Source organism: Anastrepha obliqua, chromosome 3 (genome assembly GCF_027943255.1).
Source record: "Anastrepha obliqua isolate idAnaObli1 chromosome 3, idAnaObli1_1.0, whole genome shotgun sequence".
In the NCBI taxonomy this organism is placed as follows: domain Eukaryota; kingdom Metazoa; phylum Arthropoda; class Insecta; order Diptera; family Tephritidae; genus Anastrepha; species Anastrepha obliqua.
The window spans coordinates 129435771-130012486 of NC_072894.1; the positions used below are offsets into that span (position 1 = coordinate 129435771).

At 37.0% G+C, this 576716-nt stretch overlaps 23 protein-coding genes, 1 long non-coding RNA gene, 2 other non-coding genes and 4 pseudogenes across 53 annotated transcripts; 19 read left to right on the top strand and 11 right to left on the bottom strand.

Annotated features, from left to right (window-relative positions):
* The first annotated feature begins 34955 nt into the window (after positions 1–34955).
* On the top strand, positions 34956–52328 carry LOC129240217 (mucolipin-3-like). Of its 9 annotated transcripts, none has more exons than XM_054875865.1 (5): positions 34956–35180; positions 35233–35736; positions 47395–48245; positions 48326–49069; positions 52152–52328. In XM_054875865.1, the coding sequence occupies exons 2-5, from the start codon at positions 35242–35244 to the stop codon at positions 52174–52176; spliced, it is 2115 nt and encodes a 704-aa protein (XP_054731840.1). In that variant the 5' UTR covers positions 34956–35180; positions 35233–35241; the 3' UTR covers positions 52177–52328. The 9 variants fall into 9 exon arrangements, 7 of the variants coding, with proteins under 7 accessions (XP_054731840.1, XP_054731841.1, XP_054731842.1 ...); XM_054875866.1 differs by having other exon boundaries at positions 34956–35159; XM_054875867.1 differs by having other exon boundaries at positions 34956–35136.
* On the bottom strand, positions 36460–37144 carry LOC129240219 (uncharacterized). Of its 2 annotated transcripts, XR_008582042.1 has the most exons (3): positions 36941–37144; positions 36765–36874; positions 36460–36598 (listed from the first exon to the last, which is right to left on the bottom strand). It is a non-coding gene; the product is annotated as an uncharacterized LOC129240219 (long non-coding RNA). The 2 variants fall into 2 exon arrangements; XR_008582041.1 differs by having other exon boundaries at positions 36765–37144.
* A 6526-nt stretch (positions 52329–58854) lies between the features above and the next one.
* Positions 58855–212419, bottom strand: LOC129242606 (receptor-type guanylate cyclase Gyc76C-like). 3 transcript variants are annotated; one of them, XM_054879358.1, is made up of 18 exons: positions 197448–197787; positions 196298–196518; positions 147394–147676; positions 86605–86851; positions 86341–86538; positions 78673–78738; positions 75222–75434; positions 74464–74618; positions 73880–74102; positions 72977–73148; positions 70755–70915; positions 70253–70549; positions 66404–66736; positions 66180–66345; positions 64880–65189; positions 64566–64794; positions 64329–64493; positions 58855–64246 (listed from the first exon to the last, which is right to left on the bottom strand). In XM_054879358.1, exons 4-18 carry the CDS (start codon positions 86794–86796, stop codon positions 62210–62212), a joined length of 4917 nt encoding a protein of 1638 aa, XP_054735333.1. In that variant the 5' UTR covers positions 86797–86851; positions 147394–147676; positions 196298–196518; positions 197448–197787; the 3' UTR covers positions 58855–62209. The 3 variants fall into 3 exon arrangements, with proteins under 3 accessions (XP_054735333.1, XP_054735332.1, XP_054735334.1); XM_054879357.1 differs by lacking the exons at positions 196298–196518; positions 197448–197787 and adding an exon at positions 210835–212419; XM_054879359.1 differs by lacking the exons at positions 75222–75434; positions 78673–78738; positions 86341–86538; ... (2 more) ...; positions 196298–196518; positions 197448–197787 and having other exon boundaries at positions 73880–74100; positions 74464–74535.
* On the top strand, positions 76298–76482 carry LOC129243195 (U2 spliceosomal RNA; annotated as a pseudogene).
* On the top strand, positions 76722–76912 carry LOC129243177 (U2 spliceosomal RNA). Its single transcript, XR_008582258.1, has one exon. It is a non-coding gene; the product is annotated as a U2 spliceosomal RNA (small nuclear RNA).
* LOC129242608 (uncharacterized) lies at positions 93976–95331 on the bottom strand. The gene has a single exon (XM_054879362.1). The coding sequence runs from the start codon at positions 95059–95061 to the stop codon at positions 94237–94239; it is 825 nt and encodes a 274-aa protein (XP_054735337.1). The 5' UTR covers positions 95062–95331; the 3' UTR covers positions 93976–94236.
* A 472-nt stretch (positions 212420–212891) lies between the features above and the next one.
* Positions 212892–214473, top strand: LOC129242607 (ketohexokinase-like). The gene has a single exon (XM_054879360.1). The coding sequence runs from the start codon at positions 213337–213339 to the stop codon at positions 214294–214296; it is 960 nt and encodes a 319-aa protein (XP_054735335.1). The 5' UTR covers positions 212892–213336; the 3' UTR covers positions 214297–214473.
* A 605-nt stretch (positions 214474–215078) lies between these two features.
* Positions 215079–215281, bottom strand: LOC129243283 (U2 spliceosomal RNA). The gene has a single exon (XR_008582270.1). It is a non-coding gene; the product is annotated as a U2 spliceosomal RNA (small nuclear RNA).
* A 2605-nt stretch (positions 215282–217886) lies between these two features.
* Positions 217887–219375, top strand: LOC129242542 (uncharacterized). Of its 6 annotated transcripts, none has more exons than XM_054879238.1 (4): positions 217887–218158; positions 218225–218823; positions 218879–219058; positions 219268–219375. In XM_054879238.1, the coding sequence occupies exons 1-3, from the start codon at positions 218035–218037 to the stop codon at positions 219017–219019; spliced, it is 864 nt and encodes a 287-aa protein (XP_054735213.1). In that variant the 5' UTR covers positions 217887–218034; the 3' UTR covers positions 219020–219058; positions 219268–219375. The 6 variants fall into 6 exon arrangements, with proteins under 6 accessions (XP_054735213.1, XP_054735211.1, XP_054735212.1 ...); XM_054879236.1 differs by having other exon boundaries at positions 218879–219022; XM_054879237.1 differs by lacking the exon at positions 219268–219375 and having other exon boundaries at positions 218879–219205.
* Positions 219376–221187: 1812 nt separating this feature from the next.
* On the top strand, positions 221188–223020 carry LOC129241052 (corepressor interacting with RBPJ 1). Its single transcript, XM_054877190.1, has 2 exons — positions 221188–221494; positions 221607–223020. Exons 1-2 carry the CDS (start codon positions 221423–221425, stop codon positions 222870–222872), a joined length of 1338 nt encoding a protein of 445 aa, XP_054733165.1. The 5' UTR covers positions 221188–221422; the 3' UTR covers positions 222873–223020.
* Positions 222990–224954, bottom strand: LOC129241051 (COP9 signalosome complex subunit 1b). The gene is made up of 4 exons (XM_054877189.1): positions 224816–224954; positions 223982–224710; positions 223235–223906; positions 222990–223182 (listed from the first exon to the last, which is right to left on the bottom strand). Exons 1-4 carry the CDS (start codon positions 224843–224845, stop codon positions 223099–223101), a joined length of 1515 nt encoding a protein of 504 aa, XP_054733164.1. The 5' UTR covers positions 224846–224954; the 3' UTR covers positions 222990–223098.
* A 1375-nt stretch (positions 224955–226329) lies between these two features.
* LOC129242397 (tRNA (uracil-5-)-methyltransferase homolog A) lies at positions 226330–228651 on the top strand. Of its 2 annotated transcripts, none has more exons than XM_054879018.1 (4): positions 226330–226650; positions 226730–226897; positions 226959–228096; positions 228157–228651. In XM_054879018.1, exons 1-4 carry the CDS (start codon positions 226429–226431, stop codon positions 228468–228470), a joined length of 1842 nt encoding a protein of 613 aa, XP_054734993.1. In that variant the 5' UTR covers positions 226330–226428; the 3' UTR covers positions 228471–228651. The 2 variants fall into 2 exon arrangements, with proteins under 2 accessions (XP_054734993.1, XP_054734994.1); XM_054879019.1 differs by having other exon boundaries at positions 226330–226620.
* A 1562-nt stretch (positions 228652–230213) lies between these two features.
* On the top strand, positions 230214–230397 carry LOC129243249 (U2 spliceosomal RNA; annotated as a pseudogene).
* A 1783-nt stretch (positions 230398–232180) lies between these two features.
* Positions 232181–236649, top strand: LOC129243079 (G patch domain-containing protein 1 homolog). Its single transcript, XM_054880180.1, has 3 exons — positions 232181–232458; positions 232523–234191; positions 234978–236649. Exons 1-3 carry the CDS (start codon positions 232401–232403, stop codon positions 236557–236559), a joined length of 3309 nt encoding a protein of 1102 aa, XP_054736155.1. The 5' UTR covers positions 232181–232400; the 3' UTR covers positions 236560–236649.
* Positions 236650–239753: 3104 nt separating this feature from the next.
* On the top strand, positions 239754–289256 carry LOC129243081 (ral guanine nucleotide dissociation stimulator-like 1). 7 transcript variants are annotated; one of them, XM_054880181.1, is made up of 8 exons: positions 255349–255519; positions 255839–256849; positions 272358–273461; positions 285664–285765; positions 285938–286810; positions 286883–287035; positions 287226–287375; positions 287506–289256. In XM_054880181.1, exons 2-8 carry the CDS (start codon positions 256847–256849, stop codon positions 288538–288540), a joined length of 3420 nt encoding a protein of 1139 aa, XP_054736156.1. In that variant the 5' UTR covers positions 255349–255519; positions 255839–256846; the 3' UTR covers positions 288541–289256. The 7 variants fall into 7 exon arrangements, with proteins under 7 accessions (XP_054736157.1, XP_054736158.1, XP_054736160.1 ...); XM_054880182.1 differs by lacking the exons at positions 255349–255519; positions 255839–256849; positions 272358–273461 and adding exons at positions 239754–240073; positions 247537–248149; XM_054880183.1 differs by lacking the exons at positions 255349–255519; positions 255839–256849; positions 272358–273461 and adding exons at positions 239754–240073; positions 247554–248149.
* A 19626-nt stretch (positions 289257–308882) lies between these two features.
* Positions 308883–356967, top strand: LOC129240124 (disks large homolog 5-like). Its single transcript, XM_054875658.1, has 9 exons — positions 308883–308968; positions 339533–340341; positions 340428–340560; positions 344569–344699; positions 354444–354739; positions 354821–355141; positions 355208–355379; positions 355766–355876; positions 356417–356967. Exons 2-9 carry the CDS (start codon positions 339544–339546, stop codon positions 356495–356497), a joined length of 2043 nt encoding a protein of 680 aa, XP_054731633.1. The 5' UTR covers positions 308883–308968; positions 339533–339543; the 3' UTR covers positions 356498–356967.
* On the bottom strand, positions 320367–320552 carry LOC129243196 (U2 spliceosomal RNA; annotated as a pseudogene).
* A 10560-nt stretch (positions 356968–367527) lies between the features above and the next one.
* LOC129240128 (uncharacterized) lies at positions 367528–402195 on the bottom strand. Its single transcript, XM_054875663.1, has 2 exons — positions 401872–402195; positions 367528–368247 (listed from the first exon to the last, which is right to left on the bottom strand). Exon 2 carries the CDS (start codon positions 368185–368187, stop codon positions 367957–367959), a length of 231 nt encoding a protein of 76 aa, XP_054731638.1. The 5' UTR covers positions 368188–368247; positions 401872–402195; the 3' UTR covers positions 367528–367956.
* Positions 402196–409905: 7710 nt separating this feature from the next.
* On the top strand, positions 409906–418561 carry LOC129240127 (whirlin-like). Its single transcript, XM_054875662.1, has 5 exons — positions 409906–409983; positions 414845–414931; positions 417904–418095; positions 418174–418266; positions 418339–418561. The coding sequence occupies exons 2-5, from the start codon at positions 414878–414880 to the stop codon at positions 418465–418467; spliced, it is 468 nt and encodes a 155-aa protein (XP_054731637.1). The 5' UTR covers positions 409906–409983; positions 414845–414877; the 3' UTR covers positions 418468–418561.
* On the top strand, positions 418468–427790 carry LOC129240125 (serine/threonine-protein kinase fray2-like). The gene is made up of 2 exons (XM_054875659.1): positions 418468–419777; positions 426394–427790. Exon 1 carries the CDS (start codon positions 418567–418569, stop codon positions 419614–419616), a length of 1050 nt encoding a protein of 349 aa, XP_054731634.1. The 5' UTR covers positions 418468–418566; the 3' UTR covers positions 419617–419777; positions 426394–427790.
* A 954-nt stretch (positions 427791–428744) lies between these two features.
* LOC129240126 (tetratricopeptide repeat protein 36 homolog) lies at positions 428745–434330 on the top strand. Its single transcript, XM_054875661.1, has 3 exons — positions 428745–429172; positions 433893–434065; positions 434162–434330. Exons 1-3 carry the CDS (start codon positions 428851–428853, stop codon positions 434231–434233), a joined length of 567 nt encoding a protein of 188 aa, XP_054731636.1. The 5' UTR covers positions 428745–428850; the 3' UTR covers positions 434234–434330.
* Positions 434331–462938: 28608 nt separating this feature from the next.
* LOC129241720 (zinc finger protein sens) lies at positions 462939–480237 on the top strand. The gene is made up of 4 exons (XM_054878200.1): positions 462939–463299; positions 464070–465268; positions 477358–477508; positions 479794–480237. The coding sequence occupies exons 1-4, from the start codon at positions 463128–463130 to the stop codon at positions 480009–480011; spliced, it is 1740 nt and encodes a 579-aa protein (XP_054734175.1). The 5' UTR covers positions 462939–463127; the 3' UTR covers positions 480012–480237.
* A 16696-nt stretch (positions 480238–496933) lies between these two features.
* Positions 496934–499523, bottom strand: LOC129240289 (glutactin-like). Its single transcript, XM_054875996.1, has 7 exons — positions 499256–499523; positions 499043–499195; positions 498137–498652; positions 497921–498056; positions 497654–497844; positions 497257–497578; positions 496934–497199 (listed from the first exon to the last, which is right to left on the bottom strand). Exons 1-7 carry the CDS (start codon positions 499478–499480, stop codon positions 497072–497074), a joined length of 1671 nt encoding a protein of 556 aa, XP_054731971.1. The 5' UTR covers positions 499481–499523; the 3' UTR covers positions 496934–497071.
* A 4205-nt stretch (positions 499524–503728) lies between these two features.
* LOC129240288 (Golgi apparatus protein 1) lies at positions 503729–509566 on the top strand. Of its 2 annotated transcripts, none has more exons than XM_054875994.1 (7): positions 503729–504616; positions 505892–506986; positions 507057–507581; positions 507717–508085; positions 508151–508520; positions 508597–508703; positions 508795–509566. In XM_054875994.1, the coding sequence occupies exons 1-7, from the start codon at positions 503924–503926 to the stop codon at positions 508963–508965; spliced, it is 3330 nt and encodes a 1109-aa protein (XP_054731969.1). In that variant the 5' UTR covers positions 503729–503923; the 3' UTR covers positions 508966–509566. The 2 variants fall into 2 exon arrangements, with proteins under 2 accessions (XP_054731969.1, XP_054731970.1); XM_054875995.1 differs by having other exon boundaries at positions 507057–507569.
* A 913-nt stretch (positions 509567–510479) lies between these two features.
* On the top strand, positions 510480–513547 carry LOC129241017 (E3 ubiquitin-protein ligase NRDP1). Its single transcript, XM_054877137.1, has 6 exons — positions 510480–510573; positions 510633–510950; positions 511057–511199; positions 511287–511731; positions 511795–511960; positions 512028–513547. Exons 2-6 carry the CDS (start codon positions 510861–510863, stop codon positions 512129–512131), a joined length of 948 nt encoding a protein of 315 aa, XP_054733112.1. The 5' UTR covers positions 510480–510573; positions 510633–510860; the 3' UTR covers positions 512132–513547.
* Positions 513548–514598: 1051 nt separating this feature from the next.
* LOC129241018 (uncharacterized) lies at positions 514599–515786 on the top strand. Its single transcript, XM_054877138.1, has 2 exons — positions 514599–514900; positions 514999–515786. The coding sequence occupies exons 1-2, from the start codon at positions 514795–514797 to the stop codon at positions 515520–515522; spliced, it is 630 nt and encodes a 209-aa protein (XP_054733113.1). The 5' UTR covers positions 514599–514794; the 3' UTR covers positions 515523–515786.
* Positions 515692–523084, bottom strand: LOC129241016 (U5 small nuclear ribonucleoprotein 200 kDa helicase). Its single transcript, XM_054877136.1, has 9 exons — positions 522904–523084; positions 522321–522778; positions 522022–522256; positions 520281–521960; positions 517149–520212; positions 516913–517087; positions 516551–516833; positions 516236–516478; positions 515692–516160 (listed from the first exon to the last, which is right to left on the bottom strand). The coding sequence occupies exons 1-9, from the start codon at positions 522946–522948 to the stop codon at positions 515918–515920; spliced, it is 6426 nt and encodes a 2141-aa protein (XP_054733111.1). The 5' UTR covers positions 522949–523084; the 3' UTR covers positions 515692–515917.
* An 834-nt stretch (positions 523085–523918) lies between these two features.
* Positions 523919–524097, bottom strand: LOC129243189 (U2 spliceosomal RNA; annotated as a pseudogene).
* A 1761-nt stretch (positions 524098–525858) lies between these two features.
* LOC129241019 (phosphate carrier protein, mitochondrial) lies at positions 525859–528942 on the top strand. Its single transcript, XM_054877139.1, has 4 exons — positions 525859–525971; positions 526275–526695; positions 527457–527797; positions 527872–528942. Exons 2-4 carry the CDS (start codon positions 526318–526320, stop codon positions 528218–528220), a joined length of 1068 nt encoding a protein of 355 aa, XP_054733114.1. The 5' UTR covers positions 525859–525971; positions 526275–526317; the 3' UTR covers positions 528221–528942.
* A 5250-nt stretch (positions 528943–534192) lies between these two features.
* LOC129240093 (protein phosphatase 1 regulatory subunit 3C) lies at positions 534193–564772 on the bottom strand. 4 transcript variants are annotated; one of them, XM_054875599.1, is made up of 8 exons: positions 564753–564772; positions 559996–560318; positions 551626–552006; positions 538122–538325; positions 537819–537993; positions 537617–537754; positions 537337–537518; positions 534193–537239 (listed from the first exon to the last, which is right to left on the bottom strand). In XM_054875599.1, exons 2-8 carry the CDS (start codon positions 560070–560072, stop codon positions 537206–537208), a joined length of 1191 nt encoding a protein of 396 aa, XP_054731574.1. In that variant the 5' UTR covers positions 560073–560318; positions 564753–564772; the 3' UTR covers positions 534193–537205. The 4 variants fall into 4 exon arrangements, with proteins under 4 accessions (XP_054731574.1, XP_054731570.1, XP_054731573.1 ...); XM_054875595.1 differs by lacking the exon at positions 564753–564772 and adding an exon at positions 564415–564720; XM_054875598.1 differs by lacking the exon at positions 564753–564772 and adding an exon at positions 560651–560838.
* Between the last annotated feature and the right edge of the window lie 11944 nt (positions 564773–576716).

The window sequence follows — 576716 nt, forward strand, 5'->3', positions numbered from 1 at the left end:
AGGTCTTTCTATAAAAAAAAAATTCACTTCAACTTGGTATAAAAATCTTGAAAAAATTTTTTTTATCTATTTTGTTAGTTCAAATAGAAGAGAATTTAATACTGAAGGGAACAAGCTATTCAAAAGGTTCATTTCAAAAGGTTCATTAGTTTTTTTTCATTCATGTACGCCAATTCTAAGAAATCATAAAAATGAAAAGTAGAGAAAAGAAGATAAAGTTTGCGCTATAGCTGTCCGGTCACAGCGTAACTACCTAACGCTCGCCTACCTTTGGCTTTGTATCTACGGAAATATTGAGAATTAGGCTCTGTAACTTTGTGTGAATATTCTGAAATATATTAGGAATCGCTTAAAACGAAAAAAAAAATTGATTTTTTTCACCTTATAAACCAGGCTCCCCCCTTAAATATATACATGCAAATTCAATTGTTAGTTTTTCCATCAATAAATCAAGTAAATCAATCACCAATAAAAAATCGTTTTCGTGCTTCCTATTCCCCACAGCATTTTGTTAGTCACGGTATAAGAAATCGATTTCTGCTTAAAAATTATTACAACAATAACACCAGAAAACAATTTCTCCAATTCAACTATTGCTTGTGGAATTCATTGAAACTGTAGTTTACAGCATACATTTTTGACCACGACCTCGTGCAGTAGCACAGACACAAGAGTAGCGAGAATGGCGCAACAAAAAATACTGAATATTCACATCGATAGACGTGAGGGCGAGTGCCGTGTTGTTTCGCTTCCAATAATTGTTGCCAAATATTTGCAAACTTGCTTATCTGTGCAATTTGTCTTAACCCTCCTGCTGCTGTACCTTTTGCTTTCCATTCCAGTTTTTCATTTGCGTTTTTTCGACCTTTTTGCTGATGTCATATTTTAGTTGTACACTTCCAAATACACACTAATAAATTCACAAACTTCCTGCAAATATATTAAACATTGTTTTTTGTTGTTGTATGCTTTTAATGCGCCATGTTTATGCGATGCTTAATTGCTTCACGAACTTTGAGGGCAGGAGAAAGTGTTTAATACCAACAGACATACTTAAGAAAAACGCACAAACATATAAACTTGCATGCATACGCGCACACACAGGTCCACATTTATGTTTGAGCGGTTTTATTGTGAGCCAATTTGTTTCTTGGCCACTTTTCATGTTTTTTTTTTCATTATCTCCTCCCGTTGCAACTCCTACTCCAATTTCATCTTCGGTTTCAGCAACAATTTCTGCTTCAGAATAATTTTTTTCTTTTCTTTCTTTTACTGCGTTTTTTCGTTTTGGGGTCGGCGGGTTGATTTGTTGCCCAGCAGCCACACATACGCATAGCATCGAATTCCAAAGTGAATCACTAGCACGCGATCATGCAAATGTACGAATGCTGGTATATACACAGGTACATGCGCGTTTGTGTGCGTGCAGGCAAGTAAAATGCGCGTAGAATTGAGGCAAGGCGCCGAAAATTAGGTCACGCTGTCATTTGGGGAATGCCTTTGTGGACTTTTGCTATGTAAGCTTATGCAGTTGTATGCAGTCATATGTTAGCCATGTGATTTTGCTTTTTTATTGTTGTAAATTTTTAATTTATAGACATAAACTGCTTTGATTGTTGGCCAGCAACTGTGACATTTGAATAATCATTCAACGATACTTCAAAGAGGCAATCGGCCAACGTCGGCTGAGCGTCTACAAAACAGTTCAAAAGTCAAGCAGTTGAGCAAAGTGAGCAACGAGCAACGTTCGGCACAGATAGCAAGCAGTGAAAAGCGTGTAGAGCTCAGAGTGCACGCATTTGTTGTTATTGGCTGTAGGCCAAGATTATGCCTTCAACTTAAATGTTGGCAGGCGGCAGCTGACAGCTGTAAGATATGTGACATATGTACAGTTATTTGGTTATGGCACGCGATAAGGCTACCGCCACCAAAACGGCTTTTTGGAATTCCTTTCATTGCCTATCGAAGCTGCCAATTGTCGATTTCCCTTAGCAGCTTAACGCATTCTTCACTGATTACTGCAAAAGAGCGAGCAAAAAGCTAATGAATTTCGAAATAATCAAGCAGGCACCGCTTTCGACTGAAAAATTGATCTGGCCAAGTTGTGGGGGCTCTCAGTTACCACCCTTCAGTGCAAGCTACGCTATAAATACGCACAGCGGCACATTGTAGTGATTATTGACATTTGACACTTGAATTATTGGATTTATTTAGCTTGCATTCGATTTCCATTATCTCAGCTCATTTTGTGTTTTTCTAGATTGCATAAGACATGAAGGTTAAGAGTTGGCCCGCTGTTGAGCACCTAAAATATCACTACTTAAATGCCAGATTTATGTATAATATCCAAGTGTGTTTGTATGTGTTTGTGAATTTATACATATTTGTGGATATGTGGGATTGCTTCAAAACGAAAACTAGGTGTGCGCTAAGTGCTTAAGTCTTTGGCTATGCTCAATTGCCATCCTGCAGTATAATAGATCTGAGCAAATATCTAAATGTGTGTATGTATGCATTATAGGTATTATATATAAGTATATCATTGATTTATTTACATTTCTCACTTAATTCGTGAAGTTGCGCTGAACACAAGTATAAACATTCAATTGTTGGCAAGTGATCTCATGGCAAGGTCGAGCAGTTGGGTTGTCGGCGGCTATCACGAAGAGTACTTACTATTGAGGTATCAATTAAATAAATTTATCGCTTCAATTTCAATTGTTTTTTTTTTGTGATACGAAAGTAACTAACCAAAAATATTTTATAGAGCAGCGCAAATGGGGGCCCTATGTTTATATGAGAAATATTCGATGCACCGAGTTGCGAAAACTATTAAGAAAACACAAATTCAAATTATGTTAAAACTTATTTCTAATAACCGTGGCCACTTGGTAAGCAATGCCAAGCATTCGAGTGCATTTCTCTCATTGAAGACGTTTCTCGTTTCTAGTTGCTGATGGTATTTGGCCACAAGATTCTACGGATGATGCGGATTCAATTCTCGACGAAAGATTGTAGCTGGTATGTGATAGTGTTAGATACCAGTCATATTTCATTTAGAGTACCTGGAAATTCGTGAACTCGCCTATACTGTATGCATTTGTCCAAACGCCAGCCTTGCTTTGTTTAGCCTGCAGTTTAGGCTGTACTTGGAAATGCAGCAAGTTCTACTTGAATTCCATCTGTCTTTAATTTCATGAATTCCACCTTTATAAGTATCATACGACATACCAATGCTTGAATTTCTAGAAAAAATCTGTACTGTCATATCTTGTCTTGCAGTTTTAGTTCCCTCTCTAAGTGAGATGGACACTACTCTATTTAGTTCAAGTATATTTCAGTTCAATAACAGTTCAGCTTGTACTATTCGAAAGCTTTCAAACTGATGGTTTCTTATCTGTTTGGCTTATTTACCATTCACCAGTCATTTTGTATATGTCCGCCTTGGAAGTAACAGAGAAAAAATCGGCAGTATCGAACGCATGGACACAAAATGAGTGTATACCACCAGATCTGAAATTGGACTTTCCCAACCTCTGTCACTCACTCACTCAGAGGCGGTTGATCTTAAAAGCTGTTTACGTAGTGGCGATTCCTTAATTTTAAACTGAATGGGGTGAGTTATCAGCTACACGAATGGTCAACGCCTTCTTCTATCTAAGATCGCTCTTTATTGTTTGCGTTTACAATTTTGAGTGGCTAGAGAACCGCGTGCGCCTATACCTCTGATATATTATACAAATGGCTGGATATTAAGATCCTGCTTCAGTTTAATGGTTTTCCAATTGTCATACAATATTTTCATAACCTTAGCTAAGAAACAGAGTCCGTCAAGTACACGCCTTATACTACACAAAAGCGAAAAACAACAGCAACACAAAACCAAATTAAAAACCAAAATTACACCAGACCACATTTTATTAGCCACTTTTATAGCTAATAGCGACGAGGCGCAAAATAAGTGGTGTTCCACATTCAATTGCGGGTGACGCGGGAGCAAACATTTGAGAAGCTTAAACACATTTTTATTTCTGACCCGCAGCACTATGCCACTATTTGAATTGTGAATTGTTGTGCCTTGGCGCAAGTGGACTGCATAAGCTCCTCCAGCTGTACCTAATGTGATTTTCAGCAAAATGCCATGACTTGCCTATTTATTTGACCAAATTATTTGTAATTTGCGACTTATGAAAAAATAATCAAAATAATGGACATATGAAACTCCAAAATACCCGCAAATTGACTGCGTTGCATGCCCTGGCGAGGCGCAATTTTATGGCAAAAATACAAGTAACTGTCATAAAAAATACAATACAATAAAATAAAACCGAGACACTTTACACATGTGGGCCAAAGAATGCCAGTACATATCCAGTGGATATGTATGTAAAATGTGTGTCCTTTGTTTTGATTGGAAAATATTTATGTTTATTTTAAACGAATTTCGTTCGCTTTTAAATAAGTCCCTGCTATTGTTATAACTTTTATTTGCAGCTAACACGTGTGCCCGATTTTTCATGCCACGTAAAATTCATATGGCGACACTTCGCGTTGGTTTGGATTTTCCTATAATTCACGAAATATTTTAACAACATTTTTTTATTCATAGAAAAATAAATAAAAAAAAAGTCCATCGTCATGCTGAAATGACATGGCGGCTTAATGTCTCACCATCGCCATCGCCGAGCCAGCAAATCCCCCTCACAATTACTTACAATTACTTTTGTTCGCCTGCTTTGATTTTGCACAGCTGGTAGTGTTGTTGTTGATGTTATTGTTGCTGTTGTTATTTACATTTAAACTTATGAGTGTTGAATGGTCGTAATTTGCAAGTAATTTTCGTGCTCAAGTCATTCTATTTGAGGTTTTCGGTCTCATATATTGAGTATTTACATGAATTTGAATATGTACATAGCTACATACATACATACACATGTACTTGTTGCGCAAAAGTGCGACAGTTAACTTTTTATTTGAGTTTTTTCCAGATATTTTTTTATATTATTATTTTTATATTGTAGTTAAGTCGTCAAGTGTTTGTATTGTTCAAATGAAATCAAAATTTATTACATATTTCAGTCGTGATGCAATCATTTTTGTTTGTTGTGGTATATGTACATGCATACATGCATATGTATGTACATAATATTTTGCTCGGTTTTATAAAGGGAACTAGAGGATTTACAACAGTATAACAGTATGATAAAATTGATTGATGTTAGGAGGTTGATTAGGTAGATAATAAAACTTTTTTTATTTTTTCGTAAGAAATATTTCAAGTTACAAAACTATTGTGGGTATATTTTTCCAAAAGCCTTATTATTGAAACAATTATTAAAAATTATTTCCAAAACTTCAGTTTAATTAAAAATATTTTTGAGATTTCAGATAGTTTAAGTGAAAAGATATAGATGCATATTTTTACACTCTTTTAAATCTACAAATGTTTTCAATCGTTGCGACAGTGTGGATGCATATACTGGAAATTGAGATTGAACCGGAAACCTTCTTGATGACATGTCTGACACCACGCACAAGCGTACTCGACTACTCTATCTGATGAAGATATTATTATTATACGAGGGGTGCCTTTTATATGTCGGGATTAGAGAAGAAAAACAAATTTTAGTTATCGAAAATCACTTTATTGTTTTTCAAAATATTCTCCATGAAGATCTATACACTTTTGCATGCGTTTGAACCAATTGTCGAAGCACTTTTGCCACTCTGAATGAGGTACCTCCAAAACATGCATTCTGAATGCTGCAACCGCTTCTTCAGGTGTCGAAAAACGTTGACCTCTCAGTTTGTTTTTTACGTACGGGAATAAAAATAAGTCATTCGGTGCCAAGTCAGGACTATACGGCGGATGACCCATTATATCGATGTTTTGGGTGCTCAAAAATGCAGTTGTTTTAGCCGATGTATGAGAGCTCGCATTGTCCTGGTGAACAGTGATCCGTCTTTGGCGATTGGTTTTCCTAATTTCTTGGAAGACAACTGGCAAACAAATGGTTGTGCACCACTCAGAATTTACTGTTCTGCGTTGTTCTAGTGGTACGGTTGCGACATGTCCAGTTTTTCCGAAAAAACAGGCGACCATTTGCTTGAAAGTGCTTCGTGCGCGAACAACTTTTGTTGGATTTGGCTTATCTTGAAACACCCATACAGTCGACTGCTGTTTACTTTCGGGTTCATACGCATAAATCCATGATTCATCACTTGTCACGATGTCATAGACGTGTTTTGAAGCCCCGCGATCGTATTTTTTGAGCATTTCCTTCGACCAATCGGCACGAGCCTTTTTTTGACCGATTGACAAATTGTGTGTGATCCAACGCGAACAAATTTTTGAGACAGTCAAATGTTTATGCAATATTGAATGTATGCTGGTCCCACTAATGCCTAAGATTGTCTCAATCTCACGATAGGTCACATGACGATCTTGCAATATCAGTTCGCGCACAGCATCAATGGTTTTCGGAACAACAACTGATTTTGGACGACCTTCACGAAATTCGTCTTGGAGTGAACTACGACCCCGATTGAATTCACCATACCATCGATAAACACTGGTCCTTGATGGAGCTTCATCGCCAAAAAATGAATTAAGTTCCTCCATGCAATGTTGCTGAGTTAATCCACGTCGAAAGTTGTAAAAAATAATCGCACGAAAATGTTCACGATTTAATTCCATTTTTGGACCGAGATGAATCTTTTAAGTTACTGTAAACAACACAAATAGCGCTGGTATTTCAAAACGTTCTGAGTACGTAAAAGCCAAAAAATGTCAAACTTTGCAATACGGCTGTCAGTTGTCAGATTGCAACACCAGGGTTGCCAAATGCCGACATATAAAAGGCACCCCTCGTATATTATTATGTGTTAACGGCATATTTTCAAAAATATATGCGACAATTTTGAAGCTTCTCCAACGGCAACAGATACCGCCAAACTTATATATAACACAAATCAACTAAAGAAAACTAAACAAACAATTGCTGCTATTCATTTTAATCGGAAGACACATAAGCAGGTTACTAACGCACTCAAATCCTACGATGAGAAGGCTCCAAGATGTAGAGAAATAGAGTCAAAGATGGCTAAAAAGAAACACTCCAACAGATCTTGCATAAAATATACAGTCTGATTGAAAAATGTTCTATTCCCTTTTATTTATTAATGCCATTAATGCTTTGTTTATTTGTTAAATGATCTTGTGGACAATGGCCCTTCAATATCATTCCTTCTGCAAATTTTTTCTTATCAATCAAATTACTTATTTTCTATTGACAGGTGTAATATTTTATGGAAGCAATTAAAAAAACAAAAACAAAAAAGAGAAAAATTATTGTATGTTTTTTTTGGGGTTGGGTATTTTGCACTACCATTAAATTTCGATATCACTATTTTTTTAGTGATAGTTAAAATAACTATTTTTCATTATTTAATGTACCCTCGTATATTTAAACCATTAATTTTTTTCCTTACTTTTATGCTAATTTTGAGCCATTTTTCTTCAGTAATTACAAGAGAAGTTCATTCTTACAATCTTTAAAATGGCCTCCATTATTCTGAATATGTTGAAGTATGCCCCTTTTGATGCTACTCGATGCCGCCACCCTAGTGCATCACCGCACATTAAAACAAAAAAGACACAACAAAAAAACACTCGAAAGGAAGTCAATTTGCAGCCATAAACGTGGTTCGGTCATAACAAAAGATTTCAGACACGAACTCGTTTTTGATTCACCAATGCCTCTTTTACAACTAAATTCCAAAGATGCTGTACCATTTCTACAACACTTGACATCCGCAGAAAAAACAACAAGTACTGCAACAGCGCCAAATTGAAAACGGAAATGCCGTTTTTGTGTTGCAACTCGTGTGCAAACTGCTGGCCTCCAAAGGATTCACTACAGAGGAAGCGTGGTGTTTTTTTTTGCCCTATGTACATATTCTTTATTCTTTATATTCTTTAATAGTATGCATATAAGCATAAGGGTGTATGCTTGTTCGCATGCGAAAAGTTGGTTGCATGTGCAAAATACTTTTGTGCTAAGTTCTTGTAATTTATTTAATTAAAGTGTATGCGTCATAAGGTAAATATAATAAATGGGCTCATGACTAGATGGTTGATCAGCTCACAGACAGGGGAAGTATGCTATTTTACTCTTCATTATGTCATGTTCTGCTATGCTATGTTATGTTTTGTTATGCCGTATTATATTTTGTTATGTTATGCTGTTATGTTTTGTTGGGTTATGTTATGTTATGTTTATGTTATATTATGTTATGCTATGCTATGTTGTATTTGGTTGCGGTTTATTTTCTCTAAGTCCTAATGAGGCAATAGTTGGGGTCACAGCAGCGTCGCAATTATATGTGTCGGCTGTGCTCCCACATAGAGTGAAATATGGTAGAAGTTATCAAATATTTTATGCATAAGTTTGCTTATTTAAAGATAAAGCACAATAGAAATCATGGAATTCATATGTATGCTTGTATGTGCATATAATTTCATCAATTGAGGAATTCTTATTACCTAAATTTTTTTCATATACTCTTAAAACCCCATACAACTTTAAATCAATTTTCAACCTCAGTTATGTCAATGACAGCGCAAAAATGTGACCTTAGCTCTCCCAAAAAATCAAGATTTATCTTTATTTGCAAATTAAGCAATCGCAAAGCTATGTTTTAACGTAAAGTGTCATCAAATTGAACCTTTGTTATTTAATTTGGGTTGAGCATTTTGCAACAAATCGTGGTGCACACCCGCAACAAAAATAAAGCCAAGGTAAAAATTGAGATGGTGGCACAAAAGTATAGCCGTTTTGGCCCGTGGTCACAGTTTTTCTAATTAAGTTGCTAAGCGGTAGCCTAATTTTTTGTTAAGTTTCAATTTGTAATTCGCTACAATTTTGACTAATTGCCTGCGCCGTATAAAGGCACTGTGGTCGTTGTTAATTATAAGTCAAACCAAATTAAGCAGTCAACTTTCAGATGAAGCAATTTCGGTAGCGCAAATAATCGGCATGAAGAGCAATTAAACAGGCAGGCACAACAAATGAAATATAATTTTAAGTGGCAATAAGACTTTGAAAGTCATTAAAAACTAAAAGCCGTCAATTAAAATGATGGATATTTACATACACACCATATCGATTTCCATACCTATACATAATTACTTATAATCTTTTATTTCTTTTAAAGCTTGCAGCCTTAAACTATCAACCAGCGGTACAGCATTGGTCAGCTTGCCATCATTGGCTGATAATACAAACAGTCACAATAAGTGTTACCTCCAGCTATTGGTGAGACTATTATTTGTATGAACTACGGGAAAGTGGCTTTGCGTGCTCAACAGCATTGAATTGAATATTCAGTTAGATCTCAATGCTGGATGCTGTGGGTCGGCCTAACCTAAATTCTTGCAATCAGAAAATTGTGCCATTCGAAAGTTTGCTTTGCACAAAGCCGCAAAAGTAAAGCGTATTCGAACTCGTATGTAAATAATTCTATTCAAAGTGAGTTTTTTAACGTATAACAGCAGTAGAATTTCAGACGGTCATTTGTTATTCTTTGTTCTTTCCGTGTTGCTTTTGTTTTATTTGCGCACCGAAGAAAGTCACATTCGAAAGTGAACATTTGTTCGAACCTGATAGATATTTACTACCTATTGCCTTTTAAACAAATTTGATTTGAAGTATACAGATTTTGTAGTACTATGGTTGAGACAATGTTGAAGTAGAAAGTGTCTTCAAATTTCGATAAGCGTAAAAATTTGGCTCCAAAATGTTTATCACAGTACATTTTTAAATACAAAAAACAAGAAACCGAATTTTTTTGTCTCATTAAAAATTTAAGTAGGCGAAGTCGATCTGGTTGTAGCAATGTCAGATTTGAAGTGAATTTAAACTTGCAAGGATTTGGATATTCAATATTCGATTCTTATACGAATTGTGGTATCATCAATTAATTTCCTCTAACTTACAAAAAGTGGAAGCAAAATTAAATTTAGTAATATTACTCAAAAACTAACAAAATTGCCCCAACTGCAGAGAAGGAAACCGTCGAGCAATTTCAGAAAAATTATTACATCTACTAAAATGTATTGTTTGGTGTGGTTTCTAGACTGGTAGAAAATTAGCCCGTTTTTCTTCGAAGATGAAAACGAAATAGCTGTTACTGTCAATGGAAACCGCTATAAACAGCTGATTGAAGATTTTTTGTGGCCTGAGCTTGAAAGAATATGTAGACATAGACGATCTTTATTTTCAGCAGGATGGAGCCACAAATAACACGGCACGGGAAAACATTGCATTATTGCGATCTGAGCTTCCCGGTCGATTAATTTCACTTAATGGAGACATAAACTGGCCACCTAAATCATGCGATCTTATTACACGAGATTACTTTTTCGTGGGGTTTTTTGAAATGTAAAATCGAGATTGCTGAACTGAATGCAATAATGGGTGAGCGAATCCTTCAAAATTAGAGTTCTCTAGCGAATTTTTTTTTAAATTTGAGTTCTCGGGTGACAGCCTGTACACCTGTGGTGGCCATTTAATTGATGTAATTTTCCACTTAGAGTTGTTAAGACCCATATTTGAATAAAAAATAGTGAAACCTGAAAGAATCTAAATTTTTACATATTTTTCAAACAACACCCAGACACGTCTTTTGAAAGAGCTTCTACTTGTAAAAAAAATTTAGTAGAAGTTGCCGAAGACAAAAAAGCCGCCCCCCTACTAATGCTGTGTTATCCTTAAATAATTAATTTAAACTAAGGAAAATATGTTTCCGAAATTTAAAAAGTACTAAATTAGATTGAGATCTCTCAAATGAATACTAAACAAGAAAATATACATTTAAAGTTTCACATTCGCCATCTGGCGCTCATGACATGCAATATAAATCTATCTATGTGCGCACCTATGCAACCAGGTTTCTGCCCCAAGCCTTCTGTTTAATGTAAGGTTTGTTGCGCAAGTCTTATTTGTGTATTTATTATACTTATATATTTGTACTTATACTTTATGATTAGGGCTTGATAAATTGATTGCATTATATATTAAATAATGAGCGAAAAATAGTATAAATGTTTGTCTGTATGTATGAATTAACTACCTATTTCACACTAAGTCAGCTGCACTGCAATCCGTGTAGAGAACTGCAACGATGAAAAAGGTTAATTCCACTGGCAATTGATAGCACAATTAATTTAAAAAGGTCATCAATTTGTTGTCTTCATAAGCCTCTGTACATACAAATATATTTTTGTAGGTATGTACGAAAGCAATGGCTAGAGTTTGATTTGCTCGCTTTAGTTGTACAGATTACATGAAATTATCTGTGTTAATAGTTTTAGCGCCAATTATGTAAGCGTAGATTTACGATTGCTGATTAAATTTCATGTAAAAATAAATGAAGTAATAATTTTGTTTGCTTGCACTGATATTATAAATATTATTTTTTTAATTTTATTTATTTTGATATTTAGTTTCACAATTTTGTCCATGTGATTTTGTACACTTTTGAATTGTTGGATTTTTATGAAGATTTGAAGTAAATGAAACAACAAGTATAAACTTAAAAATTTCCAAGTTTGTGAGCACTGGAAGTTTTAACACCCCATTTTCATGCACCAAAGGCAAACAATTTCCTTGTACTTTCTCTTTTTCTTTGCATTCGCTGTGATAGCTTCGCGATGTAGGCACAAATGCGAAATTGGACCGTTATTGCAGTTACACAAATTTGTATCTTTTTATGCATAGTATTTTACTGATCTTTCTATTAGATATCAATCTACAATTTTTAAATAAAATTTCACAATGTAATACCGAGTGTTATTTTAAAAATGCGCTTCTATCATTTTTAACGTCACAACTATAACTATATAATTTGTAATTTATTTTCGCTGCTTTTTTTCAAAATTCGTATTTTGCACTAAGAAGTTGCGAACGCTTTGCTCAACGATCTCTACGCTAGCTATGCGGCATAGATAGATTCTTGTTCATATCTTTCAATTGATTGCTTCTTCGAAAACGTCAGCATCTTCTTTAATTCGCCAATTTCCCGCATAGTTTTCTTACACTTTTTCTCACAAGTTCACTCTTTTCGCTCTGCTCAGCGTGAGCGATGCACTTCTTTAAGTAAAAAGTAAAGAATAAAAACAAACTAAAAAACTATTTTCTATGTTTGCATGCTTGTATGTAATCGTATACACGACTTCTTACAGCTTACACTCTTGTCAGAGTTTTATTATGCAGTCAACACCGGTTCACAATACCCGAGAAAATCGTACAATCGTCTCAGTCCGTAGAATGGTTCTGTTGCTCACGAAAGCCGACACGCAACTGTTGCTTGACCTGCCGCAGCACCAACAACAGACTCAATTTTTACCAACACTCAACTTGCTGGCATTACCAATAACAAGAAACCAACAAATAAGCAGCATTGCTCGATGACAGCGAAAAGCACTCGAGCACGAAACGAACATCACTTGGAGAAGAAGAAGGGGACAAGGTAACAACTTCTCAGCAATAAGTGAAGCATGTAAATGTTGGAGCAGAAATCGATTGGGCATTAGTAGTTGTTGCTGGACTTGACTGTATGGCCTGTGGTATTTTTGATTTTGTGGCATTTTTGCTGTAAGTGGTCGAGCTGTTCGATTGCCGAATGAGTGAAGAAGCGGTTTGCTTATAAACACTCATTGCTATTTTAAGCAATTGTATTTCAGCTACGTGAAATAAAGGTTGTAGATTTTACTTAAGTACTTAAGTAAATCAAATATTTTTTTCGCATTTGATATAAATTCTTTTGAAACACAAAAATTTGTCATGCAAGGATGCTAGCAGAAAATATATTGTAAAATACCTTCAGCTATCATATATTTTTTATTTTGAACAACTTCGTCGAACTTTTGTCGACTCCCTGTAGTTGAATAAAAACAACTGTTATGTTTGTGCCTAAAGGTTGAGCGGCCGCAATCAAATAATTTGCTCATCGGCATATCAGCTGCTGGTGCGCACTTGATGCGGTCGCCAACTTCTCGAGCTCAAAAGATTGAAAATTATACAATTAAAAAGTTTCACAAAGCTGCAAAAGGAAGTCGTAGTATGGTTTTTTATGCGATATAGGAGGGATGCCTTTAAATTCATCTAAAATTAGTATTATTGATCTGCAGAGGAATTCAAAGACATCAAACAACTATAAAAATACGCAAATATAAAATCCCGAAAAGTCTATTCATTAGATCATTTAATAATAAAACTCTCAGCAAGCAACTACATTGCACTTGAGCACAAATAAAACGCTCAACTTCGCGCATAAGCCTCTCCTGCTCGAATTTTTCAGGTTGCCTTTAACCGAGTGGCTTATAGTCGCTCTCAACTCTCTTTATTACAACAGTTCTTAGTTTATTTATTTTTATATTTTTGCTTTGCACTGTTGTTGTCACATTATGTTCCATTTCGGCATTTTTCACATTTTTGCAACGAACTTTATAATCATATTTTTTTATTTTATTTCCACCGTTGAGTGTGTGCGCATGTGCACCAACAACCAACAGCGCACTGCGGCTTAGACCAAGGCTGGAAGGTTGTAAACGCAGCGGAATGGCGATATATTTCGGGTTTGGCACACGCGAAACGTCGCTCAAATATGCCACGTTCGTATGAATTTACATGCACACATACATACACAGTTACACACCTTGTGCATAAACGTTGCATATGCAATGTTATAGATGTAAGTAGGATTTCTTGTTGTTATTTATTCTACTTTTTGTTGCGGTGATTTAGTTCTTTTGCAATTTTTTATATTGCAATTCAATATATTTTTTATAACATTTGACTTAAAGAGTCGGCTGCACAACCTTTGAAGGTTTTTGCTTTAAATCGTAGTGAAATTTCAGAACGTCAATTAAGCGTTTACCCACACATGCACAACTGTGCCAAATACCACTAATTTATTTAGCTCACCGGCTTTCGAGCCTCAAAACCGTTTATTTCAGCCAATCACTGCTGCGTTATGTGAAATTTTATGCTTCTGTAAATTTTCGCGCTTCGTAATTTTTCATCTTTTGCTGAATAGCAGCACATTCTTTCATAACATCATTTCCCATTAAGCTCCTACACCCCATGTCCACTTACATACATTTTTTTGCGTTGTTGCACACGCCTGCCGCCTTTGTTGTTAGTGTTGTTGTCGCAGTATCTTTCATCGTCAATTCTTTCTCAATATTATGAGCTTAAATGAGGCCTTAAACATACTTTTATTATTAAATATGCGCGGATTTATTGGATTTTGTATTTGCTACAAGCTTTATGGCGCGTTTTCTTCTTCTTTTTTCATGTAAGTATAATGTTGTTGTTTTTTTTTATTTTTTGCCTCATCCAAGGGGAATTAGCTGGCTGTTGTCTGTGGCTTACTGAAGCTGCGAATTGCAGTTCCTGAGTCGCTTGTTCGGTTGCTCGGCTGCTCAGTTGGCTCGACCACTGGGATTTATGATGTACATTTAAGCTGCTCAAATTACAATCGTTTAATATACAGATGTAAGTGTATTTGTATGTACTAGCATACACACGAAGCATAGCTGACGATTAACGCACGTTTTTATGCTTTTAACGAGACAAATTGATGGACGTATCAGCGATTGTGGTATTTCATTTGGACTTCTGCATTGAAGTTATAAAATAGTAAAAGTGAGAAAAAAAAGTGCTGGCTAAATTATTTTATTTCTGTACAAATTTATTCGTAAGCATTTATAATATCACCAATGAGTGTTGGTAAGATGGGCTTACACGGTAAAAAAAAAACAGTAACTGCTCATTATTAATGGTGCTATAGGCATATGGGAGTAGTAGCACTTCAGGATTACAGGTCAGCTCGATATTGCTACTAAGCTCTTTAATAATTTCTCGTATATCCTCAGTATAGCCGAACAAAATAAATTTTCGTATAAGGAATGTTTGAAAGAAATAATATAGTTTTACGATGTCGATTTCATTGTGACACTCCAGTTGCTCGTTCTGACCATAGATCCAAAAATAATTCCCCATGTGACATCATCATCATCATTGTTTCCTTGAACCCTTAGCGGGATGTTGGGCACCAACCAAACCTACCCGTCATCTTGTCCGGTTACTGGATATCGACTTGAGCTGCTTGTTGCTTAACTCGAATTGAGCCGTCTCGCGAACCGCAGTTCTTTCCAGGTTTTCCGTGGCCTGCCAACGCTCTTGCTCTCCCTGTGAGGGGGTTCCATTCCATTGCCTTCTTCGCTATGTTATCGTCCTCCTTGCGTAAAGTGTGACCAATCCACTTCCATTTCTGTCATCAAACCTAAATGTCTAGCGAGTACATATTTGCTCTTTCGAGCAATTCCTTGTTTGGCATTATTTTTGGCGACAAAATTCGGAATATAATCCTTAGGCAGCGATTGATAAAAACTTGTAAGCGACTGGTTAAAGTGGTGGTGATTTTGTAGGTAGAGCCACTGTACAACAGTACCAACAGCACATTTGAAGAGCCTTACCTTTAGACTGGAACTCAGGTTGTTGTTTCGCCATACAGAGTATAAGGTGGAGGAGGTAAGTAAATTCCTCTACTGTCTCGATAAGGTTACCTACAATCTCCACACAACCAACCATCTTATTGCCTTACTCATCATCTTCGTCTTACCAAAATTGATTTTAAGGCAGGCAGACCTAGCTTCCCTATGAAGCGCGGAACCCATTTCCTTAAGTTGCCTAACCGACGGCATATGTCGTCATAATTGTTAGAAATTTATTTTGTCTTTGTCTACCGAGGAGAGGCGACAGCTATTAGCAGAAGTGTTTGATGTTAAATGTCCGCGAAGGACTTCGAATCAAGAATCTTCTGCCAATATCTCAACCTGAAACACGCTAGCATCCAATTTCAAGCTCAGCTGCTAAAAGAAAGATTAGAGATCGGAGTAAATTCGGTATTTTCAGAGCATAAATAGGTGATACAGGTAACAACTTGTTGACAACATTATCGAGTCGATCCATTGACGTAGAGATTGCAGATGTTATATCAAACTAACAGTGGGTTCCTCACAGGGGAGCATCATACTGGCATCTCTATTTTAACTTCACCCAACTTAATTCCTCAATTCCCTCTGCATTACTCCTAACTAGACGGTTCGCAGCACGAAAAACCATTCGTAATCTATAAAAGTTAGATAAGATAGTAAGACACTCGCTGGCCCTGGGCCCATTGTGATAGCGACTCAATTTCTTCTTCACCTCCACAGGTACACAATAAGTAATATAATATAAAACTTTCTCTCCCCTTTGCGCTATGCATCTTCAAGCCCATAAATATTTTTATTTCTAAAATGTATATCCAATTTCACAGATTATACACTTTAGAATTAAAAGGCTTATTTTTTTAAATTTTATAATTTGTATTTTTATCTTTGTTAAACTTAAATTAAAATCCTGGAAAAATCCATCGAATTTATTAATGATGAACATTAAACGTTTAGAGATGCGTCGCACCCAGTTGTTAAACCAAATAACTTAGATTGATTTTTTTTAATGCTGTAAGCGCATATTTGCCACAACTTACGCAAGCATTTGTGGTATTCACATTTGCCGCCCAATGTTAGTCAAGCGATTGTTGAGCAGGAATTTGAGGAAACATTTTCAAGCCGTTTGACTACCTGCTATCCATAAATACCGCACTAAGTTATTACTAAATCCGCTCAAATATGGTTTAATGAGCCCATAAGCACGTACATACATACCCACACAAACAAATAAAAGTTCTAACAAAAAGGTCCACGAGTACGAGGCCACTGGGATGGGTAACTGCACTGGCTGGCGCAATTCGTTTAAGGTGCGCAAAAACATGAAATTCTAACGAGCAAAATTACAAAATAACAAAAAGGTGGACGTATAAAAATAATATTGCAATAATAACAATAATTGCATGTAATTATTGGCATTAAAAAATGTGCAAGGAAACCGAAATAGTCGCAGTGAATGTGACTTCGCCGGCTTGACTTGGCTCTACTGTTGGCGGCTTTGGTGCGCGCAGCATTTTGCAGACAACAGACGGCGTATAGTGAACGGTGAACGACATACACAACGCGGCTGGCTTTGCAGTCCCTGGGGATTCCTTGGCAGGCGAGTAAATTCTCGACTTGCATTGGGTATAAAATGCAACGAAGGCGGCGAAAATACCAGAAGAAGCCCAGGAGAAGCAGCAAGAATAGTGGATGAGTATAGGAATGAGTGAATGCGGCAAAAGAGAAATAAAAGTCTTTATGAGGTCTGGGATGAGAGTAGGGACAGAAGTTGAAAGGGGCACTCAAACTTTTTCTGCAAAAATTTTGCTTCATCTCGGAAAATACAAAAGCTGTTGCAATTTTTTTGTTTCGTAAAGGATTAATGTAATTCTGAAAACCACAGGAAATGTTATCTCAAAAGGCAACATTTGCATGGTGGATGGTTACATCTAACATTTATCGCTACCAGGGCGACCATGTTACCATTGTGATGAATTTAATGAAAATCAGCTTTTCCCACATATGAACTAAATCTTTTACATTCTCTGGCTTGTATTTGTGTACTACATATTTAAAAAAGATTTCGTATTTTTTTGTAGATCCAAGGGTTTTATTTCCACCTCTATTTCTGCTCCTATCTCCATCTCTATCTATGTCCAGGTCTACCCCCTTCTATGGCTATCACCATATCGCTTTCTGCATTTGTATACGTAAACTGTCACAAAAATTCCTAGCGTTGCTTCTTTTACGGAGGAAAGTTTGTGAACAACTGGCGCGCGCTGCACTGCAATGCACCGCATGGCTCTAGGGTGAAATGCTGGATTGCTGCGTTGAGTGGCATAAAATGCACTGGAATGAATTGCCGGCCAGTTTTGTTGGTACAGCTGCACCTATGCTTTTGTTGTTGCTATTGGCTTGGTAACTGCTGCTGCGTTGCAACTGCATTTTGGCCTTTTGTGCGCAGGAGCAGCGAAATAAAAACAACAGCAGCATCAGCAGGAAAAATCCCCAGGAAGGCGAAGGCTTCGTGTAGTAGCAGGCAATGAAAAGTATCATAGTAGTGGAGTGAGGCGCGCAAGGCTTCAATTTGCTGCTAAGCCTTTCTGATTCATACGTTGTTGCTTTTGTTATTGTTGTTCTTGTTGTCGTAGTAACTTCTTGGCCATTGAACTGTCGTCGCCGCTTTCATTGCGCGCTATGTGACTAAGTTGCCCGGCATGCTGCTGATGTTCGAGCAATAACAACAGTTTCTAGCAGATATGTGCACATGTGTATGTATGTATGTATGCATGTGTACATGTACGCGCTTATTCCTGTTGCCATTGTTGTTGCTGTCGTTGTTATTGGTGCCGATGCCGCATTGTGGCTGTAAAATTACATTGCTTTTGCTTTCGAATCTTTTGCGGCATTTGCTCCTCGTTGTTTTTCATTTAAAAACGTCTAGTAGCGCGCTTTGTCGTTGTTGCTGGTAGTTTTTCCTTTGTTGCAGTCGCATTGTCGCTGTTTTCGTTGTCGATGAAAATTGTTATTAAAAAATTGATAAGTGCACAGCGAAGGCAAGAGCAGCAGCCAAAGCATCAATTCCAATAACAACAACCACAGCATGAAGCCGTTGCGTTTTCTTTATTTTTCGCATTTTTGGCTTTTTGTTTTGAATTTTAGTTGCATTGTTATTTTTGTGTATGTTATTACTGCCGCTGCCGTTATGTGTGTGCATGCTGCATGTGGCAGGAATTTTTGCAAGTGTTGGACTGGAATGTGCGCGTGCGCATGCACAAATGTTGTGCCATTACAGGGACCTTCCTCTTATCGCTGTATTCGCATTTGCTGTTCAGGTTTTTTTTTGTTTTTTTTCGTATTGTGTCTGAAGCTGTGGTAGCGAACCTTTCCACGTACTTAAGCTGTCAATACATATGAGCAGGAATATTTGTACGTACATACCTACATATGTATATGTAAGTAACTTCAAACATTCTCCAGTAAGTGCATTGTTGCTATATTCAGTGCACATTATGATGTGCTTACGGCCATTATTCATATGTGATTTCTTATTTGTATGCGCGCGTAGGCCTAAAGTAGGGTTTAAGATAGTTTTTAATAGAGTAGATACAGTAGAGGAATATATAATGAAAATATTATAACCTCGTAGATGATCGAAGGAAGAATATTGAAAAAAAAATTTAAATGAATAAGTTGGAAGGAAAGAAGTTCCTCGAAATAATATTAGAATTATAAAAAACGATTTAAAGACAAAAGGCAGTGTTCAATATTTAAAGGAAATAAAGTTGTCTAAAAGCCACAGATATGAAAAAGTTTCTAGTAGTGGAGGCTTCTCTCATTGATTAAACTGTCACCATTTCTCTAGCTCTATAATTTGTACTATTAATTCTCATCTAAAAATCATCGATCGGCGTAACCGAATAGGTTGGTGTGTGACTACCCTTCGGGAGTGCGTAGGTTCGAGTCCACTTGCATGAATATCAAATAAGAGAAAAGGGGTTTTCTAATTGTGGTCGCCTCTCGGCAGCCAATGGCAAACCTCCGAGTGTATTTCTGCCATGAAAAAGCTTCCCATAAAAAACATCGGCCGTTAGGGGTCGGCTTAAAAGTGTAGGTCGCTCCATTTGTGGAACAACATCAAGACGCACACCAGAAATGGGAGGAGCAGCTCGGCCAAACATTTAACAGAAGTATACGAGCCAATTATATGTTTATTTATTTATTTTCTTCTATTCCCATCTTATATGTTTCTGACTATTCTGGCTATTCCTATATTTTTAAATGGGAGCGTGTCATTATTCTGTATTACAAAATTCTGGGTGACAAAATTCTGTAAATTGCAAAAAAATTCTGTTTTTTTAAAATTCTGCTTTTTAAAATTCTGCTTTCTAAAATTCTGCTTTTTAAAATTCTGCTTTCTAAAATTCTGCTTTTTCAAAATTCTGCATGTTTAATGCGAAAAATTCTGCTTTATTCAAGTTTTGTGATTTTCGTCATACAAGAAGTAACAAAATAAACATTTATTCCATAAATAAACATATGTATATGTTTAAGCGATAACAATATTTTAGTTTAGCCAATTACAATATTTTTTGGAATTTTTTTTAAATATGTAGTGTGACTTAATTCATTTCTTTTCTTAATAATTCTTCGCAGCTGTTCGTTTTTTTTAGAAGAGTTCTACGCAAAAATACTGTGGATTGCGTAGTCGGAGTTGGACTGATGAGGCTTATTTTTTTGAAGCGCGGCCGAAGGCCGCCCACGCGAAAAAAAGTTCTACGCAAAAATACTGTGGATTCTATCGAAACTGAAGAAAAAATTATTATTATTTTTTATTTAATATCTCGAATAATAACAAAAACTAATAATAATAATAAATTAAATAATTACATTACCTCTTTAACATTGTTAACATTATATTTTAATACAGAATTTTGTAATACAGAATTTTGAAAGCAGAATTTTAGAAAGCAGAATTTTAAAAAAGCAGAATTTTAAAAAAGCAGAATTTTAAAAAGCAGAATTTTGTTTTTAGAATTGTGTACATACAGAATTTCGACACCAACCCCTTTTAAATCAGTTCCAGTTAAATTTAAATAATGTTTTCTAAATTTTCAAATTTAATATTCATAAAAATAGTACTTACGTCTCACGCGCCTTTCTTCTAACCTGATATTCTATGGCCTAATACTATTTAATATACAAAACGCCAATCACCTAAAATTTACTTGGAATTACTCATTTTTATGTGCGCATAAATTTCTAATTTTTCCTTCAATCTGCCCACACAAATGCATACATAAATACTTTTACACATGACAAGTTCTTCAAAAAGCACTTCAAGTAATCTTTTAATTGTACTTCAATTTCAGGAAGCAATTAAATTAAATCATCATTAACGAACCCACCTGTATACCTAAATGGCCAGTTATTGACACTTCAGACGCCCAATATCAGGTCCACTTCTTGGTAATGAAGCGCTTTGCCTCGATTATCGCGACCAGCGCCCGGCAAACAGCGAACAGCGCATCGATTGAGAATTCCAAAAATGCGGTATTCATTTGTCACTAATTGTTGAGAGACACATTCTACCGATTGTCAGCCGAATGACAGTTTGGAATTTCAGGAAAAAAATTAGAAACAACTGCAACAAACAACAATAATCACATTATTGCGCCTAATAAAGCTGAAATGCATGGCCATTTGACATATTCACACACAAACACACCGCGTATATACATGAGCGGCAGCATTGCGGTCTCCACTGGCCACACCAAATTGATGCTTATCTGATTGCTTCCTCAATCTTAACATGCACTCCAAATTTACTGTTGTGGTGATTTGTGTTTCTTTTTCACTTTTTGCTTTCTTTCTTTACTTTTATTATTATAACAATTTCTTCTTTTTTTCGAAAATCCTAAACATTTCTCCTTCGCCACACTTCCAACATGGCAATGAGGCATCGAACAATAGGCACGACTTGATTGATTTGGAGTCATTTGTTCTTTCGGTAAAATGCGGTTTTCAGTGTCTCAGTACACACACACACACACACCAGCAACACCAACTAGCAAAGGTCGCTGTTCTCGAGCTGTTTGGCTGTCGAACTACCTGGCTACCCATTGAAGCGATGGAGCGCTGAAGGTGCTGGAGAAGGTAGAAAGGTCGTCACCATTCTTGGCAGCCAACCGTTGCCTTATCGTTTTTATAGTCTCCCCTACCGCAAGGTATATTCCTTGCCTTCAACAATTTATCTTTTCTATTCCTTCCTTTCATATGTACAAACACATGCACATGCACACATACTTCTGCATACGTTTGCTTATTCCTTTCATTTTTACAGTGTCGTGCGTGATTTTGTTGCGGTTAGCGGTGTTGAGGCGGAACCGAGAATTAGTTGATTTTATTTAAATTCTTATTCGTTAGGAAAAAAGTGTTTATTGAAAAAATGCAATAAATGAAATTACACGCCTGTCACAACAACAACAACACAAATACGCAAGCTTCATTATTCCTAGTGCCATTCAAAAGGCTTGGAGTACAAGTATGTTGTTGTTGTTTTTGTTGATGGGGGTTAAGCACCTTTGCATTGTTTGCGAGCATGAAAACTGTGAACGAGCAGCCAGCAACACTTGATATGCATTTGAATACCTGAAAATACGTGGGACGATCTATGGATCATGGAATTTGACGAATCACTGAAAGTTTCAATTTTCTCAAGAAGTTTTATTCTATTACCTTTTTTTTACTTTGTTTATTGAATATTTGTTGAAGAGTTTGAAGATTAATTTTTCATATTCATTAAATGGCTAATAGATAGAATGACCGCAGGATGTCCGGGAACAATGAGGGCACAATAAAAAGGCATTGAAGGAATTGTTTATAGTTTATTGATGACGCGTGGAAAATCATGTGTGAATTTTTAGTTATAAGTTTAAAAAAAACTATGTTAGTATATGTAATAAAATATACATTAGGAAGGCCCGAAAAATGTTCCGTTTAGAGAAAAAAATAAAATATTCCCAATGAAATAAATAGATAATTGTCGCGTACACTTCTATCAGGTGCTTGGCTGAGCTTTTCCTCTTCTTTGTGACGTGCGTCTTGATGTTGTTGCACAAATGGAGTGACCTACGAGGGGTGCCTTTTATATGTCGGGATTAGAGAACAAAAACAAATTTTAATAATCGAAAATCACTTTATTGTTTTTCAAAATATTCTCCATGAAGATCTATACACTTTTGCATGCGTTTGAACCAATTGTCGAAGCACTTTTGCCACTCTGAATGAGGTACCTCCAAAACATGCATTCTGAATGCCGCAACCGCTTCTTCAGGTGTCGAAAAACGTTGACCTCTCAGTTTGTTTTTTACGTACGGGAATAAAAAGAAGTCATTCGGTGCCAAGTCAGGACTATACGGCGGATGACCCATTAATTCGATGTTTTGGTGCTCAAAAATGCAGTTGTTTGAGCCGATGTGTGAGAGCTCGCATTGTCCTGGTGAAGAGTAATCCGTCTTTGGCGATTGGTTTTCCTAATTTCTTGGAAGACAACTGGCAAACAAATGGTTGTGTACCACTCAGAATTTACTGTTCTGCGTTGTTCTAGTGGTACGGTTGCGACAAAAACAGGCGACCATTTGCTTGGAAGTGCTTCGTGCGCGAACAACTTTTGTTGGATTTGGCTCATCTTGAAACACCCATACAGTCGACTGCTGTTTACTTTTGGGCTCATACGCATCAGTCCATGATTCATCACCTGTCACGATGTCATAGACGTGTTTCGAAGTCCCGCGATCGTATTTTTTGAGCATTTCCTTCGACCAATCGACACGAGACTTTTTTTTGAGCGATTGACAAATTGTATGGGATCCAACGCGAACAAATTTTTTTGACAGTCAAATGTTTATGCAATATTGAATGTATGCTGGTCCCACTAATGCCTAAGATTGTCTCAATCTCACGATAGGTCACATGACGATCTTGCAATATCAGTTCGCGCACAGCATCAATGGTTTTCGGAACAACAACTAATTTTGGACGACCTTCACGAAATTCATCTTGGAGTGAACTATGACCACAATTGAATTCACCATACCATCGGTAAACACTGGTCCTTGATGGAGTTCCATCGCCAAAAAATGAATTAAGTTCATCCATGCAGTGTTGCTGAGTTAATCCACGTCGAAAGTTGTAAAAAATAATCGTACGAAAATGTTCACGATTTAATTCCATTTTTGGACCGAGATGAATCTTTTAAGTTACTGTAAACAACACAAATAGCGCTGGTATTTCAAAACGTTCTGAGTACGTAAAAGCCAGAAATCGTCAAACTTTGCGATACAGCTGTCAGTTGCCAGATTGCAACACCAGAGTTGCCAAATCCCGAAATATAAAAGGCACCCCTCGTAACATCACGCTTCGGGTTAAGCAATTCATGCGGAATTAAGGTCTTATTTTTTCTTACGGTACCAACGAAAGTCACTCTACGATCCATCAACATTTCTGCCAAGTTGTATGTTGAAAAAAAATTGTCAGCATAAACAGTCCTACCGCTGCCCATATAATTTTCCATCAATTTCATGACGACCCGTTCACCTTGATTCGTTTCTCGCTGGCCACCTGGTGGTTTTCCGGTATAAATTATACCTTTCAAAGGGTAGTTTGAAACAGAGTCACATGCCATATTTTGCCGGCTTACCCGCCATCAACATGAGCCATACATCGTCCAGGGCAGTAGATTTGCTTTGCTTCAATCTCTCAGCACGAGTACCACTGTTATCGAAACGGATGAAAGTAGTTAAGCTCTTGAACCGATTCAATGACATAGTGGCCTTATAAATTGGCATATTGTAATTGGCCCAAAATTCTTTCGCTGGCTGAGAATTCGAGTGGAATACACCAGCAATAAGTAGCATCCCGAAAAAAGCATACATTTCGTCTTCGTTAGTCATTACCCAAGAACGCTGTTTATTACTGGGATGCTTTTCATTCCATAGACGAAACGCTTCAACGGCTTTTGTGTTGGTTTCCCGCACAATGATACTTACGATTTCAGAAGACAGCAATAGCTTGAAAAGAGCTTTATGACTCGGTGACGCTCCTCGTAGTAGCCCTTTACGAGTAAAAGTTGTAACATTGTGACAACGAGGCCTTCCAGGTGGTGGAGGATTTGAATTCCACATCTTACCATCTTTTGACCTGTATATAAGGCCCTGGGTAATAGATGTGCTGCATGATTCCATTGTGGTTGAAGCCTGAAGGGCGATAGCTTTTCTATACAAATCCTCAATATCATCATGGTTTTCATCCAGAACAGCCTCTAACTCGACTTCCAGTTCTATATCTGATGCTTCACCGAAGTCATCTTCATCTGGAAAATATTCATCATCTTCTACGTCGCCACTTGTTTCAAATGGATCGGACTCCTGTCCCATAATGTCTTCAATTTGTGCCTGAAGTCGCTGACGTTCTTCCGGACTCACATTTGCTGCACTTAGCTTACGAAGCAAACGCGTCATCACATCAACTTCATCTATATTTACTTGTTCCATTTTATTTAAAAAAACACTTCCCACTAATTAAAAAACACGTGTTGACTTTAATTTTCAAATGTCAACTAAAAAATTATCTCTGCCGCTGTCTCCGCTAACAGTTTAGTTGTTTACACCTAACGGTTAACCAATTTACATGAGAAGCTTATATGGGTCTGCACAGACCCATGTGAGCTTAATTAACGAAATCAGTTTAAAATTATTATTTTTACAACAAATATAGCAAAAATCTTAATTTTGCTACTTCATTGTGTTTAGCAGACTACATTTTAGGAAGTTATGGACTAAGAAGCCTCAGATATTAAAAATAAAAGATCTACATACATTTAAAGATCTAATGGGTCTGGCCAGACCCATATTAACATCGGAGGATTAAGGGTAGATTCTTTTCGCATATCCTGAAGTGGTTTATGTATTTTATTCCAGACCAAATAAATTGGCATATTTGAAAAATATTTTGTTTTCGCGTTAGTAGCGTAGCTCATGTAACATACACATTACGCAGAATATATTAGTTATTAATAATTATTATTATGTGTATTTAAACGCAAACGACGTTGTACCGTGTGTTTGTCACTTTTTCCACGTTACCAAATTATTAGAAGCTTCTCTGTTAGGTCAGTTCATCATGTTTGTAGATGTCTACTGTTATATGGACACATTTTGTAATTTCACATAGCAATGCCTACGCCTGTGAGGAGAGCCATTTGGCAATAGTTTTGCATGGACTCTAAATAAACGCATAAAATAACATTCAATGTTGCCCTCTAAAAATCATAACTTACAAAAATACCTCCATTCCGCCAGTTTGGGCACAGTCTGTAAATGAACGACTCTTTCCATCAGGGTGCTATAAGTTTTGATGCGATAGATGCACTTATGTACATACATACTTACATATGTGTGTGTATGTAGCTATAGCCCAGTTCCTTCAAGGTAAATAAATTTCTTTTAATTTAGGTTATGCATTTTTTGCTAAATCTTTCTTTATGTTATTTCTTTTTAATACTTCAGTTTCTTTTCCATTTCAGAAACCATAAATATGTATATTTGACATTCAAACTTTTAAGTTGTTGAAACGTTAAGTGATTCACATACCACCACTTGCCCTTACTTACATATCTCTCTGCGCATTCCAATCGCTTTTAACATTTTTATTATTCACATTTGGTAGATCTCTTTTGTGATTCCTTTATTCGAAAATCAGGTTTTTATTAGAACTATTTCAGCGTAGGAATACGATTTTAACTGATAAGAACACCGCAGCGTCGACTAAAGCAACCTCGATTTCTGTTAAATTTTTATTACTTTTTGCTTTGTGGTAGATGCCACCATATATTGTTGCATAAAAGCGACAATAAAATAATCTAGAACTTCTTTAAAATCGTTTGAAAACTGAGAAAGTAATCGGTTGGAAGCGAGTTAATGAATGAATTAATGAATAAATAGAAGCTAAATCGGAAAGAAAAATAATTCAATTAGCTTAAATAACCGTATGGTCGATTTGGGTTAACGTAAACTTCTGTTTAAGCCAAGTTCTTTTCGAGTTGGTCTTTCCAACACGGCACAGACTGTATCTTTTCCCTGCCTCCTGTCTCACCACTTTGCCTCATCTTTACCTTTGGAGATTTTTGGAAAAAAAAATTCTTACATCTGCCAAAATCAGCAGTTTGAAAACAAGTGTATAAAATTCTATTGTTTTCGCCATTTTTAATCAAAAAATATTGTGAAGGATGAGGCAAAAATGTAGATAATACAAAATGAAGCCTGAGGTGAGGAAGCACAAGAGACTCCCATTGCCGATCATAGTATTAAAATACCGACAAAAATCAGCTTATATTAAAACTTGAGCTATTTAGTGTTTAAAAGCAAAACATTGATGCTGTTGCGACGAGATTATATCTGGTGTTCTTTTAATAGGTTTCGTGCGGTTTTTTTCGAAATTTGAAACTTTATTGACGTAAAATGGTTACAAATTTAATATTCAAAGTATTGTCCATCGCTTACTACTACTTTTTCCCATCTTTCTGGCAATTCACGGATTCCCTTTGTGAAAAATTCGGTCGGTTTTGCCGCAATCCACGAATCGATCCATTTTTTGACTTCATCGTAATTACGGAAGTGCTGGTCAGCCAGGCCATGTTGCATCGATCGGAAGAGATAGTAATCGGATGGCGCAAGGTCTGGACTATACGGCGGGTGGGGTAGGACATCCCATTTGAGCGTTTCTAAGTATGTTTTGACCACTTGTGCAACATGTGGCCGAGCATTGTCATGTTGCAAAATAACTTTGTCGTGTCTATCGGCGTATTGCGGCCGTTTTTCTCGCAGTGCTCGGCTCAAACGCATCAATTGTCGTCGGTAGACATCCCCCGTAATCGTTTCATTCGGTTTCAGTAGCTCATAATACACAACACCCAGCTGGTCCCACCAGATACACAGCATAACCTTCAGGCCATGAATATTCTGCGCCGACGTCGATGTTGAAGCATGGCCAGGGTATCCATACGTTGCCCGACGTTTTGGATTGTCGTAATGGACCCACTTTTCATCGCCAGTCACAATTCGATGCAAAAAACCCTTTCTTTTGTGCCGTTGAAGCAGTTGTTCGCATGCCATAAAACGGCGTTCAACGTCTCTTGGCTTCAATTCATACGGCACCCAATGGCCTACCTTTCGGATCATTCCCATGGCTTTTAAACGTTTGGAAATGGTTGATTGATCAACTCCCAAAGTTTTTGCAACCTCTTCTTGCGTTTGAGCCGGATCTTGATCGAGCAATTCCTCCAATTCGGTATCCATGAACTTTGGCGGCGCACCCTCGCGTTCTTCGTCTTCCAAGCCAAAATCACCACTTTTAAAGCGTGCAAACCACTTCTGGCACGTTCGCTCAGCTAGAGCATGCTCACCATAAACTTCCACCAAGATACGATGACTTTCGGCTGCTTTTTTCTTCATATTAAAATAATGAAGAAGAATTCCCCGCAAAAACACATTATTTGGCACGAAATTCGACATTTTCAAGTGTGGTAAAAATATTGTTGTTTACGCTTCAAATAAAAAACTTATACTGACGTTTGTGCCTTACGACAGTAGCTCTCCAATGAATGTTTGGAAATGTGGATCGATGGAATAATAATCAAGTTACGCCATCTGTTGTAAAACCGCACGAACTTATTCATAGTCCTATTAGCTGCATGAAAACTATCGATATCGAAGATATGGTTTGACAGCTGAGAGTGGCAAATCGGGTTGACATTTCTGTTCAGGTTTGGCTAGTCATCATGAGTTATTTAACGCCAAAAAAAACACTTCCGAATTGTGGAAATTTACTTGGCAAAAAAAAAAAAAAAATTAAAATAAATGTGTTCGCGAAGTTCCTAGAGCCATTCGTCCATTGAATGAGGTGCAGTTTACTTGTTGGCGGCATCATTGGTCTTTATTTCTTTCAAAATAAGGGAGGAGCTGCCGCTACGGTGAATTGCGAGCACTATCGAGCCATGATAACTGAATTTTTGTTTCCAAAAATTAATCGGACACCCATCGATGACATTTTGGCATAGGAAGAAATTTTCAAGCCACAACTGACGTCATATGGCCAGATTTATTGGAAAAAGTAGTCAAAATTGGACTGATCGAATAGACTGCGGGCATATGTCGGATATCATATTGAAAAAATAAATGCCGTGAAATTATCTACCAGGCTACATTCCAACAATATTTCTATTTTGTATCATCATTTTTAGTTCTCAAGCTCTTAAAAAACACCCTATATATGCAGTGAAAACACTTGAAGGGCAAAACTAATAAAAAGGTATACACTTTCTCTCTAGCGAAATATTTTTATATTGGCTTTTTTATCAAAGTGGGGTTTGATTATTGGACTTTTGTCCGAATATGGGAGGTGTTCGCTTGTTGAAGGTACCTGCAAGTAGAGGTATCACTGAATATATGCAGCGCCACCTTGCAACCAGTGACTTAGGTCCTAATTATATGCAAGGTTACACTATGCAATTTTCTTCGGAATAGTAAGTCTCATCAAAATCAAGCGTTTTAGAGACTAGCCTAGATGAACAAAGTGACAAAAAAGAAAAAAGTAGGCGTATTTAGATTTTGGTAACATATGTATGTAGTACATATTTAGTATGAATTTAGACTTATTTCAAAATCACATGCGGATGATAATATAAAAGAAGTGAAATAGCCTAGACAGACTAGGGACCATTTTTCATATAGGCGATTTTTAAAGCGCTGGGATACGGGTAAATAATAATTAAAGAAAAATTAAAAAATAGGTATCTAATTTTTTGGATATAGAAAAAAATTAGGGGGTAGTATCGGGGATAGCGGCCGGCGTAGACCAATGATTGGTGCGTGACTACCATTCGGAAATGCGAAGGTTCGAATCTCCGTGCATGAAACAGCAAAATGGTGGAAATAGTATTGCTGCCATGAAAAAGTTTCTCATCAAAAATATCTGCCGTTCGGAGTCGGCTTAAAATTATACGAGGGGTGCCTTGTATATGTCGGGATTTAGCAACTCTGGTGTTGCAATCTGGCAACTGACAGCTGTATCGCAAAGTTTGACGATTTCTGGCTTTTACGTACTCAGAACGTTTTGAAATACCAGCGCTATTTGTGTTGTTTACAGTAACTTAAAAGATTCATCTCGGTCAAAAAATGGAATTAAATCGGGAACATTTTCGTGCGATTATTTTTTACAACTTTCGACGTGGATTAACTCAACAACATTGCATGGATGAACTTAATTCATTTTTTGGCGATGAAGCTCCATCAAGGACCAGTGTTTATCGATGGTATGGTGAATTCAATTGTGGTCATAGTTCACTCCAAGATGAATTTCGTGAAGGTCGTCCAAAATTAGTTGTTGTTCCGAAAACCATTGATGCTGTGCGCGAACTGATATTGCAAGATCGTCATGTGACCTATCGTGAGATTGAGACAATCTTAGGCATTAGTGGGACCAGCATACATTCAATATTGCATAAACATTTGACTGTCAAAAAAATTTGTTCGCGTTGGATCCCACACAATTTGTCAATCGCTCAAAAAAAAGGCTCGTGTCGATTGGTCGAAGGAAATGCTCAAAAAATACGATCGTGGGGCTTCGAAACACATCTATGACATCGTGACAGGTGATGAATCATGGACTGACGCGTATGAGCCCGAAAGTAAACAGCAGTCGACTGTATGGGTGTTTCAAGATGAGCCAAATCCAACAAGGATGCAAGATGCAAATGGTCGCCTGTTTTTTCGGAAAAACTGGACATGTCGCAACCGTACCACTAGAACAACGCAGAACAGTAAATTTTGGGTGGTACATAACCATTTGTTTGCCAGTTGTCTTCCAAGAAATTAGGAAAACCAATCGCCAAAGACGGATCACTCTTCACCAGGACAATGCGAGCTCTCACACATCGGCTCAAACAACTGCATTTTTGAGCACCCAAAACATCGAATTTATGGGTCATCCGCCTTATAATCCTGACGTGGCACCGAATGACTTCTTTTTATTCCCGTACGTAAAAAACAAACTGAGAGGTCAACGTTTTTCGACACCTGAAGAAGCGGTTGCGGCATTCAGAATGCATGTTTTAGAGGTACCTCATTCAGAGTTGCAAAAGTGCGTCGACAATTGGTTCAAACGCATGCAAAAGTGTATAGATCTTCATGGAAAATATTTTGAAAAACAATAAAGTGATTTTCGATGATTAAAATTTGTTTTTGTTCTCTAATCCCGACATATAAAAGGCACCCCTCGTAAAAGCACTTTATTTTGTTATCACAATAATAATATCGCTCTGTGCTCGTATATGGCAAAGCCGAAAAAGCCAGTAATTATGTTATCCACTGCCCATTACCGTCAAAGCACCGATCCATTGAAAGGATACAAGCCAGATCAAATTTTGGACTACAAAAAATTTAAAGCGGGTGTAGATACAATGGATCAAATGTTGACTGGCTATTCGTGCAAATGCTCGACAAACCGTTGGCCACTGGCAATATTTTATAATATGCTTGATATTGCCGGTTTGGCCTCATTCATCATCTATGACGAGCTGAATCTGGCAAAGCAGAGTGATAAGAGGCGCTCATTTATCATTGAATTGGCACGGCAGCTAGTTATCCCACATATGACGAAATGGGCGACTAACCCATTAGTATGGAAGTTTGCTCATATAAGACAAGCAATGAATCTTTTCAATATCAAGGTGAGTATGAATTATTTACACACCTACATATATCTCCGCGTATATAGATATGTGTATGTATGTATTCATATTTACTAATTTAAAATAAATTATTTCGCTACTTTTAGGTACCGGAATCTTGTCCATCGACATCAGATGCAGCACAGCAACAATCATATGCTCAAGTTGCTTCAACACGGTCATCGTGCTACCATTGTGCTGCTTCTTCTTCAAAAAAGCGACGTAAAACTCGTTATAACTGCAGCAAATGTAATCGTCCCATATGTCTTAATGAACATTCCATGCAACTATATAGTTGTAAACGCAATTGCTCTTCGTAATTAATACTAATCCATTCAAATAAATAAATAAAATTATTTTTAAAACCGTATTTCTTACATTATTTGTATGGGTTTGGGCAGACCCTTATGATGCACTTACCGCATCATAAGGCACCGAACATCGGTTTAACTACGCTGTTAAAAACAACAACAACAACAACAACAGCACCGAACATCGGAGGGTTAAGCAAAAAATTTACATAGGATTTTATGGATTATAACTTAAAAGAATGGAAGCTTTAGAGTCACCCTACAAAAATCTACTGGTAAATGAAACGGATTTGATTGTTACAGTACGCTTAGCATTTTTTATTTGGTGGTTTTCGCATGCGATAAATTATAAACTTCATTTATGTATTTTAAAGAGCAAATATTAGCCTATAACCCAACTCAACAAATTTCCAATTTTTCCTAGTGTCCAACATTAAACCGGGGGCTCATAAATACAATAGGTAAATTGTAGGAATGTGGCTGCGGCTTTATTATTAGCTGTATTCTTTTAAGCCCTAGGTAGGTAATTGAATAACGTGGAAAGCAACAACACCAAACAAGCCAGTTGAGTTGATACAACCGTTTTCAGTTGAACGCGCTTAAACAATACCCAACCTGATTAGCAGTATTAAGCGGTAAAGTATAAAAAAAGATACTATTGTGAGTACGCCTCTGGAAAGTACTCGGGGAAACTCCCGCTAACGTCATTTGCTGGCTATAAACATAAAACGAAACGAAATGGAACAACTGCGCAGAAATGTAAAAATAATTAATTTATAATAGGACTATGGTTAAGTTCGTGCGGTTTTTTTTCGAAATTTGAAACTTTATTGACGTAAAACGGTTACAAATTTAATATTCAAAGTATTGTCCATCGCTTACTACTACTTTTTCCCATCTTTCTGGCAATTCACGGATTCCCTTTGTGAAAAATTCGGTCGGTTTTGCCGCAATCCACGAATCGATCCATTTTTTGACTTCATCGTAATTACGGAAGTGCTGGTCAGCCAGGCCATGTTGCATCGATCGGAAGAGATAGTAATCGGATGGCGCAAGGTCTGTTCTATACGGCGGGTGGGGTAGGACATCCCATTTGAGCGTTTCTAAGTATGTTTTGACCACTTGTGCAACATGTGGCCGAGCATTGTCATGTTGCAAAATAACTTTGTCGTGTCTATCGGCGTATTGCGGCCGTTTTTCTCGCAGTGCTCGGCTCAAACGCATCAATTGTCGTCGGTAGACATCCCCCGTAATCGTTTCATTCGGTTTCAGTAGCTCATAATACACAACACCCAGCTGGTCCCACCAGATACACAGCATAACCTTCAGGCCATGAATATTCTGCGCCGACGTCGATGTTGAAGCATGGCCAGGGTATCCATACGTTGCCCGACGTTTTGGATTGTCGTAATGGACCCACTTTTCATCGCCAGTCACAATTCGATGCAAAAAACCCTTTCTTTTGTGCCGTTGAAGCAGTTGTTCGCATGCCATAAAACGGCGTTCAACGTCTCTTGGCTTCAATTCATACGGCACCCAATGGCCTACCTTTCGGATCATTCCCATGGCTTTTAAACGTTTGGAAATGGTTGATTGATCAACTCCCAAAGTTTTTGCAACCTCTTCTTGCGTTTGAGCCGGATCTTGATCGAGCAATTCCTCCAATTCGGTATCCATGAACTTTGGCGGCGCACCCTCGCGTTCTTCGTCTTCCAAGCCAAAATCACCACTTTTAAAGCGTGCAAACCACTTCTGGCACGTTCGCTCAGCTAGAGCATGCTCACCATAAACTTCCACCAAGATACGATGACTTTCGGCTGCTTTTTTCTTCATATTAAAATAATGAAGAAGAATTCCCCGCAAAAACACATTATTTGGCACGAAATTCGACATTTTCAAGTGTGGTAAAAATATTGTTGTTTACGCTTCAAATAAAAAACTTATACTGACGTTTGTGCCTTACGACAGTAGCTCTCCAATGAATGTTTGGAAATGTGGATCGATGGAATAATAATCAAGTTACGCCATCTGTTGTAAAACCGCAAGGAACTTATTCATAGTCCTATTACTTCTCTTTTGCAAGTCTAATGCCCGAGAATACCGCATTCGACCTGCAAAGGAATATTAGGTAATTTAGTGGATCAGGTGGCAAGCAGCAAAATAAACTACTTGAGTTAATGTAACCGGTTTGCGTTGAAAAGGCCTTAATATATGCGACCCCTGGAAAGTATTTGGGATATTCGAGCTAAAGGTCAAACTGCTAAAAACATAAATAATTCAATTTACCAATCCACTCTTTCGAAAACTGAATATCAAGTTCACCTAAATTTTGCCTTCTAATATGTGTTTCACCTTGAAGGTCGAGTTAAACAGCTGACCACAGATCTTGTAAACAAAGTCGGCCTTTTTCGCCCTACAAAAATTCTGCCGCAATTAAACGGTGGATAAACTTCATTACAAAGTGAAGTATTGCGATTCACAAACCTTGAAACTACATTTTTACAAAAAAATTGTAAATGACAATTTACAAACCTCTTTACTATTAAAAGTTTTGCTCTCCATTTTTTTTGTGTATAAAATTATTTAAATCAGACAGCACTTCCAGTGAATTAAATCAACAAAATCAACTCACATTAACTTGAAAGCAAAACCTTGAACGTGTAACATTGACATAAAATGAAACAAAATTTGGCAACTAAGTAAAACCAATGCAAAATATAAGCGGGCTGAAGTGGTTTTTTCAGTTCGAATGTAAAATAATAAAGCTATTTTAAAATTAAATTTTTGTGGCTTTTTCAACGCACGAATACGGAAATGTACCACATTATCAACAAATCTCAAGAACTGGAATATATCTGGTAAATTTAAATAATACTATGACAGTCTAATTTTTATTTACTACCGGTTGCTTATTACCTCTATATGATAGTATTGATAACTTTTCCTGAACTATCGAAAGGTGTGGCTATCGATAGTTTTGCTGCTCTACCTGTTAATGATAACTCGACTCGATATAAATAATAATTTTTATACGATATTAGAAATCATGTTTATTGTAAACAGAAACTGTACAAAAATGTATGCAGGAGTCGAGAGCTGCTTTCGATTCACTACCTTTCAGCTCGTCTAGAGAAAAACGTTTGTTCGTATATTGGAAGCAGCTAATATTTCATTAATGAATGCTTTTAAAATAAATCGATTTGTTTGTAGCACCCTGTGGCGCGTAGCGAAAAAGCAAAACTGACAGATTTCGCAGAAATGTCATTTTTGACTTTTCTTTCTATCTACCTTCATTGTTCTCTGATTCATTTATATCAAAACACAAAGGCACAAAAACACAAATTACAGAAAGAAAGCTAGTCGCTAATCTTTGCTGCTCCGCCAAAAAATATCCAGCATATTTTAACTTTTGATCGATTTCGTAATTTAGTTTATAAATATATTCGAACGCGTACGGAAGTCAGAAGCGAGCACTATACGAATAAGTGAAAAGAGTGAACACATACAAAGAACACTGGTGATTTTTCTTTTGCTACAAGTGAGTGCAAAAGAAAAAATCCCCAACTACCTTATTATCAACACTTTTGCAGTGTATTGAGATGGAAAGTTACGGCGGAGCAACAGCGTCAGCTGCTCCCCAACAACTACCCGTACAAGAACAGCCCCAAAGAAATCTCTATGACGCAACGCTGCGAAACAGCAGTGGTAGCCAGTACGCAACTAATACCAGTGTTGCTGGCAGAGTGATTCGGGGTGGCAGCAGCAGGTGCAATAGCAGTGGTGAAAATTCGCGTTGCGAAAGTGATGAGGAATATCAAGGAAACCAGCCAAGGTCAGGGCCATTGAACGCCACAACAGCTGTTAACATAGAGGCGGCAAATGAGGGGCCAAATGTTTTTGCACCCACTTCAGCACAGAATATTGCAAGCATTGATAGTAGTGAGCTGCCCTCAAGTTCGAATAATTTGGAAGGTGCCTCACCTATGGCTTCGTACAATGAGGACAGAATGCGTCGAAAATTGCAGTTTTTCTTTATGAATCCGATCGAAAAATGGCAAGCTCGTCGCAAATTCCCATATAAATTCGTAGTGCAGGTGAGTTGGGGTGTATTTATTTTAAATTGATAATAATCGGAAGCCGTTTTAATTAAATTAAAAAACAGTGTGTCATAAATTTGGTAATAATGAACAATAGAAAAGCATTTAATGTAGGGAATATACAAACATCCATATACTTTATAGGCAGTGCGTTAATTGTTTTCTGAATCAGTGCTTAAGTGTTATGAAATAAACGAAATTTACAAAGTTGTATACACATGTGTATGTATTTGGCAGTATAGATAAAGAAATCGAAACGTGGAATTATCGAATTAAAGGAATAACAATTAAATATTTAGAGAAACCCACCACCATCAAAAATAACATCAATTGAAAACCCCGCAGCTTATTCTTAGAATGTTGTTGTAGCAGCATAAACATTCCCCATACATGTTCCAGTGGCATAATATCGACTGTCTTAGGGACGAAAAATTAAATTAAATATTCCTTTCAATCTCTGTAAGCTTTCATAAATATGATACCAGAATTATTCTCAGGAGAGTTAAACCCCCTAAATTCCCATACGTATCGTAAATTTGTGGGGAATTTTATTTTTTTCTGATTTTACTACAGGAAGCTGCTAATTTAGTGCACATTTCGACTCAAATATGTGCATACATATAGTATACTGTGTACTTTATCAAAGTTACAAAGTTGGTCACCAAAAACTGAAAAAAATATTCCTTAAAATCTCTTATCGAAAGCATGTAAAACCCAAAATTTATCATATATTACACATACAAAGTATTTTATTTATTTACTTATTTTTTCAACTTATATAATAACAAGTTTTAAAATTCCAGCACTAGCAACGAAGAAAGTATTTTATATTTACACCAAATAGAGCCACAGCAATGTTCTGAAATCAAAACCGTTTGTTGTAGCAGCTTCTGTTTACTCGATAATAAAGTGTGTAGAATACAGCACATCAAATGATAGCTCATTCTATTTATTTCCCATAGTAAGAACTCAATGATACTCTGATACTCAAATAGTTCGTATATCTCTTTGATATACATACATACCTACATTTCCCATTTAAATTGTGCGGTAGGTTCCAAACTAATTTATAGGCATGAGTTGCATGCACATGCACACACATATCCCATCATCAGCATCATTACGTTTTTGTCCGCTATTTAAATGCATTTGTATTTATACATAGCACTATTCGATAAATAAAATGCAAAATAATATTCACTATTTCCACCCGCATTATCAATGTTCGTTAGTGTTGGGGTGTATGTGATGAGGCATCTCCATCCATAGAAACAGACACTGTGCATAGTATTACACTGCATTTTTCGCAAGCAGCCATTAAATATGAATGAGGCAATTCTGTTCGTCGGCAATGAAGTAAAAAAAGCAAAGTTGCTTTAGTAGTCCCTTTTTTATGTATACATTTGTATACAGAATATACTAAAAATAAAAAAGCAAATAAAGTTTGCATGTAAATATTTCAATAACAATGCGTTTAACTTTGATACTCCAAAGCTGCTTATAGTTAGCATTTCGCTCTGTTTTTGCGGTTTATTGACTCGACGTGTACATTTGTACATACACACATATGTATACATATTTATTGAGTATTGTTCAGCGTTTCTTGTTTTTTGCTACGTTTTTGTTAATTAAATGCATTTTTTTAAGCGTATAAATATATCAGTTTCAATTAAATCGTGTTGCTCCTCACCCACCCTTTAACGAAGCAATTATTGTATAAATAAGTGCAGTCGCCAATTTTCGTTTGCACAGTTGTATTTGGTTTTGCATGTACGTAAATATGTTTTCATAAAGCTCATCCAGCCTTTCCGTCTCAATGTGCTCATCAGCTATATATTTACAAATGATTAAATGGAAGTGTGGTGCGTATGTACCTGCACACAATCAGCGTATCACAAACACTTGTAAACATGACTGTATGTGTTTACTACGCTGAAGTATGTTAATTTTAACACAAGCAGAGTTTGTGAAGATTCAAAGTGTATAAACTCAGATACGTGCATACACCTTCTGTCAAAAAAGTGCCAGAAATTGTTCATTTCGTATACCTGGGGATGACTCTAGTCGCCAAGCTAAGATGGAACACACATGTAAAGAAAAAGAAAGCAGAAATGGAATTAAAAGATAGAAATATGTATTGGCTTATGGAAAAGGAATCACTATCCATTAGTAAACAAAATAATTATTTATAAACAAATTTTGAAGCCCATATGGCCTTCGTCGCACAGTTAGACATATACATATATATATAAAGCGTTTTTCAGTAAGAGCGCTTCAACTTTTTTTTTTGAATAAAACACAAACGGTTTGACTTTTCTAACTATTTTTTTTTTTATTATCGAGTTTGAACATATACATTTAAGTATGAAATTCGATTTCTTTTGCATGACCACCGCGTGCACGTTTTACGAAGTCCAATCGTTGAACCCAATTTTCGACCACTCTTTTGCATAAATCGGCCGAAATTCCAGCAATTTCGCGTTCAATATTGGCTCTGAGCTCACAAATCGTCGCCGGCTTGTTACTGTAGACCAATGACTTCACATAACCCCAAAGAAAATAGTCTAGAGGCGTCAAATCACACGAGCGCGGCGGCCATTCGACCGGTCCATTTCTGGAAATAATGCGTTCATCGAACTTACTCTTCAACAAATCAATTGTAGCGTGTGCTGTGTGGCTTGTGGCCCCGTCCTGTTGAAACCACATGTCGTCTAAGTCCATACCATTCAATTGTATCGATTTCCATTCACAGTAACGTGGCGATCGTTCTCGTCAACGAAAAAATGTAAACCGCACCAAACAGTCACTCTTTGTGGGTACATTGGTTTTTCGGCAATCTCTCTTGGATTATCTTTCGCCCAAATGCGGAAATTCTGCTTATTGACGAATCCACTGAGGTGAAAATGTGCGTCCTCACTGAAGATGAAGTGCGCGATATGCATTTTGATTTGAACGCCCGTTTTCATAATAAGCCTGAATAACTTTAAAGCGTTGCTCAAGTGTGTAGCGTTCCATGATGAAATGTATACTAATGAAGTTTACAAATGACAAGCGAAAAATAAAAAATATTGTGTCGTTCGCCTTCCCTATAGGAAAAAAGTTGAAGCGCACCTATTGAAAAACGTTTTATATACGGTTATAGACTCGGTAGTAGACACAATAAAAAACGCAGCAAAAGCGCACGAGGCAAGATTAAAAAACAAACCACGTCAATATGGAGGCCTCTATTCTTGTTAATCCAACTGAATGAAGAAGAAGATTAAAACGCTAAAACCCAAAGACATAATGGGCTAAATAGAATCGCACCTGAAGTGTTGTATGTACCTCTAATTATCATTTCAAAACAAATTGCCCGTTATTTAATAATATTTTGATTTGTTTCCATAAAAAAAAAAATAGTCCAAAGTATTCCAAAAACAAAAACAAAAGAACGAGTCAGGAGGTATATAAACCAGTTTTATCTGAGTATTGATTGGTGTTTAAGAGAATAAATTCTACAATAATTTCATTCGGGTTGGTGTCGAAATTCTGTATGTACAAAATTCTAAAAACAAAATTCTGCTTTTTAAAATTCTGCTTTTTTTAAATTCTGCTTTGAAAATTCTGTATTAAAATATAATGTTAACAATGTTAAAGAGGTAATGTAATTATTTAATTTATTATTATTATTATTTTTTATTATTATTATTATTATTTTTTATTATTATTCGAGATATTAAATAAATAATAATAATAATAATAATAATTTTTTCTTCAGTTTCGACAGAATCCACAGTATTTTTGCGTAGAACTTCTTTTCGCGTAGGCGGCTTTCGCCCGCTCTTCAAAAAAATAACCCTCATCAGTCCGACTCCGGCTACGCAATCCACAGTATTTTTGCGTAGAACTCTTCTAAAAAAAACGAACAGCTGCGAAGAATTATTAAGAAAAGAAATGAATTAAGTCACACTACATATTTAAAAAGAATTCCAAAAAATATTGTAATTGGCTAAACTAAAATATTGTTATCGCTTAAACATATACATATGTATATTTATGGAATAAATGTTTATTTTGTTACTTCTTGTGTAACGAAAATCACAAAACTTGAATAAAGCAGAATTTTTCGCATTAAACATGCAGAATTTTGAAAAAGCAGAATTTTAGAAAGCAGAATTTTAAAAAGCAGAATTTTGAAAAGCAGAATTTTAAAAAGCAGAATTTTTTTGCAATATACAGAATTTTGTCACCCAGAATTTTGTAATACAGAATAAAGACACGCTCCCATTTCATTCTGCTACAATACACCATCCTACAATCGTTCTCTCTATAGTCTATTCTACGTTACCTCAAGGATCCGGATTTATATCCGGTCAAAACCTGTCCCCAGTAGGCTTGCCTGTCAAAGCAACATCCCCAGAAATTTATGAAGAATTATTAATGTTGTTACAACTGCAATGTCTTAAGCATCTGACCAAGAACTCAATCTAATATTACTCCGATTGGCTTTTATATTTCCAGAACTCGAACTACCACTTTGAGACACTCGTTTTCTGTCGTTTAATGACACAAACTTTAATTCGCGTTTGCAAAGTGTTTTCATAGTTGGACTATTCATTCGCATAATATTCATAGCGTATTATTTCGAAATGCACCTGCTTTGATAGCTTTATGTTTTATTGACCATTTTTTCTGCTTCTTTTCTGTCAGAATGTCTACATATATATTATTTTTGTGAAAATATATATAAGCAGACAACAATAGCAATCAAACTTGTGCGCTCGAAATACACATATGGAAAAATCGTACGCTAACGGCACATTATGTTTTCACTGCAAACGAAATTAATTGTCTACATAAAGGCAAGGGAAGGTTACTTTAGCTAACAAAAAGTCATAGATAGCCGTACAATTTTCACTAAGCAGAAATGCATCTAAATATTATCGCATTAAAAGTAAAGTAAAAATAGATAACAGCGAATTATAAAAAATTTATAATGAAAAAGTAGTTTATTATGAATCGTGTTAGATAAGCTCGTAGCCACTTCTAAGCGAGTTTTCCGGTATCAAAATGTTATATCCAAACATTGGTGCATACATATATGTACATATGTATGTATATATTATATGTAAAAGTATATGTATATGTATCTGTAGGTACAAGTAAATATGGAATACTTATCTCTTGACATGAATAGCTAAGGCAGATGCAAAAAGGCAAATGAAACACATACCCATTACATCATACCAGAGATTCATGCAAACATACGTACATAAGAGAGACCAGACGTATGTATGTATGTATGTACATATCTGAAAGTAAAAACAATTTTTTGGAGTCAACTGCAATTAACATTCAAATAGTATTATTTCTGAAATATTTTTCGCCTCTGAGTTTTGATGGCTTTCAAAGATTCTGTCGCTTGCAGACTTTTTTCCATCTATAACTTCACGATTGTGCTAAACAAAATTGTCAGCGGATGAACGTGCAACCCTATTTTAGCATGCTAATGTGCAAATACATATTAAATTTTGCTAACACATATAAAATATTTGCATATATGTGTGTATATAGGTACACATGTGCAAGCTGGAGCGTGTTAATTATGCCGTGTTATTAGTCTGTAAAAATTTCCTAATTACAAAAAAAAAAAAATGCGTCCCCACAAACATTCTTGTACATGCATACATTCAAATGTATATATGTATATCTATAATTAAGACTTTAATTGAACTTCAGATTAAGTCCATAACTAATGGATGCCCAAAATTTCATTTCATTTTCAGCATTTTTTAGTACCACTCTAATTACACGCAAGTCTAATTCCTTACGGGCATTATACAACTCTACAAACAAGATATCTTCTCCATAGAATTTTTGACAGAGTATAAAAGATAGCCGCTGAGTACGGCATAACATGAGAGTGAATGAAAATTAAAAATGAAATTAAATATTAAATTCACTTTCAAAATTAATAATTTAATATATTTATTTACTTAAATTAATTATAATTTGCATGTTTGACATATATTATAATATTTTGCTGATTATTGCGAGCGACTCTGTTTTCAAATTTGTTTTCAACGCCGGGAGGTTACTCTGTATTTGAAATCAGGTGAGCTCGGCAGTGGTAAATTTCTTCCATGTCTTTTATTTTTGTAATTTGGTGGCATAAACATTCCCCATACTTACATACGGAGACTGCTGCCGAAGTGACAGTCCTTGGCCGGATATAAATCCGGGTCGTTTCGGTAACGTAGAACCGACTATCGTGGAAACGACGTTCGCCCTCTAATGCCGTGGGAACATCATGAAAGGTGTCTAACGGGCAGCAGTGTTGCATTTGTAAAGAAAAATTAAAAGTACTGAAGCGAAACAAAAATTATGTTTTTTTTATTTTATTTGTTTTTTATTCGCTAAAGGAGAGTTACGAAAAATGTAAATAAATACAAATTAGTTAAATTTATTTATTTTTTGATAGTTTAATGCCCGCCATTTTGGTTTCTCTGAAGAAGCTGTTTAGATGTAGGATTTGAAAAAAAATAAATATGACAACTTGCGATAATTCCATATTTTTTTTCTAGACCCATAATTTTACATAAATTTTGCCGCTCAAAAAGTAGCCTCTTACGTTCCCTTACTTTTTTAAGGTTGCTTTCGCGTTATTCTATTTGAAGAGTGGATTTTTTTTTTGACAGTTTTACTGGTTTTAAACCGAAAAATGGAAGAGCAGGACATATTTCACTTCAATTAAGAATAAGTTGATGTTGCGACTTGAGAAAGCTTGAGAACTAATATTCTAACAACTTCTGAACTACAACTTCTCATTTTTTATCGATTTAGATAGATGGGTAGATTTCTTCAAGGTTAGACTTCTTCATTTGTCTTACACCATTATTGTATGCCCAATTTTCTGCTTTATTTGCCATGAAACTTCGAAAACAGCAAAGTCGAAAAAATGCACCAAAATAATCGTAGTTTCCGCCCCTGAGCATTTCAGCTTATCAAATTGTAAATATGTTTGCAGGTATATGTGACAACGGTCAGAAAATGTGTACAAAATTGTACATCAATTTTAATCAACGACGAAAATTTCTTCTTTTTTGCTATGCGCGACAAATAATCGCGATCGCATGCGACTTAGCAGGTATTTGCCTGGTAAGACCTCTATTGCGTTTTATCTTTATGAGTCAAATGTGAGTAAGCAACCCATCCTATCGCATAGAAAAAAGACACCTACGTAATTTTTAAAGCCGCCAACGCAAGCGAGCGTTGGCAAATTTAGCAGGTGATATGCGCATACATACGATTTTTTAAACATATTTATATCTTTTTACAAAAACATTGTCAAAATTTTAAACACGTGTAAGGGTTGGCATAAGTACACATTCATTTCATTATCTCCTGATGTTATTTACTCTACTATTATTAACTAATATTTACTGCAATCAATTTTGTTTGTCTTCGGTACTTAGTAGCTACGCTGTAGTTTTAAGTTATTAGTTGAGTTACATATAAGGAAATTAACTTATTTGAGTTGTTTCATCGTAATTTTTAACTGATTGCAAAGGTTTTCGCATGACTCATCGAATACTATGAGAAAATAATAAAAAAATATATTAAATAAAAAAGTAGATAACTATTATAATTTAAGATCAACAATCGTAAATAATTTTTGTTATCTTCACTATGCACTTGTAAATTTTTCCTAAAACCGTGAGGTGAGCTCTCTATCTCTATTTTTATATAATATAACTCATGTAAGTGCTTAAATTGCGCTTAATTTGTCCCACATTAAATTTTAAATAGAAAAGCTACATTTGTATTTTCTACTCTGAACACTTGCGTAAAAAAATCTGTAAGCATCAAAAGCTGTGATTCAAACATAACTTACTGTGAAATTTCTAGGGATCCAGATTTCCGTAAAGCACCTCCTGAAATTATTATGACAAGTTTTCACTATTTTCTTATTTATTTTTTAAGTTCAATTATTTTTTTATAAAAAAGTTCATTCTTTGTTTTACCATAATAATTCAATCTGTACAAGACTTATAAAATTTCGACAAATTTTCATCAAAATCTAAAACGTCTAAAAGTCTGAATTTCTGATTATAAAATTTGATCCCGACCGAATTTGGTATTTCCCTACCCGTTTTATTTACTTTTTCTTGTTTTGGAAGTGATTTAATTTAATTTATTATTATTTTATTTAAAAAAAAGTATTTTATCATAATTTTTTTCGAATATTTGTTTTTTTTTTTCATTTAATTTAATTTACTAAAACTCTTTCTTTTTATTTAATTTGTTTTATTATCTTTGTTTTTCATTTAGTTCAATAAATTAATTTTTATATTACTTAGCTTTTATTTTTGGTTGGTTGGTTGGTTTAAGGGTGACCCCGCATCGGAGTGCCACATAGACCGCAAGTTGGGTCCGTTGTGTTGCCCTAGAGCTCATTATGTTATATGATTTCCCCACCTAACCGAGATTTGTATTGTAGATTTTGGTCAAAGATATTAATTCGTTTCGAGAATTTGATGAGAGATTCGATTTTCAGGTTCGAGAGTACTGAAAGATTGTCAATTGTTGGAGAGCCAAGAAGAGCGAGTCGACTTCTGGCTAGACCGGGACAACTGCACAGCAAATGTCTGCTCAATACTTCCTCATCTTCATCCTCGCAGTATCTGCACAGGTCGTTTTGAGGAACCCCGAGCCGCCGTGCGTGAGTGCCCAAAAGGCAGTGGCCGGTGATAAGAGATATTATATGCCTTAGTTCGTGTTTCGATAGACTTATAAGGGTTTTTGTCTGTTTCAGATTGTAGGATGTCCAGATTTGTCTGGTCGTAACGCAAGTAGTTTCCACTCGCCACCTCCGATCAGCAATGCTGTGAAATTCTCGATCAATGATGATCATTTTACATGGATTGTGGGTAAGTTACTAATATTTGATTGCGCAGCTCCAGCTCTCGCGAGCTCATCAGTTTTGCAGTTACCTTCGAATCCACTGTGGCCCGGTATTCAGATAACTTGGGCAGAATTCTGAACACTTATCTCGTTAAGAGATAAGAGACAGGATCGAACCACATCTGAGTGGGTATAAGAGGAGCTGAGTGCTCGAACGGCCGCTTGACTGTCAGTGAAAAAGCGGATATCGTCAAAAAAAACAAATTCGAAATCGGATGGAAATTGGCGAAGTTAGGAGTGATTGTTCACATCAACCTACTGAAAAACGGTTTTATGGCCATAAAATAAGATTTTGGGGGTGTATTGGAAATTTCTCCTATACCATTTTTTTTAGTTTTTCTATAGCCACAAGTTGTGCTAAGTCTCAATGAAAGTATATTTAATTTTTCCATTTCGATATGGCATTCATGCGTGTCGCTGCTTTCGCTGCAATATTATTTATTTATTATTATTATTTTATTTTATTTAATACATTTTTGCTGAAAAATCTGCCAAAATAATCGCAAACTTATCACGATTAATGGCTAATATCGGAGGCCCCATCGCAAGCAGGCGGAAGCTGCTCATGGACACAACGATATCCATCTTGCTATACGGCTGTGAAGTATGGGCGGACACACTCAAATCAGAATGTCGTCGGAAGATTCTTGCCAAGGCCCAAAGAACTGCTGCCCTCCGTGTTGCCTCAGCTTACCGCACGGTATCGGAAGCAGCAGTACTTATCATCAGCGGTACGATACCCATAGATCTCCTAGCGAGGGAACGAAAAGAACTATGGGACCTCAAAAAGCGCGAGACAAATGACACAGACGACCACACACGCGACCGCACAAATACCAGAAGGCAACAAGCTCGAGCACGCACACTCCAAATATGGCAAGAGCGCTGGGCGTCAGAGGCGAAAGGAAAATGGACAAAGAGAGTGATACCAAACATAGATAAATGGTATGACAGGAAATTCGGTGAGGTGAACTATTACATCACCCAGATGCTATCTGGGCATGGGTACTTTTATAAATACCTCAACAAAATAGGGAAAGCAGAAACTGCTGAATGCATCTACGGAGATGCACCCATTGACGATGCTGATCACACATTTTTCAAATGTGAGAGGTGGACAGCAGAGCGCAAAGCAATAGAAGATAGGCTAGGCCCCTTAAAAGCAGACAACATCATTCAAAAAATGGTCGAAAGTGCAGAAAGCTGGCAACTTATTGACACGTACGTGGAGCGCATCCTACGTGCCAAGAAATTTGACATGGATAGAGATGATCAATATACATACATCCATCCTACCTGAGTAGAAGATGAGCCGATAGCGTGATGCTGGCTCCAAAATTGGCGACCCTGGACGCAGGGGGAGTAGAAAAGGCTTCTTTCTGAACAGAACGCCTACTTGGATCTCCTCTGCCTACGATGAAATACTACCGGAGTCCCGGGGCAGAGGAAACATCCGGGAAGGAATGGGGAGGGATTGTTTTAGTGGCTACACCATTCGACGCAGTAGACGACGGTTACTGTAAGTGCGAAGGCATTTTGAACCCTACCTCACCGCCAAAAAAAAAAAAAAAAAAAAAAATACATTTTTGTTTATTTATTAAATTTTTATATTATTCATAATAATTGTTTTTTTAAGTAATTTTTTTTTTATTTTTACCTCATATTTATTTAGTTTTTTTGTTCATTTTGTTTTAAATTATTTAGTATCATTTTTCATTTAATTTAATTTATTTTTGTGTAAGTTTTTATTTTTTTATTAAATTAAATCATTTTTTATTTCATTAAGTTTTTCTATCAAATTTAGTATAATTTTTTTGTTTTGCATTTAATTAAATAAATTTTTGAAGTTTTTCTTCTATTAATTTTTTTTTCATTGTTTTTTATTCTATTTTTTATTTTGTGATGCACACATTTTAACACTTAATAGTCGCAGGTGCCACATATGTATACATATGTCCATATAGTATTGTTATTGTAAATTCGAAATTTGCTACCAGATGCACTTAAATCAATTAATTAAATGAAAAGTTTTCGCAAGCTTAATAAAATATGGTGAAAATTTGTTGATTGCATTACTGCATTTCTGGGGGCACCACTGATTTAATAGAAATTTCATAATGAATGAATAAAAAGTGAAGAAAATAAATGAATTATAATTTGCGCTTACAACCTTTTCAGGTGTATGGCCAAGCTCCTCCTTCTATTTGGGGTGTGAGTCTTGATGTTTTCCCACAAATAGAGGAACGAACAGCTTTATAGTTTATACAGTTATATACACTCGCAGGGTTGTCATTGCTTGCCGAGGGGCGATCGCTAACTTTTTCTATCATTTGATGTTTCATACCTGGGGTTTCGGACCCTGGCACCACCCGCGAAGTTGCGCGCCAACCCATTCGGCTACAGCGGCCGCAAATAATAAATTCATGAATCGTTCCCACGACAGTCGGTTCTACGTTACCGGAACGACCCGGATTTATTTCCGGCCAGGGACTGTCACTTCAGCAGCATTCCCCATATATGTATGGGGAATGTTTATGCTGCTACAACAACAACAACAACAAATTAACGAATAATATAAAACCGATGCACACTCACACAAACATATTCGAATTCATTCTTATCCATTAAAATATTAATTGTGCAGACGTGCATTAATATCGCAAATCTGAAAAATATAATAAATTTTTTTCTTATTCTTTGTCTTCAATGCAGGTGGTGAAGATCGTTTTGGTGACAATTCAGCTGTGCCTTTTCGCGCATTCGCGCTACAACCACATCAACTACACCTGGGATAACCGCATCGCCTTTTCGCATCTCTTCCTACGCGGCTGGGACGCTTCTCTTGAAGTCGAATCCTATCCACCCTCTGTTGGACCATTCGCCCTCTACGAAAAGGCCGATTTCTATAACACCATCGACTATGCGGTGCGTGGTTACGCCAACATGAGTCGTGCAATCGGCCCATACGATTACCCAACCGAAAACAATGAGATGGCGCCGCTACATCTCTGCCTCTACAACTATCGCGAGGGTACAATTTTCGGTTTCAACGAGTCGTATATTTTCAATCCGGACATCACCGAGTTCTGTTTGTATTTACCGCCCAACGTGACAACGATGGGTGTGCAGGCATACCTGAAGCAGAGCGGCGTAGAGTTGAACTTCGCATCGCTGGTTAAGGCGACGCTGGTGTTCGCCATCAAAACGGTGAATTTCAAGGCCTATGGTGGACCACTATCCGCACCCGATTGCTTTAAATTCGATGTGACTATATTTTTCGACAATCGCGACCACGACGGCCAGATGCTGCTATCGCTCGATGCGGATGCTCAGCGTTTGCGCTGCAAAGGCGATGTTGAGTTCATTTCCAATGCAGAATTTGATGCGGCATTGCGTAGCTTGTTGAATATTCTGGTGTTGCTGGTGTGTTTGCTGTCCTTCGCCTTATGCTCGCGCGCCATCTATCGCGCCTATTTGCTGCGCATACAGACAGTCCACTTCTTCCGCATGCATTTCAACAAGGATCTGAGCTTCGAGGGGCGAATGGAGTTTGTGAATTTTTGGTAAGTACCACAGAGAAAATACGCTAATGATTACACCATAATTACTTATTAATTGTGCTTTGGTTTCCTCGCGCGAATAGGTACATAATGATCATTATCAACGATTTACTACTTATTATTGGCTCGTCGCTGAAAGAACAAATCGAGCGCAAATATCTTGTCGTCGATCAATGGGACACCTGCTCGCTCTTCCTGGGTATTGGCAATCTGCTGGTGTGGTTTGGCGTACTGCGCTACCTCGGCTTCTTCAAAACTTATAATGTTGTTATACTCACATTGAAGAAGGCCGCACCAAAGATACTGCGCTTCCTGCTTGCGGCGCTCCTTATTTACGCCGGCTTCACCTTCTGCGGCTGGCTCATACTGGGTCCGTATCATCTGAAATTCCGCTCGCTTGCCACCACCTCTGAATGCCTGTTTGCGCTGATAAATGGTGACGACATGTTCGCCACCTTCACAACGCTCTCGTCCAAGGCCGATTGGCTTTGGTGCTTCTGTCAAATCTACTTATACTCCTTTATTTCGCTGTATATTTACGTCGTGCTGTCGCTCTTCATCGCCGTAATTATGGATGCCTACGATACAATCAAATGCTACTATCGCGATGGCTTCCCCATTTCGGATCTCAGAGCGTTTGTGGGTACGCGCAACGAGGAGGATCTCACATCAGGTGTGTTCATGAATAGCATGGATGACTTTGATGGAAATGGTATTTTGGATATACTGCGCCAAGTGTTTTGCTGCGGGCGTTGTCGGGTGAACAATGGCGGCACTGGTGGCAGCAACGGGCCCTCAGGGTACACCAGTCTCACGAGTATTATCAAGTGATTGAAAGTTGATGATGTAAAATGAATTGACTCTGTACTAATGAATGTGACAAACGAACTGAGGACGAGTTGATGCTTGGAATGCGCTGTGACGCCGCCGCTGCTGCTGAGCTGCCATATTTGCAAGCATTGTCGATGGCATGCATTAGCTGATTTGTGTATTATTATTTCTTTTTAAAGTTAGTTAAATTATAGTTTTAGTTTGATTTCGTTTAGTTGAAAGTTGTTTTGTTGCTCATTTGCGAGCCATTTTGGCAAAATATGTATGTTTTTGCTCCATTTAAACATTTTACGTCATCTACATACATTTGTAGAAAATGTAGACCTACTTGTTCGTAGACAAATGTGCAGTCTAGTAGTTTTAGTGAAGAACTTCTCTTAATATTTGTAACGTGTCATTGAACCATTATTTGTAAAAGCAAGAATATCAGGGTTGGACATGTTTGTAAATGTGTTAGAACGTGATAGGACTAAAATCTCGTCTCTAAGTGTCGTAAAATATTTAAATAATACAGTGAATCTATAATTATTTTTTTTAATATTTCAGAAGCTTATAAACTGTATTGACATTAAACAGCTCTATTGTATCCTACATTTGGTAGCAGCTTCTGGAAATAATTACCCTTGCCTGGATGAGGGTTTTTGAAAATCAAGAAGGCCGTTTTAATTTAAAAAAATGTTTATTTGTAAAACCAAATTTGACAAGCTAATGTGCGCAAAAAAGTAATCATTAAAAAGAACTGGACGCAATTTTCTAATACAAACTGAAGTAGATTAAATTAGATTAGATGTATGAATGAGGTTTGCACTTCATTCTCATGGTCTTTTGTGCCCTCTACTCATCACAGTACCTCATCCAAGCCCGGTTCCTTATTAAGCTCTGGATGGAGCTGGGTTGGCTGCAGTTGGCCAAGATGTCGCAACCCTCCCCATTCTATAGCGCTGCATTCCGCGAGAAGGTGCATTGGAGTCTCCTGGGATTGATCGCAGAAACGGCAAGAGTCGTGCATGTCGAGAGAGTGGCTCTCGATGCATAAGCGACCGATCCATACGTTATCATTGGTCTTACTATCATAATGTATATCCTCCTCAGGATTCTTGGGCTACAGTCCTAGGATTTTTCTGCTATACTTATGCAGATCGCCTAAAGTATAATAAGTACTTTGCAATTCGTATATTAAGAAAGTGTGTACAAAAACTCGCTGACAATAACTAAACCCAGACTTCGATGTAAACATGTAAATACGATATTAGAATATTAAATGTAGAAACCAATAATTGGATGGAATTCGTCGGGTAAATTGTATTTTTGATAAAATAAAATATTTTTAAAATTTAAAAGCTTAGTGGTCAGGTAAAGTAAGTCTATTCGTGACGTCGCTTAGAGAAATGTAAAGAAGAGAAGGGGAAGTTTAGAAATTATTCCAAAGATACTAAAGGTACAGCTGCGCTGCTCTGGAATTCATAAGAATTACTGCTTTAATCCACCAATAAAAATTGTAAGTCAACCTCGCACTTCTCCAAATATTCACAAATGAATAGCAGTGCAGTTCGGTAAAAGTTTAGATATCAGCTGTTTGAAATCTACTTTAATTAGTGTATTTGTTTTTACTTAGTGAGACATAGTAATTTGAAAATTTATGGTCTCTCTCTCTATTTTGGTTTTTACGGAAGAATACTTTTTTACGGCAAGTGTGCGTTTTGTAGATCTTTCTCAAAAAAAAAAAATGTTGCTAGCAACATTTATATGGCAACATTGTTGCACAGCTTAGCCTAGCAGCTCTGCGTGCATACTCTGTATGCCAGCGTCATTGGTGGGGTCAGGAACAGTTGAACATTTGGAATTAAAATTACTGTTGGCAAGGATTGCAAAATTTTAAATATATTTATTTATAATTTTGAATATTTCTTCGCCATATTTTAAGCATTTAATTTTAAAATTTTTTACCTCATTTCTAACTTTCGCTCATTCCATTTAAACCATTCTCTTTTCTGATACATGAATAAAAAAAAACAGCAACAAAGATCACTACCACCACCACCAGAATGAACTTAAACTACACTCATGCAATTTAAAAAAGCAGTTAATTATGTATGTCCATGCATACTTTTGTACGTACAGATGTTTGTTAGCACTCTTCTTGCAATTTATTTCATATTTTCTGTTCTGAAAACTTATATACAGTATTTAAATTATTAAAAAAATCAAGTTTTTACAAAATTGCTATCCTATCCTATGTATGTATTTTCAATGCGATTTCTTAGCACATAAAACTCAGCCAAATACATTCTTACTACCTTCATACTAAAGGGTTTTCCAATAACAGGTGTTATGAACGAATGGATTGCGGTCTCGAGAGATGATTAACGATTTTTTATGGCCGGAATTGGATGCTATTGATCTGGAAAACGTTTATTTTCAGCAAGACGGCGCTACGTGCCACACAAGCAACGAAAGCATTGATCTTTTACGGGAAAAGTTGCCGGACCGTGTTATCTCTCGAAGAGGTGATCACCATTGGCCACCGAGATCTTGTGCTTTAACACCTTGTGACTTTTTCTTTGGGGCCAAGTGAAAGAGAAGGTCTACGCCAACAGTCCTGGGTCGATTCAAGACCTCAAAGACGGAATTCGTGATGCTATCGAGGACATAGGGCAGCCACTTTGCAATTCGGTTATGGCAAATTTCAAGAAAAGGATATTGTCCTGTAAGCGTGGTCATGGTGGTCATTTGCCTGATGTTATTTTCCACTATTAACGGCATACCTTCCCCTTTATAATGAAATAAACATCCGATCATTTATATTAAAAAATAGCATTTTTCTTTGAATATCAAAATAACACCTCTTATTGGAAAACCCTTTAGTATGTTTGTAACTGCATTGTTCACATAAGCGCCTAGATTAGTTTTACTGCTTTGAGCAAAAAGCTTTTGCTACAGTTATTAAAAAATAAAACAAAAAACTATAGATAAAAAAATTAAATAAATAAATTCTTCGCTCCTAACTCAAATACACTTTTCCTTTTTTTTTCTTTATATTTTCCTCTCTTTTTTATTTTCTTTCTTTTGACTTTGCAGTCCCGTTTATGAGACGCGTGTCTGATGAATGTTTTTTGGTTATGCAATAAACAAAAATCTATCCACGGTCCATTCAGGTGTATGTATGTATATAGAAATTCATAGATTTAAGTATTAATAAATGTAATTACACCGAAAATATACGTTTGTACACTAAATAAAGTTTAATCATATGTACGTAAATATGAAACACGAATTCATTAAAACAAATTAGAGGACAAACTTAGACGCGGAGAGATCATGAGAGTAATAGATCACTTGCTGTTGTTCATAGCGTCAGAGGTGGACGAACAGTCTCCAATCTTGATTATAAATACGCGAAAGGATAGTTGAGAAATGTATATAATTGGCGCTTACGCCCTTTTCTTTGGTTGTTCCACAAATGAAGGGACCTACAGTTTTAGGAAATACACTTGGTAATTAGTAAGTAATAAATTAGTGACGGCTATCGTTCCAATGGAAATCACTTAGGAGTATGGCGTCACCCATTCGTTCCCACGACATTCGGTTCTACGAAACCGGAACGACCCGGGTTTATATCCGACCAAGTATTGCCACTTCAGCAGCTTTGCCCGTATACAGGGTTTGATTGAAAAGTAATGAGCCTTCCCGCGCGGAGCGTCTGCCAAGCGATCAACCGAATCGGCTGGTGGGGGAAAATGATCGTTAGACCTTCCACTAGAAACCGGTCCCAGTTCGCTGGCAACAGCGGTGCAGTCAACATCGCTCCGCGCGTGAAAGCTGTTTTAAAAGTGTGTTAGGATTTTGCAGTGCCGAAAATGCAGCGATCGTTGGAGCAACGTTACTCGATCAAATTGTGTGTAAAGCTAAACTAAACGAGTACCGGAACCATTGGGCTACTCAAGGAGGATTATGGGGACCAATCTCTGTCTGCACTGTAAACGCGGCATTTTACAAAGAAGTGCTCCTTCGGCTGCGTCGCCCGGGTTCGGCCCGACCTCGTCAACAATTGGACCCTTCATCACGACAATGCGCCGGCGCACGCTGCCTTCCTCTGCACCTCTGCATTGGCAAAAATGGGGGTTCCGGTGCTTCCCCACCCTCCCTACAGCCCAGACCTGTCCCCTCCGGACTTCTTGTTCCCGCGCCTGAAAAGAAAGCTGAAGGGGAGGCGTTTCGACTTCATCGAGGCGATCCAAAAAACTGTGACAGCCGAATTGAATGCGATTCCGGCGAATGAGTTTAAAAAATGTTTCGTGCAGTGGAAGGACCACTGCCAGCGGTATATTGACGTTCAAGGGTCCTATGTTGAAGAAATTAGTTGTATAAGCCAAAAGGTGTAATAAAACTGCTTAAAAAAAATAAGACTCATAACTTTTTAATCAAACCCTGTATGTATGGGGAATGTTTATGATTCTACAACAACAACAGCAACAATAACATGGTGCCGCGATCAGTCTTATTTATATGTTTTCTTCGTTCTGCAATTGAAAGCAGATTTTTGTTTGAAAAAAAAAGAATTTTTTTTCTGTTCCGTGACGTTTTTGTTTTGTAAATAACGAGAATTGACGGTATCAACCCCTCTACCTTTCAAATGGAGTAAAATAAAGAATAGACATAGCGAAGTAGGATATATTTTCAAAATCTTGGTCAATTTTCCACACAGTAATTGAAAAAACCGCTGCTCCTCATCAGTATCTTCAATGTAATGCAATTTTTTACAAAGATCCGTGGCCACTATTTGATTTTCCTCTCGCCTGTCTAGATGCACAGTAAATATTACTTATTGAGTTCCTAATAAAATACATTTATAGAAAAGAGTAAGTATTTAATGCATCTTTTTTGAATTTCCAAACAATAGAATCTCTCAACAATCTAGTCATAGATGATTTTGTTTTTGAAACTGTAAATGAATTCAAATACTTAGGATTCGTTCTATCAGCGAGTAAAAGCACCTCAATTGCAATAGATGAAAGAATTAAATCTGCTAATTAGACGTACTATGCAAATATAAAATTGTTCAGATCAATGATATGATATAAGCCAGCTATTGCGATTTGAAATATCCACAATGAGAAAAATCTACGGCCCTATTTCGGCTTGAAATTCGGCTTGGATTGGCCACATCATAAGAATGACCCACGAAAGCATCCAAAAAAGGGTGTTTACTTTGCGTCCAATTGGAGGAAGAAAGGGAGGCCGACCGAGAAAGAGATGGCTTGATGACGTAGAAGCAGACTTAAAAGCGATGAACGTTCATAATTAGAGAAATGAGGCAAGAGAGAGACTGAATTGGAGGAGGATTGTTGATGAAGCTATGGTCCACCACAGACTGTGAAGCTAAGAGAGAGGGTGTTACATGTTTATAGGAAACCCCAAATACGTTTTACATACTTTTTTAATATTAATAAATACAGAATATGAAAAAAAACTCACTTAAGATATCAAGAAATATTGGAAGCAAACATAGGTCCTAAGAATTTTTGATTTATTTCCTTAAGTCAATGGTAATATAACAAGAACTTAAAACTAAAATTAAGTAGATATTATGACAAATAATAAGACTCAATAAGTGACTCAAGACTTGTAGAAAGCCGATTAAGCTCTTCAAGTCCTCTTGTAAGAGGGGCGGAATTAAGGGGATTAGATCTGAGAACTTCGACATAAAATGGATTATAAGAGTGAAGTATTCTCTTAGAAACATTGAAACTTATTTGGCCGAGTAGATCGGAATAGTTAATTATTACAACGCATATAAGCATTAAGCCTGGCGGCGGATCTCAAGTGATAAAACATTCATAAGCATGCACCAGGCGGTGTCGGGTGGCAAGGGACTATCAAAGTGTAAAGGTTGAAGAACAAAGGAGCATGTGAGGAATACATCGGATTGCAGATGACGAAGACATACTCCAACTTCGAACGGACTATATAAGATTTTCCCCGTGAACTGGTGTTTAAAATCACTAGCATAGCGTGGCAAAAAAAGCTAAATTGGCATACGCCTTCGGAATAATAGAGTTAATGTGCATAATAAGCGTAAAAGACGAAGCAAAATTAACACCAATTTCATCACGAACCTCATTGACTGAGGCAGAAGTTACATTTGAAATATAATAAGTTGAGGAAACAGGATTCATGGACTTGGAAAACGTCATGTGATAATACTCACTAGTATCAAGACACAGTTTGTTTTGCAGAGTCTAACCACTCAGAGCATTCAAGAGTTCCTGTAATAACAATGTAGCCGACAGAGATTATGCGAAAAAGTTTCAAACCGTCTGCATAGAGTAAATATTATATTTTGGATACTTGAAACAACGAGCAACTAAGAATTAATTTTTATCACCAGTTTTGGCCCAATCACGATCTGCATATTGTGGTCAGTTTTCCCTACGAAATTCCCTACATTTTTTTCTCCTGTCTTTACACTGCACACTGGGCCAGAACACCCGAGTGAGTGGCCAAAAATAAAAATTTTCGACTTAATTTAAACAGGAAATTTATAACATCATCTTATTTTGAGTAATTTTTTACACCAAATTATGAAGTTTCATTAGTTTATATCAATTAGTTTTTTTTACGTAACAGTTCAAAGTCAAAGTTTTAGTTCGATTTTTAACACTTTCAAACAATGTTTATCAATAAGTTGTTGTGAAAAATACTACTCAAGATGTTATTATCGTCCATAACTTTTTTTTATGGATATCAAAAAATAATTTATAATTGAAACCATGTGTATTTATGTTGAATAAGTTTTTTTTTAACATTTAATCAACAAAATCTGTTTTTTATTCATACATGACTTACTTTGAAAACAAAGTTCCCCGAAGTTCCCCTATCAAATGAGTTAAATTTTATGCCAAATTGTTCGTAAAGAAGTATTAAATAAGGTATGTATGCGCCTTTTTGCGCCTTTTCATAAACATGTCTGAAATATCGATATTAGTGTGAGAGAAATCTCAAATAATTCTGACCCATTAATGTTTGAGCCAAAACTACCGAGGGAAAATCGAGTTTAATTCAGTGTTTGCATTTACTATATTACTTCAGAGCAGCAGTAGTACCCCAAATAATGCTCTGCTCTAACTATGTAGTTAAACATTGTCAGAAATGCAGAGATTTTTGCTGAATGCTTAAAGATTGATTGCCAGTTCGTAAATAATTTGAAAATTATTTTAGTTTGCCTTTCTTGTCAGCTACCAATCAACACAGAAAAATTTGAAGAATTCTGCTTTACCACTGGAAGCTTGTATGTTACCTTGTATCCTTGGTATCCAATTCCAGCAACTCTTCATAAAATCTTGATTCATGCTGGAAAAATAATAAGACATTGTACTTTACCAGTTGGTGTATATGGAGAAGAGGCATCTGAATCGAGAAACAAAGATTACAGAAACTTCAGACTCAGGCACAGTAGACAATGTGGTAGGAAAACAAACTTAGAGGATCTCTTTAATCGATTACTAGATACTTCTGATCCATTACTGTCTAGTATGAACAGGTTGTCTAGAGCTAATACCAGAAGACGTTTACCACTTTCAGCAGAAGTTAAACAGTTACTTTTGTTAGATACTCAAAATATGGAAAATGATCATATCAGTGCCAGTGCAAATGAAGACGAATATGAATCGGAAGATGAAACAGAGGCCGAACGCGATCATGAAATGATAGCGTCTAATGACGTTCACAAACTTCTAGATGAACTTGAACTATCAGAAGAAGAAACTTCTGATTCTGAATAAATTGAGCTTAAATGCAGATTCAAAAATTAAGCCAAATTAAAAAAAATTAAAAATTACAAAAATTACAACAAAAAAAAATTAAAAATTACAAAAATTACAAAAAAAAATTAAAAATTACAAAAAAAATTAAAAATTACAAAAATTACAAAAAAAAATTAAAAATTACAAAAATTACAAAAAAAAATTGGGATACTAAATCGTACTAGAATCCTCCTCGCAGTGTATCCTGGGTGTATGAGTACAGCTAATTCTAGACGTATTTTCTTTGTTCTAAACCCCTAGATTCTGAGTTTGAAGCAAAAATACAGATTTTTTAAAATTCATGTCCGCCATTTTGGATCCGCCATTTTGAATTTTTTAATTTTGACTTCAGATTCGCATTCATAGAGTTAAAAAACTATAATAAACGTGGTTTTAATCGGTTTTATGGCCTTTTCCTAAGAAAAAAGAGTTTTGGCCACTCACTCGGGTCTTCTGGCCCAGTGTGCACTGTAATGAGGCAATTGCAACGTCAAAATTGAATTGTTTGCTTAAGATTTTTTAAAAATTCCGTACAGAGCTTCTGCAGTGCAATCAGTTCTTATTGGAATTAGATCCAGCAGCTTAACCACAAGCCGCTCGCTTTCCTCGTCGAAAAATCTCACCATAAGACACATATGCTTATTGAGTCCGATGTCTCTCATCGATCATTATGGAAAATTTGTTTACTTTTAATTCTTTTAACTAAATTGTCTTTTTCCTCTTTTGCCAATTCATTTTTTATTATGCTGGTGCACTTCTTTCTTCCGAGCTCAGAGTTTTTTATTATTTCAGAACCGGGCACGATTTCTTTTAAGAGTGGGATTAAATGGTCCACCACTTGCAGCGCAACATTATGCTCAGCGAAGAACATGCTAAGTCTTATTTCGAAATTTCTGGAACTATTTGGTTTACTCGCTTTATTTTAGATGTCTTTTTAATTGCCTTCATATTTTTATATTTTTTGGTGCATTTTTGTTTCGGCGTGCTTCGGTAAATCAGACTTGCCACAGCTCAAAACTTTGTTGCACGCAGAGCATTTGCATTTGAATGGATCGTTAGCCAGAGCTTCAAACTAGCCACTAAAATTTCGCCGTCAAGCCTCTTGTTATTGAACTTTTGTTTCCGATACTTGCATTGTTTTTCCTGGTGTTCCTCCGAAGAGTCAGTCGAAGAGGAGGAGCTCATTTCTGTAAAATATATGCATTTTAAATATAAAAAAGCTAAAACTAAAATAATTGCAAACTTACTTCAAAAGTGAAAAGCACCAGAAAACGTGGGCCAACTAACAATTTTCGCGCAAAGAAAAAATCGTGCTAGCGTTAACGAAGAAAAAACAGGCAATGTTGCCATATTAACGCTTTTAAAAGTATGCTGCCATAAGGAAAAGAAGTCTGGCATGAAATCTTGCCGCAGATTTGTATTGCACTTTTTTAATTTTACCCCACTATTTTAAAAAATGTTTTGTCCTTCTTGAAAATTCCCTACATTTACAGAATTTAAAAAAATCTGTCCCTCTTTTCCCTACACCCACATTTTTCGACAAAAATCCCTACATGTAGGGAATTTTCCCTACATTTACCATCACTGATTGTGGTAGGCGAAACTCCTACTTATCTAGAACTGATACTCAATATATGTCCGCCATGTGAAGGGACACCGCACGATACTAACTACCTATTCACCTGCCTTCTTAAACCCAATCACCTAACATCCGTTTCCCTCTGGCTCTAACCTGTCGAAACAGCAAGTTTTCTGGGCCTACTATTGGATGTCTTAGGCGAAGTCAATTGATGACTACACTGCACTGGCAAGGCCTAGTGAGCAGCTACAACAACAACTAAATAAATACAACAATTTTCAATACAAGCTCTCAGCTCAATTTTTTCACTTTTATTCATCTCATTTCTATACTTCTTTTTTGTTGTTTTGTTGTTTTTAGTTTTAAATTAAATTAATTATTTTTAATATGGCAATTAATGTTTTGATTTTTTTCTGCATCAACATGAATTTATATATTTTCATTTGCTTCAATAGTAACTCAATTTGTTTGCTCCTGTGCGTCTCACATACAAATAATCAAATTTTTCGCTATTATTATACACTTTTTATCATAAAATTGTAGGTAGTTTCGTTTTTATGTTTTGCTCCTTTTGTATATGTTTTGTGTGTGTGTTAAATATGTGTATGTGTATGTGTGTAAGCTAGGTGTTAGCTCACAGCTAATTAAATGAGACACAGAAGTGCACATAAACACTTATTAACTACAACAACAGACAATACAAATGGCTATACATACATATTTATAGATTTCGTTTCCTTTTCTTGTTTTTGTTTTTTTTTTGTATATTGTATTTGCTAAAACGCTTATTAAATAGTATTTATTTATGGATTTTATAGCTTTTCTGATTCTGATCTTGCTAAATTCAACTCAAACGCCTTTGATTTCTGAGACAAAATTTGCTTGTTTTACTTCAATATTTTCATTTTGTTGGTTGATTTAAATATTTCTCTTTATTAAAACTAGACAACAATAACGTACATTTCAAACACACGAAATATGAATATTAAATATGCATTTAAATTACATTTGTCACACAATATTTTAGCTACTACATACAAACAAAAAAAAAAAAACAAAGAAGAAGAGGATTTACAACATTTACACAGAGCGCAAAGTGACTAATGCATGGACAGACAGATTGTGGCCATGAAAGTGGACTACCAGAAAATTTTGATTTTCGTTGTGCTAACAAATGCGAAGGCAGAAAGTATGCAGTTTTCGAAGATATGTTTCTTTCTTTGATTTCTTAGAAAATTATTTTGCATGCTAGGTGCCATTTTTTGTTTTTGCTTTTGCTTGCTAGCTTTGTGAAGCGCTTGCACGCTCCTTGAGCACAAGCAGCTTATTGGGTTCCACATACAAAAAGCGTTTGAAGGTATTCATTATAGCGAAATTCAATTTTTTTTTTTTCAAAGAGTTTATTTGTTATTTTTGGTTTTGTTTTTTAATAGATGCGCGATTTGGCTAATAAAATTTTAATTTGCATTTACTAAGACTTTTCACAGCGGCACTCAAATGGCGTGCGCCCGGTTATATTGGCGCAAGCGCGCAAGCCCAGCTAATCACATGCGTCATTACAACAACTGTACATTTGTATGCATGTAAATTGCTTGCTGCAGCGTTTGGTGGCAGGGTCACACGCAAGGCTGCGCAAAGCAATGCCATACAAATTACTTATTTTAATAATTTTTCAAAAATTGACGTAATTTTTCTTTTGTTTTTAGGAAGAGCGGTAATTTTTACAAAAACAACTTAACTAGCTTTACACTTACATAAATATACATAGAGTTTATGGGTTTGTTAACAGTTTAATAGTCACTACATATAGATTAGCTATTCAAGTATGTGTATGTATGTGCGAACTGAATACAATACATTTTAATGATAATCCATTTTGGATTGATTTTTGTTTGCAAAAAATTTGTTCAGCTACTAAATTAGTATGAAATAATATTTACCATTTATTTAAATTACGTTTTAAATACATTTATACATATATATATACTTTAATTATGCGCCCAAGCACGTCATCACACACGCACACACACACTGCACCTTTTAAAAACGCAGCCTAGGCATTTCGTTACTTTTTACAAAATAATTATTACTATTTTTACTTTCACGTTTACAACATACACACATATACACGTGCATACTGACACACATACACACATACATGCACACTTATTAAAATAGTTCACATTAATTTTTTACATACATTTTACGTTTTTGATTTACTTTTTATAGCATTTTTAACATTTTTAGTTCAACTCCGCTTATCATTAAAAACTAAGTTTTCTTTTTTAAATTAAATTAAAATGTATTTTGTTTGGTGAAGAAGTCTTATGATTTTTGCAGCTAACAATAAGGGACAATTGTCCTATAAATATATATGTATATATAGGTTTTGAAAAAGACATTTGTCGCTTTTTCAAAATATATTCCAAGTGCTTTGTTTTTTTTTACATTTTTTTATTGTTCTCTTTTGTGGCTGCATATTTACTCGTTCTTATTTTATTCCTAACTGCACTTTTACCTACTAGAAAGCATTTATGGCGCTTCAATGCATTTGTTGTTGTTGTTTAGATTTGAAAAAAAATATACATATTATTTACTTTTATTTTACATAAAAAAATGTAACCAAAACTAGTCTGGTGTCTGCTGACTAGATAAATTTATGTTATGTATTTTTAATTATTGTATTTTAATTTTTGTTTTGTATTTTTTAACTACTTATACTCGCGCATTTGTGTGTGTGTAGAGTTCCAATTATTTAAGGGTTTCATGAGAAAAGACAAGGAGCATTAGTTGCAATGCATTAGAGTTTAGAGTTCATTGACTACGCGAAAGAAGTTATGAAAAAGAAGAAATATATATACAAAAAATATATAATTTATGTATTTAGTGAAAATTGTTTACGACTCTAGCTTGAGATCAAATCCTGCAGCTTAGGACTTTAAAAATGTTCAATATTTAATTTCAAGACTTCCATGTATAGTGTATGTATCACCATCACATGTACATACATACATACATATACCTGTATGTATCATATGGTAGAAACCTCTAGCAGCAGTATATACATATGCACATATGAGCTTATTCCACACTTTCCGCCTGTAAATAATCGCAACTCTACTGAATGCGTCGTTGTTGGTTGGCGTCTTCGTAATTTTTTTCTAGCACTTACTTGTATGTGCGTATTAAGAAAAAGTGCATTTTTTGTTGGTGCACTACTTTGAAAAATGTGATAAAGCATTGCTTTACAAATAAGATCCACAAATGGCTCGCCTATGCAGAGGCTTCGCTTCTTCTCAGCGCTTTTAGAGGGAGAATTTAACTAAAGAGAAATATTTCTTGTTTTAGTTTAGCTACAATTTTTCAATTCAAATTTCTTCGAAAAGCGATTTTTCGAAAATCGTATTTTCCTGAGACTAATTGCATTAATTTTCTCCTGCAATTTTCTCCTGCAAATGCCAAGCGCAGGTCAAAATCGCGTACAGCACTAAAACTGTTAAATAAATTTTAGCATACAATTCCCATTTTTTGATCGTTTTAGTTTGCAAATACAATGCAAATTTATGTACGCCCGTGTTTGTATGGAAATACTAAACAGGTGAATTAAATGTTTTTCTACTAACGGTAAATTAGGAAATTTGCACGCCGCCATAGAAAATTAATGCAACTTTTTCGCCTATTTGCGCCCTCAGTTCCCTCCACACCTAGCACAATATTGCACAAACCCCGATTTTTTCTCCATTCTTACTCTTACTCTACACAATACTCTCCCGATCGCGTGTGCGCGCCGTCGTCGTCGTCGGCATGTCTGTGAAAACGTGCGGGGCATGCACCCCACTCGGCACTACGCGCCGCAGTGACGAATCATTGGGCCGCTTGACGTTGCCCTGAATTATACGCCATATCCATGTAGTGAAAGTATTTCCGCTGCGCGTCGCTGTAGAGGAACCTGGCGCTGTTGAACCGGAAGCACGACTGCCATCGATGTCGGGAGCGTAGCTGACGCTATTGTGCCCGGTGTGGCTGCTGAGATGCGGCATGCCACCAATAACACCTCGCCCGCTGTTGGCGTTCGTCAGCGTTGTTACATTAATGTTTGCATGTTCCAGCGTCTCCAAGGAGCGCCAACGTTTCGTGCGCGCCAGTATTTCATCGGGTGGACCAGTGAGGGATGCCTGTCGTTGCAGCAGTGGCGATTGCGCATCCTCTTCGATGGTCATGCCACCATTGCAGTTGTTGTTCAGGTGCTTGTAGGGTAGTAATGCACCACCAACAATACCGCTCCCACCAACGGTAATAACGTGGCCACCACTGCGTCTACGGTTTAGCAGGGTGGATGCCACAGGCACTACAGTCGGTTGCAGGCTGCTACTAAGCCCGTATCGTAAACCGCCATTATCTCGCATCAGCAGACCAACATCGTCATCGTAGTCGTCGCCCTCCAGATTATTTGTATCTACGTCCGCGGTGGCATCTTGGTGATCCAACAGTCCCACCTCATCTACTTCGTCGCACTCGACTCCATTCATATTTGCGCTTTCAGACTCAGTTGCTTTGTCCTCCTTTGCACCGATTGCTGCAACTGCATCCAAGGAACGTGAATTGTTCTTACAAAGTTTGGACGGTGGCAGTTTGACAGGCTCGTTTCGCTTGCGCAGCTGCATTGGCATTGGATCAAGGGAGCGTGTTTCACGCAGTAAAATCGTTTGAGCGACAGTCGGATGCCTACTGATATCACTGAACTCTTGTATGGAGGCTGAAGATGGCAGCTTTTCGCTGATAATGCGCCGATGTGGACGTACCAAGGCAAGTGGCTTGTGGCTGGGTGAGCTAGCAACGGAATGTGGCGCACGGTGTGCACCTCCCAACAGTGTACTACCAATAATGCTCACCACATCAATACCACTTCTTTCACGACTGATTATTCCACTGCCTCCACCACTATCTCCGTCACCATACCCATTCACGCACTCATTATCACAGTTCGTTTCGTTTTCGGAATGCTCCAGTGTGTTGTTTGATGCGCGTGTTGACTCCAGTAGCGTGTAAGTCTCGCCGACACTCCCACTTCTGTCACCACCACCCCCTGCACCACCATAGCCACCATAGTAGCTCATGCGTTCTGGTATGCTATTGCCACCGATACCATTCAGGGACGGCCGATCGTAACGACGCGACGACAGATGTGGCGAGTCGCGTGCCACATGATATGTGGAACCTTGCAGGCTGTAATTGGACTCTACATCTGTGCGTGGCACCATTGATGTACGACGCGAGCCACCGCCATAGTAGTGCATGCCTACAATACTCGGTTGACGTGAGTCACTATTCAGCTTTGGACTTTTGCGCGGTCGGCAGAACAGTGGCGGTGGCATATCAGTCATATCCACCAGCTTCCGCTGTATTGCCTTCTCTGTAGCGCCTGTCAGCCAGTATGTGACCACCTCACCTTTGCCCTTCATCGCCACAAGTCCACGTTTCTCGGTCACATAGCCGTCGAGCTTGTCAAGTGCCTCTTTACATTTGCCTGATATGTGTATCTTTAACGCCTCTCCGTTCGACTCCATGCGCGACGCTGTGTTTACTGTATCGCCGAATAGGCAGTAGCGCGGCATAGTCAGACCAACTACACCAGCAACCACGGGACCAGTGTGAATGCCGATGCGCAACTTGAGCGTTTCGTTGGGACGGTGTGCTATGCGATGTTGCTTCACTGCATGCAGCAGATCCAGAGCCATTGAAGCGATTTCGCCAGCATGTCGATCCCCGTTCTTGATTGGTAAGCCGGAAACCTATAATAGATAACAAGTTTAAGGTATGGATTGAGAAGTTCAAGGGTTTTAAGTGAGCTCTGAAATCGGTGTTAAAACTTACCACCATATAAGCATCGCCAATGGTCTCCACCTTATACACATCATAGCCGCGGATGATGCGATCGAATACCGTGTAGAGATCGTTCAAGAAGTTCACCACCTGCAGTGGTGTACTCTCTGCCGACATAGCAGTAAAACCCACAATGTCGCTGAAGTAGATAGTAACCTTTGATAGACAAAAAAAAAGTTTTATTACAAATCAATGTTCTGTGCTTTGACCTTTCCCATATGTGCTTACCAGATCGTAAGACACTGGCTCGACGCCCTGACCCATTGTCAGCTTTTCCGCCACGGTGCGCGGCAACATGCGATGTAATAAATCTTCTGTTTTGCGTTTCTCCTCGCACAACATGCGAGTGCGCTCGGTAACGATATCCTCCAAATTATTGGCATACTTTTCCATCATTTCCATCATTTGGTCCATAATATTTTTCGTCTTACCGCCACGCATTTTCTTCAAGCGATTGCTTTACAAATATCAGGAATTGAGGAGGAATTTTAAAATACAATACAAAATTGAGTGGCCGGCAATTTAAGCAACTGCATACTTACCGTATAGTTGGAAAATCGGGTCTTATTTCAGGGTCCTCACTCCAACAATCTTTTATACAATCCAACACATAGTCGGGGCACAGCTCATGTTCCCTTATGCATTCTAATTCAGGCCGAAACGGTATGCTGCCGGCTAACGGCAGCTCTTTTACCCGATCTACAATCTCCTTTGGCTCGTACGCGACCTGTCCGAATGGACCTTTTCGACTCACTATTTCGTACATAATTATGGCAAATGCGTAAACATCTCCTTTTTGGGTGCCATAGATGTGTGGATTGCGAAGCAATTCGGGTGCTTTCCAAAATTGATCTAGAAAGTAGAGATAGGGATTGGAATTGAAATTATGAAGTGACCAAACAACAAGAAACTGTCTACAAGGAATATTTGGAAACAAGTAATTTTTTATATTGATTATTTGGTTATTAACTTATACGAAGGTGCTTAGTTAATTAGAGGATTGAATAGCCTCAATTTGAACATTTATGAGAGTGTTCGTCCTCATTTACTGTGCAATGCGCTGTTGTAATGGAAAAGGGAAATCACTCGACTTCCCCGACTCAAGCGAATACCAAACACAAAGAAATAAACCGATCTGGCTGAAATTTGAGGTGTGTTCTTCCAAGAGATGCTATTAACTAAATATAAACTCGATATGCGCCAGTAGTGCCATCTCTCTGACTTTGCATAGACTTTACAAACGACGAATGTGTCTTCGTGTGTTTCTTAAACCGTCTAATTAAATGTAATTTTGACTCGTTTAAGAGAGGTGGGGCTGAATTGACCGTCGGATGGATGAAAAGGATTTGCTTTGATTTCTTAAACTGGACTTAAAGGCATTACTAGTTTAGTTACACAAAATTAAATGAAATAAAAACTCACAGAAATTGTATTAATTTTTTAACTCCCATTTCCAGTATTTTTATGTATACATTTACTAGAGCCTCCATTTATCTTCTTTGATATTTAATACAAAGACATCTCATTGTTCAGCTGTTAATAAATTAAAGGTTCTCTGACTTTCCCTATGCAGGAACTCATAGACTTCCATATCCGACATTTACCTCTCGAACAAAAACTATTTTGCGGAAAAGATATTTTTAACGAAAGGAGTTCCGCCAAAATCAACAATAAAATCTTCAGTTCGTTAACTTTAATTCTAAAACTGCCAAGCCCATTTCTTTGGGTTCATCGCCTCCAGCAAACATTTTTACTAGATTTAATACTGCATTTTTGCAAAAACTACGCTTGCATACATACAAAGAACCTCTTTCTTAATATGGCCTGACTTCGTTCACTCACTTCTGTAGTGCTGGTGCTCTCCTATGGACTCGCTTTCTGCACAATTTCTCAACTCGTGCAATCCAAAGTCGGCCACTTGCAACATCCAACGCGAAGTAACCACACAGTTCGATGATTTTAAATTTCCATGGAACATCAGCTGCGAATCGTGTATGTATATCATGCCCTGAAATTATAGGCGTATGAGTATATGTGAGTATATAGCGGGACTATGCAATACTCACCTTTATTAAGTCGTGAATCAGTGAGGCAATGAACAGATCATCCAGCTTGATGTCCTCATTCTCGATTATGTCGTACAGACTGCCCTTGGCACAGTAATCGGTGACTAGTAGTATACGTGTCGGCTCCACACAAGCCCCAATAAAGCTATTTATGTTATCATGGCGTAGTTCGCGCAACAAACGCATTTCTTTCATTATTTCGCGTGAGATGTCCCGCTTCCGCGGAAACTTCAACTCCTTGATGCGCACGACAGCGCCGCGTAAGCGTGCCGTCGAGGTGAATACTTGATTTGAGCAACGCGATCCAAACGATTGGGCACTCACTAAGCTCAACTGTTTTCAGTGTTGTTGTTGGCATTGAGAACAATGCAAGCAATTTGCGTTCGTCATTCAGGCGTATCCAGTGAATTTGAGGTCGTGCCAAATGAGTCAACATTGATGGTCGATTGACGTCAGTGCGGTTGTCGTTAGGTCGATCATTAGGGCGACATTCAGTGGTTGTGGATTGGAGTGTTAGGCGGTGGCAAACGGTTTGTTGAATGTTTGGCGTTGGTTGATATGGCATGCGGAGTGAGATTCGTGTTGGTTGGTTGATTGCAAAACCAGCAAGTGAATGAAAGCATAAAGTATAATCAAGAGGAATTAGTGAACCATTAGAGAGTGTTGTTTCAAGTGGTTGCTAATGGCGCCCTTTTAATTAGGAGTGCAACGAATATGAAACCCTCCTAAAGCTCGTCAACTACTTGAATTGTGCTGAAGTATAGAACAATTTGGCAAAGATTTGAAACTAGAAACTCTTCTATGCTTGTTTTTGTTAATCTGTGTGGTGCTCAATGTGCGTTTAGGCAAGCAATCGAAATATGACATCAATCATAAAGTAGTCTAGCAGCACAATGCACGGAATGTAGAGGTGTGGCCAACATTACGAAGAAACGGAGACAAAGTTGGTGATATACGAAAAAAATCAACACAGTCTCCGCCCATATTACTACGTTGCTGTTTGAATTAAAACAGATAGCGTTGCCAGCTCAAAGCAAGTCAAGAATCGTTTATGAAAACAACGCATTCTAATTTTTTATTTGAACTGTTAAAAGTGACACCGGCAGCCCGGCGTTGACAAATCATTGGAAGGTGGATGGTGGTTGGTAACATACGGAGGTTTAGCAAGATCACTACAACAACAACGGCAATAACCGAGAAAATTTATTTATATAAATATATCCCTCAGTGTGGACATCCTCGAAATATGAAGAAATGGCACAGCGGTAAGATATTTTGGTCGAAAGAAGGGTTCGTCATGAACTTAAGAAAATATATAAGTGATTGAAGAAGTGACTATACGTGTAAACACAGAGAAAATGCTAAATGCACTTCGCCAAGAAATCGGATGATGATGCACACATTGAATTGGCCAAGGGAGACTAAATAAACGCTGGATTGATGAGGTCAAAGCCGACCTAAGAAAAATGGGCATCACAAACTGGAAAGGCGTAAGAGAGGATCGGTCGGAGTGGAGAACCGAATTTGTGGAAGTAACGGTCTGCACAAGACTGTATTGCTAATGATGATGATGAGGATGAGGAGTTCACCAATGAAACAGGTCTTAATAGTTGATTGGAAATTTGGTGCTAATTGAACCGATTGGTTGTCTATGCATGTCAATGCATGTGCTAACGGATTGCCCCTGTGAAATGCGAGGGAATTTAAATACGAGTTTAGAATTTTCTCTCAGTAGCTGGAATATTCAAAAATTAGCAGAAGTCCGGAGAATGATTGTTGGTGTTGCAGTTTGAAAATATCCATTAAATATTATCATTCGAACGAAATTCCCGTACATACATACAATGCATACATATAATATTATATTTGTTTTGTAAAGTGTCATCACGAGCTTTTATGCCTCAAACCGCCAACAAAAGTACAGTTCGCAGGCCAGATGTAGGACCAAAGGCTTCATCGAATGCAATCTGCTATTTTACATGCACAGATTCATTCCTCTTGTACTCGATTTTTATGCCCCACTGTTTTTCTTTTGCCGATTGGTACACAAGCAAACAGTTGGCTTTACAGTCTCAGCCTGTTGGAATCTGTATTGCTGCAATAAGCGGAAATTGCAGTGTACGATTTACACGATTTACATTTGCAAGTACGTATTGTTCGTGTGCGTCTGCGAGCAAAAATGCATGCGTACACACATACACACATACATTCATGAGTAGGTGTTGGAGTGCCTTCAGCATTGGGGCGATGAAATTGTCACGTTCCTACGGTGGCCGAAACGGAGCAAACTGTTACAGGACGTGTGCATGGCGAACAACGAAGCACGGCGAGTAGTCTGGCAACATATGTATGTTTGTATGCATGTATGTATTTAAAACTTTTCATTTATAATGACACATTGGTGAATTGTTGACAATGGCATTGGAGATGATGCGTAAATATTGGTTGGGCTAAAAACAGAAGACGAAGAACGGAGGAGACTTTTTCCACACCAGATTAATTTAAAATTAATTGAAGTGCAAAGAAAGCATATATGCAAATACATACGCACATACACATGTTAAGGATTGGAAACAGTTCCAAGTTGAACTATTTTTTTTAACAAATATTCCAAATAATCAGAAGTTGATGAGCGCGAAGGGTCCTTCTAAATTAAAAAAAAAAAAATGTTTGTGTCTTAGATTTAACGCGCCCGCTGCAGTCGAATAGATTTGTGCGTGACTTCCATTCGATGGAGGGTTTAGGGCTCGAAACAAACTGTTGGCATAAAACACCAAGTGATAGAAAATGTTTTTTGCCATCCGCAAGCGATATAAAACTCCATCTGTAGGATGGCAGCAACACGCAAGTTGGGGGAAGAGTTCGGAAAAACACACAACAAAGATGTATGCGCTAATAAAGTGGCGTCCGACTAAACCAGCGTTGTGAAATTCGGGAAAGGGAATATAGAGCAACTGACCAATTATATGGTAAATCAACCTCAATCGAATCCCTAATTAGACTAGCTACTGTAGGAGGGATTAACAAATAGTTAGTCTTCCTCGACCAACACTGATTAACCCGTGACCAGAAAGACTATATAATCGTATAACCCCGTAAGGCAATGTTGTTGCCCAGCGCTTGCTCAGCTGACTTGAGACCTCACTGGTACAAAATTGCCCCTGTTAAATTCTTTAAGTCAAAGTTCTATAACTCCCTCAGTTTTTCTCGAATTTTCTTGCAACTTCGACACAAAATTACGGAAGCGCTAAAGTTTTTAAATATACATACAAAAACAAAGAGTAGCCCGCAAAAAACCAGAAGAATTTCCACTCTCTTTTTGTATGGAGAAACTAACTCGAGGATGCCTTGCATTGCCTGTTCATTAACTATGCAGTTTCCTGCAATATTTTTGTGGGCTAGTACTCACGAATGATTTGAAGTCCAGTATTCAAATACGAGGGTAAGGCAAGTGATATTCCTCGACTGATTCAACTGATTTCAATTGAACTTTCAGTGAGCCTAGCGAATAACCGCGCAGTGATCCAAAAGCCTACATTCAAAATTATGGAGAGTTCCTCACAGAAGACTGCTTAGCTAACATTTTCAATCAATTTCAAACCATTCGTGAGCAAATTCATTGGGATACGTTTCCAGATGTACGAACACATCCTAAAGTAAATGGTGGTAGAATGGCCCAATCTAGGTGCGCACCGGTCAGATCAGTTTTAATGCGAATGAAAACCTAGTTTCTGATTATTATGAAAAAATGCATCGAAAGTCATTCATACGACTAGGCAACCAACAAACTATTTACATACAGTTGCTTAAAAGTACAAATATAATAAGGCCGAATAAGTAACAACTCACCTTACTTGGCGATGAGACGATATCATTCCCAGAGTACCCCTTTATCTCTCCTATATCAATCTTCCATAGTAGACCCTCGATTTCCAGCTCGATTTTCCACTTTCGATAAATACTCATCGTGATGACACCCGCACAGAATAACAGTAAGCCAAGTACACCAGCAGCCACCACAGATGTGATATGTCGATCGTCTTTTTTGCACAGCTCATTGGCAAAGCCGCACATGGGTTCATCGAAAGGACGATCACCTCCCGATGGCCAGTCAACGCGTACAGAGCCATTGATGAGTTTGTATTCCTAAAGTCCAGCGGGGGAAAAAAACAGAAAAAGAGAAGAGAAACAAGCACAATTTTAAGCGACAGGTGAACAATTTTGACGATTTTGTGTGTATCAGCTACACATACAGACATACATACATATGTGTGTATATGCAAATTTTTTTAAATAATTTTCTAAAACAAACTCATAAGTAAAGAAACTGAAAAAATGACGACTCACTCACTGGAATATCTTCTCCTTGTTGGAAATAGGCCACCGGTACCATATGAGAATTACAGGATACATTATCACTAAAGTAGTGTTTGTGTGGCTTATAGGCCAGTACTGAGAAATTTCCTTCGGAATCACCGTTCTGGTCTATTTTTATGGTTGCACCAGTGATACCTGAGAAGCAAAGCGATAGGAGTTAAAAAATTATTATTATTATTATCTACGTTAGGGTGGCTGCTTCATCTGAAATTACCGATACTGCTTGGGATACAATCTCGAAATATGAGGTTACCAAAAAAGCTACAAAATATGAAATTGACATAGTATAATATTTAGAGCTTGCGACTTGGCCTGAGTCAATTAAAAAAAAAAACTCGTTTATTTATTTCAATAATATTTAAGTAGCGCACCCAAATACTAATTTATTTCACACAAACTCGTTGGAAATTGCTCGTTAGTTTTAAATATTTTCTAACTTAATAAAAAAAATTAATGAGAAGAAAATTAGTTACAACTTTTATTTATTTTCATATAACTTTGCAGTCAATACATTAGACCTTAACGTTTCCGAAACTCTATTGATGGTCAGCATCGTGAGATAAGTAAAGGGTGGTAAGGTTTTAAGGGCCGGTACTGATTTTGAATAAAATAAAATTTTTTTAAGAAATTATTGTCATTTCTCCTTATTATGATAATATTGGTAAGGCTCAATTACGCATGGAACAAAATATCGGCCAAATGGCCGCTGCGGCCTCGGCGGCACACCTCCATCCGATGGTCAAACTTTTCGATGACGCTGAGGCATAATTGAGGTTCTATGCCGTTAATGTTCCGAATTATCTCGTCCTTTAGCTCTTTAATTGTTGCTGGCTTATCGATGTACACCTTTTATTTCAAATAACCCCAAAGAAAGAAGTCCAACGGTGTCGTTGACGTTTAGGTGTGGTTCACATTCAATTTAACCACCCTTTATTTGCATTGATCTGCCTGCTTGAACCGCATAACATTAAAGAGGATCCCAAAAAAATAAATTTGAAATATTCGCTGTGTTAAGAGTAATTTTATTTTTAACTAAAATTTTTATTATATGTGACCTGGTCTACGAAAAGGTACCTTATGTGCGAAGTTTTCGAGAAAACAGCAGTTAAAGTTTAAACTTCTAAAAAGCCTTGTAACTTTTTTAAATATTAATATTTTTCAATAGGGTTTGGCTTATTTTCTTCAGCATAGATCACAGTATCAATAAAATCACAGAAGCAGTGAAAAACATTTTTTTTTATATATAAATAAATAAGAAAAAGTTAATGCAAATCGCAGAAATCGTTTTAAAAAATAAGTTAGCTTTTGTATTTTCGTATTTGTACTTTTCTTTTTTTTTTACTTTTAACAAACTTTTAAACAAATTATGACTTTCTGGTTTTCACCATTTTAAAGAGCCTTCCACACACTATTCGAATCAACAAAAAAGTGAAAAATGATTTTTTGACACGTAAGGTACCTTTTCATAGACCAGGTCACATATTATATTTAATTTCCAATTTTATAGGTTGCTGCTAGAGTCGTGCGCTTTAAAACATTCGAAAAAAAAGGTAAGCAGTTCTCTAAAAACGCTTTAAAGCAGTAAATCGTTATTGTCAAATTAGTAGAAAGTCCATTAAAAAGTGTCATTGTCGTGCCGATACTTCTCTGCTCGCTATCTCTGGGCCCTGGTCACTTGACGAAAAATTTGCATGTGAAAGCAACAACAAAGACTTCGAACAAAATTCACCGCTAGCGAATACAGTTATACCTCATAAAACTGGTATAATTCACTATTTTCAATGCTGCTTTGTTGCTTTAACATTGTGAATTTTGGTTTTGCCCGTCGTGCTAATACACCTTGCAATCATTTACGACTTACTAATACTCATTAAGAGCTTCCAAACAAATGTTATTTTTGGCAGCTCTTTTCCAGTGCTACAAATATATTTCTATTTACCTATTCGCCACTTGCTAACGCTTGGCGAAAGGGACAGGCTTTCTTATGGTCTCAATTTGGGAAAAATACTGAAAATCAAACTTGAGGCTAGAGCCTATAAACCTTTTATGATCCGCTTAAAATTTCATATTTAGCAGTTTCTTTATAACCTCACGTTTCTGAAGGGTGCCCCATAAAAAATAAATATGTTTTTTTTCTCATACAAATTATTGCCACCTTAATGTTTTTTTAATACTATTTTCGAAATGCTTACTTACTTCTATAAGTACGATTTTTGATAATAGTCTCAATTATTCTAGTTCCATTACTAGCTACATCGTATATCACATCATCCGTCAGTATGCGCTCCTCCTGGCGCAGCAATTTATCCAACGCCCAGGCATAGAGCTTAACGGAATCATAGAGGTAAGCGGCATATATAGAAACAAACTGCAAAAAGCAAGAAAAGTAATGAAATCAGCAGAAAAATAATTGAATGAAAAATATTGCAAAAATTCCACAAGAAATGTACTACTACATACACACATACATATGCATACATTTATACTAGTAAATTTATATTCAAATGGCGCAGGAGAGAAACCATTTGATGCTATTATTTATAATTGAGCGCACTTTTCCATCGCCGGCAGCAAAGAAAACAATTCATGGCTTGTTAGCATACTTGTAGGCGCCTTCAAAATCAACAAAAGCCATCGTTCCCGCTGAATGTTATTGCTCCTGGCGCAAAAGGCGCACCTTAAATAATTTAACATAGCTTTTGTCATTCACAATTTATTTGTTTGACAAAGGAGTGCGTCTGCCACGCATCTTTGTGAGAAATTCATAAACAGTTCTCCAACTAACCGAGCAGACATACATACATACATACGTCCCATATTTTTTGTTCTACTTAAAAGCACTTCGTAACATCGCTGTGACTTGTTGTTCTTTGAAAGTCGGTTATTAAATTAATTGACTTCAGGAGAAATGAAAAAAAGCCCCGAAAGTTGATTTCATTTTATTCGCAGCTGTTCCCACACACCAATCGGCGGGTGATACCAGCGATATCAATTTTTATTAGCGTCTTTGGCATTCTGCGCATCAAATTGAGTTTTTGTTTCGACTACATACATACATACATGCAGATAAATGACTTCTATGCTTACAGGTGCACTTACCTTAAGATATTTATTATTGTAAAATAACGATGGCACAAGAAAATCGAACGGCTTCTTTGCATTGTATTCGCGCACTTTGGCCGTGAAATTTTCGTAACTGTCCGTTGGTGGCGTCGACGCCACGACTAGCAAACTGCGCGCCAATTGCTTGAAACTCTCCGATTCGTGGCAAACTTTCATCGCCTCAACATGGTCCGGTTTTCGTAAATACTTTTCGGCTTCTCTAAAAAGAAGTATTTCGATTTTGTTTGTTGTTTTTTGTGTTTTTTTAACCATTTTGTGGGGCGATTTAGTAGTTGGCAAAGGCGCAAAAATTAAAAGAAAAAAACAAATAAAGGTAAGGTTAAGTTCAAGAAGCCGTAATAAAAAGTCATTTTACTTCCAATAGTTGAAAATAAAAGAGTGCAATTAAATAGGGAAATATTTTCTTATTGCAGGGTGGATGGATCTGTGGGTGTTAGTACGTTTGGAGGCAGCATTTGTTAATGGTGCGTGGCATGTGGGGTGGGTGTGCGAGTGTGTGTGTGAATAATTCTTTGGGTGTTTGTGTGTATGTGGGTGGGTATGTGCGCTTAACTACTTACTTTGGTGTATAGGGCATCATATCGACAAAGATGACCATGTATTCACCTTTGAGGAACAAGTTGCTCGTTTCCATGGAGAGCATAAAGTCGACCAGAGAGCTCGCCGAGCCCAAGAAGACATATATGCGTGTGCGATTCATTGTATTTTGTACAGTCTGCAAACAGAAGAAAAAACAAAAGTGAGCAAAATGGATTGAGGTAAAGGAGAGATAACACAATTCAGCCCAGTGCTTAAAATTTTATACACCGGTTGTTATGCGCAAAGTTTTAATGGCAACAAAAGTTAATGCCAAAGTACGTAATTAATGAAAGTGGTTTATCTTTTTAAAGGGCAGAGGTCATATTTAGTTTTGTGTTTGAAAGAACTCAGCCGAGTCTCTTTCAAAAGTTTTAAATGTGGAGAACTGTGTTGGCTGAATGGGCTACTGCAGAAACCACCAATGGAGCCGCTTGAATGAAGTTAATATATATTTCGCAATTAATTCGAAGACATACCTTTCCTAAAATTGTGCAAATAATTGAACTATTTTATTACAGAAATTTTAACAAGAAGACCGACAGACAAATGATTGCTTGGACTCGACTTTACCATTTTTGTGTTGTTTCCACCCATTCACTTTAGAAAATAGAGTTATTTGTTTATATCCACATGTCTGTGCTACTACATCGAAGTTTTTATCAACCTACGCGAGCAGTACAGGTGTGTGTGTATTTGTACATTCATAAAATATTCACTCGAACACCACTTCTTAACTCACCTGATACCAAAAACTCGTGCGACAGCATGGCAACCCTAGGGCGCAGCATTTTGGCATATTTGTTAGAAACGCTTCCTTGTGATTTATTGTCATATTCCTCTTGGTGGCCTGTTCTTTGAGCAAATCAGCGACAGTGGTCCACAGCTCATCATGCAAAATGGAGAACTTTTTCCAGCCATAGTAACGCAATAACGAAATCACCGACTTAATCACCTACGTAACAAATAGAAAATGAAGCATTAAAATTGGTATGAAAAAAGCGATTGCAAGTAGGCGATGCATGTGAATGTATGACTGAATTGGTGTGGATGTATGTAAACTGAGAATTTTTCATTTCATATCAATGTTTTTGTCGCTGTTAATCCATGTAAATGAATTGTGGCTGGAGATTTGCATTAGTAATCCTAAGTCGCTTGAATAAATGGACTTTTTTATACGTAAATTTTGTTGTTGTTGTTTTTTGTTTTCGGTTTTTTGTTAGGCTATACTTTTTCAGTTCATATAATAATTATTTCAAGGGAAGAGTGGTGGGGATGCAGTAATTGAGGGCACGGCCTAATGACTCTATTCACAGATGACTCAAAGTTGGACGCAAAGGTTGGGGGAGGTTGTTTGACTACTCACTTCGTTGACAACTGTCAAGAAAGTAAATTCCGACAGCCAAGCAACGATTAGGACCCTAGGTTCGCTGAAAGTGCGCTCGAAACTAGTCAGGAAATCTCTGATTTCCCTTTGATCGCATCCGAATACTTCGAAATTGAGCTCATATGGCTACCTGGTTACAGCGACAATGTAGGAAACTGTTTGGCTGTTGAACCAACTAGACAAGAGATACGATAGGTTTCCTCCCGAAATGAGAAAATTGCAGTTCCCTTGACTACCAGGCTAACAGGGAAAAGTGGACTTTTAAAGCTAACGAAGCTACAGCTCTCCATTAGGCATCCATGCGGTGAGAATTGGTATTGCGCCATGCTGTCGTCGCTGGCCTAAAAGTTATTTAGTTACGAAGCGTTATATTATATGTTGATATAAATAATTTTTGTGAGCGTGTAATTCTCAAAAGGTTTATTAGGTTTATTATTTAAAATGTATTGACTAGGTAGTGTGTTTATCAGCTTAACATCTGATAGATCCTCCATCGGAGGACAACAAATGTTAAACTGATTTTTGGAAATGGGCGGAGTGTTTTAGGGGCTTGCTCCGCCTCTGCCACGGGTTGACCCGGTATTGCAGTACCGCCGGGATTTTCAGCCTTGAATAAATACAAGAAAAAATATACTAATACATTTAGCTTTGGTGGGAAGAGCCATAAATTTTTATATGAATACATGTAGACGAAAATGGAATTTTTTTTTTTGAAATTTGCATTGTAGGACATTTCTGATTATTTATTGAAAACAGTTTTTTGGTTTAGATACTGAAAGTCAGTTTAAGTGAATCGGTATAAATATTTCGTACATTAATTTTTGTGAGCGTGTAATTCTCAAAAGGTTTATTAGAAAATCTATTGAAGTAGATAGTGTGGTATCTGTTCCTATCAGCTTAACATCTGATGATAGATCCTCCATCGGAGGACAACAAATGTTAAACTAATTTTTGGAAATGCGCGGAGTGTTTTAGGGGCTTGCTCTCCACCTCTGCCACGGGTTGGCCCGGTATTGCAGTACCGCCGGGATTTCAGCCTTGAATAAATACAAGAAAAAATATACAAATATATTTAGCTTTGGTGGGAAGAGACATAAATTTTTATATGAATACAAGTAGACGAAAATGGAAGAAATTTGTAAGTCTGTTTCTTCGGTCCGTTTGGGTATTTTTTTTGACAACATCGAAACCAAAGCATTTGTATCATATTTTATCTATCATAAGCCACTCGTATCATTTGTTGAAATTGAAAACATTGAGGATGAATAAAATAAAATGAAGAAAATAAAATATGAACTTTAGAGCAATATTATAATGAACCTATAATTATCCCGCTCCTAATGCTGCTTTCGTCTTATTCTCTCTCAGTTTGTCTTACGGAAGGTTTCACTTCTATCCCGTCTAACCGTTAGACTGGTATTTTTTTTTTTTTTTGCTTAGCGTGCGGGTGTAGCAAGTTCAGATATGACCTACGTGATGAATTGCATCAGTTGTTTTTGTTGTTGTTGCAGCAGCATAAACATTCCCCACCCATGTTCCGGAAATGCTGCTGGAGTGATGGTCCTTGGCCATATATAAATCCGCCGGTTAATTTAACCGCAAATTCTCGAAGTCATCATTCCTTCTTCCGTTCGAAATTATGGATGCTCGAATAAAACTGAAAACACGCTTGAAAGTTTTTTACCAGAGCGTCTAGCTGCTGAAATAGACTTGATTAGATAAAACCAGAAGAACGGCTAGACCATCGGGAGAAAAGTAGATACACTCGACTTCCATGAAAACAGTGTACACCACTCCGCAGCAGCAACATACCTCAAAGCACTCGCGTAACCAGCTATTTCATGAAAATATAGGCTTTAACTGCATGCAATATAACTATATGAGAACGATAAATAAATGAAAACCACGACAAACCACATAGAAAACTTAACAAGTTTACTCAGATCAACCAGAGCAAATTTCATATTGAATTCAGTTCTGTATACTCATTTGTGAGGGCCATTATGAGTAATTTCAAGTATGGTATAGCTCAAACCTTTAGCATACTCCACATGTTTTTCCTGCACAAACGACTTTTTCCAATCAGATAAAAAACACTTAATCAGAATTAAAGCAAACAGAACATCTGTTAAACACCACTAGAGCAAATTTTGTAACAATTCTGCTTTTCGCTTTTCCAAAAACCATCTCACCCATCCACCGCTCTAAAGCAAACAGATAAACGCACAAAAGTATGCTCAAACGCAGAAAAAGCAACTTAAGGATGCAAAACAGTTACAGCTGAGCTGGCAAAGGATAAAGGAGCAGACAAGGCTGCCCAGCGGTCATCAACTATGACGGCTCGTTAACAGTTTATGAATTTTTAAAAGCATTAGCCAACCGAGTATCGACCCACAGACATTACACACGCTTGCAGTAGCTTAAGGTATTTAAATTCACGCGCACACACACACACATCTATCCACATTCACTGATTCGGTCAGCTTAAGGTACGACATGTAAAGTTATTCCTGGCACGAGTGCTGTGTAACTACTTGCTACGCAAATGCGGGATGTGGGTGATGGAGTCATGATCAGCAAACAATTGGCGAGAAAATGCAAGCGTCAGCAGAAGGACATGGATGAACGTGTTTTGTTTTCTTTCTATTTTTTGCTTTAGCCATATATTGTTTGGCTAACACGTACGCCGGGCATTAACTAGTTTTCATCGATTGTTTTTAAAAAGTCCTGCCTATTTGCGTTGACATGCAGCTTCAGCCGCTTTAGTGTGATTTTATGTTGCTTTGTTGGTGCTAGGCCGACTTACCTGCGTATCTGGCGGCTCGGTGCGTGCAAATGTCGGTATCGCAGATGCTCTGTATTCAGCACATTTCTGGGAAAAGGAAGAAAGAAAAACAATAACAATTTTAAGTGAGAAATACTTATTTATAATAATAATAGACTGTATAAGTAATGACGTAGAAAAAAAAACGCCAAAAGTAGGAAAACAAATTACATTATGATAAATGGAATGATACAGCTCAGCTGTGCCTAAGTATATAGTGAAGCCACGAATTCGTGAAAGTGGATTACACAATAAGGATGTGTGAGTTTGCTGAGGCTTATTTTTATTACTTACTTTATGGAGTCTGGAGTAAGAAGAGAAAAAACTACGTAGTGAAATGAGCTAAGTAGAACAGGAGCACTTCAAAACCTGAATCGGTCCTACTCAAAACCTGAGAAATCCATCACTTAATACCACAAATCTAAAACTGTCGAAAGACGAAATTTCTGGAAATTTTCTCGACTGTAAGCATTCCTCGAAAAGTTAAATCGAAAAGCCTTTAAAGCATTTTACCCTTGTAAGAGTGCGATTGGTAAGAATGGAGGACAACAACAGTTTAAGATAGTAGTCTAGTAACTTATTTTGAAAATTTCGAATTTCGTTTTTTTACATATTTTGAAAATGCGATATATTGGTAATATACTGTACAAATTTTAGACCGAAATTCGAAATATTGACGAAATTATAGCACATACATGAGAGCGGCTCGTACTTGCGCGACTCAATTGCTAAAACTTTAAATGCGTTTTTCTCAAAACAATGTTTTTCCGGATGGCCGTCGTGAAAACAAATTTTATATCTAACGGATTGAGCTGAAATTTAGATATGTTTTTCTGCACATCAATAGTTCTGGCGGGTAGTAGATTTAATTTATTTCGTTCCTAACTTTCCATTTTTTAGTCCGATTTCCACTTTAAAAAAAGGCAATTTTCTTACGAAGTCCGCCATTTTGTTATTTTATGTCAAAATTATTTGATCTTACTACCCGCCAGAACGACAAGCACACTGATTAATAAGCAATTTGCCTTTTCTGTTTCAGATGACCACAAGTGACGAAATCACGCCGGCCAGCCACTGTACCTCTTTTTTTTGCCGCTTGCTGCAGTGTACAAAAATAGTATCAAAACATTAAAAAAAAAATTTGTTTGTACACCTTCTGATTCCCTCAATAACATATCAGAAAATCAAACCGATTGAATTTTATTTTCCCTTCCAAAAAATGTCCCAAACATGGCCTCAAAAAACGTGTAAGCTACCAGACTACTACCTTAAAGACTAACTCTCACTTGTGGTGTGAGCTGGCGATATTCCTAAACATTCTACCTATTCATATATAAGTACATATATGTACGAAACTATATGCAGTCATGGCAATGGCAATGGTCTTACTTGAAGGGCAGAGAACATTTCAAAGTTCCATTTCATCCCTCCAATCTTCACAAGGGGTTATACTTATAAACAGACGTGACGTCTTCTTACACCAACTCTCGGATTATTGACGCGTTTTTCAAACTGGTAAGCCTGATAGAAAGAACCTGTGGCAGAATTTAGAAAATCGATTAGGTGTGTCAAAACATCGAGGTGGTTTAACATGACGGGATAGGAAATATTTTTTTGGCATCGAACGGCCTTTCTGGTCAAGGAATGAACTTCCAATGCGAGAGCAGTGCTTTTAACCGTTTCGAAACTATTCTTAGATGCAGAATTAAATACAATCTAAAAATGCCAAAAGAAATAGCCAATCTTTCATCAAAATTCCAAACATTTCATTCAGAATTAAAAACAAAAAGGAGCGTGCGCAATTTTATAGCCCGTTAAATTTTGATATAATAAAGTGCAAATCTTAAGTGATTAAAATGCTTGTTGAGTTTTGATAATTGGTTTCTCTGAGAATTGACGGGTTTGCGCTTTTTCTCCAAATATGGAGTGTTCGAAATCTATTTTTGCATGCGTATTCTACATACATATACAAGGTGGCGCAAAAGTAACCTTGCGATGTTTTTTGGCTGTAATTTAAAAAAAAAAAATGGAAAACTTTGATTCTTCTTGTGGATTATTTTTATTTGGTCTTTTAATTTTTTTTACATCAAGTCGAGAATATGATGCCATGTAAATGGCCGCCGCCACAGTTGATTGCCATTCGAGCCCTTTTTATGGCATTTTCCATCACTTTGGCCAAAACTTCCGGCGATAGGTCCTCAGATTCTTGACGGATATTGCAAGAGTCTGAGGCTTGTTGACATAAGCCCAGCTCAATTGAAGTTCGAAGTGTCCTCTTGATTTGAAAAAAGTTATTAAAAAAAAACAAAATACACTTTTTGAAATATTAAATTTCGAAAAAATTTCAATTTTTTTTCTTTTTTGCTAAATAAAAAATTTTCAACTACTTTTTGCAATTGTTTCTCGCTCGTGTAAGTAATGACGATCATTTTGAACCCAGAATTATTAAAATCGGTTCATTTTTGACTAAGTTATGGGCATTTAAAAAAAAATTTTCTCATATAATTAAAAAAAATCGATTTTGAGCCGAAAAACAAAATTGCCGATAACTCTTGAAACAAAATTTTTTCGGGTAAACAAAAAAATAAGTGTCTTATTATTTTGACCAGAGAGCAGCATATTTGAGTTACATCGAAATCGAAGAACATGACCCGAATAGCCCGGTTGAATTGAAATGGAAAGCGTCAATTGTATTTATTATGAAGTTTGCTAATATTTTATTTAACTTTTTCGTTTGTTTTTTATTATTTCTATTTAATCTTAGCTGAATTTTATTTCATATTGTTTTCCTATTTTTTTATATTGTTTTATTAAGTTCATTCTCTTTTATTTACTTTTAAATTTTTTAAAACTGTTTTAAAGTTTTTTTAATGGTTTTAGATTTTTTTATTTTTATTATTATTTTTTTAATTTTCTAATTTTTTTTTTATTTTCAGTTATATGAAGAAACGTTGTTTTAACCGTTTTACTCAATTTCAAAGCCGGTCGGCCATTAGTTTTGAGCAAACTGGTAACCCGGATTTCAAATCATTTACAGTTCGCTTATTTGCCCAAACAGACATTGCAAATGATTCAGTGTGCAAATAACTGAGGCCAAGTAACACAGTATCAATCAAACTCAAACAAAATATGAAAACACAGTATTGCCCGTTTGTCAAAGGGCTTCTCCCCTGCCGGAAAGGGACGAACCTTTTCCTTTCACATTTTAATTTGATTGTAAAGTAATTTGTAAAAAACGAATTACAGAAAGCACGAGACTGTACAGGAGCCCAATCCCAACGAAACGCAGTGGCAGAGCAGTCCATGGCCTTTCAGAACAAAAGTAAAAAGGTCTCAGTACGCGGAGTAGAAAATTTTCTGACACATTTAATGCTCTATCTGGCAGATTAAAAATATTCAAAGGCATGTGAATATAAACATGCAGACAAGCAAACCAGCATGGATACAGAGATACATACATTTGATAGCTGACCCATCGATAAATGTAAATGTATCTACTAAAAAGCAGAGAGGAAATCCACTCGCAAGTTTGGGTGAAATTGAATTTTACATCTCTCTCGTTTTTTGATATAAAATAAGTATGGAGAATTAAGCAACTGATTTTATGCTGTGTTAAAAAACAACAAATATTGCGGTATCTGTTTCTTTATCTGTGGCATCTCATTACAAGAAAATGGGTTTGATTAGTGAATTGAAAAATGGCGACACGCATTGAGCACTGAGTATTGAGTACTTACTGACTTTTGAATTTCGTTTACGAAGTGTAAGAGGTATATGAATGTATATGTAGAGACGGATGCATCTGTAGAGTATTTCGAAAATCGGATTTCAAAAATGGTTGCACGGTGGACTTACGTTATTACTACTTACTCTTCTATATACACCGCACGAAAAAATTTAAATTAAAAGAAAAGTACGGATGTACCCACAGAAGTAGTAGAAAGCCAAAACATAGCGAAGTACCAAAAGTAAAAGTAAGTAAAAGAAAAGTACCAATGTTGGGAAGATGAATGGAAAAGAGTAATTTTTTCCGATGAAAAAAAAAATCAATCTGGATGGACCAGATGGCTCTCAAATATATGATGCAATAAACGGAAAAAAAATGGCGATTGAGGGGGACTCGTAATTTCGGAGGGTGTTCTGTTTGGACAGCTATTAGTACCAAATACAAAACGCTTATATGTTTCATATTCTCAAAAATGAATTATGTCAGGAATATAGAACTTCTAGGTTAAATTCTTATTACGTTTTTTTTGTGATAATTTCGATGAGGAGTGCATTTTCCAGCATGGCAACGCAGCTGTTCATGCTCGCAAAGCAATAAAAGAGTTTTTGGCAGCAAAAAAAAAAACACCAATTTTAGAATGGCCCGCCTACAAGCGTGACCTTAACCCAATCGAAAATGTATCGGCAATACTTCCTCCATCGGTTTTCAAGAATGGAAGAGAGTTTAATTGCGCTAAAGCCCTTAGAAGCGCGATTAATGTCGAATGGTAGACAATTTATCAAAATATTATTAAAAAAATAACTAAATCGATGCCTCGACGCCTTCAAGAACTCATAATCAAAGGAGGATCCAACGCAAATTAGTAGGCTCTAAATTATAAACTAACCCCAAGAAATCTATTTGTTTGTTTCAGATATAATAACAGTGGTCTTATACTTCTTTCGTTCATAGATTTTACTTTTCTTTCCAATAATTAATTTAAGTTTCGTGACATGTATGCTGGATCTTTTTAAAACATTTATCATTAAAACTGATAATAAAAATATAAAAAATTTAGTTGGTCTTGTAATTTTTTCGTGTGGTGTAATACCATTAGAAATTAAATGTTGAAGAACGGGTAAGGAAGGCAGAAATTGCTTTATATGCCTGTAAACGTATGCTTGGAAGAAGATGGGGTATTCAATCTAAGCATACATTGTGGCTGTATAAGACGGTTATACGACCTATTTTATCGTATGGTTCGGTAGTTTGGTGGAACGCTCTAGGGAGAGAGTACAATACCAAACTACTCGGCAGAATACAAAGATCAGCCTGTGCAATAACTGTCGGTGCAATCAGATCATGTCCTAGAGAGGCTCTCAATGCACTGACACACTTTATTCCAATAGACCTACAGATAAAGAAGACGGCAACCATGAGTGCATTTAGGTTAAATGAAGCGGGTGGCTGGAGAGAAAACGACAAACTCAGTTAATCTCGGTGAGAACTGACTACATCGTCCCGACGGTAACTTTCAATAGGAATTTTGCCACTCTCTTTCCAACTAAGGAAGAATGGAATAAGGAATTCTCTCTAAACAACTTCGACACTACAGTTTATACGGATGGAAGTAAAATGGGCTGTGGAAGTAAAATGGGCTGCGGTGTTGGAGCTGGTATATATTCTCACAGACTTAAAATTGAGAAATCTGTGCGTCTCCCTAATACCAGCAGTGTCTTCCAGGCGGAAGTACTGGCAATTGGGGAAGCCTGTAGGCTACTAATCGCAGATTTCTCTTTTAAGGGAAATATCGCTATTCTCTCGGATAGCCAAGCTGCAATCCAGGCTACAACAACCTCTAAAGTCCAAAGTAGGAATAGCTTCACCATCTTGAGTGAAAACCATAAAGTTACTTTATTCTGGGTCCCGGGACATCGGAACATTGAAGGTAACGAAAAAGCAGATGAACTGGCAAGAGGGGGATCTGCAATGAATAACGCTCTTGCAGAATCGGTACTCACACCATTGGGTGCAGTCAAGAGTACAATTTCCCAAAAATACCTCCGAATCGCGGACTGTAGGTGGAAAGTCCAGACGAAATGCAAAATTAGCAGAACGTTATGGCCCACCTACAACCTCAAGCAATCGTCGGCATTAATAAGAATGAAACTACGGGGCGCCTGGAGACTAACGGCAGTCATAACTGGCTTTTGGTCTGTCGGAGAACAAGCAGCCAAAATGGGTATCCCTCACAATACATACTGTCACAGTTGCAATTAACCGGAGAAAAAGGAGACATTCTTCCATTTTTTCTGTGAATGCCCTGCCCTATGGAAGGTCAGAATGTTAACCCTGGGTCAACCGCTGTTCGAGAATCTCGAACAACTATCTGGCTTAGACGTTAACAACCTAATAAGGTTCCTTAACCGCACAGACTGGATATAGTTATGCTGTAAATAACCGTTAAACAAGTTGGTAACAAGGATGTGGCAACAAAATGGCGCGGAAGCACTAGTTGGATTCTGGAAGAATCACCACTTTAACCAACCAACCAACCAATACCATTGCAGACTTTCGGTTGAATAGTTCGCAAAATATTAAAGGTTTGGAAATTTCTATGACATAGGTATGCAAGGTGCAAATAGCTATGGGTCCTCCTGAAAAAGTGACTGAGATGTGTGCATCATGTACATTCTATACATTCTGAGGTGGTAGAAACAGATGCTACTGGAGTATCCCAAAGATTTTATAAAATTCAGATTCAAGTACAAATTTCTACATAATGGAACTGGTTTGATAAATTTAGTTTGAATACTCGTAGTTCACAAAATATACTACCCACATAATTTTCTTTAGACGGGCGATAAAAAGTTTTTCTTTAAAAATAGTTATCATTTTTTAATTCCATATGTCACAAAAAGGCAAATGTGCAAAAGGAGGTGCGCTAATCAATTGGATATCTACGCAATAGTTACACCTGAAAATTATTCTTTAACGTTTTCGAAACAACCATAAATAAAGAATATCACCCTATTATGTTGTTGTTGTAGTCCCCATACAATTACGGGGGATGCTGCTGGAGTGATAGTCCTCGCCCCGATATAAACGCGGGTCGTTACGATAACGTAGAACTGACTGCCTTGGGAACGATCACCCCATTATCTTTATATTTCCTTTTCTTTCCGTGGACTAGTGCAGCACAAACGAAAATAACTTGAAAAAGTTGTCTTGTAGTGCCTTCCAGTGCATCTGTTTAAGTCGGGTATATCAAACGTAAGCTAGTCATAGTCCCACAGCCATCAAAAACTCTGTGCCAGGAGTGAGCCGATTTCTAGCAGTGTCTGCCCTGATCCCCCTCTTTTCTTCCTTTTTGTTTCTTCTTCTTTATATGCTTAGGTCGTCAGCTATTCACGCTGTAAACTCTTTTCCACATTAATATTCACTTTGAGGTTTATTTAATAAATAAAAACCCACATCCTGTCAGCCACACCTGCTATCATCAAAACGATGCCACAGAAAACGGCTTCCGACTTCCTTAGCCACTCATCTATTGACACGGATGGCAAGAGTAATAAGTAAGGAAATTATACACAACCTTCTAGTAGAACGCACAGTCTGTGACATTTGCATAATTGAAATATGTATGTGTATGTGTATGTGAGTATATGTGAACTTACATACGGCAGCGGCAAGGAGAAGTCACGCATTTGCCACTTGATAGGTTTCACTAAGTGGAAAATCACTTTCATAACATACAAGAGTTCCCGAGCAAAGGAGAAGTGTTCGCATTTACATGATTAGCAAGTGAAAGACTTAAGCAACAGAAATGCATTTAAAGAGGTTCATGTGATTTTCTTTGAGATGTCTTCGTGGCAGTAAAAACTTCGAACTACACTGGCCATATGACCCTGCAAGGTTTATAAATAAAAAATAATAACACTCACATATGATATCATTGGAATGTTACGACTTTGCGATACTATAGCCTCCACATAGCAATGACCCTCTGGACCGAATATCGTCACAATGCCATCGCATATCATTTCGGTTATGGCTTTGGTAGCAGTCACCGTGTCACCTTTTGTGTCATTCCAGCGCAACTGCAATTTAACATTTGGCAGCAAGTTGGTATCGTTGTTGATCTACAACAATACAATCGGATAAGAATTAATTATTAAATATAAAGAACACACTAAATTTCATTTTACCTCATCTAAAGCCATTGTGAGTGCACCTGAAATGGCCAGACCCTGCTTGTCCATTAGTTCACCGGTAATGGCTGTTAGATAGCCAACATTGAGTATGGTCCTATTGCGTTCGTCGCGCAACGCTATGACACCCGGTACACAGAATACTGCCACCGAGAGCAATAATAAATAATGAAAGGGCCAACGCGTCATGGCCCCTTAGGCCGGGGCCGATCAGCGCGACACCTATGAGGAGGAATCTTTTTCTCTGAAATTGGAAAACAAATTTGAAGGAAAGTTAGTTTTTTGAAAATTGAGACATCTGTCATAATAATTGCAAATACGTACATATATATTTGAAATTATGAAAATCTATATGTGTATATAAAATTCAAATTATGTATGTATCTATAGATCGACTTGCGTCCTAAACGCATAAACCGATCGTAACCTAATTTGAAACACGAACTGGATACCTTACCGGGATGGTCATAGGCTAAAAAATATTTTGATATATATAGGGGGCGTGGCACCTCCCATGCAAATGGATTTTTTAACAGTCCGTATTTCTGGAAGTATTTACGTTAGACTACTGAAATTTGGTAAGGGGTTATATGGCATTAATCCTTACCACATCCACAAAAACTGCGTATAACTAAAGAGGGGGCGTGGCACCTCCCATGCAAATGGATTTTTTAACAGTCCGTATTTCTGAAAGTATTTACGTTAGACCACTGAAATTTGGTAAGGGGTTATATGACATTAATCCTTCCCACATCCAGAAAAACTGCGTATAACGAAAAAGGGGGCGTGGCACCTCCCATACAACTGGAATTTTTTATATGCATAGATCGACTTGCGTCTTAAACGCATAAACCGATCGTAACCAAATTTGAAACACGAACTGGATACCTTACCGGGATGGTCATGGGCTAAAAAATATTTTGACATATATAGGGGGTGTGGCACTTCTCATACAAATGGAATTTTTAACAGTCCGTATTTCTGGAAGTATTTAGGCTAGGCCAATGAAATTTGGTAAGGGGTTATATGAGGTTAATCCCTAACACCTCCAAGAAAACTGAGAAAAACGATAAAGGGGGCTTAGCCCCTCCCATATAAATGCAATTTTTTATTGTCCATATCTCCGGAAGTATTTGGGCTAGACAACTGAAATTTGTTAAGAGATTATATAAGGTTAATACCTAACACCTGCATGAAAACTGGTGATAGCTAGAAATAGGGCGTGACACCTCCTATACAAATGGGATTTTTCATGCTGCATATCACTGGACGCATTTATGGTATATTAGAATACCAAAAATTGGTAAAAAGTTTAATGAAGTTAGTATTTAGTAGTCCTAGAAAAAATATGAGCTAGAGAAAAATGGGGGTTAGACCATTTGATATAGAACAGAATTTATATTATCAACGATAGAGGTATTGCTGAATTGATGCATTCTCTTATTGGTAAAGCTTTATCGGTAAGTAAACAGTCTAGCAATCTAACCAACTCATGGCCAATTATATGTAGCCTGCTCCAGAGTTGGCGCACCGAAAAACCTTTTTATTTATACTCAAAATAATGTAACAAAAAATGTCGTATATCCGATCGTTTTAAATAATACCTAAACTGACTTAAAAAAGCTAAAGTTGTTTTATTTACATAGCATACTTTTTGATAGAAATATGGGGTGAAACCCACGGGTATAAGCTAGTATTTTATAAAGGTACACAAATGTGCATATAACTAAGGTGGGTAATGTTAATTTATGTGTCCGCAAAGGTGAAATAATTAGATTGTTCTATTTGCTTTTTGCCAAATCTGGCGTACCTTAGGGAAGTATCTTAAGACCTCTATTCTTTTTTTATTTATGATTTTGACAACTGTTTTTCGTTTTCTAGATTCTTATTTTAAGCAGACAACCTAAAATTTTGCTCTTCGATTAAGAATTCTTTCTGAAGATGCTTCTTGGGCTCAATTAGAGATCAATAGATGGTACTTATGATGTTTTCGGTCACACCTACATCTCAATATCAATAAGTGTTATAGCGTAAAGTTTTCCAAGTAGTACGAACATCGTACAGTATTTCTGGTACTCCCCCTTCAGTACCAGTACCAGACGAGATCGAAGGCTTTTTTTGTAATCTTCGATGCCTCTTTTTTTCCATTAACGACATCAATTTTATCATATCTAAATCATATGCTGTGTGAAGCTTTGTTCATCAAAATAGTTCTAATTTCACAGATCCCTGAACCCTGAATTTTCTATACATCTTTTATTCGTCCAAAGCTGGAATATGCTGTATTCATCTGGAGACGTCATCACAAATTTGTTATTGATAAAAATGGGTGTATTCAAAAGTTTTCTTTAAATATGTCCTTCTCTTCCTCTAAACTTCTCGACTCCCTACGTACAATTCCCGCCTCCTTTTGAGTAATCTTAAATTCCTCGAAAGCAGAAGGATTCTTATTTCATTGCCTTTTATGCGTGGCTTGGTGAGTGGTGGAATCAATTACCCCGCATTAGTGATAGCTTTTCAATTTCTTATTCCTGCGAGAACACTTCGTTTTAATTTTCCTTTCTACCTCAACACCCTCAGCACAAATTACGCAAGAAACTCCCCATTATTGCATTTACTTTGAGAACTCAACGAGATCTCGTACTCTGTTTTGCTCGAGTTAAGGTATTACTGCCGAATACTATTTTATCACAATTTTTCTGCGATCCAAAATATGCACGCAGTTCTATTTGGTTTATAAAACATGACCTGATGGGTTTTCAAAAAATTATGAGATCAAATTTTACCAACTATCCCGATTATTTACTTCAAAACAAAAAAACGAAAAAAAGTAATAACGGTTTAAATTTTCAATTAATTTTCTCTATTAAAAATTGTATTTTCTTAAATAAAAATTTAATTTTCTTGATTAAAAAACATTTTAAAAATATTTTGTATTGTAGTAAACCCTTGGTAAATCCATTTTGTTTTGCCAATAGCAACTGAAGCGAGAAAATTTAGAATATCAGCACTTAATCGTATAACTTGCCGAACTAGTTTTGTGTAATAATTTCAAAGTCAAAATCGCGCCTATTTTGCAGCGCATCTATTCACTTGTAGCAACTCTAACTGCCAGTTGGACATTTTTTATACAAAAGGCGTATAAGCAGTGGCGTTTAAGGTTAAGTAAAGTTCGAGAAAGCGGTCTTAGGTCACCACCATTTTAAGAACGCAAAAGCAAATTAGGAAATACTCGATTTCTTCTGACTACTGCAACTGCTGTGAGTGCTTTTACAAGATACTCGTACCTACTTCCTGCAGGGCGCTCGAGCAATATGTCGGTATATCAGAAGTTTATGTCACTATCAGCTTTATTAGCAAGCGTACCAGTAGCAGGGTACCTTCTAACAGCTTACTAAGTGATTTGACGGCAAAGCTTGCACTCAAGTGGGAAAAGTGAGAATGCGTTGGCCACTTACGGCAGGCATTATAGCGCACAAGCACACAAAGATATGCAGCAACTTACACATATTTACACACAACACATGACGCTTTGTAAGATGAGCTAATGTGACTTGTATTCAAATATGCAAATATACACATGCACACATATACATATACATAGGCCTACAATATTGCAGAAAAAAGCTAAGGGCACAGCTTCGCTTCGCAATAAACAGGAAGTTGTACAAAGCTGAAACGTCTAGAAAGTAATTAGTAAGGCTGGATAGTTGCAGACTGTGGTTGTTGTTAATTAGTATTTGATTCATTATTAATTATTTTCACTTTGGAAACACATCTGTGGTCGGCATGTGAACTGATTTTGAGACTTAATGATTTAAAGAAAAATAATATACAAAATGACTAATGATGCATTTTTAGATTTGTTCAGTGCTCGGTACTAATTAAAGGTTTCTGATCTATTTTTGTACAGCAAATAGCGAAAGGTGTTTGCCGCTTCATAAGACTTCTAATGAATTTGTTTAAAAATCAATTTAAGGTATCAGTGGAATAAGAGAAAAATTCTAATTTTTTGTTGATTTGTTTTTCAATTGCGTGATGAGCTTTTTATGGTACTTTTAATTGACTTTGTTGCGCAAATGACACTTCAATTAATTTGTAACAGCTTATTGATTTTTCAACAACCGTACGCATTGGGAGATGAAATACTTTGTCTACAAATATTTTAGTTTCTAGTAGTAGTAGTAGAATAGTGTACACCGCATATTGAAATAGGCTATAAAAGTGTATTTTGAAAAATATAGAAGCATTTTGTAAAAAGTTGGAAACTTTGCTTTATATGATTTTGGTTGTGTATGAACTATATTTTAATAAAAAAAAATAGTGGTGGGCTTATATTTTTGCACACCGCGTTGCACGCGACAAGAAATCGTAGTGGTTAGTGCAAAGACATACTTTTAAATGAATAGTGGGACTACCCGATGATAGGCAGGTATTTATAAAAATAAACCTTATTAAATTAAATTTGACACTCCTTAAAATGCTAGCGTGAATAAGTTATCGATTTTGTGGCTTTACTTCTAAATCAAAGAAAAAAAATTTTTTTAAATACAAAAACAATTAATAACTTGTTGCTCTATTTCTACATATAACAAAAGCAAAATAAAACAAATAAATAAAAATAGCGAACTAAAAACCTCTTGAAAGCTAATTACGGACTACAGTTTCGGTCTATCAAATGGAATTAGGAATCTTAAGTACCATAGTATATTGACTCAACTTAAGAGCATTTTCAAATGATTTTTACGTATAAGCTTTTATTTTAATGTTCTGATTAAAATCTTCAGAAAACATACTTTACACTTAAACTAATACCGACTGTATATCCATTTAAAACCAAGTACCAGATTATTTTTTGCAGTCATCAAATACTTAAGCAGTCAAAGCTCAATAATCCCCTGGTGAAACGATTTCTAGGGATGTGCTCTTTAACATACCATTATTTGACTCCGAGCGAATTTGACAGAATATGTTTACAACAAAACTGAGAATATGTTGGTGATATACGAAAGAAATCAACCTATGGCACTTCGTTACCGTCTGAACGACTAATTGGGCGAGTGTGCGAATATGTGTGGAATTTCGGCTGGCGATAAGATTGTGTTAGTGATGTAGGGGAAAAACACCAACACGGTCTTCGCTCATGTTGCTTCGTCCCTGTCTGAGCCATAAATCCTTTCTCACTCAACCTTCGATCCTACAATCTATATATGTATGTAGCGAACGCGTGTGAGCTCTTCGATGTGTCGTCTAAGAAGAATGTTCATACGGTTGCTTTCACATTGCTTTGCCTATCAATAGTTACAATAAATGTCGAGACTCGATAGCGGTAGATCTAATGGAAATATTGAGAGAGCTTTTGCTCTCTGTATCATATGATAGTGGCAGGGGGTTGCCACATATATACCTATAAAAATTCAGCCGTTTTTCTCGTTGTGATGAACTTTACGGAGAATGCCTCAACCGATTTAAACCAAACTTTGCCACATTGAAGAGACACATGTGGAAAAGGTTTGTGTTTTGAAATTTTAAGAATCGGATACCAGGGTCTCGAGAAATAGACCAAAACGTGGACCCGGGTAACCCTAGGATGTGTATGTACAATATGGGTAGCAAATGGAAGCTGTTGATGATTTCTATAGTATAGAGTATTTTTCATACCGTTCCGTGACTAGGGTCTCGAGATATAGGCCAAAACGTGGACCCGGGTAACCCTAGGATGTGTTTGTACAATATGGGTAGCAAATGTAAGCTGTTGATGATTTCTATAGTATAGAGTATTTTTCATACCGTTCCGTGACTAGGGTCTCGAGATATAGGCCAAAACGTGGACCGGGTAACCCTAGGATGTGTTTGTACAATATGGATATCAAATGGAAGCTGTTGGTGAATGCTTTAGTATAGAGTATTTTTCATGCCGCTCCGTAACTAGGGTCTCGAGATATAGGTCAAAACGTGGACCCGGGTAACCTTTGGTTGTGTATGTACAATATGGGTATCAAATGAAAGCTGTTGATAAGTGCTTTAATACGGGGTAATTTTCATACCTATTGATGACTAGGGTGTCGAAATATAAGCCAAAACGTGGACCCGCCGTGTCTTTGCACCGAATTAAACCAAACTTACAAACACATAGTTAAGTAAGTATTGAAAATGGGTTTCGTAAAGTTTGGTTGTAATTCGAAACACCGGCAACGCGTACAGCGCTCTTTTGAACCAGCCATAATGTTGTTTACTTTTTTAACGCTTGGGGCGGAACTAAACTGTCAAATTGACAGTGTGAGTTACAATGTGTTAATATTTCTTTCTGATTTGGACGCCATAAGGAGAAGACGTAAGTGCAAAGTGTAAACATTTTTTGTGAATTTTTTCGGAGTGGATTTTGGAACAGTGAATAATTTCTTACGAAATTTGAGAATTTTATGTGAAATCCGAATGTTCAAATGAAATTATGCTTTGTGGATTTATTTTTTCGGTTCATATGCGATAAGCTATGATACACCATGAGTGAAAAAAATGGTAAAAAAAATGAAAAAACAAAAGAAATTGTTAAAGGATGCAAAAGAAGAGCACGAAAAATGCGTAACTTTGATGAAAAAATTATTAGTCTTATCATGCAAATTGTCAACAATTTTCTGAAGAAAAGAGATGATTTAAGAAAACCACAACAAAATAAAATAATCCTGACCATGTGGACTTGGGCTTTAAACACATACATATGCATCGAAAATATAATCCACAAAATTGAAAAAAAACATGTTTTAAAATCTCAGAATACCATAATTATTACAGTACAAATGCCAAGACAATCACGTAATCATATTGGTCGTTCGACAAATAATAATAGGCGCATGAGAAATGGCCGGAATAACGCGACATCAGAAGAACGTCAAGAAGAAAATGAAGTAGTCAAACGATTGATGAATAATGCTATCCAAGCAACTATTTTAATTGGCAAATTCAAGAATGAAGACGTTCTAATACCAAGAATTCCAATGATTCCACCTGAATTGCCATTTGAATTCAAGCTTTGCAACTGCCCATTCGTTTAGCATTTGCAATAACTATCAATAAGTCACAAGGGCAAACTTTAGAAATATGCGGGATGAATTTAGAAGAACCAGTATTCACCCATGGTCAACTATACGTTGGCTGTTCACGTGTTGGGAAGCCAACAACATTATATATTTACTCAAAAACAAATAGAAAAACAAAAAATATTGTTTATGCCAAAGCGCTTGAATAAAGAATAAAGAAATAAATAATATGAAAACCATATCTTTTCTGTTCTAAACCATATCTATTCTATTTTACTGTGCCCAGCGGGCCGGGTTTGCTAGTTTACCTATAGAAAATATAAAACTCATCGCTGCGGCTATGGAATTTTTATTTGTTTTACTGTAGGTTTAAGTGTTAAAAATCACAAAATAAAAAGATTTACAGACAGAAGCCGAGATATATTTACATTTGCATTTTCGCGATTTTCATTTTAACTCGAAATAAACATTTTCACTTGACAATTTGTGGTACACTGGCTGGTATAGAAAGCGGCGGCCTCAACTGTGCACAGTCATCAATGAAGAGCGCTGTTTACCTGCCACCCACCGCCCTCAGTTTATCGTTTCTTCTTTACTTCTTTTGTATTTTCTTGCTAAGCGATGTACTTTTGGTGTTGCTATTTACTTCGAATTTCTCTGACTTTCCTGGCTTTGGCAGTCCAGAGGGATCGGGCAGGAGAAATGAGACTTCATAAATGCTCGGTTGGCTGGAGTAAACATCGCGATTCATAGTCACAAACCAGTTCATCATATCGAAAATATCACGAAAGTTACATTGCGCCACGACTGCGCCCGCGTCACGCCCATGCTGATGGGAATCGAAGAAGGTGACAATGTTGGCAGGAAATTCGATAATAAATAGGACAGTGCGATTGTCGGAAATCATGGCGGCGAAAAGGAAATGCTCATTGGGCTTGCATGCTCGTCGAAATAATTGCAAACCATTATTCAGCGTCTGCAACAGTCGAAGTGCAATTGTGCGACATGTCTCACGTTCCGGATCGGCTTGCATGTGCGTGAAGAACCACTCCTTTAAACGGAAATGGGGTTGATTCTTCAGTACATTCAAAGCATCCGGTATATTGAGATTTTGATTATTCGACATTTGTAACGACACAGCACTGGCATGGCCTGCTTGACCGGTGATGAGGTGAGCGTAAGCGCTGTTACCTTTATTTATCGCTTCGGCGAATATTTCAACAGCACGCGGCGGTAGATCCTGCATACGTTGGCAATAGAATCCACGTCCCTTTTGCGCGACCATATTGGCCAGAAGAAGCGTGATTAGAGTACACGAATTGGTGCCACTGTGATGGAATTCGCCGTAGCGCGACTGACTGAACTCCCTGGGAAACCACCAAATGTTCAGGTTGCCATTGCGCTCGAGGACCGCCATGACAGCAAACCAATAGGGCTCAGAAGAATGGCCGTGAATATCTTGCCGAGAAGAACAGCAAACACTTTTTACATATTAAACTGGCACAATTCGAGATTCTGCTCGCCGATGGCCGGAATTTTGAAACCTTGTACCCGCACTTTTTAAATTTTTTTGAAAGTTAGCAGATATTTATATAATTTTTGTTTAATAAAAGTTCATGTTATAAAGGAAGAGAAAATTTTGATAATTGAGGGGGACAAATATTTGAAAAGAAAAGTTTGTTGGAAAATTGAAGTATTCACATGTCGGAAAAATGAGTAGAAAAGCGACGATGTGCCACACAGACACAAAAGCATAGTTGTAAAGCTCGTTTTTGCTGGGCAATTGTGTATATAATGGGTATAATTCGCAGGGCTTTAATCGCCGTTAGGCTTATTGGACAGTACCAACTGTCTTATGGTGTTTCTACTTTATTTACAATATAAACATGAAGAAAATGCAAAATGTTCCAAATGATCATAGGGCATCGACAGGTTCTCTACATGTATTTTGGGCTAAGATTTTTGCCTGATTCTAGGCTATTTGGATTGCTTCCAATTCTCTTTTAGTACAGCGGATCCATGTATTCCGTGGACGTCTCCGCCTGCGTTGCCCTTTTGGGTTCTAGTCCAACACAGTTCTGGCGATCTCGTTGTTTGGTCGGCATATAATATGGCCTAGCCAAGTCTATTTTCTACCCCGAATTTCTATTTTCGACTGGGCTGGTGTTTGTGCTTAATAAAGGCGCTTCATTTGATCAAGGTTGTGACTTGTTGCCTGCATCAAGCTCCAAGTTGTGCAACCGTATAACAGCACTGCCTTGACACTGCAGTTGCTGATTCTTATTTTTATGCTCCATGTGATGTTGCTGCATCTCCAAACTTTATTGAGTGTAAGAAGAACACTTCTCGCATTATTTATGCTGTCGTTGACATCTTCTTCATAATCGCCATTTTAATTCATTTTGCTGATAAAGTAACAAAAGCTGTGTACATCTTCAATGAGTTTAAGGCCAAATTTTGCAGCATTCTACGAGAGACATTTCAGTTTGATCTCTAAATGCAATGCGCGAAAAAACATACATCAAGAGAAACTCATTTACACTCCAGCGGATGCCAAAGGGCAAGAGCAAGCCAAGCGTTGAGTCCAAAAGTAGAAAGAAGAGAGTAGGTGACAAACGGCATCCCGGTTTTTCTATTCTGGACAAGCCAAAAGGTGCCCTTTCTCGTCCGTTGAAGCGAACTATAATTTCGGCGTTTCTGTACAGCTCGCTGAGCAAGGCAACCACCTTCTCTGGAATGCCTTTGATCTGTAAAAGAATCCACATTGCTTCGCGGAAGACAGTGTCAAAAGCTCGCTCAAAGTCTACAAAAATGCATATATAGTATGGCACAGGTGCGTGTTAAGTTCAGCTGACTGTTCAATGCTTAAATGCAGAATATTAATGTGGCCAGCACAAGATGGCCAAGGCCGAAAGTCATCTTGTTCCTTGCGTAGAATAGAATCGAGGCCAGGAGAAATACGCTGAATTAGTAAGCTTGCCATCACTGTACTATCCTTTTGTGTCACTTGTTTTTGGAATTTGCTTTAGATATAAGTAAATGTGACTGAAGCTTTGCATTCATGCACTGTGGAATTCAGCCACTGTGTTTGCTCAAGTGAGAAAATCACAACAATAAAAATTTCGCAAAACTAATCTATGTCGTTGAAAGGACACTGATAAAACATACAATTTTTCTTCGTTTTAGAATTAATTTAATTTGACACGTTGTGCGCCTAAAAGTATACAACAGTTAACAACGCTGCACAAAATTAGAATCTGCATACGTGTGCACAATATTTACTAAAGCCGCATGAAACGTGACAACAATACCAACACAGTATGTATATGTGCCCCAATTGTGCAATCATGCGAAAATGGTTAAAACTGCGTAAGGTGAAAATACACAAGTGCACACATACATATGAACCCGCATACGCTTGTCTGTTGGGGGGAGAGTGTCGTAATAAAAAAAAATAAAAATAAAACGATTGCCTTTGTTTACTCTTAAAATGAAAAAGTATTTTAAATTTTCCAAGTTTTTTAACAGCCACTATTCGCAATAACATAGTTCCTTTTTAATTTACAACAAGTAATAGGCATCATATCTTTTAATCCCGCTCACTTCAGTGGCTTATATGGGCGAGATTGCATTGTTGCTTTGTATGCAATTTGTTATTTTGGCAAGTGCTTTTATGCGACTTGGTAGCGAAACAAAAAATGCATCAATTTTCAAGCACTGATATTTTTAAACTATTCCACACATTTTTCATGCCCAATTTTTTTCGTTAATTTTTTATAAAAATATAGGCCATTGAAATAGGACTATGAATAAGTTCGTGCGGTTTTTTTCGAAATTTGAAACTTTATTGACGTAAAATGGTTACAAATTTATTATTCAAAGTATTGTCCATCGCTTACTACTACTTTTTCCCATCTTTCTGGCAATTCACGGATTCCCTTTGTGAAAAATTCGGTCGGTTTTGCCGCAATCCACGAATCGATCCATTTTTTGACTTCATCGTAATTACGGAAGTGCTGGTCAGCCAGGCCATGTTGCATCGATCGGAAGAGATAGTAATCGGATGGCGCAAGGTCTGGACTATACGGCGGGTGGGGTAGGACATCCCATTTGAGCGTTTCTAAGTATGTTTTGACCACTTGTGCAACATGTGGCCGAGCATTGTCATGTTGCAAAATAACTTTGTCGTGTCTATCGGCGTATTGCGGCCGTTTTTCTCGCAGTGCTCGGCTCAAACGCATCAATTGTCGTCGGTAGACATCCCCCGTAATCGTTTCATTCGGTTTCAGTAGCTCATAATACACAACACCCAGCTGGTCCCACCACATACACAGCATAACCTTCAGGCCATGAATATTCTGCGCCGACGTCGATGTTGAAGCATGGCCAGGGTATCCATACGTTGCCCGACGTTTTGGATTGTCGTAATGGACCCACTTTTCATCGCCAGTCACAATTCGATGCAAAAAACCCTTTCTTTTGTGCCGTTGAAGCAGTTGTTCGCATGCCATAAAACGGTGTTCAACGTCTCTTGGCTTCAATTCATACGGCACCCAATGGCCTACCTTTCGGATCATTCCCATGGCTTTTAAACGTTTGGAAATGGTTGATTGATCAACTCCCAAAGTTTTTGCAACCTCTTCTTGCGTTTGAGCCGGATCTTGATCGAGCAATTCCTCCAATTCGGTATCCATGAACTTTGGCGGCGCACCCTCGCGTTCTTCGTCTTCCAAGCCAAAATCACCACTTTTAAAGCGTGCAAACCACTTCTGGCACGTTCGCTCAGCTAGAGCATGCTCACCATAAACTTCCACCAAGATACGATGACTTTCGGCTGCTTTTTTCTTCATATTAAAATAATGAAGAAGAATTCCCCGCAAAAACACATTATTTGGCACGAAATTCGACATTTTCAAGTGTGGTAAAAATATTGTTGTTTACGCTTCAAATAAAAAACTTATACTGACGTTTGTGCCTTACGACAGTAGCTCTCCAATGAATGTTTGGAAATGTGGATCGATGGAATAATAATCAAGTTACGCCATCTGTTGTAAAACCGCACGAACTTATTCATAGTCCTATTATAATAAAAGTTTTTTAATTCAAAGTTCCAAACTTTGTGCAGCATTCACCAAAATTTTACAAATTTCAAGAAATTGTTACAAAAATTTAAAATTTTTGTTGCGAATCTTTAGAAAACTGTTGGGTACACAGTTTTGTAGCTCTTTCAATTTTAGTACAATAAATGTAAGTATGAAGTCACTCGAAGAAAGTATTAACTTTTGACATTTTGTTGTTGTATAGTATATGAGGTTGATAATTTTCTGCCATACAAAGAACTTCCAAATACTCGTAACCTATGTGATTTATATTAAATTTAATGAGATTCACAACTGCACAACTGTTGACAACTATAGTCTTATAAAAAATTAACGAAGCAATTTTAGCATATTGATTTAGAAATCTCACATTCCCTTCGCTACGCCAATGGATGAAAGTCTGTGGTACTTAATTCAGACTCTAAGGAATCAGATTTTCATCAACATAAATTTGAAGAAGTCTTAAATGGCCATCTGATCAGTCAAGCCACTCTCTAATTGAATATTCGCACTCACAGTTGGTCGCTTAACCACTGTTACTCTCATGCGGCCAACAACAATACATGGCCTTAGCTGGAATACAATTCTGTAAATTCGAAAAAATCTGCTTATGTTTATGCTACATAGAATTCTCGGAACGTTAACAAGATCAACAACTTCGACGCCCACCCACATTAGAAATGGTTTTAAGTAATTCTGCTGATTCATTTTAGATATTATGCTCAAACAAGTCGTTTTCTTGGTCAGTTTCATTAAAAATGCAATATAACGTTTTCCAAACCAGTTATCACTCTTAACACTCGCGCTCGATTTATTCATGCGAAATTCTATTTATAGCGCACAATTCGACGTAATTTACAATCACCACGCTTAGTACTTACTTATGTGTATGTACTTATAGTTCATTTTGAATATTTATATGTATATATAGCACTTTGCAACAACAATCGCGCACGATCGTGCTTATTTTTAGCGAAGCGATAATTGCCAACCGCAGCTGCAAATTCTAAAGTTCTCAAAGCTTTCTTGAATTCCTCACAATATTAATATTTTCTTATGCAAATACTATAAAAATGTTCTTCTTGTGCTTCTCTTGCGCACCCACACATACCCGAAGCTAGAATTATTGAAAATAATTACATACGGCGCTGTGTAAACGATTATAGCTGAATTTTGATGAGCTGAATATGAACTCAAGTGCGCTTATGAGCTCTAGAAGAGTTCTATGCCACAGAATTTTATACCAGGATACTGATTGTTTAATAAATGTAAATAAATGTAATTTCTAATACGTTATAGGAGCTTTCAAGAGCTGAATCTAACTTTAAATGCCTTTAATTGATGGATAGAGGGCTGAATTGCGTTCGTGAACAAATTTTAAGTTCTACAAAAGTGCGGGTTTTCAGGCACACTGAATTTGAAACCGTTTGGAAAAATCCGAATTTAAATAAAATAATTATGTATGTCACAGTATTTTCTACAATGGAAAAAATCAGGTATCGTACAGTGATGGGATTTTTGTTTTTGGGTGATGTAAAAGCAAAGGAACTTTATGAACCAATGTTGAAAGTGTATAAGGACTTTTCGCCATCAATAGTTGAATAGTTGCATAGTTGAAAGATGGGTTGCTGAATTTAAACGTGGTCGTACAAGCCTTGAAGACGATCCAAGTAAGGGACGTCCAAAAACAGCAACAGCACCAGAAATACGCTGTGTAGTATCAAAAAGCTGCGCTGGCCTAAAGATATCCCTAGTTATAAAGGCAGACGCGAATTGATTGGACAGCAAAGAATTGAAGGTAGGCGATTCTACTTTTTGGTTCTCTTCGTTTATAATCTTTTAAGTCCCGATATAAATTGCTGTGAGCTACTGCGCTCAATTAAACTTCAAACAAAACACCTTGGATTAAGGTAGGTTAGTTTAATTGTAGATCAACGGTGAGGTGTATACATACAAATGCACTAGTATACAAATATTTTCCTAAAAATTTGTATCTCATAAACAAATTTTGGGTCGCTGAACACGAAAATAAGTTTCATTTATTTTTCCAAAACCACTTCGGAAAGAAATCTGCGATTCGGCTTCACATTTTCGTAATGAAATTTTAATGCATTTTAATATTTTTAATTATTATTTTTTTTCACAAAACGCATCAACTAAACAGACTGAATAAAAATAAATACCTCTTTTTTTAATTTAAACGTCAACACACCTCAAAGCACTGTGCCAGATGACACAGATCAACGCAAAGAGGCGGAATGATGTTCCGAAAAGTTAATTTTATTAATTTTTGTATAGTTTTTGTAGTTTTTGCGATAACCGGCAAAATGACCTACAAAACAGAGGTTTTTCACATATCTCGGGAACGCTTCTTTGGAAAAATATGTAAATGAACTCAATTTCGTGTTCAGCAGTACTTTTTTCTAACAGTGGTCGCCCGTCGGCAGGCAATAGCATAGCTCCGAGTGTATTTCTGCCATGAAAAAGATACTCATAAAAAATATCTGCCGTTCGGAGTCAGTTTAAAACTGTATTTTTCTCCATTTGTGGAACACCATCAGGACGCATATCACAAATCGGAGGACGAGCTCGGCCTAATTTTTTTTAGTACTTTTTTCGCGTGATATTCACAATAAAGCAATATCGAGCTGATTGCCAAATTAAAAAGCCTACAAAATTTTTCTCAAAACACGCAGCAACACAAAAACTGTAAAATTTAAATTCACGCTAACGATATTGAGTTATCGATCTTGAGACGGTGTTATCGCACATCGCCAGCGTGGCATACAAATGCAAACTCATATCTTTACGACTCTGTTTACACTTGGAAGCGATTGCCTGAGCAAGCAAACTGAAAAGAAGAACTACACACTCTCGCACACACACAGACACCCGTTTACTGGCTAAGTTAACTGCATTGTTGAGCTATTTTTAGCTGCGAAACTTAAACGCGATACTTATTTTTATTGCAAGCACTCCAACTGGCCACTCTGTCACTAGTTGTTATGCCATAGACTCGTAATGTGTGTATGTGTTTATTTCACTCTTGTTTTCAGTTACATTATTTTTAATTTTGTTTATGCCCGCATACCCACACCTTTGTGCATATGTATGTATGTGTATGTATTTAGTTACATATGTAAAACATTTTCTAAGTAAATACTTCATCTTGCTGAGCTTTCTTAATTATTTATTTATTACTTGACAAACGCTACTGGAATACGGGTATAACACAAATATTTGCTTTGCTGTAGTAGTTATCGCTGTTCTCCACCACTGCTTCGCATGTGCCGCCACCCACCCGCTTACTTTGCTTTGGGGACGACTGCTTATTTATGACTACACGGCAACAAATATTCTTTTGACTGAGTGACTGACGCTGTTGTTGTTGATCGTGTTGTGTTGTAGCGCTTTACGAGCATTTACTTATTGTCTTTTTGGTTTGCGTATGTGTGTGTGATTTTCGCGAGTTCGCTGTTTGCGCATTTTCGACGCCGAAGACATGGCTTATTAGAGTTTTCACTATCTAACGTCGCGCCATGCTTTATGGCAAAAGTTTTTTTTTTTTGAATCGTGCCCCCGCACCCAGCAGCTTTCGCGCACCGCCGTAAAATTCTAGTTTTTAATTCCAATTACAATAGCGGCCTTTTTGTAATTTAACGTTTATTTTTCAACCGACAATTTGTATATATTTAACACCACTACGCTAATATTTGCACTTTATTTTTAGCTTTGACACCCCCCACTTGTCGATCGCTCGGCGATTTGAATTCGTATGATTTACACACTTTCAGAGACGTATATATATCTGCAGTTAAATATTTTCGCACATTCAGATATATTAAATACACACAGACATACACAAAATATGCCATATCCGATTGGGCGCTGGCGCTTGCGGCACCCAGCTTCTGACGTCGCGGGCGGCAGTGTTCTAATGAGTAGCGCGTGTTTGTCTGTTGGTAGGTACGCACATACCAACGCTCAAATATATATATACTCGTACTAAGTGAGCGCATACATCGGTTAGACATTAACGACTATCTGACTGCTTTTGCGCTTACAATTGTGCAGCCGTTGCGCCCTGCAAATGATAACTGTCTGACTGCCTCGGGAGCAGTGCCGATGGCGCATAAATGCCTACTATCATATGGAGGTTATTCGCCTGAACTCGTTTGTAAAACGATATCAGCAACAATAATGGCAACACACATAAGTATGTACACATGTAAGTATGTAAATATTTCAGATTAATTTGTAATTATATGCAATCGGTTTTATCCTCATAAGTTGATATGCGAAATAGCAAATTTTCTGAAGCGTGCTGAGACTGCGGTGCAATTTTGTATTTAGTTTAAAATAGTTTAAAATCCCTTCTTCTACAGATTGTGCGTGTATGCGTATTAATCTTTTTCCTGAGATTCCCTGGTACCCCCAGTGATACTTTCAGTTAAATTTTTTAACGCCATCATTCTGAAGAATTTCGTCGCTTAACAGATAACCTAAGCTTTGTTTTGTTCATTCATTCATCGTATTCTCTCGACATGTCATTATTATCATATTATAAAGTATATAAGTACTGGAAGTGGAACTACATACCTGTACATATGTGGGAAGGTGTGTTAAGTAGCTAGCAAGGAAACGTTCACTCTTTCACAGTCACAATTTATCTTAAGTTAGGCTAGGCTCTACTGGCTGGCCAAAGCCACGCAGAGACCATTTTGGCCCATAGCGATACCAGAGCAGAGTAATATTTTAATGAGCAGATGTATCGCTCAAGAATGGCTTGGTGCATTACTACCATTCGGAATTCGGAGAGAACGTAGGTTCGAATCTCCATGAAACACTAAAATGAAGAAAAAATTTTTTCTAACTGCGGTCGCCCCTCGGTAGGCAATGGCAAACTTCGAAGTGTATTTCACAAAAAAGTTCCTCATAAAAAATATCTGCCCTTCGGAGTTAGCTTAAAACTGAAGGTCTCTCTATTTGTGGAACAACATCACGGCGCACACTACAAATACGGTGAAAACGCAAATTATATAAGTAGATATAATAGGTCTATCGATAAGTTCGTGCGGTTTTACAACAGATGGCGTAACTTGATTATTATTCCATCGATCCACATTTCCAAACATTCATTGGAGAGCTACTGTCGTAAGGCACAAACGTCAGTATAAGTTTTTTATTTGAAGCGTAAACAACAATATTTTTACCACACTTGAAAATGTCGAATTTCGTGCCAAATAATGTGTTTTTGCGGGGAATTTTTTAATATGAAGAAAAAAGCAGCCGAAAGTCATCGTATCTTGGTGGAAGTTTATGGTGAGCATGCTCTAGCTGAGCGAACGTGCCAGAAGTGGTTTGCACGCTTTAAAAGTGGTGATTTTGGCTTGGAAGACGAAGAACGCGAGGGTGCGCCGCCAAAGTTCATGGATACCGAATTGGAGGAATTGCTCGATCAAGATCCGGCTCAAACGCAAGAAGAGGTTGCAAAAACTTTGGGAGTTGATCAATCAACCATTTCCAAACGTTTAAAAGCCATGGGAATGATCCGAAAGGTAGGCCATTGGGTGCCGTATGAATTGAAGCCAAGAGACGTTGAACGCCGTTTTATGGCATGCGAACAACTGCTTCAACGGCACAAAAGAAAGGGTTTTTTGCATCGAATTGTGACTGGCGATGAAAAGTGGGTCCATTACCACAATCCAAAACGTCGGGCAACGTATGGATACCCTGGCCATGCTTCAACATCGACGTCGGCGCAGAATATTCATGGCCTGAAGGTTATGCTGTGTATCTGGTGGGACCAGCTGGGTGTTGTGTATTATGAGCTACTGAAACCGAATGAAACGATTACGGGGGATGTCTACCGACGACAATTGATGCGTTTGAGCCGAGCACTGCGAGAAAAATGGCCGCAATACGCCGATAGACACGACAAAGTTATTTTGCAACATGACAATGCTCGGCCACATGTTGCACAAGTGGTCAAAACATACTTAGAAACGCTCAAATGGGATGTCCTACCCCACCCGCTGTATAGTCCAGACCTTGCGCCATCCGATTACTATCTCTTCCGATCGATGCAACATGGCCTGGCTGACCAGCACTTCCGTAATTACGATGAAGTCAAAAAATGGATCGATTCGTGGATTGCGGCAAAACCGACCGAATTTTTCACAAAGGGAATCCGTGAATTGCCAGAAAGATGGGAAAAAGTAGTAGTAAGCGATGGACAATACTTTGAATATTAAATTTGTAACCATTTTACGTCAATAAAGTTTCAAATTTCGAAAAAAAACCGCACGAACTTAAACATAGTCCTATTAATTTAACAATCTATATACATATATAAGTTACGCGCAGCGGTCGCGAATTTTTGGAGCCGCTCAAGCTCCAGTTCAGGAATATATTCTAGTATTTCAAAACTGAGAGCACCACAGGTAACATAGTCTAGTTTTCGAGAGAGCCAAACAGTAACATAGAAGATACTCCCGGCTTTCGCTTGATTTAGCTTGTAAGCATGCGCTGCAACTAGCTAGAGTCCTATGTCCTAGCAACTTTGCAATTGGTTACTCTAAACCATCTGCCTTTCACCTTTCTCAACATGTGCCCCTCTAGTTCTTATTGAATTGCGCACAGGGGTTGAAGTACCTGACTTATTTGATCCCCTATAAGTGTCGCGCCTTCTTTTGTTACGAGGGCGGGTCAAGAAGTCCGTGACTTTTTGTATTTCTGACCTCTTTACTGAAAAAGAAATACTGCTCCTGTCAACAGGCATCTGTCAGTTGACTCCTGTCAAAATTTGAACGTGCTGCGTCAATTAGTTTGTGTTTTACAGCTACCTTTATCAGACTACCCAGTAATTTGAGAAGAAAATGGAAAAAACTAAATTTCGTGTGCTTATTAAGCCGATTCACCCTTAGAAACCCACTATTTCGACTGTTGTTTGGTCTCTGGTGTGTGGTGATGGATCCATGTTTCGTCCACGGTTACAAAACGGCACAAAAACTGATCCATATTGCGATTAAACAACGCCAAACCTTCCTATGAAGTTGTTACACGATTACGATTGTGGTCGACTGTGAATCATTTCCCTCTACGTCTTTATGTCCCGGAACCCCATAGACACAAAGCCTGCGATTACGAGCGAGCTTGTTGATTGCTCCCTTGCATTCATGGACATTTTTGGATGATAGACAGTTTGATTTGATCGATTTTATAGCCGCTTGGCTAGCCACGTAGAATCAGTTAATTATTGCTTCTATACATACAAACTCAGCTGCTTTGTCTACAGCAAAGACCACAGCTTCAAAAACACAATGCAATGGTTATTGAGCTTAAATGACTTGTTGATGCTTAATTCCGCACGCTGTCATATCGCCAACCCCATTTTCCATTTTTGATCCATCGGTAAAAACACTGATGCTGCTGTACAATTTATCTTGCCGCCACTAAATTACCTTTCAAGAAATAATCGATTTTCATCAGCATGATGAATTAAGTACAGCATTCATCTTTCTTTATATATACGCAAACCACACACAATTTTAAAGAAAATAAGCATTTTCCATTATTCAGCGTGGCATAGAAGTGGAAAGAAAAAAGACAGTGTAAAAAGAATAAAAATAAAATGGAAAACTTTATCCGGCGAAGTCCTCACGAATCCTCCCAAGTAGCTAAATCGAGAGTCTGAGCCAGTCGACAATGCGCGATTTCAAGTGGAAAGGAGGTAAGTATGTGCGTACATATGTCAACATAGACTTTCATAAGTACATAAAAATTAATAAAAAAGTGATGTGTGCAGCTTATAGCTCTCGCTATAATGCGAACACGAAATAACGTTTCGTACACCAGGCACATTTCTGCAGCTGCTTAAATTTAAATTGTTGCAAATAATTCCATAGTTTTAATACAAAGATGTTTTAAAGCTTTAGTCTTGAATTTTAATAGAACACGCGAAATTTCCTTGCATACTTAAAGGCGGTTAAGACACACTAACAATTTCGAACGCATTTCCAGACGAATTTAATGAGTAACCAATACCGCATTTGAATGCATATTTAAATTTCACTTTGTGCACCTGAAAGTAGGCAAAGTTTTATTCATATTACTTAAATATCAAAGGATGTGAAATTTACATATCCTTTGAACCAAGCGCATACTCCCACACAACATCAGTGTATGAATTACAGGTTTGGCTGCAAGTTTTCTGGATCGCTACTAAAAGGATATAAAATGTCTGGCAGGAAAATCTATAACAGAAGTTAAAAACCAACAGAAAGTGTAAAACAGTGTGCAAAAGCTGTCAGCGGGAATTACAGCAACAGCAAAAGAGTTTACGAGCATATTTATGCATGTCTGTATGTGTGTCTATAATTTTCACTTGATTCTGCCTTTTTGCAACTTAATGTTTAATTCAAAATTGATATTATTACATTCACGCATGCCTTTTTGCATTGTGGGCGTAAACAGTACCAATACATACGCGTGCATCAAATTGATTTATATTCATTGGGATAGTGTTACGCACGCACAAAACATAATCAGCTGGAAGAACTAGCGTTTGATGTTAGCTTTCGTAAAGGCAACTTGCTCACTGATGCCTAAAATTTGCAAAGAGTTCTTAAATAGTTTGGTTTTTTATTTTTCTGGTATTGTTGCTTTAGAAAATGACTTAATGCCCTTAAATACTATACAAATATAAGCTTTGTCGCCTTGAAAACTGTACTGGCTATTGTTTTCATTCGTACGATAGCATATACAGTTGCACTCACATAATTAAGTAACTTCAACTTTTCATTCAAATTCCGTACAATAAAGGTTTAAAGTTTCCTGAAAAAAAAATTGAGCGTTTTCTTCCATTTAAAAGACGGGCATGCACAGCATACGCTTTCCCCCAAATATTTCACAAGCCGGTTCAGAATAACAGGCATGTGCGCTTAGTGAACGAAATACCAGGGTATAATGCAAATCGTTTAAACGGTCAATTATGTAATTTTTTAACAAAGATAATATTTTCATGGATGATAAATTTACAAGGTTTGCTCTTTAACCATGGTGAAAAAGAAAATTGTGAGCCGAATTCTGTGCGCTCATTTCACACGTACTCACTCACTCTTACAAAAAGTCATTGTTCGAACGGCATCGAGGGTTCATTGGTTAATTTTTTCCGTATATCACCAACACAATCTTAGTTTTTTTGTAAGCACATCCCAAGTGACGACAGCCCATCAGCTGATTCTGTGAAATTCGCTCAGAGCTGAATAATGATCAGCATGGAATATGTTTGCTGTTTTCTCAACTCTCTCTCTTTCTATCATTTCAGCTTACTCCATCGCCAATGAACGCATTTTCGTTTCCTGAAAGGTTTTTAAACTCGCTGGATGATGTATTTAAACTTGATTCATGCACCGTTTAAGATTTTTAGTTATCTTTAAAGTGAAGTATGTAAGTGATTAAGGCGATGTAAAGGAGAAATAATTTGTATTATCAGCTTTGAAAATAGTTTAACAAAACAGTGAATCTAACCTTGCCGTAGTTTCAGTGCTCGTCAAGCAGTGAAGAAATCGTAAAGAATTAAAGTGGATTTTAAACTTAAGAAAAGTTCATCAACAGGGTGATAAGATGAGAAAGTGGCTATTAGTAATAAATTTTATTTGAAAAAAATTTAAAGTTTGCCCAAGTAAATATGTATGTTTATCGATCATGTTATTGTAGGTAACTAAGTAGTTCATTTCTTCAAAAAAAATCTTACATCTTTTTTTTCATTTATTAGGCAAGTTCAAAACCCTCCATATATCGTCAGTTTGGCCACTTATGAATTAACCTTTGATTGATATTTATAACTTTTGTATTAATTGTGCTCTTATTTAATTATCGATACTGCCTCCAATCTTCCCGATTTATGTTCTTCAGCGGGCATCGCCTAACAGATCTTTGCGCTTTCAGCCAAAATTATTTTTAGAATTTATCTGCAAAAAATAACAAATGCGAATGATGGAGGGGTGGAAAACAAGCGAAAATGTGATTATTTCAATTTACATAAGTATGTACGTGTGTACGTCTGTATGTAAGTAGTCACAACCATCTTTCAAGTTATTAACTAGTTGGTGATCGATTTGCTGTGTTGGCGTTAATAGCCGTTTTAATTGAATAAACCACAACTGATCAGTTGCCATTTTCGATGAGCTCCTTTCAATGAATCAATACATTACACTTGGACTAGCTGAGGCTGTGGTTGTGGCTGTGCCTGTGTCAGTGGCTGCTAACAAGTTATGCACTCACACAGCCACATACTCGTACTCCACGCAATCGGCGGCAAAGTAAAGCAAACAATGCAACAGCAGCTAACCATGTCAGCAACATACGTGCGGCAGACGTGCCACCAACAGCAATACAATTTCACTTTCAACCAGGCGTCGTAAGTAGGTGCATATGTGTCGAGTCAGGAGGCAAGCGCCATGAGCGCCACACGGCAGCGCTTCCATCCAATACATCCGAAAATGGCGTTTACAGGTTGCACTGGGGATTCTTGCCATATTTAGTAAACGCCAGCAACAACAACAACAACAACCACAATTGCTGCTACACCTTGCTGCCATGGCACTCTCACACGTACGATACTCGGTGCGCTACTGCAACGCCAGTCAGCCAACCAGCCGAGTGCCGCAAAAGTGGAGTAAAAGTATAACAACAGTTGCTGAACTGTTGCAGGCAATGTTTATAAGGTAATAGTAACAACAAACAAGAAATTAATGCACCTACCATGTGATGCGTGAAGCTGAAGGGCAACGAGTGAAATTAAAAAAAAGAACTGCATTTACAATTTTGGTGAAAAGTCAGCAAATTAAATTAATGAAAACCAGTTGCAATGTTGAATGTAGATTGTGTAGCAGAGTGTACGGTGGATGGGTGCGGGCAATACAAGGCCTGCAAGAGTGATGAATTAATAGCAGCAAGGGAAATTTACTATTCCTTCTGGATGGAAAATGTGGCAGGGGAGAGGCTGGAACAAAAAATAGTAAGGGTGAATTTATTTGGAATTTTCATGGTCGCTTGCTGCCCGAGAAGCTGTGAAATGAAGAACAGGTTTACAAGTTTGCTTTTTCTGTATAATTTAACAGTTCGTGCCAAAGGTGAGGAACAAAATTGAAATTGAAAACTATAAAAAAGAACCCCTTAAAGGCAAACCAGTCTCTTCGAAGCGAATAATTTATTGGAAGTCAAAAACTCTCAATACATAAAAAATAGCTTGAACTGGTTATGTATGCGTAAAATATATTCCCATAATTGGGATGTAGACCCTACAAAAACTCAAAATATGGAACAGAAATTTTGATTTACTTTTGCTTTAGTGGCTTGAGAAAAATATACAAAATTACACTACGCAAGGCATAGGCGTTGTACGTTTAAAGGATAGCAGCAAAAGCACGGCAATACTGCCGAATTCAGTAAATATTTTGAAATTCAGGCTTTGCTTGGTGGAGAGCAATTCATTGTTCAAGGTAATTTTGACGGCGATGCTCTAAGATTTTATGCATGTTTTTGTAATGAATACCAATTTATTGGAGAGCGCATTCGAAAGTGTCGATATGTTTTCGTAATCAAAGAAGAAATGTTTGGATAAAATTCACAGGAGCACTTGCACTAATGCTTTAGGTTTTAAGAGAACTGGGTTTGGATGAGCTACTGTGGTGAGTAGAGGGCACAAAAGGCCAGGAGGTGGAAGTGCAACCCTCAAATTTATTCCCTTTTATTCTAAGTTGCCCCTTTATTCTAAGGCGGCCGCCGTAGCCGAATGGGTTGGTGCGTGATCACCATTCGGAATTCACTGAGAGGTCGTTGGTTCGAATCTCGGTGAAAGCAAAATTAATAAAAACATTTTTCTAATAGCGGTCGCCCCTCGGCAGGCAATGGCAAACCTCCGAGTGTATTTCTGCCATGAAAAAGCTCCTCATAAAAATATCTGCCGTTCGGAGTCGGCTTGAAACTGTAGGTTCCTCCATTTGTGGAACAACATCAAGACGCACACCACAAATAGGAGGAGGAGCTCGGTCATACACCTAACAGAAGTGTAGGCGCCAATTATTTATTTTTTATTTTATTCTAAGTTGCAAAAATAATTTAATTTTAACAAAACAAAAATGGCACTAACAATGCACAAAAGCCTTTCTAAAGATTAGGTGGGTGGGTGAAATTGTTGAAGTACCAGTTTAGCACTATCCAAGTAGCTCTAAAGCGCCCTTTTGATAGTATTTTGAGACCGTCAACGGGCGGATATCTCCAGCCAGCTGTTGATGTAATGGAGAAAATTAATGGGATTTAGGTTGGCCCACTGGCCCACTGCCCCAGGCTGTCGAAGCAACCAGCACCCAGTCACCTTAATCGTCTAGCTGCCAAACCCGTACATTTACAGAGAAAGTGCTCAACAGTTTCGGTATCGTCTTCCGAAGATTACTGAGACTAACTAATTAATGTATAGTACTTTCAACAGCCTTTAATTTTTGAAAATTTGTTTAGCGAATTTTAAAATTTGAATCTAGCTTGCCTTTGAAATGCCAAACCATCAAAAAAATGGTGCTCCAAACATAAGTTTATACTTGCAAATAAAACTCAAGGAAAAAATTTATAAATGTCTTATGATATCCTTAAACAGAGGAGCAATTTCCATATGTATATGGAGAATAGCATGGCCCGAAAACCAAAACAAAAAAAATTCTTGATGCCACTGACTAAATTAGGAAGGCCCCAAAATTACAAAATTGTTTTTTTAATGCCACGCACTAAATTTGTTCTATGACCAAAAGAACTAGACACATATTTTTTTTATGTATATTTTTATTTACTATTTACCTGTGCTGCCAACGCTATAAAAATTACTATTAAATTCGCATGAGGAAATGCACTTTTCTGTAATGTTTAAATAATTAAAAAAAAATAAACATTTCGTTATTTTTTCATTTCCTCTTTAAATTTAGCTTTACAAATGTCCAAAAAATGATACCCCATCATTTATGTAAAAAATTGTTTTAAATTTAATAATTAAGGTTATGTGGCAACCTCTGCCGCTTTGGTCTCTAATAACATTTTCCAAAAGCTTCTTGATGTTGTATATTGTTGTTGTTGTAACAGCATTAACCTTCCTCATAAATACTTAGGAAACGCTGCTGCTGGGGTGCCAGTTCTTGGCCGGATATAAATCCGGGTCGTTCCGGTAACGTACAACCCATTGCTGGATATTCTCACAAAGGGCTCAATTTTTACTGAAGAAGTTGAATTATTTCTTTCATTTCTTTGGCCGAATGACATTAATATTCTACGATCCATAAAAAAGTTAAATTCCAGCAGCGGGACGGCCAGTTGTCAAGAGGGTTGGCGCCGAAAATGATAACTGCTGGAACTACATAATTGCGTAAGTAAAATCTGATATTGCTACTATTGAAGTATTTTCCTACTACCTTTTTGAAGCATTTTGGTATTTTTTATTCAAAAATGGCATCTCATGCAACATCTTGGAACATCCAACAGAAATAATTTTGAATTCACTTCGAACAACACACATACAAACATGTTTACCTTCTCTGCTAGGCATTCGCAACCACATGTGCATATTTATTTAAAAATACATCCACGATGCTGAAATAATGAAAGCCAAAACAATTTCAAGAGCAAGTTTTTATTATCTTACCAAAAATCAAGCAGAACGCAAAGGGCGATGAAGGAAATTCGCGGCGGCATCCAATTAATAAAGGCATAAGTATGTGCATATATGTGCAGTTGTGTAGTGGACGAAATAAAATGAAGAAATACTTATAAACAAAACAAGAAAAAAATTACGTAAAAATATGCAAACTGGAGCATCTCCCGCGAAAACACGCAACTGGTAAATAAAGTACGAAAAATATGCGAAAAGGATGTGGCAGAGAGAAATAATTAATAAAATTATAATTAAATGGGAAACGGGAAAATATGAAAAATAAATAACAAATTGCAATTGGTTTACATTTTGGCAACAAAGCAAAGGTAAGGAAATGTGCAGAGGTGCGCAAACGAAGGCAGCAAGCGAGGCGAGACCAGCCACCCATCGGCACCGCGCGCGAGCGCCACAGCACCAGCGAAATGATAAACAAACTTGTAGGTGCGACGCTTGGTGTGTGTCCCTTGTAGTGTGCTTGTTGTTATTGCTGTTGTAAATGCAGCTGTTCGCGATGGTGGCATATGTTTGTTGTTGCTTTGTTGCTTTGCTGCTACTCGGATAGTTGGCGTAAACGAGCTATAAACATAAACGAAATACAACAGCAGCTAAAGCGCCAAGAAATAAACTCAATAACAAGTAAGTAGTCAACAAAAGCAATAACAACAACCACAACAGCAGTAGCAGTCATTGAAAAAGTCATAAAAAAGCAAAGCAGCAACGCAGAATTTCAGCACGTTGTAGTGGCGCGATGTGTGTGTGTGCGTGTGGAGCGAACATAGTTGTTTTTTATTTGTCTGCCTCGTCGATGCGACTGTTTTGTTTTTCTTCAGCCTTTTTTCTTTTTAATTTTCTGTGTTTTGTTTTTTTTGTATTTTCTCTTGCTGCCAAAACTGGATTTTCTAAAAATAGACCGTGGGGAAATACTTGAATGCGCGCCACATGTGCCACCAACCAACCAGCTAGCCAGCGAGCCAGCCAGCCAGCCAGCGTATCGACGGCCTATCAGCGAGGCAAGCGACCGACAACCGGAGCAGGAGACAACCAGTTCGCCAGGGCAAGGCACACATCCTTAAGCGCACATGTGTACGCATACACCACACACACATACACATGCAATACACTTACGTATGCAAGTAAACAGCCGTAAATGCAAAGGCGTAGCTGTCAGCTTAACGCTGACCAAACGCTTCTGTCACTAACTTGTGCTCTGCTCACCGGACTGCTGGTGGGTCTAACGCTCTGGCTGTCTTTATGGCTATTTCACTATTGGCCATGCGCCTATTTGTCGGGCAGTCGAATTGTTATTGCTTCTGCCCGACTAACTTTTTACCCACATGCGATAACCACAATGACTTGATGGGCAGTGGCTCACATCTGGCTTTTGCTGGACGCAGTTGAAGCTGTGCCACCGCAAACACCAAAGTGTGGCACATGTGGTTTACGCTCCGCTTAGTCGCTCAGAGGCTCAGTTGTGTTTGCAAACATTTGTTGTGTGGTAACGCTGCTTGACTCTCTTACTTTTACTTGCATCTATTGCCATACTCTGAACTCTTTAAACTTGGCCAAGAGCGGCAGCAGAAACCGCAATTGTGGAGCAAATTAGAAATGTTACTTGTTTAGGTGTGTGGAAAATAAAGAGGAGCTCGAAAAAGGAACTTTTTTTATGTTCCGCGATGTAACGTTGAAAAAGGTTAATATCACTAAAGTGTAGGGCATACATAAACGCAGTAACATACATAAATATAAGTTGTATATCCGAAGACAGTGCGTTACTAGGTTTTCAATGCGTCACTAGGTTTCATGCCGCACAAATAGAAGCGATAAAAAACTGCAAGAGAAAACTGTATACAATTCCGCTACACGCTTAGTGTTTGCCTTGTTAGTTTTTGTATTGATGAAGTGATTTGTTGTTGTTAAAATGGCTCTGTCAAAGAGATCGCATGCGACCTGGCACAAAAAGCGTTTTCGTAGTAATCAATTCTTCCTTTTACCCACATTTACATTCTTTCTTCTGAGTTCGGCGTAGCAGAAATTGTAAATCGTTTTGTGTGGCTTATTTGTTGCTCAGCTGCGTTTGTGATCACCAGCAGGGGCTATTTATAGATATCCATTTACTATTTGCGCATGTTGCGCGCTGGCGAAAAGCAAACAATCCATTTGTGGGTGATATGAGTGAATGGCGACTGCACGCCCACAATTCCCCGGTTTGATAAAAATTTGTTTGTATTAGGTGAATTATGAAATAAAAATATTTAAATTTTTTTACATTTTAAGGGTTTCAGGGTCCCCAGGAATATAACAAAAAAATTTTACTTTCAAATTATTTTTTAAATAAATCGTAGATTACCATTTTTTGGGCATTTGTGAAAGGAAATTAAAATAGGAAAAAAATAATATCTATCTGTAAATATTTTATAAAGCTCTAATAATGCCCTCCCTATCGTATAGTACAGAAGCTGGAACGATGGTAACATCTGATGAAGATCCCTTGGCTCCCGTGTTTGAGAGGAAGATTCTGCGGAAGATTTATTTTCTCCATGTAACGAGTGGGTAAAATACGCAACACCATTAGGAAACAAATTATGAAATACAAACGATAATTTTGGGATAAAAATCGATTTTTTTTTTGCATGTTATTGTAGTAAAACATTTCAAAAATACTGTGTTAAAATTTTATTTTAAGTCAATCCGAGCAAAACTTTTTAAGTTATAGAGCATAAAGCCGAGCCGCCTCAAACATCTGCCGAGACGCAGCAGTTGCGCGCGTAGTCCGTTACAAACTTTAAACGCGGTTTTCTCGAACCTTTTTTTTTAAAGTGCGTAGTCATTGGCATTTGAAAACTACTCAACCGATCCTTTTGAAATTTTGCACACATATTTTACATATAAAAAACCTCCTCCCAACGTTTTTTTTTTGGCCATTTTTTTTTATATTAAGGTGGTTTTACACCTACAAAATGGCGGCATTTTTTCGTCAAAAATCACTTTTTACTTCAAACGACTACCAAATCGCTGAAAATGAAAATAAATCGTCAAAATAAACGTTGGGGGGAAGTTTAACTCATACTTTAACTAAATTATTCGATTTTTTTGATTTCAGACGATTCTACGCTGAGATATGCTGACTACTGCAAAATGTATTTTTGAAAGGACGTCTACGTAAATGTGCTCTCATTCGCTCATTTTGCAATATTTTTACATGAAAATTTTATCAAATATTCTTGAAATGTTACTTTATAATATGCAACAACTTTTAATAAACTGACTTGAACCGTTTCGCTACAATAAATTCATGAAAAAAGTGCTTTTTTTTAGCGTGCTTTTTTATAGTGGAGTTTACTTTCTTTACGATAAAAGCGCATACAAGTAAATGAGTAAAAAAATTTAATAATAAAGAAAAAACAAAATAAAACCACAGACACCCCCGGTGGCTAAATTTCTACTCTGATTTATAAGTATTTTTAACTTTAATTTTGAATTCCAATTAAAATATTGGTATGGAAAATGCAATTAGCCACAAAAGGAAAAGATTTTTGTTTTCTTTTATTAAAAAAGCAAAACATCGCAAACTGCCTTTTCAAGCTTTGAATTTTTTATTACACTAGTAATTAATTTTCAACAACAATAACGGCAATAGAAAAAAATTCATAACAACAACAAAAATAAATAAATAAAATGGCATAGCATCAACAGCAACAACAAGAGCAATAAAAAACAAAAGCAAGAAAACCAAGTAGATATAAAAAAGCGCACGTACACACGCAAGAGCGCATAGACTCATACATACTTACATAGGTGTATACATGTATGTGTGCATAAATGCCTGGGTACGTGCGCTGCATGGAAGAAATTCGTAAAAGCACAGCGCTATATAAATAAACTTAAATTTAACGCCACTACTACTGAAATGAAGGCAAAATGATCAATAAAAAATTACTACCAGTTTAAAATGCAACACTTATTCATATAAAATATGCAAGTATGCGAGTGTGTGTGAGTGTGTGCATGTTATGATGAAACTACGGCAACAGACTATGCGGCAGCAGTTGTGGCAGCAACAGCAGCTTTAACCAGCACTAAATTCAACCTGCTAAATGGACAAATTACGGCGACAACAATAACAACAAACTGCATAGAAAAATGGACGACCAACAAACAGCAAAAGCTGCAATCAAAGTAGCAGCTGAATAACAAACAAACCGCATATACAACCACAAAAACAACAATAACAACAGAAAAGTCAAAGGCAGCTGTTAACCAATGGCCGGCTGCCCGGTGGTAAGTTGCTTACTTTTTGCTGCCGTCTATCGTTCGCTCACAGTCAGCCCATTTAACTAGCCAGCCATGCTGTCACCCGAGTGCAAATTAAACTACATCCACATCAATGGATGCGCCGAAAAGCAACAACAACAAACGGTAAAAGCGATAGCTATACACACACAAAAAAGGCACTAAATATTGACCATATTGATAAAGGCAGTTAATATGCAATAACCACCAGTGGCAAACTGGAAGTGACACTGCACTACACACATACGCACACACACACACATCATCACCATACTTGTGTGGATAAACTTGCTAGACGTTGCTGGCATTTTAGAAGATGGATCGTTGAGTCGATCGTTCGATAGTTGGATGGATCGATTGAATGAAAGATTATTGTATTTGATAGCGGCAAAAATCACAGATGTACGCGTAAATTTGCTGCAGTCATGAAATTACAGATACACACACATACATGCATGAGTATAACAAGTTCTACTGCATAAAGCAGCTGGCAAAAGCTGCTTGGAAAAATTATTATCAATTGTAAAAGTTCAATTTTCAATTCAATTTTCGAGTCACAAATTTTAAATTACAAAATATGAATGATATACATATGGGAAGCTTCAACTAGTTGTGGAGAGTCGAACAAAAAAATTTAAAGAGTTCGAACCTTAACAAAAAAAAAAATACCAGACGCGATAGAAGTGAAACCTTCCGTAAAACAAACTGAGAGAGAATGAGACGAAAGCAGCATTAGGGGCGGGATAATTATAGGTTCATTATAATATTGCTATAAAGTTCATATTTTATTTTCTTCATTTTATTATTATTCATCCTCAATGTTTTCAATTTCAACAAATGATACGAGTGGCTTATGATAGCTAAAATATGATACAAATGCTTTGGTTTCGATGTTGTCAACATATCTTTGAAATACCGCGTCAATTGTTGTTTTTGATCGTGTTGTCGATTCAGTGCGATTGTTACACATTTGTAAATTGAATGTTGTATTGAGAAAATCAATTAAAGGAACCGCTGTGTCCAATGCAAAATTTACGTTAAAATCGCCACTTAAAATCATTGGAACTTTATCGAAATCTTTTCTAAGTATCCGCGATACTTCTGGTGTATACTTTATTAAATTTTCGTGAATGAATTCCGTGATGCTATTTATTGATTTTTTTTCTGTCGATATTCACGACACTTTTCTGCATTATTTTTCGGCATAATTGCGGTAAATATTTAAAAATGAAAATATTTACGAATATAAAAATACGGACGCAATACAGCACACGCGGTTGCTATTATGAGCGTCGTAATGCGTATATTACACAGACGTACTAACATATACACAAACATTCGTAGGACGCTTGGTCTAAGCAAGTATTAGGTACTGTAGTATAAGTATACATAATGCCGTCTCGCTCACCGTGGCTCCGTAATACGCAGGCGCGCACACATACGTACTAGCATACATACAAACATACATACGTATGACACTTGAACTAAACACCAAAGCAAGTAATAGGGAGTGTAGTATACATACTACAATACTCACTATACTAGCGTGGCTCAGCAGTACGCAGCCACACACATATACGTATATCAACATATGTCTCTTTTTAGTGTAGCTTTTTCGTTTCATCGAGTCTCAAATCACTCCCAACGATTCTAAAGAAGTTTTCACTTCAAAAAATTATCTAAAATCAACGCTGTTCGTGAGCCACTTTATTTCAAAATCCAATGGGCTATAAACTGCTAATCTCTGAGCGCATAAACAGACGCCTGCAAACGTTTATCAACAAATGTCTTAGGATTTCTTGGCCATTTACAGTCTCTAATGCTGACCTTCTCTCGCTCATTGATAGCTGCCCAATCAAGCTTGAAATTATAAGACGAGAATGGAACTGATTTGGACATACTCTCCGTGGTGAAGACGACGAAATTGCCAAAACGGCTTCAATGGAACCCACGAACCCACGAACCCACGAACCCACAATCCTAAATGAGAGCTTTGGTACCGCCAAATGGAATGAAAGTAGACATACAGCGGCTGGCAGAAATCGTTGAAGAGTCTTTGATTCCGCCCTATGCTCTGACTAGGTGCGACAATACGAGCAGAGAGATGTTCTTTTTATAGTAATTCTTCAGTTCTTCTTAAAACTGTCATCCAACAGTATATATTATCAAGGAATAAAAAATAAATAATAAATAAAACTGCATAGTGGAAATTTGTTCACAAATACTTATTAGAAAGTTTTAAATTTGTATACAAATTTTTTGACTTTTTCCTAAATGTGTACAAAAGTTTGAAACTGGAACTTATATGGTTTTCGTTATAAAAATCATGGAAATCAAAGAAAAATTAAATAAATGGTCGATAAGTCTCTGTGCTCTAATTATTTACCCATTGTATTGTTCTATGAGAAACTTAATATAGTTAGCACAAGCCCGTGTGGCGCGCGCGAATGCGATTTTAAATAACCACAATAAATAATTGATTTGAATGTAGATTCTTATATCCGAGTGTGCGTATTTTTTGTTTTGTACAGGGCCCGCCATCTATTGTTACGGATTTGAACTAGGTATTATTTGAAGAATGGTAACACTTAGCTGTCAACTGATTTGACAGAAAATTAGTTTTATTCTTCCGCTGAACGAAAATGATTTTGTATACGCTCAAATAATGCTGGGAAATATTGCGACATTACTTTGAAAATCATGGTAATGTTGCAGAATGTGTACGAAAATTACGTCGGCAATGGGAAGAAGAAAAGCACCGAATGAAGCGTATGTGAGTTACTTTGCGAAAAAAGTAAGCGAAACTGGGTTTCTTATTGACAAACCAACGCGTGACCGACCAAAAACCGTGCGTACACCCGAAAGTATTGCTGCTGTGGCCGAGAGTGTTCGTGAATCACCAGGAACATCAGTTCACCATCATTCTCAACAATTGGACATTTCGGAGACATCATTGAGACGAATTTTGCGTAAAGACCTTGGTATGACGCCGTACAAAGGTGCCGAGGCAGCCATATGAATGAAGTTGTGTTCCATCATTAACCGGAAGGATTGTACTTCAAAATAAAAAAAAAAACAGTTTGGAAAAATATTGAGTAGTTTCTTTTTTATAGCATTTTTAATTCCGTAAAGTTATATAGCGGACCCTATATTTTAGTTTATTTATTGTATATTTATTTCTATTATTTATACACTTAGACAAACACTAGTGTGTGAACTGATACGCCTAAAGCTATGCTATATGACTATTAACTCATTAGTTTTTCACAGATGCATTTGTATGTATGTGTGCACATATATGTAAATATATACATACGCATTCAAATACGTGTTCGCTGTACCATACATAAATTCTGATATCAGCTATTTGCCATATTATTATAATACGCTAATTTTGATTAAAATATTGTCATTACATTGTTTACGTAATTTTATCCGCAAATATCCATTTTGTGGTAAAATCGAAAAATATTTATTCTGCGTAAATTTAGACTTTAAAAAACAGTTAAATATTATAATATTATAACTTTCATTGTTGTATTGCTAACTTGCGTTGAAAATTTGCAAAAGTGTGCTTTTACAACTGTGATAATAAAATAGAACGAAATTCTGACTACAGGAAATATATTTTAAGTTCATAATACTCGCCGTAAATTGAAATTATTCTAATTTACAAAATTCGTAAACGCATACACTATTTGCAATAAAAAGGGGACTTCTCAGAACAAAATTTCCAAAATTGTAAACATATCAGAAAAATTAGTATTTGCTGGTCAATTGTCTCCAAAAGAAAGCTAATTGAGCGGTCGAGCACGAAAAACGAGAATTACATTGAGATCCGTTTGAGCTTACCACAGTCATTTAAGGGTACCCGGGTAAAGGGTAAAAATTTAAAAAACGATGTTTCAACTTTTCGGGCTTAATAGCACGTTTATTGAGCATACAAAAAAATTTTTTTACTTTTGAAACAATATTTATTATTATAAAAATGCCGCTGAAGACGACCCTCTCGAAAAATCGAACCCGGACGGCGTAGACGATTTCGAGACTTCTACTCATCTGAAACACAAAATTCAAGAAGATTCTTAATCAGAAAGAGTGCAGTTATGGTCGGAACTAGAACAAATCGAAAAAATGAAAAATTTACAAAATTGCGCACTTTTGAAAAAAAGTTCGTAAAATCAGATTTTTCTCACTAGTTTTTTAGTTTAAAAAATAGGAAATTATTTAAATAAAATTATGATTCTAGTTCCGACGATAGCGAAATAAATGAGTTTAAAGTTTGAGGGACAGGAGCGCGCGGACCGCTCTCTACCTAGTTAATGGGCTGTAGAAGCTATAATATTGGGAATTTCCGCATGAAAATTTCACAGTATATTTTTAAGATACTATACTTTTGAAATATCGAAAAACAAAAAATCGATTTCTCGAAATTTCTAGACCACCGGGCCCCCTTAAAAACGGATGATCTATCTAAAAAACTAGAAGTGAAGTTCATCGCCTTGTAAAAGGAAGCTCTGCGGAAGATTATTCCTAAAAGACAAAACGGCAGTAAAAGCACATTTCTATTAGATACAGAAAATTAAAAAAAATTAAAAATACTTCGTTGAATTTAAAGTAAATATAGTAGGCAATGTTGCCAAAAAAATCTGTGTTCGATATTCGAAAAATTATGAATTTAATACCAGGCACTCAACAAAAGCATTCAAACATGGTGTGAGGACGATATTAGGGATGCTTTACTCGGTGTTCTATAGCGAGATGGGTCAGCAAAGCCTTAGTCGAATTTGTTTCAGACATATTCTACAGTACTCGCACATGAAGGTTTTGCAGCCAAGTCTTAATACTGGATTATTTTTCAAAAGGTTTTTTATTGGTTTTTCTAACCCATTTTGTTGAAATATCTATGCCTAGAATATTTGATAGAGTACAGTTACTAACAATATAATAGTAACTGTACTCTACTGTGTGTATGCATGTGTGTACTTCATTTCCCCATGATTTCACGCCTGAGTTATTTGTGCGCAGCCTTACTTCAAACCGCAAATTAAGTTAATTAACCGCAAATGGTAGCGCGTTAATTAGTCATGAACTACTGGAGTACTTCATAAAACCGCTAATTCAAATGAATGCGCCTTAAAGTAGACTATCATCGAAGTAATTATGGTGGAATGCATACAAAGGATCTGTTATAATATTCGATTCAGAGCCATTTTTTACAAAGAATCATACAAAGTAAGTAATGAAAGAAAAAGTTCTGTATACAAATTAATCAAAAAAAGTAGAATGTGTGAATAAATAAAAGTAAGTAAAGCGTAGCAAATGGGAAATATATATATATATGTATATGGGAAATACTAATTCTTGAATACGTATGTGTACATATCTATACGTGTGCATATAATTTCATGCTACCTATTACAATGATATTCAATGATGTTAACGATATCCGTTGAATTTATGTATGTACAAGCATGGAATTGTATAAATCAATCATACGTGCGCATGCATGATTTTTAGTAAAACTGCATTACAATTTAGGTGGAGCATCTTTGAAACTGTGAGCCCTTTTTATGATAAATTTATTAGTTATAAAAAATTTCTAGCCCGAGCAGAAAATCGCATTTATTAAATGTGACGTTCTAGACGTACTACAGAGAAAAAAGATAGACCTCGACGCAGTACAACATAGCGAAGCCTCACAGAGAGAGACATAAAAAGACGAGGCGATAGCATGAAGCTGGCTACAAGCATGGTGGACCCAGGCGTGGGCAAATAGAACAGGTCCATTTCAAGGACGTCGTTCTGGGCTCCCATGAAGAAATGATGAAAGTAGAGGAGGTGGCCACACCACTGGACTTAGTAGAAGCAAAAAAAAATATATATACGTATATACAGCTATTGACAGCTAATTAGAAACGACACTTATTTCAAAATAAATATTCCATTTTCCTTTTAAACACGTATTTTCATAACTTTTTGCCAATTTTATTTAAACATATGATAAACTTAAAAACTAGTGGAAAACAATTTAATCCCAATTCTTTATTAAATATATATATATTTTTTTAAAGCATGTGAAATGCACGATTTGGATGGGGCAACTACTTAGAAACAGTAATGTATTATCAGATCAACATAAAGATTATGTTAGTATTTGGTTCCATAACCCTTTTGCTTCAACACTGGCTCACATCGATTGCGCATTGATGTAATGAGATTCTGACAGCGCGCCACAGGCATTGCTTGCCATGCCGTTTTTACTTCGGCAAAAAGGACATCCACCCCAGAGATGCTCTATTGGGTTTAAGTCCGGACTGGATGATGGCTATTCCAAAACATTGATGGAATTTTCGTCGAAAAACTGTTTCGTCAACTTTGCCGTGTGCTTTGGATCATTATCCTGTTGATACTTCCATATAACAGGCAAATTTACAACAACATTACATTTTTTAGTATATCGACGTATTTCTCATTATTTATGGATTGGGCCAACACCATTCCACCAGAAACTTTCCCACACCATGATTATTCCTCCACAATGCTTCACTACCCGTGAAACGTAGCGAGGATTGAATTATTGGTTGATTGGCCGTCGAACATACCTTTTACCATCTGGGCCTTGCGATTTATCTTGGTTTCATCGCTCCAAACGATATATTTCCATTGATTTGGAGTCCATGACCAATGGGATCTCGCAAAGACTACTCGCCGTCTCCTTTGTATCTTGTCAGTCCAGATTTGACCAGACGCCGAGCAATTGTCCTCTTGGATATTTCGAAATTATATTAATCCTGAATTTCCCGTTGGATGTCAGTAGAAGTCTTTTTTGGGTCTCTTTTGGAGATGATTGCTATCTTGAGGTCAATTTCTGCTGAAGTTTTCCGGGGCCTTTTCTTACGTGGAACATTGTCAACAGTCTTAAAAAGTTATATATGCTTTAAGGCGTTAAAAACCATTTTTTTGAGCATTTGACTTGCTTAGAAAATTCATTGTACGACTTTCCAGCTTTACGAAGGTAAAAAATGGAGCTGCGCAGGGCAGGTGTACAGCTGCTGCTTTTTCCCATTACACATCTTGAAGACGAATATTTTAGTTGCTTTTAAACAACCAATTTAAAATATATACATACCAAAAAGTCGATTATATTACTATTAAAATAACACAACTTGCCGAATATGCTTGCATTGAACAACTGTTTCTAATTACTCGTCTCAGTTTATTTACCTTGAACTAAGTAGCCCATGCACTGCGTTGGATAATATTAACGGTACTTCAATTTCACAACTACAAAACTAGGCGCATTGGGTAGTAAATAGAGTAACACAAGCAATGCAAATGATTTTAAGAGAAAAAATAACGGTAAATTTAAACAGTTTAATATTATGCTCATCAAGCGTTTATCAAAAGGGAGCGTTTCTAATTAGCTGACAACAGCTGTATGTATAGGCAGAGAAGTTCTTTGCACGAATTTTGGTAAAAAAATGCTCAATTCAAATTTTTCCCACTTTTTTCGACATTCGAAAATGTTTTTAAAGAATTTCCTGAGCAAATCAAATGGGTCGCTGTTATCCCGAAAATGCCTCAACTGCCATCTCCGCAGAGGAACAATAAACTGGGCATTATGGTATGTAAAAACTTAAGAATTAAATATTTTAAATGGACCCTATCGAAATTCGCGTGAACAAACGTCAACTAATGTGTCGGTAGCAATATCTGCAGGTGGCAATGCTGAGCAGAATACCAAGCGGGTGTAAAAGTCGCCAGCATATTTATTTACCGGTAACAAAAAGCAGAATAGACCTGTGAATGGGTCTAATATTCGTGCAGCCACTCTTACGAATCTACGTACATAGGCGTGTGTGTATGTGTGCACGATCAACAAAGATCAGCACTCGCTCGTGTAATGAAAGGCGCACAATGGCCGCATGTATGTATGTACATGCATGTGAGGGTTTGTTTGTGTACGTTTTGGCGCCCACCGTGCCGCTCGCTCACACACTCACTCACACAGCCGCTTGTGCACGCCTCAAGGCCATTTAAAAATACACGCCGCTAAAAATAAACACAACAGCACAACATGACAGAACAGCGGCGCTTAAACAGCCGCAGCAAACAACGCCATTACGAGTGCAAATGCTTTTGCAATTGAGCGTGCGTGTGTATATGTGCGTTTGCTATAAAAGTTGTATGCATAAGTGCCTTTAGGGAGGAGAGAGGGTATGGCTTGAAGCGATGGCATGCTGGCTTCTAAACGAAAAGCAAACAAAGCGGCGGCGATGACTCGAGCGACTGCTGAGAATTCAAAAAGGCGGCTGGGTATCCATGAGGCGCTCAAAGAGGCGGCAGCACACGCGCACCATACAGTTGGAGTGTCAATGTGCCCAAATTTTTTCTACAAATTTATTCATTTACATACAAACATACATACATACATACATATGTATATAGTATATATTCTGCTATAGTCCACACTTTGCTCTTTTCCAAAATTATGTAAACAAATGTTTCTGGTTACAAACAAATGTTTAAATTAATTGAAAGAAAAAAATCGCTTTGCTGCAACATACATCCATACATATATAGGTATTTATGTACATAACAGTACAACATGTGTGTTTACATGGATTGCTGCTGTGTGTGTTTTCGACAACTGCCCGCTTACCCGATCGACTGCCCAACTGCACGAGCGACTTCGGTGGATGTCTTCTTCGTTTGTTGTCTTTAGTTACATGCAAATGCAGATACATATATATGTATATGTGAGTATTTATACATGCATACACATATACACCTATGTCTATATATGTGGGAAAATAACAGGGAAAATAACAGAGTTCTCTGTTTGTGTACATATTTGAAAAGAATATACAATCCTAAGAAGCAGATTAGTAACTTTGATAAATAAGCTTCGCATCTATTTTTACGCATTAACGTATGTATCTATTTATAGACTCTGTCTTTGTGATTACAAGGCGATCCCCATTAACACTATTTAGCGTAGCCTAAACTATCAAGCCCTACTAAAAACAACTTTGGGTAAATATCATATCTTTTCATTATTATCTTCTGGTTCAAAAATAGTTTCATGGCAAAGAGGAGATGTAAGGTGATATTTGTGACGAGAAAAAATCATAATGTAGCTACATTTAATAAAAATAGGAATATATATAAATTTATGTATGCGTGTACACACTCATGTTTGTTAGTTTTAAAGAAGACAAAAGCACAGGAACAACAATTATTGTGTTTTTCTATACTGATAAACCTTTTACAATAATGTTGAGACAGCGGATTGTTAGAAACAACACCCAACAGAAAATCACTTGTGACTTTGAACTGAATAGGCATAAAAAGCCAATAGCTCTCAGATTAGATCTTTATTCGAAAAAAAAAACACATATTGAAAGCTATAGAAAAATAACATAAGTTCAGTAATCGCGCTATTAGTCACCTACCGATGTTACTTCGTAGCTTTAGTACCGTTAGAATTTTCTGGGAGGCACAATCCAGAAATGTTTCAGCAAGCAGCCACCAAGGTAGAGTTGTAGTCCTATAGTTGCACACAAAGTAAAGACCAAGCGAGCGAAAATTGCGGTGTTCATCGGGGCACGAAGTTTTTGTGAACATAACCAGAAATGCGATATCCAATATGAATATGAGTGCATATAGTATAACCGCGAATATGTATTAATATCAATACGAACACCAATAAGAATAGGAATGCCAAGACAAATAAATACCAGTACGAGAAAACCGATATAAACACGAATGACAAATACTAAAGCAAATCAAAAATGTTTATAACTTAAAATTTACTATATACACAGTCAACTTTACTACAACATTTTATTTTCATTTAATTTAATTTATTTCATTTTAATTTATTCTATTTCATTTTAATTTGTTTTATTTTATTTTAATTAATTAAATACTTCATTTTAAATTTAATTCATTTTTATTAATTTTACTTCGTTTTATTTTATTTTGTTTCATTTTAATTACTTTTTATTTTTATTAATTTATTTGTTTTACTTATGTTATGACATTTTATTCTATTTTATATTATTTTAATTCTTTTTTATTTTTTTATTTTTTTATTCTTTATTAATTCTTTTTTTGTTCTTTCTATTTCAGTTTGCTTGGCTTTATTGGATTGTATTTTTTTGTTTATCAATTTTATTTTGTTTTATTTTATTTTATTTTATTTTTTTTATTGCATTTCAAGAAAGGAGTGATTTACTTTAATTGGCGACAACTTGTCTGCAAGCCAATAATTTATAACAGGTACAAAGATTACAATTAAATGAATGTCTATAAATATTATATAAAATAGTTAACAATTTTACAAACAAGAAAAACGTTTACTGTAAAAAGTTTCGGACTATATGACAAGAATTGAGTAAAGCTGCTTTCTGCATATCGAATTTTATTTTTATTTTATTTAGGCACTAATCCAGTGGAAGATATAATTATTGGAATTATATTCACTTCCCTCGCTTTGTACATCCGTTTCAATTCTATGGCCAAAGCTACATACTTCGATACTTTGGTGGAGTATGTGCTTTGGATGTTGCGATTAAGGGGCACCGCTATATCGATTACTTCGATTGTTTTATTTATCTTGTCGAATAAGATGATGTCAGGTTTGTTGGCAGCTGCGGTTTGATCTGTGGAAATAAATCTGTCCCAGTACAGTTGAAAATTTGCATTTTCCAATATTGCCTTTGGTTCATATTTAAAATACAAGACTTCTGCTTGTAAGAGACCGTGTTCTATCGCAAGATGTTGGTGGAGGATCTTTGCTATATTGTTATGCCTCATGACATATTCACGGGGAAAAGTACGCTACATCCAGCAATTATATGGTCGATTATTTCACCGTAAATGCCGCACCTTCGGCACCTATCTTCTATTGCCTCGCCATGTATCGACCTTCTGAAATTCCTTATTGGGATAACTCGGTCTCGCGATTGCGAAACCTTCTGTTTCAGAAAATAGCTTTCCTCTTTTCAACCATAAATTGGATGATTGTGCGTCTATCTATTCCATTTCGAGATCATGGGGATGGGCACCGTGTATTGTTTTTGCCTTCCATGCTGCGATCATTTCTGCTGGGGATTTAACCCCCTCAGGTACTGGGAAATCCTGCTCCATCAGACTTAGCGGGGTAAAGCTATTATCTGCCATAGCGATAGCTTTAAACAGATGGGACTCGCTGCTTAGAAAACATGTACGTAACTTCAAAGTTTGCGAAAAGTGTAGACGCGCTATATTAATGATTCCTCTCCCACCAACGTTTCAAGGAAGCGATATTTTTTCCACAGCGCTTTGAGGGTAATGGCTTTGGAACTTTGTAAAAGTGGTGCGTATCAGCGTTTCAATCCGAAGGATGTCTGTCTGAGACCATTTTATTACTCCAAACGAGTATGTCAAAAGGGGTATGGCCCAGGTATAGATTGCCCTGCATTTATTTCCACTGTTCAGACTAGTTTTTAATACAGCTTTCAGTCGTGCCTCAAATTTATTAACGAGGTTTTGCTTTACTAGCGTCTGGTTGATTCCTTTAAGTTGCAGAAATCCTAAATATTTATAAGATTCGCTGCTATGCAAGTTGTCTATAATAATATTTTGATCTACTGCGTAGTTTTCTTCGGTTTCATCAAGCTGACCTCTAATGAGATGTATTATTTTGCACTTATCTGTCCCAAATTCCATTCCTACGTCATCACTGAAAGCTTTAGTGACATCTATCGGCTCATGAAGCTTATGCTTTTTGTTTGCGTAAAGTTTCAAGTCATCAACAAATAGAAGATGGTTGAACGTATGCTCTCTTATTTCTGTTTTGAGTGTAAAGCCGTTTTGCTTATGTGTAAGAAGCCTGCTAAGCGGGTTGAGGCTAATGCAGAACCATAGGGGGCTTAAGGCATCCCCTTGGAATATACCACGTTTGATTGAAATTAGTTTTGAAACAGTTCCATTTAAAACCAGTTTAGTACTCCACTTGCTAATTATGCGACCCAAGAGGGCAACAGTGGCAGCATCGACTTTGTAAATTCTTATTCTATTTCTAATAGGTAATCATGCGGCATTGAATCAAAAGCTTTTTTGTAGTCAATAAAAGCAACGCTTAAGTTCCGCCTTCTTCTCAGAGCTACTCCTGTGATTACAGTGTCTATAATAAGCTGATCTTTACAGCCCATTGTGCGCTTCTTGCAACCTTTCTGTTCTTCACATAAAATGCCGTTAATTTCACAATGTTCGTATATTCGATTAGCAATAATTTTTGTCAAGAGCTTGTATGTGGTACTCAAGCAAGTAATTGGGCGATATTTTGCTGGATCAGCAGATGGTGTGTCCTTTGGGAGGAGACAGGTCACTCCGGCTGTAAGAAATTCTGGGATGACAGCTGTATTTTTCAATAGCTCGTTGTAGCATCTTGCGAATGCTTCATGCATTACTGAAAGCTTTTTAAGCCAGATGTTATTTTATTTTATTTTTTATTGTATTTTTTTATTTTATTTTATTTTTTTATTTTATTTTACTTATTTATTAATGAAGAAACTTCATTTATATATTTCATATATAATTACACATACAAATAGACTTTTTCTTTACGTTTGTTGTTTACTTTTCTCAACTATAGCCTGCTGAAAGAGTAAAAGGTGGCTTTAGCACAATTTTGGTGTTTTCATCAAAGCATCCATTTGAAAAGTTTTAGCATATGAGTATGTATGTATACTATTTTACCAACACTCAATAAAGCTTCACTTATAGCATTACATGTATGTCTGTGTATGCATACCCGAATGTAAAAATGTGGTCATTTATGCATTTCGAACATTTATTTTATCCACAAATAATCATCATCATCTTCACTTCGCAACGTGGAGCGGTTTATTGAAGAATTCTTGGCTCGTCTAGCCTGCGTTTCACCACAACCATTTGCCATTTTCTCTCACAGGCACTTCATATATAATATATGTATTAACCCTCTTTTTTACCTCATTTGCTAGTTTGTTATTTTTAGTAAATTTTATAGCCGCCTTGGCATACATTTCCGACGTTTTTACTGTTAAATGCAGTTATCAAATAATAAAAGTCCATAAAATGTCGCATGTGTGTTTGCATGGCCCATTTGGTTGTATGTTTGTATACGAAATTGATTAAGTGACCATACGAATGGCGAGGCACTCGTCCAACAGCAGACTCAGCGAATTTAATGAAGCGATCCAACGGACTTACAATCACAAAAACACATTAAATAGGCGACTGAATATTCTCTTCAATGAATTAATTGGAGACATTTCGAGACTGCAATCATGAAGGAAGGTAGCTTCAGGAGTAACTTTGTTTTCTCCAACGGCTACCGCGATTGAAGCTAGATTATGTTCGTTATCTTAATTAATTGACTCAGCTATCCACTTTTCGTTGTAATAATTTTACTTTTAACACAGCGCCTAATAGTTAACCGACATTTTCTAAAAATCAATTGTATTCGGACCTTTTTTAACAACGTATTTCGTCTAAGCCACTCCCGCCGTGTCATGCAACGCGGTGGCGACAGCGATAGCTACAGCGCCGGCGCAACGATAGTAAATGGCTTTACAACAACTTTGTCCGATGACTAGACAGACGTGTGACACACCCGGTAAGGTTTTAAGTTGCAACTAAAAATAGAATTAATAAAATCTTTTCATAGCTAGGAGCGAGCGAGTGTGTGCGAGTGAATGACTGTTTGCGAGTGTGGCTATGGTTAATTTAAATTTAGTTGTTGTTGTTGACATAAAAGTTGTACATGTTATTGTTGTTTTTGTTAGAATTGAAAAGACAGTGAAATAAATTGAATGTGTGGAACTCGTTTGCCGCAACTGGCTGTAACTGAGTTATTTATAGGTCAGAGCCGATGGGAGCCACAAGTTAGTGGTCGAGGCGCTCAGTTTACGGAGTTGAATATTTGTATTTTTAATAAAGTAAAAATAAAAACAAACTCTTTAAACGATTTTCGTTCTGAAACAGATTTATAAAATAACTATGAAAATCTCCTATCGGCGTCTTGTCACGCAATAAATCTTTAAAACCTTCGCACTCACAGATACTCTAAAGAGACGGTAGGTCTGGCACTGTGTTGGGAGCAGTAACAAGTATCGTACGCAATATTATTGACATGTGCTTACAGCAACTAACTACGCTCATAAAATGTCTTTGTGTTGTAATAAATTTCTTCGATTTTGCTCAAATACTTCCTTAAGTGTGTGGAAAAGGTGGCCTTCCCATCTGTTCTCTAAGCACCATTTGATAATTAGTTACTTAGTATTAAGCGGGCTATTACTGAGAAACTCTTCCATTCCTTACTTGGCTCCCTATACTTGTATTTAGTGAATCCTGAGAACTGCCAGCGCAAGAAAAATTACGCTGTTCACCATTAATCGTTTCAGGGAAGGCACATTGAAGAGGAGGCAAAAGTAGAACAAAAACAACAAGTGCAATGCAAAATTTACTAACTAAGGTTGACCGGTCAAAGTAATTTAAAAAAAAATTTTAATTTAGAGACCAAACTAATGGGAAAAAAACAAATCAGCTGCTCTATTGATACTACCTGTTTAATGTGCCTTGGTCTCAGGTAAACTGGATACTGAGCACGAGGTAACATTAAATCTTAAAGCAGCTCATCTTTATCAAAGTAGACTGCAATGAAGCAAGTCCAAGCAGCCACAGAGCCAATAAGAGTAAGAAAGTTAGGTACGGTGCACTTGGCAGGGCTAGTTTACTGGGACGGTAGTACTTGGTCGGGAAAAACCCGAGTCATTCCGGTAATGTTAAGCCGGCTGTCATGGGAATGTACTACATTCATTGGGAAACCCATACCATCTTCCTAAACTACCGACTCCCGAACGACGTTATCGGAGGCCAACCACGACGAAGAGCTTCAGCGAGATCCGCGTAACTTTGGCTCCATAACGTTCTAGATATTGTAGTAGGTTAAACTCCTACCCAATATATGTCCAGCATGTAACTACCTATTCTCAAACACCTAACACCGCTCTCCCTCTGGGCCCTACCTGTCAAAACAGCATGTTTTCTTAGTCTACCGTTAGATGAGTTAGACGAAGAGGTTCGGTGACTACACCACACTGGCGAAGTTTAGTAAACTGCTACAACAACAATAACAGTAGGATAAAAAAGTAAAATAAGTAATCCAATCACTTAAAAAAATCTGTGAGAGCAAACCGTTAAGTATAGAAACTGTTTGGGTCTAAAGCAACCCCGTTAAATGGATTTTGCTGTTTCTACACTTACCAAAGCCACTCACAAGGGATGATATTTGGAACGAACTGTGCACCCCAATTGTTTCCAAGTGGAATTATGCAATAGCAAGTCATAGACGCGAGCTTTTATGTCGACTGCGAAATAAGAATTTTGTTGGCATTGCTTGAGACTTGACATTGACATTATTTGTGACTATTTGAGAGGTCTGATAATCGGCGGTCGAATGCGTTTAGAAAAAGAAGCTTTTTTCTTTTATAACAATTTGCGAGTATTCTATTCTGTACATATATGGGTGAGATACATTACATGTATGTATGTGAAGCGTTACTTTGATGGTAAAATTACAAAAAGTAAAGTAAATTACAAAAAGTGATGGTAAAATTACAAAAGTTGTCTCAGTTTTGAAAAAAAAAAACGAAACGAAGTACGAAACAGGTTTGAATATCTTAATTTAATACAAGCGTACACTTATACGAAATATTTGCAAAAACTATATTACTATTTTTAATCAGCTTCAGAATATAAGAAATGTAAAACCTCAGCACTAAAACTCAACACAATCATGTTTTGTATTTGTTTACGCAATAAATAATATATTTAAATATCACTATACCTACATACACATAATTTTTCGTCTGTCTGATTATCAAGTGTTTAGAAATATTCCACAGCCAGACGATAGCCAGCGCGTTTGTTCGCCTCAAGCGTGTAATCTTGATTATAATTGCTGCTGAATGATGGCCAAGTGTCTATCACTTTAATACCTCAAATCCCAGCAACACCACAAATTTGGAAACAATACAAGACTGGCTGACTACAGACAAATCACTACAAATTGCTAACAAATTAAGAATTATTGATTTTTTTTTATTTACATACATACATCTGTATTTGTCTAAAGATTTGTGTCATAACACACCTCTTACAAGAAAAGAAAACAAATCCGATAACAAATGTCTGTTTGCTTAGCAGCAATTAAGTGCGTGATACGTCAAATACGATGACAATTCATTTATCAACGTAAACGATCGGTAAGATCGGGTTCTGATGGGAGCGCGGGGCACTTAAGTACATAGTTACGTAAGTGGTAGTAAATACCGAGTATAAACATACATAAAGGGTGCCCCAACGGTTGGTTGCTTTTTCATGTTGATAGGTATTTCCTGCTAAAAGAAGTGTCAGAAACTTTTTATTATCTCGGTGGTACGAAATGGATAACTGAATAGTTTTGGGTTTGAAAAACGTTTCAAAACAATGGCGCAGGTTAAATTTTAAGATGTAAGCTCGATAGATTATTTTTTAAAAGACGATACAAGCTAATTATCCTAGAACTCTTCCGGTATCCACCGCCGCAAATGTAACTATTGTTATACCAGTAGTGGCAGCGTGAACTCTGGATCAGTAGCTCAACAACCAACGCAGATCTCAACAACTAAACATTAGTCCACGCTCTAGTCTAATATTTCTGTTTAAGGACATTCCCTAAAAAATGTCGGGGAATGCTGCTGGTAGGTAGATCTGGTGGCTGCCAATTTGTCACACTTAGACCTGTAGTAGGTCCATTGTGATGCTATTAGAAATGCTTCCTTATACTATGGAATCCCTTTTAAACCATCCTGTGGCTTTTATAAACGAGCTTAACAACAAAGGTGGTCTGTAATAGTTTTCTCCTCCTCGTTCCGGTAGCGTAGAACCGACTGTCGTAGGAACTCTGTGTAAGGACCTCAACTTACTTGCTTATGATGTTCAATTAACTCAAAAATTAAAAATGTATCTTTATGGAACTTGAAGCAGCTGGAAAAAATGCTGACGATTCTGCTTAAAAAATATTTTTTCGTATTGTGCATACTTTCATCTCGAGCTCTGATTTCTGTAAGATGAATGTACGTGCCGCACATGTTGTCCAACAAATTAAAAATGTAACGAAAGATTCTCTTGTTTTAATAAAGCGTTTTTCTATTATAGGTATTCTTAAAAAGAAACCAGACGATGGTCCTCCCTTTAGTATCAACATAAGATTATAACAATTTTGCTTATTCTACATTGATACGAATACATAAATACAAATTTAGCATACATATTTTTATTGTTAGGTAAATTAAAACTTCTTTAACATGAAAGTCAGGTAAGCACTTATTTTGGAGACGGCAGATATGGTTTGGCAACAATTTCACGTGCGTTGCTTTGGCGGTAAGAAGACAATATATAAAAAATTTCGCATATGTGAGCCCCCTGAATATTAGCACAGCTGGTAAAATACACGTAGCTAAAACTAAATGAAAGAAATTATCACTCATGAGTAATTATGTTCCCTATAATATTTATGGCTTTGTGATTAATTGAATTTGATAACACTTGAAATGAAAGTTGCTCACTTCTGTTTATGTTAAATTTCGCATAAGAGTTAATTGACGTTTATTGAGCGACCGCATTTTTGTCATCACTGCCCATTAGGGGGCTTAACCACAAAATACAATTAGTCATGTGTGGTTTCTTGGCTTATTTACTAATAGAGGTAGCAGCAAGGGGTACGGGTAAAAGCGAGGAAGCTTTCACAGTGGGAATTTCGCCCTCTTTAATTTACAAAGTGTGAGCAGAATTACCGTAAGGCTTAACTTAATAAGTATAATCTATTTTCAATAGGAATTAAGTGGATATGTGTTCATTATAAAACCCAAATATTTATAAGCACAAAATTATTGCTTATAAACTATAAATAGGCATAGGAACATATCGTCCCCTTAGTATAACAATAGCCTATGTGCTCATAGGCTATTATTTTTTTGACGTGATAACGTCTTATAATTCGATTTAACAGGCTGCACGCACGAAAAAATGTGTCGTTACCTTGCTCATTACTGTTCATTGCCGTTACCTTGCTCATACTAGTGTTACCTTGCTCATTACTGTTCATATGTAGTTACCTTGCTCATATGTAGTTACCTTGCTCATATTAGTGTTACCTTGCTCATATGTAGTTACCTTGCTCATATGTAGTTACCTTGCTCATATGTAGTTACCTTGCTCATATGTAGTTACCTTGCTCATATTAGTGTTACCTTGCTCATATGTAGTTACCTTGCTCATATGTAGTTACCTTGCTCATATGTAGTTACCTTGCTCATATGTAGTTACCTTGCTCATTGCATTGAATGAACTGCAAGCGAAAGAGCGGAAGGAACGACAAAGCAAACAAAGCAAACGAACGGCAACGTTCGACATCTTGCTCTCCCCTACTTAAGTGAGCGTATATATGTATGTATGTATATGCGCATATGTACATATATAAATTCACGTATTTGTATTGGCATATGCCTTCTTATTGATTATTATTATTTTGATTTACTTGAGAATTTCAAATAAAACCAAGTTTGTTAATAATACCTGTTGTTTTAATGTTATTATTATTATTTTTTTATTATATCTGAAGGAAAAAATGTATGGTAATATTTACCATATCTATACTAATATTATAAAGAGGAAAACTTTGTTTGTTTGGTTGTAATGAATAGGCTCAAAAACTACTGGACCGATTTTAAAAATTCTTTCACCATTCGAAAGCTACATCACGAGTAACATGGATTATATTTTATTTTGGAAATAGGGCTCGAGATATAGGTCAAAACGTGGACCCGGGTAACCTTCGGATGTGTATGTACAATATGGGTATCAAATGAAAGCTGTTGATAAGTGCTTTAATACGGGGTAATTTTCATACCTATTGATGACTAGGGTCTGGAAATATATGCCAAAACGTGGACCCGCCGTGTCTTTGCACCGAATTAAACCAAACTTACACACATTGTTAAGTAGGTATTGAAGATGATTTCCGTATAGTTTGAATACCTATTGGTAGATAGGGTCTCGAGATATAGGTCAAAACGTTGACCCGGGTAACCTTCGGATGTGTATGTACAATATGGGTATCAAATGGAAGCTGTTGGTGAATGCTTTAGTTCAGAGTATTTCCATCCGCTCCGTGACTAGGGTCTCGAGATAGAGACCAAAACGTGGACCCTAGAATGTGTTTGTACAATATGGATATCAAATGAAAGCTGTTGATAAGTGCTTTAATAGGGGGTAATTTTCATACCTATTGATGACTAGGGTCTGGAAATATATGCCAAAACGTGGACCCGCCGGGTCTTTGCACCGAATTAAACCAAACTTACACACATTGTTAAGGAGGTATTGAAGATGGTTTCCGTATTGTTTGGGTACATATTGGTAGATATGGTCTCGAGATATAGGTCAAAACGTGGACCCGGGTAACCTTTGGTTGTGTATGTACAATATGGGTATCAAATGAAAGCTGTTGATAAGTGCTTTAATACGGGGTAATTTGTTATGTTATGTTATGTTATGTTATGTTATGTTATGTTATGTTATGTTATGTTATGTTATGTTATGTTATGTTATGTTATGTTATGTTATGTTATGTTATGTTATGTTATGTTATGTTATGTTATGTTATGTTATGTTATGTTATGTTATGTTATGTTATGTTATGTTATGTTATGTTATGTTATGTTATTTTATGTTATGTTGTGTTGTGTTGTGTTGTGTTGTGTTGTGTTGTGTTGTGTTGTGTTATGTCATGTTATGTTATGTTATGTTATGTTATGTTATGTTATGTTATGTTATGTTATGTTATGTTATGTTATGTTATGTTATGTTATGTTATGTTATGTTATGTTATGTTATGTTATGTTATGTTAAAGTATATGTTATGTTAATGGTAACTCATTCTCTATATCCATACAAAATATGTATCAAACAAATAAAATTAAAATTTTCTTTTGAAAAATGCAACCATTCAATCAGTATTTTCTTATGACGTTATCACGTTAAACTATCGTCAGTAAACCGACTTTGCAGACAACCTCTTTTTTTTTTTTGAATTTTTGGGTTCGCCATCGTCGATTTTATATGTGGTCAAAATTTTGTCAAATTCTAGTTCCACAAAGTGGGTCAAAACGTCAGTCAAAAAATAATAAATATTTACAGACATAACGAGATTTGAGTGAGAGCTACTTTTGACAAAAAGTTTGAAATTCATTTTCTCAAAACATCAAAAAAATTATAGGCTATTTTAATACTAAGGGGACGATATGTGATCCTTACATTTCAGATTTATGATATGTTTTGTAATTTTATGTAAAAACAATGGGGAAGATTTTACCACTTAAACTCCTCATTAGATGGATATGTTTTGCCTCTTTTACGAGGAAGGCCGAATATACTCGTAACAGAGGGATACAACGGGTTAAAATTTACCACAAAAATATTTGTCATAAAATTCTACTATTTACAAGCCCCAAAAGAAGGGTAACCTAGGAGACTGCAGCGACGGGAGAGGAACAACTCTCCTAAACAAAATTTACAAAATCATACAAGGATGATAGATTTACAAGGTGAAAAAGACAACTTTGAGGGAAACTTTAGCTGCCATGTCACGGATTACGGTTTGTTATTGGCCACACCTTCCCAATTCTTTTCACCATGAAAATCATAGCTACCATAATGCAAAGAAAACTACAGCGAGTTGAGAACTCAATACGAGATGAATAGGTGGATTGTAGCCCCCCCCCCCCCCCCCCCCCCCCCTCATTAAAGCTGCCTATACTAAGCAATCAATTGCATGGCGCTCGCCACTTGAAATGCTTTTCGTTGTCTGTCTTTAAACAGTATACCATACAATCAAGCGAGCGTAATATGGACAGGGCTCCACAACAAAGGAGGCCCCCAGAAATTGATTAGTCGCATAAAAGTAACGTAGTAATGTAGAGCCGAGGAAGGTTACCAATAATAGATTGAAAAGCCGTTTAATACAACGAAGATCAAAATTCAATATGAACTACCGTTAGTTCCCTTTACCATTGCCACTACCACTTTTGTAGCCATTGCCGTTATACTTACCATTACCAATCAAATGGTCATTACCCTTACCATAGTTATTTCTAACATTCCACACTACCATTATTACACCCTCGATAATTCCCACTACCCCTAGTATAAATATAGTACTACCACTATCATTATCATTACTATTGCAGGTAGCGTCACCCCTATCAAAGTTATTACCGCTACAATTACAATTATGATTTGTCATTGCCATTACTCTTAGCATTACCACCATAATTACAATTATGATTACAATTACAATTTGCCCTTGAACTAATTATTAATTTGTAACTTTGCAAAACGCACGCACTGAAACATTTAGCTCAGTGAATGTATGTAAATATGTACGAGGGTCGTCTGAAAAGTACGTGCAAAGTCAGAAAGTCAGTTATGTGTATTTAGTAGCATCTCTGGGAAGAACATGCACCAAGTCTCAGTCAGAACTGTTTATTTCTTTGCGTTTTGCAATCATTTGAATTGGGAAACCGAGTGATATATTTTTCCATCAGGACAATGCACCAGCTCGCACCTCGATAGTTGTGGTCGCAAAATTAATGCAGTTCCAACTCGTTTCACAGCCCCAGTATTCTCCAGACTTGGCTCCCTCGGATCGCTCGGACTAACATTTTTTCCACAATTTGAAGAAATGGATGGCGTGAATAAAAGATTTTTTTTTTAAAGATTCAAACGAGGAGGTGATTGCAAAAATGAATGACTATTTTTCATACTGGGCAGATTCGAATATACGGGAGGGATCAGCAAACTAGAGAAGCGTTGGACGTATTGTATATATCTAAAAGACGACTATGTTGAAACAGTCCCACGGCAGTCGGTTCTACGTTACCTGAACGGCCCGGATTTATATACGGCCAAGGACTGTCACTCCAGCAGCATTCCCCGTAGTTGTATGTGGAATGTTTGTGCTGCTTCAAACACAACAACTTAAACAACTGTCACTACCCCAAGCAATTAAGCAGTTTTTATTTGTGCACGTACTTTTCAAACGACCCCCTATATATGGATATTCTTGAGATGCACATAAATGCCACCCAATCAATGCTTCTGCGAATTGTACTTCGTTAACCCAGTCGCCAATTACTTAGTCGCTGTCAATTATTTAATTTCATATTCGCCGCATTATTCAATCAACGGCAACGAAACGGCAATCGGCACGATCTTTTTAATTGACTTGTCACAGAGTCTTTGGCTAATTATAAGACATATAAATAAAGTCATCACCAGTAACCACCATAAAATACATGCATACTTACATACTTACTCATACACATACATATGAATCTGTACCATATGGAACAGCTACGCATATTTCGTTTGTGAGCGGGGGAGCCGATGTTTGTAAACCCAATATTGTATGCTTAAACAATACTAGGCGCCCAACCGCTCCTGCGAGCTTCGCATATCGGTACTACATACATATATATATATGTGCGTATATATGAGTCTGTACACATTTGACAAAACAACTTAAGTCGACTTAACACTTTCTGCCTGTTAAGCACAAATTTAACTGTGTCTGAGGCAATATTGTGACTATTAATCATAGACTCATAGACCTAATACCATTTGAACGAAACTTAAATGAAAATATCATATTTTTCGGTAAAAGATCATCATTTAATGATCTAAAAGCTAACCTTCTACACAATCTAAGATAAGTTGTTCTGCCAAAAGTGCGCAGATATGCACAGAATGCGGCTATTAATGTGAGGCATATCGCAAAAGTTACTTGTAAACCTTTAATTAATGTTAATCAATTTCATTTGAGTCTCGTCGCTTATACGCATACATACGAGTAGGTACTTATGAATGTACATGTGTAGATGTATGTAGATAAGCGTTCTGTGTATTTCACCATACAATTCGTTTATGTATGATACACTTTCCCTCTGCTCACTTCATTAAATCTTGGCCACATCGAATCGACACGTCGGCGTGTCAAGTAATGTGACATGGACATTTGGCATTTGCTATTTGGCGCAGTCGTACTCACAGACACATAGACATACAGCTTGTGATATGATTCAGACAATGGCGGTGGAAGTGGTTGTATCTGTTGTGGTGCTGCTGACTATGGTGATATTGATGCCGGTGTCAACGACGATAGCATCCGAGTCCACAAGAACCTTGACCATGGCGTTCGCTTGCACAAGAATGGTCGATTGTTCACTGTTAGTTATTTGTGTTATTTTTGTATTAGTGATTTTGTTTTTATATTTCTTCTATAGAAATGTGACTTGCCCATCGCAATCTATTGCTCGGCGATCTGCTTGTGTGCATGTGTGAGGATGTATATTTGGTTTTGAGATTAGTATCCTTTGTATTGTGCCACAATTAACTCTTCAGCGTTCCCACGACAGTCGGTTCTACGTTACGAGGAGTTTTATCTAGTGTCCAAGCGTCAAAAATATTAATTATTAATAATTAAAAATAAAAATATTAACTTACAAGAATTTAATTATTTTATTGTTCTCCGAAATTGCTTTTTCGTTTTGAAATCCCTAATAAGGCACAATTAAATGTTGCTGTTACAACTCCCCTTTTAAGTTATGAGTAAGTCTTCAACGGCCTGTGGACTCTCTCACAACAAAAAGTGATTCACAAAACTGATTCCGAATTGAATTACTAAGAGGATTTTAATGAATAAACTCACACAATAGGAACAAAACGGAAAGGTGGTACACAAAAATATTTCGTCTTTGGTTAGCGAAAAATATTTTTAATGAGGCGCTTAGTGTTACAGTTATTATAATATTTTAATAATGTTTATTGATAAATTTTTTTTTATTTATTTCTTCATTTATTTTTTTCTTTTTTTCTTTCTTTTTTTCTTTCTTTATCTCTTTCTTTCTTTCTTTCTTTATTTATTTATTTATGTGATTACCTTTTTTAATTTTTTTTTATTTGATTATTTATTTACTTTTATATTTATCTGAATATTTTATTATAATGGGCTTAAGAGTTAATTCCAAAAACATTAGGCTAAATTACTACACAATAACGTCCCCTTAGTATTAAAATAGCCTATAAATTTTTTGATGTTTTGAGAAAATGAATTTCAAACTTTTTGTCGAAAGTAGCTCTCACTCAAATCTCGTTATGTCTGTAAATATTTATTATTTTTTGACTGACGTTTTGACCCACTTTGTGGAACTAGAATTTGACAAAATTTTGACCACATATAAAATCGACGATGGAGAATCCTAAAATTCAATAAAAAAATAATAGCCTATGAGCACATAGGCTATTGTTATACTAAGGGGACGATAAACCTTAATTACTTCAATCTATTAGAGTATTGATTTTGATTCCGATAAGCCTATAACTAAAAAATTCGAAAAAGAATTGAGCTCTGCCAAGCCCCTATTAATTAATATTTATTTCAATAATTTGAAAAAAGGCGAAAATTTTTTCACACGCTGGAACAGGTGTCGCTGACTGTTATTTTTAATTTTTTTCTTTGTCTTTAAAACACGTAAAATTAACATATGTAGCTATGAATATAAGCACGCGCACATATGTATGTATGTACTACTTTTTGTCCGCTCGCACAACTTAAGCCGCCTGGTCATTAGTTTCCGCTGCTGCTGACCCACTTCACTCGGCCACCAACTCATTTCAAATGTGTGCGTAATTATTTCACGCTCAATTGTCGTTGTTGTTACACTTGCGATTTGTTTGAGCTATTGTTGTTGTTTATGTTGTTTAGCCCGTGCTGTTATTGACTTAATTACAAAATGAGCAATTATTTATTTACAATTAATTTAAAATTACGATAACAACCAGCGGCACACAGCAACACAACAAAGAAAAAGCAAAATCGAGTAATAACCAAACGAACATTAAAATATCAATATGCAATATATACATACATACAAACATACATACATACGCGCATCTGTACATTTGAGGCTTCGGTAGTGAGTGTGTGTATGTGTATACATGAAACAATATAAGCTCAATAGCGAGTCACACATTGCGCGGCAGTCATTTTTGAAATCGATACACAAACCACCGCCGCGACGTGGGTGTTGCCACGTGTAATTCTTCGAATTTAAAGCAAAGGCTTTTTGCTAAAGTATTTGCATACAAATGTCAAATCAGTAATTCAAATCGGCTTAAATGGGCTTGCTATAAATTTGGGCTATTAGTGCGCAGTTGGGCGTGTCAAATTTCATTTTTCAGATAGGAAATTTAGAATTTTTTTTCACTCAGTCCTCAGAAGGCAATGGCAAGGCAAGCTCCAAGTGCACATAAAATAAAAAAGTAGCTTAAACGTACCAGGTTGGTGGTAAAAATTAGAATCCCTTTTCGAGTTGGTGAAAGAACTCGGCTTCAAATAAGCAAACACGTCGCCTCGTAAGCCGTATTCTATGGACATGTAAAAGTGCTAATAAAAGCCCTAAATCCTCCCTAACTTATTTTCTTAAAAAGTGATTGCTAAAAACATATTGGCTTCTGAGCCTTTACCATTTCTGGCTTAGGGTGTTGTTGATTGTGACCACAGAAATAAAGAGTACTGATAATGAAAAATAGTTCTAGATTACTCTGAAATAACATAAAGAGATATTCAAAATGTTCATTGATAAAAGTGCAACAAAATTAAAAAAAAAATATCAATCGTGAGTATGTTATCGCCTCAAGGGCGGGATTATACATATGATATAAAGAGTGGTTAAATTTCAAGAGCCGATGTTGAAGGTGAACCATACCTAAACGTCACCGATACCGTTGGACTTCTTTCTTTGGGGTTATTTGAAAAAAAGGTATACGTCGATAAGCCAGCAACAATTCAAAAGCTAAAGGAAGAGATAATTTGGCACATTAACGGCATAGAACCTCAATTATGCCTCAGCGTCATCGAAAATTTTGACCATCGGATGGAGGTGTGCCACCAAGGCCGCAGCGGCCATTTGGCCGATATTTTGTTCTATGCGTAATTGAGCCATACCAGTATTATCATAATAAAGAGAAATGACCATAATTTCCTAAAAAAATTGTATTTTATTCAAAATCAATACCGGCCCTTGAAACTTAACCACCCTTTATATATAATTGGCCCTTTTTGGGTGTTTGGCCGAGCTCCTTCTCCTATTTGTGTAGTGTAGGGACCTACAGTTTTGAGCCGACTCTGAACGGAAAGGTTTCTTATGAGGAGGTTTTTAATTGCAGAAATAAGTTCGGAGCTTTGCCAATGCCTGCCGAGGGGTGACCGCTATTAGAAAAAATGTTTCCTTCATTTTTGGTGTTTCACGGAGATTAAAACCTACGCCTTCCCAATAGTAGTCACGTAAAACTCACTGGGAACCGAGTAGCGATATCGCAATATCCACAGTCTTTGGAATGCTTTCAATCGTGGGCGACTACCAGAATAACAAAAATCCACACAGGCAAAACGAAACTGCCGCCGTAGCCGAATGGGTTGGTGCGTGATCACCATTCGGAATTCACTGAGAGGTCGTTGGTTCGAATCTCGGTGAAAGCAAAATTAATAAAAACATTTTTCTAATAGCGGTCGCCCCTCGGCAGGCAATGGCAAACCTCCGAGTGTATTTCTGCCATGAAAAAGCTCCTCATAAAAATATCTGCCGTTCGGAGTCGGCTTGAAACTGTAGGCCCCTCCATTTGTGGAACAACACCAAGACGCACACCACAAATAGGAGGAGGAGCTCGGCCAAACACCTAACAGAAGTGTACGCGCCAATTATTTATTTTTATTTTTTTTTTAAACGAAACTTCATCAAATTTAATGTGTTTACAAATTACGCGCATTTTTTGTTATTTAATTTTGATAAGATTTCCTAATGCCAACAATAAAAATATACACAGTCGCAATTTACTTGCCATGAACAAAGTTATTAGCCTGGTTCGCGCTTTTATTTACAATGTGTTCATTTGAACAAATATGTAATAAAACAATACACATACACGCACGTTTAAAAATAGACACGAGTATTTGGCAAATAAAGAAAACATACACTCGCTATGAAATTAATAACTTAACTTAACAGATTACTTTATTAATTATTAGGTATTGATTAGGCTCTTAAGCTTAACCAATTAATCAGCTAACAACGTTGTGGGTAAGCATTTGCTTTTCGCCATCTGCTCAAGTCTTGCCTACTTGCTGACACAGCAGTATTTTAAACTACAAATTGCCCTAATGAATTTCTTATACTTGTTTGGGAAAGATTACGAATACAATGAGGGAATGCAAACACGTGTATTTGACAGTTTAATTGATATTCGTTGCCACTGAGGTGTAGCGAGCTGGCGCGTTTAGAAACAGTGGTTTCAGCAAAGTGCAGAGAAGGCGATACCACTACGTAAACAGTTTGTCGGATGATTGGTCGTTGGGCGGCTGATAAATAACAAAGGTATTTTAATTGCATTATTTGTATTGAAACTATTTACACGAATTGCGCTATTTATTTTATTATTTAATTGGCAAAGCTTTGGCTAATGAAATAATTTTTGGACTAGCCATGTGCTTGAAGCAAAAAAAAAACAACAGCAATAGACAGATATTTTGTAAGTTGTATAGGAACTCATTGTCTTCGGGAATCCAAAGTACTTTTGACTGGGAGGATAGCTGTAACCTTCCTTGACTCCATGAGGAACAAGCTTAAATGAGCTAAGAGACCGGAGATGGCAACAAATTAATGGACTGCGCCTGGCAAAGTCCTCCTTAATAAAGGAGGTTCAAGCAACGCATAACCCTGCCTAAGGACAAACGGACATTCAGATTACATAGTCATCTGTACAGGCTCCTGCCGTTTTTGCGGCCAGTTCGCGGCTACTCCAGCACACCTTTTTCTTAAATATGACGCTATAGCGCGAAGAAGGTTAAGACATCTCGACCGGAGGAAATACCCAAAAGCTCAGCCTAATCCAGCTCCATCTCAAGTTTATTAAGGAAACTGGGTTTAGATGAGGTACTCTGATGAGTGGAGGGCGTAAAGGCCATGAAGTCGAAGTGCAAACCTCACTTTCATTTATGTATTGAGATTAACTTACGCCAGAGGTAAGAGTAGATAGGAGTATATTGAGCTACTTGTGCGCCGCAAACTAAACTAATCGACCATATAAGAACTTCGACTTGTTCCCCTTTTATGCTGATAGCTTTGCCAGTGCTCAGTCAGTATTATTAGTTTATCCATTGAATGACTAATTTGTTGCTTAAGCCGTTTAAAGTAAGAAAGAGCATTGTATAAATATGGCCCTGGCGCTATACTCCAAACGGAGTTAAAGGGAATTATATAAAATAATTGATCGCTTTTCCCCAAACTAATATATTATATAAATGTGTGATGTGTGGTGACAATAAACTTTTCTTTTTAATTCTACTTCTGTTTCTCAATTTTTCTTTGATGGCATCTTGGGCCGGCGTAAAGTAGCACTCCGGCCTAGGATTCTTATTTCTCTCATTTTCAAGAATTTTAAAATTTTATGTTAGGTAAATTAGAGGCGATGGATGAGATTGGATATACACCTGATCAGGATTTAGCTAAAGTTAAAAAAAATGGACATAAGATAAAGATAAAAAAATGATGCCTATCCACAATTACGGAAAAGAAAACTCTAAAAAATTGAAAACGAGCCGTACTTTGCGATTTCGTGCTACGAAAAAACAAATTTTGATATTTATTTTTTATATTTATTTTTATTTTTTTAATTTATTTTAAAGAACCGCAAAATGATGCTAAATGTTTAAACTATTTTATTTTTATTTATTGCAAGTCACTTTTTTTATTGCAATAAGAATAAGCAAACAAAATCCATATAATTTGTTTTGTAGCCTCATCTTGCGATTATTTAAATAAAAAATATTTTTCCTAGAATTTTATGTAAAATCGGATGTCAAAAAATATCATTGCATACAAATTGACACGGAGACCCCATGCCCTAGGATGCATACATATTTTTTTTTTTTTCATTTATCGAAAACTATCTTTAAAGCGAAGAATGAAAAGAAGGAATGCAAAATTTGGCGCGTAGCTTTAAGTTTTGTTGTTGTAGCAGCGTAAACATTCCCTGTACATGTACGGAGAATCCTACTGGAGTGACAGGCCTTGGCCAGATATACACAAATCCGGCTATTTCCGGTAGCATAGAATCGACTGGCGTAGTTTGAATTACAATACTTTTTGACGTAAACTTCAAACTGAGTGTTTGGAAGAATAAGAGGAATAAATCGAATTTTAAATAGCTGCTTTATTTGCTTGATGCTGTAAAAGTATTGCCTGATACCTGTAAAGTATTTCATTTATTCTTTTCGTTTTTACATATTTGTTTAGACAATTCATTATTCAAGTTCTATTTACCTTAGTTTCAACTCTAATTCTTTTCAATTCCAAGTAAGACTTATGTATTTATATTTCTTATAAGACTTATGTATATTTTTTATATAGGTCTAACCGTGTGCACCGAAGAAAATAAAAAGAGTAAGGTTAAGTTACAACGATCAGTGAAAACTCGGCGCAGAGTTGGTCCATTTCGTACATTTTAAGAGTTGCTTAAATCGGCGGCACTGAGTTTTCAGGCAAAATTTGTCTTGCGACCCACTGTATGTGACAAAGCGTTTTTTGTGCCTAAATTGAAAAATGTGCTTGTGGACAATAAGTGATTTTAAAAAGATTTAACATGAGAGGCAGCTTGAAAAGCAATTTAATTACTGATTTAGTTGTTTTTTGGTTATGGGGATTCCCAGTTTCGATATAAGAATTGGTTGGCCAGGGCATGTGATTTAATTTATTTATTTATTCAAGAAATGAGGCTTCATTTGTAAGACTTTTAAGTCATTAAGTTACAGATTTAATTAATTAAATTTAATGTTGGCAGTCTGTTTGTTTTTTGAAATCTAGAATTTGTTCCAAAAAAGCTACCTCTAAGGGTTACCCTTAGTGTCGAAAAAATCAGGGAATTTCAATAAATATTTTCTTCAAAACTCTCTAGCCTTTTCATTTTCAATATCAAATAGTCGCAATATGATATTCCCACTTCCACAATAGCCCAATCAAACTTTAATGGCAGCCTGCTTAAAAAAAAAATCCAACTAAAATATACTCACATACATTCAGACATATATTACAAGTATTGATTGTTCAGCAAATTTTCTGAACAATGGAGCAATTTAGTTGGAAAAATACATACATATACACACACATGATATTTGACCAAAAGCAACTCATACGAATGTTGGTATCCCGTTTCATGTATTTCAGGTATATATGCAGGCGTGTATGGGTTGTTTTACCAAAATCTGCCAAAGCAAATAAACATAGAGGTAAAGAATTTCTCGCAGCTCGTTGCTTACAATGAGAACATTGCAATATTCAATCACAAAATGACAAATCAAAACATAAATGTTTATGTATATAGAAAGTGAATATTTTTCAAAAATACATACATATACAAAGGAGAAGAAGTTTCTCATACACGTGAAAAAACTCGGTGTAAAATTACTTACGCGATATTGTTGTTATTGTCGTAGCGCACGTGCTTGTTTTGGTGCGATTTTAGTTGCGCGCTATTTGCTGCAATGACTTTGCTTTTCGAATATTTTATCTTTTCACTTTTGTAGTAAGCAACAATTGTTTTGCTGTTTTGGTGTTGTTGGATTTGTTAGAATTACTTTGTTGCTACTTTACCTTTCGTTTCGTTGCACACAGTTCACAACAATTGGTTTATTTGTATAAGCGACGAAATCTCTTTGCGTTTTTGTCGTTGTGGGTTTCTACAGTTATCCATAACTGCAAATAAAAGCAAAAAAAAAATATAAATACTTCTCAAGGTATCAAAGAGTAGATTATAATATAGTAAAAATGCTAATTATAGTTAACGGAAATTCATCAGAAAAAATTAAATTTTAATTGGGAACTTTGCAATTTTGTTAAATGTTTCATCATCCTGCAGTTGTGATAAGCGACACAACACACGCATACATACAAGCAAAACCCTGACATTAAAAATGAACATTTGAACTCAAAATTTTCCAAAAATTGTTAAATTTATGTATTTCTTCATACTCCATTGTTTTGCATTATTTACGATGTGTAAAATATATAAAAACGTAACCATCTTTAAAAATAAATATTTATAAAAATTATAAATTATGTATAATAATGTTATTATTAGTAGGCTGATGGCAAGCATAGAGCGGTCCAACCCAAATGAAACGGGAAATAATGATGGCTGCCATAATAAAATAAATAATTGGCGCGTACACTTCTGTTAGGTGTTTGGCCGAGCTCCTCCTCCTATTTGTGGTGTGCGTCTTGATGTTGTTCCACAAATGGAGGGACCTACAGTTTCAAGCCGACTCCGAACGGCAGATATTTTTATGAGGAGCTTTTTCATGGCAGAAATACACTATTAGAAAAATGTTTTTATTAATTTTGCTTTCACCGAGATTCGAACCAACGATTTCTCTGTGAATTCCGAATGGTAATCACGCACCAACCCATTCAGCTACGGCGGCCGCCAATGGCTGCCATGCTCTCCGCTCTTTTATGCGGAGCTGAATTCTGGGCAAATGCGCTAAAGGCAAATCACAGGCGTAAGCTCCTAGCACCGGTACAACGAACGGCACCTCTGAGAGTTGTGTCTGCCTACCGTACAGTATCAGGGCCAATTGCGATTTAATTCCGATTGACTCACTAACCTTTGAGAGAAAAAAGTTCTGAGAGGACGAAGGAGGAGTTAGCAAACTTGCAGCACGCGAAATAAAAGACGAAAGGATAAGGTAATGGCAAGACGGCAGGAGAAAAAAGGCACGCGGCAGATGGCCGACCAGGTTAATAAAAGGCATCACTTCATGGTACAGCAGGAACTTCCGTAAAGTCAAATTTTATACAGCCCAAATGCTTTCGGGACACATATATTTTCAGAAATACCTGTACAAAATAAGGAAAAGCGAACACTCCCCATGCATATACGGTGATTCAGTCGAAGATGATGCACACCGTTTTCCAATGCATGCGCTGGGAACAAGAACGTCGAACGTTGGAAAATACAGTCGGTCACATAACCACTGAAAATATAATCGGCTAGCTGCTAAGCAGCGAAGAAATGTGGGAAATAATCAGTGGTTTCACAGAAAAGATTCTCTAGATAAAAAAGCGGGACCTGGCCGCAGGCGCACGAGCATAGATTTTGTAATAAGAAAGATGGAACAAAACTCTCAATCAATGCGGAAGCTCCAAACGGGGGCGCGTTTTCTAGTCTCCGGACATTCCATTGCTGCGAAGGCAGCTTTGATGATGCATTAGGCATTTTAAACCGCAAAAAAAAAACAAAAAAAAAAAAAAACAAAATATAAAGTTGTTCAGCAGACACTGCGTTTATTCAAAATTTACTTCGATCAATTCTAGAATAGTACGCGTACGTACCTGCCTCGTATTCTACTCGAGAAGCAATTACAAGTTATGACTGATGTTTATGGAAGGAAAATTTGGAAGAGAATAAAGTTCTGTAGCTTTGTAATACTGGAGGGAAGCGAACACTTTTACAGTCTAAATGAAGCAAAAATACTATTTTATATCTTTGCTCACTTCAATGTCCACCTTTGCACCATGCCCAAAAAATGATGCCCAATGCTTTATTTGAAAAAAAAAAATTAACACTTTAAAGTATTTTTCATATGGAACCTGAAAAAAACAACAGCTTTCTATAAAACAAAATATTTTTTGACGTGATAACGTCTTATAATTCGATTTAGCCGGCTGCACGCACGAAAAAATGTGTCGTTATCTTGCTCAATGGTCGTTATCTTGCTCAATCATCGTTACCTTGCTCATTCGTCGTTACCTTGCTCATGGTCGTTACCTTGCATGAACTGCAAGCGAAAGCGCGGAACGAACGACAAAGAGCACAACGTTCGGCAACGTTCGACATCTTGCTCTCTCCTTCTTAAGTGATCGTATATATGTATGTATATGCGCATATGTACATATATAAATTCACATATTTGTATTTGCATATGCCTTGTTCCTGTGTGCATGATAATGAACCATTTCTCTGTTGAGAATAGGACGATGATAGAAAAAGTAGGAAATGAAAGGGAGTGTTTCGAGTGTAAAGTGTCTTGAAAAAGGCAAATCGCTGATGTTGCCTCTTAATGTTGTTGACTTATTAACGTCTGATGCACAATCGAAATTGAACATATCTTTCATAAATTTGATAAATGTTTCGTCATTTTCCACGTTTGTGTAAATGTAACGTGACCTATTCCATTGCGATTCCATTTACCTCCTCCTCTATACCCATACCAAATATCTATCAAACAAATAAAATTAAAATTTTGTTTTGAAAATTGCAACCATTACATCAGTATTTTCTTATGACGTTGTCACGTTAAACTATCGTCAGTAAACCGACTTTACAGACAACCTCTTTTTTTTTTTAAACAGCTTAACACTGAAATTTACTTTTTTTATACAAATCATGTACACTTAGGCTTGCATAATTAAGTCACTTTGTCCTACTTACTATTTTCGCAACTCATTTTACTTTAATTTTTTATTGCTGATGGCGAAAGTTGGGTTGGTATTATTTGCTTATCGTTGGTAGTTCATTTATCAGATCAGATCAGCTAAAAAGACTATGCGTCTAGCCTCTGAACTCAGTGAACAAATATCTTCTCATTCTAATAACTTTTCTGCCCTTGACTAGCACATACATGCATATAAACTGTATGTGCTTGTTTTTTCTTTAAGGCACTGGTGGCCTAGAATTTTCAAAAAATCGATTTTTTATTTCAAAAGTATAGTATCTTAAAAATATACTGTGAAATTTTCGGAAATTCCCAATATTATCGCTTCTGCAGCCCTTTAAGTAGGTAGGGGGCGGTCCGCGCGCTTCTGTACCTCAAACTTTAAACTCATTTATTTCGAAACGACTTTTTTCGGTACGGCGGGGATGAAAACAAAAAAACTATTCAACCGAATCACTTGAAATTTGGATATGTTGTTCACTACATGTATCGCTATCGTCGGAACTAGAATCATAATTTTTTTAAATAATTTCCTATTTTTTAAACTAAAAAACTAGTGAAAAAACCTGATTTTACGAACTTTTTTTCAAAAGTGCACCCCTCCGGGTTCGATTTTTCGAGAGGATCATCTTCAGCGGCATTTTTATAATAATAAATATTGTTTCAAAAGTAAAAAAAAAGTTTTTTGTATTCTCAATAAACGTACTAATAAGCCCGAAAAGTTGAAACATCGTTTTTTAAATTTTAAAAAAAAAAAAATCGTGAAAATAGGTGAAATTTTCGTGCTCTAGACCACCGGGTACCCTTAATCTACCTCACACCACACACAGTCGACTGCAAGCACTCACAATTCTATACTAAAAATCTGTGCTCCTGTTTTTGTGTTTCATTATTGAAATGTTAGTGATCAATGACAATATATGGAAAACAACAGTACACAGACAAATTTCAATATAAATTCCAATGCAAAGCGCATGCAGAACTGTGTATGTGTGCGTCAGTACGCACGTGCTACAGCTTAACTCTGACATCACACATAAGCTTAGTAAAGCGAAGTTGGCTGCAAAAGTTTATATAAAGCAATACTAATCCGTTCACTTTGTTGAAAACAAGCCGCACTACATCCATTCTTATAGAAATATGTATACATATATATGTATATGCATATGTATAATTGTAGGAGTACATGACCACACTCGCCATGGCGTATGAGTGATACAAAAATTTGTTTCTTTGATTTATGCAATGCAATTTGCTTGTGTATCCATTTGCATAATAAGTAGTTTAATTACACAGCTGCACATGCATACTTACATATATGCATTGATTTTCATACATATTCGTTGGGGGTTATGTGTGTTTAGTTTCATGCGTTATTAGATAATTCTACTCAGTGAGTTTTCCGTTCAGTCCGGCCATTCATACGAAATTTGCATTATTTGAAATGACAACAGTCTGCTTCTGTCAGCCAAGCATTTTAAAGGTAATACACAATGTATTTATTAGCTGCTCCGAGCAATGCATGCTGTAACAAATAAATACTTTACTTGAAATACTTTCAGGCTACAAATTTATAGAAATGCTGGCCATTTCATTGAAATGCACAAATATTTTACTTTTCGTATAAATGCTGTTCTCATTTTCTACTCTACTGAGTCTCCGTTTATTGCATCACGAAATGCAGAAAACATTTGGCATTGTATTGCGCTTGACATTCAATATTAGTTTTCTCAAAATTATGGGCACTTCAGTTACACCCAACGGTCTACTGTTTAACTTGTGGGCTTGTCTATTTAATTGTGTTTATTTAATTCAGGTAAATAAAGCATTTAACTACAACTAATCGGAATACAAGGCGAACCAATTCGTCCTACCAGCAAGGCAATCGGCACAAAGTCAATATTAAGTCAGTCATATGCCAAACACATACACGCCCTCCACCATTGAAAGCCTGAGTGCATACCTGTACCCACACTTCGTTATCAATCTACACTCATTTGGTTGTGCTTGAGTGAAAGGAGTGCAGCAGTAAAGGGCGGCCTGTGCACGCGTGAACGCTTATTTTGGCTAATCGTTTACAAACAAGCAGCCAAGCACACTTTAACCTGCCATACTTCTTTGTTTACACTTTAAATGACAAAATGCCACAGGCGAGAGCTGTGTGACTTCATCTGAGCCACACGACTTTTTTGTCTTAAATAACTTCTTTGTATTTGTTTGCTTCTCGTTGTTCGTAGCCCTTTATTGTAGGCCATAAATAACAACTACTCGACCGCATATTGTTCTTGCTGGTTTTCACCGCTATTTACTCAGCAATTTCCTTAAAAACAGTTCCACGGAATTTCCTCTGCCCCACTGCATACATCGCCAACACTCATTCGATGTTTAACTTCAAGTCATGGGGAAAATTTGTGTAGCAGTTTTAACGCGTTAATTCTCCAAGACCCCACACACATACATACATATACCATTTCCACGCTAAGTGAAATGTGTTTTACGAAAGCCAGCTAAGCGATTGGACAGCACGTGGTTCTTAATAGCCCTTAAGTGCAGTTGACGCTGCATATCGCTTAAACTTTATGCCACCACTGCTGCTGTAGTTGGCGAGAGAAGGATTTCGCCTCATCTTAGTGCTGCTGTGAGGCGTCCTTTTGCGCTCGAACTTTACTTCATCATTTGCATTGCTATGGGTATTTGTAATGGCCCTAAAGTTTACAAGAGCGGGTTAAGCGCATTATTTACAGCTGCGGCCAGTTGCTTAGTTGTAGTTGCAAACAAATATTGCTCGCTTCTTGTAAATAAGTGGTTACACAAGTTGATACAAGTCTTAATTAGCTGTAGATATAGTTTTGAGTACGAACTTAGTTCAAATGTAAAGAGTTCAGTGACAAAATAAGCAAACTCTTTGTATAGAATAACAAATAAATGAAGTAAAATAATGCTAAGTTGAATTATGGAGCAATGGAATGAGAGCAATTAAAAAAACTCTTCTTCAAACTCTCTAACCCTAAAAAGTACTTTAAATGCACCAAAGATTGTCTTAGAAATTTTTTTGCTAAAATTTAACTCAGGCTGGCATAGGAATATTCCATTTAACTTCTGTCCACCCCTATAAGATTTGCATTTTTCGCTTAGTACCAAGAATTAATTGTTTTTCTTCTTGATTGGCGCGATAACTGCTTAAGCGATTTTGGCCGAGTTTAACAAAGCGATGAAGCCAAGTCCTTCTCCAATGCAAATGCCAACTGTTTTTTTGATGATAGGAGATAATTCGACTTGTCCGCGTTTACCACCAGGCTTATTCGACTTACTTCTTTACCCAGCATAGAAAAGGCAGAACCGACAGCGCAGTCGTTAAGACCGATAATGCCAGCATCATGAGCATACGCTTTTGTAATAAATGGTGTCTGAGCGATTAATCAGATTTGATTGAGGTCCTCAGCTCGCATACAACCAGCATCAGGATAAATAAGTCACACGACAGTCACCCTTCTTAAAACCTTGTTTGATACCAAATGGCTCGGAGCGGTCCCAATTCTGACGAAGCTGCTGGTATTGCACTTAATTTTGCATGTCCATACTTGTTTTTCGAGGACGCCAAATTCAGGCATCGCGGCGTATAGACAACCCCGTTTCATGCTGTTGAATGTTCCTTTATAGAACTATGGCTCAAAAGAACCTTGTACGCAATATTGCAGGATCACCCTTCTTATGGCTTGGCCGGAGCACACTTGAATTCCAATCGCCACGCATGCATTCATCCGACCGTATTTTGCATAGGAACTCATGCGTGCTCCTCTCCGTCATGCTTTAATAGCTCAGTCCGTTGGCTCTCGCGGCTTTCTTATTCTTTAGATACGCAATCGCTATTCGCACCCCATTCGGGATGTTCACATTCTCTGTGACATCCACTGCTATCAATATTCAACTCATTCGAGTAGTGCTCATTCCATAGCTTAAGTATGTCAGCTTAAGTACGTCAGCCACCAGATCGCCATCTGTATTCTTACAGGAAAACGCTACAGTCTTGAAATCTTCTGTAAGACGCCAAATTTCCGTTCCTATCCTGTCAGGCGTTTTTCCTGTAGGCCAGCATTTTAAATTCTTCGCTCTCACGTATTTCGGTCTCTCGTCACTTCACTCTGATACACGTCATTCTTCCTTTCTCAGCACACAGTAGCTATCTTACATGGCTCCCATAACCGCCCGATCGCAGCGTGGTGCTATAGGCAACGCTTTTTCTTTTGGCGAGAGCGTGACGTTCCCATCATCATTCCCTGACATTGAAAACGCCAAGCATTCTTAGGGTTCCTTATAAAGAGAGCGACATAACGATGTGGTCACCCCATACTAAGTAAGATAAGTTTTGACAATTTTTTTCTTTTTAATTTTAATAATCTTTTAAATTTAAATTTTTTTTTAATTTTGCACGTTCTATAACAAATACCATATTAATTTAAGCACAAGATTTATATAAATTCAACAAATTTTAATCCAACTTTCAAACTTTTTAACAGAATTTTAAGACAAATTTCGAAACAGTGCAAGTTTTAAGTGACTCAAAATTCTCGTTGATTTTAGATACTTTCCCCATGCATGAATTAGATTTTATAAAAAAGAATTAAAATTAATTTCAAAAATATATGTATATAGTCAAATCTTATGTGGTGACCTTATGATTATGCCCTTTATGCCTCAGCAATTCTTGTCTTCCCTGTAAATATACTTTCTTTCTTAGGCCATTGCTGCGTCCCCTAAAATTTGTTATGTTTTTCAGTATTTCTTAACATTTCCCTCAGCATCAATTCTGCGAAATTTGGTAGTTTTACGGCTGTTTCTTTTACTTTTGGCCGAAGTGCTCACATATGAAATCGTCATACTGTGCCGAGCTCCCTTATTCAATAGCCTAAGAATGTTTGCATAAGTCATAATTCTTATAGATCAGTGAACCATGTGACCCGAATTTCACACTCTCCGTTTTATATTTTTCAAATTCTATCGCAGATATTCGAGCGCTCTAAGCCCAAAGAGATACTCAGTTTCGATATAATTATTTTAGTGATATCACTCACAAGCTTGCCAACAAACATACTGACTTCTGAAAAGAAACCCGAGCGTATGTAAGTGTGCGTGTACCGCCAACCTTAACTTTGTAAATATAATCAGATATTTATTAAGTACCATATTATTTTCACTTTATCACGACGTCAAGTTCAGCTTGTTTGCCTTCAAAAGTAAAGCAAGAATTGTGATTTTCAACGTTCGACTTTTTTATGGTTTTTTTGTGTTTTTTTTGTTTATTAACTTAAATTATGAGCGCTTCATTCACGAGAATACGAGTAGAGACGTGCAAAAGCGCAAATCCAGATAATACTCATAACACAACAACAAGGAAAGTGTGGTGCAACAATATGCAGTAGTTGGCTTCTCGAAGGAAGGTCAGGCTAGATGGGCTACGTTTCACTCTATTTTTAACATCAAGGCTAATCAGCGTAAAAGTTCAATGCATTACTGCTCACCTCACCATTGTTGCACCCTGTTGCAACTTTGCGCAAGCATAGCACATTTAGTAGATAAATTTCGCCGAAGTAAAAGCGCAAGAAAAACAGTTGTGATTGCTTTTCATAACGGGTGGAAAATGTGAACTTACAAACAATCCTTTAAGTAATGAAAATGTCTATCAGCCGGATGAGACATCATTGTTTTGTTTTTGTTTTTTAATAAGTGTTTTTATCAGAACTTTTTTCGCATGCCTATGTTAGTTCAGTTCGCATTTTCGTGGAGACGTTATCTAGCAAGGGCACGACTAAAGTATTATTATTGAATCAGAATGCAAGAGAAGTGAGCAAGACATCAAAAAATGGTATTCAATAAAAGTTGTTATAAAAACGTTTCAAAAGTTAAAAGTGTCAGCAAGTTAGTCCAATCAAATGCAACTCTGCATCATATCGCCAACAAAGCAGCATAATAAAAAAGCTAAAATAATTGCGTATTTTTCAGTTCAGCGTGGGAAAAGCACCAAGTTTTTAACGGCCACTAGCAAGTGCTTTTAATGTATTTCAATAATTTCAATAAAGTTTAAGTATATTATAACTTAAAGGTAGTAAACAAGTTTTATTTTTTGTTTTTGCTATTTTATCGACAAAAAGTATTACTCGGCCTGGCCTAATATGGCTTCAAAGATCAAATTCAGTCATTTAGAGCTATTCTCAAAAGTGTTCCCCAAAATCTATCCAAACTGAATATTGGCCAACTGAATGCATGCATGTATGTGTGTATTGCCAATAAGCGCACTGAAAGTCCAACGAAATATTGTCAAAAACTTTCACGGACTTTTTGCAATTTTTTTAAGTTGCGTACTCATCTCTATTTACCAGCAAAACATTTAAAGGCCGGAAGTAGTTAACTCGCTCGCATCATCGCAAGCCCACAGGAAGAAAATTCTGTCATGAGTAGCTGCCTTACGTAATATGAGCCGAGTTTGCAGTTGACATTGCGCTGTGTTACCAATAGGGAAGCCACTTGACCGCTGACTGCACACACTCACATTCCTATAAGTAGTTTTATTATACATACCTACTTGTGCGTACGCATGTGCGGCATGTTGCAGTGTGCATAGAAGAAGCGAAAAGTGCAGTAGAACTGTGGCAGGAAGGTAGTAGGTTGCTTACGTCCACTGGTTCGCCTGCATTAGAGAACATAGCAGCAAAAGAGCATTGAAAACTTGCTGCGTAGCAGTGGGCAGACAGTATCCGCCAGTCTTGCTGGCACAACCAGCCAACGCATTGGACTCTGGCCGTCTAGTTGAAGTATATTTATACAATTTTTAATATTTTTTATTACTTTCGAACGCATTGTTGTTGCGTCTTTGCTATTTTTACTTCCTCTATTTTAATAGTTCCTTTCTGGCATTTGATTTTTCACTCACTTTTGCAGTTTGAAGCGAAACTGCGTTTTGTGCAAGTCGACAATAGAGGCACTTACATACATACATACATATTTATGTACATGCATACACTTTTTGTATGAGTATTTTTTGCTGAGCTTCTCTATTGCTAAGCGGAAATTGTTGCGCTTTTTTGCTTGAGTCAGCTACTGTTTTTCCTGCTTTTCTGCTGGCAGCAAACATTAGTATTTAGTAGGCAACGGCAGCTCTTATTATTTCACGTATCATCATTGACGACAACCGACTACCGACAACAGGCATTGCTGACGTCGTAATTGTGTGCGCAACGTAGACAAAAATGTTAAATCAATTTGATTCTTTTACTGAGAACGCAAGAAAATCAACTTGTTATGGCAGCTAAGTGTGCTTAAGTGCGTCTCAAATCGCCCAATAATACCGCGAATCCAACGCCTTGCTACGAACTGATCCACAAAATAAATATCAAGCAGCAAGAAAAAATCGTTTTCAAATATTTCTAACAGTTTTCAACCATCAATACTTAATGACATTCTTCCGTGAAATTCTGTTCACACAGAAGAGCTCACTTACTATGGAAAGTCAGCAATAAGAGTGACTATGAGTGTTAGCCGCTCACATCTGCATGCACAAATGAAGCATTCCATATGGACATAAATCTGTTAGTGGACCGTGACAACGACAATGTTAATTACAATGAACTTCTCAGATGACAAGGAAATCTGTATGTCTGTGAGAAACAAATTACATTGTTCTTAGAAAACGAACTCGATGGAGGGGAGTGGCAGGTGGAGTAGGGATATTAAAGTTTCACAAGTTTGAGTCACTGCTTGAAACAGAGTGAACTATGTATATATAATGCGAAAATTTGTATATTTGTGAGGGTATGGCTTTGTTGGTTGTGATCCAATTAGTATTTTAACGCCGGAAATGTGCGTGCTCACAAACATGCACACACACACACAGTAACGTGTTTCTGAACAAAGAACGTTGCAATATGAACGAAACAAGGACTCTTCACCCAAATTACATTCCCGGAATTAATTATAAATGCAACAAGATTCTGCGGCAAATGTAAAAATTTTTGAATTCGATAACAAAAATGCTGAAAATTGTATCGGATATTTTTTAAAGATTTTGAGTGGAAAGCAATAACTTTATATATTTAATTTGCCGATAGCCACAGCTGTTAGTTGCCTTACTCCTGTTATGTAATTATATTTCTTATAAATATATAAATAAAATATTTTGCTTTATTTTTTCTTTTAATTTGCGTTATTTTTCTCGTAGATTTAAAAGCGATGTGGTCTACGTATTATACATTTACTCGTTCCCACTACGGTCGGTTCTACGTTACCAGAACGATCCGGATTTATATCTGGTCAAGGACTGTCACTCCAGCAGCATTCATGTATGGGGAATGTTTATGGTGCGACAACAACAACACCCACAACAACTTACATAGGTAGGTAGGTAAGATGGCAAGAGTACCCCAGGTACACTACAAGTAGCACTTACGTGCCGTTTTGATACCATAAAGTGGACCACTACCTGTGAAAGGATTAAGGGAGGAGATAAGACCGTCTACAGCCATCCAGTGCTGTTGATGTAGCGGAGGAGAGAAAAGGGATCTAGGCTGGAGAATTTCATCAAGTCATCCCCAAAGGGGACGCTGAGGAATCTCAAGCGCCTAGCCGCCAAAGCCGGACATCTGCAGAGAAAGTGTTCCACAGTCTCTTTCTCTGCAGGATCCCCACAGTTTCTGCAATGGGGGTTGTACGGAATCCCAAGCTTCTCCGCGTGAATACCGATCACCCAGTGGCCAGTGATCACCGCAATGAGTTTGGAAATTGAATGGCGGAGGGTTCCCATCACCTTAAGCGTTCTGTTAATATCGTATTGAGGCCATAGTGCTTTTGAAATGGCACACGATGAGACAGACCTCCATCTGTCTTGCGCTTTTCTTAGAAATAAGTTGTGAATAAGATTTCCCGGTAATCTTGAAAGTTCCGTATTTGGTAACATTTGTTGAAGACTCTCCTAACCTTCTCTTTCAAGTCGGTCAGCGTCTTGCTCCACCAGGGAGGAAAGTCTTTCTTGCTAAAGGATACTGGACAGGCCACTTTGAAGGCAGTCTGATAGGACCCTTCTAGGTGTCTAACTTGCGTGTCCAGTTGTTCCTTAATTCCTTACATTTACTCGCCCTAACAAAAATAGTTCATCCTTAAACAAAAACCAATCTTTCCAGCTTTAAACAGAATTTTTCCAAATTTTAACGTTAAAGTCTTTTCTTTAACGTATTTTCTTCCATGCAAATTTAATGCTCGAATTTATAATAATTATATGCAAGAAAAGGCCTACCGCCGTCAGCAAAAAGAAATTGTCACTTGAGATATTTGATGTAACGGGTGGGCCATATAGCGTTTGCTTTTTGAACCACCTATTTTTTTGAGAATGGTAACACAAATGACATGCCAAATGTGTTCATAATTTATTTAAAGGTTTGACATTTACGAAATGGGACGCTATACGCTTGAACAAAATTGGGAAATATTGAAAACCTCTTTCCGAAGTGGTGAGTCTTCTGCTTCTTCCGCGGTTACAGTAAATGGCGAGCGTTACCGTGACATGCTCAACGAGTTTTTGTTTCCAAAAATTGAAGAGGATGACATGGACGACATTTGGTTTCAACACGACGGTGCAACTTGTCACACTGCCAAAGTTACACTCGAACTTTTGGTGACCGTTTTTGAAAACCGAATAATCAGCCGAAATTCCGATATCAATTGGCCGCCTCGGAGCTGTGATTTAAGCCCGTTGTACTATTTTTTGTGGGGAGCCGTTAAGGACAAATGCTATGCGAACCATCCAGAGACGATTGATGCTTTAAAACACGAAATCGAAGTTGCCATTCATGAAGTTGGAGCCCAAACAATCGAAAATGTGCTTAAAAATTGGGTTGATCGAATGGCCTACTGTAAAGCCAGTCGTGGCAGTCACTTGAACGATATTATTTTTCATTCATAAATGACAATGTTCAATCTTCAAAATAAAAAAAAAGTATGAAAAAATATTGATTAGTTTTTTTTTATAGCCGATTCAAAAAGGAAATTTTACATGGCCCACCCTATATTAAAATGCAATGGGCTATGAAACTGCATACCCAGAAATGTTCTAAAATTCTGGTTTCAAGGAAATTTTGAAAAATTTTGTATTAAGTTTCAATTTTTGCATTATATTGTTTTTGTTGCAGTATGCACTAGCGGAGTATTATTTGTCAAAACTATGTATAACTGTAAACAATCAAGGGAGTGCACTAATCTTAGCCTCTATAGAGTATCGAATTCACTTTGATCTACGCTCGATGAACAAAGAACGGGAATCGTTCTGACGATTTTGAATGCGACTGTAAGGGACCACGGAACGTCTCAAAATGATAGCTGCAAACGCTACCATGTGAGGAAGAAACGGCATTCGTGCAGCGCCTCACACCCTCACTCAGCCGAAGAGTGGCGCTTTGTTTTAGTGAGAGCATACCCCACATATCGTCGACATCAATCAAAATGCTTCTCACCACAAAAAAAAAGCTTTTCATGGATGCGCTATATATATATATTATATAGGGTTATTCAATAGGTGCGCTTCAACTTTTTTCCGATAGGGAGGGCGAACGACGCAATATTTTTTATTTTTCGCTTGTCATTTGTAAACTTTATTAGTCTACATTTCATCATGGAAAGCGTTCCACACTTGAGCAACGATTGCAAATCGTGCAAATTTTTTATGAAAATAATCGTTCTGTTGCTGCTACTTTAAGAGCATTACGTCCATTTTACGGTCCATTTAACAAGCCGTCCCGTTTTGGGGTTATGTGAAGTCATTGGTCTACAGTAACAAGCCGGCGACGATTTGTGAGCTCAGAGCCAATATTGAACGCGAAATTGCTGGAATTTCGGCCGATTTATGCAAAAGAGTGGTCGAAAATTGGGTTCAACGATTGGACTTCGTAAAACGTGCACGCGGTGGTCATGCAAAAGAAATCGAATTTCATACTTAAATGTATATGTTCAAACTCGATAATAAAAAAAAATTAGTTTGTGTTTTATTCAAAAAAGTTCAAAACTTGAAGCGCTCTTACTGAAAAACCCATTATAATTGGCGCATACACCCATTTTGGGTGTTTGGCCGAGCTCCTCTTCCTCTTTGTGGTGTGCGTCTTGAAGTTGTTCCACAAATGGAGGGACCTTCAGTTTTAAGCTGACTGCGAAGAAATACACTCGGAGGTTTGCCATTGCCTGCCGAGGGGCGACCGCTATTAGAAAAAACCTTTTCTTTATTTTTATCTTCTACCGAGATTCGAACCTACGATCTCTCTCTGGATTCCGAATGGTAGTCACGCACCAACCCATTCGCCTACGGCGGCCGTCTAATTAAAGCTTATCGGACATAATTAAATCTAACTTAACCTAACCTAGCCTCTCTTTGCCCCGTTTACCTAACGAAAACCCACCTAATCTAACTTAATATGTCCAAACTGATTGCAACATTTCCACAATAGTATACGGCATTTTTGTTTTAACAACCAGCACGTCACGAACCCAGGCATTTTTTACTAACTGGCGTGTCACAACCTACGCTGGGCATAAAAGAAACCTACTTGTTGCACTGGAAACACATCTACTCGCGAAAATTGCGTTTTCATTCCAGTTAAATGTGGATTTTAAACTCAAAGCTCCAAAATCCAAAATTGGCGCAGAAACTTCAAAAATAAAGACGCAAAACCAGAAAATTGAATAGCCCGAAATTTTGGAAATCAGTTTGGCGTGTTAATGAAAAGAGAGGTACATAAACAATTAAAATTTTATCATTGATATGGGCACTTTTGTATGCAGAGCAAAAATAATTTCACTAACCAACGGTTGGACTTGAAATGAAATGATGTTAGCGCAGCTGTAGCTGACGTAAATCGAAATGTTCAAAAGGAAAAACTAACTAATGATATATTGCAAGCGGAAACAAGTACTACGAGGAGAAAATGCGCGAAATAATGAAATTGTGATATACGAGTATGCGTGTGTATATTGAACTAATAAATTATTGTAAGGTGCGAAAATTACTGAGTGCCTCTAATGATTGAAAGGTATACGTAGCTGCTAAAATACTCGTACTTGTAATACTGATTGCGCTGTTCGATATGCTGTCATAACTGTGTCAAATGCTTTTAGATATGATGTTATGCGCTGTTGCTACTCTTCCTCTCGATATCGAATATCATTCATCACCAGCACCTGAAATCGTTCGAATCCTTGTTGGCAGCTTATAAGAGGACAAACATACGAGTACTGGTATGCGCATATATGTTTGCTGTGCCAACAAGGGGGGAAGAGACAGCACACTCATATATTTATGTGAATGTTCATACATATGTCCATAGTGTAAGCCAGTCTACAAAGCTCTTTGGGGTGATATAGCACACATTTGGCGAGCCACTGCCGAAGTATCCACATCGCACTTCGAAGGTCGACAGCATTCTTATTGATGACAGCCAGACAGCCTAGAGTAAGCACTTCGCTCGAGATGATTGGAATACCTATATGTATGTTCATATATAGCAGTTTGCCGATAGTTATTGAAGTTTGCATGAAAATGTACAGAGAAAAACAACAAACAAAGGATGAACCTGCAGGAATTGGTTGGTTTCTCAGATAAAAGCTGCAGATATTCAATAAATATAAAGTGCTTCTGTTTTCCTTTTGTTTCGGTTTAATGCTTCTGTCACGGTTTTATGCTTAGATTCTATTAGATTTGTTATTTGAAGAAATTGTTTTAGAGTAGAGCGATTTGCGGCTAATTGAAATCCGTTATGTGATGTATGACAATTATCGACCCAGCACAGTTGCACCTCAAAGAAGCTGAACTGCTGTGCAGTTGTAAGTTTTACAAAGGTATAAATGGTGACTTCATTGAAGATAGAAGTAACTATCTTTGCTAAGTAACTGTAAACGCCTATATTTTCTTTTTCATCTTTGCTTCTTTATTTAAAATTAGGTGGCAACCTTATTCATAATTAAAATACATTTTTCTTAAATATCTACATTCTTACTTAAAACTAATAGGCAACCTTATTCATATAATTATATATATATCTATTTTTTTTAATTAATCATACTTTCCTTTTTTATCTTTGCTCCTCTATTTAAATGTAGGTGGCAACCTTATTCATAATTAATATAAATTTTTTTACATTTCTATTATTTTAAATTATTCATGATTTCCTAATTTTTCTTTTTTATCTTTGCTCCTTTATTTAAAATTAGGTGGCAGCCTTATTCATAATTAGAAAACATATTTTCTATATATCTATTGCTTTTCTTCATAATTTCCTATATTTCCTCTTTTATCTTTGGCCCTATATTTTAAATGAGGTGGCAACCTTGTTCATACTTAAAATAAATATTTTGTTTTTTTTGTTATTTATAATTGAAATAAACATTTTTTTAAATACCCACCTAATCTTAAGATTTTCTTGAAATGTGCAGTTTGCAGCCCTGTTTAAATGTTAAAAAATTCTGCATCCTATATTTTTTTTACTTAAAATAGAACTGAAGATGCGACTGATAGATCTTTTGCTCAAGTCATTATTCACAAGCTTAATTTACTTACAATTCTAAAACGGCTTATGAAGTGAATTCTGAACTTAAAATGCTGAAGCAAACTGTTTCAGGTCCACGGCCTTCGGGTATGAGGCTGCCACTACTCATTTCCTGGGCGACTTTTCAATGCCCACTATTACCTATTCTAAGATCGTGATTATTTAGAGTTTCAGTATTTAAGAGAAACCATTCATTGAATGATGTCGTCCATACAAAAAGTGGGTAAAATCTAAAATATCTAATGCTACATACAAACTAATACCGGAGCACCCATACAATCAGTATCAAGGTAGCTCATATTACACAATGTCGCTTTCAGTCAAACGGAGCAGGATATGCTTTTATTTGCTTGCGAGCACCAACAACAGCATCTATCTCTCTATCGAGTAAAAGCGTGTATTGGAAAGTACCCACATATTTAAACTCTTATTTATAAATACGTACGTATACACGCGTGTGTGTATGTACGTTTGTTAGTAGGAGCACAGTGTGGAAAATCAGTGGCCATTGCTTAGGTAGCAAACAAATAACTGAACATTCATTTATGTATACGAGCGTACAAATGACAACCAACTGATGCTGACAGCCATATTAGTTGACATGTAATTTAATCGACATTGAATAAAATATTTTTTCTTCTACTCCTCCTCCTTCGCCTTCTCCTCCCACAACTACACCTCATTCGCTCAGTATTTCTTAATCGCAATTTATCACAAATACTCAGTGGTGTATGATTGTGCAAGTGCATGTATGTGAATATGTATGTTTGTATGTATTTGTAGTTGGCGCAGCAAGCACTCAGTCGTTGAGTTTGAATGAAAACTTGGCATAAGTGCACTTCAATGGGTTAGGAAAATGCACAAGTAGAAAATAAGTTGTATGAGTTGAAGAAAGTTAACTTGGCAATGAAGGGGAAAACCAATACTTAGTACTACAACGAGAGATTACAAACAGATAAAAGGCTTAGAGAGAAAAGAGAAAGCAGGTTGTAATTGAGGAGTAATGGGAAGCATGCAATGCCATTGAAATTTTGAAAACAAGAGACCTTGATTGGCTAATGAATTGAAAATGTTTAACTAGTTTATATTTTTTAATGAAAAAAGAACATGGTTAGAAAATGCACTGATTTAGCTTAATTAAATACCGAAGCAACTATTGAAAGATTTCTAGAAAATCAAGCAAACTAAATTTTCTGCCTGAATAGCTTTTTCTACTAAAGTAAAAGCATTTGTAAATTTAAGCTAAAAAATGTGTGCAGTCAAGTTTAAATTTGAATTCTAATACAAATAACGTATTTCAAACGGCATGTTATAAATAATTCATTTAATAAATTATTCAGAAAAAGATCTTTTTGCAGTATTTCATCTGTGTGTTATAAGCGAATGTGTATATGATTCCTATGCACCCCGAAAGCACTGGATCGATTTTGATGATATTTTTGTGTTGGCAATCTCATTTTGAACCGCTAGGCGGTGTTGAGGTCGACATATATATTGGAGGTTGAATTAGTTTTAAAGGTGACACACAGATGGCGCTATTTATCACTTTATCGCGTTGGCAATACTGAATATATATTCATGACAAAGCCTCATCCCTAGGCTTTGTTTGTCAGTATCTGTCATTTCGCTGAAGTATAAACAACGCAGTGTTTTCGTGCTCCGAGTATGTCAACTTTCGTGCCGTCGAAACGCAATTTGCGGGAAGCTTTGCTTTTCTACTTCAATTTGAAAAAAAATACAGCCCAAGCCCGTGAATTGCTGCAGGAGGCCTACCGTCGATTTCAACATGTGAGTACTGGTTTCGACGATTCAAAAGTGGTGATTTTCACACCGAAGACAAGGAGCGTCTTGACCAGCCCAAAAAGTTCGAGGACGCGGAATTGGGGGAATTGGTAAACGAGGACTCGTGCCAAACCCAAGAAGAGCTTGCTGAATCATTGGGCGTTGATAAATCAACCGTTTGCAAGCTTCTAAAAGCGATGGGATTGATCCAAAAGCAAGGACATTGGGTCCCGTACGAGTTGAAGCTGCGCGACGTCGAACGGCGATTTTTTACGTGCGAATTGCTGATCGAGCGACAAAATCGGAAGGGTTTTTTGCATCGGGTGGTGACTGGCGACGAAAAATGGATCCACTACGATAACCCAAAACGCAAAAAATCATGGGGTTTGCCCGGCCACGCATCAACGTCGACGGCCAAGCAGAATATTCACGGCAAGAAAATCATGCTCTGCATTTGGTGGGATCAGGTCGGCGTCGTATATTTTGAGCTGCTCCAACCGGGCGAAACAATCACGGGGGATCGTTACCGACTGCAGTTGATGCGTTTAAGCCGGGCATTGAAAGAAAAACGGCCGGAAACGGTAAAAAGGCACGACAAGGTTATTTTGCAACATGACAACGCTCGGCCGCATGTTGCTCAACCTGTCAAAAAATGCCTTGGAACGCTTGGCTGGGAAGTGTTACCCCACCCGCCGTATAGTCCAGACATAGCTCCCTCCGATTATCATTTGTTCCGGCATATGAGTCTCGATTTGGCGGACCAGCGGTTCTCCTCGTACGAGGCTACCAAAATATGGGTTGAGTCATGGATAGCCAAGCAGCGGCCAGAATTTTGGAGAAACGGCATCCGGAAATTGCCCGAACGATGGGCGAAAGTTGTAGCTAGCGATGGCCAATACTTCGAATAAAATATTTTGTACCGTTTCTTCACAATAAAGCCCCAAATCTTCGAAAAAAACCTTTAAAACTAATTCAACCTCCAATAGTATACAAAAATCTGTTGGAAATTTGGTCTGATTTGGCTCATATTCGAAATATACGACAATATTCTTGTAGCAAATAGACCCGCTAGTTGACGCAGAAGTAGAGATATTTTCAAAAATCGTGTTCATGGCCCGATTAGCGCTTCGAGGTGGGTACCTAAAAATTAATAATTTGAGATTTATTATTTATAATTTCGTAATGCATTACTTTCTTTTATGTAAGCTCCGTATAATAACGGCAACGTATAGTAGCCTCAGTAGCGTCCGGCGGCCGCCGTAGCCGAATGGGTTGGTGCGTGACTACCATTCGGAATTCACAAAGAGAATCTCGGTGAAAACACCAAAATTAAGGAAAACATTTTTCTGATAGCGGTCGCCCCTCGGCAGGCAATGGCAAACCTCCCAGTGTATTTCTGCCATGAAAAAGCTCCTCATAAAAGTATCTGCCGTTCGGAGTCAGCTTAAAACTGAAGGTCTCTCTATTTGTGGAACAACATCAAGACGCACACCACAAATACGAGGAGGAGCTCGGTCAAACACCCAAAAAGGGTGTACACGCCAATAATATATATATAAATTATATATATATATATATATTATATAGTAGCCTCCTCCACGTTTTTTTTTTAATGGAAGAAAATACCCAAAGCTGTCAGCAGGAAAAATTGGCAAAAATCAACGCGATTTTTTATCGACTTGAAACTTACACTTTATTGCACCAAAATTCAATGACCTATAAAACTGCATACCCGAAATTTTACTAAAAGTTCTTAAACCTAAATCTCTAAATCTCGAAACCTTGCTGTATATGTTTTTTGTTGGAGCATGAACTAAGTTTTTATAATTACAAAATAAATAAATAATTAGTCAAAATTTATCAATATGTGGTGTACACTTTCTTTTGACGCTGATTGTGCATGCGAGCAAATAGGGTAATGCTTTTGAGCAATTTAAGCAAATTGGATCAACTGGCTGAGTTTCCTATTAGATTTGAGCGAAACCTGATTTTATCAACAGAAGGAATCGCACTAAATTAATGTGGCATGTCGTGGTATTTTCTGCTAAAAAATAAGTCGCATCACTCTCATTCAAAGGTCCAGGAAATTGGTGTTTCAGCGCTTCAAACCTTGTAAACATATAGACAATCACCGGTAAGAAAATAAATCTTTGTCGCAGCAAATATTTCACTTTATTGCTTCTTCAAAGCTCGCGTATGCAAATTTATTTATACACAAATATGATATATACACACACACACCGTAACCACAATTGTTAGATTGTGCACTCCCTAACGCGTTTTTTTTTGCTGAGGGTGCACAATTCATCAATCAGCAATCAATCAGTTCCTGCAATCCATTAAAGTAGCAAAATTGAAAGTGCTTGTGTGTATGTGTGCGCGTGTGGTTACACAAAGTTTAGAGTTCGCAGAGAGAAAAAATTGCAATTATGTTAATTTCTTTTTTAGTTTGGTGCGTAATCGAGTTAAATGTTGCATACGAATTCACAAAAAAAATATTACATTTGATGTTTAATTAAAGGTTTATGCGTGAAATATTTCACTTTAAATGTGTCACACACACTCACACGCGCGCAAGTACAAAGCGATTGTTTGTGCTGTATTAGGCGTAAAGTACACGCCCAGGCGTGCCGCGATTGAGGGTGGAGTGTGCAGGAATGCACAGGGGCGTGAAATTTGTTGTTCCTCAGTAAGGAAAGTTGTGGAATATTTTCAATAAATCACTTCTTGGTTTTATGACGCTTTTTAAGGACGGCAACTGCAAGTTTATAACAGTTGAATAAAATCAAAAACAAAAGTCTTTACTAAAAATAAGAATATTTTTTTTTACTTTTTTACGCACTTTAATAAATTATGAATTTTGCTCACTAGTAAATCACAGAGGGGGAACAAATTATTTAGAAGTTTATTTTAGAACTTTTTTCGAAAAAACTATATCTAATGTCTTTCGATTTCTTGACGTCTGTCATAAAGTCTTTCAGCTCTTGCGAATTTTATTTATATTCCTAAAATAAAAAGCGAATCATAAACAAAATTGTTAACTAAAAACACAGTACTTATTTGATTATCAGCCACATAAGAATATCAAGTATGTGCTCAGACTTCACTATTAACACAAGTCAGACCAACGTACATAAAAATAGATGAAATAGCAAAAAAATTATTAATAAAATGACAGAGTGAAAAGCACAAATATGCTAAGAATACATTGCCAGAGGGAAGATAAGCCCGATTCTTATCACGCAAACTCACACATACACACATATGTATGTAAATTAATTTTGTATTCCCTGATAAGACAACATAGTCGGAGAATATACGTTAATAAAGAGCAAAATTGATAAGAATGGCGGAATAAAGGCAAATACCTATGCTTCTGTACGTATGTGAGAAAGTGTGTGCCAGACTATCAATGCGCAAAGTATGCAAGACTTGAGCAAATATATATAATAGAGAAAAAATTAGCAAATTTACATAGCAAATTATATATAAAAATAAAGTAATTGAACGCCAAGGAATCAGGCAACAAAAAATTATCAAAAAACTACAACTTTGCTTTCTTAGATTACGTGTCATTTGAATTATGAGCACGCATTAGCAAAGTAACACATACACAAGCACATAAGCAAGTGTGTGAAAGAACTTAAAATTGCTTTCCAAGAGTTATTTATGGAAAATCTCGCAGAGCAGAGAAGCCGAAAGGAGCGAAGGAAAAAAAAGACTACTCCTTATTAAAAAAAAAAAAAAACAATTGAAAACGCGATTTCTTCCAGTTATTTATTGGTATCGGTTTACTCAAAGAGGTATCCTATTTTTCTAAAAAAAAAATACCTGCACTTAAATCAACAACCAACTCAAAACTAATGACTCTTACACATATTGCATGCAACTTTTCATAAAAATTTAAAAAACGAGTGCGTTTCTTCTCTATCTGCGATTTTTATAAAATTTTTTTTTTTCTCATTTCAAACAAATTTACGGAAATCGTGTACCATGCCCTTTTTATACCAACAATCAACAATATAATAACAATGATAATAATGCCGTGTTTAGCCCAGTTCCGCTGATTTCCTCATTAATGTTACATCTCCATGAACCTCGGGGTCGTCCACTTCTGCACGACCCGTATGACTCTGACTCTGAACCGACTTCACATTTGAACTGCAGTTTGCCCTGCTTCAAAATATACTTAGCGTATCATATTTTTTTCCGACAAGCAAAAATGGTATTTGCTTTCCTTATTCTGCTCCCCACATCTGTGTTGGCGCCGCCGCCTTGCGTGATTTGGCTGCCTAGATATTAGAACTCATTTACTCTTTCAATTGGTTGCTCAGATAAGGTGAAACCAGAGTGCTACTGAGCTTTCACGCTCATAGATTTCACTTGAGAAACATTAATTTTATTTAAACAAAAATTTAATTTTAAATAAATTTAAACAATTTTATATAAAAATTAAGCCAGTAAACCTTCATACTCCCCGTGGTTTTTGTACAGTAGGGCAGGCATCAGCAATATATTCCATGTCGATGGGATGTCAAAATCTACCTCTTTTGGGTTCCTTTTCTAAAGCAGCATTTAAAATGTCCTCAATGACAATCAGAAATAGCAAAGGAGATAAAATGTATCTCTGCTTTACTCCAGCAGTTGTACTAATTGGATCAAACAAGGTGTTGTTACCTTTAAACTGTGTGCCACCCTCGCACACCTTTCACGACAAGAAACCACACACATTTTCTTTTACAATTTTGTCTGGAGAGTAAGATGGCTATTAAATAAAGTTTACCTTTTGAACAATCATAAGCACGGTGACAGGAGTGTCACCGTGTTAGTAAGGCCATGATCGCTCCGAAAATATTTAAAAAGTGCAACGAAAAAGAGTGCGTTCGCCCAACGCTTCTGACCGCCAGCTAATTATCGCGCAGCCTTCTCTTTCTAATGCAGTAACTCTTGCTTCTGTTAACAGATCGGTGTAGTTGTTATGCCTTTAGCAGCATAAATATTCCCCCGGATATAAATCCGACTCGTTCCGGTAAAGTAAAACCCACTGGTCTGGAAACGATGTCCGTATAGTCATAACCATTGGTCGCATATAAATTTTTAAATTGTAAAATTCCCTAATAAACCTTTTATGTCAAAATTCCAAAGAATGATGCACAACGTTTCTACGTTTTCTACGGTTTCTACGACGTTCACGTTCTTACTAATTTGAGGGATGGGAAGTCATTACAATGGGCTGGCTCATTACCTATTCTTCCTCAGAGTTTCTAACCCAGCGAGTATCGTACTATTAAATCGCACACTTTATTCAGCGAACTTTGGTCCTCGAGACTTATATGTTTCCGAGGTAAAATCTGCATGAACAACCAAATTAGAGCATTTTGAAGCTGTAAAAAAGAGGCCGATAATCCTCCTGAAGGAATTGACAGAAGACAATCAGGTTTACGTACGCGGAACGACCGGGACTTATATCCGACCAAAGGGAATGCTTATGCCGCTACAACATCCTCCTGAAGGAGCTGACACAAAAAGACCTGCAACATCTTTTGGAACAAAGGAGGTTTCTAATGCGATTTAGTTTTTTATACCATCACATCAGATTGACGCTTCGCAGTCAAAATATTTCCTGTAATATTGCAATTTTTTATTCAACTGGTGGGATTTTTCAAATTCGTCTCACCCACTTCGAACTAACTATGGCCACATTTGACGCAGTGGAGTGCTATATAATCTCATGTTATTGCTTGTTTTTTTTTTCTAAATCAAACTTTTTCTATACCCCGCGGTGCGTATATGCACAGCCAACGGGATCGCTTTTGCTAAGAAGTTGTTGACAAATTTCAAATTTTACCCGTTTGAAAAATTTGTAATTTCATTAAAATGACCTACTTACTTACCCATAATAGGGTGCGTACAATGGAGGAGTGTTTGCGTGGCTGCGTAATCTCGGCGGTTGGCAGTTGGCAGTATCTAAATATTGCCTCACCGCCATGGTAATGTCCCGCCAATTTGACATGACGACAGGGCTACGAATTTATTACGCTTTCATTGCCAACGCGATGCAGCCTTTGGTGCTGACAGAAAAACATGCAGCCGCGCACAGACGCGCACTTAAATAAGTTTATATGGACATACGTATATGTGTTGGTAAATACACATACAAGAAATTGCACATATCCACATAGACACATGTTTTCAGCATTCTCCATTTAGTATGGATTCTGTCTGCGCGTGTAATAAAATGATTTCGCGTTACGTTTACTTTGACTCATTTAATGTTAGGAGGAAGAGAGCGACACTCAAAATGTTACCGGATGCCGTGGTCGTGTGGTGGAATGCGCAAAAAGGTGAAAACAAATTTAATCAAACTTTTTTCAGAGCTCCTGCTGCGGCGTTGATGAGCATTTCAACAACAGTTTTCACTCATTTACGATTAATATTCTATTCATTCTATTCATTTGGCTGGCTAAGGCTTCATGCCAGACGAAAATTGTTTTAAAGTTTTCGTACATATGTACATGTCGTTGTTATATTGAAGTAAATGCGCTTTAAAAAATATTTATGAGTTGCTTTAAATGTAATTTGTGTAAGTAATAAGTTACTGTATTTTAACAACAGCAACAAAAAATGGATTTCTCAAAAAAGACTAAAGGTATTAGTTAACCAAACTCATATTTTTCGAAACTAGAATTAATCCATTGCAATCTAAAGCAGTTGCTTGAGTCCCTAATTAACGTAAATGTATGTGAGAGTGTAGGTACTTTTTGTACTGTCCTGCCTTAGGTCTGTCCATAATAGTTATGAACTGTCGTACTGGCAATTTTATTTATTTAGAACAAAGATAAGATTATTCTCGTGTTCTGCAATGGTTTTAAGTTCATCAATTAGCATTGCGCTTCATAGGTAGGGATAATATTTCTTACTATACCAATGGCTCTTTATTCGAAGAATCAACGACTTATGCTTTTATAGAACAACAGATGGATGGAATCGTTAAAAAATACGTCAAGCTGTTCTATTGCCAAACGATGGTATTTTTAACGCCCACTTAGCAGCATTTAATTTTGCCCTTCACTACGCACCTAATGGGGATGATAGATTGCCAGGTTTGCTTTATAGGTATGGTGAAAAAGAAAATTTTGAGGGGAACTTTGGCTGCCATGTCACTCGAGCATTCGACAGCCGAATTCTGCACGATCATTTCACACGTACTCACACACTCGTTCAATCATTCGTTGCTCAGATAGCAAGGAAGTGTCATTGGTTAATTTTTTCATATATCACTAACACATTCTTATTTTTTTTTTTTGTAAACTCACCTCACTTGACTTCAGCCCATCAGCTGATTCTGTCGAATTCGCTCAGAGCCGAATAACGGTCTGCTAAATAGCTCACCTTTGAAATATTTTCACCATGGCCAAATTCAAAGAACTGGCCGTTATTTTCTCGGGCAGCTTGAGTCTACTAAAATCGCTAATAAATAGAAACACTGAAGGGCGCCGATATGTAATGGGAAGAATTTGTAGACAGAACCTGATACCAGGAGAAATCTGCTAAACAAGCTTTTAGCATTGCACTTGTAGCTGAGACTCCTTACTTAACCACTGCCTTGACCAATTTCAAAGATCGTATCTCAGAACATTAAAATATAGTTTGTGGGAATCGTCGAACGCCACGAGAGTGCAGACAGTGTAACGCTTTTCTTAGCAGTGATTAGACTGCAGCAACGAACTCACGATAAAGTTCGAAGCAATGCCTTCAAAAAACGCAACCAGCTGCATGAAATATGAATTCGCTTGTGAGCCAAATGGTCTAGTAACCGAGTCACCAAAATTTATTTTATAAATTAATTTATAAAGTATGAATTGAATAATGGTAGTAATAATAATAATAATTCACAATAGCAAATATTTGAACAACGGCTACATTATTTTTTAATAATTTGGGAATTGTTAGTTTTACTGCTCTTTTCTTCGAATTATATTTGCGTCATTAAACGGCTTTCGTTCAACAAAACAAACACTGTCCGGAGTTCACTCACATTTAGTTCAGCAGAAAACGACAATGTTAAACAAAAGCTTTTCTCTATCAGAAAGCAATAGCTAACTTTTAAAAGCATTTCGACGCTGAAAAAAGTTCTCAGAAAAGTCATCTGCTATGCGGAGGCGGTCCCTTCAAGATGCTTACCTTAAGGATGTATGCGTCACCTAAGTGTAAGTTTATGAATTTGTAATTAAGCATCTCTAAACAGCAAAAATCGAAAGTAGCTGACCTTTTCTCGCTGCGAAGTCAAAATGATCCGCCACGCTAAATAATGTCACTTAGAAATAAAAGTTAAGATATTTCTTGAAATTCTCATAGCAAAACTTCGCACGATTACAATTCAAAAACGTGAACAAAAACAATAGATGTAAATATGGGCATACTACGCTAAAAAGTGTGTGACAGAAAAATAGACATCCAAATGGATGAGTGAAAGGTGCAAATGTAATTGCTGTGAACGAAGTGAAGGAAAATTAAAAAACGCCAATAAAAAAAAGACTTATAGGTATTGTTAGGGCAGTAAGAAAGAAAAAGCTCACAACTGTGAATTTATATCACAAATACCTACGGGTTTACTACAAGTTTCAGCAGGGTGCAGCAGGCCTCTTACTAGATTTTTTTCGTGAAATAATGTTGTAAGTATTTAAGACTGTTCATAGCGTGACAGCGAAGATAAACGGAACGTAATTAAAATATTTAAGGATTTAAAGGATATACATAGGTAATAAGGTGAATAGACGAATGGTAAAATAACAGTAAAACCCTGTATGCCACCAAAACTCACTAAATCATGGTTTTTAGAGCTATACTAAATAGCAGACCGTTATTCGGCTCTGAGCGAGTTTCACAGATATGCCGTGTGTTTCACTAAAGTAAAACTAAATTTTGTGAAGCACAAAACGAATGACATAGAATACAAAGATCCCTCACACTTTTTTTCCACCATATCTAACGAGCAAACCTGGTATCTATCATCCAAGGGCATACAACGCCAAGGCACAATCACAAGTATCATTGGTTAATTTTTTTCGTATATCACTAACACAATCTTAGTTTTTTCGTGCGTAAACCGGTTCGTTACCCCTGCTACGTCAGCCCATCAACTGGTTCTGTCAAATTCACTGAGAGCCGGCTGACGGTCTGATATTGGTCACACCATAAAAATCTTTTCACCATGATCCATTAGCTACGCCGCCTTTATTGTGGTGAACAGAAAGGACGCAAACATTTTCCTGATTGACCGAAGACGTTGCTTGAAGGAGCCAAGACTTTTTTCTGAGGTTCACTGAAATCACCACAGAGGCAGCTACTTAAATGGAAAGCATCTCCTATAAGCGCCAGAAAACATGGCTATGAGTAGATTGGCGTGGATCGAAATTATTACATTTTGACAACATTTTTGAATATTTAGCGTTAAAGTCTCAACGGCATTTATAGAAGTGCGGTAAACAACTTCCAAAAGCCTCACTCATTACCATAGCCTTGATGCCTTTGTTTAGTAAAAAAGTGCTCAGTTGCAGGTGCATAGGTATTCGAGGGTTTAGTAAAAATGTCCGGAGAAGGTTCGCTTCTAATGAAATTACCCCTGCCCACAGTAGTTTACACAGTACAAAGCCGACTTAAATTATTTTTATTAAAAGTTCGCAGATATTTTTAGTAATTTGAAAAAAACTGTAAGAAAAATAATTCTTTTTTCGAAATTTCGCTCTAACTTGTTACACATTTTTCTCATAAAAAAGCTAAACATTATCGATTAGAAAATGTTAAGAAAATCTTATTTGTATTGAAAATTCACAGATATTTGTTCGCAGATGTTTTTTAGTAATTTGAAAAAAAAAAAAAAAAAAATGATTTGATTTATAATTTTTTGTTATTTGTTTTTTTTTTTTGCTCCAATTAGTTACTTATTTGTTACCCGTAAATGAGCTAGAGATTATTGACTAAAAAATGATATCAAAAGAAGCTATTTTTGTTAAAAGTTCGCACATATTTTGTAGTAATTGAAAACAAATATAAGAAAATAATATATTTTTTTGTTTTTGTAATTATAATATAAGTAAAAGAGCTAAATATTATCGTTTAAAAAATTTTATAAAAATAAGTTATTTTGATTAAAAGTTCGCAGATATTTTTTAGTAATTTGAAAAAAAATTTTAGTAAAACAAATCGATTCCTTTTTTTTGTTTTTGAATTTTTTATCGAACGCTTCGGTTCACCCAATGAATGTAAAGGGAAATTTAATTATGTTTCTAAATGAGCATTCTACGGCATGTCAGATGCAAATATCACAAAATATGGCATTTCTATCCTATCTTTAGACCCTTTACAAAAATTTCAAGAAATTATTAATCATTCCACAGCAGTCAGAATCGGTTTTAGAAGGCGTAGGGCATACGTATTTATGTTATATTATATTATGAGCAGAAAAAATATTATTTAAAGCGCTTAAGGTTGCACAGAACTGGGTAGCAACAGCTACCAACTTTTTGCAAACATTTATAAATTCAACACCCATCAAAATGGTAACGAAAAAATGTGTGAGTAACTAAATGAAATTTTTTAAATTTCGTTTTTTTGTTTCATTGGCACATACAAACATATTCCGATTAAGTATTTCGCAACATCACATTTATTAATTTATAGGGCAAATATTAACTGGAAATTTTCCATAGCCAGATTTGTGAAAACAATTACGAGTTGAGTTTTACGTTTCTCTCCCATATTTTCGCTTCTTCGCAAAGCACCTGCAGCGCTGTGCGTCTTTTGCTGACGTCGGTTGAATTTTTTATATAAGTATTTTTTTTGTGTGCTTTTTTTAACTGTAAAAAGGGGTGTGTACATATTAAATTTTGACACTAAAATCAATGCGCCGGTTTTTGTCAAAACACCACTCCTAATTGTCAAGCCTTTTCCGCGCATACCTCGTCAGAACGATATCGCAGAGCAATGATTGACACGAAAGCCCAATCGAACGGCTGTATTCGAGGTGTGCATAAGCACATACATAGATACATACACATACATAAATATTTGCTAATATATCAGCACTTCGGTCTCAGCTTAGCAGCACTGCCACCTGTTGCTTATTTTCTGTGCGCGCAAATAATAATTTAATAGGGTATTGGTGGTACGACTGCGTGGCTTAGGTTATTGAGGGAATTCGTGGCAAATGTTTTTTCATCTTTGTATTTGATATTATTAGAAAAAAGATCATTTTTTACTTAAAAACATTTGCATTTGATATAATTAGAAAAAACGTAAATTTTAACTTTCGAAAAAAAAACAACAACAAAGGGCAGGAAAATATAATATAATAAAATAAATATGGTAAAATAAGATATAAAATTAAATAATTTATAGGTGTTTACGGGAAGTTTATCGCTGCAACTGAAACGCAAAATTATTATATTTTTCCTTTTCCCCCACTTTTGTTGAAATGCGCTACTGAATATTTAGCAACTGTTGGCTAATTAAATTAAGAGCTAACAAAGTTTGCAAACTGCAAAATTTGCGAATTTGCAAAATTCGCTGGCAAAAGAGCCTGAACTGATATTCTTTACCATATCACCAAGCGACGAGGTATGAAATACGCGTACATGGGGAGCAGGCGGTGATGTTGTTAATAGATTTTTCTATTGCGGAAATTTGCAAAAAAATATGAGTAATAAATTTACAAAAACAATGAGTTCAATCTTTTGTATTTGATTGTTAATCCACTTAAGCGCGAACCTTTGTAGAAGCCAATGAGTGCACATCCTGCATAGCAGTCGCAGGCTACCGCACAGTTAAATACAGAACCCATTTGAGGTTAAATGAGTGAATATTTTATGCATACCTATACACCTATACTCATAACCGTATGCGTATATATGTATGTTTGTATCATTAACGCTGCAAGCGCTCCACCGCTAACCGCAACTACATAATGAGCGATAATTTGAAAATAGTTGTAAATTGCATCCACATCTAAAATATATCCTCGTTTCACGCTGCTTTAATTACACTTCCACTCACATACTCCTGCACTCATGCGCCCGTGAGGGCAGGGCACTGCGCACTCGTTTTGTGGTTGGTCGCCACACACGCAAACAATGATCAACATTTGTTGCCGACTTTGGCATTCAGCTCAGTTAAGTAATTCGCCTGCTTTACATGGCAGGCCAATTGCTGTGCTGTGGTTTTTTAGCAGCTTACTATTTTGGCTTCAACAAATTTACGCGAAAATGTGGATGATAATGCAGCAAAGGCTATAATTTGCTTTTAGCAGCATTCTCACTTTCAAATTGATGTTTATTGTGAAGCGAAATGTTTATTAATAAATTAGTGATTCTTGACAATAAAACCCGGTTTCAGTTGTCCCCTTCTCAGACATCGGTGTCCCCTTGACCGTTGTTAAAGGGAAATTACACAATTTCTTTCTAAAAAAAGCGCAAGACAGATGGAGGTCTATCTCATCGTCTACTATTTCGAAAACACTCTGGCCTCAATACGATATAAACAGAACGCTTAAGGTGATAGGGATTCCCCGCCATTCAATTTCCCAACTCATTGCGGTGTTCACTGGTCATTGGGTGATTCCGCACAACCCATATTGCAGAAGTTGTGTGGATCCTGCAGAGAAAGAAACTGTTGAACACTTTCTCTGCAAAAGTCCGGCTGTGGCGGCTAGGCGCTTGAGATTCCTTAGCGTGCCTTTTGGGGGTGGCTTGAAGAAATTCTCCGGCCTAGATCCCTTTTCTCTTCTCCACTACATCAACAGCACTGGGTGGCTGTACAGGGTTTTCTCTCTACTAAATTTTCTCGCAGGTAGTGGTCCACATTATGGTATCAAAATGGCACGTAAGTGCTACTTGTAGTGTACCTGGGGTACTCTTACCATCTAACTTACCTACCTACCTACCTGACATTATTTCCGTTACAGTCAGCCACTCCACGCTACTAAGTGATATCCAACCAACCACCCTCTCCCCAGAACTAAAGAGGTGGCCTGCAAACCGTCTGTGTGGACGGCAATGTCGAGATCACACCTCAAAACAGAGGAGGGGGAAGCAAGTTGTGTCGCGGGATGGTGTCTGGTGTCCTATCGTTCTTGCTTTTCAACTTTTATATTTCGAAGCTCCACCAACCACCAGAGGGAGTTTCACTGGTCTCCTATGCTGGCGACTGTTCGATAATGGCGGCCGGCAATGACATCGATGAACGTTTATCTCGCCAGTTTTTCTCGCGTTGGCATTGTGAGGAGCCTCCTACTTACCCTCACTAAATCTACGGCGCCCCTCCTTACCTCCAGAACGAGGTCTACTGGCCGTTATATATATATACATAATTGGTGTTTACACCCTTGTTTTTTGGGTGTTTGGCCGAGCTTCTTCTCCTAATTGTGAGGTGCGTCTTGGTGTTCCTCCACAAATGGAGGGACGTACACCTTTAAGCCAACTCCGAACGGTAAATGGTTTTTTATGAGGAACTTTTTTCATGGCAGAAATACACTCGGAAGTTTGCCATTGCCTGGCAGGGCCTGCCACAACAACAGCAATGCTTTGGAATATTTTCTCTCGTGCGACCTGTACAAATGTACATAGCTCGTTCTCTTTGAATAATTTTTTGCCATCTTCACTTCCCGCCATAAGTAACATTTAAGCATTTAAGTCTGTTGACTGTGGACCCATTTCCATCCCCGCAACAATGCGTGTTTTGAATCGTTTTTTTTTAAGGTATTCCAAAAAGACTGTAGAAGACCTGGTTTTATATTCCTGATCATCAGTTTTTTGATGTTTTTTTAAGTTGGAACACGCAAAACCAGGTTTACTGGAGATACATCAACATACAAAACGCACTGAATATGCTTTACCTCCTAGACGGTGCCAAAATGGGTAATACTTAAGATGATAGATTTACTAGGCTTGACTGTTCCCTATGCTGAAACATAAAATTATGCGAGAAACTTCGGCTGACATGCCACAGGAGTACTCAGCAGCCGAATTCCACTCGTTTCACACATATTCACACACTCGCCCAATCAGTCGCTGTTCAGACGGCAATGAAGTGTCATTGGTTGATTTTTTCGTATACACCATCACAATCTCAGTTTTTTCATAAACAAACCGATTCGCTGAGAGCCGATTAACGCTCTGATATTGGCTCACCTGTAAAAATCTGTTCACCAGGGGTAATACAACTTAATAAAACAAACATTTGTTTTGTTGTAAATAACATTAAGCATACTTAAAACTTAAAATGTGTTTTTACAACTTTTGAATTCCCTCGGGGTAAAAACAACACCAAAAAAGTATTATTTGAAATATTTTCTTTTAAATCAAGCTAAGTCATTTTTACAAATATTTTAATAATCTTCAGCACATTCCCAATCATTTTTACTAACAAATTTTGTTTCTAGTACTCACAGATCTCGAGATGAAAATTCCTAAAAAAAATACTCGAAAGTTTGATTGCCAATACTTTGAAAAAAAATTTAATTTTACAATTACTTTGCACACTTCAATCGTGCCACAAATACAACCAAATTAGTCAGTAGTAGAAAAATCTGAAACTAGGAACAAATCGTTAAAAAATATTCAAAAATTAAACAAAAAAGTTCAATAAACTCTACTAAACATTCGAAAATATGTCAGAAGCAGTAACCTTTGAAATCAGCGTGGACCCTTGAAATCAAACGTAGTCCAGACGCAGCCAGGCAAACCCTAAAAGCATTCACCTCTTCTAAATCAATGAATGTAGCGTAACTTTTGTTTGCGCAACCTGTGCGTGCCTCTCTATTGAATTGAAAAACAACTTTAATGCGCTTTATTTGTTTCTGATTTATTTTTAGGATTAATTCATTGCGGCGGTACAAGACTTTTTTTGCTCAATGATGTTTTTACCCCTTCAACTTAACTTTTGATTTATTTTTGATTTTTGTTTTTTTTTTTTGTTTTGGTAATATAATTTGCCTAAAATTTTCAACGCTTGCTGAAAAGAAAAATATAGAAAACTTTTTGTTTCTGTGCAATTAGCGTTGTTTACTTTGTCGTTTTGAAGTGTGCCTCGTATTCTTTATTCCTAATTCCTTACTCTTTCCCCGATTTTTTGTATTTTTTTCCTAAAATGCGATATTTTCGTGACTTTGCGCCGAGTTTGTTTTTGATGCGTAATTCTTGTATTTACTTGCCCTCTTCCTTCCAATGAATACGGTGGCTAAAGTGAAGAATTCGTGTTGTTGGAGAAAGCTCGCGCCGGCGGGCAAACATTTATAGGCCTCTAGGCCGTTCATTGTCTTCTCCTCAGCGCTGTTTGTGCTCATTATTCACATAGACGCATAAAATTTGCATAAATAAATATTTGTAAATACATATTTCGTTTGGTTTTCCGAGAATTTTAGAGCAGCAGAAATATTTCTTTATTTTTATTTTCGTGTTTATTTTGTGTTGACTATTTTTGTGGGCACTTCTACTGAGTACATTTACGCCGGTTTTGTGACGCATGGCGGAAGCGTTGTTTTTTAACTATTCTATTATGTGTCTGCTTCCAAAAATTAATTGCAAAATTTAATTATATCACTTATTTTTACAGCATGTTAATTGAAAGCAGGAAACAAAATGACAAGTAGGTATGAAACACGCGAGACGATGCGTTCGTTTTCAGAATTTGTTAAGAATTTTTTTTCGCGCGCCAAGCAACGCTTGGATGGTGATCCGCAAAAAACTAGCTTAAAGTACTTACAATAAAACCGGACAATTCTGGTGCATGTCGAGAATGGAGAAAACATCAAAAACGAAGGAAAGTTTAAAAGATAAAGGGTATTCATATTTTAATTATCTGCGTCGAAGAATTAATATGCACTAATCTAATTTTTTTCATGTAGCGCGATAGGCATAGGTATACCTATGATATTAATGCTGGTTCCTACACAAAAAAAAAAACAAATACATACAAGTGTGTGTGTATGTATGTACGCATATCCTAACTGATACTAAATCGGCTTATTATGCTTTTCATTTTTAACAAAAACGCCAGCGTCCGAGCCATCAATCGTGAACTTTACTGCTAGTGGTATTTTCCCTATAAATACAGATTATAATAAAAATTCGCATACAAATCGTTTCATTAGTTTTCGAGATTGACTTTTTCAAACGAATATCGACTTTATTTTAAGCTCTACTATCATAAGAAATCGAGCGTCTGACAATTGACGAATTCGAAACCTGACTAGAAAACTATTAAAAGTTTATCGAAGAAAAAAAATTTTTCCGATATGCAAAAAATTCCTAAAAAAATATTTAAAGAATTTTTTTTTTGTATTATAAAGAATTAAGAAATTGCATGCTTTTATTTTTATTCTACTCTCTGCTTGCTTCTCAATAAATTTATTATTATGAATTCTCTTTTGGTTTTCTATTCGATTCGCCACCGCACTACGACGTTTTCTTAAGAGCACAACAACTGCATGAGAATAAAAGCCGAGCTTGCAAAAAACCAAAATCAAGTTCGCCAGCTAGCACTAGGCGAATAAACGAAATAACTCGAAAATGTGTAACAAAATGTTTAGTGTAATTATGCTAACCAGTTGAAGCCGTGTGATCACTTAGCGCTACGCTAATTAAATTTACTTACTTGCCTTGGTTATTAAATTAGCAGATACCGACTAGCCGGCACAAAGGGGGCCGGAGGTAGTCTGCGTGAAATTATGGAAATGAATTTAAAAATAAAACTGTACGATAGAGATAGAAAATGTAAGCGACCGGTCTATCGCTCGGTTGATGATCAGCAGCAGAGAAAATTACAAAAAAAACAAATTGGTGACTACTGAGAGCAGATTAAAATGAGAGCACAGCTAAATAATCAATTAATGTTGGTGTGCGGTTCTACTTTTGGTTTAATCGTTTCTACATGTGTAAGTATATGTGTATACGTGTGTATATTTTGGCACCTTTGTGACAGTAACATGACAGTGTTTGACATTTCGATGTGTGAAAGCTCATAAGAAGTGATTATCAGACAAAATATTGTACACATTTTTATTCATTGCTCAAACTGAAGTAAAAGAAATTCAAAAGATTGCCTTGTCAAAAATCAAACTAAATTCTAACTTAGGCTAAATGTCCAAAATACTCTCGTGCTAGAATTTGCGTTATAATTTTCAAGGTTTGACTAAACTTTTACCGAGTATGAAAATTACTTTGCAAAGCTTTATGGATTTTTGAAAGTTCCTCCGTCTGAAATCAAGTATCCTTGCGCTCAAAATGGACGCAATCGGAATCTCAAGTATTTTAAAATTCATATTTTATAGCAGTGAATATTTTGAGTACATAAATTTTATTCGCTTATTTATTTAGGAAGGTGTTTTGAGAAAAACTTCACAAAACCTAAATAAATAGTGCGAGAGGTTTGAAGAGCCGCAACCCTATCAGTTTTAATACTGAAGTGGCTGTCTAGGAACAAAGCGGAAACCTATTGTGATACGATGAATTTAACTTAGGATTCCCCTTCATTTGAAACATATGTATATACATTTGCTTATATATTAAACAAACCACTATCCTACAGTACTAACAGTAATCAAAACAATAAACCACAAGTCGGTTCTACGTTGCCGGAACGACTCAAAATTATATCCGACGAAGAACTGTCGCTTCAGCTGCATTTCCCGTGCATGTATGGGGAATTTTTATGCTGCTAAAAGAACAGCAACATTATGCCCATAGCATTGGCGAATGAAAGCTTGCTTATATGTATCTTCACATCAACACAAAATTCCTTCTGGCATCATCTTTTCGGCTTCCCTATAAGGCAATGCAATTCCATATGGGTCGTAGTACCCTAGTTTTTGACAGGTCTTATGCGGCCGCCGTAGCCGAATAAATTGGTGCTTGACTACCATTTGTAAGTGCCCAGGTTCCAACCACCGGGCATGAAACTCCAAATGGCAGAACGACAGAAAAGCGGTCGCCCCTCGGCAGACAATGGTAAACTTTCTATTTCTGCCATGAAAAAAACCATCTGCCGTTCGGAGTCGTGGTTAAATTGTAGGTCTCCCCATTTGTGCAGAATCATCAAGATGCTCACCACAAATTGGAAAAGAAATTCAGCCAAACAATCAACAGAAGTGTACACGCCAATTATTTATAAAAAAGTTTTATTTCATAAAAAGAATCTGCTTGGTCGTACTTTACTTTGCAAGTTCTTCAGATATTCAGCTTTTCTTTAGTGACCCAAATGAGTTAAAGCCCATACGCTTGTGGCAGCCAAGTGGCAGAGTTCAGTCCATTTATTGCGACATTACTAAATTTAAAAAAATGTTCCCAACTCTAGGAAAACTTAGTCCAAAAAGCCTTTATGCCCACAGCCTTTGTGATGACTGATACTGTGGCTAAAAGCCAAGCAGAAACATTTGTTATTTCAGTTTCTATTTGAGCTTTAAAATTGTCTGAACCTCATTCAGTTAACTTTAAAATTCATATCAGGAAATTCCTTAACCAAGCGTAATGAACTTCATCTGACTAATGTGAACTGTCTCTTGGCATTCTCTGGTAATCAATCAATTTTTGTAAGTAACCATAGCTAACCAGCTAGACTCCTTTGCCCGAGCACCACACTCAAAGGTATATTCACATACACACACGCGCGTGTACTTGCTTGTGGGCATTTTTGTATGAACTTTGTTGTGCATGCAACTCTTCTTGTCCCATTTATGTAGTCAACTGGAAATTTGTATGACAAATGGCTCACAGCATTTAGTTGAAAATTTGCTCTCATCATCGTAATGTCATGGCTAATAATTCAAATAAACAATCAAGTTGCATTACCGTCCTTATGAATCTGTCACAACAGCAAAGAGTCAGCACTTTAACTATATCGAAGCCGGTGCCTTCGAAGCCAATATGGATTCAGGCAAGCTGACAGCACTGGCTTGCGGGTAGACACTGTCTGTCAGGCATTTCAATAGTTAAAGGCAGACAATAGCGTTGCAAATTAAATTCTGCTAGTAAATTTCAGGCAATAAGCACTAAGTTTTTGTTTATTTGTGTGTAAGCACTCTAGGCACTATAAGTCGAAGTGTACACTTACTAACTTATATGTGCACATGTAGTTGTAGTGCACTGCTTGTGCAACACGTGCAGTTGGTTATATGGCACTGAGCGCCATTCAAGTAAAAGAGATGATGAGCAAACTGCACATCCACTTGGGGGTCTTTTCAGCACTTGCTCGTGCTGCTCAAAAGGCACTTGACAGTTTCAGCAAAAGAACAACATCAAGTATTTAATGCAATAAACTTGCAAAAAGACGTACGCACATATGCATTTATGTATAAACAAACATTTTATGTCTTGTTTTTGTATATGTAGAGCTGCCATAAAAAGGCGGCTAGTAAAAGCTTATGCACGAGCATAATACAAAGGCCACACTAATCCCACAAATGTTGTTCGCCATATTAGTTTTCCCAACACATAACAGCACACATAATCATTTAGCAAAACTTCTTTTGTGACACACTGAAGTAATTAGATCGATTAATGTGCTTAAATGTGCAGCACAAAGCCGCTTGAGTGTAGAGATTAAGCTGCAGTCACATAGCAAATGAATAAAAATCTGCACACATAATCGGGCATAATTAATTTTAGTTACGTATACGCCAGCGCGCGCTAGCGGTCCAACGAATATTCGATGTTGTCTGTGCAAATGCAATTAATGTGGTGCGGCGGTGCGTATACGTTACAGATTATTTTCAACTCCACTCTGAACACTCTGTAATCTAGTAATGGTACGCCATTGGTATTTGGCTCGACAAAGAGCAGTGGATATGCTTAATGGCTTAGCTGTCAAGATGAATTACTTATTTTAAATAAGTGAATTTGAAGAAGCTGTTAAAGAAGACACCAAATTTGCCTAATTGCTACAAACTTTTCTTCTTAATGGAAATTGAGTTCATGTGGAGGCGCACTTGGGAAACGAGTGGTTTAAAAACTTAAACGCTTTAGTAGATATTTAAGCACATACATAAATGCTGAATGTACTTTTATTTAAAAGCCAAACTCATACCACCCAATGAGCTCATAAGTGGATATGTGTTATAGAGGAAAAAGGCAAGGCTGCAAGAGTGTAATAAACAGCACCCATAAAAATGCAAGCAATTATTTTACTATTTCAGCTAATATTTAAAGTTATTTGAATTAGTCCCAGAACTTATTTATTTTGAAATAACGCGTCTTTTAATCTACAAAGCAGTACAGTAAAATTTTCGAGCGCGCATACGTATGTAGACAATTTCACAGTTCCCTTCAAACCAAAATAGAGGAACACAATGCAAGGAGTTACGCAGGGTGGTGTCCTTTCAGCCTTGCTTTTTAACTTCTATGTCTCGAAACTCCCCCATCCAGCAGAGGAAGTCTCATTGGTCTCCTACGCCGACGATTGCAGGATAATGGCGTCGGGCAATGACATTGATGGTCTATGCTCCAAGGTAAACGACTACTTCGCCTGCCTTTCTCGCTTCTTCACTGCGAGGAACTTACAACTTTCCGCCTGCTAAATCCACGGCGACCCTCTTTACCACCTGGACAAAGGAGGTCAAGCTGCAACTTAAAGTGAAAGTCGATGACACACCAATGCCGACGGTAAACAACCCCTGAATATTGGGAGTTACCTTTGACAGCTTGCCCTCTCTCTCAACTAAAGTACAGAATCGCAACAAGGTCCTCAAGTCGCTTGCCGGTAACACTACTTATCCGGTATCGACCCCGACATACTAAGCATGTGAAGGCACCCCGCTCGAACTAACCACCTTTTCACATGCCCCATCAAACCCACTCATCCAACACCCCTCTCCCTCTGGACCCAACCTGTCGAAAGAGCTAGTTTCCTGAGCCGTTAGATGAGCTAGACGAAGACCACCGGTGAGGTGAATACACTACACTGAGTGTGCAAAGTTACTGCTACAACAACAATAAAATAATAATGAAAATTCGAAGAAACGCCTCCAATACGTTTGCAGTCCAGAAATATCGCCATGCGTCAGTCTCTATTAGCCGTAGATAATTAGTTATTTAAAAAAATACTTGAATTCGCAGCGACTCATTAAACTCCACATGTAAATATGTAATTCAGCAATTGAAGTGCACACCACTGTCACTAATGGAGTTCACTGAATTCTACAGTGTAAGCATTTTGTTTTAATTCCCCCACTTACTCGGCTGGAAACTTAGTCGGGCGTAAAATGCGGTCGACAGGAAAGTTCAACAATTCAGTAAATAAATTAAAAATTCGGATAAGAATCGTCGAGTAAAATTCGATAGTAATAATTGAATGAATTCGATGTACTATATTTCTTCGTGAGTAAATTCCTATAAGAGTTCTGCTACAACTAACACCAAGCTGCAAGTACAAGTTCCACCAACAACGCAGGAAGACGGCCATTACCATTTAGCCATTATCTACTCTATTCTACTCTATTCATATTCTGCAGTTTTAGCACCTTGTCATTTTCAAAGCGGATGAAGTTACAAAATAAGCCTACTAATATCGAAATTCATGCACGTTAAAATCACAATTTACAGGTCCACTCTGTGAAGCGCATCTAAAATTGCAGAAATTATGACTCGCTTTTGTTCTCAGTTGATTTCGTTCTTTTACCAGCAGACGAGACAGCCTTTTCCTTATTTCAGAGCAAGTCTTTCGTTGAACAAAGTTCATAGATCCCTTTTTGATTAATTAGAACACACTGCCACTTATCGCAAGAGCGTGTAAAAATTTTAAATATGCGAACTCGTGCCTTCTCCTTCTCTCTATTATTCTCCTTTTTCAAGTATAAATGCAGCCAAAATGGTCTTCAACTGCCAAAACAGATCCACCGGATGCACCGGAAATTCGTCCAATCAACTTCAAGTTCTTCCTACAGTGCATGAATACATATAAAAGTATACATACATACAGTGGTGTTTGATTATGTGAATTGGTTTCTAACCATTTCAAATAATAAGCTTGCTTTCGGTGGCCAGTTGAATGTGAAAAGCTCACAAAATTTACATAAAATATACCTTTGCATGCACTGTGAAAATAAATTTTGGAAATTTCCAATCATCAGTAGTAGCCCCGAAAAAAGTTGATCACATACTCAGTATGTTTGCTATGCATAGCACATCTGCTGGCAGACGGCTGGCTAGACAAACGTGTGAAAAAAGGTCTGGCGTATTGGTGGCAAAATATTAAAAATTTTGTTAAGAAGAATAAATTATAGCCTGCCTTTGCCGTGTTTTAATTATACATATACTTGTGCTTGCGGTATTTTTCCTCTGGGTTGGTAAATAGTATTTTTTTTTTTTTTTGTTTGCTGGAGCACAGATGTGTCAAATATTTATTTATTTATATGTTTCCCGAAGACTTGCAAAAAGTTTATTTAAATAGAAAAAAAATGTTTTTTCAGTAAGAGAAAATAGAGCGATTAAACAAGGAGTGGACCTCATGAAAACAAGTTGAGCCTGCATTTCACACTTTCGTATAAAATGCCGGATTTGGGCCAATTTGGGTCGGCTTGGTATTATTGGTAAATTTTAAACTGACTCAGCCTGCAAAACATAGTTGAACTTGCGCTGAAAAACTGGCATTTAAAATTCTGTGGACTTTAATCAAATTGGAACTAATCGCGTTTCAAAGGCTTTATCTCTTTACTTAAGTAGAAGCTTTCATCAAGCCTTCTCCGTCGAAAGCCCTTTTGACCTAAAACTCAAAACCTTTGCGAGTTTTGGATGGCATATCTTATGAGTTACAACTAACAATTCGTTTCTTAAGCGCTGTGCAAGTTGAAAAGGCAGAATATGCATATGCAGGTGACACGAAAACGTAAATTATAGAAATAAGAAAACTTTTTATCAATCCACCAAGAAATGAATGAATGAAAACCAAAAAATGAAAGCAAAAATTAAGATAATGAATGAAAAAGAGAAATTTTTCTTACAACTTTATTTCTAAAAATTTTCCTATAAACCCAGCCAGAAAAACATTATTCAAATTTTTGTGGTATTACTTTCATCTCCACTACAGCTCATTACATGCGACTATTTTATGCACGGATACTTTATGCAAGAGCTCAGTAGTTCGAAGCTTAAGCTCATTGCCGTGCAAGGAGCCTAACCCAGCCAGAAAAACATTATTCAAATTTTTGTGGTATTACTTTCATCTCCACTACAGCTCATTACATGCGACTATTTTATGCACGGATACTTTTTGCAAGAGGTCAGTAGTTCGAAGCTTAAGCTCATTGCCGTGCAAGGAGCCTAATGTGTGGACGGCATGCATTTCGAATCTGCTGCTTTACGATCAGAACATCGGTCACAAAAAGATGTTCGAGCTAGAACTCCGACAGTCGTCTTTACCTTAGTATCATAGTAGCAGAATGAATGATTTAAATCGGACCAAGAACTAACACTCTAACAGCATTTCCCGTACATATATGGCGAATGTTTATGCTGTCACAACAACAACATAACTCTATGTCTAGTGTTCCAGACAATATGAGTTTCAATAGATACCCAAGTAAAGGTGGCACAAAAGTTAACAAAGAGTGTCAGAAAAGGTGGCAAAGCCCAGCAACAAGGCCCCTTGAAAATATTTGTTGCTCATAAAAGGAAACAGGAAAATACGATCAGGTTTTTATGAGAAAATTTATAATTTTCAAGTACTCTCATCTCCAAAATATCAATGGGACCAAATCCAAAACAAGTAGTGGATGAAACTTGTGAACAAAACTTACAAGTACCGTCAAGTTATGATAAGAAATATGGGTGCTTCCCTGAAAATGTCGGAGAAGGAAGTAAGAGAAATCCCGAACGAAGTTGGTTTTCTTGTATAGGATTAACATTCGAGCATTTTAATTGTACGAGGCATATTTTCTGTTTTTTTTTTCTTTCTGTTTTTTTGACACCTATAATAAATGGTAATTACACCTAAACACATATTGGCAATTTTTCACATTTTAATTCACGCTACGCAAAAGCAATATTAGCATATAGATTTTAAAAATTGTGTATAATAACAAAAGCTACTTACAGTGGCAACGAGAGCAGGAATCGCAAGCAAAACAAACCATTTGAATTTGAATTCAGAAAGCAAAACAACTCAAATTTGGCAACTATTCAAAACGGAAAAAGGAAGAACGTAGTCTATTATACATCTCGTATATAGTATATAGAAATAAACTCTTAGATGCATACACAAATACATACGTACATATGCACGGCCAACGCACGTAAACATATTAAAACTGTAATGAACGAAAAAATAAACAAATAAATATTTCATTTGACTTGAAACAAACTGCAGAAACTATTTTTTATTTTTATTTCAATTTGTAGCCGTTTGGGCAATTTGGAGCATTCCGATTCGTAAAAAACATGGATAAACACATTAAATACTATTTTGCAGTGTATGCAAATTTTTACAGAATAAATCATTTAAATACTTATGAAAAAACGGTATTGATGCAACTGAACTTTTAAAACGGTAAACACTGCGCTATGCACTCAATCTCGACTTAATGAATTAATTGGATTTTAGAGTGAGGAGCAATACAATTTGAAAACAACTGGACTGCGAAGCTCGACTCCATGGGCAGATTTATTATTTATTTGCAAAAAACCAAATTAGTTTGTGATAGCAAAGGCAGGCGTAGGGAAATTTTCAGCTAATAAATTCAGGGAAATGCAGCGCGAGATATTTTTTACTCTTTTTGGTTTTGCTTTTCTGACTAATCTGCAAAGTTGTTTTGTTGGTTTCGATAGCAATTAGATGAAATTTAAAGCTATGGCAGACGCAGTTCCAGACGAAGTGAATACAACGAAATATTGAAAAGCCGAATTTTTTTAGGTAGACTAATTAATGTGAAATTATTATAACTCCCTTCTCCTGCGCCATTTGCCAAAAATACTTAGAAAATACGCAAGTTGTTACAAATTTTAACGCATCGTTTCGACGCTTTGGCGCACAAACATTGCCGCCGCGAATGCAAACGAAATTCTAATTTGCAGCCCGGCTGAGTACATGAAGAGAATGACAATTCGCAAAAGTAGCTTCTTGTGTGTCTACTTGGGAAAATTCTAAACACACGTAAGCAGATATAAGTGTACTAAATTTACTTCGTGCTACTAATAAGAATGTACTTTATGCACACATGCAAATGTGTGTGTGTGTGAATGCATTAAACAAATGCCAATTACGCGACGTGAGTACGAAATGGCGCCTGAGACAGCAGCGTTGGCGCAGAGCAGAATTTAGCAAATTTTTGGTGATTAAAGGAAAGCAGAAAACAGTTTTAGTCAAGAATAAAAACAAATTAGAGGCATTTGGGAAAAATATTAATAATTAGAAAACATTACAACTTGCAGAGTAGCTGCCTGGCTGCGATAACTATTAAGCTTTAGAAAGATCGGCTGAAAAAATTATACATTCAAAATAGAAAGACTTGTTTGGCATGTTTTTATTCATGGACGAAAAAAATCGAATTTTACTGCTACACTGAGCGATGCGTTCGCAAAAGTGCATGAACGTGAACTGGCAGCGCTTTGATTTCAGCAGCATGCTGCCACATCTCCAATATGCAATGGTTTACTGTCCATGTCTTCTTGTTTTGTGGTGCTAATTATTATGAGTCACTTTTTATGTAAGCTAGCCAAAAATCACTGCAACTTTGTAAATCACCAACGTAGGCACTACTTGAATTAAAAATAAAAGCAAAATCGTAAAAGTACCCCAAAAATCAACGAGAATTTTGAATGACTTGAAGTTTGTACTTTATTTTAGCCTTAACTCTTCACTCCTAATGGTGTGACGGCCGGCGCTCGCCCAGAATCGCAAGTCGCTCATTCCGAAAACTCCTGTCCAAGTTTATTTCTGCCCACAGATAGATTATTGTGCAACAATTTAATCATCATTTGTCATCATTAATGTCTTGAAAAAGAAGCTAATTTCTCTTAAATCACCCAGGCAGAGTAAAAATCGGATTCAAATATTCTTTCAAATATTTATATGTGTTAGTGAAATTTGTTGAGCACTTTTTTGAGGTATAGGAAAGTACTTGAAATAATCGTTTCCGATTTACATTTATGCAGTGGGACGCCAACACCGAATACGGAAAAAATTGTATCCTTTTTTCTTGTGCTCACTTCGATTTCTCGAGTATAAAATTCAACTAAACGAAGGCGCATTCATTAAAAGTGGTGGCACAGACCAACAACAGCGTTTTGTGCATTAGAAATGTAGAAAATAAAAAGAAAACAGAACGATCTATTATGTTGCACAGCCGATATAGAGTTGGAGCTAGAAGCATACGAGGATGCTGCGAATGGAATGGCTTTTCGGCATTTCATTTTATGCTGACATCCGAATGTACACGGCGAAAGAAAAAAAAACAAATCAGTTGGCCTACCAATGCCAGCTTTGATAGATTCGCCTTGGATTAAACCTTGAAATGGACGTGAATCAGAATTCAAATAAAAGAAAAGAATTGAAATAAAAATAAAAACAAATAAAAAAAAACAAAAACAAAAACGAAAAAAAATTCGCAACCTATTGGAGGATGTTTAGGCGCCTTTGTGCTTGTAGTCTTTCCATTATTATTATTATTCACCATAATTTAAACTCTCATATTTTCAATAAGTCATTATGCCATTTTCTCAGAAAGCGCGAGCGCGATCGGCATGAGCGCAGTGCGACATATGCTGTACTTTTATGAACGCCATTTAGTCGTTTAGTCACCAACTGAACAAATGAATTGCTGATATAAAGTAAAGCTAGTAGAAATAGCGTAGAAATGGTTGAGTGTACGTACATATTAATGAAAGAAAGCACTAAAGGGGACAGATAGCTGGAAAATTTCGAAAAAAAAATTTTTTTTTTTTATAAAATGAATATGTCACAAAATTTTTAGAACGTAAATTTAAGTATTTCTTATATTATATAATATTATAGATCGTCAACCGTGACGACTCTATTCTTTGCGTTCGAGCGCTGGCTGAGGTATAGTTACGTATGAATTCAAACTTTAGACGCTTTTTTTTTTTCAAACTATATTTTTCGAATTGGCGTACACGATAACTCGAAAAGTTATTGACCGATTTCCCTGAAATTTTGCACACATCTTTTTTATGATACTACTTTCTATGTATATTTACAAGTTTTCGAAAATTTTTAGAAAAAATAATTTTTTCGAAGCAAAAATATGTAGTAGGAGAATTCACCCCAAAATTCATTTTGTTTTTTTTTTAAGCATTTTATTTCGCGAATTTTTTTTATGACTTTAATGAACAAAAAAAATTTCGGTTTTTTGTATTCAGGTCACTGAAGCCAATGCTATAATGCCCGCCGATTGAGAAGCCCCGCTGCGACCTTCCTGGAAGAATTCAGTGTACATCCGCCATTTTAAAAGATTAAAATATAAAAACAAAATTGATATTATTTTAATGTATAAATAAACTGTATGCCAATTTTGAAAAAAATATATTGACTTCTTCATTTTAAATAATTTTAATGAATGTCAGGGAAAATATGGCCGTTTACAGGTATCTGTCCCCTTAAATCAACAGCTGCAGCAGCAACTCCTCAAAGCGGGGTACATCCGCTTCAATTAGAAGTTTAGAAACCCCAGAGAAATTACTTAAACAAAGTTGTGGTTTAATGCAAAAAAAAAAAACAACAACAAATACAAATTGGCATGACAAAAGCGCAGGAGCTAAAGTTTTGAAAGAAGCCAGCAATTATTTCTTCTTAGTAAATACTTGAGGGCTTCCCTCCGCGCTTCGAAAAACAGAAAAGTTTCCTCATAAACTGCAATAATCTTGCAAATTTTCATTTATTCTTTTTTTCAGTTCTTTTCTTGTCCTTTGAATAGTTGCTGATGGAAATCTACACTGCGTTCGTCAATTAGACAATCAGTTGGTTGTACAAACGATTTTTACGGCATGTTTTAGAACAGCAGCAAGTAGGCAGGCAGAAGTGGCAATCGGTCACTAAACCAAGTCACTTAGACCATTGCCGATCCATTGTGAAACCACAGTGGCAATTTACCCTCTCACGCGAACAAATAATGGTCAGGCTTTAGTTGCAATTTGTAATTGTTTTATTTATTTTGTTTTTTACATCGCAGAAAGTAAAATTTGAAGTAGAAATATTGTTGAGCACAACTACTCCAACATTTGAGTGAAGTATAGAAAAAGTTTGAGCCTGACAAGTATGAGTTGACTTCGAGTTTTATCATTCATTCTTGCACTCCAAGAAAACTTTTCAACTCTTTGAATTTCCTGCTGTTTTTGCTATCACAGACGGACTTATTCATAAGCTTTGATAATTTATTTATTTCTTATTTCATTTTTATATTTTTTTTAGAAAACATAGTTAATACAATATAAAGAAAGAAAATCAACAAATTTTATAAAAAAAAATTCAAATATTTTAATCAGAGCTTTTAAAAAGTGTCGAGTATGCAGGGTTACTATAGCCCATTGAAGTTCGATGTAGTGATAGCCTAACCAGATGGTGGCGTTAATGGGAACGACTTAATGCGGAATTATCTCAGGGATTAAGTGCAACTAACGCGGAGTGACAATTGGACTAAGTTCCCACAATTTAAGCGAAGAATTACAGTTAATATCTATTGTGAATGAAAAATAATGAAACTTTTAAAGAGAAGAACGAGAAGGACTGAGTGCAATGGTAGTTTGTGCTAACACGATCGAAATCACATTAATTGTTTTGATATTTCGGAGCAGTTTGAGAAATTGGAATTTAAGAATTTTTTTAAATAAATAATTATTTCTTAGTATCAGGACAGCTAATGGCCGTATTTGCAGTCCGCTGCCCATCTTTTACTAACAAAACTATCCAATAAGTAACTCAGCTGTTTATTAATTCACGTAACAACCATCTGTCACACTACAATTTTAATCAGAATTAACTGCACCGCTAATACCGATTAACGCCGCTTTCTGTCTGGCTATAAAGTGTAAGTTTGAAGTAGTATAGAAAATTCAAAAATCTAAGTAATTTTCGCGTCACTTCAAACTTACACTTTTTTATACCAAAATGTAACAGGTTATAACCTGGCATGCTTGAAATTGTTCCGGAAGTTCTGATTAAATTTTTTTTAATTTTGTTGAAAAATTGTCCAATTTTTTTTTTCTTTATTTTCACAAAGCTTAAAGCTTAGATTGATATGATTTTTGTGTAGTGCATGCTATAATTTTGAAAATGCTATAATTATTATATTAGCCCTTTACCGCATATAGGCCCATATATGATATGGCAGTTTTGATTCAATTTTGTTTCCAAATTAAGTGCTATAAGATAATTCTGTTCAGATCTATCAAATATATTTTTAGCAATAATAAAACGCAAAAAAAATGTTCTATGATTTTGTGAGATCTCGAAATAACCTCACTTTTGTGCAAGTGGGTGAAAAAGCAGAATTGAACTGCGAGCGATTCATTTTCGAAAAACCATAAGGGGTTATATACAGTTATAATTTTCAAAAAATCGATTTTGTTTTTATTTTATTTTCATAATGTACATACATACATTTAAGAATGCACACAGAAAATTTAATTTCGTTCCGGCGAATATTTTCGAAGTTACACGCAAATTTGAAAACGCGTTTCAGAGAATTTTTACCTTATGTAAAGTGTTTTTCAAACTTTAAACGCGTTTTTCTCAAAACCGTGTTTTCGAAGTCGGTGGACACGATTTCTCAAAAACGGCTGATACGATCGTCGTGAAATTTTAACACAAACTTCTCAGATATATTCTACAGGTATCAATCGAAGGACTAAGAATTCTGATGATTTTTTCTATTTTTTAAGCAATTTTTCGCGAAAATTTTTGTAGCAAATTCGATTTGTTTTTCTATAGCCGCCATTTTCTCAAAAATTAAAATTTTGACTATTCCTTTGATTAATACCTAGCTTTGTTTATCCACAAAAAGAATCTAATTGGTTTTTCGAATTCAGATAATCCAAACCGGTGATATTTTGTTTACCGCCGAATGCTTTTTTTTTGGAGGACGCGTGCACTTCAATATTTTCACTAACTTTACGTGCTATAATTAACTTTAAAGTAGACATATTTGAATAATTAAAAATTGTGTTATTTTAATAAAATCGTTCTTTGTAAAAAATTCTCAAAAAAACGTGATGTATATAACCCCATAACAGAGTAAAACGTAAGTACTTTTTGACGACAAAAAATATTTACTTGGGGTCGATGTACTCATCTTTGTCGACGACATACATATATAAATTTTTCCGTTTTCAACTGTTTTCTATGCTTTACAACCAGTAAAAAAAAATGTATAAAACTTTCATTACTTTTATCTTAATATGTCACCGTGAAACATCCTTTTTTTCAACGCATTATTAATTCATGCAGTAATGGGTTAAATGTTTAACAGCCTGCTTCAAATAATAAATATTAAAAATATATAAAGTCTAAGTAAAAGCATTGTGACTTACATATTCCACAAACAGCGAAAAAAAATTGTGCGTCGGTGTTGCCAATTCGCTACACTATTGCCAACTTCCTTGTTTTTAGACAGCAGTGCTGTGGGGTGGCAACTTCGGTTTGATCAGTGCTCGTACATACTTATCACGATACTTTATACTTTTTCAAAATGATCTCAAATCTTTTGTTTTGATTATTTCTCAAACACGCGCATACCTACGCTAAACTCTGGCTAAAATGGCCGAAAACAGATTATTAAAAAAATTAAATAAAAAAGTAAGCTAATATATATTACGATTACCTAAGTTTTAATATAAATAACTGAATTTAAATTTCTTCTATCTTAATAAAGTTAAACTGTGAACAAAATTCAGCATTAAATTATTTTCGATTATTAAGTGAAAATGGCAAAATCCAAGTGCACCACATTAAAATAATTTGTAATTTCTATGCTGTCTATAGTATTTATTCATTTTCTCTCACTTTTAATCTTTCAAAAGAAAGCAGAAAAGTGTGCAAAAGCCGAACAAACAAAAGCGCAATGAGTTCTATATTCAGTCAGCTGATAAAAGCTGAGCCGGCGGTTATCGCCTTCACTGATTGCGCTACGTTTGGCTTTTCTTTCAGTTTTAGGCCTTGTTGCTTATGCAATTTTTAATAGCCCGCTTGTTTGCCCTTTGAAATATTTTATGCTACTTTTTGCATTTTTTAATGATTTTAGAGCGGAAATTATTTAGTTTTTTTTTGTTGCAATAGGTTTTTGGCTTTTTCAATTGAAATATGAGCGGGCGAAAAAAAAATGAATTTACATAAATACCACAGAAAAATGTGAAATTATAAAAATGAGCATTTTTAGTGAAAATACTAATTATTTTGAAAATTTTCAGATGTTTAATAGATATATTTTTATTTACTCGTAGCTTTGCATATCTTCCGCATTCTCAACTGCGTAATTTTTGCGCTTCTTGCCCCCTACTAAGCGAGAATAGATAAATACAAATGTAAAAATAAAAAAATGACAATAGTAGTGGGACTTTACTACTACGAAGCAGATTATCAGTTGAATGTATTTATTTTTATTTTTATTAAAATTCACAAATTTATTTTTATTTTAAATTTAATATGTTTTTCTTTATATTTATAACCGCAAAATATTCATACTTTTTAAATCGCTTTATTATTCAATTTTTCCGCCGGCGAAACCATGTAATTCGTAAAAACTACCTCTACTACAACCGCACACTTTTTTAAATCATAATTTTTAGTTTCTCATTTTTTTTTTTTCTTTGCCCTTCTTTTCGAATTCCGGTATCACAGCAATGGTTTTCCACTCCTTTCCAGAATGAAAGATGTTTGAACCGACCAACTAATGTAACGTATCGACATATAAACAGCGACACAACGACCGCAAAAAGCGAGTTAGAAAACTTCAACATCCACCAGTAGCCCACGAAATTTGAAAAAATCTACCGAGACACAGACTCCACATTTACTCGCAACTTTTATCGCAGACGAATAGAATAATACTGAATGTATGCAGCACTCGGCCAGTTCACAACGCAACTCAACAACGACGATGAGAATGTACATATGTATGCATGTAATATGTATGGAGCTACACTCGTGTTAGTGCGCATAGCAGTTGGTCGTTCCTCAGCTGATGCTCACTTACATGCGCGGAGCCCCCCACATCCTCATCTACGATGGACAAAGCTTGCAGAATGTGAGAATGGCAAGCAATTGGCGCAGATGAGCGACGTCGTTAAGGAAAAGGGTTGACTTGAGTGAGTGATGCGTCGAGCGAAATGCGGCGCATCTGAGAGTGATAAACATACAAGTGTAAAACTCAGTTGCCAGCAAAGACATATCAAATGCTCTTTTTGCAGCAATTGAAACTATTTTTCCAATAAGACAATAATGTGTTCCCAGATGACCTTTGAACTGCCCACTAGTTGATCCTTGGCAAATCCTGCAAACAGTAAATACACGAAGTATCACTCAGCGCGCTCTCCACCACATATTCGCAAACTTCATCTCCGAGCATAGCGAATATTTTTCTCTTAGAAACTCGCCCTTTCTCTAGTTCTCTTGGTTATTCCAGTATTTGTTTCTTCTTTTGTGTTTAATGATCTGCCAGGCGTATGCTCTCTCTCACTCTCTTGTTTAAGCTCACTCTATCAAAGTCTGTGGAGTGAGCACTGCAAGCAACAAAATATACATATCTCACACAACAACGTAAATTGCAGGAAAAAATAAAAAAAAATCAACAACAGCAACAACGACGGCAACAAAAGCAAATCTATTTTTAAACTCATATTAATATTGTTCTTTATTTTATCAGTATAGTGTGTTAAAAAAAGTCATAATAATAATAATAAAGTACAATTCAACGACAACGGCAGAAGCGACAGACAACAATAGCAACAACAACAGGTCGAATTAATATTATCTACACGCCATGCCCGTGTGTACACGATGAGTGTCTATAGGAAATAAACAACAGGCTGGATGGCTGGATGGCTGGCAGGCGAGCGGATAGACTGTCAAAGTTTAAATGAATGTGTGGACATACGGAAAAAAATTCGAACTGCCGAACAGTGGGATACGCGGAAGAACAAAACTGCTATCGCAAAACCGTTTACAGATACTTCTGCGGCCGTGTTCATACAGGGAAGCTTTCGTTGCTTCAACTTTGTGAATTCTCATTCGGTGTTGTCCATGTCGTTCACTCAGGGCACCTCCGTTGCTTGCAATTGCTTTAGGTTTTAGTCTACAGCCAACGGACATTGAGAAGAATTAAAACACGAGCAACTCAGTGCCCTCCAATTCCCAAGTTATGATTTACTCCAACAAACGCGGTCCAAACAAATACATATATGTATTGCAAAATATGAAGCGAATATCAGAACCCAATTCCGGACTGACTCATCGTGAACCACTTTGTATACACCAGGATCTCCAGCCCCTTCTACTCGTAATGCTATCGATAAACATTTAGCATGTGCATTGCCCAGGCATTAGACAATCACCACCCCCGCATTACAAATAGATAGCAAAATGCATGCAGAGGGCGATTGGTAGCTCTGCATTGCACTTCGTCCGTATCTTGTCAGTCCCTTCGAAATAGCAAGTTCATGTAGAGAGGCATACACATAGCTTGTAAATAATTATTCCCTTAAATTTTAAGCTAAATACACACCAGGCAACCGTTGCAGCAACTCGGCCATGTTGAAGCAACCGTTGCCTCGTGTGTAGCTGTGTTGCCAATTGATTTTCGTGTTGCTGCAACCGTTGCCTGAAATATCAAATAAATTTGATTTTTGGGATAGGTTGCTGCAACCGTTGCTTCGTGTGTATCATTGTTTACTGCTTTTACTCGTTCAGTTCGTTGAAAACAAGCGAAGAAGAAGGTTCGTGCGGAGTAAAATAAAGTGAAAAAGGAAAACATGGCAATTGAAAATAATGAAAATTATGTTAATTTTATTAACGAATATAAAAATTTGAGAGAGCTGTGGGATATAAGTAGTGAAAAATATAAAAACAAAAATTTTAGAAAAAAAGCATACGAACAATTAAAAAATGAATACAATAAAATTGATAAAAATTTTAAGTCCGCAAAAGAGTTTCCTGTTGCATGATACCGCAAAGTTGTTGCCAGTCTAATTTCTGCTGATATTGCCTCTCTCATTATGGTATCTTGTTTCGTTATTTTGGCCTTTACGAAGTCCAACAATTTTCTAAACAGGGCTTCGTCCATCCTCATGTAATTTTTATAGTCCGCTGGCTCATTTTCCTTCAGTTCTTTCAGCAGCCTCTCGTTCGAAAATTCGATTTTTTTTTTCAATTTTTTAACCAAATTTTCTTTCTCTTCTTTTGTTGCACCTCTTCTCCTCATTTTCGTACAAAGGTTCGTCAATTATAATAAGAGAAGTAATTTTACGTATTTCGTCGATCATTTAAAAAATTTAATTTTACGTATCTTCCGCTTGTACCTTTTCTGCACCACAGTTATACACAATACTGAGATTGAAGCAACGGTCGCAACGTGTTTCTTAAACAAAGGCAACCGTTGCTGCAACACGTTGCTTCAACGGTTGCCTCGTGTATATCTAGCTTTACATTTATTATTTTCCAACAGAAATAGTTTTAGAAAGCAGCGACAGCGATAGAGAGCTGCGGTGACGATTGTCAACAGCGCATACTAAATTACATTTATGTAAAGGCAATTGCTCCCGCGTCTAGGGGAGGGGAAATGATAACTCAAGCAGCGGACGAAGCCTCAGCTAAATTTTAATCTTTCGAAAATGTGTCAGTAGTATACCTGAACTGCTTTATATAATCATATATTTTATCTGTGAATTATCAGGTTTTCAGTAATATCTTAGATCATCTAACCTCTGTAGATCTTTTTGCATCTCAACATCAGTTACAATTAATTATTCAAATCGACTTCAACGGTTATTGCTTGTGACCATAAAAATAGAGTGCCTGCCATTTTGGAGTCTTATTTATGAAGTAGAGGTTGAACCACCAACCATCGGCTGTTATGGCCACCGAATCTCTGTCAGATTGCACATTCGCCTAGATGTATTGACCACTTTAATTGCCTATTCAGGTTTTAAGCTTTTTTCAAAAGAAGAAACTACGGAGTCTTGCGTTTGCGCACTTTGAAACGAACACTTTCCAACATTGCTTCAGTGTACCAAAATTACGTTTTACTCATCTGCTTAAGGGGGTGGTAGGGTTTAGCGCTAAAAAAAAACACTTTTTTTTTAATTTTTTACAGAAATATGGCTTAAGATACTTTAATAAAATCAGTTGCATGTTATTGTACATCTTTTCAATAAGTTTTTAAAAAATATTAATAATAAAATATTGACAAATAAGCCCATGACAGAGTTTTTTTGGAGATATGTTTTTCGAGAGGTGCTCTGCGGTGCCAATCGGCATTCGTCGTAGAATCATCTGACACTAAAAAAGTCGAATTTTTCAGTTAAAGTATGACGTAATGCTCATTTTTGTAATTTTGGTGGCAAAAAAACGTAAAACGAGCATTTTTGGCGAAAAATTTCGCCATATTTGTAAGTGAAACACAACCTTAAAAAAAAAAAAAAAAAAAAACAGTGGGGGGGAGGTATTTTTGATTTAGAAAACGTGTGCCAAATTTGAAAAGAATCGGTTGAATAGTTTCGGAGTTGTGATTGGCACCGACTTTTAAGAAGTCGTTTCGGGAAAAACGCGTTTGAAAAAATGACTCTGAAAAATTATCGATGCTCTGCATTCGAGGTAGAGTGCCTACAAAGGCTATAACTTTGAGAGTTCTGCTCCGATCCACTTAAAATTTTGACACAACATTCTTGAAATGATTTACTAATATATAAGATGAGTGAAGAAACAAACACAGTAGTATACACTAACAAAACTTATGAGCTATCAAGCTCAAATAAATTAACACGCAAAAAAGCTCAGGTAACACCTCAGCTACCTCAGTTCTCCCATTCTCCCGAAACAAATAATCATTATTCGTCATACTCATCCGACTGTGTGGCGTGGTCAAAGATGTTATACAAAGGACTGTTCCATTCTCAAAGGGATGTTACCCTCTTCCTACAAAGGGAAGGAATAGTAAACTTTTCAAATATTAATATCTGAAATAATGTTGGTCGCGGGGGGAATGTAATGAAGGAAGAAAAAGGTATGCAAAAACTTTATAGTTTCAATAACACCAAATCAAAAGCGCAGAATGTTCATTCAATAAAATCACCGGAAAATCTCGGAAACGCAGTAATTTACATAAGTTTTCGCTCTCCTTGTCGTTTACTCTATATCTATTATTCTCGCCCTAGCACACACTCTAGCTACTACAAATTCACAGTGTCGCGCTAGGAATACCATCCCTATTAAACCCTGCCGTCTCTACACTTCCAGCTCATCCCACCCAATAACAGAGAGTACATCCTAACGGAAGAAGTCGTGAAGTTTCTCATTTACCACTATAACTCCTAGTAGTTGCCCATCCTTGTTTTGCTGTTTGACATAGCACATACATATGTATGTCTGTATGGGTATATCTGTAGGGCAGTGAGTGTGGGAGCTTTTCTTACCGCAGCAGCTGTTTTAACAACTCATTAGCATTTTCCGTCAATTTGTTGCTTTTTCTCAATTTCGCCTTCTCTAAGTATGGGCTTTAACGGGGAGTGACCGTTACTCATTTCGTTTACTCAAACGATCCCCCGCTTAACACAAAACTTACCAAGAATTTCATTGTCTACTTTGTTTACTCTTGTTTTTCTACAATCCACACTCACAACTCACTTGCGAATTAATCGTAAGCATTGAATATCGCCACGATCTTGAGATTTGCGCTTACAACAAATAATTTTATATACATATGTTTTTCTCATTTATATGTAGGTATTTGTGTGCGTTGTTCGTATCTTCTTGCTTCATTGTTTGCTTTTGATTCCCACCTACCCCTCTGCCTGTTAGTACCTATCGCTGAACATAATTTTTCTCCAATCTAGCCAAGAAATTCGGTGGCGTTCGGTGTTCGGCACTCGACAGTCGACAGTCGACACTCGGCGCGCGGCGCTAAACGCTTACTCGGCGTTCATTCGCCGAGAATGCAAATTGGTTAGTCGCCACATTCGAAGCTTTTGTACTCATATGTAGATATACATATGTATACTCATCTGTCGGACCTCAGATCTCAACCCACTTCCTCAGCAGCGTTTGCTAGTGCGGACGATGGAGGCGGTTGTCGACATAAGCAAGAATTCATTTTGCTCGACATGGAAATAAACACAAAATCGTTACAGCCACTGATAAGATGTCGCAGTGCGGGCTAATCTTTATTGTACGCTCATATATGTACATATGCACATACATATGTATGCATGTATGCGGTAGTACATATTCGCTACATTAGTTGACATTCGCGAAATTTTATTCGCTTAGTAGCTGCGCGGCATACTGGTATCATTTGCAGCCGCCGGCATTCGCTAGTCGCATACGTTTACTTACATACGTACATACGTCAACAGCGATATATTTATACATGTGTAAATAGATATGTATGTAGGTATGTATATAGACATTAATAGGATTTTGGTTTGCTTGTGTGCATGGGTTGTTATTATTTGTTTTGCGATTTTATTTGCACTACTTGTTATTCCGTCATTGGATCGAAGGAAAATGATAAACAATTTTGCACAGAAATCGCGCAGATAAGGGTATGTACATATATGTATGGTATGTCATGAGAGCTAATATTATATATAATTTCATAACTTTTGGAGTTTTCTCTACCAAATTTAGAGAAATTAAAAAAAGTCAACGAAGTATGTGTAGGTCATTCAGTCCTATCCCTAGAGAACCAGTCAGTTTCTCCAACGAGATTATGACTAGACTGTTCACAGCCTTAAAACAGTGCTTAGCCGGAAATCTGAAGCTCGGGACATTCCTACAGAAAACTCTTACAAAAATCGTTATGGGCGGACCCGAGCCTAGAAGTCTCAAAACCAATAGTCCAGAGTTCCGTTGGCAAAACAATGAGAATCTATGTGTTTGTTTTTGCAATTAGAAGAAATGAAAGGTGGAATCCGTGCAGAAAACTTCAGAAGTCCATAGATTTTTGGTCAAGTTTGGAAAAAATCATTCAGTAACGACTGCAAATACTGGCTTGCAAACTTATTAATTGAATTGTAAATATTTACGGTACAGTCCTAGGACAACATTGCATTATACATTTGAAGGTTCTGAAATTCTCTGCTTCAAAAATCTGGGACCTTCCACTAAGCTATCCATTGAATTAATTTGCGAATTATAGTTTTCTTAAATATTATATTAACAGGTGCCGCCTTACACGAAGGTGTTTTACTCGTATAGAAATTATTTAAAATTCCTACAGGCTATCAAATCTAATGCCACTCACGTTGATTACCTTCACAAAAATCACGGTTATAAAAATGGATGCTATTGTGTTTCCTGCTGGTAGGCACTTTACTTTTTTCTACCAAAATACAGGGTGGCTGATAAATTTTGCTACATTAAGAAACTCAAATAACTTTTTTTTTAGTGTATGGAATTCATTTATTTTTTTTTTTTCAAGTTGAAGGTCATTAAATTTTATTAAATGTAGCTTAACTAGTTTTAAAAATAATTGAATTTAAATGCCCCCCATGCTCGTTGACACAAGTGCGGCATCTTAGTAAAAAGTTGTTCATTGCTGCTTTGAGAGTTGCGACAGGAATAGCCGCAATTGTTGTCCGAATGGATTGTTTTAGTTCATCCAAATTTGTTGGCTTTGTTTTATAAACTTCTTGTTTACATAAGCCCCACAAGAAAAAGTCAGGTGCAGTAAGGTCAGGCGACCTGGGGGGCCAACGAAATTCGGAGTTTCTTGAAATCAGTTTATTGGGAAATTTTCGTCGCAACTCTGTCATAACAGTCGGGGCTATGTGAGACGTTGCCCCATCTTGTTGAAACCACACAGAGTTGAAAGGAATTCTCTTTCGGCGTAGTTCTGGATAGAAAAATTCTTTCAGCATTTTCAAATAACGGTCTCCAGTAACCGTAACGGTGTGACCATTTTCTTCAAAAAAATAAGGCCCGACAATACAGCGTGAAGAAACCGCACACCACACTGTCACGCGAAGAGGATGCAATTCCGTCTCGTGGAGTATCTGTGGGTTAGAAGTACTCCATATTCGACAATTTTGTTTGTTCACATTGCCGTTTAAATCGAAATGGGCCTCATCAGACATGAAAAGGCAGTTTAACATGTTTTGGTCTTCTTCCACCATTTGCAGGATCTTCTGGCAAAATTCCAAGCGAATCGGCAAGTCTGCTGCATTCAGTTTGTTAACCATTTGAATTTTGTAGGGAAATAAGTCTAAATCTTTGTGCATTATTGTTTGCAAAGACTGTCGGCTGACACCAAGTTGAGCAGATAAGCTTCTTGTTGAAACCCTTGGATTGCTTTGTATAGCTGCAGCTACAGCAGCGATCGTTTCCTCCGTCCGAACTGGTGGGTTTCGATGATAAGGCCTTCTTGAGACTGTTCCTTGCTCAGCAAAATTATTCACCAGTCTCATTATGGTCCATCTGCTCGGGGGATCGCCGCCAAACATCCGCCTGTACTCTCTCTGTACGAAAACTACGGACTCCAGTGCGTGATAGCGGCGGACTATCCAAATTCTTGTTTGCGTGTCCCAGTTATCCATTTTAATAAATTTTAAAGATCAATCTGCAAATTAAAACAAAAATGGAACAGATAACTTAAAAAGAAAAAAAGTTATTCCATTTTTTTTTGGTAGCGGCTTTCATCAGCCACCCTGTATTTGAGTGGTCTTCATTGAGAATGACGCTTTTGTTTCAGAAGGCAGTGAAAATTCTAATTAGCTAAGCCAAAACCGAATCAACTAGCGTAGTAGCGCAGCTACTTTTAATATTACCAGAATTACTAAACGATATTGAAGATGTCGCACAAAACTAAATCATTTCCGATAAAATCTCATATGACATCCAAAGCTTAGAGTACAGTCACTTTGCAAGAAGCTAATTGACATGCTCCGCATCACTTTTCAAAACTATTATATATGGTTTACCCTCTAAATACTCTTAACTCTCTTAACACACTTTGCCATAAATGTCAAGTAATATCAGCATGTCGTGTTTAAAAAGTCAAAGAAATGATTATAAAAGAACAGCAGATATAATAGAAACACAGGGATGACAGCATTTATAATATTTATTTGTGTATGGCAGTCGTGAAACAAAACGCCGACAAGAGTCAGGCAAGTCTACCGCAAATGACGGAATTTCCGTTGTAGCTTACAGCAGAGATTTTATAACCACAACTGCTACATATTTACAAACAATGGTTGCAAATACGGCGAATCGCGGCTATCTAGAAAAAAAAAAAAAAAAACAAGAAAAACCACTGAAAACACCCAGTATAGAGATGATGCCGCATAAAATGTCAAACTAACGATTTGCTTATGCTGATTTTTCACAGTTGCCCGCTAACTTCTTCTTAAGCACTACTTTCGCCTCCACTTACATATTTCTGCTCTATTTGACTCGTTGGCAGTGTCGCTTTTCAATGAATTTCTGTTGTATGAATAAGCAATTTTTTTTTTTGTTCATTTATGAATTCTTCCCCAGCACACATACATACATATTTATTTACCTATGAATCTACTTATATTCATGATAATGTACAATATCCTCGTAGCGGAAATAGCAATCGAGAAGGCAAGGATTATAGATCACAAAGTTTGGACATCCGAAGCAAAATTGTGAGAGTATCTTCACTTGCCACGTCATAAGGGATGCGGCAAAAGAGTTGTGAGTCGTTGTTCAAACGGCAATGAAGTAACATGAGAATATAAGTTTTTGTTTTTTGTAAACAAAGCGCTGTCACATCCCTTACACGTCAGCAAATCAGCTGATTCCTTCAAAGCCGCTGAGAGCCGGTTAATAGTTGTTGTTGGCCACACCTGCAGATAGAGCGGTGATAAACTGAATTGGAATAATAATTGAGCTGGGAAAATATAGTGTCGTAAAGCTGTTTGCTATATAGACGAGGGGCAGGTAGTGGGCAGCCTCCAAGTGTTTTTCTACCACAAACAGTTTCTCATAAAAACGATCTGTCATTCGAAGTGGGTATAAACTATATGACGCTCCATTTGGACGTTAGCATCAAAACAGACACCAAAAATTGGAGAAAATAGAACTCGGGCGGAACAGTAGAAATATATACCATTTCAACTTTCAGATGTATGTTTAATTTTACTTAGAGGATGACAGAGACTGCAGCGACACGTGTGAGGTCTGGTAGACGCGTCCGTAAACTATCTTTGCTTAAATATAGAATTCTCAATGCTTATTTCGGTGGAGGATTAAAGCATATGGCATACAGCTGAACTTTATTTTTTTCTAATTTTTTTTTATTTTTTAGTTTCGATTAGAGAATTTGCAAAACTTCACAAAAACACACATTTCTGCTATGCAACACTCAGCAGCATTCTTTTCTGCGGCAAGTTGTTGGATCGTCATAATCCACCGTGATGACGTCGCACACTGGGGATTTAGCGGAAAAAAGTCAAATTTGCAACATACCACCTACGCAATGTTTAATGGTATTTCTAAATTCCAGAATAGAACCAACAATAAAATCAAAAAGAATTACTAAACTCCGACACAGTTTTTTTTTTATAGATATGTCAAAAGTATAATTTTTTTATAATATTGAACTGACTAAGAAAAAACTTCAAAGCCCAAGGTGGTTTTTTTTTCCTTTTGCTTGAGCTGACTTCCAATTTTTTATTTTTCATTTAGGGTACGGTATTTTTATATATTTTAGCCGGAAGAACAAAGGCTGTGAAGCATTTGATTATCTATTTATAATTAATTTTACGAAAAAAAAAAAATCATATTCCTTCATATTCTTGGATCTGCAAGTTGAGCTATATTTACCTACGATTAGAAACTAGTATCAACGTGTTTCTTAATAGCGTCTCTTTCAGTTTTAATCAATTGCAGGTGCCACCAGGCGCCACTGATCATTTTTTGGCAATGTTAATAACTAAACGCTTTCTAGTGTGTGCATAATGATAACGAAACACTTTTCATTTTGTTTTGACATTTTGAGGGTAATTCAGAATTATGAACTTACATGTATCCTGTGCGTAAATATTTGCTGGCTTATATTAATAAACAAAAAAAAAAAATGTATGAATTTTAAAAAACAATTTTTTTTTTAATTTTTTTAAAAAATAGTTTTTAAACATGTTCTTTTCATACAAAATACAAATATATACAACTTCGTTAGTAGTAAAAATGTAAATATTTTTTGGGATGTATACTTTTTTCCGCATCTCTGTACAAAAATCCCCAGTGTGCGTCGTTCCCACGATAGTCGGTCCTACGTAACCGGAACGACTCGGATTTATATCCGGCCAAGGACTGTCACTTCAGCAGCATTCCTCGTATATGTACGGGGAATGTTTATGCTGATACCACAACAACAACAACGTCGCGACGCTATTTATTAAAGAACTCCCATACCTGATCCACTTAAAACACGTCTTAAGAAAGCTGGAAATGCTTTGAATTGTTAGGGAAGAAATTTATCAGCAGGAAAGTTTATATTATATCAGTATCGGGTCACATAAATTAATTCCACATTATTTTTATTTTTTAGGCAGAAAACAAACTGCGAAAACCATAGTAAAAATAATAATACAAAGAAAAATTGGCCCTCACTGTTTAAGATTGTGAAAGAAATGCCGCCGCTGATAAGCTTGAAAAGTACGCGATGGTGAAAATGTAAAATCAAGCAAGAAAAAAATGGCAAAGATTTATAAATAGCCACTTTTATCAGTCGTCGCTGTTACGTACATACATATATATGAAAATATGTATGCAAATATATTAAATATGTTATACAAGTGTACGTTCAATAATTTCCATGTAGAAGTGCCAACAGCAAAAGCGAGAGAACGCCCCTTTACACACATTAATGCACATTGGAGCACTCACATTCCTAACAATAAACTGTACTGCAAAGAGAGCACACTACCCAAATTGAGAATTACTGCAAAGTGCTGGCGCTAACTAGTGATTGTAATAGAGAGCGAGAGTGTCCCCAAATATTGCCTAATGAAGATAAAACTGAGTAGTGATCATGCTAGAGACTGTGAAAAACAAACAACAGAAAAATAAAAAACAAGTGTAATAAACAAAGAAATGTGAATAAAATAACAAATGCATCTACATACATACTACATACACATGAACATAAGAACTATTACATGTGATTGTTTTCACCTTAGTTGCATATTTGCGCTAAGTTAAGGGCTAAGGGCTTCTAAATATTAACATTGATTTTCAGAAGTGGAACCGAAAAAATACTATTTTTAAGTGTACCAAAGTTGAATTATAAAAGAAAGCAATGTTAATACTATTGTAAACTGAAAAACAAAACATATTCGAAAATTCGGGATCATTTAACAATCTGCGCCTCTTTAACAAGCAGGAACAGCACACTTGAAGAAATTAATAAAGGACCATATTCATCCTGATTAAGTGAAATTAGTTAATGATACCGCCATACAAGGCAGCTCTTCTAATGAAACATTTATATAATACTTCCTTAAGACATAACTTTTAACTAAGTTTTATAGGGACAATAAGTGCGAATATCTTAGCTCAATAATAATCATAACAATCAGAACGTGGGAATGTCTCCGCAAAGTGAAGTCTGTTATTTACATAACTGAACATGATGACTTTTAGAATTTAAACTTCGTAAGACACAAATACAAAAAATGTCAAATGCAACTCTGTGCGTGATAAAGAAGCTTATCAACGCACTCAAATGAGAGGACTTACAAACGAAGTACAACATTGTGTACAATATACATGAAATGGGGGATCTAAATGCACGACAACTAGTGGAAGATTATTATCACAGATTCCACTCTACCTACATACTGCATACTACATACATACATATGTGCAAGCTGTGAGCGTCAAAATAAAGTTTCTTTAAAAAGAAAATTTCATTTATTGCATTATGTATTTTGAGTACTGCTCTTAATAATCATAGAGAATAATTTTAGTATTTTTGTTCACCTATTTTAGCATGATTTTATTACTTTTGTTTCTTTACTAGATCCATCAAGTCATTAAGTCCGTGGACTGGGAAAATTACCCGATTCCTTAGGCATATGATAAAGGAAATATTTGTTTTCTATTCTGGCTACTACTACTTTGGGCCATTGTCTTCTTGGAAGACCAAAGTCATACACAAACCTCAGACGGCAAATAGTTTTTCAAAATATTTAAGCAAAAGAGCAAATTTACTTTACTCCACCATACTTAATTAAACTGGACATTATTTGCGAAAGAATTATTTTTGTCTTAAGCTATCGCATTTAATTAATTTTTTATATAAACTGCTTCTGTCTTGGGGATCGTCTAGTCCCTTATGTACGATTTCAGCAACATATTTCAAGAATAATTCAATTCCGACTTTTTAACGTTCCACACGACGGTCCATTTTTAAAATGAGTAGATATTCGATATTTAGCCTATGCAATATAAGATAGAAAGTTAGAAAATGATAGAAATTTTTTTCTAATAACGGTCGCCCCTCGACAGGCAATGGCAAACCCCCCGAGTGCATTCGTGCCATGAAAAAGCTCCTCATAAAAAAACATCAAAAGGATAAACATTTTTGCTATACATTAGAATATTGTTTTATATAAAAAAAGCAACACAGGCGAAAATTAGTAATAAAAACTCACGCGATATTTTAAAATATATATCATTTTACTAGCAAATTTAGCGGTTGTGTAGACGCATAATATATTAAAAAAAGGGCATTAAAGAAAACAACTGCAATCATTGGAATCGTTGCTGTGCACTTTGTTTTGACCCTCACAGTATCTACACAACAAAAGCTTGCTGGCCGTTTATAAATGAATGAAAATATTATTCACAAAAAATACAAATATGCAGTTGGAACATTTATACTCACAGTACTTAGCGATCGTTAAAGGAATTTGTGAACTTTGCGGGCTGTTGGAGAACCAAACACGTGCATTTTTTCGTAGTTTATTCCAAAAACAAATTTTTTATGTTTTCTCACTATTGGCTATTACAATGGAGTAAATAATATGCTTATGCATATGTATTTATGTATTCATGTATGTGTGGTGTATTTATTCTCACTTTTTATTTTTCACTTTTTAACAGCTACGAACGGCATAAGTAAGCTACACTTGTTGATTTGTGTATTACATTTGCAAATCAGAAAAACGATACACAACAATAAACACAAATTAAAATAACAAAATTTCGAATCAAAAGAAAAACACAAGTATTCAACTTTTCTATTATCAGCCAACGAATCTTGAACCTCCGCAGATTGCGACCACTTTCATGTACATACATATGTACATATATGTGTATGTAATTAGGTACGAATACAAATGGCACGGTGCCACCACAACGACAAAAACCACGGCGAATCCACACCTTGGGCAACAACATACGACCACTCTCTTTCACCACGATTCGCAGAATGAGCGGCGCAGCAACGGAAACTGATTGAAAGATCAACCGGTGAGAAGCGCCTCTAGAAAAATTCACTCTTGCACTTTTGGAGCTAAACTCACCATTCACTAAGTGTTTATGCACATAAGTACATACATATGTCTGCACTCTATATATTTTTATATTTGTTTTGTCACTTTTTTAGTCCGTTATGCGTTTTCCGTTCACCGTAAATTTTTTTTGTTTAATTATTACTGCAGTATGCCTGTAATTCAACCTAATATTTTGCCGCTTTGAGCATTTTTTGCATTTTTCGTTTGTACACCGTTCCTACGTTCCTAAAGTTCGTCGCTGTTTACTTTGCAGTTTTCGATAACACGGAATTCTTTCCTGCCGCTGATAAATGAAATAAATACAAAATAGTTGTTCTTGACTACAAAGATTGGGTAAATTTGTTTGACAGATTGGAGTTGCAAATTTAATTGATTGCGTGAATTCGCAGCTACTACAATTCGGAAAGTTTGTGTTTTCGCGTACAGAATTCAAAACGCTCAACAGGCCTTAACTAAAACCAAATTGTGCAAATTCAACACACACACGAACAACAATTTTTAAATTCAATTCATCTCAGTTGGAAATCACATTCAAAACGTGTCGTCAACAACAAACATTAAAAATACACGTCATATCGTCGCGCAAGTCTCTGTATAACTGCCCACATTGCTGGCTGACTTCTATCTCTTCCAACAACAGCAGCAGCAGACAAATTCTTCATTTCTCATTCAACTGTTTCGTTTTTAGTTTTATTTTATTATTATTTTAATTTTTTTGACGTTTTCCCCTTTTGATATCTTCTCTTTACTAGTGAGAGGGCACTTGGCATCCGAGCATTTTAATAATTGTATGATTCAACGCGGCATCAACGACACCAACTGACTGCCCAGTGGGAGCGAGCGTTAAGAAATACCCACTGTTGTATGAGCGGCTGCCGCAAGTCGGAAACTCAACACAATCACATCATAAGCAAGTCAACAAAGTAAATAAACAAACAGCCGGATAGCAAGTCAATCAACTACAATAGTGCGCATATAGCATAAAAACCAGGCGCGCAATCATTGGCACCGGAACACCCTGTTGATGGTGGGCAACCACCACACAACAATATGCAGGACATTCGGGTAACCGGTTGTTTACATTTGTGGGGCAACTATCATGTGGTGAATATGGTGTGACCCACAGGGGCAACTGAATGAAAAATTTTTCTTATTGGTGGGAAACGGAAATCGGAGTTCGGCTTCTGCCAGTCAAGCAATAACGGCACTTTATGTACCATAATATAAAAGGTATTGAATTTTTAAATGTGAAAGGTTTACTGCTGAACTTGAATGAAAATCCAATCCAGGTATTTCAAATACAAATAAAGAGAGTTAAATACAATTATACATTGTAAATAATGTCCATAATCATTTATGTACATATGTATTAAAAAATGTTAAGTTGTTAATCTCAATAGAGATCTCTCATGGCGATGTAGGCCGCTCTCAGTGACCACATCTCCAAACAACTTGAAGTGCTTCGGAGCACGACTGCTAAAAGCAATCAAAGAGAGTGTTGAGATAGGTAGAATTATGAATGAGGAAAGCAGCAATCACTCGGTGAGCTGTAGTTAGTTCAAAGCTGTGAATACAATCGAAAACAGCTGTTTTAAAGTATGTATCAACGCGAGCAAATACTTCTCTGATAAGATTTGATTTTGCTAATAAAGGTAGCAAGGCAGTAATTCAATTGTTCAGATATCAATGTGAAGCCAAATAAATAGTTCAAGTCAATATATAAATTAAAAAACTACGCTTCGCAAATGCAGAGCGCAGTAAGCAGTGAAAAATAAAATAAATTAACCGAAACAAACCCGCAAAAAAGAGAATTTAATCTTACAATCAAAGCAAAATTACGCGTGCAACAATAATTGGCTGTCGTTAGCAAAATGGATCAGCAGCGCCGCATAGTCTGCGTCGGTATGTGCGTGCTAGATGTCATACACGTCGTGGATCATTACCCTGTCGAAGATACCGATAAACGTTGTGTAACTGGCTATTGGCAGCGTGGTGGCAATGCTTCCAACAACTGCAGTGTACTGCGGCAATTAGGCGGCGCTCATGTCGAATTTTTGGGTATGCTAAGCGCTTCGCCGGCCTTTGGTTTCCTTTGCGAAGATTGTCACAAGCATGGAATAGCTATTGAAAATTGTCCAAAAACTGAAAAGGATCCACCCTTCTCATCGGTCATACTCAACAATGAGACTGGTTCGCGCACAATCATTCATTCCAATCCCGAATTTCCACCGTTGGAATATAAGCATCTTGCACAACTGAAATTGAGCAACTATGGCTGGGTTCATCTCGAAGGTCGCAATCCTGAGTCTGTTTTGCAATTCATAAAGGATATTCGCAACTATAATAAAGAGATGAAAAACACTAAAAATCAAATTAGAATATCAGTCGATCTGGAAAAAATTAAGGACGAAATACTTATTTTGGGTGAGTCAGCTGACATTGTCTTTCTAGGCAAAGACTTGGCAACTCACTTGGGTTGGAACCAGCCAGAAGAGGCAGTAATGGGTTTATATGACAAATTCAAACCCCAGGCAGAATTGAATAATTCTAAACCAGCAATTATATGCCCCTGGGGCGCTGAGGGTGCGGGTTGTGTGGATGCGCAGGGCAATTACTGTTTCGTACCTTCAAAAAAAGTACCTCAGATAGTAGACTCGTTGGGTGCTGGTGATACTTTCTGCGCTGGAGTTATACATGCGTTGCAAGTGCTCAATAAAAGTTTGCCAGAGGCTGTACAGATCGGGCACTCCGTCGCGGGTTACAAACTGGGACACCGTGGCTACGATAACATAAAGAACTTTTGGCAGGATCAGCGAGAAAATTCAAAATAAAAAGGTTTGAAATTGTTTTGTATGTTAAGTTACCTTCAATTGTTACCCAGATGGGCTACGTGAAATTATTTAATCGTCTGGCACATATTTTTGTTACTTTCAACTTACTAATTTAAAGAAATATATAAATATAAGTATGTTCTTTAGTTAAATTTAATCTGCCTATGATTATTTGTATATAATTTTCAATTTGCTACCGATTTTTTTTTTTTATAAAACACTTTCGTACCTACATACCTGCATTTGTAGAATGTAAATGCTACTGCACTGCAAAAGGCGAATCTATACAAGGTGATCGGAAGAAAAAAACAAACCAGCTGTTCTACTGGTATCAGCTTCTATGGATGTGTCTATTGCAATACGATACACAACTATGATGGGGAAAAAATACACAACTATGATTAAAAAATACCAGTCTAACTGTTAGACGGGATAGAAGTGAAACCTTCCGTAAGACAAACTGAGAGAGAATGAGACGAAAGCAGCATTAGGGGCGGGATAATTATAGGTTCATTATAATATTGCTATAAAGTTCATATTTTATTTTCTTCATTTTATTATTATTCATCCTCAATGTTTTCAATTTCAACAAATGATACGAGTGGCTTATGATAGCTAAAATATGATACAAATGCTTTGGTTTCGATGTTGTCAAAAAAAATACCCAAACGGACCGAAGAAACAGACTTACAAATTTCTTCCATTTTCGTCTACTTGTATTCATATAAAATTTATGTCTCTTCCCACCAAAGCTAAATGTATTAGTACATTTCTTCTTGTATTTATTCAAGGCCAAAATCCCGGCGGTACTGCAATACCGGGCCAACCCGTGGCAGAGGTGGACCAAGCCCTTAAAACACTCCGCCCATTTCCAAAAATCCGCCCATTTCCAAAAATCAGTTTAACATTTGTTGTCCTCCGATAGAGGATCTATCAGATGTTACGCTGATAAGATAACCATACAAAACCAACAAACTCAATACATTTTCAATGCATTTTCTAATAAACCTTTTGAGAACTACACGCTCACAAAAATTATTTATATCAACATATAATATAACGCTTCGTAACTAAATAACTTTTAGGCCAGCACCTACAGCATGAAGCGGTAGCCGAGCGACTAGCAATGTGAGCTTCCGATCCAAAATCCTTGGTTCGAATCACAAGAAAAAATAAAAGTTATTTTTATTTATTTAGTTCGTCGCTACATTTATATCAACATATAATATAACGCTTCGTAGCCAAGTTGGTCGCTTTTTTCGTTTCACTTTTTCCCAAATCACTCCCAACGATTCTAAAGAAGTTTTCACTTCAAAAATTCACCTCAGGAGACATTTTATATGCACATGCATATACAGTATAACGTTTAAAACGTATCGTAACATTAACATAATATATTTAAATATTTAACTTAATTAATACCTTATGCCTACTATCAAAATATATTATGCATATTTTAAAAAATATTAATAATTACAAATTTTCATTTAGACCGTTAACCGTCATTTATTTTCATCAGACCGTTAACCGGCTTTCGGCGAATTTGAAAGAATCAGCTGATAGTCTGACGTAACCATGGCCTTGGCAGCAGTTTGTCAACTTCGTTGTCATCTGAGCAGTGACTGATTGGACGAGTGTATGAATACATCTGAAATGATCATATAGATTTTGGGAAAACTTTAGTATAATGTATATCGCTTTGAAAAAAAAGGTTAAAAGGGGGGTATAGAGGGGTGTATCCCCATCTTAAAACTGAAAACCGAACCTGCCGGAGGCTTATAGTTGTAAAGTAATTTAATGTTAAAGTTATCTAATTTAGCGAAAAGTTGGTGTTGCCATACACCTGAAATAAAAACGAAGTTCGTATGCAGGGATGTTCAGTGGAACGTTCATTGTAAAACTGCAGTATTTTTTGCTGTAATTTAAAATTGAGACATATTTTTGAAAATAAAACAATACAACTCATTTAAACTTAAAAACAATGATATTAAGCGTATCACATAAAATAATAAAGTAATTAAATTAAATTAACACAGTATTTTGGCGTAGAACGCCTTAAAAATAACCCTCATCAGTCCAACTCCGGCTACACAATCCACAGTATTTTCGCGTAGAACTCCTTTCCGTGTTAAAACCATTGAATCCAAAATTAAAAAATCATATGCGTGTATGTAGTAAGGAGGCACAATAACCTCCATCCCCATCATTAACACTAAACTTAAATACTTAATTTTTGTTCATATTTTGGTTCATATTTTTGTTTCATTTGCAGGCATCCGGCAACACCATACTGTTGTCATTCCAATCTTCTTCTTATTCGCGTTTAAAATTGGAAAGTGTCTGTATGGACAAATGCATTTGCATTTTATTTTAATAAAAATAGTTCGAATATAAGGATAAAAATCAGTATAAACACGCGTGTGAGTGTATATTTGGTGAATTTTAGTGACAATAACCTCCATCCCCATCATTAACACTAAACTTAAAAACTTAATTTTTGTTCATATTTTGGTTCATATTTTTGTTTCATTTGCAGGCATCCGGCAACACCATACTGTTGTCATTCCAATCTTCTTCTTATTCGCGTTTAAAATTGGAAAGTGTCTGTATGGACAAATGCAGTTGCATTTTATTTTAATAAAAATAGTTCGAATATAAGGATAAAAATCAGTATAAACACGCGTGTGAGTGTATATTTGGTGAATTTTAGTGACAATAACCTCCATCCCCATCATTAACACTAAACTTAAATACTTAATTTTTGTTCATATTTTGGTTCATATTTTTGTTTCATTTGCAGGCATCCGGCAACACCATACTGTTGTCATTCCAATCTTCTTCTTATTCGCGTTTAAAATTGGAAAGTGTCTGTATGGACAAATGCAGTTGCATTTTATTTTAATAAAAATAGTTCGAATATAAGGATAAAAATCAGTATAAACACGCGTGTGAGTGTATATTTGGTGAATTTTAGTGAAGTGTTAAAAAATATATAGTGTTATGTGGCAAATTATAATGAAGTTCCAAAGGGCATTTTGAATGCAAATAATTATGAAATTATTATTTCCCGAATAATTTGGAGTTATAAAGAGTGTTCCTTAACACCTCACTAACATCTCCACCAAGTTTCATTAATAAAGACATAATAGTTTGCCAAAAATTGCTCAATATACATTATTCTAAATTCCAGCCCAGATTTTCCCTGTGATGCGGCAGTCGAAGTTCCTCTTACAATTTGGTTTTATACCGTAGTTATTGACCAACCTGATAAATGTATCGTCTTTGGTATTCACACACACGTCTAATCAGTCGTTGCTCAGGCGGTATAATACTGCTAGGCCATTCATTTGTAGAAAAACATCAAGACACCTGTGGTTTTTGTAACAGCATAAAACATTTCATATAGATTATTGAAGATTGCTGGCCAGAAGCAATCCTGACGGATGTATGCATGTTTGTAAATTTGGATTGTTCTGGTAACATAGAAGCGCCTGTCGTGGGAACGACCAAGCTACTTGTCGCCCTAAGCACTTAGCATTTCTCACCATTTGTTGATATCTTGCATTTTACTTCGATTTTGGCTTCAGAAATTTCCTTTAAAGATTCGGATTTTCATTCAGATACATATTAAAGCACAAAAAATTTGTGTGAAAAAATTGGGACTCAATCAAATTTTTTTTTTTTTTTGTACTGGAATTGTTCTTTTTTATTTATGATCAAAATTCCAAAAACGTCAAAATGTTTTCCTCAATTAATTTTCTATTTTTAATATCGCTGGCGGTTACGACGTGGATAATTCTCTGTTATTTCAAACAAATCGAACTGCAACGAGAAGAGCAAATGACTGTTGAGATCCAAATGGGTGAGTCGCTCGCAGCTTAGAATGAATTAATTATTAGCATAACGATTTTTCAATTTTATCGCTTAGATAAAGCATTCGAAGAAAATCTGAAGTCCAAGGGTTGCTTGGAGAATTATGACATTTATTTGAATTTCCTGGCCGTGTTTGCATGTATCTATGCCTTGGCAAAGGTGACCTCGGTCGCTGAAAGTTATGTCGCACAACAGGTGCACGCCCGCATCAAGCACGCAAAACTCTTCAGCAGTAAAGATGTGGAGCCAACGACTATTGAGGAATATCGCCTGCAACATATACGTCTCACAATGCAGATCGATTACTTGGAACAAAAAGTGAACCAACTGGAGAAGACCAATTTTATGCTGGGAGAAAAACGACTTGTCAATGCTGATAAGCCAACAAGCGCCAACAAAATGCATACCAACGGCATTAGTCAGAAAGAAACCATTAATGAAAAGAAAGCACTCTCCAACGATATGACGCAAGCCTGTGTCTGTGGTAGAAGCAGCAGTGCAGTGGGTAGCATAGATGTCGGAGGTGCTGTCTGCGGTAGCATTGGGACTGTCCATGGCAAAGGTGACACAATTGAAGACAGTGTTGAAGCTGAAGAAGTGCTCAATTTTCGTAACGTGCTCATACAATATCATCACTTTCAACTAACACGTCAGGTATATGTGAATGACGGCAATGTAAAGTTGCAATTTCAAGACTTTAACCAAGAAGGTGGCACCATCACGCAAATCTGGCAAAAATATTTGGAAATGCAAAAATATGCTATACAAAAGCCGACCTCGTCTGAGACAGCGACGAAAGTGGCAAATACTGTGCCTATTGTTGTGTCCACCGAAGAATTACAAACGATGAAAGGTAGAAACCGGCAGAGCGGCAAACGCCAACCACTAGGTACATACTCTACCACATCAACCGAAAAATTATCGTGCCATTACACTTCACAAGCATACAGGCACATACCACAAACAACTCTCACTTTACCTATAAAAATTTATTATAAAAATATATTAGTATGTCTACTGTGTTGGTACTTGTAAACTCGAGTTTTGTTATTGGGATATTTAGAATTCCTGTCCCTTCTCACATCTCAATATTTGCAGGATGCGTTTTGACAAATTCAAATAATATGGAATATTGAATAATAGATAATCTCCTGCTGCATTTTTTATTTCTATGCGTTCTGTTATTATCGCATAAAACGTATTTAATTTTTAGCTGAGGTTGAAAAGCAGCCTCGATACCTGAATTGACCAAGAGGAAATATTGTCTGCGGAAAATCTCGGCTTCACGGCGAGAACTTGAAATTCATAGTCTTATTAAACAAATTTATTGTAATACGTGTTATATTTTTGATGATTTTTTTTTTATTGTAAATTATTGTGGGAAATATATGTACATATATGTAATTAAAAGAGTTCTTTTCAAATTAGACAAAGTATCATTAATGTATAATAATATTTTAATTTATAATTATTTGGTAATTATCATTATCAGAAAAATAGTGGATCGAATTATTTAGGCCCTTATTATGAGCAACATTCGATCTTCGACTGTAGTCGAAAGTGCTGATCGAACGAATTTTCATTTGGTATTATGGTGCTCATTCGTTGAAGAATAGGACTATTGTGAATTTCGATCGCTCGACGCATTTACAATAGATAATTTTTTCTCAGCTGATACAGCAAATCAAAATAAAAGAAAAACCGATTGTATTGAAATTTTTTGCTAACAACATTTTTAAAAGTTAAAAAAAAGTATTTTTTGTGAAAATGAGTACAACGGGATTGTGGTTCGACGATTTATCGGACGATGAAAGATTAGCAGAACTAGCTAGAAGTAGAAAACAGTTGAGGAGCGCATCCAACCCCCTAGAAATGGCTTCCACTGAGTAAATTTAGAATTTTCAAAAAGTGTTGACGTACTTAATATTACAGAAATTTCCTTACAGATTTTTAAAGAACTTTAGATCATCTAAAGAGGCGTTTATGAACCTACTGTCCAGTACAGAAAACTAGTTGCAGCAGTGCACCCGAGCCAAATCCATTCCAAATATTTTAAAGCTAGCCACAGTTCTGCGATTTTATGCTCAGGGATCGTACTAATTGAGTATTGGTAATGAAGGTATGCTAGGACTTGCTCAATCCACTGTGTCTGTTGTGCTATCGGAAATAATAGATGTCCTGGAAAATTGTATTTGCCAAAGATGGATACAATTTAGTAGTATAGAGGCTGATCTGCAACAAAGAAAAGCACATTTTTATTGCAAATACAGCATAAGAAATGAAATTCTTAGAATATTATAGAAAAATCTAAAAAGTATTAAATAGAAACCCTTACGCCACAGTTTCTGTTTTATTTTTGTTATAAATTTTCTTTATTCAATTATTCGTCATTCGAAAAAAAGTATTTCAGTTCCTCTACGTATTTCAGCCCATACCTGCCAAGGGAAAATAAAAATGTATTTCTATAAACATCACAAAAAAAAAACCATTATTAAGCTTAATCCATTTTGCTGCCGTTCTCACTGGTGGTCCCAAGCAATTCAGCTCCGTTGTGAATTCCTCCCATTTTTTTGCTGCTTGAACTTTGGTGCAAATCCCTTTTGCGAATTGTGGATTCGCCTTTCTAATTGTTGTTTGGTACTCACGACTTTCGACCTGCATAAAATTAACAAAATTAGTATATATTTATTATTTGGTTACTATAAAACCATAAATAATCGCAAACAACTTACACTTTAACAAGTTTACCCACAATACGCTACACGATCGAAAGCAAAATTGCATTCGACTCTAAATTCGGTAAACAACGAAAATTTCGATAGCGTTGCACCGCTCATAATACCAAATTGACATTCGATTTTCGATCTTCGACAACCAGCGAATATCGAAGATCGAATGTAACTCATAATAGGGGCCAAGTACTCAGAAACAAGTACCCACCTATAAATAACAACTCAGCAATAATCGAATTCTATCGAAAAACCAACAAAACACATTACAATACCATCACTAACTTCCAAGTAAACCTATAAAACAGATGACACAAGTCAAACTATAACTGGAAATAAAAGAAAACATATCTTGGAGTTGGCGTTTTAGCTCTTAAGCTGGCCAAATAAATCTTCAATCTTTCCTCAGAAATACTGAAGCAACCTAAACCCCTCCAAAAAAAAAAGATATTTAACGTAATACACAAGACATTTGTGAAAGATTTTGTTTCTCTTCTTTATAACTCAAGTATAAAAACGGCGAAATGGGTAAAGGTTTCAACAACTACATGTGTAAGAAGTTCTTCCACCCTGCATCTAGAGACAATCTGAAAAGAGTAAGTAAAATTATTTCACAATTATCTTCTTACTTTAAAGTATATAGTAGACTGTTTTGTAAGTTAATATTAACTTACATATTAATTTAAAAATGTTTACAAATTTGCGCAGGTATGGATGGCCGAGCAGCAAGCAGAGGCCTACAAGAAGAAGCAGGAGGAGCTACGAACCCAGTACGAAAAGGAACAAAATTTGCACGAAAACAAAGCGATGCTAAGTAAAGACAGCAAAGACAAACTAAGTGTAAACTTCATGTACGAGCCTCCTCCAGGCGTACGTAAGGAACGCGAAAAAGACACCACTGAGCCAGAATACAAATTTGAGTGGCAACGGAAATTTAATGCGCCCCGCGAATCTTACTGTAAAGGGGACACGGAAATTCGCGATCAGCCTTTTGGTATCCAGGTTCGAAATGTACGTTGCATTAAATGCCACAAGTGGGGCCACATCAATACCGATAAAGAGTGCAGCATGTACAGCATTTCCATGAGTGAAGCTCGAAAACTGCACTCTGAGGCTGAAGCAAACGAAATGATGGCAAAGAATGTGCTTGAAGAGCAGATGAAGGAAGATGGGTTGGTTATGAAACGATCCGCCATGGAGCTTCAGAATATCAAACAAATGAATCACCAACACAGATTGGTGCCTAGTGATGATGAAGATAATGAGGTGAAAGGTGAAAAGCGAGAAGGAAAAGGTGAACTAGCTTTTCTAAAATCGCTGAGCAAGGAACAAAAACTTGAATTGCTAAAGAAATTAGAAAAAATTGAGAAATTGAAGAAGAAAAAGGAAAAACGTAAATTGAAGAAAAGTAAGACGCAGAAAAATAAAAAAGAAAAGAAATCGAGGAAAAATCGTTCAAAGAAGTCAAGCAGTAGCAGCGGAAATTACACAGATGAAAGTGAAGATGATCACAGCTCCAAAAAAGGAAAACATAAGGCAGCAAAGAAGAAATCAAAAGAGGATAAAAGAAAGGGGCGACACGAAGTGTCGAGCGACGACTCACAGTCTTCCACCGATTCCTCCAATTCAGAATCAGAGAGCGATGATGTATTGCCAAAAGAATCATTAAAGAACAGACATCATTCAAGTAAATATGATAGAAATAGTAGCCCAAGGGACGTGCAGCGGAGCCGGCGCAGCCATTCACGCGATGGAGATAAAGACCGTGGACGCAACGAAAGTAAACATAGTAGCTCTAGCCGATGCGACCGAAAGGTAAGGAGTCGTTCAAGAGAACGCAAGGATTTAAATCACCCAAGGGAGATTCGTAGAGGCCATCGCAGTTCTTCGGAGGAAAGTCGTCATAACCATGCAAAAGGTGATCGTCAAAACCGAAGCAGATCCAGGGATCGGCGTCGAGAACGTAACCGTTAGCAGATGTCCGTATAATCATATGGGTGATCCAGAGTCAAATTTGTAAAATGTAACAGGATCAGACTACAAATTTTACATTCGAAATCACTCTTATAAAAATTATATATCTATGAACGATTGAAATAAAATAAGAACCGTATATTCAGAATTTTTAATGAATGAAATATTAATTATAATAATGTGTTAGTTGAGTTCAAATTTAGTCATCTGAAACGTAGCAAATAATTCAGTTTCTAACGGCGGCGGTAGTGCTCGATCCAGGAGTCACACAGAAATCCGTACCATGATTGCCAGAGTCGCGTGGAACATTCTATAAAACGATATATTAAATATGCAAGAATATTTGAATAAAAGCGACATACCTTGACTTGAATGTGGCTGCTAAGCATTGCTACACGCAAAATGGACATACGCAAACGCCTTTGATATTCCCTACTCATACTAATGGCACGCTCAAAAGTGCTGTTACGCTGATCAGCTTCTTTGGCGCACAGTATTTTGTTTTGGGAATCAATACGCGCCTGTATTTGGCCATCTAAAATAAGTTGCATAACCTCGTTTTCCAAAGCGGGCACACTGCGGTTAAAAGCGGTAGCCATTTTACGCATATCGGCCGATAAATAAGGACTAAAGTATTGAATTAGCGCGCGATTTCGTATCTTTGTGTAGAGTGTGTTAACGTGTGGTGCTATGTACATATCTAGCAACAAATTATCGCGAATATCATCGAGTAACTTCAGGCAGGACGCGTATTTCGATTCGTAGAATTTAAAAATTATATCACGCAGTTGTGGCTCTAATTCGAGAAACAACTTGAACGAGCTCGACGATATTACATTTCTTTGCAGCTCTTGGCGATCAAAAGTGGCTAGTGCACAAAGTCCACCATAAGTAGCAATATTGTTTTGAGAGAGCATCTCTGGAAACTCGCAGTGATCGAAGCTGGCTTGCAAAAATTTCTTGGCTGCTGATTTGTATTTTCTTGTCTGCAATTCGGCAAGGCCTGCAGCGCACTTAAGACGCGTTGCAACGGACTGCAAGAATTATTTCCAAAATAGTATATGTACATATATATATATACGTAAGTATATTTTGTAAGGATTACATACCAAGTTGGCTTCTTTTGGACCCTCCATGAAATCAGGTGTGCTCTCTGCTTTGTTGACATAGCTAAGCACATGCGCCCAGTTCTGTAAGTACAACGACACTTTAATCACGTTCAGACACATATTGATCACATGTTTGCCGCTTGTGCAATAGTCGCGTGCACGCGAATAGCATTTTAGCGCATTGGTGAGATCCCCACAGGTCAAATAGTGATCGCCCAAGTCATCATGGCCACGTCGAATGCTCTCCTTGATCGAATTTGATTTATAATTTTTTAAATCCGAGTCTAATTTTTCCAAATTGAATGCAGCTTGTTTGGTCTTTGTTTCAACCCAAGTGCTATCGAAAGTTGGCAAGTCTAACCCATCTACACCACCGACAGCCCCACCAGCTTGCGCAGCCGATTGAGCAGCAACATCAGGTAAGCCAGCAGCTCCGCTAGCTTGACCAGAGCCACCAGCACTTAGTTCTGATAATTTTTTGTGCAGAGACTGGTACATGCTAACATTGTAAGTTGTCATTACATGTTTAATAGCCATCTTTAGAGCCTCGACACGAAGTGTTGGGCACACATCGGCCACAAATTTTAGACGGTATAACGTAGCCAACCCCGTATACGAATTTGCATACACTTCGAGATCAAGTGAAGGATTCTCAACAATCAGCTGCTGTTCCTCATTGTTGTCATTGTCTTCGATGGGTGCGTCCACTTGCATCGGTTCGATAGCATTCTTTTGTTAGCGAGCGATGTGAAAAACGATGAATGAAAGATGTACAATAAAAACAATGACATACGGTAGTTTGGATATTTGGAAGATGCATTTAATACAACTTACCTGCGCCAATGGTCCCGGCATCAGTGACATATTCTTAGTCGTATTAAGAAATTATGAATTTTTACGCTTATACAAACAAGTTTATAAGTAGTGGCGAAACGATGCTAGCGAATATTAATAAATACTCGATACCTTTTCTCAAGTACCAAGTTCCTTTTACTCGATGCTTATAACTGCGATACCACGTAATTATCGATTCTTTTATATCGATGCTTTTAAAGTGCTGGGAAATTTCTTTTTCCAATGTAATGTGAATAATGTGAGTTATGACAGCCAGGAATAAGCAATTGGCAAAAATCCGAAAAAGGTGATTACTTAAATTTCAAAGGCTTATTATACAAATATGCATGCGAAATTCGTTGTTCTTCATTTGTTTAGATTGTTTTATTTTGCTTCTTTGTCTTACAAAACTGGTCTATAATTGAAAACACAGAGTTGCGTAACGAAAGTTATCTTAATAATCGTGTAATTATCATTAAATCTAGGGATACCGAAGGTGGAAATTTATATGGCTAATATCCAAGAATGATAGGATAGAAGCTTGAGCCTTCCGAATTAGCTTTTTCAACCATTTCATTTCATTACGGGTGCAATGGTGTTGTACATGCTTTCTTAATTCCCAACAAGCAACACATCTATTTAAATACTACGGGCTCAAAAGTACTCTGAAAGTAACTAAATAGTTACTCCAAGCCGAGTGACTCAGTTCTATACAAAAATCTCAGCAATAGTTTTGGCCTTTTGGTTTGGTAGGGCAAACACTTCTGGTAATTGGGTTTATAATTAGGAACTATGATCAGCTTTTGGATAATTTTCGCCTTCGCTTTGCCATACGTGATCCAGAACTCCATCAATAATTTTAAGTATATTCAATTGATGGTCTCTCTCTAGCGTTTTTTCCATGTCACCATCATTGAACTGATTTCTTTTTTACACATTAGACTAGCCATGGCCGATTTGCAATTGCATTCATCTTATCCCAACTATGCCTTCGGATCCCTCAACTTTGGAACAATGCTTACATTCTATAGCACAAGATCGTTGAGATGGTTGTTGGATGTTGTTCCTTTTTACGATGCCCGGTCTCGAAGTCATAATTTTTCGATCTATCTAAGTGATGCGTGGCCTAATTTTATTGGAACCGTTATCCATGCAACTAATAGTCACGCACTAATTCATTTCCGGCTTTCCGAAGACTCTGCTTCATAATACGATCACTTTTTCTTGCCCATTTATATACTCTTACTATTCGGCAACAGCTCGTCTTTTTTGCTACATCTGCTTGTCATACGGCATTCGTGCTTTTTTTAGTATCGCAATCTTTCGGTATTCTTTCCAGTTGCTTCGCTAATGTTCATAATCCGTTAAAATTTTTTAAACGGGTTTTAATAACCTCTGGTATTTTCCCCAATATATATTTGATCGCATCTTTTAAAATTGAAAATTTTTTGCTGTGTAACCCTGTCATTTTATAAGAAAATGATTGTGAATGAATGTTTCTAAAAAGAAGGAGAAGTACGCCCCACATGTTCAAAAGAATATAGGCTAGACGAAGAACAGTTTTAACAAATTAATTTTAATATTTACTAATATTGATTACGAGTATAAGCGTAATGTCTACGGAAAACTGTGAACAAAACTGTACAATTCAACAAGTAGACCAAAATAGTGAGGTACAAAACGATGTGAATGAATTATCCGCGGTAGCTGGAGGAAGCTCGGACGTAGAATCTAATGAAACAGCTAATGATGAATTCAATTACTTAAAACGCAACGAATTCACTTCGGAAATTTATAAAATAGAAGTACGGAATTTGGGATACTTTGGCATTGGCGTAAGAAAATATGAACAGGCTTAACTAATGCGGATCTAATACAATTTCGTATATCTTATAATTGCATGTAACTACGTAGGAATTCAAGAAGCTATTGAAATCCAAGCTGAACTTAAACATGACTAAGATTAAATCGCCGTTGAGAAAAGAATTCGCTTTCGTTTGTTTTCGTAGTCAAGAGGACCAACAACGTGCAATTGAAACTCTTAATGGCTACAAGTGGAAAGGCAAAGTTTTACAAGCGTCTGTACGTATGAAATTATTTTAAAACACTTAGGATTTCATATAAAGCTTATACTATCTATCAGGCTGCGAAAGCATCTGCCGATCCGCTGCAGAAGCGCCGCAATGAGCATGCTCAGCGTGAGGAGGGAGCTGTGCAGCCAAAGCGTCAACGCACATCTGCCGACGCAATCTGTCCCTACGCCAACTTGCCTTACGAAGAACAATTGCAAAAGAAAAGCATTGAAATGCAGGAGCTTCTAAAGAAATTCACAAACAAATTACGCAATATTAATCAAGAAGCTAAGAAAATATTGAACGATTTTCAATTCGATGGTGTGAAAGCGGCTCCGCAAATCAATGGATATCGAAACAAAAATGAATTCACTGTTGGGAAGAATGTTCAGGGTGAAATAGTTGTTGGCTTCCGTTTGGGAAGCTATGCTGATGGTTCGGTGGAAGTTTCGGAAATACAAGACCTACCTCATATTCCAGATTCGGCAAAGTGGGCGGCACAAAGTTTTCAACAGTTTGTTAGAAATTCAAACTTTTTGCCTTTCAATCCTGAGGACAATTCTGGGCATATACGACAGTTGATGGTGCGTACATCTGCACATACGGGTGAGATAATGTTGGTTGTTGGAGTTTATTCCTCCAATTTAAACGATACTGAAGTGGTAGACTTGAAGAGTAAACTTAGAGAATATTACGAGACTTGTACCGAAAATCAAAACGGGTTTAAATGCACATCATTATACTACCAAGATGTAAAACATAGGCAAGCGGGTCAAATGGTGTCACCTGTCGAGCATCTCTCCGGTAGCACGCATAACACCGACACCATACACTCTCTCTCTTTTAAGATAAGTCCACTAGCATTTTTTCAAATAAACACTCAAGGCGCTGAAGTCCTTTACGATAAAGCTATCCAATTAGCTGCACCCCAACCGCATTCCACAGTGCTGGACATTTGCTGCGGCACTGGCACAATAGCCCTGGCCTTTTCAAAACATTGCAAACAAGTCCTAGGAGTAGAAATTATACCAGAAGCAATAAAAGACGCAGAGTTTAATGCGGCAGCTAACAAGATTGGGAATTGTAAATTTTTTGCTGGTAACGCAGATGACTACATACAGTCAATGGTGCGTGAAGTTGTGTACGGCAACGCTCCTGGTGCGCCGCTAGACCTGATAGCCGTAGTGGATCCGCCGCGGGCCGGATTACGTAAGAATTTCATTACAAAATGTCTGTTTGAAATAAAATTCATTCTGATTTATATTTTAGACAATAAATCAATAGCAGCAATACGCGCAGCAAGTGCGATTAAACGACTGGTATATATATCTTGCAACCCGGTACATGCCCAAAGAAATTGGATTGAATTGGGCCGGCCTGAGTCGAAGCAATACAAAGGCGATCCCTTCTTCCCGAAAACAGCCATTGCCGTAGATATGTTTCCACACACCACACACACAGAATTGGTAATTCTTTTCGAACGCAAGGCGCAGTCGGTAGCTCCAGGAAAATCTGAGGATGTGAAAACCAAGGATAATAGCGATGACACTCCTGATGCAAACCAAACTGATATCGTGAAATGAAAGTCGACGTTGAATCAACGAAAAGTTAACATTTTTTTGTTCCAAGGAATGTGTGAATACGCTAAATACTAATATTTTTGTTTAGCAGCAAAAATAATAAGTCCGATTTCGTTTTGCATAGTCTGAAAAATTATAAATAATAATTGAATATAAATAAATTTTATATAAATATAACTTTAAATTTGTTAGCCGGCTATTACTTAACTAAGTTATTAGAAATTATAGAATGGTACAAAATGATCTGCAATATGTAGGGTTGGGATAATTTGCATTCCAAAATTTGTAAACAAAACTCAGCTGATGTGGAGCTTTTTTGTGTTCACCACTGGTAGGTGTAAAATATTCACAATGATCGGACTAACCCAACATTGCATTATAAGTAAGAACAAGAACAACCATTTGCAATTGAATTTGGGCAAATAACGTCGTATTCCTACTTAATCAGTCAATTCCTACTTAATCGGTCTGGACCATTTTTATGGGTATTGGCAGCACTGATGTAAAACTTCAGTTTTTAGATGTTGCAAAAGACTTAAAAATTTATCAATTTGTCATAATACGAGGGCGAATCAATAAGTCTGTGACTTTTTGTATTTCTGAACTCTTTACTGAAAAAGAAATACTGCTCCTGTCAACAGGCATCTGTCAGTTGACTCCTGTCAAAATTTGAACGTGCTGCGTCAGTTAGTTTGTGTTTTACAGCTACCTTTATCAGACTACCCAGTAATTTGAGGAGAAAATGGAAAAAACTGAATTTCGTGTGCTTATTAAGCCGATTAACGCTTAGAAACCCACTGTTTCGACTGTTGTTTGGTCTCTGGTGTGTGGTGATGGATCCATGTTTCGTCCACGGTTACAAAACGGCGCAAAAACTCCTACATATTGCAATTAAACAACGCCAAACCGTCCTGTGAAGTTGTTACACGATTGCGTTTGTGGTCGACTGTGATTTACTGGGTAGTCTGATAAAGGTAGCTGTAAAACACAAACTAACTGACGCAGCACGTTCAAATTTTGACAGGAGTCAACTGATGTTGTTGATGCCTGTTGACAGGAGCAGTATTTCTTTTTCAGTAAAGAGGTCAAATATACCAAAAGTCACGGCCTTATTGATCCGCCCACGTAGTTTATGCCTAACATCGCAGCATTCCAATTTTTTGCGAAAAACTCCACTAAGCTTGAAATTTATCTCTGAAATAAAAGGTTATGCTGCATAAATTGAACCAGATCTCTATCAAAACCTTGTCGGATATGAACCTCTGGAACACATAAAAAAGTTACGTGGCACCACTATTTTAATATTTCTCTCTTGGGTATGATTTTTAGTTTGTTAACATTTTAGTGTGAACTTGTTTCTGATTACTATTGATTGTTTGGGGGGAAATATGGTGTCGAGATAGTGACGTCACTGCCAGATAATACAATTTTTGAAGTGAAAACTTCTTTAGAATCGTTGGGAGTGATTTGAGGAAAAGTGAAACGAAAAAAGCGACCAACTTGGCTACGAAGCGTTATATTATATGTTGATATAAAAGTAGCGACGAAATAAATAAAAATAATTTTTATTTTTTCTTGTGATTTGAACCAAGGATTTTGGATCGGAAGCTCACATTGCTAGTCGCTCGGCTACCGCGCCATGCTGTCGTCGCTGGCCTAAAAGTTATTTAGTTACGAAGCGTTATATTATATGTTGATATAAATAATTTTTGTGAGCGTGTAATTCTCAAAAGTTTTAGTAGGTTTATTATTTAAAATGTATTGACTAGGTAGTGTGGTTATCAGCTTAACATCTGATAGATCCTCCATCGGAGGACAACAAATGTTAAACTGATTTTTGGAAATGGGCGGAGTGTTTTAGGGGCTTGCTCCTTCTCTGCGACGGGTTGACCCGGTATTGCAGTACCGCCGGGATTTCGGCTTTGAATAAATACAAGAAAAAATATACTAATACATTTAGCTTTGGTGGGAAGAGCCATAAATTTTTATATGAATACATGTAGACGAAAATGGAATTTTTTTTTTTGAAATTTGCATTGTAGGACATTTCTGATTATTTGTTGAAAACAGTTTTTTGGCTTTTCTATTTTTGGTTTAGATACTGAAAGTCAGTTTAAGTGAATCGGTATAAATATTTCGTACATTAATTTTTGAAGTGAAAACTTCTTTAGAATCGTTGGGAGTGATTTGGGAAAAAGTGAAACGAATTACATATAAACGTAGCGACGAACTAAATAACTTTTAGGCCAACACCGACAGTATGGCGCGATTGCCGAGCGGCTAGCAATGTGAGCTTCCGATCCAAAATTCTTGGTTCGAATCACAAGAAATAAAATTTTTTTTTTTTGAAATTTGCATTGTAGGACATTTCTGATTATTTATTGAAAACAGTTTTTTGGATTTCAGCCTTGAATAAATACAAGAAAAAATATACTAATACATTTAGCTTTGGTGGGAAGAGACATAAATTTTTATATGAATACAAGTAGACGAAAATGGAAGAAATTTGTAAGTCTGTTTCTTCGGTCCGTTTGGGTATTTTTTTTGACAACATCGAAACCAAAGCATTTGTATCATATTTTATCTATCATAAGCCACTCGTATCATTTGTTGAAATTGAAAACATTGAGGATCAATAATGATAAAATGAAGAAAATAAAATATGAACTTTATAGCAATATTATAATGAACCCATAATTATCCCGCTCCTAATGCTGCTTTCGTCTTATTCTCTCTCAGTTTGTTTTACGGAAGGTTTCACTTCTATCAAGTCTAACCGTTAGACTGGTATTTTTTTTTATTTCCCTCTTGGGTCATGTGATAGGTATTTCCAACTTGCAGTACAACCTTATAAACCTTTGCCTGTGGAGGTTGATTTAAGGTAGCGGGGTTATTGCAAGCTTTTCCTTACTCAAATCGGTTGCCCCTCCGCAAGCAATGTTAAACTTCCGAGTGTATATATGCACTGAAAAATATTATCATTAACAATCACAAACCGCTCGAGGGGCATATGTACATTTGTGGGCCTACCATTTTTCAAAACAACATCAAAACACGTACCACAAATTGAGGAAGGAGCTCGGCCAAAACACCTTACAGAAGTGTACCCGCCAATTATTTATTTATTTTTATTATGAAAATGATCGATCTTTAAGAACAACATATCGCAAAATTCGTGATTTGTTAGTGAAAATAATCGTCCGAATGAGTTGACAATCCAAAGGTTTATGAAAAAATTTCTAAATTTTAAGAAACGTGTTCGTTGAGGTTTGCAAAAGGATTGACAGACCACAAATTGGGCCTCTGTTTCAAATATTACTGCTCAACCTTCAACATCGATATCTCGACAATCTCAACCATTTGTCATACAAGAATCGACTTCTAGGCGGCTTTTACGTGTGGACGTGATCATGGTGAGCATTTAAGTGATGTAATTTTTCGCATACGATTGTTAAGAGCTGTATTTGAAAAAAAGATAGTGAAACCTGTAATAATCTAAATTTATATATGTATTTATTTTAAAATCATAGAGAAACCGGTCCTGAATGCGTTGGTTACAGAAAAATAGAACATTAAAAAGTTAATTGACAAATGACTAATTAATATACATATTTTCGAATCAAAAATAATTTTACTTTTACTTAAACTCTTTCGGTTCAAAATTTAAACAGAGAGAGGACAAGTATATATGAACTTTTTTCTTAACACCGGCAAGTTATTCAACATTCCCTCCAAGTGGTGGTGTTAATCGTGAATGTATTTTGAATACGAGTAAGAAGCAGTGCATTCACCTAAATGCTGTCAAAAAATATTTACATTACTCTCATATAAACTATATTTTGCGTATTGAAATGTTATCTATGATTGAAATGGGACGTGATATCTGTTAAAATTTCGTGAAGAGTTAAACAGCCCGTAGTTGCAGACAAGAGAATGTATGACGAAGCTGGACTTCACCGTTTTGGCACAACTTTGCCTGAACTTGATGAGGGTAAGTTGTAATACTACGTAGAGTGGATCAGTTCTGTTTACTTTTTCCGGTACTGTCTTTTTAGATACTGTGCCATCCAAAAAACCAATACGATTGGAAGATCAAATTGTAACCGACGAAAATGGAAAGCGCCGATTCCATGGCGCCTTTACTGGTGGCTTTAGCGCCGGCTACTGGAATACGGTGGGCTCGCAAGAAGGCTGGACACCGGCAACGTTTAAGAGTTCGCGCAGTGAAAAGGCGGCAAATCGGTTACAGCAGCGTCCAGACGATTTTATGGACGATGAAGATCGTGGAGAATTCGGTATTGCTCCACAGCGCTTACAAACTCGATCGGAATATACTTCATTTGAGCCAGAGGAGAGTAAAAAGCGCAAGTTAATGGCACCGTCCAGTGGATCTATACCTGGTAAACCGGTGTTGGAGCAGTTACTTGCACCGCGCAATATTAAAATAGGTGAACGCATATTGAAAAGCATGGGATGGCGACCAGGTCAAGGTATTGGGCCACGGCAAACCCTCAAAGAAAAGAAAATGACACGCTCCCGAAATCACCGTGAAATGTATGTAATGAAACAGTACGGCTATCAACCGAAAGCGCCAATTTCGGAGTCTCTAGGGCACTCCGACGATGCAGGTGGTGAAGAAGAAAGTTCTGATGAAGAACTTGATAAAATAACCTTTGCTCCAGATGACTATGAGCCGTATGTATGTATAGCAAAAAAAGATCGTTTCGGAGTGAATTACCAGGGAGGTTTAAGTCGAGATGCCGTGCTTTCAAATGCTCCAGCAGCAGCTACGAGCAATAGACACATAAATCTCTTCGAACCAGCATTGGAGGCGATGGGTAAAAATAATAAGAAAATATCCTTTAAAGGGCAAGCATTTGGCGTCGGTGCGTTGGAGGAAGAAGATGAAGATATATATGCTAGAGACGATATGTCCCGCTATGATTTCTCGTTAGATGATCATAAGCCTAAGAAAAGGAAAGTGATAAATGAACAGGATCAACTGATTGTTGAAGGATTTCTAGCAAGTAAGATTCCACTAAAAATAACGAAACCAGAAAATCCATTAGTACCAGAATCTTTCATACCACGTAATTGGTTGGAAAGAAGAAGCCGTTTCCAACCAATAGATGCGAAAAAAGCTGAAGAACTTGAATTATATTTCAAAAAAGTAGAATTGTCGAAAAACAGATTGAATCCAGATGAACGGTCTGAGTTACTTGGAGAGACACAATCAATGGAAGAAAATCCTACTACTAGCACGTGCGTTCGACAGGAGCAAGCCCAGAAACAAACTCAGCCAAAAATTGACTTTAACCCACTTCAAGAGAATAAGACAGTGCGCGGAGTTGGGGTTGAAATTTTGCCTGAAAAAGCGAGACTCATGTTGGAGCGTCTAGAACAGAAAAATCGATTTACGCGCGCTAGCGACAACATGCCTGATGGAAGCGATGATTTAAAAGAAGTGATGAAGCAAGTCTACGATGAGTCAAAAAAGTCCGATACCACATCAACCATGTTTAAACCATTTCTTCATGATGAGCAAAAACAACGACGTTACGAGGAATTTCTATTGGCCAAGGTGAACACCGAAGAAGAAATTACATGTTTTTTGAATAAAATACAGCCAGTGCATTTGAGCGGATGGGATCGAGAAATGGAAAAGAAGGAGTTTATACAGGCGAGCAAAATCTTTAAACCACTCGATGGGCTGATGTCGGAACGGTTAGTATATTATTTTCTAGGTTAGAGTCACCGCTTCATGTAGTTATTCAACGATCAGCCAAGCGTACCCTGTTGAATATTACCAAAGAAGGCTACGGCAGAGGAAAAGTGATGTCATCTAAAAACATGGTATTGCTGAGGCTAAAGCTCCCACTTATCGAACTACCCAGAGATGATTCCACTAAAGTCATTAATTTCGAAAGAAGTTCAGAATTGAATTGGGCGATAAGTTAAACAAGAGTATACCCCGCACTGGACACATATGGCTCAACGACCCATAGTGGCTGGAATATACGTCTTCAGACCCAAGTGTTCTGTGCCAATGGATCATTTTCCAAGCATCCTCCTAGCGTATGCTATCTTTTTATGTGCAGAGATAAATTTAGACAGAAATTTCCGGAATGAGTGAATTGCCATTCAGAGTCAGGGGCACTCATGGCTCTATCATTCTGTGAGATTAAGTCTTCTCTGGTCCATGAGTGTACCGAGAAACTGAATTTGGGTTGCAGGACACAGAGGTATAACTGAGAACGAAATAGTGGATGCATTGGTGAGAGAGGCTGCGGCCTCACCATTAGTAGGACCCGAGCTCTTTTGTAAGAAAAAAACTTTTCGAAAGATGTGGAAATTTTTGCAGCGAGACAAATAGTTTATAGGACAGTTAAAGTAGTAGAGAATGTTAGACTAGCTACTAGTTACAGAATGTTAGACTAGCTTCTAGTTCAACCGTTGTACTTAAAACTAAATTCAGTAATATAAACCCTCTTGTTTTAATTTGAATTTCAGTTTCATTTCGGAGGCAAACATTCAAGCAGAGCACAAACCACTAGAAATATCCCAGACTTGTAGTTTCACACCGAAAAAAATTACTGTTGAGCGCTCCAGATCAATGTGGAAGCCCCATCCCCTACTATGCAAACGATACAACATAGCTGAACCGTATGGCGGTCATATCGAGGAAGAAAAACGACCCGCCTCGTCGGCAAAGATTTCCGTTTTCGATTATTTGGAAGATTGTGTGCATAAAAAGTCTGATTTCAAAACACCAGTTATCGTACCAGTAAAAATACCTCGGATCCAGCCCATACTGAAGCAGACAAGCTGCAAAGCGGAAAGTGAACCAGCTAATAGCGGTAAATCAATAACTTCGGTATCCACAGGCTATGCTTCGACTATGGCTACGCGTAATCTGAGCTCCTCTGAGTTATCAGCTACTTCTACAGTTGTTGAAGACCAGTTGAAAAGCAAGCATGCGAGTCCAAGGCTACAAAAAGTTGACAGTTTAAAAGTAGGACGTACAAGTGCCAAAACAGATTTAGAAAAGCTTGCCGAAGAATCTATTTCAAAACCACCTAGCGAAAAGTTGGAGCTATACAAAGCTATATTTGAAGACAGCAGTGATGAAGAGACTGTAACCAGCAAAGAAGAAACAAATGCCAACAATTGCCCGCTGAAAAAAGAAAATCAGTCGCTGCCGCTGTCTCTCAGTGGAGATAGTGTTAACGTTTTGCGTAACACATCCCCGCCCCGTGGCATCTTTAGTGCATTGCTATCTACGAAGGGAGAACAAAAAACGGCGGAAAAAACAGCACACAACTCCACAGAATCATTTGATGTAGGCTGTGACATAGATTTAGAAGTTAGCCACGGAGATATCGGACATGCGAGGCCTGCATTAATACCCGCTTCTGCGGAATCTGTAAAAGAACACAAAATCGAATTTAAACAGCCAACGGGTAGCTCTTCGAAAATATCGTTGAATACATATTCAACAGCGTCCTCAAATCCATCAGACGACGAAGTGTTCAGGAAAACATCACTAAAAGTAGGAGATCCTCCTTTTTTGAATTTTACAAAAGCAGAAAGTTCTCCCCCATCAAATATCGATAAAGGAAAATTGCCGAAGGCAAAGACAAGAGGTGATCGACTGGCTGATGGGGGTAGACCATATGGTCCAACTGCTGGATCTCTCGATGTACCTAGCACTTCGTCAGGCTTGGAATCAGCAGCTTATGGTCCAGCACTGCCCTATCACATACAAACGCCCATCACTAGTGAACCTGTGTACGAGTTGAATAAAGTTGTTGAAGAAAAAATGCTTCGTTTTCTGGGTCAACAGACCAGAAATTCCAAAAACGTCAGAGATGAAGAGTGGGTGGAGAAGAAAGTTCGTAAGATATTAAAAAATAAAACGCTACCCAGAAGTAGTAGCAGTAGCAGCGTCGATAAGAGTTCCGATGAAGATAATGAAAGTCGAAAAGAAGTAATGAAGAAGAAAAGTAAAAAGAATAAAAGTCACAAGAAAACAAAGAAAAAGTCGAAGGAGAAGAAGTCCAAGAAAACTAAGAAAAATAAAGATAAATACTAGGTTGCGAATGTAAATATATTATATTTATAGATATAGAGATTGTGACATCGCATTACACAAAAAGGATTATTTCAAATAACGGCAATAAAGGTAAATTCATATATTCATGAAAATGAAAATGTTTTTGAGTCTTATTTACTTTAGGACACCTCATTCAGTATATTCTTTCATCTACATAATTTCCAAAAGTTTTTCGGCAATGCACATGAATATAGGAAACATATATTCCTTTCGTGTCGATGTCACAAAACTGTCGAAAGGTTTCACCACCATACAATTTTGGAAATCACTTCCTCGAAACCATGCATATCACAGCATTTTGGGCGTGGATTGCCTGTGGAGCAATGCCTTGCGTTTGTTTATGAGTTGCCAACCCAGCTGAAATACAATGCCAGTAGTGGCGACTGCACCTTACACCAAAGCGCTAAATGTCACTCATTGACATATTCTCGTACTTGAAAGTCGCTCCCCGTTTAGCGGATATGTCGCTCATAACCCCATTTCCTTATTATAAGCACCACACTCGGTTTTACGCACTAAAATGACTCGACTTTTACGTGTCCCGATGAGTTCTCTTAAGAGGACGACAGATCAAGGTGAGACTTCTCTATGTAATTTCTTTTCTTTAGCCAACGGTAATGTGAGCGATAGTCCTATCTTCATTTTCATATAAGCCAGCTATGATGGGGAGAAGAAACTGTTACACTAACCTCGTTTAGGGCCCAGGTCTCGACAATGTTTGAAAATCTTTCCACTCAAGCACTTCGAACTCTGTAAACATTGTTAAGACCTTACGCAAACAACGCTTATTTTCTCGATATGTGAGGCTTCTCGAGAAGAGTGTTGAAAAAGTGTTGAGCTCTATGGAAAATAGTCTCGAAAGGTTAAGCTCTCACTAATAGAACGCAAACATTGTATTACTGAAATGCTTACGATCAAAAATATAACAGGTGGCGCTAAAGTAATCCTCCTATCAGAAAATGCTATAAATTTTTCGATTGGCCCCTAATGTCAGTTCTGTTTTGACATTTGTGTAGTAAACACATGCGAAATACACGTTAATAAACAATGTTACGTTACACTGCTCCAGAACGCGGAATATTGCTGACTATTTATTTGACCAATAATCTGTCGGTGACTTTGGCACAACGTGAATTTCGTCGCAGATTTCCTCGCCGTCCAACGCCTACTGGTGAAACACTGCGACGTTTAGCCGCTTGCCTCGAAGAGACTGGCACAACACGAGATGCTGCCAGGCGTGGCAGACCCCGGAGTAGCCGTTCTGCAGAGAATATGGCTGCTGTAGCCGAGGATGTCATGGAAGCGCCGTTGACATCGACCAGACGACGTGCCACGCAAATGGGTATGAGTCGACGGTCTTTACAGCGAATTTTGGTACAATATTTGAAGATGTTTTCGTACAAAGTCCAGACGGTGCATCAGCTGTTAGCTGCTGACCGCCCATCACGTCTAACATACGCTCAAGCCATCCTTAATCACCACAAAGAGGACGATGATTTTTTATCAAAAATAATCATGAGTGGTGAGTCCCATTTCCATCTTAGCGGGTACGTAAATAAGCAAAATTTACGCTTCTGGGGCACTGAAAATCCGCGTGTAACCCACGAAGAGCCATTACACCCGCTCAAAGTCACTGTATGGTGTGCTGTTTTCGCTGGAGGAGTCATCGGACCTTTTTTCTTCGAAGACATCGCAGGCCAAACGGTTACTGTGAATGGTGAGCGCTACAGAGCAATGATCAACGAGTTCTTTTTGCCGCAACTTGTTGAATTGGGATTGGAAAACATGAGGTTCCAACAGGACGGTGCAACAGCACACACTGCACGTGCCACAATCGATATGCTGAAGGATGCATTTCCCGGGCGCCTAATCTCCCGTTTTGGCGATTTGCACTGGCCAGCAAGATCGCCTGATTTGACCGCTTCAGACTTCTTTTTGTGGGGCTTTTTGAAGTCGCGGGTTTATGTCAACAAGCCTCAGACTCTTGCAGCTCTTAAAGACAATATTCGTCAAGAATATGAGGACCTATCGCCAGAAGTTTTGGCCAAAGTGATGGAAAATGCCATAAAAAGGGCTCAAATGGCAATCAACTGTGGCGGCGGCCATTTACATCACATCATATTCTCGACTTGATGTAAAAAAAAAATTAAAAGACCAAATAAAAATAATCCACAAGAAGAATCAAAGTTTTTCTTTTTTTTTTTTAAATTACAGCCAAAAAACATCGCAAGGTTACTTTTGCGCCACCTTGTATATGTACGAGGTGATAAAGGGAAGAGGCGCATTTGCACATCTGCTTAAGAAACCAAACTAAACCCATCAAATCTGTTCTAGATAGTTGCATCCAAATCCCTAGCTCACTCTTCTCTTCATAGATGAAATATTACTTAAAATTCTTTAGAAAATCTAAAATAATCTTCCTACTTCCAAGTCTGTTGTTCACTCTTCTCTTCATAGGTGGAGTGCTACCTAAAAACGTTTAGAAAATCTAGTAAGCTGTGATGTTTGGATGTAGCTATTTGGGCTCTCGAACTCTTTTCTTTCTCAATACCCCATCGTTGAAGCTCACACCTTTTTTGGACCGTCCGTCAGATCTCTCATAGGCGATGTTGGTCTCTTCAGGGTGTATAAGCGTATTTTTTAGTATTTCAATGTTAACTGTTGTGTTTACTCTAATAACTCAAAGTTTCGAAGAGGTATCGGGAGTTTTTATATTAAGTTTTGAAATAATCACAATGAATCGTGCTTAAGTTGGGGCATTCTTTGCAAACAATACAGTTCAAATTGATAAATAAATAAATAAAATAATAAACATGATGCTGCGAAGGGCTTAGTTGTACCCACCGAACGTCCTCGAGAGTCGGAAAATGTTCAACCGCATCCAAAATCAAACTTTCTAATATGTCTTACTGAGATAACTATTGATCAAACCATTCAAGCATAGCTTGCCATACTCGTACATACACATCCGCGTATGTCCAGTGCAAAAATATACATACATATGTATGTTTCAATACGATCACTCGGCGGTACGCCGCTTGAGCCAGCAATCTCTTTGCCCAACTCTGCGACTCTCTTTCAACCAACCAACATAACATACCAATTGGGCCCAGTCAGCTCATTTGGCATCGCAGCTTGAGCGCCGAATTTAGTTTTGTTTTACGGGTATCCACGAGCGGTTCGGCTTTACGGTGAACTGGCGCATGTTGGACGGCAGCGAGACAACGACGAGACGCAAAGGTGGCGAAGACGACGAGACGCGGCAATGCGACGGCGCAGTGTACCGTAGCGCTACGAATCGTGTGCGAAGTGAAGAAACAAAAAAATAATAATAATTGTAATAAATTTAAGTGAAGCCAATGTAGAAACGAATCGAAGTTGGAAAATGAGTTGGCTAACAAAAGTTTGATATTTGGTAGCAGAAAATAAGAAGACTTCTAATGTGTTTTTGTTACGAACATGCATTTGAGCGAGTAATATTTTGTTGTAAGAGGTAAATATACATGTACATATCTACATAAGCACATAGTTGCAAGTGCCAGCTAGTGTTTTTACTGCCTTTTTCTTAAAAACAAAAAAGCAAAACACAAAAATGCTTACGTTAAAAGTGAAAATGTATGCATTGCAAAGCTTGAAAACAACGAAAAGTGCATACACAGTGTGTGCGTGTGTAGGTAAATGGAGAAAATCGTGCGATCGTGCGATAAAACCAGTTGGCGTTTTGACGGCAACGGAGCGGACGCTGACGCTTGCCAGTTTCCAGGTTTTGCACTCACATTTTAATTTTTTTTTTGGATTTTTGACTTAGTTACAATATATGCATGTATGTATTTATATACATATATGAAATGATTTTTACATAATACCAATATTTCAAATATTGGAGGCTTCTATGCTACAAATACACAGACATACTAATTTATGTAATATTTGTATGTAACTAAAAAAATATGGCAAAAAGGCACAAATTTACATTAAACAAACTTCAAAACACGATTTGTAAAAATCCATCTAACTACAACAGTGATCAGTATGTGCAAAATTTGTGTCCCAGGTAGGCAGTGCGGTGTGAGGTGATCGATAAAAAGTTCGACATGCAAGCCATATGCGGAAATTGCCAGCAGTGACGTTGTTTTGCCAACTTGGCTGTGTGAATATGAAGTGGACAGAATTCATATTTTTTGTGTATTTTCTTTTTGCTTTTGTTGTTATTGCTATTGCCAGTCGAACAGCTGCTAGCTGCCGGTGCAAACGTTGACGAGTTCAAGTGTTTGGATGTCTCAGCGGACCAACAACCAACCAAATCCCCCGCATGGTCGCCCAAAAGTGGTGTGAACTTCTTGTATTACCAAAGAGAAAAAGCAAAAAACCAGAGAGAGAAGAAAAGGAAAGAATATCAAAATGAGCAGTAAAAAACAACAAGCGATACGCTCCCCTTGTCGACATTCTGCTAATAAGTGTTTTACACAACATAAAATGTGTATAGAATTAGTGTTGCATAAAATATTTAAAATAACTCTTGTTGAAATGAGAAATTTCTTCAACAAAAACACTTCGAAAAAGATTCAATTAAATACAAAGGCCATTTTGTGTGTGAAACTGGAGGAATGTGTTGAGTTTTGTAGTGAAAAGTTAGAGTAAAAGAAATAAATAAAATTTTTTATGTTTGAACAACTGCAAAGATTCATAAATGCTTAAATCAAATAATTAAGACACCAAAGGCAGTAATAAATAATAAAATAAAGAAAAGCAAGAAAAGGCAGTTGAATAGAGGCAAACCAAATCCGGCAATTTAAATTTAAAGTAGAAACCCACGTACATACATACATATTTAATGCATAAAAACAACCACAAACATGAAATAAGTCTTATACGAATGTAGCTGTCGCTTATGATGCTTCACTAAACACACTAACAACAAGCTAGAATAACAAAGCAATGGAAACTAAGAAAACAGCAAGAGATTGTTTGGGAGTAATAGAAAAAAATTGGTTTTTACTTTGTGCTGACGCTCAGCTGCTAGAGCTTTAGTGAGATCATACCTGTACATACTTCTTCTAGAATCACTCTTTTTTCTCATTCAATTAAATTTAGATTCGGCTGCAAAATCAACATAGAATTCAACTCACCAAAGGCTAGAAATACAAAGTGAATATTTCCAATCGAGGGAGAAACGTTTGTGACTAATTTCAAGCGGGGGAGTGTATCTTACTTAATTAAATTAAATTTAACTAATCAACCATAAAATAATTTTAAATTCAATGCCAAAGAACTCAAATATTTATTTTTATCAATTTTGTTCTTGGATTCGGAGCACGGCTGTTAAATGCTTCTCTAGAAGATTTGTGCATTTATTGCTTTGGGTAATGAGTGTTTCAAGCCAGTTTAATTTTTTTCAATAGAAACGAGGCGTACTTCAAAGAGGGTAGGTTGCCACATTCGCAATGCCGATTTCTAACACATCTTGGGCTGGGTTGTGCTGTTGGTGGTTTTGCTTGCTGAGAAAGACATTTCTTCGATTGAAGTTCCCTTAATCGTTTGCGTTCCAGAGGGTATTGAAAAAACACCGTCGAAGAACTCCAACCAGCGTAATCGCGCTTTCTCTAAATGAGTACGAAAAGATCCAAACAGCGTGTTAGCACTTTTTATTATGTGTCGAAAAATAGAAATACCGATAACAAATTTATTTTGTATATAGTCTTATTCTACCTATTGCAAATGTAAAGGAGCGTTACATTAAAAGGAGCTGTGTGATACACTTGCTTCAGTAAATCTGAGTAGGTATTTCGGCTGCTTTTGGAAGGCTGGCGTTTGCTGCTTGTTGTATGGTTCATATCCATGGGCTTCTTATGCAATTAGAAAATACTTGTTGAATTACTTTACAAGTTTCTGAGAGTTTCTCACAACTTTGCCACGGACCTTAGTCCATTACTGTACAATATATAGAATATTTTGAAAATAAAGCGCCTAAGGTTCAGGTGGCTAAAAAAATGAAATACGTGTTGTTCTTAAACATATCGCACCCTAAATACAAAAAGGTCACAACTCAAAATTTTCCAAAACTGGGTTTTTTGCATAAATTAATTCAGAGTACACATTTATGTCAAGTGCGTTGCTTTTGCACGATCAACTAAAGAGAATTATTTTTAGTTGCGTTAATGGGCTCAAGAGCAGCTGATTACTTTTATTACACATAAAGAGTTTTATTTTGAGTTCTGCCTCTATAACTGTAAAAAGTGATAAATTTCGTGGTATATTATTTTGCATTGTGCCTCTTTAGTTGTAAAAAGTGAGTTCAATTAGGTTAGGAAACTTATAAAATTAAAACATTTTATCAGTTAAAAACGCACAACTTAAGATAATATCACTAGTTAATCGAAAAAATTTCAGTTAAAGAGTCATAAATCAAAATTTTGTTTTATTTTCGCAAACATAATATAAAATTGAAAAAAATATAGTAGAACCTTCTTCAATGTTGTATATTTTCATGACGGAACAATATTTTCTTTAAATATTACAATAATTTTTACATAAAACGTTTTTCGTCTCTCCTGAAAGTCTTAGTATTTTGAGTTGTGACCCTTTTGTATTTAGGGTGCGATATCACCGATTTAAAAAAAACTAGCGTTAAGTGCAACTCATAAACATCACCGATAGCCTCCGCCCTTTTTGTTCCTTCACCATGTTTCATTTTACAAAGGTGGTATGTTAATCTGCAGTGCTTTGACAGCTTACCTGTAAGATATCTTTGATTCTCCCAGTTAAGCGCAGATACGTCCCGTTCAGAAGTTGTTCAGGTATATTCAGGTTTGAGTTTCATCAAACTAGCGACAAACCGAGTTAGCCTCCATCTTATTAGTTGTTCTTGAGGATAAGCAACCTTTGGATGCTCCGTACAGAGGTTCTTGATCAAAAAATGCCATCTAGCAAAATTTTTAGCAATTTTGTTGTCTTCAAAGCCAACTGGAAATCTAAGATAATTTTCCCCGTGCTCTTACGTGCTCACAATTTGTTCCGAAGCATTTTGCAGTCGTTCCCAAGTGTTGATGTTGTTTTATATGAGTCGTTGATCTCTACAGCAACCTGATTATTTGGCACTAAGCCTCTTACGAATACCTGCTTGCCTTTTTTACCTTTGCCCTTTTACGAAGACATTTGCGAGCACAAGTTCCGTTTGTGAAAACCTATAACCGGAATATGGTTGGGTAAGACTTTTCTGAAGCTTTGGACTAAATATTCACTAAGTTCCACCTTCTAACATTAAATTCTACGACCAGGTTATAATCTGGATTTTTTCATTTTTTCAAATTCGATTTTTAAAACTAAAAATCAATGAGCGACTTTCTAATTAATTGATTGGATAATTTACTAATACCACTATTTTTTATTTTTTCTGAGAACTATAATGTAAATATAAACATTTTATTTTCTCGAAACTGGAAAAGTTGTTAATAATTTGTTTTGTTCGTAGTAGTAAAGCTGGTAAAATGTTCCTCTTAAATTGTATGCGGTGGAATTACTCAACATGTCGGATATCATAAAAACCACTGCCAATTTTGTTTTTTAATATTTGTTAAGTAATGCCGACCCAAATATATCATTAATTTTTCGTCCGGATTAAATCTTAAATGATGCCCAATACCTTTTTTCCCGTTCTCGGAGTCTCTCACTCTCTCTCTCTCTCTCGAAACAGAATCTATGCACATGCTGACATTTGCTTTCATATGTGTGTGTATATGTAGGTAAGTTTATCTTCAATGAACCATTGCTGCCGGAACTCTCTTTTTCGTTCGTTTTCGCACTGGTGAAACGTAATATCGTAAAATTAGTGGCATAACGTTAGCTTACGGCCAACTATCAAGGTATTCATGTAACATACCAACACGTACATGCTGCATACGCACACAAATATTCAGAGATATACATACATATATATGTATGAATCCGCGCTTGAAGCCAACCGTCCTGTGCGCGGCTGTTTGTTTGCCGCTCTTTTTAGTTCAACTGTTTGTCCGGCTGTTTAATTTACTTCACTTTCATAAATCATTTTTATAGACATTTTGTGGATATTTTTATGCCTTTCACGTGCACGTCTCATTCAAATACAGCTACCTCGGAAATATGCTCTTTGTGCAGCCGCTCTTGCTCAGTTGTAAGCCACATAAATCGCTTGTACTCTTAATTTTTATTCTTTTAATTTTATTTTCTTAGTGTTGTTGCCATAGAAATCAAACAATCAACAGGTAGTTGACGTGAAATATTTATCATACGAAGAAGAAGAGACGCGTCGCCAGCTCTTCAAATATTTGATTTTGCTCAAACACATTTTGCGTTAGCCACAAATCAAGCATGTTTTTATATTTTCAGTTCTTTACATGAAATATATTTCTACCCAAAAGGTTCATTGATGGTATTTCTTCAAAACTTCTCTGCTTAGTTCAAGCACTTGACAATATCTCTTCTTCAAGAGCTGAATTGTCAACATCTTCTTCACAGCTATTAACGTTCGTTAGCATTGCCATCGCCGCTGGGTATAACTACAATGATAGCAGCATAGATTAACTGTCCACAAATTCCATTGATTGTCACGCTATGTGCGATTTGTCAGAGCAATGGTTATGACTTTGATTGTTTTAAGTACTTTGTTGGTAGATGCCGAAGGCGAAGAATTGAGCTGCACATTTGCTCCCAATAGGAATGAAACTGACTGAGTTGGAAAAAGCTGTCAGTGTCACAATAACATATGGATGATTCAAAGAGATATTTGTATTTTGATCAGTCTATTTATGTACTTATGCATATGCATTTTTGACTAGAGAGTCTAATAGTCCATAAATCAGTCAATAGATATGCGTATAAAATTTAAAATTCAATAGATATGCCTATAAAATTTCGAACAACCGATTCGATTAAACCAGTGAACGAATAAATTACTGCTTTGAGGATAAAACAGATTTCGGCAGTTTGAGGCACTTTGAATTTTTGAAATAAAATGATCAAATTAAATAAAATAAGCCATAAATAAAAATAAAAACTGTTTTTTCCGGGATATGGCATTTTGTCTTGAGCTAAGACTACTTAGTATATTATTTGATGGTTATCTGGTTTAAAGTATAAACTCTAATTTTTCAGTTCTCTTTAGCGCAGCAGAGTAATTTTGAATTTTTGTATTATCATTTTCATTATTTGGAATCTCTTCAGATCCACGGTACATACATGTATCTGTGCCTTTCCCTTTTTCCTCTGAAAACTTTTTTCAAATAAGTAACCACAAGCCCTTCCGTTTTGGGTGTATTGCGCATTCTAGAAACTATAAGAAACTATCCATTATTGCTTGAGAGGTAAAACCAAGGAATTGATCTCTCAACTTCAAAACGCAGCTTTGCTGAATACAGTGGAGGAGGGATGATAGCCCAGGGTCAAGCGCATCCAACACTAAATGTGCAAAATGATACCGAAGATGCATGCAATTCTCCATAGGATCAAATATCGGTGATTATAGACAGTGTACAGGAGAATGAGCTAGAGGCGAACACGCTAATAATAGATTCACATATAACTAGACTATTTACTTTTTCGAGCTTAACTCCAAATCCGTAATTAAAAAGAGAGATTACTTTAAGAAAGAGTCTGAAATTAGGTCTTATACCTTAAGTATTAACTAATAAGACTTTTTCAAACCCACTTCACCATCGCATCTGCTGTCAGGCTCTCTTAGGGGAGACGCGAAAAGAACTGCCCCTGAGACTAACAAACTTCAGGCCTGTTCGTGTTCACTTCGAATATTAGTCGGTGAATGGAGAATAATACTCACCTGCTAATATTTAATAAACGCAAATATGCCCACTAACGTGATTTCTAAAAAGTCAGTGAATTATTGGTCCTATAAATGACTGCTTATCTAGGAGCTTTAAAAATGATCACGAATTAAGATTCAATCATCGCCTTTGTAGGGGTACAGGGGCTCTTTGACGAACCGATAAAGTTCAAGTATCCAAGCTTTACTGGAAGGCATGCGCTGCTTTAACTAATGATAACAAATTCCTCAACGCTGAGCACGCCGTGTCAGAAGTGAGGATTTTTTCTCATTGGTCTCTAATCTGTAAAATAAAGAGAATTTCCATTGCTGAAGTTACTTAGATCAGCTGTCTGCCCTGTCCAAGTTCCATCCGGCTGGACCACAAAAACACCCGTTTGATATGGTATGGACACAAATTAAGTTTGGTTAGGTTATGAAACGCTTGCGCTCAGTGTACAGCAGTAAATATTTTTTACTTTAATTTTAATTTTTATTTTGACTGGCAACAAAATAACAAAAGAAGTGTTAAGACAAGTACGAAAAAGAGATTGCAATGAAAACAAGCAGTCAATTACTGACTATGGCTAGAAATATGGACGACTAGGAAAAGCAAAATACATGCTTACATACATACATACATAACATGTATTTGCACGAGTGGTAAGGTGCTCACTGCCGCTATCCGCCATGCGATCAATGTGCGAAGAATGCGGAACGCATTCGCAGTGGAATTTCAGCATTGACCATTTCGGTCGTTGCGCATTTTTGATGGTCGGTAGTCTGATTTGAAGCTAATTCGATTGGCTGCATATTTTTGGCGAATATTACTGATATACTAAAATATTATAGGACCAAAATAATAACATAGTTACAATACATATACTAATTGGAGAAATATACAAATTTGGATTTTTTGAGTGCTCCAAAACTTACGATACAAACATTTTCATGCTCCCCAAAAGTGGAAAGTAAATATTCGTGGTGTTGCAACTCGTGAAACTCCAAGTGGGAAAAGCTGTTTAAACGCTGTTCACAGTGGCGCATGCGCGCATACCGTTTGGCCGTTCACGCATACCAATTGGCCGTTCACGGTGTAATCGAAAACTTGCCCGAATTTCTGATTATGCGCACATTTTACTAATCATACATTTCGTCAGCCATTTTAACATTTCAGCAACGTCCAGCAGCAACGAACACGCGCAACGGTAAACAGTAAATAGTAAAAGAGGAAAAAATAAAACAAACAAAAAATACATTAAAAAAATAGCAAAGTGAATACGAAATTTTGTTTGAATTGTGTGGAAAAATTACAAAAAAGTGCAAATGTGTCTGATAAATGCGACTGATCGTTCAGTATTGGTACTAGTGCGGGCGTCGTGCGGTAATGTTAATTTACAGCAACAACAGTACGGCAATTATATCAAATCGGTTGCTGTTACCACGTTCGCGTAGAAAGTCCATTGCACAGGCGCCATCAGCGACCTCATCTCAACTCACGCCACTTCGATTAACTACTTGTACACACTTACTCACACATTTTAATTCCACTTGTGGTTGTAGTGGTGGTAGCGGTATCGAACAGTAGCCGCAGCATTTCAAAATGTGGCCGCAACGACGTTGGCAGCTGTGTTTGTTGCAAGTTATTCCGGAAATTAAAACCTTTGCAGCGATTGCGCACCAAAACAACAACAACAAGAACAGCAGTAGCGCGTGTATTTGGCAACAACTAGCACAACAAAAATAATGAGTCAAAATGTTGCCGACAGTTTGGTGAGTATCAAATATAATAATTAGAGAGAGAAAAATGTAAAACATGGAATGCATGGAAAATTAGTGAATGTTGTTATGTATGAAACACACATACATATACATACATGTATATATATTTTATGCATGAAAAAGATACATAGAAAGTAAATGAAGGTGCCCCAATTTCATAAATGCTACATTTCTATATTCGGACTTTCCAATTCTACCGCTTGCAGGCCTTTTTGCTTTTAGCCAAATTTTATTTGCGCATTTATATAAATAGACATAATTTTCTAAAACCGAGTTCTGTTTTCGTTTCAGCATATCATTGCTTCTTTTTCGGCTATTTCCATATATGAATAGTTGCGCAAACACCTTTGGCATCATTCCTTTTTTCTCTGCCTTTTAGCGTAATTATAGCCTTTCTGTTCAGGGTTTACGTGTGTGCTAACTTTATTTATTCGGCCGAAATCGCCAATCAAGAAAAAGAAGCTTAGTTTTATTAGCTTTTGTCGCCTTAATCGAACGCCTCTTTTTCATAGACGTTGAGTTTTTTTCAAAATTAGGAAGATTTCTTTTTTATGCCAACAAATATTGCCCAACTGCACATTTTGTAGGGAGCTGGGTAATTGATGTGTGGCAAATTGTTTATACACGCTCGCAAGTGCAAGTCCATGCAATTATGTGCGTATATGCATGTAAATGTGTGTTATGTACACATATATACTAAAATAGGGTGACCGAAAAAATTTGGAAAAATTTGTATATGGGCATGGCTTATAAAATTTGTATTGTCGATCAAAAATTTCAGGGATGTAAATCATTTGCATAGACATATTCCAAGAGGTTTCGAAATATCTGTTTTCTCTTCGTAAGTAATTAAAAAACGCGATCAGATACAAAATCAGATTGTTGAGTTAATTATACAGGTTTTTCACAGAAGTTAGTGAGTGGTAATTTTATAGACGAAAGTTAAAATACATTGAAAGTTGGTGTAAGGGTACCACTAAGGTATCTTATGCTAAAAATAATATTAAAAAAACATTTTATAAATAAAAAAAAAAAATATTTTTTGCCAACCTTTTGGGAACATTTAGAGAGGAGATTGAAATATTTAATGCATAAGTGGCGCGGGTAAACGTTAACCCGAACGAAATAATTGCTATTCTACTTTCAAAGTAATAGAAAATAAGAAATTAAAAAAAAAAGTTAAAACAATTTTAGTTCAAAAAATTCTATTTGCAAAAAAGAATAATTTATATTTTTCCTTTGCATGCGCGAAATAAAAAAAACCCAAAACTCATTTCCGATTTATTGGTTTTTTTAAGAATTGCATGCAGAATTCGAAAATATTATACGATTCAGCAAACAAAAAAATGAGCCCACCCTAATATGCATAAAGTAGCAAAACGCAATATAATAAATGCTACTTTATTTTAAAAGCAGATATTAAAAACAAAATTTTTTTCTTAAAGAAATTTTAGTTAAGCTAATTTTTATTACAAAAAAAATATATATTTTTATTCATTACTAATTTTGATTTCAACTCTCTTTAATTTTCATATTTTTCTTCTACTTCATAGACACACATACGATTATGCACTTTCATTTTTATTTTAATTGCCTTATCGGTAATAAGAAGCATTTCTTTAATCTTTTTATGCACAGACACAGCAATGTCTATGACACTTTCCCTCCAACCAACAAATGCATACATATTTGTAGACCTTGTCGTCAAATTCAATTAGTATCGATTTCCCCTGATGGAGCGGAATTAATACTTATTTGCCAGTTCACACATACATACAAGTCTATCAGTTGAGATGTGATTATTTAAGTCAATCCATTAAATGATATTATGAATAGTATGACGATTTGTGGAAAATCATAGTTACAGCAATTATTGTAGTTAGTATCTTGAATCTTGCTATAATTCATTTATAAAAGAGAGAGTATTCATTTCACTTCCTCTGATTGAACATTTCTCGTATTACACAGAAAATTATTGACTTATAATTAAAAATATTGAAATTACGTGCAGTTTCTTTAGCACGCTCCCATACACAAAAAAAATCACAAAACTTAAATTTTGCTTTTATTGCCGATAATGAATGTTGCAAGCGATCTAAAGTTGCTGTTTAAATCTGTCGCTTTCGTATGTGCTTTTAGTTATTAAGTTTTATTAAAATGTTTAATGTCCAGTTTTCTCAGCCATTCATAAATTTAAGTCATTACATTCCGTAAAAAGCACGTCTAGCCTTAGGTTGTGCGCCAAATAACTTTAAGTTAAACAAATATGCAAATTGAAGGTAACCATATTGCAGTTTAGTTCATATTAATGGAAGCAATATATGTATTTTTAAAGCCGCCGTAGCCGAATGGGTTGGTGCGTGACTACCATTCGGAATTCACGAAAGAGAACGCAGGTTCGAAACCAAAATTAAGAAAAACATTTTTCTAATAGCGGTCGCCCCTTGGCAGGCAATGCCAAACCTCAAAGTGTAAGTCTGCCATGAAAAAGCTGTACGCGCCAATTATATATATATATAATATATACATATACATACCATATATAGGGTGGGCCATGTGAAATTTGCTTTTTGCATCGGCTATAAAAAAACTAATCAATATTTCTTCAAACTTTTTTTTTATTTTGAAGATTGAACATTGTCATTTATGAATGAAAAATAATATCGTTCAAATGACTGCCACGACTGGCTTTACAGTAGGCCATTCGATCAACCCAATTTTTAAGCACATTTTCGATTATTTGGGCTCCAATTTCATGAATGGCAACTTCGATTTCGTGTTTTAAAGCGTCAATCGTCTCTGGATGCTTCGCATAGCATTTGTCCTTAACGGCTCCCCACAAAAAATAGTCCAACGGACTTGAATCACAGCTCCGAGGCGGCCAATTGATATCGGAATGCAAAAACGGTAGCCAAAAGTTCGAGTGTAACTTTGGCAGTGTGAGAAATTGCACCGTCCTGTTGAAACCAAATGTCGTCCATGTCATCCTCTTCAATTTTTGGAAACAACTCGTTGAGCATGTCACGGTAACACTCGCCATTTACTGTAACCGCGACTGCTCGCTCATTTTCGAAAAAAAATGGCCCGATAATGCCGCTAGACCAAAAACCGCAACAAACAGTGACTTGTTGTGGATGCATTTGCTTCTCTACAGTAACGTGTGGATTTTCTGAGCCCCAAATCCGACAATTTTGCTTACTGACGTTGCCACCGATGTGAAAATCAGAAAAGAAGAAGAAGACTCACCATTTTGGAAATAGGTTTTCAATATTTCCCCAATTTTGTTCAAACGCTATATGGCCCATGCATATATATTTTTAAAGCCGGTGACAATTTAAAAAATATCTAAATTTAATAAATATTTCTGTCACTTATATTCATCTAAATGCGGATCAGAGGATCAGTAATCTACTGAGGCTCGTGAAACGGTGCATTATAAGTAAACTCAGAAGCCTACGCCTTCGTACGGTCTCGCTCAGCAACACGGGGGACCAGTTCTGGTCTATATGAGATCATTGCTGACTAGTCAAGTTAACCTAGCCTAAGATATTTATCTAAATATTCTGCTTAAATTTTCAAATCGGGTTATCGAAGTAATGGGTAGTGTAGTATAAAAGCATTCGTAAGCAGATAAACTCCCTTGGTTATAAAATTAAGTACTTGATTGTGTAAAAATATTTTTTGCGACGGAAATAAACATTCACCGATAAGCGAAATTACTAATTGTACTTGCTGATACGAAAATCAGCTGTGCAGCTGTATCCAAAATCAATTTATAGAAGTCACATAACAGAGAATCACCTAATTCTGACCGAGTGGGTTGCATTACTCAAAATAAGGTTCATATGATGACAAATAGGCACATGGGACGAAATAGATTGGATTTGTGGATATGCAGACATTTTTCAAGTCAGATAATATTTCCTATTGTATTTTATGCATAGAGAGAGGAATTGATAGGTAGGAGAAAACAGGAGGGGTTGTAACTCATTGCAAAATCTCTTTTGAAAAGAGAATGCAGCTCCTCCATTATCAATAATCTGATCCAGAAATGTTCCATCTAAAGCTGCAATTAGCCATAGCCGCAACATTACAGCATTTGACGATGAGCCATGCCGTAACCATAAACAGCTGATATTGAAGTAGAATTAATGACAACATTTGCATTTCGTCATAAAAATGCGGATAATTCTCCACTAAGTCAATTAATTTTTCGTCGTTCATTTTTAATATTGATTTGTTAAATTTGTATCATAAAATCAAAGCAAATGTAAAGTGTTTCATAGCTGCTTACGGTTTCGGGGGAAAACCAAAATTCAACAGATACATATGGCTATGGTTATTGTTATGGTATTATGGTGCGGTACGATTCATCGTTTACAGTGTTGGCCATATGTTCGATCAGAACAGCTGATTGCTATGGTTACTGTTATAACTAAGGTACGGCACCACCAATTCCAGCTTAAGCCTAACGAAAGCCGGACCTGCCATCTTGGCGAGTGTTGGAATTGTTAGCTGGTTATTGCATTGATATTAGATATTTTATATGGCTAAAAATTTACCTTTCACGTAGTTGCTTTAATTTTTTGTGTTGAAATTTGACTCTAGCCAGATGTTGCCAGATACATAAGTATTGTTGTTTGAAAAATTGGTTTGAAAGGCCATCATACAAAGTTACCTAATACGCTTTTAATGTCGCGGCATCAACCCCGTCCTTATGTGGGCCACTACCTATGCTTATAGCGGCTATTTCTCATCATTATCGTTCTTCAACGGATTCAAGCGTAGACTCTGCAGCTCAGTGTTTCAAAATTTCTCAAACGTCTTTTCGTTTATTATTTTGTCGTCAACTAAAATATCATTTGACGTAGAGTTTAGTATTCATCGAAGGTGGTTTTTATTTTATAGAGGGCCCTACAGTTTTATGCAGCCTCCGAATGGCAAATGGTTTATTATGAGAAGCTTTTTTATGGCAGAAATACACTCGGAGGAGTGCCATTGACTGCCGAGGGGCGATCACTATTAGAAATAACTTTTTCTATCAATTGCTATTTCGTGTCCGTAGATTAGAACCACTTCCCAATGATAGCCACGCACTGACTCTTTCGGCTACGGCTATCGCCATACATTGCTGTTGCTATTAATATGAATGCCACTGTATATGTGCATGTGTGTGCGCACATCTAATTTTCTCTTTTATATAACTATTATTTACATATTTCTCCGTCATAGCCAACGATTTAAATTAGAAAAGTTAAGCTCTGTTTTCTTTAGTTGCGAATAGGCTAACTAAAGCAAAATTGCAACAATTTAATATTTACACAAACAAAAAAAATGTTAAAATGGCATTTAACCTACCCAGGCACGTGTTGTGTTCACGAATTTTAATTATTGATTGTGTACATACATACATACATACATATGTAAATACACAGTTAGGAAATATGAGTAGTTTGCCAAATGTGCGTGCAAACATAATATTTTCATACGTATGTACGTATCTAGATATCCGATTTTATTTATGTTTTTAAGCAATACATTTTTTGTCTACCCCAGTTTCAACAAAAGGCTTTTAAAATTATACGCACATCCTGCTACTTAAAAAACAAAACCAGTTACATCAAATATTATACAAGCGCTGTTATGTGAGTGAATCGCAAAGGAAAGTACATACATACATATTCAGCATATATGTATGTATGTATGTAAGCGTTTGTTTAAACATTTCAGTCAATACATAAATTTGGGGTTTTTTAGGAGAGTAAGCATCAGCATAGCCGAAAAGTCACATCAGTTTAAATTAAAAAATAAATTGAAATTTACAGCGAAAAGTAAAAGATCAGAACTAACTTAGCAGAACTTGCTTGACAGTGAGTAGAAGAGTGGGAATTGCCAATTGCTAAATATTGTACTAGATTGACGTAAAACCTGACAGCAAACAAATAAAATAACAATCGAACTGAGCGAAAGAATAAATAATTATTTATAAACAGAGAACTCAAATGCGCGGGAAGCAAACACATACAACAATAGAGAGAGCGATTCAGAGAGTCCAAAGCATTTGCTTAACAAAGCAAGCATTCCTCCCACAAAGGCAGGGGCTGAGACGCACAGTGTTGCTGGTTGGCAGAAATGTTGGGCAAATTGAGATTTGGGCGCCTTGTAGTGCGATAAATGGATTTTAAGACTTAAAAGATATTTAGTAAATCCTGCCTTAAAGAATTAATGTTTTTCACTTAAATTGGTTGTAAAAGTTTTGCTTTTTAATATAATTCAAAAATTTCAATAATTAAAAGAGTTGAAAAAAGACTTAAATAAAAATAAACGCTAAATAATAATTTGGTGGTTGAGATATTTATGTTATATATGTAAATATTTCTTATTATTTATTTTATCTTATTTTTTTATTTATCGAGAAGAAAACTCTTGCAAGTCATAATTTTCGCCCAACTCTCTGGCAATTATCGGATTGCTTCTCGCGGCTGCAAAAGGTGTCTGTTCTTTAGGCTAGAAGCGGATTTGGAGGTGCAGAATTTGTTTTTATGGGGAAATAGTTCTAAAACCGAAACCTCAACAACACGTTGATGTCGATATTAAACATTCATAATGAAATCAAAAACATAAATTGGTTGAGGCGCTATGTTCCATTCGGGGCAAAAAGAAGTGATGATGATGATGATAGTGGGTGCGGCGGGTGATATGTTTTGATTAAGTTGGACAGGCGCTGAACGCTACCTCTAAGGTGATCAAGCGGTGCGCGGTGGCACTTTTCGCAGTATGTATATAAAAGTGAAGCAAAACTTCTCATACACTTCAGAAATGTCAATTTTTAAGTTTTGTTAAAAATTATTACCCTATCAAAATTTTCCAATGAGTGCTTGTTCGTCGTAACACTGTGCGAAGTATTTCCTGCTCAGGTGGGTGGTGGAAACAAGGGTGGTGTGTGAGCACTTTATCCCCTAGCGCAGGCAGAGGGAGTGGTAGTGGTGGTGGTTGCGCCGGTGTAAAGCTGCTTGCTTGTTTGTTTGTTGATGTTGTGTGACCAGTTGATGACGTCGCCACAATCGCCATCGTCATCCCTCGGCACAGGCGAGAGCACATGCACGCGCAACGCTCAGTGGGAATCACAATCAGTGGGTTTATGATGAATGCGCACCACTTAGAACGCTGAGTGCGGTTTCGACGATTGTTGGAGACGGTTTCACGCGTTACGTTGGTGCGTGTTTTTCATTTTAAATAAAGTGTTAAGCGTTTTTTATGCATAATAATTAAAGAAAATAAATGAAAATCTTTTATGTTTTTAATTGTGTTTAAAACGAGTGCGCTTGCAGAGCCAACTGACGTTTTTCACGCGCGTGACGGTAAAAAGCTCACGATAAAGCAAATCGTGCATACAAATATATACGAATTTCTACTAATCTACTTATAAGTACATTCATACATACATATATTTATGTACGTACTCAGTGTGGTTGTTGTTGCTGTGCCAAGGAGTGTGGTTGTTTATCGAGTTGGAAACGCTTGAAGGCAGTATTCAACTTTTCGGTGGCGTCATAAGCGGCGTGATTTTATATGCACGACAAGAAAAACAGCAATAGTAATAATAGCTAAAGCAACAACAACCACGATTTCGCGTTCTCGACATGTTTTGGTTTTGATTCTAATTTGAATTGAATTAAGTGAATCTGAGTGAATAATTTCGAAGCCTTTGCTGAATTGTTGCTGAGCGCAACTCGACTTGAGCGACAAGACAGCAGCGCGGGCTCAGACGGCAGTCAATTCAAGCTGAGACTTCAAGTAAGCACGCGGCCGTCTGCTGCCTGGAACGGAAGTACTTGGGGCGTATTAAGTGAAGTACAGCTCGTAGTGCCATAGATTATCCCAGCGGACGCCCATTTAATTACTAACTGCAGTGAGAAGGACCAAAGAAACTTTAGCAGCAGTTCAGCTATATTTATAATCCTGCAGCAATATAACGCTGCGTTATGTCTACGACTGGCTATAAAATAGTGCAACGACCTCTTTTTGCATGCATGTATTAGTGCGCAGCATAGCAGACAGCAGACAGAGACTACATAAAACGGAAGCGGAAACATTGCTAGAGTACGAGGAGTTGAAATACACAGTCGCAGGCGCGGTAAATGTAGCAGTTCGCGCTGCAAATGACCAATCCTCCCAAAGGGAATTGTACCTTTCACAAACAAAGAAGTGGCGAAGAAATCTGATACATATTTAGAAATCTGTACATATTTACAAGTAAACAACTTAAACGCTACAGCTGATGAGGAGACTGTTTTAAATTTGCCTCATTGTTTTTGGCTGTATCGACAAAGAATCGATTTTCCACTCAATACAAAGAAAAATTCCACCGTCACCAATACTCCTTCAACCACCGGAGTCAACTCGCACTGAGTGGCTCATTGAAAGTGTATCGAATTATCGAATTAATTGAATTTTTACACCCGAACGTATTATGAGACATCTAATATATTTAAAAAGGTGAATGTGCGCCATTACTTGGTGACCTTTTGCGAGCGTACGTACGTATATAAGCAGACGAGGAGAAGCAGCAGTCAACCGCAACTTTTTTTTAACGAATTTACCTCAATAATTCGATTGAGTACTCAACGGCTTGGCAGCTTGGCAGCAAAGTAGGAAACAAAACGAATTGCACTCATCAAACGACAAATGGTATGACGGGCGTGTGTACCAACTATACTTCATAGTATTGATTAAAATTCCTTTAATGAAGTTCGTGAAACTGTTTTTTGTTATTGTTTTGTTAATTTTTGTTTTTGTCGATTCATTGTTTCATTGATTGCAATTGTTCGTAAAGGAAGAGTATAAAAATAAGATGAGAATAACAAAGGGAAATGCAAGCCTGCAGGAAATTAGATTACTTTGTTTTAGAGCGAGCAGAATTATTATTACAGTGCAGCTAATTAAAAAAAAATGAATTCAATCAATTAATCAGCAAATAAATGGCGTAGTTGCGCTTTTATTGCAGAAGTACTTTGGGGTCATGGGTATGTGTTTGCGACAATAAGGGAATTTTGGGCTTAAACTATAACGCTTTGCCGCCAATTAGAGGAACTTTTACACCATCTTTGGTCTTTTCAATGAATTTTTATGGATGCAGTTGCGCTGGTCCCAGTACATAGCTCAACTCCAGCGATTTCCTGAACGGCATCTGCTTGCAGTCGTACTTCCTGCTGAACAGACGCTCTGGATCTTGGTGAGTTGTCAAGCCGGGCTATACAAACGCAGAGAATTCTTTTGTTGAATAAAAAAAGGCTTGTAGAGTCTGCCAAGTTCAATCTTCTACATTTAACTGCTTTGAAAATTTAACTGCGCAAACCAAACTCTTCATAAAAAACCATTTGTTGTTCGGAGTCGGTTTAAAACTGTCCCTCCATTTGTGGAACAACATCAAGACGCACGCCACAAATAGGTGGAGGAGCTCAGCCAAACATTTAACAGAAGCGTACTCCCCAATTATTATTATTTATTTCTTTCAATAATTATAGGACTAGGACTTATTGACCAGTTTTGATAATTAATTTGTTTCTTATTTAGCTTACATAATTTTTTTATGGAAATATCATTCATTCTATCACTAAAACGATATACATTCCTAACGGACACTTACTTTAGCCGGAGATGCTTTCCATTTCAATTCAACCGGGCTATTCGGGTCATGTTCTTCGATTTCGATGTAACTCAAATATGTTGCTCTCTGGTCAAAATAATGAGACACGTATTTTTTAGTTCGCCCGAAAAAAAATTTTTTTAAGAGTTATGGGCAATTTTGTTTTTCGGCTCAAACTCGATTTTTTTTTAATTATATAAGAAACATTTTTTTTTAAATGCCCATAACTTAGTCAAAAATGAACCGATTTTAATAATTTTGGGTTCAAAATGATCGTAATTACTTACACGAGTGACTTCATGTAGAAACAATTGCAAAAAAGTAGTTGAAAATTTTTTATTTAGCAAAAAAGAAAAAAAATTGAAATTTTTTCGAAATTCAATATTTCAAAAAGTGTATTTTTTTGTTTTTTATAACTTTTTTTAAATCAAGAGGACACTTCGAACTTCAATTGAGCTGAATGCCCAGTAGCTAAAATGCGTTGTTTTTGAGTAATGAATTTTTGAGTAAAAAACCTGTTTCGCACTTTTTGTTTTTTGCAAAATAAAAAATTTTCAACTATCTTTATGCAACTGTTTCTACATGAAATCGCTCGTGTAAGTAATGACGATCATTTTGAACCCAAAATTATTAAAATCGGTTCATTTTTGACTAAGTTATGAGCATTTAAAAAAAATATTTTCTTATATTATTAAAAAAAATCGATTTTGAGCCGAAAAACAAAATTGCCGATAAAGCTTGAAAAAAAATTTTTTCGGGCGAACAAAAAAATACGTGTCTCATTATTTGTACCAGAGAGCAACATATTTGAGTTACATCGAAATCGAAGAACATGACCCGAATAGCCCGGTTGAATTGAAATGGAAAGCATCCGGAGGGAGTTCTCTAGAGCGGGAGTTCCCTTTGTTCTGTATTAAATCTTATGTGTCGGAGAAGTTAACATCTTTTGAGGGGATACCTTTCTTGGACGGACAAAAGCTGACTGATGATAAGTGTCCGCCTAAGGCAGATTTCACTGTAAATCGAAGTTTAAAATTTTGTGCAAATTTGAAAAAAGTTCTGCAAATTTTCATAAAAATTTCACACTTTTCATTCAGAACTTTTAGCAAAATTTGAGGTACGCAGTTTTAAGGCCCATTGGTAGTTTTGGCATAATAAAGTGAGAGTTTGACTTGGCGCAACGTTATTTTTTTTTTGCTGTCCCCGTATTACGATTTCTCCATTACGATTGCTCCATACAACATTTTATTTTTTTAATTTAAGTTTCTCGTCCGCGCATTCCACCAGGCATGCGTCCCTCCGAAAATATGTAACCACGAGTGTGCCTCATAAAATGTGTCAAAATCGAAATGGGCTTTGACATAAAATAAAATAACTGCAGTACCATCCCCTCGCCATATGCCCACCATCGGAGGAATAAATTGTGCAAATATAGCGAACCACTACTTATAGGTATATACACACATACGTACATATGTACGTATTTCCCACAAACCTGTACAGCCCTCAATTTCTGCGTTTGCCAGCATTGTATTGCAATTTTTATAGTTGTGTAGTAAGCGTTGACGCTTTGTGATTCATACTGGGACGAACTGTGACTGCGACTGAGACGCTCGGGCGTACATCATGCGCCCTGGCAGCTTCAAATGACAACAATAGGGCGTATAAAATGATCGACATTTACGTTCGTATTTACATTGTATGTATAGAAAAATATGAATAAGTGAATAATGTTCAAAAGCGTACACATGTATGTATGTATGTATGCATGTATGTACATATTTACAATTGGCACACACACACATCTTCAATTGGAGTCTACAAAACACACCTCTATTTAGTACCTGCATTTGTTTACTTGCCCTAGCTCTGATAGACCGCGTATGCACATAAAAACAATATTGCTGTAAACACACGCTCCCTCCTCGAACGAGTCTTGTGCTGGTGTTGGTATATTTGCAGCGGCAGCAGTCGCTACATTTATCGCAGCCTTTCGTAAGGGAATGTGCAGATGTTGTTCGCTTAGTACGGCTAATCGCTGCAAATATGTTGTTGTCATGTTTTATGTTTGTTTGTATGTACTCGTACATGTGCGTCCAACAGCAGCAGCAGCAGTAGCAGCGCAAGCTACAGCATAAAACGGATGTTGTTGATGTTGCTAAATGGCAGTGGCGGCAATGCACTGACAGCTTCACAACACATTTGTATGTGTGCCTGTGTAGGTGCACATAAACAGCCCCATTTAGCAGTCGTTGGAGGGTATTGCAAAACTACTTACAAGCTTAACACCAAGCAGCCATCAAATAGCGTAAAATTTCTCCAAAACCATTTAAGAAAAATAAAAAATTAAAGTACGAGTTTGATAAATGACCGAGAAGTTTAATGTAGTAGCTTACATACACACATGTTTATGTTTATTTGTATATTATATTCACGGAAATATTATATATTGCAGCAGTATTTTGTAGTATCAGTCAGTTGTATCGAGTCAGTTAGTGTTGTTGGAAAACACAATTTTCAGTTGCATTCTCTTTTGCAGTGTTATTCTTCCAAGATTCTGTCATTTTTCAATTGTCACAATTTGTGCTTATGACGCGTGTATTTTGTTGGTATAAGCACACAACAAATTTCTCAGATCATTTATGTGCTTATGATTAATACGAGTACGACAACTGTATTAGCTTCTATGAAGTCGAGCTTTCAGAATGAGAAATGTGTGAGCTAGCTATAATTGGCAGGGTTGCCGCGATTAGCTGACATCAACGACCGTAGTGGTGGAAAATTTTAATTCGACGCGTATTTCTTTCTCTCTTAACAAAGTGAAGTTTTGCGCTTACTTGTGCGATAATTAAATGGAAAATAGTTTAAGGAATCAAAGCGCAAGTTTCATAAAAAGAAGTTCTTCGCTGTTTTTGCCTTTCGAGCTCGCTGAGTCACCAATACTTACAACCTAATACCAAACAATCACTAGACAAAGAGCACTACAGATACGCGCGATATTTAAGCAAGACACGGATTTTGATAATTGTTTCATTTAAGTGCTTCTAATTCTCAACAGGTTTATCAAGTGGTAGAAATAGGTGTATAATAGAAAGTGGGTGTACAATAGGTTTTAGAGAACACTACCCAATATGTGTAGGCCCTCGAAGCTTCCGAATCGGTGAAAAAATAATAGTTACTTAAATTATGAACTTTCACCTACCGCTTTTACTATACTAATCTTAACAATTTATACGAATGCTTCCCTTTTGAACTAGAAAATATCCATGTTTCCTTTCGATTTGACAGACCCATCAAGTCAAATTTAGTTAGCAACATAAGTGCCATGAAAAGAGTTATGTTGCATAAAATGGATGCAGCAGTCGTTGCGGGTAATAGCAGAGGAACGCGACTTAATCTATGCTACAAAGGCAAAATGGCGTCCACTGAAAAAGTAAAATAAGAGCCTCACATGCTTTATAAAACTCGGAAAGATTGCTTCTCTACCAGGAAACACTTTTTAGACATTATTTTGTTAAGCTTCCTTACTAGAAATTTACATCAAGCATACCAAGAGCAATCCGTTTGAAGGAGTTTGACCTCTGGAGGTAATCTCTCAAGGGACATGGTAGCATTTTTAGGTAGTTAACACCGCATTTCTCTGAACTTCGTACAGATCTCTCTATCCGCAAACTGGAGCTTGAGAGCCGTGCCAGGGCGATCTTTCCAAAGACAGAATTGGAACGAGGGGAGAATCTGTACCTCAGTTTTCACTGACGTGAGTCGAAGCAGAGCTTTTCTCTAAATCAATTTATTTATTTCCTTAAAACTGTCGAATACTGCTGGTGTTATTCAGGTAGAAGTCTTTGCGATCCTGCAGGCATGCAAAATGATTAGGGAACGTGGAAGCAATGAGAGGTATTAAAATTTTTTCCGGTAGTCAAGGCTCTGATGACGCCATGGTACAGATCTAAACTGGTCAACTCATGTAAGGAAGAGATCAAATTCCTTGGGCGTGCAAGGACCAATTTTCAGATTTGCGTTCCAGGAGATAGGAACATAGAGGGAAATCAAATTGCTGATGAGCTTCCCCGGAAGGGGTCGACTAAATTGGTCTCAGAGATCGGCCACCCCGTCATTGGCATACACAGTTAAAGTGGAATTGCACAAAAGTGGAAAGCGCAGAAGAGATGGAGGTCCTTTTCTTCGGGTACTACTTCGAAAACACTTTGGCTTCAGTACAATAGACGCAGGACGCTGAAAGTCCTGTGGACTTCACGCCATTCAATATCCAAACTCGTAGCTGTATTTATCGGTCATTGGACGATCGGCATACATGCAGAAAAGCTAGGCTTACCATTTAATTCTCATTGCAGCTGTGGGAAATGATTTCAGCTTCAGCGGCTTTCAGAGAAGCAGACTGTTGATAACTTTCTCTGTAAATGTCCGGGCTTGGCAGCTAAACTATTAAGGTCACTGGGTGCTTCTTCCTTAGACAGCCTGAGGCAGTGAATCCCATCAAGCTTCTCCATTACATCAACAGCTCTGGTTGGCTGTAGATATCTGTCCGTTTGAGGTCTCAAAATGGTATCAAACGGCGCTTCACCTACCCTCCCATACCCAGTAGCGCCTACTCTGCCTCCTCATACGTTTTAAGCCATCACCTCTTTCTTTGTCTACACAAACTAAGTCTGGATTCCCACTTAATATTTACTTTACAAATTTTCAACAAATTAAGCTAATCACCAAATATTTATTATATAAGAGTGTGCACATGTATGTATGCTGTAAGCTGTGAGTCATCGCTAAGTATTCCAAAACAAAGGAAACTATTTTGTTTTAGATTTTACTCACTTTTCGTCTCTGCTTTTACAGCTGTTGTGGTGTTGAAGTCAATTAGTTTCGTGCTTAATGGGCGGTACACCCGCATAACACATTATTTAAAACATAAGGAAGTTGTATATATGTAAGTATGCATGTAAATACAGATATCTGTTATGTTGGTGCTCCATACAGCAAGTTGGTTGTTCAGGAATTTGCCCCACTGGAGCAACAGCGACCAAAGTTGTTTACTCTCTGTAAGGTCTAGCGCAAGATATACATATTTGAATGTGTGTGGGCATACATGAGTTACCAACAAAAGAAATAAATTATTTTACATTCCAAGTTATGAAACGCATGAATTGTTGCTGATTACATAATTACAACTTCCTGTGGTGCAGAAAATTTATGACAAATTTGCAACGCGCACTTTTAAATTATTTTAAGTTGTTATTTACGGAATAGCTAATTTGGCTTTGCAAATAAAATAAGTATGCACACAATTCTGTTGAGTACGAAAAGCATTTGTGAAGGTTATTGGAATTGGCAGTGTGATATGAGAGATAAGCGGCATTCACGTAGCCTTAATCTTAGCTTAAGGCCCTACGGAATGAAAGGTTATCGCGCTTCACGGCGTCTAAAAAATTGGAACAGTTAGCGAAGTGAACGCACTTTTAATTACACTGCGTTACACACATTCTGCCCTATGAACCAAATATACTTTTTCGGAAAGGGGATAAAAAATAAAAATACACGTGTATCGGCGATTTATATGTACACGTCACAATTTTTTTTTTGTATTTTATAACTTTAAACGAGCAATTCTTGCATGCATATCTGTATAGCCACACGATCTCAGGATTAGCTTAACGGATTTGAATGAAATTGGGCACACAGATAGTGTATCACATTTCTAGACTCTTCACCTAGGTGTTGCCACTGACAATGTTTCACAGGGTTGCCACCTGTTCGAAATTAAAAAAAAATTGCTTGAGATATGCCGATGTGGGTATCAAAAGAAAGGTATTTCACTCCGCATTTCAATAGAGATATAAAATCCCGAATTTTTTTATTAATGTTATTATATTAATATTAAAAATTGTTACATTAAAAATTTTAATGCTTTTAAAGAAACTTAGGTCTTTTATTTTTGCGTTTGTAAGCATTTGTGTCAGTATCGCGACAAATAGACCAACAGTATTCGCCAAGCATATGCGTAATGTCTTGTCCTTTAAAGTGCTTTTCAATAGCCACAATGTCCTGATGGAACCTTTCGCCATGTTCATCGGTACAAGCTCCTAAATCACCAGGGAAACAATCTAAATGATTGTGAAGGAAATGGATCTTTAGCGATATTAATATGCCCATTTCGCCATATGCCGAAATCATTTCTGCAACAATATTTTTATAATTGTCAGCTCGTTTGTTGCCAAGAAACTGCTCAATAACGGCAACTGTGCCTTTCCATGCACGTTGCTCGATAGCATTCAATTTTGATGAAAATTCATAACTTGCAACTATTTTTTTTATCTGCGGACCACTGAAAACTCCTTAAATTATACACATCATTAAAAAAATAAAGTTACTAAAAGCCTTCGTAAAAAAAATACCTGCATGAATCTTTGCGCCGCTCAGTTTCGGAAAAATATTGCGCAAACTTGCAATCGCCTTGATACGACACCGAGCTTAATGTGTAGTGATGGCAAAATGATTTGAGATGGCTGCACTAATGGTAGATTTTCTATACTTTCTACGCCTACTTTGTAGCATGTTCGCGGTTTCCACTTAAATTCAGTGTAATGCCGATCTCTTTTGCGACCTTCCCATGTACACAAAAAGCACTGGTGGGTTGGAAATCCACGCTTAACACCCATGAGTAATCCGACCACTTTTAGATCGCAGCATATTTTCCAATTATGCTCTTGGTAGTTTATCAGCTGTAATATTAATTCCATGCCTTCGTATGTTTCTTTGAGGTTGGTGGTATATGCGATCGGGACAGCTGGATGTTTGTTACCGATATGAAGCAGCACTACTTTAAGGCTGTTGACCGATGCATCGATGAAAAGTCGTCACTCCTCTGAAATATGTGGGTAACCAATTTTTTCAAACATCGAATCAATATCACAACAATAAGCCAGGTTTTTTTCCCCGATCTTCGTGCAATTTAAAAAATTCGTCATATGGAATACTGCTACGCCGATCACGAGCGGCTGTTATTTTAAAATCAGCCGCCACTATATTCCACTGCTTAAAGCGTGATGCAAAGAGTTCGGTTGTTCTCTTTGACAAATTTCCTTCTCGTACAAGGTCATTGAAGTCGGCTTGCGTTACTAAGATCACTGGGTGTTGGTACAAATTCCGATACTTCTGGTTCCCCGCATCTCGCATTCGATACAGGAAATGTTGATAGCATTGTTGGTGCTACTGTTGGTTCTCCATCCCTTAATTCGGGAACATCATCAAAAATCTTCATTGAAGCCGCTATAGGTTCTTCTGGTGAGTACAGAACCGCTGGAATAACCGATTCTACGTTAGCGTTGTATTGGCGAAAGTATTGGTACCCTTTAGTTTGAGTAAAAGTTACGCAAAAGTAGCACAGTTCACTGCAGTGCTCCGTACGTGGTAGCCAAATTGTTGGTACAGAGTACTTTATTGTTGACCTTCTATCAGTAAACTTGCATAAATTTCTATAGCAATAGTCGCACACGACTTCCGGAGTATACCACAAGTAAGGAACATAAGCAGTCTTGAATATTTTCTGAAACGAATTAACCACTGTTTTCGTAATATTTTTAAAATTTTTACTTGGTGCGAATAAGCCACAAACATAACAAAAGTTATTTCGAGTCCGGCACTGCATTTTTCGTAAGACGTTTTCGCGCAACAGAACTTAAAAGAATTGTCAAAGTATACGTCTCCTAGTAGCGCAACTGTCAGATGATCGGAACTTCCGGAACTGTAACAAACACACAAACGGCACAGAGTGTGTTGTATGAAACAATAAATGAAAGGTTAATAAGTTGTTTAAAAATTTGGAGTCCCTTCAAGTTATGCCGAAAATTTAGAATTTTTTTTAAAAAAAAAAAAAAAAATTCAAGAAAATCTGAGAATTGATAAAATTTTTCTTTTTTTTAATTTTACATAATAAAAACATTTCCACGAGTCTGCCTGCAGAAATTCAGCGCGATTGGATCACGGAAAAAGGGTTAAAAATTGATCCAAAGTTTTTCACACAGGCGGACTACGAGCTCTATATTTTATATAATACATAAAAAAAAAATTCTGACGTGTACATGAAAATCGCCGATACACGTGTATTTTTATTTTTTATCCCCTTTCCGAAAAAGTATATTTGGTTCATAGGACAGAAAAAAAGTTCGTTTTTGTAACGCAGTGTTATTTAAGCGTAAAATGTTCGCACTCAACTAATTGATTTCATAGTTAAGTGCGCATGTTATGTATGCCTAAAAAAAATTTATAAAAAAACAAAAAAAAAAAACCTAATAAAAAAACCAAATAGTTGATATTCAAGCATTGAAAAGTTTATTGCTGCTGCCTGAAATGATTTTGAACATTGTATTTCTGTAAAAAGCCGCAGATTTGAAAAGTTAAAAAAATGTGTTTAGAGGTCTCCCCGCGTTCAAACTAATCTTTTTTGTCTCAACGAAAAAATCTTTTTTGTGAAATATACTGGAAAGTTAAAAAGAAATTTTTTTTGGCATCTTCTTAAATGCGATGAATATAAAGAAATATAAAAAATGGTTCAACTTTCTTCCGCGAAATAATGGTAATCAAGAAGAAAAATTGGTTTTTGGAATTATCTGTAGTGTTGCACTGTACTATTAAAAGACCTAAGTCTGACTTTGTACTTTGACTTTTCGGATATAAATAAATATAAAAACAAAACTAATATACCAATAAGAATATCCAATAAGGCCAGGCTAGACAAATTAACTCGTAAAAACTTGAATGAAATTGAGAAAAAAATTCACAAATGAAATCTATCTCTTCATCTCCATTAACTTTAGCGACATTATCATGAAATTTTCCATACATATGTAAATGAATTTTCCGATTTTAAAAACAAAAAAATTTGGAACGAAAAAAATCGATTAGAAATTTTCAATATATGAATAAATTATCTGATTTTAAAAACAACAAAAGTTTGAAACGAAAGAAAAATCGATTTGAAAATATCAATACATGAATGAATTTTCTGATTTTTTAAACAAAAAAAATTTTGGATGAATGAAAAATTCGATTTGAATACCAAGACGTCATAGCAGTTGGTATATTTTCGTATGTGTATTTAGATATATTGGCAGGAAATATTTTTTAGTATATAGCAGAACACTTTTGTTATCATTTAAGTATGGGTAAGCTTAAGTAAATTTGTATACATTTTTCCAAAGTTTCTTTTTTCGATTTTTTCGAAGTGCTTTATTTTTATCTGATTCCAAACAAAATTTCTCATTATTGGAGACCTTGTACGATATTTAAAATTTCCAATAATTTTTTATTTGTTTTTTGACAGTAAACAGTAGCTGCGAGAGGTCAGCTCATGAACAATTTTTTTTTTCCTAAGACTAAACTATCATAAATTATGTAGCTTGGCATATGTAGCATCTCCATTCAAGTCACATTCATCTTAGTATGTGTGTATGTTGTGATGAGTATGCATGTGCGTCTGACACTAACTTCCCTGTAGGAATATCTACTAATACCGAACTGGTGCGCTTCTAGTAAATTTAGAACCATAACTAGTTCGCATAAACTCTATTTTCTATATATAAATGGAGCTAGTGAATTTTGCATGGTGATTTCAGTTTTTCGATAGCTTTTCCGAAATGGAAATAAAAATTAGCGCACACCCTTCTATTAGGTGTTTGCTCGAGCTCCTCCTCCTATTTGTGGCGTGCGTCTTAATGTTGTTCCACAAATGGAGGGATCTACAGTTTTAAGCCGACTCCGAACGGCAATTGTTTTTTTATGAGGAGGTTTTCTATGGCATTTTGTTATTTTATGCACGGAGTTTCGAACCTACGCCCACCAGAATGGTAGTCTCGCACCAACGCATTCGGCTACGGCAGCTGCGTATTCTGGTAACCATTACATGCGCTTCTGCAAGCATAAAATATATTTTCTAATAGTCAGCTGTACTTCATAGAGCGTAAAAAGTACCTCAGAAAATATCTAACGCTCGCAAATACTTTAAGATACATTGAAAAATATTTGTAGGTGCATTTGAAATCTCGCATTTTGCATCTCTCTGAAATGCAGTTGACAGTTTCTAAATAATCGTTGAAAAGGTTAAGTACAAAACTCGACTAGCTGGATCTAGCGCATCATCCTTTTCATAGTAGTTGGGAACCAGTGTTAAATTTGGCATCTATGAGGAACAAAACTGAAACCCCGCTCACGTTTGCCACTGAATAGTAGTTGTCTTATGGTAGAGCAACGATTCCTTGGGGTCTGACAAAAAGTATTATTTTTTTTAATTTTTGTTTTCATAAAATATTGCACCTCAGTTTAAAAATTAAATTATATCTATTTTATTACAACTTAAATGTGATACTTCCTGCTTCCTTCATCTATCAGCCTGGTTCACGATCATAACTTGTTGCCTCGGAAGCTATAGTAATTTAAATACTATTTTCCTCTAAATTTTGGCTTTGCTATGAGCAGCGAAGTGCTTCGCATTTGTCAAAATCTTACTGCTTCAGAATCAGAGATTGATTTCTCTACCTCAGTATTTCCTGCAGGGTTCGTGCACTTGTTCAGGAATGGCATTTATGTTTATAACTAAATTTTTCTTTTTTCTCACTTCAATAAGGAAAATACAAAATATGTAAGGCTAAATGACCAAAAATAAAGCAACGAATTGTTGTAAATATATACGTACACATGAGCGCATTCCTCTATCTCAACAAATGCGTGTCTATGCTGTGCAGCTGGCGTGAGTAAGTGCCAACTTGCAAGATGTGGGGAGCAAACACACCTCATTTGACAGCCGGGACATTAGGAAGTGTTTCAGCGGTGCCGATAGGTAACTGTTTATACAAAAACAACGAAAATGGTAGTACGGAAAACAAAACGCACTCTCGCTCTCAATAAACTACGGAATACAGTAATTGAAATATTGACAATTTGAAGGCAATGCCCCACGATAGACAGCACTTTGATCGCACAGTTTGAGAATCAAAAAAATAAATAAACTTTGTGAATGAAAATATGTATTTTCGCAAACAAATGAAAAATATACAAAGGCTTCATGTTAAACGCTCAAAACATGCGCGTGCATATATTCAGATATACTCGCCATTTATGGTGTTTAATGTTTAATGTTGACCTCTACGCTTAAAAATATTTCCAAGTGCCCTGCCATAAATTGAATGACTTCCGCGAAAGTCCGCAAAATGTTCTGGTTATTGTAAAGTAACATCTCCTTAAGCAAAAGCTCATGCATACGTACATACATACGCAGGTGCACATATACGAATATTGGCTGACATTTAAATATCTCTTGTATAGGTGTGTGTACATTTTACGATGAGCTGCATTTTCCAGTGAACTCCTAGTACAAAAATATTTTTTTTGTTGGCAGTTTGAATTACAAATACTGATTTCGCAAAACAAAAAAAAATATAATAATAGAAAACTAGATTCGCTCGAATTGCTGAATTTTAATAACTATTATTACTCTACAAAACCTAAATTAAATTGAAATTTGGAAGATTATAGCTCTCTGTGATTATAATTAACTATTGCAAAGTTTCACAGACGCGAAGTCATTAATAATTGCAAAATATAAATGCAGCGAGCCTAAGGTTGCGTTGTCTTGCCATGCAACTACATACATTCATATGTACGTACATATGTATGCATTAAAGTAATTAAACTCCAGCAACAACAAACATTTTTAATAACGCAAAGTTCCCATAAATGCATATCGCTTGAAGCTTATTTATATTTAAATGCTGCGAGTTTTTACACAAGTTTTTGCCATGCTTGGGACAGAGTTCAAGGGCCAATCTATATTACAAAATTGCTATTAATTACTAGACACCATTCGAGGAAGATAAAAGCGAATAAGCTTGGCGTGAAGGGAAAGTCTCGGTTTGTTTTTATTCATTAATCTTTTGTGAGCAAAATAAAAATTATTAAGTTGCACTAAATTAAATTAAAAGAACTACAAATCAGAGCAAAAATGAAATATTTAATGCATACCGACAAGCAAATACGGGGTTGCATGCATCAATATTATTGATCTCGAGAATGTATGGTAATATAGAGCCTACTAAATTTATAGTATTAACGAACTAGCGGGTAAACTTTTTGAGAGCTCTTTGGCTGAGCTTCCCCTCACATTTGGGCTGTACAATTTGATGTTGTTCCCCCGCAGACCTACACTCTTATGCTGACTCCGGTGGATTAAGCAGATTTTCCGTGAAGGGACTACACTGGGACGTTTGTCATTTAAATTTGATTCACAAGCATACAATAAAAGCAAAATTAATAAATATAAAGGGTCTCTCCAAAGACGCGCCCAGATGTTGTTTTAAAGTAAAACAGATAAAATCTTAGATTCTTACAGGTTTCATTATTTCTATGCAAAATACGACTCTTAGCAGTTATGTGTGAAAAATAACATCTCTTAAATGCCCACCATGAGCACGTCTACAGGTAAAGTTCGCGAAAAAGTCGATTCATGAATGCCTAATTGTTGAGAACGTCCAAATTTCGATGTTGATGGTCACACACCAGAACGTCCAGTTTTTGCTCCGCCAGTCCTTTTACTTTTTCACCAACCTTTGAGTCGTAGACCCATTCGGACGATTCTTTCCACCAAAAAATTTACAGATTTTGTGATATGTTGTTCTCAAAGTTCCACCATTTTCAAAATTGTTTGAACAATTTTGTGGTAATAACGCGTTATTCTATCATGTCAAATTATACATTTGTCCGCTTGACAAAAGTTAAATTTGTTATTTTTTCTTTGTTTTAATGGATGAAATAATGCAGGTGTCTGCGCATAAATGAATTGCTTTTCACAACTTTTTAACACCAAAAATTAATCTTAAAATATTTAAAAAAATATCTGTAAAAATTCCCTTTAATCCTCGACTTCATTTTTGTTTCTTCAAAATCGAATAAACTGAAGTTATGACAGCCCAAGTGTGCGGTAACCTCAACATGAAAAGCAAGTTTTTTATAAACACATACATACATACATACATACATACATACATACATACATACACACATACATACAGATCTATTACTTACTCAAATTCACGCACTGTGAAGCAGCCAAGGCATTTTGTTGGCTTGTTAAATTTACTTTGAGTCACTTGAGACATAAAATCAGCTGCTGTTTTACTATACTCAGCTCAGGCTAATGCTAAGTGAATTAGGAAAAAATTAATTGTTCCAGCAACAAATTGCGTGATTCAAACAACAGTAAGAGCTGCGAGTATTGCGAGTGTGTAATTGAAACTCATCTCCGTCGCCGAAATATTGAAGTGTACTCAGGCTTGTTGCTTTTGTAGAAATCTAATTGGTTAAATATTGCGAGACATTCAAAAATAACAAAAACAGAAAAAAAACTATAAACAACGGCCAGCTTTTATCTCGATTTCGATGACAGTGATGTGCTTTTGATGGCAATGGCAATAACAACAACAAATACCACTTAAACTTAAGCGCTCAGAGGGTTCGTCGAACGCTTGTTTTGGATGTGGAAACTTACTTAGCTATCGCTCGACATACACACATATTTATTAAGCCAAATTCAATTGTTTTGCTCTTCACTTTGCTTTCAATTGTCGCGAATAACCCAAACTGCGTAGCCAAGGTCAGGGGCGTATACGCAACGTTTGGAGCCTTGGGGTTGGCTAGCGCCGGCTTTGAAACTCTGTACAGCGGCTGCATATTGCCTCAATTGTTAATTGCCTATGGCGCTAATTGAGGATTGTATTTGCAATCTTGCGTCTTGGACGTTGAACTCAAGCGCAAAGCGCCACGGGCGATGCAGACAATTTGAAAAAGAGTTGATTGACTTGGTTTTTCGATTTGATTAGTGTCGATTGTAACGATAGTAACGACTTCGTTTGATTAGTGTCGATTGTTGCAAATTCTGCTCGTTTTATGAAATTTTCAACATTTTGGCTTCTGAAGAAAGTAGGCTAATTTAAGTGAGATGCTTAGAAATGCCGAATTATACAGAAGAAAATATTCAGCTTTGTTAACTTTGTTTTAATTTTTTCTTGCTAAACTGGCTCTAAAATACCGTTAATATGTTTTATATCACAGAAAGTACAAAACAAAAATTGGTGCGTACACTTCTGTTAGGTGTTTGGCCGAGCTCGTCCTCCTATTTGTAGCGTGCGTCTTGATTTTGTTCCACAAATGGAGGGACCTACAGTTTCTATAGCTTTGTTGTTTCAGAAAATATAAAAATATATAAAAAACAATGGATTTCAGCTAAACATTATTTAAAAGGTCAATATACCTAACTAAGCTTGCTTGCATTTAGTTTGATTTGTGTGAAGAGTTGAAGTAGCTACAAAAAAAATTTTGTTCGGCTCACTGTTGTTAATGCACTTTAATTATGAACTTTTTTCGGTCAATTGCAATCAATTTCAATTTCATTTTCATTTTCGCTCATTTCGCTTTTTGTTTAATTCGTCTGCGAATGCTGCCATGTTCGCTGAACGTGCCCAATTTCATTATTCACTTTCCATATAGAGTTTCATAATCGAAAGTAGCAACTCGTCAGCAGTGAAAACAGTACCGAGCACATTGGACGAGGCGGCTTCTGGGGACGATACCAACGTTGACTTTGGCAAAAGTAGCAGCAATCAGCAGCCATCACAGCAGCGTGAGCAACCGCGTCTTCCTCGACCCACACGCACCTCACCGCCACCACCCAAACCACCCAAACCGCTCAAACTGACAAAGTGTCATAGCAGCGATCATCAATTGCAACATATACTCCTCAATTCACCGAAGTATCAACCCCACGAACACAATCAAATCAATCACGCGCTTCAACAGCAACAAAGCAGGCCCCAGCATCAACATCAACATAAGCATCATCACCATCATCATCACAGCCATCACAGTTCGCATCAGCTGCAACTACCGCCAAACCAACTGTCTTCACCGCAACAGCAACAACAACAAGGACAACAAATTGATAGCTGCAACTTGATGCCTTCGCTGGATTATGGTGTGTCGCCGCCGCTGCCGCCAAAACCGAAAACTTTACTACACATCAAACCGCAACAACAACAACAACAGCAATATCACTTATTGCAGCAGCAACAGCTATTACAGCAGAAATTGCAAAAGCAACTGCAGCAACAACTACAGCATGTGCTTAAACCGCAACAGTTGGGCGAGACTGAACAGCTACAACAACAACATCATTCCAATAACGTCCCACAGCAAACACCAAAGCCGCCAAAGCCTCCATCATCACCAGAGCCTCCCTCATCTCCACTTACGCCGAAATCCCCACTACCATCGCCTTCCCTGCACGAGTTTCAATCCACCAAACAGGATGCGCTGCAAACTCAAACATTACAATTCCATCACTTTCGCCATCACAAGTCGGCGCCCACATTCGATCTCTTCTTCAAATCGCCCACGAGTTCATCCTGTGCCACGCCCCTATCCAAATCCCGCCGCAATAGTTCATACCATTCCTACGATGATCTCGATGCGACCAGTGCTGAGAAGAAAGTTGTATCCAGCTTGAAATATTTGTGTGCCTGCACTGGCGCCACATTGCGAAATCTCTCGAAGAAAACTAAAGACTTGCATGCGAAAAATTACTGTCACACGAAGGTAAATCAATTAAAAATGCTCAAAGAGTTTGTGGTCTAAAGGGAGAGAATTTAAACTAAGGTAAAATTTATATACCATACCATGAATGTATGTATGTGAACTTTACAGATAGTTTTGAGCACTTTGTGTTATTGTATCAGAAACAGTTACTCTAGTGAATTCATCGGTAAGCTATCGAGCTGATAGGGAATACTGCAAATCCTGAATCTTTAAGCTCATATTGAGTACAACTTTCGTGGTTTGGAACTCAAATAAAATTCAAATTCCAAATACATACATTTGGGTAAGAGAAATCAGTTTCTATTCGAATATATATCTTTTAAAAATTATTTAATTGTACTCAGCGTAGAATATAAAATGGACGCTAGAACTGGCTGCTCGTAATGGAGAGGCTAAACCTTTCACAACCCGACTTCAAGAATCGAGTTTGCTAAAATTGACAACATTGAAATTATATTTTTATATCCGTGTTTATTGCGCTCGGGAGCACAGGGCCTCGACTAGACTCTTCCATCGTGCACGGCTCTGAGCTATTGTTTTTGCGCCGCCCCATGTGATGTCGGCATCTGCGAGTTCGCGCAACATCGACCTTTGCCAAGTGATCATTGGTCGACCGCAACTTCTATTCTCTTGCGGGTTCCAGTCTAGTGCCATTCTCGTGATGGTGAAATCATATAATCAAGTCAAATTTATTCTGGAGCCGTCAATAAATGTCGCATAGCGTGCAAAAAACCGAACAGATTCCCAAGGCTAATACAGGTATATGTAGTAATTCTAAAGTTGTGACAGAAATGAGGCATGCTGGCCAATGTGAAGTGCACAAGTCGCTTGCTGGAACTTCTTTCCTAAAATGGTTGCCAAAAACATTGGTTCTAGTGATGTAAAACCCATACACTTTTCATCTGCAAATATATTTTTGTACGAGGGTTGCTATTTCAATTTTGAGAAAGACAGCTAAGATTGAGGGAATCATCGATGCTCAAGACAAACAACCGGGGACACTCGCACATACTTTGGATGTTTCCTGGCATTTCTAATGCCACATACTTTTGTGATTCGGTGAATACATACCTGAATAGACCTTGTACAAACCATTTTCCATCCAGAGAGGAGGCACCAACCATCTCAGAAAGCCTTTTAGTGCTAAATAAAAGCGTAATTACAGTTAGAGAAATCTTCAGTTACTCCGATAGTCAGTCGTTCCTATCATGTCTCGTCTAAAACAGTAGAAGAGTGTTAAAATTATTAAAAATACTTGCACAGTATTTTACTATTAATCTACTCTCTGGCACACAGAGACATTAAAGGTAACTGTAAGACAGAAGAGTTAGCTAAATTGGGCTCCTCGCTCCAAATTAATCAGGACAAGGTCGACATGTAAACTTTTATTAACTACTGTTGCTAATTCCAATTGAAAACAGTGAAACACTTGGGCTATCAGTGGACAAACGTGGCCCGAATGGAACAAGAGTCCACTCAAATGAAGAATCATAGTAGGTGCCCTACATGGACACTGTCTAATAAGAAGACATGTTAGGAGATTAGCGGAACCATTCAATGACTATTGCAGAAACTGCCAGGATATAGAAGAGTAAGAGCCAGTCGAACACCTTCTATACGGGTGGCTCTGTGTAGAAGACGGTTGAGACTGCTCGGTCTCGCTTTTCTGGACAATATTGCGAATGTTGCGAATTTCAAACTAGTTAGTATAACCAGCTTTTTAAAGGTCACACAATGGTTTTAAGAGGACCAAGTAGAGCAAAAATAGGATAGTTTCGGTGGTATCACCAGGGGCCTCTGACTGAACTAGATGCGTTTAAGGACAGCTACTTCATTTAACCTAACCTAGACAGGCAAAATCAATTATTTATTATCATATATGGCGTTTTTTTAATTATTGTCCAAGAAGTACTTTTTCCACGCCGTTTGTGGAATGCTCAAAACTCGTTCGCTTGCGTGAACGAGCGTAATATTTATTTACTATTTTTTGAGTCAACCAAGCTTGTATCAACATTTTTGAGAAGAAGTAAAAATATGCAAAATAAAACAAATCCAGAACCATGAAAGAATTTATGTCATTTGAAAATATAAACTCAATAAATCCATTTTAAATATTTCTATAGAATATTACGCCAGATGAGCCAAACACATTTCTGCATTCCATACAGACGTTTATGGCATTCGCGATTTGTTTACTTTTGCATAAATTACTCATTGCGTTCATACATATACATACATACATTATTGCGGAAAACAAGAGCTTTCAATTTTTTTTAATAATCAGAAAAGCAGCCATACGAACAGCAAGTCAAACAAATTGTATTTTGCCGTAGAAAACCGGTTTAACGAAGTAACACACTGCCCTTTGTTCAATGAGTTGATAATTCTTTGAGAAAAAGTCCCGCATTACAACTTTACATACGTGATAGCGAGAATAGGGGCGACATCAACTTAGTAATTATTTTAATAAAAAAATACCTAATAATTTTAAGCCTAGTCAATTTCCAGGAATATATTAAAGTGAAGCTCATACGTACATAGGGACGTGCATGCATATTGATTGCCACCGCGAATAAAAATACAAAAATAATAAACATTTCCAAGTTTTTTGTTTTCATTTTCATAATCATTTGGTTAATGAAAGTTAAGAGCTGGCGGCCTTTTTGTGGAAGAAAATCCGTTTATTTATTTTTTCAATTTATACTGATATGCATTTTACATAAATAAAAATCGATTAGGTGTCACTTGTATCTTATGATAAAATAAATGGTGAAGATACGAGCACACTAGAAATTTCAATATGAAGTAAAGTTATGAGTCCCGACTTTCATTTTGTCAATAAATATCGGGATTAATCATGGGGCTCTATATTAAAAAAAAATTGATTAAAATCACATGTATGTGATTAAAAACGAAAAAAAGTAGCTTGGGAAAAAGGAAATCCATTATTTTCTCGGTAGATGGCTGTAGTGATCGATGCCTCATAAAGTATAGATCAAACTAATTAAGGATTATGCTCGTTGTCTCCAATGTTTCACCATTTCCCTCGGAATCAGATCTAAATCTTTAAACACCATTTGTAGGGCATTTGGCCGAGCTCTTCCTTTTAGTTATATTGTGCATAAAGATGAAAAGACCTACATTTTTATACCGTCTCCCAAATACACATGGCTTTTTATGACGAGCTTTTTCGTGGCAGAAATGCTCCGAGTGTTGAAAAAATGCAAAAATCGCCTTGGTATTTGGATATTTGGTATCATTTAAAAGCTAAAACTTCAATCAAGAAAATTGTCTAACATATTTTGAGATAAAATATACCTTAAGCCTTATACATCCCCTCAAATCAGAAATAATTTGTACATACAATGGTAAAAAAATTCTTTAAAACACATTTTTATCCTTAAGACGATATACCGTTGTACTTTAATAAAGATAATTATGATGAGCCCAAAAATATGTCTCATAAAAAAAATTAAAAAAAAAAAAAACCAGTCTAACGGTTAGACGCGATAGAAGTGAAACCTTCCGTAAAACAAACTGAGAGAGAATGAGACGAAGGCAGCATTAGGAGCGGGATAATTATAGGTTCATTATAATATTGCTATAAAGTTCATATTTTATTCATCCTCAATGTTTTCAATTTCAACAAATGATATGAGTGGCTTATGATAGCTAAAATATGATACAAATGCTTTGATTTCGATGTTGTCAACATATCTTTGAAATACCGTGTCAATTGTTGTTTTTTCTGTCGATATTCACGACACTTTTCTGCATTATTTTTCGGCATAATTGCGGTAAACATTTAAAAATCAAAATATTTACGAATATAAAAATACGGACGCAATACAGCACACGCGGTTGCTATTATGAGCGTCGTAGCGCGTATATTACACAGACGTACTAACATACACACAAACATTCGTAGGACGCTTGGTTTGAATTTTTTATACATATGTATGTATGCTATACTATGGCCTAGCCTATGTACGTACATACATATTTGTGTTCTGAACTTCCAGCAAAACAATGCTTATTATTAATTAATAAAGTGCTTATTAATGCAACCGCACACACAGGCCACTCACTTTATTCCTGTAAATGCGTATGTCGTCCAAAGCTAAAATTCTATGCCTAGCGACTACAAGAACAAAATGCATTAATAGGCGCAAGCGTAGCGGCCATCATCCTAGTTGCCATAGCGCTGAACAGTCGCGGCGGCGCCGAACAGTTTCAACTATTGTACTGTGCAACAAAAACTCATCATCAAAAAATTGATTTATAAATTCGAGCTCATAGTTCTAAGAGCAAGTACTTTCATTCATAAAACGAGCCGCCCATATGCTAGTTTTCTCGACAATTCGAAAATAGTCAATATTGGAATATTTCGCGTAGAATTATTTGCCAATATTCAATTTTTGTCAAGTCGAGTGCCCGCGGCTCCGTAAATATGTTTGCACCCATATATGTATGTAAATATATGTTTCTAAATGCTCGACAACCGCAGCTGCCTGTTCAAGGTTACTGTACATTAGGCCGGGTCGATTTGTGGGAAGGCAAAAAAATCGCCCATTGCTCTGTGAAAATCATATTCTAGGGATCAGAATAAGAAACTTTGCCGAAGGAACCATACCTCTAAAACGAGTTCTGATGTCGATTGATGCGATTTTTAAATCGACCCGCCCTACTGTACATGCAATGCTGTGCCTATGAATGCGCGCTGGATTTCTTGAGAAATTTTACGTATGTTTTGCTGTGGCGAGGCACATATGTACATACACACAACATATATACATATATCCGCATATATACATACATACATATATAAATTCACAAATTTAAATTTGCTTATGCCATCCTTCTGTGTGCCTGGTAATGAAGCATTTTCTATACATACATATATATACGTATATCTTTTTTCTTCTTCTTTTTGGTGTCGCATTTTCGTTTCACTTTTTCTCAAATCACTCCCAACGATTCTAAAGAAGTTTTCACTTCAAAAATAATTTTTTTAAATATTAAGTAAATCAGTGTTTGAAAATGCAGACACAAAAAACTTCCTTCAGTTCTTTATGGTTTTGGCAATTTTAGCCCTCTGTTACTAGTTACTTCTGCGGCTGCTGTAGCCGAATGGGATTGGTGCGTAGGCTCGACTCTCCGTGCATGAAACAGCAAAATGATTGAAAAGTTTTTTTTTAATTGCGGTCGCCCCTCGTCAGGCAATTGCAAACCTCGGTGTGCATTTCTGCCATAAAAAAACTCCTCAGAACAAAAAACAAAAACTATGTGCCGTGCGGAGTCAACTCAAAACTGCGGCTCCTCTATTTGTGGATCAACGCCAAACGCCTAACTGAAGTGTACGCGCCAATTATTTATTTATTGTTTTTTTCATTATCGGGGTTTTTTATCATTACTAGTTAAACAATTCACACAAAAACTTTAGAAGTTATCGACTTTCCCATACTCAAAAAACTGAAAGAGTACAACCAATAAAGATTTAATGACTCATTTGCTATTTTCATCAGATCCATTAGTGCCACCTCGAAGAACTTTAAACAAGCAAACAAATCACCAAGGGGTTCCAATTTAAGTATGATATTAAGCAGTTCTTTGTTGAAAATTATTAATCAAATAATACCATAGAACTTTTTGCATTAATTACAAGTTCAGCCTCAAGGGATTTAAGTGCAGAAACTATTATTACTATTTAGTGAATATGCCATTAATTTATATCTTCGATTTATAAATTGTTCTTTTATAATTCTACATTTCAACAATAATTATGCCTTTTTTTTAACCCCAAATCAAAAATCAACACGTTTTTTTCAAAATTGGTAACTAGTGCGAAAAATCGGTTTTGCCCTTTCCTTAAGTTTTTGCGGAGGGGCGACTGCTTATAGAAAAAAAATCATTTGGTGTTTTATGCACGGGCACTACCGAACTGTAGTCGCGCATTAACGGCGGCAGGCGCTCACCCTTCTTATACTTTTCATAAATTATTCCGGTATATACTATTGTGATGAAAGCCGAGCTAAAGCCATTTCGGAAATCGAGTTTAAAAATTGTTTCTAATATTGAAAAAGAAAAATGTTCGAATAGGAAATAGATTTGTTACAGATGTAAAAGTTTTAAAATTTATTTATAGGTCACCTTTTATTGCGATCACAGTCTTACATACGCCTTCAGAATTTCGGGATTTCGGGATCAACACGTCTAGCACATATGTATGAGCATGGCGTATATATGTATGTTTGTGTGTTTATACATCAGAAAGTATTTGTCTTTGCACTAAATACCGCATTAGACAGAGCGACGCGCAGATATCTCTTTATCTGATTTGCATAATTCCCAGTTTCTTTTATTTATACCGACTTTATTTATTTGTTTTTATTTTTAGGATACGAGTAACATTGAAAATGGATTTCGCCAATTCTGTTTAGACGCTTCTTATTTTCTTGTTAACTTTTCTATTTGAAGCGCACGAGGGAAATGTCGAACTGTCAAGGCTTATAGTGGAATAGTGTAGGGTAGCGAGCAGGGGGTTCATCAGGGTCAGGGACTGTATTTTTGCAAAGTTGTTTATCATGCGAAAAGCGTCTTAAGGAATTGGGGATGCATGTTTACATGAATGTTTATGTTAATGTGACTATTAGACATGATTGATGAAAGAGAAAAACAGACAATATGTGGCTTTTCATGCAACACTTTTTGGTTGTGCTTTTTGAGTAGGCAGAATTGAAAACTCATGTGAATCTTGTACTTTAAAAATGATAATTTAAGCCAATGTCGGTTTTAAGTGATTGAATTTTTATCTAATAAATGAGAAAAAATGTGGGGATTCCCTAGGGACAATGCTAGTTAAGTAAATAAAAAAATTACAAATGAAAAAAAAAAAAAAAATTTAAATAAATTTTACAACAGACTAAGAGTTAAAAAAATATTTTCCCCTTTGACTTTTAACATTGTTGACTTGACAGTTTGTAATTGCGAGGTTTGAAGAGCTATAAAAATATGTATTTTTAATATTGTAAATAGCAAAACGTGAGCTCACCCAGTATCGACCTTTAAGGAGCGTAGAAAGTAACATTGGTCAAGAAAATTCTTACTACTTACATCTAACGTATTTCTCGTGTAAAACCCAAATTGGACGATACACACATATATAATCGTTTTTTTTTCTAATATTTGACCTCAACATCATTCTGTGGCATGGGTAAAGTTTTTCATTTAAGTAATATAATTTCTGAATACAAGCCAAACCAACCCATAAATGCTTATAATCTAACATCTCGACACCAACGCCACCTATGGGGTAATTTTTTTGCGAAGTTGTCTAATTTCATATAAGTGATATTTTTTTAATATCAGATGAATCGGCAAAATGTCGACACCAGTGCCACCAAAATGTCTCCATGATCTGAACAATGCTGAGAATTTCAAGTATCTAGTTCATAAGGTACCTAGTTTACAATCGATTGCAAAATTTATATCGAGCAGATAAGAACGAAAAGTGTTTAATATTCGTTTAATATTCCCTTCCCAGCCAATTCAATCAAGCGCCAACAAATTGCGAATTTATTCAACTCATATTTTATAGAACCCCAAAAGTTCAAAGAAATTCCTTTTTTACAAATTATATACACATCTTTCTTTTTAAATTCCACGCAAAGAATATTTCTCATAAATTAATTTTTCAGAAACTTACATACATACATACATATTGGCATTTCAAACGAGTTAATTACGAGCAAATTGTGCTAATTGTAGCAAATCTTTTGAATACTTAAACAACTTTGGAAACAATTCTTTTCAGGCTGCTGTGCCATAATTCTTTAAGTGGAAGCGCTTTAAAAGAATATTTTCTCAAAAACGAAAAAAAAGAAAAACTAAAAATTAAATATAAAAAATTGTAATAATTATACACACAGCTAGTTTTGAGTGGCAAATTCCGAAAAATCTCGTTTTTTTTGTTGGGCAAGGCCGTTTTGTGGGAATTTCAACACGCCACTATGGGCCAGCGGACTTCAAAAGTGGCCAAAATTCGAAATTCGACAATATTTAAAAAAAATTTCAGATTGGCGTAAAACTCGTTACTCGGGGGTTTTCAATGTCGATAGGTCCGAATTTGAAGTAAGATTTTGAAAATTCAAAATCGTGGACCCAATGAGTCGGACATTATTTTAAAAATCTTTCAGATTGGTGTGAAACTTGATGTTGAATGTTTTATTTAATTCGTATTCGCAATTTTTAATTTCATTTTCAATTTAATTTTTTAACATAATTTTGCCCATTTTTCTTCTGGCAGCATTAAATTTATTTTTTCCAATTGCTTCGAGTGTAGATAACGAAAGTTTGAGGCGATTTAACGTTTCTGTATCAATTGTAGTTACGCTAAGCGATTTGAAATAAATAAGTATTGCAAAGAATTAGCAACACATAGCAAAGGGAACAACTGCATTTCGCAAAAAAAACGGTTGATCTTCTATCGGGGAGCGCAGAAAGTTCGCCGCGCTCTAGTATAAAATCCACTAATCGTATCAAATAATGTTTAATACGCAATTAGTAGAGAATTTGATGCTCCACATTTCTTATTTGATTTATAATTGGTGCTTGGATCCTTTTTAGGTGTTTGGGCGAGGTTCCCCTTCAATATTGCCGAACGGCAAATGGTTTTCCAATAGGAGCTTTTTCATCGCACAAATACAGTAGGAGGTTTGCCATTGCCTACTGAAAGGCGATCGCTGTAGAAACAACTTTTTCTATCATTTTCAATGTTTCATGCACTGAGATTCGAACCTAAGTACTTCCGAATGGTAGGCACGCACCAACCAATTCGTGCTACGATGGCCATTTATTCAACGGGACTAAATTATCAAAATGTCATAGGCATTGCAAAAAATTGGTTTTTATGACCTTTGACCTTTAATATAACATTTTACGACGCGGACATGAGACTTTATAAGACTTTTGAGATATCTTTTAGAACACCAAAATAAAAGTTTATGCAAAATTTCAGCTTTTTATCTCTCATTCCGAGGTGTGAGTGGATTAGTCGACGGTATTATAGAAGAAATGGCATTTCTTTGGGTTAAAATTAAAATAAGCAACAAAGCGCATATCGTAGTTAACGTGCATACTTCAAGGAGTAATTTAGTCTATTATTTTCTCAATTTGATAGATGAAAGTAGGAGAAGGTTTCATTCGAACATACTCATCTTTGAAATTACATCTAAAAGAGCTCCCTTCATTAGGGGTAACTTAGTTCATATTCATAAGTAAGTGATAACTAATGATTAAAATATTCTTACATGTAAATAAAAAAAAAATCACTCATTATAATATTAAAAGTTCTCATTAAAAAAAAAACATATTGGATAACCAGGGAACGTTAGAAAATTCGAAATTATTTATTTAAAGAAGTCGAAGAATTGTTCCCAATGAATATCATACAAAGCTATTTCAGTGACTTGTGAACAAAAGTGCATAGAATCATATATTTGAACCTCGTTAAAAAAATAAACTTACCTTTTTGGCCAAAATCTCGATCTTCTGGCCCATTGTGCACATCCATGAATACAATTTTTATCGCTCAATTAGTGGAAGATCTCAAGTGCTCGTGCACTCAGCTACCCCGTTTAAACCACTACATATGGATGTGTGTATGTATGCATACACATAAGTACATACGATATGAAAAAGGCTTGTCAATATATATTTCAGCGCAGAGAAATCATAAAATGTAATTTTACAAAAAATCAAGCTGTGTGTAACTATAGAGAAACCAAAAAAAAGAGAAAAACTTGTATAGTAAATCTATTTTATTTTCTTCTTATTGTGAGTGCCCTCACAATTTACAGCCAGTGGTGGGGTAAATTTGAGAAATTCCATCGAATTGCGAAAATAAATGAGAGACCGGCATATTTGTAAACAAACCGCCGACGAGTGTGCTTTAGTGATCGCTGCTTTCTGCTGTCCGAAAATATGAAAATTGAATTGCTGCGCGCACGTCGATTGTAATAACAAGTAGCATCTGGTGCACGAGCCTATTTGCTGCTCGTACAACAACGACAACAGCAAATATAATATTGTACAACAACGAAAAATAGGCATTCGTGGGCGAAAAATATTTACAAAACGGCGAACTATTTTCGAAATTCCCCTCACCCAAAAAGTTCTCAATGTTTTTTTGTTCTTCTTGATCAGCATTTGTTGTGCCAAGCTACGAGGCGCACCTGCTAATACATATGCGACTCCAGCAGCCGTAGGCATAATTGCCCTTTGCTTCTCCAAAGTCCAACATTTGCTATTTAGTAAGTAATGTATAAAATTTTGAATGAGCATTCGAGCATATAGCACACGTTTTCATATTATACGAGGGTCGTTTGGAAAGTCCGTGCAAAAATAAAAACTATAAACCGCCTCGTTTGAATAAAATCCTCTTGCCGCCAGCTATGTCTTAAAATTGGGGAACAAATAATAGTTCGAGGGAGCCAAGTCCGGAGAATAGTGAGGATGTGAAACGAGTTGGAGTCCTATTTCCATTAATAGACCGATCTGGCTGCAACTTGGTGCATGCTCTTCCTGCTACTAACTAAACATAACCTCGATAAGCGCCAGTAGTGCCATCTCTCTTACTTTGCACGTATTTTTCAAACGACCCTCGTATACCATTTTTGCAACATCATCAGCTGTGCTTTGCATTTGCTGAATGCTCAGCCATGCGTTGCGTACAGCAAACCTATTATGCAAGAATAATTGAATGAACCTGCCAAAGGCGACTATTTTAGTCTGCTACTTTAATTCAATAGTTCCTGCATAACAGCCCGGCTCTATCATTACACTGATGCATAATTGAATTCATGACCAACGCCGCTGCCAGTGAAAGCGTTCAATTTAGTTTCAATTAAAGCGCGAGCCGCGTACCAGGCATGCCGCACCACCAGCCAATGCCCAAGCTGGGTGGGCGGCTGCTGTGTGCCTGGGCCTATGTGTTTGTCCATATCAATGAGCTGCCCTATCGCGTTTAGCATATGTAATTCGCGTAATTATGGAGAAAATTTGTGTTTATAAATTTAAATTGCAATGTTGCATATTCGGTCATAAACCACGACATCGAGTCAGTCAGGCAGCCATCAGTCCGTCTAGTCGAGTTCGCGAAACTATGCATTTGCTTAGCCAGATGGTCGGTGCGGTCCATTGCCGCTGTTGATCTTGCTTTTCAATTAATTTTTCAGCGCATTTAAATTTTTACGAACACATTTCTACACTGCGAATATGCGCGCGAATATACATACAAATAAATACAAATTTCTTTCACAGCTCATTTGGTTATTCTGCTAATATTATTATTTCAAGCTTTTCTTTGCATTTTGCAACCCATTCACTTTTTATGACTATACATTTACATACGTCTTGTATTGTCTGTGGCCGCTCAATTGGATAGAAAATAATTTTAACTAAGCGGTCAGTGCTTTTTACGGGATTGCATTGATTTATAAATCATTTGCATTATTAATAATTTTAATTTAAAATTGAAATATTTCACATATTTTTTATTCTTTTGTGTACACAAAAGTCCCAGAATTGTTCTCAATAAATATCATACAAAGCTATTTTAGTGAGTTTGAAGCTGGAATTTTTAGGGTTTCTATGGGAGAATGAAATCCTAAAAAGAACATTAGAGATAAATAAGAAATAAATAAATTGTCAAGGCTTACCAATAAGTCAAGGGGCTATAGTTATTTAATGCAGCTTATCAAAGTTACAATGGGCTCTTATTTACGTGAGACCATGTCGATTCGAAACGCCGAACTCGCCCCTTAATTCTGTCGCATAACACAAAAAAAGTTAAATACATTTTTTATTCTCGAACAGCAGCTGCTTTTTTTATGGAAAACAAAAACCCTTATGACTCTTTCACTCTATCGAAAATTCATATACTCTACATAACTTCCAGGATATTGATTTATTGTCAGCATTTTCAGCTCAACTCACCAGTATTTTACACCCACATACCTTCATTTACTCTTTACGTACATAAATACATACTTATATATGTATGTATGTATAATTTTATTTTTTTGTCTTAACTCTACCTTAGAACATTCTTTGTCTTTCCATCAAGAAACCACGTGTCGTATAATTTAATGTTATAAAAAAAATTCATTTTTCATTTTCCATTTTGATCTATGTGCCATTACAGCCCACGTGGCGTCTCTGGGGCGAGGAGCACGAGAAAAATGCCATTTTCACTGTCTACCTTAAAAAGGTGCGCTACCATCGACCAACACCAACGGCGAATAATGTAAGTGTGTGACAGCCCACCAGGCAGCCAGAGAATTGAATTCTTAATTAACTCTGTTTGCCTAAAAGGCAATCACTTTGGCTAACCGAAACGAATTTATGTATAGTACATTAATCAATTTTCTCTATTTCCCACTTCTCATTCTTATATTTTTTGATTTTGGCTGCCATAGGATTCGGACGATGAAATTAGCCACCTCGAATGGGAAACGGTGCGAGTGCGCTTCGTGAAGGCGGCCACACTGGCGCGTTTGGTCGAAGCGTTAGCCACAGACGATGGTGAATTGGAGTCAACATTTATCAATGTGTTTCTCTCCACATATCGCACATTCTCCACTCCCAAAGAGGTGCTCAATTTGCTCATACGACGCTATGACACACTCAATGACAAACATCTGCAAGAGATCGAAGAGCATCAACAACTCGAGGATGTCAGCTACGATCCGGCGACGTCCATACACGAGCAACACAAGAAAACTCTAGTCTCAGCGTTGCATGTGTGGTTGGATGGGTTTCCGGAGGACTGGAATGAGGATAACCTGCGGCAAATATTGACTTTTGCGTCGAAACGTCTGCCGCGCTCAGATTTGCATGTGAAGGTGCTGCATCGTTTGGAGCGCATTCTGCGACAGCAGGTTTATGGGGAGAATAGTTTACCACCTTGGTTGGCGAGTGGCGTAGGTGGGAACACGAATGGCAATAATATGAATATGAGCCTGAGCGTGGGTTTGCTGCCACAACACTACAACACGGAGTTTACAGATCAATTTGCAGGGCTATGCTTGGCGCCGGCATTCCGTGGTCCCACACATTTCCTGCAGGCATTTCGCTTTCCGCACGTGCCGGTTCGTCACTTCGCCGAGCAGCTGACGCGCATGGACTCGGAGTTATTCAAGCGTTTAATACCACATCAGTGCCTTGGTGCGACGTGGGCGCGACGGGACAAAAGCGGCTCGGAAACGGTTGTGGCCACAATAAATCAATTTAATGCTGTACTCTTTAGGGTTATTTCTAGTATATTAATTGAGCCAAGACTTAAACCACAGGTGAGTGTTGAGTGGTTGAAAAAATTTATATAAATTTCATTACGAGTAAATATGTTTTTTGTTAATTTGCAGGAACGTGCTTTAAATATTGCCACCTGGATTGATATTGCACAAGAATTGCGTCTGCTGAAGAATTTCTCTTCGCTAAAGGCGATCATTTCGGGCCTGCAATCGAATCCTATTTATAGACTTTCAAAAATATGGGCGGTCCTACCCAAAGAAAAGGTTAGTGGTTTTATGTTACTTAGAAAAGATAAGCCTACAAAGTAGCAATGGAAATAACGACAGCAGAAAACGAATAACAGAAAACTTCTTCCAACGCTGCATAAATGTTAATTTTTTTAAACTAAAATGTTTGCCAATTAAGCTGAAGTCAAGCCAGTACATAAATAAATGTTTTTATGCCATATTTCAGATGGAGATTTTCAATGAACTTGCCAGAATATTTTCGGAGGACAACAACGCTTGGGCGCAGCGTGAGGTACTCATGCGTGAGGGTACTGCAAAATTTGCCGACACGGTGGGTGAGCACGATCGCCATCTGCAGAAGATCATACAGAAACAAGTGAGTGCCTGCACATTGCAAACCAGTATCGACCCAAGCAACGCAACTGACTCAGACGACAAAAACACACCCCTTGCATAGCATATTAGCATAACCCACTAATTATATCTACTTTCGTTCCATGTCACAGAGCACGCAAACGTCGCATGGCACCATACCTTACCTGGGCACCTTTCTCACCGATTTGACAATGATACACGCCGCCATACCGGACACAATAGGCGAACATCAGCTCATCAATTTCGACAAAAAGCGCAAAGAGTTTGAAGTGCTGGCGCAAATTAAACTACTACAGGGGGCCGCCAATACGTACAACCTGCGCGAAGATCCAAACTTCGATCGTTGGTTCGCCTCGATGCTGGTACTGGATGAGCGAGAGGCACACACGCTTTCCTGCCAACTCGAATCGCCACCACCTGCGCCACGCAAGTCAACCGCTTCGACCAACACATCGCTTACGAACACGACGATCTCATCGAACTCCATGGGTGGCGTAGGCGGTAATGGGCATCGCAAGACTGACTCAATAGCGTCGAACTCGAGCAGCGGCGCCGGTTCACAATTCTATTGCGAATTGAACAACAGCTACAGTTCACATTACAGCTCGCGACACAATTCGTTAGATCGGGATGCACAAGCGCCGAATGCATCGCTGTTGTCTGCCTCGAGCAGCGTGTCAAACCTGTCAATGGACTCAAGTAACTCGGGGGGACAAAAATCGAATACGAAAATGACGCATTCACATTCTACAAACGGTGTGCGCGGTAGCACTGGCAGCGGACACAATAACTCTCAGTTGAACGTAGGCTCACCGATCATCAACGCACAGCTGGTGCAATCGCCCGGCGTAAAAACAAATAACGCGCCTGACTTTTACATCATACGCGTGACCTATGAGACGGAGAACGTCGAGCTGGATGGCATTGTGCTGTATAAAAGCATAATGCTGGGCAACAACGAGCGCACACCGCAAGTCATACGCAATGCGATGATGAAGCTCGGCCTCGAGGCGGATCCCGAACAATACACGTTGGCGCAGGTGCTGCCTGACAAGGAGTTGGTCATGCCGAAGAATGCAAATGTGTACTACGCGGTGAATACGAACTACAATTTGAATTTCATACTGCGGCCGAAGAAGAAAGATGGCGGCAGCAATGGCAGCTAGTGCAGCGGGTGGAATGCGGAGAAGTTGGAGTTCCGTTTGATGCTCGTTTTTGTTTCGACCGCTTTGGTGCTTTAGGCGTGTTTGGGATGGAGCGCACAAGTTTCGCCACAGCTGCTACAAAACTGCAACTACAAAATTAATTACAGATATATGCAAGGAGATATTTCATACTCACAAAGATAAATTTGCTTTTTGCAAATGTTAAAATAATCTCAAATTAAGGACAAATAATTAATGTAAATAATTGTTGTGTTTTACAGTAGCTTAATTTTTACTTTATTTTTATATTTTGTTGTAATACAATATATGCATATGTATTTGTGTAAGTTCGAGAGTAATTTAAATTATGTATTTAACTTTTTTGTAGAATTTGAATCTTAGCTTATGTCTGAGCGTTTGTAATGATATTTTTTATAGGTTTGTGAAAAAGTTTATCTGTTTATTTATTTTATACGTTAAACGCATAAGCTTCACTGCTTTAATACTGCTTTAAAGTAAAAAATCGTAATTATAATATGAAAATGGAGATAATACAATAATATTGTAAGCAGAGGTGTATTTTAAGTAAGATTTCGCTGTATGACAATTATTTAAACTGTAAAAATATATGTAGTATATTGGCTGATATTCGAGATGGGTCTCCTCATCTAGGTGTATGTAAAGTGTTACATGAAGATATTTTAAAATGGTTCGAATAAATTTTTTATAAATACCAAGGCGACTGAATTTTATTTTCAAGCTTCAAGCCTAAATATTTGGGCTTTACTGTTATCAGTATCAGGCCGGAGGAGCCAAGCCATACACCTAACAGAGGTGGACGTGCCAATTATTATTTTTTTTTTGGGCTATCAGTTATAAGTGATAAATGTAAAAAAAGGTTATTTATTTATTTACAGTCTTACAAGACTTATAATACATTCTTGAAATTAAAATGCTCGTACATTTGGTATAATTTGATAAGAATAGACAGGGAGCTATACATTGAAATAATATAAACCAAAATTGTCATTTTGAAGAATCATGAAAATACATTCTTATACGGTACAAAATGATTCAATTCAATTTGTAACACATGGGCTGAAAAGTCCCTGGCCTAACAAAGAAATCACATTTTATTTTTGTTCAAAATTTTATTCTAGCATTACTCATTAATGTAATTTCCATCAATAAAAACATAATCATTTCAGCGCCGCTCTAACTTTCAATACCACTTTAGGCCTCAAATAGGTCTCAGTTTCACCTTTTCATTCGCACGAAATTTCCAACTGGCGAGCATTTTTGTAGGTCTGTGAACTGTCAGTAGTCGCTGGGAGCCAAATATGGCGAATACTGTGGATGTGGGAGCAATTCGAAGTTCAATTCTTGTAGTTTTACCATCATCAACACCTTCTTGTTTGTGCTCAGCAGTGAGCCAACACGGCTCTCACTTTGAACAGAGTTTTCTCATAGTCAGATGCTTATGCAATATAATTTGTATAATCAGATATCTTTAAGAGGTCAGCCAACTCACGCAACTTCACTTTTCGATCATTTAAAACGATTTTGTGGATTTTTTTATGTTTTCTGGTGTTACCCCTTCGTTTGCACGTCCGCTACGTCGGTGTCTCTACGACCGAGCTTGAGGTCAGCAACCCATCGTTTTATTGTTGTTTCTGATCAACCCCTTAACAGTTTTCAAGCCATTACTTCGCTTGAAACGGTATTTTTTCCCACCAAGAAGAAGTGCACAATTAAACACCAAATTCTTTTTCATCGATTGTTTTGAAATAACAAAAGTAGCGTCACTCATCGCACAATAACTCACGAATTAATAAATAGAATATCATAAAATTTTAACAGCTGACTTTTAGGGTTAGTACTAACTGCAAAAGAGGTGAATGCAATAAAACTAGTACGATCTATGTTAGGTCCGGGACCTTTCAGTCCATGTGTTAGTACTAAACAACAATAAGAGATATCTTGTGCGAAACCTATCATGTGAAAAGCCCACCCAGGCTTCTTCGCCATTGCCTGTCGAGGGTGACTGCTATGGCTTAATACCCACAGTTAGTGGGTGAAGCAAAAAGTTCCTACGAATTTGCGTTTTATTTCAACAATGAAATGAATATAATTATAATTATTCGTATGCCAATGGTTCCAAACTGAGTTTTATTTCTATTTTTATTTATTCATTTTTATTTAGTCTATGAACACAAGTTGCTTACAGACTAATTACAATGAAAAGTAAAATAACTATCGAAAATGATTTAAATACCTAAAAAATAGAATACAAAGTAATTAAAAATAAATTTTTGAAAAATCTAGTGGGATAAAACGCGAGATTGTATTAAATTCATTCAAGGCTCGCACAAGAGGAGCAGTACGCGAAGGCTCCGTTTTACATTTCCCACCATAGAAAGGTAAAGAGCTACGCAGATTGCACGTGGTATACTGAAATTAAGGGGGGGTAGGGTCACAAAATCGAAATTTTTTTTCTTCATTCATCTTATAGTAAATCATTTCAAGAATGTTGTGTCAAAATTTTAAGTGGATCGGAGCAGAACTCTCAAAGTTATAGCCTTTGTAGGCACTCTACCTCGAATGCGGAGCAAAGATAATTTTTCAGAGTCATTTTTTCAAACGCGTTTTTCCCGAAACGACTTCTTAAAAGTCGGTGCCAATCACAACTCCGAAACTATTCAACCGATTCTTTTCAAATTTGGCACACGTTTTCTAAATCAAAAATACCTCCCCGCCCCCCACTGTTTTTTTTTTATTTTTTTTTTTTAAGGTTGTTTTTCACTTACAAATATGGCGAAATTTTTCGCCAAAAATGCTCGTTTTACGTTTTTTTGCCACCAAAACTACAAAAATGAAAAAAAAAAAAATTTATAAATGGGGGGGAGGGGGGGGGGGGGGGAGCATTACGTCATACTTTAACTGAAAAATTCGACTTTTTAGTTTCAGATGATTCTACGACGAATGCCGATTGGCACCGCAGAGCACCTCTCGAAAAACATATCTCCAAAAAAACTCTGTCATGGGCTTATTTGTCAATATTTTATTATTAATATATTATTTTTTAAAAACTTATTGAAAAGATGTACAATAACATGCAACTGATTTTATTAAAGCCATATTTCTGTGAAAAATTAAAAAAAAAGTTTTTTTTTTTAGCGCTAAACCCTACCACCCCCTTAAATATTTCCACAAGAAATTAGCAGACAATACTGCCATTGATGTTGTGGTAAACAAATGAAAGCGAGAGCACTGATCTTCTTACTTCCGAAGACTAATCAAAAGCAAACGAGACTGATATGTAGGAATCGGTTCAACGAAGCTCAATGAACGTAGGCCGTAACTAATAAAAATTGTTTGGACCCGGAGTGTAGAAGTCAGTGGATTTAGAACTTTTCGCCTCACAAACCCTAATACCGAGTAAGCTTTCGAAAACATATGACTTATTTAATTTAACTTATTAATTCATTTATTTATTTAACCCTCCGTTGGACACCCGGATCTGACCAGACTGGCTTTTTCGACTTTGGATTTGAATTTAACATATTTTTATTATAGCTAACGGCGTGAGCTTCTAGGTAGCTTCCTGAAATTTAATTTTCTATCGATATATGGATATAACCTTTTGGAAAGGATTCTCGAACAGAACGAGGAAAAGGCCAAACCTGGGTGCCCAACCGAAGGTTTTAGAAAAGGTGTCCAAAGGAGGGTTAGTAAGCTAAAAACGTAGTGTTTCTTACATACTGTAACAAAACTAATTAATGCCCAGCACTTCAACCAAAAATAAATTAAATTTATAATTTGCTTTTTTTATTTTAGGGAAAATAATTAGAAAATGTAACATTTCTTATAGTTAACTGAGAAAGAATGTCAGAGAATACTTAGAATCTACTAAATAACTATTTAGTAACAACTTGAGTAGTATGATACTTTGTGGAAACAAAAACCTAGGACAACACGATTTGAAAGCGAATTAAATTCTCTCAGAGTTCTAGAAATCGGAACATTAGAAGCCTAATTAGATCTAATTAGAATATTAGGCGCCTTGACTGAAAGTTCAAAATCAAATCATGGATGCGAGCAGAACCTTATTTTATGGCTGTAACTTTTTTGTTATTTCTAGAATAATAGATTCCGATCTTCCAAAAGCTTACCATTTTAATTCAATATGCGTTTGTATTAAAAGCGAGATATTTAATTATTAACAGATAGAAGTTGATTCAAATCGTTTTTTGAAACGTGAACAAAAATTATTCTTCAAAGAGTAGCAAAGATAAGGATCGTGTCTTTTTAATCGACCGAAATTCTAATATAAATATTTTGTCGACTCCGAACGGCAAATGGTTTTTATGAGAAGCTTTTTCATGGCAGAAATACAGGGTGGCTAATGAATTTTGCTACATTAAGAAACTCAAATAACTTTTTTTTTAGTGTATGGAATTCATTTATTTTTTTTTCAAGTTGAAGGTCATTAAATTTTATTAAATGTAGCTTAACTAGTTTTAAAAATAATTGAATTTAAATGCCCCCCATGCTCGTTGACACAAGTGCGACATCTTAGTAAAAAGTTGTTCATTGCTGCTTTGAGAGTTGCGACAGGAATAGCCGCAATTGTTGCCCGAATGGATTGTTTTAGTTCATCCAAATTTGTTGGCTTTGTTTTATAAACTTCTTGTTTACATAAACCCCACAAGAAAAAGTCAGGTGCAGTAAGGTCAGGCGACCTGGGAGGCCAACGAAATTCGAAGTTTCTTGAAATCAGTTTATTGGGAAATTTTCGTCGCAACTCTGTCATAACAGTCTGGGCTTTGTGAGACGTTGCCCCATCTTGTTGAAACCACACAGAGTTGAAAGGAATTATCTTTCGGCGTATTTCTGGATAGAAAAATTCTTTCAGCATTTTCAAATAACGGTCTCCAGTAACCGTAACGGTGTGACCATTTTCTTCAAAAAAATAAGGCCCGACAATACAGCGTGAAGAAACCGCACACCACACTGTCACGCGAAGAGGATGCAATTCCGTCTCGTGGAGTATCTGTGGGTTAGAAGTACTCCATATTCGACAATTTTGTTTGTTCACATTGCCGTTTAAATCGAAATGGGCCTCATCAGACATGAAAAGGCAGTTTAACATGTTTTGGTCTTCTTCCACCATTTGCAGGATCTTCTGGCAAAATTCCAAGCGAATCGGCAAGTCTGCTGCATTCAGTTTGTTAACCATTTGAATTTTGTAGGGAAATAAGTCTAAATCTTTGTGCATTATTGTTTGCAAAGACTGTCGCCTGACACCAAGTTGAGCAGATAAGCTTCTTGTTGAAACCCTTGGATTGCTTTGTATAGCTGCAGCTACAGCAGCGATCGTTTCCTCCGTCCGAACTGGTGGGTTTCGATGATAAGGCCTTCTTGCGACTGTTCCTTGCTCAGCAAAATTATTCACCAGTCTCATTATGGTCCATCTGCTCGGGGGATCGCCGCCAAACATCCGCCTGTACTCTCTCTGCACCAAAACTACGGACTCCAGTGCGTGATAGCGGCGGACTATCCAAATTCTTGTTTGCGTGTCCCAGTTATCCATTTTGATAAATTTTAAAGATCATCTGCAAATTAAAACAAAAATGGAACAGATAACTTAAAAAGAAAAAAAGTTATTCAATTTTTTTTTTTGGTAGCGGCTTTCATCAGCCACCCTGTATAATCGGACGTTCGCTATGATTTGTGCTTATGGTACTTTTTTCGAGTTTCTCTTCTTCACATCAGCCACTGTGATATAAAATAACAAAAATTTTGTTCCGAAAGTTGGCCAGCTTGAGTTGCTATTCAATAAAGGTTTCTCAAAAAATTTATTCTTTCTAAATAAAAAACAAATAAAACCACTCCTTCGCTGCTGCATGCACCCGATATCCATGCAAATGACTTTCCATGTAAATATAAATGTGAATATGTATTTATGTGTTTATGTATTAGCTTTATGTGTAACCATACAGTCATACAACCAGAAAATGCATTTTACGAGTCTCAGTGCCCATTGAAGAGCACCAATTAGGGCATTTTGCCAGATACTGTACGCAGGCACATTTTTATTTTTTTGCGCCACTGATTGGCCACTGGCATTTCTGGCACCACAAATGTTGGCCGCTAATTACATGTTGCCCATATATTTTGGCTATTAAATACCAGTCTTGTGTAAGAATGTTAAATATGCAAGCAGACATTATTCATCAAATTAATAGGCACTTATAGAAAATAATATGTCATAATACCTAGTAGTTGGGTTGTAATAAAATAGTAAGAATGAAAACAATAAATGAATGTAGCCGAAAGCCTCTGTAGCTGGCACTGCGCTTCTTAGAGTTATACTTGGCAAATATACCGGTGGGCACAAGCAATAACCATCCAACTCGATTTATTGCGAGACGGAATTGACAAGAAAAAATGTATATATGCCTATTTACGTGCAACCTCTGTGTTCCTTAACATTTTTGCTTAGATGTTTTTCATAAGAACAGCCTCGTCTTGAAGGAACGATTTTCGACTTAGGCGTTTAATCCTTATTATCTCATAGATTTTTATTTGAGTTTTTTGCAGCAAATCCGTAAGTGAGTTCAAGTTATTTTCATGCTCAAATGCTATAATTTAGTGAAAAGAGGCATTTTTAAAAACTTTTCCTGGAAATACAGATAGTATTATTTTATTCGGCCAATTTTGATATATGCATTAATGCAGTATTTAAATAATATTTTTCTAATTTTTCATTCAAAAAATTTTCCCTGAGCATCCATAAAAAGTAGTTTTGTGGTGTACATCAGAACTCCCTACAAAATTAACAGAAACAAAAATTCATTAAATGAGATTTTGCACTGGGCATCCCTGGGAAGTTTTTTTTTTAATTTTTTTTAATTTTTGGTATTGCTTGGAAGCCAAGATCGGCAAATTTGTTATTGCCTAAGGCCCTATGCCCCACCGGTGATGACAGTAATTGAGAAGAAGAGGAATTTGTTATTGTAAGATTAATAACAGTAAAAAAAAGCTCCCTGGGATAGCTGGCTACCAGGACATGGTGCACATCCAAACTAGTCAACTCCTGTAAGGAAGAGCTCAAATTTTTTGGACGTGCAGGTAACATTTATCAGATCTGAGAGCGAAATAAAATTACTGATGAGCTTGCAGGAAGGGGTCCACTGAATTGGTCTCAGAGACCTCCTACACGGGGAAATTGCACAGCTTATTTCTCAGGAGACTGCAGAAAAGATGAGGCTCCATTTCTTCATTTGCTATTTCGAAAATTCTTTTCCACGCCGTAATTTCCAAACTCGTAGCTGTGTTTGCCGTTTATTGGACGATCGGCACGCACGTGATAAAGCCCATTTTACCATTTAACCCCGATTGCAGAAGCTGTGGGGACCTTTCAAAGAAGGAGACTGTTGAGCACTTTCCCTGTAAATACCCGAGCCTGACAGCTAGGCGATTAAGGCTCTTTCTTCGACAGCCTGGGGCTGTCCTGCAACCTAAATACCATAAACTTTTTCCATTACATCAACAGCTGTAGATATCTGTTTGTCGGAGATCGCAAAATTGTATCAAAGCGGCGCTTTAATGCTACTTGGGGAGTGCCAGAGTGGTACTTCAACCATTTCACTACTGGTTTAGTAGATTATTTAGTTATGGCGCACGCGGACTTCAAAAATGACAAGTTTCAGAAACGCGCTTTAAGGTCGAGCTGATATAGAAACTCACCTTATTTTTCTCTGATCGATTTGCAATTTTGACACAATATTCTAGAGATATTTTAAATCTATTTAAAAGAAATTAAAAAAATATTTTAAACACCTTACCGCCTTTAATACCCGATTTTGAATGACCTTCTTGATATGTACATGGAGAAAAGGTAAAATTTAGCTTCTAGTCGAAGAAGCAATAAATAAAGAAATTTCTCGAATACTTAGTAGATATTTCTAATATTTTTTATAATAGTAAAACTAAAATAATTTAACCAGCCAATAGTGTTAAAGGCTTATTTGGATTTAGTGTGTGGGTCAATCAGAGAATGTTAATGCAATGAGAAGGTGCAAATTGCATTAACATTCTCTGGTTCAATAGTCAAATTCCAGCTCGCACTAGTTTTTATACTGAAAGCTTTTAATATAATTTATGTCATAAACACCCACCACCACACCTTTTAAAGATAGCTTTTCCGATTTTAAATAAAAAATACTCGAATTCTCACTCAAATTCTTTTAAATTGTCTATTTTCAAATATTTAGTTTTATTAAGCAAACTCTAGGCCACCCTCAGCGGTCCATTAACTTTTCCTGCACACTGTAATTAATTTCTACTGCACCTTCCACGCTTGCTGCAAAGCCTTTATGCATAAGTTCATTCTTTGATTTTCGAAATTGGCAATGAAGTTTATTCACAACATTGTTGGCGTACTTACTTACCAACCTCAGTTAAAGTAATGGTGCTTGTATAGGTTTTGGGGCATGCATAGTATACAAGTTGTATGCTCTCTTGTTGGTGTTTGCTTGTAGTTTGGATTAGGTTGAACCTAAGAAAATGAAGGTTAAGGTGATTCATTCACGGCTAGCGGCATCAAGTGCAAGCGCGTGATTACTCGTGTAACACATTGGGATTTCTAAATATATTTATGCAAATTTGGGCCAGAAATTATACTCACATACACCAATGCATGCACACATGAATGCAGTTTTATATAAGTTTTGGTATTTATGATACTAATGCATGGCGCAATTTAAGTAGTAAACTTGGAAAGAAAATATGGAATAAAGTAGTTTTCCGGAAATTATTTTGGAAAATGCAAATAATTCAAGTAATTATGTATATAAAATAAATAATTCGGAACTTTATGACGAGAAGAAGATTGAATAGGAACAAGACTCCTTCGACGAAATTCCCTAGCCCCAAGGCTCAGCTCATTAATAAAAAAGTAAAACGAGATTAATATTTTTTTAAGTTCAATTTTGTTTTTAATTTTGAGGTGTTTTCAAGATAGTTTTAAGAAAAATTATAATTTTGTTTTTTTTTTAATGAAGGGTAGAGTATAATTTTTGAGCATTTTTGCAGTGAAGAGATTAGAAGAGGAGGTTAAAAAATATCGATCAGTAAACATTTTATACTCAATTTAAGTAAAAGTGCATTTTTCCCATGGGCTTTCAATGGCAACTTTTAAAGGTATCGAAGAAATTTTAGAAGGAGCCTCAAGAAAAGAAAAATTTCTTTGGCAACTGAAGTGTAATCAACTCACATACTTCAGATTCAATTGAAAATTACTTAGGGGGAATTCTAAAAATCTACCTTCCCAAAATGTAAATAGCGCATGCTGCACTTCATCTTGATCAAAAAGTTCCCGGCATATATTTCAAAAATTTAAAATACAACTCCTTGCCTTTTGTGGGGAGCCCTGAATTGATCCATTTTTTCATTACTTTATAAGAGTGAAAATGCTGATCGATCGCATAAAATGTTAGAATGCGACAAATGTTAGTCAGAAGGTGTGACCTCTGGGGAGTGCGACAGGTAATGTAAGATCTCGCATTTCTGTATTTCAAAGTATGCGTTCACCCCATTTACGACATGCGCTCACAGTCCATGAGTTTTCACTTGTTTCAGTCTCAGCCTAAGCACTTAGAAGTGTTCGATGAGCTTGAGCTGCAGTTTTTTTCGAATGGTAACCGAAAACCAAAGCTTCCCAGAATTTATGATAATTTGATAGAAAATCTGACAATTTTGACAGAGTATAAAGACTTGAGACAGCCCAGATTATGCTCATAGATGTCTAAGTTTGTAAGTGTAATACATAAACTACGTATTCTGTTTGAACTAACGCTTGCCTCTGCAGTCGGCTATTGGAAGAGTGCCTTCGGCGCAACCAAGGCAATTTTATAAGAGTTTTAGTGTTAGGCACAGAAGTTGTATTTCCGAAAGTTCAAGAAGAGTGTGGCAGAAATTAAACATTCTCAAATTATATTGTTGCCTTAAAATATGAAGCTTGCGCAGAATTGAGTTTAAGAAACGACCTATTTGCAATCACTTAAGGGGGTCAAAATACAACTACTAATAGAAATGGGACTAGATGGCATTGAACAATTTCTATCACTTAAAATCTTTTATCACTTAAAAATCCTTTCCTCCGTACATATCGACTACTATTTACTTACTTCAAGGATGCTTATAAACCCCGGTGTATTTCATGTATGCATGCGTGTTGGTTTATACATACATACAAATATCTTCTTATGCATTTATTCAATTTCATTTGCATGCACTTATAGGCTAGCAGTGCGCGAAAACTTTCTCTCACTACTTAATAAACTGATGGAATATATTTTCCATTTCTAAGAACATTGATCATATATTCAGAATTCTAAACGTTCCAGCAAATCCAGTGTCGCATCAACAAGGAAATCCTTTCAGAGTTACACAAGCAAATTGCAAAGTATTTCGTTCGCCAACCAACTATGTACATACATCCAAATACAAAAACAAATGTAATAGCAAATTCTTTCAATTTAAGCAAACAATTTTCTCTGACCTTTTCCAATTGAACGGCACGGCAGGCACGGGCAGGTTGACACGTACTCGGCTCCTTAAGCATTCAAGGCAGTACCTTTACAGAAGTGGCGCATTTGGCATCGGGAGTTGTTAGGCGGCTTTTCTGCTACTTCTTCGCCATCCCAACGCCCACTTGTGTGCCACTCGGCCGCACTTCAATTAAACTTTGAAACTACGCAAGTGAACCCTCAATGACATACTCAACGCCGCGATTGCGATTACGAGTGCAATATTTGAAAGACGAGAGAAGATAATAGTAACAACTGGTAACAACGGCAAGAACAAAAAAAAAAAACATTATACTGCATATATGTAAGAATGGCATGTGGAAAATGGGTTGTGGGTTGATGGGGCGTATGAGTGACTGACAGACTGACGTTGCAGTGATTCACTACTTCACAAGTTTGTTCGCTGCTCGTGATTGCACTTGTACGATTACGTGCATATATCCTTTAACATGCCCGTGTGTATGAGTACGTGTGTGTGTGTGTGGGGGGGGGGGGGGGGGGGGGGGGGGGGGGAATTGCATTTGTAAGTGTCAGCTGCAGGTGAAAGAGGGTTAACCGTGACGTCATTATGAGCTGGTACACTTGTTTATTCATTCAAACACAGTAGTTAGCAAAAAGCAATGGCCTCAGTGCATGTGAGTATGTATGAGTGTTACATAGTGTACGTGAATTAGTTTTTGTTGGCTTTGGCTTTGGTGTTGGTGTTGATGTTGCCGAGGGGGTGGCCCATTTAAGCTTGCCCCAAAAAACTATTTCGTCATAAACAACAACTACACACATGTATACATACACTAACACAAAAAGTATATACATTTACTTGTGTGTGTGTACTATTCTATACAACAACCCCACATACTTATGGGCAGACATGGAGGCACCGCAGTAATGGCCGAACACATACTCATTCACAAATGCACGCATATATGTGAAATAAAGCATGCTAACGCAACATAAAAAGAATCAACAACAACACCAAGCACTTCTAACGCTTACACCAAATATCATCAACAGCTATAAAGCAACAAAAATCAATAAAACCACAGACAATGTGACGCTGTCGAAAAATAGTTACTTATAATGAGGCGAGAGCGTCACAGTAATAACCAGAATATAACAACAATAACAGCAACAACTATATATAAGAAAGGATTGACACAAGTACATGTACGAGTGTAGGTATATAATTATGTTGCAAAACCCAAAAGAGCAGCGTATCGTGGTTTGAGGGAAGCAGCCATAGAGTACAAATATTGGTGAGAGGGGAATTGTAAACTTCCGAATTTAAGAGCATTCGTTTTTGGAAATTGTTTCATTAGGAGATAATTCAACTAACACGTGGCACCATGCCAATATTCTTTACTTCGAAGGTTTTGTGCTTCACCAGTGACAGCTCAAAATTTTTAAATCACGTAAAACATTTCAGTTCATCTCTATTATTTGTATAGCTGGCGCCTTGTTTATTTATGTATTTGTCTATATAATTTATATAAAATGAACTATAGAGGTTCTTACTGACTAAAACGATAACTTAGAACTAAAGTGCAAAAGCATTCAATAATTTAGAAAATACATTCTTGGGCAAAGAAAAATCGAGCAAAACAGAATTCGAAATATCGTTGAGTTCTCGAAGTGAACGCACTAATGGGGCATTTCTTTCCTAATTTGTACTGAGTGTTTTGGGATAGAAGGACGCAAAAGACAAGGAGAGAAGAGTCCTTCTGCTTTCGAGGGACTTAAGGTTAATAAAAAAAGGCAAAGGTTAATTGTATGGAGGGTTGGGAGTAGGGAAGTTTAGGAAAGAAAGGGCATATTTAAGGAAAGTCGTTTGAATACTCCCAATTATGTCAATAGCACATAAGAATAAATATTATCAGACCAAATCGGCTAAGGGAAATGATTACCTTTGAATGTGCGGTAAAGTTAAGCCATGAACTATCAGCATATACAAATTCTTGGAAATGAAATCACGCTCTACCAAGTCATAAACGCTAAAAAAAACACTTTTTCATGAATTTATTGTAGCGAAACGGTTCAAGTCAGTTTATTAAAAGTTGTTGCATATTATAAAGTAACATTTCAAGAATATTTGATAAAATTTTCATGTAAAAATATTGCAAAATGAGCGAATGAGAGCACATTTACGTAGACGTCTTTTCAAAAATACATTTTGCAGTAGTCAGCATATCTCAGCGTAGAATCATCTGAAATCAAAAAAATCGAATAATTTAGTTAAAGTATGAGTTAAACTTCCCCCCAACGTTTATTTTGACGATTTATTTTCATTTTCAGCCATTTGGTCGTTTGAAGTAAAAACTGATTTTTGACGAAAAAATGCCGCCATTTTGTAGGTGTAAAACCACCTTAATATAAAAAAATGGCGAAAAAAACGTTGGGAGGATGTTTTTTATATGTAAAATATGTGTGCAAAATTTCAAAAGGATCGGTTGAGTAGTTTTCAAATGCCAATGACTACGCACTTTAAAAAAAAAGGTTCGAGAAAACCGCGTTTAAAGTTTGTAACGGACTACGCGCGCAACTGCTGCGTCTCGGCAGATGTTTGAGGCGGCTCGGCTTTATGCTCTATAACTTAAAAAGTTTTGCTCGGATTGACTTAAAATTTTAACACGGTATTTTTGAAATGTTTTACTACAATAACATGCAAAAAAAAAATCGATTTTTATCCCTTACCCCCCCCTTAACTGCCAAGTCTCCGTACTGAAAACGAATGTCATTGCTACCTGGCACGCTTTGTGCCATTAGTCTATATACCAAACTTGATTTGCTCTTTACATAATTTACTGTTATGTTATATTTAAACTATTCAAAATTTAACTGAATTCACTTTTTAAGGCTATGTGTATCATAATTTAATACCAATAGTGGTTATTAGGCGATAATAAGACTATGCACTATTTGAGTGGGTCACGGTATTAAATTTATGATTTTATTTACCTAATATAACAACTGTAATTCTCAACACGCTAATGAAATAATTTGTAGACATGAGTTTTGCACACTTCGTAGGTCAGATTAACACTCAACACTCCTTAATAACATAGCTATTTACGGCCCTCTCAACAAGAACCTTGGATTGGAGTCACCTATAAGGAAAAACTGCATTTTTGAAGCAAAACTACTTATCGTTATTTTGGCAAATTTGAGCGTCTATTGAAAACAAAGCAATGTTAAATGTTTTCTATTTTTTATAAACTGATAAATTGTTCCAAGTAATACTCTTTATTTTTTGAGGATTAATATTATATATTAATAAGGGTAATTTTCTCAACCAACTTCTAATTTCGATATTAAGCCCAAAAATACATTTTCTTTCTCTCATAAATTTACTTAGCTTGTCGCCTGGCGTCTCCCTTATATTTTTAAGTTAGTTGATGTGCTATTTACTGAATCATTACGCATTGCATCACCTTCACAAAATATTGCTTCTCCATCCGTACCAGCCATCTCCTTAGCTTTCCTTCTTCTATTGCTCCCCCTACCGCCTTCTCCCACTCTCGCTCTACCGTTGTCATTCACATGTTCACTTTGGTTCGTCATTGATGGTTTTGCTTTTGATTTTGAGTTAATTGCAATGCAGCGGACGATGCTGTTTTGACATTTCCATTGCAGGCGAGTTCAAAGTTTGTTGCAGTATCCCAAATGAATTAAATTCAACAGGAACAAGAACAACAACGAAAAAGCAATGAAGCAATAAAGCAACAGCAGTGGTTGTGCCACCTAGAAACTATTATTTTCAAAGCACATGTTGCCAGCTGTAACGTGCAACAATGCGCAACACATCGCGACCTCAGTGCGATGTGGTTTGCAACTGCTTCTCTCCCACCACTCGATTAAAGCAGTTGATTGCCAGTGTAGATTTGTTGGTTGCATACTGGAAAGCAAAAAAAAAGAAAAAAAGGAAAATAAAATTCCGCTGTTGTCAATAGCAACAAAATGTAAGTATGTAAATATTTCACGTTGGTGGGCATAGTCTCCGCATTTCCACATTACAGCTGGTCATCTGCCAATCGCTCTTCTGACATTCTCGCTATGCTTCCATATTTACAATTTCCTTTTCCTATTTCTCGCTGTTATCCTGCTCGTTGTTATGAAAGCTTTCCACCACTACATTAACTCGTTGCCGCTCAGACCTCAACAGTTATGACTTCTCACATTCATTTTCACTCTCTTGCTATATTTTCACCTGTGCGTACTCAGTGGGGGCTCAATTTGGATAAGGTCTCGAAGTATTGAGTGTAAGTGGGTCGAAAACGGTAATTGGTGGGGAGTTCTTACCATTAACAAGGGACAGTCGGAAAAACTGAATCGAATGAAAAATTATCTGACTTTTTTGGAGGAGTCAAAGAAAATTACTGCTCTAAAAAGTGCTGTTAGAAAAATTATTCACGATTTGTTAGAACTATGCTGCTGTATACAAACATACATCTATATTAAACCAAGATAGTGATTGAAAAAACTTGTGTTTTAGAATGAAGTTAAAAAGCCTGCTTTCCAAACCTCCATCTAATAATAAAAATTAATTTTTCATACTCATATTTAATGAAGTGAGTGTAGCTTAATACACTTTTAGATAAAATTATCAAATCTAACTGCAAATCGAAAAACAAAACTAAATCTATGCTAAACTTGGTAGGCACTGATATCTGATAGCGTAAACACATTAAGTGTACAGATCTTTCCGGACCTCTTATATCTCTTAGCTGATATTAAAAAAGTTGCGATTTCGGCATCAACGCCCACTTGCCATCACGAATCGTCCTAGTTATGCACTGACGAGATTTCTCTCTTTGTCAAATGCATTATAAATATTGCAACATAAATTGTTTTCTTCTTCAAAAACTGCCCTAGGGGAAGATTACAGACTTCTTTTGAGAACGAGACATCCAACTTCGGCATTTCTATATACATTTTTGTGAATAAATTGATTGCAGTTTAAACTTATTGTACGATCAGCTTATTTTGTGTAGAATAGCAGGTGAGAGTGATTTCCAGATTGGTGAGAGATATTTCAATAGTACATTTCGAAAAATTTCGCTTTTCCCAGTGTACTCCTAGTAGACACTTACCAATAAGAAAATAACTTTTTACAAAACGTATTCTAATAATCCGAAATAGTAGCCATTCGTGCAAGCAACTGGCAGACAAATGGGCAGACAGTCATGCAGACGGCGAGGGGCCATTGAGCAGTCTAACAAAGCCAACGAAGAGTCAACGACAGCCTCGCATAGCTCTCACTCAAGTGGCAAACGCGACAGGAAAGAGCTTTTTCTCGGTTGGAACTAGAATTACGCTATGGCCAAAGTAGTTGGAGTGGAGGAGCCTAACCGTTAAGACATGCATGCGATAGACGGCAATCCAAATTCGATGCAAAAAAATATGTGCTTGAAAAAAATTTAAAAAATCAGATGCAAATGTGTGTTTGTGTGCAAAGAAGTGTAAATTGAAAAGTCAAAGCAATAAAAAATTCAATAAATCAATGTAAAATTGCACGAAATGCATGCAACGGAAACGTGAATAAGCGAAGAAACGAGGAAACGTGTGTTGACGAGCGAGAAAAATGAAAAAAGGACATTTACGAGCGCGAGGACGCAACGCAGGCAATAAAAATTGTGACAGAAGTTAAAGAGGAATAGATACAAAGTTTCTATCAGCAGCAAGCAGTAGACAGCTACGCTAATAAAAAAAGAGGACGAGAGGCAGTCAAATTTCAAAAAGTGCTGTAAGAAGAGTGAAAACGATAGGCGCGGGTGGAGGCGCCCGTGAAGGCAGGGAAAGAACGAGAACGAAACCGAGCAGCTAAGGGGCGACTAGTGAAAGCGAGGTAGAATGCGGTGCTGCGCGCTCGAGGTGTACACCAGCTGAAACAAAGCTGCAGAGGCGCAGTGCCTGCTGCGAGGCGACACATCGTCTCCACTCCGCACAATCCCCTTGGCGCAGAAGAAAGAAAATAAAAAATCGCTGCAAATGTAAACGTGAAATGAGCAGCGCGACGTAATGAGCCAAAAATGAAGGAAATTAATAGGAAAATGCAAATTTGCAGAAAAAGACGGGAGTAGGCGAGGCAGATGAAAGGTTTGAGAAACTGGTAAAGATGGAAAAAATCACATTATTAGAAGTTTTTGGAAAGCCATGAAAATTGCGTTGCATGAATTCGGAAAAACCCTTGCGAAGGCTACGCTGGAACGAGAATGTTGTGCGAGTGAATAAGGAAGAATAGAGCTTTTTGGTTATAGTGAGGCATAGTTTTTGTAGGATTGTTCTGCAAAGTATTTTCAAACTAAATACATTCTCGTACAAAAGTATTAAAGAAAGAACGCAAGCTACTAAAACAATAAATATCAATAAATTTATGATCGGCGTGCATGAAAGCCCAAATGGGGAACAGAAAAGTTGTTAATGAATACACACACATACATGTCCCATTCAACTGCTTCTTCGCTGAGTAACCTTGACTGTGCATTTCGGGTATGTTGTATTGCCAGTGGTGAGGAGTAGATTCCGGGGGGCTTGCGGCGGTAAAGTTAAACTGCTAAAATACCAAAAGATGTGATTGAAATTCTTCGCAATCGCAACCAAAGCAGTTGCAGGTACAGTCATATGTCGAACGACCAAAAGTAGGCTATGTAAATTTTCAAATATACAAGCATCTACTTGAAAAGGAGGCTACCAAACAAACGCAAAACTCACAGTTCCCTTAGTTGCACAAACTTGCTACTCTGGCAGGAAGTTTACCAGCAACAAGCAGCATCATAACGCTACCCACCCAACTCACTCCGATGACGCATTCCATCAGCAACAGTCTGCTGCAGAAGGTTATCTCGTTGCGTGAGGGTATATGTGCTACAAGCTGCTGTTCTCAGTGCAAGTGTGGCTGCTTTTTTGCCGACGTCTACTCCGGTTGCAGTGTGAATGCTGAATGTGCAAGCAGAAGACGTGAATTCGAAGTAGCCAAACAACTGAGGACACTGCAGCAGCCAAGAGAAGAAAGCCAAAGAAGAGGCGAAGAATACGCAGGGGCAAGTGAAGTAGCAGAAACAACAACAGCTGCCCATAAGGACTACAAGGAACCTCGAAGCAATTCACAACAGCAGCAACTTGTATGCACCGAAAACACTGCGAAAGCGAGCCAACATTTCAGCGAACAGCGAATTCGGCTGTCCAATGAGCCTGTGCACCAGCGTGTCGCGGTCGTATTTAAACACGTCGGTGAACGAATTTCGTTCTTTTTTGCACAACTTGAGCTACATTCAATATTCAAAAAAATTGGTGCGTTGCCTTTGGTTATGTTAATATTTCTACTGCTGCTCCGTACAGTAGTAAATGCGACGAGTGAGAGAGCAGCGAGTACGTTGGCAATGGTTCACTTTCTACTGCTTTCACAGTTGCAAGTTAACATTGTTGATAAAGAGATTGATGAGAGTGTGGTGAGTACGAATTTATCAAAGACAGCGGAAGCTAAAGAAAGTGATAAATGTGGCTATGTGAAACAAAACCAACACCACAAACAGCAGCAGTGTGTTTTAAAGAGTAGATGAAAAAACGTTAAAAATGAGAGCGAAGAAACGACCAAGAGAGAAGAGTTGAGCAGAAACAGAAAAACAAAAAAAAGCAATAGGTCAGGAAAACGCAAGATGAATAAAAAGTTGACGTAAGAAAAATGAGCAAAATACAATAAAATGAAAAGAATGGCAAATGCACAGCATTGTGCAGCGGATAGGGATATTAAAAAATACAAAAGTGTGGTGAATGTGAGAAAAAAAGTGTGAAAAGTTTAAAAAAAGATTATGGGATCAAAAAAATAAAAGTGAAGCATAAAAATAAAAGATACTAAAGTGAAAAAAGCGTAAAATTTGCTCATAACAAGTGCATCAATAAAAAATAAAATATAAGGGAAGAAATTAACTAAACAAGAATTAATTCAACGATGTAAAATGTACTCTACGAAAGTGAGTTGAAGGAATTAAAAGTTCAAACCATTTGAAAAGTCAAAGCGAATTACGCTACAAAAATTATCTGGCATATATCGGAAAATGAAGTGATATTTAAAGTGTCGAATATATGCCATTAATGAAAGCTTAACAAGTATTTCCATTACAATAAAAAGCAAGCAGAATTACTTAAAAAATATTAGCATAACTAAAAAAATATTTTCATTTAAACACTCGCCATTTTGTTCAACTGCTACTACTACTCGTAACCTGTATAACCTGCTGCCAATTCCAAAAAATCCAAAAACACACGAAATTATCAAAATATATTAAAGCACCGCATGAAAGAAGAAAACAGTTAAAACCTTCGACTAGCACTATTTAAAATATCTACGAACTAAAATACATACCGGAGAACTTTCAAATCTTATAACAAAATCTTTGAACTCTTATGACCAACCGTTACAAAATATTCTTTCCTCTGATGCTAACCACTCCGTCGGTACGTTTTCAAGGATATTTCAAAATAACAATCACTGCGTTGCCCAATGCAAATCAGCCAGCCAATAAGGGAGAAATGCACGGAAATTCAATGCCAATGAGGTTGGGAGTAGTGGCCTTGTAAAATCAAAATCCATTCCAATACCAACCGCCAACTAATTTTACGATCTATCTACCCATCTATTACTTGCTTGCCCTTTGGCGCAACACTGCGTCAGCATTTTTAAAATTGTTTAAGCCCTTGCTTGTCGTAAATAAAGTGCTACAAATAGCTGGAGCAACAACCACGAACAACGAACAAGAGCAGTTAGCAATCGTCGTGGTTGTCGTCTTGTAATTTGTTGTCGTCGCAGCAGTGATAAACATTAAATTTACAAAATCAGGAAACGTGTCAGTCAGTGGTCGCTGCATACCGTCGTTCAGCTGCTCGGTCAGTCAGTCAGCTAGTTGAGAATTGTAGTTGGCTGCAGCAGAACGGTGACAGTTGACGCTGTATCATTGTCCGACACGTCCGTTATGCTTGAAACCGGTGGCAAGTGGAAGTGAAGGCGGAAGGAAATAGGCAGGAAAGTAACACTTTGCATACCAACGGCAGGCGCTGAGGTAGTGCACTGCATAGTAGGATAACTGTAACGGTGCAACAACAACAAAAGCAACTAATCTGGAAAAGCAGTAAAACTTGCAAAAGTTACAGTTACAAAAATAACCGTAAAGTGAACAAGTGACTCATGCGAAAATAAGTGCACAATAGAAGTAAACAACAACAACAGCAACAACAAAGGACGACCAGTAACGCAAATAGGATTAAAACAAGGTATTGCAATGTTCTTAAATTAACCAGAACAAATACATTTGAAATAGTTCAGCGATGGCGCGCTGCTAGTTTTGTGATGGCAGCGAACCAAGCAAAGCAACCTACAAAAAAATTAAGAACACTTTCAACAAAAACTTTTGCAACAAAGAATTGGAAACTTTTGCGAGTTAAGCGTTTAATGAAAGCTTTCAGCAACCAAGCGTCGCCGAGTTGTCGTCACAAGTTGCAGAAGTTTCAATCAAAAGTAGCAACAACAACAACACAAATACTCCTCAACAATGGAAAAAATACTAATTTTGCTGAAATTGTTGAAAAGTAATCTGATATAACAACAATGCAATAGAGAATAAAATGATGAATGCAGTAATAAATTCACCAGAAGTTTTGAAAGGAACCAGACTTATAACAGTGAAAATTAACTGTAACTTAAAAAAAAAACAAATACTTTAAAAAATTGCAGCTTACGAAAACAAAATTAGTGAATAAAAATATTGTTGGTGGAAGCGGAAATAAGTAAAATAATAATAAATAACATAATAGAATGAAAACAAGGCACATTAGTCAATCATAAATAAATTAATAAAATAATTAAGGTAAGTGATCATTGACAATATTTGTGTTAGGTTAGTTAGTTAAGTAGAAATCAAACTGCGGCAAAATTCGCAATTTATTATTATTATGATTTTTTTACAACCAACACTAACGTAGTAGATTGTCCATTCTCAATGGGCTACAGCTAGCACATGGACTGAAAAGTACCGAACACCTTTTTTGTTCAAAATTAGTTTTATTTATCAACGTTATTTCCATCAAGAAAAAAGGAATCATTCCAGCGTTGTTCTAACATTTCAATACGACTTTTGTGGAACGATTTATCTTTTGTCTCAAAATAGGCCTCAGTTTCAGCGATAACCTTTTCATTCGCACGAAATTTCCAACTGGCAAGCATTTTTGTAGGGGTGTGAGCTGCCAGTATCTAGCGCATACGGTGGATGTGGGAGCAATTCGAAGTTCAATTCTTGTAGTTTTGCCATTATTAACACGTTCTAGTTTTTGCTCAGCAGTGAGCAAACGCGGCTCTCACTTTGAACAGAGTTTTCTCATAGTCAAATGCTCATGCAATATACTATAATTTGTATATTCAGATATCTTTACGAGGTCAGCTAACTCAGGCAACTTCACTTTTCGGTCATTTAAAACGATTTTGTGGATTTTTTTATGTTTTCTGGTGTTACCGCCTCCTTTGCATGTCCGCTACGTCGGTGTCTCTACGACCGAGCTTGAGGTCAGCAACCCATCGTTTTATTGTGGTTTCTGATCAAGCCCCCCTTAACAGTTTTCAAGCCATTACTTCACTTGAAACGGTATTTTTTCCCACCAAGAAGCAGTGCAAAATTAAACACCAAATTCTTTTTCATCGATTGTTTTGAAATAACAAAAGTAGCGTCACTCATCGCACAATAACTCACGAATTACAATAATAAATATAATATCATAAAATTTTAACAGCTGACCTTTAGGGTTAGTACTAACTGCAAAAGAGGTGAATGCAATAAAACTAATATAGTACGATCTACATATGTGTTCGGCCCTTTAGGGACTTTTCAGCCCATGTTTTAATTCTATCCAATTTTTTCCAAGTTTTAAACCTATTTCTACGAAATTTTTGTATTTTTTCATTTACAAATAATCAATAAATCGCTGGCAGACAATACAAATTTATAATCGAAATATAGCATTTCTCTTAAAAAATAGTAAATTCATAAACTATTATTTAATAAATAATTCACTTTTTTCCCATTGCTTAAAACACCTGACACCAGTTCTGATGGTACCAAGCAAGTTAGTCTATAACAGTTGAAGATTAGTCCTAGATCGAACGAATTTCGCTTCCAATATTAATCGTTGTAAAATCCTTAAAAAATTATTAAAGTATTAGACATGGCTAGTGACTACAAGATGAAAAAATAATGAATGAAAAACTAAAATTTTCGATAAAAGATGTATGTATGTATATCAAATAAATGTATCTTAAATACTTGAATGAGCAAAAATGTGCATTTGCATTTCATGAGCAAATGCATTTCATAAATTTTCATCGTGTATGCATTGGAGTTCCCACCTGTCGCCTTTTCATTCTTTTAAGATCTATGGTATAGTGACATCTGTTGGTATACGCCGATATCTTTTGCGGTGCGCTGTGACATCTGTTGGTAAGATCGTAGGCCATTCACAGTAAAATAATTTTATATACCATATTAAAGTTTCATGCTTATCGAATCAATGCAATAGCGCATTTTATGGGAAAAAAATTTAATTTAATTATTATTTTTGCGCCCATTATTAATTATGAGTACAAACTTATATTTAATTTTGATTTTGAGGTGTATTTATTTGGTTATATGCATTTTTTCTCTAAGTTGGAAAAAGTTAATCTTTTTCTATAAATCCAACATTGATCATTAACAAGCCTTTGAAGCCGTTTGAAAGATTTCAGTTTCAGTTTCCTCCGCCGTGAGTGAAAAATTACTGTTTGAATGGGGAAAATTGAAAATTAAGTGTATCCAAAAAGTAGGAAGTTTAAGGAATTTTCATATTCTCTCCTAATATAAATTGCAGTCACTGACCTTGTTTTGAACAACCTTTTCAAGCTGTAAGACGATGAAGGGACTTTAAGTTCTTCGGTTTCCCCCTAAAATTGAACAAAATTTATTTTTTGACAAGTAGAATGCCTAATTTTTTTCTTTCTGGCTGCCGCCGTAGCCGACTGGGTTGATGCGTGACTACCATTCGGAATTTGGAGTATGTTGGTTCGAATCTCCGTGAAACACCAAAATTAAGAAACAATTTTTCTAATACCGGCCACCAATCGGCGGGCAATGCCAAACTTCCGACTGTATTTCTGCCATGAAAAAGCCACTCATAAAAAACTATCTGCCATTCAGAGGTGGCTGAAAACTGTAGGACTCTCTATTTGTGCAACAACATCAAGACGCACGCTTCGACCAAAGACCGAACAGAAGTGTACGCGCCCATTATTTATTTATTTATGTAATACTAACTGACCCGGCGAACTTTGTGCCGCCCTAGAGGCAATAAAAAATCAGATTTTTGATTTTATTAAGTTAATTTTTTTATTAAACGAGTATTTCAATGAAGCTTTAATAGATTGCACTCTTCAGTTAAGCACCTTGTGATACACGACATTTTTTGTTTTATTATCAGGTGCAAGAACAAACAACGCAGATGGTTTTCCGACCCGTTAACATGCCACATATAATTGACCATGTCAGAAACATTGATGGTCTAAATTCAGACCACAAACTTTCAAGGACTGGCGTTGTGATTTGTTAATGGTCATGGCGAATGCAAGACGGATCGGAAGTTGAAGTCTTTTAAACTCAAACGGAAGATCGGTTGGGATCATCGGGATCCTCGGAATGAGAACTTCTTCACCTTCGAATTTTCCTTTGAGTATCGTCGCGTAAATCACATTGATCATCAATTTATTTACCACCAAACGCGTACCGTTGCAAAGTTTTAGTGGGCTTATGTTTCGACGCATGATTACTACGGAGCCAACTTTTAGGTGTAAATTGTGCGGTGATAAGCCAGGCACATCGAAGGAGTTTAAAAATTCAATTGGATAGTTGGTGACTTCATCTTCATTTGTTACACAGTCAATGGATTTGAATGAATGCATTGTTCCAATGATATCATTTTGAATTATGTAGTTTTGTTCATCTACATCTTTATTATTAGCCCCTAAAATTGCTCGCTCACTCAACCATTCATTATTTTTGTAGTTATTAATGATGTTTGGGAATACTTTATTGATAAATTCGTCTTTCGATGAGACAAAATTACAGAAATTCTGAGGAAATGAAATTAATCCGTTCGATTCATCGACAGGTACTCGACCATTACCGATAGTCAGTAATTGCTCAGATAAATCTTCAGTAGATGTATCATTAACTAATGCAACTTGTTGTCAGCTGAAGTTTCTTCACATAGCGCCATAGATTCGACGTCAGCAGCCGTTGATCTTGGAATTACTGGCAGTGTTCGGCGGAAGTCGCCAGACAGTAAAATCATTGCGCCTCCAAACAAGTCAATAATGGTAATTTCACTCCTCCGGGCGTTTCTCCGGAAAACTTCAATGCGCCACAATACTCGGAAACAACGTTCATTGGCCCAATGCAAACGCTAGGATGCAAGCAGTAACCAGTGTTGCAATCATATCGAAACGCTACTCGATTCAAATCAGCACTTGATAATTCTCTTCTTGTGCGTCGAAAATGATCTACTTGCTGATCTCTGTTATTCGTTCGACGATTTCGCATTGCCAACCGAGCCGTTTCATGGGCTGCCTCGCTTTGCTCTTGTGATTGAGAAGCACGAAGTTGAGCCATACTAACGCGGCGCTCTTCACAGGAAATTCCTTGTGCTTTTTCAGTCGTTTCATTCGCAATGTTTCGTATTCTTCTTGCATTACGACTTTGTCGGGAAAGATTCGATCGTCTTGGTCGCGGCATTGATAATGATGATTCAAAGAGAATACAAATTACTGTGATTATACCTATATTTCTGACAAAATTTATATTATCAAATTCTCTACTTAACCATAGACAAAATTACGTTTAGCTGTCATTTGCGTTTTGTTATTCCATATCAGATGCATTTTTGTTATACCACATTTTATAGTGGCTCGAGTTATAAATAGTGTAATTAACATGACTTTCTTTTATATATATAGATGAATAAAAATGATACAAAAAATATGGGAGATTAATTAAAGAAATGAAGCAATTAATTATCTGTTAAGATATAATTTGCAAAAATATACCAAAAAACATCCGCACAAGCAAATTTCGAGAGAGGAAAAGCTGTAGAAAGGTTGTAAATGACTCCCAAAAACTAAAAAACGTATTATTTATCGTGAAATTTCGTCCATTATCGCACATTGTTTTTGCCCGAGACGACCCCTACTACAATTTTGCAGAGAAAAAGTTTTTGGAACTTAATACTTTTAAGAGTTAAAAAACTCCGCATTGGGTACGAATTCTTGTTCTTCTTGATTAGCGCGATAACCGCTTAAGCCGTTGATAAGAGCCTTATAAAGTGTTAGTTTTGTTCTTCGAGAGAGGATTTTAGCACGTGTTGGTATGAAATTCTTTGTTGGATGTCAAGGCTGACAGTGTTATCACCAATAACAATTAATGTTGGGGTAAGAATTATTATGTTAAAATAATTCGAGAAAATATCCGCCATTAAATTTGGTTGTAAATTTTCAAAAATAGTTATAATGGTAATTGAATGTAAATGCTCTATGAAAATTGTGACGATTAGGCGCAAAACGGCAGGTGGTCCAATATTCTATAGCTCTTTGTCTTTCTCAATTGAAATATCGCATTCTTTTTTTTTTTTGGCTGTTGCACGCTGAAATTGTTGAGTGCATCTTCTATGGTAGAATATCTGTCTTTACAGTTTGGTGCTCCTTGTGAATGGTAACTGGCTTCCATGAAAAGCCATTTATAGTAGAAAGCCTCTTGACCATTTCTAGGGTAACACCCATTTTTATCTTAATGGCCGCGAAATTAGAAGTGAATCCACATTCTCCGGACTAACTGCCGATTTTACGAACCCTGCTTTGATTTAATGCGGTTTTCCATCAACGTTTTTAAATTTTGAAAAGAAAAAACACTAGCTATTGGCACTAACACCTGACTTACCCCCATCGCGCGACCATAACAAAGTTTATAGGTTCGCATTTGCACATTCACATAATTTATGTGACAGATGAAGGAAATAAACAGAAGACCCACAAACCAGTGAAATATGTGAATACCAAACAAAGGCGATACATAATGCATATTGTATTATTTGCGCAAATGCACGCATGCACATACATACACACATACAAATACATATGCCACATGTACGAGTAAATAGTACATCGACCAATATGAATGTTACGTTAAGTGTAACTAACGTTTCGTCGGATGTTACACCTGTACGCAGTTAAATACTCATACGACATGTGGCATGTGTCTGACAATTCACGCACACATACTTACATGCATCACACATGTGCAAACTTACCGTTGTTATTAGTTGACATAATGGATGAAATGAGAATGCAAAGGCAAATGGACATAAAAGGGAACGAATAATGCATAGACGAGCACACACACACATACACACAATCGCAAGTAAAAAAAAAATAAATAATTGGCGCGTACACTTCTGTTATGTGTTTGGCCGAGCTCCTCCTCCTATTTGTGGTGTGCGTCTTGGTGTTGTTCCACAAATGGAGGGACCTACAGTTTCAAGCCGACTCCGAACGGCAGATATTTTTATGAGGAGCTTTTTCATGGCAGAAATACACTCGGAGGTTTGCCATTGCCTGCCGAGGGGCGACCGCTATTAGAAAAATGTTTTTATTAATTTTGCTTTCACCGAGATTCGAACCAACGACCTCTCAGTGAGTTCCGAATGGTGATCACGCACCAACCCATTCGGCTACGGCGCCGCAAGTATGCTTGGGTAATATCTAAACAGATGCGCATTGTATGTGTATTTGTGTGTACTCACCTACGTGCAGTACTCATTTGAAATGCTCGCTTGGTTGAGTGTCATTTCGCAACTGCGGCATTCGTCTGACGACCGGTATAATAACGCATTCATGCAGAGCCTCCATTGTAGTTGCACAAACGAATAAACGAACGACTACTTCACACACATGAAACAATGAAATGAGAAATATTCGTGTATAACTTCAACATTCTTGTCCTATTTGTACAGCGTGTAACTAACTAACTAACTAACTGACTCCGCTACGACTACATATTTGCTCACATACATAAGGAAATTTCTTAGTTTAGCACGAATGTCCTTCGCATTCGGTGCTGGGCTATGCATTGCGGTGCGACTTAATTACTCTCTCACTTTTGTATTGCTCTTGTTTTTTTGCCCTCTTTTTTTGCATTGCAGTAATGTTTCTTTATTGCGCCTACTTTTTCCAAACAATTCAGCCTAAACTTGAACAATAAAATTAATTATCCAAGCAATACATTCCACTGTAGTCAAGTAGTTCAACTTGTTTCTGCTTTAACCGACTTTTTTCAGCAACATTCTTGCCGTTTGCTATGTATCCCATGTCTTCGGGTGCCATTATCTTTATTTAGCTTTCTTCTATTTTTCGTTGAAGTCTGTGCGTCGCACTTGTGCAAACATAGAGAAAAAACTACTTAGAAGCTACGCCTACTGTCTTTAATTTCTTCTACAAACGTGCAACGGGATATATAAAGAGTGAGCATCAGACTTCTTTGCAAAAATATTGTAAAAACTAAGTGCAATACTTTTAAGTTATTTTTGCTTTATTGGAAAGATTAATTATGGAATACATCTTCACTAAAATTGCTGTCTCGAATAGCATATCCAGAAAACACAATTTTCTGAGACTTAGTTCGCGTACACCCTGGGACGACATCACAAGCGCTGCGTTGGATTGGAATCCCCAAATAAATCAAATTATAATCTGTTTGTGGAGGCCCTAGGATCCACCTATCAATCTCCAGAAAATATATAGGTCGTTGAAAGTTTCTGGCTCTATCTCACGAGTGCGTTAATCTGCACCAGGTTGATCTAAAAGTTACAGGAATATATTCAGAAATTTCAAAATATAAGTTTGTTCCTCAGAAGTAATATTATCGCCTTCAAAGTTTTCCCTATCAACTACAACGCACTGATGCCAGTGTGTGATCCAGCTCTCGAAACATTTCTGGAATTCTATTTTCGGTATAGCCATCAGAGCCGTTTTCCCTTACTTCCTTTTGGCCGCTGAAACGCGTTCCCCATAGTAGTTTTTGACTAAATTACTCATAAACCTACGTCTCGCCTCCAGTAATGATGAGTTTGATTAATGTTGTTGCGAACTCAGCTTGGAAATCATGCCTTTGGCGATATCAACGAGGCTCCTTTTTTGCATGAAATTCAGATCCTTTGTGACCAACTTTGCAGCAACGCGACGCAAACTCAAATTATTAACTACAGTACAATGCCTTGGGCGCATCCATAAGCAGTAGTAATATCCTTTACCCGCTCTCTGATTGTTAATTTACGGTTATTGATCAACTTTTCTTTCACTTAATTGATGTTGTCATCAGTTTTCGATGTCGACGACCCGCTACTATGTTCGTCATCCTCGAAAAACTCACAATCTTTTTTGAACGATCTGCAGCGCTCATGTCACTCGTAAGTGGCTTTTTTCTTTAAGCTATCATTGCCGAAACAGTTTCCCATTGTTTCTGAGATTTTCACGCCATTGAATCCATTTTTAACGCACAATTTAATACAAAATCGTCGTTGCAAATCCACCCATTAAATATATTTTTAAAACTGTAAAAATCGGAAATACCTTCTACTCAAATATGAACGAGACGGTATCAATAAAACGGTCCGCGGATGACATATGGCAAAAATAATTTTTTTGTTTTTTGGTAGGACTGTTATAAGCTTACATGGCAAATTTCAGCGTGATATGTCACATAGTTTGTTTTCTGTGCTACTGTAAGCAAGTCAAGCTCGAGTGTGTTCTTCGAATTCTCTTTTATGACTTCAATTGTCTCAAAATGTTTTCCACGGAGCGGCAACTTGAGCTTGGGAAACAGGAAAAAGTCACATGGAGCCATATCAGGCGAATACGGTGCTTGCGGAACGATATTAACATTATTTTTGTTCAAATAATCGCGAACAAGACGTGTGTGTGAGCTGGTGCATTATCGTGATGCAAGAACCATGACTTGTTGTCCCACAATTCCTTCCTTTGAAGACGAATGTTCTCGCTCAAACGCTTTAAAACGTCTAAATCATATTCAGCGTTAACCGATTTTGCGATTTGTGCGATTTTCAAGCACAATTTCCTTTACTTTTCCGATGTTTTCGTCGTTTACTGATGTTGCTGGACGACGTTCATGAGGCAAGTTTTCAACCGATGTACGGCCCTATGACGATTTGTACCACTGGAAAACACGTGCACGCGATAGAGCAGAGTCCCCATAGGTTGTCTGCAACATTTTTAAGGCGTCTGAAGCCGAAATTTTGTTGGAATAACAAAATTTCAAACAAATTATTTGAATTTCCATCGTTAAATTCGAAGAACACACTCGAGATTGACTTGCTTACAGTAGCACAGAAAACAAGCTATGTGACATATCACGCTGAAATTTTCCATGTAAGCTTATAACAGTCCTACCAAAAAACAAAAAATTTATTTTTGCCATATGTCATCCGCGGACCGTTTTATTGATACCGTCTCGTTCATATTTGAGTAGAAGCTATGTACGTGCAGAGGTAATTCGATTTACTTCAGACGGCGCAAGTTTTACAAATGCCAAGCAATCGCGATACGATTTTTATAGGAACGTTAATCAGAGCTGTGACAACCTAATAAACGACAAAAAAAAAACGCCACTCAAATCAATCGACTAGAGGCATCACTTGGCGGTGGTTGTACCCGGAACTTTTTTATCAAGGAGGTACTTCATCCAAAGTTGTTCCAATTTTTTAAATCCTTCCAGTTGTGGGATCCATCTTTGGGATCTGAGTCGTTTCTGGAATATCTACATAATATAAATTTTTCATGACAACCCACAAATAGATTCCAATGGCATTGGCAACAGCTGATAACACAATGAGTGAAAACCCTTTTTGATGTTGAACAACGATTGCTTGCTTGCTGAGCTATGTGGCATGGCACATCGTGCTGCTGAAACCAAAGGCTGAGCTCTCTTTACTAATATTAGTTCGCCCACAAAACTGCGGTAAATAAGGCTCAGGGATCAAAATCTTATTCAACAACATCCCCGAAAAGTGTTGACTTCAAAATTGATACCAAACTTCTACTATCTGGGAATGTATTGTGTGCATGTATGTATTGGATTTTCAGTCATATAAAGATACTCCTATCTTCAGATGCATCAACTTTCTATGTTTACATAGCCATGAAGATCAAAACGTATGTCGTTTAAAATTTCTTTTCAGTTCGTATAGTCCAATACGAATTTTTGAAATTTAAGTACGTTTATTTTCAGCATTTTGAAACATTTTTAACCGTTAATCTATGGCTTCGTTCTGCGGATATATGATAATATTATATTGAGTTTCTGTATATTAATTTCTTTATGCCCAGAATAGCTGCCAATGCCAAAATAATATGTGACTTAAAAATAATCCAGATGATGGCCCCCCTATGCATTTCGTAGAAAAACTAAAATTCCTTAATTTTGTTTGCTGCGTTCTTAGTTATCCAATAGTTTGTGTCAACGTGCACTGCTTCGACAATGAGGAGACATTCAAGGTCATTATTTTTGGCTCAATACCGACTGTTCGCCCTGTGGGGTAGCTGAAAAGTTGGAAGTGTGAGAACGGAGCTATTTTCCAAGAAAACCAGTAATAGTTGGAAATAAATATGCTGCCAAAGTCTAATTAGCTTGAAATGACACAGCAAGCGTTCGTAGAATTATTTTACTAATCAGTTTACCCAGAAAAAAGGGGAAATGTTTAAGCTTGGAATTATTTAGGCGGTTTATTTGCTAAATTTTAAGCAAATTAAACGCTGCTTAGAAACTTTGTGAACTTATTTTGTGAAACCCACAGCGCAATTACCAGAAGCACGAAATTTTCAAAATACATGCACAAATAATTTTACACAGCAGTACAAAGAGCTTTCAAGATAAGAGACCGCACAATTTTTGCTTATCTCATTTTATTTTACTGCCAAAGTTTTGCCATAAAATCGTGTAAATTTCAGTGGAAAGCAGCAATCGCGCTTTGTAATAAACAAAGAGACCGAAAAATTGAAGCTTACAATTAAATTTAACTAAATTTTGTGGACTGATTACGAGTTCGAGATTTTTTATTTCTTGCCGTTCAAGCACTAATTTGGCCGCAGGGCTGATTGGAGTGAAGATGCGTTGAAATTTGAAATGGGAAATATTTTTAGATGGCGAAACTAAGATCGAGACATTTAGTTCAAACACCGCTTAGCCGCAGGACTAATTGGAGTGAAGATGCGTTGAAATTTGAAATTGGAAAAATTTTTTAGATCGCCATCACCTAAAGTTCAAACCCGTGCCACTGGTTACGTCATACCCCCTAAATGGGATTCAATAATCCAGTCCTTAAGGTATAAAATGTCCTTCACGTTGGTGGCAACACCAACCGAAATATGAATTGCCTCCAAGTGATATTTCTAATTACCGTTAGTTTTGTGAAACTTTCTGAGGTGGATGAAAATAACTTTTTTTTTTAAAGAATACGGTTTTATTTGCTGAACCGCTTATAATTAAACTTAAGTCTAACGGTAATTTACAAATGATAATCTAATTTATCTACTTCTTAGCCCGTTATGTAAGCTCCTTTTTATCTAGGTATCCCTAGCGAAGGAAAATTTGGCTGTGGCTATGTCGAAATACCTCCACCAAAAGGTTATTAGTTGCAAGGTTGTTCTTGGTGAAATGCTTTGGGACTTTCTTCAAGGGCAATTCCAGTTTGTGGCCGGTCCGGAATAAATTGGGAAAATGGTATATATGAAGGCATAAAAGTGTATAAAAAAAAAATACCAGTCTAACGGTTAGACTTGATAGAAGTGAAACCTTCCGTAAAACAAACTGAGAGAGAATAAGGCGAAAGCAGCATTAGGAGCGGGATAATTATAGGTTCATTATAATATTGCTATAAAGTTCATATTTTATTTTCTTCATTTTATCATTATTCATCCTCAATGTTTTCAATTTCAACAAATGATACGAGTGGCTTATGATAGATAAAATATGATACAAATGCTTTGGTTTCGATGTTGTCAAAAAAAATACCCAAACGGACCGAAGAAACAGACAAATTTCTTCCATTTTCGTCTACTTGTATTCATATAAAAATTTATGTCTCTTCCCACCAAAGCTAAATGTATTAGTATATTTCTTCTTGTATTTATTCAAGGCTGAAATCCCGGCGGTACTGCAATACCGGGCCAACCCGTGGCAGAGGTGGAGAGCAAGCCCCTAAAACACTCCGCCCATTTCCAAAAATCAGTTTAACATTTGTTGTCCTCCGATGGAGGATCTATCAGATGTTAAGCTGATAACCACACTACCTAGTCAATACATTTTAAATAATAAACCTAATAAACCTTTTGAGAATTACACGCTCACAAAAATTATTTATATCAACATATAATATAACGCTTCGTAACTACATAAATAACTTTTAGGCCAGCGACGACAGCATGGCGCGGTAGCCGAGCGACTAGCAATGTGAGCTTCCGATCCAAAATCCTTGGTTCGAATCACAAGAAAAAATAAAAGTTATTTTTATTTAGTTCGTCGCTACTTTTATATCAACATATAATATAACGCTTCGTAGCCAAGAGGGTCGCTTTTTCGTTTCACTTTTCCTCAAATCACTCCCAACGATTCTAAAGAAGTTTTCACTTCAAAAGTCGAAGAAAAGTTAAGTAAGGAATAACTTTTTCGAAAAAAGAGAGAGTCTCATTTAAGTTTGATTAACTTCATCCAAGGTTTCTCCAAGTTGCTAAATTTTCCAATCGCTTGAATCCCGCCGCATAAAAATATTCCTTGTAGGTTTGTCTCGATACCAGTGTGCACCTGAATATTGCATGTTATTTACCAAAAAATATGAAAATAATTGAAGCTATTAATAAAGAAATATTGAAAGTTAATTTTTTTCCTCTTCGCGAGTTCTTCCAGTCTTAAGCAAGCATAGAGTACAAACAATGTTCAGTTTTTGAAAGGAAATTTCAGCTCCCTCAAGCTTTCTAAGAAACTTGCCGCCTCATTGTGCACTGATCTTCTCCATGTTCCTTTAGGACCACTGTTTTAAAGATGAGTTCATAACGCCAGTCTTCAGATTTATATTTGCAAATGTTCCATATTGACTCATAAGGAATAAATATTTGAAATATAGTGTACCCAAAATTCATCTTAAATGTTCCGAAATCATTAGTTAGTTCACGCAGAGCTGTAAATGTCGAGTCATTGCTGACGTGAGCACCTATTGTGAACATTCCCATATCGAGACGCTGAATACTGAACTTGAGTACTCCAAAGTGTATGCATGATCCATAAGTCTCTCCTCTCTTTTTCATTAAAAAATCGCTGCCATAATCAGTGCCACACATGTATGACAAAAAACGTTTCCCGGTCTCGCCAATCTAACCAGTGACTATATCGCTTCTAGTCTCTAGTCCTATGAGGATCATGGTTTTAACTTTCTCGAAAACTCATGGTAAGAAGTGATCCCTTGATTATATGAATTAAAAGGATTTGAATGATTAATTTTAGTTGATACAATTGTGTTAAAATATTGCCGAAACACTACAGCTTTTCTTTTCTAGGTTAAATATTTAAAAAATGGAGGCATGTGGGCTCGCTTCAAATTTTCTGTTATGGTATATTTATTGCGGATAGAACGAAATACTCGTATGAGCTTAAAAATACACTGTAGCATTGCTGAAAATGACAGTTAATATCTATTGTGAATGAAAAATAATGAAACTTTTAAAGAGAAGAACAAGCAAGACTAAATGCAATGCTTATTTGCACTAACACATGCGAAATTTCAGTTTTTTGTTTTGATATTTCAGAGCAGTTTGAGAAATTGCAATTTAAGATTTTTTTAAATAAATAATTATTTCTTAGTATCAGGGCAGCTAATACTCATATTTGTTGTCTGCGGTCCATCTTTTACTGACAAAACTATCTACCAAGCAAATCAGCTGTTCACCAATTCGTGTAACAACCATCTGTCACACTACAATTTTGATCAGGATTAAATTCACCGGTAATCCCGATTAACGCCGCCGTCTGTCTAGGCTATTATTCGCAATCGAATATGGATATCCAAGGTTAGATGATGAAAAAATAGTTGCCGCTTAGAGAATTTCTCCTATTTTCCATTTTCACAATTGCATAAAAACACAAATACACATTAAAAAATCATATCAGCACACATCAGCTATTAAAGCAACTATTAATTCGAGTGCTCCACATTTCCTTAGTCAGAATTGGTTCACCAAATATAAATTTTTGTACATGTAGGCCATCAAAAAGCAAAAATAAATAAACAAAGTCATTTTCGGATATTCCAAACAGTTCCGTATGTACCTTACACAAACAATATTAATATCTCACGTATGTATAGGTAAGCATACACACATAAATCCACAACTTCTGTTGAGGTCCTACTACGAATTTACTTTGAATTTCGAAACGACGATTAATACATTTGTAAAATCACATTGAACTTGCCACTTCCACAAAAGTGGAAAGAAAAGAGTAGGCAACGAAAATCAACACTAAAAAGGCACCAACACATCGATCCATTTCTTTTATTATATTCATGCAGCAGGCAAGTAGTAGTTAAATGGAATATTAGAAGTCATCGCCCAACTCACTTCCTGCCGCTTACAGGCGCCTAAGAAAATGAGTATAATCTGTTATACTTTCTGCTTGCATAGATCGGAGAGAAAAGGCGTGCGAATGGGGAAAATTCTCCAATAGTACCGAGAGAAAAAAGACGTAAAATCCAACGAAGACCTAGCCTAAGTGGATAGACTGAGGGGCACCGGAGTACACTGATTGTTATGCTGCGTGTATGCGGGCCATTTGTATGTTTTTATTGTGCCACCAACTTTAATGTCAAGCATTTCCTGTATGCTAGTGCAGAGTGAAGGCTGCCGAGTGTTAGTGAGTCAGTAGCGGTCAGCATGAAGATGCGAGGAAACAAGGAATACATACAACGGAAATATGTAAGTTGAGGTTGGTTGAGTTGATTTGTATTCGAGTTTGCTGAGTTTGAGTTCAGTAGAATAGGATATGAATATTTGTTGTCAAGTCTTCAAACTCGTTGGCCGTCGGTATTTTCGTAGTGAAGAAAAGTGTGTGAGTTTGACCCACTTTCTAAAGTCACTGCCTTCCTCCTTAATGTCGTCACTTACATGCCATAATTTCGCTTGACATTCTCATACTTGACTGGCTGTATGTAAGTATATGTATGTATGCATGCTTGTGCTTGTGTACAAATTGATTCGGGCAAGCAAATCAATAGTTCTGGTCAAACGTAACAAGATAGTCATGAATCAAATACGTAATAATAACCTTCAAGTATTAATTTCATTTTCATGCTTTGCTCGCTATGAGTGCACACATACATATGCACAAATGCGGGTGCGCATTATCGCCTTCCATGTTTTTCGCCGTCTTGTTCAGTTTCACTTTTCTTGTATTATTAAAATTTATTTGCTATTTTTATGCCTCCACGCCAAGTGTTGTAAAGAAGGACAAGCGCCGCTGTTTAAAAGTCACAAAAGTAAGAACTACAACAGCCAACTGACTGCGAACTAAGTCTTTGCAAGAATTACCGTGCTACTTTCTCTCACGCTTTCTTTTTTTCGAATTAATTTGCGCTCTAAGTGCAAACTTTTTCAATAACGTCCCAATAAGCTTGCAAATGTGCCACAAGTGTGTTGCATCCAGCTGGTGAAGGTGGGGCCTTTCTGCGGTACTCACTCGCATGACCGCACAATTGTATGGAACTCTTTGCTGGAGTTAGTGCAAGAGGTGTAGTAAGCCATTTAAGTGGCATAATTCATATTTTACGGCAACACTTAAGGTATGCGAGCGCACTTAGAATAGCACAGAGAAAATTGAAAAACTGTTCGCTCTTTCAAGCACAAACAGCACACTCAGGATGCCATCTGAAGGCAGAACACCACTCACATAAGCAAGGTAAACAGGGGAAATCTTCCTCGTTGGTATTTGTTGCCTCTCCCGTCAGTGTATGTAAGCACCGAGGTCAACTGATGTTACATCTTCGGAGGCCAGTGGTTATTTGGTGGACTGGTAGTAGTGCCATTCCTATTTCACATTGAAGAAACCAATTGGCCAGATGAAATGCATTGCTCTGTGCCGAGCGAAAAAATCGTCTGCAGTGAGATGTGAAAACTCTCAGGGTCCAGATTGCTTACAGTGTGACCCCTAATAGTCCTAGGCAAGTGGTTCGGCGAATGGGAATTATGAAACTAAAACTCTAGGGCAGGCAACTGATACATAGCGGTATTACTCCGCTTGGCAATCAAAGTGCCAAAGATGTCGCACGTTTTGATTATATCTTCATTGAGAGTATTCCAACGCGGATTCCGGCGGTCACCGCAGCCGAATGAATTAGTGACTACCATTTGGATGCGCACAGGTTCGAAACTTTGAGCATGGAACACGAAATGATAGAAAAAGTGTCTCTAATAGCAGTCACTCTTCAGCAGGCAATAAAAAAACCTCCGAGTGAATTCCTGCCACAAAAAAGCTCCTCTTAAAAAATCATGTGCCGTTCGGAGTTGGCTTAAAAACTGGAAGCACCCCATTTGTGGAACAACATCAAGAAGCATGCCGCAAATGGGAGGTAGAGATCGGCAGAACACCCAAAAAGGGTGTAACCGCCAATTATAATTATAGTACCCGCTAAAAGCTATTTCCTATAAAAGTAACAGTAAAAGAGGCAATTAACATTTTCGTATAACGAAGAGCTCTGCGTACGACCCTTGAACCGCATATACTATAGAACTAACACAAATACCCTTAATTGCACCGCATCCACCCCACCATAGCCATTATAAGCGTTGCAGCTCTGAATACGAAAGGGCTCTGCATGACGGCAACGACCTTTTCACGGGCCCGCTTAAGCCCGCTGTTATACTTATTCGCCTTTGATTCTTTTCAGGCATTGTTTCTGCGCCTGTTATGAGATGCTCACAACACTTAACAGTTTCACCGAACTAAGTAACACTTTCTCGTACTGCTGGTACAATAATCTCAACCTAAATAAAATCAGCTTCGCAAAAATTTAAGAACCACTAACTAGTTTCAATTTCGTGGCTTCAAAAATCTAAATAATTATATATAGTGTCTTCAGTGTTTCGAAAGTTTCAGTTCCAAATTGAGAAAAAGCTTCCTTTCACATGCGCTTGAAAAAAATTACTTATCGCCGGGGTGGCTGGTGTTTGTATCATATATCGATAAAGAAGGAAGAAATTTGCGCAAAAGTGCATAAAAACCACTGTTACCCTATCTTGTGAGACTGCCACTTTCACACAAATATAGGTGTTAAATTACTAAATCGCAGGGCCGCATTCGACCCCAGTTACTTATATACATCTAATAGTCGTACATTTATTTATAAGACTAACGCCTGCTTCGTAGCAAACAGCCTAATTCCATTTCAAAGACTTGTGCGTATACCTACACACATAAATATGCGATATCTTGTCCTGTACTCGAACACATTTAACCCTCTCACACCCATTGCAAGTTAAAGTGTGTGTGTAATGCATGTATAATCTCATAGCTCAACTCATTCAATTCATTCCCACCTGCGCATCTGCACTTCAATATTTTCTATTTTATTCCACTTTCTTTCATATTTGCTGCGTCTTAAGTGATTTTTGCAACAAGGGGCGTTGAAGCCGCCACAGGCAGAGCGCACAGGTCAGAGCGACATTGCAGATGGCGTCCTTTTACTTATTTCTGTCTTCATACACATATACCTTTACGAGGGTTGGCTGACGGCTGTATGTGATGCTGCATGAATGTATAAGTAAATTGCGAATATGTGCACGTCTTACACATAAATTTGTGGTTACGGTTGCGGCTGTGGCTGCAACGGCGGTGAAGCCGAAACCGAATCTAAAGCTGAAGCTGAGCCTGCCAGCGCATAAATAAAAAAGGATTATTTTCAATGTGCGAGAAAGTTGATTTTTCTTACTTTCACTAAGCTATAATGGGGTTGTTAAGATACCTATTTGTACAGTTGGCGCTTTTTTTGCTGAGCTACTATCGTATCGCTGTTGTTGTTTTCCTTACTTAAGGTTTAAATATATTCTGCATATTTTTTTCATCTCCTGCAGATCTCTTTGGTGCGCACAGGTACTCTGTAAAATATACAAGTTTATTTGCCTATGTAAAGTTGCAAAATATATAGGGTTAGTGTTCGAAAGTATGTATATTCATGAAAGGAATAGTAGGGAGCAAAGCTTAAAATCGAAATTTAGTACATACGACCGACAATCGACCATTCTACCAGAGTGTGCACGTAGCTACCACTCTGGCGCGTAAATAGGACGTTAAAAATGGAAATATCCTACGATGCGATTGAATGCGATTAGACGGCATAGCTTTTATCTAGTAAATATTTACTAAAAGTAAAATGGAATTTATATATTGAATAAAAAAAAACTGCGGTCCTAAGCTTAGAAGTATACAAAACTAATAATAAAATCCATCCTTTCTTCTGCAAGAAGTTATTTGTTGCCATGATGACTGAATGACACCAATTCACTTTAAAATTGCAGGAGTTGTCAAGCTGTTGTCAAAGAGCTAAGTGTTGGATGAATGCATTTCTATTCTAAAAGGCCGAACGAAGAGGCTTGGGCTACTAAGGATTGCTTAAAAAGGATACTTCAGATTTCAAATAATGATCACCTCGCTCGTGTGTAAGCATCTGGCCGGCAACTCATAGGGATGAATGAAAGGAATGTTACGTAGTCAATAGGGTATTTATCAGAAAGATCGAAAACTGTAAGGAGCTTTTGTCAAATAGCTTTGCCATATAGAGTTACCATATTATTTAAAAATATTTTACATATAAATATTTTACAATGCCTCAAGTGAAGCTGGTTTATTCACAAATCATTTACACTTTACAAACTCCTACTAATAAAAGTCCTAAGGTGTGATATCACACTTGGTGGCCAGTCCACTAGCCTGAGCCGAGAGATAAAGCGACGACGCACTAAATCCATTGTTTCACGACCTGTACGGCAAGTAGCGCCGTTTTGTTGGAGGCAAATGTTGTGAAGATCACGGGCTTCACTTTGCGGCATCAAAAAGTCATATATGATGGAGCGATAATGTTCGCCATTCAATGTTACAATGGCGGCAGTCTCGTCTTTGAAGAAATATGGGGCAATGATTCGACCGGTCAATAGGCCGCACCAAACAATTGTTTTCAATAGATTTAAGGGCTGTTTTTGAATGGCTTCGGGTTGCTCTTCAACTCAAATATGACATTTTTTCTTGATTGCATTGAGCCCAAAATGGCCCTGAGCGCGCGATGAACACTTTTTACAGAGCGTCGATTTTCGAAATGAAGCGTAAGTCTTTCCATGATGAAATGTTAATACATACTGAAAAAAAGATGTATTTAGTTTGACAGTAGTCACGCGTGGTCTGTAACGCTCTCTATACTCACCGCGGTGAAGGCAAAATTAATAAAAAACATTTTTCTAATATAATAGCGGTCGCCCCTCGGCAGGCAATGGCAAGCCTCCGAGTATATTTCTGCCATGAAAAAGCTCCTCATAAAAATATCTGCCGTTCGGAGTCGGCTTGAAACTGTAGGTCCCTCCATTTGTGGAAGAACATCAAGACGCACACCACAAATAGGAGGAGGAGCTCGGCCAAACACCTAACAGAAGTGTACGCGCCAATTATTTATTTATTTTTTATTAAGTTTGTAAGAAAATTTGGTTGCCGATTGTAAGCGAGATATATTGGAATTTATTTAACTAGTTCTAACTACATCTTCTTTTGTGGTTCTGCGACCAGTTGCCACGACTTGACCCTTTCATTGCGCGTGTGGGCGCTTGCATTGCCCACTCAGTATTGCCAAATCGAAGTTCATTCTAAATTACTCAAAATGTTTTTAAGTCTTCGGGTAAAATATATATAAATAAATGAAGTATGAAATTCAGTTTATACTTTAACTGTAAAAAAAGTTAATTTCATGCACAAACAATAACCAAAAGTTGTAAAACTTCAAAAGACTTAGACATTTTCAAACCTAATCAAAACTTTGCCACAAAGTTTGGCAACTGTCCCAAAAATTGCTGCTATGTCGATAGAAATTTGCTTTTCTAATACCATTGCATTTGAGGTCTTTAGTCTTTATTTGCGTGTATTCACGGCTAGCAGCCAAGCCATAACTTTTAATTTAGTTCACACCTGTGCTTCATATTTTTCTACGTCGCCAAAAGAATATCCATTTTCATGTATAGGTAAACAAGCTGATAGAAAACTTGGAGCACTTATGAACATACATATGTATGCATGTACAAGTGTACAATATTTAGACAGAGGAATTCAACTGTAGCACTCGCCTTTAAGTACGCGGCTATGAAATGCCCAGCTGCGTCTTTGATATCAAAGAAATGTTAAAAAATTAAAAAAAGGAATATTAAAGAGTGAATTGGAATATCCGTAAACGGTGTGCTGGTGAAATAAATTGTTTTTGAGGCAAAAAAATATAAAACATTTAAAATGAAAGGTTTGCATGGCGGCAATTCGGTTGTCAAGTGGAGGCAGACCCGGTCGAACAGGCAACCAACCACCAAATAAACCCACCAACTAGGGCGTATGGAACAAATTGTGAAAACAAATCCAAAAAAATTAACAGTTATACAGTTGGTTAGGGTACAGTTGGCGATGGTGGTGCTGGTAGCGTAGCAAAGCAACGGAATGACGCATAGGATGAGATACCATAGTAAAAAAGTAATAACTTTCGTGACATATAGCATTGTAGGCCAGCCAAACAAAGTCAGACACACAAACACGTGCGCGCACACACATAAATTCGTTCATGAATATTGCACATTCATGTGCGGAGATACACTCATTTCATACTCATAGAATTGACAACAGCAACAACGTCAGTCAACTTTTTGCCATGCCGCTTCAAATTATGCCGCGACATGCTATGCCACTCCATGCCACGTCTACTAGTACGCATCAGTACACGAGCACTGTATTCGATATTACATAGGCAAAGCACCATCCTTCCGTACTAGGTTGAGTAGTGAACTCCTGGCGTTTGTAGCCAGTTCATATATGAAGTATGTCGTGGCGTTTTTGCCTGCGCGCTCCGCTTTTGACAGCAGATGTACATTGACGCGATTCGGGTGCCAATAGAGAGACAACCGTTATTTGAGTATCTAATTGTGCACGCGCCCGGAAGAAATGTGTAGATTGATGCCTGGCTGAACGGGTTTTCGATAGGTGAGACTGAATGTGAGAGCGAACTTATCATGCGAGTACTGAAAACAATAACAAATATATAAATGTAGATAAGACACACTTCTCTCATAAGATTTCTGGAAAGGCAGTTACTCCTTGAGCTAATAAATTCTTGGAGATTATCTTAAAACGGGATATGAGAGCATCGTTCAAATAATTTTTATGAAATCGTAACTCACCGATATTCGATACACGTACATATGTATGTCAGTATTCTTTTAATATTGTCGAAAGTAATGGAGAGCGTCCGCCGTAGCCGAATGGCTTGGTGCGTGACTAGCATTCTGAATTTACAGAGAAAACGTAGGTTCGAATCTCGGTGAAACACCAAAATTAAGAAAAACATTTTTCTCATAGCGGTCGCCCCTCGGAAAAAAATGCAGACCACCGAGTGTATTTCTGCCATGAAAAAGCTTCTCATAAAAATATCTGCCGTTCGGAGTCAGCTTAAAACTCTAGGTCCATCCATTTGTGGAACAACATCAAGACGCATACCACAAATAGGAGGAGGAGCTCGGTCAAACACCCAAAAAGTGTGTACGCGCCAATTATGTGATATATATACTTATATATAATGGAGAACGGCAGTGATCTTATTGATCTACCATTTAAATTAGTAAGTCATTTCTTATTAGAATATACACAATATTTTTCATTTTTCAATATTTTTTCGTAAATTTTTTATGTTTTTTTCGTGTTTTCTTACATAACGATCAAAATTCCAACTTTGTACAAAATCCCCCAAAACTTAACAAATTTCAAAAAATGTTCAACTTTTTAATCAGCTTATTTAATTTCAGTATAACAAAGTGTAAGTTTGAAGTCGCTCAAAAATGACGTTGACTTTTGAAATTTTCCTTTCGCAAAGTCAAATAATTAACTACAATGTCCTGAGTGAATTCATAAGCCACGTTTTAGCCCTCTGCCAGCTCTCTGATGGTTATATATTGATGTTGTTCCACAAAATGGTGCAATCTCCAGTTTTAAGCCGACTTCGAACGGCAAAAGGGTTTGTCATGAGGAGTTTTTTCATGGCAGAAATACACTCGGAGGTTTGTCATTGCCTGCCGAGGGACGCCTGCTATTAGAAAAACTTTATCTATCAATTGGTGTTTCATGCGCGGGGTTTGAGCCTGTGCACTTCCGAATGGTAGTCACCCACCAATGCATTCGGCTACGGTAGCCGCAGGAGTTTAGTATTGAGATTTATTTGGCGTAATTAACTTACTTTGATTGCGTGAGAATACTTGACTATAACTCCCTTACTTGTGACCTTTCCTTGGTGGGACTTATATACTCAAAGAGCATTTTATGTGAACGTTAAAAGCACTCATTCAAATAAGCTGGGGCATAGCAAATGTGGTTACGTTAAGTTTTTATAATATGTACATAAAACTTTTTGAAGGTATTATTTTCCCCTCTATAATTTTGGTATTCCATGCATGCACGAGAACTTTCGTGTAGTCACTTTGGCGTGCGAGAAGTTCATTTCTGAAATATTTTATTTTTTCTAATATAAGTAACAAGCGGAATTTACCGGTGCTTTTTTCGCCAAATATATAAAAAAGCTGAAAAGAACATCGAGCAAAAATTCACAGTTTAGAATTTGTAGTTTCGTGCCTAACGACAGGCGGGCAGCCAGACATTCAATTGTTTCCTGTTGAAATATTTCTTTTCGCCTATACTAATGTAAGTACGTGCATATGTGTACAGTTATAAACAAGAATTCAACTTTTGCTCATACATTCTTCTTTCTTTGTGTCCAAAATATTTTCTTTTTACCAAAATATTTATTACATTTTGTTACATTTCCGAATGACTTTGTGATTCTGGTGCACGTCCTGATGCACGTCGTGAATACTTGTGATATCGCTCAAGCACGAGTGTCTGCTTCGTAGTATAACACAAGTATGTGTGGGTATGCAAGTGTATTTTACTTAAATTTGCTTGACTTGCTTTTATTTCGCGTCCTGAAACATCGTAATGCGTAATTTTAAATTAATGTACTCGCACGCACACGCACACACACACGAATAGTGGACGTCTTCTCTTTTATATAAATAGTAATTTATTGTTGTATGCATTGTTTGTACTCGTATGTAGTTATTTTGCCTCTTTATGTAAATGTAAGTCCTCGTTTCCGCAATCATATCCGTGCATCCGCTCTCCACATATCCGTTTCCTGCGGGTGGTGCAGCGTTGCATGAAGTGGCTGCGGTATTACCAATTCGTAAATTAGTAGGCGGCCGCCAAATACCTGTAAATGGGAATAACTTTAAACGTAACACAAGCTTTTGCGAAGCAATCGTTCGTACAAACATACAGTGGCGAGCACAACTGAGAGCAGGTTGAGTTTTTTATATTATTTTTTATGTTTTTCAAGATAGTATCTTTGTTACTTATTTTTAAATATTGTTCAGTTTTTAACCAGAACTATATAACTCATACTTCCAGCCTCATACAAAATATAGCGCAAATAGGGGGAGGAGCTCGGCCAAATATCCAAAAGAGGTGTAAGCGCTAATTATTATTATTATTATTATTAATCACTAATGATTTTCATGGCGCTAATTCAGAAACATTTTCAAAAACTTGCATTTGCTATAGACTGGAATGCAGTGTTAAAAAGTTTACACGAAGTGTGAGAAAACTACGCTTGGAACAGTCTATGCCAAACTATGCTTTAAAGTCAGCAATTCTCTATACTTCTTTCTACAGTTGGGGAAACATGTCATGACCTTGTTTGGTCACAGAGTCCAATAAGTTAATGGTAGCGTCCTCAAATCCTTCCTTTATTTCTCTGCCTTGTCGCATTTTTATTAAAAGATCATGCACAGTTCCTTTCCTTTCCACACTGTTAAGTACTAACACGCACTAACCTCCTCGACTTCCCCCGATTTTGAGTCACCTGGAGCACCTCATTGGACATGAAAAGTAACAAAGTGGTTGACCTGAAGTTTTTGCGGTGTACATTTACCATCCTAAGACTTACTTTAAGTAGAACTTTCTTCACCTTTCTTAACAAAACTATAGAAAAAGGTCAATATTTTCCACCTCCAGCACCTCCTTGTTTGCTCGAATTACCAGTAAACGCCTCCAAAGGGCACAAAAGACCATGCTGCCGAAGTGCAAACCTCGAAGTAATCCAAGCGCCTCCATTTAAACCAACCTTGGAGAAGAAAAATTTCCTAGAACACCGAATCAATAATAATTCCGAACTCCGAATCACTAAAGCCGAAATAAAAGAAGAAACAATGCAATGCTTTCAAACCCACTTAAAATTAAATTTTTTCCGCAAAACTTTCATAAATCGCGGTTCAATACAAACGCAAAGTTTTTGCCATTGTTATTCATGTAATTGTATTTTCCAGTCAAACAAAATCAATGTAACCCACTTACAGTGTGTGCATAAGGTACATCAGTAACTAGACAACAGCAACAGCAACAACAAGCATTGCAAATAATAATCAGCAAATATTGTCATCTCTGTCTTGTTTTCTTTTCCGCTCCTATGATGTGTTGACTTGTACAGAGATTTGTATTCAGGGTGCGGCATAAGGAATTGATTTTCGTTGTTGTTTTTATTACATTTAATTTCTTTGCTATCTTCTGTTTTCAAATACTAACCGAGCTTCGCTATCTGGCCATCTGCCGCTGGTCGTCACGCACGGCAGTTTTTGTCAACCACAATGGCTCGCGGTAATCTTATACTTGCCCAACTATAAATGTGTGTGTGTGTGTGTGCGCTTACAAGTACTATTGAATGCCTACATTTTGAGGTGGAGCCGAGAGTGGGGCTCATCCTACGACTGCGCTGAAGCTCAATGGCCTCTTGCCTCTTAAAGCTTGCCTGGCGATGGCGCCTTGTTTTTGACCTCAGCGTTTGAGTTCATTTTCCGTTTTTGAGTTCACAGTGTTGCAAGACGTCTTACTTGCAATTTGACTGCTTTCTCTACCTATTTACTGTTTTTTGCCAATCTTCCTACGCTAATGCATATAAATGTATATGCCTCTGTATGCATATTTTATTTTGCTTTTGTTTTTTTTTTTTTTGGTTTGCTTTTCACGTACAATTTTTTTCGTGGTTCTTTGGCTTGTAGTCACATCTTTGCCTCTTTATGCTTCATTAATATTTAATTAAAAAATCAATATATGTGTCGTGTAAGTCACACATTTCTGCCATTTTTCTGGGCTCCTTGGTTTTACAAATAAAAAAGAAGGAAGGAAAACAAAACATGGAATATGGAGCGTCTTTTCGACGCCTAACACATTTTCATTTTTACCGGAATGCTGGTTATGGCATTAAACTGTATATTTTGCATGCAATTTTTTCAGTTTTTTCCTTTCATTTGACTTGCTGAGAAGCCTTTCCATTTCTAGGCAATTTGGTTAAGCTTTTCGTTATGTTTTGCTTCAGCTATCATTTTTATAAATGGTCGCTGCCATATCAGCACTGCTCTGCTATTTTCTTGTGGCACAGAAATTTATTGCTTCAAAATACTAGCTGCCGTTATTTCATACTGTTTTTTGTTTTTTTTTGGTCATAAATACTTAATGTAATACTGAAAAGTATGTCGAAACGCTTTCGGACTAATACTTGACTCTGCTGCGGTTGAATGCTTCTGTTGTTGAAGATTATCTGATGGTTTTTTAATTTCAATTTTTTGAGAGAAATATGAAATAACTCTCAGCAAAAAAAAGCATTTAGAGGATAATAAATTTGGCAAAAAACCAAAAAAAAAATGCAAAGAAAAATTGTGGGCGTCAAGAATCCAAAAACAAAAAGTATTTACGTTGCGTTCACAAGCAGATTCTACTCTCTTTTTTAACTCAAGTTTTACAGATAAGCGATAATTTTCGAAATTTTTCAAATGTAATAACTGATCTGTTTTCTAGTTCATGAACGTATGAAATCCATGACTTAAATTCATACATCGATCATAATAAGGAACGTGCCTTGAAGAATATCGGAAATGGGGCATAACTTTCGATTTTTTTTCTTTTTTCTCATAATTGTTTTTGTTCAACATGTTGCTCACTTGCGTCCACGGCTTGACTGCCTCTTGTCATGGTATAAAAATCATCATCGGGGACGTCAACACCAACATGTCCAAGGGTGGGCTTTTTAGCTCTACTGAAGTCTTAAGCTGATTGACCTCGCTTTGCTCCAAACATGTTGTCTATAACATCAGGCTATAACATAAAATTAATAAATAAAATAATTGATGCTGTTTAACACGAGGAAGAAATTACAGCTTCATTTAACTCAATTAGGAAGAATGAGAAGAACTTGTGGACTTTGGATCACATTAAAAATGCTAAGGTATCTTTAGTTTGTGTGCTTCTCATACAAATGTTCAGTGCGAACTCGAGACTTATTCCTTTTTTTTCTGCTTCTTCAGTTGAAGAGCAAATCCTCTTATTCAACAATTAATGCAGTTAATACAAAAATACAACTATTACAAAAATAATATTAAAAAATATATTTGTAAAAAAATATTATTAATTTTCGGTAGAGTATTCGTGTCATCGAATGATGAACGTCCTGGTGGCCTCGCCGTCAGTGGTTATCCCATCATCGTGGCTTTGGCTAGTCGATGGTCAGGCATGTTTTGCACATGATTTTTCTACACTCTTTTGCGCCTTCAGCTCCATCTAACAATGTCTTGTATATCGCATATTTCTCTGACTTCTTCATGGCGTACCATGTCATGTGTTTGTTCGCCCATCCTTTGGCGTTGCTCCGTTATAACTGAAAGCAGTGTGCTAAAACTGCGGTTATTTTGGCTTAGTAGAGATTCTGTGTGCTTAGTATTGAGAGGCGGACCCAATTGTCGGGCGATTATGCAGGTGGTTTCATAACGTCCTCTTTCATTCGCTGCTCTTACGATTTCTTCAAAAATAAGTAGCTTACATGTTTTTATATGTTTAAATGTAGTATCTTCTCCAGGTACCGCATCACACTGTACCAGTGTCACGGCTTTCATTATAGCCTGAAAGTTTAGTCTGACAGACACTACATTAGTCGGGAAGCAGAAAACTGCACGAGATCCCCAGATATTCGGAATATGAAAGCAATTTAAAACCAAATCCTCTCTGCTAGTCTTATGAAAAATGGAGCTACCATAAGAGTCTTAGCATATCATTAGGGTCTGCACATAGCATAGACTCTTTTATTAGCCGAAAGTTTCATCGCGTTAAACTACTTGGGCGCACACTATCAAGAACTATCAAAAAGCATTAATAGCTGTATAACTTTATGTTATTTACTTAATAGTTACCCTTTCCTTCCCACTTCTTAATTGCTCTTTTTGTGAATAGTTATTTGTATAATTATTAGAAGCGCTAAAAGTACACTCGAAGTGTTTTTTCCTTCAAGTTGTACTTTTTATTTTTGCTGGTTGCAAAGCAAACTCTCCTTCTACTTCTCCAGATTCTCGCTTCGCTATCATTTACACGCAGCATTTACTCAAGCAATAAATATACTTTTTTTTAAATTTTCTTCATTAAACGGCAAGCATTGACGTTGGTGTGCTGGCATAGATTATGCAAATTTATGCGCAATTATCTCGCTCGTCCATTCACAAACCGACTCGCAGATGAACCTTTGAAAAATTTGAATTTTTTGCTTCTCACTTCTCAATTGATTGCGCTTTCTCTTAAGTACGCATAGATATTTCTAAAGCGCAGATTTTAATTATGTTTTACATTTAATTTACGTCTGTTTTTTCTGCTATTTGCCTTTTATATTTCATCAAGTAATTGCATTTTCCTTCGCGTATACAATTAGCATTAATTTATGAATATATTTAATAATTTGTTTCGACATTATTATAACTGAAAAGAGTGCAAATAGCAATTGTCATTATGAATATGACTCGTATTTGCATTTGCTAGCCGCGTGACTTGGCAGACCCAGGGATAATTGGTGTGTGCAACAAGTACGTCGCACTGACTTGGCATGCCAAGAAGGTGTAAGGTGGCAGCATTACGAGTAAAGGGCACACTCGCCTCTCTAGCAGCACCATTTTGTTCCGCTCAAGCATGCTCACTACTAAATTTCACATTTCAAATGTCACGTTCGTGCTTTTTCGCGCTAAGCTGGCTGAGATTATTTGGATACAGTACATATTTAAACAGCAATATTAGCAGGGCAAGCAAAGCCAATTTAAATTTTATTAGACCACATAATGTTTGCGTTTCTATGTGGGGGTATGTCACATTGCCCAAAGTCAAGCATTTACAATTGCGGTTTGCTTCACGAAGCGGCCAAATGCTTGCTGCTCGACCGGTTGTGCACTGGGGCGTATGAGTAATATTTCGTCGGTACATAACAGCGACACTAGTCCTCTGGCAATTTTCAACTTAAAACACGCGAATGCAGCGCGTAAATCACAAAAGTATGTTATGACCACCATTTTTATACTCACTATCAGCACAGGGAATTGCTCGGCGGCATTGTTGTTGCAGTTGTTGGTTACTACGGTTATATTGCTGCGGCTTTCGATGCACTGTGGCTATGCGGTTGTGTTGCATGTCATCTCGGTAGGCGCCGTTTGATAAATACTCCTATTGCGAGGCACAAGTTCTGCTCGTCTGTGAATTCGTGTGTGTATGTAGGTACATGTGCCCATCATTTTGGCTTTCAAACGCATTGCAAGCGCTGCGTACGCCAAGCCCACACACTTTATAGTTCAAATGGAAAGCACACGCATTTGGATTCGGAGCCAAGAAAATGCAATAGTATAGGTATATGTAAACATACGCACTCGCAGTACTCATACAAATGTCTAAAATGCAGCAAAAGTTGAGCTCAGCACAGACAATAAATCCTTCGAGAGTGCTTTACTTCACTTTACACGCTTCACGCTTCACTCTGCGCGCTGCGATAGCTTTTTGTTACGCTGCTAATGCATGTATATCTATGTGTATGTGAGTAAATGTGTGCGTGTGCTTGGTAGTTTGTATTTGCATTCGCATTCGCTCATAACTAAGAAATTATTCAGCGCTTGTAATGTTCCAACAGATTGATTAAGCTGTTCTCTGCCCGCTTGGGACCTCTTAAACACTGGGTTAGGATGTCACGTTCGCACAACTACATACACACTTAAGTGAATACGAGTGCAAAGATTGGTTATGTTACCGTCTATGCATTTACTACCGCACTGAGAATTGTGATGGTAAATAGTGTGGGTTTATTAGTGATTCATATGGAGATAGATGGGTTTGACTTTTGTTTGTACTAAGCGATGTTAAGTAGGTTAAAATTGAAAAACGAAAATTATTTTTAAACTATTTTTTAATATTTCATCCACTTTTATAGGTAGTCCAGAAACTCAGAAATATTAGCATGACAGAAATTCGGAAACTTATTAAATCACTCCGGTACTAACTTTGCAGATGTGAATTACCTCAATTAGGATAATTATAAAACATATAGGGTAGACGATGTTGTAATCTGGAATAATTTTCATTGCGCTCAAAGAATGTAGGAGAAAATTCTTTACATTATGAGCTCATCCGAATATTTTAACATGAAGAAGGTATCTGTATTACTAATAAATGAGTCTATGTCTAATAAAGTGGTGAGAATTTATACGAGAGGATTGGTAGGCGTGGGTAAATATCATTAATTGAAAAGTAGTCCCATTTTATTGGGACCTTAACTCTCGAGCCGAGTCTTTCCATTACGTGGATAAGTCCATAAGTTCCTGAAACTTAAAATGGTCGGCATTGTCACTTCTAAAAATCAAAATACACGTCAGAGGAATGTATGAGTTGGCATCATAAGCCACTGGTTCGCTTAATTTCAGTGCGATTGTACCACTACAAGCTGCGATAAACACTTAGTAAGGCATTGGATGATCAGCGAGTGAAAGTACAGACATCTGAATTGACTGGAGTTGCTGTTTTTTTGGAGCAGTTTACTTAACGCTGCCAGTGTAGTATAGTCACCCATCGTCTTCGTCTAACTCATCTAACGGTAGGTTTTGATAAGTTGGGTGAAAAGGTGGTTAGGGTCGTGCGGCGTGCCTTCACTTGCTGGACATACTATATGTTGGGTATGTCGGGGTCGATTCTGGATAAGTAGCAGTTTAACCTCCTACAATATCTAGAACGTTGGGCCAAAGGAACGCGGGTCTCCTGAGGCAACTGAAGCTCTTCGTTTGCAATGGGTGACGGTTGGACTCCGATAACGGCACTCAAAGGTTGAAGGCTTAGGAAGGTGGTAAGGGTATTCTGATGAATGTCGTTTAATGTCTGTCTACATACTGTCAGGTCCAGTAGTTGCAGTTGTGCTTTGCCCTAGATCTCGCCGGTATAGTTGAAAAGATACCTCCTGACATGTCTGGGTTATGGCTCAGACTCTAGCAAATGTTTGCAGGCGTGATACCTTCGGTGACTACAGTGTTATCATATGGCTTAGAACTTTGAAAAAATATAAGAGAAAATAAGTAATAAATTCCAGTATTATGTTTCTTATGGTCCGGCAGACGAGAAGAGCACTCTCTTGTCAAACAAGTCTTATAAAATCTTGCGGAGACATCCCAGATGGAAATAAAAGTAATACCAAACTTGATGAGTTGACTTAATGTAACATAGGAAGGGAACAGAAACTGTACGTGACATCACTACGAATTGGACAAAACTACACTCTTCAGCCATTCCAAGCTAATGAGAAGCTGCATTCCACCATTCTCTTTTCAGCTGCAAAACTTTTCACAAGACAAATTCATACCCTTAGTTCTTCTGACAATCTATGGCAGCCATATGAGAAGTTGCTTAAGCAGTATTTAGTAATGTAATGTAATAATAATAATAATGTAATAGGGTTATGGATTTTTATGTTATTTTCCCCGGCACACTAAAATGTCTTCTTAGCTCCTAAGAGCCTAATATTTACTCTATTTTAAAAGCTCAAATATAGTTAATATTTCTCATTGAACACTAGAAAATCAGCAAATATTCCGAAGCTCCAGCTCATTCATTACTCCTTAACTTATATTCATTTTGCAGTGTGTCTTGTAATGCGCCTTGGGGGCGGCTTACCATACGACGGCGACCCCCCGACAATGAGCGCAGCTGGAAATGATTATGCAGAATTATGCGATCTTGGACCCTCACGATGGAGTTCGCGTGGCTATTATTATGCACCTCCTGCACATGCGACCGCCTTGCATCCTAGTGCAGCGCCTGGCCTACAACAACCGCAATCCTCATCGAGCGTACCGACTGGCAGTTCAGCCGGTCTCAGTGCGCATCCACTGCGCACACCAAGCAGTTACGAGGCGGAAGACGTTTCATTTGGTATGATAAGTCCACCGCCGGGCGTGATCGGTTCGTCGTCGGTTGGTCTTAGCGGTACATACGGCATTGGTTCGCGTATCGGCAATAGTACGAGTTCATTGCGTGGCGGCCGTTCTGGTCTCTATTACTCACCGCCCGGCACGTCGTATACGATTGTGGAACGGCCACATTCGCCGCACTACTATTACAATACGGCAGGCGCGCCAACCAAAGGCGGTTCATTGCCGGGTCGCGGTTCGTCATATCTATCAGCCTCAGCTACTAGCCACATGGCGGCCACCGGTGGTGGGGGCACACTGCCCAATTCAACGGCGACTATGGGTGGGCGTGCACACAGCAGCATGGGTATGGCGAATGGCAATAAAAAGCGACCGATCTCACCGGAGCAGGTGCTACGTATGTTTGGTGCGACACAGTCGTCTTCAGTTCCTACAAGCAGCTACCACTACAGCAACGGCATAAGAGATCGTACCGGACGACGCAGTCCGGCGAGTAGTCCACCTTCGACCACGCATCAGGTAGATGAAATAAGATGGCATTTTATTTATTTTTGTGCGTTGTTGAGATTTTAGAATTACATGTGGGCTGTATTTTCTCTTTGCAGATGTATCGTGAGCGAGATCGAGATCGTAGTATAACGAATATTCATGAATTAACCACACGTACCATTAACATGTCGCGCGATCAACAGATCGACCATGGTTTTGGTATTTGTGTCAAGGGAGGAAAAGACTCAGGTAATTACAAAAACAAGAAAAAAGCAAGCTCACACTGAAGTGCCCATTTCACACAAACATCTTTTCTGGGAATGTCTGTTAAATGTGAATCTTGCCAGGTTCCAAAATTTGTTTGAAATGATTGTAATGTTGAATAATATCCTCGAACTTTCTGCATCCGAATTCGTTACTTTAAGCCTTGAATCCCCCTTTGGTTTTCGTCCTTATTCAAACGCCTTCAGCTTTGGTCTGACCTTGATCGACGAAGATTGTCTTTCACTGCCTTTTATAGGTCCTCTAACACGCTTCTTAGCACGTTTCAATATACAAGTACACTGCATACATACACATCTGAATAAGTGTGCATGTGCGGGTGATACAGTTGAATGTAATTCGACATTCTTTGTTTTCCTTTTGCGCTTTGACGTTTTTCCTTTGCATAGCAGTCAAGCAAGCAGACAGACCGAACATTTTTGTACATGAGTACACTGCGGTATTTCACAAATGCATAGAAGGGAAGCAAGCAGGGCGAGTAAAAACAATAATGCTGGCAACAACAAGAGTATTAACCACAAAAGTGCCAGCAACAACAAAAGTAATGCTCGTACCTACGTCAATTGCAGCAGCAGCACCAGCCACCAGCCACCAACCACCAGCAACCGGCACTACTGTTGTCGCTTTTTGTTTTTTATTTGGATTTGTGTGTGTTTGTCACCCTCTTTTGGTGTCCTTCAGTTATTGTTAACACACCCACACAAGCAAGCAAACAAAAACAAGCACGAAAGTCGCAGTGATATCGGAAAATACACATTGTGTAGCAAACAAGAACAAAGCACAGCAACACAATTGCAACGAGCCGCAAAGACCGCAAAAAACGAGCGCGGGCCGAGTGTTGCAGCTGGGAGAGAAGAGCAAGCCCATATAAATACGTGAACCTATAATTACGTAAATATATATTAATGCAGCGCCATACTTTGGTACTTACATACTTAACTTAATGCCAGTTATATTTATAACCGTACAGCGTTGTTGTAATTTTAAAATCAATAAATTTTATTATGGCTCGCAGGGTTCGCTGTCATAGAAAAGACACCGCTCAGCTACATTACTTCAACTGTACTTAGTATTCGGGGCGAAAGTGCAATGATACTAAATATCTGTTACAAAGGCATTCATGCGCGTACATACATACATACAAATGTGTGAATCCATGGGCCTGCTTCGACGCGGTTCAGCCACTATGGGTAGCGTGGCAGATAATTGTGACCCACGCACGCACAATTCCTGCCAACTTGAATGGCATACCAAGCTTGCAACTGTCATGAATGTGCATTCAACGGCAAGGAAGGCTTAAGGCTACATTTCCCATAGTGCAAACGGGTCACTCATACGCCGTGTCGCAGCGCAAAATGCACTACTGCACTCATCTCTTTCTCCTACCACTGGCCCAAATTTCTTCTTCTTTAATGCGTGACAATTGCTGTCGCCTGCTTGCCATAATCTGAAGCGTTGCACTTACGTATTCCATTTTTAATTACTGCAATTTGATATAAATCGCAAAATCCACCTGTTGGCCCAGTCAGCCACGAAATACAGTTGCGACCAGCGTCCGTTGGGTGGTGTCTGGTGACGGTTTAATTGAAAAGTATTTGAAGCAAAATATAATATTTTTTATCCTCTTTGCTGAAGTTGTATACCGCGAATATGAATTATCCTCATGGGAGCGTACTCACACATAGATACATTTACATGGAAGTGGGAAAATCCGTCTGGCATTTATTGACCTATATATTGTTGTTTTTTAAGCACTGTTATTGTGTTGAGGAAATTGAAATGCAGTTGATTTTAATTGTAGTAATAATTCTTAATTCAGCAAACTCTATAGACAACACCGATTGAAGCAAGCACACCGAGCTTTTAAAATAAAAACTAAAGGTGAACGATTTGATCGACTTTACAAACAGCGCTCTTATCTGTCAAATTAATAACAGGGAGCTAAAAATAAATATTGGTACATAATCGTATGCCATTACTGAAGATGATTTTCATGTGCCCCCAGCTTTTTTTTTGCATTTGAAGAAGCTTCCATCTTTTTTGTGACATGATATGATCTATAACAAATCGCTCACACATAGTTGTTTCACAGTCGTTGGATAGAGTTGATGTACTTTTGGCTAGCGCATTTCCAAGTACGCTTGAGCGTCTACCCTGGAGATAATATAGCTTATTTAGTGTCAAGTCAAGCTCTTCCTGTTTTTTCTTGATATGAGCTTTCCAGCGCAGCCGACGTACGGGATTATCGAAGAATCGATGAACATTGATTTGCAGATAGTTTTTTTTAGGAAAAGCACTATGTGGGCAGGCTTACTTCTGTTTAGTTGTATTCTCTTAGCCCATTAAGAAAAACGGCTGAACAAACTTTTCTTTCTTTTGCATAGCGCGCTTAATGGTGCTTACGAATCAGGGTATTTGAAATCAAACTGGTGAATGTGAATCAGAAGTTTATTTTCAATGTTTGACAGTACATGAGTACTAAGCAAGAGTATTTTTTCAAACAAGTTCGACATTACTGGTAAGACAGATATTTACCAGTAAGGTAACACAGACATTGGCGTTTCGTTGGGTGATTTACAGGCTTAGGTGTCATGGTAACTTCGGAGGTACGTATCTCGTACTTAAGGTTAGGCTAGGTATATCTGGCGATCTGAACAGATCACACATAGATCACAAGGGTCTGGAGTGTTACCAGTGTTTTTGGAGTCGTATTAAACATAGTTCGTGACAAATGTCTTGACGAGCTTTAATAAACAGTTTAAACTTTTGTCAACAATATCCTTCAGAGAGGAAAAGTATACCGATTCATGGCAATTGTAACGAGTTCTACTTAGAACAGGACAGTGGCAAAGAGGATGCTCTAGCGTACCCTTTTCTTCTTCGCATAAGTTTCACGCGCCGTTCTGAACCAATCCCATTTTAGCTGCGTGAAATGGAGTGAAACAATGTCCCGTTAGTCCTCCAACCAGTACTTTACGTTTCTTCCTTGGGAGTGATAAATTAAAACTCGTTGTTTTCGTACCTAAGGCTGAGGCACTGGTTAACTAAACTGGTCAAATAGTCAATGCAATTTTCAGCCGTGATTAAATCGAATCCGGGATACTTTTTAAGCTTAATTTTGTTTATTTCCTTGCCAACTTCTTTCGGGGTCAATTGAATAATAAATTCATTGCACTCAGCCACTTGAAACTTCCAGTTTCTTATACTAAAATAGAAAATACTATAAAACGGCGTACCGGGCGTACATTTTTTTAATTCATATTAAAAAGTATAAAATTTTGATGGGCATTTTTTGAATTGTTGTAAGACCTTTACAAAGCTAAAAACTTTGATCAGCCCCTCTGATACAAAATAAACTAAATTTTTTATAAAACAGTAATTTAAATTAGCTGGTCAACGGATGGTGATTTTATGACTTTGATTTGGAGTATATAGTAGGGTCATTGGGTTTGAAATTAGAAGGAAATTTACATCAGTACTCTCACTGGCTTTGAAAGCGATTAAGAATAGCTTAGAGAAACATGTTATTGTAGAGTTCCCTGATACACATATCGCTCGAGAGTGTTTTGAACTCTACCACCTATAGTCATAAAAAGTTTGATTTTTTTTTGTTTTTCTTGGCATTCATTTGAAGTGCTACTTAATAAGCACCACTATGCTGATATTAAAACCATTTGAGTTAGTTGGAAATGTTTTCTCCATAAATTTTATGGTAACCTCAATAGCTAACTTAAGGTATACGGGCATAAAATCCATATTCAATTGGGCATGATAACCTAGTTTTCAATATAGAAGCAACTAAAATTAATTTATTTCCTCTTATCTTTCACCACTTCTGCCTCATATCGCCATCAATTACAAAACAATACCAATTGTGCATCTAATCACCTCAACGAACACGCAATTCAACGATTTAATAACTACACTAATACGCAACGGAAACGTGGTGATTGTGGGAATTGTGGCACACGACAGGATTAGGCGTCTATATCTCACGCATCGAAGAGAATTCAGTTGCAGAGCGCGCCGGCCTGCGCCCCGGTGATACAATCCTAGAGGTGAATGGTACGCCATTCACTTCAATAAATCACGAGGAGGCGTTAAAAGTGAGTATGATACCGGCTAGCAAATATTATCACCACTAACCTAAAACATATCTATAACCACTCGCTATATAATCGAGTAGTCAGCCAATCAATCAATCGAACTATCATGCCATCAAACAATCGATTGATCATTAAGCATAGACACATACACACATACATACAAAGAAATGCTCAAATACACACTGCATAGCTCATTCTTATAGCAAAAGTTCGCTGAAGTAGATTTGTAGCAAAAATAAGTGCATACATACACACACGCATTTCATGTAAAACTCAGTATATTCATAATCAACCATTTAACAGCTTCAAGTACGCACACATGCGCACATATACATGTATGGTTCTGCATACGGTTTATATGGGTAGCACAATGACAATAGTTTTCGCCATTCATGATGAATTCAATGTACCACTCGCATACATATACACATAAATTATGCACAAAAGTGTTGCCACATTACAGCCATCATCTCGCCATAATACACTTACACTCATGCACACATGAACACATGCACATGTCTATGAATGCCACTTGCCATATTTCATATCTGTATGTATGTACATTTTTGCTATAAATGCAGTCCATTTATACTCCTACATTTTCACATTATCACATACATTCACCCACACTCGCACACACACTAATAACTCATTGCTATCCAGGCTTAGCAAAAGCCATTAAATTATACTAACAATGAAGTTAACGTTGAGGAGCATTGTAAATTTTTTAATGTTGTTGTACAGTTTATTGATTTTTAATGTAATTTCCTTTGCATTTCATACCAACGTCACACACATACACACCCCACGCGCACATGCACACAAGATGTTAATAAAGCCGACGATGAGCAGATGTTGTGATACTCTACATTCAACAGTAATATCAATTGTTGTCGATCAGCTTACACACCCGCCAAACGTTTACCCACTCACAACAATAACTATTCATGCTCATATTCGCCATTCACTTCATTTATGCAGTTCCTATAGATGTACGTATGTAGATTTTGTGTGGATGAAACCATCTCGTCTATTTAACTGAGTCGATTTATAAGTTGCATATCTGTCGGTGGTATTCGACACTTGAGTTGTTGTAGTTGCCACTGCAACTGGAAGGACAATCCGTTATTTGCATGAGTATGTATGTGCGTAGGCATGTGAGTAATAGTGTCGGCTGCTGTATGCAAATACTTTGTGAGCTACCAGGAAAGAATAATTAGATAACAGAAAAGGAAGAATTTGCGTGCAGTTTGCAGCTTAGTTAACGATTTACTGTCGAGGGGGTAAAGTGTTTTGAAGCAAAATTACGAAAATAATATAACTGTCAGCCTAAAGTTGTCTAGTAATGAGAAAAGATGTCAAGGTAAATGATCCACAGGCTTGACAAATTAACTTTTTATTTGATTTAGTAGTAAAATGTTTTAAAAGCCAGGAGCTTTATACAAAACTGAGGTTACACAAAAACTCGGGATTAAAAAATCGAGTCCACTTCCCCATTCATCGCAAAGGAATTGAAATAGAAACTTAAGGATTACAAGTAAATATTTAATTTGTATTCTTCTATTTGAGGGTTGGAAACTTAAAGTTTCTTCCACTTCAAAAACGTTCAAGATGTTGTAGCAGATCTTTGATGAAGTAGGCACCCAAAGTGTTTAAGCAAATGCTGCTGAAGTGACGTCCTTGGCCGGATCTAGTTCCGAGTCGTTCCCAAAATAGTGTTGCAGTTTCTTTAGCAGGTAGCTAAAAGAGTAGTAGTCCCCAGACTACTTTTGGTTGAGTGGCCCGAGTCCATATGTAATTAATTTAAGCATTAAAAAATTAGTACTTTTTCAAAGTGGTTATCCTTTTTCAGCTAACTTTTGAGTATTTGAGTTATTGGTGTTCTTATGCCTATGGAAGTTATTGTTAAAAGTGTAGATGTTGGTGGTGCAGGTATAAATGGTGTTGTAGGTGCAACTATTCCAAGTACCGCTCAACTTGAGTCCACTCCCGTGGACCGATGTTGAGTGGCGATATATACCACCGCCGGCAACGTTAAAATTGGTTGTCAGCTATGTTCCGTTTAGTCCGACTTTTAAGTTCATCTCAAATCTATGGATAAAATCTTACTAAGATACTAAGAATTTCACAATTTCTATGTATGTACAACCGAGCTCCTACCGGGCTTACACTCACCTTTTTCCATTCAATCCCACTTCTTTGCGGAAGTCCAAATGCGTTTAATTTATTGGCCTTTTCATTCCACTAGGCATCAGATGGGAGTTTTTCAGCTCCGAATTCAGGAGCGCCTCTAGCCAGGCGCAAAATTCTCTAATTATATTAACAACTCAAACTGTGTTCTAGTAGTTTTTTAACACTAAAATAAGAACTATTTTTTAAAACAAGACAAAAATTGCTTTCGTTTGAATTTGACATTACTTTTCATTGTTTCACCTACTATTCGTCATAGAATGTTATTACTTACGTTATAGCCACGTTAGAAGCAATTGTATTCGTTTGTTTTTGTATTCGAATTGAGGTTTACAAATGGATGAATGATACGACTCTGACACGAAACGAGCGTTCCATCGCAATAGAGAATGATGGCGCATGTTTCCCTGTAGGAATTGCGAGTCAACTCAAATTTTTTTTTTTTTTTTTTTTTGAAAATTGGAAAAGTAATGAATTACAATCACAATGAATTAAAAAAGCATTAGCGACTAGGCCATCAGCTTTACGAAACATAAGTATTTATATAATAATATTCGTGTATAATTTAGATTTCAAAATACAAATTAATTATTATTATTTCATGTCGTTACTGTGGCAGCTGTTTGCAAAACGAAAGAGTGGAATTATTGCCCAATCATCTTAGATTCCCTGCTTTCGCAAGGCTAAGGTTCAAAGTGTTGGTTCTCCCTCCTTCAGCACTTCTGATAACGTATCAGTAATGACTTTCCGCTGCCCTTGCAATTTTCTCACATTTCCTTTTCACTTTTCCTTGTAACTTTCTTGTTCTTCTCCCGTTATATTTAGCTTTCGAAACGACTAACATTGAGCAGGCAGGGCTAACCTAGGGAACTGACTTTGAGTCAACCTTCCATTTAAAATTTTGTCCTCTTATGACAAATTCTGTTTATCTGCTCAGTTGGAAAATTTGAATATAAAATTCCAAACTTATTTTTCAAACATATTTAGAAATACTACGTTTGAAAGCATTGTAAGGTAAATGAGGATTGAATAAATAAAGTCAAGCTAAAATGAAATCGTTTCCTAATTAATATAATTTTTTTTTTGTAGCTCAATAATTACATTTTATTTTCGTACCTTCCAAATTGGCGTGAATTTTCGGCTTTGTTACAATTAGCGTTTGAAGTAAACCTTGTTAATTTTGTAGATTATTAAACGTGCAATTGTATATGGAAAATGCGGTCACTGGTTTGGGAAAATATATTTAATCATATGCAATTTTCAATTCAAAACAGTAGTGTACTCATAGCAATTTTTCACAAGCAATAAATGCAAATATTTAAAATTTATTTATTAAAAAGTGTATCGCCTACATGCATACTTAGGCATATACACATGTACATACGTACACATTGTGTGTGAGTGAATGCACTCGTATATAAGTGAATCATTTGTTATTGAAGTGCAGATATTTTCAAAGTGCATTCACACACAAAATCAAGAAAAAGACTTGAAAAACGGCGTGATAATAATAAAGCGCTGGTGTCAGACACCATTCATGCAACATAAATTTGAGTCGTGAACGCAAAAAACCGCATGCGAATTTGATGCGCCGTTTGCACACACAGAGCGCTCAGTTACATTTGAATGCAATTTGCATACATATTTACACATGAGTAAATACCTACATCCATGGCAATACAAGTGGCCACATTCCCACGTACAAATTTACACTTACTTATATATGTACGACTTGAAATATGCAGTTTGAGGTGCGATCGAACGCATTGAAGAAGAAAACAAAAATACGCCATGAATTCAAACAGTTTTTCCAAAATTTAATTTTCATTTCATTTAAAGCTACGGATAATACCGGAAATACGAGAGTTATTTTGCTTGCATCGCCTTTCCAATAAATTGCCCAATCATGAATTACAATAATTTGTATGCGCACTGCAAAATGATTGAGAGAAACTGATAAAAGGACTACTTCCTGTATGTCAGCTATCCTCAAGCTAGTGCAAAATGGAGGCAAAAAGATTTGGTTGGATTCGACTGTTGCCCCATATTTTACTAGTATTACAGAGGCATAAGATTTGTGGAACAACATCATGACGCACACCACAAAAAGGAGGAGGAGCCTGACCAAACACCCAAAAAAAGGGTGTACGCGCCAATTATATAGATATATAGAGGCATAAATGTAAGTATGAGTGCATCTAAGGGCCAGTTTGAAACTAACGCAAAACAAATGTGAAGTCTATAAACAGCTATGAACATGAAAATAGCAGTGCACTTACAAAAATAATTTGAAGTCATGCTTTTTATTCCTAATCATACAAAAGAAAATTTCAGTACCAAATATCTACGAAGGGTTATGAGATTTCAGATGTATAGAGTTTATCTGAATAAATATGGCAACTACTTAAATAACGGTTTCTTATTGGCGTCGCTATGTTTTTAAGTGCAACATTGAAATAACAGTGCCTTCAGGTTTTTAAGGTTATACAAGAAATATTAAGGGAGGGGTCTAGGGTTTGAGCATTTTTTTTAATGAATTTTTGAGACTTTGCTTTAGAGATATGAATAGTGAAAATGTATTTAAACTTTTTGTACATTATAAAGCATCATTTCAACAATATTGTACTAAATTTTTGTAAGAAAATATCGGGAAATAAGCCGGTGAGGTAACTTTTCCGAAAACGCCTTTTCCAAAAGGTGATTTGCGGTGACTATCGTATCTAGCTGTAGAATCACCTGAAATAAAAAAAACAGAATTTTTTGGTTAAATTATCACCAAAACCTCCCCCCCACTGGCTCCGATTTTTTTTTTTTTTTTTTTTCATTTTTACGTTGCCAGCGCGTTTTTGAAGCAAAAAGTGCGATTTTCACTGATTTTTTCGCTGTATAAGTTCCACCGCCCTTAATGTAAAACAAAAAAGTGAAAAATCTCTCAGTGGGGGGGGAGGTATTTTATATATAGAAGTTGTATACCAAATTTGAAAAGGATCGGTTAAATATTGTTGAAGTGCTAATAGTCACGGACTTTGAAAAAGTGGTTTCGAGAAAAACGCGTTTGAAAAAAACGCTCCGCTCCAAACGCTCGCAGCTGTCGCAGAGGAGTGGGGACAGAAACGTCTATAACTCCAAAAGTTTTGCTCCAATTGAGCTGAAATTTTGGGACAATATTTTTGAGATGATTTACTATAAGAAAAAGCTATTTCCAAAAAATCGATTTTTTAAAAGTCAAACCCTAGACCCCTCCCTTAATAAAACTGTGCGCAGATTTAGAGGAAAGCACGTTTTTATTGTTTATTTATATGTTTTCTAAATTTTGATGAGTGTCATGCACATATTTCTTCGAGCGAAACGTTGCACCACTGAGCAACGAAAGCAGATTCAGAAATTGAAAAATCTTACAAAGAAATATAAAATATACTTTCATGACTGATTACAAATGCAATCAAATTTGTGGAAAAGCCGGGAAAAAAAGGAGGCAATCGAGAAAATGCCTACAAGACGATCGCAGTAAAAGTAAGGTGCTCCAAAGAGGCTCCTATGGAATCAGCCATACAAATTAAAAAAAGAAGTTCACGTAAATGTGTCTGACATGACTGTACGTAGAAGACTACGGAAAGTTGGATTAGCAGGTCGTAGCTCACGAAAAAAGCCACTCGCCACACCAAAACATTCGGCAAAACGATTGAAATTTGCAAGAAAAAATGCTAGCTGAAAAACTGACATAATATTTTGAGGGCTGCCGAGTCGAAAATAGTTTTTTATGCTGGTACGAGTTCAAGGAAATATATTACACGTCCACCTGGCATCGAGAATCAGCTAAAATACAGTTTAAAAAGCATTAAATATGGCGGCTCAAAACTAAGGTATGGAGATGTTTCTCATATTTTGGCGCAGACCTCATACACAAAATTGATGGCATAATTCGCACCAATATTGATGTGGAAATAATGCATAATGTTATGTTGCCGTATTGCAGAGAAGAAATGCCAGTAGAATGGGTCTACCGGCAGGATAAAGATCCTAAACGGAAAATCTGTGGGAAGACTTCAAAAAGGCTGTACACAATGACAAACTGAGTAATAATCAAAAACTTTGAGAAATTTGGTGAATTCTTTGCCTAATTCTGCCCCGCCGTTGTGCTGCCGTAATACAAAATTTGTGAAATTCAATTAAATATTAGTTTCAACTTTGTATGTACTTGTAAATTTTGTCAAAGCAGATTTCCTTTAATTGTTTTACAAACTTGGTCAGAATGCATACATACAGGACCACTACTATTTTAATGTTAACCCTGAATGTCTACCTTTATTATCAAACGTTTTTCGTTTTATAACTGATTTTTATATGTGTCCAGTTAAAGAAGAGAATAATATTTCAAAACGATAATAAAAACTTTTTAGTCACATCGTAGATACAATTTTTTTGTAAAAATCTAACATTTTTCTGTTGCAGCTATTTTCGTGTTAGCAATTGTAGATATAGTTAGTTGAAATAACCTTGCGCATACTGTGTCAGGCCTATTACTACTTCTAAAGAGACTAGTTCGTCAATACTCTTGTGACAATGTGACTTCCTGCTTGGTATTTAGAGGCGCCGAACATTATCAGCAAAATATAAACGTGCAAATATTCACAGAAGTACTCATTATTTTTTAGTTAAGCAATGACGCGCTTACATACCTATACAGCTATATACATATGTACGCGTACATGTATGTATGTATGCATAATTGTATTGTAGTTTATTTTCCGCGGAATCAGGTTAACTGTTTAACCAAAAAATTGGCAGCAGCTGACCGAAGTTGTTCAAAATGTCGACCAACGAAAGCCCGATTGCCACGCCAAAAATATGAAAAAAAGAAATAAATGCCATTTGTGTGCTAATTACGGGCCAACGTTTCATAATATATATCGATGATGGTCATAATTAGTTTATATGCATATTTTATAAAAAAGAAAATATGCGAAAAATGGAGGTCAAACGATAAATCTTTGCCAAGCTGAGCGCCGGTGGCTTGTAAGGTTGAAAGTTTTTCCAATATTTAACTTAATAATTTTATTGATAATATAGGGAAAATATTTGTTGCTGTGATATTTCTTAAATAAGGGCATTTATTAAACAGGAACACAAAAAACGTCTTAGCGAATGAATTTGTACAATTTTTATTCGTTTTTTATTACCCACGGATTAGGATGCAATAGGTGCAGTCTGCCTAAAAGCTTTTCATTTATTTCTTGTGTTGACCGGCGCCAGTAGGCCTAGTCCTTCTCCACCTGATCTTTCCAACGCAGGAGGCCTTCCTATTCCTCTGCTACCACCAGCTCGTACCGCATCGAATACTTTTAAAGCCGGAGGGTTTGTTTTCATTCGACATGACCCAGCCAACGTAGCCGCTGAATCTTTGTTCGCTGCGCTACGTCTATACCGCAGTAAAGCTTATACAGCTCATTGTTCTATCAATTTATTTACACTCATTAATTTTCATATTAGTTAAAAAATCAAAGCAATATTAAATATATACACTTCTGGCTTCATTCCTCAAAATTATAGAGGCAGTTAAGCATTATTTAGGCTTTCACTAAATTTAGCAGCAAGTAGTCTTTAGTATGTAGTTTTTGTGTAATAAATCACCATTACTAAATGCAAAAATGTTCTTAAAAGCTTTCGAAAAATCAAAAAAAAAAAATCATTTCATTGTCCACATTCCAGTCATTCACCAAAGTAGTCATACATCCCATTTGCCACAATATTTATATATTTTATTAAAATTACTGATATTAATAATATGTATTCAAATAACAAAACCAACCAATTTCCCTGCGAAAATTCCAAATTCGCTAATTTTTTATTCAAATGAGTTAAATTTTAATTGACTAAACGATTGGCCATGTGACACAATTTCCTTCGACACTTCTAATACACAATGAGAAAAAATTGGCAATAGATTAGTTTTCATTTGTTTATCAATGTCTATTTGATTCAGTTCTCTGATTTCTATTCGATCTTAACAAATTTTCGTTCTATTAGTTCAATTTTAAAGCTTTAGTTCTGTTCTCTTTGCAATTTTCGTTAACAAAGATTAGTTTATGGTTCACATGGTTGCAATACAGTATTACTAATAGTACTCGTACAGCATAAGTGATATCACAATTTTAAATTTTGCACTAAGAATAGCACTTACCTGACCTAACTGTGTATTCGTTTTCTAAATGGCCTGCACCAAGCATAAAATGTCAAAAAATTTGTTTTTTGAAAGCTTAAGTAAACTTAGCGCTATTCGTCGATAATCATAAAAACTAGAATACTTTTTAAAACTTTACAAACTAAAAAACATAAAAAGTAAGTACCAAAGTATTAGCCAATCAGGTCAAGAGCCGGCAAACTTATCAGCTATACGTTCCTATAACTTCAATAACTATCAGCAACAGGTGACGGTCGATATTTATGGGAACTCCTTCTCGCTAACTAAAGGTCACCGCAAGATATGTATTTTCTGCCTGATAACTCGAAGCACTAGCGTAGGGTATTTGACCCTCAGACTCTCAAATTACAATCTGCAGATATCTCATCTCTACTGAAATTTTTCAGTGCTGTGAGCCTGAAAGTTATAATTTTTTATTAAAAATCTTAGGTTTAACGTAAGAAATTTTGACATGTTTTCTATCTAGTAGCAGTTTCAAAGATTTCGTCTTCTTGCAAATAGTGAGCCGAACCAAATGTTTATCAATCCATCTGGTCAAAATCTGTCGAATAAAATACTGACTTTTTTCTTGGTCTCGCACTGAATAGAAACGCAACTAACTCCTCAACGGAGTTGTAAAGCACAACCAATTACTCTTAATCTGAATCTATTGCTAGAGAAACGCTTTCCGGAAATTTAATATTTTTCGAATTTATAAATAGTACAACTTTTCTAATTTTGTTTTCTATAAAATTTTTATAAGTATTACAATTCTTATAAAAAGCTAAAGCTTTTGTAATTTTTTTCGATAACAAGTTTTCAAACAAACAAAACTTTTAAAAAAAAAAATATTTTTTCTCTATTGCTACGTACTTGTATTAAATAATGCATAACACAAAGGTATATAAAGATTTATTGAGTCGAAATGTGGGCATTCTTAAGTACCCGAGTTCCTAAAATTGCCGCCTTCGCACTACAGCACTGCACTGTGTTACTTTCCAACTCAGACACTAACACCAATACATAGTTTAAGTACATATAAACAAATAGACCGACGGCACGGCACAATCACTAAACCAACCACAGGCGCTTAAAGCTATTTTACAATTGAGTTTTTTACGTATTTTTATTATATTTAGTTTCCTTGTCCTTTGCCGTTTAGTTGATTGATTTGACATAGTTTCCTTGAATCCTTGCTTTTGTGTGTTCTTCGTTTTATTTTTATTTCCTTCTACATAATTTAATTCTACTTGATATTTTTGATTGAATTCGGGGTTGTGTTTTTTCATTTTCGTTTATTCGTTTATTCGTCTGTGCTCCTCCTTCTCTTTTCTCTTTTGTCTCTTCTATTGCCAAATTTTTTCTTAACGCAGAGATGTGTGCAGATATTGAAATCATCACGTCAAATCAGTATGACGGTACGTTCGCCACCGACGCTAAACTCCCACGCGCCATTACATGGCTTCGGTCCACCTTCATCACGGGATCCCATGTATGCATCGATGGCGCCACTACTACCACAATCGGCGGCCGGCTTACCGCCCGGAGCGACGATGATTGGTGGGGGCGGTTTGCCATTTCGTCAGACATGTTCCTGGATGGACCGACATGGTCGTCCCGCATCGCCACCCATGGAGTATGGCGGACGGCATACTGAGCGTCGAGAAAGGTTAGTTGATAGAGACATACTATTCTAAATATTATCGCATTCAAAGCTCAACATATTTACCCACTGCATTTGGTTGTTTAGAATACGACGCGTAGAGCTGCTCATTGAACCGGGGCAATCGTTGGGTCTGATGATACGCGGCGGCGTTGAGTATGGCCTCGGCATCTTCGTCACCGGCGTTGATAAGGACAGTGTCGCTGACCGAGCTGGCCTCATGGTCGGCGACGAGATACTCGAGGTCAATGGTCAGTCATTTCTTGACGTGACCCACGATGAAGCGGTCAGTCAGTTGAAATACCATAAACGTATGTCGCTTGTGATACGCGATGTCGGTAAAGTGCCACACTCCTGTACATCCATTGAAATGGAGCCTTGGGACGCGTATAGTCCGACGGGGACGAGGTGAGATGTTTAAGCTCCTTAAATTGAAAAATGAAATTTTAACTATTTAACTATTTAATTTTACAGAGCACGTCGAAAAGGTCAAGTAACAGCAATGGTCGAGGAGAAGGCACGCTCTCTTCTGCCACGACATCAATTTGCAAGTCTCTCGTACTATATTGCTGAATATGCTGCGAGAGCGATGACCATAGATGCCTTTGTTGCCGTCTTATTAGAAATGTTAGACACATACGAGAAAGTAAGTACACACGATGGAATAAAAGGGTCGGAGTCAGGGTTAAAAGAATTGAGAAGGTGTGGCCAATAACAAACCGTCATACGGCTCTCAGCTAATTTGGATTTGTTTACAAAAGAACTAAAATTGTGTTAGTGATATGCGACTGAGCAACGACTGATTGGACGAGTGTGTGAATACATGTGTCATGGCAGCCGAAGTTCTCTCACAATTTAGTTCTTCACCATAGTTATTGGCCAAACCTTGTAAATTTATTCTTCTTGGCTCGGAGTCATTGTTGGGATAAAGTCGAATTTTAAAATCGCAATGACAATGACTTGTACTTCTGGCATAAAACCAATATTGATTTTGGAATATTTTCTTATTTGAATTTTTTCATGTTTTTGCAGCATACGTTGGTGACGGAACTACGCGAACTCATATACCCAGAGGATCGTGCGAGATACGATGAGCTTGTTTATCGTAGAGAACGTGATCCGTATAGCGTTGAGAGGCACAGGGTGAGTGAATATTCCTCTGTACTAACTTATCGCAAATAATTATCAAATTTTGCGCCTAAGACAATAATTGATGGCTCAAACTTGATGCTGTTAGCTTTTAATAGCACGGACTTTATTGAAATATAACAAGTCAGGGAACTACAGGCAAAGTGTGCTGAAAAATAGAAATTAAGGGATCAGAATCAAGGGCTTTTTTAAGGCAGGTCAACTTGTTTATACTTTGCCTGAAGTGCGGCTGATATTTTATATCACTCAATTCGATTGAAAAGTTAGTTACTTGATCGATGTATGAAAAATTATATAAAACCAAAACCAATTTTTTCTAAATAAAAGTTTTTGTGTTGGCAATTGAATCTATTGGGGAAATGCATCAGCACTGTTGATCAGATAGTTGTGTTTAATGGCAGTCAGTTTTCTTAGGGTTTCTATTCTAATCTAACTCCTTATACATGCAGGTCTGGTAGTTTACTTATCAGAGTAGCTTAAATATATTTTTACATAATTTTTCTCTCTTTCCCCTCTCTTTATTGTTCTGTACAGCGTAAAGGAGAACCCGCACGTGATTTACCGGTAAGCTTTTTAGAAGATTTATTCTACGACACAGACACTATTTACTATTAGAAACCTCATCAAAGTCTATAAGTGTTTTCTGCTAACTATACGAAAAGAATAAACAAAAAAATTAACTTAAATATTTTTATACTCTCAGCGTTCGTAATACTATTACCTTATTAGCCCGTATACTAAAACTACACTAACAAATATACAGTGGCGGATAAAATTATTCACACGAAAGGAAAAACAAGCAAAATGCACGTGTTTACTGAAATTTATGATTAAAAAATAACATAAACCGAGGATAGGTTTATTCCACATAAAAATATAATTAGTATAAAATAATGTCGTCTTCTCATTTAACGAAGACAAATTTGTGCACACAATTGGTTTCATGGAAAATATAACTTAAAAAAAAGATTAATACTTAGTGGGGACTCCTTTTTATTTGATAATTTGCCCTCATCTTTCAAAAATGAAGTAAATTTCTGAAAGGTTACCCGGATGGATATTAGTAAAACCAGAATCAGGCGCAATTGTTCATACAAAAATGATTACTTTTTAATGTTATTAAATTTACTAATATAAATATTTTCTACTAGCATAGTATTAGTAAAATATTAAAATCGAGAATTTGCAAGTAGTACTATGTTCGAATAATTTTGTCCGCCTCTGTAAATGCCACTAAAATATATATTTGCTTTTCAATAATTTATCAACACTAATTTCTATATGTGTGTCATTTAACAAAAGGCATGTTACCTATAATTGTTGTTGTAATCTAACTGATGTATTAGTAAAAATATATATATATATGTATAACCGATATTCAACAGATGAAAATAATTAACTAAAATATTTTACGTTTAAAAGTGTTACACCTCGTTCATGATTTTTCTCCCATTGTAACGAATCTGCCAACTACTCTAACTCAATTTAAGCATACATTTTATTGTTGTTGTTTAAAATGATAAAACAATTAATAATTTTGTAGTTCTGATTGCTTTATTGTTAGTCTTTACATACAAAATACAAAAACAAAAATAAACTTCACCTTTAAACAGTAATCAAACTAAAAACTACTTCAAAGACAATAATAAAGACAAATCAATATAGAATACACAGAAAAACTAAAAAACTGAAGAAATATAATTTAATTTTAATTACAATGTACACAACAGTATACACTTATTATCACAACAAATACTTACATAGCAAAATGTGCATAATTTTTTCTTAGCATTTTTGTTAAAACTCTCTATTAGTTTTAAAGCTCCTTAACTCTACCAAATGTACTATTTTAATAACATATACTAAAGCCAGCGCTTATCAGCTGATCACAGCTCAAATTGTCAAAATGCTAATTAAGCGCTGAAAATTAAGATGCATTAATTTTGAAGGAAAAGCGAAAAAAGTTTATGAAAAATAACAATAAAACAAAACCACAAGCCGATAATACACGTTATAATTATATACATACATACATAAATATATTCAATAAAGCTTTGCAAATTTAAAGACGCCAACAATGAGTTTGAACAGTCCTTGAAGAAAGTATATTATTTAGTATTTAAACGATCATATTACACACACACCATTTAACCTTCCATGTAGACATTCGATAAAGAGTACAAAATGTTCACCTGAGTAACGAATGAGCACTTGCATACAACCAGTGCACCAACAATTTCAACAATGTCTGTGTAGTGATAATTGCATCCAGGCCACTCAACAGTGCGTAATTATTCGAATGTCAATTTTTATGTTCCATTTCGAGTTCAGTAAATGTAAATGCGTAAAAATATTTGCAATTTTTTAAATTTGTCTTAAATTCAAAATTGAAATCCTAAGTGAAATATGTAACGATCTCATTATTTCAAGGCATTCATATTGCACTACTTCAATTTTCATGACTAAAGTCTTAAGCAATGTTTACTCAATATGTGTATTTGTATTGAAAATACTTTTCGGAATATCGCTTTCCACTTCTGATGCTTTTAAAGGCTTTTCTACTTATGCAGGCCTTATTCATGAAGCACATAAATAAATGTTTTCTGCACAAAAGAATTGCAAGCGGCAGAGTAGTGGGCGGGCAAAAAGAAAATTAATCCACTATAATTTACAGTGTATACAGTGAGCCACGTAGCCAAAACAAACAAAAATTATAGATGTGTATTGGACAATTCCTTTGAATGCATTGGTGGACAATTTTCATTATGTGCAATAGAAAAAGTTTCCATTTTCATTTCAGGTTCGTGCATGTAAAAATTATCCAGTGACTTCCAAGTTACTTCATTTCCGATAATTCGCACCCAAAGAGAAAAATCACAAAAAAAACATTTTTTCAGTTGAACCACCTCGTATTAAAATTAAAAACACAAAGCAAATAAAATGCAAAATAACCTGCCTAGATATATTGGGTAGTCGAAAAAGTCTTTTCGTACTCATTTTTTTTATATAATATTTACCTTCTGCTCAAATATGAACGAGACGGTATCAATAAAACGGTCCGCGGATGACATATGGCAAAAATAAATTTTTTGTTTTTTGGTAGGACTGTTGTAAGCTTACATGGTAAATTTCTGCGTGATATGTCACATAGTTTGTTTTCTGTGCTACTGTAAACAAGTCAAGCTCGAGTGTGTTCTTCGAATTCTCTTTTATGACTTCAATTGTCTCAAAATGTTTTCCACGGAGCGGCAACTTGAGCTTGGGAAACAGGAAAAAGTCACATGGAGCCATATCAGGCGAATACGGTGCTTGCGGAACGATATTAACATTATTTTTGTTCAAATAATCGCGAACAAGACGTGATGTGTGAGCTGGTGCATTATCGTGATGCAAGAACCATGACTTGTTGTCCCACAATTCCTTCCTTTGAAGACGAATGTTCTCGCGCAAACGCTTTAAAACGTCTAAATAATATTCAACGTTAATCGATTTTGCGATTTGTGCGATTTTCAAGCACAATTTCCTTTACTTTTCCGATGTTTTCGTCGTTTACTGATGTTGCTGGACGACGTTCATGAGGCAAGTTTTCAACCGATGTACGGCCCTATGACGATTTGTACCACTGGAAAACACGTGCACGCGATAGAGCAGAGTCCTCATAGGTTGTCTGCAACATTTTTAAGGCGTCTGAAGCCGAAATTTTGTTGGAATAACAAAATTTCAAACAAATTCTTTGTTCAACTTGAATTTCCATCGTTAAATTCGAAGAACACACTCGAGCTTGACTTGTTTACAGTAGCACAGAAAACAAACTATGTGACATGTCACGCTGAAATTTGTCATGTAAGCTTATAATAGTCCTACCAAAAAACAAAAAAATTATTTTTGCCATATGTCATCCGCGGACCGTTTTATTGATACCGTCCCGTTTATATTTGAGCAGAAGTTATAATGAACTTTATTACACCAAATATGTACCATTTTGGTCGACCACCTTTTTCCCTTTTTTCTTCTAGAGACATTATTCCATCAGTGTAAAACTTTTGTGGTTTCTTGGCGAAAAATTGCGACAAGTAATTTTCACAGGCTTCTCTTGAAGCCAACTTTACCCCATTAAGGGAGTTCTGCATTGACCAAAACAAATGGTAGTCCGATGGTGCAAGGTCAGGGCTATATGGTGGACGCATCAGAACTTCCCAGCCAAGCTCTCCCAGTTTTTTCCGAGTCATCAAAGATGTGTGTGGCCTAGCGTTGTCTTGATGGAAGACGACGCCCCTTCTGCTCATCAGTTCTGGCCGTTTTTTTCGATTGCTTGCTTCAATCTCATCAGTTGTTGACAGTAAAGTGTAGAATTAATCGTTCGAGTAGGCTGGAGCAGCTCATAGTGGATGATTCCTTTCCAATCCCACCAAACACACAGCATAACCTTTCGAGTCGTCAATCCTGGCTTTGCGACCATTTGTTGAGCTTCACCACCCTTGCACGATGATCTTTTTCGCACATTATTGTCGTATTTGATTCACTTTTCGTTTCCTGTTACCATTCGCTTCAGAAATGGTTCGATTGCATTTCGTTTCAGCAAAGAATCGCAGATGTTAATTCGGTCCATTAAATTTTTCACAGACAATTCATGTGGTACCCAAACATCGAGTTTCTTTTTGTAACCAGCCTTTTTTAAATGGTTCAAAACCGTTTGATGATGAATGTTTAGTGCCTTGGCGATGTTATGGCAGCTTATGTGACGGTCCTGGTCAATCTTTTCCATAATTTCATCGACTTTTTCAACGGTAGGTCGACCGGAGCGAGGTGCATCTTTCACATCGAAATTTCCAGAACGGAAGCGAGCGAACCATTGTTGTGCTACACGAACTGATACAGCATCGTCTCCGTAAGCTTCACAAATTTCATTGGTGGCTTGCGTGGCATTCTTCCATTTTTTATACAAAAATTTCAAAATATAGCGAATTTCTTCATTATTTTCACTCATTTTTGAACAGCTATAACTTTTTTTCAACTTCTCCGAATTTAATTTTTTTAGTTAAATGAAGCTTAAAATGTCACCTTTCTAACACCATATGATATGACACACTGTGATTGAAAGCACTGGAGATAGATGACTCCAACGACATCTATTGACAAAATACGAAAAGACTTTTTCGACTACCCAATATATTGCCAAATTAGTTGAAAACTAAGAAGTAAAAGCCCAAAAAAATACATTCAGTGCATTCCATTTGTGCTTCGGAAATTGCAGCAACGGAGACTGGAGGCTGTGGTTCAGAAGTACTTACCTCTATGTAATTTCAAATAAACCTTAGGTATAATATTTATCTAAAATATATTTACTTACATTCTCCATTTGATTTAAATTTAGAACTTTGACCCAATTCGCAAATTCTAATTCGTGTTTATTTTTTCTTTACGATCAGCTATTTTTCTCACTTGCAAATTCTTAAGGGGTTATATACACTTGTAAGGTTGAAAAATCACGTTTGTTTTTAAATTTTTTACAAAGAACGATTTTATTAAACAAACACAATTTTTAAATATTCAAATAATGTCTACTTTAAAGTTATTGATAGCACGTAAAGTTAGTGAAAATATTGAAGTGCGCGGCTCCTGCAGATGATCTCCCAAAAAAGCGTTCGGCGGTGGACAAAATATTTCCGGTTTGGATTATCTGAAATCGAAAAACCAATAAGATTATTTTTGTGGATAGATAAAGCTAGGTATTAATCGAAGGAATAGGCAATAATTTAATTTTTGATAAAATGGCGGCTACAGGAAAAAAAATGGAATTTTCTACAAAAATCTTCGCGAAAAATTGCCTAAAAAAATAGAAAAAATCATCAGAATTCTTATTGCTTCAATTAATACCTGGAGAATATATCTGAGAAGGTTGTGTTAAAATTTTAAGATTGCCTTTGAGAAATCGTGCCCACCGACTTCGAAAAACGGTTTTGAGAAAAACGCGTTTAAAGTTTGAAAAGCACTTTATATAGGGTAGAAATTCTCTAAAACGCCTTTTCAAATTTGCGTGTAACTTCGAAAATATTCACCGGAACCATATTAAATTTTCTGTGTGCATTCTTAAATAGATGTTCATTAAGAAAACAAAATACAAACAAATTCGATTTTTTGAAAATTCTAACTGTATATAACCCCTTAATTCTTCCTCAAAAAATTTATGCAGTAAAAACTTGCCACTTCACCTCAAAATGAAATATCATTTTGCTCTCTTCCTTCCCCCTACTATGTAAGTTTTTTGGATACATGAACAACAAAAACAATTGGTACTAATTATTTGCTTCATGAATAGACCTATTAATGGAAGCAATACTAACAAATATTCCTTCACATTCGGTTGTCAAAAACACTGTTCCATTGGCTGGCTCACTTTGTGCACTGTGCTATAAGTGACTGTATCGCACGTTTGCTGGAAGAACGTGCGAGCTTAAGGAAATAAAAATTTGAGAAAAACGACATTAAAGTTTTCAATTTACTGTACCTACCTAACTACAACTAAACACATATTTTTATTTAGGGAATATCATGAATTTTCACACAATATGAAAGAAGAGCTGGCTATAATTTCTGCATACTTACCTAAAAAATATAAAATAGTTTGACGTTCTTTCCGCAACCGAACGATATGCATAAACTACAAGCCAACAATAATATTTCGGGAAAATACACGTCCAACTCTCAAATTGAAGCCACTCAGCAACTGGTGCTTTAAAATATTTTCCATAGCATTCAATTCTAGTTACCCATATTGCAGAGTATATTAATGCGCCTCAAATTGTTCGCGGTTTCATGCTGTTTATAATGCAATTATTTTTCACCACATTTCTCTTGCATACATATTTTCTTAATTTGATTTCATTAATAAATAATTTACTCACCCTCGCAAAGTATACGCACTCATTTAAAATAATTACCGCCAAATCACCTTTAATATTGTATATTTACTCACCCACGCAACATTTCGTTTCACTTCCGCAAAACAAAAAAAACCAAAATCGGCAAAACCTTAATTCTTCACTTAGCGCACAAAAATTAGCAAAAAACAAAAAAAAAAACATATACTCGTATTTATGTATTTTGAAATCTGCCGTCTAGAAATAACTTAGCGCACTTCAGCCACCTTCAGTACCGTAACAAAAATGCACCGGCCTCATTGAGTCTTACACCATAACCAATCGTATTTAGTGCCACCACATTGAGCCACTTTAACACCTACATACATATGTACATTTCACCAATAATGCTGTCCTCTTTCTTCTATTCACTATCCTACTTTCTGTAGAGGTTTGTTGCCGCAACCTAAGAAATACTTAACTAAATAAAATTTATGAAAAGAAAGCAAGCATTACTAAGTATTTAAAGCCTATTCTAGCCATACGTACATGCATTCATATAAATACATACGTACAGATATATGTATGCGGGCAATTAGGTCGTGCCATTGACAGTCTCAATTCAGTTTCGTAAATGCTTTTGTAAAATACTTGAATTGCCTTACATATCTGCAGGTAACCGATGTTGATTTGGAAGTGAGCGCGGCCACCGGACGCAGTCCATCGTCAGACTCTGGGCTGGGCATGACAGTGTCGGACATGAAGAATCGGTACAAAAATTAGAGAAAATAAAAATGCTGAAACGTTTTTCATAACAAAAATTTCTTTAACGTTTTGTTTTCAAATATCGAAATGTTTTCTTTCCTTTTACTCCTTACTCTCTTTTTTTCCGTATGTCCTTTTGAATTGAAAATTCCTTGACATTTTCCTCATCTTCTGTTTTTCGGAAACTATCCGAATGGGGTCACTATGTGACATTTGCACTTTGGTGACCCACATTTAGGCCAGCGCTACAGTTGCCTTATCGTCCCATGTCTGCCGGCCCTGTACTGCATCGTTCACCCCACTATTACCATCATCCAGCGTCATATTATCCACATCCGCATCCACCACCACATCATCATTCATCATTGCGTCATCTGGGAGGCACAGCTGCAGCGGCGCAGCGAGAAAGGGAGCGAGAGGCACGTTGTGCCGCCGCCGCCGCCGCTGTCGTAGCCAATACAAAAACGATCGGCACCAATACGCCTAGCAAATTGCCATTGCAACAACAGCAACAGCATACATCGTCGTCGTTGGGAACGAACAATCAATCAAATAAAATGTATGCCACGGGCGATAGTAACAAAACTGACAATCAGCATCAGGTGAAGAAAATATGAAATGCACAATTTAAAAACAAAAAAATACAAAAAGAAAAATTTTAAATTCAAAATTTCAAATACAAAGCCGTAGAAATGCAACAAAGAAAATAAAAATATTTGAAAAGCAACACCTACTATTGTCTCATTCCAATGCACTGCAAACAGCAAAGCAACTAAGTATAGATTACTACTTGTCTCGCTTTCGACTATCTAACTTTATATTGTATTTACCTCACGCTTACCTCCTTGTGCGCAGACACTCTCTCTCTGTTTATGTATTTGTTTTATTTAATAAATGCTTACGCTTCCCCTCTCACAAATAGTTCTCATTATGTTAAGCAGAATAAGTTTTATATATTTCTCCTTCACCTATAGTTTTATCTACCTCACTGCCTTTCAATTCACAACTGAGCAGGTTATCGAAGAAAAATACAGATGATCGTTAGAACGTCTGTAGTTTCTTAATTGATTGACTTGAAAAATTGACATTCGATTTCCGTTAGTGTTCCGTTTTTGTTTTGGTTAGGTAAAAATGTACACTTCTGCATAGGCGAAGGTTATGTGTTCTATGGAGCCCACTTCATTTTTTCACACTGTGGTTTTATTTGACAGTTAGTACGTTACTACGTTTATGCGGAGAATTGAATTAATAAAATTTTATGGAATCTATCAAGGCAAATCTATTAAAGGTGGTATCAGTAAATCAGCTGATTTATTATTTTCTTTCGCCATGTCCGTGGGGCTGTCAGCTCAGAATGAAACAAGGCGAATTTATTCTCTGTTTTCTATTTTGTCAATACTTTGCCGTGACAGTCAACAAATCAAAACATTGTTGTTGGTCTAGCGCCACCACCTTTAATGAATGCGCCCTGGAACCTATGAAATAATATGAAAACTGTATTGAAAGTTTTCTATCTAGAATATATTTAATAGATAATATAACCGACTTACGCAAATTCCGCATAAACGTATACATACACTACGTGTATATATTTCTTTTAAGATCGTGTGTGTGTGTGTGTCTAATTCGACTTAATTTTCTTTAAATTTAGTGTATGCGCCTTCAAATGTAAATTTAAAATTTTCAAGTTTTCAAAAATTGGTTCTCATACACGTAAACCCAAAAATAATTATTTTATTGATGTATTGGATGTGTACTCGTATTTTGCTTTGTAAAAAATTGTGTGTGAACTGGAATTCTGTTGAACACTTTCCTTGAATATTCATTGCTAACAGAGTTTATAATTATAAGAATAATTTATATTCGCAAATAATATTCAAGAGAATCCCAACTTATTTCATATAAATATTTCAGAGTTCTTGACAGCCAGCAATTCACTGGTTTCCATATACTTATAAAATTTCTGTTATTGCAGCTCCATTTGGAAAAATTTAATAATCTTTCAATAAGTTGATCACTTTTGCGTCACTCTGTACTTGCAAAGTGATTCGTGATGGATTATGAGCCGTGCCGTACCTTAGCCATAACCGTAACCATAGCAATCAGCTGTTCTGATTAAACATATGGGCATCACTGTAAACGATAATAAGTACCGCACCATAACGCCGTAACCCTAACCGTAGCCGTATGTATACATATATTGAATTTTGGTTTTCCCCCGAAGCCGTAAGCAGCTGTGAAATACTTTACATTTGCTTTAATATTTACGATAAAAAATTGAATATTAGAAATGAATGACGAAAAATTAATTAAGTTTCCTCTAGAATTAGCCGTGTTTTTATACAATAACAAAATGCAAATGTTGTCATTAATTCTACTTCAATACCAGCTGTTTATAGTTACGGCATGGCTAATCGACGAACGCTCTAATGTTGCGGGTATGGTAATGGTTACGACTATGGTATTATGGCAACAGCATCACTAATTGCAGCTTAAGCTTGACGCAAATCTGTTTTAATTGCAAAATTAGAGGAGTTCATGTAGCTAAAATTAATAATCCATGACGGCTTACTCTTTGTTTGTACTGAAATATAAGCATTTTCGATGTATCTAATACGAGTAAATAATAATAAAAATTTAAATTTTAAATAAAATGTTCACGGAAAGTTTTCATAGAGTCGGATTTCGTACTAGTCCTTAATTGTGTGTGTTATGATATTTGTTGTTTTAGTTTGAAATACAGTACTTTGGTTCATCATATCATTTGTTTAAGTGCATTATTTTTCGTTTTCAATCATCAACTTATTTTTATGTCTCTAGGAATACGGCTGTGATGACCATAGGTCCCGTAGAGGCAGTGAAACTCAAATACCACACTCGGAATACGAACAAGATGCGGTGAGTAGCGAAGTGCATACACACACAATATACATACTTACTAACACACATAACTTTGAAAAACCAATATAAGAATTAAGTGAAATAGTGATTAAAAATTAAGTTACTGTGCTTCAGTGTTTCTGAATTCAAGTATTTATTTACCTCTGGACTGCCAAACACTTTTCATGTGAAAGAAAAATTACTCACAATTATTTATTGCATACTTTTTGGCACTGCGTTCTAATGTGCAATTACGAGTAATGCGTAAGCGATCAAAAGCAACGATTTCTTTGCAAGCTATTTAATGTGCAGGTTAGGATAAATGGTTGCCCAAGCGAGGGTGTACTTGGGCAAAGAATCAAATTCGTCCATTGAGATGCCATACAGAGGAAAAACAAAGGGGGAAACACCAAACAGGGGAAAAGAGGAAGTATGGGCTTTGATTTGGAGGAGGATGACAATCAAACGTTGGCTGATTACATAGCGTTAATCGCTTCAAGCTGTTGATGAAATTCGCCAGGTGTCTAATGTTTAAATCTGATATATCTGCAGGGTGTAGCAAATACGTGAGAGCGCAGCGCTCGCTGAGTTGACGCGAAGCGCATCTTTTCAGGAGCAGATCATAGGCTCTAAAAGGAAAATGCTAGACTTACGCGGTGACTAAATGCATTTCCATCTTACGCAAATATGACTTCCGTCCACTAAACGGGGCTAAGCGGCTTAGTCTCTTAGAAACTTATGGGTAATCTTGGCTTAACGATGATCGAGAATTCTATTTTACCAATTGGTAAGCATCTTCTTAATACAATACTAAAAGCGAGCCATATGCATCTCTGAAAGTTGTGGGCGGAGCTACTCATCGTATATATTTTATGCGAATCGATTTTTCTCCACAAATGAGGATACTTACAATAGAATTTACGTCTGCCGCGAGCGATTAATGCCCAAATATTTATTTTCCACCATTTTCATTTCCCATTTTCATGCCTCCAAGAAGAGTCGAAGCAAGAACTCTTTCACAAAAGCATAGTTGGCTAAGGCAATCTAACCGGAGCTTTAAACATCTGACCTTAAAAATATTGCATGGTGCATTTCTTATCAAATAAAATCAACAACTTTATTGAATCGATATTCATAAACTACAATAAAAATACAAAAGTGCGAAAATACTTAAATTCATACAACTTATAAAAATACGTGAAACATATTTCGTTAAAGATCGTTTGCGATATATCCATATATGCTTGCATGTATGTGTGTATTTATACATATATATGTGATATATATATATTATATATATATATAGGTTAATCATAGCGTGCTTAATATTAATCCTTCTCCAATTTCATCATCCAACTCTTCCCACTTCCCAACATTGGCTCCCGCCATCCCTCTTTATATGGACTAAAAATTACTTTCGCACATTTCACTCCTTCACTTGATATTCTCCAATTGCCGTCCATCTGATTTCATTAATTACACCAATAAAAAACATTAAGATTACGTCCTTTTCGTTGCTGTACTTTTCGTTTTTCTTGTTGTAATAGCCAATGGTTGCCGTAAAGTCGCTCACATTTTCTCGTGCAATGTTGGCCGGAATTCCTCCGCTCCACCTTGGCAGCTGCGATTCGGAGGCAATGTGCTTGTGGTGGTGATTATCTCATTGGTTGGCAAATGATAGTCGCGTGGTGGCGTGAATGGCCGTACCAGGCGATGCCAGTGGTTCGGCGGACTTCCATTGGGCTCATATTTCGGACGAGGTATCCGCAATTGTTTGATTTCTGTTAAGTAAGAATCCATAGCGACGGCTTGTAGATGAACTCGTAGGGTGGGCAGCCGATAGAAAAGTGAGTGCGAGTGCTGCAAATGGAAGAAGAAAATTTCAGAGCAGGTTTTAATAAAGTGAGATTTAATATAGTGATGTGTGATTGAATTAATTGCTTTAAAATTGCGTTTTTCCACCAAATTGAATTAGAGTTCATTTAAATTGGCGATTAGGTATTTGTGGTCAATAAAAGTTTACGATCAAATATTTGGATGTGCGAATATTACTTTCCTATGAGGAGTTTTTGGCTGCCACTAGGCTAAGTACAGGGTGTGCGGTGGCTAAATTAACGGCAGTTTAAATGAAAATGGGCTTCGCCACTTTAAAAGATAGCGTGGACCATACGAAATCGCATCACCATGGCTCGCAGAAATTTGTATGCAAATTGTAACCGTTAAGCTCAAGCGCCTCCATGATTTGAATTTTTGAAAGGGAGAAGCCTAAGATCATTCCTCAATTTTTCATGCACAATAGTTTTTGGAAGAAGTACCAAGGCAGCTGCTCGCTGGCGCACGGACTGAGGTGGATTACAGTAGCGACTTGTGGCGACGAGTTCAATATTTTCACTTGTTTTTCAAGTCCGAATAAACACATACCGTGGTCCGTTCGCCGCCGAACTTGCTACCCAGAACCTTCGCGCCCAAGAGTGAATCAAATCTTCACTTGGGGCATCACGTAGACTTCGAATATTGGAATATGATCAAAATTTACGACAAGCAGTTGCACATGATTCATTAGCCGTGAAATACGCCACAGTTAGGAACGCACGCGTCGGGTGAACACTCTACTGCGACTTCGTGACTATGTATATAGCCCGTGCGAATAACGAAGCAAAGGCGATGCCTTCTCCGCTTATACACTCAGCGTTTGGGGAAAAAATTGATATTTAGAATCTAATTCCGGCTATACATACATTTTATAAAAAGATATTTTTCGAAGATTCTAGTTTAACTTGCTGCACGCGCAAATAAACTCTTTCAAACATTTCGTTCTCTTTCAAAGTTTGTTCTAAACATATGAAAATCAACGTCTTTGCAGATCGGCAAATATTCCTCTAATTGACAGGCATTGCGCCTCCTAAAAAGTGGGGCCTAAAATATTTGCCTCTATAACGGGTGATCAATTAAGAGGAGTTTTTTTCATTTGCGTTTTTTTTACAGATCGCGCGCGAGTTGTGGCAAACTGTCATCGTGGATTTGTTGAACAGCGTTTGGCATTTCATCATGGAAAGACTCACACCGCAACAACGTCTACAAATTGTTCAACTGTATTATGAAAATCAGCGTTCTGTGACAAATGTTTTTCGTGCGCCTAGACCGCATTATGGTCAACATAATCGGCCTGCCTTAAACACTATTCGACATACCATCAACAAATTTGAATCCGAATATTCATTGGTGGATAATTCTCGACCGAATAGACCACGTCCAGCAAGAAGCATTGAGAATATAGCGGCAGTAGCAGAGAGTGTACGTGAAAACCGCGATGAATCGATTCGGCACCGTTCTCAGCAACTTGGACTGTCGTATGGAACAACTTGGTCAATTTTACGGAAGGATCTTCATTTAAAAGCATAACAAATACAGCTCGTACAAGAACTAAAGCCAAATAACCTTCCTGCACGTCACCGTTTTGCTGATTGGGCTCTTGAAAAGATTGAAGAAGATCCGCTGTTTTCGAGCAAAATTTTGTTCAGCGATGAGGCGCATTTCAGACTCAATGGTTACGTCAATAAGCAACATTGTCGTATTTGGGATGAAGAGCAACCAGAACAGGTTCAAGAGCTACCTTTACACGCAGAGAAAACAACGGTCTGGTGTGGTTTATGGGCTGGTGGAATCATCGGTCCATATTTTTTCAAAAATGATGATGGCCGCAATGTAACTGTGAATGGTGCTCGCTACCGTACCATGATATCGGACTTTTTGCTACCTGAAATTGAATCTAATGATCTCTACGACATTTGGTTTCAACAAGACGGAGCCACTTGCCATATAGCTCGTGAAACAATGACTTTATTGAGAAGTCATTTCGGAGAGCAGCTGATTTCACGATTAGGACCTGTGAGTTGGCCACCAAGATCTTGTGATATCACACCTTTGGACTTTTTTCTTTGGGGATTCGTGAAGTCCAAGGTCTATGCTGATAAACCAGCTACTATTGAAGCTCTGGAAGCCAACATTACGCGTGTTATTCACGACATACCAGTCGAAATGCTCGAACGAGTGATTGAAAATTGGACCTTCAGAATGGACCACCTTAAGCGTAGTTGCGGCCAACATTTGAATGAAGTCATATTCAAAAAGTAAATGTCAAAGAATGTCCTTTCAAATGATAAATAAAGGTTTTGAACATAATTTACATTTTTGTTTTTTTTTTAACTATTGAAAAAAGCACCTCATGATTGATCACCCGTTACAATATCTTGACAACACTAAGTGCCAGTGCTGAGCAGTCAGGTTAAGCTTTCATTAAAATGTGAAAATAAATGTAGCATTAAAAAATAAAACACTTGCAATAAAACTTTTCTATTTGTCCTAGCTGACAAATGCTAATATCATAGCCGATTCCAGTGGCCAGTACTCGCATATTTTAAAGAGGTCAGCATGTTTGAAAGAGCTACAAAACCTTACTAACAAAACAGTATCTATATTCTCGATTTTTTCCTAAAATTGCAAAACATAAACGATCTTCATAAACTTTATTAGAGTAATAAAAAGGTTCGAAAAAATGACATAAAAACCAACGAAAATTTTTGCTGTATGAACGTTTAATGTCGGAATTTTTTTGATTACGGGATATTTGTATGTTCGCATATTCGGATATTTGTAAAGCGCATAAAAAAAAGATTTCAGCAAACAAAAGTGTAAAACGTTTCTCATGAAAACAGCTGCAAAAATAGTTGTGAGCCAATTACAGAAAAAATAAAATACTGCAACGCAGCAAAAATAGTATGCTAATGTACTTATATACATATATATACATATATGTATAATATACATATATATACATATATGTATATATATATGTGTGTGTGTTTGTATGAAAATGGGCATGGATGCATGCAACGTACAGTTGTATAGACTCAGCACCTAACTCAAACCCCACCTCTGCTACTAATGCACCGCTTAAAATGTGTTAAATGCAACGAATGAAAAGTGAAAGTAAAGCAACGGCTAGCAACAATAACTACAAATACGTAGAAGAAAAACCAAAACAAACGCAGAACCCGAAACGGAAAAACAACAAGGAAAACCGATAAATGCGCGCTGGGAAACCACAACAACATCAGCAGCTCAACAGCTACGACCACTACAAACATTTGTGCAACTTTAATGGCAAACAAAAAACAAGCAACAAAAAACATGATCAACAACAACAAATTAGTAGGAGGTAATAGTAATATTTGTGAACGATAACGGAGCAATCTGCAGCTATAACAGCAATAACAAATGACAGCTAAATTTGAGGACAGGCAGGCAAGCAGGCAAGCAAGCTGCCCCCAGTCAAACTGTCGACGCCACATCAGGCCAATTGCAGTCGACACGCAAACCGGACGACTAACTGGGTGTTTGAGCGAGCATATGCGTGGCTGAGTAGCCGAATAGCTTTCAGTTAGTTGCGCTTTCTATCGTTCCGCGCGCCAATCGGTTCAGGTCGTCGGTTGGCATTTGCGCAAAACTGCGCCCTTTTATCACACATCATCCATAAAAACTGCAAATATAGCGCAACATGCACACGTGAGCCACGCAGTAATGAAATAAAAAAACAACTGCAAGAACAGCAAACAGCCCTGCCAATTCCCATAGCGCGTTGAGTGTTGCACTTAAACTCACTTGCAACGCAATTACATTAATTTCCGCCACCGCAACGGACAACAATGACGCGGCGCAGTTGCCGGCAACTACTTGCCACATGGCACCAACAACAACGAGAGTAATGTGAATCAAAAGTCAACAAGAGTATGCATGCACTGTGTCAATAGCTTGGTATGCGTGCTTGTATGCATGTAGCCATAGATGAGCGGCTATGCGCGTGGCTATCATTTGGTTGATACGGAGCTCGATGCCCACTGTGAACATGAAACATGCGATGTAGGAACAGTTTTTTTTTTCTAAATTTCCACCTAAAACCCATCTACCATTCGGAGGCGGTAGATATCTTTTACTAGGCCAGCAACAACACAACACAACTCAATTCGGAGAAGCAGCGCGGCCAAACTCCTCACAAAGAATGCATCACTCCGACCCAGCATAGTGTGCCATCACCGACTTCACTCCTTTCTGTTGTGGGCAACCACATTGGCAGCGCGGCGGAAAATGCACTTCAGCGATTTTCCGGTTTTTACGCCAGCCCACAGCTGGTTTTCGTTTCACTTCATTTTGTTTCGTTTTTTATTCGAATTGCCTTAACTGAGCTTTGTTTTCATTTTTTAGAGCTGTCACTGTTGTATGGAGCTCGTATTATTGTTGTTGTTGCCGCTTTCCACCAACACAATAAGGTCTGAACATGTTTTGGTGCCCGTGTTTGGGCGGCTAACATTGAGTGGCGCGTCAAGTTCAATGCAACTAAATTTTTGGCTTTGTTCGAACTTTTGTAGTTCATCATCATTACAAAGCAGAATTGAAATAGATAAAATTAAATATGTTTGGCAACCATAAAAAATACTTAACGTTTCATGTTTACTTAGAAAAAAATTACCTAAAAGGGATTCAAGAGCAGAGCCATTTCGCTGCTGGGCCAACCAGGCAGGTTTACACAGTGACTATTCACATAATTATGTACGTATGTGCAATGGATCTCTGTTTATGTGTGTGTGTGTAAATCGGTAAGTTCTGATGCTTTTTGTGTTCCAGCCAAACAAATTGACAGTTGACCTCAATTACCGAATACTTCGTGCAGTTGAAGCAAAGTATAAAACTGATAACCGAGATGGTGTTGGCGATTCGGGAGGCGTTTCTATTCTTGCTGTTGATTTTCAATCATCTGTTGGATTCTAACGCTCGTAGTTCAAGTCAGGGAAAATCGATTTGCCAGTAGCATCATTGAGCGTTAACATATTTCAAGCATTTGGAGGGAATTAAAAAATTCCTGTAATGAAAGTTGTATCGCAATGTGTTGGCCATATGTGTACATACAAATACATACATACGGCCACTTGCATGAACAATCACATGTCCGTCATTATTTATGTATGTCTATGACTGGCTATTTATTTCACAGTGATTTTCATTTATTTTCCTCCACAAGTTGTGAAATGACAAGTGAATGTATGTATGTAGGTATACTTCCATCTGTGCCGCTTTGTAGTTGATTGAATTGTTAACCTATTTTCGCTACTAACTACTTAGTTGATTGGAGCGTCTTCCCGCTGTGAATAGATAGCGCTGCGAGGGGAAAAGGTAAAAAAAAACTATTAAGGGTGGCCCAGTACATGCAACCAAAATATTTCCTTTTGTTTATACATTTTCTTAAATATAAAATTTAATAAATTTGCTTAACGTAAGATTCGCAAAAAATTTCCACAACTGAATAAAAAACTAACAGTGTATAAGTAGCCATCAAATATTTATTGAGAAATGCTAGCGGTTTTGCAACGAGGCCTTCAATCGCAATAGATTTAAAAAAAGAGACAAAGAGAGTGCCTTTAAACATGAAAACGAATGTTAAAGGCAACTTCAAACAGAAGAAAAGAAATAAAAACTGACCCTGTCCTTTCGATCTATTAAGCCATTAAATGAAGTTCAGCGGAGGCTCTCAACCCAAAGCCCGTGAGTACGATTTTGAAAAAAGCCTGAAAATTCTTCCTGAGGCTCGATCTATCACAAAATGATTTAAGAGTCAGCACGTTTTTTCGAGCCCCTAGAAGCAGCGATATTTTACCTACCTAAATATCTGCAACGCTAGATTAAATCTCAAAAACTCTGTCAAGATATACGATTCTTTGCGATACTTGGACAAAAGTTGATAGTTGTCTCTGACTTAAGGAGTAGTCGGCGGGATGCAGCATTTGAAGTGAGAGCATGGCAAACATGTTTGCGGATGGCTCCAAGTTGGACGGAAGGGTTGGTGGGGGTGTATTTTACGGGGAGCTCCCCATCAAGATAAAATTTATTCTACCGAACCACAATTAAAGAAGCAGTGAATTGGTTGCTAACTTCTACAATTACTGTAAGGGAGATAAATACCGACAGGGCTCGTTGTTTGTGCATTCGAAATTAGTCGGAGGAATACCTGATTTCTCTCTCGACTGCATCCGAATATTTTGCTATTGGGCTGACTAGTGGCATAGCGGAAAACTGCTGAGCTGGTGAGGAGCAGAAGCTGTCTGGAAGGCGAGATGGAATCATCTCAGCACATTCTTCTCAAGTGTCCTGCTCTTGTGTGGCTAAGGAATAGACATCTGGTGCCACACCAGCAGATATAGCAGGTCTAAGCATTACACATCAAGTGAATTTTATCAGCAGCTTGATGGGGTTAACACAATATACTATAATAAGTCACCGTTTGGTCATCATCCTCCTATACAAAGCGCCTTCTTCCCCCTTGTTCGATTTTTCCCCCTCTCCGTTTCTCCTCTGTATGACATCACGAGGGACGAATTTGATTCTTTGTCTAACACTTTATTCATTATGAGACAAAATTAATTTTATAATTTTTTAAGGAGATTAATCAAATTATCGAGAGCTTAATTTTTCATTTAAGGACCGAAAATTAGGGCTATACTGTCAGATGTCTCTATAGGCTCATCATTGCAAAATATTTCTTGGAGGTTTTTATTATATAAAAAAAAATAAAAAATAAATAATTGGCGCGTACACCCTTTTTGGGTATTTGGCCGAGCTCCTCCTCCTATTTGTGGTGTGCGTCTTGATGTTGTTCCACAAATGGAGGGACCTACAGTTTCAAGCCGACTCCGAACGGCAGATATTTTTATGAGGAGCTTTTTCATGCCAGAAATACACTCGGAGGTTTGCCATTGCCTGCCGAGGGACGACCGCTTTTAGAAAAAACTTTTTCTTAATTTTGGTGTTTCACCGAGATTCGAACCGACGTTCTCTCTGTGAATTCCGAATGGTAGTCACGCACCAACCCATTCGGCTACGGCGGCCGCCTATATAAATGTGTTAGCATTTCTAAAAAGTATCGCCTTTCAATCGTTTATCTCTTCAAATCATCAAATCCAGCTGTCTCACACATATCACTTCATCCAACGCATTTTCTAATGAATTTCGTAAAATCAGCCAAACCCATTTGCCTTTAAAACCAAACTTTTACTAGTCTACGCAAGACATACAAACATCCAAGCACACAAACATATGTCTGCAACATAATTTATTGCCGCAACAGCCAAGCTACAGCGCTGTCCAAAGGCTGTTCACTTACATGTAAGGTATTGTTGGCACCGCTTGCCACAGAAAGTTCCGGGTTGTCTGCTCTTGCGGTGACTACAGCAGCAGTGGCGGCGGTGGCGTTGGCGACCCATTTATTGTGTCCACAACGATTCTCGATTCATTTACTTTTTTGCTACTTACACCACCCACCTCATTCGCATTTTCGCGGGTTGCGTCAACCATTCTGGCCGCACACGCCCAACGTGTGTCCCAATATTGACACAGTTTGCAAAGACCAGTTTTGGACAACTCTCAGCCCCACTATGAAGCGGTGGTTGGTGGTGTGATGTGAAGTTAAGATTGCGGTGACGCAGCTGGCACACCACAGCAGTGGCATCTGACTTTTGTAAATGTGCGTTTTTCGTTTCAAGCACATTTGCTAGCACGAATTTACGTGGAAGAAATAAAACAGAAAAAAATCAAACCACAAAACAAATAAAAAAAACTTGGAGCGTAAAAACTGGGTCACTGGTAAGCACAAATGGCCACAAGCAGCTGCTCCAGCCAACGCGGTAGTGATTGGTTGCTAATACGGCAAGTCAATGTGCGCTGACTAACCTCAGCACTGCTGAACTGCCTGTAGCAAAGAAGGTGGCAGCGAGAAGAAGCGGGAAATGGAAAAAAGTACAAAAGAAAGTGCAAATGTTGAGTTAATTTTCAAGTGAATGGCCAGCAGCGTCATCACTATTATAAACTGTCTCACACACACATTGGCAATGTTTATCTGGTATATTATTGTGAACTTCGCTGCAGCGAGCCCCAACGTTACGCAGTGGCAAAACGAAAGACTCAAGCAACAAACTTGGCAGACGTTACCATTTTACAACTTTAGTTAGCTCGTATACACTTGGAGAGTAGCAGTGGGAAGTGGATGCAGCAAAAATTATTGCGTTTGTTCTTCGTTGTGGTTTTTGCTTTGTTTGTTTTGTTTTTGAAGACAATTGTTATTGTGGTCAACAGTGGCGTGGAGTGCAGCGTGAAGCCTGAAGGTGCGCGATTGTTATGTTTCAACCCACCAAACACTCCTCCGCGCCGCCCCAACACCAGTCAATCGCACACTACAAACTTAAATAAACACACGTAACAAGCAAAGTCAAGTTTTTTATGCGTCACCTTGTGCTTGTCCGCACATGTTTCACCCCGCAACTTATTCTTCGCCATACACACATACTTACACACATACTCGTGCATAGGTATGCGTACATTGTATTTGAGGCGAATCACATGTGGCATACAATAGCGTTTCAGTGCCTCTATCGCCACCTGCTGCTGACTTTTGTAAACATTTAATTTTGTCTTTTCACTTTTCACTTTTATTGGTACATTGACCTAGAATTTTGTATCTTTATTAACTTGACTGCGTCTGCTGCCTAATTGCTGACCTTTGGCTTAACAAAAGCGAAATTTGAATGAGAAAAGGCAGCCAATGACACCCAAAGTGTGTTAGCGGAAGATTGGTGTGGTCTCAAAAGGTTGTTGTGAATGAAGTTAAAATATGTCGAGATTTCACTTTTCTCCACCTATTTTCTCCTTTCAATTTTTGTTCGTTGGAATATAAACTTACATAGCTAATGTGTGTGCATATGTAAATGTATGTATGTAGCTGTAGATGTCTTCCGCTCGCTTTTCACAAATTGTGGCTTTGGTGGCTTTTGCGTTTTCAAATGCAAATATCTTTTCAAACATCTTTTTATTATCATCACTTTAACTTCACTGTTACTTCTCCTCATTATAAATTTGATTACCATATTTTTTAATTTTTTTCATTAAAATTGTATGAAGTGCAAGAAACACTTGACCTCTTCACAAAGCGAGTGAATAAAATGCTAAAATCTCAATTGATGCCACACGCCCTTGAGTCATATTCACATAATTTATTGTGTTGTTGTTGTTTTGTTATTGTTCCCATCATCTTCCGCGATCAGGGTCATTGGCTTATTGAGTGGCATCTATTTACAGTTTAGCGTGTTATTGTATGAAAAAATTAGGTTTGCGGTTTACAATTTTGTTGCTTTGGTTGTTATTACAGTTCAACAATTTCTATAACTCATTAACTATTTATTTATAATTTTTCTTCTTCGTAAAGTTGCCTTGATCTATTATTTGCCCTTTTTGCTAGCGATTAATTATAAACTTTATTGGGTAATTGCCCTATTCAACAAATTCTTGACTCTTAATACTTATACAGTGAATACCATAATTGATTGCCGATTGTTGATATTGAATAAAAAAAAGCAAAAATATTTGAACATTCTAAAAAAAGTCAGCCTATAGCTTCTCACTTTCACTGAGTCACCGTAACAATTATTTTTGCATTTGTTTTCTATTTGAAGATTTTCAAATTTCAAAAAGGATTTTAAGCTGTTAGGCTTGGACTTAGACTTACTTCTTACCTTTTCGCTGTTTTTAGATTATATTTTCTTTTTAATCAACTTCTTTTAGTGATACTACTACCACTGGTCCATTTAAGTTGCAGATGGGGCTCTGCTGCCATTCTCTGTGTATTGAAAAGTGGTGCCAATTAATAAATCCATATATAGACATCTAGAAGTTCCAGACACAAATGGATTTTTCATTCGTTCATTTTTACTTATTGAGTGGGAAGCCATAGATTTTTTTGCATAGCCCAGAATGCCAAGTTGACTAAATTTTCAATAGAAGCAGCGTCATTCACACGAATAAGGTATCGAAGTCGTTGAATCATTAATTGATTGAAAATACTTATGCTACTGCAGCCTATACTATAATATATTACTCCTACACTGTACCACTGTAAAGTTGTATAGGTATCGTCAGAACTATTAGGAGAGCTCAACTTGACCACTCTTCACATTTGGTAAAGTTAGCTACATCTAACTAAGCCTTCTGTAGTTAAACCAGTCAGAGAAACCTTTTTTTGGAGTTCTTGATCAGCAAATACTAAAATGGCCGATTATGCGATTTTAACCCCTGATAAAAAAGTTAAAAAATCTTTACTCGAAACAACAGACTGAACGAATGCTCCCGTTGGACAATGCCGACTAAAATAGTGCAAAGTTACGGCAGGGCTTTGCAGATGCAGATGGAAAATTATTCAGCAATAAAATATGTTTCATTTTATTAATATTCTAGCTTTAACCCGCGGCCCCGCTCGCGTAGGAGTAGTTTTGAGGGATTTAGGATATGTATATAAAAGAATTACAAACAATAATTTTATAGAAAATAATTTTTTATTAATAACCATAATATTACAATACCGTCATCCGTTGTTATGCCTCGTTGAATAAAATCAAAACAACCAATCAGAAAAATATGAAGCAAAATTATTTTTATTAATATAATTTTCTATCTCAAACCGTTTTTGAACTTTGCATTTGGGTCATAGTTGAACAGGTTATGCGGATTATGAAGTTTAGAGTGTGCTATAAATAGTGGGAAATAGGAATAAGATTTTTTAGATTAAATTTAAGCAAATATTCGATTATTAGTGACGAATGAGAGTATTGGCGCGGCCTGGGGGCTGTGGGAAGGGAGTTCCATCATAAAAACTTGCCTATAACCTTCGTTGGGTGAAAATATGAATGTATAAAAATTTTTACGTCATTTACGACAACGTACAGACATTCACCATTATAGTATAGATTTTTTCAATTTTATTCATATATATTTGCGTTGAAAACTACAAATAATTACCTTGGGAAAAAAATGTTGAAACTTTAATTTGCTTATTCAATAGCTGATCGTAATTACCATCAAGTAGCATACAGACCCTTATGTCTGTTAGATACAGTGAGCGTTTGCAGAAATACCTAGAGAGGCCAACAGGACTTGCGAAGCGATAATTTGGCTTCAGGCGAGCAAGATGTACTGTCGACGTCATTCGACTGCTGGCCGAAATAGTGAGCGAGACTATTAATAGGACAGGTGGGGCATAACGCTCTATGAAATACTGCGTTGTCAAGAACGCTTTCAACTCAGCAAAAAACAAAAACTCTTTCGCCACTGAGTGGTCTTGGAGTGCCCTCGTACCTGCTTCGGATTATCCGGAGCTATTACGATGACAGATTTCTTGAATACGGCACCGATGACGGTCCTCAGAAATACACAGTCACGAGGGGTATCGCGCAAGGCTCAGTTCATGGTCCTGCTTTGTTGAATGCAATCTACGACGAAGAAGGAGGATGAAGAAAGCAACAAACAGCGATTGCTGGAGCTAAAAAAATATCAACGCCCTGAGTCGCGTCTGATCACCCGAACTTCCCGACAAGTGTTGAATGGAACAAGAAACAGTGTTCCAGAGGAGGTCGACTCAGACGCCCAAACGACAATTACAGATGCCTGATTTAATGACTCACGCAGCCGAAGAGGGCAGGTCTGTTTCAGTTGAAGCATGCCCTACATATAATTGCGGAATCAATAAAAATGTTTCTGACATTTTTGTCGTCCCCTTCCAAAAGCAGAAAAAAATTAAGTATCATAACATAACCGACTAATTTATATGTGTGCATGTTTGTGCAATTATAAAAATTGTTATTTTTACGCCAGAGTCCAATCTATTGGTCAATTATGAAACCGCAATTGTGGCGTCGCTTCGATTTTTGCGCTTTTTTGGCAATTAGCTACGCTTAGCGCAATATTGACAATAATCACCCATTTGCCAAAAAAAGTGGCAGACACCTCGAGTGCCAAAAACCTGAAATATTAACCCCTTTTTGATGTTGCTTATTTTATTTTAATTTTTTTGCAGTAAATCAAAACACAAAGTTGCGCTTATTATTGTATGTTGAATGCAGCAATAAAGGCCTATGATTTACAGTTTATTATTTAGTATATATATGTATTTATGTATGTATACGTAAGTATAGGGTTTTTCAATATTATCCAGTCACTAATGCTAAGTCACAAGTGCGTTGAAGAGGCCACTTGAGTTGGCCACCAAGATCGTGCGATTTGACGGCGTAAAATGTTTCCTTGTGGAGTTCCAATGAGGCACAATCAACCGATCCGGATTTATATTTTATTTAAAATAACTGATTGCATTGCTAAAACTCAGCCCAGTTTATGCAGCAGCGCAATTGAAAATTGCATCTCTCGGAACCGTTCCATCGTGTGAAGCCGAGACGTGCTAAAAGCCTGTACAGGCATTACAAATATTAAAAAATTTATTAGTACCTCACATAGTTTGTTTTACTCCAATCCGATCCGCCCTTATTGGACAACCCTATGTATTATTTACAACTAGTTACTACTCCGTGCCGCCGCGTACTTTGCAAATTCAAAGCAATCGCCATTGTCGCTCTGAAATTGATTTTAATCCTATTCATTTCAATGCCACGAATATTGTGTGATTACAAATTAGTTACGACTTACACGCATACATATGCACACAATAGCCACATATCGTAAAAACTGAATTTTGCAGCAATACTGCGACAGACATAAGCTTTAGCTCAGTGTTCGGCCAGCGGCGAAAACAATGATTGATTCGTCTCGATGACTGAAATATTTATTTACAGGTTTTCTGCTTACATTTTAAACTTATATGTATGCATATAAATATAGTAATTTTTTTTTGTTGTTTTCTAATCCGGAGCACAATATTTATTTAACTTATTTTTATTTACAGCGAGCTTAACTCCCACAGGCATAAATGTGTGGCCACTTTTCGTCACTTAATGCGATTTCACATCTTGGCGTGACATCATTGTTACTAAAAAATAAAATAAAGATATGAAATCATACACATCACACATACATATATGGTGTAAAATCTTGCTCTTCGACTGAACTGAGACGACCTAATTGTTAATGGCATAAATATTTATTTTGCACAATTTATGCGCTCAAATATTTACCAACTTTCAGTACTCACAAAAGATAAATTTTGTGTAGCTGTGAAACCAAATGGAAACGGTTAGTCAAGTAATTAAATAGCGTTGATGCTTAATTAAAAATGTGATTATTCACTTTTTTGAAGCGTAAAGCTTGGGGTACTCAATTCAGAGTTTCATGACTTTTTTATGTATGAAAAAAAAAAACAATAAAATTTTAACTTCAATGTCGCATTTTAAGTTGAAAGCAAATAAACTTCTAACACAAAAGCCAACCATAAAACAAAAACGATTTAATGGCAAGTTTAGTGTGTAAAATTTAAAAATATGAAACAAAAACAAATAATACGAATACTTGATATTTGATATTTAAGATAACCAATAAATGTCACGTTTTTGACAGTGCACAGTTGATCAAATGAGCACTTTTGCAAAACTAAGAAAATTACAAGCTAACGTCTTAGTAAAGGGAAAACAAAATGCAAAAAAAAAAATATAATAAGTTAACCCTTTCACGAGTCTTAACCCTGCTAAGAGCCAATGAGAAAAAAAGTTGGAGTGATTTTCATTTGAAAGCAATTAAGTGTATATTAATCGAAAGTTAAGTAGCCGTAATGCCTCGTGCGTAACTACCATTTGGAGGTACCTAGGTTCGAATCCCCATGCAAGAAGCACCAAAATTATAGAACAAGTTTTTTTCTACCAGGAGGCGCCCCTCGGCAGGCAATGGCGAGCGTCCGAGTATATTTCGGCCATATAAAAAAACCATTTGCTGTTCAGAGTCGACTTAAGATTGTCCGTCCATTTGTGGAACAACATTAATACACACACCACAAATAGGAGGAGAATCTCGGCCAAACAAGGAGTAAGCGAAAGTTATTATGTTTTTATTATTATGCCGCAATGTTTTATAGAATTATAATTCTTCTTCTTAATTGGCGCGATAACCGCTTACGCGATTTTGGCCGAGATTAACAAAGCGCGCCAGTCGTTTCTTTCTCGTGCTAACCGGCGCCAATTGGACACACCAAGTGAAGCCAAGTCCTTCTCCACCTGATCTTTCCAACGCAGAGGAGGCCTTCCTCTTCCTCTGCTACCACCAGCTGGTACCGCATCGAATACTTTCAAAGCCGGAGCGTTTGTATCCATTCGGACGACATGACCCAGCCAACGAAGCCGCTGGATCTTTATTCGCTGCGCTATGCCTATGTCGTCGTAAAGCTCATACAGCTCATCGTTCCATCGTCTGCGATATTCGCCGTTGCCAACGTGCAAAGGTCCAAAAATCTTACGCAGAATCTTTCTCTCGAACACTCCAAGCGTCGCTTCATCGGATGTTGTCATCGTCCAAGCTTCTGCGCCATACGTTAGGACGGGCATGATGAGAGTCTTGTAGAGTGTTAATTTTGTTCGTCGAGAGAGGACTTTACTGCTCAATTGCCTACTTAGTCCAAAGTAGCACTTGTTGGCAAGAGAGATTCTACGTTGGATTTCAAGGCTGACATTGTTATCGGTGTTAATGCTGGTTCCTAAATACACGAAGTCTTTTACAACCTCAAAATTATAACTGTCAACAGTGACGTGGGTGCCGATACGCGAGTGCGCCGACTGTTTGTTTGAAGACAGGAGGTACTTCGTTTTGTCCTCGTTCACCACCAAACCCATTCGCTTTGCCTCTTTATCCAGTTTGGAGAAGGCAGAACTAACAGCGCGGTTGTTAAGGCCAATGATGTCAATATCATCGGCATACGCCAGCAATTGTACGCTCTTATAAAAAATTGTGCCTGAGCGATTAAGTTCTGCGGCTCGTACGATGCTCTCCAACATCAGGTTAAAGAAGTCACACGACAGCGAGTCACCCTGTCTGAAACCTCGTTTGGTATCAAACGGCTCGGAGAGGTCCTTCCCAATTCTGACGGCGCTGCTGGTGTTGAGCAACGTCATCTTACATAGCCGTATTAGTTTTGCGGGGATACCAAATTCAGACATAGCGGCATACAGGTAACTCCTTTCCGTACTGTCGAATGCAGCTTTGAAGTCGACGAAAAGATGGTGTGTGTCGATTCTCCTTTCATGGGTCTTTTCCAAGATTTGGCGTATTGAGAATATTTGGTCGATGGTAGACTTTCCAGGTCTGAAGCCACACTGATAAGGTCCAATCAGTTGGTTGACGGTGGGTTTCAGCCTTTCACACAATACGCTCGCTAGAACCTTATAGGCGATATTTAGAAGACTAATCCCGCGGTAATTGGCACAAATTGCAGGATCGCCCTTCTTATGGATTGGGCAGAGCACACTTAAATTCCAATCGGCAGGCATGCTTTCATCCGACCATATTCTGCATAGGAGCTGATGCATGCACCTTACCAGCTCCTCGCCGCCATGTTTGAATAGCTCAGCCGGCAGTCCGTCGGCGCCCGCGGCTTTGTTGTTCTTTAGCCGTGATATTGCTATTCTCACCTCGTCATGGTCGGGTAACGGAACGACAATTCCGTCGTCAACGATTGGGGTATCGGGATCTTCACATTCTCTATGACATGCGCAGCTGTCACCGTTTAACAGGTTCGAGAAGTGTTCCCTCCATAATTTAAGATTGCTCTGTACGTCAGTCACCAGATCGCCGTCTTTGTTCTTACAGGACAACGCCCCGGTCTTAAAACCTTCTGTAAGCCGCCGAACTTTCTGGTAAAATTTTCGGGCGTTGTTCTTATTGGCCAGCATCTCAAGCTCCTCGCACTCACGTATTTCGGCCTCTCGTTTCTTCTGTCGGATAATACGTCTCTCTTCCTTTTTTAGCTCTCTGTAGCGATCCCACATGGCTCGCGTTGCGCCCGATCGCAGCGTGGCTCTATAGGCGGCATCTTTTCTTTCGGCGGCAGCATGACATTCCTCGTCGTACCAATTGTTTTTTCGGGCTCGCCGGAATCCGATTTCTTCTTCGGCGGCGGTACGTAGAGAACGAGAAATGTTGCTCCATTGCTCGCGCATGCCGGTGTGTTGGGCAGTGCTCTCCGAGAGCAGGAGTGAGAGTCGAGTGGCGAATCTTCTGGCTGTCTGTTGTGATTGCAGCTTTTCGATGTCGAACATTCTTTGCGTAGGTAGATGTACGTTTTTTGCTGCGCAGAGGCGTGTGCGCAGTTTGGCTGCAACAAGGTAATGATCCGAGTCGATGTTGGGTCCTCGGATCGTACGTACATCTAATACACTAGAAGCGTGTCTTCCATCTATCACAACATGATCGATCTGGTTTCGCGTTTTTCGATCTGGAGACAGCCAGGTAGCTTGGTGAATCTTCTTATGCTGGAATCTGGTGCTACAGACTACCATGTTTCGGGCCCCGGCGAAGTCGATCAGCCTCTGTCCGTTACCGGATGTTTCGTTGTGCAGGCTGAATTTTCCGACTGTGGGACCAAAAATTCCCTCCTTGCCCACCCTGGCGTTGAAGTCGCCAAGCACGATTTTTATGTCGTGGCGGGGGCAGCGCTCATAGGAACGTTCCAAGCGCTCATAGAAAGAATCCTTGGTCGCATCGTCCTTCTCTTCCGTCGGGGCGTGGGCGCAAGTTAGCGAGATGTTAAAAAATCGCGATTTGATGCGGATTGTTGCGAGACGCTCGTCCACCGGAGTGAACGACAGTACTTGGCGACGAAGTCTCTCTCCCACAACAAATCCGACACCGAATTTGCGCTCCTTTACATGGCAGCTGTAGTAGACGTCGCAAGGTCCTATGTTTTTCTTACCTTGCCCCGTCCATCGCATCTCTTGGATGGCAGTGATGTCAGCCTTTACTCTCACGAGGACATCAACCAGCCGGGCAGAGGCACCTTCCCCATTAAGGGACCGGACATTCCAGGTGCATGCCCTCAAATCGTATTCCTTATTTCGTTTGCAGGGGTCGTCATCAGTGTTGGGAGTTCTCATCCGAGGCTTTGTTGCTGTTTTCATTGGGGGGGCTTTTTAAGTGGCGGGTCCCAAACCCAGCGCACAACCAGCTATGCTGGGATGCTTCGCCTTCTCACTTTAGCTCACTCCCGAACGGCTGTTCGGAAGCTAACCAGAGGATACGTGGGCTAATCCCGGACGTTGTGAGCTGCTTGAACCATATGTAGAAGAATCGTCCTGGCCACTCCCAAGTGAATGGCGATCAGTAACTTTCCCCACTTGCGTGGACTTCTACACATGGAACCACCCTCCTTTGTTGTAGAATTATAATAGATTACTTTTTTTCATGACTAATCGACTCTAATAGGCTTGCAGATCAACATAATTGGCACACACATTTTTATTAAGTGCTTCTGCTCAAATTTGCCGTATGCGTTTTGTTGCTGAACTACAAACGGCAAATAGTTTTTATGAGAAATTTTTCCCTGGCAATCGGAATTCCGCCATTGCCTGCAGAAAACCCCTTTTTCTATCATTTTGTTTCATGCCCATTTTGCTCAGATTTAAGAGTATCAGAAGCATCAGCAACTTTTTAAAATATATCTGACAGATTTTTAGAGTCTGCATTTCAATTATGCTACAGCAATTTTCCTGAAATCTCTGCAATTTATTACTATTTTGAGAAATCAATTTCAAGAAGGAAATGCAACATCTCAGCTGTAGACAATGAATTTAGTTTTTGATAGTATTTTTATTTTCAAGCAGCTGGTTGTGTCATAGTTGAATTTGTTGGAAAATGAAACTCATGAACGTCCAATCCCCAAAGAACTGTTCTTTCTGGATTTAAAAATATTTTTTAATTCCAACATTAATTTCAGTAATATAATATTTAAGCCAGAAGTGGTTTTTAGTTTAGCATTTTCTTATTTTCCTGCTACACTCTTCGAATTTTGACCCCCTCTCATTGGCTCTCTCGCATTCCTTTCTTTCAAAGAGCTAATGACTTGGTCACCTAAAAAACTAATATAGTATACATTTTTAGATGTTTTGGGGCATTTCTAATGTGATTGTAGCACAAAAAGTGCATAGCGGCCCATGCGGTTTTTTTTTTCAATTTATAGGGAAGCGATTTTCAAACTTTGGTTGAAGTGAATTTGTTTAAAAAGCCGATATTTGCATATATTAAACATTGTTGCAAATTACTGGTTTTACTTTGATCACTAAATGCAAACGCAAGCGAGCGAAATAAAGCAGTTAATAATATTAATAACAATAGAAAATGAATGTACAGAAAAAAAATACAAACGAAAAGCAAAGCAAAGTGTCAAAACTGCAATAACGATAAAGGTTGCATTTATTAACCCAACAGCATTTTGGATAATGGCAAAAGCACGAATTGTATTTACCGGCCGATTATTTTACGTGCTCATTTTGTGGCACGAAGCTAAATTATTTTTTATACATTAATTGCATATTAATTGCGTTTGATCACTTGATCTATTTGCCATTTCACTTCCACTAATGGTGAACGCTGCAGATAAATATTTCTAAACCACTTCCTGCATGGTCTCCAAAGCCACTAACTGCGCCTGAGACCTTGCATTTCAGCCACTTACCGCTCATTACAGAATTAAACTGAATTTACACTAATTGAAAAGTTCAACAACAACTTAGACTTCAACAACACTTGTTAAAAATATATATTTTATGTGCCAACATACATACAAACACGTATCAAAATAAGCTTCAGATATTTCTCGCCACTTGAATATATACCAGCACTTGTATTCTCGCGGACTTCAAATATTCTTTTAACACAATGATTCAACTAAAAATATGTCGGCAACCAGTTAAACTCTTTAAGTGTGTCGCACACTTGATCCCGCCAATGAGAAGGCAAGTACCCCAATGGCCATTGGGCAATTGTGAGGCCGCGATTAAAATGATTCAGCCGCTCGTTGGCCGTGCGGTCACTCTGGTCGCATATTCAATATATCTTCAGATATTCAAGTGCCTAAGTGGCCGTGACTCTTCGCAAGGCTTTTGCGCAATTTCTACTTTTTGGCCTGCCATTTACTTTACTACAAGCATTTGACTGCGCATACTTTTTTTGCGCCTTTTGTAATTAAATCGCTGTCAGAGTTGGCCGAGACAATTCTTATGACTTTCTACTTGCCGGTGGTTATTCGTTTCTTATACCGAAATTAAAGTTGAGCAATAAAAAAAGAATTATATCATATTTTTCATTCTGGTGATTTATTTGCCCCAAGCGACAGACATACTATACACAGCTACGATTGTACGCTTTTGTTTGCTGCTGCGTGAAGCTGCGTGCCACCGCGTCAATTCTGACAGCGCTAATGGCGGAAACTACGTAGTGATGGGCCAAGGCAGCTGCTCATACACACTTATATATAGTACGTACACACGTACTATAGTTGAATTGGAGACGCGCTTGTGAAAACAACCGCTGATATGTTCTGCCGCTTGTCATTTTTCCTCCTCTTCCTTCACCTTGCTTTGCTGTTCGGCTTTTGTCCGCTTTAATTGACTTTGACGGCATGTTTTGTTCGTTGTTCTGCTCTTAAGCACATCATTTTATTTAGCTTGAACTTTGGTTGATCATTATTTCGCAGTTCTAAGGCAATTGGTACCATGCATTATTGTTGCTTAATCCATAGATTCTATCAACGGTGTCATCAGCTATGCTTTTGATGATGTATTGAATTCATTAAGGATTTCACAACTGACCATGTTTTTTTTAATTAGTTCTTGAAAAGCACATATACATGCCTACATATATGCACATAATGTTTTGGTTTTCATCAGCACGTCTTCGCCTAATTAGACTTTCAATAACGCAAATAATCTTAGAAAAGTTTAATATAGCCACTTAAGTAAGATGTGCGCCATTGAATCTCTGCGCCGAAACACATTTTCCTTCAAACACCCGAGGCAGGCATAATTGTGTCATATTTATGATTCTCTACCATAAAGAAGTAAATTAAATACAAGCAGGAATTAAATAGGAAAGGGCATGTTTAGCTATTCTTGAGCGCACATTTTTTTCACGAATTCTTAAAACAATTTCTTGTTAATTTTCTAGCCCCACTAGCAGCTCAAAGGAATACTTTTCAGCAGCTTAAATTATGAACGAGTAACTCTTTAGCACTTTTTAACTCAAGTTGCTAATACGAATTTAGAATCAAAGAAAATATTTCTCATAATGTTAAAACTCTATATTATGTGAGCATTTATTAGAACACATGCCTTTTCGAAACACTATTTAAAGCCTCTGATTTTTTCACGAATCCAGAAAACAATTTCTTGTTAATTTTCTGGCGGCACTAGCAGCTTCAAACGCCTTTTTGTAATACTTTGGTGACACGTTGGACCAAAATATACTTGGGTTAGTGCTCTCGGCTTTGCTTATATGCCATCAAAATCCTTATCTAGTAGTGCTAAAGAAATATCCAGTTGAAAATACTTTTGAAATATCTCATTACCAAACGTTTGCTAAGACGAAGACTAAAGATTCCATCAATTAAACTTCCTAGGAAAAAGCCTTTGGTGATGTATTAACAAATAATACCTGTTTCGAAGAGACCCAGTTTCCCTCATTTGTTCCTACCGAAGCTCTTCGTATATTCGCAGAAGGCCAGATAGAAAGCAAAAACGTAAATATACTGTAGAATTTGCCCGACTTAATTCAAATAGAGATGGAAAATCTCCATATTATGTGAATACGAGGTGTGTTCAAAAAGTATCACGAATTCTGTGTTTTTTCAAAAACATTTATTTATTCATTAATATCTATTTGGTCCCCTTCAAAGTAATCCCCATGAGGTATTATGCACTTGTGCCAACTTTTTTTCCAATCTTTTTTTTATCTTGTTCAGCTCTTTCTTCGATGCCGTCTTTATCTCGTCAGTCGTACCGTTGCGTCGTCCTTTTATGGGCCTCTTCAGTTTCGGAAACAAGAAAAAGTCACAGGGGGCCAGATCTGGGGAATACGGTGGCTGTGGCATCAGTGTGTTGTTTTTGACCAAAAAGTCGCGCACAAGCAACGATGAGAAGCAGGGGCGTTATCGTGATGCAAGAGCTAACATTTCTGGCGGATTGCTTCACGCATATTTGTAGGTAATATTCCTTATTGACCGTTTTATTCTGTTGCAAGAACTCATGATGCACAACGCCCCTGCATTCGATCGCTTTTTTCGGTCTTGCTTCGTGCGGCAGCTTCCATTGAGATGATTGAGCTTTGGTTTCCACGTCATAACCATAAATCCACGGTTCGTCACCAGTTATGACCCTCTGGAACAAGTCTGAGTCGTCGCGGATAGAGTCCAACATCTCATTAGCAATGTTCATGCGGTGCAGCTTTTGGTACGAAATTGAGCAGTTTTGGTACGAATTTTGCGGCGACCCGTCTCATGCCCAAATCATTGAAAAAAATCGAATGGCACGAACCAATGTCTAGGTCCTCAGCAAACTTCTCTAACGGTGATTCGACGATTGGCCAATACCATTTTCTTCACTTCATCAATTTTTTCGTCTGTTGTTGAAGTGGTGGGACGTCCGGTACGCCGGCTCGCTTTTCGTCGTTCACATCTTCTCGGCCTTCTGAGAACATTTTGTGCCACCGATAAACGTTGCTTTGGTCCAAAGTAGGTTTTCCGTATGACACAGTCAACATTCGGAATGCATCCGCGCACTTAATTTCGTTTTTCACACAAAATTTGATACAGGTTCTTTGATCCATATTTTTGAATAGCTAAAAATCGAAGACGAGCCGAAACACGTACAAGCAAAGCAGCTGCCAACAGTTAAATGAACATTCAAAATGGCCGAACTCGTCGGCATGAGCGAGAGACATGAGCACCAACATATCGCCACAAAAAAATCGAAATTCTAATATACGTAACCTGCGAAAATTCAACATTAGCGATACTAACTGGGTATCAGGGAAGCAAGTGAGATTATAACTCTTCGATACCGACTATATCGTATCTGGATAGTAAAAGTACTTTATGCGCATGGATAAAAGCATATCCGTACTTAGCACTTGCAATAATTAGCGCAATCAAACAATAGTAAAGGAGTTAAAAAGCGTAGATTGTTAACATGTTTTTTTTTTATTAAACTGCTGTATGAACGGAAGTTTTAATTTAATTGTATTTTATAAATAATAATTGGCGGCACTTATATTTTTCCACTTGAAAAAAAAATTAACAAACCACGAAGTCAATATGTTGGTTGCACGAGTACGTACACACAATTATAATAAAGCATAATTGCACATTAGGTAGTAATACGAATGTAATTTAGTTGTAGTATTTCGTATTTAGATTTATAACTGTTTAATTATCAAGGAAATAATATTTCAATTAACTGAGTATAAAGTAATAAATAGGTATATATTTGCTTTACAACTTTTTCGCTAACAACTTTTCGCTATTCCAAGAAAAATTTTTTGAAGTGAAATCTTCTTTAGAATCGTTGGGAGTGATTTGAGAAAAAGTGAAACGAAAAAAGCGACACTCTTGGCTACGAATATTACATATACACGTAGCGACGAACTAAATAACTTTTAGGCCAGCGCCGACAGCATGGCGCGATAGCCGAGCGGCTAGCAATGTGAGCTTCCAATCCAAAATCCTTGGTTCGAATCACAAGAAAAAAATTTTTTTTATACAGTTATTTTATTTTATTTTATGATATGTTTATGAGGAGCTTTTTTTCATGGCAGAAATACACTCGGTGTTTTGCCATTGCCTGCTGAGGGGTGAGCGCTATTAGAAAAATAGTTTACCTTAATTTTGGTGTTTTCACCGAGATTCGAACTGACGTTCTCTCTGTGAATTCTGAATAGTAGTCACGCACCAACCCATTCGGCTACGGCGTTTGTTTAATTTTACTGATACAAAAATGAGGAAAAATATATGAATAAAGTTTGCTTACTGTTTACACATTTTCCAAAGGTGACGGAGAACCAAAAAAAAAGTCGATTTTCAAACAAATACGAGTGCATATGTGTAATTGTGTTAGAGTTTCGGTCACGTCCCAGCAAAACCTGCGTGCATATGTGTTTGTAACATTCAAAAAAATGTAATTGTGTTAGAGTTTCGGTCACGCAGGTTTTGCTGGGGACGCTCATAATAGCAACCGCGTGTGTATTTTTATATTCGTAAATATTTTCATTTTTAAATATTTACCGCAATTATGCTGAAAAATAATGCAGAAAAGTGTCGTGAATATCGACAGAAAAAAAAAATCAATAAATAGCATCACGGAATTCATTCACGAAAATTTAATAAAGTATACACCAGAAGTATCGCGGATACTTAGAAAAGATTACAATAAAGTTCCAATGATTTTAAGTGGCGATTTTAACGTAAATTTTGCATTGGACACAGCGGTTCCTTTAATTGACGTTCTCAATACAACATTCAATTAAAAAATGTGTAACAATCGAACAACACGATCAAAAACAACCATTGACGCGACAATAAAATGAAGAAAATAAAATATGAACTTTATAGCAATATTATAATGAACCTATAATTATCCCGCCCCTAATGCTGCTTTCGTCTTGTTCTCTCTCAGTTTGTTTTACGGAAGGTTTCACTTCTATCGCGTCTAACCGTTAGACTGGTGTTTTTTTTTCGCTTCATATGTTTGAAGGAGCTATTTTTGTGTAATAGGGTCATATGTTTGGCATGCCAGGATATTAAAAAATAATATACTTAAAATCTCTGCTACTTATCGTTTACTATTTATTTTTTAGCTTGGGAATTGTCGGAGATCGCTGTAAAGAGCAGGAGTGAGGAATTAATGTGAGAAGATATACATATAAATATATACAATATTTGAAAGTTAGTAAATGGTGCACATTTTTTAATTCACTTAAGCTTATTTATTGTGCGCTGAAGTGGCAAAAAATAAAGTGTTTTTTAAAAGCCTATATGTTGTTTTAAAATAAAAGAGGTAAACATTAAGACTCAGTTTTCGCTAGTTTTCGTTTTCCAAATTCCGCCTCTTAACGATTACATGTGAAAAATGGCATCATTTAAATGTCCATCATGAGCATCGACTGCAGGTAAATCAATCCAATCAAGGACGTCGAGATATCGATGTTGATGATTATTCAGCAACCCTTTGCGCTACTACAACAATATTTGAAGCAGAACGTCGAGTTTTTAGTGCCAGTCCTTTTTCTACACTCGATAGAACCAGTTTCATGAAATTTTTCCATCAAACTTTGAATTAATGACTCATTTCGGCAATTATTTCCACAAAAAAAGGACAGGTTTTGCGATATGTTGTCCTTACAGATCGACCACTTTCATAATACGTTTCAATAATTTTAATGCGCTGCTCTATCGTAACAAATTGTGCACTTGTCTACTGGCTATGAACTAATACGGAAGCCTGCAAAATAACTAAACAAACGTGGTCCAATTTCAACAAATCCAGAACTGACGAGTTGTTAAGGAAGCCACATGCAGGCATATTTAGAATTATGTCACAAATAACCGGCCACTGGTCTTTGCGAGACCATGCCCAAAAGATGGGGTGAATGTACAACGATAGATGCAGAAGCTGCAATCAGAAAAAATCTAAGGAAACCGTCTTTCATTATCTGTGTGAGTGCCCAATTCTGGGTGCAAATCAACATAGAAGGCTGGGGAAATTCTCGATGGTTGACTCGAAAGAAATTGCAAAAAAGAGAATAAATGGCATATGCAGATTTATAGTCAGATCAAGATGGTTCGACTAAAAGCAGCATTCTACAAATAGTGTATCAAATGGCATCTTTTGTGCTAATTGGGTCTAGGATGTGTCACTCAGGCAACACCAACACCACTGAATATGACATTGCAATTATAATTTAATTTCAAGAAACACTCCATAAAAATGTTAAGAAGTGCAGGCGGAAAATAAGGAGCCACTAGCACAAATAGCAAACTGACTGTTTAAAATTTATAAAACTTTAAAATTTGTGAGCAAAATATTAACCCTCTAAAGAACCTATATACAATGTAGGGTCAAACAAAACACCCATTCAAGCAGAAGTTAGGTGGCAAAAATGCCACAAAAGACCCCCCGAATTTTATTACCAATTTCTGAAGGCGGTAATTGTGTTTGAATCACTTCATGGATTATATTTCAAATAAATTAATGCCGTTTGCACTTTAAATCGGCAAACAAAACTATTAAAGTACCCCGTGGAGATACAAAATGTTTGAAATTAACTTGAGATATTCACTTAAAGCACTCCTCAATGTAAACGTAATTACGATCATGTTCCATACAAGCAGTTTGTTGCCTTATTCAAGCATACTGAGAGGGCTCGCATGCTTAGAAAATTGTATTATATTCAGGAACCCCAAAATTACCAAAACATCATTAAAGCTCACCGTTATTTGCAAAATTAATATTGGTACATTTTTTTTCTTCTAATTAAATAAAATAGTTGAAGGAACTTCTTCGCTTAATTTAACTTTTTAATTAATAATTTACCTATTGCACCACAAGCTACATATGGACACAAGTAATTTTAGTTACTTTCATCGCCAATTACAAGGCATGCAACACTTATTTAAATGGTGTATGAATTTGCTAGCATGCGAGAGCACGATGAACTTCGAATCACCGATTACATTAATTAATTTAAACACATGCATAGCCACATACATATAATGCTAAAAAAACCCGCATGCATGCGATCGCAGGGAACAACTTTACTACACTGGTTTAATATTTTTGTCACGAATTGGATTAATTTTTTTATTGTTATTGCTAGTATTTTTTGCCTATTGTTTTGTGGACCATGAAAATTTGATCTGTTAGCTAATCAAAATTATTGACTGCGCCAAATTGTATTAGTATGGCATCTACACATACATGTACACAAGCACATGACTGGATTTAGTACAGGGTTTTGCAAGTTGGAGTTTCTTTTTTACATTCAAATTAAGCGGCCACCGTAGCCAATGAGTTGGTGCGTGACTACCATTCGGAGTACGTAGGTTTGAATCTCCGTGCATGAAACACCAAAATGAAGAAGAAGTTTTTTTCTTCCGAGTGTATTTCTGTCATGAAAAAGCTCCTCATAAAAAATATCTGTCGTTCGAAGTCGACAGTTGCCCTACATTTTTAAGTAGGCCCTTCCATTTGTCGAACACTATCAAGACACAAGCCATAAATAGGAGAAGGAGCTTGGCCAAACACCCAAAGCGGTGTAAGTGCCAATTGTTTATTATTTTTTAATTCAATCCCTCTTACTGTTCCCCACCTGCCCGCTTAGCGATTTCGATAATGTTTGCTAATTTTGCGTTGATATTTAGACGTAATTTAAGATTTGAGCTTCATTACGGCAACTTCATGCCTAATGTATGTGCTAATCACAGAACCTCTATTTTTGGGAAAATAATCAGTAATTTTCTTTTGCCCATAACATCTGCCGAATGTGTTAGCTGTCAAGGCAAGGCACTACTAAAAACCAAAGCTTGAAGAACCCTGTATATACCTTTATGTGATAATACGAATGCCATATGTGAGCCCAGCTGAGAGTTGGGTTAAGTAATTTACTTAAAACTTTGCTGTGGACTTAGTTAACTCGTTCGTTAGCGCACGCTCACAGTTTATGTGGTTTTCCAAAGTTTCTGTTTTTTATATGCTTTTTTTTATTGTTTTTGATGTGAGAGTTTGGTTGAAAATTTCATCAGATTTTCTGACTGACTGCTTAGCTTGTTGGTCGGTTACGAGGTTAGTTGCTTAGTTGGAGTGAATTGAATTAAGCTGCATTGCGTTTCACAGCGCATATTGTTTTTGCTTTCGCTTTGTTTAATTTATTTTGTTTTTTTTCGGACTCAAATAATTTATGTTGGCGCAAAAGTTGGTCCGAATTCGTATTTGGCGTTTGTGTCATGCAGTTTGAGGTTAATTAAATTCAAACAAAAGCCGGATGGTGCAAGACGCCTGTAGCATCTCGCCAACAGCAACAATAATGCAATAACAAAATCCATGCAAGTACAATAATAACGTAAAAAACCTGTATGTATTACATGAAGTGCAGCATCTCGTACAATTGCGGTTTTACTTTATTTTGGCAATGAGATCTCAACTCTTTCTGTTGTTCTCCTTTTATGAATTATGTGCTGCTGTTGCGCGTATTTTTTATTATCTCACTTTTAGTTATCGCTTTGTTATCTGCACTAACGATGAGTTCATTTTGACTTCTTTGTTATGTTGTTATTGCTCTTATTGTATGCAGCATAGCAGTTTGTAGCTGGTGCTGTTGCTCGTTGCTGAAATTATTGGCTAATGAAGCTGTTGCCACCAAAAGCGCTGTTGTTGGTAGTTTTTCTTAGCCGTTTTGACACAGTGCTTGTTATTGCCGAGGCAAGTGCAGCAATCTTGTACCTCTGCTTGGCTATCATTTCGCGCAGATGGTGTTTTTGATAATAAATGCCTGATGTGCATACACACATCCGTGCATATAAATTCTCATATGCGCACAACTGTACATTAATATGCATATCACTGCGTGCAAAGTATCTCTGCGGAAGGTTTAACTTACAACTTCACAGCCTAAGTAGCTCGTTAACCATCTAAGAGCCGGATGAGACGACCTGCTGTTTGTGAGCTTCCATGGCGAAGCGCCTTTTATGCTGAGAAATTTAATTAACGAGCCAAATGCAAATTTATATACGAGTACGTACCTACGTATGTATGCTTTGCACTAGTTTATATGCATGTATCGGGTGTTTTGGTAGCTGCGTGGGAACTATCGACATCGATAACTATGGTTAGACAGCTGAGATTGGCAAACTGTGTTGACATTTCTGTTCATTAAGATTTGGCAAGTCATCATTAATTGTTCAATGGCAGAACAACGCTTCCAAGTTGGGAACATTTGCTTTCAAAAAATATAAATAAATTTGTTCGCGAAGTTCATAGAGTGAAATGTTGAAGAAGACGCCGGAATGTCCATTCGTAATCGTTCTCAACTGTTGACCATTGTTCTTCAATTACGTAGGGAATTTAACGTAGGAATCTTGGCTACGTGCCCTTAAAATAAAGCTTGTGCAAAAATGATCACCATTTGCGTCGCATTTTTGCTGATTGGGCTCATTTAGATTTATTATTAGGATTTATTAGAAAGAATAGTCAAAAATTGCACTGATCGAATGGACTTTGTAACTCGTAGCCGCGGCGGAAATTAGATTAGATTACATTTTCTACGAGGTTTGCACTTCGACCTCATGGACTTTTGCGCCCTCTACTCATCACGGTACCTCATCCAGACCCAGTTCTCTTATTAAACTCAGAATAGAGCTGGTTTGGACTCCGCGTATGTGCCTTTCTTTTGGCTGCAGTTGGCGCAGCGGACATATGCCGGATATGATATTTCAGAAATAAATGCCATGAAATTATCTAGCGAATAATAATTAAAAAAAATATTATTATTATTAAGTTGTGAAGTTCTTAAAAAACACCCTTTTTTTGCGAAGATTTTATTTGCCTGTCTCCTCGTTTGTTGACTGCATGAATTGTCTTACGAATTTGGACGCGTTTGCATTTTGCAATGCTTGTATGTATGTCTGTGTATGCGTCCATGCATTCGTTGTTCAGCTTTTAAGTAACTTTGATAATATTTTTTATTGCCAATTTCTTAAGCGTAACGGCTGTGTTGCCACAAACGATTATGAAACAAAAGCGAAAATTTAAGACATGACATATTCAGTTGCTCAAGTGAATAAATACACCAGCCAAATTTTAAACAGGTATGCTTACACACACACACACACACACAAGCGCAAACAAGCAAATATATACCATAAAAAAAACAAATACCATACAGCAATCAAATAATTCACAAGCACGTGAGCGAACACGCTTTCGGTTACCAAATAAAGACGGCCTGCCTGGCTGCCGTGTCGGCCGTCCGTCGCCATACCTTCGCTTTTTTCGCCTATTCGCTTATTAGTTATATCACAAATTTAAATTGTTTTAATGCAGCTGAAGCACGCACCGTTCAACACTTAAAGTATCTTCAAGATGCTCTGCTTTCATTTATTTAGCAGCGCTTAGTATCGCACTTGAAATGTCTGTCTTGCGCAGTTGCGTCGGCGGTGGTGGCGTATTTTTGTGCAACGTTGCGTACGAATAGCGCCAAATAGAGATAACAACTCCACCAAAGTGTATACAATAAAACTTTTTATAACTTACACACACATACACACATATATACGTACTTACTTACTTGAATTATGTATTAAAAGAAATCTAGCAGCGAAACAGAGCGTTGTAAGCAACCGGTTAACAACCATAAGAACAACAATAAAAAATAAAAACATGTTGAGAAATTATTGTAACTACAACGAAAAATAAATTTTAAGAAATATTAAATGCACAAAAAAGACATGAGTCAATACAACGGCAGTAAACCATAAACTGCAGACCATACAGTGGGTCCAATGGCTACAGATAAATAAATAAAATTAAAATAAACTAATTTCTATTTTGATTTCAGGGTAACCGTTTTTACTTTAATAGGATTTTAATAATTTCATATTAAAACAATAATAAGGAATTTCATATTAAATTGTTCCGACATGAAATTTTTGAAGACCCAGTTTTTGTTTTTGCTTGCTTTACATTTTTAACGCGAAATTAAAGAAACTTAATGATTACTGCAAGTGCGTACTTAATATGGCCACTTTTTGCTGGCAGCTTTCAAGAAAAAAATATTTGTAATAAAACAAAGTAGTTTTGAAAAGTAAACCGGCGACTGAAGAGACTTACTTGTCTGGCGCTTTTTAATCGGCAACGCAAATGCCAATAGAAGAGGAAAACGCAAACGAATGGTGCTTTTTGGATACAATTGGAACTTGAAACAAATGTACACATTTTTATTCATACCCTCTACTCATTTAAATCAAGTGGGGTTAACATTTTTTAGAAAAATTTCGACTCCAGTGAGAAGCTATCAAGAAAATTTTATTGCGATATTCCGAATATAAATCGAACAAAGAGGTGAATATAGTTTTTAGAAATATTTATTGTGTCTCCACCGCCACCTGTGGCAAAGTTTTTGCTTGGTAGACTGCAAGGCAGTTGAACTCAATCAAGTCATTAGTTTTCGAATGTATCAAGAATATACAGGCTTCAGACATCATTTGATTTTTCCACATGTATAGGTAAATTATTCTTTATTATATGGTGAGCTAAGCCTCACCCCAATATACGCTGAGCTTGTTGCTTTCATCGCCTCATGTCCATAGTGGACATCGAACCCAACACAAGTCGAATGGCAGTCACGCACTCAGCTACGGCTCTGTATATATTTTCGATATTTCACCTTTTACCAAAAGAGAAAGCACTTTTGCAACTATATGAAAATCAAACAATAATTGCAAACAAACGTTTGGCAAATCTCTTTCAATGGCGGCAAAACTTGAAGTAGGTTTTGTTATGTAAATTTTTCTCGCAACAATGAATGTGGAAATTTTAAGAAGACCAGTAACATTACTCATAAACAGACGTTTGGTAACATTTTTCTCATTTTTCTACAAAATTCAATTTGCCTCTATTGTAGTATCTAATAAAAGAATGAGAGATTCTTACCGTTTGTATTATTATTTTTGTTGTTTTTTTAAACAATTTATTTGGGAATTTGAGTTTTAGTTTGACCCCGATGATCGACAGGTTATTGATTCAGCTCTCACGCTGCACGAAACTTGCAAGCAAAGCCACTTTGATTGATATTTTTTTAGTTTTGATTTATATATATTTTTAGTATATTATTGCAGATATTTAACTATAATTACCTTCAGACTTTTTTTGTAATAACATGAAACTTTACTAAGGCTATAACCTACATACGTAATTATGGATATCAGTAGTGCGCGTATCGACTAGGACTAGGCATCCCATGCGATAAACTCGATGCTCTAAGCGTTTTAGACCAAATACTTTTGAATTTATTCTAAGAATTTTTAAACTCTTCCTTTTATTTACTGATATGGGTGCAGGCTGCGAAGAAATTACAGTGAGCAAAAAAAAGGAGTCGTGGATATTTTGCTTACTACCATTAAAAGCTTAGGCGAAGTTAAAAATAGACGAGCTTAAAGTTTTCTGAGGCCTCCTCCAAGCAACATTTAACGTCTGAAAGTGCGCTAAAAAATTGGTATTTGCCTTTTTTAGTGCTCCTTGTCGAAAAATGCGGGAAGCCAAAAAAACTAAAGATACAAGAACGCAATGTTTTTAAGTTGAGCAATACAAGTGATGATTTTATAAAAAACTAGCAAACCCGGCCCGCTTCGCTGGACAAAGAGACGGCGGGTCCACGTTTTGGCATATATTTCGAGACCCTAGCCATCAATAGGTATGAAGATTACCCCGCATTAAAGCACTTATCGACAGCTTTCATTTGATACCCATATTGCACATCCACAACCAAAGGTTACCCGGGTCCATATCTCGAGACCCCAGTCTCGGAGCGGCATGAAAAATACTCTGTACTAAAGCATTCACCAACAGCTTCCAATTGATATCCATATTGTACAAACACATTCTAGGGTCCACGTGCTGGTCTCTATCTCGAAACCCTAGTCACGGAGCGGCATGAAAAATACTCTGAACTAAAGCATTCACCAACAGCTTCCATTTGATACCCATATTGTACATACACATCCGAAGGTTACCCGGGCCCACGTTTTGACCTATATCTCAAGACCCTATCTGCCAATAGGTATCCAAACTATACGGAAACCATCCTACTTAACAATGTGTGCAAGTTTGGTTTAATTCGGTGCAAAGACACGGCGGGTCCATGTTTTGGCATATATTTCGAGACCCTAGTCATCAATAGGTATGAAAATTACCCCGTATTAAAGCACTTATCAACAGCTTTCATTTGATATCCATATTGTACAAACACATTCTAGGGTCCACGTGTTGGTCTCTATCTCGAGACCCTAGTCACGGAGCGGCATGAAAAATACTCTGAACTAAAGCATTCACCAACAGTTTCCATTTGATACCCATATTGTACATACACATCCGAAGGTTACCCGGGCCCACGTTTTGACCTATATCTCGAGCCCTATCCACCAATAGGCATCCAAACTATACGCAAACCATCTTCAATACCTACTTAACAATGTGTATAAGTTTGGTTTAATTCGGTGCAAAGACACGGCCGGTTAGCGAACACACACAAAAAGTTGACTTTATTTTATATATAAGATATGCAATTTTTTGTTTGAAATAAGATTAGTAGCTGGAGAGTCTATAATGCAGTATACGGCGCTATAGACTCCCCTCTTCGATTTAAGCCAAATAAATCCTGCTTTTCGCGCTTCCCATTTTTAATGCCAAAAACTAATTAGCAACTAGCAACAATCAACTCTTGTAGTGTAATCACCACTATTTCAATATCACTTTACCAATGTTATTTGTTTGGGGTTTGAAAGTTTATATGAATAATTTGAAAATCATCTCTGAAAGTCAAAGAATGTTTGACCTCGTACAGAATCAGAAAAGCGTCAACTTTTTCGTCTCTTATCCGTGTCAAAACAGAGAATATCAGCTTTTTTCTTTGCTACCAATACCTTTGGGGCAGGAGTGTTAATGAATTACGGATGGAATTGCCTTACTACGGGAATGACTAAAACTTAATCCGCTAATCTATGCTTACCTCGTAGTCAAACTTATGCAGCACACCAATCATAATTTTATCCTGCAGGAAGGTCTATGATTCATACTTATAAGTAGCAATCTTACTGAAAACTCTTTGATAATCCTTCTAGAAAAATGTGGTATTTATAAGTACAAATTTATTTTAAAAAAATTTATAATATTTATAAGTATTGTAATAAAAAAATTTATATGTACACATCTCTGTTCTTTAATTCTTAAAATTTTCTTCCATAATTAGTTTTGTTTTATTTTACTTGTTTTTTTCGATTTTTGAGAGCTTTGATTCTTGGGAGCTTTTGTTGAGGGACTACTTCATTTATCTGGTTACCTGAAGGATTTTTAAAAATTCTCTATACCCCTTAAAGTACAAAACTTTCTCACAGCTATAAGACTTAATCAATATGAAAACCAAACCAAAACACTGTTCTCCAGCCAGTTCAAAATTGTTGTGGCTTGCTGGTTGTTGTTGTTTTTATTTTTGTTTATATTTCCACACCATATTCAAAGCAGCTTTGCTTTGCCTGCTTTGGGACTGCTTCAGTTTTCGTTGCCAGAAAAGGTAGCCAAAAAATTGCAATTACGTTTGACCAACAAAGGTAGTGCAAACTGTAGGCAAACCACAAAACCAGAAATAAAACTGAATCAACACGTATCGCACGTTAGTGATCAAAATAAAAGCGATAGCCAGCCAAACAAAGCAAACAAAGCAACTGCGCCAAATGGATTGCATTAGCCGGAAGTTTCGCTAAAGCAAGCTTTTCCCACGTAAATTGCACGCATACTATACAACAACACTAACAAAAAAGACAAAAATCGCACATACGGCCAGCAAATATTTCTGAACGTTGCAACACCAACCCACCTGTTGATTGATTTATCGCGACGATAACACCAGCAACAAATACCACCGATAGCGATGCTGATATAAAATTTCTGGATTTCTTCGATTTCTATTGCTGTTATCAATTCCACAAAAAATGTTGTGGAAGCAACAGTAATTTCCAAAAGAAATGTTTTCTATACTTTCTATACGAGCTCTTTGCTTGTTTGTTTCCAGTCACTACTACACCAGCTCGTTGCTGTTCGCCAAAAACGTTTCAAATACCAACGCGAATTGCCGATTGGCGGAGGTTTGGAGAAAACTAAACACCGCACACGGTAATCGACACCGAACGACTGATGGCTAGTCGACTATGTGACTGCCTTGAAAGCAAAGCAATACATCTACCGCAGCGGCAAAGGCAACCAACGACTACAGCAGCGCCAAAGAGCGACCACAACAGTGGAATAGTGGCTTTAGCAGTAGCCGCTTTAGCGCAACGACTCCATGGGATCATATGTGGAGCTCTTGTTGTTATTGCAAATACATTATGTTTTTACATTTTGTTTCTCATACGCTTTGGTCACAGTAGGACAAAAAATTCAGCTGCATGTAGTGGCAACAACAATAATGCAGGCGCTCGTCAATCCAACGAAATTGTAGCCAAAAACCAAGAAACTTAGCACCGAAATCAGAGCCACAGTTAGAGCGTCACATACAAAAACAACAGCAGTAACAAAATATAGTCAATTTACCAAACATCTATCCATAAAGTCAAACAGCACGTCGCTACGCTCGTATAGTCAGGCAGTCAGCAGCGACGGGTGGTATTGCATGAACGTTGGGACAGAGTGGTGCATTGACAGATCTGTTAGAGAGCGAAGTCTCCTGTAAGCTCTGTCGTTTTTACTTTTAAGAGCTATCATGGATCTTCGCTGTACATTCGCTCTGTTCTATTTGGCTCGGTTCCGATGTCGTTGTTTTGCTGCTAACAGCTTTACTCTCTTTTACGATAACACTTTTGTACTCTGTTATGGTTGCAGTGTTCCGCTCAGATTTAGTTTGTGAAGTATGGTAGGGATTGATGTTATACTTATAGTACACACATAGATACATACATATATTTCTTTCTATTTAATTTTTTCCCCATAAAATTCTAATTGGACATCACGAGAAAACGGCCAGATTTAGAGTCAGAAAATTCTTGGTTCAAAATATCTTTAGTCTTTGCATTCATTGAGCTTAGTTTCTTAGATCATACGCAGACTTACATTTAAAATTAAAAAAATTGAAAAAATTTGAGAAGTTCCTCTAGTATGTCGCATTTGGAAATAAAACATCTCATTTGGATAAATTTTCTGAAAACCTTTACCAATTAAGCAAAAATATTTTCTTAAATATTTAATCCCATTCATATCTTTAGAAATTAAATACAACAGCAACACTAAAATGCACAAACAGCTTCCACTCTCTTCTCGGCTAATATTGATCCATTGAGAACTTATTTTCGTCGTTTCGTTGCCATTGATGTTGCGCCAACTGCTAGTGACTGCAGTTGACGGTGCTGTTGGCCCTGGACTCCGTTGTCGTTATTGAGTATTTGCTTTGTTCTCAAACAATGCAACCATTACAAGAACAGCATTAGCAACAACAATAAAAATGCGCAATATTCGAAAACAGACACAGAGGCAAAGGGCACTCAGGAAATTGGACATAAAAGCTCCATATTTTATTGCATTTTGCCAAATACATAAACAACTCAGTATAAAATCAACAAAATCAATAACAAAAAGAACAACAATCGTTTTGAGCTGTGAGGAAAACAATTGCACTAATAAGAACATTCGTGACGGAGAATACATAGATGTCTCATTGTTGCTGTATACATATATACAAGCAGAATAAGCAGATGGAAATAGCAGGAAAAAATGGGAGAAAATCTGGACAATATTATAGATAGGAAGTAAACCTTTGGACTTGGTATTGTGGTTTGCAAAAGACAAACAGAAAATAGAGCAAAAAAATAAAACAAGAATAACAAGATTAGCTGCTGGTCACCACAGTGAAAATGGTAAATGGTTCGCAAGAGCGCGGTGATGGTATGAAAATAACCGTAAGCGCCAGATGCAAACAAAGCTGCATATTTATGTGCGAGTATGGCACGTTTCACAAAAAGAAATAAAATAAAAATAAATAAAATATGAGTAACGTTAAAATAACACAACATCAGTGGGTTATTTCTACACTATTTACCTTTTACTGATATGTACATACATACCTACATGTACCGTCAATCGGAGGTATGGACTATTTGTACAACATATACATACATATACGATCCATATGTACGTATAGAAAGACAGCATTGCGAAAGAATTATTGACGGAAAATATTCCTCTCACCTTAACAGAACATTTGGAGAACAGTACAAATACAATAAAAGGAAATTGTTGTGATATTGATAAGAAATAGGCAATTAAAAAATACAAAGAAAAACAGTTATAAGCTAATGAAGTTAAGTTAGTTATTTCAGGTTTCTTTCTACAAATGCTGTCATCACTCTATTTATAAAAAATTTAAAAGTACTGATAATGAAACAATTGAAATACTAGGAACGTCTTGTCAAACAAAAAATGATTAAAGGATCTGATAAGATGGCATTAAGTAAATGTAAGCCAAATGGAAGTTATAAAACACGAACAGCCTGGTAGACGCGAGACTTTTATATTCCACGTTATTACCTCAAAATGCAAGACTTGCGTTATTACTAACCCACTGGCAATTGACAGGAATATAAAGAATATAATTTATTAGGAAGGCTAGTTGGAAGACTTAAGGCCATCAGCGATTACTTTCTTTCGGTTTCACTCAAGATGTAACATTGTGTACCCGCGACGCATTCTCTTGCTAACGGACACTAGTTGGGGAGAGTAGGATTTGGAACGGTATTTTTTCTCTATCACACATCTTTTACGGTAACCTTAAGCTAGAACGGTAGAGGTTACCCATTTTTATACCCAGAAAACAAACTTAACAATACTCATTAGAGTCTTTAGCAAACTAAGCTAGATTTATTACGATAATTTTATATTTCGTCACATTTCTAATGCAAGGTGTACCATTAAAAGGATCAGATATTCGTAAGCTAATTATGAGAAAAAATATATTACATGTTTTAGGAATTTTTTTTTCGATCGTGTTAATTTAGCGGCCACCGTAGTCGGTTAGGTTGGCACGCGACTGCCATTCGGAGTACGTAGGTTTGAATCTCCGTGCATGAAACACCAAAATGAAGAACACGTTTTTTTCTAATAGCGGTCGCATCTCGTCAGGCAATCATAAGCCTCCGAGTATATTTCTGCCGTGAAAAAGCTACGGATAAAAAATATCTGCTGTTCGGAGTAGGCTTGAAACTGTAGGTTCCTCCATTTGGGGACAAACATCAATATGTACACCACAAATAGGAGGAGGTGCTCGGCTAAACACCCAAAAACGTGTAAGCGCCAGTTATTTATTTATTTATTTTTTAATTAATTTAGTTAATTTATTTTATTTTAGTTATTATGGTATGGAAATAATGCGCTATTTGAACAATATTTTTCCAAATTTCTTTGCAAAGAACTTGACTAATTGAAATTTGTAAAAATTTGCACTGTGCAAAATTTCAAAACCAGCAGATTTTGAAAAACGCTTTCAAATCGAAAAAAAAGTTCTGCTTTGAAAGTTCTTACTAATTTATTATAGTACCGAAACAGAACCACATCAATCATCTCAACCCAAAGTAGTAGTAGTAGTTTAAGTAGTCCCCACTACACAACAATTGGATGCATTTGTAAAAAGTATTGTTGCCTTAGCCTCATATTTGAAAACGACCGGATGTACACAAGCACTGCAGCTTACTTTTAACTCAATAAGTGGATTTTTTAAAACGCCTCTAAGTATAAATGGCAACCGAAAAAATTCCATCTTAATAACAAAAGATCCGTTCTTTTGTTTTTATTTTATTTCCATTTTTTGCGTTGCGCCTTTCGCCTCTTGGCCAAAACAAAGCAGCCGCAACATCCGCAACGAATCGCCGTTGCTAGTGGCAATAAAAAATGGACCAAACTGATGAGTCTGGGAAAATGTCGGCAAAACAGCCACAGCAATAGCAACGGCAGCTGGTTTCACCGCCCAAGCGGCGAGTCAACCTATATGCCAGTCCTCTGCGCACTTGAAAAATATATGCTACATAAATATGTAGGCTGTATTGTGGCATTGGCTGCCACATTATGGACTTGTCGGCCGGTTTATCATCTGCAACATACATTCAGAACTTTAGGGGCAGCGGTAGAAAATAACAACAGCAACAGCTGCAACATAATATAACAGTGCTCGTAAAGCATAAGTGACTCCACAACGCATCGATTTACGCAATTTCTACATACTAGCACATGTACATACATGCATACAGCCATACGTGCATGCAATAGACCAAGTGGACGACTCTTAGCCAAGAGCAGCCATGCAGCAGATTTGCAGAGGCCCCGAAGCGCACATGTGACTATGCACGCGTGTAGGAACACACTCGTCCAAGAAGATATGCGTTGCGTGTGAGTATACTTAAGTGTACTCGCATGTCCGCATGTGCGGCTACAAAAACAACACAAACACCTTCTTCTCATATCCTTTACCTTTAACTTTTTTTGTGTTTCGCTAAAAGTCCCATATCAAAATTGCGCCCCACTGTCGCTGAGCATTTCATAACACACTCATTCACACGCATACTCACATATGTATGTATATATGTATGTGAACACACATACATACTTCTAGCTGTAGTTGTTAACTGTCAGCCTTATTAACAGACTGACTAACTGGCTGGCTGACTGTCTGAAAAGTTGATTCTTGGCTGCCTACTTGGCTGCCTACTTGGCTGCCTGCTTGACTGCCAGATTGGTCTCTTCATGGCCCGTCTGGCTGTCTGCCTCGTTGGCTGCTCGCTAAGCTTTTATTATTTGTTGTTGCTGTTATTGTTGTTGTACTCTTACCAGTACTCGTCTTGTAACTTTTCTGCTTTATTGTTATTACATAGCTGGCTGCTTGGCTTGCCTTTCGTACATCCATTATTTGTTTTGATTGCTTCTTCGTTTTCATTGCAACCTTAACACTGGGACGCCGAACATTAAGCGAAAATGAAAAATGTGAAATTTTAAATGTGTTGTACAAGCATGTAAAAAGTGGCAATGAGTGTTTTTTGTTATCAAGAGTGGTGGCTATTCAAAGCGCAAATTAATCGATAAAACGAATTTATTTGGTATGTGAAAGTTCTTAGAATTTCCACGACCGTGATTTTCTAAAGAGCCCTTATTTCCATATGGCATACAAGTTCAAGGCGTTTTGATAGGCAACTACGCTATTTTCTTCCCGGGGTGAAAATGGAAAATTGACTAAGTCGAGTTAAGTAAAATGTCAGATAAGTACTCCAGAATAAACATCGTTTCGCAAATCTAGCGGCAGAAAAATTCAATTATTAGGCATGATTTTTCTCAAAATTGTTTGAAAAAACTTCTACGTATCTTACTCAAATGTTTCACGAAAGTTGTGCTCACGCCACTCAAGCGAGCAAGATTGGTGGAACTAAAAGTTTCAATCTGTAAAAATATACAACGGGGAAAAGTTGTCTCCTGCTACAATAACAATAATTGCAGGCTTTATCCAATGACTGCTCAGTACTAGTGAGTATTTCGCAGTTAGTTGACTTCATGAGTAGATAAGATAGATAATTCTCTCTAGCAGTATTGCCAACCACGCTTGATACTAATACTTGTACATTAGCTACATCTTAGAAAAATAGTTCACGTTTGGTTCCAGTATACTCTCTTGGGAAACCCGCTGCTTATTCATATACAGAATTTACTCAAAAATTTTTATTAAAAAAAATCGCTCATTACTATCAGGGGTTTTTTTAAGAGCTTGAGATCGTTGGTTAAGCGCGCTTTATGGCCAATTGCGGCGTCTTATTGGAACCAAATATCGTCGATATTCAAGTATTTAATTTTTGAAAGCAAAAATTCTGTCAACATGGCTCGATAGCGGTTACCCTTCACCATAACGGCAGCTCGTTCCTCATTTCGAAAGAAATGATGCAGCCGGTGCTCAATGAACTTCGCGTACAGATTTATTTTTATTTTTCAAAGTAAATTTCCACAATTTAGAAGTGTTCTACTGGCGATTCGTGATGACTTGGCAAATCTTACTGAACAGAAATGTCAACACAGTTGGCCATTCTCAGCTATCAATCTCAATTTTCTCAAATGATCTTTGAACAACATCCATGGCGCCATCCCACCTCACGCCACATATATCAAATTGTGTGAATACAAAAATTTTTAACTTTCAAGTGAAATAAAAAAAAAAAAAAAGCAATATATGACTTTGCTTATTTCACAATATACAAACTAAAATTCCATAACAAATAAATGCAATGAACAATATAAAAATTATTATCACAAAAACTTAAAGAGCCAATATCTATATGTAAAGTTTCGAAGACATGTTGTAACTTTACCGCTTTCTCTTCTCTCTCTTCTAATATGCCACAACCCACTGCCGCGGACTTCTTGCGCATCTCCAATGCAGGAGCAGGTAAGTTTGCATCAATTGATTAGCCAAGAATCCCAATCCCTTTGCTCTAAGTTCTATGCCTCTCTCTAAACTAAAGCTTCTAAAAAGTGATGAAACACATCTAAAACAAAACAAATGACATGTATGCAAAGCGATACAACCAAACTTATGGACTTTTTGAAAAAATTGGTGTTTTCACAGGCAAAAGGGATAACCAGAATCTGTGTAGTAAAATATTTTGCATAGAAGCAGAGTTTCTGTAACAAAACAAAAACAAACATCGCACTTTACTCATTGATCAAACAGAATAACACTACGAAAACAAGTTAGTGCGCCAATGAATGTGTTAGAGTAAAGAAAAAAACCAGGAACAAAAATAAATTAGAAAATAGAAAATAGAGAATTAGTTAATGATAGTAGACCAATTTACTAGTTCCATGCGTTTCTACAGTAATTGAGGTGATAGGTTGAGAAAAGTAGATAATTTTATTTATTTATTTTTTGTTGTCTTTATTTGTTGAAGTATTATTCTATTAGAGAGTAACTACGTTAATGTTTAAGAAATTGTTAATCAATAGTTATGAAATCTGAAAAACATAATTAGCTAGCAGCTTTCGATGGAGTAAATGAGTTAATAAATGTGTTAGCATATATAAATACTCGTATATACATACATTTCTACATGTCTAATCCCAACCATACATGCCAACACATCCACAATGTATAATACATACATACAAGTACATATATAAATAATTATAATCATATCGGCTAGTGTTTCTAGGCTGTTGTTGTGCCATATTTAGGCCGTTCTTTGGTACATGTTGTTACTCTACTCACTGTAAGTCTACATCAACTCAATCACAAACCTTCCAGTAGTGTCTATTCTACTCTATTCATGTCTATTACTAGTCTTTGATTACCTGCTATTTAATTTATATATACATATAGATATACATACATACATACATACATGAAACTGTGATTAATACCTCTGTTAGTACTTACTTATGCTATTTACTTACTACTACCTTCTAACTTAGACTCTATATAGTTTATTTAGTATTAACTTTAGTATTGGTACGAATAAACCTTAAAATTATGTTAGTAAAAATCTAAAACAAGCAAACCAAAAAAAAAAAAATTAAATAAAAAAATACAAGAATCGTTAAATCTCTCTCAATTTGTTCAATTTCGTTTTTTAATTCTTATGCATTTTCTTTCTTTCCTCTTTCATACCTTAACTTATGATTTCCCACTCCCAATTCGACCGAAATGAAATAATTGCATAAAACCAAATTTAAAAAAAAAAAACATCCTACTCGAAACCAATCAACCGTAATAAATGCTGAATGAAATTTTGCAATCGATCAAATCAACCAATCCAACAAAAATCAACCAAATCAACCAAAAAAATATGTGTGTTTGTTTTTTCTTTTTTCTCGTTTATTCATTGTGCATTTTCAGGGTGGCTACTTAGATGGACTACGTTCACATTTGGGTGGTTTAACACAACGTGTCAAATCATGGTATTGGGGACGGCCTCTTGTAAGTGCAATTGTATTTTTCATTTCCCATTTTTTCCTTTTGCAACCAGCAACAACAAATACAAACAAACAAACAAGAAATTTATTAAAATCCACAAATATAAACAAACTTATAAATTCTTATTCGCCTGCAATGACTATTAACACATATTAAACTTAACCTAACTTAACTTAACTCAACTTAATTAATCAATTAACTTAACACGAATGTTGAACTAAATCTAATCTGAATTGAGTACCGTTAATTGCGTAAAATTAATAATTATATCGTATTGTTGCATTGATTTGTTGCACTGCATTTACCCTTCAAATATTCTTAAAAAAACCTCAAAGAATTGTTAATTGTCTAACTTGCACTGTCGTTAGCAAAGTGTAAACTGTTTGTAGGCTTGTTTGTAATAGAGTTTGTCAACTGAAACGCCTACAACATCCATCCTCTATGTCCTTACACTCATACACACCCACCGCAAGTTTGTTTCTTAAATCTTTTGTTTGAACATTCGCTGCTTGCTTACAATTTCAAAATGTGCACAAGCACAAATTTACAAACCGTACACAGCCATAAGCCACAAGCCACGCTCCATGCATACATCGCTGCATTCGTGCATACATACATTCATATTATGTGCATATAAATTTTTTATTTCTCCGCCTCCATGACTCATGTCCACGCACCAACACACAGACACCTCTGTCTATCTCATCTACATACACATAAACATCTGCCTTCTTATTATTATTATTAATTTTTCTTTTGTTTTTGTGGTGTTCCAATCCACTCCATTCCATACCATTTCCCATTTTATTAACTCTTAAAAGTAAAAAAAAAAAATATTTCATAAAATATGCAAACGAATGTAAGTATTAAAAAAGTTGTATTCTTATAAAATAAAAAGAATTTAATCAATTTATGCGCCATTATTGCAAACTAAAAAATCACGTTGCATACGTAACTATGTTGTAATTAATTAAAACACTCGACAGCTTGAAAAATATAATTGCACAGTTCAGCATGAGTCACCCAAAATTACCGGAATTACTTAAGCGACATTGGTTTGTAGACTACAAAACGCGGAGTGAACAACTTTGCTTCGCGAGTTAGGCCATAATTAATTTCTGCTGCAAGTAAAATGTGTAAAAATATTAAATTAATTTAAAAAAGGATTCCATTTATTTTGAAATAATACAAACTAAAGACTTCTGACATTTCGTTTAAGCATTTCACTCAGTTCTCAGCAGTTTCTTTATTCCATTACTTGAAGTGAATAAATGAGAGAATGACAAATATGTTTATTGCTATTATTATTTTTTTTTTTGCATCAGGAGCATAAACTGTTTGCCTAGTTGCGATGCGATTTCTTAATGGACAGTCAAGTCATGCCAGCTACTTACTTTTTTAACAGAGCTTTCGATAGAGCAGTTCACAAGTTGACGTCCAAACTTTCATAATCAGAACTTTCGTGTTAGATGGGGAAGCCCAGCTAGCGTGGGCCAATGAGTTTTCTGTATTTCTATAAGGTTTTCTCTCATAAAAGAAAAAGGGTCAATTTGTATCTCGATTTATGAATATCGATAAGTCTCCTCAATGCTACTCATGACCATGGCCTTCATTTTTAAATTTTAATTTGCGCAGTCCACCGCCTGTCTTTGCTAAAGTAAACGTAATAGAACTGACTTCAAATTCAGAAATTTGCTACACGAACAACTAAGTCGATTCCTTCTAGGAAAAGAAGCATTGAAAAAAGCATTCTCAAGGTGTTTGAAAATGGATAAGAAAGAAAGAAAAAGGAAGAGAACAAGGTTCGTCGCAAATTTAGGACAATCTGGACGAAATTGGTACACAAATAATAAGGAATTTCTAATATAAAAAAAGCAGAACCATATAAAATCACACTTTTGAGTCCTGGAACCCGCCGTTTGGCTACTCAAGATGAAGTGACGCCTCCATAAAAGTCTCAGTCATAAAAATAAATAAGTAGTTTTCCCATAGCATCCGGCCTGTGATAGGCAATGATAATTTTCCAGGTGCATTTCTGCTTTGAAAAATCTTTAATAAGCAACATCTGTTCTTCACAAGCGACACAAAGCTCCAAGGCTACCTCTTTGGAGGACAACATCAGAAAAGCGCACTGGAATTGTGGTACTACTGGATAGCTTAAGGCGGCGCGACCAGGCCAAATCCATAATTTTTGCTGTCAATGGCTATATTAGCATCAGCCAACTCTGCTCGCCTTTATGTCAATCGAGAAGCTCCACTAGAGAACTGAAATGTCGTGATTCATATGCAAAAAATATGAAAATAATTATGGCCCACTCAACTGAAATCTTTAAAAGTCATTAAAAGTTAAAAACATATCACTTTTGCATCAACGCATTTTACAATTTATTTCTAATATTCATTGTGTTTACTTATTTTTAGTATTTAATATTTTATTAATTATTTTTAACTACATTCTAATCTGTGTACGTTTAGAATAGATTTAGTTGCTCCACATTTAAAATTAGTTAATCACTTATGATTGTGTGCCCTTTTTGTTAGACGCGGCCTTTTGGCATCTGACACCCTAGTTTGAGTTATGAATACTATTTTTGGTAGTTGTAGTTGTAGTTATGTTTATAAAGCAAGTAGCCCAAATTTTAGTTAGCGCTTTTAGTTTAGTAAATGTTTTAGATTCACTTAAGTACAAAATTGCATTAGCACGACACAATACTTACATGCATACATACATACATACTTACTGCGCTTAGCATCCACCTCGCTTAGTCGTGCATCAGCTCATTTCAGTCAAGTGATAGCAACTGTCCGCATATCATTTATCAGCAACACCGTCATTTATCACAAACGAAAATTATGCAGAAAAAAATATTTACCTTACATATACATGCGCTTGTGAGACGCGTAACTGTGCGTTTATTAGCGAAAAAAGAACTGAGAGAAAAATACTAATTCAGCAAATTCGTATGAGATTTGCTACAATGAATTTCAGGTTCAAATGTGAAATTCCACTAAAATACCAGCGAATATTTTTTAAAATGCTTAATTCAAATAAAATAGAAGGAATTTAGTTTGCTAATAATCAGCCTTACAGCGAACTCCAAATACTCCAAATTCTCATAATCTGTTTATATTGCATAAAACTTTATTATGAACGATTTGAAATTGCTAAAAAATGTGTGTGGCATTTCCGAAATCGCAGTTATGTGCCAATAAGCCGCAGAACGACCTCGAAACCTGCAAATATTTTCGCCTGGAGAAATAGAATAGTGTTGTTCAAGCAGAAGTTCTCGGGATAAGAGACGCTTGCAGGATATTTAGAAACCATCCACAACAACTATTGGAAGTGTGTGTTTTTTCAGATAGTCAAGCAGCCATCTTAGCTTAAAGTCACCTATAGCCAATTCAAATATCTTCAGACAACGCAAAGAAGAACTTAAAGCTTTAACGCGCACGAGAGAATGATGACTCATCTGGGTACCTGGATGAACTGGCAAGACAGATGGCATCCTATAACGAATCTAAAGCGATAGAAATTGGTTGTCCTCAAGGCGTGCGCAAAAAGGAAGATCTTCTCCCTATTCCAGAAGCAGGCCGTTGACAGATGAACTAAATAGCCGATACATGGAAAAGATCTAAACAAACGTGGCCCAATTTCAACAAATCCAGAACTGACGAGTTGTTAAGGAAGCCACAAGCAGGCATATTTAGAATTATGTCAACAATAAACGGCCGCTTTCCTTTGCGAGAAGATAGATCCAAAAGCTGAAATCAAGAAGAATCTAGGGAAACAGGTTTTCACTATCTGTGTGCGTGCCCAAGTCTGGGTGCTCTACGACACAGAATGCTGGGGGAATTCTCAACGGTTAGCTTGAAAGGAATTGCAGAAAAGAAAATAGAGGACATAGGCAGATTCATAGTCAAATCAAGATGGTTCGACTAATAAAAAGCAGTTACTCTAGAAGTGGTGTATCAAAATGGAATCTTTCGTACTAATTGGGTCCGGGCTGTGTCACTCCGACAACATCTCCACCACCACTACCACCACCACCACCACCATGACCATATGAAGGTCTTTAAATAAAAGAAAAATTTCATTAACTTCACACACGTAGCTCGCTTTATATCACTTCTTATCACCCTTTCTTTAGTTGTACTCGCAAAATATATAATTTACTTTTGAGTAGACGGTGTCAAAAACTTAACTTTTATAATTCGTTCAAGAAAGCAATTAAATTCGATGTCCGTTCGCTGTCTGTCAACCCTCTCGTATTTGGCTACTTTCAAGTTATTATTCAAAAACTTACGATGAATAAATTTCGCTGTAAATTTCCACGTCGCCAACGCTTCTTCAGTATATAAATAAAATATTTTTTTCTCTGCCCAAGTAGTACAGAATTTTCGAAAAATTTCATTTTATGCATAGATACATACGTGCATACATACATACATATATGTTACAATAAACACATAAGAATAATTTTTCAGTCTCGAAACCACTGCAAATTTTTACAAAAAGTTCAAAACAAAATTTAAGATATTAAAAAAAAATTAATATATTAAAATTTAAAAATTTGTTTCTAAAAAAATGCATTATTCTTGAACACTTTTTGTTGAACTCACCATTTCTTATGCAAAAATATTTCTTTATTACTTTTTTATCTTCAAATTTTTGCCTACTCTGCAATTTGCATACATAAAAAATTCACACACACAAACGAAAAACTCTTCAACTCAATTTTGAACACAAATGTAAATTTGAAACGAAACCAATAATTGGCCTAAAAATTTGCAATTTAAACCAAACCTTCAACCAACACAATTCGATATTGAAAATCAAAAAATACAAACCAAAAACGCAAAATAGGAGTTGGCCACAAAACTTTCGAGAAGTTTCGATATGAAGGAGGAAGGAGGCACACTGCTGGGCGACAAGGGTGTACGCAGGCATCAGGTGAGTGCTGGCATGCCAGAGGCGTGGTAAGAAAGTTAAATGTTAAGCGAAAACTTACTTTATTTTCAAATAATAAAATTAGTATAAATTTTAAGTGAATATGAGAGAAAATTTGCAAACATTCGAAGCTTTGAGCAGCGAAAATTAAAAAAAAAATGAAGGAAAATTTGCAAATACTCGATGCTTTGAGCAGCCACAATCGAAAAAAAATTAATGAAAATTTGCAAACATTCGAAGCTTTGAGTAGTGAAAATTAAAAAAACATATATTTTTATTTAAAGACGAAATCATTTTTAATTAACTGCTATGTGAGAGATGGCAACAAATCACATTTTCAAAATATGAACTCACACGGCACTCACTACATAACTCACACAAATTAAAAAAAACGAAATTTTTTTCCATACAATTCTCAATCGTTTAGTCAGCCAATCATAGACTCATCCGCAGCCAAACGTCATTCAAAGACTACATTTCGCGCGCTCTCTCTCTCTATCTCTCTCTTCCTGCCGCCTTCACTCTTTCTAACACAACTCACTAATTTTGCATCCGAATATTTTCAAATGATTTTCAGAAATTTATTCAATAATTTCGTTCACTGCATTCTTCAATATGGTTTTCGTAAATTTTTGTTGGCATTGAAATCGGCTACGCTTGTCTAAATATTATATAAATTTTTGTTGATGTTCAAAAATAAACACCCTGTTATTATGATTATACAAATATATTCCTTAGTTACCAATTTTGCTGCCTGCTAATTTAATTAACCAACTAGAAAACTCTCACCTATATTAGTTAGTCAATATCTCAGTCTTACTAACTAGTTTTATTATTTTGTCTAACTACTTATTTTTACTTATTTCTAACAAGGATATCCACACACTGCTACACCTACAATTTATAAAAAGAAACAATCAACACCAAATTTGAAATGAGGCTGATGGAACTTTTTCAAAATCTGCACAGCCGTTTTAATGGAGCAAAAGTGCTTAACTGCCCTTAGTACGCCTAGGGCCTGATGAAAGTATTTTCAGACAAAACAATTTCATTTATTATCAGAAGCCTTTTATTAGGCGCCAGTTACGCAAGATCTATAATAAATGTGATACAATTCGTTATCTATCTCGTGATTTGCCTTCGCTGATTACTTTTAGACCTACTTCTTTGGAACAACAGTAATGCCTCGTCACTCTGTCACCCAATTTTCTGAAAATGTGCACTCGCAGGCATACTAAATACATTTTCTAAACTTCTTGGAGTATATTGATAGCTAAAAGGTCCAACAAGTTCTTCTCTATTGAATAATAAATATTTTATTTATCGTATTTTTATTTTTATGTGTTGTCGAAGCTTACTTTGCTTTTATTTATTTGAATATATTTGCTGTCCCGAACTAATCTATAGTCGATTGGACTCTCAATCAGTATATGTCCAGCTAGAGAATGTACTTGGGTAAGGTTAGGTTATGGTGGTAGTTGGTCTTGACGACCAACTCACTTAGACCTTACAGGTCCGTTGCGATGCCATATGCGACACGGGAACCTCATTTATTTTTCTTCGTCGACCATTTTGTGGTTCTTATGAAGCGCAGCATTGTCCTACACCAGACAGTTCCGAAAGAGAATTGGAAAAATATTTACCTAGAAAACCTGCTCTTATTTCAGCTAAGGCTGGACAATGACAAATGAAGTGTTCACCTGTTTCTTCCCCTTCCCCATCTCTACAACTTCTACAATATTCATGGGACAAAATTACTATTCTCAAGGAATGTCTTCGTCCTTCGAGATATCGTTTCTTGAAGGGAAAATTAGCAGCCTAGCTGTTATGCCCATGCCCTATGGGCCTCTTGAAAAATGTTATTCTTAATTATTAATTTGCTCATGGCCATAGATATCCACCATTGAGCAGTACTTTTCCTGGCTAACTCATTGGCTTTTCCTCAATATCTCTGTGCCCCGAACCCAAATAAGACTGACCTTATGTACGACACAACTTATAATATAATTTAGGGCTAGTACTCTGATCTTAGTATAGCCGCAGTCATCGACTTAATGGCCGACTGGCTACCCAAGAACATATTTATAGTCAGTCGTTTTTGTTACGGCCTGGGTATTTAGATACGTAATCACTTTTTTGTAGTTAGAACTTCTGCCTGATAGACGCTGCAGTAGTCTGCTTGTCGAACGGATAGTTCAAATCTTAATGCCTTCGAAAATACTCCATAGCCAAATCGTCTAGCTCGGAGCCATCTGTATAGAAATTTAAGATCGTAGTTACGGGGTTGTGAAATATCTGAATACTTTAAGATGTGAATTGTATTTTTAAATTCCTGCTGATGTTGGATAAGACGCCTAACCATCTTAATGAGGAGCTATTTTTCACCATCACGATCTGTTTATACCTTATACAACTATTGAACCTCTACAAGCTGTGTTTCGTCGACGCTATCCAATTCTGTAGCTCTGTCCGATTTGAAATACGGAGAGGCTTAAGTAAGAGTAACTCCAAGAATGTGCAGTATTCAGACTTTCGTCGACTCCTTGTAAAATCATCTGTCGTTCGGAGTCGGCTTAAAACTGTAGGCCCCTCCATTTGTGGAACAACATCAAGACGCACACCACAAATCGGATGTAAGGCAGGGTCAAAGAATTTCATCACTAATTTTTAAATCTTTGTTCTAAACTTAAAAAAAGTATGAGTTTTTACCAATTTTTTGTTCTGAGTCCCTAGCAGTCTAAAGGGAATGGAACACGGTCCGCCTTATTTGTTGTTAAAATAAATTTTGTAAATAAATGTGGTTGGAGCCTGACCTATTTTCAACGGCATCCAATACCCTTACCGAGTAGATGCATAGTTCGCTTTATACAAAAAATGCATAATAAACTCAAAATAAGCGCACAGCAATGCACAAATCCATCATTATAAAATATTTCCGTTGTTGTTGTTCTCTTTCCGTTTTTGCAAATTTCCAGTCCATGCAACGCCTTTCAGCGGAGCAGAATGGTTCAACGACTGAACAAACACATGAACACAATCCAAACGTCGTACCTGATCATAGAGGCAACTTACACATTACTGTTAAGAAAACTAAACCAATTTTAGGTATTGCTATCGAAGGTGGTGCTAACACAAAACACCCGCTTCCTAGGATAATAAATATCCATGTGAGTCATTCATTTGCGACATCTATGTATGCCTTCAGGAGTACTAAACTAATTAATATGCAAACGTTTGTTATTCAGGAAAATGGTGCCGCATATGAAGCGGGCGGACTAGAAGTCGGGCAACTGATACTGGAAGTGGACGGCAATAAGGTCGAAGGCCTACATCATCAGGTATGTTTGGTCGCTTTCACTTATGTATTTCTTTTGCATTTCGTCTTTGTTCAATCATCTCTTCATACGTAGGAGGTTGCTCGCCTAATAGCCGAATGCTTTTCGAATCGTGAAAAGGCTGACATAACCTTCTTAGTTGTCGAAGCGAAGAAGTCGAATCTGGAACCAAAACCAACAGCGCTTATCTTTTTAGAAGCCTAACATTTGCTTGCCCTGCCGGCTAATGACGACCCTCTGGAACGACAAAAACTCGAGTTCCTTTTCGAATGGGGGATCGATTTAACGACAACGCCAAAACCAATGCCAACACCAATACCATTAACAAAAGCTAAAAATCCACCGCCACTGCCACTCAACATTAAATCCATCAATCCATCTCATCATTCAACATCGGCGACACAACGCACGACAATGACGGCGCCGCATCAGCAATCGTCACAACAACACGGTGCCGCAGCAACAACAACTAGAACACATACACCACACACGCCACAAACTACGCAACCGTCAATGGGGGCGACAGCATCACATGCGACGAGCGTCAAGTACACGAAAAGTCCAACACAACAGCAGCAGCATCAGCAACAACACCAGCGTACAACGCCAACATCGGCAGCACATGCGACTACAACAACACCTACAAAAAGTACACATCAACAACAAAGACTGACACCAGGCGATCGCACGAGAGCGGCCAGCACAAAAACCACAACACCAACAGCATCGGCGCCGACATCTCGGGAACACACTCCAACACGCAGCACACAATCACAATTACAGTCACAGTCACAGTCACAATCGCAATCACAACAACATCAACTTCAGCGTCAATCATCAGCAAAACGTCACCAAACATCACACACAACACAACAAAAACCACAACAACAACAACAATCGCACGAGCAGAGACGCGATCTCGATCGAAAAGACTCGCAACGCGAGCGTGATCGCGCGAAAGAGCGTGAGCATGAACGCCAGCGAGAGCGTGAAGATAATCGCGAGCGCGATCGAGATCGTGATCGTGCACGTGAAATGGAGCGCGAACGTGAGTATGCTTACGAGCGATCGCGTGATTACCAAAGTGAGCGCGAGTATGCACGCGAGCGTGAGTATGCTGCACGAGATCGTGAATATGAGCGTGAATGCGAACGCGAACGGGAGCGTGAGATGTCACGTGACGCACGCCAATGCGACTATGAACGTGAACGTGATTACGCACGAGAACGTGACTATGAACGAGAACGCGACTCTGAGCATGAACACCCACCGCCATCAGCACACACACAACATCAACACCAACAGCAACAACCACATTACAATAAAACAAATTATAATTCCGTTTACCAGTAAAAAGAATGCAACAAAAACAAATACAATACTAAAACCAAGTACGAATTTGAGAAATTTTTGCTAACGAAATTTACCACCAACAACAAAATCGAATGCTTGAAAACTGAAATATCAAATGCAGTAACAACAACAAAAATAACAACAACAACAATAGCAACATGGTACAAACATAACAAAATGAACAAAATTTTAGAAAACGGTAAAAAATACAATAATAGCAACTGCGTGAAATAGGAAAAGGAAATAAATTTGAATTGTGCAAACTTTGTAACTTCCCTGCATAAAATAAATATTTTGTAATTCCCTACTGCAATAGGCCAACCCAACTCTAGCAACAACTCCTATAGCATCCCAACAAATAAAACTAACTGCATAGTGCCGCCGTTCGTTTCACTTCAAGTTTCCCACTCCAATGACGCGCTTTAATTTTTATGCCTAACGCTCTCAGATAATCGCTTCGAAATTCTCTCTTTCATAGAAAAAAATATACAAAAAAATTAAAAAAAAATGTTTTGTGTGCTCAAACGGTTATAATTTTTAGCTTTTGTACACTCGCTAAATATATTCTTGTTTTCATTTCTTTTTTTACAACACTAACAAGCCACACAAGAGATACTCAACAACGTGGACATTCATTTTAAAGATTTTTTGTGCCTGAAGCCTTACAATTGGATGCTTATAGTGTTTTAGTGCTAATGCTTTAAATGCTTCAAATCATGCACACGGGTAGCTATTTTTCAGAAGTTATACCAAAAAATTTCTTCTACAAAATTTGTATAGATTATATGCCATACCATACCAATCGGGCTATTCCAATAGCTGAGGCTCGATTTATTTCGGATTTTGAAAAGTTCACAATCGACCGGTTTTAGAGCAGCCAAAGTTCTACAAATTTTTTTCTCAGTATAAAACCAGCTCCGTGTGCCGCTTTGCTTTATTGAATATAAAACTTTGGAATATATTCGTATCAATAAAACACTGCCACGAACAAAACATAACAGTTTACACTTTTACACGATTGAGTATCTCAAACAGACACGAAACTCACAAACGAACCCAACAAAAATACTGAAACACTGAGGCAACTGAAACAAGAAAAACAAACATGCAATCCAAATACAATAGAAAAAATATGCGAAAAAGTAAAAAAAAATATTAAAAAAATAAAAAATTACAAAAAAATGCATAACGTACACTAAAACAACAACAACCCTCAACCTGAAAACCCAAGTACTTCTCCACACTCTCTAAATAATATCCCAAATTTGTTAAACGAAGAAATGAAACTTATTTACTGCAGCGTAGGTGCTCTTCATATATGCAACGCTAGTCTCTACTATCTATGAATGTACGCCATAGGCTAAACTATATATTACTTATGTATGCGTAATTATGTAAAACTAAATTATATTCTATGATTAATTATATTTATATACATGTATCAGTTAACTGTAGTTTGTACTTGTATGTTAAAATATGGTAGATTTGTGTGACTTAAACTGCACACTTCAACTCCTTGTACTTTGTGCTTCGTACTCTATGTATACTAACTTAGTTCGAAACTCTGTATTCTCAATGAGTAATCAAGCAGAAATACAACGGATATGCTTTGCTGCGCAGTAATTGCCTAAAGAGCGCTGAAATAATTTTCAATTTTATTCAATGGTAATTGATTGCATACTTATTTAGTGTAGCATACTTTTAGGCATCAATCTATACTGGGCAGCAAATGAATCCGCTACTTGGCCTTGGTAACCAAGAAAATGCCAGGCACAACTCAAACGCACTGCAAATAATCACAAAATACATTTATACACCTCCCACAGACATACGCACCCACACAACCGTCTGCAGTGCACAGTGAAGAAGAACAAACTTTTATATTGTCTGATTACTTGTATGTATGTATGTAGTTCGAAGTGAACACTAGCAGCTTTATACAGGTGTGTATGTTTTTGTACTTAAGTGAAAATGTTTTGCGGGATATTTTGTGGAGAAGACGTCAATGCATATAACGAATAGTTGGAATGAAACAAGGTAAAAAAGGTTGAAGAAATGCAAACTGCACAGGTATATACATAAATAAAACGAAGAAGCAAAAAAATATCCCAATGCTAAAACAAAAGCAAACAAACAAATATTTATTAAAAAAACCCACCTAAAGACATTACTTAAGTAAAGCTCAGAGACCGAGGAGGAAGGCAATGTCGATAATATCTATGTATGTAGTAGTATATAAACCACACACCCTAACCCCACTAAAACAAATAAATAATTAAGCGAACCACACACTCACAACCAAAAACCCCTTAGAAAGCACCACCTTAACCCCTATTAGTATGTGAAGCAAATAATAGGACAAATAGTCTAAAAATAGTTGATAGTAAATGAAAATAATTAGCGTGAACGACTGCACGAAGATACAAACGAACGATAGGCAAGTAGGAACGCGGGAAATGAAACATTTCTGAGGGATATCCGGAATTAAAATAATAATAATCGGCGCGTTGTAGCACAAAGTCAGAGTTACAATTAGAAACCTCTACTTAAATAAATAGTATAAATACCATAAAAAATTCACATACAAATCTTAGTACAATTACGCACTGCACTTTCAAGAAATACGAAAAACAAGCAAATTTCGCAAAAACGCAAATATTCGCTAACAGCGCAATTTAGCAAAAAGCCATAAGGAAGTAATAACCAATATGTATTTGCAAGTATCTCTCACTTGGTAAACGAGTTATAAACATTAACTGAAAACTAAATTTAGAAACTCTAAATACATTAATCAACAGCAAACAAAAAAATTATCGTACGTACATCTTAAAAAACGCATGCAAAACATCAAAGCAGAATAAAGGCAGATAAAGCAGAGGAAAGCTGAAAGCTTAAAAATAAAGCAAAAAAAACAAAAAGCACAAAGAAAAAGAAAAACATGCAACAAAATGAGGTTGATTGGCATTAGAAAAAGGTAACTAAAAAGACAAAAACGTAATCGTTAAATAAGAGAATTGCAAAATAAACAGCCGTCAGGGCGCGAAAGGTAACGCTCAACAGCAACAGCAATATTAAACACCAACAACAGGGTTAGTTGCAGCCGCAACTAATTGTAATGCAACCGCTTTGCTAAATTATGTAGGAAACAGAATAAAATTTGAAAACAAAGGTAGCACAAATAAAAATTCGAACTTGAAAAAATTTAGTGACAAATGTATTTCTTAGTTGAAAAATCAGAAAAAATTGAAATGTAACGTAACGAAAAACTGGCAACATTTTGCCACATGTAAAAATTTGTTCCAAATTTTATGCGCTTTTAATGTCACCGCAGACGTCAGCATGCAAGTACACACGCACACACACGTGTGTCATGCTCATATGTATGTGTGCGCAATGTTTGCGGTGACAAAAAACTCCCACAACCCCACCTCTCCTCTAATCTTGTTAAATACTACCAACTAATCTTGAAAAATTTGCTGTCCATTTATTTTACGTCTTGTAAATATTTTCGGCTTTTAGAGATATCGTAACAAAGTTATCAGAAGAGGGAAAATAGATTTTTTAACAATAGAAAAATAGCATTTCGGTAAATATTTCAATATTTCACAATTTGGGAAATCGAACAAATCTAAACAATCAAAGTAAATGCGTTTTGGTTGAGTGTGTTTGTGATGAAATGCGAAGTGCTACAAAAGAATTAAAAAAATTTACAGCAAATGTGGAAAAATAAGTTTCTCATAATCCTATCAACAAACTTTCCCTTAATTGGGGTGGAATTCCACTTCCTGCATTAGAAACATTAGCCATTATTTTAACCTCAGAATTATCAATGAATTTAAATCAATTTGGTTTTAATATTTTAGTTATTTAACTTGTTTTACTAATGGTATGGATAATTCAGGTCGGCGTAACCGCATGGGTTGATGCGTGACTACTATTCGGAATTCGTAGTACGCAGGTTCAAATCTCCGTGCATGAAACACCAATATGATGGACAAAGTTTTTTCTAATAGCGGTCGCCACACGGCAGGCAATGGCAAGCCTCCGAGTGAAAAAGCTGCTCTGCCATGAAAGAGCTTCTTATAAAAAACCATTTGCCGTTCGGAGTTGGCTTAAAACTGTAAGTCCCTCCATTTGTGGAACAACATCAGGACACACACAGCCTTGATATCGATACTTTTACTTGTGTGTGGCATCGGCAAATATCGGTAAAAAGTGTCGCGCATACTCAGTACAGTTTTCAGCAAATACATATTTCAAATAATACATTTCAGAAAAATTTTGTTTTTAATTTCTATTATTAAACATAAACTAAATTTTTTAACTTTTGTTTGAATTTCACAAAGAATATTGCACAAAACTTAACTTTTTTACATTTAATTATGTTAATATGTCATAAGAAGAAAATATTTGACTGCTTGGCTGTTTTATTTTTGTGTGTAATTATATTTTGAGAAAAATTTTTCACGCTGCAAGTGCATTGGAGTAAATTTTTACGAAGTTTTTCCAAGCGGAAGATATTGGAGGCCTTTCAAAATCTCCACTTATCGAAATCAAATTACATACAAAATGGCGGTTATTGGACGAACGCCAGCGTAGAGCCCAAGTACAATTTGTGTATGTAACATTGAACTCGCAAAATAATTTTTGATCTTTCAAGAAGATAAATCCATATCAGATACCTACAACAAGTTAAATAACGATACCTAAACCCATCACTTTAACGTAAGCCCTAAAATAACCCAAAATCGGCAGTATTTTATGCTTAACTAATTTCCTAACATGAAATACTTTTTCATCGCGATTTAGTATTGTAAATAGGAGACATTGAAATGGAATCGCATATGTAATGTAAGACATATGTATATTTGTATAGTACCTAATCATTGCGATTTTTTTTTTAATTTTTGGAAAAAAATTTAATATTGAAATTTTACAAACAAGAAAATTCTAAAAGCAAGCAAGGAAAAGCAAAAGACATGGAAAAGTAAGATTGTTTTACCAAAGAAAAAATTATTTAGATAAAAAATGGTATTAAGAATAATTTTGTTGACTATTCATACGGCTAATTATTATTATTCTTATTATTATGAATTATTGTCATTGAAGTTATTCTCTATGATAATTAAGCTAAGTTAGTTATGTATGTATGTACATTTGAGGCAGAGGCAAGTGAGTGTCAGCAGAAAACTCTCTCAGTCAAAGGTTGATATTAAATTTTTGAAATTATAAAAATACCGAAATTAGAAAGAAAGAAGGAATATTGAAAATATGTGAAGTTTTTGAAAATTGCACAAAAATTATTAATTAACTCGAAATAGTCGAATGGAATTTATGGTGAAGACACGAATAGCACTGCTTAGAATTTCGCATGCGTGAGAGGTAAATTTTAGCTTATACACATACATATATCTTCTATACATACATGCATATGTAAAATATTATGCTAACGTAAATATATAATTAAAAATATATATATTTTAGAGTAAAAGCTACAAATATAATAAAACACACAGGAAGCCAACGGTAAAGGAAAACCAAATTGAGGAAAGCTAAGCTACTTAAAAATTAGATTAAAAATATAGCTATGTAAGTAAATACTAAACGGTATACAGCAAAAACAAAGGAGTATAACAGACGCGTATACACACAAATATATATACAACTGGCTTATATTGACATGTAAAGGCGCGCTTGTATTTGTAGTGGAGTACGGCATGCAGCGCTCTTTGTATGCTAGAACTGTACATGTTTACTTATACATAAATACATATACATATGCAACATCAGCACTAAGTATGTAATAAGCAAGCAAATACATACATACATATGTAAAATGGCATGCAATCGCTACATCTAAAGAATTTATTCAATTCTTAAAAAAAAAAAAATATATATAAGCAATTCTCAACAATTCTCAACGCAAAAACAAAGCAACAAAAAACAAATTAAACTCTTTATTGATAAACGACAAAGATACATACATATTTAAATGGGCAAATGCATTTATTCATAACAAAAACAACCAAAGCAAAAGCAAATAATAAAAACAAACAAAAATTCACAAAATCGAATTCGTATATACATACATATACATATATACTTAGTTGCATGAAGAAAAAAATATTTATATAAGTATATGTAGACGCTAAAAGATGCATGCATACATTAAATATACATAAATAGTAGAAAGAAAGCCTGGAGCAATAACAAACTTAATATATAATAAATTAATATATTTAATGTAAAATAAAAGCAGCTGTATAGTAAAGTAAAAATGATTTAAAACAGAAATTTAACCCTTGCGATGCTGTAGATATGTATGTGTACAAAAGACAACAAAAAATACAAACATTAAATATTTTTGACTGCAAATTAATAAAAAAAAATGTATTTTAATAACTATTTAATTTTAGTATTTTTATTTTTATTGATTATTTTGTTTCGATATGTGAAATGTAGCTACATACATTTTTTGTAGTTTAAACTGAAAATTAATAACTTTTACTAGTTTATCGTCTATCGTCTTAATGTACTCGTAATTTTTACATTTATTTATTTGGTTTTTGTTTTTTTTTTTGTCGAAGTTGTGAAGCTTGATAGAAAAAAACATTTTTGCTGAAAATAAAAGTGTTTCAGTTTTTTAATTTTTTTTTAAATTAATATTAAATTCCTTTTAGCTGCAAATTATTATTAGTCCTTTGTTACTTTTTTTCTGATATTCTTCTTTTTCTTAATTGACGCGATAACCGCTTCTCGCGCATCGAATACTTTCAGAACCGGAGCGTTTGCATCGATTCGGACGACATGGCCCCTCCAACGTAGCCGCTGAATCATTCTTCGTTGCACTATGTCTACGCATCGTAAAGCTCATACAGCTCATCGTTCCATCGCCTGCGATACTCGCGGCAGCTAACGTACAAAGGTCCAAAAATCTTCCGCAGAATCTCTCTCTCAAACACCCCAAGGGACGCCTCATCGAATGCTGTCATCGTGCAAGCATCTGCGCCGTACGATAGGACAGCCATGACGAGAGCCTTATAAAGTTTTAATTTTGTTTCCCGGGATTTTACTAGTCAATTGCCTACTTAGCACTTGTTGGCAAAAGAGATTCTACGTTGGATTTCAAGGCTGACATTGATATCGATATTAGTGCTGGTTTCTAAATAAACGAAGCCTTTTACAACGTCAAAACATAACTGTCTACAGTGACGTGGGTGCCGATTCGTGAGTGCACCGACTGTTTATTTGATGACAGAAGGTACTTCGTTTTGTCCTCGTTCACCACCAGACCCATTCGCTTTGCTTCTTTATTAATTTTGGCAAAGACAGAACGAACAGCGAGGTTTTTAAGGCCGATGATACATTATTATTATTTTCTAATATTATTTTAGCGCTTTATTAAAGTATTAATACTTTTATTTTAATTTTTTTAATTTTTGCTTGCAAGAAAATTTAATTTAATTTCAAATAAATTACTCGTGCCTTGCTTTAGTTTCGAATTGACAAACTTTTCTTTGTCAATATATTTATTCATTTATTCTCATGATTAAGTTATAATTTAAATTACAAGCTAATATGCTCAAAGAGCAATGGCAATGCAGGGCTTCACGTGGTGTTTCCAAACTGTCCCCCATCCAAGTACTAAACGCGCTCGACGCTGCTTAATTTCGATGATCGGATGAGAACCTATGTTTTCAGCGTCGTATAATCGTCGTCACTCTTTGATAATTTATCGTCTCGCTTAATAAAGCGTACTCTATAGGCGAGATGAGAAAACGGCCCCATAAGTCATGCTCAGAGATCAGTGAAAGGTAGTAGGCATGGAAACGAGAGACTTGTTACACAAAGCTATTCGTCGCTATATGTTTTTAAAGCGCTTGAATCATAAAAGAGGAAAAGCCAAGAATGAGCCACGAGCCATAAGATGAAGCTTTTCCGGAAAATCAAGGCTCGAAGCAAATTTACAGAAAAGGCGATTTGATGACAAAAATTGAACAAGTGCAGTGAAAATGAAATTCAAGGAACCTTATATTTTTTTCTGCTCTCAGATAAATGTAATACATTTTTTTATTGAAGTTAATTTTTGTTTTGAAATTATAACTAACTCAGTAGCTTAACCAAAATTATTTAAGCTATTAATTTGCAGTTATGTAAACTATAAACAAAAGATATTATAATATACACATAAATATAAATATTAGTACATATATATAAATATAAATATGTAATAAATGCGTAAAGTATATATTATAAAAAACATATGTAAAAGTAACTAAATATTTAAAAATCTCAAAAATTAAAAATTATATAAAAAATTAATTAATTTCGTAACAACTGTATTTAAAAGTTAAAATTGAAATTAAATTAAATTAAATCATTGCTGATATTATATTTACTAATTAAATAGGAAAATGTATTAGAAGTGGCAAAACGTATATAAATAGCAAAAAGCATTAAAATAGCAATGAAGTAAACATAAAACTAATGACACAAAAAACAAAAAACATAATATAAAACTGAACATACACATATATACATATACATATAAAGTGCTGATTTACTATTACCGAATTATATTATAAAGATAATAACTATAATTGATATTACAATTATTTTATTTAATATTTAATTAAAACCAGATATCCGGAACAATGCAAGCAAATAACAAAAATTACGATTAATCACATTGTCCTTGGTATTTACATACATTCATAAGTTCAACAGAAAAAATACAACTAGAAAAGTAAAAATAAAAGCAAATACCGCAAAATACAAACAAGCAAAATAAGAAAGAGAAAGAAAATGAGAAAGCAAAGATATTATTCTTAACAAATTAAAAAGGGAAAAATTAATAAATTGTTTTTAAAAAATAAATATTTTTGGTCGTCTTCCTCATGTTTACCTAATTACCACATGAAAACGCATTGGAAGTTCGTGGAAGCGTTGCTCACACTGAATTTTCAACGAATTCTAATCAAAACATTTGCTTTCATTAAAGGCAAATCGTGCTTTCGAACCAGTTCCGCTGCCTGATTAGCATTACCGGCTTTTCAGCTGAGTCAAAGCAACTAATTTGTTTATCAAAATCAATTTGTGTAACTATTGCCTTCACGTACACTGTAGCCGTTTTTCAGTTTTCTTCAAAGCAGCCATTGAGAACAACGTATTTTCGTGATAAAAAACAAATCGCAGGCAAATTTTTATAAAATTGACATATGAAAGCATCCCGAAATGCCGCAAAACTTTACCCGCAACTGCCTTAGTGCACACGACCAACTAGTACTTGATTCCATTTTTAATCCCTTGGAGCTGACCTCGAGCGTGGCGCAAGTAATTCAACCCGAGTCTAGAGCCGATCTGGTCGATATCGAAGCAGACAGTGCAGAGGTGCACCAGTCCAAAGCTCTCGAAGTAAGTGCAATCAAATTGGCAGAGGAGGGTCAGTTGTCGGAGGCGCTTCAAGTGTTTGAACAAGCGCTCAACGTGGCACCAACACGCGCCTCTGTTTATAATAATCGCGCGCAGGCGTTGCGTCTGGCAAACCGAGATGAGGGTGAGTGTTTGGTAGTAAGAGTAATAAGCCATTGACACTAAGTAAGAGATGTGTTTAAAAACAAACAAAAAAAAAATCAAAAGCATTACAGAACGGTCCAGCTTCTATGTATGCGTCTACTCACTTTTCTCTGAACTTTGACAAAACAACTCTTCTGACTTTGGCACGAGCCAAAAACCATGGGAAATTTTTTTTTTTTATTTTTTTTTAATATTGCAGTAGACCACAGAAATGTAATACTTAATAGAAAGTGCAAAGTCGGCTCAAATTGTTTTGCTTAATGTCTAGATTTGTTCAAGTGGCTTGCAAAACATTTCCTACAACATGACTTTATAAACCGGCGCAGTTTGGCAGGCAGTGTACTACATCTTTGTTCACTTGTTCGGTTGGGCACTAAATACAACAATTTAATTAAACTTACTGAGGAGCCATCTAGCGTTGAGTAGCTTCAATTTGACTAGGGTAAACTTAAAACTTCTGGAGAAAAACCAGGCATGTAACAAAAAACAAAAACTAAATAAAAGGTAGCATAACTTAAAAAAAAAATGTCTTGCCCAAAATAAATAGCGCTAGCCGGGATTACAAGCGCAGTTAATTTTCATTAAAATTTGTTACGCGGGTTAGTGAAGAGCTGATTTGTTTATTGTATAGTTTTGTCACCAAATGATGGATCGCAGGTGATAAATACGGGTATTAGTTGCCCTGATACTAATTATGGGTTGGTGTCGAAATTCTGTATGTACAAAAGTCTAAAAACAAAATTCTGCTTTTTAAAAGTCTGCTTTTTAAAATTCTGCTTTTTTAAAATTCTGCTTTTTTTAAATTCTGCTTTCTAAAATTCTGCTTTCAAAATTCTGTATTACAAAATTCTGTATTACAAAATTCTGTATTACAAAATTCTGTATTAAAATATAATGTTAACAATGTTAAAGAGGTAATGTAATTATTTAATTTATTATTATTATTATTTTTTATTATTATTCGAGATATTAAATAAAAAATAATAATAATAATAATAATAATTTTTTCTTCAGTTTCGATAGAATCCACAGTATTTTTGCGTAAAACTTCTTTTCGCGTGGGCTGCCTTCGGCCGCGCTTCAAAAAAATAACCTTCATCAGTCCAACTCCGGCTACGCAATCCACAGTATTTTTGCGTAGAACTCTTCTAAAAAAAAAGAGGTTGTTTGTAAAGTCGGTTTACTGACGATAGTTTAACGTGACAGCGTCATAAGAAAATATTGATGGAATGGTTGCAATTTTCAAAACAAAATTTTAATTTTATTTGTTTGATAGATATTTTATATGGATATAGAGAAGGAGGTAAATGGAATTGCAATGGAATAGTTCAAGTTACATTTACACAAACGTGAAAAATGACGAAACATTTATCAAATTCATGAAAGATATGTTCAATTTCGATTGTGCATCAGACGTTAATAAGTCAACAACACTAAGAGGCACCATCATCGATTTGCCTTTTTCAAGACACTTTACACTCGAAACACTCCCTTTCACTTCCTACTTTTTCTATCATCGTCCTATTCTCAACAGAGAAATGGTTCATTACCATGCACACAGGGAGAAGGCATATGCAAATACAAGTATGTGAATTTATATACAAATGCGCATATACATACATATACATACATATGTATGCTCACTCAAGTAGGACAGAGCCAGATGTCGAACGTTGCCGAACGCGGGGGCCAATTGCGCTCTTTGTCGTTCGTTCCGCGCTCTCGCTTGCAGTTCAAGCACATTAGCTTACATTTGCTTGCGTACGGAATAGATTCGTATATTTGATATGTCCATATGACTTGTATGCATCTTTACATATAGATTTGTTCTTTTTGAAAATTTCGCGAAATTGTATATTTATATGCATGTTTATATACATATATTAGTATACAACATATCTTATAAGGTATATGGTAAATATTACCATACATTTTTTCCTTCATATATAATAAAAAAATTAATAATAATAACATTAAAACAACAGGTATTATTAACAAACTTGGTTTTATTTTAAATTCTTCAAGTAAATCAAATGAATAATAATCAATAAGAAGGCATATGCAAATACAAATACGTGAATTTATATATGTACATATGCGCATATACATACATATATACGCTCACTTAAGTAGGAGAGAGCAAGATGTCGAACGTTGCCGTTCGTTTGCTTTGTTCGTTCCGCGCTTTTGCTTGCAGTTCATTCAAGGTAACGGCAATGAGCAAGGTAACGAGAAATGAGCAAGGTAACACTAATGAGCAAGGTAACGACACGTTTTTTCGTGCGTGCAGCCAGCTAAATCGAATTATAAGACGTTATCACGTCAAAAAACGAACAGCTGCGAAGAATTATTAAGAAAAGAAATGAATTAAGTCACACTACATATTTAAAAAGAATTCCAAAAAATATTGTAATTGGCTAAACTAAAATATTGCTATCGCTTAAACATATACATATGTATATTTATGGAATAAAAGTTTATTTTGTTACTTCTTGTATGACGAAAATCACAAAACTTGAATAAAGCAGAATTTTTCGCATTAAACATGCAGAATTTTGAAAAAGCAGAATTTTAGAAAGCAGAATTTTTTTGCAATTTACAGAATTTTGTCACCCAGAATTTTGTAATACAGAATAATGACACGCTCCCACTAATTATTTATTAAAAAAAATCATAAAATTAATTTCTCAAACTGCTCCGAAATATCAGAACAATTAATGTAATTTCGAACGTCTTAGTGCAAACTAGCATTGCATGCAGTCTTGTTGCGGAGAGCGGGAATGCTTCGTCTTGTCGTTTACCCAGATAAAAGACGAACGTCATAATGATGCGTCTAACTACCATTTTTCAAATATATTGGGCTTTGTGGCTAGGAGGACCCTCGTAAAAAGTCTTGCTCTCTGGGAAGGAGCGTTATGGAAAGCAAGTTAATTTATTAAGCCATGAGGGAATGCTCGCTTTGTGTTTATTGTTAAGACGAAGCATTTTACAGCATTCACTTTGATCGAAGAAAACGGATGTTATAGAGTGTCTCAAGAATCAATTTATTGCCTTCTCAAAAGAATGTTAATTGTGCACTGGATATGTAATATATATGGGTAACCCTTCTTGTGCGAATCAATCGCTTCTCAGATTTCTGAGCAAAAACTTCTTCGACGATCTGGTCTGAGAAATGGCTTCACTTAAGCCTATCCGCAGCTCTGCTTGCATAATGAATATAATCGTTAATGCTCAGACCACATTCTACAAAAATATATAATACAGGGTGGCTGATGAATTTTGCTACATTAAGAAACTCAAATAACTTTTTTTTTAGTGTATGGAATTCATTTATTTTTTTTTTCAAGTTGAAGGTCATTAAATTTTATTAAATGTAGCTTAACTAGTTTTAAAAATATTTGAATTTAAATGCCCCCCATGCTCGTTGACACAAGTGCGGCATCTTAGTAAAAAGTTGTTCATTGCTGCTTTGAGAGTTGCGACAGGAATAGCCGCAATTGTTGCCCGAATGGATTGTTTTAGTTCATCCAAATTTGTTGGCTTTGTTTTATAAACTTCTTGTTTACATAAACCCCACAAGAAAAAGTCAGGTGCAGTAAGGTCAGGCGACCTGGGGGGCCAACGAAATTCGGAATTTCTTGAAATCAGTTTATTGGGAAATTTTCGTCGCAACTCTGTCATAACAGTCTGGGCTATGTGAGACGTTGCCCCATCTTGTTGAAACCACACAGAGTTGAAAGGAATTCTCTTTCGGCGTAGTTCTGGATAGAAAAATTCTTTTAGCATTTTCAAATAACGGTCTCCAGTAACCGTAACGGTGTGACCATTTTCTTCAAAAAAATAAGGCCCGACAATACAGCGTGAAGAAACCGCACACCACACTGTCACGCGAAGAGGATGTAATTCCGTCTCGTGGAGTATCTGTGGGTTAGAAGTACTCCATATTCGACAATTTTGTTTGTTCACATTGCCGTTTAAATCGAAATGGGCCTCATCAGACATGAAAAGGCAGTTTAACATGTTTTGGTCTTCTTCCACCATTTGCAGGATCTTCTGGCAAAATTCCAAGCGAATCGGCAAGTCTGCTGCATTCAGTTTGTTAACCATTTGAATTTTGTAGGGAAATAAGTCTAAATCTTTGTGCATTATTGTTTGCAAAGACAGTCGGCTGACACCAAGTTGTGCAGATAAGCTTCTTGTTGAAACCCTTGGATTGTTTGTATAGCTGCAGCTACAGCAGCGATCGTTTCCTCCGTCCGAGCTGGTGGATTTCGATGATAAGGCCTTCTTGCGACTGTTCCTTGCTCAGCAAAATTATTCACCAGTCTCATTATGGTCCATCTGCTCGGGGGATCGCCGCCAAACATCCGCCTGTACTCTCTCTGTACCAAAACTACGGACTCCAGTGCGTGATAGCGGCGGACTATCCAAATTCTTGTTTGCGTGTCCCAGTTATCCATTTTAATAAATTTTAAAGATCAATCTGCAAATTAAAACAAAAATGGAACAGATAACTTAAAAAGAAAAAAAGTTATTCAATTTTTTTTGGTAGCGGCTTTCATCAGCCACCCTGTATAACGGCACATATTTCTCTATATATTCGAATTCACTTACAAACAAATCTAGTCTCATTCAGCAAAGTCACCTTTGCTCATTGTTACTTTTACTACATCTTTCTTTGTTTTCCGTTTTTTCACTAGATGCTCTAGCCGATCTCAACAAAGCGATTGAACTCGCCATCGAGCTCCCGCGTACTAAATCAACTGCTCTGTGCCAGCGAGGTGTCCTTTACAGAAAGCAGAACAATTTGGACGCGGCACGTAAAGATTTCGAGGCGGCAGCGCTATTGGGCAGCAGTTTTGCCAAAACACAGGTACTTGCATTACATATCTACATATGTACATGTATGCGTTCCATATTACATATTTATTTATGACATTTACTTCATTCTATGAAAAATCCTTTCCAGCTGGTGGAGATCAATCCATTTGCGGCACTTTGCAATCAAATGTTGCGTCAGGCATTCGATCAATTGAAGTAGAATGTATTATTGATACGGAATTTAGAATAAAAATGTGGGCACTCCACAACAAGTGAAGAGGAATAAAATGAAGACATTAACTATTTTAATTACATAATACGAGTGTTTAAATAGAAGCGAATTAAAAGCACTACTTCGAAAAAAATCGTTTGCACTGCCTCCTAGAATGCCGCAACAAAAACGCAGCAACAAAAAATTGAAAAGAAAAAATCAAAAATGTCGCTGCTACTAAAATAAGTTGCGGTAAATTGTGGTTATCTCGGCTATCCTTTTCATGCTTTACCCTGCGCGTGTGCGCGCCTTTGATTCACCTCAGTGGCCGACTGACTGGCCAAGTAAACAGGCTGCCTTTGGTTTTCGTATTTTTTGCTTACACTCACTTACAGATTGTGGCAAGGTGCGTTTTAACAATTCCGACAACAACAATAACAACAACATCAAACTCAAAATCAGCACATCAGCAACAGTTGCAATCGACACTCAGCAAGTCTCGGCTGCCGACGCGTCCCAGCAATTGGCACGTGGTATGCGCGCGAGCTCTTGGCTCAGAGCCTTGCGCTACACGAATGGCCTGCGATGGCAACTAGCCGCATGCAACATTTTGCTTTTGCTATTGCTATTGTAGCATTTGATGTTGTTGTTAATGTCGCTGCTGCTACAGTGATTATGATTAAAAGGCATTTACGAGCAGCGCGTTGCCAGCCACGCCGCCGAATGTCGAATGTCGGAAACTGAGCGCCGTGTGGCATAGCACTTCGTATGAAAACAACTGTTACGGTTTTGCGGCCACAACAACAAGACCAACCACAGATACCTTAACAGTTATTAAACGCAACACATGCCACAACAACAAAAGAAACAATCACTACATGGACGTCGGATATACGCACATACATACATACATAGGTGGCAAAGCAAAAAATCCCAAAACCGGCGGAGGGAGTTGGTGGTAAAGGCGCAGCAAATTGGTACATACAGACGAATTTATATTTACATATCCACGTACGTTTGTATTTAAATTGGCATAGTGTGTCAAAAAGGCGGCTTAAATGAATACTTATGAAGGTAGTACGAGTAGCACCGTTCTAAATATAATATGTAATGGTAATGGCAGTGGTAACGATAAAGGTAAAAGAATTGATAATGGTAACGGAAAGGTGCTGGTTGTAGTAATGGTCCTGGCAATGGTAAAGCTAATCGTAATAGTTAGGTAAAAGCATTGGTAAGAGTAATGGTAATTATAATGGTAAAAGTATTGGTGATGGTAATGAAAATAGTAAAGATATTGGTAATGCTAACAATAAAGGTAAAAATATTTGTAATGGTAATGGTAAAAGTTTTGGTAAAGGTGGTGGCCTAGGTAAAGGTATTGGTGAGGCCTTGTGCTGTTGGTGCTAGTAAAGAAATTGGGATCATATTGAAAGGTATCGTACTAAAGGGTAACGGTAACAGAAATGTAATAGCAATGGTGATGGTAGCATAAAAAGTCTAGAAAATGGCAATCCGATTGGTAAAGTCAGTGAGTATAATAGCGGTAATGGCCATACTTTACGACGACACACAGTGCGGCCGATTCCCGAAAAGCTGGCCAAAACTCAAAAAATTAAGTAATTGATTCAAAATTTCTTACTCGGGGGTTGTCGGGGTCGCTGATTACGAATTTGATCTTAAAATTTTGAAAATCCACCTCCTTCCACCCCTATTGTCCACCCCCTCGCGTAAAATAGCGTATATTCAAGAACATAATCAAGAGGCATGTAAATTTATATAACCTTTAATAGGTTTCAAAGCAGCATATGACGGCGTTGTATTACTATACAGTTTGAAAACTCAAATTTTATAAAAAAAATTGCAAAAAATGTATCTACGTATTGCTGCAGCTAAAAATTTTGTGTCGAGGTATTGATATGTACTAAAGATTTCTCGTATTTTACTAACCTTCCGAAGATGATTCCATTTGGTTTTGTTCAATTTACTCCATTACAAAATCTTTCAAATGTGTACAACTTTCACTATTCATCGACAGTAATACGATGCTCAAACGAAGGCCACGTTGCGACTGAATATACAGAGGATACTTAGGGTACAGGACGTTGCTATGAACGGTTTTCACTACTCAAGGCATTACTGTAGCCAACCCAAAGACAAAAAAACTCTATCTAGAAACTTTTTTTTCGACTTTTGGCCAGCTTTTTGGGAATCGGCCGCACTGTGCGACATAGTCATAGCGCAGCGAATGAAGAACTAGCGGCTACGTTGGCTGGGTCATGTCGTCCGAATGGATACAAACGCTCCGGCTCTGAAAGTATTCGATGCGGTACCAGCTGGTGGTAGCAGAGGAAGAGGAAGGCCTCCTTTGGCGTTGGAAAGATCAAGAGGAGAAGAACTTGCCCTCACTTGGTGTGTCCAACTGGCGCCGGTTAGCACGAGAAAGAAACGACTGGCGCGCTTTGTTAAACTCGGCCAAAATTGCGTAAGCGGTTATCGCGCCAATTAAGAAGAAGAAGATAATTGCCATGGTAACTACTACCGCCGAATAAACCACGAGCTCTACGACGATGGGGCCTTAGTTAAGCGCTTGTCCTAGCTGGGACACGTCGACGTATGGATGCAGAAGCTCCGGTAAAGAAGCTGCTTAGATGAGGAGTTATAGAACAACGGCGTAGGGGAAGCCCATACCTGTTTACGGTCATGATAATGTTAGTTGCAAAGTATCGATAATGGCGACGCTGGTGAAACGGAAGTGTAATGATAATAAAAACGACAATACAGAAATTAATAGTTTTTTGTGGTAATTGCTCCCAAAAATCATGCCAAGAATGCTAAAATAGCCCACTGTGCCTATCATAGACGTATGTATGCACATGCGTAAAACACAAAGCACACCCCAGACCGCAACAGTTGCAATCGAGTAGTGGCAACAGCAACAGGAGCAACCTCTGCCGATAACAAAAATTACTTAAATAAACGAAAGTGGTTTCTTAACTTTTTGTGGTAAAACAAATAAAAAATCGACCGAGCCTTCGCTTGTGGGGCTCTGCTTCCATACCGCCTCTCCTCGCCGCACATACATACATGTCGTACATATTTGCCCCAAAAGCTGCTGGTGCGCAATGTGTCTACCCGGACTATTGTGTGGTGCGGTATGTTGCATGCCTGCGCCCGTGCCTGTGCTGACGCGTCATGGTGGCACGAGTTGAAATCAAAAGCCGACGAAAAAATCCCAAAAACCGCTGCGCTATATCACAGAACACAGGCAATGAGTGCTGAACTCGAATCGAATTGAAGTTGAAGATGAAGACGAAGATGAAATCTCCACTACAGGACACTCGACACAAGTCCCTTCGACCGCAACTGCTGTTGCTGTTGCCGATATTGCTGTCACTTTTGTTATTGCTCTGCCTGTTCAGTGGCAGCCGCCGCAAACTACAATCTCCTGCCTCAAAGCGATTTCGCTGAGAACAGTTTTTCTGCTCGCGCGAACAGCAGAACAGTTAGCCATTAAAATTGCCTGCACCGTTGAATGGTTGGTAAGTGGCGCACGCTCGCTCCCCACCGATCCAGACACAGCGCACGGCGCACAGCGAAGATCCTGTTTAATGCATCTTTAGTGGTTTTAGTCGGTGTTGCCGCTATTGCTGTTGTTGTTATGGCAACTTTGTGGAGGCATACAAATAATGATGCGATTGTGGTTAAACTGTTGTATGCATCGTCTTGGCCAACGTCAAAAGAGCAGGTGCAGCTCTTAAGGATAACAAAACAACAACAAATGTATAGCGGTCGAAAGCCTTAACTAAAAACGAAACGAAGTACGGTTGTGGATAAGCAAACTAAAAATCACATTTTATGTCAGTAGTTTGTATTCGTATTTCAATATTTATGTTTACAAATTAAGATGTTTCTATGGAGTAAAGTGAAATCAGTGGCACGAAGACCTGCATTGAGCAACATATCAAATTATTTTAAGGAAACTATCGCATTTACAATTTTTGGTGTCACTTTTCAGCTAGCAAGAGTTCCAGTGCTAAGAAATAACAACAGCAGCTCATTGCGTATTTGTTGGGCACAACAGTTCACATTCCGCGTTGTTACCTCATTAATAACGAACATTTATAAATGTTGACATTCATTAATTGCCACTTGATTTACTGTCCATGAAGTCTGTATAAACACGCAAAGCGAAGAATAAGAACAACAGCGCGAATATGTGCAATTTACACCTTGTCCAAAGGAACTACGACGCCTCCACGCAGTTGCGAGTGCTTCTGCAGCAGCGGCCCATACAATACCACTTTACTTGCAGTGACGATATGGAAGAGTCAACAAAGGCGAATGGCGCCTGCCGACATGAATAGCCAACGAAATCATGTAATTATGTTGCCTTTTGTCAAGTTGGACAACGCAATGTAACCCAACCAACAGAAGAAGCAGCAGCAGCAGTAGAAAGAGAAAAGGCAGAAACAACAGGACGCCAAAAGTGGCATCCGCAATGGAAGTGGGCAATGATGCGCTGTAGTTATCTATTTTTATGCAAATCGCTACTGACAGCTGCTGAATAGAACAGCCAAGTACTAAACTACTCTCGAGCAGCGAACGTGCCCACCTCCCAAAGAGCGCACCGTGCAGGTCGCCGCAGTATCTGCAACAAGCGTAGAATAAAATCACTTGAATCAACAGTAGCGGATTTGTAGCTTGCTGCATTAACCACCGTTCCTTCATATTGTCACATACATACATACGTATGCTGAGGTGGCGTTGGCGGAGTATGATTGCATGTAGCTACGAGCCGTTTCTGCGCCGCAAACTGCTTTGATGTGTAGGCAAGTTGCACGCGCAGAAGCCGACTCAGTTAGGAGAATCACAAATCTGTGTTTGCTACAGCACAATGGGTTGACAATTCACAAAACGGTCGGTAAAAGACAAGCCGACACACTACTCCACTTCACTTCACTTCCGATTGTTATTGTTGCATATTTGAAGTTTACTACTGTTGCGTACAGGTCTTCCATGCTGCGCCATCTATACATGGGAGGACTAACAAAGGTTTGCTTAGTTTTAGCTATACTAGCAATATTGAAATTTTAGAATCTATAAGATCTGTAATATTCCTTTTCTGATACGCGAAAGACACTTTAGATCCTAACTAATTACGAACTTAATGAACCATTTCGAACCTTGAGCCAAAATTTTAATTCTTTTCGAGCACTTTTGATATATCGGGTCCACTTTTCTAACACTAAGATAACTGTTCACTTTTTGAGTTCAAGACAAGCGACCGAATATTCTTTGCCAACTCGGGCGGAAATATTATTAAGACTTGATTAAATTGACAGACTATAACCATTTTTCTGTTGATATTGGTACTACAATTTGGGAAACCCTCCGGGTTGAAAGGAGAGTTTATTCAGCTGATGAAAGAGGTAACCGTTGGGCTCAATAATAAAAAAATAATGAGGAGTTTATGCAGAAAATGTTAAATTTCTCTTGCGGGATCGGTAGATACTCGAATAAGTTTTGCAGTTTTCTAAGCATTGCGCAGCAACGTGATTTCTTTTTATTTTTAATCACAATTCTCCCTAGATATTACAAAAATATCGTTATCAAGAAGTTAAATTACAATCAACGGTTTAAGGGGGTCTTCTGGTCTCCAGCGAAAAAAAAATCGATTTTTTTTTTGCATAATTTTGTTGTATGTGTATGCGAGAATACGCCACAGAAAGGATTTTTTGAAAATCGCATTTTTTCACATTTTTCTGGGCACCGAAGTGTACCCTCCTCCGGCCGTTTTATCATAAACTTTATCTTTAAACGCGTTTCCCCGAAAATCGTGTTTTTTAAGCATTTTGGTCACACTTTTCATAGTAGTTATACTCCGATTTCAATAGTTTTGGTCTTAAAAGGTTCGGAAAACTTACCGCTAAGCTTCCCCGTGTACGATTTTTGAAATTTTTTTTCAAAAAATGAGCAAAAAAAAATTTTTTTTGCAAATTGTTACAAAACTTTTGAAAAAAATTAAAAAAAAAAATCTGTCACGGGAAAACTTAACCAGGGCAACTCTGAAGACAACGCATATCTATTTTTTGCTTTCTGATTACCCAGGTGGAAAAACCGTGACCAAAATGGAGACCTGTTTCGTTTGGAGGTGGACGTCTTCAGCGCCATTTCAAGGTCGCGGGTGTTAATTTTTTTCAAAGTCAAAACCATTTTTTAAAAGCCAAGACATGTACCTTTAAAATAAAAAAAATTTTTTTTTAAATATTCACAGGATTTGTCACAATCAATCCCCAAAAAAACCCTTCATTTCAGGGCCTCGAGACCAGAAGACCCCCTTAATTGAGCAGAAAAACAAAGCTTAGATAAAGTAAAATCAAATTCAATAGAATTCGAGATCTCATTGAGTTCATGAAGAAGGAGAGCAATAGGAGCATGGTAGTCATAATTTGTTCTGAATCTATTCAAATGGAACGGATGAATAAGTTCGTGTGGTTTTTTTTCGAAATTTGAAACTTTATTGACGTAAAATGGTTACAAATTTAATATTCAAAGTATTGTCCATCGCTTACTACTACTTTTTCCCATCTTTCTGGCAATTCACGGATTCCCTTTGTGAAAAATTCGGTCGGTTTTGCCGCAATCCACGAATCGATCCATTTTTTGACTTCATCGTAATTACGGAAGTGCTGGTCAGCCAGGCCATGTTGCATCGATCGGAAGAGATAGTAATCGGATGGCGCAAGGTCTGGACTATACGGCGGGTGGGGTAGGACATTCCATTTGAGCGTTTCTAAGTATGTTTTGACCACTTGTGCAACATGTGGCCGAGCATTGTCATGTTGCAAAATAACTTTGTCGTGTCTATCGGCGTATTGCGGCCGTTTTTCTCGCAGTGCTCGGCTCAAACGCATCAATTGTCGTCGGTAGACATCCCCGTAATCGTTTCATTCGGTTTCAGTAGCTCATAATACACAACACCCAGCTGGTCCCACCAGATACACAGCATAACCTTCAGGCCATGAATATTCTGCACCGACGTCGATGTTGAAGCACGGCCAGGGTATCCATACGTTGCCCGACGTTTTGGATTGTCGTAATGGACCCACTTTTCATCGCCAGTCACAATTCGATGCAAAAAACCCTTTCTTTTGTGCCGTTGAAGCAGTTGTTCGCATGCCATAAAACGGCGTTCAACGTCTCTTGGCTTCAATTCATACGGCACCCAATGGCCTACCTTTCGGATCATTCCCATGGCTTTTAAACGTTTGGAAATGGTTGATTGATCAACTCCCAAAGATTTTGCAACCTCTTCTTGAGTTTGAGCCGGATCTTGATCGAGCAATTCCTCCAATTCGGTATCCATGAACTTTGGCGGCGCACCCTCGCGTTCTTCGTCTTCCAAGCCAAAATCACCACTTTTAAAGCGTGCAAACCACTTCTGGCACGTTCGCTCAGATAGAGCATGCTCACCATAAACTTCCACCAAGATACGATGACTTTCGGCTGCTTTTTTCTTCATATTAAAATAATGAAGAAGAATTCCCCGCAAAAACACATTATTTGGCACGAAATTCGACATTTTCAAGTGTGGTAAAAATATTGTTGTTTACGCTTCAAATAAAAAACTTATACTGACGTTTGTGCCTTACGACAGTAGCTCTCCAATGAATGTTTGGAAATGTGGATCGATGGAATAATAATCAAGTTACGCCATCTGTTGTAAAACCGCACGAACTTATTCATAGTCCATTAGGTAGCGACCGCCAAGTTAATCATTTTTAGAAGAGGGGAACAGTCCATTTCACCCCTGATAATATTAAACAAAACAGATAGCGCCAAAAGCTATCTTCTAACTTTTAGTTGTTTAAGATTAATTAGAAGTATGCGAGATTTATATGACGGCAGAGGATCAAAGAAATTCAGGAAAGAGAGACCATACTTAAGAAACACTTTCTGAACTCAATTCTGCCGATAGAGAATTTGTGGTAAGCTCTCCAAATAAACACGCCGTATTTTAATGTAGATCGAACAAATGCTGTAAATAGTAACTTACGAGTATAGGGAGCAGCAAAGTCCAAGCTATTCCTTCTTATAAAACCCAAAATAGAGTTCGCTTTAGATAGAATAAAGTCTATATGAAAAAGAAATGTAAAAGCTGCATCATAAGCAACCCCTAGGTACATATTTGATTTCTTCAACTAGATCTTTGATATCATCACCGAATAGATAAGAAAAGGAGAATTGCTCAACCTCTCAAGAGAGAACATCTCGAAGGTCGTGGCTTGTGTCACCGGTCATTGGCTGTTAGGTAGGCACTCTTCTAGGCTAGGAGTACTTTCTCATGAGTACTGCAGAAGTTGTAGAGACGAGAAAGACGAAGAAACAGTAGAACACTTCCTATGTAATTGTCCAACCTTAGCTAAAACATAAGTGGGACAAATCTTATCACTCATATGTGTGTGCGAAAACGAAGAAAGCTAGAAAATTACATGTGTAGTGACCGCAAATATCATCAGGAACCTTCAATACGCGGAATATGCACGTAGGTCCCTAGAAAGAGTTCCCTAACACAATGTACAGAACAGAATGACAATTGAGTAATAATATATGTACTCACAACGGCCTCCTGACATACTACTTAACGGTGAAGCTCCAGGAGGACATACCGTAGGACATAGTTGAGTTAAAGACCCACACCACGGCTTCGGCCATAGGCTTTTGATGCTTCCCCTCTTCCACAAAAAAAAGCTGGGAGTAGAGCAAAGTTGTTAGGAAAATACTCTTTTGAACCTCTTACGGAACTATTCGGTGACACTGGCACCCGCTCTCAAGTGATTCCGAATGACTTGTATATCGAATATGGGAACAGGCAGGGTAAAAAGTCTTAAACGAAATTTCCGGAAATGTTTTACTTGGATAGTGAAAATTTTTCCACCGAGCAAACGAACTTCTTTCATGCCTCATTCGCATTGCTTTGTTGTCGCGTTCACAATTTTGTTATGCATCATTTCCAAACCATAAGAAAAAGGCGACATTTCTAGTTGGCGTTGGCATAAACTTTGGTTTATTATCTTTTTATTGGGCGAAAAGTGTACAGTACCAGTACAGTTAGTAGGAATATGAGAATTATATTTTTGCATTCCTCCCTCCGAGTGTAATTTCGACATGAACAAATTTCCAATAAAAATGTAGCATTACCCATCTGTAAGATAAAAACAACGAATTGGAGAAGAAGATTGGCCTAAACACCTTTTAGAAGTGATTTTGCCATACTAATTAATATTATTGTTATTAAAATCCAAGCAAGGGCAATCTTCGCAAACCGGCTCTTCTACACCCCATTTTGCCTCTCTCATATGCTGCATAGGTTCATATAACTTCTTGGGCTTAATGCCCACAATCCAGTGCCGGCTTTTATCTTGATTGTATAACTGCTATTGATACGAGTAAACCACATTATCTAATGTGTGCCATGTCACTGCTCAGCTACATAAGGTGGCGCTTCAGAAGAGATATCCTTTATGGTCTTCCACAATCAACTTAATTTTCATTTGAGGTTTCCTTGTCTTCTGCCAAATGTACATACACACATACATAATTTCCTGCAACTGTGCACTATCCTATGCTTACACATATGCATGACCATCGTCTCCACATACACGCACACACACCACTTTGGAGCATTCCCCGTTCACTCCGCTAAAGTAGTTGATCTGTATTTGGTGCCGTAAAGGAATTTGCTCGTATTCGCTTATTTGCGTATCAAACGCACCTTTTTGTCTGCCGCCAACTGGCTACCAACCCACCAACCAACCAACCAATGTAACTCCCAGTCAACGAGTTCCAGTTGCTCCAGCTCCAATTCGGCTCCCAGCTCAGCACTGCTGCTATTTCCATGATAAATGTTTCTGCCATCGCCCGTGTCCACAATTGTTTGCAGTTAATGTTGTTGATGCTATGCTGTTATTACTGCTGACGATTGCTCACTCGGGCTGCCTAGCTGGCTCGCCGGCTAGTTGGCTGGTTGGTTGGTCGTTTGTTTGGCCAGTGGCGCTCACTGTTGCGTTGTATTTGGTAAATTGTTTTATTGCGATTGCAATTACGGTGACGCGTTTGTACGCTTATAGTTGTTGTCAGCTTCCGAGGAGGTCCCATATGCCGGCATTGTAGCCAAACAACAACAACATATTGGCGCTGCAACAAACAAACTCTGCAATATGGCAACATGTGACGTCCGAGCTTCGGCTTTGGCTTTGGCTTTGGCTTTGGTTGGATTGCCTTTTTCTGTACTTTTATTACTTTTTATTGCTTTTCCATTTGGTTTTTTTTGCTTGATTCATTCACGTGTGATATTACACAAATAAGTACATTGATTGTATGAGCATTCGTTGGCGTTGAGCCCATCTCTGCCAAGCATGTCCAAGTAGGTAGTATCTATGTACATACGTTGACTGTTCCCTGGTTAGCCGCATAGACGCAGATTGCTCTACCAAGCCAAACTTAGTGTACGAGTAAGACAACATCGCGTCGGTCTGTCTGATCAGAGACAGTGAATGGAAATGGTTTAGGAAATCAGGAAGCTTTCTTTGCTTGACCTATAGCTAACAGACGGCTTTATTGTATCATTTCGGGACAATTTGGAAATCCATAGAATGCAAATAGATGGCTTCAAGAAGCTACGCAAAATAAACTCACTCATACAAAGGCGCAGCAAAGCGGCAGTGCTTGCAAATTAATATTTACGGGCAAGCATGTTGAGTCAAAATCAACGAGGACGCTTGCACAAACAGTCCTAAAATATAAGTTTGAGAAAACTGAAGATATTCACCTACGCAAATCAAGCGAGAAATATGATGCGCGGAAGTGTCATAATGTCATAAATTTCAAAAAACCAACTACGAGGGGAGATCAAAAAGGCTGTGAAATGGGAAAGTTTAAGAGTGGAGCAAAGATTTTGTTTTTCTTAGCACTGCATGGCAACTGAGGAAGCTAATGGGTGCGATAATATCAACTATGAAGAAATTTTGTTAAGTACGGAGAACATATCCAAATGGAAGAAATGTTAGCTGTTTATGGGAGTTTTTCCTAGGAAAAAAAATTATTTATGAAGAAGAAAGTCTATTAAAGATAGGTAGAGATATTAAATTTGTAATTTGTAGATTATTTATTCAGTCTATAAGTTATACTTACAAACTAACACATGGGTTGAAAAGTCCCGGGCCAAACGCATAGAGTGCACTAGTTTTACTACATCACCTCTTTTCCAATTAGTACTAAAGGCAGCTGTTAAAGTTTCATGATATTCTATTCATTAGATCTTCAGTTATTGTGCTAAGAGTGATGCAACTTTGCTATTCTCAAAACAATGGACCAACTAGAAGTTTCTGGTTTAAATTTGCACTGCTTCTTGATGGGAAAAATACAGCTCAAGCGAAGTAATGACTTGAAAAGAGTTATGGGGACTCCGCTTACCAGAAACAACAATAAAACGATGGTTTGCTGACTTCAGACGTGGTCGTAGAGACAACGATGATGCACAACGCAGTGGGCGTTCAAATGAGGCGGAAACTCCAAAAAATAGTTTTGGATGATCGAAAAGTGATGTTTCGTGAGTTAGAACTTGCTGGCACGGGACCTGTCAGCCCATGTGTTATATAATTTAATAAAGTAAATAGATTTAATTAAATCTAGATATAGTAATTATTACACCGTCGTATGCCGCTAGCATTTGTTCGTTATAGTCATAATAGTGTTTGGAATAGTTTCTGGAATTCCCCTGCAGTCAAATGGAAAGACTGATGCAGCCACATTTCAGAGCGAACATCGATTTACTGTTCGAGGGCTCCATGCCTCCTCTCCACGCGATAAATCCTAAGCCACATAATTAATAACCTTTCACCCTTTTAATTTAAATCACTAATTCTTATTTTATTGCTTGATTTAACCACACCAAAATTGCTGTAGTTTAATTTGCGACAATCGACTTGTTAAACCCCACAGCTAATTTTGTCGATTTTTGTTATGAAACGGGTTACGGAATAGCAAACCCTTTAAACTTAAGGAGAGATAACAGTGAATGTCGTTAAAATATTATTGTGATTTCCCCTACAGGCATCCTTCGTTGAGCGCATGAGCTAATCGATTGATTACCATAACCAACGAGATTACTTTCTGTTGTAGGCTTATCTAAAGTACACGTATTTCAAAATTGGTTTTCACGATTTTATTTCATTGGAATAGGAATGACAAAAGAACTGTCAACTCACTAAAGCCGTTGTCAATATTTTCACGTTTGAAAAAGCAGCACCCTATATAAGTAAAAATAATTCTAAAGGATTTTTCGACAATAAATACATTATTTTAAAACTTGTTTATTACAAATAATACTTCTTATTAATTTTAAGAGCATTATTGACAATTCACTACTCTACCTAAAAGATGAAAGATAATTAAATGCGCTTTAAAGAAAAATCCGCTTGTGCTGCTAAGACGACAAATAAACAAGCAATTCGCTCATAAAAGAGGCATAAATCCGGAAAATTAAAAGCGTCATCTGTTTGCAAATGTTTAGTGTTAGGGTGTCAATGACAGTCAAGAGGGATAACATTGCAACCACAACAATAGCAACACCACAAGTATTGCCAAAAAGAGAAGAACAGTCGATCGAGTTCACAACAAAAGCAGCCACAAAACAAATTGAGAAACCAAAGGAAAAAGGCAAACAAAGACGAACAACGATGACGACAGCCGGCACGCGCTCAGGTAAAAATGGGCAGTTAACCGGTGCTAAGAATAAGTAATACATGTATACGCACATACACATACACACATACATACGCATGCACCATCCTAGGCATATGGATGAGACTCCTTCGATGCGTCTAACTGCATAGTTTGCTTGCTAAATGGACTCTCGAAAATATCCATTCTGAGAGTTACCAAAGGGTACTAAGAAGCAGGAGGCGAGGCAAACAAACAATTGACTTCGTGAATCAAGCAGCCGGTGCTGGATGGCAAGCTGAGAATCAAACTGTGATCTAAAACGAAAAAGGTGAATAACCAGCACCGCGCTTAGGGCCAGTCACAAAAAATCCAATCTGAAGACATACCAAGAAAGGGTGTAAGAGCTTGAAGCTTTTTTAATTTGGATTTTTTTATTAAAGAGAGGAAGCTGCTACTTCCACCACTGCTGCTGTTGCTGCGGCGGCTCGGCGGCTGTTGCAGGAAAGAGCGCCGATAGACATCTAATATCTTGCAAGTTCGATCAAATTACAGTTCCGTTTTGAGATCAGGTGGGTGCGAAAGTCAGAGCACTGGAAAAACACAAGCACAGAAAAAAGAAAGGAGATGGGTATTGTTGGTAAAAATACAGTATTAGGCAGACACGCGTTAACTGTTAATAAAAAAGGATTTTAATTTAATACCAAATACTTACATGCACACACGCACACTTACAGAATTCCCCATTAAAATTTTTTCTGCACAAATTTTTGTATTTTCGGTGCAACTTCCCGATAAGTGCGACATGTGTTGAGTGTGCGCAATGCGCATTTCTTGCCTCACCTTCTTCTGATCCTGTTTTTGTTTGGCACAACTGACGCCTTCGCTTGAACTCATAATACAAGGATCAAGGATATGATACATTGCATTGCGACCGTTGTATAACAGTTGAATTTATAGCGGTGGTGGTGGAGTGCTGCATGCCACTTTGATGCCTTGTTTGGTTGTTGCACTCCCCTGGCTTTCATTGCTGCAATTGAAAGGAATTATAGACGAAAGTGGTTTAATGACTTTGCCTTTGAATTGTGATGAATGAAATAATGATCATCCTTTCAAGTTTTACTCGTCAAATGACAGGTAGTGAGCGAACATTTTAAATGCGCAGAAACGAGAGGAATTTGGTGGATGAAAATAGGGAAGGAATCGAGGTGCACATCAATACATTATTTTTAATGCACTTCTATTGTATTTATGTACAGATATAAATGTATTCTTCTTCTTCCAATACCATTATTATCGTCCAATCCAATTTGGTTCATATTTAATAAGATAGCATAGGGAAATTCTTATTCATTTCTTTATAATTTCTTCCCACAAATACCATTGCACATTATTTCGAAAACTTACTGGAGTTTTAAAATTTTTGAGGCATCGCACCACTGAAATATATGATATATTCAAGTTGCACCTTAGTTCTTCAAGGTTCAGGCTGCCCAGAAAATCTTTCCTCTAGCCGATGGAGACTCTTGACTTACTCATAGATTTAACCTTCATGCCGGACGGCCATCTTCACAAAAATTGTGTGAGTGATTAAGTACCGCGGCTCGCATGATCTTTTCCAGCATCTGGTTAAAGAGGTCACACGACCTGTCTCCCTGTCACCCTGTCTCAAACCTCGAAATGGCTCGGAGACGTCCTTCCCAATCCTGACGGCGCTGCTGGTATTGAGCAACATCATCTTGCGTAGCCGTATTAGTTTGACGGGGATATCAAATTCAGACATCACCGCATATAGGCAACTCCTTTTTGTACTGTCGAATGCAGCTTTAAAATCGACAAAATGATGGTGTGTGCCGATGCTCCTTTCATGGGCTCTTTTCCAAGTCTTGATATGTTGGACAATTGCATAATACGGAAAAATCCACTCAAGCTTTCCTTTACTTTAATCAGATTGAATTTACTGTTGCACATAACCTCACATATTTTTTAGCATTCAGCATCGTCTGTAGCATCAAATGAAATCAAATACAATAAATTTATTACCAAATTGCAGCCACTGCAATTGCACAGAAGCTCTGTGTCGTAAACTATGGAAGCTATGTTTACCTATATTTCCTCCGCCCCTTTGCAACAGCTGGCAATGTGAGGCATTCATGAATGTATATCGAGCCTCGTGCTCCAATGCACTCACGATCATATACACACATTCGCACACACAAAACTGCAAGAAGAAATGTATCGTGAAGATTGTTGGCAATTATTAAATTGATAATTGCACAAATCTGGCTATCAATTGACGACCATCGAAGGACCTTCGAAAGCCAAGCGAGTAAATGCCGCCAGACCAACAGAGCTGTGTGCCAACGAACAAGCGATAGTAGCCACAAACGATACAAAGCGGTTAATAAAGCAGGCGATTGTGCAGCTAAAATCGCACACATTGGCAACAACTGTTGTAGCTGCAGCGACAGCCGCTTTAGTGCATTGGCTTATCAAACGCTTGAAACCCCAATAAGACGACGCGCAATAGAGGAAAGAGCGCTGAAAGGTTTTCGTTGACAATTGGCTTTTAATTTAAGGTAACAACCAACTGTTGCCTAACTACATACATATGAGCGGCGATGCTTGTGGAAGAAAACGCACGCAGGCACAAAGCACATGCATATACTACAGTGGGCAAAAAGTAAGGTGAATTTATTTGTCAAACTTCGCGGGATTAAAATTTCGCTCTAGTTATTTTTTTCATGAGTTGATAGCACTGTTAATAACATCTGGGCCAACTTTCATATGAATGTCATTATCAGTAATATATTTACGATTGTGTTTACCAAACGACCAAGAGTGCATTTTTCGATTTTTACAATGTCTGATTTGATTGAGCAGAGAAGTGCCATCAAATTTTGTTTGCGGAATGAAATTTCGACTGCGGAAACGTTTAGCATGTTGCAGAAGGCATTTGGTGATTCGACCATGTCGCAGAAAAATGTTTATAAGTGGAACAAAGACTTCAAAGAGGGTCGAGAACGTGTTGATGACTTGGAGCGCTCCGAACGACCATCGATGTCAACAGATGATCAACACGTCAATAAAGTGAAGGAATTAGTGCTCAAAAATCGTCGGTTGCTGGTATGATCGGAATATCAGAAGGATCTGTGAAAACCATTTCGAAAAACCATTTGGGCCTACGAAAAGTCAAATCTCTTTGGCATGCTTCGGGGATTGGAAAAATCGTTGGCATAAGTGTATTTCATCGAGAGAGGATTATTTTAAAGGGGATGAAATTGATTTACAAGAATAAATAAAGATTTTTCATTTTACAACCAAATTCACATTACTTTTTGCCCACAGTAGTACATATCTACATACAACATCATGTGCTTTTGTGTGCATATGTATGTACAATGAATCTGCGTGGACGCGTATTGAAAGCTCACGGATGTGTGCCCCGAACTGCCACCCGCTACCTTCGATCGCGCATGGCCTACTCGGCTACCGTATCTGTACTTGGTGCATAGACACAGCACTAAAATTACCAAAAAATAAATAAATTTTGATAAAATTATTGTTTTTTGTATGCGCCAACAACGATTAGACGCAGCTGAGGTTGCAACGCCAGCTAGAAAAATGGCAATCACAACAACAATAATAGAAAAAAGGCAAAGTAAACTGATACAGAGGCGCGACCATGGGGCATTTGAAGACCACATGCGGTGATCGTTTGTTTGGCGGACCATGAGGTAGCACAGAGTCTGCGGTTCTGCGTTTGTGCCGCCCAGCTAGTGGGGCGCGCTATGGCATGGCTGGCTGAAAATCCAGACGCTCCACAAGGAGTGCGTTCACATGATTGAAATCAGCAAATTTGTGAGGCGTACACAGAAGCTGCTGAGGCAATTGGACAATATTGCGTTGACGATGCAGCCTGCGCACATGCTAGCCGCTTTGGCTACCTACGGTTAGGCTGCCCGCTGATTGTCGATGCCCTACGCGAGCCGCTGGTCGAAAACAAATCGCAATAATTTGCATTTCAAAGCGAATTTATTTCAATTTTATTTGATATTAATTGCGTATAAGTTTCGAGATTGCAGCAAAAGGAGATGCAGCAGCATTTGTGGTAACTGTGTTTAACAATAACAGAATTAAAGCAATACAAGGCAAGCCCAGCCGCGCGATTTGCTATAGAAAAGCCAATGACGACTGCGCGCTTCGTTCTTCTCGACAGCAGCGCTTGCTGTGCATTTACACACATACATACATATACTAATATTTTTAAATTGGCTGTGGCGAACAGCTGTCCACGTGGAAATGCGTCCTGCCGCTGGTATTGAAGCCACGGCGCTGTTGTTGGCAGTTGACCTCGCTACCAGTCTTACTGGCAATCTGATTCTTTCGGTTTCCGTTGTTTTGGCATTTTGTTCTTGTTATTAGTAGCAACATTGCTGTTAACAATGTGAAAAATGTTCTGTGCTGCTCCTCCTGACTGCACCGTGGTCGAAGCGGTTGTTGGTGGCGCCTTACACGCGCGCCCAGCGCAAACTCTGCGCCCAGCTTCCAACCAACTAACCAACAAAAATACATTTGCGAACAAACAAGGCTTGTTACGAATTGCTAACATGACCACACGTAGCGCCTGTGCCGCACACAAATCTGGTAACACTCTTTTGTCACTGCCCATTTGCTGTTAATTATTTGTAGTTTGCCACGCTGTAGGTAACTGCCGCCTCCAACATGCTTCGCTCAGCATATGTATGCATGTTTGTATGTATATGTGAGTATATCGCTGGCAATTACAATTTCAGGTACTCTTCTGGTTTTCGGATTTTTCTTTGCACTTTTTTTGCTTTGCAGATATTGGAATGGATATTGGTTGCCAAGTTGTCTGCTGTAATTAAATGCGATATTCAGTGACTTATTTGTTGCCATTTATGGCGAAGCGTTAATTTCGGTGCGATATGTCTCCACTTCGTACAGAATTTGTTGTGCTGCATATTTGAAATTCAGCAAAGTCCCTTCTAACATTTTGCACAAAGTGTCTACAAACATTCTTGGTATCTGAAAGAATTGGTTGACGTGAATAAATGCGAATTACGCCAATTACAATAGACGACCCTTGAGAGGTCGCAATTCAAATGTTGATTGAACCTGGATTTCGAACTGCTCCATTTATTTACATCCAGTTAACTGTAGTTGATCATATAAATGAGAGATTTAATAAATATTTAATTAAATAAAATATAAAAATATTATGCATTATTATTTATTTAACAAAATCATAGACATTAACATTTTTATTATTTTTTTTTTTCAAAATGCCAAAAAATCTCAAAGGTGCCGCAAGACCAATGGTATGAACGGCACACTCCCACTAATACTACAAAATCCTCTGACCTCGGCTAATTCTACCCTGGGACTGCAAAAGTATAACATCTGGATAGAGCCGCAGACACAACAGCTACTTACGCCCAGGTTCCTCTCCTGCAGGCATATGAAGGCTATACGCCGTCTATAGTCCCAATTACTCCCACTGTGTTTATGGGTGGTTCTAAAGTAAAGGCGACATCGGAAAAGTTGCAGGTCCTACTACCGACCTACTGACTTCTGTACGATATTGTATTGAGTGTTTCCCTCAAAAGTGTGTGCTTGTCGTCGATACGTCAGAAACCGTCCGCCTTCTCTGCTGCTGCTGCTGTAACTGTTGCTGCATCGCCTTGCGCTCACATTCAAAATGCGGAGTGGCGTCAGGATCTTACCCAACATTTGATGTTGTACGTTTGCATAGCACTTTAATTCGAAACTAAGTAAATTTATTCAGAGTTTGTTCGCTATACCTTAAACAATCACTAATCTATACTAATATTATAAAGAGGAAAACTTTGTTTGTTTGTTTGTTTGGTTGTAATGAATAGGCTCAAAAACTACTGGACCGATTTTAAAAATTCTTTCACCATTCGAAAGCTACATCATCCACGAGTAACATGGATTATATTTTATTTTGGAAATAGGGCTCGAGATATAGGTCAAAACGTGGACCCGGGTAACCTTCGGATGTGTATGTACAATATGGGTATCAAATGGAAGCTGTTGGTGAATGCTTTAGTCTAGAGTATTTTTCATGCCGTTTCGTGACTGGGGTCTCGAGATATAGCTCAAAACGTGGACCCGGGTAACCTTTGGTTGTGTATGTACAATATGAGTATCAAATGGAAGCTGTGGGTGAATGCTTTAGTACAGAGTATTTTTCACGCCGTTCCGTGACTGGGGTCTCGAGATATAGGTCAAAACGTGGACCCGGGTAACCTTTGGTTGTGTATGTACAATATGGGTATCAAATGAAAGCTGTTGATAAGTGCTTTAATACGGGGTAATTTTTATACCTATTGATGACTAGGGTCTCGAAATATATGCCAAAACGTGGACCCGCCGTGTCTTTGCACCGAATTAAACCAAACTTACGCACATTGTTAAGTAAGTATTGAAAATGGGTTTCGTAAAGTTTGGTTGTAATTCGGAGCACTGGCAACGGGTACAGCGTTCTTTTGAACCAGCCATAATGTCGCTTACTTTTTAACGCTTGGAGCGGAACTGAACTGTCAAATTGACAGTGTGAGTTACAATGTGTCAATATTTCTTTCTGATTTGGTTGCCATAAGGAAAAAACGTAAGTGCAACATGTAAAAATTGTTTGTGAATTTTTTGGAGTGGATTTTGGAACAGTGAATAATTTGAGAATTTAATGTGAAATCCGAATGAAATTATGTGTTCGTGGAAAAAAAATTTTTTTCGTTTTTTTTTTTTGAAAAATATAAATGGATAATGGTTAAAAAAGCTCCAATGCTTAATAAAACATATAAATTGAAACGAAAAATTCATGGATGATCAGGAAAAAAGACGATTGTTTATTCATATGCGTTGATTTGAAATTTAAAAACAATCTTCTTTTTTCCCGATTTTCAACTTATATTTTATATTTACTCAAAAACAAATAGAAAAACAAAAAATATTGTTTATGCCAAAGCGCTTGAATAAAGAATAAAGAAATAAATAATATGAAAATCATATATTTTCTGTTCTAAACCATATCTATTCTATTTTAGTGTGCCCAGCGAAGGGGGCCGGGCTTGCTAGTGTAGTTATAAATAACAAAATAGTTATTTCCTCTGAGGATATTTAACACCTGAGCTCGACGCAAAACTGATAAAGTGGAATGTATCTTCTTCATTAGTAAATGCTCTCGCATTAGACTTTAGTTAGCCGCCTTTAGTTCTAAAAATAATACATAGCATACGCCGAGAGCTCATCATTGAAATAAATTGATTCTAGCGGCACGAAATGTGAATAAAGATCATGTATTAATGTCTTTTGGGCACTTCAGCAAAATCTAGCAGCGTCATCTGAATCAATTTATCTAATCTTAATAGACCAAGGGAATACATTTAGAGGGGATCGATATCTACACTACTGAATAGTTTGGCCCACTTTTTAGCCCACTTCTTTCTGCCTTGCTGCTTCGTCAGCCAAGATGTGAGGGAGTCTGTTTGTCGGTAGACTAAAGCAAAGTGCAATACAAATAATTTGGGTATAGAGAGTATCGAAAAACTGCGGTAACAATCCTCATTCTAGGTGCAGCATATAATGAATCGGAGAAGTTTCCATACTGGCTCATATCTATCGTCACCCCATATCTGAGCACCGTAAAAAATTATCGACCTGGACGCCGCGTAGAAATTTCCATTTGTTTTTGAAATATTAATCCTCGGGCAGCTTACGCGTTTCAGCCACGTGGCTTTTATATATTATAAGTTTTGAAAAAAAGTGAAAAATTTATTATTAATTTCCCTTCTAGTTGGTATCGAATACTCTATGTGAGTTGCACAATAAATGTGAGACAAAGCCTTTCGGTTATACCGAAGAAACAACCACGGCATCGGTGTAGAAAGGATTCTAAAAACTGCATTTTTTGGTGTAGCAGCACTGTGTGCGGGACGTAATGCTGAGCAGATTAAATTTAAAATTTTGTATTCGCGGTTTTTATAATGTCGAAATTTATTGATATGTTGTAAAAAATTGAATGTTGAAAAAAGAAACCGAAAAGGGAAGCACCATACCTGTTCCATAAGAGCAAAAATGTTGACTTCATCCACTCCGATATCGCTTAAATATTGATTTGCTTTCAAAATATAAGTACAGGGTGGGCCATATAGCGTTTGCTTTTTGAAGCACCTATTTTTTTGAGAACGGTAACACAAATGACATGTCAAATGTGTTCATAATTTAGTTAAAGGTTTGACATTTACGAAATGGGACGCTATACGCTTGAACAAAATTGGGAAATATTGAAAACCTATTTCCAATGTGGTGAGTCTTCTTCTTCCGCGGTTACAGTAAATTGCGAGCGTCACCGTGACATGCTCAACGAGTTTTTATTTTAAAAAATTGAAGAGGATGACATCGACGACATTTGGTTTCAACAGGACGGTGCAACTTGTCACACTGCCAAAGTTACACTCGAACTTTTGGCTACCGTTTTTGAAAACCGAATAATCAGCCGAAATTCCGATATCAATTGGCCGCCTCGGTGCTGTGATTTAAGCCCATTGGACTATTTTTTGTGGAGAGCCGTTAAGGAAAAATGCTATGCGAACCATCCAGAGACGATTGATGCTTTAAAACACGAAATCGAAATTGCCATTCATGAAATTGGAGCCCAACCAATCGAAAATGTGCTTAAAAATTGGGTTGATCGAATATCCTACTGTAAAGCCAGTCATGGCATTTGATTAGTTTTTTTTTTATATTTTACATGGCCCACCCTATATAGTGCAAAATTTACACAAAAGGTATCCGGCTTCCTTTGAAAAAAGGGTTTCAAGTAAACAGAGACAAAAGCACAAATCGCGATCACGAGCAATGGTAATGAAATAAATCAAGAATGAGGTCTAGAGGTATCTCAAAAACTTTTAGGAAGTCGACTGAACGAAATTCAACTCTTCAAATTAGCAGGAAAGAGCCTTTCGTATCGAGTGGCTCAAGAAATCCAATTTTCTTGGCAAAAGCGCATAGGTTGAAGATTAGATAAATGGCTGCCCCAGCGAGGGTCCACTTGGACAAAGAATGAAATTCGTATATTATGATGCCTGATAGAAGCATATGATTTAGTATGCATTGCGTTGAACCGCTTGTTTGTATAAATAGAATACTAGACTGATTTGGAATTTAGATATTCTCAAACAAAATGGAGCCGTTTACTTATTTATTTTATTTATTTATTTATTAATCAAGCACACAACCGTATGTTATTTTAGAGTGTTTGAGGTTAATTCTAAAATATTAATAATCGAGTTTATCCCAATAAGCTGGATATCATAGTTTTCTGTCAATGTGTATTCGAAACATCGCCAAATAAGGGCTTCGAATTAAAGAAAAAGAAGATCATAAAAATTTCAAGTGCCTGAAAAATACGTATACCGTTAAATATGTTTTATCTCATTCTTGCGTCATCTTTAATTAAAATCAAACGTTTTGAAGTTGAACGAATTTTTTTTATTTTTATATGAAAATTTTCGAAATCGCTTCGATGTGCGACGTTACGAAAGCTCGCCTTTTTGCATCTAAGTTGCATCGTTGTGCTTTCGATATGCATTCTAATATGCAAATTTTTACTTGCAGTTCAGTAATTGAAGATTGTTTAGTTTCAGCCATTTAACTTATTTATTACTTATTTTAAATGTTACCTTATTATAAATTCGTATCTTAGTGCGTTTGTTAAGTCTGTCTCTTTAAATATGTTTTTCAATAAAAACTTATTTTGGAAAATAATTCAGTTTTTGATTGAATAAAGGTAAAGTAATAGATAATGCGACCGATCAAATAAAAATCAGTGCAAATGTAGAAGTAACATATTGCGTGTATTGAAGATTATACGGAATGTGGGGAACATTATTTATAAAGAACATTAGATTACGAACCGTCAGCTGACAGAAGCGGATTTCACTGTGAGATATTGCCAGTGCTAAGAAAGGCTATGTTACAAAACTGGTTGCGATCTCGGGCAGATAAGGCTTGAGGGTCTTCCTTTATACTACAAACTGCCAAAACTGCCAAAAGGAACAAGTAAGAAATTGTTTTTGGTTATTTTAACAGCATTTTTTTTAAGAAAAGCTTTCATTTTATGCTTCCAACAAAAATTTCCAAGTTGGCCATTTTGGTTTAATTTTATACCTCAATCTCTTTCATCTTTCTAATAACTGTTTCTCCGCACTCTCAAAATTAACAAATCCCATACGTCTCCAAATGTAATCAAAACTCACAACTACTACAAAAAAACTGAGGTTTGCGCATTATACACTTAACTTGCTCTACCACACACCAGTACTTCGGTGTGGTGAATAAGCCGAACCAAAACAGCGCAAATCAACGAATACAGGGCTGACTAACAAAGTGTGAGAAGTATACGCCCCACCATGCAAGCCAAACAGCCAATCGGAAAGCGCCAAAAAGGCACAGACGCAACAACAAAAGTAAAGGTAAAATAAACAAAAATAAAAATAAATAAAAAACGCGCCAAGTGAGCAAGCACGCGAAGACAATGCAATTGAATCCAAAGTGTGATGGAATTTTATTTGTATTTTACCCACATACGGCGACGATGTCTACAGATTGTTGTTGTTGGTACTCTTTTGTTTTTGTTTTTTGCTTAGATGTGTTTGTTGACGATGACGGGGAAGTGCCATAGTGTATTTACGTTTGTTTAGTGACATAAATCGTAGAAAAGGCAAATGTGCTCCTTAACTGTTTTTAAAAACAATTAAAAGCAACGTAGAGGGAACAAAAAAATACGAATAAAGCAAATGGATTAATGGTGAAGCACTTTCTGATTAAAATTTTAAAGAGACTACCATCTTCAGCGCCCTTTCCGTCATGAACTGCTGTGTAGCTGCTACTTGACTTATAAGCAAGCCGATTTTTGACTGTGTTGGTGGCAACAGCATACGGTGTGTCCGTTACAAAAATTACGATGGTAGCTTATCGCAAGCAACCTAGGTTACCGCACGCGCTGGCAAGCGAGTGAGCCTTCCTAACCCCTAACACTGACATTCATCAGTCACTTTCTACATTTAATTTGCGTTTTTACCGCAATCACCCTCATCGACTTGACACTGTAAATACCCTCTCAGCATATAAATAACGCAAATGCACACATAGGTTTGCACATACATATATACGTATGCATCTAAAAGTTCATACCTATGAGTCGTCATGTGGAACTGAGCGCGCGCTTTTTCCGCCAACTAGTTGCCCCGATAAGGCTGTAAAAAAATTGTAATTACAGGCACACTTCACATCGGCCAGTGATAAAACGAAAACCGCTCTAGCGCAACATCTTCCTTCTGTGAGCCTTCTACATACAATACATACATACGCATGTACATATGTATGTGACGTAGGGAAAATGCCAAGTGGCAAGGAAAGTGCGCCAAGGAAGTGTGTCTGGCACCCGCCTAATTTTAGTTTTTTGTGCTAGGTACTTGTAGTTATACTGGTATGTGTACATACATATGTACAAGTATGTGCATACGAATGCCAGTATAATATTCATGTCCATCTCTAAGAGGGCTAGAGCTCGTCTTTTCCTTCCCTATTCAGACTATGTACTTGTAAACTCCTCGCCTACTTCCAGCCATTTTCGTACTCACTTCCTTATGCACAGTCTTGCACATGCTTAAGGAAAAACTGGCGCGAAAATGTCACGGAAGTGCAACGTATCCTTTTCATCGCGATGGTGTTTTTTAAGCCATGCAATGTCTCTACTTTTTTTTTGTTTTTGTTTTTTTTTGCTACCAAAAATACGTTACAAGCACAAGTTGTTTAAATGTGCACAACCAGCATAAATTCGACTAGTTTTATAACCATTGTAATCATTAGAATTTCCCCTTTAATTGCTGGCGCATACAAAGGCAAACGCATTCGATAGATATTTTGTTAGCTCAAATGGTGATCATTTCGCTATTCAAGTCACACAGGCGGAGCAGGTGTCTTCTTTTCAAAGCCTACAGTGGAGCTCATTAGAATAATTTATTTTTGCTGTTTGTAAGGTTTAATAGCTTCTATCGAAGCTGAGCAGATAATACTTGAACGTAGGCAATCGAAGTGCATCTGTTTTTGGAAGAAAAGCGCGCGCTCATTACAAAAACTTTCATTTGTTTCTTTAGAAACCCATGATGACACAAATTGAACTATGCCCTTTGTTGTTGTTTAAATTGGAATTTTGTTTGCAAAAAACAACTAATTCATCTATGCTAAGTTGAATAAATTTAAAATATATTTTAAATAATATTTTTAGGCTCCTATTAATGATCTTTTGCCACTCAGGGTCACACGCGTCGAGTAAAAAGATCAGTGAGAAAGATGTTTTGAACTGCAACGCTATAATTTCTTCCTACTCTAAAAACTCTTTCTTCTCTCTTTGTTATCATAAAATAAATATGTGCGAACAACTGTTGTATAAAAACTGGCTGGCCTTGAGAAGAAAAACATTTTTTTTTCGTAAAATATATTTTATTTCCACTCGGTAGTCCCCTTTCCGCACGGTACACTTAGCCCAAGAAAATAATCGCTGGATCCTAAGTATGGTGAATTTGGTGGATGATAAAACTATTTGTATCTTAACTCATCGAATCTTTGAAGTTGACAAACGTGGATGTTTAATGTCAGTTGTGAGCAACCCAGGCACCCACCTCATAGAAAGATTTTATAGCCCAATGATTGTTAAAATATTTTGGACGCGTTTAACTGAAGTACTAACAATCTACATCATCAAAAAAGTTTGAACGGCCTCATTTAAATTCAGCTGTTTTATAGTTGATAACGCAGGAGCAGAGACCCCGTAAATCCTTTTTAGCTCCTTTTAAATTTCAGCATTGGTTTTCCTTTTCAAATATAAATATTTACCACTACCCGATAAGCAATTTTTTCCATTGCAGTAAAATCATAAAATTTGTTTTTCAAATTGTTGTCATTTACAAACTAAAATGCCCAGCGATTGATCAGTTTGGCAGTAATGTTGTGAAAGATTATGTTAAAACAACATGTCACTTTTCAAATATTAGCAGCGCTATCTTGGACCTCGGCAAGATCATCATTATCCTACCATAAATGAGTTTCAGTGAAAAAGGCCATAACGAAGTCGTAGAATATTTTTCTATCGAAAGCAGAGTACATCAAAGAAAGACATGACAAGCCTCGAAAGCGATGATTAAAAGCACACAGTTCTCTGAGTAAAAGATGAGTTTTGTATGCATATAAATTGCTTAACTTCCTAGCTCTTAATGTGCTGGCGCATGCTTTTTTTCCAGTGATCAGAACCAACGCTATCAAATAGTACATATATGAATCTATAAATGTGTATAAATACTTATTTGAAAGAAGCAGAGCGATGCACGTGAAAGAAGTAAATCAATTCAGCAATCAAGTAAATCAGTTTTTGGAAAGCCGACTCCGAACGGCATATCTGCATTTGCTATGTTACAAATATCATTGGCATCACATATATCCATTGTCGTTTATAAATAAATTTATAAACTTTAAATGGTTTAGAGAAGCCATACAATGCAATTGCCCCATATTTATCATTGCAGTCCAGCACGGATACGACCTTAGAGGCGTTCAGGCATAATCCAACGGACGTAGCATCATACCACTGTTCGCTCGAACAAGTATTGTACCATTGGTCCGTACCTGCGGTTCCTCTCGTACTACGCAGGAATGCTGTCGCAATAACAATTGTCATTAGTAGGGTAAAACTAACCTGTCTCACGACGGGATCCGAACGGCAGAATCTTTTTCATGGCGGAAATACGCACTTCTGAATGATAGTCACGCACCAATCCATTCAGCTATGCCGGCCGCCTTTAAGATATTACTTTGGGATAACTAAATTCACATATCGAAAAGCTATTGTATTTAATGAAATTTTTGATAGGCGCGCCTAGACGGCAGAAAAAAGTTCGGGCTTCTGATGCCAACGAATTTTGAAATTAAAAACAAAATTTCTGTTGGGTCCCATGCTACCTGTTTTGTAAAACCATAATTACAACGAAGAAAGCTTTAGCATAAAATCTCTAAAGTTAAATCTGAGAGATAACAGAAATACAGAGAGTTGACATTCTTAACATTCTGGAGATGCCTTATAAAATCACTCCGTTCATTTTTTTTTGTAAAGGAATTCACTTTATTTTCTTAGGAATTTTTGAATTAAATTTTAAATATTTTACTAACACATACGCGAAAAAAATTTAAAAAGAAAATCAATTTAAATCATTCCAACTACTTACCTTCAAACCACCGCATGCTAAGACTGACAAACGCCAATACATAGAAAAATCATCACCAAAAAAAAGATTATTTCCAATAACAAATAGTAATATACTAAAAACCAACAACAGCAATACGCAGCGACAATTGTTTTTAATCATTATTGGGAAAGTGGAGGAAATTTTCAAATTCTATTGATATAAAATGATCTGAATCAACATTAAATTGTTTCGCTTAGTCAGCAACCAATGCGAGAATGCCAACCACATTCACATATACACATACCCACACATACTTGCCCATATTCATGTAAATAAATATCGATGTATTCGTTGCAGACCCAACATTGCAACAAAATTCGGGGAAATCAACATAGGGAATCAAGCGGGGGTGCGCGCTTTGGCTTGCTTGCCAGGTTAAAAGCGACAAACGAACGCTTAACTGCACGAAGGCGAGCAACAGCCGTTGCCGTCAGTTGTTGCAAGCAATGTAACAAACGATTAAAGGTTCATAATAATAACAACAATGAGAACGGTAAACGTAGTGGCTGCTGGAACAAACAACAACGAATGCAACGGCTCTCCAAACTGTATACCAATTAGTAGTAGTAAGCGCGTGCTGCCTATAAAATCAGCAACAACAAAGATTACAAGCGATACATACACGTAACAACAACAAGAAGCCGGTACATCAGCGACCGTGCGTCAGATAACTGTGCGTGCGCTGTGACCCTTGCGGCAGGACGCGGCCGAAAAACAACAACCCAGAAGTGCGCGCTCGAAGCCAAATTAGAGCGCAAATGAGATGAAAAGGTGAAAACGCAAACTGCACAGTCGCCAGCAGATAACAGAAGGCAATGCAACAATAACAACAACAGCATTTACCAACAATATACAGCCCTTATAGACTACTGCAATGCGTTTTGATTCAATTCACTCACTTACATACTCGTACTTGCACGAGTATATTCCTAGCAGAATGATTGCTTTTGTTGTTGCTTTGTCGTGTGCTTCAATTTGCTTTGCAACGATTTTTTAAGCTTGAAAATCAACCACTTCAGCGCTAAGCCACCATCAAGAGCGTCGATTATTTTATTCTCCACACTGCACACACACACGCGCATAATACAAATAATAATACATAGTTTTACAGCCAACCCTACAGAAACAGCCAAAACCACCACCATTATCACCACCAACAACAGCAGTAGCAGCATTGAAAGCGACCAACAACTGGCACACAATCACCGTCAACGAGCCAACCAGCTAACATCCATTCTTACCAATACCAGCACAGCTCTCAGCCGAGTTTAAAACAGACTGTATGACTGACTACGCGATTGGGCTCTGGTCTGGTCGTAAGCAGCCAACGAAGAAAGATTCAGTCAGGTGCCAAGCACCGTGCAACACGGACGTGTGTTCAAGTGGATTAAAACTACAAATAAATGCCAATACGAATTTTATAACAAAGTGCCTTCTAACTTTTTTTAATTGTGCATTCTTGGTAAAATGATTTAGTCAAAGCTCATGAAAGTTCAAAAGTGTTTATGTACACAAATCAAAAACTTCTTCTGGCACGCTGAAAGGACAGACGGGACGTATGTCGTGTATTATTTTAAGCCGCAGCGCAGAACTGTAATATTTAAACAAGTGCTCTTACGCAAAATACAAAAATGTATTAAACATTTTATGGTTTTCCAAAGTTAGTTAATAAAATTTGTGTTAAATCAGAGATTCAAAATTTCAACTCAACGTACAGGCATAACCTGTGCGCGCAGCTGTGCAAATTCGAGGGGAGGCACAGTCAAAATCAAGAAATATAAACAAAAAACTCAAAAATAAAAATACAAATTTTTCCACACACGGCATTCAAAATGAATCACCTTTCGCCTCCGCTCACACCGCATTCGCAGAAACCAACACAATCGCCATCGTTGACGACATTCGCAAATTCTTCACTTGATGTGAATCTTGACTCCACGAAGAATTGGATACAACATGCGTCCACTTTCAATTCGGTTATTGCATCGGCGCAGAAGTTAAATAGTAAGTTGCTATAGAGTGTTCTTTCCAGCGAGATCAGCTTTTTTGGGGAAAAATTCTGAAGATTGTGAATTTGTTTGGGAATTTTGAATTCCAAAGAAATTAATGTAAAAGTTGTCTCTAGACAAACAAGTTATTTAAATCACTCACCAAGAATTTAATTTATCAGTAAACGTTATTTAATTAGAATTACTCTTTAAAAGTTTTTAAGGTTTTTTGAAAAAAAAAAATTTATTTAACAAATTGGCCACAAAAAGTATATAAATTAAGAAGATATATAAATATTTCACTTTCAATTACGGATGCTCTTTGTAAAAATCATATATTAATATATAGGGTTTTCCAATAGGAATGATATATTCTTAAAATATTAAGGCAGTCGTAGACAACACAGTCAATATCGTTTTGATGAAGTATAGCTTGAAAATTCATTGCTGAAAATGTACACTTAAAAACTATTGGTTATGGCCCTAGAGCAATATATAAAAATTATCATCCTTATTTAGAAACCCTTTATTATACTAGTTTTTACTATAACTTCAGTGGCTTTATTGCCATTAATTCACCTTAAGTGTTGCATTAGTTGCATACTCCCCGTGACTTAATTTAAACCTTTAAAAACTTTTTTAACTATCGTAATTTTTATTTCAATCGCATTTATCAAAATTACTGTTGTCAATCTATTTCAAATATAACGTTTTATGTACTCAAATTTACCCAATTTTCTTCTCGTGTATTTATTTCTCGAATTACGTTCCAATTTCCTCCCACAGATCTTCCCTTTCCATACAATTCACTTTTCTACTCCAGCGTCTTATGGCCACAATTCCTGCTCTCCTCTACAACATCAGCGCTTGGCACACCCACCACTCCTACAACTCCCAACTCTCCCGCGTCGTTCGCCAACAATCGTGACTACACACTCACCCCCGAAAAGGATCAGGAAAATGTAGTTGCCCCGCTGCAAGATAGCAGCAATGGTGAGGATATGCCGCTCAACCTATCACTTAAACAAACGTCGTCTTTGAAAAAATTGTCGCGCTTCAGCCCCGAACGAAGAGATGAGAGCAGCGAGGCCGGCCAAGTTACTGCCAACGCTGTCGCGCAAATTACAAGCACACCGCCACCATTGCGAGCCGTCAACCTCAAAACCACCGCACCCAATCCCACCGAGAATACCTTGATCAACAAACAGGAACAGCGTTCACCGACAAAGCGGCGGTCGCATAGCTCGCTCATCTGGTCACCGGCAAGTATGTGCGAGAAAAGGGAAGCGCCCGAGCCCGCAGCAAGCGTCGACTATAGTGGCACGTATGTCATCGATCCAATAGTGCGTAAATTTAAATACGAACGTCGCGCCAACTATCCACGCCGTTCGATTGGCGCGGGGTCTGGTGATGTGTCGCTTGAATCGCCACTCTCCTCCACCACAGCTTTGGCGACGCAATTCAATGCTGCTGCCGTGGCAGCTGCAGCCCGTGCACAAGATCTGAAAGCGGCCAATTTGGAGTTGGAAGTGGCTGCGCAACAACAAATCTATGCGCATCGTACCGCCTTCATGGCCGGTCTGGCGACGGGCAATAATTTTGAAATGTTGCAAGCACATCTGAAGGAACTGCAGAGTCGCGCTGATGCTTTCGTGCAAAACAACAACAATGAAAATTCCATGGTAAGCAGGAATGCAAGTCGCCTGGGAAGGGGTGGCAGCTACGATAGCCACGATGACGGTTTGGAACAACTGAAAACAGAAGAAGATGCGGATATGGATATGACGGAGGATGCGATCCGTTACTCACCTAATGATTCGGTATCCGCGCACGAGCAACACCAACAGCAGTTGCACCAATATGTTGCACAACAACAACACCAACATCCGGACTCGACGGCGATCATTAGCACAGCAGATGTTCATCACCGCTCGTACAGTTGCAGCAGCGAAGGCGAGGAGAAGCGTGGGACACGCAACTTTCAGGTAAGTGGCGAAAATTTATTTAAGAAAACTGTGTGGCTTAAATGAAGAGGTTAAAATGAAGCATTAAGGAATTAGGTTAAAATGAAATAAGGAAATTCTCAGGAGTTTGCCGAGTGCGAGAGTTAGTGAAAGGATATGCAACAGTCAGCTGTGTGAGATGAGAGTGAAATTAACATTCCTCTCGATAGTCCAGTTGCATACATATATGGAATGACAATTGAATGAACCGATCGTTTATAACAAAAAAGAAGCACGCAAATGTAGGTTAAAAATAATTTTCGGTTGTAGTTATTTTAGAAATTTGCTAGATGATTAAAAACCCGGATATCAAAGCGATGGTCCTTATTTGGAATCCTTTGCTTCGAATCAGTCCGATATCAAAGAACCGACCATTGTGCATGCAATCTGGTAGCTGGAAAAAATTCTAAATACAAAAAGAAAACAATTTTAAAATGCATAGAAAGGATGTTAAGAAAATTTGTTAATACTTATTATATTGACAATGGCATATTAGTACGCAGGATTTATACAATTTTATTTTTCTACAACGACAAATCAAAGAGGAATAGAGGAGGAAATTTCCCTCACAAACCGACTTTTAATTATCATTCACTTCACTTCACTTTTCAAAATCCTTTGAAACGCTAAAAAATATGTTGACTTTCAATGGAAAACTCAAACGGCGTTTGATTAACTAATTGCGTGATTTTATTAGGGAGAATAGCTAACCCACTTATTTGAGCACGAAAAATGCAGCAACAAATGTAAATCATTAGTTTGAAGGGCTGCCGCCAGCTTTGAGACCACCAAATAACCCATGGGACAGTACAGGCACAAACTAAGCTATTTATTATGACTAAAAAAATATCAGAAATATTGACTAATTAACACGCATAGCGACACTTAGTTGAAGTGCCTGCAGCAAGGTGCCCTTACACTTAGAGCTATTCGCAGGGAGTACCTGCATGTATGTATGTATGCCCATATATTGCGTATTTATTGCAGTTATACTTTGCGGCTATGAATTGTCGATTAATTTGCCTAAAAGGCAACGATTTCGTAATACAAGTATCTAAGAGGGGCGTTCACAAAGTCACGCATCATCCTTCGTTTAAATGGCGACGCGCGTTTTTTACCCAAATTTACTAAATACAGAAATAAATAATTTGCACGTACACTTCTGTTAGGTGTTTGGCCGAGCTCCTCCTCCTATTTTGTGCCGTCTTGATGTTGTTCCATAAATGGAGGGGCCTACAGTTTTAAGCCGACTCCGAACGGCAAATGATTTTCTATGAAGACCTTTGCCATTGCCTGCCGAGGGGCGACTGCTTTAGAAAAAACATTTTCTATCATATTGTTGTTTGATGCACGGAGATTTGAGCATACGCACTACCGAATAGTAGCCAGGCACCAACGGCGGCCGCTCTGTACCGCTATCCTTCGTCAGGATGACGACGCCCGTTTTTGTTTTCAAGTGGACTCATGTCCATCGTTTACTAAACATAAAAATAAAATGTATGTATAATTCCTTCGTAATTTAAAGGAACAAAAATGATATTCCAGGGTAAAAAAAATTGTTTATTCAAAAATTTTAATCCAACAGAGTCTGTCTCTAGCTCGTTATCCTTTAGTCAAAAGTGGCTAAATCTATAAAAAAAATTGGCTCCAACTGATATTTAGCTTTTTTATATCCAAATATTTACACATTTTAGGAATCGCTTGCTCACGGTCATTTACTCTTCAAGTTCACACACCTTCTCTGCCAGGTCGTCTATTATCATAAAGTGGAGTTTGTCGACCATTTCTGGTGTGATGACCCGAATTGTAAATAGCAATAAAGCAATCAATAGTGAAGAGTCCTCATAATATTTTTCAGATTTTTGTTTGGTTTTTTCACCTAAAAATTGTGTTTAATTAATTTTAATCATTTTAACAAACCTTCAAAGGGATGTCACACCAAAACTATCAGCGCGAATATTACAACCCATTCTTGTGAAAATTGTTGGAAAATGTTTGATTTGAGATGGCTACGTTGTCTGTCCAAATTTTCAAAGACTTATTGATTCGCCCTCGTATGACTTCGTTCCAATTACTTTTCAATATCGCGGTTGATCATTTGCCTTTTTGTTTTGGTTATCGGAGAAATATGTACTTACTTTACAAATAGTTTATGTTGGTAGACGCTTTCTATGATTTGTGTCACGATATTAAACAATTAAACGAATACGAAAGTGATTTCGTGCATTGAATGAAAACATAAAAACAATTTAATTAAAAAAAAAACGAAACTTACTTGAAGGATTTGGGACATTTTTACTAGGCTCGCATACTGATTGCTCTAATCAAATGCAACTATCTATTATTCTAATGATAGTTAGAGGATTTGGCTTCTGCTGCCCGAACAAATATTTGTAATATGGACGATACCTTTGCTTGCTTGTATTGATTGGAATCGGATTCACAACCTGATTCACATGAACGGGAAAGAGTTTATTTCAGCGTTTATTCAATTACTTCGCGTAATTACGATTGCTTGATTTCATTCCTTTCATTTATGCGTCTATTTGCAGTTTAATGATATTTTATGAGCCTTGCAGTGCTTGAGTTTTATGTTAATTTTCAATTTGCTTAATTTGTTCGCTTGCGTGTCGGTACAATTTACACCCTCCAACCTTTCCTTGCGCTCAAAAGACGCTTAGTTGTGTGCATTTATTTACCCATCATCGTTCACTGTATTTGTTTTGATAAATTCCTGTCTTAATTATTTATTTGTACTAATTATGATTGGTAAATGTTACGACTTTGACAGCGCTGAGTGTCAAAGCAGAAGGAGCCATATTGAAATTATTTGCATAACCGTACATAGTGTCCAGGAAAAGCGATTGATTGACACTATCGACTACTATGTATGTATATGTGAGTAGACAAAGGCGACTGATACAGTTTACGTGAAGACCAGAGGGCGAAAGGCGTCTGCACTTAAAACGAAAGGAGACGAGTGCGACTTATGTGGGTGGATGGGATCATAAAAGCGAAAACATACAATTTTATTAATATTATTTTTATGCTTACCAAAGGCATTAAAACTTTTCGCGCTACTGACATTTGTACTTATCTCGAATATACGTTTCTGTTCTTATTGCTTTATGATCCTACGGAAATAAAAAAAAATTTCAAACACACACACACACCCGATAAGCCATATGTAGCACTCATTAAACACCTAGAATGTTTTCACCTTCGATTAAACATTATTTTCAAGATGGCCAGGCGCACGACTGTTAAATGATCAGTGACGTTTAGCACGTATGATCACCTACAGGCAATTCATGGTGTCAAATTGCAATTATTGTTTGAGTTACCAACGCGTTTTCTTAAATTTTTTTCGTATCCTATAAATTATATTGGAACTGTTAATATCGTTAGCCATAACGCTTTTGTTGTAACCTGATATGCTTGAGGGGTTTCGTCCTTCCAAAAGCATGCGTGCGTTTGCCTTTCGCTAGCACTCTTTGCTTTCTTTCACTTCCTCGCGCTCTTTCGCTTTCTCGTAACACATACACCTTTCGCTTACTGCACTTTCAAGGAGCAGCAGATGGTCGTGCGGGGTTTAATGTATGTATGTATGTACTACGCTTTTTTGACCATTTCGGCGATGCGTTATGACGATTTTTATTGGGAGCGAAAAACATGTTTGAACATATGAAAGTATGTATGTTGACAATGTACATCGGCTGCGCACATTTTTTTTTTTATATTTTTTTTTGTTGTTATTTTTTTCGAATAACAAATTTTTACATCTGTTGTTACAGCGCTTGAGTGGACAATGGGTGGCCATCGAAGGGAACAGATAAAAAGTATTCCTTTCTTAGGTTACTCAACTCGAAAGTGTGCCTTATGGCTGGCACACTTTTTTCTTAAATAAATCTCATGATTTTATCCAGTTGCTTGAGGCGCATTAGATCTTAAGATCGCAGTGCACTTTGGCCAGCAGTAGTAACAATAATAATCCAGTTGATTACACTGCTGCCAAGACATTCGCGCATGTCATCTCAATATATTATATTTACAATAGCTCAACAATTTTTGAGACACCTTCGCTGAGTCAGTTGGACATTTTCTTTTTTGAATCACTTCGACACACCTTTTTCACCCAAAAATAAAAATAAAAATAGAAATAAACGAAAATCGTCGGTCTTCCCCAACTCATTTAAATGCATACCAGCATCCGTTGGCGAATCATACTTCCGTTTTCACTTCCTAACCCCTGGCTGAGCGCAGATCGCATCTGCATATTGCAAACGCCTGCGTGTTGACGCAACAATGGTGGCTAATTAGCTAAACAGTTATATTGTTTACAAGTCACTCACAGATTCCAACAACAGCATCAGTGCGATCGGCAATAATAACGCTGACGGAAATACAAAGGAGACACTTGTTTAATAAGTCATAAATAAGTTCGTGCTACAGTCGAAACGTCATAGGCAATAAGTATAAGTCCAAATACGTATGTAGGCATATATATGTAGCGGAAGAGGAGCGCTATGTGCCAAGCGTCAGCATCAGCGACACACCGTATGTCAACAACATGCGTACAGCAACCAAAACTTATTCTCGCTCAGGCGTATGTTTCAATACCAAAAATATGTAACTACTCAAGTAAACGTACGCGCGTACTCTGAAGATACCAACACTAGTCTTAGGTTTATTCTTGGAAAATCCCGCACCGATACGTTCTGTAAGCAAACAATCAAGCTACACGCGCATTGCAGCAGCCATAGTACGTACTCACATAAATTGGTAAATGTAGCAAACACTTGTGTCAAGCTAATGGCAACTGATGTCAACTAAAGCAAAGACTACTAACAACAAACATATCTGAGCATATGTATGTGTACATCTATTTGTAAGAACAGTAATTAATCTTTTGGCGTATTTTTACTACATTTAAGAAACTGTCTGCCGTAATCCCTCCTGACCGAGCAACACCTTCAAATGATCGCATTCAACTCTTTTACCCACATGTGGTACGGCAAACTGTTTAAACATTTGAGTTTGTGCCTGATTTTTCATGCGTTCACTGTATGATACCCCGACACGATCATTTCGAGTGAATTCCATTATGCGCTTCTACATATGTACATACGAGTATGTAATACGGAGAGGCGTGATGAAAAGTCTATTTATTTCATTAAAAAATGTCTTAGGAACAAATATTGATTTTTATTGGGAAACAAAGAGACATTAATAAATTCATAGACTTAGAAACACTAATAAAGAGTTGTAAAGGCGAAGAATTCGGATTTTTTACATTTTAATAGCTAATTATTTTGATTCGTTGCTCGGCAAAAGTCGTCGTGCGGTTCTTCGTACTTTACAAACACAAAATACACCAAATCTAAAAATCTACCGAAAGACGAACTCCAACACCAACAAGCTGGTATAAATACTCTTAATATTTTCGAGTTTGTGGCTATTGGTCAGATGTACACATTTGAGCATTTTAGCCAAAATTTGAAAAAAACATTTCATTAATTTCAAAACCCATGTAACAGGAAATGTCTTAACGGAGACACAAATACTTTTCTCAACTAAAATATAATAGGTAACTATTGCTCCAAGTCAAAGTAAGTAAAGGGTTTTCCAATAAGAGTTGTTATTTTGATATTCGAATAAAAATGCTATTTTTTAATATAAGTGATCGGATGTTTATTTCATTATAAAGAGGAAGGTGTGCTGACCACCACGACCACGCTTACAGGACAATATGAAATTTTCCATAACCGAATTGCAAAGTGGCTGCCCTATGTCCTCGATAGCCTCACGAATTCCATCTTTGAGGTCTTGAATCGGCCCTGGAAATGTCGGCCCTTGTCGGCTGTTGGCGTAGACCTTCTCTTTCACGTTTGCCCAATGAAAAATATCACAAGATCTCGGTGGCCAATTGTGATCACCTCTTCGAAAGATAACACGGCCGGAAACTTTTCCCGTAATAGATCAATGGTTTCGTTGCTTGTGTGGCACGTAGCGCCGTCTTGTTGAAAATAAACGTTGTCCATATCAAGACCACCCAATTCCGGCCATAAAAAATTGTTAGTCATCTCTCGAAAGCGCAATCAAATTCAAAATAACACCTGTTATTGGAGAACCCTTTAGTTTGCGGAAAAAGAAATCAATTATTTTTGCGTAAAATTTTTGTTTCATGTTGGAACTTTAGCTCCTGGGCGATGCTACGACTACTAACATGTCGGTCAACTTCGATTATTTCTGTGACATTTTCGAGATTATCGGCATTTTTTAAACATCAAAATTTCCTGAACGTCATCGGCGAAATCCAAATTGCACGTAATTAGCTATTACAGTATCGACAACATGAACACCATTCACAATTTCAGCGACTTGGCTTGCTTTTTCGCCTTTATCAAAGAAAAACTATAAAATGTCCTGAATTTTTTCTTTGTTGACTTCCATGAATAAAACAAACAGCAAAGTAATATTTTTAGTGTGAATAGTGTGTCATATTGACAACGAGCACAAACTTTAAATTGTTTGATCGATACCTTACGAGATGTCGATCACTACAGCCATCTACCGGGAAAATAATGGATTCCATTTCCCCCAAAAGTATTAGCTTTAAATTTCTTTTTAGTAAACTCTCAACTCATTTTGAATGTTAATGTTGATTGAACAATTTTTCTAAAACGTATAACTCTGCTTACTTAAGACTCCATTCAGCAAAATTGTCAAATTTCAACACTAATCCACAAGTGGCTCATAAACTACTGAGTCGCTCCGAAAAACACTCCGGATGTATCATTGCCTAATACTTTTCCAAAACTGAATTTTAAGCTAAAATTAAAAAACAAATTAGAGCTATTTTGGACTCTACAGCCAAACAATTAGCGACTTTTTGACTACACACGCCAATACCAATCGTGTGAAGGATTTTTTCAGCAAATTAATGCAATTTCTACTTATAATTCAACGCGCCGAACTATTTCTGTACTAAGATGAGGTTTTGGTGGCTGAGCGCTCTCTACTGGGAAAGGGCCGGTCACTTGGCCGTCAGTGATATAATTTTTTGATTTTACTGCTGTGGACTCTTTTTTGTAAGGTCAATGCTGATAAAGTAGCTTTGATTGATAGCTTACCGGAAAAAGTCGTACGCAAGTTGTGGACAGGGTCGCTGTATGCCCGAAATTATTTGTAGGCGCTAAATACCACAAAATTGCAGGCTATAAAGCCGAAAATTGCTCATTTGATCACTTTTTACTGATTCCGTTGTGTTTCGTTTTTTTTCAGCAAAGGCCTCTATAGAAAACTAAAGATTCTTAGCCAAAACGCTTAATACTACATTTAATACATTTAATTAATCACCAATTTCTAAAGATGTAAGCGGTCCCCATTATACCATCACGAATAGTAAATCGCTATAACTTTAAGCTACATCCCCTTAGCAAATCGAGAAATTTCACAACGAGTAAAACTTAACAATAAAAATCAGTAAGCACTTTTTTATTTAAATCAAAGAATTAAATAAAGAGATCTGTTCTAAATGCGCACTTTTCTGTGGATTTGTTTTACTTCGTAAACAAAAACAAAGTCGACTCTGAGTTTTTTATGCTTTGCTATACAACCATACGATTTCAGTTGATCTTTTCTTGCATCATTTTATAAAATTAGCACAGCTGTATTTGATTGCACTTGTCGTTTGCCATAAAAAGTTCATTTAGAAAAAGTTAAATCGTACAAAACACATCAAGCCTAGGTTGTTAGACGCAAACAATCGTACAATTAAGCGCAATCTTTTCAAAAAGCTGTATTTCCCTTCCCAACCCATCCTGCTCACTTTGAGTATTTTCCTAGACATCTAAATTCCAGTAAATAATTTTTATGTGATTTGGTATTGCTGCTTCGTTCGTTATTTGTCTATGCACTCGTATTTGCATAGCTGTTTCATACGAGCGCATTGCAGCTCGAACAAAAACATTGTGGATTTACGGAAAATCATCCACATGATTTCAAACGGACATAAAAAAGCGATGCGCTTATAACAATGACGTTTAAGTTGTATAACTACTTATAAATATATATAGTTTACAACGTATTAAACGTTCTCTACCAGTCTCGATGAAACTCAAAGCGCGTACCATCTTCCGCGCAAGCGAAGCAAGGCTGCGAAAAAAGCGACATTGCATTGGTGTCATCTAAAACCCCTCAGCTATAGAATACTCATCTAATAATTTATATATTCATAAACAAACCAAGGTAGGTGAATAAGTTTCAGTCAACTTTCATAAGGTGGAAAATATTTTTGTGATAAATCAACGCAAGCCCTTCCGAGCAAGAACGACAAGACATTTTTGTGAACTGATTCATGCTAGTCCTTATGAACTAAGTACCGGAAATTGAAAACTGCTGAAACTCGCTCATGAACATGTTACTTTGTGTGATGTCAGACGAGTATTCTATATTAATTATTTCAGGAATCATATGAAAGAAGCCTGGCAACAAATACTGATTTATATCGAGTACCTATTAGGTTTGAGGTTTATTGCAAATACGTAACCATACTTGTATATTAAAAAATTTAAACGACATCGGAGAATATTATATACTAGCAAACCCGGCCCCCTTCGCTGGGCACACTAAAATAGAATAGATATGGTTTAGAACAGAAAATATATGATTTTCATATTATTTATTTCTTTATTCTTTATTCAAGCGCTTTGGCATAAACAATATTTTTTGTTTTTCTATTTGTTTTTGAGTAAATATAAAATATAAATTGAAAATTAGGAAAAAAGAAGATTGTTTTTAAATTTCAAATCAACGCATATGAATAAACAATCGTCTTTTTTCCTGATCATCCATGAATTTTTCGTTTCAATTTATATGTTTTATTAAGCATTGGAGCTTTTTTAACCATTATCCATTTATATTTTTCAAAAAAAAAAAACGAAACAAAATTTTTTTTCCACGAACACATAATTTCATTCGGATTTCACATTAAATTCTCAAATTTCGTAAGAAATTATTCACTGTTCCAAAATCCACTCCAAAAAAATTCACAAACAATTTTTACATGTTGCACTTACGTTTTTTCCTTATGGCATCCAAATCAGAAAGAAATATTGACACATTGTAACTCACACTGTCAATTTGACAGTTCAGTTCCGCTCCAAGCGTTAAAAAAGTAAGCGACATTATGGCTGGTTCAAAAGAACGCTGTACCCGTTGCCAGTGCTCCGCATTACAACCAAACTTTACGAAACCCATTTTCAATACTTACTTAACAATGTGCGTAAGTTTGGTTTAATTCGGTGCAAAGACACGGCGGGTCCACGTTTTGGCATATATTTCGAGACTCTAGTCATCAATAGGTATGAAAATTACCCCGTATTAAAGCACTTATCAACAGCTTTCATTTGATACCCATATTGTACATACACAACCAAAGGTTACCCGGGTCCACGTTTTGACCTATATCTCGAGATCCCAGTCACGGAGCGGCATGAAAAATACTCTGGACTAAAGCATTCACCAACAGCTTCCATTTGATACCCATATTGTACATACACATCCGAAGCTTACCCGGGTCCACGTTTTGACCTATATCTCAAGCCCTATTTCCAAAATGAAATATAATCCATGTTACTCGTGGATGATGTAGCTTTCGAATGGTGAACGAATTTTTAAAATCGGTCCAGTAGTTTTTGAGCCTATTCATTACAAACAAACAAAGTTTTCCTCTTTATAATATTAGTATAGACAAACGTTCACAGATTTAAATTTTCAATTATATAGAACGTGGGCAGCATCATTGATTTCTATAGAGTCTTTTTGTATATTTATGGAAAAGTAAACCAAAAATTGCCTAGCATATGTATAAATTAGTTAAAAAAGTCAAACCGTTTGTGTTTTATTCAAAAAAGTTCAAAAGTTGAAGCGCTCTTACTGAAAACCCCTATATATGCAATACACCCAGCAGAAGTGTCCGGCCAATTATTATTATTATTATTCCTTTTTAACCAAAAATATATTATATTCGAAAAAATATTCAATACGTACTTACATACATACATATGTAGAATATTCAAATTTCCTTTTCATACAAGCCAGTCGGACTTCTGCGCCTCTTCCGTTCACTTACCATAAAAATCTCAATTTTCAAGCTCATGAAAAAAATAACGACCATGGACAAATCGAGTAAATTGAAGCCTCTGCTCCGAATCACTTCTGAAAAACGTTTATATGCATATACCCTGTCTGGGTATTTTGGCTGAGCTCCTCCTTCTGTTTATGGTGCGCATCTAGATGTTTTTCCACAAAATGGAGGGGCCTACAGTTTTACGCCGACTCCGAATGGCAGATGGTTTTTTCTATGAGGAGCTTTTCCATGGCAGAAACACGCTCGGCGATTTGCCAATGCCAGCCGAGAGGCGACCGCTGTTAGAAAAAACTTGTTCTATCATTTGTTGTTTCATGCTCGGACACTCGAACCCGAGCACTTCCGAATGTTACTCACGCGCTAACCATTCGGCTACGTATGTATTCGGAATATGTATATACAAACTTATTTGTTATTTATATGTAAATATGTACATACATATGTACATATATGCCTATATCTGACATACTTTCTTTGACGTAAAGAATATTATCGTTTCATATGCTAGTTCATACTGGTATTGCCAAAAGTTATCTTATGAAATTTCTAGCAGCGAGCTTTTCTGTGTCAACTCTTCCTTTATTTGCCTACATACGAGGCCTGTTAGAAAAGTATCCGACTCTGTTTTTTATTTCTAACACCTGACAAATTTGAATTACGCGCGCTTGCATAAGCAGACCTTTAACCTTTCTGAACATGTGCTAGCGTCAGTTGCTGTCAAGCAGTGTGAATGGTATTTATTGCTCTCGTCGGTTTTTGAATACAAGCAAAATGACGGAACGATTGGAGCAGCGTTACTGCATCAAATTCCATAACATCCATAAACAGTGATCCGGACTTCATGAACACCTTTATCACCGGTGATGAGTCCTGGGTGTACGGGTACGACCCGGAAACCAAAATGCAGTCGTCACAAAAGAAGCATTCCACGCCACCAAGACGTATTCAAAAACCGACGAGAGCACTAAATACCATGTTAAGTTCACACTGCTTGACAGCAACAGACGCTAGCGACAGGCGGAAAAAAATTCACACATGCACTGGAAGGTTACAGGTCTTTACAAGCGCGCGTAATTCAAATTTGTCAGGTGTTAGAAATAAAAAAAAGTCGTTTCCTTCTCTAACAGACCTCGTAGTTTCATACCGGTTTTCAAAGTGTGAGTAGCTGCGTTCCAGGTGTTTATTTAGCTGCAGTAAATATAGGCGAATGTGTCTGGGTTTAGAAATTTCCTTAAGAGATTTGTTATTTTATTTACTAATTCGTCTAATTTAGTATGTTTTTGTGTAAATTGGGATAGTTACACGGTGCTACAAAATAAAAAAAGTCCGGCTACTTTCAAAACGGCATAGTAGACTTTGTAGATCTGATCGCGTAGAATACAAAACCATGTTTCAAATACTCCATAAACTCCCAAAATGCATATTTATTAAAACAAATACTGATTTTTTGGTATTTGCTGCATTAAAAACTAATTTTTAGTGAAAGTCACAAACCTTCCCCTTTACAAACCATCTCAAAATCTTAAATTGGTCAAAAAAGAGCGAAATTATCGGTTTTTGGATGCAACGGCTACCGAAAAGCCAGTTTTTCAGCAATAAATAAAGTGTTTGGGGGCATTCGGAAAATTCGAGAAGAGGCTTTTCGATTATATCTAAAATGGTAGTAGACATTCATCTTAAAAGTACAAATTGGTTGTAGCACAGTGTTATTCTTTATTTTGTTTGTTATTTTATTTTGATCAAAACATTTGCATAGGTTCTTTTTATAGTACAAGTAAATGCGTAGGCACATTTAGTTAGGTAAGGTATAGTTTCTACTCGTACTTCTATATTTAGCTTATCAAGTTTATTGCTGTGGATATTATATTTACATTTAGTGCTTATTAATGGAGCCGTTTTCTTTTATGTTTTTTTACAGTGCAAACAATGTGGCAAATCCTTTAAGCGTTCATCGACTCTGTCTACACATTTACTAATACACAGCGACACTCGGCCGTATCCCTGCCAGTATTGCGGCAAGCGATTCCACCAAAAATCCGATATGAAGAAACACACATACATACATACAGGTGAGTTGAAGTGCACATGCCCTGTTCAAATGCATGCCCCGCATCGTGCATCTGGAAATCCAAACGCCTGCCGCCAAAAACTGCAATTTTAAAGAAATTTATAAGTGACTTTACAGTTATCGCTTAAGCCCACTCTAGAAATTTCTTTCAAATAATTATACAGTTAGTATAGCAGTAGTAGTAATGAGGGTATATTGGAAGAAATTCTAATTGCGCTAGCATCGTTTTTTCAAAATTGGCACTCAACAAACCCTCCAAGAAGACTGGAACATATGGCCTGTAAAAGTGATTGTATAAAGTTTGTTTTTATCGCCGCAATCTATCAGCCATTAGTTGCAAAACAATCAGGTTTATTGAGTGGACAATTGCATAAACAGGGTGGTAAAGTAAAAATGTTGAACATTTAGCTGTAGAGGCTAAACATATACATAGGAGTACTCATTAAAAAAGGTCTACTTTTCCCGCATTGCTCCATCTTTACCGCAGAAGCTCTGGCGATTACCTTTGCAGTCGACTACGTTTCCAAAGCTAAAGGCAAATACATAATCTGCTCGGACAACAAGTCTTCCTTTCTTGCTCTTAACAACACTGCATACAATGAACCCTGGGCTATAAAAATTCGATCCGCCCTTTGCAGATGCAGCTCCAAAATTAAAATTATGTGGGTCCCGGGGCATTGCGGAATTGGTGGTAACACCTTCCTCACCAAGTATTTTTCACAACACTTACTTTAAGGCGGATATTAAACACAGAATCAATGCCTTTATTAAAGAATTCACACACAACGATTGGTGCAAATATCAGCATGCCTACAAGCGCATAAATCCGGAATGAAATAGGCCAGATATCCCATCGAAATGCTCCACTCAGCAGCTAAAAATTTTCACAAGATGCCGTCTAAGTCATATTAAAATTAGCCACGAACACCTTCTAACTGGGAAAGCAGCCCCCGAGTGTAGTATATGCAACCGCCCACTGTCTATAAATCACATTTTAGATCATTGCCCTAAGTTTTCCAATAGTAGGAAAAACATATTTAAAAACCAATCACCTTCCGTCGCATTAAGAAAATACTCACCCGATAATGTTAAAGATATTTACAAGTTTATATACCAAAACAATCTACTATATCTTGTATAATACAATGATGATAAAATGTTCTCTAAATCTAATATGTTATACTCAGTAATGTTAAAATATATTAGATAAACATCAGGCCGATAGTCTTAGTAGCTAGTGCCTCTTTTTTGTAATATAGTTATTTATAATTATATTTCATTATTAATAAATAAATAAATAAAATATACATAGTCCTGCCATAAGTTCTGTTACAGGTTGAGCATGTTATGGATATGAATTTACATATAATACTTTTTTTAATGAAGTTAGTTTTACTTAATCATGTAAATATTTAAAAACAAATTAAATTTCCATGCGAAATGGTCACCACGTGCTTTTACACAAGCCTTCAAACTATTCAGCTATTGCAACACGCACAGTTTCCATGGATATTGACGCCGCTGCTCGAACCAAAGATTGTTTGAGACTCTCCAAATTTCTGTGAGGTCTTCGACAGGCCATGTTCTTCAATACGAACGAAAACAAAAATAACGGAACTTTTTTCTCCAAATTTGTTCTCGCCGTATGCATTGTAAAGTTTGTCACAGAATTTATAGCAAGACGAAGTACAAGACCCACTCACACCAGCTCACACCTTGTAACGCTGCACTTTTGCGCTATTGCACTACTACTAAGAACCTGACAGGGTCACCCTCAGTTTTTTCATGGCAAAGCGCGGGTCACGTGCCACTCGAACGTACAATATTGTCGACACTTTGCTAACAATTAAATCACTCGGCCATGCATTTGGACGCATATGCACACATACAACGATATGCACACACACATATGTACATATGTATATATGTATTAATGCATACCAGTGTTATCTGATTTAATTTTACTAATTGCGTGATTTTGTTGCACAAGTGTAAAATCATTTGTTGCACCGGCCACCCCTCATAGACCAAAAAGGGACATACATGCAAATATGTATGTGCATATGTTTATCAGTGTTTGTATTTATTTTTGTGTCTAAAGGTCTTCCCCAACCAATTTTCCGCGATATAAAATCGACAAAGTTATTAATATTTTTAATTGCTGCACCATGAAACCCCACTTTTGCTTCTTCCATATTTTTTGTTCAAATAATGATTTTATTTTTTATCAACTTGTCATGAATTTATTGATTGATTCGTTATTCTTGTTGTTCTGCTATTTTGCAGGTGAAAAGCCGCACAAATGCACCGTTTGTCTTAAAGCTTTCAGCCAAAGCTCCAACCTCATCACACACATGCGCAAACACACCGGCTACAAGCCTTTCGGCTGTGGTCTCTGCGACCAGTCATTTCAACGCAAAGTGGATCTGCGACGTCATCGCGAGAGTCGTCACGAAGAGAGTTTGGCACCCGTGAAAATGGAGGTGAGCAGCAGTAGTTGCTGAAGACACGCCTATGGGCCAGAAGAGGCTCAGAACTATAACGAGACTGGTAGTTTGTCGATCATGCCGCGCAACAGGTATCCGTTATGGATTGGCTAAGCGAGTGCGGGTTCGAAGTATCAGAAAGTGTCATTAGTGTAGTGATATTTCGTGCACACATTTGCAAACATTTCGTACATGCATACATAGTATGCTTAGAATATTTATTGAAGTTATTTAAATAGTGTTTATATATAATATAAAGACATACACACACTTAGTTTACCGCAATTAGTTTAGTTTACTTACGTCACGTATTGTGTGGGCCCAGTTGGTCTGATAAAATACTAAGTCGTTTAAGCCAAAGTTTTGTACACACAAATATACATACATACATATGTATATAGCATATGTATATGTTAAGTCGATGAAGTTGTAGCGTTTAGGCAATATTTTAATATATTTTTAAGCAGTGAATATGCGTCAGTGTGTGTTATTATATACATAGGTCTATAAAATGTTCTAAGCCTTTGATTTTCTAACTGTTTAAGTGTTGCGTGTAAGATATTTCGTTTAAGTAATTAGCAGTAATGTTAACGTTGGATGGAAATACTTTAAGAGGAATACCTATTTATTTTCCAGCCATTGTCTAGTTAGATATTTTTGCTCGTTTATTGTTGCTCGAATAATTGGAAGACTATTGAAAATATTTAGTCATAATTGTATATACAGTTTTATAAAAAATTGGACCTTTGAAAAACATTTGGCCTTCTACAACATAAAGAATTAGAATACTAATGTTAAAGCAAAATTTCGTTAATGACGTCACAGCTAAATAAACCAAAGAATGTATTTAGTTTTCTAAGTTGGAATGAAACATTTTTCAAAATTTCGCTAGAATTTCAAATTTTATGAACTAATACCAATTTGATGATTTTATTTTATAATTTATGTGCTAAGAAAAATATTGTATTATATGGTTTAGTTAATTTAGTTTCTATAATTTAATGTTACGCATTAATTTTGGCTTACTTAAAACTTATTTATTTAATAAATATTTTTGAAAGAAATAAACATTTTGAAAGTAAAAAAATAGTTTTTTTTTGTAACCTTATAACTCTTCACCAATCGTTGTCTCCGCAAAATATTGAGAATTTTGTGGGCCGACACGATCTCAAACACTGACCTGTGGAATCGTTTTAACCAGACACCAATGCGCCTGGAAATTCTGAAAAGAAAACGGGGCTTGCAGGGCAATCGACTAGAATCCTCAAGGCAGCCGTCGTAGAGGCAGACCAGCAGTGACATGGAGGAGGAATTTGGAAGCTGACGTATTTAAAACCAACAAAATCTGGAGCAAAATCTAGTGGTTGGCACATGACAGAGGGAAATAGAAGAACCTTGTCGCGACATTTTGCTCCCACGCGAAACCATAGGACTATATATTATATATACATATATCTTTCAATTTGTTTCATGCGCCTGTAATTTTTTCTATAAATAGCAGTTCCTACAGTTTTTAAGTCAATTGTAAGGGACAGTTGGTTTATATGCCAAAATTTTCTTGGAAAAGCACCAAAATAAGCGAAGCTGCTTGTCTGTCTTGGCGCAGCCGCTATTAAAAATGTTCATTCACTTTCATGTTATTGCTTCGCTCAACGCTCCAGCGACAGGGCATGAACAAAAAATTTCATCGAATTTCATAATCTTGACTTTTCTTGTCTGAAGAATTGATATTTAGAACTACATCTTAGAACTAAAATTATAACAGTCCGATTCCATAACAGCTGGATGTATTCTACCGAAATAAGCCGATTTTGAATCCATTCTTATAACAATAACACAACCTACCAGGTATTCCTATTTTTCTTAATTCCACAATGATTGAACACAAAAGTGTTTTTTTAAACCCTCCGAAATACTTTCTTAAGGCAGCTTAAAACGCGTTTTCCATATGATTTATAGTAGAGGTGAGTCCAAATAATCCAACTGATAGTTTATTTGAACAGCAGTAAAAACCTTCTGATAATTTACAATAAATTATTTGGAAACTTCTTTGGGAGACTCTTTTTCGAGTCCTTATGATGCAGTACTTAAATTAATTGTCAACAAATTGCATACAAATTGCCACCGTCAGCCAATCGGCCGCATAAGCGAAGAAACCTGATTTCAGCGAAATATGCGTGAGTTAATAATTTTCACTATTTTGCGACAATTTTGGCGGCACTACAGAAGCCGCAAATAGTTACCGCTTGCGGCAGTCCTTTGATCTCCATCTCCACAATGTCAAATATGCCACTTTGTAAAAGACCGCCAACATTACAACTACGTTCAAAATAAAATACAAAAAAAAAACTCTCAAAACACCTTAAAACACTAATGACACCGTAAAGTCCATCAACTGTTGTGCACCGGTACATTTTCATTTTTTCTGTAGCAAATTACAAATCACACAAAGTACTCGCAAATACAATTTTCGAAATTCGTCAACGGCGACGAACAATTAACGAAGAACTTCATTGATTGCTGATCAAGGCAACGATCAGCACAATCGTCATTGCCCATGATAATAATTACATAAAACCGATCATAATGATCGATTGACAATGAAGAAATTCGCATCCTCGTTTATACCGAATCAGTTGTCGCATTTCTACAGAAGACGCATGGGGAATTCAAAGAAGAAAGGCATTCTGTAATCACTTTCCATGTACGCGAGTAAATGTGCCAAATAATTTTCGTAAATCTCGTTGGCTGTGTTTTATTTTATTTTTTTACTTTGCTGAAAAAAATCAGGCACAAACTAGCAATGTTACCACATCAAACGCAGCAACAACTCCATCCCTTCGCTGTTCACGCAATGCTCCGCTGTGAAAATTCCCGAAATTGTCGCTTCGATCAGAATCGATCATAAAATGTTGCAGAGCGACGATCGTCGGTCGTTGTATGTATTTAGTTGGCTAAAGGTTGCAATTCTTGCTTTAAAACTTGGTGCGCAACAAATTGTTGCAAGGCGAGGGAAGAAGCAATAAAATGCGAGTGTAATGAGAAAAAGTTGCTAAATCAATTTGAGGTCCAGTCGGGCACATACAACATGCGTGGAAAAAGCCACATTTTTACATGTCTGTCAAGGACTTTTCGCTTTGCCTCTTTGAATTCGGCAGCTGACTTGTGGCCGCCGCCCCTCGAAATTGTATTTGTTGAAAAGCCGACAAAGTGTAGGGCAGCATGTTGAATGGCATTATTGGCATTATCGACGCCGCCTGAGACGTGACAAAATGCTTTGATGCTACGGCGACACTTGATCATGCCTTGGCATAATTTGTAAATAAAAGGTGCTTTGATTTTCTAAGTAAATTTCAACAGATGGATATATACCAGGGCCAAGTACATACAAGAAGAAACATGTTTTTAAATTAATTTTTAATTTACATACCTATATTACTCTGGTCAACATGTAAATGTGGAAGTGCTACTACTGAGTGTTGATAGGTGCGGGCACGGGCAACCAGACGTTCTACTTTAGTATGCTGAACAACGGTGAACCCTAGGAAGGAAAAGCATAGATCGGAGGCTAGAGAAGGACCTGCAGGATCTGCAATTGCCTCTCTACTATAGGAAACTTTCCTCAGAAAGTAACCAATAAGAGAGTCGTGATACCAGACACTTGATTCTACGCCTGGCCCGATTTACGTGGTTCAGTTATTGACTTCAAATCTGTTTAAATATAGGCGAAGGGGGTGGACATAGAAGGGAGAAACAAAGATACCCCTGTACCATAAAGCCAGTTCAAGTTTCTTTGCTTGCATTTGACATTTTTAGCCTTTATTCTGATATTTCTTCCTACAAGAAAACAAAAAACGCAAAACTACAGGTGAACTAAAATTAACGCGTGCGACAGTGAACGCAAAAGAAAATGAGGAAGCGGAGTATAGAGAGTAAAAGGATATAAAAATGGACTAATAAATGTGAAAAATAAATAATAAATAAATAATACAGAGCGTTTGAGCTGTACTGCTCACCTCGCATCATAAACTTGAGTTTCATTGGCTAGCCCTTTTATCTATATTACATTTCTCGCCAGACTCATAAAACGAAAAGAGAATCTCTCTTGCCAACAAGTGCTACTTTGGACTAAGTAGGCAATTGAGTAGTACGACGAACAAAACGAACACTCTATAAGGCTATCACCATATTCCTCCTAACGTATGGCGCAGGAGCTTGGACGCTGGCAATATCCGATGAGGCGTCCCCTGGAGTGTTTGAGAGAAAGATCCTGTGGAAGATTTTTGGACCATTGCACGTTGGCAACGGCGAATATCGCAGACGATGGAACGATGAGCTATATGAGCTTTACGACAGGTAGACATAGTGCAACGAATAATGATTCAGCACCAATGTTAGATGGACCATGTCGTCCAAATGGATGCAAACGCTCCGGCCCTGAAATTATTCGATGTGGTTCCAGCTGGTGGTAACAGAGGAAGAGGACGGCCTCCTCTGCGTTGGAAAATTCAGGTGTAGAAGGACTTGGCTTCACTTGATGTGTCCAACTGGTGCCGGTTAGCACGAGAAAGTCACGACTGGCGCGCTTTGTCGAACTCGGCCAAAATCAAGTAAGCGGTTATCGCGCCATTCAAGAAGAAGTCGACTAGGCGTATGTAAAAGCAATCTTGGTCATATCTGAGCACTGTTGAGTTGTCCGAACAACAAACAAGCCTACGAGGGTGATAATATGAAGTTCCCTGCAGCATCTTCACAGTAAGAGCCTTCCTTCTAAGCCTCTTAATTACGAGGATTTGAGGCCGCGGAAATAAAAATTAGTATGTCTCATCAGATAAATCAAAGTAGCTTCTCGCATTTCGTCTGTACAATCAACTTCCGCTATCCATAATCTAAAATTTACTATAACGCAATGTCCTAAACAAATTTAATAAATCGGCACCAAGGGAGTTTGAAGGGTTCATTGAATCTTTATTATTTATTCATTACATTCAAATAGCTTCTACCAACATTAGCACCCACATTTCCCTTATTTCTACGTTGTGAATTTATAGAAATTGTTTGACGCATATACTCGTAAATGCAGGTATTACAGCAGAATTCGTACAGAAATAGTCAGCATTGGCTACAATATGTTGATATCGTAAATTCATTAAATAAACGAAAGAAAAATTATGAGTGTAAGGGGCAGCAGAAATCCTTAATAATGTAACTATGCCTAGAAGTGTAGCAGGTGAAAAATAATTGTCCCTCGAACCTGTTCATCCACGAAAACAGTTTGTATCTCTTATTTTATACATAACCTCGGATTTGGTTATCTTAACGCGCTAGTTTTCGACCGATGGAATACCTGAAGCGAATGCCTAAATCTCTAAACAACTTTTGCTGAGAAATCCAGCTGACTGCGAATGGCATCTGCAACGTACAATTTCCGATCGAAGAAAAAACACCAAAACGATGAAAAAATCAAAATACAAAAAACGCACAAAATCCTAAATTAGACGCGTGTCTACGAAATAAAATCACAAAATCAACTCATCCTCACTGCGCCATGTCTGTCCGCAGAGTTCGTTTGAGTGCCTCAATTGCATATTGCGTGAATGCTCGTAAAAGCAGGCGTGTCTGTGTTTGTGTACGTCGCTTATATCCTTTAGGCCAGACTTTCAGCTGATGCACAGACAACAATTGTGGCAGCGAATTGATGCAGGTACAAATGTTGAGAGGTGCTTTAGATGTGCTGCAGAGGGGCTTGTTGCAGGGATGCGCGCTACGGCTAAATGACGGTCCAGTGGTGCTACAAATTAAAAATGCGCACACAGAAAACCGAACATTTTTATGTTCGCCTTTTTTTGTTTTTTATGTTTTTCCTTTTTTATTATTGTTTTTTGGTGAATGAGACGAGTATTCCTCACAAAGCTGCAGCGAGAAATTTTTCAGCGCACCTTTCGTTGTCTGTCGTTTTGCTAAAGCGACAGGTGCGCATGATGCAGGCGCACAACAACAACAACAACAGCATTAACAACACGAAGTCTTTAAGACCGGAGCGGAGACAAAACAGCGGCGCAGCAACAGTAACAGCTTAGAAGTCCTAGCAGCTCCTCAATCTATGCATGTATCGAATGTATGTGTGCTTGTGCAAGTGAGCTGCTCATTGCCAGAAGGAGATTCGTGTCCTTTCGTTGTGCAGCTAAGCCGGTGAACGACCACTGCGACCGTATGTTGTGGCTGCTGATCCTGATTATTGGCAGCACAAGTCAATTCCAGTCAAGCGCCGCAACACAGAGTTGAGGAATATATTTTGCACTAGATTCTCATAGCAATGCGTTTATGCCCTTCCGATATTTTCTTGTTGTTTTTATGTGGCAACTGCTGCATTGCTGTCCTTTTTGTCGCCGCCAACACAACAACTACTCGTGTACTAAACAATCATTTTCCACTCATCTATATTCGCAACTGTCTGTGTTTTTTGTTGTTATTATTACTCTTATTTACGGGTATTTCAAGATTCACAGTTGCAACTGCAGTTGCATATTGAATGCCTTCGGATGTTTGCGCAGAGTGGCCAACAGTCGACGAACGACGAACGGCGAATGGGAAACAGTCGACGAGAGGACAAAACAAAATTAATTCCTTGCCATAATTTATAATTCAACAGATGACACGAGCCAAGCCACAAGGCAACGGACTGGACGATCGATGTGGAACGCACCGACGCACAGTAGACAACCGATCAGCGGCCAAGGGGTGACGCGCGGCATGCGACGAACAGTTAGCAATGAGCCGCGCGTCACATGCACGCTGCACGATGCGGCCTTAATGTGCGGCACATGCCGCACAGGTTGTTTGCAAATGTTAGCGGCAACTGTTTTGCGTGCCATCCTTGTGTTTGTTGTTGTGCCGGCTTTTGTTATTTATACTCTACGAGTAAGGGAAGGGTAGCGCGTCCTTTACGTTGAATCCTTTGTGCCACTTTGGGCCAGCACAGACCTGCAGAATGTGTATGTTTGTATTAATGTTTGTTTTTGTGTTTCTGTTTTGCAATTTCGTTTCCCCTTCTTGCCCTTCCATTCAGTATTCAGCTATTTTGCTGAAATTATTGCATACAGCATTTATTAGCTTATGCCCATTTGTTTTGCAACATTTGAAGTTGTTGTCGCCGATGTTTTTTTGTCCGCAAACATCAGTTATCGGTTTGTTGAACTTTTGTGTCACCGTCGTTGACCTGTTAATCGGTTCATTCGCCCAAAGGATTCTTCGATCAGGTGAACACACAGCCGATCGTTATTTAATTTACTGTCAGTTAACAGTTACCCACCATTGTCCTGCGGTAGCATTGTCAAAAATTTCTCTGTGATGTTATTGTATTTTTTCATTTACTGTTTACAGCTCAATGAGGTTAGTTACCTATACGAGCAGATTGGGGTTCTTCAACTTTGCACTGCTCAGTCGACCTGTAAGCTCCTGCACCTGTGCTGCTCGGCTGGGTACGCAGGGCATTCCACGCGGACATGACCCACGTAACTAATTTATTGGTTCTATATGCAAATAAAATATTGTCCTTAATTGAAAATGTTTAAATTCAAAATAATCGTAATAAATAAGAACAGACGCAGATCAGTTCGAATTTGAGGGCAGAGGTGATGAATGCATCGAAAATATTCGAGTATTATTTTGACTTCTGATGCCTTAAGCGACTGCTTTGTTGTGGAAAGATTTCGTTCGACACACATGTGGGCATTGAAGTCCACCCCCTTCAAATAAATACTCCATTGCGAACTTTGCGTGCGCCTGTGTAGACTCCGGACAATGTAAGAGAGAGAAACGGAAATTTTGGAGGGGTTGGTTCTATATATTCGGTTTGAGCGCCCAACAAAATATTTAGCGTTTGCCAACCAAGAAGTAATACTGATAACTACATGCGGAGGTCTGTATTGAAGCAGGAGACCCGCAATATACACTGTATGAAATTGAGTCCCAGGCATCAACGCAAACTTCGGCTCGCATAGCTATATCCCACGAAATTCGATAAAAAAGCTTCAAATGAAACCTACCGTTTTGTATGACTGCCTCTGCAAACGTGCAACACGCCATGATTTGAGGATGTGTACATTAAATCTACAGTTTCTTAATGACAAAAAAGCCGATGTTAACCAGAGACTGTTTCAGCATCTTCCACTGCCAAATTGGAAAGAAGCCACAACCTCTACACAGAGAAGTTTGAAACTATCGCTTTAAGTCCTCCCCACTAATGTTCTTCTCGTGAATATTTAGAGCACAAGAGAGAAATGCTCCAATCAACAATCAATAATTTCAGCCTTAACAGGATCCCCATTAAAGCACTAGACTGGTTGATTTCATCGACGCATGAAACACGAAAGCTTACGAAACATACATATAAACATATAATAATTAGCTTAGTGGAGCCAAGTCTCGCACTTCCAAACAAAACAAGTTAAACGGGTGATAATATAAACATAAAGAATGTACTAAATAGTCCCACTAATTCCTTTGCTAAGTGTTTGGTCCTCCTAGTTGTGGAGTGCGTCCTGAAGTTATTCCACAAACAAGTTTTATGCCGCCTCTGAACGGCAGATAGTTTTTTCTGGCAAGCTTTTCATGACAGAAATACGCTCGCTTTTTCTATAGTTTGGTGTTTCTTGTACACAATGAGCTTCGAACCTTACCAAATAGTAGTCACGCACAAACGCATTTGGCTACGGCGGTAGTCAGGTATACAAAAAAGGGGTACTTTATTTAAATAAGTATTCACGTTAGAATAAAATTACAGGAAATGGATTATAGCAACAATTCAAAAGACGAGAGAATTGTCTGTAAAAGGTAAACACCTGGACCCACATGATTTGTCAACTTTTCCTTGTAAAGCGATACAGATTACCATTTCACCCTTTCCACAGTTTTAGGTAAATATTCTTACTGAAAAGCATTGAGCTCCTGGCCTTATGCGGGCGGAATTCCAATTATTACTTGACGTTCACTTAATATTAACTCAGTAATTAAACGAACGGAAACGCATTGTCTACCTAGAATAAGAAAACAAAACTAGCATTAAATCCAGGACAAGTAAACGATTATTAAGCTATTAGTTACTAGACGTAGGGCACAGCCGCCAAGTCATTTGTAATGCTTTGCCTCAAACAGGGGTTAATGCGTTGTTCTAATCCTGACGCTCGAAGGCATTGTCCTGCGCAATGCACCTATGGATAAAAAAGTAACAACAAAAACAAACTGTATGAAGTGGCAAATAAAGTGATGGCAGCAATGTCCCAATCGGTATGCGCAGGTGACTTTTTCGAAAGGGGAAAAAATCGTCCCTTAAACCAACCAGCCCTTTTGGCAGAGCACGCCGCCGCTATATTAACAAAAATAATAGTATCAGTTAATAAAATAAAAGAGAAGAAAATAAAAACAAAACCGACTTAGTAAATTAAATGAGCAAAGGAACCCAAAAATGCAGAACAGAAGTGAACAGAGTGACGAATAGTGGAAGAGCGGAGGCCATCAGCATTCTGTTTGTTTGTTTTCACTGCTAGCCGAGCGAGCAGGTTGGTTACTACACTAACAGAAAAACAATGTCTTAGGTCAGGACGCGCCTTACAACAAAAAAACCAAATTGAATTCAGCGGCAACAGGCAAAGCAGCAAAGCAGGTGGGCAGGTGGCGGTTTTGGCCGCGTTCGATTTCGAGTTTGTGATGTTCGATTTGAGATGCCACGACAGCAAGTGGTTGGTGTAAGTGGTGCAAGCGAGTGGAATGGAATGAAGAAGCGCGCGCGTGCGCTAAATTACCAAAAAAGCATAACGAATAGCACTAAAAAATGCTTAATTGTAACGAAAGAGAATAAACCTTAAGCTGTCTACATACATATCGACATATTTACAAAGTTATTTATAATATCTACATCTAGAGATGTTACTTAATGGAAAACACCTGGAAATATAGAAATGGAGAGACAAAGTTTGCGTATTGAAATTGATTGCTCAAGAAAAATATAGTTCAGAATGCCGCAATATATCACATCTGGAAAATATAAAATGTGGTTACATTTAAGGAGAATGCGATGCAGGCAGCTACAGAAGTTATGTAGAGAATCATACTGCTTTCGGTACAACGCTTTGAGAAATTTTCGAGCTACGACAATGGATTATAAAAAACATCTCACATCTTTACGCTTGAAGTTTCAGATCTTCAAAATAAGTGATTTATAGTAAAAAGTATAAACCTTCCTAATGATCGCACTGACTCATAACAGCAGCAAAATCAATACAGGTTTAGAGGCTCAAAAGCCTGAGATCCGAATCATGAACGAATAATACTATTCGTTTCAAATAATTCGAATAGTTCAATATTCGAATACCTTACTATTCGAATACCTCACTATTCGAATACCTTACTATTCGAATACCTCACTATTCGAATACCTTACTATTCGAATACCTTACTATTCGAATACCTTACTATTCGAATACCTCACTATTCGAATACCTTACAATAAAAAGTAGGTAGTATTTTCATTTAATATAAGCCTTTGCGTGGTTTTTGAATTTGCATACATAGGTACATGCACTTGTACAGAAACCGATTAGTAGTCCGCTAATCTAAGTAAATATTTACCAAAAATATTCGAATAGTGAAGTATTCGAATAGTGAAGTATTCGAATAGTAAGGTATTCGAATAGAAAGGTATTCGAATAGTAAGGTATTCGAATAGTGAGGTATTCGAATAGTGAGGTATTCGAATAGCATTATTCGAATAAACGAATAAAAAATTCGAATAAATATTATTCGAATTACGAATACCTCTCGAATAAAAGATTTTATTATTCGAATAATTTTTATTCGAATAGTCTCACCACTAGTCCATACCTCCTTTCTTCAAATACAGAATGGAAAATAAATTAGTTGCTTCATTGGCATTGCCTCGCCTGAGAGCTAGAACAACTACTGATTTACGGAAATCATTAAAAATAAAATGAAAGTGATAGAACAAATTATGCTTGTGTTAGACCTAGACATTCTGAACTCGTCCTCTTCGTGAACATAAAGTATGAAAAAAATTGCCTAAAAACTGTTACGCTCAACTGGCAATGGCACACCTTCGAATGCTAACTGCTATTCAAAGTCGGAATAAAATTGTCGGGCTCTACATTCATAATCGATATCAGAACGTACAGCACAAATTAAAAGGGAACCAATTTGAAGTGTGTATGTCAGTCTATTATTAATATCTTGATTCGAACAACTTTTTGGTTATCTTTCGTGGCATCAAAAATCATCGTAGCCTTTATGTTGTTGTTGTTGAATTAAGTAAACATTTGCATTTGCACTTCTGTACCCTGAATATATTCATAGTTATAAACGCATATATGAATACTAAGTTTCTACCTTCTAATGCCCAAATTCTCGAAAACTAGTCAAATGAAACTAAAACTATCAGCTCTATTTCTAACTAAACCACAGTTGAATGTCACCATAATTTTAATATCTTTTTTGTCATATTTTTTTGTTATTTAATTCTTGAAAAGCTCGCTCAAGGAAAAATCTTATAAACTTCACCAAAGGAAGTTGAAAAGTTATTGACTGTAATACAGATGGATATGCTTCTCCTATTTCTCGTCTTTTGTATTTTTTATTTAAATACACATTTAAAATCTCGACAACGCCTATGGACGAATCGGACGGGTTTGAAAATTAGTTTCATTTGCTTTTCGCCTGAGCGTCCCTTCCTCCCCATATCTCACTGCAGCCTTTAGCACGAAAATATACGTAAAAATCCAAGAAACGGTTTTCGAAAACTTTTTGTGCTGATGAATACAGGCTAAATTGGAAGTTATCAATGCTTTGCCAAGCCCCATCTCTAACAAATTTTCCTCCAACGCAGTTCAATTATTACTATAATTTTTATTAAGTGACTACAAAATCTGTCAGTAGTAACGTTCTAAATCTTCATATTAACTATGTATGCATGTTTACATGCATTTCTGAACCAATTCAAAATACAAAACCTCAATAAATCATCGGCTGAGATTTGTTCATCCATCTCGCAAAGCAAAGCAAGATACACAAAAGCGAAAATTTCCAAAAAGATGAGCAAAAAATCGATGATACTTAAATTGGGTCAAAACGATTGCTGTAGCAAGAGAGCCACCGGCAGCAGGCACAACAACAACAACATTAAAGGAACAAATGGAAAAATAACACATAAAAACCGCCGAACGAAAAAAATTACAAGAAAAAGGTAGCAGAATTGACGACAGGTGTAGCCAAAGTGGCAGCAGGTCAACAACAACAAAAAAACTTTATTGGATTGCCGAAGGAGAAGACCTGCGGTAGAAGAATGGGCAGAAAAAATCATATCGAAGGTGCAACAGCCGCTTGTCCGTAAGCTGATAAAATTAAGTCCGAACATTTGTTAGTGAAATTATTTTCTGCTCTCAGCTGCAAAGTAAAATACTAAAATAAATTTATTTACATGCATAAATGTACCTATGATAAACACTTACCTTAGTGTTGTGATTTGCAATTTAATTCAGTTGAAATTGTTTCTAAAGCAATGGCATGCGACACGCGTCTTTGTTGCGTCTAATAGGAGTACTGAGACGATTGCAGGACGATCTAAAAAACATGCACATCAATGCGATGGGAGGCCTTTATTTAGCAACATTGGCAAAGCGGCAGTTTTTATTAGTGTAGTGTAGTTTTTATTAAAAGTCACAACCGATTACAAGCAATGAAGGGCATATGGTTTTTACCACCTTGCCGACCCTACACTCCCTTGAAGTGTCCTGTGCTCACTAAACCGGCTACAATGGCTAATGTTGTTGCTCATCATTGAGCGGGTCGCTGCTAAGATTGTATGCCTGAGTATATACCTAAGTTTGCGCCAACAGCCGACAAGTTACAGCAGTCAACACAGACAACTAGTCAGTCAGTCAGTCGTCAGCTAAACTAACAGTCATTCATTTTGACCGAGAAAGAAGCCAAGAAGAACAACGGCGACACCCAGGACTCATTTACGAAGACAGGTGCAGATTCCTTATACTGTATGTAGCATGTAATATTTACAGCCAGAAAAAGGATATCAAAAAAAAATTGTGTTGCATGCACATGCTCACACACACACACCCAAGTATACACCCAACCAGGCACACACACTTACATACTTTGACATTTCCACTTCTCAATGCAGCGCACTCTCTCCCAGCTTGAGTAGCAGCCGGTTGCCGATTGTCGATTGCCGGCAAATCTCTTCGATACAGGACAATAAACGTAAATTGTGTCATAAAAGATAGACGCTGCGGCAGGTTGCAAGTTACAAGAAACTAATGCACTTGGAAGACAAATTAAAAATCGTCAAAATAAAGATGTGCTAGTATTAACAATTATGGCTGTGTTTTTAGGCAAATAGGGAATAGATTGTGTAACCAACTTAGAAAATATCTGAATATTATGGAGAAAAGTACCTGAAGACTTTTTCTCAGTCGCATAACCAGGCTAAACGAAGGCTTTAGCGAACTTATTGAACTACTTAAAGCTGGTCACAGTTGAGAAAAAACAGAAGGTTCCACATATCGCTGTACCGCTACTCGACTCCCAGTGAATTTGACAAAATCAGCTGTGGATTTGTTGTAAGGAAGCCCTTTCTGAGGTTTAACGTATTGCCTAAATCTGATCAAACGTAGATTTTCCACGTTTGAAGCCACGCTGACAAGAGCAAAATCCAAAGAAAAAGTACTCAAGAGTATAAAAATAAAAAATTCTGCTAAAAAGTTAGCAGGCAATAACAGGCCTTTTCTATTCACCACTTCTCTGCTCGCTTTCTTTTTGCTCAACTAACTTGACGAAAAATTTGCATGCGAAAGCAACAACAAAGTTATCGAGCAAGGTTCACCGGCAGCGAGCATGGTTATACCTTGCTAACGCTTGGCGAAAAGAAGAAGTCTATTGTTATTATTGTTTTTTCTAATAGCGGTCGCCCCTCGGCAGGCAATGGCAAGCCCCCGAGTGTATTTCTGTCATGAAAAAGCTCCGCATAAAAAAAATATCTGCCGTTCAGAGTCGGCTGTAGGTCCCTCCATTTGTGAAACAACATCAAGACGCACACCACAAATAGGAGGAGGAGCTCGGCCAAACACCCAAAAAAGGGGCGTAAACGCCAATTATATATATGTATATGATTGAGTAAAATCGTGCGGCACTGCATTGAAACCAGATGAAAAATTTGCGTGTATCACTTTTCGGCAACGATTTTCGAAATCTAGTGTCTATTGATGCTCTTCCGATGCCTGTCGAAATTTTGCATTGCTGGAATGAGTCCGAGCCGATCCATCCTTTGGTTGACGCTTCTACGCAAACTGAGTAAATTTTTTTATTTAAAAAGTGATATATTTGTTTAAACGAATTTTTTATTTAGATCATACACTGATTGATGTGTGTTTCATCTAGAAAGATAATTGGCCCATCTTAAGAAACGACTTGTTAAAACGGCTAAATTCAAGTCCAACGTCAGGCAAATAACCTCTGAGGGGCAGATTAAAAAGATGAAAGGCACAACCAAAACAATAAATTGGCAATTGAAAGTTAGCTAAAATTACAAAAATTTTTAAAATCCAACAACGAAGTTGGAAATACTAACTAAAGTTGTATTTTATTTCTTTATAAAAACGCGTTAACTAATTTTTAAGTTAAAAATGTAAACAATTAAGTACCATTCATAAAGTAGCATACAATTATTATAAAGGGTGTTTTTTTTAGAGGTTAGGTTTTCAAGATGAAATAAAACGTATATAATTTAATGTTATGGCCAAGAATTTAGCTTTATTATAAAGATAAGGGTTTGCCATTATGTTTTAAAAATGATTTCGGGCAAGTGGCCGCCGCGGCTGGCTCGAATAAATTCCAGCCGAGAAGCCCAATTTTCGACCACTTTTTGCAGCAATTGGGGCCGTATGTCAGCAATAACGCGCCGAATATTCTCTTCCAAGACGTCAATCGTCTCGGGCTTATCTGCGTAGACAAGCGACTTCACATAGCCCCACAAGAAATAGTCCAGCGGTGTTATATCGCACGATCTTGGAGGCCACGCCACAGGTCCACGGCGCGAGATAATGCGCTCACTAAAAGTTTCCTTCAATAAATCGATTGTTGCGTTGGCTGTATGGCATGTAGCGCCGTCTTGTTGCAACCAAAGGTCGTCCACATCAACATCGTCCAATTCAGGCACGAAAAAGTCATTAATCATGGCTCTATAGCGCTCTCCATTGACTGTAACATTATGGCCGGCTTCATTTTTAAAGAAATATGGACCAATGATTCCCTCTGCCCATAGAGCACACCAAACAGTGACTTTTTGAGGATGTAACGGCGTCTCAGCAATGGCTTGTGGATTATGTTCACTCCAAATGCGACAATTTTGCTTATTGACATACCCATTCAACCAAAAGTGGGATTCATCGCTGAACAAAATTTTCTTGTGAAAATCGGGATCGGTGGCCATCTCGTTTTGGGCCCATTCACCGAACGTGCGACGCGCTTGATGGTCGTTCGGCTTCAATTCTTGCACGAGTTGGATTTTGTAAGCCCACAAACCAAGATCCTTCCGCAAAATCTTCCATAAAGTGGATGGGCACATCTTCAATTGCTGCGCGCGATGGCGGATGGACTCATTCGGGTCTTCTTCGATACTCTGCTCCACAGCAGCAATAGCGTCTTCGGTGCGCACTGTACGAGGTCTCTGAGGATGCGTATTATCCACTAGAGCAAACGTGGTGCGAAACCGATCCATGGTTAATCGAATTAGTGACTCTGATGGACGATTATGTCCACCAAATATTGGACGCAGCGCGCGACCATTATTTTCGTAATAAATTTGCACGATTTGCAAACGTTGTTCAGGTGTAAGTCTATTCATTATGAAATGGCAAACCAAACTGAGCATAAATCAAGTGACAGCTGTCAAAAAGACCATCTACGAAAAAAGTAGTGCCAACTTGAAAACCTAACCTCTAAAAAAACACCCTGTATTTTTACATCGACCTTTTTTTAAATTTTCTACTACCTTTTCAGAAAGGGGATAAACTTATGTTCTTTTTCCGTTACTTCCAAATTGTAAATACGTCATCCATTTACATATGCCAATAAACCATCATTGATTTCTCGTTTCTTGCTAAATGTCATTGATTTTTTCCTACTGATTTTCTAATCCAACGCTTTTTCCTTAGTCGCGCATCGCGTTTACCTGTGAGCAATCGGAATCCATGCAAGTTTCTAACAAATGCCAAGATTGGACTTGTTAATTCGACAAAACTTGTGCAAATCTTAATCCGTTTGGATAAAGAAAAGCCAGCAATACGCAAAACAACAAACGCAAAGCAGACGATGACTTATGAACGGAGACAAAGCGGCCAAAGACCGCCATGACCGTCACAGCAAATCCAAGTTAAAAACGCTTAAAAAATCAAGTAAAATGGAATTGTAGAGACAACCAAATGCGGGTGAGATATATACCGTGCTTGTACTCGTATGTGTGGGTATGTACATGTGCATGCACCGCTATTTGAATTCTGGGCGAGACTACAGATAAGGGTTAAATTAAAGCAAAATGGCTTAAATGTTGAATGGCAAAAAACGAGTGCCTACATAATACGTGCCAGTCGAAGCTAACAATGAGGGCTTAAACCCTTAACCGACTGTTAAGTCGGTGTAAACAGAGCAACAATTAAAATGGCAAAATCTAGACATTACAAACAGGCCAGTCCAGCGATTTCTTTTTAGTGTAAATATACATATATGCATAAGTGTGTGTAACTATAAATATGTATGTGTGTGAAGTGCTTTGAAAGCTTAAGGAAACCCTAGAGTTGTTTACCCTCATCCAATCCCAAACAATACCAACCAACCAAATCGATAAAGAAATGCGAGACAACTTTTTAATGAAGCAAACAATAAAGCAAAAGATTTATTTAAGTTAACAAAAAATGGTAAGTGTTGCGAGTATTTGTAAACAGAAAACAGATTTTAAAGATAAGATTTTACATAGAGCATATTCGAGTTTTATTTTCATTTCAAAAGCTCTTATTAGGGCGATCTAGCTTCTTATTGTCCGGATCGTCTACGGTTGCGGTAAATTCCTTTAATAAGTCGTCATCCATTTTAATTTCCTTATTTATATGGAAATATGGGCCTCTTACCGCTGTTAAAAAAATAATAAGCTGATTGGTATTATGGCAAAAATTGCGACTACACTTACAATTCATGGGCAAAATTTCAGGCGCTTCAGCCACTTTTGGCACCCCAGTGATTGCAAAAGATACCCACAAGGCCACCATCTTTTTCGACACCTCCGTGTCCAAAACATTTAGCTCTTTCGTGGGGAATAGGTAAAGCAATTCGTCCGTGTGGTGTACACCACCATTGAAAGGGTACTGAGAATTGCCCAAGTCAAATCCAAAATTAGTTTTCTCACCAGCATAGTCAAAGGTATAGAAATAAATGGGAGCGAGGTTTGCTTTGCTGAATAGCTTGTTTGTGAATCCAATCATGGTCGATTTGAAGTAAAGTATGTTAGCGAGCTTTAAAGACATTTAAAGAGGAATGTTGAAAATAAGTACAATTTACGCTATATGAAACCGAGACTCATGGCTCACATCAAAGTACGCGGGCAAGGCGCGCTTATGATCAACGCTGTGCCATAGTTCCGCAGGGAATAGTAATCGCGTCAATGCATTGTTGGTTAAGCCGGTTGTATCGTTCATCCAATTCATCAAACCAGTGGCGAACTCTCCCACGGTAACTGCGTTCATATTTGCATGCCCCACTTTGAACTCGTCATAATACCCTTTTGCGAAGCGAGTAAGAAAACAATTAATTAGAAAACAAAAACATGAAACGTAGATGCGTATTTCAGTACTCACATCCCAGCACCAGCGAGCCATCATGCTTTGTAAAACCGGTCAACAGAGACACGCTTCTATTGGTGGCCTCAATAAGCTGGGCTGGATGCTGTGGAACCGTGCCATAATTATCGCCAATAATCAAGCCATACCGTTCCTAAATTTTAAAATACTTAGTATCAGTTTTACTTTCTGCAAAGAGTGAGAGAGAGGGCAAGAAGCAGAGTGCGCGCTTACACTTTCCGCCGCCTTCAAAATATCCATCACAGCCGCTCGTTTCAAGCATCGCTGAGCTTCATTCAATCGCTCACAGTGTTCACACTTCAATGATCGGCAAACGCGTTCCACTTGCGCGCGTGGCTCCTGATTTACAGCAAATTTATCCACAACCGATCCAGATTGTATAATGAGCCGTTGGAAGGTCTGTGGTGGTGTTTTGGGACTCACTAGCAACGCGCCGCCCAATTCCCCACCTGAGCTCTCACCAAACACGGTAACTTGCGATTTGTCACCACCGAATGCAGAGATGTGTTGCTGCACCCATTGCAGCGCCAGCATTGTGTCCATGAGGCCAAGGTTACCGGGCATTTCGGGTGTTTGCGTGCCGGAGAAACCAAGTACACCGAGACGATATTGAATCACCACTAGCACAATGTCTTCCTCGAGCAAATAACCTGCTGGGTAATCTGAAGCAAAACCAACTTGTAAGCTACCGCCGTGAACATAGAACATCACTGGTTGTTTGGCTTTTAGCTATGAGGGACACATAATCAAATAGAATGGAGTCAGTATGTATATATGTACGAGTATGTTCATGTAAAGAATGAAATCTTCAAAATCAATATAATTTAAAGCTCAATTTGTAGAATGTAACAGGTGGCGCAAAATTAATCAATTATGGAAAGATTTATAATATTTGCAAATATCGTCCTACGGCAATCATATTTGACACTTGTGAGCTAGACAGCTGTAGCATACAAACAGACAAGCAATGGAGGACGTAAGGGTCAAAATAAAGATTTCCGTCATTCAAAATAATTTTTTTTTTTAGTAAAAAGTTGAATGGTTAATTTTGCGCCATCCGTTATATATGTGTATACATATACATATGTGTATGTAAGTGCATATTTAGATCCAACATACATTTTTGGTAAAGATGTTTAAGGTGAGACAATCTTCAAGATCACCCTGTAGCTTATCAGCCGGCAAACGGTTGTATGTGAACAATTGCGGACAAATTCGGCCATATTCGGTGGCTGCAAAAGCTTCCGACCACGGTGTTCGAGGCACTGGTGGCTAAAAGAGATTAAACAACAGTAATTAATAATAGCAATGTGCATATTTTTCGTTGTCTACTTTAAATCTCAGTGCTCCACTAGGTGACTCAGCATAGGGTATGCCACGGAATTGCATATAAGCTTGGCTCGTCCATTTTGTAGTATTCCAATTACCAACCACTACACCTTGACCACGTAAATTAACTCTCACATCACGATCTACAACAGTGTTTGACCTATGAGCATATCCCGCAGGAATAAGCGATAAGCATATGACCAGTAACTTATTTAAAAGAGAAACCATACCGAATGCAACGATCGACTGAAGCCAACTGGCAATGCACTGTGCTAAAGTGGGCTACTAAGTCGTTTTCCAAGATTGCTACGTTGTAATTTGTGACGTAGATTGTTTTTTGTATTTTTGTACTTATGTATGTATATTAATGAGAATGTATGTATGCAATTTATACAACTGAGCTTAGAATACAGATTTTATGGGGATTTTCCCGTAAACAAAGCTTGCACACCGCAGAGATTGAGAAATTACTTGGAAGAAAAATAAAGCATTCAATACTCTTACAAATTGTGGCAAGAAAAAACATACAGAATAAAATATTTCGCAGAAATCAGTGTAAGTGTTGGGTAATAAAACATGAAGTAAAGTTAACCCTCCGATGTTCGGTGCCGTATGATGCGGTAAGTGCATCATAAGGGTCTGCCCAGACCCATACAAATAATGTAAGAAATACGGTTTTAAAAATAATTTTATTTTTTTATTTGAACGGATTAGTATTAATTACGAAGAGCAATTGGGTTTACAACTATATAGTTGCATGGAATGTTCATTAAGACATATGGGACGATTACATTTTCTGCAGTTATAACGAGTTTTACGTCGCTTTTTCGAAGCAGAAGCAGCACAATGGTAGCACGATGACCAACACGGAAGGAACTCGAGCATATGATTGTTGCTGTGCTGCATCTGATGTCGATGAACAAGATTCCGGCACCTAAAAGTAGCGAAATAATTTATTTTAAATTAGTAAATATGAATACATGCATACACATATCTTTATACGTGGAGATATATGTAGGTGTGTATATAATTCATACTCACCTTGATATTGAAAAGATTCATTGCTTGTCTTATATGAGCAAACCTCCATACTAATGGGTTAGTCGCCCGTTTCGTCATATGTGGGATAACTAGCTGCCGTGCCAATTCAATGATAAATGAGCGCCTCTTATCACTCTGCTTTGCCGGATTCAGCTCGTCATAGATGATGAATGAGGCCAAACCGGCAATATCAAGCATATTATAAAACATTGCTAGTGGCCAACGGTTTGTCGAGCATTTGCACGAATAGCGAGTCAACATTTGATCCATTGTATCTACCCCCGCTTTAAATTATTTGTAGTCCAAAATTTGATCTGGCTTGAGTCCTTTCAATGGATCGGTGCTTTGACGGTAATGGGCAGTGGATAACATAATTACTGGCTTTTTCGGCTTTGCCATATACGAGCACAGAGCGATATTATTATTGTGATAACAAAATAAAGTGATTTTAACATCACGCTTCGGGTTAAACAATTCATGCGGAATGAAGGTCTTATTTTTTCTTACGGTACCGACGAAAGCCACTCTACCATCCATCAACATTTCTGCCAAGTTGTATGTTGAAAAAAAATTGTCAACATAAACAGTCCTACCGCTGTAATTTTCCATCAATTTCATGACGACCCGTTCACCTTGATTCGTTTCTCGCTGGACACCTGGTGGTTTTCCGGTATAAATTATACCTTTCAAAGGGTAGTTTGAAACAGAGTCACAAGTCCACCACACTTTCATGCCATATTTTGCCGGCTTACTCGGAATATATTGTGTGAATCGAGTGCGCCCACGATATGGAAATAACTGTTCATCGACGGTTACATGGCAATCCGGAGTGTATGCTTTCTCTAAATTGGCCATCAGCATGAGCCATACATCGTCCAGGGCAGCAGATTTGCCTTGCTTCAACCTCTCAGCACGAGTACCACTGTTATCGAAACGGATGAAAGTAGTTAAGCTCTTGAACCGATTCAATGACATAGTGGCCTTATAAATTGGCATATTGTAACTGACCCACAATTCTTTCGCTGGCTGAGAATTCGAGTGGAATACACCAGCAATATCTGATGCTTCACCGAAGTCATCTTCATCCGGAAAATATTCATCATCTTCTATGTCGCCACTTGTTTCAAATGGATCGGTCTCCTGTCTCATAATTTCTTCAATTTGTGCCTGAAGTCGCTGACGTTCTTCCGGACTTACATTTGCTGCACTTAGCTTACGAAGCAAACGCGTCATCACATCAACTTCATCCATATATACTTGTTCCATTTTATTTAAAAAAAACACTTCCCACTAATTAAAAAACACGTGTTGACTTTAATTTTCAAATGTCAACTAAAAAATTATCTCTGCCGCTGCCTCCGCTAACAGTTTAGTTGTTTACACCTAACGGTTAACTAATTTACATGAGAAGCTTATATGGGTCTGCACAGACCCATGTGAGCTTAATTAACGAAATTAGTTCAAAATTATTATTTTACAACAAATATAGCAAAAATCTTAATTTTGCTACTTCATTGTGTTTAGCACACTACATTTTAGGAAGTCATGGACTAAGAAGCCTCAGATATTAAAAATAAAAGATCTACATACATTTAAAGATCGAATGGGTCTGGCCAGACCCATATGAGCATCGGAGGGTTAATGCAGGCGGCCGCCGTAGCCGAATGGGTTGGTGCGTGATTACCATTCGGAATTCACAGAGCGAACGTAGGTTCGAATCTCGGTGAAACACCAAAATTAAGAAAAACATTTTTCTAATAGCGGTCGCCCCTCGGCATTCAATGGCAAACCTCCGAGTGTATTTCTGCCATGAAAAAGGTCCTCATAAAAATTATGTATATATGTATAAGAAGTATAGATATCGATAACTAGGGTTTTACAGCTGACAATGGCAAACTGTGTTGACATTTCTGTTTAGTAAGGTTTGGTAAGTCATCGTGAATCGTTTAACGGCAGAACAACGCTTCCGAATTGTGAAGATTTATTATTTTGTTTGAAAATTTACTTTGAAAAATGCGAAGTTAATAGAGCATTTCGTCCATTTTACTTGCGGTTTACACGCTAACTGCATCATCGGCCCTTATTTATTTCGAAATACAATTGGTTTATTGCAATATTAAAGCCAACATAGACGCCATACGGTCAGATTTAATGGGAAAAGTTAATTGGTCGAATGGACAATGTAACTCGTAGCCGGATATAATATTCAAAAAATAAATAACATGAAATCATCCAGAACACCAGATTAGAATAAAAAAAATGCATTCCAACAGTATTTATGGTATGTTTTGTATTATCATTTTAGGCCCTCAAACTCTTAAAAAACACCCGATGTATTCAAGAACTTTTAAAAATTCAGAGTATAAGTTAAAATCAAAAATGAAATTAAGGAAACTTCGAACGCGCGTACATCAAACTGTCTGGCACACTTTGTATTATTACAATATGGTTTGGACCTCAAGTCCAATTGAACTGGTACAATTTTTAATACGCAAGCAAATTCTATGTAGAATCGATTTCAAAATCCAATTCTAAATGAAGTGAAATTTTTTATAAAAAATGGACCGAAGGTAACCATGTGTATCAGGATTTTTATTTTTTCAAACAAAAATAACTATCATATTGGACTTTTATTTCTAGACAGTATTTTTAGTCAGTATTTTATGAGACATTAAATTTTTCGGTCATACTGATTCCTTATATAAATTATCAGATTTTAATCGACTTTTATCCATGTCTGTCCGTCCGTCGGTTTGTCTTTGCACGTCATAGTTCAAACAAAAATAAATAACTATATTTCAATAGAACTTGGTAAACATTTACTATTTGTCCAAGGTATTAAACACTGCACACCCACCTGCCACATAACAGTAACTCAAGGCGAATTGAGTACTATGGTTGCGCCGTTAAAAATCAGTTACTTTCAAGGTGGATTTATTATAGGTGACAGCAACCACATATAAGTAAAACCCTACATGTATTTGTTGTTGCGTTTGGTCCAAGCATCACGTCAAAATCAGTAATCATTTTGATTTAAGCCATATCTACGGTGAAAAATTCAGCTGCGTGAATGCTGTCACCTATAATAAATCCACCTTGAAATGAGCTGATTTACCAACACCACCTTAATGGATTCGCCTTGGGTGCAACCATAGTACTCAATTCGCCTTGAGTTTTTCACAGAATTCCAAACACGTTGCTCTGATTTGTACCATATGAAAAGTAAACGTTTTTAACTTTATATCGACAAAAAAATCTAGGAAATACCGTAAAGATAAAATACCTTTAAACAAAATAATTTATATGTTTAATGTTTACTTGTTCATTTTCATAAATTACTTAGTTGGAAAGGATTAATTGAAATGTAAACGAACAAACCTGTTGTTGTTATTTTTTGTTATTCTTATCGCAGTACTGTCATTCATCACTTTTGTGTTCATTTTCCTTTGGATATTCTTCACTTTTATGAAATTTCAGTTTATTAAAACCAATTGTAAATGTAACTTAAAAATATATATCGCGGAGAATCACGAATATTTTGTACACATCACCAAGTTCTCGTATAAAATTGTATATATGTACATACGAGTATATGCAAGCTCTTGAGTAGAGGGACAATACAGATTGAAAATGCGCCTGCAATTTGCCTTGTTCATATTGCTCACAGCCGGCGCCACGCTGTCGAATTCAAGCAATTCGAATTCCTCGGTAGCACAACTGGAGCATAGTCTCATCGATAAACCCGAATGCAAGGAATTACGTTCACTTTGTGCACATTTGAAACAAACTGATAATATATCGGTCTTGGAGTGTGTTAGCACTTTTTCTTCTAGCCAATTGGAGGCAGTACCGGATAAATGTCAACATGCTTTATGGTTGCAACAACGTGCAATGCTGACAGATAGATGGGTAACGGAGCAGCTAGTGCCACAGCACTGCAGTTTACAGCAGCAACAGCTAACTTCCTGTATCAATGCGGTGAATTTGTGGAACTGCATTCATGAACGTGCAATGCGGATGGAACATAGCAGCGAATGTCGGGCATATATTTTGCGTGCCTTTGCGACATTTTTCCCCGACTTCGATCAATTGGGCGATTTTTTTATTGGTTGTGGATCTCATATCGAACAACTAGAGTGTGGTCGCTTAAACTTGGAGCGGCGAAGCATGTCGCAAATTGAGACTGTGCAGTGCTTGCAAGAGACAGCAGCCGATACATTGGATGTTAGATGCAAAGCTGAATTAACCCTTCTGGAGCAACAACGTAAAGATTTGGAATTCTTTGAAGTCTGTGGGGATGACTGGAGAAGGTTGTGTGGGCAGGTGTGTAATTTTAAATTTGCATATTTCCTTACATAAATCAAGTAAAGAAGGTTTATAAATAGATCCGAACCGAATTTTTTTATCTAATCGCATTTTAGTAGAATTTAATTATGGCTGGCCGTTTATTTTTTGTGTGAACTTTAGCTTACAACATGAGTCGGGCGGACGGAAATTTTATCTTAACAAAAAAAGTGAGTGGGCTTTTGTCCGATGTCCATAATAATTATGCCGGATCTAAATGACGGGTAAAATACGTGTACCATGTTCGGACGAGTTTTATCAAGTCGTTATGGAGATATAAGCATTTAATAAAAAGTGGGTGTGGCTCCGCCAATTTATAAAATATTTACTAGCGCCGTATTTCTCTTCTTGGGTTAATCATATGCACGAAATTGTAGTAAATTTGCTTTGCTTATAACATAGACGTAATCATGTTTTTTCTTCTTTTTTTTATTTCACGTCATATAGCAGGTGAAAGTGACTACTAACCGTCAGGAGACATCTCCTAGACTACTCTGACGAAATCCAGGACAAAACTGACCGCAACCTACTGGACCGGACAGTATTTAGACAGTCAATAAACGGCATTCACCGGGAGACCGTTACCACCTTCATGAGCTCCCGTCCTGTGAATGCCGTAATCGGAGTCCAACCACCACCTATTGCAGATGAAGAGCTCCAGCTTCCCCGTGAGACTCGTGTAACACTGACACAACTACGTTCTGGATACTGTAGCAGGTTAAACTCCTACATATCCAAAATCGACCCTGACATACCAAACACAGGTCCGGCATGTGAAGGTACCCCGCACGACACTAACCACCTCTTCACATGCCCCCTTAAACCGACTCATCTAACCTCCCTCTCCCTCTGGACCCAACCTGTCTAAACAGCATATTTCCTGGGCCTACCCCTAGATGAGCTAGACGAAGACGAACGATGATGTGCCTACACTGACAGGGCTACCTATGCTGTTAAAACAACAACAACTAACGGATTTTTAGTACCAAATTATCTTGTACGAAGAGTACCATGTTCCAAGTTTCATTAAAATATATAAGTTTTGCTCGAGTTAACGTCTGCGAATGGACGGACGTATCTATAACTCTATATCTACATCGATACCTTTATGTTGTTATATGCAACCGTTATATTATATTACGCACAAGTGCGCCGGTATAAAAATATATGATTGCATGTATACCTTTATGTATGTCTACATATGCACACACATGTTCATTTTCATACTCAATATATACATTTCTTTATATTCAGGAACCGCCCGGCACAGCTGCTGCATTCAAGTGTTTAGTTAAGAATAAAGCAGATCCAACAATGACACGTCGATGTGTCGAAAAAATTTCACAGCGTGATCGTGAAATAGGTAAAGATTACCGTCTCGCACATGGCCTTGCAAAAGCTTGTAAGGAGGATATCAAGCAATATCATTGTCGCCGTGGCGTGTCCGAGGACAAACAAGTACGCCTGGCGCAAATTTTACTTTGCCTTGAGTCGGTTGTGAAGAATGGCTCGCTGGTTTCAGCCGAGTGTCAAACGGAAATTAACGATCACCGTCGAATGCTCATGCATGACTACAAGTTATCGCCGGAAATTCTCAGCGATTGCTCTGATGACATACCAAAGTTTTGCGGTGAAATTGAAAAGGTGCAAGCGGTCAGGGGGAATGCCATCGGTAACACAGACAACGGCCAAATCATCCACTGCCTAATGGAGCATGCACGCGCGAAACGTAGAAAGGATCGTCGAGTTACTGCTCAATGTCAACGTTCGCTTGAAAAGCTAATAAAAGCTGCCGACGTGGGCGAGGATTGGCGTGTAGACCCAGTGCTGCGACGTGCTTGCAAGCCAGTCGTAGACGTAGCTTGCCGGGATACAGATGCTGGCGAAGCGCGTGTTATGTCTTGCTTAATGGAGCGAATTGGAACACCGGTTATGCGACCAGACTGCGAGCAGGCCCTAATGCTCATACAGTATTTTGTAGCGCGCGATTTCAAACTAGACCCACAGCTGTACAAGCATTGTCATGACGACGCAATCAAATACTGCCGCGCTAAACATGTTTGGGATGACGTTAATGACAATCAAATGGATCCTGAACGAGGTCCGCTTATACTACCTTGCTTACATCGTATCGCCTACAATGATGATGACAATTTGGCACTACGTAAAGACTGTTTTAAAGAAGTGAAGCGCGTAATGCGTCAGAGAGCAGTAGCTGTGGATCTTATACCTGAAGTTGAAGACGAGTGCATCGAGGACTTATCCATATATTGCTATGACCGCACACAGAAGGGTGCAGAAATGGACTGCTTGCAAACTAATCTCGAAAAACTATCACCGACGTGTAAAGTAAGTACATATAAGTAAGTGGGTCAGCTCTCCAGCCATTTATCTGTGAAATTTTGTACATTACTTGCAGAAAGCCGTTTCGGCATACACTGAAGAAGAGGCGGAGCATATTGAATTAAACCCAGTCATTATGTCTGTGTGCATGAACGCAATGCAAACTCATTGTGAACACATCCTGAAGGGTGAAAAGGATAAAGGTGATATGATGGATTGTTTGATATCGCATAAAAACGACGCAGATTTGCGTCAAGATCTTAAATGCCGAGCAGCAATTGAGCATTTTCAAATCATCTCATTGAAGAACTATCACTTTACCTACAAATTTAAGACAGCATGCCGTCCACATGTGACGCGTTTCTGTGCAGCAAGCACTACCAAAAATGAGGTTGTCGCCTGTTTGAGCGAAGTTATGCGAAATGACACAATACGCGGTCAACGTCATTCGATACCGAAAGAATGTCGCCAACAAGTAAAAGCTCAACTCTACCAGCAACGTGAGTCCATATTGCTAGATCCGAAATTGGCAAATGCATGCAAGAAAGAGCTAGAGACTTTTTGCGATGATGAGAAAGGGCCTGGCCAGGTGAATAACAATGCAAGTTACTTTAATATCACTTAATCACCACACATTTACTCATGTCTATTATGCTATAAAATAGCTCAATTACATAATTATACCTGAAGTTGGCCTCAAGTCAAGCCTAGCATTCTCTTTTTATTTACATTAAAGGCTCTAGAGTGCTTGCAACAAAACACACAGCGTCTCGGAAGCTCGTGTCACCACGCTATATTCCTAATCAAACGCTCACAACTTTCTGATAGCGGCACAGACTTCACTCTCGTCAATACCTGCAAAGAAATGACTTACAAATTTTGCAACAACGCCGACTCTGAGCACTTGCTAGATTGTCTTAAAGCGTACAAAGATGATCCGCTCTTCGATCCACGCTGTCATTTGGTTGTCGTAAATCGTATGATTGAGCAGAATACCGACTACCGCTTCAATCCATCATTACAACTCGCATGCGGAAAGAATATCGATCGCTATTGCTCGCATATTGTAGCCACTGCACAGCCCAACGAGGAACTAAACGGAATGGTAAAATGTAGAATATAATATTGAATAATATTTTACGATTTTTTTTATTTCAAAACTGTTTTCAGGTGGTTCAGTGCTTAAAAGACAAATTTCGGGAATCCCGTTTAGATCACGACTGCACTCAAGAGATGATCAAAATACTGCAAGAACAAGCATTGAATTACAAACTCAATCCATTACTGCAGAATTTCTGTAAGTCCGAAATAGAAGTCCTTTGCAAGGCAAGTCTTCAAAGCAAGGAGCACGGCATGGTCGAGGAATGCTTGAAAACAGCTTTTCTGAATCACAAGATCATTAATCGTAACTGCCGCGTTGAAGTTGCTACACTGATAGCTGAAGCTAAGGCCGATATACACGTAGATCCCGTACTGCAAGAAGCTTGCACTGTAGATTTACTACGATACTGTTCAAATGTACAAAGTGGAAATGGACGAAGTGAGTTTACCAACAAAACAAAATTATGCACTTTTTTTATTTGGTTTTCTTAAATCTGGATAATTTGCTGTTACAGAATTGAAGTGTCTGCAAGTCTTATTGAAGGATCAGTCCAAGGCAATGGAAGAGGATTGTCGCTTGAAATTGCAGAAACGTATTGAAATGTTCCGCAATGCGGACACGGTAAAGAAATACATTCCAGAAAAATATTCCAGCATAATAATAATTAATATTTAACGTAATAACCTTATTTTGAACCTTTTGGAATTTTCAGGTACTGGCTGAACCTCCAGAAAATATGGAAGAACTTGTTAGTCAAGTGGTTTCTTCACCGGCGAAAAGATTTTTCTTAATTATTTTTATGTCTGCCGTTGGAATGATCTTTATGATGGGTGTCTTCCTTGGGCGTATAACCAAACGTGCAATCAACACCAAAAATAAATAAGCTGTCCAATAGAATAGAATTTTTAACAAAAATCCTTCCCATTCCCCCTTTTTCCTTTTCTAATTCTAAAATGTAAACTATTTTGATAAGTGCACCTAGATTTTATATTTGCAACCTTTTTTTTTTATTTGTTTTTTTATTTGTTTGTGGATTTTGCTTACAATGGAAAATTCTCCATTTAAACTTATTGCTTATTATTATATAACAATTTACTGGAACTAAATACCGGAAAGATTTTTCACAAAATTTGTTTCAGTAACGAAATGAAATGCCTTTATGTCCTAATATTTGTAAGTTTTTTTGAGCTCTTTGCTTCTGATTATATATTTTATATAACAGAATGCATAACAAAAGTGTATAATATATTGTTAAAAGTGCTAGTATAATAGAATATGATAAAAAGTAATTGGCATAGCAACGCTTTACATGAATAAATACTTTTTTATGAATGGTTTTATTTACTGAAAAACAATTACTGCATCACGAAAAGTTTGAAATTTTTAGGAAAGGAATAGAAATATTGATAGCCACCCCTAATTTCTTTCAGACAAATTTTTCAAGGTTTGGTATTTAAAAGGAAAATCTGAAAAACTCGGAATATAATTTGGGCTATGCAAGCAATTTTTGTATCAAGAAATAATTTTAAGAAATATTTTTAGTTTCCAAAAATTTATTATATTGAAGAATAGATAATTATTATGTTGTTGTTGGAGGGACATAAAGCGTTCCTAATAACTTTTCGAGAAATGCTTCAGAAATGTGTTCTTATTATCTATAATATAAATCCCAATCGTTTTGAAAATCGAAGGCTTTGTTCGAATTGCAATCACAACCATTGTGGCTCAATATTTATAACACGTTTGAGTGGAAATTCTGACAAATAGCATTCCAACTATCAAAAATTCCACCATTGTTACGCGCAAAGTTTTTTAAATAGCTTTGATTTTGTTCGAGTTGTAATAATGTGGTAATAGTGTTACTTTTCATCACGAAATTCCTGCAACAATGCCATTATCACGCGTTCTGTTTGTAAAAAATTGACAATTTGATGCTCATCACAAACTAATCAAGCGCATATAAAAGTTTTCATTGCGGAGTTGAAATAGAAAGAGGAAAATTAAATTTGTATATAATAATAGAATTGATTTGGAGAATAAATGGTGTCCAATTCGCCATGTAAACAGTACTACTTGGAAGTATAGGATTAATTAGCTGTGTATCAGCAACAGGTCTTCAAAGAGTAAAGGGGAAAATATTTACATATATAAAATACTAACAAGGAAAATATAATATTTATAGAAAAAAACTGCATCATTGACTATGCAAAATAAGTGCTGAATATCAGAAAAGTATCGGCTTAGCATTCGCAACAGGGCTGCGAACTTTTATAAATGCTGCAATACCGCCGCTTTATTACATGCCTAACCTCTTTCAATTTTGCTTTTGTTTACAAAAATGTGGCACCTTTGCACAGGATTGACAATTAATGTCGTTTTTTGCTCCCTTCTTTCTTGCCATTTTCACTTTGGCTTCCCTATTCGTAGTGGTGTTTTCTCGTAATGTTGGTGATTTTGGGTTGATTGCGTTTGTCTTATTGATAATATAAAGGTTCGAGATTTACCAAAAATACTAGCAACCAGTTTAAAAGTATTCAATTAATTTAATAGAAACATCAACAAAACGAGATTTGCGCATAGCAGAGACGAAAAAAGTTGTGGTTTGAAATAATTTGCAAGGGCACAGTCGAAAAGAAGAATAATAAAAGCTGAGCATACGAGGACAGAAGAAAAGGAAAGGTTGCGAAAACAACAGTTTTAGTTGCCCAAGCAACAGCACGAAATTAAGGCTGTAGCAGAGTGCCACAATTTCTGTTAGGTACCGGGAGCGAGGCGAAAATGGGTTACGATTTGCATCGCTTTCAAGGCGAAGTCGACGAAGAACTCACTTGCCCCATATGTTCCGGTGTGTTGGAGGAGCCGCTACAGGTCAGCGAACGTTTGGCATAACCACAACTTAGACTAGTTAGAAGTTTCATCAAGTGGCTTTCCTAATTCGATTTATCCCCTTTTTTCATATTGACTTTCTCCACAGGCGGCTATGTGTGAACACGCCTTTTGTCGTGCGTGCATTAACGAATGGCTCACGCGTCAGCCCACCTGCCCAGTAGACCGCAACGCATTAAACACCGCAAATTTGCGCGCCGTGCCGCGTATACTTCGCAATCTGCTTTCACGGTAAGTATGCCAAAACCTACCGAAAGTAAAATTTCAAATGCCTTTACAAATGCATACATATGTATATGTATTTGCACGTTCTTTCAGTCTTTCCATTACCTGCGAGAACGCACCTTACGGTTGCACCTTGGTACTCAAGCTGGACGCACTTAACTCGCATTTGGAAGAGTGTGAACACAACCCTAAACGTCCATTACCATGCGAGAAAGGCTGCGGCTTCGTCATACCCAAGGACGAGCTAAAGGATCACAATTGCTTGCGTGAGTTGCGTTCTATGATACATCAACAACAATTAAAAATGGGAGAGCTAAAGACAGAGATTGCTGATCAGAATTTGGTCATTAACGAACTAAAGCGTGAATTGCAACTCTTTAAAGACTTTATGCGCGCAATGCGCGTTTCAAATCCAGCCATGCGCGCAATTGCCGATCAAATGGAACGTGATGAGGTTATACGCTGGAGCTCAACCTTGTCGCGGGCGCGTGTTACACGCTGGGGTGGCATGATCTCAACACCAGATGATGCATTACAGGTGGGAATGATAAATATCATGTTCTTTAATTTTTATCTCATTGCTTTCATTTACTATCGCTAGATGATGATAAAACGTGCTTTGTCCGAGTCTGGCTGCCCGCCACACATTTTAGACAATCTTATGGAGAATTGCCACGAAAGACGCTGGCCTCGTGGTTTGAGCTCACTAGAGACTCGACAAAATAATAGACGCATCTACGACAACTACATATGCCGACGTATTCCAGGTAAGCAGATACAACAAACAACTCTATTATTCAAATTTACATGGAAATTATTATCTGAAATTCTTAGGTAAACAAGCTGTGCTGGTTTTAAGCTGCGATAATGCTCACATGTCCGAAGATGTTATGGTTGAACCGGGATTGGTAATGATTTTTGCTCATGGCATAGAATAAATGCACACATACCAATATAGGCACACACAATTCAAATGATTAATATGAAAAGACAAAATAGCTACGAAAATGAATGAAACTGGAAAACTACATACGATTATAAAAATTTATATGCACACAGCGGAAATATCTATTAAAACGGCTATAAAGTCGGCGTGAAAATAATATTTTTACTTCAATTAAACGATTATATAATCGTGCATGACACGTGCAACGTTAGCGAAATTTTAAGGAATAACTTTTGATATGTTTACCTGGCTTCAATTGACTTAAAAAGTGTCGTTTCAATGCACTTTATTTTGAAATTTTCTTTAAAATTAAAATTAATTTGAATTTTTTGGTTCACGTCTACAATTACAAGCTCGAAAATTTCTAAATATGTTTGAGATTTATTGTCACCATACGATGCTTAAAATTAATTTTTATAATATTAGAATAGTAATGTTTAAAGTGTCTTAGTTCGGCATCAAAAAGCTTTATCATTTAGAAAGTATGCAGGGTTTATTTCGAAACGAATGTAGACGATGCTTCAAATTGCTGAAACAACTACATACATACCTATAAGCTGTATTCACACCAAAGCGTGTATTACAACGTTTTGGTGCAACCTTAGTTTGCTTAAATGCCTTTGAAGTGTTTCAGGAAAAAAAGATTGGTCTACATCAGTTGTTCACACACCCAGTTTGCAACCCTTTTACACATAACATAAAAGTATAATTTTTAAATACGCTTTAGACATAATTTTACCATTATTCCCTCATTATTATCATAACTGTCTCATCTTCAAAACTGTGGCTGATTTAGCGCTTGTTGATTTTTAAATATAATTATCATTATTTCAATTATAATTCAAATGGAAAAGACGGGAACGTTCATAATTTTTTTCACCTTAAATTTGTATTTGTAGTCTTATTTAAGCGATCTCAGACAGGAAATGAATTATGTGTTAGTAAATAATATTAAAAATGAAATGTAACTTTTATGCCCAAAAATGTACTATATTTTTTGCGCAGTTTTAGATGCATAAAGGTAGTTCTATATACTTATATAGTTCTCGCTCGCATAGATAGCGTAGAGTACACACATATTTCCTACATACTGCATCACCATTGGAAGGCTCACAACCATACATACATATGTAATAAATCATTTCATAATGCAATTTGTTCAGCCAGAAAGCAAATGTACTTGTGTCGGGTTGCTGTTAAACATAGAATGCAATGACCGCAACAGAATTTTATGTAATGTTAAATATATTATATTACGTATCTTGTAATGTTATCAGCTGCGCTGTTTTCGAATTTCTGTGGCTTTGCTTATTACAGCGGAGTCACGCAGTTTTGCTCTTATTATACATACATAAACATATTGAAATAATAAGTCCAAATAAAGGTAAATAATACAATAGATCGTGTATTTAAAAAGTGTTTGGTTTGTATGAATACTTTCAAAAACTATTTGCGAATCTTTTTAAATTTAGCTCAATACTTTCGTATTTAAATTTTCCCTTATCGAAATTAGTTATTTGAAAGAATTGTTTAAATTTAACGACTTTAAAGTCATTAAAATTTCCATTTCCGTTCGCTTATTTTTCGCTCTAATTTCTCTATTTATAGTCGCTCCTCTCACTCTCATTTCTGCCGGCAGTCTCTTCCGCAATCACATGTTTACTTAGCGAACTGTATACGATATTTGGCTTTTGTTTATTCTATTTATTTATTAAGCGCTTTCTTCAAAGGAAATCGAGAAACTAGTTTTCTTCCTTAATAACTCTGGGAAAACCAGTTCGCTTGATTGCTGGTCGTTCAGTCGCTCTGTCCATTTACGGGTGATGCTGCGATTTTGTAGTGCGGCGTTGCTGTTTATTTTGTCCATTATTTTTCGCTTTCTGGTTTGGGCAATGGCTATTGTTAAGGTTTAGCTATCGGTTGTGTGTTTGCTTGAGGCTGAATAACTTTTGTGGTCTTCCCTCAGCTGGCCGACAAGTTCGTTAGTAAAGCAATAAATTGCTTCAGCCTGCCGTGCGTAGTGTAAAGCATAATCACACATCCATATGTATGTATAATATACATTGTATATATGTATGTAGGTATATGCATATGCACATATTTGATTGGGAAATGTCGGACGGAGGTTCGGATTTGGTGGCTGTTGAATATTTGAAATAAATTTGGTTCTGGTTTTTGAAATTCCAGGCCTTAAACGCTGCTCAAAAATTGTTACTTTTATGAAAAGTACGATTAACAACATAACTAACTGTCCAGTGTCTGGTCTCGATTATGATGATGTGTTTAAAAATCGCTCAATATGATGTCATTGCCTTATTGCCTAATTCTGAGTAAGCAATCAATTTAATAAATTTAAAACCATTTTTTCAATTTTATCCTAACTGTGTTTCATAACTTGCGGCCCATTGGTATAATTTAATCAAATTTTAGACACTTTCTGCCTCTTGTCTGTTCAGCTATGCGGGTTAAACCGCTATTTGCTCCCTTTGCTAAGCCACTCGGCGTTTACCTTAAGTGGCAACTAAAAAAAGCGATAGTCATCTTCGGCTCAGTCAATGAATCAGCCAATAGTCTACGTTTGATCGTCGATTTGTGAAGACCAACTTGTTAGACGGTAGACAAAACCCTGAACGAAGCAAATATACTCAGCGTAATATGAATTTCTTAACATTTTCCGCGAGCTTAATTCTTATCGCCGCATTCAGCAGCGCATCCAGTTTAAATGTGGTTAGTGAGGATAATATAGCCAGCGCACCGTTACGTGAGTAGAAAACAAAGGAATAAAAACACTTTTCGATGCAATGGTAATGTAGTTATGTACTCAAAATTATTTGCTTTCTTCTCTATCTGCTCTATTAGCTGCGAATGGCGCTGCTGTCGATGAAGTGGTAGTGGAGTCTTCGCTTTATATCAAACCAAAAGCCAATTTGAGACCTCAGGTTCGACGCGTGCGTAGCATACCCTTCGAGATGCCCTTGAACAGCGCTTCCTTGCTGGAACATGTGCGTGTCAAGCGTAGACCACAATTCCAACCGTTCGCTCCGCAATACGGGCAATCGCAGGCCATTGCTAATGCCGATGCTCACAATAGAAATGTAGGACCATTCGGCGCGAATACAGCCGATTCAAATGCTGGTTCACAAGCGTTCAATGCTTTCGGCCCAAATGGTTCGTTTGGCGCCTCCTCAGCGGGCACTATATCGCAAGCCACACAATCGGGTCCCTTCGGATTGCAAAATTCAGCCGGAGCATCAATGAGTCAATCGTATAAGCTGCCCAATGGACAAACAATAAACTTTGCCAGCACAAATAGCTTTGCTAATGGCCCATTTGGCAATAATGCCAACAGCCGTGGGTCGTCAGTGTCTGTCGGCCAGGCTTAGGGCCCAAGCAGCGCTTATCGCTGCGAATAATTGACAATAATTTAAATGTGCAATTTATTCCGGTTTAAGTTTAGTTGTTTGCCAAAAAACCATTTTATATCATCAACAATTCATATTCTGTAAAGTGGAAAAAATTAAAAATGCTTGCAAGTGAATTAAAGGCCCTTGATTAATTAAAATTGTGTAAGTTGAAGTTTAAATTTAATGTTGAAATCTTGCCAATTTGCGTACAAATAAATTTAAAAATGTCCAAGGTAAACATCATTTCGTGTTGTTTTTTGCGCGTGCGCATAAAATATGCAAATATATTCTAAATTCAACCAATGAAGTGGTCAATTAGTACTAATTGAAATCATTTATGTATTAGATAATGTTTTGCTTATAAATTATCAAATTTAATCTGATTCGCTTTCACTTTCCGACTGGAAATCGCCCACTTCGATGGAGAATTTATACTCTTGATCGCAGCCCAAATATGAATCGCTCATATAGTATAGCGTGTACTCATGTCTACCGGGACTGGGCGCCACGAAATCCAATTTTATTTTCGCCTTCTGTTGTAGCGTCAGCCGCTTAATCGAAAGCAACGAATTAGTTTTTGGATCACCAATCACCACCCACCAGCCCTCCTCGCGTTTCTGTATAGGAAAAGAAATTTTGGTAGACATAAATATTTTAAATACATTCTTCCAATGGAGTTGCTTTCTTCATACCTGTGGGAAGAATGGTGCTATAACCGGTCCGGTAACTTCATCCTCGCGCTCCAACTGCACAACAACGTTTACGGTCGATCCAGAATTTATGCGATCCTTATCCAGCACCTCGAAATTCATTTCTATATTTGGGTAACGATTGCAGAAACGCGCTACGTCAGCCATTTGCGCATCAGTCAGTTGCAGCAGACGAGAGCGATCGTCATCCTCCAACTCCATGATATCGAAAACTGTTTCGATTTTCTGCAAATCAAATACATAATTATTTATTAAGGAAATATTACACCGTAAACTCAAGCGCTCTTTATATTGTACCTTTTCCGCGCAACGCTTGATGATATCGGCTGTAAAGTGTGGTAGCTGCTTCAAATAGGAGTCTTTGCTCCACATTGCTTGTGTAACCATTTGCGCTAACTCCATAGCAGCCACAGCAGGCGAGAGCCAACCATTCGAACTAAGGACATCGACACAGGCCTGAATCAAGCGGATGGCTTTGCCCAAAATCAGCTCCGTGTCACCTTGCAATTCGGGACCCAATTGAAGACGTGATAAATGGGCTTGTAACAGTAAATTTGTCTTAATATGTGGATCATTGAATCTGTGTAAATAAGTAATTATTTTTAGAGTAATAAAAATATATATAATAATTTTTTTAGTGTTCTGTGAACTTTACTCACTTTGGTCCTGAATCGTTGGGGCCCGTCAATTTGTTTGGCAGCCGTTGTGAGAGTGTGCGAAGTATATTTTCTTCATGGTGGCGCACCACAATATCTTCATACTCCGCCGCCGACGAGATGATCTCAAGCAATCCACGTACTTTGGTTTTGCTATTCAATGACAAACTGAAGAGTTCTGAAATAATAATCAGCATTTATCAATTTAGCGAAGATTGAAATATATTCAGCACACATACCAATTGTGGTGTAGTTAATATAATAATAGGCAGCAATCATGCCCAGATTGAGCGGCAGAGTGTCCATGTCATCCTCAATGCTGATACATTTGGACTGCTCCAAATCGGATAATGTATTTTCGACCAATTCCGATAAGTGATCCGACAAATGGCGATGCGTCACACCTTGCAAATTGTAGTAATTGGGGTTTTGTGTCAGACGTCTGTATAAGAATGTCCAAGTCAGGTAATCAACTGCATCCTGCTTGTTTTCGATTGTCTTCGTGACCACCTCTACATTGAAGTGATCGTGTAAACGATGATCCAAGTGGCTTTCAATCGGCAAAGGCTCGTTTATAAATTTCTTGAAGAAGTCCTTCTTCGACGATTGGCACATCAACACGCACTTAGCGTCTGCATCTTCAATTGGACGGTTGGCGCGCCCTATCATTTGCAGCACATCTGTTATGGGATAGTCCTCATACGAGTGATTCTTGCCGTTGTAGAATTGCGTGTCCATAATAATGACCAAGTGCGCTGAAATGCTCATACCCCAACAGAGATCTCGCGCCACCACCGCCACCTGTACGGCACCAGAGTCAAACAATTGCTCCACCAGGCGATGATCGGAAGCCGTCAGTCCCTCATGTATGTAGGCCACACCTTGAGATAGCGTTTCTTTCAGAGTTTTGTCGGACATACGATCAAGGAATGGTTTGATGTCCTCTTCCTCGGCATGGAAGAAGCGATTCGGTTGCATATCTGATGCACTGTAAGTGAGTATATCGATGGCCGTAAGACGCGCTTGCTTGCGTGACGACACAAACACTATTACCGGCTTGTGTGGACTGTACTTGATAATCGCATTGTAAACAGGCTTAGACATGGAGGCAATGCGAGTCGCATTATGTGTGATATTATAGCCTTGTATGTGCAGCTCGAGTGGGATGGGACGCACACTCGGGTGGAAATTGAATGTGGCGTTGGCGTTGCAACCGAGCCATTGCGCCACATCACGCGCATCAGCCAACGAAGACGAGAGCGCCACAATACGAATTTGTTTCTCGATCTGCGATGAAATGTAGCGCATACGTGAGCAAACCACCTCCAAAACAGGACCATCTTCGCCGCCGACCAGTTGCAGTTCATCTACTATGAAAAGGTTGATTGCCTGCACATTTTTACGTTGCTTCCACCGACGAGACAGCACATCCCATTTGTCAGCGGTGGTGACGATTATTTGGCCTTTAGCTAATAGTTTCAGATCGGTGCCGGTTTCACCGGTGAGTTTTACGACTTTGAGGGAAAGACCACCGAACTTGGCGTGCCAATCGGCAAATACAAGATCGGCGAGAGCTTCTTTCGATACCAAGTAGACACAACGGCCCTCGGCTTGCTGCGAGAACAAACGCATGATTGCAAACTCGGCTATGGTCATTTTACCGGATCCTGTAGGAGCGCCTACGAACACATTGTCGTCGCTATTGTATACCGCATTGAAAACCTGCGTCTGTATTGGATTGAACTGGGGGAAACGCTCTGCGTAGAATTCCTCAAATTTCGGTTTACGAAGCGCAGATATGGGCAGGGGTTGCAAATCGAGCAACTCTGTTGGTGGCATATTTTTTTCTGGGAGTATTAAATGTCTGAAAGACACTGGCAGCTGAGTCTCTGAGCCAATCCAACGGTCAGATACGATGCGTAGGAAATATTGTGGCGGCAGCGGTTCGAAAACTGGCACAAAGAACTTTATTTGATGCTCGTCTTGCGCATACTTTTCCTTTAGCAGAAAGAATTCATGATGCAATATCACCTCCGAGTCCACATCTTCAATAAGTATCCAGAAGCCTTCCGATAAACCGTGCACCTTTTCATCCCATTGGAAATCGGGAGTGATTGTGAGTTCAACTCGCAAAGTGGCTCGTGTAATGGGTTGTATGTGCGTTGATAGCTCCAATTTTGGGAATTGATGCACAAATTTGTGTATTGTCTTGCCCAGCTTCGGCACACGTATCAGCTCGCCAATCTCATTTGGCTCTAAATCATACAAGCGTTCCCACGGGAAATTTTTCTTCTCTAACTTCTTGGCGATCTCATCGGGCATCTTCTTGAATTGGCGAAGCGGCGTCATAGATTGCCACATACGGCGATCGATCATCTTGCACAGTGTTAACGTTTTGTCAGCCAACTGCGCCCAGCCTCGATGCAACACAATTTCAAAGATGGCACGCATTAAACGCGACGCAGACTGAGTTATGAACACCATATCCGACATCAGTGCGAATCCTTCCAGCTTCAGTTGGGAGATGTACGCTTGTAGCAATACATTCACCTTAGCGCTATGCTCCTCCATAGACTCTTTTATGGGAATGGGCACACGTTCCATCAATTTTTGCAGCTCCAATTTTTCCTCTTCGCGCACAGCAATGTGTTTGAATTCCGAAGAGAGTGAGAAAACACGAAACAGTTCGATCTCACTAAGTGTTTGCTTCAACAACTGATTATATGTCATCATGGTTTCGTGTGTGCAATAGTAATGGGATGCTATACGACCCAGCTCCGTCACTTGGAACTGGCCGCTCTTGCGATCGTACTTGACGAGGCCGCTGCGGTCCAAATGTAGCGCGGCAGTGTGTATAAGATCGGCTCGATGTTGCTCCAGCAGTGAATCATCGCGTATAGCATCATGGGAAATTCCATACAAGGTGGGATTACGCAACATTCGTATGTAGAGATAGGTATATCCAAGCCAGTGCACAGCGTCTTTTAAATTTTGCACAGTGCCCAGTACAATTTCTGCATTCAACATATCGGGCATTTTAGAAATGAACTGCGACTCGATAGGCAGCTGCTGATTCAGGAGTGAGAGATAGAACTGTAATTCACTATGGTTGGTAATGAGTATGCCTTCGCCTTTGGTGTCGTATTGGGGGCGACCAGCACGTCCCAACATCTGAAGTACATCAAGAGCACTCAGCTCCACCCAGCGCCCTTTTTCCGGATTATAAACTTGTGTGCCCTTAATAATAACGGTATGCGCCGGCAAGTTGACACCCCAAGCCAAAGTTGCTGTGGACACTAAAACCTGTAAAAATAGTATTAAATTGTAATTTAGAAAATGCATGGAATTTTCAAATTTTGGGAGACGCTTGCCTGGATATGTCGATCCGCGAAAAGGTCCTCCACCAAGGTACGATCAACGCGCGTCATGCCCGCATGATGTATGGCGAATCCGTAGGGCAACAGTTCTTTCAATTCCGTGTTCTTCACCTGCTCTGCCTCCGTCCGCAGCACTTCCATGCTAGCCGATCCTTCGCGCAGAAAACTGCCGAGTGTGTCCTTCTCTAAACACATATCACGCACTGCTCGCGCGGTCTTTCCAGTTTCTTTGCGCGAGTGCACAAACACTAAAACTTGGTTGCGGCCCGCGTGCTCCATTGTCTTCTCGTAAACGATTTCATTCATGACTTGGAAACGCTTCAATGCCTTCTTTTCAGTCACGCCAATATATTGCTGTTCCAGAGCCACTGGACGGAAGCTATTGTCAAAGTAAAAAAGGCCCTTATCTGGCTTGACGCGCAGGAAAGTCGCCACGTCTTGGTAATTAGGCAGCGTTGCGGATAAGCCGACCAATCGCACATCCTCCTGGGTGGTTTCAATATTTCTTATGGTACGTGCCACCAGTGCCTCTAGAACTGGGCCACGCTCATCATGCAATAAATGAATTTCATCGATAATCACTAGTCGAACTAGACTGGTGAATGTTTTTTCACCGCCTTTACGTGTGATAATGTCCCATTTTTCTGGCGTGCAAACTATTACTTGAGTCGCGGCAATTTGCTCGCTCGTCAATTGGTGATCACCCGTCAACTCAGAGACGGTCAAATTATAACAAGCCAAACGACGACCAAAGTTGCCCACCATTTCCTGTACCAATGATTTCATTGGGGCTACGTAGATAATTTTAAATTCTTCCACATTAATTGTGCCATCCTCATTGATATGTTTACCAATTTCCCGCATCATAGTCAACAAAGCTACGTTCGTTTTGCCAGCGCCGGTGGGAGCACATAGCAACATATTTTCATCACTATCGAGAGCGGCCTTCCACAAACGACTCTGGATGCGATTAAGCGTTTTGAAACCTTCAAATACTGGCTGCACGTACTTTGGCAGTTTGTCAATAGACTGCAACTCTTCTTTATCTTCGAACGGCACCTGTTTTAAGGCCGGTACATGCACTTCCTCGTAGCCTTTACGTTGTTTTCGGAATGAACCGTCAGGCAGCTGGCACCTCTTATTTGCCATAAAGTGGGATCCTTGTGTAAATGCTATCTCTTCCAACTCGAGCACTTGGCGCACACCAGCCACTTGCCCGGCCATTCCTTGCCCAGAGTCATCATTTTCCTCCTTGCCCCGTTTATTAGCACGCGATGAATTGCCATAGTCGTCTTCTTCCGACTTTCCAGTATCTAATTGACGCAATATCTTTGCTAAATGGCTGTCATTGCGCATTTTTTCTCTGATACGCTGACGCTCGCTGTCTGTTTGAGCTGATGCCAACATGGTGCAATATAGAATCATTTGGCGATTATTTTTTAGCTGTTTGATAAAGTCGAAACAGTCGTAGCCAAGTAAAAGTACAAGTTGGTTTTCGCAATCTCGTTCGTCGGACGCGTCTTTGAGAATTTTCAGTACATCCGCAGCTTTACTCTGGGATACCATAGCGTCTTTATAATATTTACTTAGGCAGCGCTGCAACCAATACGCATCAATATCTAACGGATGCAAACCTCGCTCTTTCTTTACATTGGCAGCCTCCTCAGTAAGCAACTAAAATGCAATAGAATAAATATTTTAATAGATGCATTGACTAAATTATTGTACTGGTTACATTTTCAGCATGCAGTGTATGATCTATGCGCGCCTCCTCGCCTTCTTCCTGTCCGTCATCGTCGCGTATCTCGCCATGCATGTCGTTATCACTTTCTTCCTCTGATTCCTCAAATTGCACATTAATGCCATAAGTCTCGTCAATTTGTTCCTCATTGCCAGCAATGCTCAATGCGTTTACAGCATCCGAACCGAAATCTGTGATTTTCTTGCCTAGATTTACTAGCAAAGCAAACCTATTGGGGAGAATTGTCATGATTTTCTAGAATAAATATACTCGCCATTCTTGCGCAATCTTACCGCTCGTCAGTTACGGCACCTAACAAACTATCTATTTCACGTTTCCGTTCACGATCTTTAAGTTTGTCGTTTTTTAGCACCGCCAAAATTTCGTCTGCCGCACCACACAGAATATCACGAGGTTGATCGCCTAATGCTTCTTGTATGAAACTTAACAACACCTCGTATGTCTGGCGAGTTTCTTGAGTTTTGGGACGGTATACAATGCCCACCATCTCATCAATGCCCTCTGATAATAAGGTAGCTCCCTTCATGCGCTCAAAGTCATACTGGGCTTCATCACGCTTTTGTCGTTTCGCCTTACGCTCTTCCATTTTTTCAGGCTTTGTGCGTTGATAGCGATCGCCCATACGTGTTCCCTCAAGCTTACCTACAAGCGATACTACTTCTCCGGTAGCCTCATCACGACGTGGGCGTTCAATGAGACGTACATCTGCTTGCAACACAAGATTAGAATTCTAGGAAAAATAATTTACATTACTTTACTTTCAGTATTTTGGGTTAAAACGTTTATGTGCGTTTTCACGTTGGAACACACTTTGATACAGTGAACACATTTTGATAAGCAACTTGATATACTTACCGCCTTGTATTCATATTGCAGCTGACGAGCTGCAGCATCCGCCATGGTTATAAATGTTTTTTAAATAATATGCACAAATATACACAAATTATTATTTTTTGACAGCCAACAAAATTACCACAATTTTTTCTCCGACTGCTAAAGTTAATTTTTGATTCTGCTTTTACACCATTCGCATTTAATGATGGAAAATGTGTTTAAGAGAACTACACACAGGGTTCCATTTGAGGATTCTATAAATATTGGCTTACCTTGGCCACACTGAAAGCCGATAGGAAGAATGATAGAATACAAGAATGCGCCTTCCAAACTTGCTGTGATTTCAGCACTGCAGATAAACAAACAAAAGTAAGAAAAATTACTTGTTTGCAGAGAACGTTAACTTTAACCTTCTCTGTCTGTTGTTTGTGAAGAGGAAAAGTAAGCAAAAGCAATGAAAACTGACGTTTTCACGACAGTCGGTTCTACGTTACCGAAACGGCACGGATTTATATCCGGCCAAGGACTGTCACTCCAGCATCATTTACCGTATGTAAGTATGGGGAATGTTTATGCTGCTACAACAACAAAACTGACAGGAAATACAGGAATTTATTCACGCACTTTGATCTTCTTGTCATTGGCGTCATCGGCAAAAAAAAAAAAAAAAAAATACCAGTCTAACGGTTAGACACGATCGAAGTGAAACCTTCCGTAAAACAAACTGAGAGAGAATAAGACGAAAGCAGCATTAGGAGCGGGATAATTATAAGTTCATTATAATATTGCTATAAAGTTCATATTTTATTTTCTTCATTTCATTATTATTCATCCTCAATGTTTTCAATTTCAACAAATGATACGAGTGGCTTATGATAGATAAAATATGATACAAATGCTTTGGTTTCGATGTTGTCAAAAAAAATACCCAAACGGACCGAAGAAACAGACTTACAAATTTCTTCCATTTTCGTCTACTTGTATTCATATAAAAATTTATGTCTCTTCCCACCAAAGCTAAATGTATTAGTATATTTCTTCTTGTATTTATTCAAGGCAACTGCAATACCGGGCCAATCCGTGGCAGAGGTGGAGCAAGCCCCTAAAACACTCCGCCCATTTCCAAAAATCAGTTTAACATTTGTTGTCCTCGGATGGAGGATCTATCAGATGTTAAGCTACACTTTGATCTTAGCCATAAGGCCGAGAAGCGATAACCATACACAACCAACAAACTACCTTGTCAATACATTTTCTGATAAACCTTTTGAGAATTACACGCTCACAAAAATTAATGTACGAAATATTTATACCGATTCACTTAAACTGACTTTCAGTATCTAAACCAAAAATAGAAAAGCCAAAAACCTGTTTTCAATAAATAATCAGAAATGTCCTACAATGCAAATTTCAAAAAAAAAAAAATTTTTTTTTCTTGTGATTCGAACCAAGAATTTTGGATCAGAAGCTCACATTGCTAGCCGCTCGGCTATCGCGCCATGCTGTCGGCGCTGGCCTAAAAGTTATTTAGTTCGTCGCTACGTTTATATCAACATATAATATAACGCTTCGTAACTAAATAACTTTTAGGCCAGCGCCGACAGCATGGCGCGGTAGCCGAGCGACTAGCAATGTGAGCTTCCCATCCAAAATCCTTGGTTCGAATCACAAGAAAAAAAAATAAAAGTTATTTAGTTCGTCGCTACGTTTATATCAACATATAATATAACGCTTCGTAGCCAAGAGGGTCGCTTTTTCGTTTCACTTTTTCTCAAATCACTCCCAACGATTCTAAAGAAGTTTTCACTTCAAAAAACGCCAGAAAACTGCAGTTGAAGGTATTGTTATAACTCGTGCTTTTACAATTTAACACGTGGCAATTCATTTTTACTTGTTTGTTTCATTCAAAAATCACAAATCTTAATACAGAACACAGTAGAAACTCGATTCGTGTATGTACAATTTTGCATTCCATACTCAGTACTTGCGATATTAGAAAATATTTATCTCGATAATTCCGACACTTTTTGTTTTGTCTTTCTCTTTTGCTCTTTTTACGTTGTATTTTTGAAAATAAGGAATTAGCGTCGAGGTAATCGTAGTAATGACATATTTTGAATTGAGTCAGTTGAATGGAAAATTTACCCTGCTTACAATAAAAGAAAAAGCTGACATTCTGAACAAATCAAATGCGGGAATTTCTATTAATACAAAAGTTAAAAGCGTTCACGTGTATAGAGCAACAATAACTCATATTTACAAAAATGAGCAGTTTATAAAGAAGTTTGTTACGCGATCTGAAAGGAAAAGGTTTTTGACGCTACCACGCTATCAATCGATGGGTCGCAAACTTTAAAAAAAGTCATGGAATACAATGGTTAAAAATTTACGGAAAAAATCAAATGAGAGTGACTCTATCAACCCATTTTTAGGCAAAAGTAATAACACGTATGGATTCAAGTTTAACAAAAGGAGCAAATATACAATGCCGATGAGTGCCGAAGTGCTTGGATGACCTTTATTTGAAAAATGGTTTCACAGAACATTTGTTCCAGAGATATGCTCCTTTTGATATCAAAACAAAAAATCGTGTTTTAATCAAAAATTAATTAAATAAACAGATAAAGCGTTCCTTCGTTCGCAAAATCTTCCTTAAAAGCACTTATTATTGATAATGGTCCATGCCATCCCAAAGAAGGGCTAAAGAGCTACTACGGCCAAATATCGGCAATGTGCTTTCTTCTAAAAGTGAGTACGTGGGAACGATGTGATGCTAAATATGAATAAAATTACATCAGCGTTTAAAATATATTAATTGAAAAATTGCCAATTTCGAAAAGGTATTCTCAACGAAACGTGTGCGTCGAAACTTTTGTTTTTCGATATATTTGGACTTGTAAGTTGTACTGAGAGGAAGCCTCAGACTGTTCTCAAATGAATTGGACCAGCTGTTTAATAACGAGTAGTTTTCTCACTGTGCAACCCTGTGTGGCTATCAACGAGTTTCTGCTTGGCGTTCATATGACAATTGGAAGCAAGTATTTTTTTTCTTAAGTGTCTTTCTCGTGCCCCTAGTTGGTGCTGACTGTGTAAGTTATTTTTTCTTAATTAAATTGCATAATGTGTAAATTTTCAGAACAATGTATTGGCCGAAATTATATATAATCTAGCACATTTTACTAAAACATATAATCGGAAATAATGAGTTTAACGAAAAGAAAAGAAATGTGAGAAAACACGATCATGTGCAAATTTTTCGTTATGTAACCTCAACTGAAAAATTACTAATATGTATATGAGAGATGACTTCGGCTAACGATTCTGACGTTGTGTTGGATATGCTATAAATTCCGAAATTTAATTTAATTTTGTATTTGTATTTTTTTCCATAGTTTCAAAGGAAATCACCGAAGCAGCGAAAAGTAACAATCCACAATGTTCTCATCACTGTTTGATGCTGCCAAGAACTCTCCCTTCCGGACCCCATTTACCAAAGTCCAATGCGACAGCACCGGTAAGTCGGCAACGGGCCCATTGCCCGGACGCCAGATTCAGGCAGCTTCGACACCTAGCGGTGATTCGTGCGAATTCGGCAGCAACAAATACTTTGCGCTCTGCGGTGTCGGCGGTATCCTGTCCTGCGGTACTACGCACACCTTCGTCGTACCGTTGGATTTGGTGAAATGCCGTCTCCAAGTTGACCCCAAAAAGTACAAGAATTTGATCAACGGCTTTAAAGTTACCGTAGCTGAGGAAGGCGCACGTGGTCTGGCTAAGGGTTGGGCTCCAACATTCTTCGGCTACTCAGCACAGGTGAGTGAGTGGGCGAAGTAAAATTGTTATTAGCAAAGCAGACGCGTGAAGATGCACAACTAAATGGGAGTTAAGAACAGACTAAAAAGAATCGGTCCAAGTAATTTTTGTGCTGAAAACCTGCGTTATGCATTGATGCGTTAAACTCGGAATGAAACAAAAGAAAAGTATAGCGTCAAGGTTACACAACCACCATTCATTATTGGTTTATTGATTTTTAATGCTACAACGATTAGAATAATTCCCTGCTTCCAAATTAGTTTTCAATAAAGTAATTATAGGTCCCATTTCCTTTCCATTATATCAAATGCTAGAGTGTGCTGAAGTTTTTTTACTAACAAAAAGTTGCTCCCTTATCAATGTCTGTATTTTGTGGAAGTGTTGTAAGAATAGCGTCTTCATTACTCAAGATTTTGTTATCATGTGATTAATGTTTATAGTAACTCAATTTTTTAGATAAAAATTAACGGTGCATATCGTGCGTCTCTCAATTTTATGATTGTCGCAGAAAAGCACTGGTTGACCCAGTTTCTTGAGATGAACATTCATGGGAGTACGTACATATATTAGGAATAGCGATTTTTAAACAAAATAAATTTTTGTTCATATAATATTTAAAAGTTTTCTTCATTTTCACATTAATCACCTGTATTTGTCAGGTAGTTTTAAATTAAAATCCAACGCTTAGATCAAAGTTTACTTATACTTATAGAAGCTTACTTATATGCCTTCATATATTTGTTTACTCATTAAAAACTTAGGGTCTGTGCAAATTCGGTCTGTACGAAGTCTTCAAAGTGTACTATGCCAATATGTTGGGTGAAGAGAATGCCTACCTCTACCGTACCTGGCTATACTTGGCTGCCTCTGCATCGGCTGAATTCTTCGCTGATATTGCATTGTCTCCCATGGAAGCCGCCAAGGTCAAGATCCAGACCACTCCGGGTTATGCCAACAATCTGCGCCAGGCTCTGCCTAAGATGATCAAAGAAGAGGGTGTTTCTGCCTTCTACAAGGGTCTGGTCCCATTGTGGATGCGTCAAATTCCATACACCATGATGAAGTTCGCTTGCTTCGAACGTACCGTCGAATTGTTGTACAAGTAAGGCAATCATTTTACAGTGACCTAAGACCTAAGTTTATATTACATGATTAATTTTATTTATATTCACTTAGACATGTTGTACCAAAACCACGAGTGGAATGCACCAAGGGTGAACAGTTGGTGGTGACATTCGCTGCTGGTTACATTGCTGGTGTCTTCTGTGCTATTGTCTCTCATCCTGCTGATGTCGTCGTTTCGAAATTGAACCAAGCCAAGGGTTCTACTGCCATCCAAGTAGCTAAATCGCTCGGCTTCATGGGTATGTGGAACGGTCTGATGCCACGTATCATTATGATTGGTACGCTCACTGCCCTGCAATGGTTCATCTATGATGGCGTTAAGGTAGCCTTGGCTCTGCCACGTCCACCACCACCAGAGATGCCAGCTTCCCTTAAAGCTAAACTGGAGGGTCAACAGTAAAATTGTTTAGATTTAATTAAACTCATCAGCAACTACCGATACGACTAAATTAAATAAGTTCAGCCAGCGATATTTAATCGTGACGGCGCCAAGTCGTCACAACTAAAGTATAAAAACACAAAAAGTATAGAACGATTACCACAGCATTACGATTGAGCGCTGACCATACACACATTTGCTCGGGCATACGTAACGATGCAATCATAGGGGAATATAACTGTATAATGGAGCATTTACGAATGCACACTTTCAATACTTCAAAACATTTAGTGAATAAGCTGAAAAGTACTAAACACACGCTAACTTTACTACAACCAAATACTCAAGGCATTTACAGCAACGTAATTCTGTCATTCCGGTGGATATTGTAAATGTACCACCATAAGCTTTGCATTTCTCTTCAAAACTATTAACTAGCTAAACTTAAAATTTTATTTCAACAAACATTCTATATTCTACTGCTTTTAATTTCTGAAATATTTTCAACTTGTAAAGCATTTTTAAATGTATTTAAGCTAAAACCCGCTATGTGTGTTTGTGTATAGAAAACAATAATGCATTCGTTAAGTTAAAGCCAATATGGAATTATTGTGCAGCATTAAGTATATAAAGTGAAACGTTTTAATTAAATATGTTACGTATGGAATGTATTTTGATATCTCCTCTAAGCAGCGTTGTTAACATTGTCCGAAAAAAAACATAGTAAAATGTATGAAACTAAAGTTGTGTTTTTTTTAGCAAAACAGGGGGTGGGTTCGCGGCAAAGTACAAGGTGACGCAAAATTAAGCATCCAATTTTGTTTTTGAATAACTTTTTTGCTAATTAAAAAAGTTGGGTTTGAACGATGGAAATCTTAATTTTGACCTGTACGCGCACCATTGCCTGTCTGCTTGTATACTGCAATGGTCTAGTTCACAAGTGCCAGAAATTATTGACGTACGATACAATTTGCAAGAGTCGCAAACCTTCCGATGGGGTGTTTAATATTGCGATTACCATAGGCAGATATTTATGCGATGGGGTATTGTACTTACTCACGTGGCAACAATTGCTCCAGAAACACACTACGTTAAATATGAAACCCGTTTATTTTGAACGTTGTATTTACAGGTATAAATTGCACAGCGCTTACTAAGCGCCGCATATTGGTACTGTTCTTATGCTAATACAGAAGTAAAAATTATACGCGTTTCAAAATAAGAATACCATTTGCGCTTAGAATAATATGGCTAAGTAAAGAGTAAAAATTAGTAACAACTAATATGTTTTTACGTACATATTTACAATAAATCACTTTGGTTGCTGGCGTTTACATTCCTTATAAAAGATAAAATAAATGAATAGCGAAATGCGCTTATATAACACAATTTTGGATTATTTATTATTTTACGTTAAAAAGGCGAAAGTGTTGGAATATTCAATTCCTCGCCGTATGTTATGTGGATGTGATATTTATAGAAAATAGTTCTTGAAGGTCAACTACAACGCAATCACTACATAGAATCATATTTTTCTTTTCACAAATTCGTTAGGTTAAAACAAGCAGCGCCATTGGCCTATTCAATACATTTGAACTTGAATTCATTTATGAATGTTTTTATTTTTTCGTACAACAAAAATAGTTACTTGGATAACTGCGCATTTAAGCATTCATTGAAGCCGTTATAATAGAAAAATTGTTGCTATAGAATTTGCGTGTTTTTTATGTTCAGTTCATTTTACTCAGTAGTACTGTTGTTGTTGTTGTTGTTGTAGCATGTAGCAACATCACCAACAACTCAGTAGTACTATTCTTCGTCGATTCGCAACATTTTTCTTTAAAATTCAATGAAATTTTTTGATTTAGTTAAATGGCTTTTAATGTCTATGGCGCAATTTATACAACATAACTTTATCCAAATGCCAACCAGTTCAGGTTATATGTAGGTACCCCTAGGGTCCATTGTGTTGCCAAGCCAAGGTTATAAGCCTATCATTGAAAATTGGCAATGCTTCGGAAAAATCTCAATTAACGCTTATTTTGTTAAGTTTTAAAACCATTTAAATTGACTTAGCATTCTGTTCCGATGGTGGGACTCAGCTCACTAAAAGTTGAAAAAATAAAATACAATTTTTATATGGGGATCAGAATTTGTTTATATGAGCAAAAACTGCTATAATCAAAAATGTTGCTCACTCAAAGCTCACAAATCTTACATACCGTCAGTGCCAAAAGTAAGAGTATACGACATATTTGCAAGTTTTGACTATTTATGTATTTTGTAATTTTAATTATTTTTTTATAAAAATATGGTTCATATAACAACAAGAACTATATAACGCAAAGTTTAAAACCTTGTAAAAAATATACTAAAATTCGCCAAATCTTGATCAAAATTTTTAACTTTTTACTCAGAATATTTGTATAAAATCCGGGTACACAGTTTTACAACTCATAAAATTTTAGTATAACAAAGTGTGAGGTAGCTCAAAAATCGCATAGATTTTGACGTGATAACGTCTTATAATTCGATTTAACAGGCTGCACACACGAAAAAATGTGTCGTTACCTTGGTCATTAGTGTTACCTTGCTCATTTGTCGTTACCTTGCTCATTGCCGTTACCTTAAATGAACTGCAAGCGAAAGCGCGGAGCGAACGACAAAGCAAACAAAGCAAACGAACGGCAACGTTCGACATCTTGCTCTCTCCTACTTAAGTGAGCGTATATATGTATGTATATGCGCATATGTACATATATAAATTCACGTATTTGTATTTGCATATGCCTTCTTATTGATTATTATTAATTATTAATTTGATTTACTTGAAGAATTTAAAATAAAACCAAGTTTGTTAATAATACCTGTTGTTTTAATGTTATTATTATTTTTTGACGTGATAACGTCTAATAATTCTATGTAGCCGGCTGCACGCACCAAAAAATGCGTCGTTATCTTGCTCATGCGTCGTTACCTTGCTTGAACAGCATGTTATGTTATGATATGTTATGTTATGTTATGTTATGTTATGTTATGTTATGTTATGTTATGTTATGTTATGTTATGTTATGTTATGTTATGTTATGTTATGTTATGTTATGTTATGTTATGTTATGTTATGTTATGTTATGTTATGTTATGTTATGTTATGTTATGTTATGTTATGTTATGTTATGTTATGTTATGTTATGTTATGTTATGTTATGTTATGTTATGTTATGTTATGTTATGTTATGTTATGTTATGTTATGTTATGTTATGTTATGTTATGTTATGTTATGTTATGTTATGTTATGTTATGTTATGTTATGTTATGTTATGTTATGTTAAAGTATATTATGTTATGTTAATGTTAACTCATTCTCTATATCCATACAAAATATCTATCAAACAAATAAAATTAAAATTTTCTTTTGAAAAATGCAACAATTCAATCAGTATTTTCTTATGACGTTATCACGTTAAACTATCGTCAGTAAACCGACTTTACAGACAACCTCTTTTTGACAATTTTTTCTACTAACGGTTTTGCGTGTCTTCTCCTATATAAAAAAAATGTGGAGCAGGCGTTAAATGGAGAAAATGCACAAGACCGCAACCGGAAAAAATTCTCAAAAATCAGTGTGATTTTTGACCTTCTTGAAACTTGCACCAAAATTTAATGAGCTATAAAATGACATACTTTAAAATTTTTCAGAAATTCTGTGTAGAAAGTTTGAAGTTTCGATGAAAATTAGTCGAATTCTGATCAATTTTGTGCAAAGTGTAAAACTTTGCTTTATTACGTTCTTGTTGTAGTATGAACTGTGTTTTTTATAAAAGAATAATTAAAATTAAAAAGTAAATTAATAAACTCATCAACAAGTGGTGTACACTTTCTTTTGACGCTGACGGTACATCGTGTTTTTGGTTGGTAGAGGTGCTGTCTGAGTGACACATCCCAGACTCAATTAGCACAAAAGTGCCATTTTGATGCACCACTAGTAGTACCACTGCCTATTTAGTCAAAACATCTTTATTTGACTATAAATCCGCCAATGTCATTTATTTTCTTTCCTGCAATTTCTATCAAGTAGTTAATTGAGAATCCCCCCCCATCATTCTACGTCGTAGGGAACGCAGACTTGGCCACTCACAGTGGGCACATTCCAAAATCAAACTAAAGGGTGTTTTTTTTAGAGGTTAGGTTTTCAAGTTGGCACTACTTTTTTCGTAGATGGTCTTTTTGACAGCTGTCACTTGATTTATGCTCAGTTTGGTTTGCCATTTCATAATGAATAGACTTACACCTGAACAACGTTTGCAAATCGTGCAAATTTGGGTCCAAAACGAGATGGCCACCGATCCCGATTTTCACAAGAAAATTTTGTTCAGCGATGAAGCTCACTTTTGGTTGAATGGGTATGTCAATAGGCAAAATTGTCGCATTTGGAGTGTACATAATCCACAAGCCATTGCTGAGACGCCGTTACATCCTCAAAAAGTCATTGTTTGGTGTGCTCTATGGGCAGAGGGAATCATTGGTCCATATTTCTTTAAAAATGAAGCCGGCCATAATGTTACAGTCAATGGAGAGCGCTATAGAGCCATGATTAATGACTTTTTCGTGCCTGAATTGGACGATGTTGATGTGGACGACCTTTGGTTGCAACAAGACGGCGCTACATGCCATACAGCCAACGCAACAAACGATTTATTGAAGGAAACTTTTGGTGAGCGCATTATCTCGCGCCGTGGACCTGTGGCGTGGCCTCCAAGATCGTGCGATATAACACCGCTGGACTATTTCTTGTGGGGCTATGTGAAGTCGCTTGTCTACGCAGATAAGCCCGAGACGATTGACGTCTTGGAAGAGAATATTCGGCGCGTTATTCCTGACATACGGCCCCAATTGCTGCAAAAAGTGGTCGAAAATTGGGCCTCTCGGCTAGAATTTATTCGAGCCAGCCGCGGCGGCCACTTGCCCGAAATCATTTTTAAAACATAATGGCAAACCCTTATCTTTATAATAAAGCTAAATTCTTGGCCATAACATTAAATTATATACGTTTTATTTCATCTTGAAAACCTAACCTCTAAAAAAAACACCCTTTAAATGTCGAGTAAATCGATTTTAAAGATTCCAATTTTCTATATCTCGCTTAGTAAAAATTAACACAATTTTCTTCCAACATGCGGTTCATAGATACTAAAGTGGTGCACAAATGACTTGCTTATTACAAAGCAACAAGTCACACATTGCATGTGACACTGTTTGTGAAGACAAAAAGCAATGTAAGCACACAACTTGAACAGCAACGAAGAAAAACTGTCTTCAACAAGCAATACTACTTCGGCTCTATCGACAGTGCACGAATTGCACGACGCTGCTTATATGCTTGCATGGCAATGGTAGAAAAACATTCTCATACAAGCTTTGCCGAAAGACATCAAGTACAATGTGTGAATTGGTGTCATATGTATGTATGTACGTAGTGTATGTTAGCAGGCAAAGTGTAAGTTACATTCAAATATTAATCAGAATTTAATATTTATTCTACAAAACCATCATACCAAACATTAACTGCCTATTTGATTTTAAAATATCAGGAATTCATGTAAGTAAATAATCCACATTTGACACAATTCACTTGTTTGAATTGAATTGTTTTTCATTGCCTTTCAGTGTCATTGCTTTTCTTGCTATCTTGCCGAAATATGTGTGTTGTGATAATGCTGAGAGAGAAACAAGTCATACAAAAGCATGATTTGGTTTTCTCTCTAGCTGCTATTGCCTGTTACTGTTAGTTGAGAACAAAACACTGCATTGTTGTGTGAATTTAGCAAATGACTTGAAAGCACATATATGCCGACTTGTGCACCACTTTAATAGATACCGATAAGCTTTTTAAAAACACGTCAAGAAGCAGTTGGCATACGAAAATTTCAAATTTAGCATCAATTGTTTTTAACAAAGAAAAGTTGTAAAGCAATAACAAAAACAAACAATATAATTTTGTTTTACTAAAGTTTTTTGTTATTTTCTTAACAACCATTTCAGTCTTACAGTTTCAGATACAAACGAAATAATAATAAAATCTAATGTATGATAAAATATGCGTGCAACAGACTTTGCTAAAACATAGAGAAAGGAATTTACTATCCAACTTATAACATACAATGGACACCATGTTTTGTTTTATAAAATTTTGAATATATCTTTATTTTTTTCTATAAATTGTTTACTGGCATTTTATTGCATTTTAAATTCTAACAAAATAAAATTATTTTTTTATGGCAACATATTCGACATTTTTACTCGCTCTTTCAATCAACGTTTACATGTACATACAGTTATAATTAGGTTCTAAAATTAGTATTTACAAAAATATCCTTCTCAGTTTATATGTATGTATATCTGACAAACTTATTCAATAAATCTTTTACAAAAATGTTTTTGCACAATTTTCGCTTAGAAAATAAAGGCATACGATATATAAATGTCAATCCGATAGTAAACAGTTATCATAAGAGTTATATGTGTAAAAATAGTATATATGTATGTGTGCAGGTAATATTGCCAGTTTATATAAAAAACAGAATCGCACACATAAAATATCCCATTGAGACAGCCTTGCGGCGCCACCATAGGTGCTTAAGTCGAGTGTAAAAATAAATCACAAATAAAAAGATTTCGAAAACATATTTTTTGTCACGAAGTACTACAGTCTTCTCACACACTAACTGCTTCGCAAAGCAATTAAAAATAAAAAAAAAACGAGTCATAAAAAATTAAATGGATGTGGCTTGGCATTGCAAGACATGTTGGATTGGGAAGAAATTAATTTCGGTTTGATTTGGCGTAAATACATAATTGCCAAATACATAACTTATTGCATACAAAATGAGTTTTTTCAAACTAAAAATTACTCTCTCGCCAATCCAAACAATTCAAACAAAAAACATGTTTTCAACTGTTGTCTCTACGAAAAGCGTCTTAACATTTGAAAACAAAATATAAAATCTAGTATTAAAAAATTGTATGCATAAAATAGTCAAAAGACTTACAAATTAAAACCCACAAAAAATCATTTAAAAATCACACAAACTCCACGGACTTATCTCCCAACATTTGCAGCTTAAAACTAGTTTATAAATCTAGAGTAAGTTCTTCTTTTTAATTTTTTAATTACGGTAAAATATAATATATAAAAAGTTATAAACATTTTCCATTATGAATTTAGTTATGTATATATTTACGTAGATATTTTGTATGTTCTATGTGCGTTGTTTTTAATTTAAGAATCTTCATACATTTTTAGTTGCATAGTTTTTTGCTTTATAGTTTCAAGTAGTTCCTGTAAGATTGTACTAACTTCCCTCACTCTAATCCAACGCTAAACTCTGCTGTGGCCCCACCTTTCACTTTTACTTTGTCTGTTCACGTAGCATAAAGAACACAGTCTTTTCAACGGCTTTAGCATATGTATGTATATATGAGCATGTATGTATGTATGTATGCACACATGTGTGCAGAGTTTGCGTTCGAGTTCTAAATAGTCTCATAGTGTTTACATTTTACCGCACTCTTATTGTATTTATTACTTTCTGCTTTTCTGCTTGATTTCCAACTTCTAGGCAAGTGAAAATTTTAGTCGTAGCTAACGGTCTGAAGCTGGTTCGGCCTAATCGGCTGCTGATTTTGGTAACACGCTTTCAAAGTATGAATTCTACTTACGTGGGCCGCCGCATGCGTCGTAGGCCGCTTTTTGATGCGCTAACATGCATTTAGACGCCTTTGATAAGCTTCCATTGCAGTGGATTTTTGTTTGATTTAGTATTTGTATAGGAAGTCTGTGCTTTACGTAACCGACTGTGTTTGAGAAATCAGCAGTACGCACAAAGGGCTTACTAAATACAGATTATTTGCTGTTGATTTCTGAAACACAGTGCTAATATACGATTTTCCAAATTATGCATAATTTCAGCGCATAAACAGCTGATGTTGCTTTAATTGGTATATATGTACACTTTTATTTCTTTCATGCCTCGCGGAGAGGCGCATCTAGAAATGCGCACTGCCACTTTGAGCGTTTACTGGTTGGCCATGAATTGAAACCTGCTCAAATTCACTTAAGTTACGTATTATCGCTGGCCAACTAGTCTGTTTCGTTAGCACCAAAGCGAAGCTTATTCGTGCTGCACTTTCACCCTTTCTAATATAAATTCTAAAATATGTGTAAAACGCTTTGCTTTCGGCGACATTCGCCTCCTTCAATTGGTTAACTGTCTCTTCGGAGATTTCTCCATGCTCTACTCAGCTTATCTCTCATCTATTTTCTTCAGTATTCATTCCCCGATTTTCACTTGTATGTATTGTATACTCAGTCAACGAGATAATATCACTGCTCATTCTAAAAGCTAAAAGTCTCTAATATCAATGCCTACAAGATTTAAACGTTTGCAGGGGCCACCAAATCAGTTTTCTAAGTTAAAGCTTTTGCAAAGTGTTCTCATATATGTAGTTTTCTTCGCTCTTCACTTCGCAGTTTTCATAAATATGTGCTGGCTAAATTCTGGCGGCCCATAGCTGCGATTTTCCTATTTAAGAACCACAATTTTTTTGTCCGGCTTTTTCTACCACTTTTTGGTTGCTTGATATACATATGTTGTTTTTGTTTCCTATTTAACAAATTGTTCTTAAATGATCGGTGTATTGGGTTTTTAGCCTGATATGCATAGCACTGGGTACCATAAATAAAATGTTGCTTTCTTGGCATACTTCTGCGCCAGCATACCTTAATAATGGTCTTGTCCTTCTGGGGTTTCTTTCATTTGTTAGAGTTTTCAATTTTTTTGTTATTGTTTTCTGTTCTTTTGTTCTTGTTGTAATTGTTCGATACGACTGATTTACTTGTTCTATATTGGCATTTTGTAATATTCTTGCTTGTAGGGTTGATTGCGCGCCGACGCGCAACCCAGGCCGCTAACGCGCTTGGGTTCGCGTCCTATTAACATATTTCTTCACCAATATTTCTCCTCGACCCGTTTTTGTTGCCTGTTGAATTTGAGGAAATTTTCCTTGTTTAGCTTCACTGTTCATTCAAGTTTTCTCACCAACAGCTTTACTGTCTTGTAATAGTAATGACATTTACCAGTAGGGTCCCGACTCCTGACTCCAATTGTTTTGGGCTTGATTTCCTTTGGAATTGGCCAAAGCTTCTGAAAGTGCTGATGTCACATGACCACGGCAAGTATTGCGAGAGGTATTCTTGTCATAGGGCGAGAGAGCGTTGTAGTAGAAGGGTGAACGCTTCGTTATGGTATAGTTCTTGCCCTGAGAGTATACATATAAAATAGAGACAGAGAGAGAGAGAGAGAGGGGAATAAGTGAGTATTAAAGTTATTGGCTTTTAACGGTTAAGCGTGATTTACCTCTCTATTGTCCCAGTATTCCTGACTATTGGCACGATAGCAAATACAGAATTCTAAGCGTTTCGAGGATGGTGGCAATGTGATTTTGAAGGAGAACGTATCGAATACGACGTGAGCAAAGGTTGCCGGTCCATATGCCTGTAAGAAAAATGTTAATGCCAATGGTTATCGTACTTTAGCCAGCAGCTCGTTTTGTACTAACCCGTGCAAATGTGCAGAATATGTCCTGTTGACTCTTCCAGTCATCCCATGTGACGCGCACGATCACTTCTTTCTCAAAAGAAATATTTTTCACTTTTACTGTTCCCACCACAATGGATTCCTCATCCTTGACAATCACATTTTCAAGTGAGACAAAGTCACGGTCGATCTTCTGCCTGTAATGGAAAAATGCAGTTTGGTATGTTTATCAGAAAATCATAGCAATTCTATAATTTTTCATACTAATTTAATTTAGATTTCTATTGTGTTTCAGTCACATGCTTCAGTGATTTTTCAAACTCACCTGAATGATAAATAATCTGAAGCTGGTTGCTTGAAGTCGACGGTCCATTGATCGGCCGGATGTGGACTAACTAGACCCTGTGTAATTTGTTCCAAGAATTTCGTGCTCCACAATGGGGGCACATTCGACGGTTCTGACATGACCCGCACCTCGGTTAGCGGTTGACCCTCATCGTCCGCGAAGATAACTCGCTTGCGGCAGCGGCTATAAGGAGAGAGAAAGAGAGAGAACGAGTTTTATTAAAGTAAAGAACAAAAGGAAAATAAATTTTCAGTTAATTTAATTTTTGTTTGCACAATAGTCATGCCTTAATTATTATAAGTATAATTTGTGGCAGTCAAAAAAGTGGCTATATCGAAAATTCAAGGACTCCAAAATTTATTCTTCTTCTTGTTTGCATATATTTGATTTTGTAAGCGCTAGAAGAACGTAAAAGTAAAAACATGCCAATAAAAAAGGCTCGATCACCGTCAACAAATCATCCGACCAAAACGTCAGACAATCATTTTTTGTAAAAAAAATCGTTGAAATCACAACACGCTATTAAAATGAAACAATGAACCCAAGCTGGTGGCCGTATTGCTGCCAAAAAATAGTTCAGCCAAAATTGCATTGCGCGATTTGATGTCGCCAAAGAATCAAGAATTCTTATCAACGTCAGCATTTGAATTGCTATAGTCTCATAAACCTATATGTATATGAGCATATGTATGTATACCTATAATAGGTATGCATGTGTGCAAGAGTACACAGGTGAAGGTGTTTTTAAGGTTTTCTATAATCATTGGCTTTCGTGTTAAATGTTATTTTTACTTTGCCTTCACAGCTGGCCTATTTGAAAATTAATTGTGATGGTTGTTTTCTTGCTTCAATTGATAAATGAACATAGTTACATATTTATAAAGGGTCTTTCAAAAGTGACGGCCGAGATGTCAGTCATGAATAATGTGAAACTGAAAGGTTCTAAATTTTTACATGTTTATTTTAAACAACATCTAGGCGCGTCTTTTGAAAGACCCTCTACACACTTGTCATAACACTAAGTACGTTGACCAAGAAAATAAATATGCACATTCGTATGTACATACGTAAGGTGTGAAGCCATATTGCTGAGAGGTGGGGTAGCCACGACTGACACACAATTTTGCTTTTGGAAGTGAGTATTTCTCATAAATTTATCACATAAAATGTAATCATTAAACAATTTTATCGCTCTGATTTCAGCGATTTCGGTGGAGTTTTTATGAGTTGGAAAAAAAATGGAAAATGCATTATTTAATTATAATTTCTGAAAAACTTTTGAGTATGCAGTTTTGTAGTCCATTGAATTTTCATACAATAAAGCGCAAGTTTCAAGTGGGTAAAAAAATCGCATTGATTTTTGCGATTTTTTTTCAACGGTGTTCTTCTCCATTCAACGCATTGCTCGATATTTTTTTATATGGGGAAAAAACAGCGAGCACAGTCAACAAACAAAAAAAGTGTTAAAAATCAAAGCGATTCTCTTTGATTTGAAAATACCTACAAAAATCGAGTTTTGTATAAATAAAATTGTATTTAAAGAAATGTTTACCAATATATTAGAAGTGTTTAAACTTAAAAAGTTTGCATACAATTTTTTTAAATTTTTATATTCTTCTTCGCTTGCGTATCCATGCTAGATCTGCGCATTTATATATAGAAACGTCGTTTTTAATTTTATCAAATTAAATTTTATCAACGAAATCTAAATGAGATTCTCGGAGTCACTTTGAAATCGGCATCGTTTATGTAAATATTAATATTTCCTTTGTTGGTGGAAGTCTTACAATGTAATAAATTTTATAACTGATGAAAAGACAGTACCGATTTTTTGCGTGTACACTACAAATTTTATATAACTGTTTGTATAATATAATGTTATTTATCGGTGATCATTTCCTCTCAAATCTGAATTACAATCTCATCTAAGAAAATAATATTTAAAATAAAAGTTATTATTTAGTTTTTATGTGCTTCTCTGTGGTCACATATGCACGTAAATATGAAGCAATAAGTTCCAAACATCAACACCCAGCAATTAGCTCCAATTACAGGAGAAGACGACTAAAACTTTTGCACTTCGTTTTTCGACCCTCGACGCACAGCTGCTGAGTTTATTAAAACTAATAAGAGGCATACACATACATACATACACACATACATGCGCACATGTATGTATGTACGTTCAATAAATCTCGTCTAAATACAGTGGTATCGAACAATTATGTGATCGCCAACATTCGAAATGGAATTGGCAAATAAAGAAAAAGAAGAGCAATCGCATTGCATTTCAAATATTTTTAAAAAGCCTGATTAATGAACTATTAAGTTCAAACTCGAAAATACAACAGTTTAATACAACGGCTATCATTTGATATTAATATGTATGTATGTATGTATGTATATATGTAAATCGGATATCAGGTTGAAATCGTTTAAGCTGATGTACGTTTTCGAACATAAAATTGAACTGGTTTTGGTTGTAGCTAGTGACACAGTGGCGCTCAATTTTCGCTTATAACATACATAGGTACATACACATATATATATCAGCATGTGGTTCCTTGGACGGTTGGTTAACAGAATTTTATTGACTGGTGTTGTTTGAATTGTCCTATGATAATTCAAGTTCTTATCGGTCATAAATATTGAGTTAGCCGACATATCAAAGCTATCGAGATAGCAAAATAATCCCTAGACATGAACAACTGGCGTAGGGAGAGCTCTCTTTGTGCGCAACTATCATTCGGTTGGTCAAGGTTCGATGCTTATTCTGTAAATGAAACTTCAAAATAGCGGCAATGGCAAGCCTTCGAGAGCATTTCAGTCAAAAAAAGCTTCTCCCCAAAACCATCTGACTATCGGAATCGGTAGGCTCATCCATTTGTAGGACAACATTACTATAATATCTCAAAAAGGGGGAGAAGACCAGTAGCTCGATAAAAGATGTATGCGAAATGTATGCATGCATTTGATATCTTTCTGTGTGTTAACAGCTCTACTGGCAGCAAGCATTTCATGGCACTCAAAGATACTGCAGATACATTTATTTATAACAATCCTAAACATATATAAATTTATATGAATTTGTATAACATATTCGGGCACGTTCTGCAATCAATTTCCAAGTGAATTTCAACGCAATTGCCATATATTAACTCCTTTTTTATCAGAAACTACATAAAACGCAAATTACATAATTTAAACTCAAATACTTTCATTAAGCCACTCTTCGCCTTTCTATGTTTATTTATAGCTTTTCATTGGCAATGAGGTGGCTTGTGCGAAGATCGAATGCCTATCAGTGATTGACCTCAATTCTCGCTTTCCTTTATTTATTAGGTCGACAAGAGAATCGCACGATCAGTTTCGCGTTCGGCGCTGCGCTGTCTACACCAAGTCACGCATACTTTTTCGGCTTTCTTGCTCCCCTCCAACTCATTTATACCGATTACTGCACTGTAAATCCAAAAGGGATCCGGTCAATATGTCCGCGCCAGTCAGTCGATCGGTCAGCCAGCCAGCCTACTGCAAGCAAGTCATCAATCGCTGCATGCGTGCATTAATGCGAATTATATTCGATGTGAAAAATAAATAAATTGGAAGCAATCGAGAAAGTCGAGAAGAAACAGAATTCACACTAACAGATGTGCAGCTGCGTTACCCGCAACGACAAGTGTAAACGATCGATCGATCGGCCGATTGTTGGCAGAGGCTGAGCAGGCGGTAGGTGGCGCTCTCTGCAAATTATTACAAGCACTTGTGTACTACACAGATACATATATATACATGAAGACAAGTATTCGCGTTGGAATGTCAACTGATGTTGGGCTCTTGGGCTATGGGCTCTGGGCTGTGGGCAGCGTCGCTCAAGCGGAAAGGAAATGTATTGATTTTTATTTATAAACGTGCATTGTGCAGCGTATGTATGTGTGTGTGTGCATGCACTTTTAGTTTAAGAGCTTGTCTGCCTGTTTTTCTTGCTTTATTGTTGCGGTTGCGCTGCATTGCAACGCTTTTCTACCACGTTGGCGTCTTTTTTCCTTCAATGATCATGCGACCAACGCATGTTAAACGCTTGATCAGCAGTTGCTGGTGGGTGCCCGTATGTAGGTGCATATGGTATGTATGAAGTTGTCTGGCTTGTGGTGTTGGCGCAGCAGTTGGCGATAGCAGCAGAAGAACAACGTAAAATGGTTCGAGGCAACTCTTTTTACCATCAAATTATTCAATTCACATGCAACAGGTTTACACTTCTTGTTTGACTTGATTGTAAAAATTAGCGGTGTCTTCACTATCGGCGACCAAAGCGGTCAACGAATCGCAGATAGTTGCCCACGCGCTAAGCATACGGCGACAGTGATAAGCTTTACCGGCGTTTGCTTATTAATTTCTTTAGAAATTTGGGTTGCATGTTTTTACTCTTTCTCTCATTGGTTTTTATTCTTTTTTTTATTCCTCTGGCTTTAAATTGCAATTGAGCTTCTGCCGGCTCAATTAGCTGCGGTCATAACAACAGTCGAAATTTGCCTACCCATAACAGCGCCTGCGCGAAGGTACTTGTTTATTACAACCTGTAAGGCAGTCACTTCGGTTTTTACGCAAAAAGCGTTGCAGCGGTAATATGCAACTCATGCGTATGTGCGCCTCACGTCGAAGCCGGTTTGGCTGTTCCGTGTGCTGCATGCCTTTTAGGGATTTTTGCGGATTTCGTTTTTGTTTTTCTGCAGCGTCCAATTACTTATTTTGCCGTTTCGAAATATGCACCTCATTTATTAAACGCTTGTAAAAATACTTTTAGTTGGTTTTGACTTCATGTGACGTCAGCAAAATATATGGCGTTGCATTTGGGTTGTTCAGCAAGCCTGACTTTTCGTCGTTAAACATATTTTTAAGACAACTTTTGCATCAATAAACAGGCGAGCTAAAATATGTTTACTGTTATGCATTGAAGCAGACAATAACAACTATTTGGTAATTGAAAAATTACTATGCAGCACTACGCCGAAACTGGTAATTTTAATTGAATATTTAGAAATTGTAATTTCTCCCTAACAAAAGCGCATTAAAACCATCTAATAACGGAGTTTGTGTGCAATCACGGAAAATATTCAAAGAAAGTAAAATTGAATAAATTAATGGTGAAGTGTTGTCAATTTTTTTAAAAAATTACCATGAAGCAATAATAGTAAAGTTCAGGAAGCGCCAAAATTGTAGACGTTTATAAAATTTTCATAAAAAAATATATACAAGTAACGGGTGATTTGTTAAGCGCTTGGTAATACAGAACAGAAATATTGTAGGAATGATTTTTTTTTATAATCTGGTAGATAATTTCATGGGACTTATGTTTTGAATATGATATTCGGTATATACCGTCAAGTTATGCCGTCTCATTGGAGCCAAATGTCGTCGATGTATAGCTGATTAAATTTTGGAACTAGAACTTCGCGAACAGATTTATTTTTTATTTTTATTTTTGTCAAAGTAAATTTCCACAATTTACCGTTAAACGATTCATGATTACTTGACAAACCTTACTGAACAGAAATGTCAACGCAGTTTGCCACGCTCAGCTTTCAACTTTTGGTAATCGACATAGATAGTTCTCATTCGCACCACAGTCGGTTCTACGTTTCCCGAGTGACCCGTAACAGAACAGAAATATTGGCCAAGGACTTGTTACTCCATTGCCTGTACAAACATGGGGAATTTCTATACTGTCACAACAACAACAAAAACATATCGATAGTTCTCATGCAGCTAAAAAAACACCCGATACATACAACGTTAAGTGCAATCACCCAACGATGCTGGATAGAGAAAAAGGAAGCAATTGCACGGGGTTAAGAAAAAACTTACAAGGATTTAAGGGGGGATTCTACTGTAAAAATCAAATTTTCATGGATTTTGTTTTCATACTTGTATTAATTTAATTAGTAAAAAAAAGTTTAGGGTTACATAAACACAGGTCTTGAGTGTACAAAAAAAATTTTTAAATTTATTTTCATTTCAAAATGGCAGCTGTACAGCCGCTCCCCCGAAACGCCTTTTGAAATCTGCCCACACTGTCGCGCATTTAAAAAAAATCTGAAATCAAAAAACCCAAATTTTTTTTATTATATATCATTATTTTTAGTTGTTAAGCCTATTACTTGCAAAAAAAAAATTTTTTTGTAAAATTTTTGAAGTTTTTTAAAAAATCGACATTTTTTTGTTGTCATTTTGTTATTAAAAAAGGGGTTATAAATAATAAATTTTTCCCCACCATAGCTTTAAAAACTAGTAAATATTGTTTAAAATATACTATCAAAGTTTGAGCTTGATATGTTAATTTTTCACGGAGCTGTGATGTGGGCAATTTTGAAAACGTGGTTTCGAGAAAAACACGCATATGACCGTAAACCTCTCGAGCGCTCAGTTTATACCTGCTTTGCTAAAACTTTTATAACTTGAAAACTATTCAAGATTTCTTTTTAAGATTTTCATGGAACATTCTGGAGTTGTTTCTGAGTATGTTTCAACAAAAAGTAAAAAATCGATTTTTTTTAAGTTTTACAGTAGAGTCCCCCCTTAAATGAAATATTTTGTATGCAAATAAATTTACAATTAGAGACTTTCGGGTGCAATTTTTCTCAACATTCGGAAATGTAAGCAAAAGCAGTAAAATTTATTTGGCGAATGTAGGAAAATTGCACGACGAGTGAAGACAATAGTCAAATGACGACACTTCAATCAACTGAATGTACACCCAATGCGCTCACAACAAGATTATCAAATAGTCAATGGCAATGGCAAATGCCCACTTGAAATACTTTCTGTGCATTTTACGGCTAATAGACTAGCACAGAAATAATGCATCATTAACCATGGGAAATGGGAATCAACCATGAATTTTATAGGCGGAGTTTTTCCAAAAGCCTAAAGCACTTGCAGCACATGAATTTTATTTATAAATATTTACATATGCATACATATACATATTGCAGGAAACGTTTATTGACGCACATGATTGGTGCACTCAATAATTTTCAATGACACAGCCAACAACAAAGCACTGATACAGTTTGTAAAATATGCCAGAAAACCAAATATCTGCCCACTTTCGGTCACATGTTTTTCCGTATTTATTATTAGGCATTAGCGAGCTTTTTAATTACTCATTAAGGCTGTTGCATGCCACAAAGTGCGATGATGTTTTCGAATCAAATAATTTTATAGGTTTCTTAAGATTTTTGAAGACTGGCACAGTTTTGACGCTAAATAATGGACAATTTATGAGGCTCTTCGATTTTTTCGTTTTTAATTTTTAGAGCTTTTACAGAATGCTTCAAATACAAGTACATTTTTAGTGGGCTCGGAAAAAACACCCTAAGGGGAAAAATACGCTTTCGAAAAAATGCACTCTATGCATCTGTTTATGATAAGAAATCAAATGTTTTATAAATAGATTTTTAAAAACCATTGTTAGGGATTACGATTACAGAACTTAGTGCACAAAATACCGTTTGTTTGAGAGGTGTGTCACACTGCAAAATATCGTTCAAGTTTATGTATCCAATTTGAGAAAAAATTCTCAACACCCGACAGAAATGGCACTTAGAGAGACAAGAATGTATGTACCTACATATATTTTGATCAACCTGTGTTCAGTCCCATCCACATTACCATATATTTATCTAGTTTATTTCCTTACCGTGAGCCAGTGAAAAGAAAATTTTAAGAAATTTTCACTTTTCTAAACAAAAATGGAATCTGCTTACTGACGGTAGTGATTTTTTTTAAATAAATTTTAATGTATTGTATTATAATGGAATATACATATATATGCATATATCACAGGCATAGCATACTCTAACTAGGACACTTGGTTACTCCCTCCACCACTTCCTCACTTGAAGCTCCTTCACTCTTCATTGGTGGACAAAAATAAATATCATTTATTCAAGATTTTCAAATGAAATATTTTGATTTGGTTTCAAAAATAACTCAACAACATTCGTAGAAAGCCATGAGTGGGCGCTTCAAAATGTGCTAAAGAGCGGAGGCACAACAAAATTTGAGTTAATGGTAAAACAAGGAATAAAAAATAAATAAAGCGTAGATATTTGAACAAGCATATTTTCAAAATAAACAATTGATTTTATTTATACTCGTATGCGAGTATGTTGCTGCTAAAATGAAAATATTAAAAATGTAAAATGTAAATAATCAAAATTTCAATATCTGTCGACAAAAGGACTCAAAAAGCACTTTATAGCTTTCAAGCACTAAATTGCTGTGCTCCGATGCTACATTTTACATTTACGCTCTGGCGTGTCCACAACTTTAAACTAACTTTAGCTAATAGTCTAATTTATCAGTATAAAGTTGTCCGTGAAAAATAAAAGTAAGACGCTTCAAGTTATGTAGTTTACTTCGCCAAAAGCTCGCAGAAATGTTCATCATAGAAAATTGAGTCGTTTGCATGAATACTCCACGCACGTTTATTAAAATTTACATTATGCCCACTCTTCTAATTCCTAGAGTCTGGTTGACTGCCTGCATATTCGCTCCTCCTAAAAGTCTGTATTTGTTTTTTATGCTACAGTGTATCGAAATGAAAACTTTTCGCCTAGCTAATATTAGCGGCAACGCAACTGTTTAATGTGTGCTGCGTATTTTAATTTAATTTTAGTTTAGCTCATTTATTTTCATGAAGCGTCGCACCACCATTGCGGTGTATTTTTGGGTGACACGCAGTCGTCGATGCCAGACGCTTGGCGGGCGCACGAACGCTTCACGTGATTCACCCATGATTACTTGCCAGAGAGGAGCGGCAATGTAATGTGAGCATACATACATACGTACGTGTGTGTGTGCACAAATTGATCTTCATCGTTTTTTTTCTTATATTGCTGCTTTTTGTCTTAATTTGTATTACAAGTACAACTGAGTGCTTGTTGTTAAATAATGTTGTTGTTATTTTGTGTTGTTACATGAAGTAGAATGCTTTCCCGTGTTTTTCTGTGTCCTCTGCGAGTATAAGTTTATATAGGTATAAGCATTTAAGCGGCACACAAAGCGCTTTAAAATTTACTTTTCTTATTTAGATATCATACATACATACATGTACTATAAATAAGTATGAATTCTCGTATGTGTGCCTACATACATTTGTAGTGCTAGCATAAAATTGGCGTCTAACCTTAAGCTGTAACGGTAGTGTGTCACTCGCTGCTAAAGAAATGGCGAGATAGTTTCACACATCTACTAAAAACTTATAGCTAATTAAGTTTTTTCAAATAAGTGGCAATACAATTTAGATTTATTAGCTATTATATAACTTTTATTAGCTATATGTAATTTTAGTTGAAAGCAGTGGCTTTTGTTAGAAACGAGTGTTTTGAGCTCTACGGTAGTGACACTGTAAATTAGAAAGCATGCAAATACATTTCATTTTATATCTCCGAGCTACAATATGCCGTCACAGATGTGATTACAATTAGTCTTGTCAAGTCTGAACATTTTTTTGTGCCTAATACTTTAAATCTTAACAAAAGCGAATTTGCGAGAAGTGTTGAGCGAGTTGTAAAGAATTTTCTCATCAGCGGCTCCGTTTGGGTTAGCTATAGCGCATACATTGAGAGTAGCCTGAAGAGAATTATGGGTAATCTATGCATATGGTTTGTAGACTCTAAGGGCCGTTGATATTTTGCTTGTCGCGTATCGCGTAGTTGGTTGGGAAGCTCTGGCTACTGTTGGTAGGACGCAGTTTCGGTTTAAAAGCGTAACTGAGTTTTCAAATCATTTAGTCTGCTGAGAAGTATAGGCGGGTGTATAAGCCAGTAATTCATAGCGCAGTTCGGTCAAATAAATGCGCACAAAATATAATTAATTGGGGGGTAGCTGCAATGCAAAAAAAAAACCTATTTCGATTAAAAATACGAAAAAGTTTTTTTTTTATATTTTGAAAATGAAAATTAATTAGAGGCACAAAAATCATTCATGGCAAATAAATTTGGCACGTACTGACGCAAATTGAATTTTATGCCAAAACAGAAATTCGCCGAAATCAATTTATCTTTATCCATGGCAAATGCAAAAGCAATCCATTAATTAATAAAATGGTATTAATAGCCATTTAGCTGTTTGGTATGATAGCCACATTTTATAGCGCACTATATTCGCATGTAATTTGTGATGCCTTTCATAGACTTCGACTGAGTTGTAATCAGTGGTAATCACAGTGAATTCAAGTTATCAGCGAGTCACCTAGAATCAAAATTGATTAAGCTGATAACGGCATTACGAAGCTATAACCAGCTTAACAGCTACAAAAGCATACAACTGTGATTAAAGAGCAAGCAAAATTTCCATCAATCACACACACATACATATATACGTGTGTGCGTATGTGTAATTCGCTGTTTTGACTATCCAGGAACTTTTTCTGACATTTCAACAACAGGCGCGGAAGGTAAGGGCGTCGGCAAACGTGCACAAATATTGCAGTGCTAAGCGCTTAGACAGGAGGCCAAAGTTTATGCAATCAGCATAAATTATTGTTTGTTTTTGCATGCATTTCATAATTTAATGAATGCTTTTTTTGGCACTTGTTGACTAGTCGAAATACTTTGTTTCAGTATTTAATGCTAAATGCGAATTTTATTCACATTTTGTGGCGCACTCTTATTATATATTTCTACTTTTTCTACAGACATACGCATTGCAGCTTATTTTTAGAGTTGCTAATCTTAGCAATTAACCGCCGTAAATGTATTTGATCCGGTGTTAATGCACGCGATCATTAACAAATCTTGTCATTGATATAAAAGTGACCGCAACTTTGAATGAATTCGATAATGAGCGTGTGCACATACATACATACTAACCCACTTATGCATGCATGCAGGCCAATAAAAGCAAAATTATACAACATTTAGCGAAATATATCCATTTTTGCAAGCAGTATTTGTGTGTGTGTGTGTATGTATGTATGAATGTGCACATGTGTTGACGTTAACAATAATTCCTTGCATATTTGCAAATATTTGTTTGTTTGTTTTTATTTGAACTCGGGGGTTATCTAAATGCCGTGAGCGTTTGATTGATAGCAACGTTAGATAATGCTATGCAGCAGCTTTTATTAAGGTATTTTACTAAGCTGGCGAAATGCAAATTTGCATAGCATTTAAAGAATTTTTTAATCAGCCTGAATTCAATCAAACAAAGCCGCTGAGTAGCCGTAATTTTCTATGGCTGAGCAGCTATAATTCTTTGCATACTGGGACATATTTCGAGTGAGTCGTTATTTATTTAAAAACGCTACAGAATCAAGATCTTGACTATCACCAACCATGGCGTATAAGCTGTGCCTTTGTTCTTTGATTATCTTTATAAATTTCATTAGCGCTCGAGGTCTCTGCTTATTAGTGATAATAATACTGTACAGATAGCAACTCAAAAGCTGCTCTAAGGCTTTCGGTTTCGCTGCAGTTCTTAGCCATATGTCCTACAGACCTGCGCGTGCAATAAGGCGTAAGTCGCAAAGCAATTTTCAGAGCCTCGCTTGGCTTATCATGAATAGTCTATATCCGCTTGAGGCTGTCTACTAAATCAGTACTTCATACAACAATATTTTATTAAATGATTGTTAATAAACACACAATAAACATATTTAACACGTGCATATTGTACACAAGTAAATATGGCGTGTTTTTTAGCTGCATACGAACTATCGATATCGATAACTTGGTTTGATGGCATTTCTGTTTAGTAAGGTTTGGCAAGTGATCAAGAGTCGTTTAACACCCGAAAAACGTTTCTAAATTGTAGAAATTTACTTTGAAATAATAAATAAATCTGTTCGCTAAGTTCATAGAGCACTGGCCGCACCATCGGTCCTTATTTATTTTGAATTGAGGAAAGGAGCCATCGAGCCATGCTGACTGAATTTTTAGACAACAATGGATTTATTGCGACATTCAAGTCCTCATTGGCGCCATACGGCTAAATTTGTTGGTAAAAGTAGTCAAAAAATTGGACTCATCGAATGCACCATGAACTCGTAGCCGCGGCGAACATATGCTGGACATGATATTCAAAAAATAAATGCCATGCAATTATCTACCCATAAAAAAAAGAAAATCATTGCAAAAATATTTATGATCTGTAGAATCATTTCAAGTTCTCAAGCTTTAAAAAAACACCCGATACATATGTATGCATATTAATATGTCCCTAGTAATTTTTAGTTCTGACAGATTTCAAGAATTTTTATAGCACAAATTTTATAAAAGTCGACATATACAAGACAGACAACATTGGGTAGGAAGGTTGCATGAAAATTAATGTCTATAAATAGCCGCAACACATCCGCTACAATGACCAAAATGTACAATAATATATACAAAAATAACAAATTCAGGCATATTCATGTGCATATTTTCAGAAAGGCGTTTTGACTCATCATACACAATTCAAGTGAAAGAGAAATCATTGAAAATTATGAGCAGAGAAAATGCCATTTGAGTGAGTGAAAGCAGCCTGTTCGTATCGCAGCAATCGCGCCACCCCTGACATATTTTCATATCAATATTATATATAGTATACATATATGAAGCGCCATGTTCTTCCTCATATTTTTCAGTAGGTTTCTTTTTTTGTGGCTGACAGCTGCTAATGGCACCACAAACGATTTTGTTCAATGAAGTCTATACGCGCTGATTAAATATTTAATGCCAACTTTTAAATTCTTAAGTAAATAATTAAAACGAGAGCCAACTTTTACTATGAAAGATTGCATTGCTTTGACTTAAAACATATCATTGCGAAAAATATCAAAGCAAAAAGATGCGGAGTAGGCGGGTTCGTATAAATCTAATACCTATAATGTCGCGATTTTAATAATTTTTCAGTTTGCGGGAAACGCCATAACGCGATCAGTCTCAACGTTGGGGTTTACGTCAAACTATGAACCGCACGTTAGGCAAACATTTGTGTTTACATTTATACATTTATTGTGGTGAGCGTCATCACCGACACCCAAACGCTTAAACATCAATATTTAAGCGCCTATTGTGTAAAAATAGCGAAAATGATTTATATAGTCGTGCGCATATTGAAGGCACATTTGTCTGTTTGTCTATTTGTCGAATGGAATAGCGCCAAGTCGGTGTCACATTTCCGCTATTGCAAATCTGTCGACTCGGCGACTGGCAAATCTAAATAAATCAGGCTGCACTAGTAAACCACTGCGAATGCACATACAAGCGTCCAAATGGCACGAACAAACTAAATCAGCGCCGTTAAATGGAATGTAATGCATACGCTTGCTTGTGGCCCAGCGTGGCGTATGAGTAACCGTCTAAAAAAAAAATAGATACATACTGCAACTCTCAATTCGCTATCATCTCACATCTCACATCTCACAAAAGATAAAATAGAAATAGAAACAAACACAAAATCCCAAATAGTATGCAATATTTCTTGGTCCACTCACCTTTGTTCGCTGCATTTACAGCTCACACACTCCGTTTCCGTGCCCGCCGCGTCACTGTTGCGACTGTCGTTGCTATTGTTCGCCATTGCTGAACGGTGCAGACAGAATTTGCGGCTGAGGCAAGACTTCGGCTGCATTTGGATGACTGGTGCGGAGAGTGTGCGCGGTAAACCGCAATGGGCACGCCCCTCTTGGCCGTTGAGACAGCCAGCGGTGACGGTGATGGGCACCCGCTGCATTTGCTGTTGCTGTTGCTGCTGCTGCTGGTGCAGTTGATGGCTGGCGAAAACAGCGGCCGCACTATTGGCCATGGCCTTCGATGCGAGTGTGATCACTTGGGGGCGACAATAGCGCGACGCTCTGTTTGTTTCGTCATTGTAACTGGAAATAATAGAAGTGAAACGTTGAAGGGGAAATTAGTTGAGATTTATGAATGCGCCCTATATTTAAAGAAAGATAAATATTTAAAGAACAACAAAAATATATATATTCATATATTCTCCACTGTTTCCAAATTTTCTACGACTGCAGTTGTTAATAAACTGCACTTTGTTTATACCGAAAAATTCTACTAAAAGGATTTATGATTGCCATAATAAGTAATCGCGCTGTACGAATATCAGTAAGCTTTTGATGTGTAGTTTTATTAATTATGACCCTCGTGAAACTAAAAAGAAAAATTTTTAATTAAATTTTTCAGCTAATATAAAACAATATTTTTTAAAATCCTCGCGTCTTTTGTCTCGGAATGGAATGGATGGAAAATATGTAGTGGGAGCGGACAATTTTTGACCAGTGCGCAGATAACTGCATATTCCTTTACATGTTTTCAGAATAATGAATTCCAAAAGTTGCTTCCTCAATAAAACTTAAAAACAATTCGGACCTTAATGCATTCACAAAAATTACTGCACGAATATTTTCTTAAAATTTTTTTTTTTTTGAAATTCAGATACAAATGTCTACATTGTAAGAAAATTTTGCAAGTCATAAAAGATTTACGCATTTGGCACAAATTAGCTAAAAAGCGCGGCACGAACTGGGCAACTGTCACTAAATTTCCGACAGCTCCATCGAACCATTTGGCATGCCATAATAAAAAAATTTTTGAAACGAAAGCAAAACCTATGGAAGAAAAATAGAAAAAAGCAAGCTGCTGCAAAACACTGCTTCTTAAACAAGAATTTCCAAAAACAAAACGTTAAAATTCTGACTTTTTTATGCACGCACATTTTCCTTCATACGTAGCAGCATCATAAATTTGCAGCGCGTGTTGTCATTAACCGACATAACCCCCGCATTGCTGTATCCACACAATTAATAGCACACAACTAAATATAATTGCATACATTTTGAAGATAAAAAACACACAAAAAATGAAAGCAACAAAATTAATTTAGGAATGAAAATAAATAAATCGAAGAGCGAAGGAGTAGCAGAACAATAACAAATATTCGGAGGCACGTAGCCAAGAGAAAAAATGCACTGGCTAGGAATGACGTATTTATGTCTGAAAATTAACTGTATATCAGCAGTGGGAGCTGTGCGAAAGAACGTTTATTGGTGCGCTTATAAATGAAGCAACGGAATGATAAAAGAAAGTGAAAAATGTGTGAGACGGCGAATAACTAATGAATAGTTGTTGTTTGGCAGAATCGTTTGAAGAAACCCCGAATCGGCACCAAATAACTACAATACTACGTAGTGTTAGGCTTTTTTTGTTTGATGTAAATAAACGAATTAGTGGACGAAAACGCGCGCAAAAATTTTTCGATTCCATGACGTTTTGACACTATCAGCAGCAGCTAGCATGGAAAAATTTGCTAAAAAAGGCTATTTTTTCGATGAAAATTGACTTTACGTGATAAAAAAATCAAGTCCCAGCAGTTTTTTTTAATCGCTTACTACCAATGGTGCAAACATACATACATATGTATGTGTGTATATAAAAAATAAATGTTTCCAAAAAGTAAAAAAGTATCAGAATTTTTTAAATAACCACCCAGTTTGTTTTCAAATTTCATAATACGTCTGGTAAATCAGAACACTCTGTATATGTATGTATGTAATGTTATATATGTGCATACGTATATATACTATTTTCGTATATTTTGTGCAAAGTCGGCCTGAGAATAATTAATATTATTCTGTTTTTTTTTGCTACAATGAGTAACGACTTTCATTATTCAGATGGGCGGGTATACACTTTCTTTTGTTTTTGTTATAAAAAAGATATCATTTTTGTGCGCGGTGGCACCTCATTTAAAAGAAATTTGTGTAGAAACTTTTACTTGTTTTATTTAATTTTTGGTGTATCTTTGCTGTTAGCGCACCTCTGTTGTGAAATTATTTCAACAGGTCCTTTTTGGAAGACACTATGGAATCTATGCACATTATGAATCGACAAGTGGCCATCGATTTGTGGTCAAATTTTGTCGATTCTAAAATGAGAATTAAAAATAAATATTTGTTTATGGACTCATTCAACCGTATGTTGCATAGCAGATCATCAGTGTTTGGCCACAACTTTGCTTTAACTTTATATTTTTTATTAGAAGAGATAAGTTTGTTTTGGTTGCGCCTTGAATTGCTGTTGATGACGAAAATTACCGCTGATGTGCTAGTTTTGATTTTTGGCTGTTGAAACTTGAGGTGTGAGTCGCTCATCTAACTCAACTTGTACATCCATTTTTGAAGTTTGTAAAATAATGTCAAGTGGCAGCATTGACACAAAAAAGTATCACATAACAAAGGAAAGAAAAAAACAAAACTTTTTTTTTTCAAAATGTTGAAGTTGCTTTTGTGTAAACAGTTTTCTTTAAATTTGTATGTATATTTTAACACCCAAACCAATACACTTAGATGCGGCTAATTATTCATAATTTCTCTTTTCTTGAGATAAATTGTGTATGCAATCAATGGTTATGGAAAGCAGCAAAGTGACCTAACATGCATCCGTCTATTGGCAGTTGTAAGTTTGTATGCTTAATAATAAAAAATAAATATTTCATGAATCTTTACAAAATATTTTCTAAACAAACCAAACAATTGCATTCAATATTTTTAATATTCGATTGAAAAAATTATTTACTTGATTATATTAAAATTATAAGGGGATTTAAATTATTGCCTTATCTTTAAATTACATTCAGTAATGAGATGATATTAAAGATATGGAGTGTTATCAGTATTATCATAAAAGCGCTATTAAAAAAATAAAAATATACTTAATTAATTCGCTTTATAATTATTGAAATATGCGACTTAGTAAGCACGTACAACTGGGGGTACACAAAATGTCTACGTGACTCCCAGTATCTCCAGAAAGAGGGTAATCAAAGGAATTTAGTAGTTATTTATTTTATGATTTAGCTCTTGCTCATAGAGAACCATGGCTGTGTATTGGTAATCGAACGTATGCCCGTCATCATCGATTGTGAAAATTCCTGTACTTTGCTTTTACCATAGATAAGAGCAGTGTTACCTTCTTTAATTCAAATGTACCTATTATAATAAACTATGAATGGAGATTAAATGTATGCTTTTTTCTATCTATAAACAAACAATGTACAATCTTCTTCAAATTGATTTGTTTAACCATTAAGTAATAATATTATTAATCATTATTAAATATTACTTTTATTTACTCAACGACAACGGGAGAGACTAGTAACAGAAATGAAAACAGAAGTAGCAATAGAAAGTAACAGAGGAACAACAAATTCTGTGACACATTCTCAAGGCAGGCGGTGTTATGTTAAGGGAGCGACTAAGGACTGTCTCCAAACATTTATGGCGAATGCTTATACTGTTATAACATAACCACAACGACAGTCATTGATGTAACAGTCAAGATGTAACAGAGGGTGCGGTAAATACATAACTGTTAGGCAACATAAGCTGTACAAAAACAGAACCGGGAATAGGGAATGCTTATGCTGTTATAACACAACTACAAAAACAACAGTCATTGATAGGGTGTAACAGAGGGTGCGATAAATACATAACTGTTAGGCAACATAAGCTGTTTAAAAACAGAACAGAGTAAATGAAGTTGAACTGTTTCTATTTAAGTAATACCATATATGTATGTACATGTTAACTGAGACACGCATTCATGACGTGTTGTCGGTATGTAGTTTATTTTATTAGTCTACAATTTCAATGCCTTTTAAGCCATAAAATCCAATACAGGAAATCCTTTCAAATTTTTAAATCAATAATGCCAGCATACACAAAATTTTCCTTAACTATTAACTTTCAGCTAACTGATAAAGTTGGTATCCGTTGGCATGACGCGAGTCGCCGCCTAATCGGCGTAATTTCAATTAATTTATAGCCGCACATCCCGCAAAGTACTTTTACTTTATCAGAAATTTTTTAAAGCCGAGTCTGTATGTAAGTTATTTTTCTATTGTTAGCAACACAATAAAAAGTATTCAAAGCAATTTTAAATGAAAGTGAAACTAAATAACAAGTTCAAGTCGTTCATGTCGTTGCAAGTGTTGGCACAAAGCACAAACAAGTTCGAGAGTTGAGTAGCTATTCGAGCACTTGAAGATATAAGGGAACAAACGATCAATTTGTTTTCAAAGGCACACATTCACACGAAGTTATGATTAAAGAAACACATTTTTTTAATTATGTTTTTTTTTTTTGGGACACAACTTGTATGGTAAAACGCGATCTTCTTGTTTTCTTCATAAATTCTTATCGAATAAATTTTATGATATAATTTCGCTACTGAGGTAGTTATAAGATTTGTTTTTAACTCGAAATTTGGAACAAGCTCTCACGTACATGTGTGTGCCGACCGGAACAACTGTTTTTCGTTACTGTAAATTAAATTTATCTCTTTACTAAAATTAAGTAGATCTATATTTTAGTACAAACTACGTCCTCTACCCTCCATAATAATCATATTATAATTTGCTATTGTAAAAAAATTTTTTTAGTTTACAATTTTTAACAATAAATGAGTTGAATAAGTTAACAAAGGTGATTTTAAAAAACTAGTAAAAAGTGTGAAAAATCCCCATTGTAGCTCATTCGCGCGAACTATCAACGTATGCCACCAAGTATGTATGATATGTATGTATATATGTGAACATATTGTACATACATATTTCTACTTTCCACACTGACTTCCCTCTCCACTATCAATTCAAGTGAGAAGGCATCGTAATACTACATTTTAAAAGCTTCCAAATCAGGCAAGCCGGCGACTAGACCGGCTAGTAGCTAGCAGCCGGCTTGAGGTTGTCAGTAAGCCAGGCAACAAGGCTGCTACCACGCCACAGTCGCGTGCTTATCACCATACTTATACAAATGTCAGTATGTATGTATTTTGTCGCGACTTGTGACAATACGAGTTCAAGTGGGCAAGATTATTAAATAGTGATTATGCACTTATAACTATTTGTAGATACATACATATTTACATACATACATAAGTAGTTGAGTCGATTTTTCAAGTTGCCATGATCTATTTTCGAGGTAAACAATGGAGTAAGTGATATGTACCGGCTATTTTATTAAAATTCCCTTAGTTTTTTGTTTCGATTATTATCGTTTTCTGTGCAGCGGTGATTATGACAAAAAAAAAACCTATTATTAAGACAATGAAAGCAAACTAGCGATTCAAGTTTGATTCTTTGTTTATATTAAACATATTTCAGAATAATCTACGTATGTTACCCGAGGAAAAATTTAAATAAATTTAAAGAATTTTAGTAAATTTAATTTTAATAAATAAATTATTTTCAAACACTTTAGGAATACGCCAGCCTCTTATCTGCGAGTATCGAATTAAGAAATATTACTTGGAAATAATGAGAAATGACACTGAAAATGATAAAAATCAATTTTCCAAAAACAAAAATCTGACGTAATTATCAATTATTATGCTCAATTACGTGCATCTATTTAGGTGAAATTTGCTTGCAAGCAAATGCACTGGTACTTATTTCACACTTATACAGCTATCGTATTTAACAGGGAGTGCCAACATGAAACTGTAAACTTACACCTATGTGAAAATTAATGCTGAAGGTCTGTGGCTTGTCAAGAATACTAAATTGAAATATCCAATCAAAACTGAGAAAAAAGTGTTAAAAAATTTCAGATAGTTGCACTTCTACTGGGAAAGATTTTCCAAATATTTTGTTTAAATAAATAATTTTATTAAATTTAAACAAATAGCTACCTAATTTTACCGGTATACACCTATCGTACTTAACAGGGAGAGCTAACGTAAAGCTGTAAACTTACACTTATGTGAAAATTAATGCTAAAAGTCAATGTGAAGTGGCTTCTTTCTCATTTATACTAAATTGAAATATCCAATCATTATGAAGCATTTTTTTTAAATTCCAGACAGTTGAACGTCTACTGGGAAACATTTTCTGAATAATTTTAATTCATCGACTAAGACAACTAAAGAAATTATAAAACTATATGCAAATTCTTTAACATTTCTTATTACCTAGCACAACGTATTCCATCGTTGCAACTCCTAAAATATGAACAGCTATTATACAATATTAATAACAAATTTGCTTAAAAAAATATTTCTCAGCTAATTTTACTTAGCCGCTCTCATCGATTAGTCACAGATCAAGCATGCTGATAGATCAATCTGCGTGCTAGTAAAAGCTATTGCCGGGTCTAGCTATTTTAGCAAATACTTCCCGTCAGTCCTACACACGAATGTATATGTAAGTACATACAGGCATTGCATTGGGCATATTCACTTCTGCTGAATACCTGGATTAAAAGTTTGACAATAATATTATTTTTATTTTTTTATTTAGAAATACCTATATTCTAATGAGTATCCAACGCTTTGAACTTGAACGCTCTGAGCAAGACATGGCCTTCATGACTGTCAAGAGCAGCTGCCACAAAAAATAAAAATAAAAGAACACAAACAAAGAATAGGAAGAATATCAAAGATGTCAATGGTTGGCTGTTGACAAATATGCTAAAAGAAAAAATATTGCTAACTACATATTTATTGTATTCATACATCTTTCAGATGTGCGTACGCTGCTAAAGAAATAAATCCTTGTGCTATTCAAAACCTCTGGCATTAGAATTTTTGGGCGTGCTCGGCAACAGAAGAAGCCATGGAAATAATACCTATGTACATATACTCGCCTGTGCACAAAGTAACCGGCTGTGTTATATTGGAAAGTTTTAACAGTTTTTATAAAAAAAAGGTTCATTCTACAACTGGGCATTTTCTACAATATAAAAAATAGTTCGAGAACAAAACCGAATTTTTGACAAGAAAACGTATCTCGGCTTAGCACTTTTTCTGCCAATCAATACATTAAAGTAAATATAAAGTTTGCCTATGAAAGTTAATAGATAAACGTATATACATACATATATGCTATGCATACAAATTGGAATTCACGCAATTCACGTTTGCTACAAAGTTATATGCATCCAAACTGGATGAACGGCGTGTTCTCACTAATTTGACCCACACCAACAACAGCTATTTCACAATAGTTTCTTTCACTAACTGAATATATCTTGCATAAAACGTTTGATTGCATTATTGTTTAGCATTTTCGAATAATGAAATGAAAGAAGTTAAAAGTAAAAATTAGAAAAAAATCGAGGAATTTTAATTCGAAAGTATTTACTCAACTCTGTGGCCAATGATGAATTAGAATATTCTATTTTGGTGTGATCAAAATTTTAAACTTTGCTTCAAATTTAAATCGGAGTTGAAAGTGATATGTGATTAAAATACAATAATTATTTTTAATCTTTAAGTAAACTATACCTCTGCATTTGATCGGTTGAACTGATTCTCAAATCGCCTTTTAATTTAATGTGACGCATTTGTAATAATTTATAGCGAGTTAAAAAACACAGGATTTCGAACTACTCTGTTAAACTACTCGGTTAATTTTCTTCACGCAATCGATACTCTTCATTCCAATTTCACCCTTATATCCTTAGATTTATTCTATATTTTACCACATCATTAAACTCCAAAAAAGTTTTCGCGCTCTCTAGGCAAGGACATGCAAATATTTTTTTAAAAGCACGAACATTTTTTCTAAGTTCTACGAGGCTCCATTTCTACCTGCTGATTGAATCATCAATCACTGAAGATTACTTTAATATCAACTTTTTTGTGTAGGTGTAAAAACAACAAAGAGGTCTAGGCTGGCGTTATAAAAATGTTCGCTGTAAAAAGGCTTCATTTAATCGCCGTCAAAACATTCGCTATTATTTCAGCAGCTATTATCACAAACACTATTGAAAGCTTTCACTCAATTTAGGATTTGTTATCCTGCTTCAGCACTGGCATTCAATAATTTGTTTAACGTTCACAATTCGATCACTCACCGATGATTGTTCATGTAGTCCGATAGGAAACTAACTGGCGGACTATGGCTGAAGATGGGTGGACTATGTGAAATCATGTTGTTGGCTGCGACTTTAATTATGGTTGTTGCTTTAATGGCCGCTGTTGTTTTAGTTTGCAGTGGATTATTATTGGCCGTCTGCTGATATGATTAGCGGTGGCAAACGTTGATTGACAACGAAGATGCTAAACCCTGTTGCTTTCTCCTCGCACAATCGGTTGGTTGGTCAGCTGTTGTGATAGTGCGAATGATTGCCTGGACTATTTACAAATAGCTGTTATCGCTTCAGAAATAATTTGTGTGCTGCAAGTAGATTAAAACAAAAATGCATAAGTTTTATAAACGATTATGCGCTCGTACAAATTGTAATACTAAATCTAGCTCATTATCAGGGATCAGACACTTTCGAGGCAACTTACTACGAGAAACGCAGTTACGAACAAAATAGCTGCAGTGAAATGGCGTAAAACAACAAATAATAACTAAATGTAAGCAAATAATATTTTGTTATGCCTTTGATATTTATTTGCTCTTAATTAAGCGTAGCTACAAAATTTTTAACCAATTCGTAGACTCCTCTTGTATTCGCTAGCATGAATGAGAATCTCGTTCAGTGTGTAATTGGCGTAACGTACCAAGTTGCTGTGTAATTGGCGTGAATGGCAAATTCTACTTTTGCTTTCCGACTGCTTAAGCTATATTAAGAATAGTTTTTGATTTTTATTGTTATTTTTATGGCCTGATAATTTAAAAATGAAAGAAATCTGATGGTGCGATCTGGTGATTTTCGATGTAGGCGCCATAACTCTCAATTCTTTACACAATTAATGCTTTTCCAATTATTCAACAAATATAATTATTTGACCTTGATAATGTGGTCAGTTTGTCAGTAGTTCGTTTTGTTTTGTTTTGTTTCGTGGTTCTGTTATGCAGAGAGACATTTCACTCAATACTTGAGAGACTTTTGCTGATCTGCAGTGTTGCCAGAAAAATGTTGCTAAACACTTGTAAAGTGAAGATACATATTTAAAATATTAAAATATTAAAAGAAAACCCCAAGTAAACAACAAAAACTAAATACTTATTAAAACTGAGGGAGTTTCGTAAATTGTATCTTTAAAGCCACCTTTTTTAATGTGTAGAAAGAAATGCCCAGTTTAGTGAAACTTACAATAGTTTGTCTTTTTTTTAAATTTATTTGACCCAATACCTCCAGTCAACATTTTTAATGTTTTCATATTGAAAAGTGGGATAATAATTTAAAACGTACCTTTTCATTAAAAATTTTCCTTTTAGTAAATTAGAAATAGTATTATTAGCACAGCCAAACTACTTAACTTATATCTTTTTTGCCAATATACCATTAACGTACTTCTATTCTTGAGGGATGTTTAGGGATTCTATTTATAGTGCATCAGTTACTATGCAATTTTAGTTATTTTTATTATGGACCATAATTATAGCTATAAAAAATAAACGCCCAAAGGGATGATGCGTTGTAAGTTGCGCAACTACGAGTGCACGACTACAAGTGGACTCTTTGCTAAATAGACTCAAGCTAATATACACTTTTGCTCACATAATTAAGTCATGATTTATGATTTAACAATATCCGCAATACATATTTTGTTTTGTTTATTTTTTATAAAATTATAGTTCATTGTGTAACAAAAACCTTACAAATCAAAATTCCCTACTTTGTAAAAAATTCGGAAAAAGGTAACAAATTTCAAAAAATAGTCATTCAATTTTTCAACTTTTAAATGAGAGTATTAAGAAAACATCAGGCGGCCGCCGTGGCCGAATGGGTTGGTGCGTGATTACCATTCGGAATTCACAGAGAGGTCGTTGGTTCGAATCTCGGTGAAAGCAAAATTAATAAAAAAAACATTTTTCTAATAGCGGTCGCCCCTCGGCAGGCAATGGCAAACCTCCGAGTGTATTTCTGCCATGAAAAAGCTCCTCATAAAAATATCTGCCGTTCGGAGTCGGCTTGAAACTGTAGGTCCCTCCATTTGTGGAAGAACATCAAGACGCACACCACATATAGGAGGAGGAGCTCGGCCAAACTCCTAACAGAAGTGTACGCGCCAATTATTTATTTATTTTTTTTTATTAAGAAAACATCAGGGTATCCCAGAGATGGTTGATGAAGTTTCGAGATATAGAAGTTGAAAAAGATTGTACAGCACTCTATGGCACCCCCCTTGATGTCGGACTTGGCAGGGAGCTTACGGTGAACCAGAGCTTAGGTGAAGTTAGGCGGTCACGCTCGTTTGCTAAAACAGTTGCTTCCGCCAGGGATTTAATTTTTTTGAGTTTTCCTGCGGGTATGATGCACGCCGCAGTAGAAGCAGACCTTGCGGTAAGCGCGTCGGCTTAGGCACACTTTAGTGACTCGGAATGAGCTGGGCTTTTCCCAACCCAGTAAAATATCACGGCTTAGTGCGTTGAACCTCACGTCTCGATGATATGATGATTATGCCTGCTGTTTGTGTTCATTTTACCAATGAATATTTCCAATTAGCTATTAATTTGATATTACTTCACGATCACTCCTGATCATTGCCAGATCACTTAATATCACCACGCTTTTACACTTTTTTATCATCAATTCACAACAGCAACATATTCATTTTGAATTGCGCTGAAATTAATTTTCCATCTCATCTATATAATTGCTGGCTAGCGTTTCGCATAGATATGTATGTGTGTGTATAATATTTAGCTTGATTTGTTGATATCATTAAAATTAAAGTTTCTTGTCCGATCATTTGAGCATTCAATTGTCAGGTTGTTGCAATTTTCATTGAAGCCATAAATTGATCGTTCACCTGTTCAACGTTTATGCGGCCAAACAAGTGCACACATACATAATTAACGTACATACACACATATGGGCTCATAAATTTGCGTTGGAGTATTGATTAGCCGATCGTTTGAACGTATGATCGTTGAGGCCGTGAGCGTGCCGCTTTACAGTTTTCTTATCGTCGGCTGGTTAGCCAAATTGTTAGTGAACTAATCGAATTCGTTACTTCCTCCTCGCTCGCCAACAAAACTTTTGCACTCTTTCCATAGTCCAATATACGCATAAATACATACTTTTATATGATTGTATGTATGTCGTTGTGTTTATTGTATTTGTAAGTAGTTGTCTGTCTGCTCAGCTGATCGATAATGCTTGTAGTTTTACGTTTTATTACTGTTGCTGTTTTTGTGTTTGTGCGTCCATCACAGGTTGTTTATTGTTCATAAACCAGGGACAACGATCATCAGCTGTCTATTATTGGCTTAATTATGTTTGCTTGCGGTTATGAAGTGTTCGCTCAGCTGCCTGCGCTGATAATGGCATAAAAAGCGTCTGAAGAGGGGCTGAGTTGAAAGCGGTGCTCGCGTGGCGGCTATTTATAGTTAAGGGGTTTGAGATTTTCAAGTGCTTGTTTGTCTATATTTCTTTGCAATAATATGTTTCTGATTTTTTTTACTTTTAGTGTATATATTTGCATTTTGAGTACACATACACATACAAATATGTATATATAAGGCACTTGCTTTACCACTCAGTGTGCTTTCAAGAAGCCGAGGCCGCTGTTACTATCTAAATTCCTGGGTGTGATAGTACTATGTGTCAAAAAGAAATGAGTCATCATGAGGTGATAACATAATTTTTCTTTAAAGATTAAAGCATTTGGAAAGGACGGGCAGATAGAATGGCGTGCTTATGATTTTCGCTCTATCTAGCTCATATATCTTAGCATGTAATAAAAGTTAGATTTCTACATAAATACGATTTTTTTCGATTTTTTTTTTTGTGTTTTTCAAACTATTTTTCATTTACAGTTTTCTTCTATCATACACTTCTCTGCATCCGTTTTTGCTATCTACAACCATTTTTCTAGCTACAACTGTTAACAATAAATTAACATCGGGACTTTTCTCGCGTCTGCTGTCACACGCGCAGCTAACCGACACTTATAAATTGAATACATGCAATATTTTCCCAAAATAAATTTCTTTCACATACATACGTACATACATGCATTGTTAACACAAGGATATAAAAATATATTTTCTACTGAATCAAAATTGTACGCGCCCAAGCGACATGTGCAGAATTCCACGATCACGCTGCTGATTCGTGTTTTAAACTTATAAACGCAAAGAAATATAAGCAATGCGTGTCGTGCCGCTGCGGGCAGGATTCACGCAATTTAAAAATGTAAAAAATTATAGGCGTATTAGAGTATTTTTTGTTTGTAATCCTTTGAAATAACTTTTTTGTTACAACAAAATTTTACGTCGCATCAACTTGCAGGATCTGTTTGATTTTCATTCGCTAACACTCTTTTTTTTTCCTTTTTTTAGAAATTCACGCCAAAAGCCTTTTTACACGTACCGTATTTTATTGAGTTTCGTTGCTGGTAAATTTTATTTGAGTGCAATATTTGGATTTTATTAGTTTTTTAAGTATTTGATCGCAGCCGATCTTTTTTTGGTCTGATTTTGTTTTGTTTTGATTTGATTTTCAACCGCGCGCGTTTCCTGCACCAGCGTGTACATTCGCTACGGTGTAGAGCAGACGAATGTTCAACTGTTTTGCCGGTGACTCGCCACCAAAACTAACTCAAACGTACAAAATTTACTCGATCGACTAATCAACTCAGCAGCCAACCAATACGCACGAACATCCGAGAAACAACTATCGAGCGCCAACAATCGTTCGCTTTTACTTACTGTTGTTAGGTAGCGAACGTTGGGAATATTGACATGCCGTGCACACTCGTTCTCGCTTTCAGGGTGTTGCTAGACTGAGTCAACTCCAAGAAGGCAACAAGCAGCTGCTGCAGTTGTCAAATCATGTTTTGGGGGGCAAGAGGGCTGCCAACAAGTAGTCGAAACCCTAGCAGGTGAGAGAGTCGTGGTCCGATCTAGCAGAGAATTACGAACACATACACCCAAGTTCAAAATAATAGAAGCGCGACGAACTTTTGACTAATGTTTTTGTATTTAATGTTTTTATTTAGTTAATTAATTAATTTTTTTGTATTTAATTATGTTATGTTATGTATATATAAAATTATACTGCATTCTATAATAAAAATAATTTAACCGAAGACTTTAAAATTTGTACGAAATTCACAAAAATTTTACAAATATAAAAGAAAAAATACATAAAAGTTTCCAACTTCTGCCGTATTCTGCCATGAAAAAAATACCATTTACATATCTATATATTGTAGAAACGTATCAGTACTTGTTAAAAACGCATACATTTTAATACAATATATTTTAAATTATTACTTTTTAATTGATTGCATCTATTGTTTCATCCCATCATTACTATCACTGTTGTAACAAATAGGTATTGTTGGTGCTGCTTTATGCAGGTCTGTACATTGAGTAAATTGAGAGAGAGCTCAGAAACTAAATGTGTGTATGTGTATGTGTAATTATGCTTATTGGTTGCCTGTGTCTCTTTGCATACCTATGTGTGTATATTTGAGCATTCATTTATATGTGAGTGTAGTTAAGAGTACTTTCTTGGACTTGAGCGGAGAAAGAATGCAGCCGAGTAGGTATACAACAAATCACATTTTTACTGTTACTCAAAGAGTGATCATGTGCAAACTATACTTTCAAAACGTTGCTTAGGGCCAATTTTCCTGTGGTAGTTTAAACGCCCGATTTTGCACTAAGCTCGAAGTGTGTAATAATTCACTTCAAATTAATAAACACCAAAGCTTACGCGCTAATAACGACGTTTGCAATGAATAGCCGGTTTAAGGTAAAGATTTTCCATTTGAACACCATCCCATAGGTGCTAAAGATGTTACTGGCAGCAAGTGATTGGTTTGTTTCATCCTCGGAACTATATCAACAGCAAAATTGAATCAAATGTTCGCTAAAATCTTGATCAATAGTAAATCCATTGCTTAATGTGCAAGAGTGAAAGTATTGATTATCAATCTCAAAAAATTTATTGAGTTACTACATTTTAAATTTAAATGCTAGTGATATGCAATTTCGAACAGAATTGGTTTAAATAGAATTTAAGTATTAAATTTTTATCACACACAGGTATATCTGAGCATCATCAACATTCGATCAATTCTCTTAGCCACTGTACGTATTTACATGAGTGTGTGAGCGATCGTCAAGCCGCTGGAGAATGCATTGCAGCAGGCCTTATATTTTGTTTCACTTTTTGCGTACGTGACCAACTGAGGACTGCCAGGTCACGAAAATATAAATGGAAAAGGACATATACGCCCTTTTTTCACGTACTGCATTTGGGGATTGGGCCGATGTAATCGCATGTGGAAATGCCAAAAAGCAGGTTCCCGGGAATACATATCAACAAGCAAAGAAGTGCTAAATTCTGTTCGCGAAATTTAATTTGGATTGGCCGTTAATTTTTAGAATCAAACAAATTCATAAACAAGGAGTTATAGCTTGTGGCATCAGTTGGACGGATAGAAATTTAAGCTTAGCATATAAAAAGTTATATATGTATGTATGTCTGATCCCAATAATGTTTGCAGTGGTGGCGATATTATATTCAACTTTCCCTATTATAAAATAATTGGATATTTTTCTAGTTAAATTTTGTAGAATGTTGATTGGAATTGAAATTATTTTAGTTTGTTATGCGAACTTTTATTTAATGTTTCTAATTAAACTAAATCAACAATAAAAAAAGGGAAATAAATTATTTTGTTCTTTGCTGTTGGCAGCCCTGTATTTGATATCAACCGAGGAATTTATATCGAGCACGCCGATTTAAGTGGTGGCTGATATGTGCCATTTGCCGGCAATTGTTGTAGTTGTTGCTATTGGTGTTACTTGCCGCTACGCTACGCCACGTCTTGCTGCAGTAATTTATGAACTGCACTGATTATAGACTGGTGAGCGTTAACAGTTTACACAAATATACATATGTACATACAATGGGTTATTTTAATTTTACAATTGCATATGAGAGAAACTGTGTTTGCACACACTCATACATGTATACACTTATGTGTAGGGAATAAGAGCCGCTGTACATTCTCATTACGAGTATTGAGCGACTGTTTCTTTTATTTTTCCTCCAACAAACAGGCAATTCCTACTCCTCAGCCTCGAATAAACAGCTCGTTGGGTGGACCGCGGAGAAACCAACAAATCAAGTCTTCCCCACTGAGGGGTAAGCCAACAACATAGGCAACCGGTGTTGTAAGGCCCATCTATGTACAACTTTGGTGTTGGGCTAGTATTAGCGTTGCTTTGAAAACTCAACAAATAAAATTACTCCAAAAAATTTTGAACCGAGTTAAATTTAAATAAGTACAAATTTAGTAAATGCAGTTTTTATTGTAAATAATACATTTTACTAACTTAACCATATTTCAGCTTAAAGCTTTAGCCGCTTATAGCGAGAACTGTAGTTCAGGTTAAACTCCTATTTTTCCAGAATTGACCTCATGTGATGGTGCCGCGCACGACATTAACCGACACCTATTCACATGTCCCTTTAAACATCTCACTAAACAACCAACAGCATGTTTCTTGGGCGTACCGTTAGACAAGATAGACGATGGCAGACTCAGGGTAGTCGGTTCTACGTTACCGGTACGACCCGGATTTATATCCGACCAAGGAATCTCAGCCCAGCAGAATTCCTCGTGCATGTAGCGGAATGTCTATGCTGCTACAACAACAACATGGCGACTGGTGACTGTACTTTACCGGTTGGACTTGATGAACTGCTACAACAACAATAACAGAACTCGAGTTTCTAGCGAAGCGAACGCCAAAGCGGCGCAAAGGTTTCATGTAGATGGGCGTTTAGTTTTGCCCCAAGTTTTGCTTTGGACTGCACCGTGTTGTGCGTTTCAGTCCCACGGTTTTAGCATGTATAGCATCGTAAAGTGTAACGGGATACATTTAATTCCATCACACATTGCCAACTGCATTCTATAATGCACCCGGTGGAAATCAAGGCCAAAGCCGGTCTCAGTCAACAGGTTGTAAACAGGTTATGCAAGAACTGTGTCATTGCTGGCGAACGAAGGTGGCTAGCAAGCAACGGCCACAATGCAACGGCAGTCGAGTTCGGGACGGGTTGCTGGAAGGAAAGCACAATTAGGTTTAAATAAAGTTTAAGAGTGGATCCTTAATAACTTGTGTGTTCTTTTTTGGGCGGCTCCCCATTATTTTTTTTTAATGTAGGGGATTGGAAATCCCTAACTTGGATGTAAGACACATTTTTATGTATATCTGATTGAGGGGTATATAAATACATACGTAAAATTACATATATTTATATAAGTATGTGCTTATGTAAAAGCAAATTGTACATATACATATTCATAGTCGTATCTCCAAAACTTTTCAAAACTTTCTTTAGTCCGAATGTCTTTTCGGTACAATAGTTCTCGATTGACAAAACTATAACCACCCAGCGCAGTTGATAAAATTGAGTCTAGTTGAAGTTGATTAGCTTCTGTAAAGCTCTGCTCTGCTCTAATGTGTCTTTTATGGCCTTTCACTTCCTCATTAATGCTGAACAGCTGTAGATAAAATACCGTCAAATATATATTTTGATATAAATACAATAAAATATTTCTGAAGTGGTATCTAGACCACGATGCCTAGTAAGAACAAAGAAAGTACCTGCCACGTCTGGCTTACACTAACAAAACTTCTGATCTCCTTAGGTAACATTGCTTATTTTTGTGTTTGTAGCAGTTCACGCTGCTATAGTTATGGTTGATTGGGTTAATGCTCACCACTTCCTGACTAAAGGGCATCTTCCTTCTGTTATATCACTCTGAAGGAATTTGTTTATAAAAACGCGAAACAAGCAACATCTTTAAAACACTACGCTAAAAATACTATACTGTTTATAATTAAGAAGAAAATTATAATAGCCTCTAATACTTTCCTCGGTCAAATGTTATCTGCGCAGTGCTGAATTAGTTCGTAGGAACTGATTATCAACCTTGCCTGTGACCGAATTCGCTGACTTTGCTCTAATTAGCTAATCAAGCGAATGGTAATAAAACACATAACACTTGGCGATGATCTTAAGAACTTTTGCATATTTAAATATGTACGTACTTTTCTTCTTTTTTGCAGCTCCTTCACCAAGTGGGGTTGTGTGCCTCATAGCGCCTCATAGTCCGATGGTCGTAGGTTCAACAACAACGTTTTTGCAGGCGAAAGACGAAAACAATAGCCACCACCCTTTTGTAGGTAGCGGTAAACTTCAAATAATGTAGGTTTTTCTCAGCAGAAAAACTTCTAACAAAAATCGGATGCAGGACACGCGTAAAATTGTGGGGCCTACTATTTGTGGCAAGCAAATTAATAAGTTCGGCCCCAATCTGTTGGAGTTGTACTCTACAAATATTGCGTTATTAATAAAGTCAACGAACTAATGGGACATTTTTTGTAATTTTGTTTTTTAATTTTTATATTTTAGCCAGCGTCATTTATTACGAACTAAGGGGCACTTGAAACAGATTATATGCAAACAATATTTCAACATTTGTATATTTATGTGAATGAAAATAAATAGCTTTCGAAATTTTAGTCTGGCTTACTGTGTTCAGTCAATTAAAAATTCTAATTTTAGTTCGCCTTTTACATGAAAAAAAAATCTTAACAGGAAACAGATACCCCCAAATAATTGATGTCAAAGTGCTTGTCACTCATATCTTCTATATTCACATATTTAGCTGTGCTTGTTGTGGAATATTGCCATGCACAAGCGTGGCGTGATCTATCATAAAAAAGTGGTGTTTCAAAAAATAGTAGGATTAGTAGAATCGCCTTACGAGCATTCAGGGAGAAGTAGTATTAGTAGTATTAAAATTATTTTAACATACACACTTTTTTTCATAAAGCATTAAAAACAATTAAAATAAAACAGAAACGACTGAAGCGAGCAGAAAATGCAAAATTAATCTGTTTTCAAAACACTTTTTAGGCTGACAACCAAGAAAAAATCTCATCTATTGCTGCGCTTTGAATTCAGTCGAGTGTGAAGAGAAAATGCGATTTAACGCCAACACTTCGGCGGCGGCAAAAAATGGGACGATATAAGCCGGTTAAAACATGACACCCTGAGAAAAATAATGTCGCGCCACGAACCAGCAGCCAAATAGACGAGCTGACTTTGCTGTAAATACTTACAGCAAACTGCAGCAACAAGAACCTACAACAAGCACATACAACAGAATGAGTGCTGCCTGCAACAATTGACTTTCAGTACTGCGCATGGGCCAATTGGTGTTGAACGCGTAGCTGTTGTTGTAGGTGTAACTGCTGATGCGGAAATCGAGCCAGTTTCGTATTGAAAATAGATGTGGGTACGACGATAACAACAGCCAATTCGACGAATAGGCGAGTTACCACCAACCGAACTCAACAAACAGTCAAGCAACAAATAAATGCCACCAAACATGAAATGAAGTCAAACAACCAACAACCACAAAAACAAAAAACTACTGACAATATAAATGGCACTCCAAATACTCCAAATAGCCCGAAATGAACTGGGTTTGTCGCTGCAGTTTAGGTGAACGAAAGAAAAGAGAGAATATAATAAAAAGGAATTGAAAAATCTACATAAATAAATTAAGTATTAAAAAACAACATAAAAAATGACTGTCATGCATTTCATTGTATGATTTTCTAAATTTTCTATTGCTATACATTTTATAAGAAAGAAAAAACAAAAACAGTGAAAATATGTTGGCTTTTATTTTATTTCCCTAGCGCGTTGCTTTAGCTCTTGCAGTCCAGCCTTTCAGCCAACTCTCGCCGGTGGCATAGTGCAACGGTATGTAAATCAGCGCGTTGTCGTATTTTTAGGTTTTCCGATAAATCTGCCTCCATCTGTCGGGCGTTTCAATGGCGCTGGGGCTGGAAGGGGCGGCTGGAGTGGCGTTGAAAGGCCATGCCGACAAAAACGTGGCTGCAGTAAGCAAAGTTGTTAAAAGTATTTTTGTCTTTGGAAATAAAAAGGACTATTTTGGTGTTGTTGTTGCCGCTCTGATTGCCGCTTCTAAACGTGTTGTGCTTGTTTTTGTTGGTTTTTTTTCTGTAATAGCCGCTGTTATTGCACGCATGCAGGTAAATTTCGTATGCAACAAGGCATGTCGCTTGTCAACATTTCAGCGCGACAAGATTTCCATACAAAACACACACACATGCACACATGCAGACGTGTGCGCGTATAAACCATAGGCATGCATGTACTCGCATTGTTAAACCTACTCACACCTATGCACATACATGCTTCTATATGCATAAGTGTCAACGCAACTACTTGTACACACATACATACAGACATACAATTGAATTGATTATTCACTGTTGCTCCAGCCGCAGCAGTCGATATTTGATGCAGCGTGCGACTCAATTTTACGATCAACATAATAATCAAAACTTCAACACTGCAACAGTGTAACAAGAACAATTAACATTGAGCACAAAAACAAAGAATCAACAAAAAGTGTCTCTTCACCATTAACTATTTTGGTAATTAAAACCAACGGGATGCGGTAACGAAATTAAAAATACATTCACAAAATGTCACCATTTTCAAATGCATTTAAGTTATATAGCCCTCATTAAAGTGAAGGGTATACTTGTTGTATTTTGAGTGCATAACAGATTTTGTACCTTTGCATAAGTAGCATTTTCTGCAGCCGAAGACAAAGACGTCCTCACTGGCTTTGTCGTTGCTTTTGTGTTGCTTAAATTACCTATGAATTTAAAGAGTCTGTACTCATTGTTAATGGAGTGACACTCTAAAGGCCATCAAAGTGCCAATAAGGGCTAAGAGCGAGGTGATCTAAAATGCGAAAAGGAAAAAAGTTTGGAAATGTTTCTTGATTAATTCGGTGAATGCATACATATGTACATATATACTCGCAGATGTGGCAAAGACAAATTTCCGCCAGGAGTGTTTTGGAAAATTTGGATTAAAAATGTTCAATTTGTCAAGAATTGTGCGGTCACAACAGGTGACTTGACCGTTTTTGGTTGTGTTCGTACCTGAATTGGAATGCTACAATGGTTCAATTCTGAAATCAGGTTAGCGCTATAAAAGCAAAACACATCTTTAATGGTCTCTTTAATCCTAAAAAAGTAGATTTACTCGTACGTATGTCGGTTCATCTAACAGAAATGTTGGTCCTCAGAAGGCTAAATTATTAGTCAACCTCGATTCCTTGACAATCTTGCCGAATTCCATGAAAGAATTGGGAAAACTGACCGCCGTAATTCGGCTATCCGTTTCCGGCATCAATTTCCGGCATCAAAAAGTCGTATATCATTGCGCGACAGCGCTCGCCATTCACTGTTACATTCGTTTTACGCTTTGTAAACGTTGTTGAGGCGGAAATCTCATGCCAATGTCAAGTCCATGATAAAATGTCAATAGATACTGAAAAAAAGTCTGAAAAATAGTCATTCGTTCCCGCAGTCGTTTGCGTAAAATCTTTTTCCCACCAGCAGTTTTTTCAAATTAGGGAACAAATACAAATACGAGGGATCCGAGGGAGCCAAGTCTGGAGACCTGGGAGGATGTGAAACGAGTTAGGGCCCTATTTGCGTTAATTTTACGACTACAGTTGCTGAGGCGGGAGCAGGTGCGTTGTCGTGGTGGGAACGAAAAATTACTTGACTTTCTCGATTCTAACAAATGCCAAACACAAGAAATAAACCGATCTGGCTGAAACTTGGTGTGTGTTCTTGCAAGAGATGCTACTAATTAAAATCAACCTCGATAAGCGCCAGTAGTGCCATCTCTGTCTGGTTCGAGAGCCCTGGGCTCGGCAGTTTAAGATCATGGGGATCCAGAGTAGACACTACGATATTTTTTATGCCCAGTCGGAAGGTAAACCTAGGGCTTGTATCCTCGTTAGGAATAGTATTAATGCGTTTCTGATTTCTCATATCAGCTCACCAGATGTGACAGTGGTACAAGTAGAAACATCTAGTGGCCGTTACTACTATTTGGTTTCTGCATACAGGAGCCACGAAAATGCAGCGCCTCCTGAGGAAATGGGGTGTTTGGTGGACTCATCTTTATTAAATACAGAGGCCATCCTCGTCGACGGCGGCGCCAATGCGAGACATACCATTTGGGGAAGCAGCGAGATGAGTCTCTGTTTGAATTCATTATGGCTTTTACTTTGCACGTACTTTTCAAACGACAGTTGTAAAAGCAATAAAAGGCTTCTTTTAAGCATTTTTGGATTAGAATTCACAGCGAAATTTTTTCCTCAATGCCAAACTTTTTTCTGCTAGTAAACAATTTATGTATTTAATTGCGCATTGCAACAGAGCAAAGGTGTGTCGAATAGTTGTAATTTACTTTGGTATAAATCCTTACTATTGACTACTTTAATAGGCGTACATATGAAGTCAAAGCGTACGCAGCCAAGTGGCAAACAACTATTTGTGCTTGTCAGAAATTTATGTGGAACAACGTCCCGTTTCCCTCACAATTTAAAAATCTGAAACTTTTCAATGAACATCCCCACCTATGAAACGTGTAGTTATGTGGTTGGCTACCTTCTTGTGTGTTTGTGTGTAGGCATAAGAGTTTGAGGATGCATGAACCTGCACGTCGGAAAGCATTTCTCATTTTTACTTGTAATTCCACTTCAAGTGACTGAGCTCGACTGCCATGTCGCATGCCGCCTATTCAATGAGGCAGCTTGTTGAGCGCATTCGCTGAGTTGTGATAAAAATGAATGCTCCTCTATGAATAGATCGCATGCATATGAGTATTTTTGTAGGCATTTACTTAAGTGAAAAGCGCTCTTGTAAATGAACACACACACACGCATCGTACAAGTATGCGCGTATGTATGTATGTTGTCGAGCGTGTATTCATAACGACACTTATGCATATTAATGTGCATGCACATGTGCTTAATTGAACGCTCGTGTGCTCTTGCATTTCTCAAGAAAAGTATTAAAAAAATCTCTAGTCGCGATTGCTTTTTTGATTGCCTTTTTTCGAGGCTTATCATCGACGGCTTGAAGCGCAGCCACTGCTTTGCATTCCACCCATTTAGTAGATCATCGCTTTCACGCATGACAGTTGTGTGTGTATGTATATGAGTGCAAGCGCTGTTCAATTGTCTTCAATACGCTGGTGGTGGTCATGCCTCAGGCCACACTACCCTATGCTGCATGGCAAGCAACGAAGTCAGCGCCCATTCGGAGCGCTGATGACAAGCGAGTTGGAATCAAATGTAATAGCGACAACATTATTAATAAAACAACAACGAAAACAGCAGCAACAATGCAAACACAAAAAACAAAAATCAATGCAGCGTCGCAAGCCGGTTGATAGCAAAAGCCGGTTGGACTGTTGCATAGCAGCAGTACAAACCAGCAGGGCAACAATGCGCCACTAATAGAGGAAAATAAAATAGAGACCATCATGCGGCACAAGAACTATCGCTTAACTAGCGCTGAGCAGCGTACCAAGTGGTCTGGCCCTCTCATTTATAAAATCTCCTACGACAGGCGCAACGGAGCAGCGACGCAACCCATTCCTTACGTTTTTCTGCAGCCAGTTGGTGCTTTGATTTTACACACAAACAAGCACGTAAAAATACCTACAACATAAATATGAAGTGTTTCAGCAATAAAAGAATGTTTCTACAACAATGACTGCTGCAATGCCAATGCAAAATTGACAATAGCAGCAATAGAAGGTTGCCGCGGGCCATTACACCGGCAATGTGACTTCACAAGCAGCAGCAAAAATAATAATAAATAAACGAACGAAAAAAAGCCAAACCGAAAGAAAGATGACCAACGGCGGCAGCTGCAGCAGCACCAACAATAGTCACTTAACTTCGTCAATGACGTTCATTCGTTGCTTGGCTGCTTGGCTGCTCGCCTCTCCAAATGCATGGCGCGGTCTTGACTTCGTTCAACACAATCGAAGCTACAAATATACAGTTGCTGGCGCAGCATCTTTTAAAGTTGCGGCTGAAGAGCTTCCGAATGGAGCAGCAATTAAGACTCGCCAACTGCCTTTTAGTCTTTTTATGCCAATGGATACACAAAAAAATTTACTCCAATCTCGCCTATATTTGTAATGGCACTCGTATATAACTTTAAGCACACATTAATTGGAATAGTCTCAAGAAAGGGTTTTAGTTTTGCACTATCCGTTTCTCAACCCCATGCGAACTGGTGCACAAACGAGTAGTTGGTGATTGTACCCATTCGTACCCAATTCGTTAAATTTACATAAAATATCAACTAATAAATTTATTATTAAAAATATTTAAAAACATAATAGAAAAACAATTATTTGAATCTGCCGTCTCGTAAATATTTGGCGAATTAATATAAAAGGCTTCGACCATACATATACCGCAATATGTTTTATGTGAGCCATATGTCACGAAGTATGGTATACCAGATCATACTGTAGGGCTATTTAAAGCAGACATTACGCTTCAAAAAAGTTCGTTCCGAGTTTTGTGTTTAGTGAAGTAATTTTCTAGTTACAGCGGTCAAAGTAGAGATTCCAAGAAGAAGCTCGATGTATATGCTTTGGCTTACGATAACTGACGAGGAAAAATGGGTTAGATATGAAGGAGAACAGCCGAAAGAGATTGATGACCAAGATGGTTTTGCTGTGTGTTTGATGTAATTGGAAGAAAATCAACCACCACGTGTTACTTACATTGGACCAAACACTCAATTCGGACCACTACTGCTGTTGACAACAATTGACCGAATCGAAGCTGGCGATCGAACAGAAGTGGTAGCACACACCTTAAACGATATGTCAGAAACTCCGAGATCTTGGATGGTAGGTTCATCATACATTCGCTGTATAATTCAGATCTGGTGCCTTTTCAAGCATTCACAAAACTTTCTTGATGAATAAACCTTAAGGGAGGCTTATTCTATAGGTCTAGGGACTTCTTCAATCGCAGAATTATGAAACTGTCCTCAAAATTGAACAAAATATTGCATATTTCATCTAAAACGAAAAATCCTAATTACGTTGATTCCATAATTAAAATAAAGGGATTAGAACTTTTTACTTGACCTTATAAAATTCTACGTAAAAGCTCTGCTCAATCTTCTTTTGTGAAAAACGCCGATTTCGACTTCAGAATGACACTCAATGTGACCTTGGGCGTCTAACAAGAGCATACTTAGATTAAGTAAGGCTAGTTTAGACAGGTTGCTCTTAGAAAGGTCACTCGGAGTACTCAAGGGCGAACTTCCTTCTCCTCATTTCTAAGCGCTCCAGTTCTTTGGGTGAGGTGGTAAAAAGATGGTACCTAGACAGTTCAAAACCTTGTAGAAATCTTCTCTATAGAAGTATGAGGCGCCATTTTTTGAGTGCTGGCCATTAGCACAGGAAGCGCTGAATACTTAACGCTAGTTGGGAGCTAGTCCAATTAACTGCAGGGTACACAAGCGCATACGCGTATGCTTGCAAGTGTGCAACTTCACGGTTGCCACATCAAGTCACATTTTTCTATTCATGTGTCGGCGTAAGTGTTTTCTTTACGAGCGCATGCTCGCCTTTTCGGAGTAAAATTTGTACAAGCACAATGCAGTTTTTTCTTAGCCTGAGTATACTCGTAGATATTGTAAATTCAAGTGCATTTGGAGTGCTTCCATTTGAGCACGTTTCAGCCCATCCACTTG

Bases quoted from the DNA above. Each gene is read 5' to 3' on its own strand.
- LOC129240217 (XM_054875865.1), top strand. From the start codon at position 35,242: ATGGAAAGTTACGGCGGAGCAACAGCGTCAGCTGCTCCCCAACAACTA. The intron at 48,246-48,325 runs GTAAGTACCACA...TCGCGCGAATAG, and splicing joins ATGGAGTTTGTGAATTTTTG to GTACATAATGATCATTATCA. The intron at 49,070-52,151 runs GTGATTGAAAGT...TTGACTTTGCAG, and splicing joins AGTCTCACGAGTATTATCAA to TCCCGTTTATGAGACGCGTG.
- LOC129242606 (XM_054879357.1), bottom strand. From the start codon at position 86,796: ATGACGCGTTGGCCCTTTCATTATTTATTATTGCTCTCGGTGGCAGTA. The intron at 86,539-86,604 runs GTAAAATGAAAT...GTATTGTTGTAG, and splicing joins TCACAATGGCTTTAGATGAG to ATCAACAACGATACCAACTT. The intron at 73,149-73,879 runs GTAAGTGCACCT...TGCTTTTTGCAG, and splicing joins ACAATAATAAATATCTTAAG to TTTGTTTCTATATATGCCGC.
- LOC129242608 (XM_054879362.1), bottom strand. From the start codon at position 95,061: ATGGCGGTCCTCGAGCGCAATGGCAACCTGAACATTTGGTGGTTTCCC.
- LOC129242607 (XM_054879360.1), top strand. From the start codon at position 213,337: ATGGATCAGCAGCGCCGCATAGTCTGCGTCGGTATGTGCGTGCTAGAT.
- LOC129242542 (XM_054879233.1), top strand. From the start codon at position 218,035: ATGTTTTCCTCAATTAATTTTCTATTTTTAATATCGCTGGCGGTTACG. The intron at 218,159-218,224 runs GTGAGTCGCTCG...TTTATCGCTTAG, and splicing joins GACTGTTGAGATCCAAATGG to ATAAAGCATTCGAAGAAAAT.
- LOC129241052 (XM_054877190.1), top strand. From the start codon at position 221,423: ATGGGTAAAGGTTTCAACAACTACATGTGTAAGAAGTTCTTCCACCCT. The intron at 221,495-221,606 runs GTAAGTAAAATT...AAATTTGCGCAG, and splicing joins CTAGAGACAATCTGAAAAGA to GTATGGATGGCCGAGCAGCA.
- LOC129241051 (XM_054877189.1), bottom strand. From the start codon at position 224,845: ATGTCACTGATGCCGGGACCATTGGCGCAG. The intron at 224,711-224,815 runs GTAAGTTGTATT...CGCTAACAAAAG, and splicing joins TGCCGGGACCATTGGCGCAG to AATGCTATCGAACCGATGCA. The intron at 223,183-223,234 runs GTATGTCGCTTT...ATCGTTTTATAG, and splicing joins GCAGCCACATTCAAGTCAAG to AATGTTCCACGCGACTCTGG.
- LOC129242397 (XM_054879018.1), top strand. From the start codon at position 226,429: ATGTCTACGGAAAACTGTGAACAAAACTGTACAATTCAACAAGTAGAC. The intron at 226,651-226,729 runs GTAAGAAAATAT...GTAACTACGTAG, and splicing joins TGGGATACTTTGGCATTGGC to GAATTCAAGAAGCTATTGAA. The intron at 226,898-226,958 runs GTACGTATGAAA...ACTATCTATCAG, and splicing joins GCAAAGTTTTACAAGCGTCT to GCTGCGAAAGCATCTGCCGA.
- LOC129243079 (XM_054880180.1), top strand. From the start codon at position 232,401: ATGTATGACGAAGCTGGACTTCACCGTTTTGGCACAACTTTGCCTGAA. The intron at 232,459-232,522 runs GTAAGTTGTAAT...CTGTCTTTTTAG, and splicing joins TTTGCCTGAACTTGATGAGG to ATACTGTGCCATCCAAAAAA. The intron at 234,192-234,977 runs GTTAGTATATTA...TTTGAATTTCAG, and splicing joins GATGGGCTGATGTCGGAACG to TTTCATTTCGGAGGCAAACA.
- LOC129243081 (XM_054880181.1), top strand. The intron at 285,766-285,937 runs GTAAGTGTGTGA...TGGCTGCCATAG, and splicing joins CAACACCAACGGCGAATAAT to GATTCGGACGATGAAATTAG. The intron at 286,811-286,882 runs GTGAGTGTTGAG...GTTAATTTGCAG, and splicing joins AGCCAAGACTTAAACCACAG to GAACGTGCTTTAAATATTGC.
- LOC129240124 (XM_054875658.1), top strand. From the start codon at position 339,544: ATGCGCCTTGGGGGCGGCTTACCATACGACGGCGACCCCCCGACAATG. The intron at 340,342-340,427 runs GTAGATGAAATA...TTCTCTTTGCAG, and splicing joins CACCTTCGACCACGCATCAG to ATGTATCGTGAGCGAGATCG. The intron at 340,561-344,568 runs GTAATTACAAAA...GGCACACGACAG, and splicing joins CAAGGGAGGAAAAGACTCAG to GATTAGGCGTCTATATCTCA.
- LOC129240128 (XM_054875663.1), bottom strand. From the start codon at position 368,187: ATGGATTCTTACTTAACAGAAATCAAACAATTGCGGATACCTCGTCCG.
- LOC129240127 (XM_054875662.1), top strand. From the start codon at position 414,878: ATGAAGGAGGAAGGAGGCACACTGCTGGGCGACAAGGGTGTACGCAGG. The intron at 418,096-418,173 runs GTGAGTCATTCA...TTTGTTATTCAG, and splicing joins CTAGGATAATAAATATCCAT to GAAAATGGTGCCGCATATGA. The intron at 418,267-418,338 runs GTATGTTTGGTC...CTTCATACGTAG, and splicing joins TCGAAGGCCTACATCATCAG to GAGGTTGCTCGCCTAATAGC.
- LOC129240125 (XM_054875659.1), top strand. From the start codon at position 418,567: ATGCCAACACCAATACCATTAACAAAAGCTAAAAATCCACCGCCACTG.
- LOC129240126 (XM_054875661.1), top strand. From the start codon at position 428,851: ATGCCGCAAAACTTTACCCGCAACTGCCTTAGTGCACACGACCAACTA. The intron at 429,173-433,892 runs GTGAGTGTTTGG...TTTTTTCACTAG, and splicing joins TCTGGCAAACCGAGATGAGG to ATGCTCTAGCCGATCTCAAC. The intron at 434,066-434,161 runs GTACTTGCATTA...AATCCTTTCCAG, and splicing joins GCAGTTTTGCCAAAACACAG to CTGGTGGAGATCAATCCATT.
- LOC129241720 (XM_054878200.1), top strand. From the start codon at position 463,128: ATGAATCACCTTTCGCCTCCGCTCACACCGCATTCGCAGAAACCAACA. The intron at 463,300-464,069 runs GTAAGTTGCTAT...TTCCTCCCACAG, and splicing joins ATCGGCGCAGAAGTTAAATA to ATCTTCCCTTTCCATACAAT. The intron at 465,269-477,357 runs GTAAGTGGCGAA...GTTTTTTTACAG, and splicing joins GTGGGACACGCAACTTTCAG to TGCAAACAATGTGGCAAATC.
- LOC129240289 (XM_054875996.1), bottom strand. From the start codon at position 499,480: ATGGTTTCTCTTTTAAATAAGTTACTGGTCATATGCTTATCGCTTATT. The intron at 497,845-497,920 runs GTGAGTACTGAA...GCTTCGCAAAAG, and splicing joins TGGCTCGCTGGTGCTGGGAT to GGTATTATGACGAGTTCAAA. The intron at 497,200-497,256 runs GTAAGTGTAGTC...TTTTTTTAACAG, and splicing joins TGAAATTTTGCCCATGAATT to CGGTAAGAGGCCCATATTTC.
- LOC129240288 (XM_054875994.1), top strand. From the start codon at position 503,924: ATGCGCCTGCAATTTGCCTTGTTCATATTGCTCACAGCCGGCGCCACG. The intron at 504,617-505,891 runs GTGTGTAATTTT...CTTTATATTCAG, and splicing joins GGAGAAGGTTGTGTGGGCAG to GAACCGCCCGGCACAGCTGC. The intron at 508,521-508,596 runs GTGAGTTTACCA...TTGCTGTTACAG, and splicing joins ACAAAGTGGAAATGGACGAA to AATTGAAGTGTCTGCAAGTC.
- LOC129241017 (XM_054877137.1), top strand. From the start codon at position 510,861: ATGGGTTACGATTTGCATCGCTTTCAAGGCGAAGTCGACGAAGAACTC. The intron at 510,951-511,056 runs GTCAGCGAACGT...CTTTCTCCACAG, and splicing joins TGTTGGAGGAGCCGCTACAG to GCGGCTATGTGTGAACACGC. The intron at 511,732-511,794 runs GTGGGAATGATA...TACTATCGCTAG, and splicing joins CACCAGATGATGCATTACAG to ATGATGATAAAACGTGCTTT.
- LOC129241018 (XM_054877138.1), top strand. From the start codon at position 514,795: ATGAATTTCTTAACATTTTCCGCGAGCTTAATTCTTATCGCCGCATTC. The intron at 514,901-514,998 runs GTGAGTAGAAAA...CTGCTCTATTAG, and splicing joins TATAGCCAGCGCACCGTTAC to CTGCGAATGGCGCTGCTGTC.
- LOC129241016 (XM_054877136.1), bottom strand. From the start codon at position 522,948: ATGGCGGATGCTGCAGCTCGTCAGCTGCAATATGAATACAAGGCG. The intron at 522,257-522,320 runs GTAAGATTGCGC...TCTCCCCAATAG, and splicing joins GGTGCCGTAACTGACGAGCG to GTTTGCTTTGCTAGTAAATC. The intron at 520,213-520,280 runs GCAAGCGTCTCC...CTATTTTTACAG, and splicing joins TCGCGGATCGACATATCCAG to GTTTTAGTGTCCACAGCAAC.
- LOC129241019 (XM_054877139.1), top strand. From the start codon at position 526,318: ATGTTCTCATCACTGTTTGATGCTGCCAAGAACTCTCCCTTCCGGACC. The intron at 526,696-527,456 runs GTGAGTGAGTGG...TTAAAAACTTAG, and splicing joins TCTTCGGCTACTCAGCACAG to GGTCTGTGCAAATTCGGTCT. The intron at 527,798-527,871 runs GTAAGGCAATCA...ATATTCACTTAG, and splicing joins ACCGTCGAATTGTTGTACAA to ACATGTTGTACCAAAACCAC.
- LOC129240093 (XM_054875599.1), bottom strand. From the start codon at position 560,072: ATGATTTCACATAGTCCACCCATCTTCAGCCATAGTCCGCCAGTTAGT. The intron at 552,007-559,995 runs GTGAGTGATCGA...TATTATTTCCAG, and splicing joins GACTACATGAACAATCATCG to TTACAATGACGAAACAAACA. The intron at 538,326-551,625 runs GTGAGTGGACCA...CTCTCCTTATAG, and splicing joins TGTAAATGCAGCGAACAAAG to CCGCTGCCGCAAGCGAGTTA.